Below are 576,716 nucleotides of genomic sequence, written 5' to 3'. Positions count from 1 at the left end.
TCATTTTTGCGCTCTATGGCCTTAGTGATGGTTGTTTCCAGGGCGTCCTCGTTCAATTCTTCAAGGTATACCTGCGCCAAAGAATCGATAACATCAATGGAAAAACAAGAATGGTCATCAACGGGATATCTCATAGTTTCAGAAATATTAAAATCAATCACTTCCCCATCGAATTCCATTGTCAAGGTGCCTTTGTATACATCAATCTTTGTTCGGGCCGTCTTCATGAATGGCCTACCAAGGAGAATCGGCAAAGATGTAGAATGGGCTGAATCCTCCATGTCTAGGACGTAGAAATCAGCCGGAAAAATTAAATGGTTCACCTGCACAAGCACATCTTCCAAAACTCCTTTTGGATACGCGTTAGAACGATCGGCCAATTGTATAATTACACCATCTTGTTTTAATTCACCCAAATTCATAGATGCATAAATAGAATAAGGCATGACATTTATGGATGCACCTAAATCAAGCATGGCATGTTCAAAACGATTATGTCCAATCACACAAGGAATCGTGAAACTACCGGGGTCTTTGCACTTGGTAGGCAATTTACGTTGCAAAACAGCGGACACATTCTCGCTTACCTTCACTACCTCTTTGTTTGCCCTTCTTCTCTTTGTATTGCATAGGTCCTTGAGGAATTTAGCATACTTTGGAACCTGTTTGATTGCATCGAGAAACGGTATGTTCACTTGCACCTTCCGGAACGTTTCAAGAATGTCCTTCTCGCTTTCTTCCTTTTTTTCTTGCATGAACCTGCGAGGAAAAGGTACATTGGGCAGATTAGGACGTGGAGTACATGAATTTGAACTTAAATTACCTGATTTGGCCGAGTTAGGGTGATTGGGGGCCTGCGGCATTGGGTTTTTCACCCTTGCCGTGGGTGAACTAGACACTGCCTCAGGTTGTGTCGTCTCTTCATCTACTTTCTGGGCAGATTTGGGATTGTTTGGCTCGGTCCCAACTTCTTTTCCACCCCTTAGGGTGATGGCCTTGGCGGATTCGAATCCTCCCTTTGGATTGACTGTGGTTGAGCTAGGAAGCTTTCCTTGCTCTCTAATCTGTCCAAGGAACTCAGAAATCTGCCCTATTTGTTTCTTCATATCCGTCATCTCCTTCTCGTTATTTGCTATCCGGTTGTTTTGATTTTGCAACCCCTACGAAATAGAGGTTAGTAATTGCATAGCTTGATCACTTTCCAAGGACGTACCTGAATGAGATGATGCCGAAGGTTGTTGGGGTTGTTGGGGTGCATACGGCTTGGAATAAAAACCAGGGGGGTTTGGCCTAAATCCTCCTTGTTGGGCAGCTTGTTGTGGCTCCCTCCATTTGAAGTTTGGATGGTCCCTTCATCCGGCATTGTAAGTGTTCGAGTATGGGTTGTTTTGATTTTGTCCTTGGAAACCAATTGCATTGGCAGATTCCCACCCACCATTCTCGATTAGTTGAGGGCACTTGTCGGATGGATGCCCTTGAATTGAGCACACGCCACAAACTTGGTGTTCTTATGCTTTTGGACCAATCACAACCTGAGAAACAAGAGAAGTAAAATTAGCAAGTTGTGATTGAATTTCAGAAATAGCACTCACCTCATTTACACTTTGTTGCCGTGGGGCTTCCCTTTGGCCCACTCCTTCATATTGTTGAGCGTTGAGCGCTCGGTTGGCTATGAGAATCTTGGCATCCCTTGGTGTTTTGTCCACCAATGCTCCTCCCGCTGATGCATCAAGCATTTGACGTTCGATAGGAAGGAGGCCCTCATAGAAATATTGAAGGAGAAGTTCCTCCTTCATTTGATGTTGAGGACATGAAGCTACAAGGCCCTTGAAGCGCTCATAATAAGCCGGGAATGTCTCACCATGATTCTGTTGAATACCACTAATTTTCTTCCGTAGGAGAATCACTCTCGAAGTAGGGAAGAATTTCTCCAAGAAAGCACGCTTCATACTCTCCCACGAAGTCACAGTTCCCGGGGCTAGTTCGTAGAGCCAATCTTTGGCCTTGTCCATAAGTGAAAATGGAAAGGCCTTCATCTTCAATATACTCCCATCCACATTGACGGGGGTCATGCTCGAACAAACCACCTCGAACTCCTTCAAGTGTTTGTTGGGGTCTTCCATAGACAAGCCATGGAACTGATGCGTGATTTATACGCACACAAATTAAACCCTCTTTTCGTCAAATTGTAGTACATGTATAAGTAGGGATCGTTCTGGACCGGGGATTAGGAGGATTGGTAACCACTTGGATTTGACTCAAAAACGTAAAATAACAATATGAAATACTAACTTAGACTCAAAGAATGTAAAACTAATCACTTAAAACATTAAAACAAACCAAAAGACTCAAACATCACCCAAAACACTCAAAACTGCCTTAAAATCACTTTCTGGGCAGTTTTGAGCACTTTGGTGAATTTGGACGAAATTGGGAAATAAAATGAATCAAAACACTCATAAACACAAACTAAAACACTTTCTAACTAAATTGGACATTAAAGTAAAGGGGGATTTAGATTTATACGAAAATTAACTAAAATGCACAGATTCAAATTAAAGCAAAATGTAAATGTGAATGTGTGATAGAATTTGAATGGAATGAAGGCTAGCTAAGGGGTTCATCTCCATACATGTTATACTTGCATAATAAAATGATTTCCAATTGCATTTCAATAAACCATGAAACTCAACACCCCGGGTTAACCGTGATGCACTAATTAACCTTCAAATATTCCTAACGTTATTGAATTGGATGGGTTAGCGCATACAACAATTCAAAACATTCCCCACAAGTCCCCTACATGATTGCATAATAGAGATACAAGCAAGAATCATTACGCTCTATGAAAATTATAAGTGTTGACGAGGCATTCGTTACTATGGATTGCATGAAACTTATGCCAAGAATTCATTTAACGCGATTGTTTATAAGCAACCTCCACTACTTGTGAATATAAGTTCATAACTATTAGGTGAAACTCACTTATATTCTAGCGTCATATTCATGCATGAAAATTAAGCGTGCACTCTCAATAAACATACATAAATAAGTTATCAATCAAACGGTTAAACAAATTGAATCCACAACTTATAAAACGCAATTAGAAGTATTCAAATCAAAATGCAAGCATAAACATATATTCGAATCACCCCCTAACCAAGGGGGTTTAGTTCCTCATGGTACAAAACAAAGAGAATCAAAGAAACACCTAAACATTCCAACAAATCAAACTTGAATTGTATGAACGTTTAGGCCCTCTTATCTTCCATTCCTCATTCGTACAAAACAAAGAGTATTGAAATTAAACATTGAAATCAAAGAAACACCTAAACATTCCAACAACTCAAACTTGAATTGTATGAACGTTTAGGCACTCTTCTCTTCCTCTTCGTTGTAGCACAAGGTCTAAGGATAGTTTGATGGTGTGAATGGTTTGGGTAGTGGTGGAGGAATGGAAGGATGGTGTTTGGATTTGTAGGGAAGACTCACGGCACAAAGGGGGTGGTTTGATGGTCTACATTTCTGCAATGGATGAGTTTATGGAAGAGTGTTTGGAATGGGTGAATTTCTGGCACAAAGGCCTTATTTCTGTGGTGAATGGATTGTGTATGAATGAGTATTTATAGGTGAAATGGGGGGAACATGACAGCTAGGTTGCATGTGCTAATGCTTGTGTGTGCATGTGAAATCTGCCAAGATGCATGTGAAAGTGTATGAAATGCAATCTGAAATGGGATAGCATGTGGGTGAATGTGTGGCTGCAATGATGAAGTGAATGCATGTGTTGAATGATTAAAGTGCATGTGCAATGTTTTAAAGGATGGAATGACAATCTGAAATGGGATAGGTACCCACGACAATGATGATTTCTGGTGGTGTTTTGGGTGCATGTGGAATGAATGATTTCTTGGTGAGTGGATGCATGTGTTGATTAAAGGGGGAATGCAAAGGAAAAGCTAGAAATGCATGTGGAGTGGCTGCAAGGTGAATGAATAATGAAATGGGAAAGCATGTGCAAGGTTTTGGTGTGAATGATTGAATGTGCATGTGGCTGCAATGGAGGAGGAATCCTTCAATTTCGTCCATCCTCTTGGCTCCAAGCATATGATATCCATTCCAATCTCTAATTTGCTCCAAAAGGCATCCTTTTGCATACTTTGCCCTTAGAACCTGAAAACACACAAAAGAAGCATAAAGGACTAAAATAACTAAGGAAACATAACGTAAATGCACGAGAACAAGCCATTTAAGTCGCATGAATATGCTCCTATCAGGAACTTCGGAATATGGTGTAACAAACTGGATTTGAGTTCAAATTCCTCAGTCTTCCCCTCTGCAGCCGTGGGGTATTGGATACAAAGAGGCAATGCATTATCCAAACCCGAGGCCGAAAGCTCCTTGATGGTTCTATTATCTGCTGCCATGGCTTGTTCTTCTTCAAAAATCTGATCCGTGGGCTTTTCTTCTACACCTACTTCGTCTTCTTCAAGCCCAGGTTGTGGTGGAGGTTGTGGTGGCTCTTGTTGACTCCTCGTTCTCCTCAAAGTGCGTTCAAAATCACCGTCAAAGTCGGAGATGTTCTCTATAATAGGCCGAGAGCTACGAGTCATACACGGTACCTAAAAAACAAGGAAACAAACAAACTAAGAATCTGAAATAAGAATGCACGAAAAACAAAATATAAAAATAAAGACAAAGGATTAGCAAAGTTGCTAATCCCCGGCAACGGCGCCAAAATTTGATGCGAGATTTACTTGACACTCAAATTAAACCCTCGTTTGACAATTGTAGTAGAATGGATAAGTGAGGGATCGTTCTAGACCGGGGATTAGGAGGGCTTGCTAAAACCTTCTAAATTGACTTAAAAACATAAAAACTAAATTAAAATACTCTTAACAAGACTACTATGACTCAGAATGGCTTTAAAACTAACTTTTAAAACACTAAGACAAACTAAAAGACTCAAAACAAGTTCAAAAGACTCCAAATACTTAAAAACATAAAATAAGACAAATCAAATGATTAAGACTTCAACGAAATAGGGGGGAATTGGATTTGGACGAATTTAAACTAAAATGAATACTTGGAAACAAAACGAATTGTAAAAATGGATTTGACGGAAATGAATGGATGGGAAGCTAGCTAAGGGTTCTTTCTCTACACATGATATTTATGCATATGAATCAATTTCCAGTTATTCCTTCATTGAATTATGAACGACAATGCCCCAAATTAACCGTGACATCACTAGTTAACCCTCAGATTTTCCTTATATTATTGGATTGGATGGCATCATTCGACAACCCAAAACATTCTCAAAAGTTCCCTACATGTCATCATAATAGAGATACAATCGAAGATCATTAAGAATAATGAAAACCATAAGCATTGACAAAGCATTTGCAACTATGACATCATGTTACTCATGCTAAGAATTAAACTTAACGCGATCGTGACAAGCGACCTTCACTACCTTCAAGTATAAGTTAGTAACGATTATGTGAAACCTTCTTAAACTTTAGCCACATATTCATGCATGCTAATTAAGTGTCGACCCTCAATCAACAAACACAAATAAGTTAATCATCAAATAGTTAATCCAATTGCATTCACGAATCAAGAGTTCATAACCGGAATTCATCAATTCATATCACATAAATAATCATGGTATTGAAATCACCCCTAGCCAAAAAGGGTTTAGTTCCTCATAACTTTGAAATCAAAGAAACACCTAAACATTCCAACAACTCAAACTTGAATTGTATGAACGTTTAGGCACTCTTCTCTTCCATTCCTCATATTACAAAACAAAGAGAATTGAATTTAAACATTGAAATCAAAGAAACGCGTAAACATTCCAACAACTCAAACGTGAATTGTATGAACGTTTAGGCCCTCTTCTCTTCGTCTTCGTTGTAGCACAAGGACTAAGGGATGTTGTTGGTGTGTTGAATGGATTGGGGGATTATGGAAATGGAAGAAATGGAGGAGAAAGGGAAGGGAATGGTGCAGAAAATGGAGAGACTCACGGCTAGGGAGAAGATGGAAGTGTTTGTGGTGTGTTGTGTATGAAAATGAGATCCTCCTTAAATGAATGAATGCAAGGGTATTTATAGGAGGAGTGGAGGTGTAAATGGCTGTTTGTTTAATGTGTTTGTGTAGAGGAATGATGAGAAAACAGCTAGGACACATGTGAAAATCTGGAAAGCAAATGGAGTGCACGGCATTGATGTTGGAATTGCATGTGTGTGCTGAAAATAGTGTGTGTATGCATGTGTTTGGGAAGCTTTCTTGCTCATTTTCTGGATGCAATGATGAAGATATTAATAATTAATGCATGTAGGTGGCTGAAATGATGAAGAATGAGTGGTGGAAATGAAAGGGAAAGCTAGAAAAGCATGTGAAGATGCTGGAATTTCAAAGGGAACTCACGGCATTGAAGGTTTTGGTGCATGTGTTGGCTGTTTTGTGTTGTGAATTATGATGAATGCATGTGAGTTAAAGAGGGAGAATGTGGTGAAATGATGAAGTAGGAAGGTGGAAATGCATGTGAGATGTTTGGAAAGGAAATGGGAACCCACGGCATTGAAGTTGTTTTGTTGATGTGTGAATGCATGTGACTTGTTTGTGGAATAAAGAATGAATGGTGGAAATGTGAGTGAATGACGTGCATGTGTGAGAATGCATGTGGAATTAAGAGGAGTATGGAAGTGAAATAAATGAATGATATGTTAAGTGATAAGTGAATGATATGTGGTGAGTGATAAGTGAATGGTTTGATAAGTGATAAATGAACTAGTTTAAAGGGCTAGGGTTTAAGTACATAGAATGGGCCTAAAATAGGTTGGTTTGTATGGCATAATGTGTTTGATTGGGCTAGAGGTTTTCCATGGCTCAAAGGATTTGTTTGATTGGGCTAGGCCCTTTGTTTGATGTCCCCAAAGAGCATACAAGGCTTCAATTTCGTCCATCCTCTTTGCTCCATGATTAAGCTATCCAATTCATGCACAAAAATGCTCCAAATAGCCTCAAAATGCACTTTCTTGCTCCCTAAGCCCTTAGAACCTGAAAACACACAAAAGAAGCATAAAGGACTAAAATAACTAGAGAAACATAACGTAAATGCACGAGAACAAGCCATTTAAGTCGCATGAATATGCTCCTATCATGCACTCTCAACCAACACACACAAATCAGTTTAATTCAAATAGATAAGTGAATTGAATTCACAACTTATGAAACGCAATTAGAGGTAATTAAATCATATAGCAAGCATGATCATGGTTTCGAATCCCCCCCTAGCCAAGGGGGGGTTTAGTTCCTCATACGTACAAGACAACGAAAAGTAAATTTAACCATTGAAATCAAAGGAGAGGAAACACCTAAAAACTCCAGCAACTCGAACTTGAATTGCATGAACGTCCAAGCCCTCTTCTCCTCCTCTTTGTTGCGGCACAAGGTCTAAGGACAGGTTTTGGGTGGTATTTGTATGGAGGAATGGATGTGTGATGGTAGGGTAGTGTTTAGGAGGGATGGGGAGTGCGGCAAGGTGGGAAAATATGGAGAATGGTGAAGGATGGTTGCGGCAAAGGGTTGGGAATGTATGAATGTTGTGTGAAGGGGTGGTGGTCTAAATGGTGCGGCAAGGGCTGTTTATATAGGCTAGTTTGGCACACTTAGTAAAGGAAAAGGATTGCATAATCCCATTGAAAAAGGGTTAACTCAAGGCAGAAATCAAGTGGGATTTGGAATAGGTAGTGCGGCTACGAATTAGGGAGTTCTAGAAGGCTAGGTGCGGCACACATGTAGGGATAGGATAAGGTGTTCTAGAAACTGTGTTTAAGGCAGATTCCTGATCCTAAAGGGCTAGGACATGTGATATAAGAGTAGGAAAAGGATTGTGATTCCTAAACCTACAAGGAATGGTGTCTTGCGGCATTGGTATGGATAAGTCTTCTAGAAACTGAAATAAGTGTTTAGATGTGTAATTGATTCCCCCTAATTAGCTAGGTTTAAGTCCCAATCTGATTTGGATAGGATAGAATAGGATAATGTTAGAGTTAGGATAGGATAAGGTTTCTAGGATAGGATAAGATAAGGTTGGACAAGGTTCCTTGTTTCTTGCTTCTTCCTTATCTTCATTGGAATAGAACTTCTTCCACCAGATTTGTAGCCTTTCCTAGCTCTTCTTGTCTTCAATTTCGTCCATCCTCTTTGCTCCATGGTTAAGCTATCCAATCCATGCCCAAAAATGCTCCAAATAGCCTCAAAATGCACTTTCTTGCTCCCTTTGCCATTAGAACCTAAAAACATACGAAAATGGCTTAAAATACTAAAACAACTATGAATTAATAACATAAATGCATGAAAACAAGCTAAGTAAGTCGCCTAAATATGCTCCTATCAAATTCCCCCACACTTAGCTTTTGCTAGTCCTCGAGCAAAACGAAATAAACCAAAACAAACAAAACACATCCTAAACCTTCCAACATGTACCTCAGGGATTTCCAACGAACATGACACATTAAAGAACATCATTCCCACGGTTTTTTAGCTTTCTTTACACTTCAACAAACACTTAATCATAGTTACTACTTATTAGTTCACATATAATCAATTAAAATAATGTTTTGAATGTAGTAACATGCCTTAGAGAATTCCCTCAATTCCCCACTAGAATGCTCTCTATTTTCACACAGATTTTCTAACTCCACACCCTACACTAGGTATATGTGAGAAGATTGATGTAAATATAAAAACGAATGCTCACATATATGTATAACAAAGAACGCAATTTCCGGAGTTAATAACATGTTTAGATATGATCTCATGAATGGAACGCTACTACTTAGATGCGAGAACCAGTGACACCATATGCTCAAACAAAATTCAAACTCCACAAATTGAAACACACTGATGCGAGAATTATACGCACACAAATTAAACCCTCTTTTTATCAATTGTAGTATAGGTGCAAGTAGGGATCGTTCTGGACCGGGGATTAGGAGGGATTGTTAATCACTTGGAAACTGACTCAAAAACGTAAACACGCAATATAAAACACTAAACTAGACTCAAAGAATGTAAAACTAAACTTTAAAACTCTAAAACAAACCAAAAGACTCAAACAGTACCCAAAGCACTCGAAACTGCCTTAAAAACACTTTCTGGGCAGTTTTGAGCACCTTGAGTACTTTGGACGAATTTGGGAAACAAAATGAATCAAAACACTTATAAACACAAACTAAATGTATTTCTAACTAATCTAACACTTTAAAATAAATGGGGGATTGGTTTTGAATGAATTTAAAAACAAAACAAGAACTTGGAAACAAAACAGATTGTAAAAACGAAATTAATGAAATAAAATGATGAGAAAACTAGTTAGAGGGTTCCTTATCCACACATGAACATAAACATATAATTTGACTCCCAGTTATGACTTCAACAAACGATGAATGACAATGCTCCAAGTTAATTAGGTTCGCTTAAACTAACTTTCAGATTTCCCTAGATTCATTGGATTGAATGGGATACGCATTACAACCAAATTATTCCTAATCAAAGTCCCTAACCATGGAATATGCATGATAGAGACATTCAACAAAGATCATTAAGTTCAACGGAAATCATAAACATCGACTAGGCATTCATAACTATGGAATACGCATGTTAATCCAGCCTAGGGTTTACTAAACACAATCGTGACTAGCGATCTTTACTACTCATGAATATAAGTTCATAACGATTAGGTGAAATTCCCTTATATCCTAGCATCAAGTTTAGGCATGCAAATTAAGTGTCGACCCTCAACCCACATACATAAACAAGTTCTTAATCAAAACAGAAAAGTAAACCACATCTAAAGTTCATGAATTCATAACTGGAGTAAATCAAATCATAACCAACATATGTCCATGGCTTCAAATTCACCTCTACTAAAAAGAAATTAGTTCCACATGTTTAACATAATTGAACAACAAGTTAAATTAAACATGAAAACATAAACAAGAAAAGAAAGAACAAATTGATGGAATTGAATGGATGGAAAGTTAGCTACGGGGTTCATCTCCACATATGTTATACTTGCATAATAAAACGATTTCCAATTGCATTTCAATAAATCATTAATTCTCAACGCTCCAAGTTAATTAGGTCCGCTTAAATTAACTTTCAGATTTCCCTAGATTCATTGGATTGAATGGAATACGCATTACAACCAAATTATTCCTAATCAAAGTCCCTAACTATGGAATACGCATGATAGAGACATTCAACAAAGATCATTAAGTTCAACGGAAATCATAAACATCGACGAGGCATTCGTTACTATGGAATACGCATGAAACTTATGCCAAGAATTCATTTAACGCGATTGTTTATAAGCAACCTCCACTACTTGTGAATATAAGTTCGTAACTATTAGGTGAAACTCACTTATATTCTAGCGTCATATTCATGCATGAAAATTAAGCGCGCATTCTCAATAAACATACATAAATAAGTTATCAATCAAACGGTTAAACAAATTGAATCCACAACTTATGAAACGCAATTAGAAGTAATTGATGCGAGATTTATACGCACACAAATTAAACCCTCTTTTTATCAATTGTAGTAAGTATGTAAGTAGGGATCGTTCTGGACCGGGGATTAGGAGGGATTGTTAATCACTTGGATTTGACTTAAAAACGTAAAAAACATAATATAAAACACTAAACTAGACTCAAAGAATGTAAAACTAAACTTTAAAACACTAAAACAAATCAAAAGACTCAAAATGCTTTTAAAAACACAAACTAAAATGCTATACTAAACTCGAAGAATTCAAAACTAAAAATAAGAAAGATTAAGACTAAGACTTAAACGAAATATGGGGGGATTGATTTTGGACGAATTTAAACTAAAATGGATAGATTGTAAAGAAAACAAATTGTAAATATGAAATTGACGGAAATGAATGGATGGTATGGCTAGCTAAGGGGTTCATCTCCATGCATGTTACACTTGCATAATAAAATGATTTCCAATTGCATTTCAATAAACCATGAATTCTCAACACCCCGGGTTAATTAGGTCCGCTTAAATTAACCGTCAAGTTTTCCTTAAGTTAATGAATTGGATGATTGCATACGACAACCCAAAGCATTCCTCACAAGTTCCCTACATGAATTGCATAATAGAGAAACAAGCAAGAATCATTAAGCATCATGAAAACTATAAGTGTTGACGAGGCATTCGTTACTATGATTGCATGAAACTTATGCCAAGAATTCGTTTAACGCGATTGTTTATAAGCAACCTCCACTACTTGTGAATATAAGTTCATAACGATTAGGTGAAACTCACTTATATTCTAGCGTCATATTCATGCATGAAAATTAAGTGTACACTCTTAATAAACATACATAAATAAGTTATCAATCAAACGGTTAAACAAATTGAATCCACAACTTATGAAACACAATTAGAAGTAATCAAATCAAAATGCAAGCATAAACATATATTTCGAATCCCCCCCTAGCTAAAGGGGGGTTTAGTTCCTCATACAAAACAAAGAGAATTGAAATTAAACATTGAAATCAAAGAAACGCCTAAACATTCCAACAACTCAAACTTGAATTGTATGAACGTTTAGGCCCTCTTCTCTTCCTCTTTATTGTAGCATAAGGTCTAGGGATAATTGGTTTGGGGGATGGAAGTGTGGAATGGAAGAGGAGTGGTGGAGAAGTGGAAGGGGAATGGAAAAATGGTTTTTGGATTCTAAGGGGACTCACGGCAAAGAGAAGGAATGGAAGTGTTTGTGGTGTGTTGTGTATGAAATGAGATGTTCTTGAATGAATGAATGCAAGGGTATTTATAGGAGTAGTGGAGGGAACATATGGTTGTTTGTTTAAGATGCAAGTGGCTAATTAATGATGGAAAAGTATGTGATTTAAAGGATGCAAAGTGAATGAATCATGAATCATTGTGGATGAAAGGTGGAAGTGCATGTGTTGATGACTAGGTTAGTGGGTCGAAATCTGAAAATGGCATAAAGGAAATGGGAACCCACGGCAATGAAGTTGTTTTGTGTTGTGAATTATGATGAATGCATGTGAGTTAAAGAGGGAGAATGTGGTGAAATGATGAAGTAGGAAGGTGGAAATGCATGTGAGATGTTTGGAAAGGAATAAAGAATGAATGGTGGAAATGTGAGTGAATGATGTGCATGTGTGAGAATGCATGTGGAATTAAGAGGAGTATGGAAGTGAAATAAATGAATGATATGTTAAGTGATAAGTGAATGATATGTGGTGAGTGATAAGTGAATGGTTTGATAAGTGATAAATGAATTAGTTTAAAGGGCTAGGGTTTAAGTACATAGAATGGGCCTAAAATAGGTTGGTTTGTATGGCATAATGTGTTTGATTGGGCTAGAGCCATTGTTTTGTGTCTTCAAGTGCATACAAGGCCTTCAAATTCGTCCATCCTCTTGGCTCCATGGATAAGCTATCCAATCCATGCCCAAAAATGCTCCAAATGGCCTCAAAATGCACTTTCTTGCTCCCTAGGCCCTTAGAACCTGAAAACACACAAAAGAAGCATAAAGGACTAAAATAACGAGAGAAACATAACGTAAATGCACGAGAACAAGCCATTTAAGTCGCATGAATATGCTCCTATCAGTAATCAAATCAAAATGCAAGCATAAACATATATTCGAATCACCCCCTAGCTAAAGGGGAGTTTAGTTCCTCATGGTACAAAACAAAATGAAATCAAAGAAACACCTAAACATTCCAACAACTCAAACTTGAATTGTATGAACGTTTAGGCCCTCTTCTCTTCCATTCCTCATTCGTACAAAACAAAGAGTATTGAAATTAAACATTGAAATCAAAGAAACACCTAAACATTCCAACAACTCAAACTTGAATTGTATGAACGTTTAGGCATTCTTCTCTTCCTCTTCGTTGTAGCACAAGGTCTAAGGATAGTTTGATGGTGTGAATGGTTTGGGAGTGGTGGAGGAATGGAAGAGGAGTGGTGGAAATGGAAGGATGGTGTTTGGATTGTAAGGGAGAGTCACGGCAAGGGTGGTGTTATGGTCTACATTTCTGCAATGGATGAGTGAATATGGAAGAGTGTATGAATGGGTGAATTTCTGGCACAAAGGCCTTATTTCTGTGGTGAATGGATCCCCCATTTGTGGCTGTAATGGATGCATATTTATAGGTGGAAATGCATGTGGGATGATAGGTGTGAATGATTATTGGTGCATGTGACTGAAATAGCATGTGAAAAGGCTGGAAATGCATGTGTTTTGGACGGCACAAGGATGGGTTGAGTGTGTGGCTGCATGGTTAAATGATTAAGAGTGAATGCATGTGCAAATGCATGTGGAATGTGGCTGCAATGAAGGAGTTTTTCTGGGTGCATGTGGGTTGGAAATGATGAAAGAATAAAGGGTGCATGTGCTTGAATATGTGGCTGATTGTTTATGTTGAGAAGTGAATGAATGCACGGGTTGATGAATGGGAAAAATTGCTGAATGATGAAGAGTGTCACGGCTTGGGGAATGTGATAGGAGCATATTTAGGCGACTTCCTTAGCTTGTTTTCGTGCATTTATATTGTTAATTCATAGTTGTTTTAGTCGTTTAAGCCATTTTCGTGTGTTTTTAGGTTCATATGGCTAAGGAAGCAAAAAGATGCATTTTGGAGCATTTTGGAGCAAATTAGAGATGGGAATGGATATCATATGCTTAAAGCCAAGTAGATGGACGAAATTGAAGACCAAACCATTCACTTATCACCCAAGTGTGTAATAGGATCAATTGGAAGGCAAATGAAGTAAAAACACTTCTTTTGGTAGCTGAGCATTATTCCAAACGTGGAGAGGATTCTGGGGAGTTAATTTGGAATCCAAATGAGGAATCTAGGACTAATTTGGCTGCTGGAATTTCAGGAAAAGATGTGGAAGGGAAGTGGTGCAATTCGGCCATATTGGGTGGTTCTACACAAGGCAAGAAGGTGTAAACCTGATTTGCAAGTTGTGAAAACAAGGAAAAAAAACGCTCAAAACACATGCCATATGTGGAAATACCATTTACATCAGATTTGAGCCATTTAACTTACCTTAAACACTTACCTTGTTTGTCATCCTCTCAGCCATATTTTAAAGTAATGAAAACCTGATTTGGAGGTGGAAAATAAGGAAACAAAGTTCAAAACAAATGCCATTCTCAGTAAATCAGATTCTAGCCTTTTATACACACTTCATTCCAGCCACTCCACATGCATTTCCAACCCACATGCCCCTTTAATCATTCAACCATGCAGCCACACATTCACCCACATGCATTTCCACCTACATGCTCTCCCATTTCAGATTGCATCACACTTCATTCCACCCAAGCCACATGCACTCCCATCCATTTCATCATTGCAGCCACATATCCATCCCACTTCATCATTTCAGTCACCAAAACACCCACATGCATTCCTAATCACCCTTCCACACAACTTGCCTTCATTCATTCAGAAAATACATCCCTTGCCGTGGCTTTCCATCATTCCACACCATCATTTCAGCACATGCACTTCTCCCATTCTTTAATCCAATTCAGCCACTTAATCATTCAAAATCCCATTCACACATCAAAACCTTCCTCTTTGCCGTGCACATGCAATTCCCACTCCAGATTTTCACATGCTTTCACATGCAATTCCCACTCCAGATTTTCACATGCTTTCACATGCATTTTCAGCCATGCACATTCCCCTTGCATTTGCAGAAAATCCACTTCCTTTGCACATGCATTCATCATCATTACTCTAGTCATAATTCACATGTATTTCAGATTGCATTCCCATTCTTTAATTCAACCAACACAACCATGCACTCCACATGCATTTCCACCCTTACAAGACCCTAATCATTCATCCACACAATCTGCCATCATTCACACAAACACCATCATTGCCATGCATCCCATTCCATCTCCCATTTCAGATTGCATTCCATTCATTCCACCCTTTAATCACATGCATAAATCAGCCACATGCATCTCCCATCACCATTTCAGATTTCCACCCACCTCCTAGCTGTCATGTTCCCTCTTATTTACCTATAAATAAGCATGCATTTCAGCCACAATTCATTCACACTCATTCATACACATTCATTCACGCCAGAAATTCATTCCCTCTCTCTAACACAGCCATACTTCACCATTCTTCATATTTTCTGCCCAAAAACACTCCTTGCCTTCCCCTACATCCATCCCTACCCTAAACACATCATTCTACATCATCCATAACCCCCAAAACTCACCAAAACCCCTTGTGCCGCAGCAACTAGAGGAGAAGAGGCCTAAACGTTCATACAATTCAAGATTGAGTTGTTGGAATTTTTAGGTGTACTTCGATTCTTGTTTTCAATGTTTACTTTGTTATTGCTCTCTAAGTTTGTTGTAATCATGAGTGGCTAAACCCCTAATTAGTTAGGGGAAAGTTTGAAGCCATGAACATGTTTGAAATATGAATTGATTTCTTCCAATTGTGATTTGTTAAGTTGTGATTGCAATTCAATTATCATGTTTATTAAAAACTTGTTTTTGTATGTTGATTAGGGATGCATACTTAGTCTTCATGCATAAACTCGATGCTAGTTTATAAACGAGTTTCACCTAATCGTCACAAGTTTATAAACATGAGTAGTGAAGGTTGCTAGTCACAACCGCGTTAATTGAATTCTTGGCAAAAGTATCATGCATTCATAGTTACAATTGCCTCGTCAACACTTATAATTTTCATAGAGCATAATGATCTCTCATTGTATCTCTTCTATGCATTCATGTTGAGAACCATTGGAGAATGATTTGAATTGTCGCATGCATCATCCAATTCAATAACATAAGGAAAATTTGAGAGTTAATTAGTGCATCACGGTTAACTTGGGGTGTTGAGCATCATAGTTAATGAAAAACAATTGGAGAATCGATTCATATATAAATGTATCATGTGTGGAGAATGGACCTCTAACTAATCCATCCATCATCTTGTTTCTCAAATCCGTTTATACAACCTGCCTAGTTTATTAACTTGTTTTGTTAATTCAATTTTCGTCAAATCAAAACCACCCTTTACTTTCTTGTTCCTTGGTGCTTAAAATCTGTTTAGTTTATGTTTTAAAGTGTTTTGAATCAAGCCATAATCTTAAATTCGTCCAACATTGGGTTTAAGGTCAGAAACTGCCTAGTTTGTGTTTTTAGGCAGTTTTGAGTCTTTTGAACTTGTTTTGAGTCCTTTGAGTCTTTGTGAACGTTTTTAACTTTGTTTTTATGTTTTTGAGTCAATTTAGAGGTTTTAGCAAGCCCTCCTAATCCCCGGTCTAGAACGATCCCTACTTGCATCCTTACTACAATTTGACAACAAGAGGGTTAATTTGTGTTCTTAACTATTTTTGCATCAAATTTTGGCGCCGTTGCCGGGGATTAGCAAAATTGCTAATCCCTTGTGTTTTTGCCGTATGTTTTTAGTGTAATTTACCTAGTTTTCTTATTTTGTTTTGTTTTCTTGGTTTAGGTACTAGTGCATGACGCGGAGTTCTCAAACTGTGCATGCACATATCTTGGACTTTAACGACGATTTTGAACGTGATTTGAGAAGAAAGAGGAGGCATCCCGAACCTAGTGAACCTAGTGAACCTAGTTCAAGTTCAGAGGCCGAATCTGAGTTTGAAAGTGTGGAAGAAGAAGTAATGGCAGCGGACAATCGGACCATTAAAGAGCTTTCGGCCTCAGGGTTGGCCAATGCCGCACCATTATGCATTCAATACCCCGCGGCTGCCCAAGGCAAGACCGATGAATTTGAGTTGAAGTCAAGCTTGTTGCACCACATTCCGAAATACCATGGGCTTTCCATGGAAGATCCCAACAAGCATCTCAAGGAGTTCGAGGTTGTTTGTTCGAGCGTGACACCCATAAATGTCGATGGGAACATTCTAATGATGAAAGCTTTTCCATTCTCTCTTGTGGAAAAGGCTAAGGATTGGCTTTATGAATTGGCACCCGGGACCGTTACTTCTTGGGAGAGCATGAAGAGAGCGTTCTTGGAGAAGTTCTTCCCTACTTCAAGAGTCATTCTCTTGAGGAAGAAAATTAGCGGAATCCAACAAAGTCAAGGAGAATCTTTTTCGGCATACTACGAGCGTTTTAAAGCCCTTGTTGCATCATGTCCTCAACATCAAATGAAGGAGGAGCTTCTCTTTCAATATTTCTATGAGGGCCTTCTTCCCATTGAAAGGCAAATGCTCGATGCTTCGGCGGGAGGTGCATTGGTAGACAAAACTCCTATGGCAGCCAAGACCCTAATCGCAAACCGTGCTCTAAATGCACAACAATATGAAGGACTTGGGCAAAGGGACCCCCCACGGCAACACTTGAATGAGGTAGGTTCTCAATCCGATATTCAATCTCAGATAGCTAATCTTACTTCTATTGTGTCTCAGATGGCCGAAGGAATGAAGATACAAGAACCGATTGTATGTGGTGTATGTTCTATCCAAGGACATCCTTCGGAAAGATGCCCTCAATTGATTGAGAATGGGGGATGGGAGAGTGCAATTGCCATTGGATTTCCAAGCCACAATCAACCAAGGAATGATCCATATTCCAACACATACAATCCGGGTTGGAGAGACCATCCAAACTTCAAGTGGAGGGAGCCTCAACAACCTCAACAACAAGGAGGCTTTAGACAACAACCCCCGGGGTTCTACACCAAGCCATTCGGCCCCAATCCAAACCAAGCACAACCTGCCCAAAACAATCAAGGTACGTCGTCGGACAATGAAACACTTCTTAAATTACTTACCAATTTGTCTCAGGGGCAAGAGAATCAAACCAAAGCCATGCAAAACCAAGACAAAAGGGTGGATCACTTGGAGAAACAAATTGGGCAGATTGCGGAGTTTGTAGGACAATTCCGAGACAAAGGCAAGCTCCCTAGCTCAACCATTGTCAATCCAAAGGGAGGATTCGAATCTGCCAAGGCAATCATGTTAAGAAGTGGTAAGGAGGTTGGAACCACCCCAAGCACGTCCAAAACAAGTCAAGAAGAGGACGTGTTGCTGCAAGAAGAGGAGGAACAAGGAATAAAGGCCACGGCAAGGGTGAAAGAATCTTTGCCGCAGCCCCCTATTGTGCCAAAACCGTCCAACCTGCCTAAGGTAAGTCCAAATTCGACTTTGTCAAGTTCTATTCCACTAAACGTGCCCTTTCCTAGCAGGTTTAGGCAATCAAAGAAGGAGGAGAGTGAAAAGGACATTTTGGAAACCTTTAGGAAAGTTCAAGTCAACATTCCGCTCCTTGATGCAATCAAGCAAGTCCCTAAGTATGCCAAGTTCTTAAAAGAGCTTTGCACAACAAGGAAGAGGATTTCAAACAAGGAGGTGGTCCAGGTAAGTGAAAATGTCTCTGCTGTGTTACAAAGGAAATTACCCCCTAAATGCAAAGATCCGGGTAGTTTTACAATTCCGTGCGTTATTGGTAATACTAAGTTTGAACAATGCATGTTAGACTTAGGGGCTTCGATTAATGTTATGCCATACTCTATTTATGCATCTATGAACTTAGGTGAGCTTAAAAATGATGGTGTGATAATTCAATTAGCCGATCGTTCTAATGCATATCCAAAGGGTGTTTTGGAAGATGTTTTGGTACAGGTTGATAACTTGATTTTTCCAGCGGATTTCTACGTGCTTGACATGGAGGATTCACCCCATTCCACCCCATTACCGATTCTATTAGGGAGACCCTTCATGAAAACAGCCCGCACCAAGATAGATGTGTTTAAAGGAACTTTAACGATGGAATTTGATGGGGAAGTCATTGATTTCAATCTTTCTGAAAGTATTAAATTTCCTAAGGACGATCATTCTTGCTTTTCTATTGATATAATTGATGATTTGGCGCAGGAATTTCTCGATTCTTTGGAGAGGGATACACTTGAAACAACAATTGCACAAGGAATTGGGCAAAAATCTGGTTTTGCCGTGCCTAGAAGTGAAGATGAGGCCGAGATGGTTGCTGCACTTGAGTCATTGCCACAACACATTGGTAAGCCTCCAAACCCGAGTCCAATTCCTGTTTCGACTAACAAGTTGTTACCTTCAGTGATTCAGGCACCCATTCTTGAGCTTAAACCATTGCCGGATCATTTGAAGTATGTCTATTTGGGAGACAATGAGACGTTGGCCGTCATAGTTTCCTTATCCCTCACAGCAATGGAGGAGGAGAAATTGATTCGGGTGTTGAAAGAGCACAAGACGGCCATAGGATGGACCTTGGCCGACATAAAGGGTATTAGTCCTACAACTTGCATGCATCGCATACTTTTAGAGGAGGGGGCTAAACCAACTAGAGAGGCTCAACGCCGGCTCAACCCTCCAATGATGGAAGTTGTGAAAAAGGAGATTATCAAGCTTCTAGATTGTGGGGTGATCTATCCTATCTCGGATAGCCGTTGGGTTTCACCGGTTCAAGTTGTGCCAAAGAAATCCGGAGTGACTGTGGTGAAGAATGAAGAAGATGAACTTGTGCCTACACGCATTCAAACCGGTTGGAGGGTGTGCATTGACTATAGGAAGCTAAATGCCGCAACAAGGAAAGATCACTGTTGATGTATATTTCCTTCCTAATGCTTGAATATATTTAGTATAATGGCACAAGCAAGGGTGTCGAATCCACAGGGACTAATTGGACCTATGTAACTACTTGTTTTGCAAGAACTCTAAGAAATGAATCAAACTAAACAAACTAGGCAGATTTGGAAATGAATCAAACTAGTCTAAATAGACAGATTTGTTGTTGTAACTTGAAAGCATGAGAAAATGAAGTAAACACAAATAAATGAATCAACAACTAATGTAATGGGATAGTATCAATGGAAATGAAGCTAGGGATTCGGTTTCACCATTGCTCAACTAAGTCCATGTTTGTCAAGTTAGTTTGTACTCATTCATCTACCTATTTCTTGAGTTTGTTTCACTTGGATATGATCAACCATATGATGTGTGGATTTGATCAAATGTCTCTAATCATGAATCTAATTGTGATGTGCAACTTTGGTTCATAATCAAGATTATGTAATGTACAAGAAACTTTCATAAAACCAAAGGGAATAACTCGGCAGGATGTGTACTAAACACTCCCTTCATTCATTCACATATCTACCAAGATTATGCATGATGTGTGTTCTAATCTTGGCTACACAACTTTGTGATTAATTCAAATGATGATCAAACATTAAAATCAACACACTAAGTCACCATTAAAACAGAAAATGAAACAAGAAATAGATGGACAAACTGAGCATTCTAACTTAATTACATGGCAAACTTTGCAAGGTTACATCGAATCCCTAGAGGAAGATTAGTTACACTTCATGTTTACAAAGGTTTAACATAAAAATAAATAACATGAGTGAACATAAGATTAAGAAGGAGAAACCCTTGAAGCAAAACTGATGTTGAAGTCCTTGAAGAGTTCCTTGGTGTTGCTTCTCCAAATGTGGTGCGGATGAAGGTAGAATGGCTTGGTTGAATGGTTTCTGCACTTGGGACAGAAAATGGACAGAGAATGGAGTGAAATGGGAGAGGTTATGGGTGTGTAATGGATTGGTTGAAGAAGAAAACTTGCGGAACCCTTTGTTGTGTCAAGTGATAGGAGCATATTCATGCGACTTAAATGGCTTGTTCTCGTGCATTTACGTTATGTTTCTTTAGTTATTTTAGTCCTTTATGCTTCTTTTGTGTGTTTTCAGGTTCTAAGGGCAAAGTATGCAAAATGATGCCTTTTGGAGCCTTTTGGAGCAAATTAGAGATTGGAATGGATATCATATGCTTGGAGCCAAGAGGATGGACGAAATTGAAGGATTCCTCCTCCATTGCAGCCACATGCACATTCAATCATTCACACCAAAACCTTGCACATGCTTTCCCATTTCATTATTCATTCACCTTGCAGCCACTCCACATGCATTTCTAGCTTTTCCTTTGCATTCCCACTTTAATCAACACATGCATCCACTCACCAAGAAATCATTCATTCCACATGCACCCAAAACACCACCAGAAATCATCATTGCCATTGTTCCTCCATCATTGCACCACAATGCAGCCACATGCACTTGTTCCTCTAACATTTCAGCCACTTGCACTCCCATTCTCTCCCAAAACCGTGCACATGCCTTCTCCTTGCATTTCCAGCCATTCCACATGCTATTTCAGCCACATGCACTCATAATCATTCAACCAACATGTGCACATGCAACCTAGCTGTCATGTTCCCCCCATTTCACCTATAAATACTCATTCATTCACACTCATTCATACACATCCATTCACCACAGAAATAAGGCCTTTGTGCCAGAAATTCATCCATTCCAAACACTCTTCCATAAACTCATCCATTGCAGAAATGTAGACATCAAACCACCCTTGTGCCGTGCCTTCCCTATTAATCCAAACACCACTCCCCAAACCATTCACACCATCAAACTCACCTTAGACCTTGTGCCACAACGAAGAGGAAGAGAAGAGTGCCTAAACGTTCATACAATTCAAGTTTGAGTTGTTGGAATGTTTAGGTGTTTCTTTGATTTCAATTTTAATTTCAATGCTCTTTGTTTTGTACGAATGAGGAATGGATGATAAGAGGGCCTAAACGTTCATACAATTCAAGTTTGAGTTGTTGGAATGTTTAGGTGTTTCTTTGATTCTCTTTGTTTTGTACCATGAGGAACTAAACCCCCCTTGGTTAGGGGGTGATTCAAATATATGTTTATGCTTGCATTTTGATTTGAATACTTCTAATTGCGTTTCATAAGTTGTGGATTCAATTCGTTTAACTGTTTGATTGATAACTTATTTATGTATGTTCATTGAGAGTGCACACTTAATTTTCATGCATGAATATGACGCTAGAATATAAGTGAGTTTCACCTAATAGTTACGAACTTATATTCACAAGTAGTGGAGGTTGCTTATAAACAATCGCGTTAAACAAATTCTTGGCATAAGTTTCATGCGTATTCCATAGTAACGAATGCCTCGTCAACACTTATAATTTTCATAGAGCGTAATGATTCTTACTTGTGGGGAATGTTTTGAATTGTTGTATGCGCTAACCCATCCAATTCAATAACGTTAGGAAGATTTGAAGGTTAATTAGTGCATCACGGTTAACCCGGGGTGTTGAGTTTCATGGTTTATTGAAATGCAATTGGAAATCATTTTATTATGCAAGTGTAACATATGTGAAGATGAACCCCTTAGCTAGCATTCATTCATTTCAATTCCATTCAATTCTATCACACATTCACATTTACATTTTGCTTTAATTTACAATCTGTGCAATTTAATTTAATTTCGTATAAACCTCAATCCCCCTTTACTTTATTGTCCAATTTAGTTAGAAAGTGTCTTAGTTTATGTTTCTAAGTGTTTTGATTCAATTTATTTCCCAATTTCGTCCAAATTCACCAAAGTGCTCAAAATTGCCCAGAAAGTGATTTTAAGGCAGTTTTGAGTGTTTTGGGTGACGTTTGAGTCTTTTGGTTTGTTTTAATGTTTTAAGTGTTTAGTTTTACATTCTTTGAGTTAGTTTAGTGTTTTATATTGTGTTTTTACGTTCTTGAGTCAAGTTATTACATAAATTCGTCCAAATTTGTGTTTGTGCTCAAATCTGCCCAGAAAGTGGTTTTTAGGCAGATTTGAGTGTGTTTGTGTTGTTTTGAGTCTTTTGGTTTGTCTTAGTGTTTTAAAGCTTAGTTTTGCATTCTTTGAGTCTAAGTTAGTATTTCATATTGTTATTTTACGTTTTTGAGTCAAATCCAAGTGGTTAACAATCCCTCCTAATCCCCGGTCTAGAACGATCCCTACTTATACATATACTACAATTGACAAAAAGAGGGTTTAATTTGTGCGCGTAAAATTCCCGCATCAAATTTTGGCGCCGTTGCCGGGGATTAGCAACTTTGCTAATCCTTTGGATTGTTATTTTCGTTTTCTTATTAGTTCTAGTTTTCGTTTCTGTTATATATTTTAGTTTTAGTTTGTGATTTGTGTTTTGTTTATTGAATTCAAGTACTAGAGAAGCATAACATGGCACTTGATAATGCTTCTCTATTGTCACAGCTCATGGAAAGGTCCCAAATGCAAAGCATTGATATATTTGATCTTCAATCAAGGAATAACGTGTTTTCCAATACTTACAATTCGGATTGGAGTGATCATTCAACTTCTATGTGGTGGGAACCTCAAAATGTTCAACAAGAAGGATATTGGCAACCACCTCATATTCAATATGCCCAACCAAACTCAAGTTCGTCAATAGATTATAATCAAAAGCTTAATGAATTAATTTGTTTGGTGCAGGGCTCACAAAATCAAGTCAAGGAGGGCCAAAATCAAGACAAAAGGTTGGACCACTTGGAAATGCAAATTGGGCAGATCGCGGAGTTCGTAGGACAGTTTCGAGACCAAGGCGAACTCCCTAGTTCAACCATTGCAAATCCGAAGGGAGAATTTGAAACTGCCAAGGAAATCATGTTGAGAAGTGACAAAGAGGTTGGAACGGACCCTCAACCATCAAAATCAAATCACAAGGAAGAGGAATACACCCAACCCACGGAAAGGGTGGAAACACCTTTACCGGAGGCACCTATTGCTCCTATGCCATCTAATTCAGGTATGGTTGTTCCAAATTTCATTATTTTTAACCCCGTTCCAACAAATATCCCTATTCCTTGCAGATTCATGACTTCCAAGGAAGAAGAAGGTGAAAAAGACATCTTGGAACCCCTTCCAAAGGTGCAAAATAGGGAATTTCATGAAGGCATCAAAGAGGACATATTTGCAACCACAATTCCCAAGGAAGTTGGATTTTATGACACGGGACAAGTCATAACTTTCGAAGGGGTGTTTATTCTTAAGTTCTTGTCGGAACACAAAGGTAAGACGCCACCCCGAATTTCAATTTTCTTTTATACTAATATGTCGTTAATGATTCAGGCATCCACTCTAGAATTTAAACCAATGCCGGTTCACTTCAAGTATCACCTTCCATTCAAGGACCAATTCCATGCCGTTTGACTTTATTTATGTTCATAAAAAAAAAAAATAAATAAAAAAAAAAACAAAAAAAAAAATTTATTTAGTAAATAAAATAAAGCAGATGTAGCCTTCACAGAGGTTGTTTGCTTGAGGCCCCACTACGTGGCTTTACTCTTGAAGCGGAAGGCGTAGGAACAGAAGGCATCGGAACGGAAGGCGTAGGAGCAGAAGACATAGGAACGGAAGGTATCGGAGCGGGAGGCATCGGAGCTAGAGCATTCCAGGCCTCAATACTTGGCCAAACGCTGGATGACCCAGGAAAAAGGTGCCTCTGGAGATAAGCCGAAAACCTCTGACGGTCGCTTTGAATCCGACCTTCAGACTCTTGCAGCTCATCAAGCTTCCTCTTCATGCCCGACGAATACTTATTTGCAAGCACATGCAAACTTCTATTCCCATACTTCAGCTGCTGGACCTCCTGCTTGAGACTTTCCACCTCTGCCATCAATGATTCCACCTGACGGGAGCGGGCAAGCAGGCGTTGGCCCATGTTGGACACAGAACTCGCACACTGAACACTAAGTGCGAGGGACTCTTGAACGGCCAACTCATCGGACCGTCCTGACAGCAGCCTACTATCTTTTGGAGTGAGGAGGTTCTTAGCTACTATTGTAGCTGTTGTGGCGTCCTGCATCACGGAGTCTTCACCTGTAAGAAGACCGTTAGAAGATAAAAAAGAAGGGCGCCATACGTTACCTTGACGCGGCGCGCCCGTATTACTGCTAAGGCTCAATTCCAAGCTAAGGTTCGATGAGTTTGCCATTTTTCAAAAGTGTTCAAAGAGAAGGGATGGAGTTAAATTTCAAAGGGCCGGAGTCGATTTTCAAGAATGGGAAATCTTCAGAGTGTGTTTGTTGTGGTGATCGATAGCTCAATAAAAAAGCCAAAGCGACGCGTCCACCGATTCAAAAAGCCAGAATTTCCGGCGTAATTTAGGCAACGCTTTCTCGGCTTTTCAGAAGACGCGTTCAACTTTGTCAAAAGATTTCTTCTTTTCAGACAACACGTGGAGGCCATCACCGCAACTACACATCTTTAGCCGACAAGCGCAAAGTTCGCCGACACTTTCGCTGCTTTTCAGAAAACGCGTGCAGCTTTGTCAAAAGGAGCCGCATCTGCACTACTACGTGTCGTTCAGAAAGCAAAGGGGCGCCTGCTCAGAAATCGAAGAGGCGCCACTATTTCAAAAAGCCGGATTTGCGGGATCAAAACGTTTGTCGACAAGGGTAAAAGAACAGTACCACCACTTGATATTATCTCTATATATGTCGACCTTCGTCTTTTATGGCAAGGCAGACCTGAAGAAAATGCCCAACTCTCCCTCACCTCTGAGGGCGCACTCCCAGCAAAGCCTTTCGAAATACTCAATTCTTTCTTCTTCCCCAAAGATGATACCAGATGCCTGGAGTACATATGACCCAGGAGGAAACGGCGGATTGAAGTGTGCTGATTCATTCACCGCTTCTTCAAAAGCAAAGGTATCTCATATCATCAAGTTCAAAAGCAAAAGTATCTCATATCATGCTCTTTCCCTGTCTTTTTCTTTGTCCTTGTTCTTACTCGCATGGCAAAGTAAAAGAAGCAATCAGCCGGCACTTGGAGTCAGTCTTCCAATCTGGAGCCAACTGCCTGGAATCTATTCCTGATTGCTTACCTAGCGTTGCTCTCGAGTAGTCATCTTCAACGGTTGATACACTTCCGGAGAAGGGACCACTTCTGCAAAGGGGAGCGAGTAAGGCAAGTGAAAATGATACATTGAAGCATGTGGAGACAAACATAGGCTGAGTTATCCTCCAACCCTTTTCAATACGAATTGGAAAGATTGAACAAAGAAACAGACCAAAGGGGTAAGCTCAGACCTTCGGGGAAGACCAAAAGAATCCTCCAGCCCAGTAGCACAAAGGAAAATCAACAAGTGGAGGAGACCAAAAGAATCATGCAGCCCAGTTCAAGAGTATGCCTGTGGAATCACCAAGATCAATGCCTCAATGCAATCACCAAGGAGAAGAGGGAATTTACACTCCATAACCAGATTTGCGTCCCTAAACTCTTCTCTTTGTTAATTACATTCTGCCATGTTTAGTATGTTTAAGTGCTTTTTGTGTATTTACTTATATTTTGTGTGAATCTATGCTTAAAACATTGAGGACAATGTTTGATTTAAGTGTGGGGGGGGGGTAACTAATGTTGTTAATGCAAATTCGTGGGATTTTAACACCCATAACTTCAAATGTTGTTCCTTACTGTTTTAAGGTGTTTTTAAGTTGTTTTAGAGTGTTTTAGTATGTTTTGTTTTTATAACTCCGAAAATACCATAAAAATTTGAAAAAAAAATTGTTTTGAAAAGCCTAAAAAGAGTGTTTTGAGTCATTTTTGTGTGTTTGTGTCTTAGGATACCTTCCAACACAATGATAAGGATTTGGTTTGTGTTGATGTAATATTCCTTCCTAATGCTAGAATATGTTTAATATAATGGCACAAGTAAGGGTGTCGAATCCACAGGGACTAATTGGACCTATGTAATCACTTGTTTTGCAAGAACTCTATGAAATGAATCAAACTAATCAAATTGAGCAGATTTGTTGTTGTTACTTAAAAGCATAAATAAAAGAAGTAAACACAACTAAATGAATCAACAACCAATATAACGAGATAGTATCAATGGAAATGAAACTAGGGATTCGATTTCACCATTGCTTAATTAAATCCATGTTTGTCAAGTTAGTTTATACTCATTCATCTACCTATTTCTTGAGTTTGTTTCACTTGGATATGATCAACCATATGATGTGTGGATTTGATCAAATGTCTCTAATCATGAGCCTAATTGTGATGTGCAACTTTGGTTCATAATCAAGATTATGTAATGTACAAGAAACTTTCATAAAACCAAAGGGAGTAATTCGGCAGGATGTGTGCTAAACACTCCCTTCATTCATTCACATATCTACCAAGATTATGCATGATGTGTGCTTTAATCTTGGCTACACAACTTAGTGATTAATTCAAATGATGATCAAACATTAAAATCAACATACTAAGTCACCATTAAAACAGAAAATGAAACAAGAAATAGATGGACAAAATGAGCATTCTAACTTATTTACATGGCAAACTTTGCAAGGTTACATCGAATCCCTAGAGGAGGATTAGTTACAATTCATGTTTACAAAAGATTTAACATAAACATACACAACATGAATGAACATAGAATGAAGTAGAAGGAACCCTTGAAGCAAAACTGATGTTGAATTCCTTGAAGAGTGCCTTCGGTGTTGGAGCTCCCAAATGTGATTGTAAATGAGGGTGGAGAAACTAATGTCGAATGGTTTCTGTGAGTGGTGCATAAATGGAGAGAAATGGACAGTTTCTGTGAAAGGGAGAGTGTGTCGAATCTAATGGAATGGAGAGGGGAAATAAGAGTGAATGATGGGCAGAAAATGGAGCAAAATGGTGTATGTAATGGAATGGATCCGAGATGGAGATTAGTGAGTGTTATGGACAGAAAATGGAGTGTAATAGGCTGTGTGTGATCCCCCCTGATCTCAGTCCGAAAATCCCTAAGTCTTGGTGCATTTCTGAATGAGTCTAATGATGGGGAGACAATCAGATTGGATCTTGGCTTTGTTTAACTCAGATGGCAGTGCATAAGTGATGGAATGATTGTGTTTCTGAGATAGTGGACGCATGGCATGGACAAGATCTGCAAGGATGTGTTTTGTTTAATCAAAATGCATGTGCAAAGTCTGCCACAAGGGAGTGGAACCTGCAAAGGTCAATTGGAGCACCAGAAAATGTTTATACAAGTCTAAAAATGGGAAGAACACACGGCATGGACAAAGGAATGGGTTGGATTTCTGAAATGATGGCATGAAATGGAATTTCTGGAATAAAGGATGCAAGGAATTACTTGTTTAATCACAATGCATGTGAATTTCTGTAAAGATGATTGCAAAAGGGAAATGGAATTGCATGTGAGTTCGGCAAAGTGTTTGAACATGCATGTGAATGCATGTTTTGGTGTAAATATTGCTGAATGGTTTAAGTAATGGGAGTTGGACAAAGCAAGGGAATACACGGCACAAGGTTGTGACATGCATGTGAATGCATGTTTTGATGTTTTAGAGGTGCATAATCTGATTTGGAACCAAATGGGAGTGCACGGGCAGGTTGTGGACATGCATGTGATTGCATGTTTTTGCCTTGTTTAGAACCACCCAAAGTGACTCCAATGCATCACTTTCTGTTTAGAACCATCCAATGTGGTCGAATTGCACCACATTTCATCATTTGCCTTCCGATTGATATTATTACACACTTGGCTGCACACTAACACAAAACAATGTAAAACGCAACTAGTTTACTCCAAAACAATCACAAAGATGCCAAATAAAGAAGATATAAATGCAGCTTTGTCAAAAGGAGCCGCATCTGCACTACTACGTGTCGTTCAGAAAGCAAAGGGGCGCCTGCTCAGAAATCGAAGAGGCGCCACTATTTCAAAAAGCCGGATTTGCGGGATCAAAACGTTTGTCGACAAGGGTAAAAGAACAGTACCACCACTTGATATTATCTCTATATATGTCGACCTTCGTCTTTTATGGCAAGGCAGACCTGAAGAAAATGCCCAACTCTCCCTCACCTCTGAGGGCGCACTCCCAGCAAAGCCTTTCGAAATACTCAATTCTTTCTTCTTCCCCAAAGATGATACCAGATGCCTGGAGTACATATGACCCAGGAGGAAACGGCGGATTGAAGTGTGCTGATTCATTCACCGCTTCTTCAAAAGCAAAGGTATCTCATATCATCAAGTTCAAAAGCAAAAGTATCTCATATCATGCTCTTTCCCTGTCTTTTTCTTTGTCCTTGTTCTTACTCGCATGGCAAAGTAAAAGAAGCAATCAGCCGGCACTTGGAGTCAGTCTTCCAATCTGGAGCCAACTGCCTGGAATCTATTCCTGATTGCTTACCTAGCGTTGCTCTCGAGTAGTCATCTTCAACGGTTGATACACTTCCGGAGAAGGGACCACTTCTGCAAAGGGGAGCGAGTAAGGCAAGTGAAAATGATACATTGAAGCATGTGGAGACAAACATAGGCTGAGTTATCCTCCAACCCTTTTCAATACGAATTGGAAAGATTGAACAAAGAAACAGACCAAAGGGGTAAGCTCAGACCTTCGGGGAAGACCAAAAGAATCCTCCAGCCCAGTAGCACAAAGGAAAATCAACAAGTGGAGGAGACCAAAAGAATCATGCAGCCCAGTTCAAGAGTATGCCTGTGGAATCACCAAGATCAATGCCTCAATGCAATCACCAAGGAGAAGAGGGAATTTACACTCCATAACCAGATTTGCGTCCCTAAACTCTTCTCTTTGTTAATTACATTCTGCCATGTTTAGTATGTTTAAGTGCTTTTTGTGTATTTACTTATATTTTGTGTGAATCTATGCTTAAAACATTGAGGACAATGTTTGATTTAAGTGTGGGGGGGGGTAACTAATGTTGTTAATGCAAATTCGTGGGATTTTAACACCCATAACTTCAAATGTTGTTCCTTACTGTTTTAAGGTGTTTTTAAGTTGTTTTAGAGTGTTTTAGTATGTTTTGTTTTTATAACTCCGAAAATACCATAAAAATTTGAAAAAAAAATTGTTTTGAAAAGCCTAAAAAGAGTGTTTTGAGTCATTTTTGTGTGTTTGTGTCTTAGGATACCTTCCAACACAATGATAAAGATTTGGTTTGTAATTGCATGACTGTTAAAGAGAGTTATGAACATAGAGAAAAGTTTGATTTACTCTTGGTATATGCTTGGTTATGGTTATAATGTATGACTTCACATGCATTCATAAAAGAAAAATTCGTTTTTGTAACATGCTTGAAGGAAGGAACTCAAACAAACGCTACATCCCTGTGAGACTCGAGCCATTACTTTCTTTGGAGAGTTATTTTCTGTGATTCTTTGTTTTCTAAAGTTGTTGCATGATCTCATTATTTCTTGCTTGGTTGCTACTTTGAATGCCATTGTATCATGATAGAACTAAATGCTAGAACTTATATCCGTTTCATTCAAAGCATGACATTGTGTTGCATAACATATATCAAGATGAAGTTGTGTAGTTGCCACCATAGCCAAATAGCCTTACTTCCCATATTTCGTATATATTAGTTTTAACCTCGTTGAGCCTCGTTTAGCCTATTTTCTTTGCTAACCACATCATCCCTTACCTAGCCTAGAGTAGGACTTTCCTATACCCTTGTTCTTGAAGTATAGTGAGCATGACTTAAATGAATTCCTTTTGATTAATATGTTGCAGAAAATAAGTGTGGGGGAAGGGATTTTTGTGTGTATGTATGTGCCGAAGTCTTAAAGGAGGCACGGGAAAAAGAAAAAAAAATGTGAGAAAAAGAAGAAGAAAAGAAAGAAAAAGAGTGAAAATAAGTGAGAATGGACTCACAAGTGTGATTGTTGAAGAAAGGGCCCAAAAAGTTTGAATATGGCCCTAAGTTTTGTGTGACTTTCCCTTGGGTGTTCAAAGTTGACTTCTGCGTTCTAAAGGGAATTCTAAGTGCCTAATTCAATACTTTGCTCACTTTTGCTTAAAGAACATTTGTTTTCCCTATCCTTTCTTTGTTAGCCAAACACCTTTAGCCCCGTTTCAACCCTTATGCTTCTATCTTGATCGTTATGTGTTCAATAATGTGGAGTTTGGAATTGATATGAGCTTATGGAATCACTGGTTCTCGTTCTAAGTAGTAGCATTCCATTCATGAGATCATATATATACATGTTAATAATTCCAGAAAATGCTTTCCTTGTTATAACATATGTGAGTGTTCGTCTACATGTTTACATCAATCTTCTCACATATACCTAGTGTAGGGTGTGTAGTCAGAAAATCTGTGTGAAAAACGAGTGCATATCTTGTAAGGATTTGAGCAAATTCTCTAAGGCATGTTACTACATTCAAAACATAGTTTTAAAAGCTTAATTGTGAAATAATATGTGGTGACTATGAGTAAGAATGTACTTAAGTGTGAAGATGACAACAATCAATGGGACTAATGATTTTTAACTTGTCATGTGCATTGGAAATCCGTGAGACGATTGTTGGAAGGTGTAGGTTGTGTTTTGTTCGTTTTGTCTAGTTTCGTCTTCTTTTGTTGTTTTGTTTTGCTCGAGGACTAGCAAAAGATAAGTGTGGGGGTATTTGATAGGAGCATATTCATGCGACTTAAATGGCTTGTTCTCGTGCATTTACGTTATGTTTCTTTAGTTATTTTAGTCCTTTATGCTTCTTTTGTGTGTTTTCAGGTTCTAAGGGCAAAGTATGCAAAAGGACGCCTTTTGGAGCCTTTTGGAGCAAATTAGAGATTGGAATGGATATCATATGCTTGGAGCCAAGAGGATGGACGAAATTGAAGGATTCCTCCTCCATTGCAGCCACATGCACATTCAATCATTCACACCAAAACCTTGCACATGCTTTCCCATTTCATTATTCATTCACCTTGCAGCCACTCCACATGCATTTCTAGCTTTTCCTTTGCATTCCCCCTTTAATCAACACATGCATCCACTCACCAAGAAATCATTCATTCCACATGCACCCAAAACACCACCAGAAATCATCATTGCCATTGTTCCTCCATCATTGCACCACAATGCAGCCACATGCACTTGTTCCTCTAACATTTCAGCCACTTGCACTCCCATTCTCTCCCAAAACCGTGCACATGCCTTCTCCTTGCATTTCCAGCCATTCAACATGCTATTTCAGCCACATGCACTCATAATCATTCAACCAACATGTGCACATGCAACCTAGCTGTCATGTTCCCCCCATTTCACCTATAAATACTCATTCATTCACACTCATTCATACACATCCATTCACCACAGAAATAAGGCCTTTGTGCCAGAAATTCATCCATTCCAAACACTCTTCCATAAACTCATCCATTGCAGAAATGTAGACATCAAACCACCCTTGTGCCGTGCCTTCCCTATTAATCCAAACACCACTCCCCAAACCATTCACACCATCAAACTCACCTTAGACCTTGTGCCACAACGAAGAGGAAGAGAAGAGTGCCTAAACGTTCATACAATTCAAGTTTGAGTTGTTGGAATGTTTAGGTGTTTCTTTGATTTCAATTTTAATTTCAATGCTCTTTGTTTTGTACGAATGAGGAATGGATGATAAGAGGGCCTAAACGTTCATACAATTCAAGTTTGAGTTGTTGGAATGTTTAGGTGTTTCTTTGATTCTCTTTGTTTTGTACCATGAGGAACTAAACCCCCCTTGGTTAGGGGGTGATTCAAATATATGTTTATGCTTGCATTTTGATTTGAATACTTCTAATTGCGTTTCATAAGTTGTGGATTCAATTCGTTTAACTGTTTGATTGATAACTTATTTATGTATGTTCATTGAGAGTGCACACTTAATTTTCATGCATGAATATGACGCTAGAATATAAGTGAGTTTCACCTAATAGTTACGAACTTATATTCACAAGTAGTGGAGGTTGCTTATAAACAATCGCGTTAAACAAATTCTTGGCATAAGTTTCATGCGTATTCCATAGTAACGAATGCCTCGTCAACACTTATAATTTTCATAGAGCGTAATGATTCTTACTTGTGGGGAATGTTTTGAATTGTTGTATGCGCTAACCCATCCAATTCAATAACGTTAGGAAGATTTGAAGGTTAATTAGTGCATCACGGTTAACCCGGGGTGTTGAGTTTCATGGTTTATTGAAATGCAATTGGAAATCATTTTATTATGCAAGTGGAACATATGTGAAGATGAACCCCATAGCTAGCATTCATTCATTTCAATTCCATTCAATTCTATCACACATTCACATTTACATTTTGCTTTAATTTACAATCTGTGCAATTTAATTTAATTTCGTATAAACCTCAATCCCCCTTTACTTTATTGTCCAATTTAGTTAGAAAGTGTCTTAGTTTATGTTTCTAAGTGTTTTGATTCAATTTATTTCCCAATTTCGTCCAAATTCACCAAAGTGCTCAAAACTGCCCAGAAAGTGATTTTAAGGCAGTTTTGAGTGTTTTGGGTGATGTTTGAGTCTTTTGGTTTGTTTTAATGTTTTAAGTGTTTAGTTTTACATTCTTTGAGTTAGTTTAGTGTTTTATATTGTGTTTTTACGTTCTTGAGTCAAGTTATTAGATAAATTCGTCCAAATTTGTGTTTGTGCTCAAATCTGCCCAGAAAGTGGTTTTTAGGCAGATTTGAGTGTGTTTGTGTTGTTTTGAGTCTTTTGGTTTGTCTTAGTGTTTTAAAGCTTAGTTTTGCATTCTTTGAGTCTAAGTTAGTATTTCATATTGTTATTTTACGTTTTTGAGTCAAATCCAAGTGGCTAACAATCCCTCCTAATCCCCGGTCTAGAACGATCCATACTTATACATATACTACAATTGACAAAAAGAGGGTTTAATTTGTGCGCGTATAAATCTCGCATCATCAAGTGAGCCTTGTTTTATAGAAAAGAATGTGTCTTACACAATCAGATTGGATCTTTTAAATGTTTAACTCAGATGGCAGTGCATAAGTGATGGAATGGCATCAAATGAGCTGGACTTGAATGGGTTTCTGAGGTGTTGTTCTCACGGCATGGACAAGGTCTGCAAAGATGTGGTTTGTTTAATCAAAATGCATGTGCCCTTGCTGCAACAAGTGAGTGGAATCTGCCAAAAGTGAATTGTTTGTACAAATTCTGGAAAGGTGAAATAGGCACACGGCATGGATAAAGGGATGAGTTGGATTTCTGAAATGATGGTTGCAAGGAGTGGTTTGTTTAATCACAATGCATGTGAATTTCTGCAAAGATGAAGTGGAGAAAGATAATGGAGTGTAAGGTCAGATTGTGAGTCATGCATGTGAGGGATTTTTTTTGGGTGTTAAAACATGGAATCTGCACGGAATGGAATGATTGTGTTTGTTGGTGTCAAAATGGCTGAAATGAATTAAGTGATGGGAATGGGTGTTTTTGGCGCAAAAGGGAGGTGGACAAGTAGTGGAATGCACAATCTGACTTGGTGCTAGAAGTGCATAAAGTGATGGGATGATATGGGAACACACGGCCAAGATTGAGACATGCATGTGAATGCATGTTTTGATGTTGGAACCACATAGCTGACTTCAATGATTTTGCCTTGTTTAGAATCACCCAATATGGCCGAATTGCATTTCTTAACACTTCACATCTTTTCTGGAATGTTTTTACTTCATGTGCCTTCCCAGTGATCCAAATTCACACTTGGCTGCACACTAACACCAAATAATGTAAACTGCAACTAGTTTAATCCAAAACAATCACAAAGCCGCCAAATAAGGAAGATAAACATGCATGCAGAATGTGACTTATCAAATACCCCCAAACCTGGTTTTTGCTAGTCCTCGAGCAAACTTAAAACTAAAACACACAAAACTCAAACATCTAACTAAACCACTTTCGCTGGCTAAACGATTGCACTGAGCATGTGCAACAAGCCTTTGAACCCCTAGATGTCCCTAGTTGGAGGAGTTGTGTCTCCTGAGGGTTTACAGTGATGACACCCACAAACATCTACAAACACTGCAAATAATTTGGCTAAAACATGCTTTAAACAAACTAATAAGAACCAATGAAGGTTTTGTCATTCATTCAACTCAAAAGATTGCCACTTCAAAGAATCGTATCAATTGTAACGTATAAAGATATTTCTCCATGTCTTACAACTTCAAGGTCACCATACCCAAATGCTTCAGATATAATTCGCCTCAACTCTACTCCTCACAGATTTCACTCAAATTTTTCACTCAGATCCTAAGGTTTAATCTCTCCACAACCATATATGAGTGAAATTATGTAAAGGGAATCAAAATTCTCACATATGAAATCTGGAATGGAAGCACAATTTCTGAGTAGATCTCATGAAATGAATCAAACACTAAGAATATAGATAACACACACATTTACCATCACCCATGAATACATCCTCAATGATTAGCTAGGTCTTTCTCAAGATTGTAATGTAAGGCTTAGGTTATAGGTTACGAGAGAAGTGAAATGAAATACTAGAGCTTGGGGCATACCAAAGTGTTCTTGAGGATCATGCTCTTCACTTGCATTTGTTTTCTTTCTTCTTTGTTTTTGGCATCCAGGCCCTATGTCTTATAATGAGGAGATTTGGAACTTGTATCCATTTTAATTCTCTTCTTTGTTTTTTTATAACCCCTTTTTTTTTTTAGAAGCATCTTCAACATAGGTGCCCTCGGTACATGCCACAATCTTGTTCTAAGCTCTATGGTACCTTTAGTCTTCATCACCTTGATATTCCCCAAACTATAAGGTATGGCTTGTAATGGGCTAGAATGGGTAGAGTATGGTGTGGGTGATGAAAGAATTGGGCTAAACTGTTTGGCTGCAACAAGGGTGAATGGAGCACACAAAGGGATGGGATTTAAGCCTTTTAGTAGTTAAACATGCATAGCCTAACATCATCTCATTGAGTTCATTCACGAATGATACTAAACACATGGTATCTTGATAGGAGCATATTTATGCTACTTAGTTGTGTTGTTTCCTTACACTTAGTGAGTTAATTACTATGTATTTCAGTCTTTTAAAGTATTTTCGTGTGTTTTTAGGTCCTAATGGCAAAAGGAGCAAGAAAGTGCATTTTGAGGCTATTTGGAGCATTTTTGGGCATGGATTGGATAGCTTAATCATGGAGCAAAGAGGATGGACGAAATTGAAGACTAGAAGAGCTAGGAAAGGCTACAAATCTGGTGGAAGAAGTTCTACTCCAATGAAGATAAGGAAGAAGCAAGAAACAAGGAACCTTATCCCACCTTATCCAAACCTTATCTTATCCTATCCTAGAAACCTTATCCTATCCTATCTCTAACATTATCCTTTTCTCTCCTATCCAAATCAGATTGGGACCTAAACCTAGCTACTTAGGGAGAATCAATTACACATTTAAGCACATAATTCAGTTTCTAGAAGCCTTATCCACTAAATTGCCGCAAGAACTCCATTCCTTGTAGGTTTAGGAATTACAATCCTTTTCCTACACAAATATCATGTATCCTTGGCCCTTTAGGTTTAGGAATCTGCCCTAAACCTTCCCTTCTAGAAACCTTATCTCAGCCCTATACATGTGCCGCACCAAAAACCTTCTAGAATCCCTAAATCCTAGCCGAATTCCCTATTTCCAATCCCCTTTGGTTTCTGCCTTAAGATACCCCTTTTTCAATAGGATTAGGCAATCCTTTTCCTACACTAAGTGTGCCAAAATAGCCTATATAAACAGCCTTGCCGTGCCATTTAATCATCACGATCCCTTCACACAACATTCATACATCCCTTCAGAAATCAACCTTTGCCGTGACCTTGCAACCACCCATCCATCATTCCCCTACTTCCATACATCCATCCCAACCTCCATACACCACCATAACCCCTTGCCGCACCACCATATATACCTAAAACCATCCAAAATCCAGAAAATCGTCCACAAACTCACCATAGACCTTTGTGCCGTGACCTAGCAAGGAGAAGGAGAAGGAAGACCAAGCCTTGGGCGTTTGTACATTCAAGTTGGAGTGTTGGACGTGTCTAGGTGTAATCTATCTTTTATTTTCAATGTTTAAATCTATATTGCTTTGTTTTGTCATGAACATGAGAGGCTAAACTCGTTTTAGCCTAGGGATGCTTTGAAACCATGATTACAATTATAATATGATTTGATTAATTCCAGTTGTGATTTCATAAATTGCGAATGCAATTTACTTAACCATTTGATGGATAACTTATTCTTGTATGTTTATTAGGGAGGCCTACTTAATTTGCATGCTTGAATTTGGGGCTAGAATATAAGGGTGTTTCACATAATCGTCACAAACTTATATTCACAAGTAGTTAAGGTTGTTTTCACAATCATGTTAAGTAAATTCCTAGCATGCGTATCATGATGTCATAGTTACAAGTGCTTTGTCAATACTTATGGTTTCCATTGAACGTAATGATCTTTAACCGTATCTCTATTATGATGTCATATAGGGGACTTTTTGAAGAATGCTTTGGGTTGTCGTATGATGTCATCCAATCCACTAACTTAAGGGAAATCTGAGGGTTAATTAGTGATGTCACGGTTAATCTGGGGTGTTGAGGTTCATGGTTTATCGGAAAAGCAACTGGAAATCAATTTATGTTAGAAAGTATCATGTGTGGAGAAGTATCCCTTGGCTATCCCATCATCCATTAGTTTTTCTTATTTTCGTCCAAAATCTGTTTTAAAGTTTTAAGTCACTTGTTTTCTTTTAAATTCGTCCAAAATCAAAACCCCCTTTCTTATTTGTTCCAAATCTGTCCAAAAGAGTCTTTTTGAGTCTTTAGAGTCAAAACCAAGTGTATTTTCGTCCAAATTAAGTCATAGAGTCTAAATTGAGTCTTTTTGGTTGTTTTTGGTTGTTTTGAGTCTTTAAAGTTTGTTTTGAGTCATATAAGTTAGTAAGAGTCTTGTGAGTCTATTTAAAGTGTTTTAAAACATATTTTCACATCTTTGAGTCAATTTTCATTAGATTAGCAATCCCTCCTAATCCCCGGCCTAGAACGATCCCTACTTATATCTATACTACAATTGTCGAAAAGAGGGTTTAATTTGTGTGCTTATATATTTCGCATCAAATTTTTGGCGCCGTTGCCGGGGATTAGCAATTTTGCTAATCCCCCGTTGTTTCTTTTTGTTTCTTTGTATTTTCTTTTTTTAGCTACTGACCTAATTTCTTTTGTTGTTTATAGGTACTAGTTTATGACTCGTAGTTCTCAACCCCTTAGTGCGAACATCTTGGATTTCGACGACGATTTTGAGCGCACTTTGAGGAAGAAGAAGAAGAACCCAGAATCTAGTACGGCTCCCAACCTTGAGGAGGAGGAAGAGCCAACGCCAAGGGAGGAAGAAGAACCCACGGCACAAGAGGAAGAAACCATGGCAGTGGACAACCGTACAATCAAGGAGCTTTCGGCTTCGGGAATGGCCAATGCTGCACCCTTGTGCATCCAATACCCAAGGGCGGCTCAAGACAAGACCGACGAATTTGAATTGAAGTCAAGCTTGTTGCACCACATTCCAAAATTCCATGGATTATCCATGGAAGATCCCAACAAGCATTTGAAGGAGTTCGAGGTAGTGTGTTCAAGCATGACTCCAGTTAACGTTGATGGTAGCATTTTGAAGATGAAGGCTTTCCCGTTCTCACTTTTGGAGAAGGCCAAAGATTGGTTATACGAGCTAGCACCCGGAACGGTCACCTCTTGGGAGAGCATGAAGAGGGCGTTTCTTGAAAAGTTCTTTCCTACGTCAAGAGTCATTCTCTTGAGAAAGAAGATTAGTGGAATTCAACAAAGTCAAGGGGAGTCTTTTCCAACATACTACGAGCGTTTTAAAACCCTTGTTGCATCATGTCCTCAACATCAAATGAAAGAGGAGCTTCTACTTCAATACTTCTATGAAGGTCTTCTTCCCATTGAAAGACAAATGCTTGATGCTTCGGCAGGAGGAGCGTTGGTGGATAAAACCCCTATGGCAGCCAAGAACCTTATTGCAAACCGGGCTCTCAATGCACAACAATACGAAGGAATTGGGCAAAGGGACCCCCCACGGCAACAAGTGAATGAGGTAAGTTCTCAATCCGACATTCAAACTCAATTAGCTAATCTTACTTCTCTTGTGTCTCAGATGGCCGAAGGAATGAAGATCCAAAGTCCAATTGTATGTGGCGTATGTTCTATTCAAGGTCATCCTTCGGAAAAGTGCCCGCAATTGATTGAGAATGGGGGATGGGAGAGTGCAAACGCCATTGGATTTCCAAGCCAAAATCAGCCAAGGAATGATCCATATTCCAATACATACAATCCGGGTTAGAGAGACCATCCAAATTTCAAGTGGAGGGAGCCTCAACAACCTTACCAACAAGGAGGCTTTAGGCAGCAGCCCCCGGGGTTTTACACCAAACCCCACGGCCAAGACCAAAACCAACCCCAATCCGCCCAAAACCATCAAGGTACATCTTTAGATAATGCTACAATTCTTAAGTTACTTACTAGTTTGTCTCAGGGGCAAGAAAATCAAAACAAGGCAATGCAAAACCAAGACAAAAGGGTGGACCACTTAGAAAAGCAAATAGGGCAGATTGCGGAGTTTGTGGGACAATTCCGAGACCAAGGCAAGCTTCCAAGTTCAACCATTGTCAATCCAAAGGGAGGGTTCGAATCTGCCAAAGCAATTACTTTGAGGAGTGGAAAAGAAGTTGGCACTACATCCACACCACCCAAAACAAGTCCTAATGAAGACGAGACGTTGCAACATGAAGAGAAGGCTCCAAACATGCCCACGGCAAGGACACAACATCTATTGCCGCAAGCATCTAAGGACACTACTTCATCCAATACATCCCATTCGGCCACCAAAGGTAAGATAGGTTCAAATTTGATTAATTCTAACCCCGTTCCACCCAATGTTCCATTTCCTCACAGATTTTTGCAAACAAAGAAGGAGGAGCATGAGAAGGACATTCTTGAGACATTTAGGAAAGTTCAAGTCAATATCCCGCTCCTAGATGCCATAAAGCAAGTGCCCAAATACGCTAAGTTCTTGAAAGAATTGTGCACTACAAGGAAGAGGCCATCACATAAAGAGGTAGTAAGGGTAAGTGAGAATGTTTCCGCTGTTTTACAAAGAAAATTACCACCAAAGTGCAAAGATCCAGGTAGCTTTACAATCCCTTGTATTATTGGTCAAACTAAGTTCGAACATGCTATGTTAGACTTAGGAGCTTCAATTAACGTCATGCCATACTCTATTTATGCTTCAATGAACCTTGGTGAATTGAAAAATGATGGTGTGATTATTCAATTAGCCGATAGATCTAATGCCTATCCAAAGGGAGTATTGGAAGATGTCTTAGTGCAGGTGAATAATGTGATCTTCCCGGCGGATTTCTATGTCCTTGAAATGGAGGAAACTACCCATGCTCCATCCTTGCCGATTCTTCTTGGGAGGCCATTCATGAAGACAGCACGAACTAAGATAGACGTGTTTAAAGGCACTTTAACAATGGAATTCGATGGGGAAGTGATTGATTTTAATATTTCTGAAACTATGAGATTTCCTAATGATGATCACTCATGTTTCTCTATTGATATTCTTGATTCTTTGGCGCAGGCACACCTTGATCAATTACATGGCGATGCACTTGAAACAGTCATTACAAATGGCATAGAATTGAAGGATCACATGGCTGCCACCATAGCAACCCACGGCACACAATTGAACACCCATGCCGTGGCCTTTGATGAAGATGTAATTGAGACCGTGGCAGCCCTAGAGTCATTGCCACGGCTCCAAGGTAAGCACCCTAGTCCAATTTCAATTCCAATTACGACTAATAAGTTGCTCCCTTCTATAGAACAACCACCTACACTTGAGCTCAAACCGTTGCCAAATCACTTGAAGTATGTGTTTTTGGGCGAGCAAGACACATTGCCCGTCATTATAGCTTCATCACTCACGGCACAAGAGGAGGAGAAATTGGTGAGGGTTCTCAAAGAGCACAAGACGGCCATTGGGTGGACTTTGGCCGATATCAAGGGTATAAGTCCTACCACATGCATGCATCGAATTCTCATGGAAGAAGGCGCCAAACCATCAAGGGAAGCCCAACGTCGACTCAACCCACCAATGATGGAAGTAGTGAAGAAGGAAATCATCAAATTGCTTGATTGTGGCGTCATCTATCCCATCTCGGATAGTTGTTGGGTTTCACCGGTCCAAGTGGTTCCCAAGAAGTCCGGAGTCACGGTGGTGAAGAATGAAGAAGATGAACTTGTGCCTACACGTATTCAAACTGGTTGGAGGGTGTGCATTGACTATAGGAAGCTAAATGCCGCAACAAGGAAAGATCACTTCCCTTTACCATTCATTGATCAAATGCTTGAAAGGTTAGCGGGTCATTCTTTTTATTGCTTTCTTGATGGTTACTCGGGATATAATCAAATTGTCATAGCACCGGATGATCAAGAAAAGACCACCTTTACTTGTCCATTTGGTACTTTTGCATATCGTCGTATGCCATTTGCTTTATGCAATGCACCCGCCACTTTCCAACGATGCATGGTAAGTATCTTCTCCGATTATGTTGAAAAGATAATTGAAGTATTTATGGACGATTTTAGTGTCTTTGGGGACTCATTTGATGATTGCTTGCATAATCTTACTTTAATCTTGCAAAGATGTACGGAAACTAACCTTGTTTTGAATTGGGAAAAATGTCATTTTATGGTTAAACAAGGCATAGTTTTGGGCCATATCATCTCTGAAAAAGGAATTGAAGTTGATAAGTCTAAAATAGATCTTGTACGCTACTTACCCTCTCCTACTACGGTTAGAGAGGTTCATTCTTTTCTTGGCCATGCAGGATTCTATAGGCGATTTATCAAGGATTTCTCCAAGATTGCACAACCCCTATGCCGTCTCCTACAAAAAGAAGTGGCGTTCGAGTTCAACGAGGAGTGTGAGAAGGCATTCAAGCTTCTCAAGGACAAGCTTACCACGGCACCTATCATCCTTCCACCTGATTGGACGTTGCCTTTTGAGCTCATGTGTGATGCATCCGATTATGCAATAGGGGCTGTTTTGGGTCAAAGGAAGAACAAGCATTCCCACGCCATCTACTATGCTTCTAGGACCTTGAACGATGCTCAATTAAACTATTCTACCACTGAAAAAGAACTTCTTGCCGTTGTATTTGCTTTAGATAAGTTTCGTTCATATTTACTTGGCACTAAAGTGATTGTATTTTCTGACCATGCAGCTCTTAGGTACTTATTCACTAAAAAGGAGGCTAAACCACGGCTCATTAGATGGATGCTTCTTCTCCAAGAGTTTGATATTGAAATTCGAGACAAGAAAGGGAGTGAGAACGTAGTTGCTGACCATTTAAGTCGTTTGGTGTGCAATGAGGACTCCTTACCCATCCAAGAGACTTTCCCCGATGAACAATTGCTGTCCATTAAGGTATGTGAGCCTTGGTATGCCGATTTGGTCAATTTTTTGGTGTCAAAACGTGTTCCAAGTACCCTAGCAAGGCACCAACGTGATAAATTAAAGAAAGAGGCACGGTTTTATGTATGGGATGACCCATATTTGTGGAAGTTTTGTGCAGATCAGATTGTGCGTCGTTGTGTGCATGATTGTGAGTTTAATTCGATTCTAACATTTTGTCATACTTATGCTTGTGGTGGACACTTTGGCACACAACGCACTGCCCTTAAAGTATTAGAATGTGGTTTTTATTGGCCAACAATCTTTAAAGATGCTAGAACATTTTGTTTAACTTGTGATCGTTGCCAACGAATGGGAAATATTGGTGCAAGGGACCAAATGCCGCAAACACCTATCTTTAACGTTGAAATTTTTGATGTTTGGGGCATTGATTTCATGGGTCCTTTCCCATCTTCGTTTGGCTTTACTTATATTTTGCTTGCGGTGGATTATGTCTCAAAATGGGTGGAAGCCAAAGCCACCCGTACTAATGATTCTAGAGTTGTTGCAGATTTTATAAAGACTAACATTTTTGCTAGATTTGGGATGCCTCGAGTGCTTATTAGTGATGGAGGCTCTCACTTTTGTAATCGTACCATTGAAGCACTACTCAAGAAGTATCAAGTCACACATAAGGTTTCAACACCTTACCATCCCCAAACCAATGGCCAAGCCGAGGTGTCCAATAGAGAAATCAAGCAAATCTTGGAGAAGACCGTTGGACCAACAAGAAAAGATTGGAGTGTGCGTTTGGAGGATGCTTTATGGGCCTATAGGACGGCATACAAGACACCAATAGGCATGTCCCCTTTTCGGCTAGTGTATGGCAAGCCATGTCATCTCCCCGTGGAATTAGAGCACAAGGCTCATTGGGCGATCAAGACATTCAATATGGACATAGATGCGGCTGGAATGCATAGGAAGTTGCAATTGAATGAACTTGAGGAACTTAGGCGTGAAGCATATGAGAATGCGTGCATTTACAAGGAAAAGACCAAAGCTTTTCATGACAAGATGATCCGAAGCAAAACATTCTCCATAGGGCAAAAAGTTTTACTTTTTAATTCCCGCCTTCGTTTATTCCCTGGTAAGTTACGTTCTAAATGGATTGGACCTTTTGTTGTTACTAATGTTTTTTCACATGGCGCAGTTCAAATCCAAAGCTTGAGGAATGGCCAAGAATTCAAGGTGAACGGGCACCGTTTGAAGCCCTATTATGCAAATGTTGAAGGGCAAGTTGTGGAGGATATCACACTCCATGCCGTGGGCTCCAAATGAGGATAAGAAGAAGGTTCGTCCGGCTGCACGACGTTAAAGCAAGCGCTTCTTGGGAGGCAACCCATGCATTCAACGAGAGAGGATGTGGGCAATTCACCAATTCAAGCTACAAAATCAGATTTGCGTTCCTCAATCTCTATCTCTTTATTATTTTTATTTTGTCATGTTAGTTCGTTTATATTGTTTGTTTGGATGTGAGTCTTTGTGTGAAACATTGAGGACAATGTTTGATTTAAGTGTGGGGGGGGGGGGGTAAACAAAGTGTTTTTCATGCAAATTCGTGGGATTTTATCACCCATCATTCCTAATGTTGTTTCACACTGTTTTTAAGTGTTTTTAGAGTGTTTTGAAGTGTTTTTATGTCTTTTGGTCAGAAAATCCGAAAATTTACAAAACAATTACAAAATAGTTTTGAAAAACCCAAAAAGAGTTGTTTTTAAGTTGTTTTTGTGTGTTTGTTTGTGTCTTAGGTCACCTTCCAACACAATGATGAGGATTTGGTTTTTAATTGCATGACTATTAAAGAATGTTGTAAACATGGCTGGAAGTTGATTTATGCTTTGGTTTATGCTTGGTTATGGTTATAATTTATGAATTCACATGTAATTACAAAGATAAGATCAGTTTTTGTAACATGCTTGAAGGAAGAAACTCAAACTAACGCTACATCCTTGAGAGACTTGAGCCTATAACGTTCTTTGGAGAGTATAATCTATGATTTCTTGTTTTCTAAAGTCGTTGCATGATCTCATCATTCTTTGCTTGGTTGCTATTTAGAATGCATTTCATTATAGTTCCAAATACTAGAACTCATGCCCATTTCATTCAAAGCATGATATTGATTGCATAACATACAATAAGATGAAGTTGTTAGTCAAGCCAGAGCCAAAAAGCCTATCCCTTTTCATATGTATTGTAGGATTAACCCTCTTGAGCCTTTTCAAAACCTATTTTCGTTGTTAGCCACATTATCCTCACCTAGCCTAGAATAGGACTTTCCATACCTTGGTTCTTAAAGGATAGTGAAGCACGACTTAGAGTGAACTCCTTTGGTCAATATATGGTGGAAAACGAGTGTGGGGGAAGATGATAGGGCACGGAAAAAAAAAAAAAAAAAAAAAAAAAAAGAAAGAAAAAAAAAAAGAAAAAAAAAGAGAAGGAAAAAAAAGAGAAATTCGTAGAAAAATCAAAAGAAAATAGAAAAGTGTTCAAAAGAAAGAAAAGGAGTTGAAAAATAAGTGAGAATGAATTCACAAGTGTTGGTTGTTGAAGGAAGGGTCCAAAAGAGTGAATTTGACCCTAAATGTTGCATGAATCTTCCCTTGTGTTTAAAAGTTAGTTTTTTTGCCATTAGAAGTGAGTTTAAGTGTCAATTTCATTACTTTGCTTACTATTGCTTTAAGAACGTTTGTTTATCCTTACCTTTCTTTGTTAGCCAATACCTTAGCCTCATTACAACCCTCAACTTCTATCTTGATGTTATGTGTTCAATATGTGGAGTTTGAATTTGGTATGAGCATATGGAATCACTGGTTCTCGTTCTAAGTAGTAGCATTCCATTCATGAGATCATATTCATGTCATTGTCGTAAATCCAGAAAATGCTTTCTTTGATATAACATATGTGAGTATTAGTCTTCATATTTACATCAATCTTCTCACATATAACTAGTGTAGGGTGTGAAGTTAGAAAATCTGTGTGAAAATAGAGTGCATTCTAGTGAGGAATTGAGGGAATTCTCTAAGGCATGTTACTACATTCGAAACATTGTTTTAATTGATTATATGTGAACTAATAGGTAGTAACTATGATTAAGTGTTTGTTGAAGTATAAAGAAAGCTAAAAACCGTGGGGATGATGTTCTCTAATGTGTCATGTTCGTTGGGAATCCCTGAGATACATGTTGGAAGGTTTAGAATGTGTTTTGTTTTGTTTTTGATTTATTTCGTTTTGCTTGAGGACTAGCAAAAGCTAAGTGTGGGGGAATTTGATAGGAGCATATTTATGCTACTTAGTTGTGTTGTTTCCTTACACTTAGTGAGTTAATTACTATGTATTTCAGTCTTTTAAAGTATTTTCGTGTGTTTTTAGGTCCTAATGGCAAAAGGAGCAAGAAAGTGCATTTTGAGGCTATTTGGAGCATTTTTGGGCATGGATTGGATAGCTTAATCATGGAGCAAAGAGGATGGACGAAATTGAAGACTAGAAGAGCTAGGAAAGGCTACAAATCTGGTGGAAGAAGTTCTACTCCAATGAAGATAAGGAAGAAGCAAGAAACAAGGAACCTTATCCCACCTTATCCAAACCTTATCTTATCCTATCCTAGAAACCTTATCCTATCCTATCTCTAACATTATCCTTTTCTCTCCTATCCAAATCAGATTGGGACCTAAACCTAGCTACTTAGGGAGAATCAATTACACATTTAAGCACATAATTCAGTTTCTAGAAGCCTTATCCACTAAATTGCCGCAAGAACTCCATTCCTTGTAGGTTTAGGAATTACAATCCTTTTCCTACACAAATATCATGTATCCTTGGCCCTTTAGGTTTAGGAATCTGCCCTAAACCTTCCCTTCTAGAAACCTTATCTCAGCCCTATACATGTGCCGCACCAAAAACCTTCTAGAATCCCTAAATCCTAGCCGAATTCCCTATTTCCAATCCCCTTTGGTTTCTGCCTTAAGATACCCCTTTTTCAATAGGATTAGGCAATCCTTTTCCTACACTAAGTGTGCCAAAATAGCCTATATAAACAGCCTTGCCGTGCCATTTAATCATCACGATCCCTTCACACAACATTCATACATCCCTTCAGAAATCAACCTTTGCCGTGACCTTGCAACCACCCATCCATCATTCCCCTACTTCCATACATCCATCCCAACCTCCATACACCACCATAACCCCTTGCCGCACCACCATATATACCTAAAACCATCCAAAATCCAGAAAATCGTCCACAAACTCACCATAGACCTTTGTGCCGTGACCTAGCAAGGAGAAGGAGAAGGAAGACCAAGCCTTGGGCGTTTGTACATTCAAGTTGGAGTGTTGGACGTGTCTAGGTGTAATCTATCTTTTATTTTCAATGTTTAAATCTATATTGCTTTGTTTTGTCATGAACATGAGAGGCTAAACTCGTTTTAGCCTAGGGATGCTTTGAAACCATGATTACAATTATAATATGATTTGATTAATTCCAGTTGTGATTTCATAAATTGCGAATGCAATTTACTTAACCGTTTGATGGATAACTTATTCTTGTATGTTTATTAGGGAGGCCTACTTAATTTGCATGCTTGAATTTGGGGCTAGAATATAAGGGTGTTTCACATAATCGTCACAAACTTATATTCACAAGTAGTTAAGGTTGTTTTCACAATCATGTTAAGTAAATTCCTAGCATGCGTATCATGATGTCATAGTTACAAGTGCTTTGTCAATACTTATGGTTTCCATTGAACGTAATGATCTTTAACCGTATCTCTATTATGATGTCATGTAGGGGACTTTTTGAAGAATGCTTTGGGTTGTCGTATGATGTCATCCAATCCACTAACTTAAGGGAAATTTGAGGGTTAATTAGTGATGTCACGGTTAATCTGGGGTGTTGAGGTTCATGGTTTATCGGAAAAGCAACTGGAAATCAATTTATGTTAGAAAGTATCATGTGTGGAGAAGTATCCCTTGGCTATCCCATAATCCATTAGTTTTTCTTATTTTCGTCCAAAATCTGTTTTAAAGTTTTAAGTCACTTGTTTTCTTTTAAATTCGTCCAAAATCAAAACCCCCTTTCTTATTTGTTCCAAATCTGTCCAAAAGAGTCTTTTTGAGTCTTTAGAGTCAAAACCAAGTGTATTTTCGTCCAAATTAAGTCATAGAGTCTAAATTGAGTCTTTTTGGTTGTTTTGAGTCTTTAAAGTTTGTTTTGAGTCATATAAGTTAGTAAGAGTCTTGTGAGTCTATTTAAAGTGTTTTAAAACATATTTTCACATCTTTGAGTCAATTTTCATTAGATTAGCAATCCCTCGTAATCCCCGGCCTAGAACGATCCCTACTTATATCTATACTACAATTGTCGAAAAGAGGGTTTAATTTGTGTGCTTATATATTTCGCATCATATCTGCAAAGGAGAATGATTCTTAGTATCCAAACAAAATAGAAGTAATGAGATCATTTAGAGTGAAATTGAAAGAAAAAGATAGGAGTAGAAACACTTTAAACCCTCTCAAAGAAGCAATTAGGCTCAAACTAACTCACTAGGGTAGTCTCCACTATTCTTCTTCCAGAATTTAAGTATGGTACTTCCATGATCATAATTTCAAGAGTTAAAGCTTTATACATGACCATAAGATACAACACTTTTTCATAGCAACCCAATCGTTTGTTTTCAAACATAACCCTCATATACATTCATATTAGTAAGCAAAACACACTTAACCAAACTAACACATAAAACAAATATAAACACAAACTTTCCATCCCACACCCCCAAACCTAACCTAAGCATTGTCCTCGATGCTTAAAATTGTATGCAAAGTAAAAGGGCAAAGAATATGGAATGGAAATAACATAAACACAAAATAAGGAAAGAACACAAACCACACTAGGTTGCCTCCTAGCAAGCGCTTTATTTAATGTCTAGGCAAGACATGGTAGCTTGTTCATGGTGTTGTAAACTCAAGGAAATCGACAACTTGATACACTGGCTCCTCTTCTACTTTCTCCAAATATGGTTTCAATCGCTGCCCATTGACTTTAAAAGAAGTGCCATTCTTCATGTTCTCTATCTCCACAGCTCCATGGGGAAATGTTTGCAGCACCTTGAATGGTCCCACCCACCTAGACTTCAGTTTTCCTGGAAAAAGTCTCAAACGTGAGTCATACAAAAGTACTTTCATACCTTGGTGAAACTCCCTCCTTAGGATGGCCTTGTCATGATAGAGCTTAGTCCGTTCCTTGTAGATTTTGGCATTCTCATATGCCTCATTTCTAAGCTCTTCCAACTCATTAAGTTGGAGCTTCCTTGCTATTCCAGCATCTTTGTAATCAAAGTTGAACTTCTTGATGGCCCAATATGCACGGTGTTCAAGCTCCATTGGCAAGTGGCAAGCTTTCCCAAACACAAGGCGATAAGGACTCATGCCAATGGGGGTCTTGTATGCTGTTCTATATGCCCATAGTGCATCATTTAACCTTAGTGACCAATCCTTCCTTGTAGGGCTCACAGTCTTCATCAAAATGTTCTTGATCTCCCTATTGCTAATCTCCACTTGTCCTGAGGTTTGAGGATGGTACGGGGTTGCCACTTTGTGGTTGATGTTGTACTTCTTCATTAAGGATTCAAAGGGTTTGTTGCAGAAATGGCTGCCACCATCACTAATAATAGCTCTTGGGGTTCCAAACCTACAAAAAATCACATCTTTAAGAAAATTCAACACAACCTTATGATCATTAGTTCTTGTAGCAATGGCTTCAACCCATTTGGATACGTAATCCACTGCCACTAATATGTATAAACAGCCAAAGGAGGATGGAAATGGTCCCATGAAGTCAATTCCCCAAACATCAAAGAGCTCCACTACCAAAATGTTGTTCAATGGCATTTCATTTCTTCGACTAATGTTCCCCATCTTCTGGCACCTATCACACTTAGAACAAAAATCAAAAGCATCTTTGAATAAAGTAGGCCAAAAGAAACCAGATTGTAAAACCTTTAGAGATGTCTTTTTGGCACCAAAATGTCCTCCACACGCCAATGTATGGCTAAATGTTAGAATGCTTTGTTGCTCACTCTCTGGGACACATCTCCTAATGATTTGATCAGGGCAATATTTAAACAAATATGGTTCGTCCCAAACGTAGTGCTTCGCCATGGCAAGGAACTTCTTTCTTTCCTGAAAAGAAAGGTCATTTCTCATTATACCACAGGCAAGATAATTCACAAAGTCCGCATACCATGGTTCTTTTTCTTGAACAACAAAGAGTTGTTCATCTGGAAATGATTCATTTAGGGGCAAAGGTTGTCCCACTCCATGGTTTTCATTAAGCCTGGACAAATGGTCAGCCACAACATTATCACTGCCCTTCTTATCTCGAATTTCCAAGTCAAACTCTTGTAGTAAGAGTATCCATCTAATCAAGCGTGGTTTAGCATCCTTCTTTGTCATCAAATACCTAATGGCTGCATGATCAGAAAACACAATAACTTTAGATCCCACAAGATATGACCTAAACTTTTCTAAGGCAAAAACAACAGCAAGCAACTCCTTTTCAGTTGTGGAATAGTTAAGTTGAGCATCATGCAGAGTCCGGCTTGCATAGTAGATCACATGTGGAAGCTTGTTCACCCTTTGCCCTAAAACTGCACCAACAGCATAGTCAGAGGCATCACACATTAATTCAAAAGGTAACGACCAATCTGGTGCCATAATAATAGGGGCCGAGGTTAGTTCATTTTTCAAAGTATTGAATGCATCCATACAAGCCTTATCAAAATGAAATACAACATCTTTAGCTAACAGATTGCATAATGGACGAGTGATCATTGAAAAGTTCTTAATGAAACGACGATAAAAACCCGCATGGCCCAAAAAACTTCTTACTCCCTTCACAGTGGTGGGGGCTACCATATTGGTGATGACGTCAATTTTGGCTTTGTCCACCTCCATTCTTTTTATTGCTTTCTTGATGGTTATTCGGGTTATAATCAAATTGTCATAACGCCGGATGATCAAGAAAAGACCACCTTTACTTGTCCATTTGGTACTTTTGCATATCGTCGTATGCCATTTGGTTTATGCAATGCACCGCCCACTTTCCAACGATGCATGGTAAGTATCTTCTCTGATTATGTTGAAAAGATAATTGAAGTATTTATGGACGATTTTAGTGTGTTTGGAGACTCATTTGATGCTTGTTTGCATAATCTCACTTTAATCTTGAAAAGATGCATGGAAATTAACCTTGTTTTGAATTGGGAAAAATGTCATTTTATGGTTAAACAAGGTATAGTTTTGGGTCATATCATCTCTGAAAAAGGAATTGAAGTTGATAAGTCTAAAATAGATCTTGTACGTCACTTACCCTCTCCTACGTCGGTTAGAGAGGTCCGTTCTTTTCTTGGCCATGCAGGATTCTATCGACGATTTATCAAGGACTTTTCCAAGATTGCACAACCCCTATGCCGCCTACTCCAAAAGGATGTGTCTTTTGAGTTCAACGAGGCGTGTGAGAAGGCATTCAAGCATCTAAAAGACTTACTCACCACGGCACCCATCATAACTCCCCCGGATTGGTCCATTCCCTTTGAATTGATGTGTGATGCATCGGATTATGCACTTGGGGCTGTTTTGGGTCAAAGGAAAAATAAACAGCCACATGTTATTTATTATGCTTCACGCACTTTAAATGATGCTCAATTGAATTATTCTACAACCGAAAAAGAACTTTTGGCGGTTGTATTTGCTTTAGATAAGTTTAGATCATATCTTCTTGGTACTAAAGTAATTGTTTTCACTGACTATGCAGCCTTGAAGTATCTTCTCACCAAAAAGGAGGCTAAGCCAAGACTCATTCGTTGGATGCTCCTACTTCAAGAGTTCGATCTTGAAATCCGAGACAAGAAAGGGTGTGAAAACGTGGTGGCTGACCACCTAAGTAGAATGGTGCGTGAGGAAGAGTCCACCCCCATTTTAGAAACGTTTCCGGATGAGCAACTTCTGTCCATTGAGGTAAGAACCCCTTGGTATGCCGATTTGGTCAATTTCTTGGTGTCTAAGCAAGTTCCTAGTACCCTAAACAAGTTCCAACGTGATAAACTTGTTCATGATGCACGTTTTTATGTTTGGGATGATCCATATTTATGGAAATTCTGCCCAGATCAGATTGTGCGTAGATGTGTGCCCGAATCTGAATTTAATTCCATTCTTACATTCTGCCATACTTATGCATGTGGGGGACATTTTGGCACCCAAAGGACAGCCCTAAAGGTGTTACAATCTGGATTTTATTGGCCTAATCTCTTTAAAGATGCTAAAATGTTTTGTGTAACATGCGATAAGTGTCAAAGAACAGGTAACATAGGGCCTAAGGACCAAATGCCGCAACAATCTCTCTCCTTTGTGGAAATTTTTGATGTTTGGGGTATTGATTTCATGGGCCCCTTCCCTCCATCTTTTGGTTTCACTTATATCTTGCTAGCTGTCGATTATGTTTCCAAATGGGTGGAAGCCAAAGCCACCCGTACTAACGATTCTAAGGTTGTTGCAGATTTTGTGAAATCTAATATTTTTGCTAGGTTTGGGATGCCACGAGTTTTAATTAGTGATGGGGGTTCTCACTTTCGTAACCGCACCATTGAAGCTTTGCTCAAGAAGTACAACGTTACTCATAAGGTTTCCACACCTTATCACCCTCAAACCAATGGGCAAGCGGAGGTTTCAAATAGGGAGATCAAACAAGTCCTAGAGAAAACCGTGGGACCCTCAAGAAGAGATTGGAGTTTGCGCTTGGACGATGCATTGTGGGCCTATCGTACGGCTTACAAAACTCCCCTTGGCATGTCACCTTTTCGGCTTATATATGGTAAGCCATGTCATTTGCCCGTTGAGTTAGAGCACAAGGCACATTGGGCTGTGAAAACCTTCAATTTGGACATAGACGCTGCTGGAGTTCATAGGAAGCTCCAATTAGATGAACTTGAGGAGATTAGGAACGAGGCTTACGAGAATGCTCGCATCTACAAGGACAAGACGAAGGCTTATCATGATAAGATGCTTCGTACCAAAACGTTCTCCAAGGGGCAGAAAGTGTTGCTTTTTGATTCAAGACTTCGGTTATTCCCTGGTAAGTTACGTTCTAAATGGATTGGACCTCTTGTTGTTACTAATGTTTTTCCTCATGGTGCAGTCCAAGTCCAAAGCTTAAAAAGTGGCCACGAGTTCAAGGTGAACGGACATAGATTGAAGCCATACTATGAGAACTTTGTGGAGCATGTCGTGGAGGAGATCCCACTCCATGCCGTGGGCTCTAATGGAGCATGAACGTGTCTTCGTCCGGCTGCAAGACGTTAAAGAAAGCGCTACTTGGGAGGCAACCCATGCAATTCAACAAAGGAAGCTCAAGGAATCACTCCAATTCCAGATTTGCGTTCCTAAACCCTTCACTTTGTTGTTTATTTCGAATCTGCCTATTTAGTTGTTTTACTTGCTGTTTGTGTGTTTCTTTGTGTTTTGTGTGATTTTATGCTTGAAACATTGAGGACAATGTTTGATTTAAGTGTGTGGGGGTAACTAAGTGTTTTTGATGCAAATTCATGGGATTTTATCACCCTTTACTTATAGACTTGTTCCTTGCTGTTTTTAAGTGTTTTTAAGCAGTTTTGGTGTGTTTTAGTGTGTTTTGAAGTAAAAATCCGAAAATCACATAAAAATTTGAAAAATTTGTTTTAAAAACCCAAAAAGAGTTGTTTTCAAAGTGTTTTTGTGTGTTTGTTTTTGTTTTAGGGTACCTTCCAACACAATGATGAGGATTCGGTTTGTAATTACATGGCTGTTAAAGAGAGTGATTAACATGGATGAAAGTTTGATTTAGTCTTTGTGTATGCTTGGTTGTGGTTATAACTTATGACTTCACATGCAATCATAAAAAATAAAAAATCAGTTTTTGTAACATGCTTGAAGGAAGGAACTCAAATTAACGCTACAACCTTGTGAGACTTGAGCCTAAACGTTTATTTGGAGAGTTAGAATCTGTGCATTTTTGTTTTCTAACTCGTTGCATGATCTCATTATTCTTTGCTTGGTTACTACTTAGAGGCGTTTCATCATTTAGTTCCAAATGCTAGAACTCATGCCCATTTCATTCAAAGCATGTTATTGATTTGCATAACACAGATTCAAGATGAAGTTGTGTAGTGACCACCACCTTAGCCATATTGCCGTGTATCCCATGTCATTTTATGTTTAAGTTAACCCACATTATCCTCACCTAGCCTAGATTAGGACCATCCACACCCTTGTTCTTAAAGCTTAGTAAAGCATGATTCAAATTGAATTTCTTTCGATTTATGTTGGCAGAAAACAAGTGTGGGGGAAGTGTTCTTGTGTGAGAATTTGTGTGCCATAGGCACGGCATGAAAGAAAAGAAAAAGAAAAAAAAAAAAAAAGGCGTGAAAAGTATGAAAAAGAGTTGAAAAGTTGTGAAAAAGAATTCCAAAGTATTGTTTGTTGAAGTAAGGGTCCAAAACAATGAATTCGGCCCTAAGGAGTTGTCTAAGTCTTCCCCTTGTGTTTTAAAGTTAATTTCTGCAATCTAAATGAATTCTAAGTCTTAAGTACACTACTTTGCTTACTATTACTTGAAGAACGCTTGTTCTCCTTATCTTTTCTTTGTTAACCACTACCCCAAGCCCCGTTACAACCCTTGACTTCATTCTTGAGTGTTATGTGTTTCAATTTGTGGAGTTTGAATTTGGTATGAGCATATGGTCATTAGTTCTCGCATCTAAGTAGTAGCATTCCATTCATGAGATCATTTCTAAACATGCTTATTAACTCCATAAATTGCGTTCTTTGTTATACGTATATGTGAGCATTCGTTTTCATATTTACATCAATCTTCTCACATATAACTAGTATAGGGTGTGTAGTTAGAAAATCTGAGTGAAAATTGAGTGCATATCTTGTAAGGATTGAGCAAATTCTCTAAGGCATGTTACTACATTCAAAACATTCTTTTAATCGATTAATTGTGAACTAGTAAGTGGTGACTATGATTAAGTATGTTTTCAATTGTAAAGATGACTCAAATCTGTGGGGATGATGATTTTTAACTTGTCATGTACCATTGGAAATCCCTGAGGTGAACGTTGGAAGGTTTAGGTTATGTTTTGTTTCTTTGTTTTGCTCGAGGACTAGCAAAAGCTAAGTGTGGGGGAATTTGATAGAAGCATATTTATGCGCCTTTGTTAGCTAGTTCTTATGCATTTATGTTGTGTTTTCTTACTTAATTTAGTGTTTAAAGTCATTTTCGTGTGTTTATAGGTTCATATGGCTAAGGATGCAAAAGGATGCCTTTCGGAGCCTTTTGGAGCAAATTAGAGATTGGAATGGATTGCATATGCTTAAAGCCAAGTAGATGGACGAAATTGAAGACCAAAGGAATGAAAATGAAGAACAAAGAGTTCACATTCATCACCAACACAACCATACATCCACACATTCTTTCTCCATCATTGCCGTGCAAAACACCATCATTACAGCCACATGCACATTCCACTTAATCATTTTAGATTTCCACCATCAACAAAGAACCATTCATTAATCATTTACACTTTAATCATTCAACCACATTCACACATCACCCATTCACCTTTGTGCCATGCTTCTACCTTTGTTCAAGCCCTTCCACATAACCTGCCTTCATTCATTCAGAAAAAGCATTCCTTGCCGTGGCTTACATGCACTTCCCACTACCTTTCATTTCAGCCAAATCACATGCATTCCCACATGCATTTCCACCCACATACACCCATAATCATTCAACACATGCATCCATAATCATCTCTCAAAACCGTGCATTTCATGTTCATTCCAACCTTTATTCCACATGCACTCCCTTTAAATAATCAACCCACATGCACCATTCAAACATAAACCCATTCACCACCAGAAAACAACCATGCCGTGGGTTCCCATTCCAGATTTCCAACATTCCCTTTTATTTTCTGTCAAAACACATGCATTCCCACCCTTTAATCACATGCATTTCTGCCACAGAAAATATCCCATCACCATTTCAGCTTTCCACCTAATTCCTAGTCATCATGTTCCCCCCATTTCACCTATAAATAAGCATGCATTGCAGCCACAAAACACACACTCTTCCATTTCAGAAAACCATCTCTCATACACATTCATTCACGCCAGAAATTCCTCCCCTCTCTCTAGCACTACCATACTTCACCATTCTTCATATTTTCTGCCCAAAAACACTCCTTACCTTCCCCTACATCCATCCCTACCCTAAACACATCCTTCTACATCATCCATAACCCCCAAAACTCACCAAAACCCCTTGTGCCGCAGCAACTAGAGGAGAAGAGGCCTAAACGTTCATACAATTCAAGATTGAGTTGTTGGAATTTTTAGGTGTACTTCGATTCTTGTTTTCAATGTTTACTTTGTTATTACTCTCTAAGTTTGTGTAATCATGAGTGGCTAAACCCCTAATTAGTTAGGGGAAAGTTTGAAGCCATGGATATGTTTGAAATATGAATTGATTTCTTCCAATTGTGATTTGTTAATTTGTGATTGCAATTCAATTATCATGTTTATTAAAGACTTGTTTTTGTATGTTGATTAGGGATGCATACTTAGTCTTCATGCATAAACTCGATGCTAGTTTATAAACGAGTTTCACCTAATCGTCACAAGTTTATAAACATGAGTAGTGAAGGTTGCTAGTCACAACCGCGTTAATTGAATTCTTGGCAAAAGTATCATGCATTCATAGTTACAATTGCCTCGTCAACACTTATAATTTTCATAGAGCATAATGATCTCTGATAGGAGCATATTTATGCGACTTAAATGGCTTGTTCTCGTACATTTACGTTATGTTTCTTTAGTTATTTTAGTACTTTAAGCTATTTTCGTGTATTTGTAGGTCCAAAGGGCTAAAGGAGCAAAAAGATGCATTTTGGAGACTTTTGGAGCACTTTTGGGCTAAGGACGGATAGCTTATGCTTGAAGCCAAAATGTTGGACGAAATTGAAGACCTAATTGGAGCCAAAGTGTTGGAACCTTGTTCTCTTTAGTTTTAGGACATTTAAACCTTTCCTAATCCCAATCATGCCATGCATAACACACATCCATTCTAACACATTGTCATTGCACATGCATTTCCTTCATTAGTTAACCCACATGCACTTATCACTTATCATCACCACATATCATATCACTTAATCACTTATCACTTATCATCACCACTTAACCACTTATCATATCATAACCACATATCATATCACTTATCACTTATCACTTAACATATCATCCACCTACTTCACCTACAACATCCACCTACTTCACCTACAACATCCACTTCACCTACAACATCCACCTACTTCACCTACAACATCCACCTACTTCACCTACAAATGACATAGCCATATGTTCCCTCCACTACTCCTATAAATACCCTTGCATTCATTCATTCATGAACATCTCATTCACAACACAACACCCCTCAAACACTTCCATTATTTCCCTAGCCGTGAGCTTCCCATCTTCCCCTTAGAATCCAAACCGTGAGTCCCCCTTCCACCATTCCTCACTCCATTCCACACTTCCATTCCCCCAAACCAACTATCCTTAGACCTTGTGCTACAACAACGAGGAAGATAAGAGGGCCTAAACGTTCATACAATTCAAGTTTGAGTTGTTGGAATGTTTAGGTGTTTCTTTGATTTCAAAGTTTAAATTCAATTCTCTTTGTTTTGTACGTATGAGGAAAGGAAGAGAAGAGTGCCTAAACGTTCATACAATTCAAGTTTGAGTTGTTGGAATGTTTAGGTGTTTCTTTGATTTCAAAGTTATGAGGAACTAAACCCCCTTTAGCTAGGGGGTGATTCGAAACTATGTTTATATTTGCAATATGAATTGATTAACTTTCGTTGGAATTTCATAAGTTGTGGATTCAATTTGTTTAACCGTTTGATTGATAACTTATTTATGAATGTTTATTAAGAATGCGCGCTTAATTTTCATGCATAAATATGACGCTAGAATATAAGTGAATTTCACCTAATCGTTATGAACTTATATTCACAAGTAGTGGAGGTTGCTTATAAACAATCGCGTTAAATGAATTCTTGGCACGAGTTTCATGCTCATCATAGTAACGAATGCCTCGTCAACACTTATAGTTTTCATAATGCTTAATGATCTTTGATTGTATCTTTATTGTGCTTTTCACGTAAAGGACTTTTGGAGAATGTGGTGAATTGCGTTGCGCTAACCCATCCAATTCATTAACTTAAGGAAAACTTGACGGTTAATTTAAGCGGACCTAATTAACCCGGGGCGTTGAGTTTCATAATTTATCGAAAGACCAACTGAGAATCAATCTTGTATGCAAGTGTAACATGTGTGGAGAAGAACCCCTTGGCTATTCCATCATCCATATTTTATTCACATTCATATTTACATTCTGTTTTAATTGCAATTTGTTCATTTAGTTTAATTTTGTCAAAACCTAAATCCCCCTTTACTTTAATGTCAAATTAGTTAGAAATCAATTTAGTTTGTGTTTTTAAGAGTTTTGAGTCTTTTGAACTTGTTAGAATCTGTTTAGTTTATGTTTTAAAGTATTTTTGAATTCCTTGAGTCTAGTTTAGTGTTTTATATTGTTTTTACGTTTTTAAGTCAGTTTCCAAGAGATTAACAATCCCTCCTAATCCCCGGTCCAGAACGATCCCTACTTGCACCTATACTACAATTTGACAAAAAGAGGGTTTAATTTGTGCGCGTATTGATGCGAGATTTATACGCACACAAATTAAACCCTCTTTTCGTCAAATTGTAGTATAAGTATAAGTAGGGATCGTTCTAGACCGGGGATTAGGAGGGATTGTTAACCACTTGGATTTGACTCAAAAACGTAAAATAACAATATGAAATACTAACTTAGACTCAAAGAATGCAAAACTAAGCTTTAAAACACTAAGACAAACCAAAAGACTCAAAACAACACAAACACACTCAAATCTGCCTAAAAACCACTTTCTGGGCAGATTTGAGCACAAACACAAATTTGGACGAAATTAAGTAATAACTTGACTCAAGAACGTAAAAATACAATATAAAACACTAAACTAACTCAAAGAATGTAAAACTAATCACTTAAAACATTAAAACAAACCAAAAGACTCAAACATCACCCAAAACACTCAAAACTGCCTTAAAATCACTTTCTGGGCAGTTTTGAGCACTTTGGTGAATTTGGACGAAATTGGGAAATAAAATGAATCAAAACACTCATAAACACAAACTAAAACACTTTCTAACTAAATTGGACATTAAAGTAAAGGGGGATTTAGATTTATACGAAAATTAACTAAAATGCACAGATTCAAATTAAAGCAAAATGTAAATGTGAATGTGTGATAGAATTTGAATGGAATGAAGGCTAGCTAAGGGGTTCATCTCCATACATGTTATACTTGCATAATAAAATGATTTCCAATTGCATTTCAATAAACCATGAAACTCAACACCCCGGGTTAACCGTGATGCACTAATTAACCTTCAAATATTCCTAACGTTATTGAATTGGATGGGTTAGCGCATACAACAATTCAAAACATTCCCCACAAGTCCCCTACATGATTGCATAATAGAGATACAAGCAAGAATCATTACGCTCTATGAAAATTATAAGTGTTGACGAGGCATTCGTTACTATGGATTGCATGAAACTTATGCCAAGAATTCATTTAACGCGATTGTTTATAAGCAACCTCCACTACTTGTGAATATAAGTTCATAACTATTAGGTGAAACTCACTTATATTCTAGCGTCATATTCATGCATGAAAATTAAGCGTGCACTCTCAATAAACATACATAAATAAGTTATCAATCAAACGGTTAAACAAATTGAATCCACAACTTATAAAACGCAATTAGAAGTATTCAAATCAAAATGCAAGCATAAACATATATTCGAATCACCCCCTAACCAAGGGGGTTTAGTTCCTCATGGTACAAAACAAAGAGAATCAAAGAAACACCTAAACATTCCAACAACTCAAACTTGAATTGTATGAACGTTTAGGCCCTCTTATCTTCCATTCCTCATTCGTACAAAACAAAGAGTATTGAAATTAAACATTGAAATCAAAGAAACACCTAAACATTCCAACAACTCAAACTTGAATTGTATGAACGTTTAGGCACTCTTCTCTTCCTCTTCGTTGTAGCACAAGGTCTAAGGATAGTTTGATGGTGTGAATGGTTTAGGTAGTGGTGGAGGAATGGAAGGATGGCGTTTGGATTTGTAGGGAAGACTCACGGCACAAAGGGGGTGGTTTGATGGTCTACATTTCTGCAATGGATGAGTTTATGGAAGAGTGTTTGGAATGGGTGAATTTCTGGCACAAAGGCCTTATTTCTGTGGTGAATGGATTGTGTGTGTTGATTAAAGGGGGAATGCAAAGGAAAAGCTAGAAATGCATGTGGAGTGGCTGCAAGGTGAATGAATAATGAAATGGGAAAGCATGTGCAAGGTTTTGGTGTGAATGATTGAATGTGCATGTGGCTGCAATGGAGGAGGAATCCTTCAATTTCGTCCATCCTCTTGGCTCCAAGCATATGATATCCATTCCAATCTCTAATTTGCTCCAAAAGGCTCCAAAAGGCATCCTTTTGCATACTTTGCCCTTAGAACCTGAAAACACACAAAAGAAGCATAAAGGACTAAAATAACTAAAGAAACATAACGTAAATGCACGAGAACAAGCCATTTAAGTCGCATGAATATGCTCCTATCACGTATAAATTCACGCATCAAATTTTGGCGCCGTTGCCGGGGATTAGAAAATTTGCTAATCCCTTGGATTGTTTTATTTTCGTTTGTTCTTTTTATTTTATTCCAGATTCTTATGTTATTTTGTTTCTTGTTCTAGGTACCAGTTTATGACTCGGAGTTCTCATCCGATTCGTGAACATATCCTGGAGTGATTGGGTTCTTCGTCCGGCTGCAAGACGTAAAAGAAAGCGCTACTTGGGAGGCAACCCAATGCACTGAAAAAAAAATAAAAAATAAAAAATTATCATATATTAAATAAAATACTAAACATGGAGAAAGATGGTGCTTCACAAAGGTTGTTTACGTGAAGCCCCACTACGAGGCGTCGAAGCGGAAGACATTGAAGCGGAAGGCATTGAAGCGGAAGGCATCGGAGCGGAAGGCATCGGTGCAGAAGGCATTGGAGCGGAAGGCATCGGAGCGGGAGCATTCCAGGCCTCAATACTTGGCCAAACGCTGGATGATCCAGGAAAAAGGTGCCTCTGGAGGAAAGACGAAAACCTTTGACGGTCACTTTGAATCCGACCTTCAGACTCTTGCAGTTCATCAAGCTTCCTCTTCATGCCCGACGAATAGTTATTTGCAAGCACATGCAAACTTCTATTCTCGTACTTAAGCTGCTGGATCTCTTGCTTAAGACTCTCCACCTCTGCCATCAATGATTCCACCTGACGGGAGCGGGCAAGCAGGCGTTGGCCCATGTTGGACACAGAACTCGCACACTGAACACTAAGTGCGAGGGACTCTTGAACGGCCAACTCATCGGACCGTCCTGACAGCAGCCTACTATCTTTTGGAGTGAGGAGGTTCCTAGCTACTATTGTAGCTGTTGTGGCGTCCTGCATCACGGAGTCTTCACCTGTAAGAAGACCGTTAGAAGATAAGAAAGAAGGGCGCCATACGTTACCTTGACGCGGCGCGCCCGTATCACTGCTAAGGCTCAATTCCAAGCTAAGGTTCGATGAGTTTGCCATTTTTTCAAAAGTGTTCAAAGAGAAGGGATGGAGTTAAAATTTCAAAGGGCCGGAGACGATGTTCAAGAATGGGAATTCTTCAGAGTGTGTGTGTTGGGGTGATTGATAGCTCTATAAAAAGCCAAGGCGACGCGTCCACCGATTCAAAGAGCCAGATTTTCCGGCGTAATTTAGGCGACGCTTTCTCGGCTTTTCAGAAGACGCGTTCAACTTTGTCAAAAGATATCTGACAAAGCTGAAAACACGTGGAGGCCATCATCGCAACTATACCTCTTTAGCCGACAAGCGCAAAGTTCGGCGACGCTTTCTCTGCTTTTCAGAAAACGCGTGCAGCTTTGTCAAAAGGAGCCGCATCCGCACTACTACGTGTCGTTCAGAAAGCAAAGGGGTGTCGTTCAGAAATCGAAGGGGCGCCTGCTCAGAAATCGAAAAGGCATCGTTCAGATATCGAAGAGACATTTGTCGACAAGGGTAAAAACACAGTACCACCACTTGATATTTTCTCTATATATGTCGACCTTCGTCTTTTATGGCAAGGCAAACCTGAAGAGAATGCCCAACTCTCCCTCACCTCTGAGGGTGCACTCCCAGCAAAGCCTTTCGAAATACTCAATTCTTTCTTCTTCCCCAAAGATGATACCAGATGCCTGGAGTACATATGACCCAGGAGGAAACAGCACAACAAATACATGTGCTGATTCATTCACCGCTTCTTCAAAAGCAAAGGTATCTCATATCATCAAGGTCAAAAGCAAAAGTATCTCATATCATGCTCTTTCCCTGTCTTTTTCTTTGTCCTTGTTCTTACTCGCATGGCAAAGTAAAAGAAGCAATCAGCCGGCACTTGGAGTCAGTCTTCCGATCTGGAGCCAACTGCCTGGGATCTATTCCTGATTGCTTACCTAGCGTTGCTCTCGAGTAGTCATCTTCAACGGTTGATACACTTCCGGAGAAGGGACCACTTCTGCAAAGGGGAACGAGTAAGGCAAGTGAAAATGATACATTGAAGCATGTGGAGACAAACATAGGCTGAGTTATCCTCCAACCCTTTTCAATACGAATTGGAAAGATTGAACAAAGAAACAGACCAAAGGGGTAAGCTCAGACCTTCGGGGAAGACCAAAAGAATCCTCCAGCCCAGTAGCACAAAGGAAAATCAACAAGTGGAGGAGACCAAAAGAATCAAGCAGCCCAGTTCAAGAGTATGCCTGTGGAATCACCAAGATCAATGCCTCAATGCAATCGCCAAGGAGAAGAGGGAATTTACACTCCATAACCAGATTTGCGTCCCTAAACTCTTCTCTTTGTTAATTACATTCTGCCATGTTTAGTATGTTGAATTGCTTTTTGTGTGTTTACTTATGTTTTGTGTGAATCTATGCTTAAAACATTGAGGACAATGTTTGATTTAAGTGTGGGGGGGGGTAACTAAGTATATTTATGCAAATTCGTGGGATTTTATCACCCTTCAAATGTTGTTCCTTGCTGTTTTAAGGTGTTTTTAAATTGTTTTAGAGTGTTTTAGTGTGTTTTGTTTTATAATTCGAAAATCCCATAAAAATTTGAAAAATTGTTTTGAAAAACCCAAAAAGAGTTGTTTTAAGAGTCGTTTTTGTGCGTTTGTGTCTTAGGGTACCTTCCAACACAATGATAAGGATTTGGTTTATAATTGCATGACGGTTAGAAAGAGTTATAAACATAGAGAAAAGTTTGATTTACTCTTGGTATATGCTTGGTTATGGTTATAATGTATGACTTCACATGCAATCATAAAAGAAAAAAATTTGTTTTTGTAACATGCTTGAAGGAAGGAACTCAAACAAACGCTACAACCCTGAGAGACTTGAGCCTATAACGTTCTTTGGAGAGTATAATCTGTGATTTCTTGTTTTCTAAAGTCGTTGCATGATCTCATTATTCTTTGCTTGGTTACTACTTAGAAGGCGTTTCATCATATAGTTCCAAATGCTAGAACTCATGCCCATTTCATTCAAAGCATGTTATTGATTTGCATAACACATATTCAAGAAGAAGTTGTGTAGTGACCACCACCATAGCCAAATAGCCTTACTTCCCATACTTCGTATATGTTGTAAGTTTTAACCCCGTTGAGCCTCGTTTTGCCTTTATTCCTTGTTTACCCACATCACCCCTTACCTAGCTTAGAGTAGGACTTTCCTATACCCTTGTTCTTAAAGTTTAGTGAGCATGACTTAAATGAATTCCTTTTGAGTTACATTATGCAAGAAAATGAGTGTGGGGGAGTAAAAGTTTGTTCTTACGTTTATATGTATGTTTTGAGATTCAAAAGAAAAAGAAGAAGAAAAGAAAAAAAAAAAAAAAAAAAAAAAAAAGGAGTGAAAATAAGTAAGAATGAACTCACGAGCGTTGATGGTTGAAGAAAGGGTCCAAAAAGTTGAATATGGCCCTAAGTTTTGTGTGATTTTCCCTTGGGTGTTCAAAGTTGACTTCTGCGTTCTTAAGGGAATTCTAAGTGCCTAATTCAATACTTTGCTCACTATTGCTTTAAGAATGTTTGTTTATCCTTCACCTTTCATTGTTAGCCAATACCCTAGCCCCGTTACTACCCTTTGACTTCTATATTGAGTGTTATGTATTTCAATTGTGGAGTTTGAACTTGGTATGAGCTTATGGTGTCACTGGTTCTCGCGTCTAAGTAGTAGCATTCCATTCATGAGATCATATCTAAACATGCTTATTAACTCCAGAAAATGCTTTCCTTATTATAACATATGTGAGTGTTCGTCTACATGTTTACATCAATCTTCTCACATATACCTAGTGTAGGGTGTGTAGTCAGAAAATCTGTGTGAAAAACGAGAGTACATCTAGTAAGAAATTGAGGGAATTCTCTAAAGGCATGTTACTACATTTGAAATGTGTTTTAATTGCTTAATTGTGAACTAGTATGTGGTGACTATGATTAAGAATGTACTTAAGTGTAAAGATGGCTCAAATCTGTGAGAATAATGATTTTTAACTTGTCATGTGCATTGGAAGTCCCTGATACGATTGTTGGAAGGTGTAGGTTGTGTTTTGTTCTTTTTGTTTTGTTTTTCTGTTTTGCTCGAGGACTAGCAAAAGCTAAGTGTGGGGGTATTTGATAGGAGCATATTTATGCGACTTAAATGGCTTGTTCTCGTACATTTACGTTATGTTTCTTTAGTTATTTTAGTACTTTAAGCTATTTTCGTGTGTTTGTAGGTCCAAAGGGCTAAAGGAGCAAAAAGATGCATTTTGGAGACTTTTGGAGCACTTTTGGGCTAAGGACGGATAGCTTATGCTTGAAGCCAAAATGTTGGACGAAATTGAAGACCTAATTGGAGCCAAAGTGTTGGAACCTTGTTCTCTTTAGTTTTAGGACATTTAAACCTTTCCTAATCCCAATCATGCCATGCATAACACACATCCATTCTAACACATTGTCATTGCACATGCATTTCCTTCATTAGTTAACCCACATGCACTTATCACTTATCATCACCACATATCATATCACTTAATCACTTATCACTTATCATCACCACTTAACCACTTATCATATCATAACCACATATCATATCACTTATCACTTATCACTTAACATATCATCCACCTACTTCACCTACAACATCCACCTACTTCACCTACAACATCCACTTCACCTACAACATCCACCTACTTCACCTACAACATCCACCTACTTCACCTACAACATCCACCTACTTCACCTACAAATGACATAGCCATATGTTCCCTCCACTACTCCTATAAATACCCTTGCATTCATTCATTCATGAACATCTCATTCACAACACAACACCCCTCAAACACTTCCATTATTTCCCTAGCCGTGAGCTTCCCATCTTCCCCTTAGAATCCAAACCGTGAGTCCCCCTTCCACCATTCCTCACTCCATTCCACACTTCCATTCCCCCAAACCAACTATCCTTAGACCTTGTGCTACAACAACGAGGAAGATAAGAGGGCCTAAACGTTCATACAATTCAAGTTTGAGTTGTTGGAATGTTTAGGTGTTTCTTTGATTTCAAAGTTTAAATTCAATTCTCTTTGTTTTGTACGTATGAGGAAAGGAAGAGAAGAGTGCCTAAACGTTCATACAATTCAAGTTTGAGTTGTTGGAATGTTTAGGTGTTTCTTTGATTTCAAAGTTATGAGGAACTAAACCCCCTTTAGCTAGGGGGTGATTCGAAACTATGTTTATATTTGCAATATGAATTGATTAACTTTCGTTGGAATTTCATAAGTTGTGGATTCAATTTGTTTAACCGTTTGATTGATAACTTATTTATGAATGTTTATTAAGAATGCGCGCTTAATTTTCATGCATAAATATGACGCTAGAATATAAGTGAATTTCACCTAATCGTTATGAACTTATATTCACAAGTAGTGGAGGTTGCTTATAAACAATCACGTTAAATGAATTCTTGGCACGAGTTTCATGCTCATCATAGTAACGAATGCCTCGTCAACACTTATAGTTTTCATAATGCTTAATGATCTTTGATTGTATCTTTATTGTGCTGTTCACGTAAAGGACTTTTGGAGAATGTGGTGAATTGCGTTGCGCTAACCCATCCAATTCATTAACTTAAGGAAAACTTGACGGTTAATTTAAGCGGACCTAATTAACCCGGGGCGTTGAGTTTCATAATTTATCGAAAGACCAACTGAGAATCAATCTTGTATGCAAGTGTAACATGTGTGGAGAAGAACCCCTTGGCTATTCCATCATCCATATTTTATTCACATTCATATTTACATTCTGTTTTAATTGCAATTTGTTCATTTAGTTTAATTTTGTCAAAACCTAAATCCCCCTTTACTTTAATGTCAAATTAGTTAGAAATCAATTTAGTTTGTGTTTTTAAGAGTTTTGAGTCTTTTGAACTTGTTAGAATCTGTTTAGTTTATGTTTTAAAGTATTTTTTAATTCCTTGAGTCTAGTTTAGTGTTTTATATTGTTTTTACGTTTTTAAGTCAGTTTCCAAGAGATTAACAATCCCTCCTAATCCCCGGTCCAGAACGATCCCTACTTGCACCTATACTACAATTTGACAAAAAGAGGGTTTAATTTGTGCGCGTATAAATTCACGCATCAATCTCTCATTGTATCTCTTCTATGCATTCATGTTGAGAACCATTGGAGAATGATTTGAATTGTCGCATGCATCATCCAATTCAATAACTTAAGGAAAATTTGAGAGTTAATTAGTGCATCACGGTTAACTTGGGGTGTTGAGCATCATAGTTAATGAAAAACAATTGGAGAATCGATTCATATATAAATGTGTCATGTGTGGAGAATGGACCTCTAACTAATCCATCCATCATCTTGTTTCTCAAATTCGTTTTACAATCTGTTTCGTTTATTAACTTGTTTTGTTATTTCAATTTTCGTATAAATCTAAATCCCCCTTTACTTTAATGTCCAATTTAGTTAGAAATCAATTTAGTTTGTGCTTTTAAGTGTTTTGATTCATTTTATTTCCCAATTTCGTCCAAATTCACCAAACTGCTCAAAACTGCCCAGAAAGTGATTTTAAGGCAGTTTTGAGTGTTTTGGGTGATGTTTGAGTCTTTTGGTTTGTTTTAATGTTTTAAGTGTTTAGTTTTACATTCTTTGAGTTAGTTTAGTGTTTTAGTTTAGTGTTTTTACATTCTTGAGTCAAGTTATTACTTAATTTCGTCCAAATTTGTGTTTGTGCTCAAATCTGCCCAGAAAGTGGTTTTTAGGCAGATTTGAGTGTGTTTGTGTTGTTTTGAGTCTTTTGGTTTGTCTTAGTGTTTTAAAGTTTAGTTTTGCATTCTTTGAGTCTAGTAAGTGTTTTATATTGTGTTCTTACGTTTTTGAGTCAATTTCACATTGATTAGCATCCCTAGTTAATCCCCGGTCTAGAACGATCCCTATTTGCTCATTTACTACAATTGTCATCCATAGGGTTTAATTTGTGTGTTTAACTATTTTCGCATCAGGGGTCTTGTAAGCCGTGCGATATGCCCACAACGCATCCTCCAATCGTACACTCCAATCCTTCCTTGTAGGGCCCACGGTTTTTTCTAGAATCTGCTTAATCTCCCTATTTGAAACCTCGGCTTGCCCATTGGTCTGAGGATGATAAGGTGTTGAAACCTTATGCGTGACGTTGTACTTCTTGAGCAAAGCCTCAATGGTTCGATTGCAAAAGTGAGATCCTCCATCACTTATGATCACTCGTGGCATTCCAAACCTTGCAAATAGGTTAGTTCTAATGAAATCTGCAACCACTCGAGAATCATTAGTTCGGGTGGCTTTTGCTTCCACCCATTTCGATACATAATCCACAGCAAGTAAGATATACAAGAAACCATGTGAGGAAGGAAAAGGACCCATAAAATCAATACCCCAAACATCAAAAATTTCAACCGGGAGAATAACATTTTGCGGCATTTGATCCTTTGCACTAATGTTGCCCATTCTTTGGCAACGATCACAAGACATACAAAAGTTTCTAGCATCCTTAAATAAAGTTGGCCAATAGAATCCACATTCTAAAACCTTAAGGGCTGTGCATTGTGTCCCAAAGTGTCCCCCACATGCATAAGTGTGACAAAATGTTAAAATAGAAGTGAATTCCATGTCATGCACACACTTACGTATAATCTGATCCGAGCAATATTTCCACAAGTATGGATCATCCCAAACATAAAACCTAGCGTCTTTTTTCAATTTATCACGTTGGTTTCTAGTTAAAGTGTTAGGAACTTGTTTAGTCACCAAATAATTTACCAAATCCGCATACCAAGGCTCACTTACCTTAATGGATAACAATTGCTCGTCAGGGAATGTTTCTACAATAGGGTACGGCTCCTCCTCATGTATCATGCGGCTTAGGTGGTCAGCCACCACATTTTCACTTCCCTTTTTGTCCTTGATTTCGATGTCAAACTCTTGAAGAAGTAGCATCCATCGAATTAGCCGTGGTTTGGCTTCCTTCTTCGTGAACAAGTACTTTAAAGCTGCATGATCAGTAAAAATAATAACCTTAGTACCAAGTAAATATGATCGAAATTTATCTAAAGCAAAGACAATGGCAAGAAGTTCTTTTTCAGTAGTTGAATAGTTCAATTGAGCGTCATTCAACGTCCGAGATGCGTAGTAGATGACATGCGGCTTCTTGTCCTTCCTTTGGCCTAAAACAGCCCCTAACGCATAGTCGGATGCATCACACATTAGCTCGAACGGAAGACTCCAATCTGGTGGCACAATGATGGGTGCCGTGGTTAGCATGTCCTTGATGAGTTGGAAAGCTGCCGTGCATTCCTTGGTGAAGTCGAAAGGTGCATCTTTTTGTAGGAGGCGGCATAAAGGTTGGGAGATCTTCGAGAAATCCTTGATGAACCTCCTATAAAAACCTGCATGTCCAAGGAACGAACGAACCTCTCTAACCGAAGTAGGAGAGGGTAAGTGACGCACAAGATCTATTTTTGATTTATCTACCTCAATACCTTTTTCACAAATAATATGACCTAAAACTATGCCTTGTTTAACCATGAAATGACATTTCTCCCAATTTAACACAAGGTTAGTTTCAATGCATCGTTTTAAAATCAAACTAAGATTATTCAAACAACCATCAAATGAATCACCAAAAACGCTGAAATCATCCATAAAAACTTCAATAATTTTCTCAACGTAATCTGAAAATATGCTCATCATGCATCTTTGAAATGTGGCATGTGCATTACATAAACCAAATGGCATACGACGATAAGCAAATGTACCAAAAGGGCATGTGAAAGTGGTTTTTTCTTGATCTTCTGGGGCTATCACAATTTGATTATAACCTGAATACCCATCAAGAAAACAATAAAACGCATAACCCGCTAACCTTTCAAGCATTTGATCAATGAATGGCAAGGGAAAATGATCTTTCCTTGTCGTGGCATTGAGCTTCCTATAGTCAATACAAACCCTCCAACCTGTTTGGATTCGCGTAGGAACAAGCTCATTTTCGGCATTTGTCACCACAGTTACTCCGGATTTCTTTGGAACACATTGCACCGGAGACACCCACCGACTGTCTGAAATTGGATAGATCACTCCACAATCCAAGAGCTTGATTATCTCCTTCTTCACAACTTCCATCATTGGAGGGTTGAGTCGGCGTTGAGCCTCTCGAGATGCTTTGGTCCCCTCCTCCAAAAGTATACGATGCATGCACGTGGTTGGGCTTATTCCCTTGATGTCGGCCAACGTCCAACCAATCGCAGTTTTGTACTCCTTTAACACCCTCACTAACTTACCTTCTTCTTGTGCCGTGAGTGAGGAGGATATGATGACGGGCAAGGTCTCTTGGTCTCCCAAGAAAACATACTTCAAATGGCTTGGCAATGGTTTAAGTTCAAGGGAAGGTGGCTGCACAACTGAAGGAATGGGCTTATTAGTTGAAATTGGAATTGAAATTAGGTCCGAAGACTTACCAGATTGTAGTGGCAATGACTCAAGGGCAGCCACTATCTCAACCATGTCAACACTAGGGGGCATGGCATGGTGCTCACCATGCATGCCGTGGGTATGCAATTGCCCTACTTCCTTGTCTTTAAGTTCCATTCCTCTTGTAATGACCAATTCAAGTGCATCTTCGTTCAATTGTTCAAAATGGTCCTGCGCCAACGAATCAATTACATCAATAGCAAAACATGAATGATCATCAAGAGGGTACTTAATAGATTCAGAAAGATTGAAATTAATAACTTCCCCATCAAATTCCATTGTCAAAGTCCCATTAAACACATCAATCTTCGTGCGGGCTGTTTTCATAAATGGGCGGCCAAGAAGAATTGGCAATGACGGGGCATGGTTTGATTCTTCCATTTCCAACACGTAGAAATCCGCCGGAAAGATTAGATGATTAACCTGCACTAAAACATCTTCCAAAACACCCTTTGGATAGGCATTAGATCTATCGGCCAATTGAATAATCACACCATCATTTTTTAACTCACCTAGGTTCATAGATGCATAAATGGAGTAAGGCATAACATTAATAGATGCACCTAAGTCTAGCATAGCATGTTCAAACCGATTATTGCCAATAACACAAGGAATCGTAAAACTACCCGGATCTTTGCATTTAGGGGGCAATTTACGTTGCAAGATGGCTGAGACATTCTCACTTACCTTTACAACCTCTTTGTTTGAAATTCTCTTCCTAGTAGTACAAAGTTCTTTTAAAAACTTAGCATATCTCGGAACTTGTTTAATTGCATCCAAAAGTGGTATATTGACTTGTACTTTTCTAAACGTCTCTAAAATGTCCTTTTCAGCCTCCTCCTTCTTTGTTTGCATGAATCTACGAGGAAAAGGTACATTTGGAGGAATAACATTAGAAATAACCGAATTTGGAACATCCTTACCCTTAGAAGCCGAGTGGTGTACTTTGGGTGGCTGCGGCATGGTGTCTCCCATCCTTGCCGTGGCTTGCTCATGCTCCCCCTCTTCAAATTGCAACTTTTCGTCCTCCATTGGGGCTGAATTAGAGGGTTGTGAAGCCGTTCCAACTTGTTTTCCACTTCGCAACATGATTGCTTTCGCAGATTCGAATCCTCCTTTCGGGTTGACCACTGTTGAGCTAGGCAACCTTCCTTGCTCACGAAATTGCCCCATGAATTCGGCAATCTGTCCCACTTGCTTCTCCAAGTTGTCCACCCTCTTGTCTTGGATTTGCCTCTCTTTGTTTTGAGTTTGGATTTCCTGCGTCAAAGTAGTAAGTAATTGAAAAATCTTATCATTTTCACTTGAATTACCTACATTGCTTTGGGCAGGTTGTGCTTGGGCTTGTGGTGGTGCCAACGGCTTTTGATAGAAACCCGGGGGTTGTTGCCTAAATCCGCTTTGTTGTTGACCTTGTTGGGGGTCTCGCCATTTGAAATTCGGATGATCACGCCAACCGGGATTGTAAGTATTAGAGAACGGATCACCACGTGATTGGTATTGGTTGCCATATCCCACGGCATTGAGTGTCTCCCACCCTCCATTCTCGATTAATTGTGGGCACTTGTCTGTAGGGTGTTCTTGCATGGAGCATACGCCACAAGAAGCTACGGTTTTGACTTTTGGACCTTCCACCACCTGAGAAAGCAACGTAGTAAGGTTAGCCATTTGATTTTGAAGTTCGGTTATGGCACTTACCTCATTGACTTGGTGTTGCCGTGGGGTACTCCTCTGTCCAACGCCTTCGTATTGTTGAGCGTTCAATGCTCGATTAGCAATCAAGGACTTTGCAGCCGTGGGGGTCTTGTCCACCAATGCTCCTCCCGCTGAGGCATCTAGCATTTGACGTTCAATAGGTAGAAGTCCCTCGTAAAAGTATTGTAGAAGTCCCTCGTAAAAGCATTTGACGTTCATGCTCTCCCATGATGTGACCGTTCCGGGAGCCAACTCGTACAACCAATCTTTCGCTTTCTCTTGGAGAGAAAAGGGAAAGGCCTTCATCTTCAAGATGCTCTCATCCACGTTCACCGGAGTCATGCTTGAGCAAACGACTTCAAACTCCTTCAAGTGCTTGTTCGGATCTTCCATGGACAGCCCATGGTACTTCGGAATGTGATGTAACAGGTTTGACTTCAATTCGAACTCAGCAGTCTTGTCTTGAGCCGCCCTTGGGTATTGGATGCACAAGGGTGCGGCATTGGCCAATCCCGAAGCGGAAAGCTCCTTGATTGTTCGGTTGTCCGCTGCCATGTCTTCCACTTCCTCTTCAAATTCAGAAACGGACTCGGAACTTGCACTTGATTCACTAGGTTCCGGGTTCTTCCTCTTACGTCTCAACTCACGCTCAAATCGTCGTCAAAGTTTAAAATATGTTCGTGAACTGGATTAGAACTCCGAGTCATAAACAAGTACCTAAAACAAGAAACAAAATAACATAAGAATCTGATCTAATAAGAAAAACAAAAATAACAATCCAAGGGATTAGCAACTTTGCTAATCCCCGGCAACGGCGCCAAAATTTGATGCGAAAATTAACTTAACACACAAATTAACCCTCTTTTGACAATTGTAGCATATAAATAAGTAGGGATCGTTCTAAACCGGGGATTAGGAGGGATTGCTAAATCACTTGGAAACTGACTCAAAAACGTAAAACAAAGGTTAAAACACTAAACTAGACTCAAAGAATGCAAAGCTAAACAATAAAAACACTAAAACAAACCCAAAGACTCAAAACAGCCCCAAAACACTCAAAACTGCCTTAAAAACACTTTCTGGGCAGTTTTGAGCACTTTCACTAATTTGGACGAATTTGGGTAACAACTTGAATCAAAACACTCAAAAACACAATCTAAAACATATTCTAACTAATTAGACACTCTAAGACACTTGGGGATTTGGTTTTTGACGAAAATCAAACAAACAAAACAAATATGTAAAATAGGCAGATTCTGACGAAATTGGTGAAATTAAGTGGATGGTGAGATGGCTAGGAGGTTTTTCTCCACACATGGCATACTTGCATACAAAATAATCTCCAGTTGCTTATTCGATGAATTTATGAACCTCAACACCCCAAGTTAATTAGGTACGCTTAAATTAACTCTCAGATTTCCCTTAGGTCATTGAATTGAATGGAATTAGCGCATTGCAATCAAATTATTCCTTAAAAGTTTTCTATATGAAAGCGCATGATAGAAAGACAATCAAAGATCATTAGGTTCTATGGAAATCATAGGTGTTGACGAGGCATTCGTAACTATGAAAGCGCATGATACTTATACCAAGAATTTACTTAACATAATTGCGACCAACAATCTTAACTACTCATGGATGTGAGTTCCCAACGATTAGGTGAAGTTCCCTCATATCCTAGCATCATGTTTATGCATGCAAATCAAGCGTGCACTCTCAATTCATATACATAAGCAAGTTTTAATTAAAATAGATAAGTAAATTGAATTCATCATTCATGAAATCACAACTGAAAGTAATCAAATCATCATGCAAATATAACCATGGTTTCGAAATTCCCCCCTAGCCAAAGGGGGGATTAGTTCCTCATGCTTGCACAACAAAAAGTATTGAATTTAAACATGGAAATCATAAGAAAGAATACACCTAAATGCTCAGCAATTCCAAGATGGATTCGATGCACAGATTGGCTCCTCTTCCTCCTCCTTGCTGCGGCACAAAGTTAGGGTGATGGAATTGGTGGTTTTGGGTGGTGTTTTCTTGTTTGGAGGGATGGAGGATGGTTGATTATGGTGGGGAAGGGTGCGGCAGAGATGTATGGATGTGGAGGGAGGTCTATGGAGGCTTAGAATGGAGAATGGAGGTGCGGCACAAGGGTTTCTGAATAGCATAAGGGGGTGGTACGAATTTGTGGCTGAAAATATGTTTATATAGTCCTAGGGTTTATTAGATTAGGGTTAACTTAGCCGATTTATTGGATTAGGGCCCTAGAATTCGGCCATGGTGATTCAAATCCACTTAGGAGAAGGTTTTGGCCCACATATTTTTATAAACTGATATGTATACCCAAATCCACAAGGATTAGGCCTTGGAATTCAGAATCCCAAAGGGATTGGGCCTAGGAAGGTGCGGCTGATTTAGGGGAGAGGGTAGCTTGGCTTGCAAGGCAAGGTAAAGCCTTCTAGAAAGGTTTGGGCGCCACTTTTCTAGGGTTTCTAGAAAGAATAGGTTTTGTGGCAGATTTGGCCCTTCTAGACTAGGATGCTTCTAGAAATAGGTTCAAGAATGATCCATTTAGGTCCCCATGTAATTAGGAGTAAGACATGATAAGGTTTGGATAAGATAAGATGAGATAAGGTTTGGATAATGTTTTGGATAATTGGATAATGTTGGATAAGGTTGGATAATGTTTAGATAATGTTTTGGATAAGGTTTCCTCTTTTCTTGCACTTTCCTTATCCACTTTGTCCAAAGCTTAGTTCCTTCCTCTTCTTATTACATTTCCACCTTCTTGAAGTCCAAATTCGTCCATCCATGTTAGCCCACATGCAAGCTCACCACCTAGTGTCCAAAATAGCTCCAAAATGCACCAAAATGCACTTTCTTGATACTTTAACCCATAGGACCTACAAACACACGAAATTGAGTTGTAATACGACATTAACTAAGAAATAATAGCACAAATGCACAAGAATAAGCTAGTTAAGTTGCCTAAATATGCTCCTATCATTTGCCCCTTCCTCCAAGAGAATCCTATGCATGCACATGGTAGGGCTTATTCCCTTGATATCTGCAATAGACCAACCAAAAACTGATTTGAACTCTTTTAACACCCTAATTAGTTTATCTTCTTCAATTGGGGTGAGATCAGAAGCTATGATAATTGGAAGAGTTTCAAATTCAGCTAGATATGCATATTTTAGATGTGGTGGGAGTGGCTTAAGTTCAAGTTTTGGTGCCTTAACAGTGGAAGGAGTTAAATGTGACATTGATGATTCTAAAGGCTCTACAATAGGTGAAACATTCAAAGGATACAATGCCAATGCTTCCAAGGCAGCTACTTCTTCCATGAGTGCATCTTCTTCATCAAACTCATCTTGAGATTGACTCAAAACAGTTTGTAAGGGTTTATTCGATTGTGCCTGCAAGAACTTAGAGAATACAAGTGAATCAAGCACATCAATGGCATAACAATCAAGAGATGAAGAAGGATGAGCAAGAGATTCAAACACTTTGAATTGAACTGTCTCTCCTAACACTGTCATAGTGAGGAGTCCATTTTGCACATCAATGATGGTCTTGGCCGTGGCCATGAAAGGTCTCCCAAGCAATATTGGCAACTCACGATCATGTATAGGAGCTTCTTCCATGTCCAACACTACAAAATCTGCAGGCAAGATTAGTTTATCAACTTGGACTAGAATATCTTCTACTATACCTCTTGGATATTTCACGGATCTGTCTGCAAGTTGTAATGAAATGGTGGTGGCTTTCAAATCTCCCAAACCTAGTTGAAGGTACACTGAATAAGGCATTAAGTTGATGCTAGCACCCAAATCAAGCATTGCCTTCTCTACTTTCTTGTCCCCTATGGTGATGTTGATAGAGAAACTTCCAGGATCCTTGAGCTTTGGTGGAAGTTTTCTTTGCAAAACTGCACTCACATTCTCAGACACCACAACCTTCTCATGTGGTCCATACTTCCTTTTGTAGCTGTTTAACTCCTTGAAGAACTTCCCATATGCCGGCATGTTCCTAATGACATCAAGCAAAGGTAAGTTAACATTCACTTTGCTTAGTATATCAAAAATTTCTTTGAATGACTTATCCTGCTTGCTCTTGGCAAGTCTTCCAGGGAATGGTATTGGTGGAGTGTATGGTTTCTCGGCCTTGTGAAGATTTGGTGCTTCTAGTGAGGAAGTGGCATGGCTTGGTTCCTCAATTGATTTCTCATTGTCTCCTTGAGTGACACCTGCATTCACATGATCATATTCATTAGTAACTTCATTGCCAACTCTATTATCAATAACCTTACCACTTCTAAGTGTAGTGATTGCTTTGGCTTGCTCTTGGTTCCTTTGGAGTATCACGGGTTGGCTTGGAAACTTCCCAACCTCTCTTTGGTTCAAGGCATCTGCAATCTGCCCCAATTGTGTCTCCATTTTGGTTAGGGTTGCCGAATGTTGTTGGAAAGTGCTATTTGTGGAATGTTGGATTTGCAAGGTGTTTTGGGCTAACAACTTAACCGTATCCTCAAGGGTAGTGGCAGGTTTTGGTTGGAAACTTTGGAATTGATTGTTGTTCTTCCATGAAAGGTTGGGATGATCTCTGATAGGAGCATATTTAGGCGACTTACTTAGCTTGTTTTCGTGCATCTATGTTGTTAATTCATAGTTGTTTTATTAGTTTAAGCCATTTTCGTGTGTTTTTAGGTTCATATGGCTAAGGAAGCAAAAAGATGCATTTTGGAGCAAAATTGGGCTTGGAATGGATAGCATATGCTTGGAGCCAAAGTGTTGGACGAATTTGAAAGCCTTGTATGCACTTTGGACATAAAACAAAGGGCCTAGCCCAATCAAACAATCCTTTGAGCCATGCAAAACCTCTAGCCCAATCAACAACCCTTAGCCACATGCATTTCCACCTTCCTACTTCATCATTTCATCATTGCACCACCATTCACACACACATGCACTTACTCTTTCATCATTGCACCACCAATTAGCCACATGCATTTCCACCTTCCTACTTCATCATTTCATCATTGCACCACCATGCACTTACTCTTTCATCATTGCACCACCATTCACACACACATGCACTTACTCTTTCATCATTGCATCACAAATTCAACACATGCATTCACACACCAACAACCTAGCTCTTTTTCCATCATTATTTCATCCACATGCACTCTCAATCATAACAACCACATTCACTCTTAAACAATCACCCACATATTCTCCCATTCCCCCTATAAAAACCCATGCATTCATACACAAAAATCACATCTCATTTTCATACACAACACACCACAAACACATCCAATCTTCCCTTATAATCCAAACACCACTCCTCATCCATTTCCATAATTCCCCAATCCATTCAACACACCAACAACATCCCTTAGACCTTGTGCTACGACGAAGAGGAAGATAAGAGGGCCTAAACGTTCATACAATTCAAGTTTGAGTTGTTGGAATGTTTAGGTGTTTCTTTGATTCTCTTTGTTTTGTACCATGAGGAACTTCCTCTTTCGACATCAGTTTTGCTTCAAGGGTTCTTTCTTCTTAATCCTATGTTCACTCATGTTATATATTTTTATGTCAAACCTTTTGTAAACATGAAGTGTAACTAATCTCTCTCTAGGGATTCGATGTAGCCTTGCAAGAGTGCCATGTAGTTAATTCAGAATTCTCATTTAATCTATCTATTTCTTGTTTCATTCTCCGATTTAATTGTGACTTAGTGTGTTAATTTTAGTGCTTGATCATCATTTGAATTAACCACAGGTTGTTTAGCCAAGATTAAAGCACACATCATGCATAATCTTGGTGGATATGTGAATGAATGAAGGGAATGTTTTGCAAACATCCTGCCGAGTGTTCCCTTTGGTTTTGTGAAAGTTTCTTATGCACTACATATTCTTGATTAGGAACCAAAGTTGCACATCACAATTAGGTTCATGATTAGGGACATTTGATCAAGTCCACACATCATATGGCTGATCATATCTAAGTGAAACAAACCCAAGAAATAAGTAGAGGGATGAGTATAATCTGACTTAACAAGCATGGACTTGGCTTAGCAATGGTGAAATCGAATCTCTAGCTACATCTCTATTTGTGCTATCTCATTTCATTAGTTGTTGATTCATTTATTTGTGTCTACTTCATTTTCTTGTGCTTTCAAGTTACAACAACAAATCTGCCTAAATTGATTAGTTTTATTTCTCTTATAGAGTTTTTGCAAAACAAGTAGTTGTTTAGGTCCATTAGTCCCTGTGGATTCGACACCCTTATTTGTGCCATTATACTAAAAATATTCTAGCACGAAGAAGGAAAACTTCAACACCATTTCATCAATTTCATATTTACATTCTGTCTTAGTGTTTTAACGTTTAGTTTCGCATTCTTTGAGTCTAGTTTAGTGTTTTATATTGTTTTTACGTTTTTGAGTCAGTTTCCAAGTGATTAACAATCCCTCCTAATCCCCGGTCCAGAACGATCCCTACTTATACTTATACTACAATTGATAAAAAGAGGGTTTAATTTGTGTGCGTATAAATAACCGCATCAATCTCTCCAACTCGGGTTATATGTATTGGAATACATATCATTCCTTGGCCTTTGGTTGTAAGAATTCATGAGGTTCACTTGCTCTTGAACATACTCGGGGTAAGCCTCCCTAGATGGACATTGATGAGTAGGGTGGTTTGGTAAGTTGCAAATGGCACACACTTCATTTGCTTTTGGCACCATGTTGAGCACGGATTCAAGCTTCCTTTCTAGGTTAGCTACCTGCAACAAAAGCTCATGATTAAAACTTGTTTCATAGACTCCAACTTTCTTACCCCTTAAATCTTTGTGTTGAGCATTAGACCCCAACTTGGTCCATACTTCCTTTTGTAGCTGTTTAACTCCTTAAAGAACTTCCCATATGCCGGCATGTTCCTAATGACATCAAGCAAAGGTAAGTTAACATTCACTTTGCTTAGTATATCAAAAATCTCTTTAAATGACTTATCCTGCTTGCTCTTGGCAAGTCTTCCAGGGAATGGTATTGGTGGAGTGTATGGTTTCTCGGCCTTGTGAAGATTTGGTGCTTCAAATGAGGAAGTAGCATGGCTTGGTTCCTCATTTGGTTTCTCATTGTCTCCTTGAGTAACACCTGCATTCACATGATCATATTCATTAGTAACTTCCTTGCCAACTCTATTATCAATAACCTTACCACTTCTAAGTGTAGTGATTGCTTTGGCTTGCTCTTGGTTCCTTTGGAGTATCACGGGTTGGCTTGGAAACTTCCCAACCTCTCTTTGGTTCAAGGCATCTGCAATCTGCCCCAATTGTGTCTCCATTTTGGTTAGGGCTGCCGAATGTTGTTGGAGAGTGCTATTTGTGGAATGTTGGAATTGCAAAGTGTTTTGGGCTAACAACTTAACCGTATCCTCAAGGGTAGTGGCAGGTTTTGGTTGGAAAGTTTGGAATTGATTGTTGTTCTTCCATGAAAGGTTGGGATGTTCTCTCCAACTCGGGTTATATGTATTGGAATACATATCATTCCTTGGTCTTTGATTGTAAGAATTCATGAGGTTCACTTGCTCTTGAACATACTCGGGGTAAGCCTCCCTAGATGGACATTGGTGAGTAGGGTGGCTTGGTATGTTGCAAATGGCACACACTTCATTTGCTTTTGGCACCATGTTGAGCACGGATTCAAGCTTCCTTTCTAGGTTAGCTACCTGCAACAAAAGTTCATGATTAGAACTTGTTTCATAGACTCCAACTTTCTTACCCCTTAAATCTTTGTGTTGAGCATTAGACCCCAACATCTCATAAATGTTATATGACTCTTGAGCATTCTTTTTCTTCAATGCTCCACCTGCTGCATTATCAACAGTTGATTGACAAGTTTGGGTTAGTCCATCATAGAAAATTTGCATTTGTAAGTGAAAAGGTAACCCATGGTGTGGATATTGTATCAAGAGGCCTTTAAAACGCTCCCAACACTCATTGAAAGGTTCTCCATCATCTTGTTTGAAGTTGAAGATTTGTCCCCTTAATGTGGCTGTCTTTTGAGTGGAAAAGAACTTCTCCAAGAACTTCTTAGCCACGGCATCCCATGTAGTGAGGGATCCTGGTGTTAGAGTCATCAACCAACTCTTGGCCTTATCTTTCAAGGTGTAAGGAAACACTCTCATCCTCAAATTTGCTTCACTTACTCCCTGCAAAGGTAAACCACTCACAACATTGTAAAACTCTTTAATATGAGCTAAAGGGTCTTCATTAGGTAAGCCATAAAATGAAGGAAACATATGGAAATGTGAAGATTTGAGATCATAGTTTCTAGCTTCTGTGGGCAGCAAGATGCATGAAGGTGAATTTGGTATGATTGGTTGAGCAAAATCCTCCAAAGCTCGAAGTTCATCTTCGTTGCCTGCCATCTCTTCTTCTCTTTCCCAATTAAATTGCTCAGATTCTTTACTTGTTGAACTAGGTGAATTCCCTTCCTCTTCCTCACGGCTAAAGGATGAACTTGATGGCACAAGGTTGTCCAAAGTGTGGCCCTTTGATGCGTGATTTAAATTAAACCCTCTTTTGACAATTGTAGTATAAGTAATAGTAGGGATCGTTCTGGACCGGGGATTAGGAGGGATTGTTAATCACTTGGATTTGACTAAAAAAACGTAAAATAAAGTTTAAAACACTATACTAGACTCAAAGAATGCAAAACTAAACTTTAAATCACTAAGACAAACCAAAAAAACAAAAAAATACTTTAAAACATAAACTAAATTGAACAATAAGGATAAAGGGGGGAAGAGTTTTGATTTGACGAAAATTGAAATAACAAAACAAGTTAATAAACTAAGCAGAATGTAAATGTGAATATGGATGATGGAATAAATGGAATGAAGGCTAGCTAAGGGGTTCTTCTCCACACATGTTATACTTGCATACAAGATTGATTCTCAGTTGGTCTTTCGATAAATTATGAAACTCAATGCTCCAAGTTAATTAGGTCCGCTTAAATTAACTTTCAGATTTCCCTAAATTCATTGGATTGAATGGAATACGCATTACAACCAAATTATTCTTAATCAAAGTCCCTAACTATGGAATACGCATGATAGAGACATTCAACAAAGATCATTAAGTTCAATGAAAATTAGAAGTGTTGACGAGGCATTCGTTACTATGGAATACGCATGAAACTTATGCCAAGAATTCGTTTAACGCGATTGTTTATAAGCAACCTCCACTACTTGTGAATATAAGTTCATAACGATTAGGTGAAACTCACTTATATTCTAGCGTCATATTCATGCATGAAAATTAAGCTTGCAATCTCAATGAACATACATAAATAAGTTATCAATCAAACAGTTAAACGAATTGAATCCACAACTTATGAAATTCCAACCAAAAGTAATCAATTCATATTGAAAATATAAATATAGTTTCGAATCACCCCTAGCTAAAGGGGGATTAGTTCCTCATTACTTTGAAATCAAAGAAACACCTAAACATTCCAACAACTCAAACTTGAATTGTATGAACGTTTAGGCACTCTTCTCTTCCATTCCTCATACGTACAAAACAAAGAGAATTGAATTTAAACTTTGAAATCAAAGAAACACCTAAACATTCCAACAACTCAAACTTGAATTGTATGAACGTTTAGGCCCTCTTATCTTCCTCGTTGTTGTAGCACAAGGTCTAAGGTGAGGTTTGGGGAATTATGGAAATGGATGAGGAATGGTGGAAATGGAAAGATGGTTTGGATTCTAAGGAAGTGTTTGAGGGGTGTTGTGTTGTGAAATGGAATGAGATGTGTCTTGAAAATATGAATGCAAGGGTATTTATAGGAGTAGTGGAGGGAACATATGGCTATGTCATTTGTAAGTGAAGGCTATGTCATTTGTAGGTGAAGTAGGTGGATGTTGTAGGTGAAGTAGGTGGATGTTGTAGGTGAAGTAGGTGGATGTTGTAGGTGAAGTGGATGTTGTAGGTGAAGTAGGTGGATGTTGTAGGTGAAGTGGATGTTGTAGGTGAAGTAGGTGGATGTTATGTTAAGTGATAAGTGATAAGTGATATGATATGTGGTTATGATATGATAAGTGGTTAAGTGGTGATGATAAGTGATAAGTGATTAAGTGATATGATATGTGGTGATGATAAGTGATAAGTGCATGTGGGTTAACTAATGAAGGAAATGCATGTGCAATGACAATGTGTTAGAATGGATGTGTGTTATGCATGGCATGATTGGGATTAGGAAAGGTTTAAATGTCCTAAAACTAAAGAGAACAAGGTTCCAACACTTTGGCTCCAATTAGGTCTTCAATTTCGTCCAACACTTTGGCTTCAAGCATAAGCTATCCGTCCTTAGCCCAAAAGTGCTCCAAAAGTCTCCAAAATGCATCTTTTTGCTCCTTTAGCCCTTTGGACCTACAAACACACGAAAATAGCTTAAAGTACTAAAATAACTAAAGAAACATAACGTAAATGTACGAGAACAAGCCATTTAAGTCGCATAAATATGCTCCTATCACCCTTCAACCGTTCAATTCTTTGGCCTAACTCAACAAGTCTATTTGACATATACTACCTGAAATAAAATAACACAAGTGTGAATGAAAATCTACTAGCAAACAACAATGAAATGAACAAAAATAAACTTAAAAACGTTTGAAAGGACTCAAAGGACTCAAAACAGATTCACAAGACTCAAATCAAGCTAAAAACTCTCAAAACTGCCTAAAAACACAAACTGGGCAGTTTTGACACTAAACTCAACTTTGGCCGAAAATTAGGTTTGGGCTTGACTCAAAATGCTTCAAAACACAAGATAAGACAAATTCTAAGCTTAAGACTTAACAAAATATGGGAGGGAATTTGTATTTGGACGAAATTTAATTAAATGGACATATTGTAAAGAAAACAGATTGTAAAGCAAATTGATGTAAACCAATGGATAATGGAATGGCTAAGGGATTCCTCTCTACTCACGAAATATATGCAACTTAAACTAACTTCCAGTTATCAATTCGACAAGTTATGAACCTTGACACTAATCAAAATAGCAAACAAGCAAACAAGCAATTACAAGGGACTGAAATCAGTCCCCGGCAACGGCGCCATTTTTGTTGATGTATATTTCCTTCCTAATGCTTGAATATATTTAGTATAATGGCACAAGCAAGGGTGTCGAATCCACAGGGACTAATTGGACTTATGTAATTACTTGTTTTGCAAGAACTCTATGAAATGAATCAAACTAATCAAATGAAGCAGATTTGTTGTTGTTACTTGAAAGCATAAAGAAATGAAGTAAACACAAGTAAATGAATCAATAACTAACACAATGAGATGGTTCCAAAGGAAATGAAACTAGGGATTCGGTTTCACCATTGCTCAACTAAGTCCATGTTTGTTAAGCTAGTTTGTACTCATTCATCTACCTATTTCTTGAGTTTGTTTCACTTGGACATGATCAACCATATGATGTGTGGATTTGATCAAATGTCTATAATCATGAACCTAATTGTGATGTGCAACTTTGGTTCATAATCAAGAGTATGTAATGCATAAGAAACTTTCATAAAACCAAAGGGAATAACTCGGCAGGATGTTTGCTAAACATTCCCTTCATTCATTAACATATCTACCAAGATTATGCATGATGTGTGTTTTAATCTTGGCTACACAACTTTGTGATTAATTCAAATGGTGATCAAACATTAAAATCAACTCACAACGTCACAAATAAATCAGAGAATGAAACAAGAAATAGATGGACAAACTGAGCATTCTAACTTAATTACATGGCAAACTTTGCAAGGTTACATCGAATCCCTAGAGGAGGATTAGTTACACTTCATGTGTACAAAGATTTGACATAAAAATAAATAACATGAGTGAACATGGAATTAAGAAGAATAAACCCTTGAAGCAAAACTGATTTTGAAGTCCTTGAGGAGTGGCCTTCGGGGTTGGTTCTCCAAGTATGATGCAACTGAATTAGATCTGCTTGGTATGTTTTCTGCAAAGGGGAGAACAAATGGGCAGAGAATAGGGTGAAATGGAGCGGCTATAAGTGAATAAAAATGGAATGAATGCCGAACCCCTTGATGTGTGAAGTGTGACTTGTTTTATAGAAGGGAATGTGGCTCCAACATTCAGATTGGATCTCAATCTGCACAAGTGAGATGGAATAGCATCAAATGAGCTGGAATTGAATGGGTTTCTGAGGTGTTGGTCGCACGGCATGGACAGGGTCTGCAAGTGTGTGGTTTGTTTAATCAAAATGCATGTGTCCTTGCTGCAACAAGTGAGTGGAATCTGCAAAGGTGAATTGTTTGTACAAATTCTGGAAAGGTGAAGAAAGCACACGGCATGGAATGATGGAATGAGTGAATTTCTGGAATAAAGGATGCAAGGAATGGACATGATCTGCAGGTATGTGGTATATTTAATCAAGATGCATGTGGATTTCTGCAAAGATGAAATGGAGAAAGGTAATGGGATGCATAATCTGACTTGCAATCACATGGGAGTGCACGGCATGATTGTGTGGAATCTGATTTGGTGCTAGAAGTGCATAAAATGATGGGATGATATGGGAACACACGGCCAAGGTTGTGACATGCATGTGAATGCATGTTTTGGTGTTGGAACCACATAGCTGACTTCAATGATTTTGCCTTCCCATTGATCCAAGTTCACACTTGGCTGCACACTAACACCAAATAATGTAAAATGCAACTAGTTTAATCCAAAACAATCACAAAGAAGGCAAATAAGGAAGATATAAATGTATGCAAAATGTGACTTATCACCTTGTTCTTAAAGTATAGTGAGCATGACTTAAATGAATTCCTTTTGAGTTACATTATGCAAGAAAATGAGTGTGGGGGAGTAAAAGTTTGTTCTTACGTTTATAAGTATGTTTTGAGATTCACAGAAAAAGAAAAAGAAAAAGAAAAGAAAAAAATTGTGAAAAACATATGAGAAAGAAAAACAGAAAAGAAAAGAAAGAGCTTGTTATCCCTTTTTGATCAAAAGTTGAGTTTTCATTCAAAAGTGAATTCTAAGATGATTCAAATGCTGTGCTCGCTATTTCTTTAAGAACCTTTGTTTTCCATATCCCTTCTTTGTTAGCTGATAAGTCATATTTTGCATGCATGTATATCTTTCTTATTTGGCGTTTTTTGTATTGTTTTTGGATTAAACTAGTTGCATTTTACATTATTTGGTGTTAGTGTGCAGTCAAGTGTGTATTTGGATCAAAGGGAAGGCAAATGAAGTAAAAACCATTCCTTTTGATAGTTGAGCATTATTCCAAACGTGGAGAGAGTTCTTGGGAATTAATTTGAAGTCCAAATATGAGGAATCTAAGACTAATATGGCGGAGGGAATTCAAGAGAAGATGTGATTAGGAAAGTGGTGCATTGGAGTCACATTGGGTGGTTCTAAACAATGCAAAAACATGCGGACACTTTGTTATTCCACATAACTTGTGCCGTGTAATCCCTTGCCTTGTCCAACTCCATTTTGCACCAAGAACACCCATTCCCATTAACTAAAACATTCAGCCATATTTCCACCAAGAAACACAATCATGTCATGAAAATCCCATGTGGTTCCAAGTCAGATTATGCACTTCTAAAACATCAAAACATGCATTCACATGCATGTTCACAACCTGACCGTGCATTCCATCACCTTTCTCCATTTCATCTTTGCAGAAATCCACATGCATCTCAATTAAACATTCCATGCCATTTCCAGCTCCCTTATGCACTTCCACCACCGAAACAAATCACCTTTGCATTTCCAATTCCTTCATGTTCATCCCGTGGACTCCCATACCCAATTTCAGATTATTTTAACCAGTTTCAGATTGTCCACTCCCTTGTGGCAGACATTGCACATGTATCTTGGATTAAATAAACCACCTAGCTGCAGATCATGTCCATGCTTTGCAGGTATCACGCCAGGAATCCACTCATCCAACCATTTTCATGCATTTCCTACTCCTTCATGCCCATACCGTGCACATTCATACCCTTTTCAGCATTCCTTTCACATGGATCATGTCAGCTTTCACATGCATTCTGATTGTTTTCCATCATTAGCCACATTCAGAAATTAACTAAGAGGGACTCACTCATTCTTCTCTCGAATTATTGGATTATACACACCATTCTTGCTGGTCTTCCGTCCATCATCCTCACTCATTCTCCCTCTCCATACCATTGCATTCGACATTTTCTCCTTTTCACAGAAACTGTCCTTGGCATTCAGTCCATTACACACCCATAACCTCTCCCATTTCACTCCATTCTCTGTCCATTTTCTGTCCCAAGGGCAGAAACCATTCAACCAAGCCATTCTACCTTCATCCGCACCACATTTGGAGAAGCAACACCAAGGAACTCTTCAAGAACTTCAACATCAGTTTTGCTTCAAGGGTTTCTCCTTCTTAATCTTATGTTCACTCATGTTATTTATTTTTATGTTAAACCTTTGTAAACATGAAGTGTAACTAATCTTCCTCTAGGGATTCGATGTAACCTTGCAAAGTTTGCCATGTAATTAAGTTAGAATGCTCAGTTTGTCCACCTATTTCTTGTTTCATTTTCTGTTTTAAAGGTAACTTAGTGTGTTGATTTTAATGTTTGATCATCATTTGAATTAATCACAAAGTTGTGTAGCCAAGATTAGAACACACATCATGCATAATCTTGGTAGATATGTGAATGAATGAAGGGAGTGTTTAGCACACATCCTGCCGAGTTATTCCCTTTGGTTTTATGAAAGTTTCTTGTACATTACATAATCTTGATTATGAACCAAAGTTGCACATCACAATTAGGTTCATGATTAGGGACATTTGATCAAATCCACACATCATATGGTTGATCATATCCAAGTGAAACAAACTCAAGAAATAGGTAGATGAATGAGTACAAACTAACTTGACAAACATGGACTTAGTTGAGCAATGGTGAAACCGAATCCCTAGCTTCATTTCCATTGATACTATCCCATTACATTAGTTGTTGATTCATTTATTTGTGTTTACTTCATTTTCTCATGCTTTCAAGTTACAACAACAAATCTGTCTATTTAGACTAGTTTGATTCATTTCCAAATCTGCCTAGTTTGTTTAGTTTGATTCATTTCTTAGAGTTCTTGCAAAACAAGTAGTTACATAGGTCCAATTAGTCCCTGCGGATTCGACACCCTTGCTTGTGCCATTATACTAAATATATTCTAGCATTAGGAAGGAATTATACATCAACAAAAATGGCGCCGTTGCCGGGGAGTTGAATTCTAGCACTAGAAAAGATTACTTTCCTATGCCTTTCATAGATCAAATGCTTGAGAGATTGGCAGGTTACTCACATTATTGTTTTCTAGATGGATACTCAGGTTACAATCAAATTGCAATCGCTCCGGAGGATCAAGAGAAAACAACCTTTACTTGCCCCTTTGGCACATTTGCATACCGGAGAATGCCTTTTGGACTTTGCAATGCTCCAGCAACATTCCAAAGATGCATGTTGGCCATTTTTTCTGACATGGTAGAAAGATTCATTGAGGTATTTATGGATGACTTCTCAGTGTTTGGTTCCTCTTTTGATGAATGTCTTAACCATCTCTCTTTAGTACTTCAAAGATGTCAGGAAACAAATTTGGTTCTCAATTGGGAAAAGTGCCAATTTATGGTGAAACAAGGAATTGTGTTGGGGCATGTAATCTCTAGCAAAGGAATGGAGGTAGACAAAGCCAAAATTGACGTCATCACCAATATGGTAGCCCCCACCACTGTGAAGGGAGTAAGAAGTTTTTTGGGCCATGCGGGTTTTTATCGTCGTTTCATTAAGAACTTTTCAATGATCACTCGTCCATTATGCAATCTGTTAGCTAAAGTTATTGTGTTTTCTGATCATGCAGCCATTAGGTATTTGATGACAAAGAAGGATGCTAAACCACGCTTGATTAGATGGATACTCTTACTACAAGAGTTTGACTTGGAAATTCGAGATAAGAAGGGCAGTGATAATGTTGTGGCTGACCATTTGTCCAGGCTTAATGAAAACCATGGAGTGGGACAACCTTTGCCCCTAAATGAATCATTTCCAGATGAACAACTCTTTGTTGTTCAAGAAAAAGAACCATGGTATGCGGACTTTGTGAATTATCTTGCCTGTGGTATAATGAGAAATGACCTTTCTTTTCAGGAAAGAAAGAAGTTCCTTGCCATGGTGAAGCACTACGTTTGGGACGAACCATATTTGTTTAAATACTACCCTGATCAAATCATTAGGAGATGTGTCCCAGAGAGTGAGCAACAAAGCATTCTAACATTTAGCCATACATTGGCGTGTGGAGGACATTTTGGTGCCAAAAAGACATCTCTAAAGGTTTTACAATCTGGTTTCTTTTGGCCTACTTTATTCAAAGATGCGTTTGATTTTTGCTCTAAGTGTGATAGGTGCCAGAAGATGGGGAACATTAGTCGAAGAAATGAAATGCCATTGAACAACATTTTGGTAGTGGAGCTCTTTGATGTTTGGGGAATTGACTTCATGGGACCATTTCCATCCTTCTTTGGCTGTTTATACATATTAGTGGAAGTGGATTACGTATCCAAATGGGTTGAAGCCATTGCTACAAGAACTAATGATCATAAGGTTGTGTTGAATTTTCTTAAAGATGTGATTTTTTGTAGGTTTGGAACCCCAAGAGCTATTATTAGTGATGGTGGCAGCCATTTCTGCAACAAACCCTTTGAATCCTTAATGAAGAAGTACAACATCAACCACAAAGTGGCAACCCCGTACCATCCTCAAACCTCAGGACAAGTGGAGATTAGCAATAGGGAGATCAAGAACATTTTGACGAAGACTGTGAGCCCTACAAGGAAGGACTGGTCACTAAGGTTAAATGATGCACTATGGGCATATAGAACAGCATACAAGACCCTCATTGGCATGAGTCCTTATCGCCTTGTGTTTGGGAAAGCTTGTCATTTGCCAATGGAGCTTGAACACCGTGCATATTGGGCCATCAAGAAGTTCAACTTTGATTACAAGGATGCTGGAGTAGCAAGGAAACTCCAACTTAATGAGTTGGAAGAACTTAGAAATGAGGCATATGAGAATGCCAAAATCTACAAGGAACGGACTAAGCTCTATCATGACAAGGCCATCCTAAGGAGGGAGTTTCACCAAGGTATGAAAGTACTTTTGTTTGACTCACGTTTGAGACTTTTTCCAGGAAAATTGAAGTCTAGGTGGGTGGGACCATTCAAAGTGCTGCAAACATTTCCCCATGGAGCTGTGGAGATAGAGAACATGAAGAATGACACCTCTTTTAAAGTCAACGGGCAGCGATTGAAGCCATACTTGGATAAAGTGGAGGAAGAGCAAGTGTATCAAGTCGTAGATGTTCTTGAATTTACAACACCATGAACAAGATACCATGTCTTGCCTAGACATTAAATAAAGCGCTTGCTAGGAGGCAACCTAGTGTGGTTTGTGTTCTTTCTTTATGTTGTGTTTATTTTGATACCATTCCATATTCTGTGCCTACTTGCATTGCATACAATTTTAAACATCGAGGACAATGTTTAGATTAGGTTTGGGGGTGGTTTGGAAGGTTTGTTTTGTGTTTGTGTTTGTTTGAGGTGTTAGTTTTGGTTAAGAGTGTTTTTGCATGCTAATATGAATGTATATGAGGACTATGTTTGAAAACAAACGATTGGGTTGCTATGGAAAAGAGTTGCATCTTATTGTCATTTATAAAGTTATAACTCTTGAAATTATGATCATGGAGGTACCATACTCAAATTCTGGAAGAAGAATAGTGGAGACTACCCTGGTGAGTTATTTTGAGCCTAATTGCTTCTTTGAGAGGGTTTAAAGTGTTTCTACTCCTATCTTTTTCTTTCATTTTCACTTTAAATGATCTCATTAATTCTATTTCGTTTGGATGCTAAGAATCATTCTCCTTTGCAGATACCATGTATTTAGTATCATTCATGAATGAACTCAATGAGATGATGTTAGGCTATGCATGTTTAACTACTAAAAGGCTTAAATCCTACCCATTTGTGTGCTCCATCCACCCTCGTTGCAGCCAAACACTGTAGCCTAACTCTTTCATCACCCACACCATAATCTACCCATTCTAGCCCATTACAAGGCATACCTTATAGTTTAGGGTATACCAATGTGATGAAGACTAAGGGTAAATTGAGCTTAGAACAAGATTGTGGCGTGTACCAAGGACACCTATGTTGAAGAAGTTTCTAAAAATAAAAAAAAAAGAGTCAAAGTGGATACAAGTTCCAAATCCCCTCATTTTAATGCATAGGTCCTGGACGCCAAAAACAAAGAAAAAGAAGACAAATGCAAGTGAAAAGCATGATCCTCAAGAACACTTTGGTATGTGATAGGAGCATATTCATGAGACTTAAATGGCTTGTTCTCGTGCATTTACGTTATGTTTCTCTCGTTATTTTAGTCCTTTATGCTTCTTTTGTGTGTTTTTAGGTTCTAAGGGCCTAGGGTGCAAGAAAATGCATTTTGAGGCCATTTGGAGCATTTTTGGGCATGGATTGGATAGCTTATCCATGGAGCCAAGAGGATGGACGAATTTGAAGGCCTTGTATGCACTTGAAGACACAAAACAATGGCCCTAACCCAATTACATTCACCTTGCCTTGGGCTTAACACAAACACCATTCCTTGCCATGCAAGGGGGAGCAATTTGGGTCCATTTCATGTACTTAAACTCTAGCCCAATCCACAATCACTTCAAAGCCATGCAAAACCTTTCAACACCCTTTAATCATCCCCCTTTAAGTTATGATTTTATTTCCTAACCCTACATGCATTATTTATTAGTATCTTTACAAGACATTATCATTGCATAACATTCCATTTCCACCTCTTTCCAACCTAATTCACATGCATATCAACCCTACAAGCATTCCCATCATAATTCCACCACCAATTCAGCCACAAAACATTATCATTGCACCACATTCAACCACTCCACATCCCTCACCAAGAAATCATTCAACACATGCATCCATAATCAGTTTTTCCAACCTTTGCCGTGCATAACCATTGATAATTCCAGCATTTCCACATGCATAATCAACCTAGTGTCACTCCCATTCATTCCCTTCAATCATTCAGCCACCATCATACATTTATTCTCTTCCCAAACACATACACAACCTGCCATCATTCCACAAACAACACCCTTTGCCGTGGCCTACATTCACATGCATTTCCAGCATTCCTTTCACATGCATTTTGGCAGATTTCACATCCATTCCACATGCATTTCCACCCTTACAAGATTCTAATCATTCATCCACCTCACAACCACCAGAAAACCTCTCAAAACCGTGCATTATCCCTTTCATTTCTGTCAAAGCATATGCATTCACCACCCTTTAAGCACATGCATAAAACAGCCACTTGCATCTCCCATCACCATTTCAGATTTCCACCAAGTTCCTAGTTGTCATGTTCCCTCCTCTTCACCTATAAATAAGCATCCACACCTCAATTCATACACTTACTCTTCCATACACATTTTCAGTTACAAACACCAAGCAACAAACCCATTCCATTGCCGTGAGTCCCACTTCATTTTCTGCATATTTTCTCTTCACTCTTCCATCTCCAACCACTCCCTACTCCATTCCACATACACCTAAAGCCCTTAACATCTCCTTAGACCTTGTGACACAACGAAGAGGAAGAGAAGAGTGCCTAAACGTTCATACAATTCAAGTTTGAGTTGTTGGAATGTTTGGGTGTTTCTTTGATTTCAAAGTTATAATTTAATTCTCTTTGTTTTGTACGTATGACGAATGGAAGATAAGAGTGCCTAAACGTTCATACAATTCAAGTTTGAGTTGTTGGAATGTTTAGGTGTTTCTTTGATTTCAAAGTTATGAGGAACTAAACCCCCTTTAGCTAGGGGGTGATTCGAAACTATGTTTATATTTGCAATTTGAATTGATTACGTTTGGTTGGAATTTCATAAGTTGTGGATTCAATTCGTTTAACTGTTTGATTGATAACTTATTTATGTATGTTCATTGAGATTGCAAGCTTAATTTTCATGCATAAATATGACGCTAGAATATAAGTGAATTTCACCTAATCGTTATGAACTTATATTCACAAGTAGTGGAGGTTGCTTATAAACAATCGCGTTAAACGAATTCTTGGCATAAGTTTCATGCGTATTCCATAGTAACGAATGCCTCGTCGATGTTTATGATTTCCGTTGAACTTAATGATCTTTGTTGAATGTCTCTATCATGCGTATTCCATAGTTAGGGACTTTGATTAAGAATAATTTGGTTGTAATGCGTATTCCATTCAATCCAACGAATTTAGGGAAATCTGAAAGTTAATCTAAGCGGATCTAATTAACTTGGAGCATTGAGTTTCACAACTTATCGAAAGACCAACTGAGAATCAATTTTGTTTGCAAGTGTAACATGTGTGGAGAAGAACCCCTTGGCTATTCCATCATCCATATTTTCATCACATTCATATTTACATTTTGCCTTTAATTATATTCTGTCTTTTTAATATAATATCGTCCAACCACAATTCCCCCCCCCCTATTTTGTTAAGTCTTAATCATTCGTATTTGTTTTATTTTTGTATCTTTAAGCTTTTGGAGTCATAAACAATTGCAAATTCGTCTAAATCAAGTTCTAGCTTCTATTTGAGTCAATTTGATTGTTTTAGACAATTTGAGTTTTTCAAAGCCTTTCTGAGTCATAGTAGTCTTGTTAAGAGTATTTTAATTTAGTTTTTATGTTTTTAAGTCAATTTAGAAGGTTTTAGCAAGCCCTCCTAATCCCTGGTCTAGAACGATCCCTCACTTATCCATTCTACTACAATTGTCAAACGAGGGTTTAATTTGAGTGTCAAGTAAATCTCGCATCAAATTTTGGCGCCGTTGCCGGGGAATAGCAACTTTGCTAATCCTTTGTCTTTATTTTTATATTTTTTTAGTTTTTCGTGCATTCTTATTTCAGATTCTTAGTTTGTTTGTTTCCTTGTTTTTTAGGTACTGTGTATGACTCGTCGCTCTCGGCCTATTATAGAGAACATCTCCGACTTTGACGGTGATTTTGAACGCACTTTGAGGAGAACGAGGAGTCAACAAGAGCCACCACAACCTCCACCACAACCTGGGCTTGAAGAAGACGAAGTAGGTGTAGAAGAAAAGCCCACGGATCAGATTTTTGAAGAAGAACAAGCCATGGCAGCAGATAATAGAACCATCAAGGAGCTTTCGGCCTCGGGTTTGGATAATGCATTGCCTCTTTGTATCCAATACCCCACGGCTGCAGAGGGGAAGACTGATAGGAGCATATTCATGCGACTTAAATAGCTTGTTCTCGTACATTTACGTTATGTTTCTTTAGTTATTTTAGTACTTTAAGCTATTTTCGTGTGTTTGTAGGTCCAAAGGGCTAAAGGAGCAAAAAGATGCATTTTGGAGACTTTTGGAGCACTTTTGGGCTAAGGACGGATAGCTTATGCTTGAAGCCAAAGTGTTGGACGAAATTGAAGACCTAATTGGAGCCAAAGTGTTGGAACCTTGTTCTCTTTAGTTTTAGGACATTTAAACCTTTCCTAATCCCAATCATGCCATGCATAACACACATCCATTCTAACACATTGTCATTGAACATGCATTTCCTTCATTAGTTAACCTACATGCACTTATCACTTATCATCACCACATATCATATCACTTAATCACTTAATCACTTATCACTTATCATCACCACTTAACCACTTATCATATCATAACCACATATCATATCACTTATCACTTATCACTTAACATAACATCCACCTACTTCACCTACAACATCCACCCACTTCACCTACAACATCCACCTACTTCACCTACAACATCCACTTCACCTACAACATCCACCTACTTCACCTACAACATCCACCTACTTCACCTACAAATGACATAGCCATATGTTCCCTCCACTACTCCTATAAATACCCTTGCATTCATTCATTCATGAACATCTCATTTCATACACAACACATTACAAACACATTCTCCCTTCCCTAGCCGTGAGCTTCCCATCTCTCCCTTTATAATCCAAACACCATTTTTCCATTCCCCTTCCACTTCTACACCACTCCTCATCCATTTCCATAATCCCCCAAACCTCACCTTAGACCTTGTGCTACAACAACGAGGAAGATAAGAGGGCCTAAACGTTCATACAATTCAAGTGTGAGTTGTTGGAATGTTTAGGTGTTTCTTTGATTTCAAAGTTTAAATTTAATTCTCTTTGTTTTGTACGTATGAGGAATGGAAGAGAAGAGTGCCTAAACGTTCATACAATTCAAGTTTGAGTTGTTGGAATGTTTAGGTGTTTCTTTGATTTCAAAGTTATGATAAACTAAACCCCCCTTTAGCTAGGGGGTGATTCGAAATATATGTTTATGCTTGCATTTTGATTTGATTACTTCTAATTACGTTTCATAAGTTGTGAATTCAATTTGTTTAACTGTTTTATTGATAACCTATTTATGTATGTTTATTGAGAGTGCACACTTAATTTTCATGCATGAATTTGACGCTAGAATATAAGTGAATTTCACCTAATCGTTATGAACTTATATTCACAAGTAGTGGAGGTTGCTTATAAACAATCGCGTTAAACGAATTCTTGGCATAAGTTTCATGCAATCATAGTAACGAATGCCTCGTCAACACTTATAGTTTTCATAATGCTTAATGATCTTTGATTGTATCTTTATTGTGCTGTTCACGTAAAGGACTTTTGGAGAATGTTGTGAATTGCGTTGCGCTAACCCATCCAATTCATTAACTTAAGGAAAACTTGACGGTTAATTTAAGCGGACCTAATTAACCCGGGGTGATGAGTTTAATAATTTATTGAAATGTAATTGGAAATCTTTTTATTATGCAAGTGTAACATATGTGGAGATGACCCCCTTAGCTATTCTATCATCCATTCATTCCATTTCATCAATTTCATATTTACATTCTGTCTAGTTTATTTAACTTGTTTCGTTATTTCAATTTTCGTATAAACTTAAATCCCCCTTTACTTTAATGTCAATTTAGTTAGAAATCATTTTAGTTTGTGTTTTTAAAAGCATTTTGAGTCTTTGGTTTGTCTTAGTGTTTTAAAGTTTAGTTTTACATTCTTTGAGTCTAGTATAGTGTTTTAAAGTTTAGTTTTACATTCTTTGAGTCTAGTTTAGTGTTTTATATTGTGTTTTTACGTTTTTGAGTCAAATCCAAGTGATTAACAATCCCTCCTAATCCCCGGTCCAGAACGATCCCTACTTGCACCTATACTACAATTGATAAAAAGAGGGTTTAATTTGTGTGCGTATAATTCTCGCATCAAAGACTGAGGAATTTGAACTCAAATCCAGTTTGTTACACCATATTCCGAAGTTCCATGGCTTCTCTATGGAAGACCCCAACAAACACTTGAAGGAGTTCGAGGTGGTTTGTTCGAGCATGACCCCCGTCAATGTGGATGGGAGTATATTGAAGATGAAGGCCTTTCCATTTTCACTTATGGACAAGGCCAAAGATTGGCTCTACGAACTAGCCCCGGAAACTGTGACTTCGTGGGAGAGTATGAAGCGTGCTTTCTTGGAGAAATTCTTCCCTACTTTGAGAGTGATTCTCCTACGGAAGAAAATTAGTGGTATTCAACAGAATCATGGTGAGACATTCCCGGCTTATTATGAGCGCTTCAAGGGCCTTGTTGCTTCATGTCCTCAACATCAAATGAAGGAGGAACTTCTCCTTCAATATTTCTATGAGGGCCTCCTTCCTATCGAACGTCAAATGCTTGATGCATCAGCGGGAGGAGCATTGGTGGACAAAACACCAAGGGATGCCAAGATTCTCATAGCCAACCGAGCGCTCAACGCTCAACAATATGAAGGAGTGGGCCAAAGGGAAGCCCCACGGCAACAAAGTGTAAATGAGGTGAGTGCTATTTCTGAAATTCAATCACAACTTGCTAATCTTACTTCTCTTGTTTCTCAGGTTGTGATTGGTCCAAAAGCACAAGAACACCAAGTTTGTGGCGTGTGCTCAATTCAAGGGCATCCATCCGACAAGTGCCCTCAACTAATCGAGAATGGTGGGTGGGAATCTGCCAATGCAATTGGTTTCCAAGGGCAAAATCAAAACAACCCATACTCGAACACTTACAATGCCGGATAGAGGGACCATCCAAACTTCAAATGGAGGGAGCCACAACAAGCTGCCCAACAAGGAGGATTTAGGCCAAACCCCCCCTGGTTTTTATTCCAAGCCGTATGCACCCCAACAACCTTCGACATCATCTCATTCAGGTACGTCCTTGGAAAGTGATCAAGCTATGCAATTACTAACCTCTATTTCGCAGGGGTTGCAAAATCAAAACAACCGGATAGCAAATAACGAGAAGGAGATGACGGATATGAAGAAACAAATAGGGCAGATTTCTGAGTTCCTTGGACAGATTAGAGAGCAAGGAAAGCTTCCTAGCTCAACCACAGTCAATCCAAAGGGAGGATTCGAATCCGCCAAGGCCATCACCCTAAGGGGTGGAAAAGAAGTTGGGACCGAGCCAAACAATCCCAAATCTGCCCAGAAAGTAGATGAAGAGACGACACAACCTGAGGCAGATCACCCTAACTCGCCCAAATCAGGTAATTTAAGTTCAAATTCATGTACTTCACGTCCTAATCTGCCCAATGTACCTTTTCCTCGCAGGTTCATGCAAGAAAAAAAGGAAGAAAGCGAGAAGGACATTCTTGAAACGTTCCGGAAAGTGCAAGTGAACATACCGCTTCTCGATGCAATCAAACAGGTTCCAAAGTATGCTAAATTCCTCAAGGACCTATGCAATACAAAGAGAAGAAGGGCAAACAAAGAGGTAGTGAAGGTAAGCGAGAATGTGTCCGCTGTTTTGCAACGTAAACTGCCTACCAAGTGCAAAGACCCCGGTAGTTTCACGATTCCTTGTGTAATTGGACATAATCGTTTTGAACATGCCATGCTTGATTTAGGTGCATCCATAAATGTCATGCCTTATTCTATTTATGCATCTATGAATTTGGGTGAATTAAAACAAGATGGTGTAATTATACAATTGGCTGATCGTTCTAACGCGTATCCAAAAGGAGTTTTGGAGGATGTGCTTGTGCAGGTGAACCATTTAATTTTTCCGGCTGATTTCTACGTCCTAGACATGGAGGATTCAGCCCATTCTACATCTTTGCCGATTCTCCTTGGTAGGCCATTCATGAAGACGGCCCGAACGAAGATTGATGTATACAAAGGCACCTTGACAATGGAATTCGATGGGGAAGTGATTGATTTTAATATTTCTGAAACTATGAGATATCCCGTTGATGACCATTCTTGTTTTTCCATTGATGTTATCGATTCTTTGGCGCAGGTATACCTTGAAGAATTGAACGAGGACGCCCTGGAAACAACCATCACTAAGGCCATAGAGCGCAAAAATGAAGGATTTGGGCCAATGCAAGGCCACGGCAAGGAGGAGGAATTCTTTGCAATGGGTTCTAGTGAAGAAATAATTGAGGTTGTGGCAGCCCTTGAGTCATTACCACAACAATATGGTAAGGTTCCACTCTCACTTTCAAATTCAGTTTCCACTAAGATGCTACCTTCTGTTGTTCAGGCACCATCGCTTGAACTTAAGCCGTTGCCGGACCATTTGAAGTATGTGTTTTTGGGAAAAGGCGAAACATTGCCCGTCATCATTTCATCAAGTCTCACGGCAATGGAGGAGGAGAAGCTTGTGAGGGTGCTGCGAGAGCACAAAACGGCCATAGGGTGGACTTTGGCCGACATTAAAGGAATAAGCCCTACCACATGCATGCACCGTATACTTCTTGAGGAGGGGGCTAAACCAACTCGAGAGGCTCAACGCCGTCTCAACCCTCCGATGATGGAAGTGGTGAAGAAGGAAATAATCAAGCTTTTGGATTGCGGAGTGATCTACCCTATCTCCGATAGCCGTTGGGTCTCTCCAGTTCAAGTCGTTCCCAAGAAGTCCGGAGTAACTGTTATCAAGAATGATGAGAATGAGCTCGTGCCTACACGCATTCAGACTGGATGGCGGGTATGTATCGATTACCGGAAGCTAAATGCCATGACTAGGAAAGATCACTTTCCTTTGCCATTCATCGACCAGATGCTCAAAAGGTTAGCCGGTCATGCTTTTTACTGTTCTCTTGATGGATACTCTGGATATAACCAAATTGTGATAGCCCCGGATGATCAAGAGAAGACCACATTCACATGTCCCTTTGGAACATTTGCTTATCGTCGCATGCCATTTGGCTTATGCAACGCACCGGCCACTTTCCAAAGGTGTATGGTAAGTATATTTTCCGATTTTGTTGAAAAGATCATTGAGGTTTTCATGGATGATTTCAGTGTATTTGGGAGTTCATTTGATAATTGCTTGGATAATCTGACCTTAATTTTGAAACGATGTGTTGAAACTAACCTTGTCTTGAATTGGGAGAAATGTCACTTTATGGTGAAACAAGGTATAGTTTTAGGACATATTGTTTCAGAAAAAGGAATTGCAGTAGATAAATCGAAAATAGACCTTGTACGTCACTTACCCTCTCCTACTTCGGTTAGAGAGGTACGTTCGTTTCTTGGCCATGCAGGGTTCTATAGGCGTTTTATCAAGGACTTCTCCAAGATGTCCAACCCTCTTTGCCGATTGCTTCAAAAAGATGTGCCATTCAAGTTTGATGAAGAGTGTAATTCGGCATTTAACCAACTCAAGGAGAAGCTAGTCTTGGCCCCCATTATTGTACCTCCAGATTGGAGCCTTCCGTTCGAGCTCATGTGCGATGCATCCGACTATGCATTAGGAGCTGTTCTAGGACAAAGAAGAGACAAGCGGCCGCATGTCATATACTATGCCTCTCGGACTCTCAATGATGCCCAATTAAACTACTCCACGACGGAAAAAGAACTTCTAGCTGTGTGATAGGAGCATATTTATGCGACTTAAATGGCTTGTTCTCGTACATTTACGTTATGTTTCTTGAGTTATTTTAGTTCTTTATGCTTCTTTTGTGTGTTTTCAGGTTCTAAGGGCAAAGTATGCAAAAGGATGCCTTTTGGAGCCTTTTGGAGCAAATTAGAGATTGGAATGGATATCATATGCTTGGAGCCAAAGTGTTGGACGAAATTGAAGACCTAATTGAAGACCAAAGTGTTGGAACCTTGTTCTCTTTAGTTTTAGGACATTTAAAACCTTTCCTAATCCCAATCATGCCATGCATAACACACATCCATTCTAACACATTGTCATTGCACATGCATTTCCTTCATTAGTTAATTCACATGCTCCATACTTATCATCACCACTCATTACTTATCACATATCATCACCACTTATCACTTATCATTCACCACTTATCATATCATACATTCATTTATCACTTATCATAATCATACACTTATCACTTATCACTCATAATCATCTACAACATCCACCTACTTCACCTACAACATCCACCTAATTCACCTACAACATCCACCTACTTCACCTACAACATCCACCTACTTCACCTACAAATGACATAGCCATATGTTCCCTCCACTACTCCTATAAATACCCTTGCATTCATTCATTCAAAAAAGCATCTCATTTCATACACAACACATTACAAACACATTCTCCCTTCCCTAGCCGTGAGCTTCCCATCCATTCCCTTATAATCCAAACACCACTCCTCATCCATTTCCATAATCCCCCAAACCTCACCTTAGACCTTGTGCTACAACAACGAGGAAGATAAGAGGGCCTAAACGTTCATACAATTCAAGTGTGAGTTGTTGGAATGTTTAGGTGTTTCTTTGATTTCAAAGTTTAAATTTAATTCTCTTTGTTTTGTACGTATGAGGAATGGAAGAGAAGAGTGCCTAAACGTTCATACAATTCAAGTTTGAGTTGTTGGAATGTTTAGGTGTTTCTTTGATTTCAAAGTTATGAGGAACTAAACCCCCTTTAGCTAGGGGGTGATTCGAAACTATGTTTATATTTGCAATATGAATTGATTAACTTTCGTTGGAATTTCATAAGTTGTGGATTCAATTTGTTTAACCGTTTGATTGATAACTTATTTATGAATGTTTATTAAGAATGCGCGCTTAATTTTCATGCATGAATATGACGCTAGAATATAAGTGAATTTCACCTAATCGTTATGAACTTATATTCACAAGTAGTGGAGGTTGCTTATAAACAATCGCGTTAAATGAATTCTTGGCACGAGTTTCATGCTCATCATAGTAACGAATGCCTCGTCAACACTTATAGTTTTCATAATGCTTAATGATCTTTGATTGTATCTTTATTGTGCTTTTCACGTAAAGGACTTTTGGAGAATGTGGTGAATTGCGTTGCGCTAACCCATCCAATTCATTAACTTAAGGAAAACTTGACGGTTAATTTAAGCGGACCTAATTAACCCGGGGCGTTGAGTTTCATAATTTATCGAAAGACCAACTGAGAATCAATCTTGTATGCAAGTGTAACATCTGTGGAGAAGAACCCCTTGGCTATTCCATCATCCATATTTTCATCACATTCATATTTACATTTTGCCTTTAATTAAAATTTGTCCATTTAATTTAATCTCGTCCAAACACAATCCCCCCTTTACTTTATTGTTCAATTTAATTAGAAATCAATTTAGTTTGTGTTTTTAAGAGTTTTGAGTCTTTTGAACTTGTTAGAATCTGTTTAGTTTATGTTTTAAAGTATTTTTGAATTCCTTGAGTCTAGTTTAGTGTTTTATATTGTTTTTACGTTTTTAAGTCAGTTTCCAAGAGATTAACAATCCCTCCTAATCCCCGGTCCAGAACGATCCCTACTTGCACCTATACTACAATTTGACAAAAAGAGGGTTTAATTTGTGTGCGTATAAAACTCGCATCACTGTGGTTTTTGCTTTAGATAAATTTCGTTCATATTTAATTGGTACTAAAGTAATCGTTTATTCTGATCATCCAGCTTTGAGGTACTTGCTCACGAAAAAGGAAGCAAAGCCGAGGCTTATCCGTTGGATTCTTCTTCTTCAAGAATTTGATATTGAAATCCGGGATAAGAAAGGAAGCGAGAATGTAGTGGCTGACCATTTAAGCCGAATGATCCACGAGGAGCATGAACATGCCGTACCTATCCCTGAAACTTTTCCCGATAAGCAGCTGCTATCCATTGAGGTAAGTGAACCATGGTATGCAGATTTAGTGAATTACTTGGTGACTAAACAAATTCCAAATGAACTAAACAAGCACCAACGTGATAAGCTTAAAAATGATGCACGTTTCTATGTTTGGGATGACCCTTATTTGTGGAAGTATTGCTCAGATCAAATTGTACGTAGATGTGTGCATGATTCTGAATTTCACTCAATTCTAAGCTTTTGTCACACATATGCATGTGGTGGTCATTTTGGCACACAACGCACTGCCCTCAAGGTTCTAGAGTGTGGTTTTTATTGGCCGACTATATTTAGGGATGCTAGAACCTTTTGTATGTCTTGTGATCGTTGCCAACGAATGGGTAACATAGGTACCAAGGACCAAATGCCGCAAACCCCTGTCTTTAATGTTGAAATTTTTGATGTTTGGGGCATTGATTTCATGGGCCCTTTCCCTCCATCTTATGGTTTCACTTATATCTTGCTAGCCGTTGATTATGTTTCTAAATGGGTGGAAGCAAAAGCCACCCGTACTAACGATTCTAAGGTGGTTGCAGATTTCGTGAAAACTAACATTTTTGCTAGGTTTGGAATGCCGAGAGTAATCATAAGTGATGGAGGGTCTCACTTTTGCAATCGGACCATTGAGGCGTTGCTAAGAAAGTACCATGTCAACCATAAGGTCTCCACACCTTACCATCCTCAAACAAATGGCCAAGCCGAGGTGTCTAACCGAGAAATAAAACAAATTTTGGAGAAGACCGTTGGACCAACAAGGAGGGATTGGAGCTTACATTTAGATGATGCACTGTGGGCATATCGTACGGCATACAAAACACCCATTGGGATGTCACCTTTTCGGCTCGTCTATGGTAAGCCATGTCATTTCCCGTAGAGTTAGAGCACAAGGCACATTGGGCCGTGAAGATTTTCAACATGGACATAGATGCAGCGGGAGTTCATAGGAAGCTCCAATTGAATGAACTTGAGGAGATTCGGAATGAAGCCTATGAGAATGCCCAGATGTACAAAGCCAAGACCAAAGCATTCCATGATAAAATGATTCGAACCAAGACCTTCATAGTTGGGCAGAAAGTGTTACTTTTGAACTCTCGCCTACGTTTGTTTCCTGGTAAGTTGCGTTCTAAATGGATTGGCCCGTTTGTTGTTACTAATGTTTTCCCTCATGGTGCAGTGCAAATCAAAAGTTCAAGGACGCAGCAAGAATTCAAAGTGAATGGGCATCGATTGAAGCCCTATTACGAGATGTTTGAGGAGCATGTCGTGGAGGAGGTACCCCTCCATGCCGTGGAACCTAGTCAAGCTTAAACGGAGGTACAGTCCGGCTGCAAGACGTAAAAGAAAGCGCTTCGTGGGAGGCAACCCATGCATCCGAATAGAGAACAACTTGGAAACCCCTTTAAGAGACTTATTTTTATTCCTTTCTTTTTCTTTACTGCCTTTACTTTGCTTTCTTTCTCGTATTTGTTTATTTGCTTGCTCTGTTGTGACTTTCTGCTTAAAACATTGAGGACAAAATTTGATTTAAGTGTGGGGGGGTAAACAATTTGTATTTGCATGAATTTCGTGGGATTTATTCGCCTTTCACTTAGAATGTTGTTTCTTGCTGTTTTAAGCGTTTTTAGAGTGTTTTAGTGTGTTTTATAGTGTCTTGGTATAAAACTCCGAAAATTTGATAAAAAAAAAAAAAAAAAAAAAAAAAAAAAAAAAAAAAAAAAAATTCTTTTGAAAAACTCAAAAATATGTGTTTTTAGAGTCATTTGAGTCATTTTGGTGTTTGTTTGTGTCTTAGCGCTACTTGGGAGGCAACCCATGCATTCAACAAAGGAAGACTTAGGAAAGCACTCCAGTTCCAGATTTCTAAAAAAAAAAAAAAAAAAACTCTTCTCTTTGTTGCTATTTCGTTTCTGCCTTGTTAGGTTGTTTAGTTGTTATTGTTTGTTTGTTTATTAATTGTGTGAGTCTATGATTGTAACATTGAGAAAATGTTTGATTTATTGATAGGCACTGCTAAACAAAGAAAGATGGTGCTTCACAAAGGTTGTTTGCTTGAGGCCCCACTACGTGGCTTTACTCTCGGAGCGGAAGGCGTAGGAACAGAAGGCATCGGAGCGGAAGGCGTAGGAACAGAAGGCATCGGAGCGGGAGGCATCGAAGATAGAGCATTCCAGGCCTCAATACTTGGCCAAGCGCTGGATGAGCCAGGAAAAATGTGCCTCTGGAGGAAAGACGAGAACCTTTGACGGTCACTGTGAATCCGACCTTCAGACTCTTGCAGCTCATCAAGCTTCCTCTTCATGCCCGTCGAATAGTTGTTTGCAAGCACGTGCAAACTTCTATTCTCATACTTCAGCTGCTGGATCTCCTGCTTGAGATTTTCCACCTCTGCCATCAATGATTCCACCTGACGGGAGCGGGCAAGCAGGCGTTGGCCCATGTTGGACACAGAACTCGCACACTGAACACTAAGTGCGAGGGACTCTTGAACGGCCAACTCATCGGACCGTCCTGACTATCTTTTGGAGTGAGGAGGTTCCTAGCTACTATTGTAGCTGTTGTGGCGTCCTGCATCACGGAGTCTTCACCTGTGAGAGGACCGTTAGAAGAAAAGAAAGAAGGGCGCCATACGTTACCTTGACGCGGCGCGCCCGTATCACTGCTAAGGCTCAATTCCAAGCTAAGGTTCGATGAGTTTGCCATTTTTTTTCAAAAGTGTTCAAAGAGAAGGGATGGAGTTAAATTTCAAAGGGCCGGAGTCGATTTTCAAGAATGGGAAATCTGCAGAGTGTGTTTGTTGTGGTGATCGATAGCTCAATAAAAAAGCCAAGGCGACGCGTCCACCAATTAAAAAAAAAAAAAAAAAAAAGCCGGAATCTCCTGCGTAATTTAGGCGACGCTTTCTCGGCTTTTCAGAAGGCGCGTTCAACTTTGTCAAAAACTTTCTTCTTTTCAGACAACACGTGGAGGCCATCATCACAACTACACATCTTTAGCCGACAAGCGCAAAGTTCGGCGACGCTTTCTCTGCTTTTCAGAAGACGCGTGCAGCTTTGTCAAAAGGAGCCGCATCTGCACTACCACGTGTCGTTCAGAAAGCGAAGGGGCGTCGTTCAGAAATCGAAGGGGCGCCTGCTCAGAAATCGAAAAGGCGTGTTCAGAGATCGAAGAGGCGCCACTATTTCAAAAAAGCCGGATTTGCGGGATCAAAACGTTTGTCGACAAAGGTAAAAAGTACCACCACTTGATATTATCTCTATATATGTCGACCTTCGTCTTTTATGGCAGGCCAAACCTGAAGAAAAATGCCCAACTCTCCCTCACCTCTGAGGGTGCTCTCCCAGCAAAGCCTTTCGAAATACTAAATTCTTTCTTCTTCCCCAAAGATGATACCAGATGTCTGGAGTACAGATGACCCAGGAGGAAACAGCACAACAAATACATGTGCTGATTCAACCAACCGCTTCTTCAAAAGCAAAGGTATCTCATATCATCAAGGTCAAAAGCAAAAGTATCTCATATCATGCTCTTTCCCTGTCTTTTTCTTTGTCCTTGTTCTTACTCGCATGGCAAAGTAAAACAAGCAATCAGCCGGCACTTGGAGTCAGTCTTCCGTTCTGGAGCCAACTGCCTGGAATCTATTCCTGATTGCTTACCTAGCGTTGCTCTCGAGTAGTCATCTTCAACGGTTGATACACTTCCGGAGAAGGGACCACTTCTGCAAAGGGGAGCGAGTAAGGCAAGTGAAAATGATACATTGAAGCATGTGGAGACAAACATAGGCTGAGTTATCCTCCAACCCTTTTCAATACGAATTGGAAAGATTGAACAAAGAAACAGACCAAAAGGGTAAGCTCAGACCTTCGGGGAAGACCAAAAGAATCCTCCAGCCCAGTAGCACAAAGGAAAATCAATGATGGGCGGAAACCAGTTCGAGAGTAAGCCTGTGGAATCATCAAGATCAAGCCTCAATGCAATCAACAAAGAGAAGAGGGAATTTACACTCCATAACCAGATTTGCATCCCTAAACTCTTCTCTTTGTTAATTACATTCTGCCATGTTTAGTATGTTTAGTTGTTGTTTGTGTGTTTACTTATGTTTTGTGTGAATCTATGCTTAAAACATTGAGGACAATGTTTGATTTAAGTGTGGGGGGGTAACTAATGTTGTTAATGCAAATTCGTGGGATTTTATCACCCATAACTTCAAATGTTGTTCCTTGCTGTTTTAAGGTGTTTTTAAGTTGTTTTAGAGTGTTTTAGTATGTTTTGTTTTTATAACTCCGAAAAGCACATAAAAATTTGAAAAACTGTTTTCAAAAGCCTAAAAAGAGTGTTTGAGTCGTTTTTGTGAGTTTGTGTCTTAGGGTACCTTCCAACACAATGATAAGGATTTGGTTTATAATTGCATGACGGTTAGAAAGAGTTATAAACATAGAGAAAAGTTTGATTTACTCTTGGTATATGCTTGGTTATGGTTATAATGTATGACTTCACATGCAATCATAAAAGAAAAAAAAAAAAATTCGTTTTTGTAACATGCTTGAAGGAAGGAACTCAAACAAACGCTACAACCCTGAGAGACTTGAGCCTATAACGTTCTTTGGAGAGTATAATCTGTGATTTCTTGTTTTCTAAAGTCGTTGCATGATCTCATTATTCTTTGCTTGGTTACTACTTAGAAGGCGTTTCATCATATAGTTCCAAATGCTAGAACTCATGCCCATTTCATTCAAAGCATGTTATTGATTTGCATAACACATATTCAAGATGAAGTTGTGTAGTTTCCACCATAGCCAAATAGCCTCACTTCCCATATTTCGTATATGTTGTAAGTTGTACCCCCGTTGAGCCGTGTTAGCCCATGTTCTTTGTTAACCCACTTTTTCCTCACCTAGCCTAGTTTAGGACAATCCCCACCCTTTGTCTTAAAAGATAGTGAGCATGACTTAATTGAATTCCTTTTGAGTTACATTATGAAAGAAAATAAGTGTGGGGGAGAGAATGTTTAAGTGTTTATGTTTTGAGGTTCAAAAAAAAAAAAAAAAAAAAAAAAAAAAAAAGAATAAGTGATTGAAGAAAGGTTCCAAAACACCAATTCTGGGCGTAAATTGTCTAAATTCTCCCTTTTTGTTCAAAAGTTGAGTTTTCATTCAAAAGTGAATTCTAAGTTGATTCAAATGCTTTGCTCACTATTTCTTTAAGAACCTTTGTTTTCCATATCCCTTCTTTGTTATCCACATACCCCGAGCCCCGTTACAACCCTTGACTTCTATCTTGAGTGTTGTGTATTTCAATTTGTGGAGTTTGAACTTGGTATGAGCTTATGGTGTCACTGGTTCTCACGTCTAAGTAGTAGCATTCCATTCATGAGATCATATCTAAACATGCTTATTAACTCCAGAAATTGCATTCTTTGTGATACTTATATGTGAGTGTTCGTTTTCATGTTACATTAATCTTCTCACATATGACTAGATTAGGGTGTGTAGTTAGAAATTCTGAGTGAAAATCGAGTTCATATCTTGTAAGGAATTGAGCAAATTCTCTAAGGCATGTTACTACATTCAAAACATGGCTTTAAATGCTTAATTGTGAACTAGTTTATGGTGACTATGATTAAGAATGTACTTAAGTGTGAAGATGACTAAAATCTGTGAGAATGATGATTTTTAACATGTCATGTGCATTGGAAATCCCTAAGACGGTTGTTGGAAGGTTTAGGTTGTGTTTTACGTGTTTAGTGTCGTTTTGTTTATTTGTTTTTATTCTGTTTTGCTCGAGGACTAGCAAAAGCTAAGTGTGGGGGTATTTGATAGGAGCATATTCATGCGACTTAAATGGCTTGTTCTCGTGCATTTACGTTATGTTTCTCTCGTTATTTTAGTCCTTTATGCTTCTTTTGTGTGTTTTTAGGTTCTAAGGGCCTAGGGTGCAAGAAAATGCATTTTGAGGCCATTTGGAGCATTTTTGGGCATGGATTGGATAGCTTATCCATGGAGCCAAGAGGATGGACGAATTTGAAGGCCTTGTATGCACTTGAAGACACAAAACAATGGCCCTAACCCAATTACATTCACCTTGCCTTGGGCTTAACACAAACACCATTCCTTGCCATGCAAGGGGGAGCAATTTGGGTCCATTTCATGTACTTAAACTCTAGCCCAATCCACAATCACTTCAAAGCCATGCAAAACCTTTCAACACCCTTTAATCATCCCCCTTTAAGTTATGATTTTATTTCCTAACCCTACATGCATTATTTATTAGTATCTTTACAAGACATTATCATTGCATAACATTCCATTTCCACCTCTTTCCAACCTAATTCACATGCATATCAACCCTACAAGCATTCCCATCATAATTCCACCACCAATTCAGCCACAAAACATTATCATTGCACCACATTCAACCACTCCACATCCCTCACCAAGAAATCATTCAACACATGCATCCATAATCAGTTTTTCCAACCTTTGCCGTGCATAACCATTGATAATTCCAGCATTTCCACATGCATAATCAACCTAGTGTCACTCCCATTCATTCCCTTCAATCATTCAGCCACCATCATACATTTATTCTCTTCCCAAACACATACACAACCTGCCATCATTCCACAAACAACACCCTTTGCCGTGGCCTACATTCACATGCATTTCCAGCATTCCTTTCACATGCATTTTGGCAGATTTCACATCCATTCCACATGCATTTCCACCCTTACAAGATTCTAATCATTCATCCACCTCACAACCACCAGAAAACCTCTCAAAACCGTGCATTATCCCTTTCATTTCTGTCAAAGCATATGCATTCACCACCCTTTAAGCACATGCATAAAACAGCCACTTGCATCTCCCATCACCATTTCAGATTTCCACCAAGTTCCTAGTTGTCATGTTCCCTCCTCTTCACCTATAAATAAGCATCCACACCTCAATTCATACACTTACTCTTCCATACACATTTTCAGTTACAAACACCAAGCAACAAACCCATTCCATTGCCGTGAGTCCCACTTCATTTTCTGCATATTTTCTCTTCACTCTTCCATCTCCAACCACTCCCTACTCCATTCCACATACACCTAAAGCCCTTAACATCTCCTTAGACCTTGTGACACAACGAAGAGGAAGAGAAGAGTGCCTAAACGTTCATACAATTCAAGTTTGAGTTGTTGGAATGTTTGGGTGTTTCTTTGATTTCAAAGTTATAATTTAATTCTCTTTGTTTTGTACGTATGACGAATGGAAGATAAGAGTGCCTAAACGTTCATACAATTCAAGTTTGAGTTGTTGGAATGTTTAGGTGTTTCTTTGATTTCAAAGTTATGAGGAACTAAACCCCCTTTAGCTAGGGGGTGATTCGAAACTATGTTTATATTTGCAATTTGAATTGATTACGTTTGGTTGGAATTTCATAAGTTGTGGATTCAATTCGTTTAACTGTTTGATTGATAACTTATTTATGTATGTTCATTGAGATTGCAAGCTTAATTTTCATGCATAAATATGACGCTAGAATATAAGTGAATTTCACCTAATCGTTATGAACTTATATTCACAAGTAGTGGAGGTTGCTTATAAACAATCGCGTTAAACGAATTCTTGGCATAAGTTTCATGCGTATTCCATAGTAACGAATGCCTCGTCGATGTTTATGATTTCCGTTGAACTTAATGATCTTTGTTGAATGTCTCTATCATGCGTATTCCATAGTTAGGGACTTTGATTAAGAATAATTTGGTTGTAATGCGTATTCCATTCAATCCAACGAATTTAGGGAAATCTGAAAGTTAATCTAAGCGGATCTAATTAACTTGGAGCATTGAGTTTCACAACTTATCGAAAGACCAACTGAGAATCAATTTTGTTTGCAAGTGTAACATGTGTGGAGAAGAACCCCTTGGCTATTTCATCATCCATATTTTCATCACATTCATATTTACATTTTGCCTTTAATTATATTCTGTCTTTTTAATATAATATCGTCCAACCACAATTCCCCCCCCCCTATTTTGTTAAGTCTTAATCATTCGTATTTGTTTTATTTTTGTATCTTTAAGCTTTTGGAGTCATAAACAATTGCAAATTCGTCTAAATCAAGTTCTAGCTTCTATTTGAGTCAATTTGATTGTTTTAGACAATTTGAGTTTTTCAAAGCCTTTCTGAGTCATAGTAGTCTTGTTAAGAGTATTTTAATTTAGTTTTTATGTTTTTAAGTCAATTTAGAAGGTTTTAGCAAGCCCTCCTAATCCCCGGTCTAGAACGATCCCTCACTTATCCATTCTACTACAATTGTCAAACGAGGGTTTAATTTGAGTGTCAAGTAAATCTCGCATCAGTATGCCCCAAGCTCTAGTATTTCATATCACTTCTTTCGTAACCTATAACCTAAGCCTTACATTACAATCTTGAGAAAGGCCTAGCTGATCATTGAGGATGTATTCATGATGTGATGGTAAGTGTGTGTGTTATCTATTGATGCGTGATTTACTTGACACTCAAATTAAACCCTCGTTTGACAATTGTAGTAGAATGGATAAGTGAGGGATCGTTCTAGACCGGGGATTAGGAGGGCTTGCTAAAACCTTCTAAATTGACTTAAAAACATAAAAATACAATATAAAACACTATTTAATGCTCGAAGAAAGCAAAACTAAAAATAAGAAAGATTAAGACTAAGATTTCAACGAAATAGGGGGGAATTGGATTTGGACGAATTTAAACTAAAATGAATACTTGGAAACAAAACAAATTGTAAATATGGATTTGACGGAAATGAATGGATGGGAAGCTAGCTAAGGGTTCTTTCTCTACACATGATATTTATGCATATGAATCAATTTCCAGTTATTCCTTCATTGAATTATGAACGACAATGCCCCAAATTAACCGTGACATCACTAGTTAACCCTCAGATTTTCCTTATATTATTGGATTGGATGGCATCATTCGACAACCCAAAACATTCTCAAAAGTTCCCTACATGTCATCATAATAGAGATACAATCGAAGATCATTAAGAATAATGAAAACCATAAGCATTGACAAAGCATTTGCAACTATGACATCATGTTACTCATGCTAAGAATTAAACTTAACGCGATCGTGACAAGCGACCTTCACTACTTTCAAGTATAAGTTAGTAACGATTATGTGAAACCTTCTTAAACTTTAGCCACTTATTCATGCATGCTAATTAAGTGTCGACCCTCAATCAACAAACACAAATAAGTTAATCATCAAATAGTTAAGCCAATTGCATTCACGAATCAAGAGTTCATAACCGGAATTCATCAATTCATATCACATAAATAAACATGGTATTGAAATCACCCCTAGCCAAAAAGGGTTTAGTTCCTCATAACTTTGAAATCAAAGAAACACCTAAACATTCCAACAACTCAAACTTGAATTGTATGAACGTTTAGGCACTCTTCTCTTCCATTCCTCATATTACAAAACAAAGAGAATTGAATTTAAACATTGAAATCAAAGAAACGCGTAAACATTCCAACAACTCAAACGTGAATTGTATGAACGTTTAGGCCTTCTTCTCTTCGTCTTCGTTGTAGCACAAGGACTAAGGGATGTTGTTGGTGTGTTGAATGGATTGGGGGATTATGGAAATGGAAGAAATGGAGGAGAAAGGGAAGGGAATGGTGCAGAAAATGGAGAGACTCACGGCTAGGGAGAAGATGGAAGTGTTTTGTGGTGTGTTGTGTATGAAAATGAGATGATCTTGAATGAATGAATGCAAGGGTATTTATAGGAGTAGTGGAGGGAACATATGGCTGTTTGTTTAAGATGCAAGTGGCTAATTAATGATGGAAAATCAGTTAGGAAAACATGTGAAAACTGGAATTGCATGTGAAGGTGTTGGAATGTGCTGAAATGGTGAAGGGGATACACGGCATTGAGAAGCTTTCTTGCTCATTTTCTGAATGCAATGATGAAGAGTTTAATAATTAATGCATGTAGGTGGCTGAAATGATGAAGAATGAGTGGTGGAAATGAAAGGGAAAGCTAGAAGACATGTGAAGATGCTGGAATTGATGAAGGGGATACACGGCAATGTTTGGAATGTGGAGAAAAGGGTGCATGTGGTTGTAATGTTTGTTGGTTAAAGATGCATGTGGATGTATTATACAATGGGAAAGTATGTGATTGAATTAAAGGATGCAAAGTGAATGAATCATGAATCATTGTGGATGAAAGGTGGAAGTGCATGTGTTGATGACTAGGTTAGTGGGTGGAAATCTGAAAATGGCATATAGGAATGGGAGCTCACGGTTTGAATGTGTAAAGTGTGTGTGAATGCATGTGAAGATGCAATAAATAATGCATGTAGGGTTAGGAAATAATGAAGAAATGCATGTGAGATGTTTGGAAAGGAAATGGGAACCCACGGCAATGAAGTTGTTTTGTGTTGTGAATTATGATGAATGCATGTGAGTTAAAGAGGGAGAATGTGGTGAAATGATGAAGTAGGAAGGTGGAAATGCATGTGAGATGTTTGGAAAGGAATAAAGAATGAATGGTGGAAATGTGAGTGAATGATGTGCATGTGTGAGAATGCATGTGGAATTAAGAGGAGTATGGAAGTGAAATAAATGAATGATATGTTAAGTGATAAGTGAATGATATGTGGTGAGTGATAAGTGAATGGTTTGATAAGTGATAAATGAACTAGTTTAAAGGGCTAGGGTTTAAGTACATAGAATGGGCCTAAAATAGGTTGGTTTGTATGGCATAATGTGTTTGATTGGGCTAGAGGTTTTCCATGGCTCAAAGGATTTGTTTGATTGGGCTAGGCCCTTTGTTTGATGTCCCCAAAGAGCATACAAGGCTTCAATTTCGTCCATCCTCTTTGCTCCATGATTAAGCTATCCAAACCATGCCCAAAAATGCTCCAAATGGCCTCAAAATGCACTTTCTTGCTCCCTAGGCCCTTAGAACCTGAAAACACACAAAAAGAAGCATAAAGGACTAAAATAACGAGAGAAACATAACGTAAATGCACGAGAACAAGCCATTTAAGTCGCATGAATATGCTCCTATCAAATACCCCCACACTTAGCTTTTGCTAGTCCTCGAGCAAAACAGAATAAAAACAAATAAACAAAACGACACTAAACACGTAAAACACAACCTAAACCTTCCAACAACCGTCTTAGGAATTTCCAATGACATGTTAAAAATCATTATTCTCACAGATTTTAGTCATCTTCACACTTAAGTACATTCTTAATCATAGTCACCATATACTAGTTCACAATTAAGCATTTAAAACCATGTTTTGAATGTAGTAACATGCCTTAGAGAATTTGCTCAATTCCTTACAAGATATGCACTCGATTTTCACTCAGAATTTCTAACTACACACCCTAATCTAGTCATATGTGAGAAGATTGATGTAACATGAAAACGAACACTCACATATAAGTATCACAAAGAACGCAATTTCTGGAGTTAATAAGCATGTTTAGATATGATCTCATGAATGGAATGCTACTACTTAGACGCGAGAACCAGTGACACCATAAGCTCATACCAAGTTCAAACTCCACAAATTGAAATACACAACACTCAAGATAGAAGTCAAGGGTTGTAACGGGGCTTGGGGTATGTGGATAACAAAGAAGGGATATGGAAAACAAAGGTTCTTAAAGAAATAGTGAGCAAAGCATTTGAATCAACTTAGAATTCACTTTTGAATGAAAACTCAACTTTTGAACAAAAAGGGAGAATTTAGACAATTTACGCCCAGAATTGGTGTTTTGGAACCTTTCTTCAATCACTTATTCTTTTCTCTTTTTTTTTTTTTTTTTTTTTTTAGAATCTCAAAACATAAACACTTAAACATTCTCTCCCCCACACTTATTTTCTTTCATAATGTAACTCAAAAGGAATTCAATTAAGTCATGCTCACTATCTTTTAAGAACAAGGGTGGGGATTGTCCTAAACTAGGCTAGGTGAGGAAAAAGTGGGTTAACAAAGAACATGGGCTAACACGGCTCAACGGGGGTACAACTTACAACATATACGAAATATGGGAAGTGAGGCTATTTGGCTATGGTGGCAACTACACAACTTCATCTTGATATATGTTATGCAAATCAATAACATGCTTTGAATGAAATGGGCATGAGTTCTAGCATTTGGAACTATATGATGAAACGCCTTCTAAGTAGTAACCAAGCAAAGAATAATGAGATCATGCAACGATTTTAGAAAACAAGAAATCACAGATTATACTCTCCAAAGAACGTTATAGGCTCAAGTCTCTCAGGGTTGTAGCATTTGTTTGAGTTCCTTCCTTCAGGCATGTTACAAAAACTAAATTTTCTTTTATGATTGCATGTGAAGTCATACATTATAACCATAACCAAGCATATACCAAGAGTAAATCAAACTTTTCTCTATGTTTATAACTCTTTTTAACAGTCATGCAATTACAAACCAAATCCTTATCATTGTGTTGGAAGGTATCCTAAGACACAAACACACACACAAAAACAACTTTAAAACAACTCTTTTTGGGTTTTTCAAAACAATTTTTCAAATTTTTATGGGATTTTCGAATTTTTAAGACAAAACACACTAAAACAGTTTTAAAACAGTGAGAAACAACATGTGAAGCGATAGGTGATAAAATCCAACGAATTTGCATCAAATATACTTAGTTACCCCCCCCCCCCAACACTTAAATCAAACATTGTCCTCAATGTTTTAAGCATAGATTCACACAAAGCATAAGTAAATACACAAAAAGCACTTAAACATACTAAACATGGCATAATGTAATTAACAAAGAGAAGAGTTTAGAGACGCAAATCTGGTTATAGAGTGTAAATTCCATCTTCTCCTTGGTAATTGCATTGAGGTTTTGATCTTTGTGATTCCACAGGCTTACTCTTGAACTGGTTTCTGCCCATCGTTGATTTTCCTTTGTGCTACTCTTGAACTGGGCAGCAGGATTCTTTTGGGTCTCCTCCACTTGTTGATTTTCCTTTGTGCTACTGGGCTGGAGGATTCTTTTGGTCTTCCCCGAAGGTCTGAGCTTACCCCTTTGGTCTGTTTCTTTGTTCAATCTTTCCAATTCGTATTGAAAAGGGTTGGAGGATAACTCAGCCTATGTTTGTCTCCACATGCTTCAATGTATCATTTTCACTTGCCTTACTCGCTCCCCTTTGCAGAAGTGGTCCCTTCTCCGGAAGTGTATCAACCGTTGAAGATGACTACTCGAGAGCAACGCTAGGTAAGCAATCAGGAATAGATTCCAGGCAGTTGGCTCCAGATCGGAAGACTGACTCCAAGTGCCGGCTGATTGCTTCTTTTACTTTGCCATGCGAGTAAGAACAAGGACAAAGAAAAAGACAGGGAAAGAGCATGATATGAGATACTTTTGCTTTTGACCTTGATGATATGAGATACCTTTGCTTTTGAAGAAGCGGTGAATGAATCAGCACATGTATTTGTTGTGCTGTTTCCTCCTGGGTCATCTGTACTCCAGGCATCTGGTATCATCTTTGGGGAAGAAGAAAGAATTGAGTATTTCGAAAGGCTTTGCTGGGAGTGCGCCCTCAGAGGTGAGGGAGAGTTGGGCATTTTCTTCAGGTTTGCCCTGCCATAAAAGACGAAGGTCGACATATATAGAGATAATATCAAGTGGTGGTACTTTTTACCCTTGTCGACAAACGTTTTGATCCCGCAAATCCAGCTTTTTGAAATAATGGCGCCTCTTCGATCTCTGAACACGCCTCTTCGATTTCTGAGCAGGCGCCCCTTCGATTTCTGAACGACGCCCCTTCGCTTTCTGAACGACACGTGGTAGTGCAGATGCGGCTCCTTTTGACAAAGCTGCACGCGTCTTCTGAAAAGCTGAGAAAGCGTCGCCGAACTTTGCGCTTGTCGGCTAAAGATGTGTAGTTGCGATGATGGCCTCCACGTGTTGTCTGAAAAGAAGAACTCTTTTGACAAAGTTGAACACGTCTTCTGAAAAGCCGAGAAAGCGTCGCCGAAATTACGCCGGAAACTCCGGCTTTTTGAATTGGTGGACGCGTCGCCTTGGCTTTTTTATTGAGCTATCGATCACCACAACAAACACACTCTGAAGATTTCCCATTCTTGAAAATCGACTCCGGCCCTTTGAAATTTAACTCCATCCCTTCTCTTTGAACACTTTTGAAAAATGGCAAACTCATCGAACCTTAGCTTGGAATTGAGCCTTAGCAGTGATACGGGCGCGCCGCGTCAAGGTAACGTATGGCGCCCTTCTTTCTTTTCTTCTAACGGTCCTCTCACAGGTGAAGACTCCGTGATGCAGGACGCCACAACAGCTACAATAGTAGCTAGGAACCTCCTCACTCCGAAAGATAGTAGGCTGCTGTCAGGACGGTCCGATGAGCTGGCCGTTCAAGAGTCCCTCGCACTTAGTGTTCAGTGTGCGAGTTCTGTGTCCAACATGGGCCAACGCCTGCTTGCCCGCTCCCGTCAGGTGGAATCATTGATGGCAGAGGTGGAAAGTCTCAAGCAGGAGATCCAGCAGCTGAAGTATGAGAATAGAAGTTTGCACGTGCTTGCAAACAACTATTCGACGGGCATGAAGAGGAAGCTTGATAAGCTGCAAGAGTCTGAAGGTCGGATTCACAGTGACCGTCAAAGGTTCTCGTCTTTCCTCCAGAGGCACCTTTTTCCTGGCTCATCCAGCGCTTGGCCAAGTATTGAGGCCTGGAATGCTCTATCTTCGATGCCTTCTGCTCCTACGCCTTCCGCTCCGATGCCTTCTGTTCCTACGCCTTCCGTTCCTACGCCTTCCGCTCCAAGAGTAAAGCCACGTAGTGGGGCCTCAAGCAAACACCCTTTGTGAAGCACCATCTTTCTTTGTTTAGCAGTGTCTATCAATAAATCAAACATTTTCTCAATGTTACAATCATAGACTCACACAATTAATAAACAAACAAACAATAACAACTAAACAACCTAACAAGGCAGACACCAAAATGACTCAAATGACTCTAAAAACACATATTTTTGGGTTTTTCAAAAGAATTTTTTTTTTTTTTTTTTTTTTTTTTTTTTTTTAAATTTTTATCAAATTTTCGGAGTTTTATACCAAGACACTATAAAACACACTAAAACACTCTAAAAACGCTTAAAACAGCAAGAAACAACATTCTAAGTGATAGGTGAATAAATCCCACGAAATTCATGCAAATACAAATTGTTTACCCCCCCCACACTTAAATCAAACTTTGTCCTCAATGTTTTAAGCAGAAAGTCACAACAGAGCAAGCAAATAAACAAATACGAGAAAGAAAACAAAGTAAAGGCAGTAAAGAAAAAGAAAGGAATAAAAATAAGTCTCTTAAAGGGGTTTCCAAGTTCTTCTCTATTCGGATGCATGGGTTGCCTCCCACGAAGCGCTTTCTTTTACGTCTTTCAGCCGGACGAGTACCCTCTTTTAATCTTCATTTGAGCCCACGGAATGGAAAGGAATGTCTTCCACCACTTGCCCCACACCATGCTCGTAATATGGCTTCAACCGATGCCCGTTCACCTTGAATTCTACGCCATTCCTTAAGCTTTTTATGTGGACTGCACCATAAGGTAAAACGTTAGTAACAACAAACGGGCCAATCCATTTAGAACGCAACTTACCAGGAAACAAACGTAGGCGAGAGTTGAAAAGTAACACTTTCTGCCCAACTGTGAAGGTCTTGGTTCGAATCATTTTATCATGGAATGCTTTGGTCTTGGCTTTGTACATCCGGGCATTCTCATAGGCTTCATTCCGAATCTCCTCAAGTTCATTCAATTGGAGCTTCCTATGAACTCCCGCTGCATCTATGTCCATGTTGAAAGTCTTCACGGCCCAATGTGCCTTGTGCTCTAACTCTACGGGCAAATGACATGGCTTACCATAGACGAGCCGAAAAGGTGACATCCCAATGGGTGTTTTGTACGCCGTACGATATGCCCACAGTGCATCATCTAAACGTAAGCTCCAATCCCTCCTTGTTGGTCCAACGGTCTTCTCCAAAATTTGTTTGATTTCTCGGTTAGACACCTCGGCTTGGCCATTTGTTTGAGGATGGTAAGGTGTGGAGACCTTATGGTTGACATGGTACTTTCTTAGCAACGCCTCAATGGTCCGATTGCAAAAGTGAGACCCTCCATCACTTATGATTACTCTCGGCATTCCAAACCTAGCAAAAATGTTAGTTTTCACGAAATCTGCAACCACCTTAGAATCGTTAGTACGGGTGGCTTTTGCTTCCACCCATTTAGAAACATAATCAACGGCTAGCAAGATATAAGTGAAACCATCAGATGGAGGGAAAGGGCCCATGAAATCAATGCCCCAAACATCAAAAATTTCAACATTAAAGACAGGGGTTTGCGGCATTTGGTCCTTGGTACCTATGTTACCCATTCGTTGGCAACGATCACAAGACATACAAAAGGTTCTAGCATCCCTAAATATAGTCGGCCAATAAAAACCACACTCTAAAACCTTGAGGGCAGTGCGTTGTGTGCCAAAATGACCACCACATGCATATGTGTGACAAAAGCTTAGAATTGAGTGAAATTCAGAATCATGCACACATCTACGTACAATTTGATCTGAGCAATACTTCCACAAATAAGGGTCATCCCAAACATAGAAACGTGCATCATTTTTAAGCTTATCACGTTGGTGCTTGTTTAGTTCATTTGGAATTTGTTTAGCCACCAAGTAATTCACTAAATCTGCATACCATGGTTCACTTACCTCAATGGAAAGCAGCTGCTCATCGGGAAAAGTTTCAGGGATAGGTACGGCATGTTCATGCTCCTCGCGGATCATTCGGCTTAAATGGTCAGCCACTACATTCTCGCTTCCTTTCTTATCCCGGATTTCAATATCAAATTCTTGAAGAAGAAGAATCCAACGGATAAGCCTCGGCTTTGCTTCCTTTTTCGTGAGCAAGTACCTCAAAGCTGCATGATCAGAATAAACGATTACTTTAGTACCAATTAAATATGAACGGAATTTATCTAAAGCAAAAACCACAGCTAGAAGTTCTTTTTCCGTCGTGGAGTAGTTCAATTGGGCATCATTGAGAGTCCGAGAGGCATAGTATATGACATGCGGGCGCTTGTCTCTTCTTTGTCCTAGAACAGCTCCTAATGCATAGTCGGATGCATCGCACATGAGCTCGAACGGAAGGCTCCAATCTGGAGGTACAATAATGGGGGCCGAGACTAGCTTCTCCTTGAGTTGGTTAAATGCCGAATTACACTCTTCATCAAACTTGAATGGCACATCTTTTTGAAGCAATCGGCAAAGAGGGTTGGACATCTTGGAGAAGTCCTTGATAAAACGCCTATAGAACCCTGCATGGCCAAGAAACGAACGTACCTCTCTAACCGAAGTAGGAAAGGGTAAGTGACGTACAAGGTCTATTTTTGATTTATCTACTTCAATTCCTTTTTCTGAAACAATATGTCCTAAAACTATACCTTGTTTCACCATAAAGTGACATTTCTCCCAATTCAAGACAAGGTTAGTTTCAACACATCGTTTCAAAATTAAGGTCAGATTATCCAAGCAATTATCAAATGAACTCCCAAATACACTGAAATCATCCATGAAAACCTCAATGATCTTTTCAACAAAATCGGAAAATATACTTACCATACACCTTTGGAAAGTGGCCGGTGCGTTGCATAAGCCAAATGGCATGCGACGATAAGCAAATGTTCCAAAGGGACATGTGAATGTGGTCTTCTCTTGATCATCCGGGGCTATCACAATTTGGTTATATCCAGAGTATCCATCAAGAAAACAGTAAAAAGCATGACCGGCTAACCTTTCGAGCATCTGGTCGATGAATGGCAAAGGAAAGTGATCTTTCCTAGTCATGGCATTTAGCTTCCGGTAATCGATACATACTCGCCATCCAGTCTGAATGCGTGTAGGCACGAGCTCATTCTCATCATTCTTGATAACAGTTACTCCGGACTTCTTGGGAACGACTTGAACTGGAGAGACCCAATGGCTATCGGAGATAGGGTAGATCACTCCGCAATCCAAAAGTTTGATTATTTCCTTCTTCACCACTTCCATCATCGGAGGGTTGAGACGGCGTTGAGCCTCTCGAGTTGGTTTAGTCCCCTCCTCAAGAAGTATACGGTGCATGCATGTGGTAGGGCTTATTCCTTTAATGTCGGCCAAAGTCCACCCTATGGCCGTTTTGTGCTCTCGCAGCACCCTCACAAGCTTCTCCTCCTCCATTGCCGTGAGACTTGATGAAATGATGACGGGCAATGTTTCGCCTTTTCCCAAAAACACATACTTCAAATGGTCCGGCAACGGCTTAAGTTCAAGCGATGGTGCCTGAACAACAGAAGGTAGCATCTTAGTGGAAATTGAATTTGAAAGTGAGAGTGGAACCTTACCATATTGTTGTGGTAATGACTCAAGGGCTGCCACAACCTCAATTATTTCTTCACTAGAACCCATTGCAAAGAATTCCTCCTCCTTGCCGTGGCCTTGCATTGGCCCAAATCCTTCATTTTTGCGCTCTATGACCTTAGTGATGGTTGTTTCCAGGGCGTCCTCATTCAATTCTTCAAGGTATACCTGCGCCAAAGAATCGATAACATCAATGGAAAAACAAGAATGGTCATCAACGGGATATCTCATAGTTTCATAAATATTAAAATCAATCACTTCCCCATCGAATTCCATTGTCAAGGTGCCTTTGTATACATCAATCTTCGTTCGGGCCGTCTTCATGAATGGCCTACCAAGGAGAATCGGCAAAGATGTAGAATGGGCTGAATCCTCCATGTCTAGGACGTAGAAATCAGCCGGAAAAATTAAATGGTTCACCTGCACAAGCACATCTTCCAAAACTCCTTTTGGATACGCGTTAGAACGATCGGCCAATTGTATAATTACACCATCTTGTTTTAATTCACCCAAATTCATAGATGCATAAATAGAATAAGGCATGACATTTATGGATGCACCTAAATCAAGCATGGCATGTTCAAAACGATTATGTCCAATCACACAAGGAATCGTGAAACTACCGGGGTCTTTGCACTTGGTAGGCAGTTTACGTTGTAAAACAGTGAACACATTCTCGCTTACCTTCACTACCTCTTTGTTTGCCCTTCTTCTCTTTGTATTGCATAGGTCCTTGAGGAATTTAGCATACTTTGGAACCTGTTTGATTGCATCGAGAAGCGGTATGTTCACTTGCACCTTCCGGAACGTTTCAAGAATGTCCTTCTCGCTTTCTTCCTTTTTTTCTTGCATGAACCTGCGAGGAAAAGGTACATTGGGCAGATTAGGACGTGGAGTACATGAATTTGAACTTAAATTACCTGATTTGGCCGAGTTAGGGTGATCTGCCTCAGGTTGTGTCGTCTCTTCATCTACTTTCTGGGCAAATTTGGGATTGTTTGGCTCGGTCCCAACTTCTTTTCCACCCCTTAGGGTGATGGCCTTGGCGGATTCGAATCCTCCCTTTGGATTGACTGTGGTTGAGCTAGGAAGCTTTCCTTGCTCTCTAATCTGTCCAAGGAACTCAGAAATCTGCCCTATTTGTTTCTTCATATCCGTCATCTCCTTCTCATTATTTGCTATCCGGTTGTTTTGATTTTGCAACCCCTGCGAAATAGAGGTTAGTAATTGCATAGCTTGATCACTTTCCAAGGACGTACCTGAATGAGATGATGCCGAAGGTTGTTGGGGTTGTTGGGTGATAGAAGCATATTTAGGCGACTTACTTAGCTTGTTTTCGTGCATTTATATTGTTAATTCATAGTTGTTTTAGTCGTTTAAGCCATTTTCGTGTGTTTTTAGGTTCATATGGCTAAGGAAGCAAAAAGATGCATTTTGGAGCATTTTGGAGCAAAATTGGACTTGGAATGGATAGCTTATGTTTGGAGCAAAAGGAATGGACGAAATTGAAGGATTCCTAATCCATTGCAGCCACATGCACCCATAATCATTCACACCTTGCAGCCACATGCATTCACATGCATAAATCAGCCACATGCATCTCCCATCACCATATCAGATTTCCATCATATTCACATGCATTCCATCCTTTAAAACATTGCACATGCACTCCCTTTAATTAATTAAGCCACATGCACTCCCATCCATTTCATCATTGCAGCCAACACATGCTTTCACATGCATTTTCAGATTGTCCCCTTGCACATGCAGCCACATATTCATTGCACATGCAATTCCAACCCACATGCATCCTTTAATCATTCAAACATGCAGCCACATTCCCTCCTAGCTGTCATGTTCCCCCCATTTCACCTATAAATAAGCATCCATTGCATTCATTCTCATTCACTCTTCCATATTCCATAAATTCGTCAAAACCTCTCCACACCCTTGCAGCAGCCACCAAAACACTTTTCTCCTCCATTGCAGCCACTCCAACCACTCCCCAAACCATTCACACCATCAAACTATCCTTAGACCTTGTGCTACAACGAAGAGGAAGATAAGAGGGCCTAAAAGTTCATACAATTCAAGTTTGAGTTGTTGGAATGTTTAGGTGTTTCTTTGATTTCAATGTTTAATTTCAATACTCTTTGTTTTGTACGAATGAGGAATGGAAGAGAAGAGGGCCTAAACGTTCATACAATTCAAGTTTGAGTTGTTGGAATGTTTAGGTGTTTCTTTGATTCCAATGTTTAAATTCAACTGAACCCCCCTTGGCTAGGGGGGAATTCGAAATATATGTTTATGCTTGCATTTTGATTTGATTACTTCTAATTGCGTTTCATAAGTTGTGGATTCAATTCGTTTAACTGTTTGATTGATAACTTATTTATGTATGTTTATTGAGAGTGCACACTTAGTTTTCATGCATGAATATGACGCTAGAATATAAGTGAGTTTCACCTAATAGTTACGAACTTATATTCACAAGTAGTGGAGGTTGCTTATAAACAATCGCGTTAAACGAATTCTTGGCATAAGTTTCATGCAATCATAGTAACGAATGCCTCGTCAACACTTATAGTTTTCAAAGAACTTAATGATTCTTGCTTGTATCTCTATTATGCAATTCATGTAGGGAACTTGTGGGGAATGCTTTGGGTTGTCGTATGCAATCATCCAATTCATTAACTTAAGGAAAACTTGACGGTTAATTTAAGCGGACCTAATTAACCCGGGGTGTTGAGAATTCATGGTTTATTGAAATGCAATTGGAAATCGTTTTATTATGCAAGTGTAACATGTGTGGAGATGAACCCCTTGGCTAGCATCCATTCATCCATACTTTCATCATATTCATTTTTACAATCTGTTCTAATTTTACAAAGTTTTAAGTTTTGTTTTCAAATTCGTCAAAACCTCAATCCCCCTTTACTTTAGTGTCCAATTTAGTTAGAAAGTGTTTTAGTTTGTGTTTCTAAGTGTTTTGAATCAATTTATTACCCAATTTCGTCCAAAGTAGTCAAAGTGCTCAAAACTGCCCAGATTGTGTTTTTAAGGCAGTTTTGAGTGTTTTGGTGCTGTTTTGAGTCTTTTGGTTTGTTTAGTGTTTTAAGTGTTTAGTTTTACATTCTTTGAGTCTAGTATAGTGTTTTATATTGTGTTTTTACGTTTTTGAGTCAGTTTCCAAGTGATTTGCAATCCCTCTTAATCCCCGGTTAAGAACGATCCCTACTTATACTTATACTACAATTGTCAAAAAGAGGGTTTAATTTGTGTGCGTATAAATCACGCATCAAATTTTGGCGCCGTTGCCGGGGATTAGCAAATTTGCTAATCTCTTGGATTGTTTGTTTCTATTATGTATTTTAGTTTTAGTTTTTGATTTGTGTTTTGTGTTTTGTTTGTTAAATTCAAATACTAGAGAAGAACAACATGTCACTTGATAATGCTTCTCTTTTGTCACAGCTCATGGAAAGGTCTCAAATGCAAAGTGTTGATATATTTGATCTTCAATCAAGGAATAACGTGTTTTCCAATACTTACAGTTCAGATTGGAGTGATCATTCAAACTTTATGTGGTGGGAACCTCAACATGTTCAAGAAGAAGGATAGTGGCAGCCATATGAGGAGTTCTATTCAAGACCTATGCACCCACCACAACCTCATATTCAATATGCCCAACCAAATTTAAGTTCGTCAATAGATTATAATCAAAAGCTTAACGAATTAATTTGTTTGGTGCAGGGTTCACAAAATCAAGACAATGAGGCTCGACAAGAAGACAAAAGGTTGGACCACTTGGAAAAGCAAATTGGGCAGATAGCGGAGTTCGTAGGACAATTTTGCAACCAAGGCAAACTCCCTAGTTCAACCATTGTAAATCCGAAGGGAGGATTTGAAGCACCTTTGCCGGAAGCACTTATTGCTCCTACGCCATCTAATTCAAGTAAGGTTGTTCCAATTAGTTCTAACCTCATTCCACCTAATATCCCTATTCCTTGCAGGTTTATGAATTCCAAGGAAGAAGAAAGTGAAAAAGACATCTTGGAAGACCTTCCAAAGGTGCAAAGTAGGGAATTTCATGAATTCATCAAAGAGGATATACTTGAGACAACAATGCCCAAAGAAGTTGAATTTGATGACATTGGACAAGTCATAACCATCAAATGCAATCTGGCCAAGTCCAATATCCCTGAAACTTTCAAAGGAGTGGTGTTTGTCATTGAGTTCTTGTCAGACAAAGCAAGTAAGTCATTTTTTCCAAATTCCATTACATTTTATACTAACTTGTTGTTTTTTATGAATCAGGCACCTACATTAGAATTCAAACCAATACCGGTTCACTTCAAGTATCACCTTCCATTCAAGGACCAATTCCATGCCGTTTGATTTTATTTATGTAAAAAAAAAACATGGCAGAATGATGGAGCTTCACAAAGGTTGTTTACGTGAAGCCCCACTACGAGGCGTCGAAGCGGAAGGCATAGAAGCGGGAGGCATAGAAGCGGAAGGCATCGGAGCGGAAGGCATCGGAGCGGGAGGCATCGGAGCTAGAGCATTCCAGGCCTCAATACTTGGCCAAGCGCTGGATGACCCAGGAAAAAGGTGCCTCTGGAGATAAGTCGCAAGCCTTTGACGGTCACTGTGAATTCGACCCTCAGATTCTTGCAGCTCATCAAGCTTCCTCTTCATGCCCGACGAATAGTTATTTGCAAGCACATGCAAACTTCTATTCTGGTACTTAAGCTGTTGTATCTCTTGCTTAAGACTTTCCACCTCTGCCATCAATGATTCCACCTGACGGGAGCGGGCAAGCAGGCGTTGGCCCATGTTGGACACAGAGCTCGCACACTGAACACTAAGAGCGAGGGATTCTTGAACGGCCAACTCATCGGACCGTCCAGAAAGCAGCCTACTATCCTTTGGAGTGAGGAGGTTCCTAGCTACTATCGTAGCTGTTGTGGCGTCCTGAATCACGGAGTCTTCACCTGTAAGAGGACCGTTAGAAGATAAAAAAGAAGGGCGCCATACATTACCTGGACGGGGCGCAACCGGATCGCTACTGAGACTCAAATCTAAGCTAAGGTTCGATGGGTTAGTCATTTTTCTAAGGTGTTCAAAGAGAAGGGGTGAATGGAGTTAAATCACAAAGGGCCGGAGTCGAGTTTCAAGAATGGGAAATCTTCAGAGTGTGTGTGTTGGGGTGATTGATAGCTCTATAAAAAGCCAAGGCGACGCGTCCACCGATTCAAAGAGCCGGATTTTCCGGCGTAATTTAGGCGACGCTTTCTCAGCTTTTCAGAAGACGCGTTCAACTTTGTCAAAAGATATCTGACAAAGCTGAAAACACGTGGAGGCCATCATCGCAACTACACCTCTTTAGCCGACAAGCGCAAAGTTCGGCGACGCTTTCTCTGCTTTTCACAAAACGCGTGCAGCTTTGTCAAAAGGAGCCGCATCTGCACTACCACGTGTCATTCAGAAAGCGAAGGGGCGTCGTTCAGAAATCGAAGGGGCGCCTGCTCAGAAATCGAAGAGGCGTCTTCAAAGATCGAAGAGGTGCCACTATTTCAAAAAGCCGGATTTGCGGGATCAAAACGTTTGTCGACAAGGGTAAAAGAACAGTACCACCATTTGATATTATCTCTATATATGTCGACCTTCAATTTTTTTTGGCAAGGCAGACCTGAAGAAAATGCCCAACTCTTCCTCACCTCTGAGGCCGCAAAGCCTTTCGAAATACTAATTTTTTTCTTCTTCCCCAAAGATGATACCAGATGCCTGGAGTACAGATGACCCAGGAGGAAGCAGCACAACAAATACATGTGCTGATTCATTCACCACTTCTTCAAAAGCAAAGGTATCTCATATCATCAAGGTCAAAAGCAAAAGTATCTCATATCATGCTCTTTCCCTGTCTTTTTCTTTGTCCTTGTTCTTACTCGCATGGCAAAGTAAAAGAAGCAATCAGCCGGCACTTGGAGTCAGTCTTCCGATCTAGAGCCAACTGCCTGGAACCTATTCCTGATTGCTTACCTAGCGTTGCTCTCGAGTAGTCATCTTCAACGGTTGATACACTTCCAGAAAAGGGACCACTTCTGCAAAGGGGAGCGAGTAAGGCAAGTGAAAATGATACATTGAAGCATGTAGAGACAAACATAGGCTGAGTTATCCTCCAACCCTTTTCAATACGAATTGGAAAGATTGAACAAAGAAACAGACCAAAGGGGTAAGCTCAGACCTTCGGGGAAGACCAAAAGAATCCTCCAGCCCAGTAGCACAAAGGAAAATCAACAAGTGGAGGAGACCAAAAGAATCATGCAGCCCAGTTCAAGAGTATGCATGTGGAATCACCAAGATCAATGCCTCAATGCAATCACCAAGGAGAAGAGGGAATTTACACTCCATAACCAGATTTGCGTCCCTAAACTCTTCTCTTTGTTAATTACATTCTGCCATGTTTAGTATGTTTAAATGCTTTTTGTGTGTTTACTTATGTTTTGTGTGAATCTATGCTTAAAACATTGAGGACAATGTTTGATTTAAGTGTGGGGGGTAACTAAAGTGTTTTGATGCAAATTCGTAGGGTTTTATCCACCATCACTTCTAATGTTGTTCCTTGCTATTTTAAGGTGTTTTTAAGTTGTTTTAGAGTGTTTTAGTGTGTTTTGTTTTTATAACTCCGAAAATCACATAAAAATTTGAAAAACATGTTTTAAAAAGCCTAAAAAGAGTGTTTTGAGTCGTTTTTGTGTGTTTGTGTCTTAGGGTACCTTCCAACACAATAATAAGGATTTGGTTTGTAATTGCATGACTGTTAAAAATAGTTATAAACATAGATGAAAGTTTGATTTACTCTTGGTATATGCTTGGTTATGGTTATAATGTATGACTTCACATGCAATCATAAAAGAAAAATTCGTTTTTGTAACATGCTTGAAGGAAGGAACTCAAACAAACGCTACGACCCTGTGAGACTCGAGCCATTACCTTCTTTGGAGAGTTATTTTCTGTGATTCTTTGTTTTCTAAAGTTGTTGCATGATCTCATTATTCCTTGCTTGGTTGCTACTTAGAATGCAATTGTATCATGATAGAACTAAATGCTAGAACTTATATCTGTTTCATTCAAAGCATGATATTGATTGCATAACATACAATAAGATGAAGTTGTTAGTCAAGCCAAAGCCAAAAAGCCTATCCCTTTTCACATGTATTGTAGGATTACCCCTTTTGAGCCTTTTCAAGCTTATTTTCTTTGTTAACCCCTTGTTCTTAAAGGATAGTGAAGCATGACTTAGAATGAACTCCTTTTGATCAATATACTGCAGAAAATAAGTGTGGGGGAAGATAATAGGGCACGGCCAAAGAATGAAATAAAGAAAAAAAAAATTGTTGAAAAGAAAGAAAAAAAAAAGAGTTGAAAAATAAGTGAGAATGATCTCACAAGCATTGGTTATTGAAGGAAGGGTCCAAAAGAGTGAATTTGACCCTAGTTGTTGCATGAATCTTTCCTTGTGTTTAAAAGTTGATTTCTGCCATTAAAAGTGAGTTTAAGTGTCAATTTCATTACTTCGCTTCCTATTACTTTAAGAACCTTTGTTTTACTTTACCTTTCTTTGTTAAACCATTACCCTTAGCCCCGTTACAACCCTCAACTTCTATCTTGATGTTATGTATTCAATAATATGGAGTTTGAAATTGATATGAGCTTATGGAATCACTGGTTCTCGTTCTAAGTAGTGGCATTCCATTCATGAGATCATATATATACATGTTAATAATTCCAGAAAATGCTTTCCTTGTTATAACATATGTGAATGTTCGTCTACATGTTTACATCAATCTTCTCACATATACCTAGTGTAGGGAGTGTAGTCAGAAAATCTGTGTGAAAAACGAGAGTACATCTAGTGAGGAATTGAGGGAATTCTCTAAAGGCATGTTATTACATTCAAATCATGGTTTTAAATGCTTAATTGTGAACTAGTATGTGGTGACTATGAGTAAGAATGTACTTAAGTGTAAAGATGGCTAAAATCTGTGGGAATAATGATTTTTAACTTGTCATGTGCATTGGAAATCCCTGAGACGATTGTTGGAAGGTATAGGTTGTGTTTTGTTCGTTTTGTTTTGTTTTTGGTTTCTTTTGTTTTGTTTTGCTCGAGGACTAGCAAAAGCTAAGTGTGGGGGAATTTGATAGAAGCATATTTAGGCGACTTACTTAGCTTGTTTTCGTGCATTTATATTGTTAATTCATAGTTGTTTTAGTCGTTTAAGCCATTTTCGTGTGTTTTTAGGTTCATATGGCTAAGGAAGCAAAAAGATGCATTTTGGAGCATTTTGGAGCAAAATTGGACTTGGAATGGATAGCTTATGTTTGGAGCAAAAGGAATGGACGAAATTGAAGGATTCCTAATCCATTGCAGCCACATGCACCCATAATCATTCACACCTTGCAGCCACATGCATTCACATGCATAAATCAGCCACATGCATCTCCCATCACCATATCAGATTTCCATCATATTCACATGCATTCCATCCTTTAAAACATTGCACATGCACTCCCTTTAATTAATTAAGCCACATGCACTCCCATCCATTTCATCATTGCAGCCAACACATGCTTTCACATGCATTTTCAGATTGTCCCCTTGCACATGCAGCCACATATTCATTGCACATGCAATTCCAACCCACATGCATCCTTTAATCATTCAAACATGCAGCCACATTCCCTCCTAGCTGTCATGTTCCCCCCATTTCACCTATAAATAAGCATCCATTGCATTCATTCTCATTCACTCTTCCATATTCCATAAATTCGTCAAAACCTCTCCACACCCTTGCAGTGATGTGAGAATTACTTGACACTCAAATTAAACCCTCTTTTTGTCAAATTGTAGTAAGTATGTAAGTAGGGATCGTTCTGGACCGGGGATTAGGAGGGATTGTTAATCACTTGGAAACTGACTTAAAAACGTAAAAACAATATAAAACACTAAACTAGACTCAAGGAATTCAAAAATACTTTAAAAAAATAAACTAAACAGATTCTAACAAGTTCAAAAGACTCAAAACTCTTAAAAACACAAACTAAATTGATTTCTAACTAATTTGACATTAAAGTAAAGGGGGATTTAGGTTTTGACAAAATTAAACTAAATGAACAAATTGCAATTAAAACAGAATGTAAATATGAATGTGAATAAAATATGGATGATGGAATAGCCAAGGGGTTCTTCTCCACACATGTTACACTTGCATACAAGATTGATTCTCAGTTGGTCTTTCGATAAGTTGTGAAACTCAATGCTCCAAGTTAATTAGGTCCGCTTAAATTAACTTTCAGATTTCCCTAAATTCATTGGATTGAATGGAATACGCATTACAACCAAATTATTCTTAATCAAAGTCCCTAACTATGGAATACGCATGATAGAGACATTCAACAAAGATCATTAAGTTCAATGAAAATTAGAAGTGTTGACGAGGCATTCGTTACTATGGAATACGCATGAAACTTATGCCAAGAATTCGTTTAACGCGATTGTTTATAAGCAACCTCCACTACTTGTGAATATAAGTTCATAACGATTAGGTGAAACTCACTTATATTCTAGCGCACAAATTGATGCGTGATTTATACGCACACAAATTAAACCCTCTTTTTGACAATTGTAGTAATGATATAAGTAGGGATCGTTCTGGACCGGGGATTAGGAGGGATTGTTAATCTCTTGGAAACTGACTTAAAAACGTAAAAACACAATATAAAACACTATACTAGACTCAAAGAATTCAAAAATACTTTAAAACATAAACTAAATTGATTTCTAATTAAATTGAAGAATAAAGTAAAGGGGGGATTGTGTTTGGACGAGATTAAATTAAATGGACAAATTGTAATTAAAGGCAAAATGTAAATATGAATGTGATGAAAATATGGATGATGGAATAGCCAAGGGGTTCTTCTCCACACATGTTACACTTGCATACAAGATTGATTCTCAGTTGGTCTTTCGATAAATTATGAAACTCAACGCCCCGGGTTAATTAGGTCCGCTTAAATTAACCGTCAAGTTTTCCTTAAGTTAATGAATTGGATGGGTTAGCGCAACGCAATTCACCACATTCTCCAAAAGTCCTTTACGTGAAAAGCACAATAAAGATACAATCAAAGATCATTAAGCATTATGAAAACTATAAGTGTTGACGAGGCATTCGTTACTATGATGAGCATGAAACTCGTGCCAAGAATTCATTTAACGCGATTGTTTATAAGCAACCTCCACTACTTGTGAATATAAGTTCATAACGATTAGGTGAAATTCACTTATATTCTAGTGTCATATTCATGCATGAAAATTAAGCGCGCATTCTTAATAAACATTCATAAATAAGTTATCAATCAAACGGTTAAACAAATTGAATCCACAACTTATGAAATTCCAACGAAAGTTAATCAATTCATATTGCAAATATAAACATAGTTTCGAATCACCCCCTAGCTAAAGGGGGTTTAGTTCCTCATAACTTTGAAATCAAAGAAACACCTAAACATTCCAACAACTCAAACTTGAATTGTATGAACGTTTAGGCACTCTTCTCTTCCATTCCTCATACGTACAAAACAAAGAGAATTAAATTTAAACTTTGAAATCAAAGAAACACCTAAACATTCCAACAACTCACACTTGAATTGTATGAACGTTTAGGCCCTCTTATCTTCCTCGTTGTTGTAGCACAAGGTCTAAGGTGAGGTTTGGGGGATTATGGAAATGGATGAGGAGTGGTGTTTGGATTATAAGGGAATGGATGGGAAGCTCACGGCTAGGGAAGGGAGAATGTGTTTGTAATGTGTTGTGTATGAAATGAGATGTTTTTGAATGAATGAATGCAAGGGTATTTATAGGAGTAGTGGAGGGAACATATGGCTATGTCATTTGTAGGTGAAGTAAGTGTGTGAGGTTGGTGAAGTAAGTGGAGGTTGTAGGTGAAGTAGGTGGATGTTGTAGGTGAAGTAGGTGGATGTTGTAGGTGAAGTGGATGTTGTAGGTGAAGTAGGTGGATGATATGTTAAGTGATAAGTGATAAGTGATATGATATGTGGTTATGATATGATAAGTGGTTAAGTGGTGATGATAAGTGATAAGTGCATGTGGGTTAACTAATGAAGGAAATGCATGTGCAATGACAATGTGTTAGAATGGATGTGTGTTATGCATGGCATGATTGGGATTAGGAAAGGTTTAAATGTCCTAAAACTAAAGAGAACAAGGTTCCAACACTTTGGCTCCAATTAGGTCTTCAATTTCGTCCAACACTTTGGCTTCAAGCATAAGCTATCCGTCCTTAGCCCAAAAGTGCTCCAAAAGTCTCCAAAATGCATCTTTTTGCTCCTTTAGCCCTTTGGACCTACAAACACACGAAAATAGCTTAAAGTACTAAAATAACTAAAGAAACATAACGTAAATGTACGAGAACAAGCCATTTAAGTCGCATAAATATGCTCCTATCATGCAGCAGCCACCAAAACACTTTTCTCCTCCATTGCAGCCACTCCAACCACTCCCCAAACCATTCACACCATCAAACTATCCTTAGACCTTGTGCTACAACGAAGAGGAAGATAAGAGGGCCTAAACGTTCATACAATTCAAGTTTGAGTTGTTGGAATGTTTAGGTGTTTCTTTGATTTCAATGTTTAATTTCAATACTCTTTGTTTTGTACGAATGAGGAATGGAAGAGAAGAGGGCCTAAACGTTCATACAATTCAAGTTTGAGTTGTTGGAATGTTTAGGTGTTTCTTTGATTCCAATGTTTAAATTCAACTGAACCCCCCTTGGCTAGGGGGGAATTCGAAATATATGTTTATGCTTGCATTTTGATTTGATTACTTCTAATTGCATTTCATAAGTTGTGGATTCAATTCGTTTAACTGTTTGATTGATAACTTATTTATGTATGTTTATTGAGAGTGCACACTTAGTTTTCATGCATGAATATGACGCTAGAATATAAGTGAGTTTCACCTAATAGTTACGAACTTATATTCACAAGTAGTGGAGGTTGCTTATAAACAATCGCGTTAAACGAATTCTTGGCATAAGTTTCATGCAATCATAGTAACGAATGCCTCGTCAACACTTATAGTTTTCAAAGAACTTAATGATTCTTGCTTGTATCTCTATTATGCAATTCATGTAGGGAACTTGTGGGGAATGCTTTGGGTTGTCGTATGCAATCATCCAATTCATTAACTTAAGGAAAACTTGACGGTTAATTTAAGCGGACCTAATTAACCCGGGGTGTTGAGAATTCATGGTTTATTGAAATGCAATTGGAAATCGTTTTATTATGCAAGTGTAACATGTGTGGAGATGAACCCCTTGGCTAGCATCCATTCATCCATACTTTCATCATATTCATTTTTACAATCTGTTCTAATTTTACAAAGTTTTAAGTTTTGTTTTCAAATTCGTCAAAACCTCAATCCCCCTTTACTTTAGTGTCCAATTTAGTTAGAAAGTGTCTTAGTTTGTGTTTCTAAGTGTTTTGAATCAATTTATTACCCAATTTCGTCCAAAGTAGTCAAAGTGCTCAAAACTGCCCAGATTGTGTTTTTAAGGCAGTTTTGAGTCTTTTGGTTTGTTTAGTGTTTTAAGTGTTTAGTTTTACATTCTTTGAGTCTAGTATAGTGTTTTATATTGTGTTTTTACGTTTTTGAGTCAGTTTCCAAGTGATTTGCAATCCCTCCTAATCCCCGGTTAAGAACGATCCCTACTTATACTTATACTACAATTGTCAAAAAGAGGGTTTAATTTGTGTGCGTATAAATCACGCATCATTGGGGTGCATACGGCTTGGAATAAAAACCAGGGGGGTTTGGCCTAAATCCTCCTTGTTGGGCAGCTTGTTGTGTCTCCCTCCATTTGAAGTTTGGATGGTCCCTCCATCCGGCATTGTAAGTGTTCGAGTATGGGTTGTTTTGATTTTGTCCTTGGAAACCAATTGCATTGGCAGATTCCCACCCACCATTCTCGATTAGTTGAGGGCACTTGTCGGATGGATGCCCTTGAATTGAGCACACGCCACAAACTTGGTGTTCTTGTGCTTTTGGACCAATCACAACCTGAGAAACAAGAGAAGTAAGATTAGCAAGTTGTGATTGAATTTCAGAAATAGCACTCACCTCATTTACACTTTGTTGTCGTGGGGCTTCCCTTTGACCCACTCCTTCATATTGTTGAGCGTTGAGCGCTCGGTTGGCTATGAGAATCTTGGCATCCCTTGGTGTTTTGTCCACCAATGCTCCTCCCGCTGATGCATCAAGCATTTGACGTTCAATAGGAAGGAGGCCCTCATAGAAATATTGAAGGAGAAGTTCCTCCTTCATTTGATGTTGAGGACATGAAGCTACAAGGCCCTTGAAGCGCTCATAATAAGCCGGGAATGTCTCACCATGATTCTGTTGAATACCACTAATTTTCTTCCGTAGGAGAATCACTCTCGAAGTAGGGAAGAATTTCTCCAAGAAAGCACGCTTCATACTCTCCCACGAAGTCACAGTTCCCGGGGCTAGTTCGTAGAGCCAATCTTTGGCCTTGTCCATAAGTGAAAATGGAAAGGCCTTCATCTTCAATATACTCCCATCCACATTGACGGGAGTCATGCTCGAACAAACCACCTCGAACTCCTTCAAGTGTTTGTTGGGGTCTTCCATAGACAAGCCATGGAACTTCGGAATATGGTGTAACAAACTGGATTTGAGTTCAAATTCCTCAGTCTTCCCCTCTGCAGCCGTGGGGTATTGGATACAAAGAGGCAATGCATTATCCAAACCCGAGGCCGAAAGCTCCTTGATGGTTCTATTATCTGCTGCCATGGCTTGTTCTTCTTCAAAGGTCTGATCCGTGGGCTATTCTTCTACACCTACTTCATCTTCTTCAAGCCCAGGTTATGGTGGAGGTTGTGGTGGCTCTTGTTGACTCCTCGTTCTCCTCAAAGTGCGTTCAAAATCACCGTCAAAGTCGGAGATGTTCTCTATAATAGGCCGAGAGCGACGAGTCATACACAGTACCTAAAAAACAAGGAAACAAACAAACTAAGAATCTGAAATAAGAATGCACGAAAAACAAAAAAAATATAAAAATAAAGACAAAGGATTAGCAAAGTTGCTAATCCCCGGCAACGGCGCTAAAATTTGATGCGTGATTTACTTGACACTCAAATTAAACCCTCGTTTGACAATTGTAGTAGAATGGATAAGTGAGGGATCGTTCTAGACCGGGGATTAGGAGGGCTTGCTAAAACCTTCTAAATTGACTTAAAAACATAAAAATACAATATAAAACACTATTTAATGCTCGAAGAAAGCAAAACTAAAAATAAGAAAGATTAAGACTAAGATTTCAACGAAATAGGGGGGAATTGGATTTGGACGAATTTAAACTAAAATGAATACTTGGAAACAAAACAAATTGTAAATATGGATTTGACGGAAATGAATGGATGGGAAGCTAGCTAAGGGTTCTTTCTCTACACATGATATTTATGCATATGAATCAATTTCCAGTTATTCCTTCATTGAATTATGAACGACAATGCCCCAAATTAACCGTGACATCACTAGTTAACCCTCAGATTTTCCTTATATTATTGGATTGGATGGCATCATTCGACAACCCAAAACATTCTCAAAAGTTCCCTACATGTCATCATAATAGAGATACAATCGAAGATCATTAAGAATAATGAAAACCATAAGCATTGACAAAGCATTTGCAACTATGACATCATGTTACTCATGCTAAGAATTAAACTTAACGCGATCGTGACAAGCGACCTTCACTACTTTCAAGTATAAGTTAGTAACGATTATGTGAAACCTTCTTAAACTTTAGCCACATATTCATGCATGCTAATTAAGTGTCGACCCTCAATCAACAAACACAAATAAGTTAATCATCAAATAGTTAAGCCAATTGCATTCACGAATCAAGAGTTCATAACCGGAATTCATCAATTCATATCACATAAATAAACATGGTATTGAAATCACCCCTAGCCAAAAAGGGTTTAGTTCCTCATAACTTTGAAATCAAAGAAACACCTAAACATTCCAACAACTCAAACTTGAATTGTATGAACGTTTAGGCACTCTTCTCTTCCATTCCTCATATTACAAAACAAAGAGAATTGAATTTAAACATTGAAATCAAAGAAACGCGTAAACATTCCAACAACTCAAACGTGAATTGTATGAACGTTTAGGCCTTCTTCTCTTCGTCTTCGTTGTAGCACAAGGACTAAGGGATGTTGTTGGTGTGTTGAATGGATTGGGGGATTATGGAAATGGAAGAAATGGAGGAGAAAGGGAAGGGAATGGTGCAGAAAATGGAGAGACTCACGGCTAGGGAGAAGATGGAAGTGTTTTGTGGTGTGTTGTGTATGAAAATGAGATGATCTTGAATGAATGAATGCAAGGGTATTTATAGGAGTAGTGGAGGGAACATATGGCTGTTTGTTTAAGATGCAAGTGGCTAATTAATGATGGAAAATCAGTTAGGAAAACATGTGAAAACTGGAATTGCATGTGAAGGTGTTGGAATGTGCTGAAATGGTGAAGGGGATACACGGCATTGAGAAGCTTTCTTGCTCATTTTCTGAATGCAATGATGAAGAGTTTAATAATTAATGCATGTAGGTGGCTGAAATGATGAAGAATGAGTGGTGGAAATGAAAGGGAAAGCTAGAAGACATGTGAAGATGCTGGAATTGATGAAGGGGATACACGGCAATGTTTGGAATGTGGAGAAAAGGGTGCATGTGGTTGTAATGTTTGTTGGTTAAAGATGCATGTGGATGTATTATACAATGGGAAAGTATGTGATTGAATTAAAGGATGCAAAGTGAATGAATCATGAATCATTGTGGATGAAAGGTGGAAGTGCATGTGTTGATGACTAGGTTAGTGGGTGGAAATCTGAAAATGGCATATAGGAATGGGAGCTCACGGTTTGAATGTGTAAAGTGTGTGTGAATGCATGTGAAGATGCAATAAATAATGCATGTAGGGTTAGGAAATAATGAAGAAATGCATGTGAGATGTTTGGAAAGGAAATGGGAACCCACGGCAATGAAGTTGTTTTGTGTTGTGAATTATGATGAATGCATGTGAGTTAAAGAGGGAGAATGTGGTGAAATGATGAAGTAGGAAGGTGGAAATGCATGTGAGATGTTTGGAAAGGAATAAAGAATGAATGGTGGAAATGTGAGTGAATGATGTGCATGTGTGAGAATGCATGTGGAATTAAGAGGAGTATGGAAGTGAAATAAATGAATGATATGTTAAGTGATAAGTGAATGATATGTGGTGAGTGATAAGTGAATGGTTTGATAAGTGATAAATGAACTAGTTTAAAGGGCTAGGGTTTAAGTACATAGAATGGGCCTAAAATAGGTTGGTTTGTATGGCATAATGTGTTTGATTGGGCTAGAGGTTTTCCATGGCTCAAAGGATTTGTTTGATTGGGCTAGGCCCTTTGTTTGATGTCCCCAAAGAGCATACAAGGCTTCAATTTCGTCCATCCTCTTTGCTCCATGATTAAGCTATCCAAACCATGCCCAAAAATGCTCCAAATGGCCTCAAAATGCACTTTCTTGCTCCCTAGGCCCTTAGAACCTGAAAACACACAAAAAGAAGCATAAAGGACTAAAATAACGAGAGAAACATAACGTAAATGCACGAGAACAAGCCATTTAAGTCGCATGAATATGCTCTTATCATCTATATTCTTAGCATTTGATTCATTTCATGAGATCTACTCAGAAATTGTGCTTTCATTTCAGATTTCATATGTGAGAATTTTGATTCCCTTTGCATAATTTCACTCATATATGGTTGTGGAGAGATTAAAACCTTAGGATCTGAGTGAAAATTTTGAGTGAAATCTGTGAGGAGTAGAGTTGAGGCGAATTCTATCTGAAGCATTTGGGTATGGTGACCTTGAAGTTGTAAGACATGGAGAAATATCTTTATACGTTACAATGGATACGATTCTTTGAAGTGGCAATCTTTTGAGTTGAATGAATGACAAAATCTTCATTGGTTCTTATTAGTTTGTTTAAAGCATGTTTTAACCAAGTTGTTTGCAGATTTTGTAAATGTTTGTGGGTGTCATCACTGTAAACCCTCAGGAGACATAACTCCTCCAACTAGGGACACCTAGGGGTTCAAAGGCTTGTTGCACATGCTCAGTGCAATCGTTTGGCCAGCGAAAGTGGTTTAGTTAGATGTTTGTATTTTGTGTGTTTTAGTTTTAAGTTTGCTTGAGGACTAGCAAAAACCAGGTTTGGGGGTATTTGATAAGTCATATTTTGCATGCATGTATATCTTTCTTATTTGGCGTTTTTTGTATTGTTTTTGGATTAAACTAGTTGCATTTTACATTATTTGGTGTTAGTGTGCAGTCAAGTGTGTATTTGGATCAAAGGGAAGGCAAATGAAGTAAAAACCATTCCTTTTGATAGCTGAGCATTATTCCAAACGTGGAGAGAGTTCTTGGGAATTAATTTGAAGTCCAAATATGAGGAATCTAAGACTAATATGGCGGAGGGAATTCAAGAGAAGATGTGATTCGGAAAGTGGTGCATTGGAGTCACATTGGGTGGTTCTAAACAATGCAAAAACATGCGGACACTTTGTTATTCCACATAACTTGTGCCGTGTAATCCCTTGCCTTGTCCAACTCCATTTTGCACCAAGAACACCCATTCCCATTAACTAAAACATTCAGCCATATTTCCACCAAGAAACACAATCATGTCATGAAAATCCCATGTGGTTCCAAGTCAGATTATGCACTTCTAAAACATCAAAACATGCATTCACATGCATGTTCACAACCTGACCGTGCATTCCATCACCTTTCTCCATTTCATCTTTGCAGAAATCCACATGCATCTCAATTAAACATTCCATGCCATTTCCAGCTCCCTTATGCACTTCCACCACCGAAACAAATCACCTTTGCATTTCCAATTCCTTCATGTTCATCCCGTGGACTCCCATACCCAATTTCAGATTATTCTAACCAATTTCAGATTGTCCACTCCCTTGTGGCAGACATTGCACATGTATCTTGGATTAAATAAACCACCTAGCTGCAGATCATGTCCATGCTTTGCAGGTATCACGCCAGGAATCCACTCATCCAACCATTTTCATGCATTTCCTACTCCTTCATGCCCATACCGTGCACATTCATACCCTTTTCAGCATTCCTTTCACATGGATCATGTCAGCTTTCACATGCATTCTGATTGTTTTCCATCATTAGCCACATTCAGAAATTAACTAAGAGGGACTCACTCATTCTTCTCTCGAATTATTGGATTATACACACCATTCTTGCTGGTCTTCCGTCCATCATCCTCACTCATTCTCCCTCTCCATACCATTGCATTCGACATTCTCTCCTTTTCACAGAAACTGTCCTTGGCATTCAGTCCATTACACACCCATAACCTCTCCCATTTCACTCCATTCTCTGTCCATTTTCTGTCCCAAGGGCAGAAACCATTCAACCAAGCCATTCTACCTTCATCCGCACCACATTTGGAGAAGCAACACCAAGGAACTCTTCAAGAACTTCAACATCAGTTTTGCTTCAAGGGTTTCTCCTTCTTAATCTTATGTTCACTCATGTTATTTATTTTTATGTTAAACCTTTGTAAACATGAAGTGTAACTAATCTTCCTCTAGGGATTCGATGTAACCTTGCAAAGTTTGCCATGTAATTAAGTTAGAATGCTCAGTTTGTCCATCTATTTCTTGTTTCATTTTCTGTTTTAATGGTAACTTAGTGTGTTGATTTTAATGTTTGATCATCATTTGAATTAATCACAAAGTTGTGTAGCCAAGATTAGAACACACATCATGCATAATCTTGGTAGATATGTGAATGAATGAAGGGAGTGTTTAGCACACATCCTGCCGAGTTATTCCCTTTGGTTTTATGAAAGTTTCTTGTACATTACATAATCTTGATTATGAACCAAAGTTGCACATCACAATTAGGTTCATGATTAGGGACATTTGATCAAATCCACACATCATATGGTTGATCATATCCAAGTGAAACAAACTCAAGAAATAGGTAGATGAATGAGTACAAACTAACTTGACAAACATGGACTTAGTTGAGCAATGGTGAAACCGAATCCCTAGCTTCATTTCCATTGATACTATCCCATTACATTAGTTGTTGATTCATTTATTTGTGTTTACTTCATTTTCTCATGCTTTCAAGTTACAACAACAAATCTGTCTATTTAGACTAGTTTGATTCATTTCCAAATCTGCCTAGTTTGTTTAGTTTGATTCATTTCTTAGAGTTCTTGCAAAACAAGTAGTTACATAGGTCCAATTAGTCCCTGCGGATTCGACACCTTTGCTTGTGCCATTATACTAAATATATTCTAGCATGAGGAAGGAATTATACATCAACATTAGCCACACACCCCAAGCCCCATTACAACCCGTGACTTCTATCTTGAGTGTTATGTGTTTCAATTTGTGGAGTTTGAACTTGGTATGAGCATCTGGTGTCACTGGTTCTCGCATCTAAGTAGTGGCATTCCATTCATGAGATCTTATATATACATGTTAATAATTCCAGAAAATGCTTTCCTTGTTATAACATATGTGAGTGTTCGTCTACATGTTTACATCAATCTTCTCGCATATACCTAGTGTAGGGAGTGTAGTCAGAAAATCTGTGTGAAAAACGAGTGCATATCTTGTAAGGATTTGAGCAAATTCTCTAAGGCATGTTACTACATTCAAAACATGGTTTTAAATGCTTAATTGTGAAATAATATGTGGTGACTATGATTAAGAATGTACTTAAGTGTGAAGATGACTAAAATCTATGGGACTAATGATTTTTAACTTGTCATGCGCATTGGAAATCCTTGAGACGATTGTTGGAAGGTTGAGGTTGTGTTTTTCTTGTTCAGTGTCGTTTTGTTTTTGGTTTCTTTTGTTTTGTTTTGCTCGAGGACTAGCAAAAGATAAGTGTGGGGGTATTTGATAGGAGCATATTTATGCGACTTAAATGGCTTGTTCTCGTGCATTTACGTTATGTTTCTTTAGTTATTTTAGTACTTTAAGCTATTTTCGTGTGTTTGTAGGTCCAAAGGGCTAAAGGAGCAAAAAGATGCATTTTGGAGACTTTTGGAGCACTTTTGGGCTAAGGATGGATAGCCTATGCTTGGAGCCAAAGTGTTGGACGAAATTGAAGACCTAATTGAAGACCAAAGTGTTGGAACCTTGTTCCCTTTAGTTTTAGGACATTTAAACCTTTCCAATTTCCTTAGCCGTGCATAACATTCCAACATTCCACTCCTTCATTTCAGCCACACTCCCACATATTATCACTTATCATCACCACTTATCATATCATAACCACATATCATATCACTCATCACTTATCATCACTTATCACTTATCATCATCACTTATGACTTATCACTTATCATCATCACTTATCACTTATCACTTAACATGCATAACACACATCCATTCTAACACATTGTCATTGCACATGCATTTCCTTCATTAATTAACCCACATGCACCCTTTATTCTTTCATCATTTCAGCCATCTTCCACACCCTTTAATCATTCAACACATGCATTTTCAACCACATGCAAACACATTCATCACCAAAGAACCCATTATTGCCGTGCACATTCCTTCCCATTTCCAGCTTTCTATTTCATTGCAGCCACATTCCACATGCATTTTGATGCGAGATTTATACGCACACAAATTAAACCCTCTTTTTGACAATTGTAGTATAAGTATAAGTAGGGATCGTTCTGGACCGGGGATTAGGAGGGATTGTTAATCACTTGGATTTGACTCAATAACATAAAAACAAAGTTAAAAACGTTCACAAAGACTCAAAGGACTCAAAACAAGTTCAAAAGACTCAAAACTGCCTAAAAACACTAACTAGGCAGTTTCTGACCTTAAACCCAATGTTGGACGAATTTAAGATTATGGCTTGATTCAAACGTAAAATAACAATATAAAACACTATACTAGACTCAAAGAATGCAAAACTAAACTTTAAAACACTAAGACAAACCAAAAGACTCAAAACAACACAAACACACTCAAATCTGCCTAAAAACCACTTTCTGGGCACATTTGAGCACAAACACAAATTTGGACGAAATTAAGTAATAACTTGACTCAAGAATGTAAAATAACAATATAAAACACTAAACTAACTCAAAGAATGTAAAACTAAACACTTAAAACATTAAAACAAACCAAAAGACTCAAACATCACCCAAAACACTCAAAACTGCCTTAAAATCACTTTCTGGGCAGTTTTGAGCACTTTGGTGAATTTGGACGAAATTGGGAAATAAAATGAATCAAAACACTTAAAAGCACAAACTAAATTGATTTCTAACTAAATTGGACATTAAAGTAAAGGGGGATTTAGATTTATACGAAAATTGAAATAACAAAACAAGTTAATAAACTAAACAGATTGTAAAACGAATTTGATGGAATGGAATGAATGGATGATAGAATGGCTAAGGGGTTCATCTCCATACATGTTATACTTGCATAATAAAATGATTTCCAATTGCATTTCAATAAACCATGAAACTCAACACCCCGGGTTAACCGTGATGCACTAATTAACCTTCAAATCTTCCTAACGTTATTGAATTGGATGGGTTAGCGCATACAACAATTCAAAACATTCCCCACAAGTCCTCAACATGAATGCATAGAAGAGATACAAGCAAGAATCATTACGCTCTATGAAAATTATAAGTGTTGACGAGGCATTCGTTACTATGGATTGCATGAAACTTATACCAAGAATTTGTTTAACGCGATTGTTTATAAGCAACCTCCACTACTTGTGAATATAAGTTCATAACGATTAGGTGAAACTTACTTATATTCTAGCGTCATATTCATGCATGAAAATTAAGCGCGCATTCTCAATAAACATACATAAATAAGTTATCAATCAAACGGTTAAACAAATTGAATCCACAACTTATGAAACGCAATTAGAAGTATTCAAATCAAAATGCAAGCATAAACATATATTCGAATCACCCCCTAACCAAGGGGGGTTTAGTTCCTCATGGTACAAAACAAAGAGAATCAAAGAAACACCTAAACATTCCAACAACTCAAACTTGAATTGTATGAACGTTTAGACCCTCTTATCTTCCATTCCTCATTCGTACAAAACAAAGAGCATTGAAATTAAACATTGAAATCAAAGAAACACCTAAACATTCCAACAACTCAAACTTGAATTGTATGAACGTTTAGGCACTCTTCTCTTCCTCTTCGTTGTAGCACAAGGTCTAGGGATAGTTTGATGGTGTGAATGGTTTGGGGAGTGGTGGAGGAATGGAAGAGGAGTGGTGTTTGGATTTGTAGGGAAACTCACAGCCAAGGGGATGTTTCTTGGTGTGAATGGATGATTTTCTGAAATGTGGGAGAATGAATGAGAATGAATGAGAATGAATGAGAATGAATGCTTATTTATAGGTGAAATGGGGGGAACATGACAGCTAGGAGGGAATGTGGCTGCATGTTTGAATGATTAAAGGATGCATGTGGGTTGGAATTGCATGTGCAATGAATATGTGGCTGCATGTGCAAGGGGACAATCTGAAAATGCATGTGAAAGCATGTGTTGGCTGCAATGATGAAATGGATGGGAGTGCATGTGGCTTAATTAATTAAAGGGAGTGCATGTGCAATGTTTTAAAGGATGGAATGCATGTGAATATGATGGAAATCTGATATGGTGATGGGAGATGCATGTGGCTGATTTATGCATGTGAATGCATGTGGCTGCAATGGATTAGGAATCCTTCAATTTCGTCCATTCCTTTTGCTCCAAACATAAGCTATCCATTCCAAGTCCAATTTTGCTCCAAAATGCATCTTTTTGCTTCCTTAGCCATATGAACCTAAAAACACACGAAAATGGCTTAAACGACTAAAACAACTATGAATTAACAATATAAATGCACGAAAACAAGCTAAGTAAGTCGCCTAAATATGCTTCTATCACATTTGCACATGCATTCCCTCACCAAGAAATCATTCAACACATGCATTCATGATAGGAGCATATTCATGCGACTTAAATGGCTTGTTCTCGTGCATTTACGTTATGTTTCTTTAGTTATTTTAGTACTTTAAGCTATTTTCGTGTGTTTGTAGGTTCTAAGGGCAAGGTATGCAAAAGGATGCCTTTTGGAGCCTTTTGGAGCAAATTAGAGATTGGAATGGATATCATATGCTTGGAGCCAAGAGGATGGACGAAATTGAAGACTTGAAGTAGGAAAGTAAAATCCTAAAAGACCTCGTGTTTGAGCATCATTGAAGACTCCTACGCATTTTAGAACACAAAAACAACATTCCTTGCAACCTTAGGACATTGTCGTGTGTTTCCTTGTGTCTCCCTTCCTTGCCATGCAAGGAAGGGCTTTGTTCCCTATTTTAAACACTTAAACCATTCACCACATATCATTCACTTATCATATCATTACTTATCATCACCACTTATCACTTATCATAATCACATATCATTACTTATCATCACCACTTATCACCTTTCTCCCAAAACCATTCACATGCATTCCATCCTTTAAAACATTGCACATGCACTCATAATCATTCACACCTTGCACCCACATGCACTCCCTTTAATTAATTAACCCACATGCACCCTTTATTCACTTCATCATTACAGCCACCCACATCCATTTAATTCACATGCTTTCACATGCATTTTCAGCCATGCACATTCATCTTGCATTTGCAGAAAATCCACTTCCTTTGCACATGCATTCATCATCATCACTCTAGCTTTAATTCACATTCACTCTTCCATATTCCAGAAATTCGTCAAAACCTCTCCACACCCTTGCAGCAGCCACCAAAACACTTTTCTCCTCCATTGCAGCCACTCCAACCACTCCCCAAACCATTCACACCATCAAACTATCCTTAGACCTTGTGCTACAACGAAGAGGAAGATAAGAGGGCCTAAACGTTCATACAATTCAAGTTTGAGTTGTTGGAATGTTTAGGTGTTTCTTTGATTTCAATGTTTAATTTCAATACTCTTTGTTTTGTATGTTTGAGGAATGGAAGAAAAGAGTGCTTAAACGTTCATACAATTCAAGTTTGAGTTGTTGGAATGTTTAGGTGTTTCTTTGATTTCAATGTTATGAAGAACTAAACCCCCCCTTAGCTAGGGGGTGATTCGAAATATATGTTTATGCTTGCATTTTGATTTGATTACTTCTAATTGCGTTTCATAAGTTGTGGATTCAATTCGTTTAACTGTTTGATTGATAACTTATTTATGTATGTTTATTGAGAGTGCACACTTAATTTTCATGCATGAATTCGACGCTAGAATATAAGTGAGTTTCACCTAATAGTTACGAACTTATATTCACAAGTAGTGGAGGTTGCTTATAAACAATCGCGTTAAATGAATTCTTGGCATAAGTTTCATGCGTATTCCATAGTAATGAATGCCTCGTCGATGTTTATGATTTCCGTTGAACTTAATGATCTTTGTTGAATGTCTCTATCATGCGTATTCCATAGTTAGGGACTTTGATTAGGAATAATTTGGTTGTAATGCGTATTCCATTCAATCCAATGAATCTAGGGAAATCTGAAAGTTAATTTAAGCGGACCTAATTAACTTGGAGCGTTGAGAAGTCATGGTTTATTGAAATGCAATTGGAAATCATTTTATTATGCAAGTATAACATGTATGGAGATGAACCCCTTAGCTAGCCTTCATTCCATTCAATTCTATCACACATTCACATTTACATTTTGCTTTTACTTACAATCTGTTCTTTTAGTTTAAATTCGTCAAAACCTAAATCCCCCTTTACTTTCTTGTCAAATTGGTTAGAAATCAATTTAGTTTGTGTTTATAAGTGTTGTGATTCAATTTGTTACATAAATTCGTCCAAAGTACTCAAAGTGCTCAAAACTGCCCAGAAAGTGATTTTAAGGCAGTTTTGAGTGTTTTGGGTAATGTTTGAGTCTTTTGGTTTGTTTTAGTGTTTTAAAGTTTAGTTTTGCATTCCTTGAGTCTAGTATAGTGTTTCATATTGTTATTTTACGTTTTTGAGTCAAATCCAAGTGGTTAACAATCCCTCCTAATCCCCGGTCCAGAACGATCCCTACTTATACTTATACTACAATTGACAAAAAGAGGGTTTAATTTGTGTGCGTATAAATCTCGCATCAATTCACTCTTTAATCACATGCACCACCAATTCAGCCAATTTCACACACCAACAACACCACTCATTGCACATGCACTCCCACCCTTTAATCACATGCATAAAACAGCCACATGCATCTCCCATCACCATTTCAGAATTCCAGCATTTGCACATGCAACCTAGCTGTCATGTTCCCTCTCCCATCCATCCATCTCCCTATAAAAACCATACACACTTCACACAACATTCATTCATTCTTCCATATTCAGAAATTCACCAAAACCCCTCCCCCTTTGCCGTGCAAATCCACCACTTCCCTACTAATCCAAACACCAGAAAAACAATCCATTGCAGTGCCTATCACTCCTCACAAATCCTTAGACCTTGTGATACAACAACGAGGAAGAGAAGAGTGCCTAAACGTTCATACAATTCAAGTTTGAGTTGTTGGAATGTTTAGGTGTTTCTTTGATTTCAATGGTTAAATTCAATTCTCTTTGTTTTGTACGTATGAGGAATGGAAGAGAAGAGTGCCTAAACGTTCATACAATTCAAGTTTGAGTTGTTGGAATGTTTAGGTGTTTCTTTGATTTCAAAGTTACGAGGACCTAAACCCCCCCCCTTGGCTAGGGGGGGATTCGAAATATATGTTTATGCTTGCATTTTGATTTGATTACTTCTAATTGCGTTTCATAAGTTGTGGATTCAATTTGTTTAACCGTTTGATTGATAACTTATTTATGTATGTTTATTGAGAATGCGCGCTTAATTTTCATGCATGAATATGACGCTAGAATATAAGTGAGTTTCACCTAATAGTTACGAACTTATATTCGCAAGTAGTGAAGGTTGCTTATAAACAATCGCGTTAAACGAATTCTTAGCATAAGTTTCATGCGTAGTCCATAGTAACGAATGCCTCGTCAACACTTATAATTTTCATAGAGCGTAATGATTCTTGCTTGTATCTCTATTATGCAATCATGTAGAGGACTTGTGGGGAATGTTTTGGGTTGTCGTATGCAATCATCCAATCCAATAACGTTAGGAAGATTTGAAGGTTAATTAGTGCATCACGGTTAACTTGGAGTGTTGAGAATTAATGATTTATTGAAATGCAATTGGAAATCGTTTTATTATGCAAGTGTAACATGTATGGAGATGACCCTCTTAGCTATTCTGTCATCCATTCATTCCATTTCATCAATTTCATATTTACTGATAGGAGCATATTTATGCTACTTAGTTGTGTTGTTTCCTTACACTTAGTGAGTTAATTACTATGTATTTCAGTCTTTTAAAGTATTTTCGTGTGTTTTTAGGTCCTAATGGCAAAAGGAGCAAGAAAGTGCATTTTGAGGCTATTTGGAGCATTTTTGGGCATGGATTGGATAGCTTAATCATGTAGCAATGAGGATGGACGAAATTGAAGACTAGAAGAGCTAGGAAAGGCTACAAATCTGGTGGAAGAAGTTCTATTCCAATGAAGATAAGGAAGAAGCAAGAAACAAGGGTTCTTATCCAAACCTTATCTTATCCAAACCTTATCCTATCCGATCTCTAACATTATCCTATTCTTTCCTATCCAAATTAGGTGGGGACTTAAACTTAGCTATTTAGGTGGGATTAGATATATATCTAAACACTTAGAACAGGTTCTAGACCCTCATTCCTTTGTATGCCGCATGTACACCACTCCTAGTAGGTTTAGGAATTGAAAACCTTATCCTACTCTTATATCACATGTTCATATCCCTTTAGGATTAGGAATCTGTTCTAAACCCTTCTTTCTAGAAGCCTTATCTTATCCCTACAGCCCTTGCCGCACATATCCTTCTAGAATCCCTAAATCCTAGCTAAATTCCCTATTCCAAATCCCACTTAATTTCTGCCTTGAGTTAACCTTTTTCCAATGGGATTAGGCAATCCTTTTCCTACACTAAGTGTGCCAAAACTAGCCTATATAAACAGCCTTGCCGTGCCATTTAATGATCACCATCCCTTCACACAACATTCATACATCCCTTCAGAAATCAACCTTTGCCGTGACCTTGCAACCACCCATCCATCATTCCCCTACTTCCATACATCCATCCCAACCTCCATACACCACCATATATACCGAAAACCATCCAAAATCCAGAAAATCGTCCACAAACTCACCATAGACCCTTGTGCCGTGACCTAGCAAGGAGGAGGAGAAGGAAGACCAAGCCTTGGGCGTTTGTACATTCAAGTTGGAGTGTTGGACGTGTCTAGGTGTAATCTATCTTTTATTTTCAATGTTTAAATCTATATTGCTTTGTTTTGTCATGAACATGAGAGGCTAAACTCGTTTTAGCCTAGGGATGCTTTGAAACCATGATTACAATTATAATATGATTTGATTAATTCCAGTTGTGATTTCATAAATTGTGAAAGCAATTTACTTAACCGTTTGATGGATAACTTATTCTTGTATGTTTATTAGGGAGGCCTACTTAATTTGCATGCTTGAATTTGGGGCTAGAATATAAGGGTGTTTCACATAATCGTCACAAACTTATATTCACAAGTAGTTAAGGTTGTTTTCACAATCATGTTAAGTAAATTCCTAGCATGCGTATCATGATGTCATAGTTACAAGTGCTTTGTCAATACTTATGGTTTCCATTGAACGTAATGATCTTTAACCGTATCTCTATTATGATGTCATGTAGGGGACTTTTTGAAGAATGCTTTGGGTTGTCGTATGATGTCATCCAATCCACTAACTTAAGGGAAATCTGAGGGTTAATTAGTGATGTCACGGTTAATCTGGGGTGTTGAGGTTCATGGTTTATCGGAAAAGCAACTGGAAATCAATTTATGTTAGAAAGTATCATGTGTGGAGAAGTATCCCTTGGCTATCCCATCATCCATTAGTTTTTCTTATTTTCGTCCAAAATCTGTTTTAAAGTTTTAAGACACTTGTTTCTTTTAAATTCGTCCAAAATCAAAACCCCCTTTCTTATTTGTTCCAAATCTGTCCAAAAGAGTCTTTTTGAGTCTTTAGAGTCAAAACCAAGTGTATTTTCGTCCAAATTAAGTCATAGAGTCTAAATTGAGTCTTTTTGGTTGTTTTTGGTTGTTTTGAGTCTTTAAAGTTTGTTTTGAGTCATATAAGTTAGTAAGAGTCTTGTGAGTCTATTTAAAGTGTTTTAAAACATATTTTCACATCTTTGAGTCAATTTTCATTAGATTAGCAATCCCTCCTAATCCCCGGCCTAGAACGATCCCTACTTATATCTATACTACAATTGTCGAAAAGAGGGTTTAATTTGTGTGCTTATATACTTCGCATCATTTACATTCTGTTTTAATTGCAATTTGTTCATTTAGTTTACTTTCGTCAAAACCTAAATCCCCCTTTACTTTAATGTCAAATTAGTTAGAAATCAATTTAGTTTGTGTTTTTAAGAGTCTTGAGTCAAGTTACAACTTATTTTCGTCCAAATTCACCAAAGTGCTCAAAACTGCCCAAAAAGTGTTTTTAAGGCAGTTTTGAGTGTTTTGGGTGATGTTTGAGTCTTTTGGTTTGTTTTAGTGTTTTAAAGTTTAGTTTTACATTCTTTGAGTCTAGTTTAGTGTTTTATATTGCGTTTTTATGTTTTTGAGTCAAATCCAAGTGATTAACAATCCCTCCTAATCCCCGGTCCAGAACGATCCCTACTTACATACTTACTACAATTGTCAAAAAGAGGGTTTAATTTGTGTGCGTATAATTCTCGCATCACACAATGATGAGGATTCGGTTTGTAATTGCATGACTGTTAAAAAGAATGATTAACATGGATGAAAGTTTGATTTACTCTTTGTTTATGCTTGGTTGTGGTTATAACTTATGACTTCACATGTAATCAAAAAGAAAAAAAATTAGTTTTTGTAACATGCTTGAAGGAAGGAACTCAAACAAATGCTACAACCTTGTGAGACTTGAGCCTAAACGTTTATTTGGAGAGTTAAAATCTGTGCATTCTTGTTTTCTAAAGTCGTTGCATGATCTCATTATGCTTTGCTTGGTTACTACTTAGAAGGCGTTTCATCATTTAGTTCCAAATACTAGAACTCATGCCAATAACATTCAAAACATGTTATTGAATTGCATAACACATATTCAAGATGAAGTTAGTAGTTACCACCATAGCCAAAAAGCCATCATTCCATGCATGTGTTTTTGTAGGTTTAACCCCGTTGAGCCTCGTTTAGCCTATGTTGTTTGTTAACCCACATTATCCTCACCTAGCCTAGAGTAGGACCACCCATACCTTTGTTCTTGAAGCATAGTAAAAGCATAACTCAAAGATGAATTCCTTTTGATCATTGCATTGCAGAAAACAAGTGTGGGGGAAGGATTCTTGATATATGGGTGTGTCAAAGTCTTGAATGAGGCACGGCAAAGAAAAGAAAAAAAAAAAAGAAAAAAAAAAAAAAATTCGTGGAAAATAAAAAGAAAAAAAGAAAAAGTTGTGAAAAGTATGAAAAGGAGTTGAAAGAGCATAAAATGAGCTCTAAGTTGTTGGTTATTGAAGAAAGGGTCCAAAACGTTGCATTTGACCCTAAGTATGCACGTGTATTCCCCGTTGTGTTTAAAGTTATTTTCTGCACTCTAAAGTGAATTCTAAGTATCAAGTTCATTGCTTTGCTTACTATTGTTTAAAGAACGGTTGTTTTATCCTTTACCTTTCTTTGTTAGCCAATACCCCTAGCCCCGTTACAACCCTTGACTTTAATCTTAAGTGTTATGTGTTTCAATTTGTGGAGTTTAAAATTGGTACGAGCATATGGTGTCATTGGTTCTCGCATCTAAGTAGTAGCGTTCCATTCATGAGATCATATCTAAACATGTTATTAGCTCCGGAAAGTGCTTCTTTGTCATACATATATGTGAGCATTCGTTTTCATATTTACATCTATCTTCTCATATATAACTAGTATAGGGTGTGTAGTCAGAAAATCTGTGTGAAAATTGAGTGCATATCTAGTAAGGAATTGAGGAAATTCTCTAAGGCATGTTACTACATTCAAAATCATGTTTTAATTGGTTATTTGTGAACTAATGAGTAGTGACTATGATTAAGTAAATGCTTAAGCGTAAAGATGGCTAAATCTGTGGGAATGATGATTTTTAACATGTCATGTGCATTGGAAATCCCTGAGGCGCTTGTTGGAAGGTGTAGGTTGTGTTTTACTCGTTTTACTTCGTTTATTTACTTTGTTTCATTTTGTTTTATTTACTTTGTTTCATTTTGTTTTGCTCGAGGACTAGCAAAAGCTAAGTGTGGGGGAATTTGATAGGGGCATATTTATGCACCTTAGTTTAGCTTGTTCTTGTGCATTTATAGTGTTTTTCCTTAGTAAAGTAGTCTTTTAAGCTAGTTTTATGTATTTTCAGGATTTAGGGGCAAAGTATGCAAAAGGATGCATTTTGGAGCCTTTTGGAGCAAATTAGAGCTTGGAATGGATATCATATGCTTGGAGCCAAGAGGATGGACGAAATTGAAGACTTGGAGATGATGATTCCTACTTGAACAAGGTTTCCTAGTTGAAGTAGGAAAGTTAAATCCCAATGGCCTCAAGTTGCAGCAACAAAGAAGCTTTCCAAGTCCAAGAGGGAGAAGAATTCCAAGATGAAGAAGGATTAGCTTTCCTAATCCTAATGCACAAGGTTTTCAGCCACAAAGAGGAGTCCTAAACACTTTAGGACACCTTATCCTAATCCTATAGGGATGCCATGCACTTTACCTTATCTTGGAGGGTTTCTAGAAGCCTTAGATGCCCTATCCTATCTTTGTCGTGGGTTTTATCCAAATTCCCTTAGTTTTTAGGCTTTCTAAAAGCCCTAACATTATCCCTACTAAGGTGCCGCACCCTTATCTCTTTTTCCAACAAATTTGGCCCTTAAAACATGATTCTAGGAACCTTATCTTATCTCCTACAAAGGTGGCGCCCCAAATCCTTCTAGAAGTGCCAATTTCTGCCACAAAACACTTTGTTTCTAGAACCCTAAAAATCTGGCGCCTCTATTCCTTTTCCTTTGGGGTTTCCTACCTTCTAGATGGCCTATTTCCTTGTGGATTTGGGTTATTCAAGTCCATATCTGATTACCCTAGGGTTTTAAGTGCCTATATATACTCATATTAACCCCTAGATCAGATTACCACCTCTCATACACATTCATTAATTCCAGAAATTCGTCCAACCCTCTCCACACCCTTGCCACAGCCACCAAACACCTTTCTCCTTAGTTTTAAGCTTTGCCGCACCATCCCCTTCCCCTAAACACTACTACATCCCTCCATAACCATGCATCCATACACCTAAGGCCCTAAACCTGTCCCTAGACCCTTGCCGCACCAAGGAGGAGGAGAAGGAAGCTCGGGAGTTCATGCAATTCGAGTTCGCGTCGCTGGAATTTCTAGGTGTTTCTTTTCCTTTGATTTCAATGTTTAATTTCAATTCTCTTTGTTTTGTGCGTATGAGGAACTAAACCCCCCCTTGGCTAGGGGGGGATTCGAAATACATGTTTATGCTTGCGATATGATTTGATTACTTCTAATTGTGTTTCATAAGTTGTGAATTCAATTTACTTATCTATGTGAATTACATTGATTTGTGTTTCATAAATTGGATGCTAGGATATAAGGAAATTTCACCTAATCGTTATGGAATTATATTCACAAGTAGTAAAGGTTGATGATCTCAATCGCGTTAAGTAAATTCTTGGCATAAGTTTCATGCAATCATAGTAACAAGTGCTTCGTCAATGCTTATGGTTTTCATAGAACTTAATGATTCTTGCTTGTATCTCTATTATGCAATCATGTAGGGGACTTGTGGGGAATGTTTTGGGTTGTCGTATGCAATCATCCAATTCAATAACGTTAGGAAAATCTGAAGGTTAATTTAAGCGAACCTAATTAACTTGGGGCGTTGAGAATTCATGGGTTATTGAAAAGCAATTGGAAATCGTTTTATATGCAAGTATAACATGTGTGGAGATGAACCCCTTAGCTAGCTTCCCATCCATTCAACTCCATCAAATTCGTTTTACAATCTGTTCTAATTTAAAAAGTTTGTTTTGTTTTTAAATTCGTCCAAAACCAATCCCCCTTTACTTTGTTGAGTCATAGTAGTTAGAAATCACTTTAGTTTGTGTTTTTAAGTGTCTTAGGTCAAAGTAAAACCAATTTTCGTCCAAAGTTGTGTCTAGTGTTCAAAACTGCCCAGATTGTGTTTTTAAGGCAGTTTTGAGTGTTTTGGTGCTGTTTTGAGTCTTTTGGTTTGTTTTGGTGTTTTAAGGTTTAGTTTTGCATTCTTTGAGTCTAGTATAGTGTTTTAAACTTGTTTTTACGTATTTGAGTCAGTTTCCAAGTGATTAACAATCCCTCCTAATCCCCGGTCCAGAACGATCCCTACTTACATTCTTCACTACAATTGATAAAAAGAGGGTTTAATTTGTGTGCGTATAGTTCTCACATCATGGCTCAATGAATGGGAGGGGATAGTGATCCTCCCTGATGGTGGTGTTTTGGTTCCGAAAGTCCATGTACATGCTCCCACCACCTTCTAATCGGTTGGTCACCTGCACCACAGAAGGTAACAACCTATTATTTGAAATGGGAATTGAAATTGGGCTTGACGACTTACAAACATATTTTAGTGAAGGCTCAAGATCGGCAGCCCTATCAACAATGTCACCATGGCTACATTCGGCCATATTGGGTGGTTGTAGGGCAATCACTCCAAGTTCTTCTCCAATGGTGGTTCTTGATACATCCTTCGTGATAAGTGTGGATCCTGTCGGCCCTATGTCCTTATTGATGTGAGAATTATACGCACACAAATTAAACCCTCTTTTTATCAATTGTAGTGAAGAATGTAAGTAGGGATCGTTCTGGACCGGGGATTAGGAGGGATTGTTAATCACTTGGATTTGACTAAAAAAAAACGTAAAAACACAATATAAAACACCAAACTAGACCCAATGATGCGAGATTTATACGCACACAAATTAAACCCTCTTTTTGTCAAATTGTAGTATAAGTAGGGATCGTTCTGGACCGGGGATTAGGAGGGATTGTTAATCACTTGGATTTGACTCAAAAACGTAAAAACACAATATAAAACACTACACTAGACTCAAAGAATGCAAAACTAAACTTTAAAACACTCAAACAAACTAAAAGACTCAAAACAGCACAAACACACTCAAATCTGCCTAAAAACCACTTTCTGGGCAGTTTTGAGTATAAACACAAATTTGGACGAAATTAAGTTGTAACTTGACTCAAGACTCTTAAAAACACAAACTAAATTGATTTCTAACTAATTTGACATTAAAGTAAAGGGGGATTTAGGTTTATACGAAATTAAATTAAATGAACAAATTGCAATTAAAACAGAATGTAAATATGAAATTGATGAAATGGAATGAATGGATGATAGAATAGCTAAGGGGTTCATCTCCATACATGTTACACTTGCATAATAAAACGATTTCCAATTGCATTTCAACAAACCATGAATTCTCAACGCTCCAAGTTAATTAGGTCCGCTTAAATTAACTTTCAGATTTCCCTAGATTCATTGGATTGAATGGAATACGCATTACAACCAAATTATTCCTAATCAAAGTCCCTAACTATGGAATACGCATGATAGAGACATTCAACAAAGATCACTAAGTTCAACGGAAATCATAAACATCGACGAGGCATTCGTTACTATGGAATACGCATGAAACTTATGCCAAGAATTCGTTTAACGCGATTGTTTATAAGCAACCTCCACTACTTGTGAATATAAGTTCGTAACTATTAGGTGAAACTCACTTATATTCTAGCGTCATATTCATGCATGAAAATTAAGCGTGCACTCTCAATAAACATACATAAATAAGCTATCAATCAAACAGTTAAACAAATTGAATCCACAACTTATGAAACGCAATTAGAAGTAATCAAATCAAAATGCAAGCATAAACATATATTTCGAATCCCCCCCTAGCCAAGGGGGGGTTTAGTTCCTCATACGTACAAAATAAAGAGAATCAAAGAAACACCTAAACATTCCAACAACTCAAACTTGAATTGTATGAACGTTTAGGCCCTCTTCTCTTCCATTCCTCATTCGTACAAAACAAAGAGTATTGAAATCAAAGAAACACCTAAACATTCCAACAACTCGAACTTGAATTGTATGAACGTTTAGGCCCTCTTATCTTCCTCTTCGTTGTAGCACAAGGTCTAAGGATAGTTTGATGGTGTGAATGGTTTGGGGAGTGGTGAAAATGGAAGGGGGAGGCCACGGCAATGGTAAGTTTTTGGTGGTGAATGAAGATGGTGTTTGGATTAGTAGGGAAGGCACGGCAATAAGGAAATGGTTGGTGTTTGTGACTGAAATGTGTATGGAAGAATGACTTAGAATGAATGCAATGGATGCTTATTTATAAGTGAAATGGGGGGAACATGACAGCTAGGAGGGAATGTGGCTGCATGTTTGCATGATTAAAGGATGCATGTGGGTTGGAAATGCATGTGCAATGAATATGTGGCTGCAATGCAAGGGGACAACCTGGAAATGAAGGTGAATGTGCACGGCAAGGATTCTTTGGTGCTGAAAATGCATGTGAAAGCATGTGTTGGCTGAATTAAAGAATGTGAGGGAATGATGAAAGGGGAAACATGACAGCTAGGTTGAATAAATTAAAGGGAGTGCATGTGGATGCAAGGTGTGAATGATTATGAGTGCATGTGCAATGTTTTAAAGGATGGAATGCATGTGAATATGCTGGAAATCTGATGGGAACTCACGGCATTGATGGAAATGAATAATTTAAATGTGCATGGCTGCATGTGATGAAGTGGTGATGAATGTGAATGTGGTTGAATGATTAAGTGGCTGAATTAAAGAATGGGATGCATGGCTAAGGATATAGGAAAGGTTTAAATGTCCTAGAACTAAAGGGAACAAGGTTCCAACACTTTGGTCTTCAATTAGGTCTTCAATTTCGTCCAACACTTTGGCTCCAAGCATAAGCTTTCCATCCTTAGCCCAAAAGTGCTCCAAAAGTCTCCAAAATGCATCTTTTTGCTCCTTTAGCCCTTTGGACCTACAAACACACGAAAACAGCTTAAAGTACTAAAATTACTAAGTACTAGCAACATAAATGCAAGAAAACAAGCAAACTAAGGCGCATAAATATGCTCCTATCACCCAACGAATGCAAAACTAAAGTTTAAAACACTAAGACAAACCAAAAGGCTCAAAACAGCAAGAAAACACTCAAAACTGCCTTAAAACTACTTTCTGAGCAGTTTTGAGCACTAGAGAAGAATTTGGACGAAAATAAGTATAACTTGACTCAAGATACTTTAAAAACACAAACTAAATTGATTTCTAACTAATTTGACATTCCAAGTAAAGGGGGATTTTGATTTTGACGAATTTGAAAACAAAACTTAAAACTTTGTAAAACGAACAGATTTTAAAACGAATTTGGATTTAATGAATGGAATGAAGGCTAGCTAAGGGGTTCATCTCCACACATGCCATACTTGCACACAAAACGATTTCTAATTGCTTTTCAATAAACCATGAATTCTCAACGCCCCAGATTAACCGTGAATTGCACTAATTAACCCTCAGATTTTCCTAACATTATTGAATTGGATGATTGCATACGACAACCCAAAGCATTCCCCTCAAGTTCCCTACATGAATTGCATAATAAAGATACAAGCAAGAATCATTAAGTTCTTTGAAAACCATAAGCATTGACGAATCACTCGTTACTATGAATTGCATGAAACTTATGCCAAGAATTTACTTAACGCAATTGAGATCATCAACTTTTACTACTTGTGAATATAAGTTTGTAACGATTAGGTGAAACTTCCTTATATCCTAGCATTAGATTTACGCATTATAATTAAGCGTGCACTGATGCGAGATTTACTTGACACTCAAATTAAACCCTCTTTTAACAATTGTAGTAGAATGGATAAGTGAGGGATCGTTCTAGACCGGGGATTAGGAGGGCTTGCTAAAACCTTCTAAATTGACTTAAAAACATAAAAACTAAATTAAAATACTCTTAACAAGACTACTATGACTCAGAATGGCTTTAAAACTAACTTTTAAAACACTAAGACAAACTAAAAGACTCAAAACAAGTTCAAAAGACTCCAAATACTTAAAAACATAAAATAAGACAAATCAAATGATTAAGACTTCAACGAAATAGGGGGGAATTGGATTTGGACGAATTTAAACTAAAATGAATACTTGGAAACAAAACAAATTGTAAATATGGATTTGACGGAAATGAATGGATGGGAAGCTAGCTAAGGGTTCTTTCTCTACACATGATATTTATGCATATGAATCAATTTCCAGTTATTCCTTCATTGAATTATGAACAACAATGCCCCAAATAAACCGTGACATCACTAGTTAACCCTCAGATTTTCCTTATATTATTGGATTGGATGGCATCATTCGACAACCCAAAACATTCTCAAAAGTTCCCTACATGTCATCATAATAGAGATACAATCGAAGATCATTAAGAATAATGAAAACCATAAGCATTGACAAAGCATTTGCAACTATGACATCATGTTACTCATGCTAAGAATTAAACTTAACGCGATCGTGACAAGCGACCTTCACTACCTTCAAGTATAAGTTAGTAACGATTATGTGAAACCTTCTTAAACTTTAGCCACATATTCATGCATGCTAATTAAGTGTCGACCCTCAATCAACAAACACAAATAAGTTAATCATCAAATAGTTAAGCCAATTGCATTCACGAATCAAGAGTTCATAACCGGAATTCATCAATTCATATCACATAAATAATCATGGTATTGAAATCACCCCTAGCCAAAAAGGGTTTAGTTCCTCATAACTTTGAAATCAAAGAAACACCTAAACATTCCAACAACTCAAACTTGAATTGTATGAACGTTTAGGCACTCTTCTCTTCCATTCCTCATATTACAAAACAAAGAGAATTGAATTTAAACATTGAAATCAAAGAAACGCGTAAACATTCCAACAACTCAAACGTGAATTGTATGAACGTTTAGGCCCTCTTCTCTTCGTCTTCGTTGTAGCACAAGGACTAAGGGATGTTGTTGGTGTGTTGAATGGATTGGGGGATTATGGAAATGGAAGAAATGGAGGAGAAAGGGAAGGGAATGGTGCAGAAAATGGAGAGACTCACGGCTAGGGAGAAGATGGAAGTGTTTGTGGTGTGTTGTGTATGAAAATGAGATCCTCCTTAAATGAATGAATGCAAGGGTATTTATAGGAGGAGTGGAGGTGTAAATGGCTGTTTGTTTAATGTGTTTGTGTGGAGGAATGATGAGAAAACAGCTAGGACACATGTGAAAATCTGGAAAGCAAATGGAGTGCACGGCATTGATGTTGGAATTGCATGTGTGTGCTGAAAATAGTGTGTGTATGCATGTGTTTGGGAAGCTTTCTTGCTCATTTTCTGGATGCAATGATGAAGATATTAATAATTAATGCATGTAGGTGGCTGAAATGATGAAGAATGAGTGGTGGAAATGAAAGGGAAAGCTAGAAAAGCATGTGAAGATGCTGGAATTTCAAAGGGAAATCACGGCATTGAAGGTTTTGGTGCATGTGTTGGCTGTTTTGTGTTGTGAATTATGATGAATGCATGTGAGTTAAAGAGGGAGAATGTGGTGAAATGATATGAAGTAGGAAGGTGGAAATGCATGTGAGATGTTTGGAAAGGAAATGGGAACCCACGGCATTGAAGTTGTTTTGTTGATGTGTGAATGCATGTGACTTGTTTGTGGAATAAAGAATGAATGGTGGAAATGTGAGTGAATGATGTGCATGTGTGAGAATGCATGTGGAATTAAGAGGAGTATGGAAGTGAAATAAATGAATGATATGTTAAGTGATAAGTGAATGATATGTGGTGAGTGATAAGTCAATGGTTTGATAAGTGATAAATGACCTAGTTTAAAGGGCTAGGGTTTAAGTACATAGAATGGGCCTAAAATAGGTTGGTTTGTATGGCATAATGTGTTTGATTGGGCTAGAGCTTTTCCATGGCTCAAAGGATTTGTTTGATTGGGCTAGGCCCTTTGTTTGATGTCCCCAAAGAGCATACAAGGCTTCAATTTCGTCCATCCTCTTTGCTCCATGATTAAGCTATCCAATTCATGCACAAAAATGCTCCAAATAGCCTCAAAATGCACTTTCTTGCTCCCTAAGCCCTTAGAACCTGAAAACACACAAAAGAAGCATAAAGGACTAAAATAACTAGAGAAACATAACGTAAATGCACGAGAACAAGCCATTTAAGTCGCATGAATATGCTCCTATCAAACTCCCCCACACTTATCTTTTGCTAGTCCTCGAGCAAAACAGAATAAAAACAAATAAACAAAACGACACTAAACACGTAAAACACAACCTACACCTTCCAACAATCGTTTCAGGGATTTCCAATGCACATGACAAGTTAAAAATCATTATTCCCACAGAATTTAGCCATCTTTACCCTTAAGTACATTCTTAATCATAGTTACCACATACTAGTTCACAATTAAGCATTTAAAACCATGTTTTGAATGTAGTAACTTGCCTTAGAGAATTTGCTCAATTCCTTTCAAGATATGCACTCAATTTTTACTCAGATTTTCTAACTACACACCCTAATCTAGTCATATGTGAGAAGATTGATGTAAACATGAAAACGACACTCACATATATGTATCACAAAGAACGCAATTTCTGGAGTTAATAATCAAGTTTAGATATGATCTCATGAATGGAATGCTACTACTTAGACGCGAGAACCAGTGACACCATATGCTCATACCAAGTTCAAATTCCACAAATTGAAACACATAACACTCAAGATTGAAGTCACGGGTTGTAATGGGGCTTGGGGCGTGTGGATAACAACGAAGGGATATGGAAAACAAAGGTTCTTAAAGAAATAGTGAGCAAGGCAATTGAATCAACTTAGAATTCACTTTTGAATGAAAACTCAACTTTGGAACAAAAAGGGAGACAATTTAGGGCCAGAATTGGTGTTTTGAGCCCTTTCTTCAATCACTCAATTTTTTTTTTTTTTTTTTTTTTTTGAAACTCAAAACATACTTAAGAACAAGCATTCCTTCCCCCACACTTATTTTCTTGCATAATGTAACTCAAAAGGAATTTATTTAAGTCATGCTCACTATCTTTTAAGAACAAGGGTAAGGACGGTCATATTCTAGGTTAGGTGAAGATAAAGTGGGTTAACAAAGAACATGGGTTAACATGGCTCAACGGGGGTAAAACTTACAACATATACGAAATATGGGAAGCGAGGCTATTTGGCTATGGTGGCAACTACACAACTTCATCTTGATATATGTTATGCAAATCAATAACATGCTTTGAATGAAATGGGCATGAGTTCTAGCATTTGGAACTATATGATGAAACGCCTTCTAAGTAGTAACCAAGCAAAGAATAATGAGATCATGCAACGATTTTTAGAAAACAAGAAATCACAGATTATACTCTCCAAAGAACGTTATAGGCTCAAGTCTCTCAGGGTTGTAGCATTTGTTTGAGTTCCTTCCTTCAGGCATGTTACAAAAACTAAATTTTCTTTTATGATTGCATGTGAAGTCATACATTATAACCATAACCAAGCATATACCAAGAGTAAATCAAACTTTTCTCTATGTTTATAACTCTTTTTAACAGTCATGCAATTACAAACCAAATCCTTATCATTGTGTTGGAAGGTATCCTAAGACACAAACACACACACAAAAACAACTTTAAAACAACTCTTTTTGGGTTTTTCAAAACAATTTTTCAAATTTTTATGGGATTTTCGAATTTTTAAGACAAAACACACTAAAACAGTTTTAAAACAGTGAGAAACAACATGTGAAGTGATAGGTGATAAAATCCAACGAATTTGCATCAAATATACTTAGTTACCCCCCCCACACTTAAATCAAACATTGTCCTCAATGTTTTAAGCATAGATTCACACAAAGCATAAGTAAATACACAAAAAGCACTTAAACATACTAAACATGGCATAATGTAATTAACAAAGAGAAGAGTTTAGAGACGCAAATCTGGTTATAGAGTGTAATTCCATCTTCTCTTTGTTGATTGCACTGAGGCTTGATCTTGATGATTCCACAGGCTTACTCTCGAACTGGTTTCCGCCCATCATTGATTTTCCTTTGTGCTACTGGGCTGGAGGATTCTTTTGGTCTTCCCCGAAGGTCTGAGCTTACCCCTTTGGTCTGTTTCTTTGTTCAATCTTTCCAATTCGTATTGAAAAGGGTTGGAGGATAACTTAGCCTATGTTTGTCTCCACATGCTTCAATGTATCATTTTCACTTGCCTTACTCGCTCCCCTTTGCAGAAGTGGTCCCTTCTCCGGAAGTGTATCAACCGTTGAAGATGACTACTCGAGAGCAACGCTAGGTAAGCAATCAGGAATAGATCCTAGGCAGTTGGCTCCAGATCGGAAGACTGACTCCAAGTGCCGGCTGATTGCTTTTTTTACTTTGCCATGCGAGTAAGAACAAGGACAAAGAAAAAGACAGGGAAAGAGCATGATATGAGATACTTTTTCTTTTGACCTTGATGATATGAGATACCTTTGCTTTTGAAGAAGCGGTGAATGAATCAGCACATGTATTTGTTGTGCTGTTTCCTCCTGGGTCATATGTACTCCAGGCATCTGGTATCATCTTTGGGGAAGAAGAAAGAATTGAGTATTTCGAAAGGCTTTGCTGGGAGTGCGCCCTCAGAGGTGAAGGAGAGTTGGGCATTTTCTTCAGGTTTGCCCTGCCATAAAAGACGAAGGTCGACATATATAGAGATAATATCAAGTGGTGGTACTTTTTACCTTTGTCGACAAACGTTTTGATCCCGCAAATCCGGCTTTTTGAAATAATGGCGCCTCTTCGATCTCTGAACACGCCTCTTCGATTTCTGAGCAGGCGCCCCTTCGATTTCTGAACGACGCCCCTTCGCTTTCTGAACGACACGTGGTAGTGCAGATGCGGCTCCTTTTGACAAAGCTGCACGCGTCTTCTGAAAAGCTGAGAAAGCGTCGCCGAACTTTGCGCTTGTCGGCTAAAGATGTGTAGTTGCGATGATGGCCTCCACGTGTTGTCTGAAAAGAAGAACTCTTTTGACAAAGTTGAACACGTCTTCTGAAAAGCTGAGAAAGCGTCGCCTAAATTACGCCGGAAATTCCGGCTTTTTGAATCGGTGGACGCGTCGCCTTGGCTTCTTATTGAGGTATCGATCACCGCCACAAACACACTCTGAAGATTTCCCATTCTTGAAAATCGTCTCCGGCCCTTCGAAATTTAACTCCATCCACCCATTCTCTTTGAACACTTTTGAAAAAAAATGGCAAACTCATCGAACCTTAGCTTAGATTTGAGTCTCAGCAGCGATCCGGTTGCGCCCCGTCAAGGTAATGTATGGCGCCCTTCTTTTTTTTCTTCTAACGGTCCTCTTTCAGGTGAAGACTCTGTGATGCAGGACGCCACAACAGCTACAATAGTAGCTAGGAACCTCCTCACACCAAAAGATAGTAGGCTGCTGTCAGGACGGTCCGATGAGTTGGCCGTTCAAGAGTCCCTCGCACTTAGTGTTCAGTGTGCGAGCTCTGTGTCCAACATGGGCCTACGCTTGCTTGCTCGGTCCCGCCAAGTGGAATCGTTGATGGCAAAGGTGGAAAGTCTTAAGCAGGAAATCAAACAGCTTAAGTACGAGAATAGAAGTTTGCATGTGCTTGCAAATAACTATTCGGCGGGCATGAAGAGGAAGCTTGATGAGCTGCAAGAATCTGAGGGTCGAATTCACAATGACCGTCAAAGGCTTGCGTCTTATCTCCAGAGGCACCTTTTTCCTGGGTCATCCAGCGCTTGGCCAAGTATTGAGGCCTGGAATGCTCTAGCTCCGATGCCTCCCGCTCCGATGGCTTCCGCTCCGATGCCTCCCGCTTCTATGCCTCCTGCTTCTGCGCCTTCCGCTTCTGCGCCTCGTAGTGGGGCTTCACGCAAACAACCTTTGTGAAGACTCCATATTTCTGCCATGTTTAGATACAATAGTAATTTATCGAAAAATCAATGAACAAGCTTTGTTTTATTTACTGTATTGGGTTGCCTCCCAAGTAGCGCTAAGACACAAACAAACACCAAAATGACTCAAATGACTCTAAAAACACATATTTTTGGGTTTTTCAAAAGAATTTTTTTTTTTTTTTTTTTTTTTTTTAAAAAGTTTATCAAATTTTCGGAGTTTTATACCAAGACACTATAAAACACACTAAAACACTCTAAAAACGCTTAAAACAGCAAGAAACAACATTCTAAGTGATAGGTGAATAAATCCCACGAAATTCATGCAAATACAAATTGTTTACCCCCCCACACTTAAATCAAACTTTGTCCTCAATGTTTTAAGCAGAAAGTCACAACAGAGCAAGCAAATAAACAAATACGAGAAAAAAAGCAAAGTAAAGGCAGTAAAGAAAAAGAAAGGAATAAAAATAAGTCTCTTAAAGGGGTTTCCAAGTTCTTCTCTATTCGGATGCATGGGTTGCCTCCCACGAAGCGCTTTCTTTTACGTCTTTCAGCCGGACGAGTACCCTCTTTTAATCTTCATTTGAGCCCACGGAATGGAAAGGAATGTCTTCCACCACTTGCCCCACACCATGCTCGTAATATGGCTTCAACCGATGCCCGTTCACCTTGAATTCTACGCCATTCCTTAAGCTTTTTATGTGGACTGCACCATAAGGTAAAACGTTAGTAACAACAAACGGGCCAATCCATTTAGAACGCAACTTACCAGGAAACAAACGTAGGCGAGAGTTGAAAAGTAACACTTTCTGCCCAACTGTGAAGGTCTTGGTTCGAATCATTTTATCATGGAATGCTTTGGTCTTGGCTTTGTACATCCGGGCATTCTCATAGGCTTCATTCCGAATCTCCTCAAGTTCATTCAATTGGAGCTTCCTATGAACTCCCGCTGCATCTATGTCCATGTTGAAAGTCTTCACAGCCCAATGTGCCTTGTGCTCTAACTCTACGGGCAAATGACATGGCTTACCATAGACGAGCCGAAAAGGTGACATCCCAATGGGTGTTTTGTACGCCGTACGATATGCCCACAGTGTATCATCTAAACGTAAGCTCCAATCCCTCCTTGTTGGTCCAACGGTCTTCTCCAAAATTTGTTTGATTTCTCGGTTAGACACCTCGGCTTGGCCATTTGTTTGAGGATGGTAAGGTGTGGAGACCTTATGGTTGACATGGGACTTTCTTAGCAACGCCTCAATGGTCTGATTGCAAAAGTGAGACCCTCCATCACTTATGATTACTCTCGGCATTCCAAACCTAGCAAGAATGTTAGTTTTCACGAAATTTGCAACCACCTTAGAATCGTTAGTACGGGTGGCTTTTGCTTCCACCCATTTAGAAACATAATCAACAGCTAGCAAGATATAAGTGAAACCATAAGATGGAGGGAAAGGACCCATGAAATCAATGCCCCAAACATCAAAAATTTCAACATTAAAGACAGGGGTTTGCGGCATTTGGTCCTTGGTACCTATGTTACCCATTCGTTGGCAACGATCACAAGACATACAAAAGGTTCTAGCATCCCTAAATATAGTCGGCCAATAAAAACCACACTCTAGAACCTTGAGGGCAGTGCGTTGTGTGCCAAAATGACCACCACATGCATATGTGTGACAAAAACTTAGAATTGAGTGAAATTCAGAATCATGCACACATCTACGTACAATTTGATCTGAGCAATACTTCCACAAATAAGGGTCATCCCAAACATAGAAACGTGCATCATTTTTAAGCTTATCACGTTGGTGTTTGTTTAGTTCATTTGGAAATTGTTTAGCCACCAAGTAATTCACTAAATCTGCATACCATGGTTCACTTACCTCAATGGATAGCAGCTGCTCATCGGGAAAAGTTTCAGGGATAGGTACGGCATGTTCATGCTCCTCGTGGATCATTCGGCTTAAATGGTCAGCCACTACATTCTCGCTTCCTTTCTTATCCCGGATTTCAATATCAAATTCTTGAAGAAGAATAATCCAACGGATAAGCCTCGGCTTTGCTTCCTTTTTCGTGATCAAGTACCTCAAAGCTGCATGATCAGAATAAACGATTACTTTAGTACCAATTAAATATGAACGGAATTTATCTAAAGCAAAAACCACAGCTAGAAGTTCTTTTTCCGTCGTGGAGTAGTTCAATTGGGCATCATTGAGAGTCCGAGAAGCATAGTATATGACATGCGGCCGCTTGTCTCTTCTTTGTCCTAGAACAGCTCCTAATGCATAGTCGGATGCATCGCACATGAGCTCGAACGGAAGGCTCCAATCTGGAGGTACAATAATGGGGGCCGAGACTAGCTTCTCCTTGAGTTGGTTAAATGTCGAATTACACTCTTCATCAAACTTGAATGGCACATCTTTTTGAAGCAATCGGCAAAGAGGGTTGGACATCTTGGAGAAGTCCTTGATAAAACGCCTATAGAACCCTGCATGGCCAAGAAACGAACTTACCTCTCTAACCGAAGTAGGAAAGGGTAAGTGACGTACAAGGTCTATTTTTGATTTATCTACTTCAATTCCTTTTTCTGAAACAATATGTCCTAAAACTATACCTTGTTTCACCATAAAGTGACATTTCTCCCAATTCAAGACAAGGTTGAGACGGCGTTGAGCCTCTCGAGTTGGTTTAGTCCCCTCCTCAAGAAGTATACGGTGCATGCATGTGGTAGGGCTTATTCCTTTAATGTCGGCCAAAGTCCACCCTATGGCCGTTTTGTGCTCTCGCAGCACCCTCACAAGCTTCTCCTCCTCCATTGCCGTGAGACTTGATGAAATGATGACGGGCAATGTTTCGCCTTTTCCCAAAAACACATACTTCAAATGGTCCGGCAACGGCTTAAGTTCAAGCGATGGTGCCTGAACAACAGAAGGTAGCATCTTAGTGGAAACTGAATTTGAAAGTGAGAGTGGAACCTTACCATATTGTTGTGGCAATGACTCAAGGGCTGCCACAACCTCAATTATTTCTTCACTAGAACCCATTGCAACGAATTCCTCCTCCTTGCCGTGGCCTTGCATTGGCCCAAATCCTTCATTTTTGCGCTCTATGGCCTTAGTGATGGTTGTTTCCAGGGCGTCCTCGTTCAATTCTTCAAGGTATACCTGCGCCAAAGAATCGATAACATCAATGGAAAAACAAGAATGGTCATCAACGGGATATCTCATAGTTTCAGAAATATTAAAATCAATCACTTCCCCATCGAATTCCATTGTCAAGGTGCCTTTGTATACATCAATCTTTGTTCGGGCCGTCTTCATGAATGGCCTACCAAGGAGAATCGGCAAAGATGTAGAATGGGCTGAATCCTCCATGTCTAGGACGTAGAAATCAGCCGGAAAAATTAAATGGTTCACCTGCACAAGCACATCTTCCAAAACTCCTTTTGGATACGCGTTAGAACGATCGGCCAATTGTATAATTACACCATCTTGTTTTAATTCACCCAAATTCATAGATGCATAAATAGAATAAGGCATGACATTTATGGATGCACCTAAATCAAGCATGGCATGTTCAAAACGATTATGTCCAATCACACAAGGAATCGTGAAACTACCGGGGTCTTTGCACTTGGTAGGCAATTTACGTTGCAAAACAGCGGACACATTCTCGCTTACCTTCACTACCTCTTTGTTTGCCCTTCTTCTCTTTGTATTGCATAGGTCCTTGAGGAATTTAGCATACTTTGGAACCTGTTTGATTGCATCGAGAAACGGTATGTTCACTTGCACCTTCCGGAACGTTTCAAGAATGTCCTTCTCGCTTTCTTCCTTTTTTTCTTGCATGAACCTGCGAGGAAAAGGTACATTGGGCAGATTAGGACGTGAAGTACATGAATTTGAACTTAAATTACCTGATTTGGCCGAGTTAGGGTGATTGGGGGCCTGCGGCATTGGGTTTTTCACCCTTGCCGTGGGTGAACTAGACACTGCCTCAGGTTGTGTCGTCTCTTCATCTACTTTCTGGGCAGATTTGGGATTGTTTGGCTCGGTCCCAACTTCTTTTCCACCCCTTAGGGTGATGGCCTTGGCGGATTCGAATCCTCCCTTTGGATTGACTGTGGTTGAGCTAGGAAGCTTTCCTTGCTCTCTAATCTGTCCAAGGAACTCAGAAATCTGCCCTATTTGTTTCTTCATATCCGTCATCTCCTTCTCGTTATTTGCTATCCGGTTGTTTTGATTTTGCAACCCCTGCGAAATAGAGGTTAGTAATTGCATAGCTTGATCACTTTCCAAGGACGTACCTGAATGAGATGATGCCGAAGGTTGTTGGGGTTGTTGGGGTGCATACGGCTTGGAATAAAAACCAGGGGGGTTTGGCCTAAATCCTCCTTGTTGGGCAGCTTGTTGTGGCTCCCTCCATTTGAAGTTTGGATGGTCCCTTCATCCGGCATTGTAAGTGTTCGAGTATGGGTTGTTTTGATTTTGTCCTTGGAAACCAATTGCATTGGCAGATTCCCACCCACCATTCTCGATTAGTTGAGGGCACTTGTCGGATGGATGCCCTTGAATTGAGCACACGCCACAAACTTGGTGTTCTTGTGCTTTTGGACCAATCACAACCTGAGAAACAAGAGAAGTAAAATTAGCAAGTTGTGATTGAATTTCAGAAATAGCACTCACCTCATTTACACTTTGTTGCCGTGGGGCTTCCCTTTGGCCCACTCCTTCATATTGTTGAGCGTTGAGCGCTCGGTTGGCTATGAGAATCTTGGCATCCCTTGGTGTTTTGTCCACCAATGCTCCTCCCGCTGATGCATCAAGCATTTGACGTTCGATAGGAAGGAGGCCCTCATAGAAATATTGAAGGAGAAGTTCCTCCTTCATTTGATGTTGAGGACATGAAGCTACAAGGCCCTTGAAGCGCTCATAATAAGCCGGGAATGTCTCACCATGATTCTGTTGAATACCACTAATTTTCTTCCGTAGGAGAATCACTCTCGAAGTAGGGAAGAATTTCTCCAAGAAAGCACGCTTCATACTCTCCCACGAAGTCACAGTTCCCGGGGCTAGTTCGTAGAGCCAATCTTTGGCCTTGTCCATAAGTGAAAATGGAAAGGCCTTCATCTTCAATATACTCCCATCCACATTGACGGGGGTCATGCTCGAACAAACCACCTCGAACTCCTTCAAGTGTTTGTTGGGGTCTTCCATAGACAAGCCATGGAACTGATGCGTGATTTATACGCACACAAATTAAACCCTCTTTTCGTCAAATTGTAGTACATGTATAAGTAGGGATCGTTCTGGACCGGGGATTAGGAGGATTGGTAACCACTTGGATTTGACTCAAAAACGTAAAATAACAATATGAAATACTAACTTAGACTCAAAGAATGTAAAACTAATCACTTAAAACATTAAAACAAACCAAAAGACTCAAACATCACCCAAAACACTCAAAACTGCCTTAAAATCACTTTCTGGGCAGTTTTGAGCACTTTGGTGAATTTGGACGAAATTGGGAAATAAAATGAATCAAAACACTCATAAACACAAACTAAAACACTTTCTAACTAAATTGGACATTAAAGTAAAGGGGGATTTAGATTTATACGAAAATTAACTAAAATGCACAGATTCAAATTAAAGCAAAATGTAAATGTGAATGTGTGATAGAATTTGAATGGAATGAAGGCTAGCTAAGGGGTTCATCTCCATACATGTTATACTTGCATAATAAAATGATTTCCAATTGCATTTCAATAAACCATGAAACTCAACACCCCGGGTTAACCGTGATGCACTAATTAACCTTCAAATATTCCTAACGTTATTGAATTGGATGGGTTAGCGCATACAACAATTCAAAACATTCCCCACAAGTCCCCTACATGATTGCATAATAGAGATACAAGCAAGAATCATTACGCTCTATGAAAATTATAAGTGTTGACGAGGCATTCGTTACTATGGATTGCATGAAACTTATGCCAAGAATTCATTTAACGCGATTGTTTATAAGCAACCTCCACTACTTGTGAATATAAGTTCATAACTATTAGGTGCAACTCACTTATATTCTAGCGTCATATTCATGCATGAAAATTAAGCGTGCACTCTCAATAAACATACATAAATAAGTTATCAATCAAACGGTTAAACAAATTGAATCCACAACTTATAAAACGCAATTAGAAGTATTCAAATCAAAATGCAAGCATAAACATATATTCGAATCACCCCCTAACCAAGGGGGTTTAGTTCCTCATGGTACAAAACAAAGAGAATCAAAGAAACACCTAAACATTCCAACAAATCAAACTTGAATTGTATGAACGTTTAGGCCCTCTTATCTTCCATTCCTCATTCGTACAAAACAAAGAGTATTGAAATTAAACATTGAAATCAAAGAAACACCTAAACATTCCAACAACTCAAACTTGAATTGTATGAACGTTTAGGCACTCTTCTCTTCCTCTTCGTTGTAGCACAAGGTCTAAGGATAGTTTGATGGTGTGAATGGTTTGGGTAGTGGTGGAGGAATGGAAGGATGGTGTTTGGATTTGTAGGGAAGACTCACGGCACAAAGGGGGTGGTTTGATGGTCTACATTTCTGCAATGGATGAGTTTATGGAAGAGTGTTTGGAATGGGTGAATTTCTGGCACAAAGGCCTTATTTCTGTGGTGAATGGATTGTGTATGAATGAGTATTTATAGGTGAAATGGGGGGAACATGACAGCTAGGTTGCATGTGCTAATGCTTGTGTGTGCATGTGAAATCTGCCAAGATGCATGTGAAAGTGTATGAAATGCAATCTGAAATGGGATAGCATGTGGGTGAATGTGTGGCTGCAATGATGAAGTGAATGCATGTGTTGAATGATTAAAGTGCATGTGCAATGTTTTAAAGGATGGAATGACAATCTGAAATGGGATAGGTACCCACGACAATGATGATTTCTGGTGGTGTTTTGGGTGCATGTGGAATGAATGATTTCTTGGTGAGTGGATGCATGTGTTGATTAAAGGGGGAATGCAAAGGAAAAGCTAGAAATGCATGTGGAGTGGCTGCAAGGTGAATGAATAATGAAATGGGAAAGCATGTGCAAGGTTTTGGTGTGAATGATTGAATGTGCATGTGGCTGCAATGGAGGAGGAATCCTTCAATTTCGTCCATCCTCTTGGCTCCAAGCATATGATATCCATTCCAATCTCTAATTTGCTCCAAAAGGCATCCTTTTGCATACTTTGCCCTTAGAACCTGAAAACACACAAAAGAAGCATAAAGGACTAAAATAACTAAAGAAACATAACGTAAATGCACGAGAACAAGCCATTTAAGTCGCATGAATATGCTCCTATCAGGAACTTCGGAATATGGTGTAACAAACTGGATTTGAGTTCAAATTCCTCAGTCTTCCCCTCTGCAGCCGTGGGGTATTGGATACAAAGAGGCAATGCATTATCCAAACCCGAGGCCGAAAGCTCCTTGATGGTTCTATTATCTGCTGCCATGGCTTGTTCTTCTTCAAAAATCTGATCCGTGGGCTTTTCTTCTACACCTACTTCGTCTTCTTCAAGCCCAGGTTGTGGTGGAGGTTGTGGTGGCTCTTGTTGACTCCTCGTTCTCCTCAAAGTGCGTTCAAAATCACCGTCAAAGTCGGAGATGTTCTCTATAATAGGCCGAGAGCTACGAGTCATACACGGTACCTAAAAAACAAGGAAACAAACAAACTAAGAATCTGAAATAAGAATGCACGAAAAACAAAATATAAAAATAAAGACAAAGGATTAGCAAAGTTGCTAATCCCCGGCAACGGCGCCAAAATTTGATGCGAGATTTACTTGACACTCAAATTAAACCCTCGTTTGACAATTGTAGTAGAATGGATAAGTGAGGGATCGTTCTAGACCGGGGATTAGGAGGGCTTGCTAAAACCTTCTAAATTGACTTAAAAACATAAAAACTAAATTAAAATACTCTTAACAAGACTACTATGACTCAGAATGGCTTTAAAACTAACTTTTAAAACACTAAGACAAACTAAAAGACTCAAAACAAGTTCAAAAGACTCCAAATACTTAAAAACATAAAATAAGACAAATCAAATGATTAAGACTTCAACGAAATAGGGGGGAATTGGATTTGGACGAATTTAAACTAAAATGAATACTTGGAAACAAAACAAATTGTAAAAATGGATTTGACGGAAATGAATGGATGGGAAGCTAGCTAAGGGTTCTTTCTCTACACATGATATTTATGCATATGAATCAATTTCCAGTTATTCCTTCATTGAATTATGAACGACAATGCCCCAAATTAACCGTGACATCACTAGTTAACCCTCAGATTTTCCTTATATTATTGGATTGGATGGCATCATTCGACAACCCAAAACATTCTCAAAAGTTCCCTACATGTCATCATAATAGAGATACAATCGAAGATCATTAAGAATAATGAAAACCATAAGCATTGACAAAGCATTTGCAACTATGACATCATGTTACTCATGCTAAGAATTAAACTTAACGCGATCGTGACAAGCGACCTTCACTACCTTCAAGTATAAGTTAGTAACGATTATGTGAAACCTTCTTAAACTTTAGCCACATATTCATGCATGCTAATTAAGTGTCGACCCTCAATCAACAAACACAAATAAGTTAATCATCAAATAGTTAAGCCAATTGCATTCACGAATCAAGAGTTCATAACCGGAATTCATCAATTCATATCACATAAATAATCATGGTATTGAAATCACCCCTAGCCAAAAAGGGTTTAGTTCCTCATAACTTTGAAATCAAAGAAACACCTAAACATTCCAACAACTCAAACTTGAATTGTATGAACGTTTAGGCACTCTTCTCTTCCATTCCTCATATTACAAAACAAAGAGAATTGAATTTAAACATTGAAATCAAAGAAACGCGTAAACATTCCAACAACTCAAACGTGAATTGTATGAACGTTTAGGCCCTCTTCTCTTCGTCTTCGTTGTAGCACAAGGACTAAGGGATGTTGTTGGTGTGTTGAATGGATTGGGGGATTATGGAAATGGAAGAAATGGAGGAGAAAGGGAAGGGAATGGTGCAGAAAATGGAGAGACTCACGGCTAGGGAGAAGATGGAAGTGTTTGTGGTGTGTTGTGTATGAAAATGAGATCCTCCTTAAATGAATGAATGCAAGGGTATTTATAGGAGGAGTGGAGGTGTAAATGGCTGTTTGTTTAATGTGTTTGTGTAGAGGAATGATGAGAAAACAGCTAGGACACATGTGAAAATCTGGAAAGCAAATGGAGTGCACGGCATTGATGTTGGAATTGCATGTGTGTGCTGAAAATAGTGTGTGTATGCATGTGTTTGGGAAGCTTTCTTGCTCATTTTCTGGATGCAATGATGAAGATATTAATAATTAATGCATGTAGGTGGCTGAAATGATGAAGAATGAGTGGTGGAAATGAAAGGGAAAGCTAGAAAAGCATGTGAAGATGCTGGAATTTCAAAGGGAACTCACGGCATTGAAGGTTTTGGTGCATGTGTTGGCTGTTTTGTGTTGTGAATTATGATGAATGCATGTGAGTTAAAGAGGGAGAATGTGGTGAAATGATGAAGTAGGAAGGTGGAAATGCATGTGAGATGTTTGGAAAGGAAATGGGAACCCACGGCATTGAAGTTGTTTTGTTGATGTGTGAATGCATGTGACTTGTTTGTGGAATAAAGAATGAATGGTGGAAATGTGAGTGAATGACGTGCATGTGTGAGAATGCATGTGGAATTAAGAGGAGTATGGAAGTGAAATAAATGAATGATATGTTAAGTGATAAGTGAATGATATGTGGTGAGTGATAAGTGAATGGTTTGATAAGTGATAAATGAACTAGTTTAAAGGGCTAGGGTTTAAGTACATAGAATGGGCCTAAAATAGGTTGGTTTGTATGGCATAATGTGTTTGATTGGGCTAGAGGTTTTCCATGGCTCAAAGGATTTGTTTGATTGGGCTAGGCCCTTTGTTTGATGTCCCCAAAGAGCATACAAGGCTTCAATTTCGTCCATCCTCTTTGCTCCATGATTAAGCTATCCAATTCATGCACAAAAATGCTCCAAATAGCCTCAAAATGCACTTTCTTGCTCCCTAAGCCCTTAGAACCTGAAAACACACAAAAGAAGCATAAAGGACTAAAATAACTAGAGAAACATAACGTAAATGCACGAGAACAAGCCATTTAAGTCGCATGAATATGCTCCTATCATGCACTCTCAACCAACACACACAAATCAGTTTAATTCAAATAGATAAGTGAATTGAATTCACAACTTATGAAACGCAATTAGAGGTAATTAAATCATATAGCAAGCATGATCATGGTTTCGAATCCCCCCCTAGCCAAGGGGGGGTTTAGTTCCTCATACGTACAAGACAACGAAAAGTAAATTTAACCATTGAAATCAAAGGAGAGGAAACACCTAAAAACTCCAGCAACTCGAACTTGAATTGCATGAACGTCCAAGCCCTCTTCTCCTCCTCTTTGTTGCGGCACAAGGTCTAAGGACAGGTTTTGGGTGGTATTTGTATGGAGGAATGGATGTGTGATGGTAGGGTAGTGTTTAGGAGGGATGGGGAGTGCGGCAAGGTGGGAAAATATGGAGAATGGTGAAGGATGGTTGCGGCAAAGGGTTGGGAATGTATGAATGTTGTGTGAAGGGGTGGTGGTCTAAATGGTGCGGCAAGGGCTGTTTATATAGGCTAGTTTGGCACACTTAGTAAAGGAAAAGGATTGCATAATCCCATTGAAAAAGGGTTAACTCAAGGCAGAAATCAAGTGGGATTTGGAATAGGTAGTGCGGCTACGAATTAGGGAGTTCTAGAAGGCTAGGTGCGGCACACATGTAGGGATAGGATAAGGTGTTCTAGAAACTGTGTTTAAGGCAGATTCCTGATCCTAAAGGGCTAGGACATGTGATATAAGAGTAGGAAAAGGATTGTGATTCCTAAACCTACAAGGAATGGTGTCTTGCGGCATTGGTATGGATAAGTCTTCTAGAAACTGAAATAAGTGTTTAGATGTGTAATTGATTCCCCCTAATTAGCTAGGTTTAAGTCCCAATCTGATTTGGATAGGATAGAATAGGATAATGTTAGAGTTAGGATAGGATAAGGTTTCTAGGATAGGATAAGATAAGGTTGGACAAGGTTCCTTGTTTCTTGCTTCTTCCTTATCTTCATTGGAATAGAACTTCTTCCACCAGATTTGTAGCCTTTCCTAGCTCTTCTTGTCTTCAATTTCGTCCATCCTCTTTGCTCCATGGTTAAGCTATCCAATCCATGCCCAAAAATGCTCCAAATAGCCTCAAAATGCACTTTCTTGCTCCCTTTGCCATTAGAACCTAAAAACATACGAAAATGGCTTAAAATACTAAAACAACTATGAATTAATAACATAAATGCATGAAAACAAGCTAAGTAAGTCGCCTAAATATGCTCCTATCAAATTCCCCCACACTTAGCTTTTGCTAGTCCTCGAGCAAAACGAAATAAACCAAAACAAACAAAACACATCCTAAACCTTCCAACATGTACCTCAGGGATTTCCAACGAACATGACACATTAAAGAACATCATTCCCACGGTTTTTTAGCTTTCTTTACACTTCAACAAACACTTAATCATAGTTACTACTTATTAGTTCACATATAATCAATTAAAATAATGTTTTGAATGTAGTAACATGCCTTAGAGAATTCCCTCAATTCCCCACTAGAATGCTCTCTATTTTCACACAGATTTTCTAACTCCACACCCTACACTAGGTATATGTGAGAAGATTGATGTAAATATAAAAATGAATGCTCACATATATGTATAACAAAGAACGCAATTTCCGGAGTTAATAACATGTTTAGATATGATCTCATGAATGGAACGCTACTACTTAGATGCGAGAACCAGTGACACCATATGCTCAAACAAAATTCAAACTCCACAAATTGAAACACACTGATGCGAGAATTATACGCACACAAATTAAACCCTCTTTTTATCAATTGTAGTATAGGTGCAAGTAGGGATCGTTCTGGACCGGGGATTAGGAGGGATTGTTAATCACTTGGAAACTGACTCAAAAACGTAAACACGCAATATAAAACACTAAACTAGACTCAAAGAATGTAAAACTAAACTTTAAAACTCTAAAACAAACCAAAAGACTCAAACAGTACCCAAAGCACTCGAAACTGCCTTAAAAACACTTTCTGGGCAGTTTTGAGCACCTTGAGTACTTTGGACGAATTTGGGAAACAAAATGAATCAAAACACTTATAAACACAAACTAAATGTATTTCTAACTAATCTAACACTTTAAAATAAATGGGGGATTGGTTTTGAATGAATTTAAAAACAAAACAAGAACTTGGAAACAAAACAGATTGTAAAAACGAAATTAATGAAATAAAATGATGAGAAAACTAGTTAGAGGGTTCCTTATCCACACATGAACATAAACATATAATTTGACTCCCAGTTATGACTTCAACAAACGATGAATGACAATGCTCCAAGTTAATTAGGTTCGCTTAAACTAACTTTCAGATTTCCCTAGATTCATTGGATTGAATGGGATACGCATTACAACCAAATTATTCCTAATCAAAGTCCCTAACCATGGAATATGCATGATAGAGACATTCAACAAAGATCATTAAGTTCAACGGAAATCATAAACATCGACTAGGCATTCATAACTATGGAATACGCATGTTAATCCAGCCTAGGGTTTACTAAACACAATCGTGACTAGCGATCTTTACTACTCATGAATATAAGTTCATAACGATTAGGTGAAATTCCCTTATATCCTAGCATCAAGTTTAGGCATGCAAATTAAGTGTCGACCCTCAACCCACATACATAAACAAGTTCTTAATCAAAACAGAAAAGTAAACCACATCTAAAGTTCATGAATTCATAACTGGAGTAAATCAAATCATAACCAACATATGTCCATGGCTTCAAATTCACCTCTACTAAAAAGAAATTAGTTCCACATGTTTAACATAATTGAACAACAAGTTAAATTAAACATGAAAACATAAACAAGAAAAGAAAGAACAAATTGATGGAATTGAATGGATGGAAAGTTAGCTACGGGGTTCATCTCCACATATGTTATACTTGCATAATAAAACGATTTCCAATTGCATTTCAATAAATCATTAATTCTCAACGCTCCAAGTTAATTAGGTCCGCTTAAATTAACTTTCAGATTTCCCTAGATTCATTGGATTGAATGGAATACGCATTACAACCAAATTATTCCTAATCAAAGTCCCTAACTATGGAATACGCATGATAGAGACATTCAACAAAGATCATTAAGTTCAACGGAAATCATAAACATCGACGAGGCATTCGTTACTATGGAATACGCATGAAACTTATGCCAAGAATTCATTTAACGCGATTGTTTATAAGCAACCTCCACTACTTGTGAATATAAGTTCGTAACTATTAGGTGAAACTCACTTATATTCTAGCGTCATATTCATGCATGAAAATTAAGCGCGCATTCTCAATAAACATACATAAATAAGTTATCAATCAAACGGTTAAACAAATTGAATCCACAACTTATGAAACGCAATTAGAAGTAATTGATGCGAGATTTATACGCACACAAATTAAACCCTCTTTTTATCAATTGTAGTAAGTATGTAAGTAGGGATCGTTCTGGACCGGGGATTAGGAGGGATTGTTAATCACTTGGATTTGACTTAAAAACGTAAAAAACATAATATAAAACACTAAACTAGACTCAAAGAATGTAAAACTAAACTTTAAAACACTAAAACAAATCAAAAGACTCAAAATGCTTTTAAAAACACAAACTAAAATGCTATACTAAACTCGAAGAATTCAAAACTAAAAATAAGAAAGATTAAGACTAAGACTTAAACGAAATATGGGGGGATTGATTTTGGACGAATTTAAACTAAAATGGATAGATTGTAAAGAAAACAAATTGTAAATATGAAATTGACGGAAATGAATGGATGGTATGGCTAGCTAAGGGGTTCATCTCCATGCATGTTACACTTGCATAATAAAATGATTTCCAATTGCATTTCAATAAACCATGAATTCTCAACACCCCGGGTTAATTAGGTCCGCTTAAATTAACCGTCAAGTTTTCCTTAAGTTAATGAATTGGATGATTGCATACGACAACCCAAAGCATTCCTCACAAGTTCCCTACATGAATTGCATAATAGAGAAACAAGCAAGAATCATTAAGCATCATGAAAACTATAAGTGTTGACGAGGCATTCGTTACTATGATTGCATGAAACTTATGCCAAGAATTCGTTTAACGCGATTGTTTATAAGCAACCTCCACTACTTGTGAATATAAGTTCATAACGATTAGGTGAAACTCACTTATATTCTAGCGTCATATTCATGCATGAAAATTAAGTGTACACTCTTAATAAACATACATAAATAAGTTATCAATCAAACGGTTAAACAAATTGAATCCACAACTTATGAAACACAATTAGAAGTAATCAAATCAAAATGCAAGCATAAACATATATTTCGAATCCCCCCCTAGCTAAAGGGGGGTTTAGTTCCTCATACAAAACAAAGAGAATTGAAATTAAACATTGAAATCAAAGAAACGCCTAAACATTCCAACAACTCAAACTTGAATTGTATGAACGTTTAGGCCCTCTTCTCTTCCTCTTTATTGTAGCATAAGGTCTAGGGATAATTGGTTTGGGGGATGGAAGTGTGGAATGGAAGAGGAGTGGTGGAGAAGTGGAAGGGGAATGGAAAAATGGTTTTTGGATTCTAAGGGGACTCACGGCAAAGAGAAGGAATGGAAGTGTTTGTGGTGTGTTGTGTATGAAATGAGATGTTCTTGAATGAATGAATGCAAGGGTATTTATAGGAGTAGTGGAGGGAACATATGGTTGTTTGTTTAAGATGCAAGTGGCTAATTAATGATGGAAAAGTATGTGATTTAAAGGATGCAAAGTGAATGAATCATGAATCATTGTGGATGAAAGGTGGAAGTGCATGTGTTGATGACTAGGTTAGTGGGTCGAAATCTGAAAATGGCATAAAGGAAATGGGAACCCACGGCAATGAAGTTGTTTTGTGTTGTGAATTATGATGAATGCATGTGAGTTAAAGAGGGAGAATGTGGTGAAATGATGAAGTAGGAAGGTGGAAATGCATGTGAGATGTTTGGAAAGGAATAAAGAATGAATGGTGGAAATGTGAGTGAATGATGTGCATGTGTGAGAATGCATGTGGAATTAAGAGGAGTATGGAAGTGAAATAAATGAATGATATGTTAAGTGATAAGTGAATGATATGTGGTGAGTGATAAGTGAATGGTTTGATAAGTGATAAATGAATTAGTTTAAAGGGCTAGGGTTTAAGTACATAGAATGGGCCTAAAATAGGTTGGTTTGTATGGCATAATGTGTTTGATTGGGCTAGAGCCATTGTTTTGTGTCTTCAAGTGCATACAAGGCCTTCAAATTCGTCCATCCTCTTGGCTCCATGGATAAGCTATCCAATCCATGCCCAAAAATGCTCCAAATGGCCTCAAAATGCACTTTCTTGCTCCCTAGGCCCTTAGAACCTGAAAACACACAAAAGAAGCATAAAGGACTAAAATAACGAGAGAAACATAACGTAAATGCACGAGAACAAGCCATTTAAGTCGCATGAATATGCTCCTATCAGTAATCAAATCAAAATGCAAGCATAAACATATATTCGAATCACCCCCTAGCTAAAGGGGAGTTTAGTTCCTCATGGTACAAAACAAAATGAAATCAAAGAAACACCTAAACATTCCAACAACTCAAACTTGAATTGTATGAACGTTTAGGCCCTCTTCTCTTCCATTCCTCATTCGTACAAAACAAAGAGTATTGAAATTAAACATTGAAATCAAAGAAACACCTAAACATTCCAACAACTCAAACTTGAATTGTATGAACGTTTAGGCATTCTTCTCTTCCTCTTCGTTGTAGCACAAGGTCTAAGGATAGTTTGATGGTGTGAATGGTTTGGGAGTGGTGGAGGAATGGAAGAGGAGTGGTGGAAATGGAAGGATGGTGTTTGGATTGTAAGGGAGAGTCACGGCAAGGGTGGTGTTATGGTCTACATTTCTGCAATGGATGAGTGAATATGGAAGAGTGTATGAATGGGTGAATTTCTGGCACAAAGGCCTTATTTCTGTGGTGAATGGATCCCCCATTTGTGGCTGTAATGGATGCATATTTATAGGTGGAAATGCATGTGGGATGATAGGTGTGAATGATTATTGGTGCATGTGACTGAAATAGCATGTGAAAAGGCTGGAAATGCATGTGTTTTGGACGGCACAAGGATGGGTTGAGTGTGTGGCTGCATGGTTAAATGATTAAGAGTGAATGCATGTGCAAATGCATGTGGAATGTGGCTGCAATGAAGGAGTTTTTCTGGGTGCATGTGGGTTGGAAATGATGAAAGAATAAAGGGTGCATGTGCTTGAATATGTGGCTGATTGTTTATGTTGAGAAGTGAATGAATGCACGGGTTGATGAATGGGAAAAATTGCTGAATGATGAAGAGTGTCACGGCTTGGGGAATGTGATAGGAGCATATTTAGGCGACTTCCTTAGCTTGTTTTCGTGCATTTATATTGTTAATTCATAGTTGTTTTAGTCGTTTAAGCCATTTTCGTGTGTTTTTAGGTTCATATGGCTAAGGAAGCAAAAAGATGCATTTTGGAGCATTTTGGAGCAAATTAGAGATGGGAATGGATATCATATGCTTAAAGCCAAGTAGATGGACGAAATTGAAGACCAAACCATTCACTTATCACCCAAGTGTGTAATAGGATCAATTGGAAGGCAAATGAAGTAAAAACACTTCTTTTGGTAGCTGAGCATTATTCCAAACGTGGAGAGGATTCTGGGGAGTTAATTTGGAATCCAAATGAGGAATCTAGGACTAATTTGGCTGCTGGAATTTCAGGAAAAGATGTGGAAGGGAAGTGGTGCAATTCGGCCATATTGGGTGGTTCTACACAAGGCAAGAAGGTGTAAACCTGATTTGCAAGTTGTGAAAACAAGGAAAAAAAACGCTCAAAACACATGCCATATGTGGAAATACCATTTACATCAGATTTGAGCCATTTAACTTACCTTAAACACTTACCTTGTTTGTCATCCTCTCAGCCATATTTTAAAGTAATGAAAACCTGATTTGGAGGTGGAAAATAAGGAAACAAAGTTCAAAACAAATGCCATTCTCAGTAAATCAGATTCTAGCCTTTTATACACACTTCATTCCAGCCACTCCACATGCATTTCCAACCCACATGCCCCTTTAATCATTCAACCATGCAGCCACACATTCACCCACATGCATTTCCACCTACATGCTCTCCCATTTCAGATTGCATCACACTTCATTCCACCCAAGCCACATGCACTCCCATCCATTTCATCATTGCAGCCACATATCCATCCCACTTCATCATTTCAGTCACCAAAACACCCACATGCATTCCTAATCACCCTTCCACACAACTTGCCTTCATTCATTCAGAAAATACATCCCTTGCCGTGGCTTTCCATCATTCCACACCATCATTTCAGCACATGCACTTCTCCCATTCTTTAATCCAATTCAGCCACTTAATCATTCAAAATCCCATTCACACATCAAAACCTTCCTCTTTGCCGTGCACATGCAATTCCCACTCCAGATTTTCACATGCTTTCACATGCAATTCCCACTCCAGATTTTCACATGCTTTCACATGCATTTTCAGCCATGCACATTCCCCTTGCATTTGCAGAAAATCCACTTCCTTTGCACATGCATTCATCATCATTACTCTAGTCATAATTCACATGTATTTCAGATTGCATTCCCATTCTTTAATTCAACCAACACAACCATGCACTCCACATGCATTTCCACCCTTACAAGACCCTAATCATTCATCCACACAATCTGCCATCATTCACACAAACACCATCATTGCCATGCATCCCATTCCATCTCCCATTTCAGATTGCATTCCATTCATTCCACCCTTTAATCACATGCATAAATCAGCCACATGCATCTCCCATCACCATTTCAGATTTCCACCCACCTCCTAGCTGTCATGTTCCCTCTTATTTACCTATAAATAAGCATGCATTTCAGCCACAATTCATTCACACTCATTCATACACATTCATTCACGCCAGAAATTCATTCCCTCTCTCTAACACAGCCATACTTCACCATTCTTCATATTTTCTGCCCAAAAACACTCCTTGCCTTCCCCTACATCCATCCCTACCCTAAACACATCATTCTACATCATCCATAACCCCCAAAACTCACCAAAACCCCTTGTGCCGCAGCAACTAGAGGAGAAGAGGCCTAAACGTTCATACAATTCAAGATTGAGTTGTTGGAATTTTTAGGTGTACTTCGATTCTTGTTTTCAATGTTTACTTTGTTATTGCTCTCTAAGTTTGTTGTAATCATGAGTGGCTAAACCCCTAATTAGTTAGGGGAAAGTTTGAAGCCATGAACATGTTTGAAATATGAATTGATTTCTTCCAATTGTGATTTGTTAAGTTGTGATTGCAATTCAATTATCATGTTTATTAAAAACTTGTTTTTGTATGTTGATTAGGGATGCATACTTAGTCTTCATGCATAAACTCGATGCTAGTTTATAAACAAGTTTCACCTAATCGTCACAAGTTTATAAACATGAGTAGTGAAGGTTGCTAGTCACAACCGCGTTAATTGAATTCTTGGCAAAAGTATCATGCATTCATAGTTACAATTGCCTCGTCAACACTTATAATTTTCATAGAGCATAATGATCTCTCATTGTATCTCTTCTATGCATTCATGTTGAGAACCATTGGAGAATGATTTGAATTGTCGCATGCATCATCCAATTCAATAACATAAGGAAAATTTGAGAGTTAATTAGTGCATCACGGTTAACTTGGGGTGTTGAGCATCATAGTTAATGAAAAACAATTGGAGAATCGATTCATATATAAATGTATCATGTGTGGAGAATGGACCTCTAACTAATCCATCCATCATCTTGTTTCTCAAATCCGTTTATACAACCTGCCTAGTTTATTAACTTGTTTTGTTAATTCAATTTTCGTCAAATCAAAACCACCCTTTACTTTCTTGTTCCTTGGTGCTTAAAATCTGTTTAGTTTATGTTTTAAAGTGTTTTGAATCAAGCCATAATCTTAAATTCGTCCAACATTGGGTTTAAGGTCAGAAACTGCCTAGTTTGTGTTTTTAGGCAGTTTTGAGTCTTTTGAACTTGTTTTGAGTCCTTTGAGTCTTTGTGAACGTTTTTAACTTTGTTTTTATGTTTTTGAGTCAATTTAGAGGTTTTAGCAAGCCCTCCTAATCCCCGGTCTAGAACGATCCCTACTTGCATCCTTACTACAATTTGACAACAAGAGGGTTAATTTGTGTGCTTAACTATTTTTGCATCAAATTTTGGCGCCGTTGCCGGGGATTAGCAAAATTGCTAATCCCTTGTGTTTTTGCCGTATGTTTTTAGTGTAATTTACCTAGTTTTCTTATTTTGTTTTGTTTTCTTGGTTTAGGTACTAGTGCATGACGCGGAGTTCTCAAACTGTGCATGCACATATCTTGGACTTTAACGACGATTTTGAACGTGATTTGAGAAGAAAGAGGAGGCATCCCGAACCTAGTGAACCTAGTGAACCTAGTTCAAGTTCAGAGGCCGAATCTGAGTTTGAAAGTGTGGAAGAAGAAGTAATGGCAGCGGACAATCGGACCATTAAAGAGCTTTCGGCCTCAGGGTTGGCCAATGCCGCACCATTATGCATTCAATACCCCGCGGCTGCCCAAGGCAAGACCGATGAATTTGAGTTGAAGTCAAGCTTGTTGCACCACATTCCGAAATACCATGGGCTTTCCATGGAAGATCCCAACAAGCATCTCAAGGAGTTCGAGGTTGTTTGTTCAAGCGTGACACCCATAAATGTCGATGGGAACATTCTAATGATGAAAGCTTTTCCATTCTCTCTTGTGGAAAAGGCTAAGGATTGGCTTTATGAATTGGCACCCGGGACCGTTACTTCTTGGGAGAGCATGAAGAGAGCGTTCTTGGAGAAGTTCTTCCCTACTTCAAGAGTCATTCTCTTGAGGAAGAAAATTAGCGGAATCCAACAAAGTCAAGGAGAATCTTTTTCGGCATACTACGAGCGTTTTAAAGCCCTTGTTGCATCATGTCCTCAACATCAAATGAAGGAGGAGCTTCTCCTTCAATATTTCTATGAGGGCCTTCTTCCCATTGAAAGGCAAATGCTCGATGCTTCGGCGGGAGGTGCATTGGTAGACAAAACTCCTATGGCAGCCAAGACCCTAATCGCAAACCGTGCTCTAAATGCACAACAATATGAAGGACTTGGGCAAAGGGACCCCCCATGGCAACACTTGAATGAGGTAGGTTCTCAATCCGATATTCAATCTCAGATAGCTAATCTTACTTCTATTGTGTCTCAGATGGCCGAAGGAATGAAGATACAAGAACCGATTGTATGTGGTGTATGTTCTATCCAAGGACATCCTTCGGAAAGATGCCCTCAATTGATTGAGAATGGGGGATGGGAGAGTGCAATTGCCATTGGATTTCCAAGCCACAATCAACCAAGGAATGATCCATATTCCAACACATACAATCCGGGTTGGAGAGACCATCCAAACTTCAAGTGGAGGGAGCCTCAACAACCTCAACAACAAGGAGGCTTTAGACAACAACCCCCGGGGTTCTACACCAAGCCATTCGGCCCCAATCCAAACCAAGCACAACCTGCCCAAAACAATCAAGGTACGTCGTCGGACAATGAAACACTTCTTAAATTACTTACCAATTTGTCTCAGGGGCAAGAGAATCAAACCAAAGCCATGCAAAACCAAGACAAAAGGGTGGATCACTTGGAGAAACAAATTGGGCAGATTGCGGAGTTTGTAGGACAATTCCGAGACAAAGGCAAGCTCCCTAGCTCAACCATTGTCAATCCAAAGGGAGGATTCGAATCTGCCAAGGCAATCATGTTAAGAAGTGGTAAGGAGGTTGGAACCACCCCAAGCACGTCCAAAACAAGTCAAGAAGAGGACGTGTTGCTGCAAGAAGAGGAGGAACAAGGAATAAAGGCCACGGCAAGGGTGAAAGAATCTTTGCCGCAGCCCCCTATTGTGCCAAAACCGTCCAACCTGCCTAAGGTAAGTCCAAATTCGACTTTGTCAAGTTCTATTCCACTAAACGTGCCCTTTCCTAGCAGGTTTAGGCAATCAAAGAAGGAGGAGAGTGAAAAGGACATTTTGGAAACCTTTAGGAAAGTTCAAGTCAACATTCCGCTCCTTGATGCAATCAAGCAAGTCCCTAAGTATGCCAAGTTCTTAAAAGAGCTTTGCACAACAAGGAAGAGGATTTCAAACAAGGAGGTGGTCCAGGTAAGTGAAAATGTCTCTGCTGTGTTACAAAGGAAATTACCCCCTAAATGCAAAGATCCGGGTAGTTTTACAATTCCGTGCGTTATTGGTAATACTAAGTTTGAACAATGCATGTTAGACTTAGGGGCTTCGATTAATGTTATGCCATACTCTATTTATGCATCTATGAACTTAGGTGAGCTTAAAAATGATGGTGTGATAATTCAATTAGCCGATCGTTCTAATGCATATCCAAAGGGTGTTTTGGAAGATGTTTTGGTACAGGTTGATAACTTGATTTTTCCAGCGGATTTCTACGTGCTTGACATGGAGGATTCACCCCATTCCACCCCATTACCGATTCTATTAGGGAGACCCTTCATGAAAACAGCCCGCACCAAGATAGATGTGTTTAAAGGAACTTTAACGATGGAATTTGATGGGGAAGTCATTGATTTCAATCTTTCTGAAAGTATTAAATTTCCTAAGGACGATCATTCTTGCTTTTCTATTGATATAATTGATGATTTGGCGCAGGAATTTCTCGATTCTTTGGAGAGGGATACACTTGAAACAACAATTGCACAAGGAATTGGGCAAAAATCTGGTTTTGCCGTGCCTAGAAGTGAAGATGAGGCCGAGATGGTTGCTGCACTTGAGTCATTGCCACAACACATTGGTAAGCCTCCAAACCCGAGTCCAATTCCTGTTTCGACTAACAAGTTGTTACCTTCAGTGATTCAGGCACCCATTCTTGAGCTTAAACCATTGCCGGATCATTTGAAGTATGTCTATTTGGGAGACAATGAGACGTTGGCCGTCATAGTTTCCTTATCCCTCACAGCAATGGAGGAGGAGAAATTGATTCGGGTGTTGAAAGAGCACAAGACGGCCATAGGATGGACCTTGGCCGACATAAAGGGTATTAGTCCTACAACTTGCATGCATCGCATACTTTTAGAGGAGGGGGCTAAACCAACTAGAGAGGCTCAACGCCGGCTCAACCCTCCAATGATGGAAGTTGTGAAAAAGGAGATTATCAAGCTTCTAGATTGTGGGGTGATCTATCCTATCTCGGATAGCCGTTGGGTTTCACCGGTTCAAGTTGTGCCAAAGAAATCCGGAGTGACTGTGGTGAAGAATGAAGAAGATGAACTTGTGCCTACACGCATTCAAACCGGTTGGAGGGTGTGCATTGACTATAGGAAGCTAAATGCCGCAACAAGGAAAGATCACTGTTGATGTATATTTCCTTCCTAATGCTTGAATATATTTAGTATAATGGCACAAGCAAGGGTGTCGAATCCACAGGGACTAATTGGACCTATGTAACTACTTGTTTTGCAAGAACTCTAAGAAATGAATCAAACTAAACAAACTAGGCAGATTTGGAAATGAATCAAACTAGTCTAAATAGACAGATTTGTTGTTGTAACTTGAAAGCATGAGAAAATGAAGTAAACACAAATAAATGAATCAACAACTAATGTAATGGGATAGTATCAATGGAAATGAAGCTAGGGATTCGGTTTCACCATTGCTCAACTAAGTCCATGTTTGTCAAGTTAGTTTGTACTCATTCATCTACCTATTTCTTGAGTTTGTTTCACTTGGATATGATCAACCATATGATGTGTGGATTTGATCAAATGTCTCTAATCATGAATCTAATTGTGATGTGCAACTTTGGTTCATAATCAAGATTATGTAATGTACAAGAAACTTTCATAAAACCAAAGGGAATAACTCGGCAGGATGTGTACTAAACACTCCCTTCATTCATTCACATATCTACCAAGATTATGCATGATGTGTGTTCTAATCTTGGCTACACAACTTTGTGATTAATTCAAATGATGATCAAACATTAAAATCAACACACTAAGTCACCATTAAAACAGAAAATGAAACAAGAAATAGATGGACAAACTGAGCATTCTAACTTAATTACATGGCAAACTTTGCAAGGTTACATCGAATCCCTAGAGGAAGATTAGTTACACTTCATGTTTACAAAGGTTTAACATAAAAATAAATAACATGAGTGAACATAAGATTAAGAAGGAGAAACCCTTGAAGCAAAACTGATGTTGAAGTCCTTGAAGAGTTCCTTGGTGTTGCTTCTCCAAATGTGGTGCGGATGAAGGTAGAATGGCTTGGTTGAATGGTTTCTGCACTTGGGACAGAAAATGGACAGAGAATGGAGTGAAATGGGAGAGGTTATGGGTGTGTAATGGATTGGTTGAAGAAGAAAACTTGCGGAACCCTTTGTTGTGTCAAGTGATAGGAGCATATTCATGCGACTTAAATGGCTTGTTCTCGTGCATTTACGTTATGTTTCTTTAGTTATTTTAGTCCTTTATGCTTCTTTTGTGTGTTTTCAGGTTCTAAGGGCAAAGTATGCAAAAGGATGCCTTTTGGAGCCTTTTGGAGCAAATTAGAGATTGGAATGGATATCATATGCTTGGAGCCAAGAGGATGGACGAAATTGAAGGATTCCTCCTCCATTGCAGCCACATGCACATTCAATCATTCACACCAAAACCTTGCACATGCTTTCCCATTTCATTATTCATTCACCTTGCAGCCACTCCACATGCATTTCTAGCTTTTCCTTTGCATTCCCACTTTAATCAACACATGCATCCACTCACCAAGAAATCATTCATTCCACATGCACCCAAAACACCACCAGAAATCATCATTGCCATTGTTCCTCCATCATTGCACCACAATGCAGCCACATGCACTTGTTCCTCTAACATTTCAGCCACTTGCACTCCCATTCTCTCCCAAAACCGTGCACATGCCTTCTCCTTGCATTTCCAGCCATTCCACATGCTATTTCAGCCACATGCACTCATAATCATTCAACCAACATGTGCACATGCAACCTAGCTGTCATGTTCCCCCCATTTCACCTATAAATACTCATTCATTCACACTCATTCATACACATCCATTCACCACAGAAATAAGGCCTTTGTGCCAGAAATTCATCCATTCCAAACACTCTTCCATAAACTCATCCATTGCAGAAATGTAGACATCAAACCACCCTTGTGCCGTGCCTTCCCTATTAATCCAAACACCACTCCCCAAACCATTCACACCATCAAACTCACCTTAGACCTTGTGCCACAACGAAGAGGAAGAGAAGAGTGCCTAAACGTTCATACAATTCAAGTTTGAGTTGTTGGAATGTTTAGGTGTTTCTTTGATTTCAATTTTAATTTCAATGCTCTTTGTTTTGTACGAATGAGGAATGGATGATAAGAGGGCCTAAACGTTCATACAATTCAAGTTTGAGTTGTTGGAATGTTTAGGTGTTTCTTTGATTCTCTTTGTTTTGTACCATGAGGAACTAAACCCCCCTTGGTTAGGGGGTGATTCAAATATATGTTTATGCTTGCATTTTGATTTGAATACTTCTAATTGCGTTTCATAAGTTGTGGATTCAATTCGTTTAACTGTTTGATTGATAACTTATTTATGTATGTTCATTGAGAGTGCACACTTAATTTTCATGCATGAATATGACGCTAGAATATAAGTGAGTTTCACCTAATAGTTACGAACTTATATTCACAAGTAGTGGAGGTTGCTTATAAACAATCGCGTTAAACAAATTCTTGGCATAAGTTTCATGCGTATTCCATAGTAACGAATGCCTCGTCAACACTTATAATTTTCATAGAGCGTAATGATTCTTACTTGTGGGGAATGTTTTGAATTGTTGTATGCGCTAACCCATCCAATTCAATAACGTTAGGAAGATTTGAAGGTTAATTAGTGCATCACGGTTAACCCGGGGTGTTGAGTTTCATGGTTTATTGAAATGCAATTGGAAATCATTTTATTATGCAAGTGTAACATATGTGAAGATGAACCCCTTAGCTAGCATTCATTCATTTCAATTCCATTCAATTCTATCACACATTCACATTTACATTTTGCTTTAATTTACAATCTGTGCAATTTAATTTAATTTCGTATAAACCTCAATCCCCCTTTACTTTATTGTCCAATTTAGTTAGAAAGTGTCTTAGTTTATGTTTCTAAGTGTTTTGATTCAATTTATTTCCCAATTTCGTCCAAATTCACCAAAGTGCTCAAAACTGCCCAGAAAGTGATTTTAAGGCAGTTTTGAGTGTTTTGGGTGACGTTTGAGTCTTTTGGTTTGTTTTAATGTTTTAAGTGTTTAGTTTTACATTCTTTGAGTTAGTTTAGTGTTTTATATTGTGTTTTTACGTTCTTGAGTCAAGTTATTACATAAATTCGTCCAAATTTGTGTTTGTGCTCAAATCTGCCCAGAAAGTGGTTTTTAGGCAGATTTGAGTGTGTTTGTGTTGTTTTGAGTCTTTTGGTTTGTCTTAGTGTTTTAAAGCTTAGTTTTGCATTCTTTGAGTCTAAGTTAGTATTTCATATTGTTATTTTACGTTTTTGAGTCAAATCCAAGTGGTTAACAATCCCTCCTAATCCCCGGTCTAGAACGATCCCTACTTATACATATACTACAATTGACAAAAAGAGGGTTTAATTTGTGCGCGTAAAATTCCCGCATCAAATTTTGGCGCCGTTGCCGGGGATTAGCAACTTTGCTAATCCTTTGGATTGTTATTTTCGTTTTCTTATTAGTTCTAGTTTTCGTTTCTGTTATATATTTTAGTTTTAGTTTGTGATTTGTGTTTTGTTTATTGAATTCAAGTACTAGAGAAGCATAACATGGCACTTGATAATGCTTCTCTATTGTCACAGCTCATGGAAAGGTCCCAAATGCAAAGCATTGATATATTTGATCTTCAATCAAGGAATAACGTGTTTTCCAATACTTACAATTCGGATTGGAGTGATCATTCAACTTCTATGTGGTGGGAACCTCAAAATGTTCAACAAGAAGGATATTGGCAACCACCTCATATTCAATATGCCCAACCAAACTCAAGTTCGTCAATAGATTATAATCAAAAGCTTAATGAATTAATTTGTTTGGTGCAGGGCTCACAAAATCAAGTCAAGGAGGGCCAAAATCAAGACAAAAGGTTGGACCACTTGGAAATGCAAATTGGGCAGATCGCGGAGTTCGTAGGACAGTTTCGAGACCAAGGCGAACTCCCTAGTTCAACCATTGCAAATCCGAAGGGAGAATTTGAAACTGCCAAGGAAATCATGTTGAGAAGTGACAAAGAGGTTGGAACGGACCCTCAACCATCAAAATCAAATCACAAGGAAGAGGAATACACCCAACCCACGGAAAGGGTGGAAACACCTTTACCGGAGGCACCTATTGCTCCTATGCCATCTAATTCAGGTATGGTTGTTCCAAATTTCATTATTTTTAACCCCGTTCCAACAAATATCCCTATTCCTTGCAGATTCATGACTTCCAAGGAAGAAGAAGGTGAAAAAGACATCTTGGAACCCCTTCCAAAGGTGCAAAATAGGGAATTTCATGAAGGCATCAAAGAGGACATATTTGCAACCACAATTCCCAAGGAAGTTGGATTTTATGACACGGGACAAGTCATAACTTTCGAAGGGGTGTTTATTCTTAAGTTCTTGTCGGAACACAAAGGTAAGACGCCACCCCGAATTTCAATTTTCTTTTATACTAATATGTCGTTAATGATTCAGGCATCCACTCTAGAATTTAAACCAATGCCGGTTCACTTCAAGTATCACCTTCCATTCAAGGACCAATTCCATGCCGTTTGACTTTATTTATGTTCATAAAAAAAAAAAATAAATAAAAAAAAAAACAAAAAAAAAAATTTATTTAGTAAATAAAATAAAGCAGATGTAGCCTTCACAGAGGTTGTTTGCTTGAGGCCCCACTACGTGGCTTTACTCTTGAAGCGGAAGGCGTAGGAACAGAAGGCATCGGAACGGAAGGCGTAGGAGCAGAAGATATAGGAACGGAAGGTATCGGAGCGGGAGGCATCGGAGCTAGAGCATTCCAGGCCTCAATACTTGGCCAAACGCTGGATGACCCAGGAAAAAGGTGCCTCTGGAGATAAGCCGAAAACCTCTGACGGTCGCTTTGAATCCGACCTTCAGACTCTTGCAGCTCATCAAGCTTCCTCTTCATGCCCGACGAATACTTATTTGCAAGCACATGCAAACTTCTATTCCCATACTTCAGCTGCTGGACCTCCTGCTTGAGACTTTCCACCTCTGCCATCAATGATTCCACCTGACGGGAGCGGGCAAGCAGGCGTTGGCCCATGTTGGACACAGAACTCGCACACTGAACACTAAGTGCGAGGGACTCTTGAACGGCCAACTCATCGGACCGTCCTGACAGCAGCCTACTATCTTTTGGAGTGAGGAGGTTCTTAGCTACTATTGTAGCTGTTGTGGCGTCCTGCATCACGGAGTCTTCACCTGTAAGAAGACCGTTAGAAGATAAAAAAGAAGGGCGCCATACGTTACCTTGACGCGGCGCGCCCGTATTACTGCTAAGGCTCAATTCCAAGCTAAGGTTCGATGAGTTTGCCATTTTTCAAAAGTGTTCAAAGAGAAGGGATGGAGTTAAATTTCAAAGGGCCGGAGTCGATTTTCAAGAATGGGAAATCTTCAGAGTGTGTTTGTTGTGGTGATCGATAGCTCAATAAAAAAGCCAAAGCGACGCGTCCACCGATTCAAAAAGCCAGAATTTCCGGCGTAATTTAGGCAACGCTTTCTCGGCTTTTCAGAAGACGCGTTCAACTTTGTCAAAAGATTTCTTCTTTTCAGACAACACGTGGAGGCCATCACCGCAACTACACATCTTTAGCCGACAAGCGCAAAGTTCGCCGACACTTTCGCTGCTTTTCAGAAAACGCGTGCAGCTTTGTCAAAAGGAGCCGCATCTGCACTACTACGTGTCGTTCAGAAAGCAAAGGGGCGCCTGCTCAGAAATCGAAGAGGCGCCACTATTTCAAAAAGCCGGATTTGCGGGATCAAAACGTTTGTCGACAAGGGTAAAAGAACAGTACCACCACTTGATATTATCTCTATATATGTCGACCTTCGTCTTTTATGGCAAGGCAGACCTGAAGAAAATGCCCAACTCTCCCTCACCTCTGAGGGCGCACTCCCAGCAAAGCCTTTCGAAATACTCAATTCTTTCTTCTTCCCCAAAGATGATACCAGATGCCTGGAGTACATATGACCCAGGAGGAAACGGCGGATTGAAGTGTGCTGATTCATTCACCGCTTCTTCAAAAGCAAAGGTATCTCATATCATCAAGTTCAAAAGCAAAAGTATCTCATATCATGCTCTTTCCCTGTCTTTTTCTTTGTCCTTGTTCTTACTCGCATGGCAAAGTAAAAGAAGCAATCAGCCGGCACTTGGAGTCAGTCTTCCAATCTGGAGCCAACTGCCTGGAATCTATTCCTGATTGCTTACCTAGCGTTGCTCTCGAGTAGTCATCTTCAACGGTTGATACACTTCCGGAGAAGGGACCACTTCTGCAAAGGGGAGCGAGTAAGGCAAGTGAAAATGATACATTGAAGCATGTGGAGACAAACATAGGCTGAGTTATCCTCCAACCCTTTTCAATACGAATTGGAAAGATTGAACAAAGAAACAGACCAAAGGGGTAAGCTCAGACCTTCGGGGAAGACCAAAAGAATCCTCCAGCCCAGTAGCACAAAGGAAAATCAACAAGTGGAGGAGACCAAAAGAATCATGCAGCCCAGTTCAAGAGTATGCCTGTGGAATCACCAAGATCAATGCCTCAATGCAATCACCAAGGAGAAGAGGGAATTTACACTCCATAACCAGATTTGCGTCCCTAAACTCTTCTCTTTGTTAATTACATTCTGCCATGTTTAGTATGTTTAAGTGCTTTTTGTGTATTTACTTATATTTTGTGTGAATCTATGCTTAAAACATTGAGGACAATGTTTGATTTAAGTGTGGGGGGGGGGGGTAACTAATGTTGTTAATGCAAATTCGTGGGATTTTAACACCCATAACTTCAAATGTTGTTCCTTACTGTTTTAAGGTGTTTTTAAGTTGTTTTAGAGTGTTTTAGTATGTTTTGTTTTTATAACTCCGAAAATACCATAAAAATTTGAAAAAAAAATTGTTTTGAAAAGCCTAAAAAGAGTGTTTTGAGTCATTTTTGTGTGTTTGTGTCTTAGGATACCTTCCAACACAATGATAAGGATTTGGTTTGTGTTGATGTAATATTCCTTCCTAATGCTAGAATATGTTTAATATAATGGCACAAGTAAGGGTGTCGAATCCACAGGGACTAATTGGACCTATGTAATCACTTGTTTTGCAAGAACTCTATGAAATGAATCAAACTAATCAAATTGAGCAGATTTGTTGTTGTTACTTAAAAGCATAAATAAAAGAAGTAAACACAACTAAATGAATCAACAACCAATATAACGAGATAGTATCAATGGAAATGAAACTAGGGATTCGATTTCACCATTGCTTAATTAAATCCATGTTTGTCAAGTTAGTTTATACTCATTCATCTACCTATTTCTTGAGTTTGTTTCACTTGGATATGATCAACCATATGATGTGTGGATTTGATCAAATGTCTCTAATCATGAGCCTAATTGTGATGTGCAACTTTGGTTCATAATCAAGATTATGTAATGTACAAGAAACTTTCATAAAACCAAAGGGAGTAATTCGGCAGGATGTGTGCTAAACACTCCCTTCATTCATTCACATATCTACCAAGATTATGCATGATGTGTGCTTTAATCTTGGCTACACAACTTAGTGATTAATTCAAATGATGATCAAACATTAAAATCAACATACTAAGTCACCATTAAAACAGAAAATGAAACAAGAAATAGATGGACAAAATGAGCATTCTAACTTATTTACATGGCAAACTTTGCAAGGTTACATCGAATCCCTAGAGGAGGATTAGTTACAATTCATGTTTACAAAAGATTTAACATAAACATACACAACATGAATGAACATAGAATGAAGTAGAAGGAACCCTTGAAGCAAAACTGATGTTGAATTCCTTGAAGAGTGCCTTCGGTGTTGGAGCTCCCAAATGTGATTGTAAATGAGGGTGGAGAAACTAATGTCGAATGGTTTCTGTGAGTGGTGCATAAATGGAGAGAAATGGACAGTTTCTGTGAAAGGGAGAGTGTGTCGAATCTAATGGAATGGAGAGGGGAAATAAGAGTGAATGATGGGCAGAAAATGGAGCAAAATGGTGTATGTAATGGAATGGATCCGAGATGGAGATTAGTGAGTGTTATGGACAGAAAATGGAGTGTAATAGGCTGTGTGTGATCCCCCCTGATCTCAGTCCGAAAATCCCTAAGTCTTGGTGCATTTCTGAATGAGTCTAATGATGGGGAGACAATCAGATTGGATCTTGGCTTTGTTTAACTCAGATGGCAGTGCATAAGTGATGGAATGATTGTGTTTCTGAGATAGTGGACGCATGGCATGGACAAGATCTGCAAGGATGTGTTTTGTTTAATCAAAATGCATGTGCAAAGTCTGCCACAAGGGAGTGGAACCTGCAAAGGTCAATTGGAGCACCAGAAAATGTTTATACAAGTCTAAAAATGGGAAGAACACACGGCATGGACAAAGGAATGGGTTGGATTTCTGAAATGATGGCATGAAATGGAATTTCTGGAATAAAGGATGCAAGGAATTACTTGTTTAATCACAATGCATGTGAATTTCTGTAAAGATGATTGCAAAAGGGAAATGGAATTGCATGTGAGTTCGGCAAAGTGTTTGAACATGCATGTGAATGCATGTTTTGGTGTAAATATTGCTGAATGGTTTAAGTAATGGGAGTTGGACAAAGCAAGGGAATACACGGCACAAGGTTGTGACATGCATGTGAATGCATGTTTTGATGTTTTAGAGGTGCATAATCTGATTTGGAACCAAATGGGAGTGCACGGGCAGGTTGTGGACATGCATGTGATTGCATGTTTTTGCCTTGTTTAGAACCACCCAAAGTGACTCCAATGCATCACTTTCTGTTTAGAACCATCCAATGTGGTCGAATTGCACCACATTTCATCATTTGCCTTCCGATTGATATTATTACACACTTGGCTGCACACTAACACAAAACAATGTAAAACGCAACTAGTTTACTCCAAAACAATCACAAAGATGCCAAATAAAGAAGATATAAATGCAGCTTTGTCAAAAGGAGCCGCATCTGCACTACTACGTGTCGTTCAGAAAGCAAAGGGGCGCCTGCTCAGAAATCGAAGAGGCGCCACTATTTCAAAAAGCCGGATTTGCGGGATCAAAACGTTTGTCGACAAGGGTAAAAGAACAGTACCACCACTTGATATTATCTCTATATATGTCGACCTTCGTCTTTTATGGCAAGGCAGACCTGAAGAAAATGCCAAACTCTCCCTCACCTCTGAGGGCGCACTCCCAGCAAAGCCTTTCGAAATACTCAATTCTTTCTTCTTCCCCAAAGATGATACCAGATGCCTGGAGTACATATGACCCAGGAGGAAACGGCGGATTGAAGTGTGCTGATTCATTCACCGCTTCTTCAAAAGCAAAGGTATCTCATATCATCAAGTTCAAAAGCAAAAGTATCTCATATCATGCTCTTTCCCTGTCTTTTTCTTTGTCCTTGTTCTTACTCGCATGGCAAAGTAAAAGAAGCAATCAGCCGGCACTTGGAGTCAGTCTTCCAATCTGGAGCCAACTGCCTGGAATCTATTCCTGATTGCTTACCTAGCGTTGCTCTCGAGTAGTCATCTTCAACGGTTGATACACTTCCGGAGAAGGGACCACTTCTGCAAAGGGGAGCGAGTAAGGCAAGTGAAAATGATACATTGAAGCATGTGGAGACAAACATAGGCTGAGTTATCCTCCAACCCTTTTCAATACGAATTGGAAAGATTGAACAAAGAAACAGACCAAAGGGGTAAGCTCAGACCTTCGGGGAAGACCAAAAGAATCCTCCAGCCCAGTAGCACAAAGGAAAATCAACAAGTGGAGGAGACCAAAAGAATCATGCAGCCCAGTTCAAGAGTATGCCTGTGGAATCACCAAGATCAATGCCTCAATGCAATCACCAAGGAGAAGAGGGAATTTACACTCCATAACCAGATTTGCGTCCCTAAACTCTTCTCTTTGTTAATTACATTCTGCCATGTTTAGTATGTTTAAGTGCTTTTTGTGTATTTACTTATATTTTGTGTGAATCTATGCTTAAAACATTGAGGACAATGTTTGATTTAAGTGTGGGGGGGGGTAACTAATGTTGTTAATGCAAATTCGTGGGATTTTAACACCCATAACTTCAAATGTTGTTCCTTACTGTTTTAAGGTGTTTTTAAGTTGTTTTAGAGTGTTTTAGTATGTTTTGTTTTTATAACTCCGAAAATACCATAAAAATTTGAAAAAAAAATTGTTTTGAAAAGCCTAAAAAGAGTGTTTTGAGTCATTTTTGTGTGTTTGTGTCTTAGGATACCTTCCAACACAATGATAAGGATTTGGTTTGTAATTGCATGACTGTTAAAGAGAGTTATGAACATAGAGAAAAGTTTGATTTACTCTTGGTATATGCTTGGTTATGGTTATAATGTATGACTTCACATGCATTCATAAAAGAAAAATTCGTTTTTGTAACATGCTTGAAGGAAGGAACTCAAACAAACGCTACATCCCTGTGAGACTCGAGCCATTACTTTCTTTGGAGAGTTATTTTCTGTGATTCTTTGTTTTCTAAAGTTGTTGCATGATCTCATTATTTCTTGCTTGGTTGCTACTTTGAATGCCATTGTATCATGATAGAACTAAATGCTAGAACTTATATCCGTTTCATTCAAAGCATGACATTGTGTTGCATAACATATATCAAGATGAAGTTGTGTAGTTGCCACCATAGCCAAATAGCCTTACTTCCCATATTTCGTATATATTAGTTTTAACCTCGTTGAGCCTCGTTTAGCCTATTTTCTTTGCTAACCACATCATCCCTTACCTAGCCTAGAGTAGGACTTTCCTATACCCTTGTTCTTGAAGTATAGTGAGCATGACTTAAATGAATTCCTTTTGATTAATATGTTGCAGAAAATAAGTGTGGGGGAAGGGATTTTTGTGTGTATGTATGTGCCGAAGTCTTAAAGGAGGCACGGGAAAAAGAAAAAAAAATGTGAGAAAAAGAAGAAGAAAAGAAAGAAAAAGAGTGAAAATAAGTGAGAATGGACTCACAAGTGTGATTGTTGAAGAAAGGGCCCAAAAAGTTTGAATATGGCCCTAAGTTTTGTGTGACTTTCCCTTGGGTGTTCAAAGTTGACTTCTGCGTTCTAAAGGGAATTCTAAGTGCCTAATTCAATACTTTGCTCACTATTGCTTAAAGAACATTTGTTTTCCCTATCCTTTCTTTGTTAGCCAAACACCTTTAGCCCCGTTTCAACCCTTATGCTTCTATCTTGATCGTTATGTGTTCAATAATGTGGAGTTTGGAATTGATATGAGCTTATGGAATCACTGGTTCTCGTTCTAAGTAGTAGCATTCCATTCATGAGATCATATATATACATGTTAATAATTCCAGAAAATGCTTTCCTTGTTATAACATATGTGAGTGTTCGTCTACATGTTTACATCAATCTTCTCACATATACCTAGTGTAGGGTGTGTAGTCAGAAAATCTGTGTGAAAAACGAGTGCATATCTTGTAAGGATTTGAGCAAATTCTCTAAGGCATGTTACTACATTCAAAACATAGTTTTAAAAGCTTAATTGTGAAATAATATGTGGTGACTATGAGTAAGAATGTACTTAAGTGTGAAGATGACAACAATCAATGGGACTAATGATTTTTAACTTGTCATGTGCATTGGAAATCCGTGAGACGATTGTTGGAAGGTGTAGGTTGTGTTTTGTTCGTTTTGTCTAGTTTCGTCTTCTTTTGTTGTTTTGTTTTGCTCGAGGACTAGCAAAAGATAAGTGTGGGGGTATTTGATAGGAGCATATTCATGCGACTTAAATGGCTTGTTCTCGTGCATTTACGTTATGTTTCTTTAGTTATTTTAGTCCTTTATGCTTCTTTTGTGTGTTTTCAGGTTCTAAGGGCAAAGTATGCAAAAGGACGCCTTTTGGAGCCTTTTGGAGCAAATTAGAGATTGGAATGGATATCATATGCTTGGAGCCAAGAGGATGGACGAAATTGAAGGATTCCTCCTCCATTGCAGCCACATGCACATTCAATCATTCACACCAAAACCTTGCACATGCTTTCCCATTTCATTATTCATTCACCTTGCAGCCACTCCACATGCATTTCTAGCTTTTCCTTTGCATTCCCCCTTTAATCAACACATGCATCCACTCACCAAGAAATCATTCATTCCACATGCACCCAAAACACCACCAGAAATCATCATTGCCATTGTTCCTCCATCATTGCACCACAATGCAGCCACATGCACTTGTTCCTCTAACATTTCAGCCACTTGCACTCCCATTCTCTCCCAAAACCGTGCACATGCCTTCTCCTTGCATTTCCAGCCATTCAACATGCTATTTCAGCCACATGCACTCATAATCATTCAACCAACATGTGCACATGCAACCTAGCTGTCATGTTCCCCCCATTTCACCTATAAATACTCATTCATTCACACTCATTCATACACATCCATTCACCACAGAAATAAGGCCTTTGTGCCAGAAATTCATCCATTCCAAACACTCTTCCATAAACTCATCCATTGCAGAAATGTAGACATCAAACCACCCTTGTGCCGTGCCTTCCCTATTAATCCAAACACCACTCCCCAAACCATTCACACCATCAAACTCACCTTAGACCTTGTGCCACAACGAAGAGGAAGAGAAGAGTGCCTAAACGTTCATACAATTCAAGTTTGAGTTGTTGGAATGTTTAGGTGTTTCTTTGATTTCAATTTTAATTTCAATGCTCTTTGTTTTGTACGAATGAGGAATGGATGATAAGAGGGCCTAAACGTTCATACAATTCAAGTTTGAGTTGTTGGAATGTTTAGGTGTTTCTTTGATTCTCTTTGTTTTGTACCATGAGGAACTAAACCCCCCTTGGTTAGGGGGTGATTCAAATATATGTTTATGCTTGCATTTTGATTTGAATACTTCTAATTGCGTTTCATAAGTTGTGGATTCAATTCGTTTAACTGTTTGATTGATAACTTATTTATGTATGTTCATTGAGAGTGCACACTTAATTTTCATGCATGAATATGACGCTAGAATATAAGTGAGTTTCACCTAATAGTTACGAACTTATATTCACAAGTAGTGGAGGTTGCTTATAAACAATCGCGTTAAACAAATTCTTGGCATAAGTTTCATGCGTATTCCATAGTAACGAATGCCTCGTCAACACTTATAATTTTCATAGAGCGTAATGATTCTTACTTGTGGGGAATGTTTTGAATTGTTGTATGCGCTAACCCATCCAATTCAATAACGTTAGGAAGATTTGAAGGTTAATTAGTGCATCACGGTTAACCCGGGGTGTTGAGTTTCATGGTTTATTGAAATGCAATTGGAAATCATTTTATTATGCAAGTGGAACATATGTGAAGATGAACCCCATAGCTAGCATTCATTCATTTCAATTCCATTCAATTCTATCACACATTCACATTTACATTTTGCTTTAATTTACAATCTGTGCAATTTAATTTAATTTCGTATAAACCTCAATCCCCCTTTACTTTATTGTCCAATTTAGTTAGAAAGTGTCTTAGTTTATGTTTCTAAGTGTTTTGATTCAATTTATTTCCCAATTTCGTCCAAATTCACCAAAGTGCTCAAAACTGCCCAGAAAGTGATTTTAAGGCAGTTTTGAGTGTTTTGGGTGATGTTTGAGTCTTTTGGTTTGTTTTAATGTTTTAAGTGTTTAGTTTTACATTCTTTGAGTTAGTTTAGTGTTTTATATTGTGTTTTTACGTTCTTGAGTCAAGTTATTACATAAATTCGTCCAAATTTGTGTTTGTGCTCAAATCTGCCCAGAAAGTGGTTTTTAGGCAGATTTGAGTGTGTTTGTGTTGTTTTGAGTCTTTTGGTTTGTCTTAGTGTTTTAAAGCTTAGTTTTGCATTCTTTGAGTCTAAGTTAGTATTTCATATTGTTATTTTACGTTTTTGAGTCAAATCCAAGTGGCTAACAATCCCTCCTAATCCCCGGTCTAGAACGATCCATACTTATACATATACTACAATTGACAAAAAGAGGGTTTAATTTGTGCGCGTATAAATCTCGCATCATCAAGTGAGCCTTGTTTTATAGAAAAGAATGTGTCTTACACAATCAGATTGGATCTTTTAAATGTTTAACTCAGATGGCAGTGCATAAGTGATGGAATGGCATCAAATGAGCTGGACTTGAATGGGTTTCTGAGGTGTTGTTCTCACGGCATGGACAAGGTCTGCAAAGATGTGGTTTGTTTAATCAAAATGCATGTGCCCTTGCTGCAACAAGTGAGTGGAATCTGCCAAAAGTGAATTGTTTGTACAAATTCTGGAAAGGTGAAATAGGCACACGGCATGGATAAAGGGATGAGTTGGATTTCTGAAATGATGGTTGCAAGGAGTGGTTTGTTTAATCACAATGCATGTGAATTTCTGCAAAGATGAAGTGGAGAAAGATAATGGAGTGTAAGGTCAGATTGTGAGTCATGCATGTGAGGGATTTTTTTTGGGTGTTAAAACATGGAATCTGCACGGAATGGAATGATTGTGTTTGTTGGTGTCAAAATGGCTGAAATGAATTAAGTGATGGGAATGGGTGTTTTTGGCGCAAAAGGGAGGTGGACAAGTAGTGGAATGCACAATCTGACTTGGTGCTAGAAGTGCATAAAGTGATGGGATGATATGGGAACACACGGCCAAGATTGAGACATGCATGTGAATGCATGTTTTGATGTTGGAACCACATAGCTGACTTCAATGATTTTGCCTTGTTTAGAATCACCCAATATGGCCGAATTGCATTTCTTAACACTTCACATCTTTTCTGGAATGTTTTTACTTCATGTGCCTTCCCAGTGATCCAAATTCACACTTGGCTGCACACTAACACCAAATAATGTAAACTGCAACTAGTTTAATCCAAAACAATCACAAAGCCGCCAAATAAGGAAGATAAACATGCATGCAGAATGTGACTTATCAAATACCCCCAAACCTGGTTTTTGCTAGTCCTCGAGCAAACTTAAAACTAAAACACACAAAACTCAAACATCTAACTAAACCACTTTCGCTGGCTAAACGATTGCACTGAGCATGTGCAACAAGCCTTTGAACCCCTAGGTGTCCCTAGTTGGAGGAGTTGTGTCTCCTGAGGGTTTACAGTGATGACACCCACAAACATCTACAAACACTGCAAATAATTTGGCTAAAACATGCTTTAAACAAACTAATAAGAACCAATGAAGGTTTTGTCATTCATTCAACTCAAAAGATTGCCACTTCAAAGAATCGTATCAATTGTAACGTATAAAGATATTTCTCCATGTCTTACAACTTCAAGGTCACCATACCCAAATGCTTCAGATATAATTCGCCTCAACTCTACTCCTCACAGATTTCACTCAAATTTTTCACTCAGATCCTAAGGTTTAATCTCTCCACAACCATATATGAGTGAAATTATGTAAAGGGAATCAAAATTCTCACATATGAAATCTGGAATGGAAGCACAATTTCTGAGTAGATCTCATGAAATGAATCAAACACTAAGAATATAGATAACACACACATTTACCATCACCCATGAATACATCCTCAATGATTAGCTAGGTCTTTCTCAAGATTGTAATGTAAGGCTTAGGTTATAGGTTACGAGAGAAGTGAAATGAAATACTAGAGCTTGGGGCATACCAAAGTGTTCTTGAGGATCATGCTCTTCACTTGCATTTGTTTTCTTTCTTCTTTGTTTTTGGCATCCAGGCCCTATGTCTTATAATGAGGAGATTTGGAACTTGTATCCATTTTAATTCTCTTCTTTGTTTTTTTATAACCCCTTTTTTTTTTTAGAAGCATCTTCAACATAGGTGCCCTCGGTACATGCCACAATCTTGTTCTAAGCTCTATGGTACCTTTAGTCTTCATCACCTTGATATTCCCCAAACTATAAGGTATGGCTTGTAATGGGCAAGAATGGGTAGAGTATGGTGTGGGTGATGAAAGAATTGGGCTAAACTGTTTGGCTGCAACAAGGGTGAATGGAGCACACAAAGGGATGGGATTTAAGCCTTTTAGTAGTTAAACATGCATAGCCTAACATCATCTCATTGAGTTCATTCACGAATGATACTAAACACATGGTATCTTGATAGGAGCATATTTATGCTACTTAGTTGTGTTGTTTCCTTACACTTAGTGAGTTAATTACTATGTATTTCAGTCTTTTAAAGTATTTTCGTGTGTTTTTAGGTCCTAATGGCAAAAGGAGCAAGAAAGTGCATTTTGAGGCTATTTGGAGCATTTTTGGGCATGGATTGGATAGCTTAATCATGGAGCAAAGAGGATGGACGAAATTGAAGACTAGAAGAGCTAGGAAAGGCTACAAATCTGGTGGAAGAAGTTCTACTCCAATGAAGATAAGGAAGAAGCAAGAAACAAGGAACCTTATCCCACCTTATCCAAACCTTATCTTATCCTATCCTAGAAACCTTATCCTATCCTATCTCTAACATTATCCTTTTCTCTCCTATCCAAATCAGATTGGGACCTAAACCTAGCTACTTAGGGAGAATCAATTACACATTTAAGCACATAATTCAGTTTCTAGAAGCCTTATCCACTAAATTGCCGCAAGAACTCCATTCCTTGTAGGTTTAGGAATTACAATCCTTTTCCTACACAAATATCATGTATCCTTGGCCCTTTAGGTTTAGGAATCTGCCCTAAACCTTCCCTTCTAGAAACCTTATCTCAGCCCTATACATGTGCCGCACCAAAAACCTTCTAGAATCCCTAAATCCTAGCCGAATTCCCTATTTCCAATCCCCTTTGGTTTCTGCCTTAAGATACCCCTTTTTCAATAGGATTAGGCAATCCTTTTCCTACACTAAGTGTGCCAAAATAGCCTATATAAACAGCCTTGCCGTGCCATTTAATCATCACGATCCCTTCACACAACATTCATACATCCCTTCAGAAATCAACCTTTGCCGTGACCTTGCAACCACCCATCCATCATTCCCCTACTTCCATACATCCATCCCAACCTCCATACACCACCATAACCCCTTGCCGCACCACCATATATACCTAAAACCATCCAAAATCCAGAAAATCGTCCACAAACTCACCATAGACCTTTGTGCCGTGACCTAGCAAGGAGAAGGAGAAGGAAGACCAAGCCTTGGGCGTTTGTACATTCAAGTTGGAGTGTTGGACGTGTCTAGGTGTAATCTATCTTTTATTTTCAATGTTTAAATCTATATTGCTTTGTTTTGTCATGAACATGAGAGGCTAAACTCGTTTTAGCCTAGGGATGCTTTGAAACCATGATTACAATTATAATATGATTTGATTAATTCCAGTTGTGATTTCATAAATTGCGAATGCAATTTACTTAACCATTTGATGGATAACTTATTCTTGTATGTTTATTAGGGAGGCCTACTTAATTTGCATGCTTGAATTTGGGGCTAGAATATAAGGGTGTTTCACATAATCGTCACAAACTTATATTCACAAGTAGTTAAGGTTGTTTTCACAATCATGTTAAGTAAATTCCTAGCATGCGTATCATGATGTCATAGTTACAAGTGCTTTGTCAATACTTATGGTTTCCATTGAACGTAATGATCTTTAACCGTATCTCTATTATGATGTCATATAGGGGACTTTTTGAAGAATGCTTTGGGTTGTCGTATGATGTCATCCAATCCACTAACTTAAGGGAAATCTGAGGGTTAATTAGTGATGTCACGGTTAATCTGGGGTGTTGAGGTTCATGGTTTATCGGAAAAGCAACTGGAAATCAATTTATGTTAGAAAGTATCATGTGTGGAGAAGTATCCCTTGGCTATCCCATCATCCATTAGTTTTTCTTATTTTCGTCCAAAATCTGTTTTAAAGTTTTAAGTCACTTGTTTTCTTTTAAATTCGTCCAAAATCAAAACCCCCTTTCTTATTTGTTCCAAATCTGTCCAAAAGAGTCTTTTTGAGTCTTTAGAGTCAAAACCAAGTGTATTTTCGTCCAAATTAAGTCATAGAGTCTAAATTGAGTCTTTTTGGTTGTTTTTGGTTGTTTTGAGTCTTTAAAGTTTGTTTTGAGTCATATAAGTTAGTAAGAGTCTTGTGAGTCTATTTAAAGTGTTTTAAAACATATTTTCACATCTTTGAGTCAATTTTCATTAGATTAGCAATCCCTCCTAATCCCCGGCCTAGAACGATCCCTACTTATATCTATACTACAATTGTCGAAAAGAGGGTTTAATTTGTGTGCTTATATATTTCGCATCAAATTTTTGGCGCCGTTGCCGGGGATTAGCAATTTTGCTAATCCCCCGTTGTTTCTTTTTGTTTCTTTGTATTTTCTTTTTTTAGCTACTGACCTAATTTCTTTTGTTGTTTATAGGTACTAGTTTATGACTCGTAGTTCTCAACCCCTTAGTGCGAACATCTTGGATTTCGACGACGATTTTGAGCGCACTTTGAGGAAGAAGAAGAAGAACCCAGAATCTAGTACGGCTCCCAACCTTGAGGAGGAGGAAGAGCCAACGCCAAGGGAGGAAGAAGAACCCACGGCACAAGAGGAAGAAACCATGGCAGTGGACAACCGTACAATCAAGGAGCTTTCGGCTTCGGGAATGGCCAATGCTGCACCCTTGTGCATCCAATACCCAAGGGCGGCTCAAGACAAGACCGACGAATTTGAATTGAAGTCAAGCTTGTTGCACCACATTCCAAAATTCCATGGATTATCCATGGAAGATCCCAACAAGCATTTGAAGGAGTTCGAGGTAGTGTGTTCAAGCATGACTCCAGTTAACGTTGATGGTAGCATTTTGAAGATGAAGGCTTTCCCGTTCTCACTTTTGGAGAAGGCCAAAGATTGGTTATACGAGCTAGCACCCGGAACGGTCACCTCTTGGGAGAGCATGAAGAGGGCGTTTCTTGAAAAGTTCTTTCCTACGTCAAGAGTCATTCTCTTGAGAAAGAAGATTAGTGGAATTCAACAAAGTCAAGGGGAGTCTTTTCCAACATACTACGAGCGTTTTAAAACCCTTGTTGCATCATGTCCTCAACATCAAATGAAAGAGGAGCTTCTACTTCAATACTTCTATGAAGGTCTTCTTCCCATTGAAAGACAAATGCTTGATGCTTCGGCAGGAGGAGCGTTGGTGGATAAAACCCCTATGGCAGCCAAGAACCTTATTGCAAACCGGGCTCTCAATGCACAACAATACGAAGGAATTGGGCAAAGGGACCCCCCACGGCAACAAGTGAATGAGGTAAGTTCTCAATCCGACATTCAAACTCAATTAGCTAATCTTACTTCTCTTGTGTCTCAGATGGCCGAAGGAATGAAGATCCAAAGTCCAATTGTATGTGGCGTATGTTCTATTCAAGGTCATCCTTCGGAAAAGTGCCCGCAATTGATTGAGAATGGGGGATGGGAGAGTGCAAACGCCATTGGATTTCCAAGCCAAAATCAGCCAAAGAATGATCCATATTCCAATACATACAATCCGGGTTAGAGAGACCATCCAAATTTCAAGTGGAGGGAGCCTCAACAACCTTACCAACAAGGAGGCTTTAGGCAGCAGCCCCCGGGGTTTTACACCAAACCCCACGGCCAAGACCAAAACCAACCCCAATCCGCCCAAAACCATCAAGGTACATCTTTAGATAATGCTACAATTCTTAAGTTACTTACTAGTTTGTCTCAGGGGCAAGAAAATCAAAACAAGGCAATGCAAAACCAAGACAAAAGGGTGGACCACTTAGAAAAGCAAATAGGGCAGATTGCGGAGTTTGTGGGACAATTCCGAGACCAAGGCAAGCTTCCAAGTTCAACCATTGTCAATCCAAAGGGAGGGTTCGAATCTGCCAAAGCAATTACTTTGAGGAGTGGAAAAGAAGTTGGCACTACATCCACACCACCCAAAACAAGTCCTAATGAAGACGAGACGTTGCAACATGAAGAGAAGGCTCCAAACATGCCCACGGCAAGGACACAACATCTATTGCCGCAAGCATCTAAGGACACTACTTCATCCAATACATCCCATTCGGCCACCAAAGGTAAGATAGGTTCAAATTTGATTAATTCTAACCCCGTTCCACCCAATGTTCCATTTCCTCACAGATTTTTGCAAACAAAGAAGGAGGAGCATGAGAAGGACATTCTTGAGACATTTAGGAAAGTTCAAGTCAATATCCCGCTCCTAGATGCCATAAAGCAAGTGCCCAAATACGCTAAGTTCTTGAAAGAATTGTGCACTACAAGGAAGAGGCCATCACATAAAGAGGTAGTAAGGGTAAGTGAGAATGTTTCCGCTGTTTTACAAAGAAAATTACCACCAAAGTGCAAAGATCCAGGTAGCTTTACAATCCCTTGTATTATTGGTCAAACTAAGTTCGAACATGCTATGTTAGACTTAGGAGCTTCAATTAACGTCATGCCATACTCTATTTATGCTTCAATGAACCTTGGTGAATTGAAAAATGATGGTGTGATTATTCAATTAGCCGATAGATCTAATGCCTATCCAAAGGGAGTATTGGAAGATGTCTTAGTGCAGGTGAATAATGTGATCTTCCCGGCGGATTTCTATGTCCTTGAAATGGAGGAAACTACCCATGCTCCATCCTTGCCGATTCTTCTTGGGAGGCCATTCATGAAGACAGCACGAACTAAGATAGACGTGTTTAAAGGCACTTTAACAATGGAATTCGATGGGGAAGTGATTGATTTTAATATTTCTGAAACTATGAGATTTCCTAATGATGATCACTCATGTTTCTCTATTGATATTCTTGATTCTTTGGCGCAGGCACACCTTGATCAATTACATGGCGATGCACTTGAAACAGTCATTACAAATGGCATAGAATTGAAGGATCACATGGCTGCCACCATAGCAACCCACGGCACACAATTGAACACCCATGCCGTGGCCTTTGATGAAGATGTAATTGAGACCGTGGCAGCCCTAGAGTCATTGCCACGGCTCCAAGGTAAGCACCCTAGTCCAATTTCAATTCCAATTACGACTAATAAGTTGCTCCCTTCTATAGAACAACCACCTACACTTGAGCTCAAACCGTTGCCAAATCACTTGAAGTATGTGTTTTTGGGCGAGCAAGACACATTGCCCGTCATTATAGCTTCATCACTCACGGCACAAGAGGAGGAGAAATTGGTGAGGGTTCTCAAAGAGCACAAGACGGCCATTGGGTGGACTTTGGCCGATATCAAGGGTATAAGTCCTACCACATGCATGCATCGAATTCTCATGGAAGAAGGCGCCAAACCATCAAGGGAAGCCCAACGTCGACTCAACCCACCAATGATGGAAGTAGTGAAGAAGGAAATCATCAAATTGCTTGATTGTGGCGTCATCTATCCCATCTCGGATAGTTGTTGGGTTTCACCGGTCCAAGTGGTTCCCAAGAAGTCCGGAGTCACGGTGGTGAAGAATGAAGAAGATGAACTTGTGCCTACACGTATTCAAACTGGTTGGAGGGTGTGCATTGACTATAGGAAGCTAAATGCCGCAACAAGGAAAGATCACTTCCCTTTACCATTCATTGATCAAATGCTTGAAAGGTTAGCGGGTCATTCTTTTTATTGCTTTCTTGATGGTTACTCGGGATATAATCAAATTGTCATAGCACCGGATGATCAAGAAAAGACCACCTTTACTTGTCCATTTGGTACTTTTGCATATCGTCGTATGCCATTTGCTTTATGCAATGCACCCGCCACTTTCCAACGATGCATGGTAAGTATCTTCTCCGATTATGTTGAAAAGATAATTGAAGTATTTATGGACGATTTTAGTGTCTTTGGGGACTCATTTGATGATTGCTTGCATAATCTTACTTTAATCTTGCAAAGATGTACGGAAACTAACCTTGTTTTGAATTGGGAAAAATGTCATTTTATGGTTAAACAAGGCATAGTTTTGGGCCATATCATCTCTGAAAAAGGAATTGAAGTTGATAAGTCTAAAATAGATCTTGTACGCTACTTACCCTCTCCTACTACGGTTAGAGAGGTTCATTCTTTTCTTGGCCATGCAGGATTCTATAGGCGATTTATCAAGGATTTCTCCAAGATTGCACAACCCCTATGCCGTCTCCTACAAAAAGAAGTGGCGTTCGAGTTCAACGAGGAGTGTGAGAAGGCATTCAAGCTTCTCAAGGACAAGCTTACCACGGCACCTATCATCCTTCCACCTGATTGGACGTTGCCTTTTGAGCTCATGTGTGATGCATCCGATTATGCAATAGGGGCTGTTTTGGGTCAAAGGAAGAACAAGCATTCCCACGCCATCTACTATGCTTCTAGGACCTTGAACGATGCTCAATTAAACTATTCTACCACTGAAAAAGAACTTCTTGCCGTTGTATTTGCTTTAGATAAGTTTCGTTCATATTTACTTGGCACTAAAGTGATTGTATTTTCTGACCATGCAGCTCTTAGGTACTTATTCACTAAAAAGGAGGCTAAACCACGGCTCATTAGATGGATGCTTCTTCTCCAAGAGTTTGATATTGAAATTCGAGACAAGAAAGGGAGTGAGAACGTAGTTGCTGACCATTTAAGTCGTTTGGTGTGCAATGAGGACTCCTTACCCATCCAAGAGACTTTCCCCGATGAACAATTGCTGTCCATTAAGGTATGTGAGCCTTGGTATGCCGATTTGGTCAATTTTTTGGTGTCAAAACGTGTTCCAAGTACCCTAGCAAGGCACCAACGTGATAAATTAAAGAAAGAGGCACGGTTTTATGTATGGGATGACCCATATTTGTGGAAGTTTTGTGCAGATCAGATTGTGCGTCGTTGTGTGCATGATTGTGAGTTTAATTCGATTCTAACATTTTGTCATACTTATGCTTGTGGTGGACACTTTGGCACACAACGCACTGCCCTTAAAGTATTAGAATGTGGTTTTTATTGGCCAACAATCTTTAAAGATGCTAGAACATTTTGTTTAACTTGTGATCGTTGCCAACGAATGGGAAATATTGGTGCAAGGGACCAAATGCCGCAAACACCTATCTTTAACGTTGAAATTTTTGATGTTTGGGGCATTGATTTCATGGGTCCTTTCCCATCTTCGTTTGGCTTTACTTATATTTTGCTTGCGGTGGATTATGTCTCAAAATGGGTGGAAGCCAAAGCCACCCGTACTAATGATTCTAGAGTTGTTGCAGATTTTATAAAGACTAACATTTTTGCTAGATTTGGGATGCCTCGAGTGCTTATTAGTGATGGAGGCTCTCACTTTTGTAATCGTACCATTGAAGCACTACTCAAGAAGTATCAAGTCACACATAAGGTTTCAACACCTTACCATCCCCAAACCAATGGCCAAGCCGAGGTGTCCAATAGAGAAATCAAGCAAATCTTGGAGAAGACCGTTGGACCAACAAGAAAAGATTGGAGTGTGCGTTTGGAGGATGCTTTATGGGCCTATAGGACGGCATACAAGACACCAATAGGCATGTCCCCTTTTCGGCTAGTGTATGGCAAGCCATGTCATCTCCCCGTGGAATTAGAGCACAAGGCTCATTGGGCGATCAAGACATTCAATATGGACATAGATGCGGCTGGAATGCATAGGAAGTTGCAATTGAATGAACTTGAGGAACTTAGGCGTGAAGCATATGAGAATGCGTGCATTTACAAGGAAAAGACCAAAGCTTTTCATGACAAGATGATCCGAAGCAAAACATTCTCCATAGGGCAAAAAGTTTTACTTTTTAATTCCCGCCTTCGTTTATTCCCTGGTAAGTTACGTTCTAAATGGATTGGACCTTTTGTTGTTACTAATGTTTTTTCACATGGCGCAGTTCAAATCCAAAGCTTGAGGAATGGCCAAGAATTCAAGGTGAACGGGCACCGTTTGAAGCCCTATTATGCAAATGTTGAAGGGCAAGTTGTGGAGGATATCACACTCCATGCCGTGGGCTCCAAATGAGGATAAGAAGAAGGTTCGTCCGGCTGCACGACGTTAAAGCAAGCGCTTCTTGGGAGGCAACCCATGCATTCAACGAGAGAGGATGTGGGCAATTCACCAATTCAAGCTACAAAATCAGATTTGCGTTCCTCAATCTCTATCTCTTTATTATTTTTATTTTGTCATGTTAGTTCGTTTATATTGTTTGTTTGGATGTGAGTCTTTGTGTGAAACATTGAGGACAATGTTTGATTTAAGTGTGGGGGGGGGGGGGTAAACAAAGTGTTTTTCATGCAAATTCGTGGGATTTTATCACCCATCATTCCTAATGTTGTTTCACACTGTTTTTAAGTGTTTTTAGAGTGTTTTGAAGTGTTTTTATGTCTTTTGGTCAGAAAATCCGAAAATTTACAAAACAATTACAAAATAGTTTTGAAAAACCCAAAAAGAGTTGTTTTTAAGTTGTTTTTGTGTGTTTGTTTGTGTCTTAGGTCACCTTCCAACACAATGATGAGGATTTGGTTTTTAATTGCATGACTATTAAAGAATGTTGTAAACATGGCTGGAAGTTGATTTATGCTTTGGTTTATGCTTGGTTATGGTTATAATTTATGAATTCACATGTAATTACAAAGATAATATCAGTTTTTGTAACATGCTTGAAGGAAGAAACTCAAACTAACGCTACATCCTTGAGAGACTTGAGCCTATAACGTTCTTTGGAGAGTATAATCTATGATTTCTTGTTTTCTAAAGTCGTTGCATGATCTCATCATTCTTTGCTTGGTTGCTATTTAGAATGCATTTCATTATAGTTCCAAATACTAGAACTCATGCCCATTTCATTCAAAGCATGATATTGATTGCATAACATACAATAAGATGAAGTTGTTAGTCAAGCCAGAGCCAAAAAGCCTATCCCTTTTCATATGTATTGTAGGATTAACCCTCTTGAGCCTTTTCAAAACCTATTTTCGTTGTTAGCCACATTATCCTCACCTAGCCTAGAATAGGACTTTCCATACCTTGGTTCTTAAAGGATAGTGAAGCACGACTTAGAGTGAACTCCTTTGGTCAATATATGGTGGAAAACGAGTGTGGGGGAAGATGATAGGGCACGGAAAAAAAAAAAAAAAAAAAAAAAAGAAAGAAAAAAAAAAAGAAAAAAAAAGAGAAGGAAAAAAAAGAGAAATTCGTAGAAAAATCAAAAGAAAATAGAAAAGTGTTCAAAAGAAAGAAAAGGAGTTGAAAAATAAGTGAGAATGAATTCACAAGTGTTGGTTGTTGAAGGAAGGGTCCAAAAGAGTGAATTTGACCCTAAATGTTGCATGAATCTTCCCTTGTGTTTAAAAGTTAGTTTTTTTGCCATTAGAAGTGAGTTTAAGTGTCAATTTCATTACTTTGCTTACTATTGCTTTAAGAACGTTTGTTTATCCTTACCTTTCTTTGTTAGCCAATACCTTAGCCTCATTACAACCCTCAACTTCTATCTTGATGTTATGTGTTCAATATGTGGAGTTTGAATTTGGTATGAGCATATGGAATCACTGGTTCTCGTTCTAAGTAGTAGCATTCCATTCATGAGATCATATTCATGTCATTGTCGTAAATCCAGAAAATGCTTTCTTTGATATAACATATGTGAGTATTAGTCTTCATATTTACATCAATCTTCTCACATATAACTAGTGTAGGGTGTGAAGTTAGAAAATCTGTGTGAAAATAGAGTGCATTCTAGTGAGGAATTGAGGGAATTCTCTAAGGCATGTTACTACATTCGAAACATTGTTTTAATTGATTATATGTGAACTAATAGGTAGTAACTATGATTAAGTGTTTGTTGAAGTATAAAGAAAGCTAAAAACCGTGGGGATGATGTTCTCTAATGTGTCATGTTCGTTGGGAATCCCTGAGATACATGTTGGAAGGTTTAGAATGTGTTTTGTTTTGTTTTTGATTTATTTCGTTTTGCTTGAGGACTAGCAAAAGCTAAGTGTGGGGGAATTTGATAGGAGCATATTTATGCTACTTAGTTGTGTTGTTTCCTTACACTTAGTGAGTTAATTACTATGTATTTCAGTCTTTTAAAGTATTTTCGTGTGTTTTTAGGTCCTAATGGCAAAAGGAGCAAGAAAGTGCATTTTGAGGCTATTTGGAGCATTTTTGGGCATGGATTGGATAGCTTAATCATGGAGCAAAGAGGATGGACGAAATTGAAGACTAGAAGAGCTAGGAAAGGCTACAAATCTGGTGGAAGAAGTTCTACTCCAATGAAGATAAGGAAGAAGCAAGAAACAAGGAACCTTATCCCACCTTATCCAAACCTTATCTTATCCTATCCTAGAAACCTTATCCTATCCTATCTCTAACATTATCCTTTTCTCTCCTATCCAAATCAGATTGGGACCTAAACCTAGCTACTTAGGGAGAATCAATTACACATTTAAGCACATAATTCAGTTTCTAGAAGCCTTATCCACTAAATTGCCGCAAGAACTCCATTCCTTGTAGGTTTAGGAATTACAATCCTTTTCCTACACAAATATCATGTATCCTTGGCCCTTTAGGTTTAGGAATCTGCCCTAAACCTTCCCTTCTAGAAACCTTATCTCAGCCCTATACATGTGCCGCACCAAAAACCTTCTAGAATCCCTAAATCCTAGCCGAATTCCCTATTTCCAATCCCCTTTGGTTTCTGCCTTAAGATACCCCTTTTTCAATAGGATTAGGCAATCCTTTTCCTACACTAAGTGTGCCAAAATAGCCTATATAAACAGCCTTGCCGTGCCATTTAATCATCACGATCCCTTCACACAACATTCATACATCCCTTCAGAAATCAACCTTTGCCGTGACCTTGCAACCACCCATCCATCATTCCCCTACTTCCATACATCCATCCCAACCTCCATACACCACCATAACCCCTTGCCGCACCACCATATATACCTAAAACCATCCAAAATCCAGAAAATCGTCCACAAACTCACCATAGACCTTTGTGCCGTGACCTAGCAAGGAGAAGGAGAAGGAAGACCAAGCCTTGGGCGTTTGTACATTCAAGTTGGAGTGTTGGACGTGTCTAGGTGTAATCTATCTTTTATTTTCAATGTTTAAATCTATATTGCTTTGTTTTGTCATGAACATGAGAGGCTAAACTCGTTTTAGCCTAGGGATGCTTTGAAACCATGATTACAATTATAATATGATTTGATTAATTCCAGTTGTGATTTCATAAATTGCGAATGCAATTTACTTAACCGTTTGATGGATAACTTATTCTTGTATGTTTATTAGGGAGGCCTACTTAATTTGCATGCTTGAATTTGGGGCTAGAATATAAGGGTGTTTCACATAATCGTCACAAACTTATATTCACAAGTAGTTAAGGTTGTTTTCACAATCATGTTAAGTAAATTCCTAGCATGCGTATCATGATGTCATAGTTACAAGTGCTTTGTCAATACTTATGGTTTCCATTGAACGTAATGATCTTTAACCGTATCTCTATTATGATGTCATGTAGGGGACTTTTTGAAGAATGCTTTGGGTTGTCGTATGATGTCATCCAATCCACTAACTTAAGGGAAATTTGAGGGTTAATTAGTGATGTCACGGTTAATCTGGGGTGTTGAGGTTCATGGTTTATCGGAAAAGCAACTGGAAATCAATTTATGTTAGAAAGTATCATGTGTGGAGAAGTATCCCTTGGCTATCCCATAATCCATTAGTTTTTCTTATTTTCGTCCAAAATCTGTTTTAAAGTTTTAAGTCACTTGTTTTCTTTTAAATTCGTCCAAAATCAAAACCCCCTTTCTTATTTGTTCCAAATCTGTCCAAAAGAGTCTTTTTGAGTCTTTAGAGTCAAAACCAAGTGTATTTTCGTCCAAATTAAGTCATAGAGTCTAAATTGAGTCTTTTTGGTTGTTTTGAGTCTTTAAAGTTTGTTTTGAGTCATATAAGTTAGTAAGAGTCTTGTGAGTCTATTTAAAGTGTTTTAAAACATATTTTCACATCTTTGAGTCAATTTTCATTAGATTAGCAATCCCTCCTAATCCCCGGCCTAGAACGATCCCTACTTATATCTATACTACAATTGTCGAAAAGAGGGTTTAATTTGTGTGCTTATATATTTCGCATCATATCTGCAAAGGAGAATGATTCTTAGTATCCAAACAAAATAGAAGTAATGAGATCATTTAGAGTGAAATTGAAAGAAAAAGATAGGAGTAGAAACACTTTAAACCCTCTCAAAGAAGCAATTAGGCTCAAACTAACTCACTAGGGTAGTCTCCACTATTCTTCTTCCAGAATTTAAGTATGGTACTTCCATGATCATAATTTCAAGAGTTAAAGCTTTATACATGACCATAAGATACAACACTTTTTCATAGCAACCCAATCGTTTGTTTTCAAACATAACCCTCATATACATTCATATTAGTAAGCAAAACACACTTAACCAAACTAACACATAAAACAAATATAAACACAAACTTTCCATCCCACACCCCCAAACCTAACCTAAGCATTGTCCTCGATGCTTAAAATTGTATGCAAAGTAAAAGGGCAAAGAATATGGAATGGAAATAACATAAACACAAAATAAGGAAAGAACACAAACCACACTAGGTTGCCTCCTAGCAAGCGCTTTATTTAATGTCTAGGCAAGACATGGTAGCTTGTTCATGGTGTTGTAAACTCAAGGAAATCGACAACTTGATACACTGGCTCCTCTTCTACTTTCTCCAAATATGGTTTCAATCGCTGCCCATTGACTTTAAAAGAAGTGCCATTCTTCATGTTCTCTATCTCCACAGCTCCATGGGGAAATGTTTGCAGCACCTTGAATGGTCCCACCCACCTAGACTTCAGTTTTCCTGGAAAAAGTCTCAAACGTGAGTCATACAAAAGTACTTTCATACCTTGGTGAAACTCCCTCCTTAGGATGGCCTTGTCATGATAGAGCTTAGTCCGTTCCTTGTAGATTTTGGCATTCTCATATGCCTCATTTCTAAGCTCTTCCAACTCATTAAGTTGGAGCTTCCTTGCTATTCCAGCATCTTTGTAATCAAAGTTGAACTTCTTGATGGCCCAATATGCACGGTGTTCAAGCTCCATTGGCAAGTGGCAAGCTTTCCCAAACACAAGGCGATAAGGACTCATGCCAATGGGGGTCTTGTATGCTGTTCTATATGCCCATAGTGCATCATTTAACCTTAGTGACCAATCCTTCCTTGTAGGGCTCACAGTCTTCATCAAAATGTTCTTGATCTCCCTATTGCTAATCTCCACTTGTCCTGAGGTTTGAGGATGGTACGGGGTTGCCACTTTGTGGTTGATGTTGTACTTCTTCATTAAGGATTCAAAGGGTTTGTTGCAGAAATGGCTGCCACCATCACTAATAATAGCTCTTGGGGTTCCAAACCTACAAAAAATCACATCTTTAAGAAAATTCAACACAACCTTATGATCATTAGTTCTTGTAGCAATGGCTTCAACCCATTTGGATACGTAATCCACTGCCACTAATATGTATAAACAGCCAAAGGAGGATGGAAATGGTCCCATGAAGTCAATTCCCCAAACATCAAAGAGCTCCACTACCAAAATGTTGTTCAATGGCATTTCATTTCTTCGACTAATGTTCCCCATCTTCTGGCACCTATCACACTTAGAACAAAAATCAAAAGCATCTTTGAATAAAGTAGGCCAAAAGAAACCAGATTGTAAAACCTTTAGAGATGTCTTTTTGGCACCAAAATGTCCTCCACACGCCAATGTATGGCTAAATGTTAGAATGCTTTGTTGCTCACTCTCTGGGACACATCTCCTAATGATTTGATCAGGGCAATATTTAAACAAATATGGTTCGTCCCAAACGTAGTGCTTCGCCATGGCAAGGAACTTCTTTCTTTCCTGAAAAGAAAGGTCATTTCTCATTATACCACAGGCAAGATAATTCACAAAGTCCGCATACCATGGTTCTTTTTCTTGAACAACAAAGAGTTGTTCATCTGGAAATGATTCATTTAGGGGCAAAGGTTGTCCCACTCCATGGTTTTCATTAAGCCTGGACAAATGGTCAGCCACAACATTATCACTGCCCTTCTTATCTCGAATTTCCAAGTCAAACTCTTGTAGTAAGAGTATCCATCTAATCAAGCGTGGTTTAGCATCCTTCTTTGTCATCAAATACCTAATGGCTGCATGATCAGAAAACACAATAACTTTAGATCCCACAAGATATGACCTAAACTTTTCTAAGGCAAAAACAACAGCAAGCAACTCCTTTTCAGTTGTGGAATAGTTAAGTTGAGCATCATGCAGAGTCCGGCTTGCATAGTAGATCACATGTGGAAGCTTGTTCACCCTTTGCCCTAAAACTGCACCAACAGCATAGTCAGAGGCATCACACATTAATTCAAAAGGTAACGACCAATCTGGTGCCATAATAATAGGGGCCGAGGTTAGTTCATTTTTCAAAGTATTGAATGCATCCATACAAGCCTTATCAAAATGAAATACAACATCTTTAGCTAACAGATTGCATAATGGACGAGTGATCATTGAAAAGTTCTTAATGAAACGACGATAAAAACCCGCATGGCCCAAAAAACTTCTTACTCCCTTCACAGTGGTGGGGGCTACCATATTGGTGATGACGTCAATTTTGGCTTTGTCCACCTCCATTCTTTTTATTGCTTTCTTGATGGTTATTCGGGTTATAATCAAATTGTCATAACGCCGGATGATCAAGAAAAGACCACCTTTACTTGTCCATTTGGTACTTTTGCATATCGTCGTATGCCATTTGGTTTATGCAATGCACCGCCCACTTTCCAACGATGCATGGTAAGTATCTTCTCTGATTATGTTGAAAAGATAATTGAAGTATTTATGGACGATTTTAGTGTGTTTGGAGACTCATTTGATGCTTGTTTGCATAATCTCACTTTAATCTTGAAAAGATGCATGGAAATTAACCTTGTTTTGAATTGGGAAAAATGTCATTTTATGGTTAAACAAGGTATAGTTTTGGGTCATATCATCTCTGAAAAAGGAATTGAAGTTGATAAGTCTAAAATAGATCTTGTACGTCACTTACCCTCTCCTACGTCGGTTAGAGAGGTCCGTTCTTTTCTTGGCCATGCAGGATTCTATCGACGATTTATCAAGGACTTTTCCAAGATTGCACAACCCCTATGCCGCCTACTCCAAAAGGATGTGTCTTTTGAGTTCAACGAGGCGTGTGAGAAGGCATTCAAGCATCTAAAAGACTTACTCACCACGGCACCCATCATAACTCCCCCGGATTGGTCCATTCCCTTTGAATTGATGTGTGATGCATCGGATTATGCACTTGGGGCTGTTTTGGGTCAAAGGAAAAATAAACAGCCACATGTTATTTATTATGCTTCACGCACTTTAAATGATGCTCAATTGAATTATTCTACAACCGAAAAAGAACTTTTGGCGGTTGTATTTGCTTTAGATAAGTTTAGATCATATCTTCTTGGTACTAAAGTAATTGTTTTCACTGACTATGCAGCCTTGAAGTATCTTCTCACCAAAAAGGAGGCTAAGCCAAGACTCATTCGTTGGATGCTCCTACTTCAAGAGTTCGATCTTGAAATCCGAGACAAGAAAGGGTGTGAAAACGTGGTGGCTGACCACCTAAGTAGAATGGTGCGTGAGGAAGAGTCCACCCCCATTTTAGAAACGTTTCCGGATGAGCAACTTCTGTCCATTGAGGTAAGAACCCCTTGGTATGCCGATTTGGTCAATTTCTTGGTGTCTAAGCAAGTTCCTAGTACCCTAAACAAGTTCCAACGTGATAAACTTGTTCATGATGCACGTTTTTATGTTTGGGATGATCCATATTTATGGAAATTCTGCCCAGATCAGATTGTGCGTAGATGTGTGCCCGAATCTGAATTTAATTCCATTCTTACATTCTGCCATACTTATGCATGTGGGGGACATTTTGGCACCCAAAGGACAGCCCTAAAGGTGTTACAATCTGGATTTTATTGGCCTAATCTCTTTAAAGATGCTAAAATGTTTTGTGTAACATGCGATAAGTGTCAAAGAACAGGTAACATAGGGCCTAAGGACCAAATGCCGCAACAATCTCTCTCCTTTGTGGAAATTTTTGATGTTTGGGGTATTGATTTCATGGGCCCCTTCCCTCCATCTTTTGGTTTCACTTATATCTTGCTAGCTGTCGATTATGTTTCCAAATGGGTGGAAGCCAAAGCCACCCGTACTAACGATTCTAAGGTTGTTGCAGATTTTGTGAAATCTAATATTTTTGCTAGGTTTGGGATGCCACGAGTTTTAATTAGTGATGGGGGTTCTCACTTTCGTAACCGCACCATTGAAGCTTTGCTCAAGAAGTACAACGTTACTCATAAGGTTTCCACACCTTATCACCCTCAAACCAATGGGCAAGCGGAGGTTTCAAATAGGGAGATCAAACAAGTCCTAGAGAAAACCGTGGGACCCTCAAGAAGAGATTGGAGTTTGCGCTTGGACGATGCATTGTGGGCCTATCGTACGGCTTACAAAACTCCCCTTGGCATGTCACCTTTTCGGCTTATATATGGTAAGCCATGTCATTTGCCCGTTGAGTTAGAGCACAAGGCACATTGGGCTGTGAAAACCTTCAATTTGGACATAGACGCTGCTGGAGTTCATAGGAAGCTCCAATTAGATGAACTTGAGGAGATTAGGAACGAGGCTTACGAGAATGCTCGCATCTACAAGGACAAGACGAAGGCTTATCATGATAAGATGCTTCGTACCAAAACGTTCTCCAAGGGGCAGAAAGTGTTGCTTTTTGATTCAAGACTTCGGTTATTCCCTGGTAAGTTACGTTCTAAATGGATTGGACCTCTTGTTGTTACTAATGTTTTTCCTCATGGTGCAGTCCAAGTCCAAAGCTTAAAAAGTGGCCACGAGTTCAAGGTGAACGGACATAGATTGAAGCCATACTATGAGAACTTTGTGGAGCATGTCGTGGAGGAGATCCCACTCCATGCCGTGGGCTCTAATGGAGCATGAACGTGTCTTCGTCCGGCTGCAAGACGTTAAAGAAAGCGCTACTTGGGAGGCAACCCATGCAATTCAACAAAGGAAGCTCAAGGAATCACTCCAATTCCAGATTTGCGTTCCTAAACCCTTCACTTTGTTGTTTATTTCGAATCTGCCTATTTAGTTGTTTTACTTGCTGTTTGTGTGTTTCTTTGTGTTTTGTGTGATTTTATGCTTGAAACATTGAGGACAATGTTTGATTTAAGTGTGTGGGGGTAACTAAGTGTTTTTGATGCAAATTCATGGGATTTTATCACCCTTTACTTATAGACTTGTTCCTTGCTGTTTTTAAGTGTTTTTAAGCAGTTTTGGTGTGTTTTAGTGTGTTTTGAAGTAAAAATCCGAAAATCACATAAAAATTTGAAAAATTTGTTTTAAAAACCCAAAAAGAGTTGTTTTCAAAGTGTTTTTGTGTGTTTGTTTTTGTTTTAGGGTACCTTCCAACACAATGATGAGGATTCGGTTTGTAATTACATGGCTGTTAAAGAGAGTGATTAACATGGATGAAAGTTTGATTTAGTCTTTGTGTATGCTTGGTTGTGGTTATAACTTATGACTTCACATGCAATCATAAAAAATAAAAAATCAGTTTTTGTAACATGCTTGAAGGAAGGAACTCAAATTAACGCTACAACCTTGTGAGACTTGAGCCTAAACGTTTATTTGGAGAGTTAGAATCTGTGCATTTTTGTTTTCTAACTCGTTGCATGATCTCATTATTCTTTGCTTGGTTACTACTTAGAGGCGTTTCATCATTTAGTTCCAAATGCTAGAACTCATGCCCATTTCATTCAAAGCATGTTATTGATTTGCATAACACAGATTCAAGATGAAGTTGTGTAGTGACCACCACCTTAGCCATATTGCCGTGTATCCCATGTCATTTTATGTTTAAGTTAACCCACATTATCCTCACCTAGCCTAGATTAGGACCATCCACACCCTTGTTCTTAAAGCTTAGTAAAGCATGATTCAAATTGAATTTCTTTCGATTTATGTTGGCAGAAAACAAGTGTGGGGGAAGTGTTCTTGTGTGAGAATTTGTGTGCCATAGGCACGGCATGAAAGAAAAGAAAAAGAAAAAAAAAAAAAAAGGCGTGAAAAGTATGAAAAAGAGTTGAAAAGTTGTGAAAAAGAATTCCAAAGTATTGTTTGTTGAAGTAAGGGTCCAAAACAATGAATTCGGCCCTAAGGAGTTGTCTAAGTCTTCCCCTTGTGTTTTAAAGTTAATTTCTGCAATCTAAATGAATTCTAAGTCTTAAGTACACTACTTTGCTTACTATTACTTGAAGAACGCTTGTTCTCCTTATCTTTTCTTTGTTAACCACTACCCCAAGCCCCGTTACAACCCTTGACTTCATTCTTGAGTGTTATGTGTTTCAATTTGTGGAGTTTGAATTTGGTATGAGCATATGGTCATTAGTTCTCGCATCTAAGTAGTAGCATTCCATTCATGAGATCATTTCTAAACATGCTTATTAACTCCATAAATTGCGTTCTTTGTTATACGTATATGTGAGCATTCGTTTTCATATTTACATCAATCTTCTCACATATAACTAGTATAGGGTGTGTAGTTAGAAAATCTGAGTGAAAATTGAGTGCATATCTTGTAAGGATTGAGCAAATTCTCTAAGGCATGTTACTACATTCAAAACATTCTTTTAATCGATTAATTGTGAACTAGTAAGTGGTGACTATGATTAAGTATGTTTTCAATTGTAAAGATGACTCAAATCTGTGGGGATGATGATTTTTAACTTGTCATGTACCATTGGAAATCCCTGAGGTGAACGTTGGAAGGTTTAGGTTATGTTTTGTTTCTTTGTTTTGCTCGAGGACTAGCAAAAGCTAAGTGTGGGGGAATTTGATAGAAGCATATTTATGCGCCTTTGTTAGCTAGTTCTTATGCATTTATGTTGTGTTTTCTTACTTAATTTAGTGTTTAAAGTCATTTTCGTGTGTTTATAGGTTCATATGGCTAAGGATGCAAAAGGATGCCTTTCGGAGCCTTTTGGAGCAAATTAGAGATTGGAATGGATTGCATATGCTTAAAGCCAAGTAGATGGACGAAATTGAAGACCAAAGGAATGAAAATGAAGAACAAAGAGTTCACATTCATCACCAACACAACCATACATCCACACATTCTTTCTCCATCATTGCCGTGCAAAACACCATCATTACAGCCACATGCACATTCCACTTAATCATTTTAGATTTCCACCATCAACAAAGAACCATTCATTAATCATTTACACTTTAATCATTCAACCACATTCACACATCACCCATTCACCTTTGTGCCATGCTTCTACCTTTGTTCAAGCCCTTCCACATAACCTGCCTTCATTCATTCAGAAAAAGCATTCCTTGCCGTGGCTTACATGCACTTCCCACTACCTTTCATTTCAGCCAAATCACTTGCATTCCCACATGCATTTCCACCCACATACACCCATAATCATTCAACACATGCATCCATAATCATCTCTCAAAACCGTGCATTTCATGTTCATTCCAACCTTTATTCCACATGCACTCCCTTTAAATAATCAACCCACATGCACCATTCAAACATAAACCCATTCACCACCAGAAAACAACCATGCCGTGGGTTCCCATTCCAGATTTCCAACATTCCCTTTTATTTTCTGTCAAAACACATGCATTCCCACCCTTTAATCACATGCATTTCTGCCACAGAAAATATCCCATCACCATTTCAGCTTTCCACCTAATTCCTAGTCATCATGTTCCCCCCATTTCACCTATAAATAAGCATGCATTGCAGCCACAAAACACACACTCTTCCATTTCAGAAAACCATCTCTCATACACATTCATTCACGCCAGAAATTCCTCCCCTCTCTCTAGCACTACCATACTTCACCATTCTTCATATTTTCTGCCCAAAAACACTCCTTACCTTCCCCTACATCCATCCCTACCCTAAACACATCCTTCTACATCATCCATAACCCCCAAAACTCACCAAAACCCCTTGTGCCGCAGCAACTAGAGGAGAAGAGGCCTAAACGTTCATACAATTCAAGATTGAGTTGTTGGAATTTTTAGGTGTACTTCGATTCTTGTTTTCAATGTTTACTTTGTTATTACTCTCTAAGTTTGTGTAATCATGAGTGGCTAAACCCCTAATTAGTTAGGGGAAAGTTTGAAGCCATGGATATGTTTGAAATATGAATTGATTTCTTCCAATTGTGATTTGTTAATTTGTGATTGCAATTCAATTATCATGTTTATTAAAGACTTGTTTTTGTATGTTGATTAGGGATGCATACTTAGTCTTCATGCATAAACTCGATGCTAGTTTATAAACGAGTTTCACCTAATCGTCACAAGTTTATAAACATGAGTAGTGAAGGTTGCTAGTCACAACCGCGTTAATTGAATTCTTGGCAAAAGTATCATGCATTCATAGTTACAATTGCCTCGTCAACACTTATAATTTTCATAGAGCATAATGATCTCTGATAGGAGCATATTTATGCGACTTAAATGGCTTGTTCTCGTACATTTACGTTATGTTTCTTTAGTTATTTTAGTACTTTAAGCTATTTTCGTGTATTTGTAGGTCCAAAGGGCTAAAGGAGCAAAAAGATGCATTTTGGAGACTTTTGGAGCACTTTTGGGCTAAGGACGGATAGCTTATGCTTGAAGCCAAAATGTTGGACGAAATTGAAGACCTAATTGGAGCCAAAGTGTTGGAACCTTGTTCTCTTTAGTTTTAGGACATTTAAACCTTTCCTAATCCCAATCATGCCATGCATAACACACATCCATTCTAACACATTGTCATTGCACATGCATTTCCTTCATTAGTTAACCCACATGCACTTATCACTTATCATCACCACATATCATATCACTTAATCACTTATCACTTATCATCACCACTTAACCACTTATCATATCATAACCACATATCATATCACTTATCACTTATCACTTAACATATCATCCACCTACTTCACCTACAACATCCACCTACTTCACCTACAACATCCACTTCACCTACAACATCCACCTACTTCACCTACAACATCCACCTACTTCACCTACAAATGACATAGCCATATGTTCCCTCCACTACTCCTATAAATACCCTTGCATTCATTCATTCATGAACATCTCATTCACAACACAACACCCCTCAAACACTTCCATTATTTCCCTAGCCGTGAGCTTCCCATCTTCCCCTTAGAATCCAAACCGTGAGTCCCCCTTCCACCATTCCTCACTCCATTCCACACTTCCATTCCCCCAAACCAACTATCCTTAGACCTTGTGCTACAACAACGAGGAAGATAAGAGGGCCTAAACGTTCATACAATTCAAGTTTGAGTTGTTGGAATGTTTAGGTGTTTCTTTGATTTCAAAGTTTAAATTCAATTCTCTTTGTTTTGTACGTATGAGGAAAGGAAGAGAAGAGTGCCTAAACGTTCATACAATTCAAGTTTGAGTTGTTGGAATGTTTAGGTGTTTCTTTGATTTCAAAGTTATGAGGAACTAAACCCCCTTTAGCTAGGGGGTGATTCGAAACTATGTTTATATTTGCAATATGAATTGATTAACTTTCGTTGGAATTTCATAAGTTGTGGATTCAATTTGTTTAACCGTTTGATTGATAACTTATTTATGAATGTTTATTAAGAATGCGCGCTTAATTTTCATGCATAAATATGACGCTAGAATATAAGTGAATTTCACCTAATCGTTATGAACTTATATTCACAAGTAGTGGAGGTTGCTTATAAACAATCGCATTAAATGAATTCTTGGCACGAGTTTCATGCTCATCATAGTAACGAATGCCTCGTCAACACTTATAGTTTTCATAATGCTTAATGATCTTTGATTGTATCTTTATTGTGCTTTTCACGTAAAGGACTTTTGGAGAATGTGGTGAATTGCGTTGCGCTAACCCATCCAATTCATTAACTTAAGGAAAACTTGACGGTTAATTTAAGCGGACCTAATTAACCCGGGGCGTTGAGTTTCATAATTTATCGAAAGACCAACTGAGAATCAATCTTGTATGCAAGTGTAACATGTGTGGAGAAGAACCCCTTGGCTATTCCATCATCCATATTTTATTCACATTCATATTTACATTCTGTTTTAATTGCAATTTGTTCATTTAGTTTAATTTTGTCAAAACCTAAATCCCCCTTTACTTTAATGTCAAATTAGTTAGAAATCAATTTAGTTTGTGTTTTTAAGAGTTTTGAGTCTTTTGAACTTGTTAGAATCTGTTTAGTTTATGTTTTAAAGTATTTTTGAATTCCTTGAGTCTAGTTTAGTGTTTTATATTGTTTTTACGTTTTTAAGTCAGTTTCCAAGAGATTAACAATCCCTCCTAATCCCCGGTCCAGAACGATCCCTACTTGCACCTATACTACAATTTGACAAAAAGAGGGTTTAATTTGTGCGCGTATTGATGCGAGATTTATACGCACACAAATTAAACCCTCTTTTCGTCAAATTGTAGTATAAGTATAAGTAGGGATCGTTCTAGACCGGGGATTAGGAGGGATTGTTAACCACTTGGATTTGACTCAAAAACGTAAAATAACAATATGAAATACTAACTTAGACTCAAAGAATGCAAAACTAAGCTTTAAAACACTAAGACAAACCAAAAGACTCAAAACAACACAAACACACTCAAATCTGCCTAAAAACCACTTTCTGGGCAGATTTGAGCACAAACACAAATTTGGACGAAATTAAGTAATAACTTGACTCAAGAACGTAAAAATACAATATAAAACACTAAACTAACTCAAAGAATGTAAAACTAATCACTTAAAACATTAAAACAAACCAAAAGACTCAAACATCACCCAAAACACTCAAAACTGCCTTAAAATCACTTTCTGGGCAGTTTTGAGCACTTTGGTGAATTTGGACGAAATTGGGAAATAAAATGAATCAAAACACTCATAAACACAAACTAAAACACTTTCTAACTAAATTGGACATTAAAGTAAAGGGGGATTTAGATTTATACGAAAATTAACTAAAATGCACAGATTCAAATTAAAGCAAAATGTAAATGTGAATGTGTGATAGAATTTGAATGGAATGAAGGCTAGCTAAGGGGTTCATCTCCATACATGTTATACTTGCATAATAAAATGATTTCCAATTGCATTTCAATAAACCATGAAACTCAACACCCCGGGTTAACCGTGATGCACTAATTAACCTTCAAATATTCCTAACGTTATTGAATTGGATGGGTTAGCGCATACAACAATTCAAAACATTCCCCACAAGTCCCCTACATGATTGCATAATAGAGATACAAGCAAGAATCATTACGCTCTATGAAAATTATAAGTGTTGACGAGGCATTCGTTACTATGGATTGCATGAAACTTATGCCAAGAATTCATTTAACGCGATTGTTTATAAGCAACCTCCACTACTTGTGAATATAAGTTCATAACTATTAGGTGAAACTCACTTATATTCTAGCGTCATATTCATGCATGAAAATTAAGCGTGCACTCTCAATAAACATACATAAATAAGTTATCAATCAAACGGTTAAACAAATTGAATCCACAACTTATAAAACGCAATTAGAAGTATTCAAATCAAAATGCAAGCATAAACATATATTCGAATCACCCCCTAACCAAGGGGGTTTAGTTCCTCATGGTACAAAACAAAGAGAATCAAAGAAACACCTAAACATTCCAACAACTCAAACTTGAATTGTATGAACGTTTAGGCCCTCTTATCTTCCATTCCTCATTCGTACAAAACAAAGAGTATTGAAATTAAACATTGAAATCAAAGAAACACCTAAACATTCCAACAACTCAAACTTGAATTGTATGAACGTTTAGGCACTCTTCTCTTCCTCTTCGTTGTAGCACAAGGTCTAAGGATAGTTTGATGGTGTGAATGGTTTAGGTAGTGGTGGAGGAATGGAAGGATGGCGTTTGGATTTGTAGGGAAGACTCACGGCACAAAGGGGGTGGTTTGATGGTCTACATTTCTGCAATGGATGAGTTTATGGAAGAGTGTTTGGAATGGGTGAATTTCTGGCACAAAGGCCTTATTTCTGTGGTGAATGGATTGTGTGTGTTGATTAAAGGGGGAATGCAAAGGAAAAGCTAGAAATGCATGTGGAGTGGCTGCAAGGTGAATGAATAATGAAATGGGAAAGCATGTGCAAGGTTTTGGTGTGAATGATTGAATGTGCATGTGGCTGCAATGGAGGAGGAATCCTTCAATTTCGTCCATCCTCTTGGCTCCAAGCATATGATATCCATTCCAATCTCTAATTTGCTCCAAAAGGCTCCAAAAGGCATCCTTTTGCATACTTTGCCCTTAGAACCTGAAAACACACAAAAGAAGCATAAAGGACTAAAATAACTAAAGAAACATAACGTAAATGCACGAGAACAAGCCATTTAAGTCGCATGAATATGCTCCTATCACGTATAAATTCACGCATCAAATTTTGGCGCCGTTGCCGGGGATTAGAAAATTTGCTAATCCCTTGGATTGTTTTATTTTCGTTTGTTCTTTTTATTTTATTCCAGATTCTTATGTTATTTTGTTTCTTGTTCTAGGTACCAGTTTATGACTCGGAGTTCTCATCCGATTCGTGAACATATCCTGGAGTGATTGGGTTCTTCGTCCGGCTGCAAGACGTAAAAGAAAGCGCTACTTGGGAGGCAACCCAATGCACTGAAAAAAAAATAAAAAATAAAAAATTATCATATATTAAATAAAATACTAAACATGGAGAAAGATGGTGCTTCACAAAGGTTGTTTACGTGAAGCCCCACTACGAGGCGTCGAAGCGGAAGACATTGAAGCGGAAGGCATTGAAGCGGAAGGCATCGGAGCGGAAGGCATCGGTGCAGAAGGCATTGGAGCGGAAGGCATCGGAGCGGGAGCATTCCAGGCCTCAATACTTGGCCAAACGCTGGATGATCCAGGAAAAAGGTGCCTCTGGAGGAAAGACGAAAACCTTTGACGGTCACTTTGAATCCGACCTTCAGACTCTTGCAGTTCATCAAGCTTCCTCTTCATGCCCGACGAATAGTTATTTGCAAGCACATGCAAACTTCTATTCTCGTACTTAAGCTGCTGGATCTCTTGCTTAAGACTCTCCACCTCTGCCATCAATGATTCCACCTGACGGGAGCGGGCAAGCAGGCGTTGGCCCATGTTGGACACAGAACTCGCACACTGAACACTAAGTGCGAGGGACTCTTGAACGGCCAACTCATCGGACCGTCCTGACAGCAGCCTACTATCTTTTGGAGTGAGGAGGTTCCTAGCTACTATTGTAGCTGTTGTGGCGTCCTGCATCACGGAGTCTTCACCTGTAAGAAGACCGTTAGAAGATAAGAAAGAAGGGCGCTATACGTTACCTTGACGCGGCGCGCCCGTATCACTGCTAAGGCTCAATTCCAAGCTAAGGTTCGATGAGTTTGCCATTTTTTCAAAAGTGTTCAAAGAGAAGGGATGGAGTTAAAATTTCAAAGGGCCGGAGACGATGTTCAAGAATGGGAATTCTTCAGAGTGTGTGTGTTGGGGTGATTGATAGCTCTATAAAAAGCCAAGGCGACGCGTCCACCGATTCAAAGAGCCAGATTTTCCGGCGTAATTTAGGCGACGCTTTCTCGGCTTTTCAGAAGACGCGTTCAACTTTGTCAAAAGATATCTGACAAAGCTGAAAACACGTGGAGGCCATCATCGCAACTATACCTCTTTAGCCGACAAGCGCAAAGTTCGGCGACGCTTTCTCTGCTTTTCAGAAAACGCGTGCAGCTTTGTCAAAAGGAGCCGCATCCGCACTACTACGTGTCGTTCAGAAAGCAAAGGGGTGTCGTTCAGAAATCGAAGGGGCGCCTGCTCAGAAATCGAAAAGGCATCGTTCAGATATCGAAGAGACATTTGTCGACAAGGGTAAAAACACAGTACCACCACTTGATATTTTCTCTATATATGTCGACCTTCGTCTTTTATGGCAAGGCAAACCTGAAGAGAATGCCCAACTCTCCCTCACCTCTGAGGGTGCACTCCCAGCAAAGCCTTTCGAAATACTCAATTCTTTCTTCTTCCCCAAAGATGATACCAGATGCCTGGAGTACATATGACCCAGGAGGAAACAGCACAACAAATACATGTGCTGATTCATTCACCGCTTCTTCAAAAGCAAAGGTATCTCATATCATCAAGGTCAAAAGCAAAAGTATCTCATATCATGCTCTTTCCCTGTCTTTTTCTTTGTCCTTGTTCTTACTCGCATGGCAAAGTAAAAGAAGCAATCAGCCGGCACTTGGAGTCAGTCTTCCGATCTGGAGCCAACTGCCTGGGATCTATTCCTGATTGCTTACCTAGCGTTGCTCTCGAGTAGTCATCTTCAACGGTTGATACACTTCCGGAGAAGGGACCACTTCTGCAAAGGGGAACGAGTAAGGCAAGTGAAAATGATACATTGAAGCATGTGGAGACAAACATAGGCTGAGTTATCCTCCAACCCTTTTCAATACGAATTGGAAAGATTGAACAAAGAAACAGACCAAAGGGGTAAGCTCAGACCTTCGGGGAAGACCAAAAGAATCCTCCAGCCCAGTAGCACAAAGGAAAATCAACAAGTGGAGGAGACCAAAAGAATCAAGCAGCCCAGTTCAAGAGTATGCCTGTGGAATCACCAAGATCAATGCCTCAATGCAATCGCCAAGGAGAAGAGGGAATTTACACTCCATAACCAGATTTGCGTCCCTAAACTCTTCTCTTTGTTAATTACATTCTGCCATGTTTAGTATGTTGAATTGCTTTTTGTGTGTTTACTTATGTTTTGTGTGAATCTATGCTTAAAACATTGAGGACAATGTTTGATTTAAGTGTGGGGGGGGGGGTAACTAAGTATATTTATGCAAATTCGTGGGATTTTATCACCCTTCAAATGTTGTTCCTTGCTGTTTTAAGGTGTTTTTAAATTGTTTTAGAGTGTTTTAGTGTGTTTTGTTTTATAATTCGAAAATCCCATAAAAATTTGAAAAATTGTTTTGAAAAACCCAAAAAGAGTTGTTTTAAGAGTCGTTTTTGTGCGTTTGTGTCTTAGGGTACCTTCCAACACAATGATAAGGATTTGGTTTATAATTGCATGACGGTTAGAAAGAGTTATAAACATAGAGAAAAGTTTGATTTACTCTTGGTATATGCTTGGTTATGGTTATAATGTATGACTTCACATGCAATCATAAAAGAAAAAAATTTGTTTTTGTAACATGCTTGAAGGAAGGAACTCAAACAAACGCTACAACCCTGAGAGACTTGAGCCTATAACGTTCTTTGGAGAGTATAATCTGTGATTTCTTGTTTTCTAAAGTCGTTGCATGATCTCATTATTCTTTGCTTGGTTACTACTTAGAAGGCGTTTCATCATATAGTTCCAAATGCTAGAACTCATGCCCATTTCATTCAAAGCATGTTATTGATTTGCATAACACATATTCAAGAAGAAGTTGTGTAGTGACCACCACCATAGCCAAATAGCCTTACTTCCCATACTTCGTATATGTTGTAAGTTTTAACCCCGTTGAGCCTCGTTTTGCCTTTATTCCTTGTTTACCCACATCACCCCTTACCTAGCTTAGAGTAGGACTTTCCTATACCCTTGTTCTTAAAGTTTAGTGAGCATGACTTAAATGAATTCCTTTTGAGTTACATTATGCAAGAAAATGAGTGTGGGGGAGTAAAAGTTTGTTCTTACGTTTATATGTATGTTTTGAGATTCAAAAGAAAAAGAAGAAGAAAAGAAAAAAAAAAAAAAAAAAAAAAAAAAGGAGTGAAAATAAGTAAGAATGAACTCACGAGCGTTGATGGTTGAAGAAAGGGTCCAAAAAGTTGAATATGGCCCTAAGTTTTGTGTGATTTTCCCTTGGGTGTTCAAAGTTGACTTCTGCGTTCTTAAGGGAATTCTAAGTGCCTAATTCAATACTTTGCTCACTATTGCTTTAAGAATGTTTGTTTATCCTTCACCTTTCATTGTTAGCCAATACCCTAGCCCCGTTACTACCCTTTGACTTCTATATTGAGTGTTATGTATTTCAATTGTGGAGTTTGAACTTGGTATGAGCTTATGGTGTCACTGGTTCTCGCGTCTAAGTAGTAGCATTCCATTCATGAGATCATATCTAAACATGCTTATTAACTCCAGAAAATGCTTTCCTTATTATAACATATGTGAGTGTTCGTCTACATGTTTACATCAATCTTCTCACATATACCTAGTGTAGGGTGTGTAGTCAGAAAATCTGTGTGAAAAACGAGAGTACATCTAGTAAGAAATTGAGGGAATTCTCTAAAGGCATGTTACTACATTTGAAATGTGTTTTAATTGCTTAATTGTGAACTAGTATGTGGTGACTATGATTAAGAATGTACTTAAGTGTAAAGATGGCTCAAATCTGTGAGAATAATGATTTTTAACTTGTCATGTGCATTGGAAGTCCCTGATACGATTGTTGGAAGGTGTAGGTTGTGTTTTGTTCTTTTTGTTTTGTTTTTCTGTTTTGCTCGAGGACTAGCAAAAGCTAAGTGTGGGGGTATTTGATAGGAGCATATTTATGCGACTTAAATGGCTTGTTCTCGTACATTTACGTTATGTTTCTTTAGTTATTTTAGTACTTTAAGCTATTTTCGTGTGTTTGTAGGTCCAAAGGGCTAAAGGAGCAAAAAGATGCATTTTGGAGACTTTTGGAGCACTTTTGGGCTAAGGACGGATAGCTTATGCTTGAAGCCAAAATGTTGGACGAAATTGAAGACCTAATTGGAGCCAAAGTGTTGGAACCTTGTTCTCTTTAGTTTTAGGACATTTAAACCTTTCCTAATCCCAATCATGCCATGCATAACACACATCCATTCTAACACATTGTCATTGCACATGCATTTCCTTCATTAGTTAACCCACATGCACTTATCACTTATCATCACCACATATCATATCACTTAATCACTTATCACTTATCATCACCACTTAACCACTTATCATATCATAACCACATATCATATCACTTATCACTTATCACTTAACATATCATCCACCTACTTCACCTACAACATCCACCTACTTCACCTACAACATCCACTTCACCTACAACATCCACCTACTTCACCTACAACATCCACCTACTTCACCTACAAATGACATAGCCATATGTTCCCTCCACTACTCCTATAAATACCCTTGCATTCATTCATTCATGAACATCTCATTCACAACACAACACCCCTCAAACACTTCCATTATTTCCCTAGCCGTGAGCTTCCCATCTTCCCCTTAGAATCCAAACCGTGAGTCCCCCTTCCACCATTCCTCACTCCATTCCACACTTCCATTCCCCCAAACCAACTATCCTTAGACCTTGTGCTACAACAACGAGGAAGATAAGAGGGCCTAAACGTTCATACAATTCAAGTTTGAGTTGTTGGAATGTTTAGGTGTTTCTTTGATTTCAAAGTTTAAATTCAATTCTCTTTGTTTTGTACGTATGAGGAAAGGAAGAGAAGAGTGCCTAAACGTTCATACAATTCAAGTTTGAGTTGTTGGAATGTTTAGGTGTTTCTTTGATTTCAAAGTTATGAGGAACTAAACCCCCTTTAGCTAGGGGGTGATTCGAAACTATGTTTATATTTGCAATATGAATTGATTAACTTTCGTTGGAATTTCATAAGTTGTGGATTCAATTTGTTTAACCGTTTGATTGATAACTTATTTATGAATGTTTATTAAGAATGCGCGCTTAATTTTCATGCATAAATATGACGCTAGAATATAAGTGAATTTCACCTAATCGTTATGAACTTATATTCACAAGTAGTGGAGGTTGCTTATAAACAATCGCGTTAAATGAATTCTTGGCACGAGTTTCATGCTCATCATAGTAACGAATGCCTCGTCAACACTTATAGTTTTCATAATGCTTAATGATCTTTGATTGTATCTTTATTGTGCTGTTCACGTAAAGGACTTTTGGAGAATGTGGTGAATTGCGTTGCGCTAACCCATCCAATTCATTAACTTAAGGAAAACTTGACGGTTAATTTAAGCGGACCTAATTAACCCGGGGCGTTGAGTTTCATAATTTATCGAAAGACCAACTGAGAATCAATCTTGTATGCAAGTGTAACATGTGTGGAGAAGAACCCCTTGGCTATTCCATCATCCATATTTTATTCACATTCATATTTACATTCTGTTTTAATTGCAATTTGTTCATTTAGTTTAATTTTGTCAAAACCTAAATCCCCCTTTACTTTAATGTCAAATTAGTTAGAAATCAATTTAGTTTGTGTTTTTAAGAGTTTTGAGTCTTTTGAACTTGTTAGAATCTGTTTAGTTTATGTTTTAAAGTATTTTTTAATTCCTTGAGTCTAGTTTAGTGTTTTATATTGTTTTTACGTTTTTAAGTCAGTTTCCAAGAGATTAACAATCCCTCCTAATCCCCGGTCCAGAACGATCCCTACTTGCACCTATACTACAATTTGACAAAAAGAGGGTTTAATTTGTGCGCGTATAAATTCACGCATCAATCTCTCATTGTATCTCTTCTATGCATTCATGTTGAGAACCATTGGAGAATGATTTGAATTGTCGCATGCATCATCCAATTCAATAACTTAAGGAAAATTTGAGAGTTAATTAGTGCATCACGGTTAACTTGGGGTGTTGAGCATCATAGTTAATGAAAAACAATTGGAGAATCGATTCATATATAAATGTGTCATGTGTGGAGAATGGACCTCTAACTAATCCATCCATCATCTTGTTTCTCAAATTCGTTTTACAATCTGTTTCGTTTATTAACTTGTTTTGTTATTTCAATTTTCGTATAAATCTAAATCCCCCTTTACTTTAATGTCCAATTTAGTTAGAAATCAATTTAGTTTGTGCTTTTAAGTGTTTTGATTCATTTTATTTCCCAATTTCGTCCAAATTCACCAAACTGCTCAAAACTGCCCAGAAAGTGATTTTAAGGCAGTTTTGAGTGTTTTGGGTGATGTTTGAGTCTTTTGGTTTGTTTTAATGTTTTAAGTGTTTAGTTTTACATTCTTTGAGTTAGTTTAGTGTTTTAGTTTAGTGTTTTTACATTCTTGAGTCAAGTTATTACTTAATTTCGTCCAAATTTGTGTTTGTGCTCAAATCTGCCCAGAAAGTGGTTTTTAGGCAGATTTGAGTGTGTTTGTGTTGTTTTGAGTCTTTTGGTTTGTCTTAGTGTTTTAAAGTTTAGTTTTGCATTCTTTGAGTCTAGTAAGTGTTTTATATTGTGTTCTTACGTTTTTGAGTCAATTTCACATTGATTAGCATCCCTAGTTAATCCCCGGTCTAGAACGATCCCTATTTGCTCATTTACTACAATTGTCATCCATAGGGTTTAATTTGTGTGTTTAACTATTTTCGCATCAGGGGTCTTGTAAGCCGTGCGATATGCCCACAACGCATCCTCCAATCGTACACTCCAATCCTTCCTTGTAGGGCCCACGGTTTTTTCTAGAATCTGCTTAATCTCCCTATTTGAAACCTCGGCTTGCCCATTGGTCTGAGGATGATAAGGTGTTGAAACCTTATGCGTGACGTTGTACTTCTTGAGCAAAGCCTCAATGGTTCGATTGCAAAAGTGAGATCCTCCATCACTTATGATCACTCGTGGCATTCCAAACCTTGCAAATAGGTTAGTTCTAATGAAATCTGCAACCACTCGAGAATCATTAGTTCGGGTGGCTTTTGCTTCCACCCATTTCGATACATAATCCACAGCAAGTAAGATATACAAGAAACCATGTGAGGAAGGAAAAGGACCCATAAAATCAATACCCCAAACATCAAAAATTTCAACCGGGAGAATAACATTTTGCAGCATTTGATCCTTTGCACTAATGTTGCCCATTCTTTGGCAACGATCACAAGACATACAAAAGTTTCTAGCATCCTTAAATAAAGTTGGCCAATAGAATCCACATTCTAAAACCTTAAGGGCTGTGCATTGTGTCCCAAAGTGTCCCCCACATGCATAAGTGTGACAAAATGTTAAAATAGAAGTGAATTCCATGTCATGCACACACTTACGTATAATCTGATCCGAGCAATATTTCCACAAGTATGGATCATCCCAAACATAAAACCTAGCGTCTTTTTTCAATTTATCACGTTGGTTTCTAGTTAAAGTGTTAGGAACTTGTTTAGTCACCAAATAATTTACCAAATCCGCATACCAAGGCTCACTTACCTTAATGGATAACAATTGCTCGTCAGGGAATGTTTCTACAATAGGGTACGGCTCCTCCTCATGTATCATGCGGCTTAGGTGGTCAGCCACCACATTTTCACTTCCCTTTTTGTCCTTGATTTCGATGTCAAACTCTTGAAGAAGTAGCATCCATCGAATTAGCCGTGGTTTGGCTTCCTTCTTCGTGAACAAGTACTTTAAAGCTGCATGATCAGTAAAAATAATAACCTTAGTACCAAGTAAATATGATCGAAATTTATCTAAAGCAAAGACAATGGCAAGAAGTTCTTTTTCAGTAGTTGAATAGTTCAATTGAGCGTCATTCAACGTCCGAGATGCGTAGTAGATGACATGCGGCTTCTTGTCCTTCCTTTGGCCTAAAACAGCCCCTAACGCATAGTCGGATGCATCACACATTAGCTCGAACGGAAGACTCCAATCTGGTGGCACAATGATGGGTGCCGTGGTTAGCATGTCCTTGATGAGTTGGAAAGCTGCCGTGCATTCCTTGGTGAAGTCGAAAGGTGCATCTTTTTGTAGGAGGCGGCATAAAGGTTGGGAGATCTTCGAGAAATCCTTGATGAACCTCCTATAAAAACCTGCATGTCCAAGGAACGAACGAACCTCTCTAACCGAAGTAGGAGAGGGTAAGTGACGCACAAGATCTATTTTTGATTTATCTACCTCAATACCTTTTTCACAAATAATATGACCTAAAACTATGCCTTGTTTAACCATGAAATGACATTTCTCCCAATTTAACACAAGGTTAGTTTCAATGCATCGTTTTAAAATCAAACTAAGATTATTCAAACAACCATCAAATGAATCACCAAAAACGCTGAAATCATCCATAAAAACTTCAATAATTTTCTCAACGTAATCTGAAAATATGCTCATCATGCATCTTTGAAATGTGGCATGTGCATTACATAAACCAAATGGCATACGACGATAAGCAAATGTACCAAAAGGGCATGTGAAAGTGGTTTTTTCTTGATCTTCTGGGGCTATCACAATTTGATTATAACCTGAATACCCATCAAGAAAACAATAAAACGCATAACCCGCTAACCTTTCAAGCATTTGATCAATGAATGGCAAGGGAAAATGATCTTTCCTTGTCGTGGCATTGAGCTTCCTATAGTCAATACAAACCCTCCAACCTGTTTGGATTCGCGTAGGAACAAGCTCATTTTCGGCATTTGTCACCACAGTTACTCCGGATTTCTTTGGAACACATTGCACCGGAGACACCCACCGACTGTCTGAAATTGGATAGATCACTCCACAATCCAAGAGCTTGATTATCTCCTTCTTCACAACTTCCATCATTGGAGGGTTGAGTCGGCGTTGAGCCTCTCGAGATGCTTTGGTCCCCTCCTCCAAAAGTATACGATGCATGCACGTGGTTGGGCTTATTCCCTTGATGTCGGCCAACGTCCAACCAATCGCAGTTTTGTACTCCTTTAACACCCTCACTAACTTACCTTCTTCTTGTGCCGTGAGTGAGGAGGATATGATGACGGGCAAGGTCTCTTGGTCTCCCAAGAAAACATACTTCAAATGGCTTGGCAATGGTTTAAGTTCAAGGGAAGGTGGCTGCACAACTGAAGGAATGGGCTTATTAGTTGAAATTGGAATTGAAATTAGGTCCGAAGACTTACCAGATTGTAGTGGCAATGACTCAAGGGCAGCCACTATCTCAACCATGTCAACACTAGGGGGCATGGCATGGTGCTCACCATGCATGCCGTGGGTATGCAATTGCCCTACTTCCTTGTCTTTAAGTTCCATTCCTCTTGTAATGACCAATTCAAGTGCATCTTCGTTCAATTGTTCAAAATGGTCCTGCGCCAACGAATCAATTACATCAATAGCAAAACATGAATGATCATCAAGAGGGTACTTAATAGATTCAGAAAGATTGAAATTAATAACTTCCCCATCAAATTCCATTGTCAAAGTCCCATTAAACACATCAATCTTCGTGCGGGCTGTTTTCATAAATGGGCGGCCAAGAAGAATTGGCAATGACGGGGCATGGTTTGATTCTTCCATTTCCAACACGTAGAAATCCGCCGGAAAGATTAGATGATTAACCTGCACTAAAACATCTTCCAAAACACCCTTTGGATAGGCATTAGATCTATCGGCCAATTGAATAATCACACCATCATTTTTTAACTCACCTAGGTTCATAGATGCATAAATGGAGTAAGGCATAACATTAATAGATGCACCTAAGTCTAGCATAGCATGTTCAAACCGATTATTGCCAATAACACAAGGAATCGTAAAACTACCCGGATCTTTGCATTTAGGGGGCAATTTACGTTGCAAGATGGCTGAGACATTCTCACTTACCTTTACAACCTCTTTGTTTGAAATTCTCTTCCTAGTAGTACAAAGTTCTTTTAAAAACTTAGCATATCTCGGAACTTGTTTAATTGCATCCAAAAGTGGTATATTGACTTGTACTTTTCTAAACGTCTCTAAAATGTCCTTTTCAGCCTCCTCCTTCTTTGTTTGCATGAATCTACGAGGAAAAGGTACATTTGGAGGAATAACATTAGAAATAACCGAATTTGGAACATCCTTACCCTTAGAAGCCGAGTGGTGTACTTTGGGTGGCTGCGGCATGGTGTCTCCCATCCTTGCCGTGGCTTGCTCATGCTCCCCCTCTTCAAATTGCAACTTTTCGTCCTCCATTGGGGCTGAATTAGAGGGTTGTGAAGCCGTTCCAACTTGTTTTCCACTTCGCAACATGATTGCTTTCGCAGATTCGAATCCTCCTTTCGGGTTGACCACTGTTGAGCTAGGCAACCTTCCTTGCTCACGAAATTGCCCCATGAATTCGGCAATCTGTCCCACTTGCTTCTCCAAGTTGTCCACCCTCTTGTCTTGGATTTGCCTCTCTTTGTTTTGAGTTTGGATTTCCTGCGTCAAAGTAGTAAGTAATTGAAAAATCTTATCATTTTCACTTGAATTACCTACATTGCTTTGGGCAGGTTGTGCTTGGGCTTGTGGTGGTGCCAACGGCTTTTGATAGAAACCCGGGGGTTGTTGCCTAAATCCGCTTTGTTGTTGACCTTGTTGGGGGTCTCGCCATTTGAAATTCGGATGATCACGCCAACCGGGATTGTAAGTATTAGAGAACGGATCACCACGTGATTGGTATTGGTTGCCATATCCCACGGCATTGAGTGTCTCCCACCCTCCATTCTCGATTAATTGTGGGCACTTGTCTGTAGGGTGTTCTTGCATGGAGCATACGCCACAAGAAGCTACGGTTTTGACTTTTGGACCTTCCACCACCTGAGAAAGCAACGTAGTAAGGTTAGCCATTTGATTTTGAAGTTCGGTTATGGCACTTACCTCATTGACTTGGTGTTGCCGTGGGGTACTCCTCTGTCCAACGCCTTCGTATTGTTGAGCGTTCAATGCTCGATTAGCAATCAAGGACTTTGCAGCCGTGGGGGTCTTGTCCACCAATGCTCCTCCCGCTGAGGCATCTAGCATTTGACGTTCAATAGGTAGAAGTCCCTCGTAAAAGTATTGTAGAAGTCCCTCGTAAAAGCATTTGACGTTCATGCTCTCCCATGATGTGACCGTTCTGGGAGCCAACTCGTACAACCAATCTTTCGCTTTCTCTTGGAGAGAAAAGGGAAAGGCCTTCATCTTCAAGATGCTCTCATCCACGTTCACCGGAGTCATGCTTGAGCAAACGACTTCAAACTCCTTCAAGTGCTTGTTCGGATCTTCCATGGACAGCCCATGGTACTTCGGAATGTGATGTAACAGGTTTGACTTCAATTCGAACTCAGCAGTCTTGTCTTGAGCCGCCCTTGGGTATTGGATGCACAAGGGTGCGGCATTGGCCAATCCCGAAGCGGAAAGCTCCTTGATTGTTCGGTTGTCCGCTGCCATGTCTTCCACTTCCTCTTCAAATTCAGAAACGGACTCGGAACTTGCACTTGATTCACTAGGTTCCGGGTTCTTCCTCTTACGTCTCAACTCACGCTCAAATCGTCGTCAAAGTTTAAAATATGTTCGTGAACTGGATTAGAACTCCGAGTCATAAACAAGTACCTAAAACAAGAAACAAAATAACATAAGAATCTGATCTAATAAGAAAAACAAAAATAACAATCCAAGGGATTAGCAACTTTGCTAATCCCCGGCAACGGCGCCAAAATTTGATGCGAAAATTAACTTAACACACAAATTAACCCTCTTTTGACAATTGTAGCATATAAATAAGTAGGGATCGTTCTAAACCGGGGATTAGGAGGGATTGCTAAATCACTTGGAAACTGACTCAAAAACGTAAAACAAAGGTTAAAACACTAAACTAGACTCAAAGAATGCAAAGCTAAACAATAAAAACACTAAAACAAACCCAAAGACTCAAAACAGCCCCAAAACACTCAAAACTGCCTTAAAAACACTTTCTGGGCAGTTTTGAGCACTTTCACTAATTTGGACGAATTTGGGTAACAACTTGAATCAAAACACTCAAAAACACAATCTAAAACATATTCTAACTAATTAGACACTCTAAGACACTTGGGGATTTGGTTTTTGACGAAAATCAAACAAACAAAACAAATATGTAAAATAGGCAGATTCTGACGAAATTGGTGAAATTAAGTGGATGGTGAGATGGCTAGGAGGTTTTTCTCCACACATGGCATACTTGCATACAAAATAATCTCCAGTTGCTTATTCGATGAATTTATGAACCTCAACACCCCAAGTTAATTAGGTACGCTTAAATTAACTCTCAGATTTCCCTTAGGTCATTGAATTGAATGGAATTAGCGCATTGCAATCAAATTATTCCTTAAAAGTTTTCTATATGAAAGCGCATGATAGAAAGACAATCAAAGATCATTAGGTTCTATGGAAATCATAGGTGTTGACGAGGCATTCGTAACTATGAAAGCGCATGATACTTATACCAAGAATTTACTTAACATAATTGCGACCAACAATCTTAACTACTCATGGATGTGAGTTCCCAACGATTAGGTGAAGTTCCCTCATATCCTAGCATCATGTTTATGCATGCAAATCAAGCGTGCACTCTCAATTCATATACATAAGCAAGTTTTAATTAAAATAGATAAGTAAATTGAATTCATCATTCATGAAATCACAACTGAAAGTAATCAAATCATCATGCAAATATAACCATGGTTTCGAAATTCCCCCCTAGCCAAAGGGGGGATTAGTTCCTCATGCTTGCACAACAAAAAGTATTGAATTTAAACATGGAAATCATAAGAAAGAATACACCTAAATGCTCAGCAATTCCAAGATGGATTCGATGCACAGATTGGCTCCTCTTCCTCCTCCTTGCTGCGGCACAAAGTTAGGGTGATGGAATTGGTGGTTTTGGGTGGTGTTTTCTTGTTTGGAGGGATGGAGGATGGTTGATTATGGTGGGGAAGGGTGCGGCAGAGATGTATGGATGTGGAGGGAGGTCTATGGAGGCTTAGAATGGAGAATGGAGGTGCGGCACAAGGGTTTCTGAATAGCATAAGGGGGTGGTACGAATTTGTGGCTGAAAATATGTTTATATAGTCCTAGGGTTTATTAGATTAGGGTTAACTTAGCCGATTTATTGGATTAGGGCCCTAGAATTCGGCCATGGTGATTCAAATCCACTTAGGAGAAGGTTTTGGCCCACATATTTTTATAAACTGATATGTATACCCAAATCCACAAGGATTAGGCCTTGGAATTCAGAATCCCAAAGGGATTGGGCCTAGGAAGGTGCGGCTGATTTAGGGGAGAGGGTAGCTTGGCTTGCAAGGCAAGGTAAAGCCTTCTAGAAAGGTTTGGGCGCCACTTTTCTAGGGTTTCTAGAAAGAATAGGTTTTGTGGCAGATTTGGCCCTTCTAGACTAGGATGCTTCTAGAAATAGGTTCAAGAATGATCCATTTAGGTCCCCATGTAATTAGGAGTAAGACATGATAAGGTTTGGATAAGATAAGATGAGATAAGGTTTGGATAATGTTTTGGATAATTGGATAATGTTGGATAAGGTTGGATAATGTTTAGATAATGTTTTGGATAAGGTTTCCTCTTTTCTTGCACTTTCCTTATCCACTTTGTCCAAAGCTTAGTTCCTTCCTCTTCTTATTACATTTCCACCTTCTTGAAGTCCAAATTCGTCCATCCATGTTAGCCCACATGCAAGCTCACCACCTAGTGTCCAAAATAGCTCCAAAATGCACCAAAATGCACTTTCTTGATACTTTAACCCATAGGACCTACAAACACACGAAATTGAGTTGTAATACGACATTAACTAAGAAATAATAGCACAAATGCACAAGAATAAGCTAGTTAAGTTGCCTAAATATGCTCCTATCATTTGCCCCTTCCTCCAAGAGAATCCTATGCATGCACATGGTAGGGCTTATTCCCTTGATATCTGCAATAGACCAACCAAAAACTGATTTGAACTCTTTTAACACCCTAATTAGTTTATCTTCTTCAATTGGGGTGAGATCAGAAGCTATGATAATTGGAAGAGTTTCAAATTCAGCTAGATATGCATATTTTAGATGTGGTGGGAGTGGCTTAAGTTCAAGTTTTGGTGCCTTAACAGTGGAAGGAGTTAAATGTGACATTGATGATTCTAAAGGCTCTACAATAGGTGAAACATTCAAAGGATACAATGCCAATGCTTCCAAGGCAGCTACTTCTTCCATGAGTGCATCTTCTTCATCAAACTCATCTTGAGATTGACTCAAAACAGTTTGTAAGGGTTTATTCGATTGTGCCTGCAAGAACTTAGAGAATACAAGTGAATCAAGCACATCAATGGCATAACAATCAAGAGATGAAGAAGGATGAGCAAGAGATTCAAACACTTTGAATTGAACTGTCTCTCCTAACACTGTCATAGTGAGGAGTCCATTTTGCACATCAATGATGGTCTTGGCCGTGGCCATGAAAGGTCTCCCAAGCAATATTGGCAACTCACGATCATGTATAGGAGCTTCTTCCATGTCCAACACTACAAAATCTGCAGGCAAGATTAGTTTATCAACTTGGACTAGAATATCTTCTACTATACCTCTTGGATATTTCACGGATCTGTCTGCAAGTTGTAATGAAATGGTGGTGGCTTTCAAATCTCCCAAACCTAGTTGAAGGTACACTGAATAAGGCATTAAGTTGATGCTAGCACCCAAATCAAGCATTGCCTTCTCTACTTTCTTGTCCCCTATGGTGATGTTGATAGAGAAACTTCCAGGATCCTTGAGCTTTGGTGGAAGTTTTCTTTGCAAAACTGCACTCACATTCTCAGACACCACAACCTTCTCATGTGGTCCATACTTCCTTTTGTAGCTGTTTAACTCCTTGAAGAACTTCCCATATGCCGGCATGTTCCTAATGACATCAAGCAAAGGTAAGTTAACATTCACTTTGCTTAGTATATCAAAAATTTCTTTGAATGACTTATCCTGCTTGCTCTTGGCAAGTCTTCCAGGGAATGGTATTGGTGGAGTGTATGGTTTCTCGGCCTTGTGAAGATTTGGTGCTTCTAGTGAGGAAGTGGCATGGCTTGGTTCCTCAATTGATTTCTCATTGTCTCCTTGAGTGACACCTGCATTCACATGATCATATTCATTAGTAACTTCATTGCCAACTCTATTATCAATAACCTTACCACTTCTAAGTGTAGTGATTGCTTTGGCTTGCTCTTGGTTCCTTTGGAGTATCACGGGTTGGCTTGGAAACTTCCCAACCTCTCTTTGGTTCAAGGCATCTGCAATCTGCCCCAATTGTGTCTCCATTTTGGTTAGGGTTGCCGAATGTTGTTGGAAAGTGCTATTTGTGGAATGTTGGATTTGCAAGGTGTTTTGGGCTAACAACTTAACCGTATCCTCAAGGGTAGTGGCAGGTTTTGGTTGGAAACTTTGGAATTGATTGTTGTTCTTCCATGAAAGGTTGGGATGATCTCTGATAGGAGCATATTTAGGCGACTTACTTAGCTTGTTTTCGTGCATCTATGTTGTTAATTCATAGTTGTTTTATTAGTTTAAGCCATTTTCGTGTGTTTTTAGGTTCATATGGCTAAGGAAGCAAAAAGATGCATTTTGGAGCAAAATTGGGCTTGGAATGGATAGCATATGCTTGGAGCCAAAGTGTTGGACGAATTTGAAAGCCTTGTATGCACTTTGGACATAAAACAAAGGGCCTAGCCCAATCAAACAATCCTTTGAGCCATGCAAAACCTCTAGCCCAATCAACAACCCTTAGCCACATGCATTTCCACCTTCCTACTTCATCATTTCATCATTGCACCACCATTCACACACACATGCACTTACTCTTTCATCATTGCACCACCAATTAGCCACATGCATTTCCACCTTCCTACTTCATCATTTCATCATTGCACCACCATGCACTTACTCTTTCATCATTGCACCACCATTCACACACACATGCACTTACTCTTTCATCATTGCATCACAAATTCAACACATGCATTCACACACCAACAACCTAGCTCTTTTTCCATCATTATTTCATCCACATGCACTCTCAATCATAACAACCACATTCACTCTTAAACAATCACCCACATATTCTCCCATTCCCCCTATAAAAACCCATGCATTCATACACAAAAATCACATCTCATTTTCATACACAACACACCACAAACACATCCAATCTTCCCTTATAATCCAAACACCACTCCTCATCCATTTCCATAATTCCCCAATCCATTCAACACACCAACAACATCCCTTAGACCTTGTGCTACGACGAAGAGGAAGATAAGAGGGCCTAAACGTTCATACAATTCAAGTTTGAGTTGTTGGAATGTTTAGGTGTTTCTTTGATTCTCTTTGTTTTGTACCATGAGGAACTTCCTCTTTCGACATCAGTTTTGCTTCAAGGGTTCTTTCTTCTTAATCCTATGTTCACTCATGTTATATATTTTTATGTCAAACCTTTTGTAAACATGAAGTGTAACTAATCTCTCTCTAGGGATTCGATGTAGCCTTGCAAGAGTGCCATGTAGTTAATTCAGAATTCTCATTTAATCTATCTATTTCTTGTTTCATTCTCCGATTTAATTGTGACTTAGTGTGTTAATTTTAGTGCTTGATCATCATTTGAATTAACCACAGGTTGTTTAGCCAAGATTAAAGCACACATCATGCATAATCTTGGTGGATATGTGAATGAATGAAGGGAATGTTTTGCAAACATCCTGCCGAGTGTTCCCTTTGGTTTTGTGAAAGTTTCTTATGCACTACATATTCTTGATTAGGAACCAAAGTTGCACATCACAATTAGGTTCATGATTAGGGACATTTGATCAAGTCCACACATCATATGGCTGATCATATCTAAGTGAAACAAACCCAAGAAATAAGTAGAGGGATGAGTATAATCTGACTTAACAAGCATGGACTTGGCTTAGCAATGGTGAAATCGAATCTCTAGCTACATCTCTATTTGTGCTATCTCATTTCATTAGTTGTTGATTCATTTATTTGTGTCTACTTCATTTTCTTGTGCTTTCAAGTTACAACAACAAATCTGCCTAAATTGATTAGTTTTATTTCTCTTATAGAGTTTTTGCAAAACAAGTAGTTGTTTAGGTCCATTAGTCCCTGTGGATTCGACACCCTTATTTGTGCCATTATACTAAAAATATTCTAGCACGAAGAAGGAAAACTTCAACACCATTTCATCAATTTCATATTTACATTCTGTCTTAGTGTTTTAACGTTTAGTTTCGCATTCTTTGAGTCTAGTTTAGTGTTTTATATTGTTTTTACGTTTTTGAGTCAGTTTCCAAGTGATTAACAATCCCTCCTAATCCCCGGTCCAGAACGATCCCTACTTATACTTATACTACAATTGATAAAAAGAGGGTTTAATTTGTGTGCGTATAAATAACCGCATCAATCTCTCCAACTCGGGTTATATGTATTGGAATACATATCATTCCTTGGCCTTTGGTTGTAAGAATTCATGAGGTTCACTTGCTCTTGAACATACTCGGGGTAAGCCTCCCTAGATGGACATTGATGAGTAGGGTGGTTTGGTAAGTTGCAAATGGCACACACTTCATTTGCTTTTGGCACCATGTTGAGCACGGATTCAAGCTTCCTTTCTAGGTTAGCTACCTGCAACAAAAGCTCATGATTAAAACTTGTTTCATAGACTCCAACTTTCTTACCCCTTAAATCTTTGTGTTGAGCATTAGACCCCAACATCTCATAAATGTTATATGACTCTTGAGCATTCTTTTTCTTCAATGCTCCACCTGCTGCATTATCAACAGTTGATTGACAAGTTTGGGTTAGTCCATCATAGAAAATTTGCATTTGTAAGTGAAAAGGTAACCCATGGTGTGGACATTGGATCAAGAGGCCTTTAAAACGCTCCCAACACACATTGAAAGGTTCTCCATCATCTTGTTTGAAGTTGAAGATTTGTCCCCTTAATGTGGCTGTCTTTTGAGTGGAAAAGAACTTCTCCAAGAACTTCTTAGCCACGGCATCCCATGTAGTGAGGGAACCTTGATAGGAGCATATTCATGCGACTTAAATGGCTTGTTCTCGTGCATTTACGTTATGTTTCTTTAGTTATTTTAGTCCTTTAAGCTATTTTCGTGTGTTTGTAGGTCCAAAGGGCTAAAGGAGCAAAAAGATGCATTTTGGAGACTTTTGGAGCACTTTTGGGCTAAGGATGGATAACTTATGCTTGGCGCCAAAGTGTTGGACGAAATTGAAGACCTAATTGAAGACCAAAGTGTTGGAACCTTGTTCCCTTTAGTTTTAGGACACTTAAACCTTTCCAATTCCCTTATGCCGTGCATCTCCACCTTTCTCCCAAAACCATACACATGCATTCATTATTCATTCCCTCACATGCTCCCATTACTTATCATCATCACATATCATATCACTTATCATTCACCACTTATCATATCATTCACCACTTATCATTCATCAACACATGTATTCACATGGTTTTCACAACCTAATTCACATGCACATTCATCCACCTTTCTCCCTAAAACCGTGCACATGCAAACACCTTCACCCACATGCACCCTTTTATTCTTTCATCATTCCATCCACTCATTCATCAAACCACTCCCATCCATTTCATCATTGCAAACATTCAAACAAACATAATCATTCCATCACATGCACATTCACCTTGCATTTGCAGAAAATCCACTTCATTGCACATGCATCTTCAACAAACAAGCCACATGCATTCATATTTCCCCTTTGTGCCGTGGCTCCTCCTCCAGATTTCCAGCATTCCTTTCACATGCATCTTGGCAGATTTCACATGCACACACAAGCATTAGCACATGCAACCTAGCTGTCATGTTCCCCCCATTTCACCTATAAATACTCATTCATTCATTCTCATTCATTCACAATTCATTTCACAACAGAAATTGGTCCCTTGGGGCCGTGCCCTTCACAAAGTCCATCTATTCCATTCATACACTTCATCCATTGCAGAAATGTAGACCATAAACCCCCCTTTGTGCCGTGACTCTCCCTTACAATCCAAACATCATCCTTCCATTTCCATAATTCCCCAATCCATTCAACACACCAACAACATCCCTTAGACCTTGTGCTACGACGAAGAGGAAGATAAGAGGTCCTAAACGTTCATACAATTCAAGTTTGAGTTGTTGGAATGTTTAGGTGTTTCTTTGATTCTACATCAGTTTTGCTTCAAGGGTTCTTTCTTCTTATTAATTCTATGTTCATTCATGTTTTATATTTTTATGTTAAATCTTTTGTAAACATGAAGTGTAACTAATCTCTCTCTAGGGATTCGATGTAGCCTTGCAAGATTGCCATGTAGTTAATTCGGAATTCTCATTTAATCTATCTATTTCTTGTTTCATTCTCCGATTTAATTGTGACTTAGTGTGTTGATTTTAATGCTTGATCATCATTTGAATTAACCACAGGTTGTTTAGCCAAGATTAAAGCACACATCATGCATAATCTTGGTAGATATGTGAATGAATGAAGGGAATGTTTTGCAAACATCCTGCCGAGTGTTCCCTTTGGTTTTGTGAAAGTTTCTTGTGCACTACATAATCTTGATTAGGAACCAAAGTTGCACATCACAATTAGGCTCATAATTAGAGACATTTGATCAAATCCACACATCATATGGCTGATCATATCTACGTGAAACAAACCCAAGAAATAAGTAGAGGGATGAGTATAATCTGACTTAACAAGCATGGACTTGGCTTAGCAATGGTGAAATCGAATCTCTAGCTTCATCTCCATTTGTGCTATCTCATTTCATTAGTTGTTGATTCATTCATCTTGTGTTTACTTCATTTCCTTATGCTTTAATTTACAATCTGTTTGTTTCCAAGTTTCTGTTTTTATTTCAAGTTTCATTCAAAACCAAGCCCCCATTTCTTTTAAAGTGTTAGATTAGTTAGAAATACATTTAGTTTGTGTTTGTAAGTGTTTTGATTCATTTTGTTTCTCAAATTCGTCCAAAGTACTCAAGGTGCTCAAAACTGCCCAGAAAGTGATTTTAAGGCAGTTTTGAGTGTTTTGGTGGTGTTTTGAGTTTTTTTTGGTTTGTTTTAGTGTTTTAAAGTTTAGTTTTGCATTCCTTGAGTCTAGTATAGTGTTTCATATTGTTATTTTACGTTTTTGAGTCAAATCCAAGTGGTTAACAATCCCTCCTAATCCCCGGTCTAGAACGATCCCTACTTATACATATACTACAATTTGACGAAAAGAGGGTTTAATTTGTGTGCGTATAAATCACGCATCAAATTTTGGCGCCGTTGCCGGGGATTAGAAAATTTGCTAATCCCTTGGATTGTTTTATTTTCGTTTGTTCTTTTTATTTTATTCCAGATTCTTAATCTTGTTTTTGTTTCTTGTTTTAGGTACTAGTTTATGACTCGGAGTTCTCATCCGATTCGTGAACATATTCTGGAGTGATTGGGTTCTTCGTCCGGCTGCAAGACGTAAAAGAAATCGCTACTTGGGAGGCAACCCAATGCACTGAAAAAAAAAATTTCATTTATTAAATAAAATACTAAACATGGAGAAAGGTGGTGCTTCACAAAGGTTGTTTACGTGAAGCCCCACTACGAGGCGTCGAAGCAGAAGGCTTTGAAGCAGAAGGAATCGGAGCGGAAGGCATTGGGGCGGAAGGCATCGGAGCGGAAGGCATCGGAGCGGGAGGCATCGGAGCTAGAGCATTCCAGGCCTCAATACTTGGCCAAGCGCTGGACGAGCCAGGAAAAAGATGCCTCTTGAGGAAAGACGAAAACCTTTGACGGTCACTGTGAATCCGACCTTCAGACTCTTGCAGCTCATCAAGCTTCCTCTTCATGCCCGTCGAATAGTTGTTGGCAAGCACGTGCAAACTTCTATTCTCGTACTTAAGCTGCTGGATCTCCTGCTTGAGACTTTCCACCTCTGCCATCAATGATTCCACCTGACGGGAGCGGGCAAGCAGGCGTTGGCCCATGTTGGACACAGAACTCACACACTGAACACTAAGTGCGAGGGACTCTTGAACGGCCAACTCATCAGACCGTCCTGACAGCAGCCTACTATCTTTTGGAGTGAGGAGGTTCCTAGCTACTATTGTAGCTATTGTGGCGTCCTGCATCACGGAGTCTTCACCTGTAAGAAGACCGTTAGAAGATAAGAAAGAAGGGCGCGATACGTTACCTTGACGCGGCGCGCCCGTATCACTGCTAAGGCTCAATTCCAAGCTAAGGTTCGATGAGTTTGCCATTTTTCAAAGGTGTTCAAAGATAAGGGTTGATGGAGTAAATTTTCAAAGGGTCGGAGTCGATTTTCAAGAATGGGAATTCTTCAGAGTGTGTTTGTTATGGTGATCGATAGCTCTATAAGAAGCCAAGGCGACGCGTCCACCAATTCAAAAAAAAACCGGAATTTCCGGCGTAATTTAGGCGACGCTTTCTCGGCTTTGCAGAAAACGCATTCAACTTTGTCAAAAGATTTCTGACAAAGCTGAAAACACGTGGAAGCCATCATCGCAACTACACGTCTTTAGCCGACAAGCGCAAAGTTCGGCGACGCTTTCTCTGCTTTTCAGAAGACGCGTGCAGCTTTGTCAAAAGGAGCCGCATCTGCACTACCACGTGTCATTCAGAAATCGAAGGGGCGTCGTTCAGAAATCGAAGGGGCGCCTGCTCAGAAATCGAAGAGGCGTCTTCAAAGATCGAAGAGGCGCCACTATTTCAAAAAGCCGGATTTGCGGGATCAAAACGTCTGTCGACAAGGGTAAAAGAATGGTACCACCACTTGTTATTATATCTATATATGTCGACCTTCATCTTTTATGGCAAGGCAGACCTGAAGAAAATGCCCAACTCTTCCTCACCTCTGAGAGCGCAATCCCAGCAAAGCCTTTCGAAATACTCAATTCTTTCTTCTTCCCCAAAGATGATACCAGATGCCTGGAGTACAGATGACCCAGGAGGAAACGGCGGATTGAAGTATGCTGATTCATTCACCGCTTCTTCAAAAGCAAAGGTATCTCATATCATCAAGGTCAAAAGCAAAAGTATCTCATATCATGCTCTTTCCCTGTCTTTTTCTTTGTCCTTGTTCTTACTCGCATGGCAAAGTAAAAAAAGCAATCAGCCGGCACTTGGAGTCAGTCTTCCGATCTGGAGCCAACTGCCTGGAATCTATTCCTGATTGCTTACCTAGCGTTGCTCTCTAGTAGTCATCTTCAACGGTTGATACACTTCCAGAGAAGGGACCACTTCTGCAAAGGGGAGCGAGTAAGGCAAGTGAAAATGATACATTGAAGCATGTGGAGACAAACTTAGGCTGAGTTATCCTCCAACCCTTTCCAATACGAATTGGAAAGATTGAACAAAGAAACAGACCAAAGGAGTAAGCTCAGACCTTCGGGGGAGACCAAAAGAATTCTGCTGCCCAGTTCAAGAGTAGCACAAAGGAAAATCAATGATGGGCGGAAACCAGTTCGAGAGTAAGCCTGTGGAATCATCAAGATCAAGCCTCAATGCAATCAACAAAGAGAAGATGGAATTTCACTCCATAACCAGATTTGCGTCCTTAAACTCTTCTCTTTGTTAATTACATTCTGCCATGTTTAGTATGTTTAAGTGCTTTTTGTGTGTTTACTTATGATTTGTGTGAATCTATGCTTAAAACATTGAGGACAATGTTTGATTTAAGTGTGGGGGGGGGTAACTAATGTTGTTAATGCAAATTCGTGGGATTTTATCACCCATAACTTCAAATGTTGTTCCTTGCTGTTTTAAGGTGTTTTTTTTTTTTTTTAAATTGTTTTAGAGTGTTTTAGTGTGTTTTGTTTTATAACTCCGAAAATCACATAAAAATTAAAAAAAAAATGTTTTGAAAAGCCTAAAAAGAGTGTTTTGAGTCGTTTTTGTGTGTTTGTGTCTTAGGGTACCTTCCAACACAATGATAAGGATTTGGTTTATAATTGCATGACGGTTAAAAAGAGTTATTAACATAGAGAAAAGTTTGATTTACTCTTGGTATATGCTTGGTTATGGTTATAATGTATGACTTCACATGCAATCATAAAAGAAAAATTCGTTTTTGTAACATGCTTGAAGGAAGGAACTCAAACAAACGCTACAACCCTGTGAGACTCGAGCCATTACCTTCTTTGGAGAGTTATTTTCTATGATTCTTTGTTTTCTAAAGTTGTTGTATGATCTCATTATTCCTTGCTTGGTTGCTACTTAGAATGCAAGTGTATCATGATAGAACTAAATGCTAGAACTTATATCCCTTTCATTCAAAGCATGATATTGATTGCATAACATACAATAAGATGAAGTTGTTAGTCAAGCCAAAGCCAAAAAGCCTATCCCTTTTCACATGTATTGTAGGATTACCCATTTTGAACCTTTTCAAGCTTATTTTCTTTGTTAACCCCTTGTTCTTAAAGGATAGTGAAGCATTACTTAGAATGAACTCCTTTTGATCAATATACTGCAGAAAATAAGTGTGGGGGAAGATAATAGGGCACGGCCAAAGAATGAAATAAAGAAAAGAAAAAAAAAAAAAAAAAAAAAAAAAAAGAGTTGAAAAATAAGTGAGAATGATCTCACAAGCATTGGTTATTGAAGGAAGGGTCCAAAAGAGTGAATTTGACCCTAGTTGTTGCATGAATCTTCCCTTGTGTTTAAAAGTTGATTTCTGCCATTAAAAGTGAGTTTAAGTGTCAATTTCAATACTTCGCTTCCTATTACTTTAAGAACCTTTGTTTTACTTTACCTTTCTTTGTTAAACCATTACCCTTAGCCCCGTTACAACCCTCAACTTCTATCTTGATGTTTATGTATTCAATATGTGGAGTTTGGATTTGATATGAGCTTATGGTGTCACTGGTTCTCGCTTCTAAGTAGTAGCATTCCATTCATGAGATCATATTCATGTCATTATCGTAAATCCAGAAAATGCTTTCTTTGGTATAACATATGTGAGTGTTAGAATTCATATTTACATCAATCTTCTCACATATAACTAGTGTAGGGTGTGTAGTCAGAAAATCTGTGTGAAAAACGAGTGCATATCTTGTAAGGATTTGAGCAAATTCTCTAAGGCATGTTACTTCATTCAAAACATGGTTTTAAATGCTTAATTGTGAAATAGTATGTGGTGACTATGATTAAGAATGTATTCAAGTGTGAAGATGACTAAAATCTATGGGACTAATGATTTTTAACTTGTCATGTGCATTGGAAATCCGTGAGACGATTGTTGGAAGGTGTAGGTTGTGTTTTGTTCGTTTTGTCTAGTTTCGTGTTCTTTTGTTGTTTTGTTTTGCTCGAGGACTAGCAAAAGATAAGTGTGGGGGTATTTGATAGGAGCATATTCATGCGACTTAAATGGCTTGTTCTCGTGCATTTACGTTATGTTTCTTTAGTTATTTTAGTCCTTTAAGCTATTTTCGTGTGTTTGTAGGTCCAAAGGGCTAAAGGAGCAAAAAGATGCATTTTGGAGACTTTTGGAGCACTTTTGGGTTAAGGATGGATAACTTATGCTTGGCGGCAAAGTGTTGGACCAAATTGAAGACCTAATTGAAGACCAAAGTGTTGGAACCTTGTTCCCTTTAGTTTTAGGACACTTAAACCTTTCCAATTCCCTTATGCCGTGCATCTCCACCTTTCTCCCAAAACCATACACATGCATTCATTATTCATTCCCTCACATGCTCCCATTACTTATCATCATCACATATCATATCACTTATCATTCACCACTTATCATATCATTCACCACTTATCATTCATCAACACATGCATTTACATGGTTTTCACAACCTAATTCACATGCACATTCATCCACCTTTCTCCCTAAAACCGTGCACATGCAAACACCTTCACCCACATGCACCCTTTTATTCTTTCATCATTCCATCCACTCATTCATCAAACCACTCCCATCCATTTCATCATTGCAAACATTCAAACAAACATAATCATTCCATCACATGCACATTCACCTTGCATTTGCAGAAAATCCACTTCATTGCACATGCATCTTCAACAAACAAGCCACATGCATTCATATTTCCCCTTTGTGCTGTGGCTCCTCCTCCAGATTTCCAGCATTCCTTTCACATGCATCTTGGCAGATTTCACGTGCACACACAAGCATTAGCACATGCAACCTAGCTGTCATGTTCCCCCCATTTCACCTATAAATACTCATTCATTCATTCTCATTCATTCACAATTCATTTCACAACAGAAATTGGTCCCTTGGGGCCGTGCCCTTCACAAAGTCCATCCATTCCATTCATACACTTCATCCATTGCAGAAATGTAGACCATAAACCCCCCTTTGTGCCGTGACTCTCCCTTACAATCCAAACATCATCCTTCCATTTCCATAATTCCCCAATCCATTCAACACACCAACAACATCCCTTAGACCTTGTGCTACGACGAAGAGGAAGATAAGAGGTCCTAAACGTTCATACAATTCAAGTTTGAGTTGTTGGAATGTTTAGGTGTTTCTTTGATTCTACATCAGTTTTGCTTCAAGGGTTCTTTCTTCTTATTAATTCTATGTTCATTCATGTTTTATATTTTTATGTTAAATCTTTTGTAAACATGAAGTGTAACTAATCTCTCTCTAGGGATTCGATGTAGCCTTGCAAGATTGCCATGTAGTTAATTCGGAATTCTCATTTAATCTATCTATTTCTTGTTTCATTCTCCGATTTAATCGTGACTTAGTGTGTTGATTTTAATGCTTGATCATCATTTGAATTAACCACAGGTTGTTTAGCCAAGATTAAAGCACACATCATGCATAATCTTGGTAGATATGTGAATGAATGAAGGGAATGTTTTGCAAACATCCTGCCGAGTGTTCCCTTTGGTTTTGTGAAAGTTTCTTGTGCACTACATAGTCTTGATTAGGAACCAAAGTTGCACATCACAATTAGGCTCATAATTAGAGACATTTGATCAAATCCACACATCATATGGCTGATCATATCTAAGTGAAACAAACCCAAGAAATAAGTAGAGGGATGAGTATAATCTGACTTAACAAGCATGGACTTGGCTTAGCAATGGTGAAATCGAATCTCTAGCTTCATCTCCATTTGTGCTATCTCATTTCATTAGTTGTTAATTCATTCATCTTGTGTTTACTTCATTTCCTTATGCTTTAATTTACAATCTGTTTGTTTCCAAGTTTCTGTTTTTATTTCAAGTTTCATTCAAAACCAAGCCCCCATTTCTTTTAAAGTGTTAGATTAGTTAGAAATACATTTAGTTTGTGTTTGTAAGTGTTTTGATTCATTTTGTTTCTCAAATTCGTCCAAAGTACTCAAGGTGCTCAAAACTGCCCAGAAAGTGATTTTAAGGCAGTTTTGAGTGTTTTGGTGCTGTTTTGAGTTTTTTTTGGTTTGTTTTAGTGTTTTAAAGTTTAGTTTTGCATTCCTTGAGTCTAGTATAGTGTTTCATATTGTTATTTTACGTTTTTGAGTCAAATCCAAGTGGTTAACAATCCCTCCTAATCCCCGGTCTAGAACGATCCCTACTTATACATATACTACAATTTGACGAAAAGAGGGTTTAATTTGTGTGCGTATAAATCATGCATCAAACCTGGTGTTAGAGTCATCAACCAACTCTTGGCCCTATCTTTCAATGTGTAAGGAAACACTCTCATCCTCAAATTTGCTTCACTTACTCCCTGCAAAGGTAAACCACTCACAACATTGTAAAACTCTTTAATATGAGCTAAAGGGTCTTCATTAGGTAAGCCATAAAATGAAGGAAACATATGGAAATGTGAAGATTTGAGATCATAGTTTCTAGCTTCTGTGGGCAGCAAGATGCATGAAGGTGAATTTGGTATGATTGGTTGAGCAAAGTCCTCCAAAGCTCGAAGTTCATCTTCGTTGCCCGCCATCTCTTCTTCTCTTTCCCAATTAAATTGCTCAGATTCTTTACTTGTTGAACCAGGTGAATTCCCTTCCTCTTCCTCACGGCTAAAGGATGAACTTGATGGCACAAAGTTGTCCAAAGTGTGGCCCTTCAACCGTTCAATTCTTTGGCCTAACTCAACAAGTCTGTTTGACATATACTACCTGAAATAAAATACACAAGTGTGAATGAAAATCAACTAGCAAATAACAATGAAATGAATAAAAATAAACTTAAAAACGTTTGAAAGGACTCAAGGGACTCAAAACAGATTCACAAGACTCAAAACAAGCTAAAAACTCTCAAAACTGCCTAAAAACACAAACTGGGCAGTTTTGACACTAAACTCAATTTTGGACGAAAATTAGGTTTGAGCTTGACTCAAAATGCTTCAAAACACAAGATAAGACAGATTCTAAGCCTAAAACTTAACAAAATATGGGGAGAAATTGTATTTGGACGAAATGCAATTAAATGGACAGATTATAACGAAAGCAGATTGTAAAGCAAATTGATGTAAACCAAATTGATGTAAACGTATGGCGCCCTTCTTTCTTATCTTCTAACGGTCCTCTTACAGGTGAAGACTCCGTGATGCAGGACGCCACAACAGCTACAATAGTAGCTAGGAACCTCCTCACTCCAAAAGATAGTAGGCTGCTGTCAGGACGGTCCGATTAGTTGGCCGTTCAAGAGTCCCTCGCACTTAGTGTTCAGTGTGCGAGTTCTGTGTCCAACATGGGCCAACGCCTGCTTGCCCGCTCCCGTCAGGTGGAATCATTGATGGCGGAGGTGGAAAGTCTCAAGCAAGAGATCCAGCAGCTTAAGTACGAGAATAGAAGTTTGCACGTGCTTGCAAACAACTATTCGACGGGCATGAAGAGGAAGCTTGATGAGCTGCAAGAGTCTGAAGGTCGGATTCAAAGTGACCGTCAAAGGTTTTCGTCTTTCCTCCAGAGGCACCTTTTTCCTGGATCATCCAGCGTTTGGCCAAGTATTGAGGCCTGGAATGCTCTAGCTCCGATGCCTCCCGCTCCGATGCCTTCCGCTCCGATGCCTTCCGCTTCCATGCCTTCCGCTTCAATGCCTTCCGCTTCAATGCCTTCCGCTTCGACGCCTCGTATTGGGGCTTCACGTAAACAACCTTTGTGAAGCACCATCTTTCTCCATGTTTAGTATTTTATTTAATATATGAAATTTTTTTTTTTTTTTTTTCCAGTGCATTGGGTTGCCTCCCAAGTAGCGCTTTCTTTTACGTCTTGCAGCCGAACGAAGAACCCAATCACTCCAGGATATGTTCACGAATCGGATGAGAACTCCGAGTCATAAACTAGTACCTAAAACAAGAAACAAAACAAGATTAAGAATCTGGAATAAAAACAAACAAAAATAAAACAATCCAAGGGATTAGCAAATTTTCTAATCCCCGGCAACGGCGCCAAAATTTGATGCGAAATTTATACGCACACAAATTAAACCCTCTTTTCGTCAAATTGTAGTATATGTATAAGTAGGGATCGTTCTAGACCGGGGATTAGGAGGGATTGTTAACCACTTGGATTTGACTCAAAAACGTAAAATAACAATATGAAACACTATACTAGACTCAAAGAATGCAAAACTAAACTTTAAAACACTAAAACAAACGAAAAGACTCAAACATCACCCAAAACACTCAAAACTGCCTTAAAATCACTTTCTGGGCAGTTTTGAGCACTTTGGTGAATTTGGACGAATTTATGTAACAAATTTAATCAAAACACTTAGAAGCATAAACTAAGACACTTTCTAACTAAATTGGACAATAAAGTAAAGGGGGATTTAGATTTATACGAAAATTGAAATAACAAAACAAGTTAATAAACTAAACAGATTGTAAAACGAATTTAATGGAATGGAATGAATGGATGATAGAATGGCTAAGGGGTTCATCTCCATACATGTTATACTTGCATAATAAACGATTTCCAATTGCATTTCAACAAATCATTAATTCTCAACACCCCAAGTTAACTGTGATGCACTAATTAACCTTCAAATCTTCCTAACGTTATTGAATTGGATGATTGCATACGACAACCCAAAACATTCCCCACAAGTCCCCTACATGATTGCATAATAGAGATACAAGCAAGAATCATTACGCTCTATGAAAATTATAAGTGTTGACGGGGCATTCGTTACTATGATTGCATGAAACTTATGCCAAGAATTCGTTTAACGCGATTGTTTATAAGCAACCTCCACTACTTGTGAATATAAGTTCGTAACTATTAGGTGAAACTCACTTATATTCTAGCGTCATATTCATGCATGAAAATTAAGCGTGCGCTCTCAATAAACATACATAAATAAGTTATCAATCAAACAGTTAAACAAATTGAATCCACAACTTATGAAACGCAATTAGAAGTAATCAAATCAAAATGCAAGCATAAACATATATTTTGAATTACCCCCTAACCAAGGGGGATTTAGTTCCTCATGGTACAAAACAAAGAGAATCAAAGAAACACCTAAACATTCCAACAACTCAAACTTGAATTGTATGAACGTTTAGGTCCTCTTCTCTTCCATTCCTCATTCGTACAAAACAAAGAGTATTGAAATTAAACATTTAAATCAAAGAAACACCTAAACATTCCAACAACTCAAACTTGAATTGTATGAACGTTTAGGCACTCTTCTCTTCCTCTTCGTTGTAGCACAAGGTCTAAGGATAGTTTGATGGTGTGAATGGTTTGGGTAGTGGTGAAAATGGAAGGATGGTGTTTGGATTGTAAGGGAAACTCACGGCACAAAGGGGGAAGTGTTGGTGGTATGTACAATGGAATGGAAGTGTTTATGGAATGGATGAATTTCTGACACAAAGGCCTTATTTCTGTGGTGAATGGATCCCCCCTCTTTGTGGCTGCAATGAAGGGTTATTTATAGGTGAAATGGGGGGAACATGACAGCTAGGAGGGTGGTGGAAATCTGGAATGGTGATGGGAGATGCATGTGGCTGATTTATGCATGTGATTAAAGGGTGGAAATGCATGTGCTTTGAATAAGTGGCTGCATGTGCAAGGGGACAATCTGAAAATGCATGTGAAAGCATGTGTTGGCTGCAATGATGAAATGGATGGGAGTGCATGTGGCTTAATTAATTAAAGGGAGTGCATGTGCAATGTTTTAAAGGATGGAATGCATGTGAATATGATGGAAATCTGATGGGAACTCATGGCAAGGATGATTTCTGGTGGTGAATGGGTGTATGTTTGAATGATTAAAGGGACATGTGGGTTGGAAATGATGAAGGAAATGCATGTGAGTGACAACTAGATATGTTGATGAATGCATGTGGAATGTTTGTGGTGAGTGAATGTGGTGGTGAATGTGGCTGATTTGATTTATGGAAGATGCATGTGGATTAAAGGTGAGTGAATGATTATGGAATGCAATCTGAAATGGGAGATGGAATGGGATGTTTTGCATGTGAATTAAAGAGTAAATGCATGTGAATTAAAGAGTGAATGCATGTGCAATGACAGCTAGGTTGAATATGCATGTGGAATGGCTGATTTATTTGAAGATGCATGTGCAATGAAGTGGAATGACAGCTAGGTTATGATGATGAATGCATGTGGCTGATTTAATTGAATAGGAAAACATGTGGATTTAATGGTTTAAAGGGTGAATGCATGTGGATGCATGTGTTGATGAATGGGATTAGGAAAGGTTTAAATGTCCTAAAACTAAAGGGAACAAGGTTCCAACACTTTGGTCTTCAATTAGGTCTTCAATTTCGTCCAACACTTTGGCTCCAAGCAAAAGCTATCCATCCTTAGCCCAAAAGTGCTCCAAAAGTCTCCAAAATGCATCTTTTTGCTCCTTTAGCCCTTTGGACCTACAAACACACGAAAATAGCTTAAAGTACTAAAATAACTAAAGAAACATAACGTAAATGCACGAGAACAAGCCATTTAAGTCGCATGAATATGCTCCTATCAATTATGCATGATGTGTGTTCTAATCTTGGCTACACAACTTTGTGATTAATTCAAATGATGATCAAACATTAAAATCAACACACTAAGTCACCATTAAAACAGAAAATGAAACAAGAAATAGATGGACAAACTGAGCATTCTAACTTAATTACATGGCAAACTTTGCAAGGTTACATCGAATCCCTAGAGGAAGATTAGTTACACTTCATGTTTACAAAGGTTTAACATAAAAATAAATAAAATGAGTGAACATAAGATTAAGAAGGAGAAACCCTTGAAGCAAAACTGATGTTGAAGTCCTTGAAGAGTTCCTTGGTGTTGCTTCTCCAAATGTGGTGCGGATGAAGGTAGAATGGCTTGGTTGAATGGTTTCTGCCCTTGGGACAGAAAATGGACAGAGAATGGAGTGAAATGGGAGAGGTTATAGGTGTGTAATGGATTGGTTGAAGAAGAAAACTTGCGGAACCCTTTGTTGTGTCAAGTGAGCCTTGTTTTATAGAAAAGAATGTGTCTTACACAATCAGATTGGATCTTTTAAATGTTTAACTCAGATGGCAGTGCATAAGTGATGGAATGGCATCAAATGAGCTGGACTTGAATGGGTTTCTGAGGTGTTGTTCTCACGGCATGGACAAGGTCTGCAAAGATGTGGTTTGTTTAATCAAAATGCATGTGCCCTTGCTGCAACAAGTGAGTGGAATCTGCCAAAAGTGAATTGTTTGTACAAATTCTGGAAAGGTGAAATAGGCACACGGCATGGATAAAGGGATGAGTTGGATTTTTAGCACACATCCTGCCGAGTTATTCCCTTTGGTTTTATGAAAGTTTCTTGTACATTACATAATCTTGATTATGAACCAAAGTTGCACATCACCATTAGGTTCATGATTAGAGACATTTGATCAAATCCACACATCATATGGTTGATCATATCCAAGTGAAACAAACTCAAGAAATAGGTAGATGAATGAGTACAAACTAACTTGACAAACATGGACTTAGTTGAGCAATGGTGAAACCGAATCCCTAGCTTCATTTCCATTGATACTATCCCATTACATTAGTTGTTGATTCATTTATTTGTGTTTACTTCATTTTCTCATGCTTTCAAGTTACAACAACAAATCTGTCTATTTAGACTAGTTTGATTCATTTCCAAATCTGCCTAGTTTGTTTAGTTTGATTCATTTCTTAGAGTTCTTGCAAAACAAGTAGTTACATAGGTCCAATTAGTCCCTGTGGATTCGACACCCTTGCTTATGCCATTATACTAAATATATTCAAGCATTAGGAAGGAAATATACATCAACAAAAAATGGCGCCGTTGCCGGGGAGTGGTTTGTTTAATCACAATGCATGTGAATTTCTGCAAAGATGAAGTGGAGAAAGATAATGGAGTGTAAGGTCAGATTGTGAGTCATGCATGTGAGGGATTTTTTTGGGTGTTAAAACATGGAATCTGCACGGAATGGAATGATTGTGTTTGTTGGTGTCAAAATGGCTGAAATGAATTAAGTGATGGGAATGGGTGTTTTTGGCGCAAAAGGGAGGTGGACAAGTAGTGGAATGCACAATCTGACTTGGTGCTAGAAGTGCATAAAGTGATGGGATGATATGGGAACACACGGCCAAGATTGAGACATGCATGTGAATGCATGTTTTGATGTTGGAACCACATAGCTGACTTCAATGATTTTGCCTTGTTTAGAATCACCCAATATGGCCGAATTGCATTTCTTAACACTTCACATCTTTTCTGGAATGTTTTTACTTCATGTGCCTTCCCAGTGATCCAAATTCACACTTGGCTGCACACTAACACCAAATAATGTAAAATGCAACTAGTTTAATCCAAAACAATCACAAAGACGCCAAATAAGGAAGATAAACATGCATGCAGAATGTGACTTATCAATCACTTCCCTTTGCCATTCATTGATCAAATGCTTGAAAGGTTAGCCGGTCATTCTTTTTATTGCTTTCTTGATGGTTATTCGGGTTATAATCAAATTGTCATAACGCCGGATGATCAAGAAAAGACCACCTTTACTTGTCCATTTGGTACTTTTGCATATCGTCGTATGCCATTTGGTTTATGCAATGCACCGGCCACTTTCCAACGATGCATGGTAAGTATCTTCTCTGATTATGTTGAAAAGATAATTGAAGTATTTATGGACGATTTTAGTGTGTTTGGAGACTCATTTGATGCTTGTTTGCATAATCTCACTTTAATCTTGAAAAGATGCATGGAAACTAACCTTGTTTTGAATTGGGAAAAATGTCATTTTATGGTTAAACAAGGTATAGTTTTGGGTCATATCATCTCTGAAAAAGGAATTGAAGTTGATAAGTCTAAAATAGATCTTGTACGTCACTTACCCTCTCCTACGTCGGTTAGAGAGGTCCGTTCTTTTCTTGGCCATGCAGGATTCTATCAACGATTTATCAAGGACTTTTCCAAGATTGCACAACCCCTATGCCGCCTACTCCAAAAGGATGTGTCTTTTGAGTTCAACGAGGCGTGTGAGAAGGCATTCAAGCATCTAAAAGACTTACTCACCACGGCACCCATCATAACTCCCCCGGATTGGTCCATTCCCTTTGAATTGATGTGTGATGCATCGGATTATGCACTTGGGGCTGTTTTGGGTCAAAGGAAAAATAAACAGCCACATGTTATTTATTATGCTTCACGCACTTTAAATGATGCTCAATTGAATTATTCTACAACCGAAAAAGAACTTTTGGCGGTTGTATTTGCTTTAGATAAGTTTAGATCATATCTTCTTGGTACTAAAGTAATTGTTTTCACTGACCATGCAGCCTTGAAGTATCTTCTCACCAAAAAGGAGGCTAAGCCAAGACTCATTCGTTGTTTTGAATTGGGAAAAATGTCATTTTATGGTTAAACAAGGTATAGTTTTGGGTCATATCATCTCTGAAAAAGGAATTGAAGTTGATAAGTCTAAAATAGATCTTGTACGTCACTTACCCTCTCCTACTTCGGTTAGAGAGGTCCGTTCTTTTCTTGGCCATGCAAGATTCTATAGGCGATTTATCAAGGATTTTTCTAAGATTGCACAACCACTATGCCGTCTCCTACAAAAAGAAGTGGCGTTTGAATTCACTAAGGAATGCACGGCATCATTCAACCAACTCAAGGAGTTGTTGACCATGGCACCCATTATTGTTCCCCCGGATTAGAGCCTCTCGTTCGAGCTTATGTGTGATGCGTCCGATTATGCTTTAGGGGCTGTTTTGGGACAAAGAAAGGACAAGAGGCCGCATGTCATCTACTATGCCTCACGGACGTTGAATGATGCTCAACTTAATTATTCCACAACCGAAAAAGAACTCTTGGCTATTGTATTTGCATGAGATAAGTTTAGATCATATCTTCTTGGTACTAAAGTAATTGTTTTCACTGACCATGCAGCCTTGAAGTATCTTCTCACCAAAAAGGAGGCTAAGCCAAGACTCATTCGTTGGATGCTCCTACTTCAAGAGTTCGATCTTGAAATCCGAGACAAGAAAGGGTGTGAAAACGTGGTGGCTGACCACCTAAGTAGAATGGTGCGTGAGGAAGAGTCCACCCCCATTTTAGAAACGTTTCCGGATGAGCAACTTCTGTCCATTGAGGTAAGAACCCCTTGGTATGCCGATTTGGTCAATTTCTTGGTGTCTAAGCAAGTTCCTAGTACCCTAAACAAGTTCCAACGTGATAAACTTGTTCATGATGCACGTTTTTATGTTTGGGATGATCCATATTTATGGAAATTCTGCCCAGATCAAATTGTGCGTAGATGTGTGCCCGAATCTGAATTTAATTCCATTCTTACATTCTGCCATACTTATGCATGTGGGGGACATTTTGGCACCCAAAGGACAGCCCTAAAGGTGTTACAATCTAGATTTTATTGGCCTAATCTCTTTAAAGATGCTAAAATGTTTTGTGTAACATGCGATAAGTGTCAAAGAACAGGTAACATAGGGCCTAAGGACCAAATGCCGCAACAATCTCTCTCCTTTGTGGAAATTTTTGATGTTTGGGGTATTGATTTCATGGGCCCCTTCCCTCCATCTTTTGGTTTCACTTATATCTTGCTAGCTGTCGATTATGTTTCCAAATGGGTGGAAGCCAAAGCCACCCGTACTAACGATTCTAAGGTTGTTGCAGATTTTGTGAAATCTAATATTTTTGCTAGGTTTGGGATGCCACGAGTTTTAATTAGTGATGGGGGTTCTCACTTTCGTAACCGCACCATTGACGTTTTGCTCAAGAAGTACAACGTTACTCATAAGGTTTCCACACCTTATCACCCTCAAACTAATGGGCAAGCGGAGGTTTCAAATAGGGAGATCAAACAAGTCCTAGAGAAAACCGTGGGACCCTCAAGAAGAGATTGGAGTTTGCGCTTGGACGATGCATTGTGGGCCTATCGTACGGCTTACAAAACTCCCCTTGGCATGTCACCTTTTCGGCTTATATATGGTAAGCCATGTCATTTGCCCTTTGAGTTAGAGCACAAGGCACATTGGGCTGTGAAAACCTTCAATTTGGACATAGACGCTGCTGGAGTTCATAGGAAGCTCCAATTAGATGAACTTGAGGAGATTAGGAACGAGGCTTACGAGAATGCACGCATCTACAAGGACAAGACGAAGGCTTATCATGATAAGATGCTTCGTACCAAAACGTTCTCCAAGGGGCAGAAAGTGTTGCTTTTTGATTCAAGAATTCGGTTATTCCCTAGTAAGTTACGTTCTAAATGGATTGGACCTCTTGTTGTTACTAATGTTTTTCCTCATGGTGCAGTCCAAGTCCAAAGCTTAAAAAGTGGCCACGAGTTCAAGGTGAACGGACATAGATTGAAGCCATACTATGAGAACTTTGTGGAGCATGTTGTGGTAGAGCTTCCCTTGGGTGCCGTGGGCTCCAATCTGGAGTGATTGGGTTCTTCGTCCGGCTGTACGACGTTAAAGCAAGCGCTACTTGGGAGGCAACCCATGCATTCAACAAAGGAAGACCTAGAAAGCACTCCAATTCCAGATTTGCGTTCCTAAACTCTTCTCTTTGTTGCTATTTCGTTTCTGCCATGTTAGGTTATTTAGTTGTTGTTTTGTTTGTTTGTTTGTTAATTGTGTGAGTCTATGCTTGAAACATTGAGGACAATGTTTGATTTAAGTGTGGGGGGGGTAACTAAAGTGTTGTGATGCAAATTCGTAGGGTTTTATTGATAGGAGCATATTTACGCACCTTAGTTTAGCTTGTTTTTGTGCATTTATAGTGTTTTTCCTTAGTAAAGTAGTCTTTTAAGCTAGTTCTATGTGTTTTCAGGTTTTAAGGGCAAAGTATGCAAAAGGATGCATTTTGGAGCCTTTTGGAGCAAATTAGAGCTTGGAATGGACATCATATGCTTGGAGCCAAGAGGATGGACGAAATTGAAGACTTGAAGATGATGATTCCTACTTGAGCAAGGTTTCCTAGTTGAAGTAGGAAAGTCCCCAAATGGAAGATGGGTTTCCTAGTTGAATTAGGATTCCTAGTTAAGATGGGTTTCCTAGTTGAATTAGGATTCCTAGTTAAAATGAAGATTCCTACTCAAATAAGGTTTCCTACTTGATGAAGGAAAGTCAAAATCCATATGGTCTCAAGTGAAGCAACAAAGAAGCTTTCCAAGTCCAATAAGGAGAAGAATTCCAAGATGAAGAAGGATTAGCTTTCCTAATCCTAATGCACAAGGTTTTCAGCCACAAAGAGGAGTCCTAAACACTTTAGGACACCTTATCCTAATCCTATAGGGATGCCATGCACTTTACCTTATCTTGGAGGGTTTCTAGAAGCCTTAGATGCCCTATCCTATCTTTGCCGTGGGTTTTATCCAAATCCCCTTAGTTTTTAGGCTTTCTAGAAGCCCTAACATTATCCCTATGATGCGTGAATTATACGCACACAAATTAAACCCTCTTTTCGTCAAATTGTAGTATATGTATAAGTAGGGATCGTTCTGGACCGGGGATTAGGAGGGATTGTTAACCACTTGGATTTGACTCAAAAACGTAAAATAACAATATGAAACACTATACTAGACTCAAAGAATGCAAAACTAAACTTTAAAACACTAAGACAAACCAAAAGACTCAAAACAACACAAACACACTCAAATCTGCCTAAAAACCAATTTCTGGGCAGATTTGAGCACAAACACAAATTTGGACGAAATTAAGTAATAACTTGACTCAAGAACGTAAAAACACAATATAAAACACTAAACTAACTCAAAGAATGTAAAACTAAACACTTAGAACATTAACACAAACCAAAAGACTCAAACATCACCCAAAACACTCAAAACTGCCTTAAAATCACTTTCTGGGCAGTTTTGAGCACTTTGGTGAATTTGGACGAAATTGGGAAATAAAATGAATCAAAACACTTAAAAGCACAAACTAAATTGATTTCTAACTAAATTGGACATTAAAGTAAAGGGGGATTTAGATTTATACGAAAATTGAAATAACAAAACAAGTTAATAAACGAAACATATTGTAAAACGAATTTGATGGAATGGAATGAATGGATGATAGAATGGCTAAGGGGTTCATCTCCATACATGTTATACTTGCATAATAAAATGATTTCCAATTGCATTTCAATAAACCATGAAACTCAACACCCCGGGTTAACCGTGATGCACTAATTAACCTTCAAATCTTCCTAACGTTATTGAATTGGATGGGTTAGCGCATACAACAATTCAAAACATTCCCCACAAGTCCTCAACATGAATGCATAGAAGAGATACAAGCAAGAATCATTACGCTCTATGAAAATTATAAGTGTTGACGAGGCATTCGTTACTATGGATTGCATGAAACTTTTGCCAAGAATTCATTTAACGCGATTGTTTATAAGCAACCTCCACTACTTGTGAATATAAGTTCATAACGATTAGGTGAAACTCACTTATATTCTAGCGTCATATTCATGCATGAAAATTAAGTGTGCACTCTCAATGAACATACATAAATAAGTTATCAATCAAATAGTTAAACGAATTGAATCCACAACTTATGAAACGCAATTAGAAGTATTCAAATCAAAATGCAAGCATAAACATATATTCGAATCACCCCCTAACCAAAGGGGGGTTTAGTTCCTCATGGTACAAAACAAAGAGAATCAAAGAAACACCTAAACATTCCAACAACTCAAACTTGAATTGTATGAACGTTTAGGCACTCTTCTCTTCCATTCCTCATTCGTACAAAACAAAGAGTATTGAATTTAAACATTGAAATCAAAGAAACACCTAAACATTCCAACAACTCAAACTTGAATTGTATGAACGTTTAGGCACTCTTCTCTTCCTCTTCGTTGTAGCACAAGGTCTAGGGATAGTTTGATGGTGTGAATGGTTTCGGGAGTGGTGGAAATGGAAGGATGGTGTTTGGATTGTAAGGGAGAGCACGGCACAAGGGAGTTTGATGGTCTACATTTCTGCAATGGATGAGTTTATGGAAGAAATGGATGGACTTTGTGAAAGGCACGGCCCCAAGGGACCAATTTCTGTTGTGAAATGAATGTGTATGAATGAGTGTGAATGAATGAGTATTTATAGGTGAAATGGGGGGAACATGACAGCTAGGTTGCATGTGCACATGTTGGTTGAATGATTATGAGTGCATGTGGCTGAAATAGCATGTGGAATGGCTGGAAATGCAAGGAGAAGGCATGTGCACGGTTTTGGGAGAGAATGGGAGTGCAAGTGGCTGAAATGTTAGAGGAACAAGTGCATGTGGCTGCATTGTGGTGCAATGATGGAGGAACAATCTGAAAATGCAAGGTATGGCTGGAATGATTGTGTTTGTTTGAATGTGCATGTGATTAAATTAAAGGATGCAAAGTAAATAAATAATGAATGCATGTGTTGAATGATTAAGATGCATGTGCAATGAAGTGGAATGACAATCTGAAATGGGATAGGTACCCACGGCAATGATGATTTCTGGTGGTGTTTTGGGTGCATGTGGAATGAATGATTTCTTGGTGAGTGGATGCATGTGTTGATTAAAGGGGGAATGCAAAGGAAAAGCTAGAAATGCATGTGGAGTGGCTGCAAGGTGAATGAATAATGAAATGGGAAAGCATGTGCAAGGTTTTGGTGTGAATGATTGAATGTGCATGTGGCTGCAATGGAGGAGGAATCCTTCAATTTCGTCCATCCTCTTGGCTCCAAGCATATGATATCCATTCCAATCTCTAATTTGCTCCAAAAGGCTCCAAAAGGCTCCAAAAGGCATCCTTTTGCATACTTTGCCCTTAGAACCTGAAAACACACAAAAGAAGCATAAAGGACTAAAATAACTAAAGAAACATAACGTAAATGCACGAGAACAAGCCATTTAAGTCGCATGAATATGCTCCTATCACCCTACAAAGGTGCTGCACCCTTATCTCTTTTTCCCTACAAATTTGGCCTTTAAAACATGATTCTAGGAACCTTATCTTATCTCCTACAAAGGTGGCGCCCCAAATCCTTCTAGAAAGCTGATTTCCCTTGCCTTGCAAGGCATTCTAGAAGCCTTATCACCTTATCTCCTTACCTGCCGCACCTAGGAAGCATTATCCCTTTCTATTTCTGATTTCTAAGCCTATTTCCTTGTGGATTTGGGTTATTCAAGTCCATATCTGATTACCCTAGGGTTTTAAGTGCCTATATATACTCATATTAACCCCTAGATCAGAGCACCACCTCTCATACACATTCATTAATTCCAGAAATTCGTCCAACCCTCTCCACACCCTTGCCGCAGCCACCAAACACCTTTCTCCTTAGTTTTAAGCTTTGCCGCACCATCCCCTTCCCCTAAACACTACTACATCCCTCCATAACCATGCATCCATACACCTAAGGCCCTAAACCTGTCCCTAGACCCTTGCCGCACCAAGGAGGAGGAGAAGGAAGCTCGGGAGTTCAAGTAATTCGAGTTCGCGTCGCTGGAATTTCTAGGTGTTTCTTTTCCTTTGAATTCAATGTTTAATTTCAATTCTCTTTGTTTTGTGCGTATGAGGAACTAAACCCCCCCTTGGCTAGGGGGGGATTCGAAACCATGAACATACTTGCTATATGAATTGATTACTTCTAATTGCGTTTCATAAGTTGTGAATTCAATTTACTTATCTATGTGAATTACATTGATTTGTGTGTGTTGGTTGAGAGTGCACGCTTAATTATCATGCATAAATTGGATGCTAGGATATAAGGAAATTTCACCTAATCGTTATGGAATTATATTCACAAGTAGTAAAGGTTGATGATCTCAATCGCGTTAAGTAAATTCTTGGCATAAGTTTCATGCAATCATAGTAACAAGTGCTTCGTCAATGCTTATGGTTTTCATAGAACTTAATGATTCTTGCTTGTATCTCTATTATGCAATCATGTAGGGGACTTGTGGGGAATGTTTTGGGTTGTCGTATGCAATCATCCAATTCAATAACGTTAGGAAAATCTGAAGGTTAATTTAAGCGAACCTAATTAACTTGGGGCGTTGAGAATTCATGAGTTATTGAAAAGCAATTGGAAATCGTTTTATATGCAAGTATAACATGTGTGGAGATGAACCCCTTAGCTAGCTTCCCATCCATTCAATTCCATCAAATTCGTTTTTACAATCTGTTCTAATTTAAAAAGTTTGTTTTGTTTTTAAATTCGTCCAAAACCAATCCCCCTTTACCTTGTTGAGTCATAGTAGTTAGAAATCACTTTAGTTTGTGTTTTTAAGTGTCTTAGGTCAAGTTAAAACCAATTTTCGTCCAAAGTTGTGTCTAGTGTTCAACACGGCCCAGATTGTGTTTTTAAGGCAGTTTTGAGTGTTTTGGTGCTGTTTTGAGTCTTTTGGTTTGTTTTGGTGATTTAAAGTTAGTTTTGCATTCCTTGAGTCTAGTATAGTGTTTTATATTGTGTTTTTACGTTTTTGAGTCAAATCCAAGTGATTAATAATCCCTCCTAATCCCCGGTCCAGAACGATCCCTACTTACATTCTTCACTACAATTGATAAAAAGAGGGTTTAATTTGTGTGCGTATAATTCTCGCATCAAATTTTGGCGCCGTTGCCGGGGATTAGCAACTTTGCTAATCCCTTGGATTGTTATTTTCGTTTTTCTTATTAGATCAGATTCTTATGTTATTTTGTTTCTTGTTTTAGGTACTTGTTTATGACTCGGAGTTCTAATCCGGTTCACGAACATATTTTAGACTTTGACGACGATTTTGAGCGTGAGTTGAGACGTAAGAGGAAGAACCCGGAACCTAGTGAATCAAGTGCAAGTTCCGAGTCCGTTTCTGAATTTGAAGAAGAAGTGGAAGACATGGCAGCGGACAACCGAACAATCAAGGAGCTTTCCGCTTCGGGATTGGCCAATGCCGCACCCTTGTGCATCCAATACCCAAGGGTGGCTCAAGACAAGACTGCCGAGTTCGAATTGAAGTCAAGCCTGTTACATCACATTCCGAAGTACCATGGGCTATCCATGGAAGATCCGAACAAGCATTTGGAGGAGTTTGAAGTCGTTTGCTCAAGCATGACTCCGGTGAACGTGGATGAGAGCATCTTGAAGATGAAGGCCTTTCCCTTTTCTCTCCAAGAGAAAGCGAAAGATTGGTTGTACGAATTGGCTCCCGGAACTGTCACATCATGGGAGAGCATGAAACGAGCTTACTTGGAGAAGTTTTTCCCAACTTCTCGAGTCATCCTCCTACGAAAAAGGATAAGTGGAATTCAACAAGATGAAGGTGAATCCTTTCCTACTTATTATGAACGTTTTAAATCTCTTGTTGCTTCATGTCCACAGCATCAAATGAAGGAGGAACTACTTCTACAATACTTTTACGAGGGACTTCTACCTATTGAACGTCAAATGCTAGATGCCTCAGCGGGTGGAGCCTTGGTGGACAAGACCCCCACGGCTGCAAAGACCTTGATTGCTAATCGAGCATTGAATGCTCAACAATACGAAGGCGTTGGACAGAGGAGTACCCCACGGCAACACCAAGTCAATGAGGTAAGTACCATAACCGAACTTCAAAATCAAATGGCTAACCTTACTACGTTGCTTTCTCAGGTGGTGGAAGGTCCAAAAGTCAAAACCGTAGCTTCTTGTGGCGTATGCTCCATGCAAGGACACCCTACGGACAAGTGCCCACAATTGATCGAGAATGGAGGGTGGGAGACACTCAATGCCGTGGGATATGGCAACCAATACCAATCACGTGGTGATCCGTTCTTTAATACTTACAATCCGGGTTGGCGTGATCATCCAAATTTCAAATGGCGAGACCCCCAACAAGGTTAACAACAAAGCGGATTTAGGCAACAACCCCCGGGTTTCTATCAAAAACCATTGGCACCACCACAAGCCCAAGCACAACCTGCCCAAAGCAACGTAGGTAATTCAAGTGATAATGATAAGATTTTTCAATTACTTACTACTTTGACGCAGGAAGTCCAAACTCAAAACAAAGAGAGGCAAATCCAAGACAAGAGGGTGGACAACTTGGAGAAGCAAGTGGGACAGATTGCCGAATTCATGGGGCAATTTCGTGAGCAAGGAAGGTTGCCTAGCTCAACGGTGATCAATCCGAGAGGTGGATTCGAATCTGCAAAAGCTATCGATTTGCGAAGTGGAAAGCAAGTCGGATCTGACCTCAAACCATCCAAATCACGTTCCAACGAGGAGGACGAGTTGAGAATGGAAGAGGAGGAGCAAAGGCCACCAACGGCCAAGGTGGAACTAAATGTGCCGCAAGTTCCAAGTGATCCTAAGTCGTCCAATTCATCCAATAAAGGTAAAAACGTGTCAAGTTCGGTTCCTACTAATGATTTTCCTGCGAATGTTCCTTTTCCTAGTAGGTTTAAGCAAACAAAGAAAGAAGAAGCGGAAAAGGACATTTTGGAGACGTTTCGGAAAGTTCAAGTTAATATCCCCCTTTTGGATGCAATCAAGCAAGTCCCGAGGTACGCCAAGTTCTTGAAGGAACTTTGCACCAATAGGAGGAGGATTTCGACCAAGGAGGTGGTCAAAGTAGGTGAAAACGTCTCAGCCATCTTACAACGCAAGCTGCCCCCAAAATGCAAAGATCCGGGTAGTTTTACAATTCCATGTGTTATTGGTAATTCTAGGTTTGAATCTGCCATGTTAGACCTAGGTGCATCTATAAATGTCATGCCATACTCAATTTATGCATCTATGAACCTTGGTGAGTTAAAAAATGATGGTGTGATTATGCAATTGGCCGATAGATCTAACGCCTATCCAAAGGGAGTTTTGGAAGATGTTTTAGTGCAGGTGAATAACTTGATATTCCTGGCGGATTTTTATGTGCTTGAAATGGACGATTCGGTTCATTCTCCACCCTTGCCACTCCTACTTGGAAGACCGTTCATGAAAACAGCCCAAACAAAGATTGATGTGGCCAAAGGAGCACTAACAATGGAGTTTGGTGGTGATATAATTAAATTCAATGTTTATGACTCTATTAAGAATCCTAATGATAGTCATTCTTGTTTTGTCATACATGTGCATAAGGATATAGGGCCGAAAGGATCCACACTTATCAAGAAGGATGTATCAAGAACCACCATTGGAGAAGAACTTGGAGTGATTGCCCTACAACCACCCAACATGGCCGAAAGTAGCCATGGGGACATTGTTGATAGGGCTGCTGATTTTGAGCCTTCACCACAATATGTTTGTAAGTCGTCAACCCCAATTTCAATTCCCATTTCAACTAATAGGTTGTTACCTTCTTTGGTGCAGGTGACCAATCGATTTAAAGGTGGTGGGAGCATTTACATGGACTTTCGGAACCAAAACACCACCATCAGGGAGGATCACTATCCCCTCCCATTCATTGAGCCATATTACGAAAGTGTGGAAGGGCAAGTTGTGGAGGACATCCCACTCCATGTCGTGGGCTCCAAGAGAGGATAAGAAGAATGTTCGTCCGGCTGCACGACGTTAAAGAAAGCGCTACTTGGGAGGCAACCCATGCATTCAACAAAGGAAGACCGAGAAAGCACTCCAATTCCAGATTTGCGTTCCTAAACTCTTCTCTTTGTTGTTGATTTTGTTTCTGCCATGTTAGGTTGTTAGATGTTGTTTTGTTTGTTTGTTGTTATTTGTGTGAGTCTATGCTTGAAACATTGAGGACAATGTTTGATTTAAGTGTGGGGGGGGGGGGGGTAATGGTGCGAGATTTATACGCACACAAATTAAACCCTCTTTTCGTCAAATTGTAGTATAAGTATAAGTAGGGATCGTTCTTAACCGGGGATTAGGAGGGATTGCAAATCACTTGGAAACTAACTTAAAAACGTAAAATAAAGTTAAAAACGTTCACAAAGACTCAAAGAACTCAAAACAAGTTCAAAAGACTCAAAACTGCCTAAAAACACTAACTAGGCAGTTTCTGACCTTAAACCCAATGTTGGACGAATTTAAGATTATGGTTTGATTCAAGAACGTAAAAACACAATATAAAACACTAAACTAACTCAAAGAATGTAAAACTAAACACTTAAAACATTAAAACAAACCAAAAGACTCAAACATCACCCAAAACACTCAAAACTGCCTTAAAATCACTTTCTGGGCAGTTGATGCGAGATTTTATACGCACACAAATTAAACCCTCTTTTCGTCAAATTGTAGTATATGTATAAGTAGGGATCGTTCTAGACCGGGGATTAGGAAGGATTGTTAACCACTTGGATTTGACTCAAAAACGTAAAATAACAATATGAAATACTAACTTAGACTCAAAGAATGCAAAACTAAGCTTTAAAACACTAAGACAAACCAAAAGACTCAAAACAACACAAACACACTCAAATCTGCCTAAAAACCACTTTCTGGGCAGATTTGAGCACAAACACAAATTTGGACGAAATTAAGTAATAACTTGACTCAAGAACGTAAAAACACAATATAAAACACTAAACTAACTCAAAGAATGTAAAACTAATCACTTAAAACATTAAAACAAACCAAAAGACTCAAACATCACCCAAAACACTCAAAACTGCCTTAAAATCACTTTCTGGGCAGTTTTGAGCACTTTGGTGAATTTGGACGAAATTGGGAAATAAAATGAATCAAAACACTCATAAACACAAACTAAAACACTTTCTAACTAAATTGGACATTAAAGTAAAGGGGGATTTAGATTTATACGAAAATTAACTAAAATGCACAGATTCAAATTAAAGCAAAATGTAAATGTGAATGTGTGATAGAATTTGAATGGAATGAAGGCTAGCTAAGGGGTTCATCTCCATACATGTTATACTTGCATAATAAAATGATTTCCAATTGCATTTCAATAAACCATGAAACTCAACACCCCGGGTTAACCGTGATGCACTAATTAACCTTCAAATATTCCTAACGTTATTGAATTGGATGGGTTAGCGCATACAACAATTCAAAACATTCCCCACAAGTCCCCTACATGATTGCATAATAGAGATACAAGCAAGAATCATTACGCTCTATGAAAATTATAAGTGTTGACGAGGCATTCGTTACTATGGATTGCATGAAACTTATGCCAAGAATTCATTTAACGCGATTGTTTATAAGCAACCTCCACTACTTGTGAATATAAGTTCATAACTATTAGGTGAAACTCACTTATATTCTAGCGTCATATTCATGCATGAAAATTAAGCGTGCACTCTCAATAAACATACATAAATAAGTTATCAATCAAACGGTTAAACAAATTGAATCCACAACTTATAAAACGCAATTAGAAGTATTCAAATCAAAATGCAAGCATAAACATATATTCGAATCACCCCCTAACCAAGGGGGTTTAGTTCCTCATGGTACAAAACAAAGAGAATCAAAGAAACACCTAAACATTCCAACAACTCAAACTTGAATTGTATGAACGTTTAGGCCCTCTTATCTTCCATTCCTCATTCGTACAAAACAAAGAGTATTGAAATTAAACATTGAAATCAAAGAAACACCTAAACATTCCAACAACTCAAACTTGAATTGTATGAACGTTTAGGCACTCTTCTCTTCCTCTTCGTTGTAGCACAAGGTCTAAGGATAGTTTGATGGTGTGAATGGTTTGGGTAGTGGTGGAGGAATGGAAGGATGGTGTTTGGATTTGTAGGGAAGACTCACGGCACAAAGGGGGTGGTTTGATGGTCTACATTTCTGCAATGGATGAGTTTATGGAAGAGTGTTTGGAATGGGTGAATTTCTGGCACAAAGGCCTTATTTCTGTGGTGAATGGATTGTGTATGAATGAGAATGAATGAATGAGTATTTATAGGTGAAATGGGGGGAACATGACAGCTAGGAACTTGGTGGAAATCTGAAATGGTGATGGGAGATGCATGTGCTGTTTGTGCATGTGATTAAAGGGTGGAAATGCATGTGCTTTGACAGAAATGAAAGGGAATGCACGGTTTTGGTTGATTTCTGGTGGTTGTGAGGTGGAAATCTAGGTGGAAATGCATGTGGATTAAAGCTATGTGAATGATTAAGGTGAATGTGCATGAGTGCATGTGAAATCTGCCAAGATGCATGTGTTATGAAGTGGATTTTCTGCAAAGCAAGGTGAATGTGCATGTGATTAAATTAAAAGATGGAATGCATGTGAATATGATGGAAATCTGATTTATTTGAAGATGCATGTGCAATGAAGTGGAATGACAGCTAGGTTATGATGATGAATGCATGTGGCTGATTTAATTGAATAGGAAAGCATGTGAAATGTTTGTGGTGAGTGAATGTGCATGTGAATTAAAGCTAAAGTGATGATGATAAGTGATAAGTGATAAGTGATATGATATGTGGTTATGATGTGATAAGTGGTTATGATAAGTGATAAGTGATAAGTGATATGATAAAGTGATGATGATAAGTGATAAGTGATAAGTGATATGATATGTGGTTATGATAAGTAATGGGAGCATGTGGGTTAATTAATGAAGGAAATGCATGTGCAATGACAATGTGTTAGAATGGATGTGTGTTATGCATGGCATGATTGGGATTAGGAAAGGTTTAAATGTCCTAAAACTAAAGAGAACAAGATTCCAACACTTTGGCTCCAATTAGGTCTTCAATTTCGTCCAACACTTTGGCTCCAAGCATAAGCTATCCATCCTTAGCCCAAAAGTGCTCCAAAAATCTCCAAAATGCATCTTTTTGCTCCTTTAGCCCTTTGGACCTACAAACACACGAAAATAGCTTAAAGTACTAAAATAACTAAAGAAACATAACGTAAATGCACGAGAACAAGCCATTTAAGTCGCATGAATATGCTCCTATCAGCAGTTTTGAGCACTTTGGTGAATTTGGACGAAATTGGGAAATAAATTGAATCAAAACACTTAGAAACATAAACTAAGACACTTTCTAACTAAATTGGACAATAAAGTAAAGGGGGATTGAGGTTTATACGAAATTAAATTAAATTGCACAGATTGTAAATTAAAGCAAAATGTAAATGTGAATGTGTGATAGAATTGAATGGAATTGAAATGAATGAATGCTAGCTAAGGGGTTCATCTTCACATATGTTACACTTGCATAATAAAATGATTTCCAATTGCATTTCAATAAACCATGAAACTCAACACCCCGGGTTAACCGTGATGCACTAATTAACCTTCAAATCTTCCTAACGTTATTGAATTGGATGGGTTAGCGCATACAACAATTCAAAACATTCCCCACAAGTCCTCAACATGAATGCATAGAAGAGGTACAAGCAAGAATCATTACGCTCTATGAAAATTATAAGTGTTGACGAGGCATTCGTTACTATGGAATACGCATGAAACTTATGCCAAGAATTTGTTTAACGCGATTGTTTATAAGCAACCTCCACTACTTGTGAATATAAGTTCGTAACTATTAGGTGAAACTCACTTATATTCTAGCGTCATATTCATGCATGAAAATTAAGTGTGCACTCTCAATGAACATACATAAATAAGTTATCAATCAAACAGTTAAACGAATTGAATCCACAACTTATGAAACGCAATTAGAAGTATTCAAATCAAAATGCAAGCATAAACATATATTTGAATCACCCCCTAACCAAGGGGGGTTTAGTTCCTCATGGTACAAAACAAAGAGAATCAAAGAAACACCTAAACATTCCAACAACTCAAACTTGAATTGTATGAACGTTTAGGCCCTCTTATCATCCATTCCTCATTCGTACAAAACAAAGAGCATTGAAATTAAACATTGAAATCAAAGAAACACCTAAACATTCCAACAACTCAAACTTGAATTGTATGAACGTTTAGGCACTCTTCTCTTCCTCTTCGTTGTGGCACAAGGTCTAAGGTGAGTTTGATGGTGTGAATGGTTTGGGGAGTGGTGTTTGGATTAATAGGGAAGGCACGGCACAAGGGTGGTTTGATGTCTACATTTCTGCAATGGATGAGTTTATGGAAGAGTGTTTGGAATGGATGAATTTCTGGCACAAAGGCCTTATTTCTGTGGTGAATGGATGTGTTTATGGATGAGTGCATGTGGCTGAAATAGCATGTGGAATGGCTGGAAATGCAAGGAGAAGGCATGTGCACGGTTTTGGGAGAGAATGGGAGTGCAAGTGGCTGAAATGTTAGAGGAACAAGTGCATGTGGCTGCATTGTGGTGCAATGATGGAGGAACAATCTGAAAATGCAAGGTATGGCTGGAATGATTGTGTTTGTTTGAATGTGCATGTGATTAAATTAAAGGATGCAAAGTAAATAAATAATGAATGCATGTGTTGAATTATGAAGATGCATGTGCAATGAAGTGGAATGACAATCTGAAATGGGATAGGTACCCACGGCAATGATGATTTCTGGTGGTGTTTTGGGTGCATGTGGAATGAATGATTTCTTGGTGAGTGGATGCATGTGTTGATTAAAGGGGGAATGCAAAGGAAAAGCTAGAAATGCATGTGGAGTGGCTGCAAGGTGAATGAATAATGAAATGGGAAAGCATGTGCAAGGTTTTGGTGTGAATGATTGAATGTGCATGTGGCTGCAATGGAGGAGGAATCCTTCAATTTCGTCCATCCTCTTGGCTCCAAGCATATGATATCCATTCCAATCTCTAATTTGCTCCAAAAGGCTCCAAAGGCATCCTTTTGCATACTTTGCCCTTAGAACCTGAAAACACACAAAAGAAGCATAAAGGACTAAAATAACTAAAGAAACATAACGTAAATGCACGAGAACAAGCCATTTAAGTCGCATGAATATGCTCCTATCAAATACCCCCACACTTATCTTTTGCTAGTCCTCGAGCAAAACAAAACAACAAAAGAACACGAAACTAGACAAAACGAACAAAACACAACCTACACCTTCCAACAATCGTCTCACGGATTTCCAATGCACATGACAAGTTAAAAATCATTAGTCCCATAGATTTTTGTCATCTTCACACTTAAGTACATTCTTACTCATAGTCACCACATATTATTTCACAATTAAGCATTTAAAACTATGTTTTGAATGTAGTAACATGCCTTAGAGAATTTGCTCAAATCCTTACAAGATATGCACTCGTTTTTCACACAGATTTTCTGACTACACACCCTACACTAGGTATATGTGAGAAGATTGATGTAAACATGTAGAAGAACACTCACATATGTTATAACAAGGAAAGCATTTTCTGGAATTATTAACATGTATATATATGATCTCATGAATGGAATGCTACTACTTAGAACGAGAACCAGTGATTCCATAAGCTCATATCAATTCCAAACTCCACATTATTGAACACATAACGATCAAGATAGAAGCATAAGGGTTGAAACGGGGCTAAAGGTGTTTGGCTAACAAAGAAAGGATAGGGAAAACAAATGTTCTTCAAGCAATAGTGAGCAAAGTATTGAATTAGGCACTTAGAATTCCCTTTAGAACGCAGAAGTCAACTTTGAACACCCAAGGGGAAGTCACACAAAACTTAGGGCCATATTCAAACTTTTTGGGCCCTTTCTTCAACAATCACACTTGTGAACCATTCTCACTTATTTTCACTCTTTTTCTTTCTTTTCTTCTTCTTTTTCTCACATTTTTTTTTTCGTGCCTCCTTTAAGACTTAGGCACATACATACACACAAAAATCCCTTCCCCCACACTTATTTTCTGCAACATATTAATCAAAAGGAATTCATTTAAGTCATGCTCACTATACTTCAAGAACAAGGGTATAGGAAAGTCCTACTCTAGGCTAGGTAAGGGGTGATGTGGTTAGCAAAGAAAATAGGCTAAACGAGGCTCAACGAGGTTAAAACTAATATATACGAAATATGGGAAGTAAGGCTATTTGGCTATGGTGGCAACTACACAACTTCATCTTGATATATGTTATGCAACTCAATGTCATTCTTTGAATGAAACGGATATAAGTTCTAGCATTTAGTTCTATCATGATACAATTGCATTCTAAGTAGCAACCAAGCAAGAAATAATGAGATCATGCAACAACTTTAGAAAACAAAGAATCACAGAAAATAACTCTCCAAAGAAAGTAATGGCTTGAGTCTCACAGGGATGTAGCGTTTGTTTGAGTTCCTTCCTTCAAGCATGTTACAAAAACGAATTTTTCTTTTATGATTGCATGTGAAGTCATACATTATAACCATATCCAAGCATATACCAAGAGTAAATCAAACTTTTCTCTATGTTTATAACTCTTTTTAACCGTCATGCAATTACAAACCAAATCCTTATCATTGTGTTGGAAGGTACCCTAAGACACAAACACACAAAAACGACTCAAAACACTCTTTTTAGGCTTTTTAAAACATGTTTTTCAAATTTTTATGTGATTTTCGGAGTTATAAAAACAAAACACTCTAAAACAACTTAAAAACACCTTAAAACAGCAAGGAACAACATTTGAAGTTATGGGTGATAAAATCCCACGAATTTGCATTAAATATACTTAGTTACCCCCCCCCCCCCACACTTAAATCAAACATTGTCCTCAATGTTTTAAGCATAAGTAAACACACAAAAAGCAATTTAAACATACTAAACATGGCAGAATGTAATTAACAAAGAGAAGAGTTTAGGGACGCAAATCTGGTTATGGAGTGTAAATTCCCTCTTCTCCTTGGTAATTGCATTGAGGCTTTGATCATAGTGACTCCACAGGCTTACTCTTGAACTGGTTTCCGCCCATCATTGATTTTCCTTTGTGCTACTCTTGATCTGGGCAGCAGGATTCTTTTGGTCTCCCCCGAAGGTCTGAGCTTACTCCTTTGGTCTGTTTCTTTGTTCAATCTTTCCAATTCGTATTGAAAAGGGTTGGAGGATAACTCAGCCTAAGTTTGTCTCCACATGCTTCAATGTATCATTTTCACTTGCCTTACTCGCTCCCCTTTGCAAAAGTGGTCCCTTCTCTGGAAGTGTATCAACCGTTGAAGATGACTACTCGAGAGCAACGCTAGGTAAGCAATCAGGAATAGATTCCAGGCAGTTGGCTCCAGATCGGAAGATTGACTCCAAGTGCCGGCTGATTGCTTCTTTTACTTTGCCATGCGAGTAAGAACAAGGACAAAGAAAAAGACAGGGAAAGAGCATGATATGAGATACTTTTGCTGTTGACCTTTATGATATGAGATACCTTTGTTTTTGAAGAAGCGGTGAATGAATCAGCACATGTATTTGTTGTGCTGTTTCCTCCTGGGTCATATGTACTCCTGGCATCTGGTATCATCTTTGGGGAAGAAGAAAGAATTGAGTCTTTCGAAAGGCTTTGCTGGGAGTGCGCCCTCAGAGGTGAGGGAGAGTTGGGCATTTTTCTTCAGGTTTGCCTTGCCATAAAAGACGAAGGTCGACATATATAGAGATAATATCAAGTGGTGGTATTGTTCTTTTACCCTTGTCGACAAACGTTTTGATCCCGCAAATCCGGCTTTTTGAAATAGTGGCGCCTCTTCGATTTCTGAATGACACCTCTTCGATTTCTGAGCAGGTGCCCCTTTGCTTTCTGAACGACACGTAGTAGTGCGGATGCGGCTCCTTTTGACAAAGCTGCACGCGTTTTCTGAAAAGCAGCGAAAGTGTCGCCGAACTTTGCGCTTGTCGGCTAAAGATGTGTAGTTGCGGTGATGGCCTCCACGTGTTGTCTGAAAAGAAGAAATCTTTTGACAAAGTTGAACGCGTCTTCTGAAAAGTTGAGAAAGCGTTGCCTAAATTACGCCGGAAATTCCGGCTTTTTGAATCGGTGGACGCGTCGCTTTGGCTTTTTTTATTGAGCTATCGATCACCACAACAAACACACTCTGAAGATTTCCCATTCTTGAAAATCGACTCCGGCCCTTCTCTTTGAACACTTTTGAAAAATGGCAAACTCATCGAACCTTAGCTTGGAATTGAGCCTTAGCAGTGATACGGGCGCGCCGCGTCAAGGTAACGTATGGCGCCCTTCTTTTTTATCTTCTAACGGTCTTCTTACAGGTGAAGACTCCGTGATGCAGGACGCCACAACAGCTACAATAGTAGCTAAGAACCTCCTCACTCCAAAAGATAGTAGGCTGCTGTCAGGACGGTCCGATGAGTTGGCCGTTCAAGAGTCCCTCGCACTTAGTGTTCAGTGTGCGAGTTCTGTGTCCAACATGGGCCAACGCCTGCTTGCTCGGTCCCGTCAGGTGGAATCATTGATGGCAGAGGTGGAAAGACTTAAGCAAGAGATCCAGCAGCTTAAGTACGAGAATAGAAGTTTGCATGTGCTTGCAAATAACTATTCGTCGGGGATGAAGAGGAAGCTTGATGAGCTGCACGAATCTGAGGGTCGAATCCAAAGTGACCGTCAAAGGCTTGCGGCTTATCTCCAGAGGCACCTTTTTCCTGGGTCATCCAGCGCTTGGCCAAGTATTGAGGCCTGGAATGCTCTAGCTCCGATGCCTCCCGCTCCGATGGCTTCCGCTCCGATGCCTCCCGCGTCTATGCCTTCTGCTTCTATGCCTCGTAGTGGGGCTTCACGTAAACAACCTTTGTGAAGCTCCACCTTTCTCCATGTTTAGTATCTTTTTTTTTTTAACATGCTTTGTTTATTCAGTGCATTGGGTTGCCTCCCAAGTAGTGCTTTCTTTTACGTCTTGCAGCCGGACGAAGAACCCAATCACTCCAGGATATGTTCACGAATCGGATGAGAACTCCGAGTCATGAACTAGTATCTAAAACAAGAAACAAAACAAAATTAAGAATCTGGAAAAATAAAAACAAACGAAAATAAAACAATCCAAGGGATTAGCAAATTTTCTAATCCCCGGCAACGGCGCCAAAATTTGGTGCGAGATTTATACGCACACAAATTAAACCTGGTTCGATTTATACGCACACAAATTAAACCCTCTTTTCGTCAAATTGTAGTATAAGTATAAGTAGGGATAGTTCTTAACCGGGGATTAGGAGGGATTGCAAATCACTTGGAAACTGACTCAAAAACGTAAAATAAAGTTAAAAACGTTCACAAAGACTCAAAGGACTCAAAACAAGTTCAAAAGACTCAAAACTGCCTAAAAACACTAACTAGGCAGTTTCTGACCTTAAACCCAATGTTGGACGAATTTAAGATTATGGTTTGATTCAAACGTAAAAACACAATATAAAACACTATACTAGACTCAAAGAATGCAAAACTAAACTTTAAAACACTAAAACAAACCAAAAGACTCAAACATCACCCAAAACACTCAAAACAGCCTTAAAATCACTTTCTGGGCAGTTTTGAGCACTTTGGTGAATTTGGACAAATTTTGGGAAATAAATTGAATCAAAACACTTTAAAACATAAACTAAACAAAGTCTAAACACTAAAGAACAAGAAAGTAAAGGGGGGTTTTAAATTGACGAGAATTGAAATAACGAAAGAAGTTAATAAACTAGACAGAATGTAAAGATGAATTTGATGGAATTGAATGGATGGGAACCTAGCTAAGGGGTTCATCTCCATACATGTTATACTTGCATAATAAAATGATTTCCAATTGCATTTCAATAAACTATGATACTCAACACCCCAAGTTAACCGTGATGCACTAATTAACCTTCAAATCTTCCTAACGTTATTGAATTGGATGATGCATGCGACAATTCAAAACATTCCCCACAAGTCCTCAACATGAATGCATAGAAGAGGTACAAGCAAGAATCATTACGCTCTATGAAAATTATAAGTGTTGACGAGGCATTCGTTACTATGGAATACGCATGAAACTTATGCCAAGAATTTGTTTAACGCGATTGTTTATAAGCAACCTCCACTACTTGTGAATATAAGTTCGTAACTATTAGGTGAAACTCACTTATATTCTAGCGTCATATTCATGCATGAAAATTAAGTGTGCACTCTCAATGAACATACATAAATAAATTATCAATCAAACAGTTAAACGAATTGAATCCACAACTTATGAAACGCAATTAGAAGTATTCAAATCAAAATGCAAGCATAAACATATATTTGAATCACCCCCTAACCAAGGGGGGTTTAGTTCCTCATGGTACAAAACAAAGAGAATCAAAGAAACACCTAAACATTCCAACAACTCAAACTTGAATTGTATGAACGTTTAGGCCCTCTTATCATCCATTCCTCATTCGTACAAAACAAAGAGCATTGAAATTAAACATTGAAATCAAAGAAACACCTAAACATTCCAACAACTCAAACTTGAATTGTATGAACGTTTAGGCACTCTTCTCTTCCTCTTCGTTGTGGCACAAGGTCTAAGGTGAGTTTAATGGTGTGAATGGTTTGGGGAGTGGTGTTTGGATTAATAGGGAAGGCACGGCACAAGGGTGGTTTGATGTCTACATTTCTGCAATGGATGAGTTTATGGAAGAGTGTTTGGAATGGATGAATTTCTGGCACAAAGGCCTTATTTCTGTGGTGAATGGATGTGTTTATGGATGAGTGCATGTGGCTGAAATAGCATGTGGAATGGCTGGAAATGCAAGGAGAAGGCATGTGCACGGTTTTGGGAGAGAATGGGAGTGCAAGTGCCTGAAATGTTAGAGGAACAAGTGCATGTGGCTGCATTGTGGTGCAATGATGGAGGAACAATCTGAAAATGCAAGGTATGGCTGGAATGATTGTGTTTGTTTGAATGTGCATGTGATTAAATTAAAGGATGCAAAGTAAGTAAATAATGAATGCATGTGTTGAATTATGAAGATGCATGTGCAATGAAGTGGAATGACAATCTGAAATGGGATAGGTACCCACGGCAATGATGATTTCTGGTGGTGTTTTGGGTGCATGTGGAATGAATGATTTCTTGGTGAGTGGATGCATGTGTTGATTAAAGGGGGAATGCAAAGGAAAAGCTAGAAATGCATGTGGAGTGGCTGCAAGGTGAATGAATAATGAAATGGGAAAGCATGTGCAAGGTTTTGGTGTGAATGATTGAATGTGCATGTGGCTGCAATGGAGGAGGAATCCTTCAATTTCGTCCATCCTCTTGGCTCCAAGCATATGATATCCATTCCAATCTCTAATTTGCTCCAAAAGGCTCCAAAAGGCATCCTTTTGCATACTTTGCCCTTAGAACCTGAAAACACACAAAAGAAGCATAAAGGACTAAAATAACTAAAGAAACATAACGTAAATGCACGAGAACAAGCCATTTAAGTCGCATGAATATGCTCCTATCAGGTAACCAAAGTGTTTTGATGCAAATTCGTAGGGTTTTGTCACCCATAATTTCAAATGTTGTTTCTTGCTGTTTTTAGGTGTTTTTAGGCTGTTTTGGTGTGTTTTAGTGTGTGTTGTTCTAAAAATCCGAAAATCCCAGAAAAAAAAATTGAAAAAATTGTTTTGAAAACCCAAAAAGAGTTTTTTTAAAGTTGTTTTTGTGTGTTTGTTTGTGTCTTAGGGCACCTTCCAACACAATGATGAGGATTCGGTTTGTAATTGCATGACTGTTAAAGAGAATGATTAACATGGATGAAAGTTTGATTTACTCTTTGTTTATGCTTGGTTGTGGTTATAACTTATGACTTCACATGTAATCAAAAAGAAGAAAAAAATTAGTTTTGTAACATGCTTGAAGGAAGGAACTCAAACTAATGCTACAACCTTGTGAGACTTGAGCCTAAACGTTTATTTGGAGAGTTAAAATCTGTGCATTCTTGTTTTCTAAAGTCGTTGCATGATCTCATTTTTCTTTGCTTGGTTACTACTTAGAAGGCGTTTCATCATTTAGTTCCAAATACTAGAACTCATGCCAATTTCATTCAAAACATGTTATTGAATTACATAACACATATTCAAGATGAAGTTAGTAGTAACCACCATAGCCAAATTGCCATATTTCCCTATTTCATTTGTTTTGTAGGATTTAACCCCGTTGAGCCTTGTGTAGCCTACTTTCTTTGTTAACCCACAATTATCCTCACCTAGCCTAGAGCAGGACTGATAGGAGCATATTTAGGCGACTTACTTAGCTTGTTTTCGTGCATTTATATTGTTAATTCATAGTTGTTTTAGTTGTTTAAGCCATTTTCGTGTGTTTTTAGGTTCATATGGCTAAGGAAGCAAAAAGATGCATTTTGGAGCATTTTGGAGCAAAATTGGACTTGGAATGGATAGCTTATGTTTGGAGCAAAAGGAAGGGCTTTGTGACCTGATTTGCAAGCTGTGAAAACAAGAAAAAAAAACACTCAAAACACATGCCATATGTGGAAATACCATTTACATCAGATTTGAGCCATTTAACTTACCTTAAATACTTACCTTGTTTGTCATCCTCTCAGCCATATTTTAAAGTAATGAAAACCTGAATTGGAGGTGGAAAATGAGGAAACAAAGTTCAAAACAAATGCCATTCTCTTTGAATCAGATTCTAGCCTTTTATACACACTTCATTCCAGCCACTCCACATGCATTTCCAACCCACATGCACCTTTAATCATTCAACCATGCAGCCACACATTCACCCACATGCATTTCCACCCACATGCTCTCCCAATTCATCATTGCAGCCACATATCCATCCCACTTCATCATTTCAGTCACCAAAACACCCACATGCATTCCTAATCACCCTTCCACACAACTTGCCTTCATTCATTCAGAAAATACACCCCTTGCCGTGGCTTTCCACCATTCCACACCATCATTTCAGCACATGCACTTCCCCCTTTCTTTAATCCATTGCAGCCACATGCAATTCCCACTCCAGATTTTCAGCCATCCCAATTCATCATTGCACATCAACATATTTCAGCACACTCCACATGCATTTCCACAATCACATTCACTTCATCATTGCACCACAAATCAGCCACACATTCACCCACATGCACCCTTTCATTTCTGTCAAAGCACATGCACTCCCACCCTTTAATCACATGCACAAATCAGCCACATGCATCTCCCATCACCATTTCAGATTTCCACCAAGTTCCTAGCTGTCATGTTCCCCCCATTTCACCTATAAATAAGCATCCATTGCATTCATTCTCATTCACTCTTCCATATTCAGAAAACCATCTCATATACACATCCATTCACGCCAGAAATTCATGCTCTCTCTCTAACACAGCCATACTTCACCATTCTTCATATTTTCTGCCCAAAAACACTCCTTGCCTTCCCCTACATCCATCCTTACCCTAAACACATCATTCGACATCATCCATAACCCCCAAAACTCACCAAAACCCCTTGTGCTGCAGCAACTAAAGGAGAAGAGGCCTAAACGTTCATACAATTCAAGATTGAGTTGTTGGGATTTTTAGGTGTTCTTCGTTCTTGTTTTCAATGTTTACCTTGTTATTACTATCTAAGTTTGTTGTAATCATGAGTGGCTAAACCCCTAATTAGTTAGGGGAAAATTTGAAGCCATGAACATGTTTGAAATATGAATTGATTTCTTCCAATTGTGATTTGTTAAGTTATGATTGCAATTCAATTATCATGTTTATTAAAAACTTGTTTTTGTATGTTGATTAGGGATGCATACTTAGTCTTCATGCATAAACTCGATGCTAGTTTATAAACGAGTTTCACCTAATCGTCACAAGTTTATAAACATGAGTAGTGAAGGTTGTTAGTCACAACCGCGTTAATTGAATTCTTGGCAAGAGTATCATGCATTCATAGTTACAATTGCCTCGTCAACACTTATAATTCTCATAGAGCATAATGATCTCTCATTGTATCTCTTCTATGCATTCATGTTGAGAACCATTGGAGAATGATTTGAATTGTCGCATGCATCATCCAATTCAATAACATAAGGAAAATTTGAGAGTTAATTAGTGCATCACGGTTAACTTGGGGTGTTGAGCATCATAGATAATGAAAAGCAATTGGAGAATCGATTCATATATAAATGTGTCATGTGTGGAGAATGGACCTCTAACTAATCCATCCATCATCTTGTTTCTCAAATCCGTTTATACAATCTGCCTAGTTTATTAACTTGTTTTATTTAATTTAATTTCGTCAAAACCTTAATCCCCCTTTACTTTAGTGTCCAACTTAGTTAGAAAGTGTCTTAGTTTGTGTTTTTAAGTGTTTTGATTCAATTTGTTACACAAATTCGTCCAAATTCACCAAAGTGTCCAAAACTGCCCAGAAAGTGTTTTTAAGGCAGTTTTGAGTGTTTTTGGTGATGTTTGAGTCTTTTGGTTTGTTTTAGTGTTTTAAAGTTTAGTTTTGCATTCTTTGAGTCTAGTAAGTGTTTTATATTGTGTTCTTACGTTTTTGAGTCAATTTCACATTGATTAGCATCCCTAGTTAATCCCCGGTCTAGAACGATCCCTATTTGCTCATTTACTACAATTGTCATCCATAGGGTTTAATTTGTGTGTTTAATTATTTTCGCATCAAATTTTGGCGCCGTTGCCGGGGATTAGCAAAATTGCTAATCCCTTGTGTTTTTGCCGTATGTTTTTAGTGTAATTTACCTAGTTTTCTTATTTTGTTTTGTTTTCTTGGTTTAGGTACTAGTGCATGACGCGGAGTTCTCAAACTGTGCATGCACATATCTTGGACTTTAACGACGATTTTGAACGTGATTTGAGAAGAAAGAGGAGGCATCCCGAACCTAGTGAACCTAGTTCAAGTTCAGAGGCCGAATCTGAGTTTGAAAGTGTGGAAGAAGAAGTTATGGCAGCGGACAATCGGACCATTAAAGAGCTTTCGGCCTCGGGGTTGACCAATGCCGCACCATTATGCATTCAATACCCCGCGGCTGCCCAAGGCAAGACCGATGAATTCGAGTTGAAGTCAAGCTTGTTGCACCACATTCCGAAATACCATGGGCTTTCCATGGAAGATCCTGATGCGAGATTTATACGCGCACAAATTAAACCCTCTTTTCGTCAAATTGTAGTATAAGTATAAGTAGGGATCGTTCTGGACCGGGGATTAGGAGGGATTGTTAATCACTTGGATTTGACTCAAAAACATAAAAACAAAGTTAAAAACGTTCACAAAGACTCAAAGGACTCAAAACAAGTTCAAAAGACTCAAAACTGCCTAAAAACACTAACTAGGCAGTTTCTGACCTTAACCCCAATGTTGGACGAATTTAGGATTATGGCTTGATTCAAACGTAAAATAACAATATAAAACACTATACTAGACTCAAAGAATGCAAAACTAAACTTTAAAACACTAAAACAAACCAAAAGACTCAAACATCACCCAAAACACTCAAAACAGCCTTAAAATCACTTTCTGGGCAGTTTTGAGCACTTTGGTGAATTTGGACGAATTTTGGGAAATAAATTGAATCAAAACACTTTAAAACATAAACTAAACAAAGTCTAAACACTAAAGAACAAGAAAGTAAAGGGGGGGTTAGGTTTTGACGAATTTAAACTAAAAGAACAGATTGTAAGTAAAAGCAAAATGTAAATGTGAATGTGTGATAGAATTGAATGGAATGAATGGATGGATGATAGAATGGCTAAGGGATTCATCTCCATACATGTTATACTTGCATAATAAAATGATTTCCAATTGCATTTCAATAAACCATGAAACTCAACACCCCGGGTTAACCGTGATGCACTAATTAACCTTCAAATCTTCCTAACGTTAGTGAATTGGATGGGTTAGCGCATACAACAATTCAAAACATTCCCCACAAGTCCTCAACATGAATGCATAGAAGAGATACAAGCAAGAATCATTACGCTCTATGAAAATTATAAGTGTTGACGAGGCATTCGTTACTATGGATTGCATGAAACTTATGCCAAGAATTTGTTTAACGCGATTGTTTATAAGCAACCTCCACTACTTGTGAATATAAGTTCATAACGATTAGGTGAAACTTACTTATATTCTAGCGTCATATTCATGCATGAAAATTAAGCGCGCATTCTCAATAAACATACATAAATAAGTTATCAATCAAACGGTTAAACAAATTGAATCCACAACTTATGAAACGCAATTAGAAGTATTCAAATCAAAATGCAAGCATAAACATATATTCGAATCACCCCCTAACCAAGGGGGGTTTAGTTCCTCATGGTACAAAACAAAGAGAATCAAAGAAACACCTAAACATTCCAACAACTCAAACTTGAATTGTATGAACGTTTAGGCCCTCTTATCTTCCATTCCTCATTCGTACAAAACAAAGAGTATTGAAATTAAACGTTGAAATCAAAGAAACACCTAAGCATTCCAACAACTCAAACTTGAATTGTATGAACGTTTAGGCACTCTTCTCTTCCTCTTCGTTGTAGCACAAGGTCTAAGGATAGTTTGATGGTGTGAATGGTTTGGGTAGTGGTGAAAATGGAAGGATGGTGTTTGGATTTGTAGGGGAGACTCACGGCACAAAGGGGGGTTTATGGTCTACATTTCTGCAATGGATGAAGTGTATGAATGGAATGGATGGTGTTTGTGAAGGGCACGGCCCCAAGGGACCAATTTCTGTTGTGAATGAATTGTGTATGAATGAGAATGAATGAATGAGTATTTATAGGTGAAATGGGGGGAACATGACAGCTAGGAACTTGGTGGAAATCTGAAATGGTGATGGGAGATGCATGTGCTGTTTGTGCATGTGATTAAAGGGTGGAAATGCATGTGCTTTGACAGAAATGAAAGGGAATGCACGGTTTTGGTTGATTTCTGGTGGTTGTGAGGTGGAAATCTAGGTGGAAATGCATGTGGATTAAAGCTATGTGAATGATTAAGGTGAATGTGCATGAGTGCATGTGAAATCTGCCAAGATGCATGTGTTATGAAGTGGATTTTCTGCAAAGCAAGGTGAATGTGCATGTGATTAAATTAAAAGATGGAATGCATGTGAATATGATGGAAATCTGATTTATTTGAAGATGCATGTGCAATGAAGTGGAATGACAGCTAGGTTATGATGATGAATGCATGTGGCTGATTTAATTGAATAGGAAAGCATGTGAAATGTTTGTGGTGAGTGAATGTGCATGTGAATTAAAGCTAAAGTGATGATGATAAGTGATAAGTGATAAGTGATATGATATGTGGTTATGATGTGATAAGTGGTTATGATAAGTGATAAGTGATATGATATGTGGTTATGATAAGTAATGGGAGCATGTGGGTTAATTAATGAAGGAAATGCATGTGCAATGACAATGTGTTAGAATGGATGTGTGTTATGCATGGCATGATTGGGATTAGGAAAGGTTTAAATGTCCTAAAACTAAAGAGAACAAGATTCCAACACTTTGGCTCCAATTAGGTCTTCAATTTCGTCCAACACTTTGGCTCCAAGCATAAGCTATCCATCCTTAGCCCAAAAGTGCTCCAAAAATCTCCAAAATGCATCTTTTTGCTCCTTTAGCCCTTTGGACCTACAAACACACGAAAATAGCTTAAAGTACTAAAATAACTAAAGAAACATAACGTAAATGCACGAGAACAAGCCATTTAAGTCGCATGAATATGGTCCTATCAGATCCCAACAAGCATCTCAAGGAGTTCGAGGTTGTTTGTTCGAGCATGACACCCATAAATGTCGATGGGAACATTTTAATGATGAAAGCTTTTCCATTCTCTCTTGTGGAAAAGGCTAAGGATTGGCTTTATGAATTGGCACCCGGGACCGTTACTTCTTGGGAGAGCATGAAGAGAGCATTCTTGGAGAAGTTCTTCCCTACTTCAAGAGTCATTCTCTTGAGGAAGAAAATTAGCGGAATCCAACAAAGTCAAGGAGAATCTTTTCCGGCATACTACGAGCGTTTTAAAGCCCTTGTTGCATCGTGTCCTCAACATCAAATGAAGGAGGAGCTTCTCCTTCAATATTTCTATGAGGGCCTTCTTCCCATTGAAAGGCAAATGCTCGATGCTTCGGCGGGAGGTGCATTGGTGGACAAAACTCCTATGTCGGCCAAGACCCTAATTGCAAACCGTGCTCTAAATGCACAACAATATGAAGGACTTGGGCAAAGGGACCCCCCACGGCAACACTTGAATGAGGTAAGTTCTCAATCCGATATTCAATATCAGATAGCTAATCTTACTTCTATTGTGTCTCAGATGGCCGAAGGAATGAAGATACAAGGACCGATTGTATGTGGTGTATGTTCTATCCAAGGACACCCTTCGGAAAAATGCCCTCAATTGATTGAGAATGGGGGATGGGAGAGTGCAAATGCCATTGGATTTCCAAGCCACAATCAACCAAGGAATGATCCATATTCCAACACATACAATCCGGGTTGGAGAGACCATCCAAACTTCAAGTGGAGGGAGCCTCAACAACCTCAACAACAAGGAGGCTTTAGACAACAACCCCCAGGGTTCTACACCAAGCCATTCGGCCCCAATCCAAACCAAGCACAACCTGCCCAAAACAATCAAGGTACGTCGTTGGGCAATGAAACACTTCTTAAATTACTTACCAATTTGTCTCAGGGGCAAGAGGATCAAACCAAAGCCATGCAAAACCAAGACAAAAGGGTGGATCACTTGGAGAAACAAGTTGGGCAGATTGCGGAATTTGTAGGACAATTCCGAGACAAAGGCAAGCTCCCTAGCTCAACCATTGTCAATCCAAGGGGAGGGTGCGAATCTGCCAAGGCAATCATGTTGAGAAGTGGTAAGGAGGTCGGAACCACCTCAAGGCCATCCAAAACAAGTCAAGAAGAGGACATGTTGCCGCAGCCTCCTATTGTGCCAAAACCGTCCAACACGCCTAAGGTAAGTCCAAATTCGACTTTGTCAAGTTCTATTCCACTAAACGTGCCCTTTCCTGGCAGGTTTAGGCAAACAAAGAAGGAGGAGCATGAGAAGGACATTCTTGAGACGTTTAGGAAAGTTCAAGTCAATATCCCGCTCCTAGATGCCATAAAGCAAGTGCCCAAATACGCTAAGTTCTTGAAGGAATTGTGCACTACAAGGAAGAGGGCGTCACATAAAGAGGTAGTAAGGGTAAGTGAGAACGTTTCCGCTGTTCTACAAAGAAAGTTACCACCAAAGTGCAAAGATCCAGGTAGCTTTACAATCCCTTGTATTATTGGTCAAACTAAGTTCGAACATGCTATGTTAGACTTAGGAGCTTCAATTAACGTCATGCCATACTCTATTTATGCTTCAATGAACCTTGGCGAATTGAAAAATGATGGTGTGGTTATTCAGTTGGCCGATAGATCTAATGCCTATCCAAAGGGCGTATTGGAAGATGTCTTAGTGCAGGTGAATGATTTGATCTTCCCGGCGGATTTCTATGTCCTTGAAATGGAGGAAACCACCCATGCTCCATCCTTGCCGATTCTTCTTGGGAGGCCATTCATGAAGACGGCCCGAACTAAGATAGACGTGTTTAAAGGCACTTTAACAATGGAATTCGATGGGGAAGTGATTGATTTTAATATTTCTGAAACTATGAGATTTCCTAATGATGATCACTCATGTTTCTCTATTGATATTCTTGATTCTTTGGCGCAGGCACACCTTGATCAATTACATGGCGATGCACTTGAAACAGTCATTACAAATGGCATCGAAATGAAGGTTCACATGGATGTCACCATAACAAACCACGGCACACAATTGAACACCCATGCCGTGGCCTTTGATGAAGATGTAATTGAGACCGTGGCAGCCCTAGAGTCATTGCCACGGCTCCAAGGTAAGTTCCCTAGTTCAATTTCAATCCCAATTTCGACTGATAAGTTGCTTCCTTCTATAGAACAACCACCTACACTCGAGCTCAAACCGTTGCCAAATCACTTGAAGTATGTGTTTTTGGGCGAGCAAGACACATTGCCCGTCATTATAGCTTCATCACTCACAGCACAAGAGGAGGAGAAGTTGGTGAGGGTTCTCAAAGAGCACAAGACGGCAATAGGGTGGACTTTGGCCGACATCAAGGGTATAAGTCCTACCACGTGCATGCATCGAATTCTCATGGAAGAAGGCGCCAAACCATCAAGGGAAGCCCAACGTCGACTCAACCCACCAATGATGGAAGTAGTGAAGAAGGAAATCATCAAATTGCTTGATTGTGGCGTCATCTATCCCATCTCGGATAGTTGTTGGGTTTCACCGGTCCAAGTGGTTCCCAAGAAGTCCGGAGTCACGGTGGTGAAAAATGAAGAAGATGAACTTGTGCCTACACGCATTCAAACCGGTTGGAGGGTGTGCATTGACTATAGGAAGCTAAATGCAGCAACAAGGAAAGATCACTTCCCTTTGCCATTCATCGATCAAATGCTTGAAAGGTTAGCCGGTCATTCTTTTTATTGCTTTCTTGATGGTTATTCGGGATATAATCAAATTGTCATAGCGCCGGATGATCAAGAAAAGACCACATTTACTTGTCCATTTGGTACTTTTGCATATCGTCGTATGCCATTTGGTTTATGCAATGCACCGGCCACTTTCCAACGATGCATGGTAAGTATCTTCTCTGATTATGTTGAAAAGATAATTGAAGTATTTATGGACGATTTTAGTGTGTTTGGAGACTCATTTGATGCTTGTTTGCATAATCTCACTTTAATCTTGAAAAGATGCATGGAAACTAACCTTGTTTTGAATTGGGAAAAATGTCATTTTATGGTTAAACAAGGTATAGTTTTGGGTCATATCATCTCTGAAAAAGGAATTGAAGTTGATAAGTCTAAAATAGATCTTGTACGTCACTTACCCTCTCCTACTTCGGTTAGAGAGGTCCGTTCTTTTCTTGGCCATGCAGGATTCTATAGGCGATTTATCAAGGATTTTTCTAAGATTGCACAACCACTATGCCGTCTCCTACAAAAAGAAGTGGCGTTTGAATTCACTAAGGAGTGCACGGCATCATTCAACCAACTCAAGGAGTTGTTGACCACGGCACCCATTATTGTTCCCCCGGATTGGAGCCTCCCGTTCGAGCTTATGTGTGATGCGTCCGACTATGCTTTAGGAGCAGTTGTAGGACAAAGAAAGGACAAGAGGCCGCATGTCATCTACTACGCCTCACGGACGTTGAATGATGCTCAACTTAATTATTCCACAACCGAAAAAGAACTCTTGGCTATTGTATTTGCATTAGATAAGTTTAGATCATATCTTCTTGGTACTAAAGTAATTGTTTTCACTGACCATGCAGCCTTGAAGTATCTTCTCACCAAAAAGGAGGCTAAGCCAAGACTCATTCGTTGGATGCTCCTACTTCAAGAGTTCGATATTGAAATCCGAGACAAGAAAGGGTGTGAAAATGTGGTGGCTGACCACCTAAGTAGAATGGTGCGTGAGGAAGAGTCCACCCCCATTTTAGAAACGTTTCCGGATGAGCAACTTTTGTCCATTGAGGTAAGAACCCCTTGGTATGCCGATTTGGTAAATTTCTTGGTGTCTAAGCAAGTTCCTAGTACCCTAAACAAGTTCCAACGTGATAAACTTGTTCATGATGCACGTTTTTATGTTTGGGATGATCCATATTTATGGAAATTCTGCCCAGATCAGATTGTGCGTAGATGTGTGCCCGAATCTGAATTTAATTCCATTCTTACATTCTGCCATACTTATGCATGTGGGGGACATTTTGGCACCCAAAGGACAGCCCTAAAGGTGTTACAATCTGGATTTTATTGGCCTAATCTCTTTAAAGACGCTAAAATGTTTTGTTTAACATGCGATAAGTGTCAAAGAACAGGTAACATAGGGCCTAAGGACCAAATGCCACAACAATCTCTCTCCTTTGTGGAAATTTTTGATGTTTGGGGTATTGATTTCATGGGCCCCTTCCCTCCATCTTTTGGTTTCACTTATATCTTGCTAGCTGTCGATTATGTTTCCAAATGGGTGGAAGCCAAAGCCACCCGTACTAACGATTCTAAGGTTGTTGCAGATTTTGTGAAATCTAATATTTTTGCTAGGTTTGGGATGCCACGAGTTTTAATAAGTGATGGGGGTTCTCACTTTCGTAACCGCACCATTGAAGCTTTGCTCAAGAAGTACAACGTTACTCATAAGGTTTCCACACCTTATCACCCTCAAACTAATGGGCAAGCGGAGGTTTCAAATAGGGAGATCAAACAAGTCCTAGAGAAAACCGTGGGACCCTCAAGAAGAGATTGGAGTTTGCGCTTGGACGATGCATTGTGGGCCTATCGTACGGCTTACAAAACTCCCCTTGGCATGTCACCTTTTCGGCTTATATATGGTAAGCCATGTCATTTGCCCGTTGAGTTAGAGCACAAGGCACATTGGGCTGTGAAAACCTTCAATTTGGACATAGACGCTGCTGGAGTTCATAGGAAGCTCCAATTAGATGAACTTGAGGAGATTAGGAATGAGGCTTACGAGAATGCTCGCATCTACAAGGACAAAACGAAGGCTTATCATGATAAGATGCTTCGTACCAAAACGTTCTCCAAGGGCCAGAAAGTGTTGCTTTTTGATTCAAGACTTCGGTTATTCCCTGGTAAGTTACGTTCCAAATGGATTGGACCTCTTGTTGTTACTAATGTTTTTCCTCATGGTGCAGTCCAACTCCAAAGCTTAAAAAGTGGCCACGAGTTCAAGGTGAACGGACATAGATTGAAGCCATACTATGAGAACTTTGTGGAGCATGTTGTGGAAGAACTTCCCTTGGGTACCGTGGGCTCCAATCTGGAGTGATTTGGGTTCTTCGTCCGGCTGTACGACGTTAAAGCAAGCGCTACTTGGGAGGCAACCCATGCATTTAACAAAAGAAGACCTAGAATGCACTCCAATTCCAGATTTGCGTTCCTAAACTCTTCTCTTTGTTGCTATTTCGTTTCTGCCATGTTAGGTTGTTTAGTTGCTTTTTGTGTGTTTACTTATGATTTGTGTGAATCTAAGCTTAAAACATTGAGGACAATGTTTGATTTAAGTGTGGGGGGGGGGGGGGGGTAACTAAGTTTATTTAATGCAAATTCGTGGGATTTTATCACCCATTACTTAAAATGTTGTTCCTTGCTGTTTTAAGGTGTTTTTAAGTTGTTTTAGAGTGTTTTAGTATGTTTTGTTTTTATAACTCCGAAAATCACATAAAAATTTGAAAAACATGTTTTAAAAAGCCTAAAAAGAGTGTTTTGAGTCGTTTTTGTGTGTTTGTGTTTTAGGGTACCTTCCAACACAATGATGAGGATTTGGTTTTAAATTACATGACTATTATAGAATGTTGTAAACATGGCTGGAAGATGATTTATGCTTTGGTTTATGCTTGGTTATGGTTATAGCTTATGAATTCACATGTAATTACAAAGAGAAAATCTGTTCTTTTTTGTAACATGCTTGAACGAAGGAACTTAAACTAAAGCTACATCCTTGTGAGACTTGAGCCTATAACGTTCTTTGGAGAGTATAAATCTGTGATTTCTTGTTTTCTAAAGTCGTTGCATGATCTCATCATTCTTTGCTTGGTTGCTACTTGGAATGCATTTCATTATAGTTCCAAATACTAGAACTCATGCCCAATTCATTCAAAGCAGGATATTGATTGCATAACATACAATAAGATGAAGTTGTTAGTCAAGCCAAAGCCAAAAAGCCTATCCCTTTTCACATGTATTGTAGGATTACCCCTTTTGAGCCTTTTCAAGCTTATTTTCTTTGTTAAACCACATTATCCTCACCTAGCTTAGATTAGGACTTTCCATACCCTTGTTCTTAAAGGATAGTGAAGCATGACTTAGAATGAACTCTTTTTGATCAATATATTGCAGAAAACGAGTGTGGGGGAAGATAATAAGGCACGGCAAAGAAGAAAAAAAAAGAAAAAAAAAAGAAAGAAAAAAAGTGGTGAAAAGAAAGAAAAAGAGTTGAAAAAGAAGTAAGAATGATCTCACAAGTGTTGGTTATTGAAGGAAGGGTCCAAAAGAGTGAATTTGACCCTAATTGTGCATGAATCTTCCCTTGTGTTTAAAAGTTGATTTCTGCCATTAAAAGTGAGTTTAAGTGTCAATCTCATTACTTTGCTTCCTATTGCTTTAAGAACCTTTGTTTGTCCTTTGCTTTTCCTTGTTAGCCATTACCCTTAGCCCCGTTACAACCCTCAACTTCTATCTTGATGTTATGTATTCAATATGTGGAGTTTGAATTTGGTATGAGCATATGTAATCACTGGTTCTCGTTCTAAGTAGTAGCATTCCATTCATGAGATCATATTCATGTCATTGTCGTAAATCCAGAAAATGCTTTCTTTGATATAACATATGTGAGTGTTAGAATTCATATTTACATCAATCTTCTCACATATACCTAGTGTAGGGTGTGAAGTTAGAAAATCTGTGTGAAAATAGAGTGCATTCTAGTAAGGAATTGAGGAAATTCTCTAAGGCATGTTACTACATTCCAAATGTGTTTTAACTGATTAAATGCGAACTAGTGAATGGTAACTATGATTAAGTGTTTGTTGAAGTGTAAAGAAAGCTAATTGTTGTGGGAATGATGTTCTATATTGTGTCATGTTCGTTTGAAATCCCTGAGATACATGTTGGAAGGTTTAGATTGTGTTTTGTTTTGTTTTTGGTTTCTTTTGTTTTGTTTTGCCCGAGGACTAGCAAAAGCTAAGTGTGGGGGAATTTGATAGGAGCATATTTAGGCGACTTACTTAGCTTGTTTTCGTGCATTTATATTGTTAATTCATAGTTGTTTTAGTTGTTTAAGCCATTTTCGTGTGTTTTTAGGTTCATATGGCTAAGGAAGCAAAAAGATGCATTTTGGAGCATTTTGGAGCAAAATTGGACTTGGAATGGATAGCTTATGTTTGGAGCAAAAGGAAGGGCTTTGTGACCTGATTTGCAAGCTGTGAAAACAAGAAAAAAAAACACTCAAAACACATGCCATATGTGGAAATACCATTTACATCAGATTTGAGCCATTTAACTTACCTTAAATACTTACCTTGTTTGTCATCCTCTCAGCCATATTTTAAAGTAATGAAAACCTGAATTGGAGGTGGAAAATGAGGAAACAAAGTTCAAAACAAATGCCATTCTCTTTGAATCAGATTCTAGCCTTTTATACACACTTCATTCCAGCCACTCCACATGCATTTCCAACCCACATGCACCTTTAATCATTCAACCATGCAGCCACACATTCACCCACATGCATTTCCACCCACATGCTCTCCCAATTCATCATTGCAGCCACATATCCATCCCACTTCATCATTTCAGTCACCAAAACACCCACATGCATTCCTAATCACCCTTCCACACAACTTGCCTTCATTCATTCAGAAAATACACCCCTTGCCGTGGCTTTCCACCATTCCACACCATCATTTCAGCACATGCACTTCCCCCTTTCTTTAATCCATTGCAGCCACATGCAATTCCCACTCCAGATTTTCAGCCATCCCAATTCATCATTGCACATCAACATATTTCAGCACACTCCACATGCATTTCCACAATCACATTCACTTCATCATTGCACCACAAATCAGCCACACATTCACCCACATGCACCCTTTCATTTCTGTCAAAGCACATGCACTCCCACCCTTTAATCACATGCACAAATCAGCCACATGCATCTCCCATCACCATTTCAGATTTCCACCAAGTTCCTAGCTGTCATGTTCCCCCCATTTCACCTATAAATAAGCATCCATTGCATTCATTCTCATTCACTCTTCCATATTCAGAAAACCATCTCATATACACATCCATTCACGCCAGAAATTCATGCTCTCTCTCTAACACAGCCATACTTCACCATTCTTCATATTTTCTGCCCAAAAACACTCCTTGCCTTCCCCTACATCCATCCCTACCCTAAACACATCATTCTACATCATCCATAACCCCCAAAACTCACCAAAACCCCTTGTGCTGCAGCAACTAAAGGAGAAGAGGCCTAAACGTTCATACAATTCAAGATTGAGTTGTTGGGATTTTTAGGTGTTCTTCGTTCTTGTTTTCAATGTTTACCTTGTTATTACTATCTAAGTTTGTTGTAATCATGAGTGGCTAAACCCCTAATTAGTTAGGGGAAAATTTGAAGCCATGAACATGTTTGAAATATGAATTGATTTCTTCCAATTGTGATTTGTTAAGTTATGATTGCAATTCAATTATCATGTTTATTAAAAACTTGTTTTTGTATGTTGATTAGGGATGCATACTTAGTCTTCATGCATAAACTCGATGCTAGTTTATAAACGAGTTTCACCTAATCGTCACAAGTTTATAAACATGAGTAGTGAAGGTTGTTAGTCACAACCGCGTTAATTGAATTCTTGGCAAGAGTATCATGCATTCATAGTTACAATTGCCTCGTCAACACTTATAATTCTCATAGAGCATAATGATCTCTCATTGTATCTCTTCTATGCATTCATGTTGAGAACCATTGGAGAATGATTTGAATTGTCGCATGCATCATCCAATTCAATAACATAAGGAAAATTTGAGAGTTAATTAGTGCATCACGGTTAACTTGGGGTGTTGAGCATCATAGATAATGAAAAGCAATTGGAGAATCGATTCATATATAAATGTGTCATGTGTGGAGAATGGACCTCTAACTAATCCATCCATCATCTTGTTTCTCAAATCCGTTTATACAATCTGCCTAGTTTATTAACTTGTTTTATTTAATTTAATTTCGTCAAAACCTTAATCCCCCTTTACTTTAGTGTCCAACTTAGTTAGAAAGTGTCTTAGTTTGTGTTTTTAAGTGTTTTGATTCAATTTGTTACACAAATTCGTCCAAATTCACCAAAGTGTCCAAAACTGCCCAGAAAGTGTTTTTAAGGCAGTTTTGAGTGTTTTTGGTGATGTTTGAGTCTTTTGGTTTGTTTTAGTGTTTTAAAGTTTAGTTTTGCATTCTTTGAGTCTAGTAAGTGTTTTATATTGTGTTCTTACGTTTTTGAGTCAATTTCACATTGATTAGCATCCCTAGTTAATCCCCGGTCTAGAACGATCCCTATTTGCTCATTTACTACAATTGTCATCCATAGGGTTTAATTTGTGTGTTTAATTATTTTCGCATCAAGGACCACCCATACCTTTGTTCTTGAAGCATAGTAAAAGCATAACTCAAAGATGAATTCCTTTTGATCATTGCATTGTAGAAAACAAGTGTGGGGGAAGGATTCTTGATATATGGGTGTGCCAAAGTCTTGAATGAGGCACGGCAAGGAAAAGAAAAAAAAAAAAAAGAAAAAAAAAAGAAAAAAATTCGTGGAAAATAAAAAGAAAAAAAGAAAAAGTTGTGAAAAGTATGAAAAGGAGTTGAAAGAGCATAAAATGAGCTCTAAGTTGTTGGTTATTGAAGAAAGGGTCCAAAACGTTGCATTTGACCCTAAGTATGCACGTGTATTCCCCTTTGTGTTTAAAGTTATTCTCTGCACTCTAAAGTGAATTCTAAGTATCAAGTTCATTGTTTTGCTTACTATTGTTTAAAGAACGTTTGTTTTATCCTTTACCTTTCTTTGTTAGCCAATACCCCTAGCCCCGTTACAACCCTTGACTTTAATCTTGAGTGTTATGTGTTTCAATTTGTGGAGTTTAAAATTGGTACGAGCATATGGTGTCACTGGTTCTCGCATCTAAGTAGTAGCGTTCCATTCATGAGATCATATCTAAACATGTTATTAACTCCGGAAAGTGCTTCTTTGTCATACATATATGTGAGCATTCGTTTTCATATTTACATCTATCTTCTCACATATAACTAGTATAGGGTGTGTAGTCAGAAAATCTGTGTGAAAATTGAGTGCATATCTAGTAAGGAATTGAGGAAATTCTCTAAGGCATGTTACTACATTCAAAATCATGTTTTAATTGGTTATTTGTGAACTAATGAGTAGTGACTATGATTAAGTAAAGGCTTAAGCGTAAAGATGGCTAAAATCTGTGGGAATGATGATTTTTAACATGTCATGTGCATTGGAAATCCCTGAGGCGATTGTTGGAAGGTGTAGGTTGTGTTTTACTCGTTTTACTTCGTTTATTTACTTTGTTTCATTTTGTTTTGCTCGAGGACTAGCAAAAGCTAAGTGTGGGGGAATTTGATAGGAGCATATTTACGCACCTTAGTTTAGCTTGTTTTTGTGCATTTATAGTGTTTTTCCTTAGTAAAGTAGTCTTTTAAGCTAGTTCTATGTGTTTTCAGGTTTTAAGGGCAAAGTATGCAAAAGGATGCATTTTGGAGCCTTTTGGAGCAAATTAGAGCTTGGAATGGACATCATATGCTTGGAGCCAAGAGGATGGACGAAATTGAAGACTTGAAGATGATGATTCCTACTTGAGCAAGGTTTCCTAGTTGAAGTAGGAAAGTCCCCAAATGGAAGATGGGTTTCCTAGTTGAATTAGGATTCCTAGTTAAGATGGGTTTCCTAGTTGAATTAGGATTCCTAGTTAAAATGGGTTTCCTAGTTGAATTAGGATTCCTAGAAGAATGAAGATTCCTACTCAAATAAGGTTTCCTACTTGATGAAGGAAAGTCAAAATCCATATGGTCTCAAGTGAAGCAACAAAGAAGCTTTCCAAGTCCAATAAGGAGAAGAATTCCAAGATGAAGAAGGATTAGCTTTCCTAATCCTAATGCACAAGGTTTTCAGCCACAAAGAGGAGTCCTAAACACTTTAGGACACCTTATCCTAATCCTATAGGGATGCCATGCACTTTACCATATCTTGGAGGGTTTCTAGAAGCCTTAGATGCCCTATCCTATCTTTGCCGTGGGTTTTATCCAAATCCCCTTAGTTTTTAGGCTTTCTAGAAGCCTAACATTATCCCTACAAAGGTGATGCACCCTTATCTCTTTTTCCCTACAAATTTGGCCTTTAAAACATGATTCTAGGAACCTTATCTTATCTCCTACAAAGGTGGCGCCCCAAATCCTTCTAGAAAGCTGATTTCCCTTGCCTTGCAAGGCATTCTAGAAGCCTTATCACCTTATCTCCTTACCTGCCGCACCTAGGAAGCATTATCCCTCTCTATTTCTGATTTCTAAGCCTATTTCCTTGTGGATTTGGGTTATTCAAGTCCATATCTGATTACCCTAGGGTTTTAAGTGCCTATATATACTCATATTAACCCCTAGATCAGAGCACCACCTCTCATACACATTCATTAATTCCAGAAATTCGTCCAACCCTCTCCACACCCTTGCCGCAGCCACCAAACACCTTTCTCCTTAGTTTTAAGCTTTGCCGCACCATCCCCTTCCCCTAAACACTACTACATCCCTCCATAACCATGCATCCATACACCTAAGGCCCTAAACCTGTCCCTAGACCCTTGCCGCACCAAGGAGGAGGAGAAGGAAGCTCGGGAGTTCATGCAATTCGAGTTCGCGTCGCTGGAATTTCTAGGTGATTCTTTTCCTTTGAATTCAATGTTTAATTTCAATTCTCTTTGTTTTGTGCGTATGAGGAACTAAACCCCCCCTTGGCTAGGGGGGGATTCGAAACCATGAACATACTTGCTATATGAATTGATTACTTCTAATTGCATTTCATAAGTTGTGAATTCAATTTACTTATCTATGTGAATTACATTGATTTGTGTGTGTTGGTTGAGAGTGCACGCTTAATTATCATGCATAAATTGGATACTAGGATATAAGGAAATTTCACCTAATCGTTATGGAATTATATTCACAAGTAGTAAAGGTTGATGATCTCAATCGCGTTAAGTAAATTCTTGGCATAAGTTTCATGCAATCATAGTAACAAGTGCTTCGTCAATGCTTATGGTTTTCATAGAACTTAATGATTCTTGCTTGTATCTCTATTATGCAATCATGTAGGGGACTTGTGGGGAATGTTTTGGGTTGTTGTTAAGTCACATTTTGCATGCATTTATATCTTCTTTATTTGGCATCTTTGTGATTGTTTTGGAGTAAACTAGTTGCGTTTTACATTGTTTTGTGTTAGTGTGCAGCCAAGTGTGTAATAATATCAAACGGAAGGCAAATGATGAAATGTGGTGCAATTCGACCACATTGGATGGTTCTAAACAGAAAGTGATGCATTGGAGTCACTTTGGGTGGTTCTAAACAAGGCAAAAACATGCAATCACATGCATGTCCACAACCTGCCCGTGCACTCCCATTTGGTTCCAAATCAGATTATGCACCTCTAAAACATCAAAACATGCATTCACATGCATGTCACAACCTTGTGCCGTGTATTCCCTTGCTTTGTCCAACTCCCATTACATACACCATTTTGCTCCATTTTCTGCCCATCATTCACTCTTATTTCCCCTCTCCATTCCATTAGATTCGACACACTCTCCCTTTCACAGAAACTGTCCATTTCTCTCCATTTATGCACCACTCACAGAAACCATTCGACATTAGTTTCTCCACCCTCATTTACAATCACATTTGGGAGCTCCAACACCGAAGGCACTCTTCAAGGAATTCAACATCAGTTTTGCTTCAAGGGTTCCTTCTACTTCATTCTATGTTCATTCATGTTGTGTATGTTTATGTTAAATCTTTTGTAAACATGAATTGTAACTAATCCTCCTCTAGGGATTCGATGTAACCTTGCAAAGTTTGCCATGTAATTAAGTTAGAATGCTCATTTTGTCCATCTATTTCTTGTTTCATTTTCTGTTTTAATGGTGACTTAGTATGTTGATTTTAATGTTTGATCATCATTTGAATTAATCACTAAGTTGTGTAGCCAAGATTAAAGCACACATCATGCATAATCTTGGTAGATATGTGAATGAATGAAGGGAGTGTTTAGCACACATCCTGCCGAATTACTCCCTTTGGTTTTATGAAAGTTTCTTGTACATTACATAATCTTGATTATGAACCAAAGTTGCACATCACAATTAGGCTCATGATTAGAGACATTTCATCAAATCCACACATCATATGGTTGATCATATCCAAGTGAAACAAACTCAAGAAATAGGTAGATGAATGAGTATAAACTAACTTGACAAACATGGATTTAATTAAGCAATGGTGAAATCGAATCCCTAGTTTCATTTCCATTGATACTATCTCGTTATATTGGTTGTTGATTCATTTAGTTGTGTTTACTTCTTTTATTTATGCTTTTAAGTAACAACAACAAATCTGCTCAATTTGATTAGTTTGATTCATTTCATAGAGTTCTTGCAAAACAAGTGATTACATAGGTCCAATTAGTCCCTGTGGATTCGACACCCTTACTTGTGCCATTATATTAAACATATTCTAGCATTAGGAAGGAATATTACATCAACAGTTGTCGTATGCAATCATCCAATTCAATAACGTTAGGAAAATCTGAAGGTTAATTTAAGCGAACCTAATTAACTTGGGGCGTTGAGAATTCATGAGTTATTGAAAAGCAATTGGAAATCGTTTTATATGCAAGTATAACATGTGTGGAGATGAACCCCTTAGCTAGCTTCCCATCCATTCAATTCCATCAAATTCGTTTTTACAATCTGTTCAAATTTAAAAAGTTTGTTTTGTTTTTAAATTCGTCCAAAACCAATCCCCCTTTACCTTGTTGAGTCATAGTAGTTAGAAATCACTTTAGTTTGTGTTTTTAAGTGTCTTAGGTGTTGATGTAATATTCCTTCCTAATGCTAGAATATGTTTAATATAATGGCACAAGTAAGGGTGTCGAATCCACAGGGACTAATTGGACCTATGTAATCACTTGCTTTGCTTAAAACTCTAAGAAATGAATCAAACTAGTCTAAATAGGCAGATTTGAATCAAACTAATCAAACTATGCAGATTTGTTGTTGTAACTTGAAAGCATAAATAAAAGAAGTAAACACAACTAAATGAATCAACAACTAATAGAATAGGATAGTATCAATGGAAATGAAGCTAGGGATTCGGTTTCACCATTGCTCAACTAAGTTCATGTTTGTCAAGTTAGTTTATACTCATTCATCTACCTATTTCTTGAGTTTGTTTCACTTGGATATGATCAACCATATGATGTGTGGATTTGATCAAATGTCTCTAATCATGAACCTAATTGTGATGTGCAACTTTGGTTCATAATCAAGATTATGTAATGTACAAGAAACTTTCATAAAACCAAAGGGAGTAACTTGGCAGGATGTGTGCTAAACACTCCCTTCATTCATTCACATATCTACCAAGATTATGCATGATGTGTGCTTTAATCTTGGCTACACAACTTAGTGATTAATTCAAATGATGATCAAACATTAAAATCAATACATTAAGTCACCATTAAAACAGAAAATGAAACAAGAAATAGATGGATAAACTGAGCATTCTAACTTAATTACATGGCAAACTTTGCAAGGTTACATCGAATCCCTAGAGGAGGATTAGTTACACTTCATGTTTTCAAAGGTTTAACATCAAAATAAATAACATGAGTGAACATAAGATTAAGAAGGAGAAACCCTTGAAGTAAAACTGATGTTGAAGTCCATGAAGAGTTCCTTGGTGTTGCTTCTCCAAAATGTGGTGCGGATGAAGGTAGAGTGGCTTGGTTGAATGGTTTCTGCCCTTGGACAGAAATTGGACAGAGAATGGAGTGAAATGGGAGAGGTTTAAGGGTGTGTAATGGACTGGATGATGAATAAGAAATGTGGAATGGAGAAAGGTGATGGAATGCACGGGCAGATTCTGAATCATGCATGTGAATGCATGTTTTGGTATTAGAGTTGCATAATTTGACTTGGGATCACATGGAAACGCACGGTTAGGTTGTGATCATGCATGTGAATGCATGTTTTGGTGTTGAAACCACATAAACTGATTTCAATGCTTGCTTTGTTTAGAATCACTCAATATGGCCGAATTGCACCATTTAACACTTCACATCATTTCTGGAATGTTTTTACTTCATTTGCTTTCCCTTTGATCTTAGTACACTCTTGGCTGCACACTAACACAAAACAATGTAAAACGCAACTAGTTTAATCCAAAACATCACAAAGACGCCAAATAAGGGAGATATAGATGCATGCAAAATATGACTTATCAAATACCCCCAAACCTGGTTTTTGCTAGTCCTCGAGCAAACTTAAAACTAAAACACACAAAATACAAACATCTAACTAAACCACTTTCGCTGGCTAAACGATTGCACTGAGCATGTGCAACAAGCCTTTGAACCCCTAGGTGTCCCTAGTTGGAGGAGTTGTGTCTCCTGAGGGTTTACAGTGATGACACCCACAAACATTTACAAAATCTGCAAACAACTTGGTTAAAACATGCTTTAAACAAACTAATAAGAACCAATGAAGATTTTGTCATTCATTCAACTCAAAAGATTGCCACTTCAAAGAATCGTATCAATTGTAACGTATAAAGATATTTCTCCATGTTTTACAACTTCAAGGTCACCATACCCAAATGCTTAAGAAAGAATTCGCCTCAACTCTACTCCTCACAGATTTCACTCAAATTTTCACTCAGATCTTAAGGTTTAATCTCTCCACAATCATATATGAGTGAAAATATGCAAAGGAAATCAAAACTCTCACATATGAAATCTGAAATGGAAGCACAGTTTCTGAGTAGATCTCATGAAATGAATCAAATGCTAAGAATATAGATAACACACACACTTACCATCACCCATGAATACATCCTCAATGATCAGCTAGGTCTTTCTTCAAGATTGTAATGTAAGGCTTAGGTTATAGGTTACGAGAGAAGTGATATGAAATACTAGAGCTTGGGGCCTACCAAGGTGTCTTTGAGGATCATGCTCTTCACTTGCATTTGTTTTCTTTCTTCTTTGTTTTTGGCATCCAGACCCTATGTCTTATAATGAGGAGATTTGGAACTTGTATCCATTTTAATTCTCTTCTTTTTTTTTTTTTTTTTTTTTTTAGAAACATCTTCAACATAGGTGCCCTCGGTACATGCCACAATCTTGTTCTAAGCTCAATTTACCTTTAGTCTTCATCACCTTGGTATTCCCCAAACTATAAGGTATGGCTTGGTATGGGCTAGAATGGGTAGATTATGGTGTGGGTGATGAAAGAATTAGGCTAAAGTGTTTGGCTGCAACGAGGGTGAATGGAGCACACAAATGGGTAGGATTTAAGCCTTTTAGTAGTTAAACATGCATAGCCCAACATCATCTCATTGAGTTCATTCATGAATGATATTAAACACATGGTATCTGCAAAGGAGAATGATTCTTAGCATCCAAACGAAATAGAAGTAATGAGATCATTTAAAGTGAAAATGAAAGAAAAAGATAGGAGTAGAAACACTTTAAACCCTCTCAAAGAAACAATTAGGCTCAAAATAACTCACTAGGGTTGTCTCCACTATTCTTCTTCCAGAATTTGAGTATGGTACCTCTATGATCATAATTTCAAGAGTTATAACTTTATAAATGACAATAAGATGCAACTCTTTTCCATAGCAACCCAATCGCTTGTTTTCAACATAGTCCTCATATACATTCATATTATCATGCAAAAACACTCATAACCAAAACTAACAACTCAAACAAACACAAACACAAGACAAACCTTCCAAACCATACCCCCAAACCTAATCTAAACATTGTCCTCGATGTTTAAAATTGTATGCAATGCAAGTAGGCAAAGAATATGGAATGGTATCAAAATAAACACAACATAAAGAAAGAACACAAACCACACTAGGTTGCCTCCTAGTAAGCGCTGTATTTAATGTCTAGGCAAGACATGGTAGCTTGTTCATGGTGTTGTAAATTCAAGAACATCCACGACTTGATACACTTGCTCCTCCTCCACTTTATCCAAGTATGGCTTCAATCGCTGCCCGTTGACTTTAAAAGAGGTGCCATTCTTCATGTTCTCTATCTCCACAGCTCCATGGGGAAATGTTTGCAGCACTTTGAATGGTCCCACCCACCTAGACTTCAATTTTCCTGGAAAAAGTCTCAAACGTGAGTCAAACAAAAGTACTTTCATACCTTGGTGAAACTCCTTCCTCAGGATGGCCTTGTCATGATAGAGCTTAGTCCGTTCCTTGTAGATTTTGGCATTCTCATATGCCTCATTTCTAAGCTCTTCCAACTCATTAAGTTGGAGCTTCCTTGCTATTCCAGCATCCTTGTAATCAAAGTTGAACTTCTTGATGGCCCAATATGCACGGTGTTCAAGCTCCATTGGCAAATGACAAGCTTTCCCAAACACAAGGCGATAAGGACTCATGCCAATGGGGGTCTTGTATGCTGTTCTATATGCCCATAGTGCATCATTCAACCTCAATGACCAATCCTTCCTTGTAGGGCTCACGGTCTTCATCAAGATGTTCTTGATCTCCCTATTGCTAATCTCCACTTGTCCTGAGGTTTGAGGATGGTACGGGGTTGCCACTTTGTGGTTGATATTGTACTTCTTCATCAAGGATTCAAAAGGTTTGTTGCAGAAATGGCTGCCACCATCACTAATAATAGCTCTTGGGGTTCCAAACCTACAAAAAATCACATCTTTAAGAAAATTCAACACAACCTTATGATCATTAGTTCTTGTAGCAACGGCTTCAACCCATTTGGATACGTAATCCACTGCCACTAATATGTATAAGTAGCCAAAAGAGGAAGGAAATGGTCCCATGAAATCGATTCCCCAAACATCAAAGAGTTCCACCACCAAAATGTTGTTCAATGGCATCTCATTTCTTCGGCTAATGTTCCCCATTTTTTGGCACCTATCACATTTAGAGCAAAAATCAAAAGCATCTTTGAATAAAGTAGGCCAAAAGAAACCAGATTGTAAAACCTTTAGCGATGTCTTTTTGGCACCAAAATGGCCTCCACATGCCAATGTGTGGCTAAACGTTAGAATGCTTTGTTGCTCACTCTCTGGGACACATCTCCTAATGATTTGATCAGGGCAATATTTGAACAAATATGGTTCGTCCCAAACGTAGTGCTTTACCATGGCAAGGAACTTCTTTCTTTCCTGAAAAGAAAGGTCATTTCTCATTATACCACAAGCAAGATAATTAACAAAATCTGCATACCATAGTTCTTTTTCTTGAACAACAAAGAGTTGTTCATCTGGAAATGATTCATTTAGGGGCAAAGGTTGTCCAACTCCATGGTTTTCATTAAGCCTGGACAAATGGTCAGCCACAACATTATCACTGCCCTTCTTATCTCGAATTTCCAAGTCAAACTCTTGTAGTAAGAGTATCCATCTAATCAGGCGTGGTTTAGCATCCTTCTTTGTCATCAAATACCTAATGGCTGCATGATCAGAAAACACAATAACTTTAGATCCCACAAGATATGACCTAAACTTTTCTAAGGCAAAAACAACAGCAAGCAACTCCTTTTCAGTTGTGGAATAGTTAAGTTGAGCATCATGCAGAGTCCGGCTTGCATAGTAGATCACATGTGGAAGCTTGTTCACCCGTTGCCCTAAAACTGCACCAATAGCATAGTCAGAGGCATCACACATTAATTCAAAAGGTAATGACCAATCAGGTGCCATAATAATAGGGGCCGAGGTTAGTTCATTTTTCAAAGTATTGAATGCATCCATACAAGCCTTATCAAAATGAAATACAACATCTTTAGCTAACAGATTGCATAATGGACGGGTGATCATTGAAAAGTTCTTAATGAAACGACGATAAAAACCCGCATGGCCCAAAAAACTTCTTACTCCCTTCACAGTGGTGGGTGCTACCATATTGGTGATGACGTCAATTTTGGCTTTGTCTACCTCCATTCCTTTGTTAGAGATTACATGCCCCAACACAATTCCTTGTTTCACCATAAATTGGCACTTCTCCCAATTGAGGACCAAATTTGTTTCCTGACATCTTTGAAGTACTAACGATAGATGGTTAAGACATTCATCAAAAGAGGAACCAAACACTGAGAAGTCATCCATAAATACCTCAATGAACCTTTCTACCATGTCAGAGAAGATTGCCAACATACATCTTTGGAATGTTGCTGGAGCATTGCATAGTCCAAAAGGCATTCTCCGGTATGCAAATGTGCCAAAGGGGCAAGTAAAGGTTGTTTTCTCTTGATCCTCCGGAGCGATTGCAATTTGATTGTAACCTGAGTAACCATCAAGAAAACAATAGTGTGAGTACCCCGCCAATCTCTCAAGCATTTGATCTATGAAAGGCATAGGAAAGTAATCTTTTCTAGTGCTAGAATTCAACTTCCTGTAATCGGTGCAAACACGCCAACTGGTTGTGGGCTTTGTGGGCACAAGCTCATTGTTTTCATTCCTCATCACAGTGATTCCCACCTTCTTAGGCACCACCTGAATAGCACTCACCCATTTGCTATCAGAAATGGGATATATGATCCCCACATCTAACAATTTCAACACCTCATTCCTAACAACTTCCTTCATGTGTGGATTGAGCCTTCTTTGTGGCTCACGGCTTGTTTTTGCTCCTTCCTCCAAAAGGATCCTATGCATGCACATGGTAGGGCTTATTCCCTTGATATCTGCAATAGACCAACCAAAAGCTGATTTGAACTCTTTTAACACCCTAATTAGTTTATCTTCTTCAACTGGAGTGAGGTCAGAAGCTATAATTACTGGAAGAGTTTCAAATTCAGCTAGATATGCGTATTTTAGATGTGGTTTAAGTTCAAGTTTTGGTGCTTTAACAGTAGAAGGAGTTAGATGTGACATTGATGATTCTAAAGGCTCAAAACGAGGTCAAGCATTGAAAGGATACAATGCTAATGCTTCCAAAGCAGCTACTTCTTCCATGAGTGCATCTTCCTCATCAAACTCATCTTGAGATTGACTCAAAACAGTTTGCAATGGTTCACTCGATTGTGCCTGCAAGAACTTAGAGAATACAAGTGAATCAAGCACATCAATGGCATAACAATCAAGAGATGACGAAGGATGAGAAAGAGATTCAAACACTTTGAATTGAACTGTCTCTCCTAACACTGTCATAGTGAGGAGTCCATTTTGCACATCAATGATGGTCTTGGCCGTGGCCATGAAAGGTCTCCCAAGCAATATTGGCAACTCACGATCATGTATAGGAGCTTCTTCCATGTCCAACACTACAAAATCTGCAGGCAAGATTAGTTTATCAACTTGAACTAGAATATCTTCTACTATACCTCTTGGATATTTCACGGATCTGTCTGCAAGTTGTAATGAAATGGTGGTGGCTTTCAAATCTCCCAAACCTAGTTGAAGGTACACTGAATAAGGCATTAAGTTGATGCTAGCACCCAAATCAAGCATTGCCTTCTCTACTTTCTTGTCCCCTATGGTGATGTTGATAGAGAAACTTCCTGGATCCTTGAGCTTTGGTGGAAGTTTTCTTTGCAAAACTGCACTCACATTTTCAGACACCACAACCTTCTCATGTGGTCCATACTTCCTTTTGTAACTGTTTAACTCCTTGAAGAACTTCCCATATGCCGGCATGTTCCTAATGACATCAAGCAAAGGTAAGTTAACATTCACTTTGCTTAGTATATCAAAAATTTCTTTGAATGACTTATCCTGCTTGCTCTTGGCAAGTCTTCCAGGGAATGGTATTGGTGGAGTGTATGGTTTCTTGGCCTTGTGAAGATTTGGTGCTTCTAGTGAGGAAGTGGCATGGCTTGGTTCCTCAATTGATTTCTCATTGTCTCCTTGAGTGACACCTGCATTCACATGATCATATTCATTAGTAACTTCATTGCCAACTCTATTATCAATAACCTTACCACTTCTAAGTGTAGTGATTGCTTTGGCTTGCTCTTGGTTCCTTTGGAGTATCACGGGTTGGCTTGGAAACTTCCCAACCTCTCTTTGGTTCAAGGCATCTGCAATCTGCCCCAATTGTGTCTCCATTTTGGTTAGGGCGGCTGAATGTTGTTGGAGTGCGCTATTGGTGGAATGTTGGAATTGCAAGGTGTTTTGGGCTAACAATTTAACTGTGTCCTCAAGGGTAGTGGCAGGTTTTGGTTGGAAATTTTGGATTGGATTGTTGTTCTTCCATGAAAAGTTGGGATGATCTCTCCAACTCGGGTTATATGTATTGGAATACATATCATTCCTTGGTCTTTGGTTGTAAGAATTCATGAGGTTCACTTGTTCTTGAACATACTCGGGGTAAGCTTCCCTAGATGGACATTGGTGAGTAGGATGGCTTGGTATGTTGCAAATGGCACACACTTCATTAGCTTTTGGCACCATGTTGAGCACGGATTCAAGCTTCCTTTCTAGGTTAGCTACCTGCAACAAAAGCTCATGGTTAGAACTTGTTTCATAAACTCCAACTTTCTTACCCCTTAAATCTTTGTGTTGAGCATTAGACCCCAATATCTCATAAATGTTATATGACTCTTGAGCATTCTTTTTCTTCAATGCTCCACCTGTTGCATTATCAACAGTTGATTGACAATTTTGGGTTAGTCCATCATAGAAAATTTGCATTTGTAAGTGAAAAGGTAACCCATGGTGTGGACATTGTATCAAGAGGCCTTTAAAACGCTCCCAACACTCATTGAAAGGTTCACCATCATCTTGTTTGAAGTTGAAGATTTGTCCCCTTAATGTGGCTGTCTTTTGAGTGGAAAAGAATTTCTCTAAGAACTTCTTAGCCACGGCATCCCATGTAGTGAGGGAACCTGGTGTTAGAGTCATCAACCAACTCTTGGCCCTATCTTTCAAGGTGTAAGGAAACACTCTCATCCTCAAATTCGCTTCACTCACTCCCTGCAAAGGTAAACCACTCACAACATTGTAAAACTCTTTAATGTGAGCTAAAGGGTCTTCATTAGGTAAGCCATAAAATGAAGGAAACATATGGAAATGTGAAGATTTGAGATCATAGTTTCTAGCTTCTGTGGGCAGCAAGATGCATGAAGGTGAATTTGGTATGATTGGTTGAGCAAAGTCCTCCAAAGCTCGAAGTTCATCTTCGTTGCCCGCCATCTCTTCCTCTCTTGCCCAATCAAATTGCTCAGATTCTTTACTTGTTGAACTAGGTGAATTCCCTTCCTCTTCCTCACGGCCAAAGGATGGACTTAATGGCACAAAGTTGTCCAAAGTGTGGCCCTTTAATCTTTCAATTCTTTGGCCTAACTCAACAAGTTTATTTGACATATACTACCTGAAACAAAGTAACACAAGTGTGAATGAAAATCAAGAAGCAAACAACAATGAAAAGAACAAAAATAAACTTAAAAACGTTTGAAAAGACTCAAGGGATGTGGAACTAAACTCTTAGAACACTTAAACAATCCTAAAACCCAAAACAGCAACTAGAAGACTCAAAATTGCCTAAAAACCACTTTCTGGGCAGTTTTGAGCACCTACACTAATTTGGACGAAATTGGATGGAAACTTGAATCAAAACACTTATAAACACAAATCAAAACACTTTCTAACTAATTTGGACAAAACAAAGACTCAAAGGACTCAAAACAGATTCACAAGACTCAAAACAAGCTAAAAACTCTCAAAACTGCCTAAAAACACAAATTGGGCAGTTTTGACACTAAACTCAATTTTGGACGAAAATTAGGTTTGAGCTTGACTCAAAATGCTTCAAAACACAAGATAAGACAGATTCTAAGCTTAAGACTTAACAAACTATGGGGAGAAATTGTATTTGGACGAAATGCAATTAAATGGTCAGATTATAACAAAAGCAGATTGTAAAGCAAGTTGATGTAAACCAATGGATAATGGAATGGCTAAGGGATTCTTTTCCACACCTGAAATGTATGCAACTTAAATCAACTTCCAATTATCAAATCGACAAGTTATGAACCTTGACACTAATCAAAATAGCAAACAAGCAAACAAGCAATTACAAGGGACTGAAATCAGTCCCCGGCAACGGCGCCATTTTTGTTGATGTAATATTCCTTCCTAATGCTAGAATATGTTTAATATAATGGCACAAGTAAGGGTGTCGAATCCACAGGGACTAATTGGACCTATGTAATCACTTGCTTTGCTTAAAACTCTAAGAAATGAATCAAACTAGTCTAAATAGGCAGATTTGAATCAAACTAATCAAACTATGCAGATTTGTTGTTGTAACTTGAAAGCATAAATAAAAGAAGTAAACACAACTAAATGAATCAACAACTAATAGAATAGGATAGTATCAATGGAAATGAAGCTAGGGATTCGGTTTCACCATTGCTCAACTAAGTTCATGTTTGTCAAGTTAGTTTATACTCATTCATCTACCTATTTCTTGAGTTTGTTTCACTTGGATACGATCAACCATATGATGTGTGGATTTGATCAAATGTCTCTAATCATGAACCTAATTGTGATGTGCAACTTTGGTTCATAATCAAGATTATGTAATGTACAAGAAACTTTCATAAAACCAAAGGGAGTAACTTGGCAGGATGTGTGCTAAACACTCCCTTCATTCATTCACATATCTACCAAGATTATGCATGATGTGTGCTTTAATCTTGGCTACACAACTTAGTGATTAATTCAAATGATGATCAAACATTAAAATCAATACATTAAGTCACCATTAAAACAGAAAATGAAACAAGAAATAGATGGACAAACTGAGCATTCTAACTTAATTACATGGCAAACTTTGCAAGGTTACATCGAATCCCTAGAGGAGGATTAGTTACACTTCATGTTTACAAAGGTTTAACATCAAAATAAATAACATGAGTGAACATAAGATTAAGAAGGAGAAACCCTTGAAGTAAAACTGATGTTGAAGTCCTTGAAGAGTTCCTTGGTGTTGCTTCTCCAAAATGTGGTGCGGATGAAGGTAGAGTGGCTTGGTTGAATGGTTTCTGCCCTTGGACAGAAATTGGACAGAGAATGGAGTGAAATGGGAGAGGTTTAAGGGTGTGTAATGGACTGGATGATGAATAAGACTTGCGGATGGGAAAGGGAGAGAATATGGGCAGTTTCTGTGAAAGGAAAATAATGTAGAATGCAATGGTATGGAGAGGGAGATTTTGTGTAATGGAATGAAATCCGAGAGAGAGGGAGTGAGTGTTATGGGCAGAAAATGGAGTGTAATAGGCTGTGCGTGATCCCCCAACATTCAGATTGGATCTAGGAGTTGTTTAACTCAGATGGCAGAGCATAAATCAGATGGAATGATGGGTTTCTGAGTGTTGTTCTCACGGCATGGACAAGGTCTGCACAGATGTGGTTTCTTTAAGTAAAATGCATGTGCCCTTGCTGCCACAAGTGAGTGGAACCTGCAAAGGTCAATTGGAGCACCAGAAAATGTTTATACAAATCTGAAAATGGGAAGAACACACGGCATGGACAAAGGGATGGGTTGGAATCACATGGAATGATGGGATGAAATGGATTTCTGAAATGATGGCTGCAAGGAGTGGACATGATCTGCAGATATGTGGTTTGTTTAATCCAAATGCATGTGGATTTCTGAAATGTGGAATGGAGAAAGGTGATGGAATGCACGGGCAGATTCTGAATCATGCATGTGAATGCATGTTTTGGTATTAGAGTTGCATAATTTGACTTGGGATCACATGGAAACGCACGGTTAGGTTGTGATCATGCATGTGAATGCATGTTTTGGTGTTGAAACCACATAAACTGATTTCAATGCTTGCTTTGTTTAGAATCACTCAATATGGCCGAATTGCACCATTTAACACTTCACATCATTTCTGGAATGTTTTTACTTCATTTGCTTTCCCTTTGATCTTAGTACACTCTTGGCTGCACACTAACACAAAACAATGTAAAACGCAACTAGTTTAATCCAAAACATCACAAAGACGCCAAATAAGGGAGATATAGATGCATGCAAAATATGACTTATCATTAGGTCAAGTTAAAACCAATTTTCGTCCAAAGTTGTGTCTAGTGTTCAAAACTGCCCAGATTGTGTTTTTAAGGCAGTTTTGAGGGTTTTGGTGCTGTTTTGAGTCTTTTGGTTTGTTTTGGTGATTTAAAGTTAGTTTTGCATTCCTTGAGTCTAGTATAGTGTTTTATATTGTGTTTTTACGTTTTTGAGTCAAATCCAAGTGATTAATAATCCCTCCTAATCCCCGGTCCAGAACGATCCCTACTTACATTCTTCACTACAATTGATAAAAAGAGGGTTTAATTTGTGTGCGTATAATTCTCGCATCATTTATCCACCATAACTTCTAATGTTGTTTCTTGCTGTTTTTAAGTGTTTTTAAATTGTTTTAGTGTGTTTTGACTTAAAAATTCGAAAATCCCATAAAAATTTGAAAAATTGTTTCAAAAAACCCAAAAAAGAGTTGTTTTTGTGTCTTAGGGTACCTTCCAACACAATGATGAGGATTTGGTTTTAATTGCATGACTATTAAAGAATGTTGTAAACATGGCTGGAAGTTGATTTGCGCTTTGGTTTATGCTTGGTTATGGTTATAGCTTATGAATTCACATGTAATCACAAAAAGAGAAAATCAGTTTTTGTAACATGCTTGAAGGAATAAACTCAAACTAAAGCTACATCCTTGTGAGACTTGAGCCTATAACGTTCTTTGGAGAGTATAAATTTGTGATTTCTTGTTTTCTAAAGTCGTTGCATGATCTCATCATTCTTTGCTTGGTTGCTACTTGGAATGCATTTCATTATAGTTCCAAATACTAGAACTCATGCCCATTTCATTCAAAGCATGATATTGATTGCATAACATACAATAAGATGAAGTTGTTAGTCAAGCCAAAGCCAAAAAGCCTATCCCTTTTCACATGTATTGTAGGATTACCCCTTTTTGAGCCTTTTCAAGCTTATTTTCTTTGTTAGCCACATTATCCTTACCTAGCCTAGATTAGGACTTCCCATACCCTTGTTCTTAAAGGATAGTGAAGCATGATTTAGAATTAACTCCTTTTGATCAATATATTGCAGAAAATGAGTGTGGGGGAAGATAATAGGGCACGGCCAAAGAATGAAATAAAAAAAATAAAAAAAAATAAAAAATTAATAAAAAGAAAATAGAAAAGTGTTGAAAAGAAAGAAATAGAGTTGAAACATATGTGAGAATGCTCTCACAAGTGTTGGTTATTGAAGGAAGGGTCCAAAAGAGTGAATTTGACCCTAATTGTGCATGAATCTTCCCTTATGTTTAAAAGTTGATTTCTGCCATTAAAAGTGAGTTTAAGTGTCAATTTCATTACTTTGCTTCCTATTGCTTTAAGAACCTTTGTTCGTCCTTTGCTTTTCCTTGTTAGCCATTACTCTTAGCCCCGTTACAACCCTCAACTTCTATCTTGATGTTATGTATTCAATATGTGGAGTTTGAATTTGGTATGAGCATATGGAATCATTGGTTCTCCTTCTAAGTAGTAGCATTCCATTCATGAGATCATATTCATGTCATTATCGTAAACCCAGAAAATGCTTTCTTTGATATAACATATGTGAGTGTTAGAATTCATATTTACATCAATCTTCTCACATTTACCTAGTGTAGGGTGTGAAGTTAGAAAATCTGTGTGAAAATAGAGTGCATTCTAGTGAGGAATTGAGGAAATTCTCTAAGGCATGTTACTACATTCCAAATGTGTTTTGATTGATTAAATGCGAACTAGTGAATGGTAACTATGATTAAGTGTTTGTTGAAGTGTAAAGAAAGCTAAATGTTGTGGGAATGATGTTCTATATTATGTCATGTTCGTTTGAAATCCCTGAGATACATGTTGGAAGGTTTAGATTGTGTTTTGTTTTGTTTTTGGTTTCTTTCGTTTTGTTTTGCTCGAGGACTAGCAAAAGCTAAGTGTGGGGGAATTTGATAGGAGCATATTTAGGCGACTTACTTAGCTTGTTTTCGTGCATTTATATTGTTAATTCATAGTTGTTTTAGTCGTTTAAGCCATTTTCGTGGGTTTTTAGGTTCATATGGCTAAGGAAGCAAAAAGATGCATTTTGGAGCATTTTGGAGCAAATTAGAGATGGGAATGGATATCATATGCTTAAAGCCAAGTAGATGGACAAAATTGAAGACCAAACCATTCACTTATCACCCAAGTGTGTAATAGGATCAATTGGAAGGCAAATGAAGTAAAAACACTTCTTTTGGTAGCTGAGCATTATTCCAAACGTGGAGAGGATTCTGGGGAGTTAATTTGGAATCCAAATGAGGAATCTAGGACTAATTTGGCTGCTGGAATTTCAGGAAAAGATGTGGAAGGGAAGTGGTGCAATTCGGCCATATTGGGTGGTTCTACACAAGGCAAGAAGGTGTAAACCTGATTTGCAAGTTGTGAAAACAAGGAAAAAAACGCTCAAAACACATGCCATATGTGGAAATACCATTTACATCAGATTTGAGCCATTTAACTTACCTTAAACACTTACCTTGTTTGTCATCCTCTCAGCCATATTTTAAAGTAATGAAAACCTGATTTGGAGGTGGAAAATAAGGAAACAACGTTCAAAACAAATGCCATTCTCAGTAAATCAGATTCTAGCCTTTTATACACACTTCATTCCAGCCACTCCACATGCATTTCCAACCCACATGCCCCTTTAATCATTCAACCATGCAGCCACACATTCACCCACATGCATTTCCACCCACATGCTCTCCCATTTCAGATTGCATCACACTTCATTCCACCCAAGCCACATGCACTCCCATCCATTTCATCATTGCAGCCACATATCCATCCCACTTCATCATTTCAGTCACCAAAACACCCACATGCATTCCTAATCACCCTTCCACACAACTTGCCTTCATTCATTCAGAAAATACATCCCTTGCCGTGGCTTTCCATCATTCCACACCATCATTTCAGCACATGCACTTCTCCCATTCTTTAATCCAATTCAGCCACTTAATCATTCAAAATCCCATTCACACATCAAAACCTTCCTCTTTTCCGTGCACATGCAATTCCCACTCCAGATTTTCACATGCTTTCACATGCAATTCCCACTCCAGATTTTCACATGATTTCACATGCATTTTCAGCCATGCACATTCACCTTGCATTTGCAGAAAATCCACTTCCTTTGCACATGCATTCATCATCATTACTCTAGTCATAATTCACATGTATTTCAGATTGCATTCCCATTCTTTAATTCAACCAACACAACCATGCACTCCACATGCATTTCCACCCTTACAAGACCTTAATCATTCATCCACACAATCTGCCATCATTCACACAAACACCATCATTGCCATGCATCCCATTCCATCTCCCATTTCAGATTGCATTCCATTCATTCCACCCTTTAATCACATGCATAAATCAGCCACATGCATCTCCCATCACCATTTCAGATTTCCACCCACCTCCTAGCTGTCATGTTCCCTCTTATTTACCTATAAATAAGCATGCATTTCAGCCACAATTCATTCACAATCATTCATACACATTCATTCACGCCAGAAATTCATTCCCTCTCTCTAACACAGCCATACTTCACCATTCTTCATATTTTCTGCCCAAAAACACTCCTTGCCTTCCCCTACATCCATCCCTACCCTAAACACATCATTCTACATCATCCATAACCCCCAAAACTCACCAAAACCCCTTGTGCCGCAGCAACTAGAGGAGAAGAGGCCTAAACGTTCATACAATTCAAGATTGAGTTGTTGGAATTTTTAGGTGTACTTCGATTCTTGTTTTCAATGTTTACTTTGTTATTACTCTCTAAGTTTGTTGTAATCATGAGTGGCTAAACCCCTAATTAGTTAGGGGAAAGTTTGAAGCCATGAACATGTTTGAAATATGAATTGATTTCTTCCAATTGTGATTTGTTAAGTTGTGATTGCAATTCAATTATCATGTTTATTAAAAACTTGTTTTTGTATGTTGATTAGGGATGCATACTTAGTCTTCATGCATAAACTCGATGCTAGTTTATAAACGAGTTTCACCTAATCGTCACAAGTTTATAAACATGAGTAGTGAAGGTTGCTAGTCACAACCGCGTTAATTGAATTCTTGGCAAAAGTATCATGCATTCATAGTTACAATTGCCTCGTCAACACTTATAATTTTCATAGAGCATAATGATCTCTCATTGTATCTCTTCTATGCATTCATGTTGAGAACCATTGGAGAATGATTTGAATTGTCGCATGCATCATCCAATTCAATAACATAAGGAAAATTTGAGAGTTAATTAGTGCATCACGGTTAACTTGGGGTGTTGAGCATCATAGTTAATGAAAAACAATTGGAGAATCGATTCATATATAAATGTATCATGTGTGGAGAATGGACCTCTAACTAATCCATCCATCATCTTGTTTCTCAAATCCGTTTATACAACCTGCCTAGTTTATTAACTTGTTTTGTTAATTCAATTTTCGTCAAATCAAAACCACCCTTTACTTTCTTGTTCCTTGGTGCTTAAAATCTGTTTAGTTTATGTTTTAAAGTGTTTTGAATCAAGCCATAATCTTAAATTCGTCCAACATTGGGTTTAAGGTCAGAAACTGCCTAGTTAGTGTTTTTAGGCAGTTTTGAGTCTTTTGAACTTGTTTTGAGTCCTTTGAGTCTTTGTGAACGTTTTTAACTTTGTTTTTATGTTTTTGAGTCAATTTAGAGGTTTTAGCAAGCCCTCCTAATCCCCGGTCTAGAACGATCCCTACTTGCATCCTTACTACAATTTGACAACAAGAGGGTTAATTTGTGTGCTTAACTATTTTCGCATCAAATTTTGGCGCCGTTGCCGGGGATTAGCAAAATTGCTAATCCCTTGTGTTTTTGCCGTATGTTTTTAGTGTAATTTACCTAGTTTTCTTATTTTGTTTTGTTTTCTTGGTTTAGGTACTAGTGCATGACGCGGAGTTCTCAAACTGTGCATGCACATATCTTGGACTTTAACGACGATTTTGAACGTGATTTGAGAAGAAAGAGGAGGCATCCCGAACCTAGTGAACCTAGTGAACCTAGTTCAAGTTCAGAGGCCGAATCTGAGTTTGAAAGTGTGGAAGAAGAAGTAATGGCAGCGGACAATCGGACCATTAAAGAGCTTTCGGCCTCGGGGTTGGCCAATGCCGCACCATTATGCATTCAATACCCCGCGGCTGCCCAAGGCAAGACCGATGAATTTGAGTTGAAGTCAAGCTTGTTGCACCACATTCAGAAATACCATGGGCTTTATGGAAGATCCCAACAAGCATCTCAAGGAGTTCGAGGTTGTTTGTTCGAGCATGACACCCATAAATGTCGATGGGAACATTCTAATGATGAAAGCTTTTCCATTCTCTCTTGTGGAAAAGGCTAAGGATTGGCCTTATGAATTGGCACCCGGGACCGTTACTTCTTGGGAGAGCATGAAGAGAGCGTTCTTGGAGAAGTTCTTCCCTACTTCAAGAGTCATTCTCTTGAGGAAGAAAATTAGCGGAATCCAACAAAGTCAAGGAGAATCTTTTCCGGCATACTACGAGCGTTTTAAAGCCCTTGTTGCATCATGTCCTCAACATCAAATGAAGGAGGAGCTTCTCCTTCAATATTTCTATGAGGGCCTTCTTCCCATTGAAAGGCAAATGCTCGATGCTTCGGCGGGAGGTGCATTGGTAGACAAAACTCCTATGGCAGCCAAGACCCTAATCGCAAACCGTGCTCTAAATGCACAACAATATGAAGGACTTGGGCAAAGGGACCCCCCACGGCAACACTTGAATGAGGTAGGTTCTCAATCCGATATTCAATCTCAGATAGCTAATCTTACTTCTATTGTGTCTCAGATGGCCGAAGGAATGAAGATACAAGAACCGATTGTATGTGGTGTATGTTCTATCCAAGGACATCCTTCGGAAAGATGCCCTCAATTGATTGAGAATGGGGGATGGGAGAGTGCAATTGCCATTGGATTTCCAAGCCACAATCAACCAAGGAATGATCCATATTCCAACACATACAATCCGGGTTGGAGAGACCATCCAAACTTCAAGTGGAGGGAGCCTCAACAACCTCAACAACAAGGAGGCTTTAGACTTACCAATTTGCCCAAAACAATCAAGGTACGTCGTCGGACAATGAAACACTTCTTAAATTACTTACCAATTTGTCTCAAGGGCAAGAGAATCAAACCAAAGCCATGCAAAACCAAGACAAAAGGGTGGATCACTTGGAGAAACAAATTGGGCAGATTGCGGAGTTTGTAGGACAATTCCGAGACAAAGGCAATCTCCCTAGCTCAACCATTGTCAATCCAAAGGGAGGATTCGAATCTGCCAAGGCAATCATGTTGAGAAGTGGTAAGGAGGTCGGAACCACCCCAAGCACGTCCAAAACAAGTCAAGAAGAGGACGTGTTGCTGCAAGAAGAGGAGGAACAAGGAATAAAGGCCACGGCAAGGGTGAAAGAATCTTTGCCGCAGCCCCCTATTGTGCCAAAACCGTCCAACATGCCTAAGGTAAGTCCAAATTCGACTTTGTCAAGTTCTATTCCACTAAACGTGCCCTTTCCTAGCAGGTTTAGCCAATCAAAGAAGGAGGAGAGTGAAAAGGACATTTTGGAAACCTTTAGGAAAGTTCAAGTCAACATTCCGCTCCTTGATGCAATCAAGCAAGTCCCTAGTGAATTCAAACGCCACGTCTTTTTGTAGGAGGCGGCAAAGAGGTTGTGCCACTTTTGAGAAATCTTTGATAAACCTACGATAGAAACCTGCATGGCCAAGAAACGAACGAACCTCTCTAACCGAAGTCGGAGAGGGTAAGGGGTGCGTGATTTATACGCACACAAATTAAACCCTCTTTTTGACAATTTGTTGTATAAGTGTAAGTAGGGATCGTTCTGGACCGGGGATTAGAAGGGATTGTTACTCACTTGGATTTGACTCAAAAACGTAAAAACACAATATAAAACACTATACTAAACTCAAAGAATGCAAAACTAAACTTTAAAACACTCAAACAAACTAAAAGACTCAAAACAGCACAAACACACTCAAATCTGCCTAAAAACCACTTTCTGGGCAGTTTTGAGTATAAACACAAATTTGGACGAAATTAAGTTGTAACTTGACTCAAGACTCTTAAAAACACAAACTAAATTGATTTCTAACTAAATTGAACAATAAAGTAAAGGGGGATTGAGTTTTGGACGAATTTAAGCAGCTGAAGTATGAGAATAGAAGTTTGCACGTGCTTGCAAACAACTATTCGACGGGCATGAAGAGGAAGCTTGATGAGCTGCAAGAGTCTGAAGGTCGGATTCAAAGTGACCGTCAAAGGTTTTCGGCTTTCCTCCAGAGGCACCTTTTCCCTGGGTCGTCCAGCGTTTGGCCAAGTATTGAGGCCTCGGCACCTATCATCGAGGAGTGTGAGAAGGCATTCGAGTTCAACGAGGAGTGTGAGAAGGCATTCAAGCTTCTCAAGGACAAGCTTACCACGGCACCTATCATCCTTCCACCTGATTGGACGTTGCCTTTTGAGCTCATGTGTGATGCATCCGATTATGCAATAGGGGCTGTTTTGGGTCAAAGGAAGAACAAGCATTCCCACGCCATCTACTATGCTTCTAGGACCTTGAACGATGCTCAATTAAACTATTCTACCACTGAAAAAGAACTTCTTGCCGTTGTATTTGCTTTAGATAAGTTTCGTTCATATTTACTTGGCACTAAAGTGATTGTATTTTCTAACCATGCAGCTCTTAGGTACTTATTCACTAAAAAGGAGGCTAAACCACGGCTCATTAGATGGATGCTTCTTCTCCAAGAGTTTGATATTGAAATTCGAGACAAGAAAGGGAGTGAGAACGTAGTTGCTGACCTTTTAAGTCGTTTGGTGTGCAATGAGGACTCCTTACCCATCCAAGAGACTTTCCCCGATGAACAATTGCTGTCCATTAAGGTATGTGAACCTTGGTATGCCGATTTGGTCAATTTTTTGGTGTCAAAACGTGTTCCAAGTACCCTAGCAAGGCACCAACGTGATAAGTTAAAGAAAGAGGCACGGTTTTATGTATGGGATGACCCATATTTGTGGAAGTTTTGTGCAGATCAGATTGTGCGTCGTTGTGTGCATGATTGTGAGTTTAATTCGATTCTAACATTTTGTCATACTTATGCTTGTGGTGGACACTTTGGCACACAACGCACTGCCCTTAAAGTATTAGAATGTGGTTTTTATTGGCCAACAATCTTTAAAGATGCTAGAACATTTTGTTTAACTTGTGATCGTTGCCAACGAATGGGAAATATTGGTGCAAGGGACCAAATGCCGCAAACACCTATCTTTAACGTTGAAATTTTTGATGTTTGGGGCATTGATTTCATGGGTCCTTTCCCATCTTCGTTTGGCTTTACTTATATTTTGCTTGCGGTGGATTATGTCTCAAAATGGGTGGAAGCCAAAGCCACCCGTACTAATGATTCTAGAGTTGTTGCAGATTTTATAAAGACTAACATTTTTGCTAGATTTGGGATGCCTCGAGTGCTTATTAGTGATGGAGGCTCTCACTTTTGTAATCGTACCATTGAAGCACTACTCAAGAAGTATCAAGTCACACATAAGGTTTCAACACCTTACCATCCCCAAACCAATGGCCAAGCCGAGGTGTCCAATAGAGAAATCAAGCAAATCTTGGAGAAGACCGTTGGACCAACAAGAAAAGATTGGAGTGTGCGTTTGGAGGATGCTTTATGGGCCTATAGGACGGCATACAAGACACCAATAGGCATGTCCCCTTTTCGGCTAGTGTATGGCAAGCCATGTCATCTCCCCGTGGAATTAGAGCACAAGGCTCATTGGGCGATCAAGACATTCAATATGGACATAGATGCGGCTGGAATGCATAGGAAGTTGCAATTGAATGAACTTGAGGAACTTAGGCGTGAAGCATATGAGAATGCGTGCATTTACAAGGAAAAGACCAAAGCTTTTCATGACAAGATGATCCGAAGCAAAACATTCTCCATAGGGCAAAAAGTTTTACTTTTTAATTCCCGCCTTCGTTTATTCCCTGGTAAGTTACGTTCTAAATGGATTGGACCTTTTGTTGTTACTAATGTTTTTTCACATGGCGCAGTTCAAATCCAAAGCTTGAGGAATGGCCAAGAATTCAAGGTGAACGGGCATCGTTTGAAGCCATATTATGCAAATGTTGAAGGGCAAGTTGTGGAGGATATCACACTCCATGTCGTGGGCTCCAAATGAGGATAAGAAGAAGGTTCGTCCGGCTGCACGACGTTAAAGCAAGCGCTTCTTGGGAGGCAACCCATGCATTCAACGAGAGAGGATGTGGGCAATTCACCAATTCAAGCTACAAAATCAGATTTGCGTTCCTCAATCTCTCTCTCTTTATTATTTTTATTTTGTCATGTTAGTTCGTTTATATTGTTTGTTTGGATGTGAGTCTTTGTGTGAAACATTGAGGACAATGTTTGATTTAAGTGTGGGGGGGTAAACAAAGTGTTTTTCATGCAAATTCGTGGGATTTTATCACCCATCATTTCTAATGTTGTTTCACACTGTTTTTAAGTGTTTTTAGAGTGTTTTGAAGTGTTTTTATGTCTTTTGGTCAGAAAATCCGAAAATTTACAAAACAATTACAAAATAGTTTTGAAAAACCCAAAAAGAGTTGTTTTTAAGTTGTTTTTGTGTGTTTGTTTGTGTCTTAGGTCACCTTCCAACACAACGATGAGGATTTGGTTTTTAATTGCATGACTATTAAAGAATGTTGTAAACATGGCTGGAAGTTGATTTATGCTTTGGTTTATGCTTGGTTATGGTTATAATTTATGAATTCACATGTAATTACAAAGATAAAATCAGTTTTTGTAACATGCTTGAAGGAAGAAACTCAAACTAACGCTACATCCTTGAGAGACTTGAGCCTATAACGTTCTTTGGAGAGTATAATCTATGATTTCTTGTTTTCTAAAGTCGTTGCATGATCTCATCATTCTTTGCTTGGTTGCTATTTAGAATGCATTTCATTATAGTTCCAAATACTAGAACTCATGCCCATTTCATTCAAAGCATGATATTGATTGCATAACATACAATAAGATGAAGTTGTTAGTCAAGCCAGAGCCAAAAAGCCTATCCCTTTTCATATGTATTGTAGGATTAACCCTCTTGAGCCTTTTTGATGCGTGAATTATACGCGCACAAATTAAACCCTCTTTTTATCAATTGTAGTATAGGTGCAAGTAGGGATCGTTCTGGACCGGGGATTAGGAGGGATTGTTAATCACTTGGATTTGACTCAAAAACGTAAAAACACAATATAAAATACTATACTAGACTCAAAGAATGCAAAACTAAATGCTTAAAACACTCAAACAAACCAAAAGATTCAAAACAACACAAACACACTCAAATCTGCCTAAAAACCACTTTCTGGGCAGATTTGAGCACAAACACAAATTTGGACGAATTTGTTTAACAAATTCAATCAAAACACTTATAAACACAAACTAAAAATATTTCTAACTAATCTAACACTTTAAAATAAATGGGGATTGAGGTTTGGACGAAAATAAACTAAATGGACAGATTCTAATTAAAACAGATTATAAAAACGAAATTGATGAAATGGAATGAATGGATGATAGAATAGCTAAGGGGTTCTTCTCCACACATGTTACACTTACATAATAAAAAGATTTCCAATTGCATTTCAATAAATTATGAAACTCATCACCCCGGGTTAATTAGGTCCGCTTAAATTAACCGTCAAGTTTTCCTTAAGTTAATGAATTGGATGGGTTAGCGCAACGCAATTCACAACATTCTCCAAAAGTCCTTTACGTGAACAGCACAATAAAGATACAATCAAAGATCATTAAGCATTATGAAAACTATAAGTGTTGACGAGGCATTCGTTACTATGGAATACGCATGAAACTTATGCCAAGAATTCGTTTAACGCGATTGTTTATAAGCAACCTCCACTACTTGTGAATATAAGTTCATAACGATTAGGTGAAACTTACTTATATTCTAGCGTCATATTCATGCATGAAAATTAAGCGTGCACTCTCAATAAACATACATAAATAAGTTATCAATCAAACGGTTAAACAAATTGAATCCACAACTTATGAAACGCAATTAGAAGTAATCAAATCAAAATGCAAGCATAAACATTTATTTCAAATCCCCCCCTAGCCAAGGGGGGTTTAGTACCTCATACGTACAAAATAAAGAGAATCAAAGAAACACCTAAACATTCCAACAACTCAAACTTGAATTGTATGAACGTTTAGGCACTCTTCTCTTCCATTCCTCATTCGTACAAAACAAAGAGTATTGAAATTAAACATTGAAATCAAAGAAACACCTAAACATTCCAACAACTCAAACTTGAATTGTATGAACGTTTAGGCCCTCATATCTTCCTCTTCGTTGTAGCACAAGGTCTAGGGATAGTTTGATGGTGTGAATGGTTTGGGGAGTGGTGGAGGAATGGAAGAGGAGTTGTGGAGATGGAAGGATGGTGTTTGGATTGTAAGGGAGACTCACGGCTAAGAGAGAAAGGGATGTGTTTGTGGTGTGTTGTGTATGAAATGAGATGGAGATGGTTTCGAATGAATGAATGCAAGGGTATTTATAGGAGTAGTGGAGGGAACATATGGCTATGTCATTTGTAGGTGAAGTAAGTGTGTGAGGTTGGTGAAGTAAGTGGAGGTTGTAGGTGAAGTAGGTGGATGTTGTAGGTGAAGTAGGTGGATGTTGTAGGTGAAGTGGGTGGATGTTGTAGGTGAAGTAGGTGGATGTTGTAGGTGAAGTGGGTGGATGTTGTAGGTGAAGTACATGTGTTTAAATGTGTAGATGATTATGAGTGATAAGTGATAAGTGTATGATATGTTAAGTGATAAGTGAATGATTATGATAAGTGATAAATGAATGTATGATATGATAAGTGGTGAATGATATGTGGTGAATGATAAGTGGTAAGTGATATGTGATAAGTGATATGTGGTGTGTGATAAGTGATAGTGTGGAATGTTGGAATGTTATGCACGGCTAAGGATAAAGGAAAGGTTTAAATGTCCTAAAACTAAAGGGAACAAGGTTCCAACACTTTGGTCTTTAATTAGGTCTTCAATTTCGTCCAACACTTTGGCTTCAAGCATAAGCTATCCGTCCTTAGCCCAAAAGTGCTCCAAAAGTCTCCAAAATGCATCTTTTTGCTCCTTTAGCCCTTTGGACCTACAAACACACGAAAATAGCTTAAAGTACTAAAATAACTAAAGAAACATAACGTAAATGCACGAGAACAAGCTATTTAAGTCGCATGAATATGCTCCTATCAAATACCCCCACACTTATCTTTTGCTAGTCCTCGAGCAAAACAAAACAAAAGAACACGAAACTAGACAAAACGAACAAAACACAACCTACACCTTCCAACAATCGTCTCACGGATTTCCAATGCACAAGACAAGTTAAAAATCATTATTCCCATAGATTTTAGTCATCTTCACACTTGAATACATTCTTAATCATAGTCACCACATACTATTTCACAATTAAGCATTTAAAACCATGTTTTGAATGTAGTAACATGCCTTAGAGAATTTGCTCAAATCCTTACAAGATATGCTCTCGTTTTTCACACAGATTTTCTGACTACACACCCTAAACTAGTTATATGTGAGAAGATTGATGTAATCATAAAAACAAACACTCACATATATGTATTTCAAAGGAAGCAATTTCTGGAGTTAATAAGCATGTTTAGATATGATCTCATGAATGGAATGCTACTATTTAGACGCGAGAACCAGTGATACCATAAGCTCATACCAAGTTCAAACTCCACAAATTGAAATACACAACACTCAAGATAGAAGTCAAGGGTTGTAACGGGGCTTGGGGTATGTGGATAACAAAGAAGGGATATGGAAAACAAAGGTTTTTAAAGAAATAGTGAGCAAAGCATTTGAATCAACTTAGAATTCACTTTTGAATGAAAACTCAACTTTTGAACAAAAAGGGAGAATTTAGACAATTTACACCCAGAATTGGTGTTTTGGAACCTTTCTTCAATCACTTATTCTTTCATTTTTTTCTTTTCTCTTTTTTTTTTTTTTTTTTTTTTTTTTTTTTTTTTTTCTTTTCTTTTTCTTTTCTTTTGAATCTCAAAACATAAACACTTAAACATTCTCTCCCCCACACTTATTTTCTTTCATAATGTAACTCAAAAGGAATTCAATTAAGTCATGCTCACTATCTTTTAAGAACAAGGGTGGGGATTGTCCTAAACTAGGCTAGGTGAGGAAAATGTGGGTAAACAAAGAATAAAAGCTAAACAAGGCTCAACGGGGTTAAAACTTACAACATATACGAAGTATGGGAAGTAAGGCTATTTGGCTATGGTGGTGGTCACTACACAACTTCTTCTTGAATATGTGTTATGCAAATCAATAACATGCTTTGAATGAAATGGGCATGAGTTCTAGCATTTGGAACTATATGATAAAACGCCTTCTAAGTAGTAACCAAGCAAAGAATAATGAGATCATGCAACGACTTTAGAAAACAAGAAATCACAGATTATACTCTCCAACGAACGTTATAGGCTCAAGTCTCTCAGGGTTGTAGCGTTTGTTTGAGTTCCTTCCTTCAAGCATGTTACAAAAACGAATTTTTCTTTTATGATTGCATGTGAAGTCATACATTATAACCATAACCAAGCATATACCAAGAGTAAATCAAACTTTTCTCTATGTTTATAACTCTTTCTAACCATCATGCAATTATAAACCAAATCCTTATCATTGTGTTGGAAGGTACCCTAAGACACAAACACACAAAAACGACTCAAAACACTCTTTTTAGGGTTTTTAAAACAAGTTTTTCAAATTTTTATGTGATTTTCGGAGTTATAAAACAAAACACACTAAAACACTCTAAAACAACTTAAAAACACCTTAAAACAGCAAGGAACAACATTTGAAGTTATGGGTGATAAAATCCCACGAATTTGCATTAAATAAACTTAGTTACCCCCCCCCACCCACACTTAAATCAAACATTGTCCTCAATGTTTTAAGCATATGGTTCACACAAAACATAAGTAAACACACAAAAAACATTTAAACATACTAAACATGGCAGAATGTAATTAACAAAGAGAAGAGTTTAGGGACGCAAATCTGGTTATGGAGTGTAAATTCCCTCTTCTCCTTGGTGATTGCATTGAGGCTTTGATCTTTGTGATTCCACAGGCTTACTCTTGAACTGGTTTCCGCCCATCGTTGATTTTCCTTTGTGCTACTCTTGAACTGGGCAGCAGGATTCCTTTTAGGGTCTCCCCCGAAGGTCTGAGCTTCCTCCTGTTATCTGTTTCTTTGTTCAATCTTTGCAGGAGTGGTCCCTTCTCTAGAAGTGTATCAACCGTTGAAGATGACTACTCGAGAGCAACGCTAGGTAAGCAATCAGGAATAGATTCCAGGCAGTTGGCTCCAGATCGGTAGACTGACTCCAAGTGTCGGCTGATTGCTTCTTTTACTTTGCCATGCAAGTAAGAACAAGGACAAAGAAAAAGACAGGGAAAGAGCATGATATGAGATATTTTTGCTTTTGACCTTGATGATATGAGATACCTTTGCTTTGAAGAAGCGGTGAATGAATCAGCACATGCTTCAATCCGCCGTTTCCTCCTGGGTCATATGTACTCCAGGCATCTGGTATCATCTTTGGGGAAGAAGAAAGAATTGAGTATTTTGAAAGGCTTTGCTGGGAGTGCGCCCTCAGAGGTGAGGGAGAGTTGGGCATTTTCTTCAGGTTTGCCCTGCCATAAAAGATGAAGGTCGACATATATAGAGATAATATCAAGTGGTGGTACTTTTTACCCTTGTCGACAAACGTTTTGATCCCGCAAATCCGGTTCTTTGAAATAGTGGCGCCTCTTCGATCTTTGAATACGCCTCTTCGATTTCTGAGCAGGCGCCCCTTCGATTTCTGAACGACGCCCCTTCGCTTTCTGAACGACACGTGGTAGTGCAGATGCGGCTCCTTTTGACAAAGCTGCACACGTCTTCTGAAAAGCAGAGAAAGCGTCGCCGAACTTTGCGCTTTGTCGGCTAAAGATGTGTAGTTGCGATGATGGCCTCCACGTGTTTTCAGCTTTGTCAGAAATCTTTTGACAAAGTTGAACGCGTCTTCTGAAAAGCAGAGAACGCGTCGCCTAAATTACGCCAGAAATTCCGGCTTTTCGAATTGGTGGACGCGTCGCCTTGGCTTTTATAGAGCTATCGATCACCACAACAAACACACTCTGAAGAATTCCCATTCTTGAAAATCGACTCCGGCCCTTTGAGAATTAACTCCATCCGCCCCTCTCTTTGAACACTTTTGAAAAATGGCAAACCCATCGAACCTTAGCTTGGAATTGAGCCTTAGCAGTGATACGGGCGCGCCGCGTCAAGGTAACGTATGGCGCCCTTCTTTCTTATCTTCTAACGGTCATCTCACAGGTGAAGACTCCGTGATGCAGGACGCCACAACAGCTACAATAGTAGCTAGGAACCTCCTCACTCCAAAAGATAGTAGGCTGCTGTCAGGACGGTCCGATGAGTTGGCCGTTCAAGAGTCCCTCGCACTTAGTGTTCAGTGTGCGAGTTCTGTGTCCAACATGGGCCAACGCCTGCTTGCCCGCTCCCGTCAGGTGGAATCATTGATGGCAGAGGTGGAAAGTCTTAAGCAGGAGATCAAACTGCTTAAGCATGAGAATAGAAGTTTGCACGTGCTTGCCAACAACTATTCGACGGGCATGAAGAGGAAGCTTGATGAACTGCAAGAGTCTGAAGGTCGGATTCAAAGTGATCGTCAAAGGTTTTCGTCTTTCCTCCAGAGGCACCTTTTTCCTGGATCATCCAGCGTTTGGCCAAGTATTGAGGCCTCGAATGCTCTATCTTCGATGCCTCCAGCTCCGATGCCTTCCGCTCCTATGTCTTCTGCCCCGATGCCTTCCGTCTCGATGCCTTCCGCTTCAAGAGTTTTGCCACGTAGTGGGTCTTTAAGTAAACAACCTTTGTAAAGCCTCCATCGTTCTGCCATGTTTTTTTTTTTTTTTTTTTTTTTTTTTTAAATGCATTGGGTTGCCTCCCAAGTAGCGCTTTCTTTTACGTCTTGCAGCCGGACGAAGAACCCAATCACTCCAGGATACGTTCACGAATCAGATCAGAACTCCGAGTCATAAACTAGTACCTAGAACAAGAAACAAAATAATATAAGAATCTGGAATAAAATAAAAACAAACGAAAATAAAACAATCCAAGGGATTAGCAAATTTTCTAATCCCCGGCAACGGCGCCAAAATTTGATGCGTGAATTATACGCGCACAAATTAAACCCTCTTTTTATCAATTGTAGTATAGGTGCAAGTAGGGATCGTTCTGGACCGGGGATTAGGAGGGATTGTTAATCACTTGGATTTGACTCAAAAACGTAAAAACACAATATAAAATACTATACTAGACTCAAAGAATGCAAAACTAAATGCTTAAAACACTCAAACAAACCAAAAGATTCAAAACAACACAAACACACTCAAATCTGCCTAAAAACCACTTTCTGGGCAGATTTGAGCACAAACACAAATTTGGACGAATTTGTTTAACAAATTCAATCAAAACACTTATAAACACAAACTAAAAATATTTCTAACTAATCTAACACTTTAAAATAAATGGGGATTGAGGTTTGGACGAAAATAAACTAAATGGACAGATTCTAATTAAAACAGATTATAAAAACGAAATTGATGAAATGGAATGAATGGATGATAGAATAGCTAAGGGGTTCTTCTCCACACATGTTACACTTACATAATAAAAAGATTTCCAATTGCATTTCAATAAATTATGAAACTCATCACCCCGGGTTAATTAGGTCCGCTTAAATTAACCGTCAAGTTTTCCTTAAGTTAATGAATTGGATGGGTTAGCGCAACGCAATTCACAACATTCTCCAAAAGTCCTTTACGTGAACAGCACAATAAAGATACAATCAAAGATCATTAAGCATTATGAAAACTATAAGTGTTGACGAGGCATTCGTTACTATGGAATACGCATGAAACTTATGCCAAGAATTCGTTTAACGCGATTGTTTATAAGCAACCTCCACTACTTGTGAATATAAGTTCATAACGATTAGGTGAAACTTACTTATATTCTAGCGTCATATTCATGCATGAAAATTAAGCGTGCACTCTCAATAAACATACATAAATAAGTTATCAATCAAACGGTTAAACAAATTGAATCCACAACTTATGAAACACAATTAGAAGTAATCAAATCAAAATGCAAGCATAAACATTTATTTCAAATCCCCCCCTAGCCAAGGGGGGTTTAGTACCTCATACGTACAAAATAAAGAGAATCAAAGAAACACCTAAACATTCCAACAACTCAAACTTGAATTGTATGAACGTTTAGGCACTCTTCTCTTCCATTCCTCATTCGTACAAAACAAAGAGTATTGAAATTAAACATTGAAATCAAAGAAACACCTAAACATTCCAACAACTCAAACTTGAATTGTATGAACGTTTAGGCCCTCTTATCTTCCTCTTCGTTGTAGCACAAGGTCTAGGGATAGTTTGATGGTGTGAATGGTTTGGGGAGTGGTGGAGGAATGGAAGAGGAGTTGTGGAGATGGAAGGATGGTGTTTGGATTGTAAGGGAGACTCACGGCTAAGAGAGAAAGGGATGTGTTTGTGGTGTGTTGTGTATGAAATGAGATGGAGATGGTTTTGAATGAATGAATGCAAGGGTATTTATAGGAGTAGTGGAGGGAACATATGGCTATGTCATTTGTAGGTGAAGTAAGTGTGTGAGGTTGGTGAAGTAAGTGGAGGTTGTAGGTGAAGTAGGTGGATGTTGTAGGTGAAGTAGGTGGATGTTGTAGGTGAAGTGGGTGGATGTTGTAGGTGAAGTAGGTGGATGTTGTAGGTGAAGTGGGTGGATGTTGTAGGTGAAGTACATGTGTTTAAATGTGTAGATGATTATGAGTGATAAGTGATAAGTGTATGATATGTTAAGTGATAAGTGAATGATTATGATAAGTGATAAATGAATGTATGATATGATAAGTGGTGAATGATATATTTATGCGACTTAAATGGCTTGTTCTCGTACATTTACGTTATGTTTCTTTAGTTATTTTAGTACTTTAAGCTATTTTCGTGTGTTTGTAGGTCCAAAGGGCTAAAGGAGCAAAAAGATGCATTTTGGAGACTTTTGGAGCACTTTTGGGCTAAGGACGGATAGCTTATGCTTGAAGCCAAAGTGTTGGACGAAATTGAAGACCTAATTGGAGCCAAAGTGTTGGAACCTTGTTCTCTTTAGTTTTAGGACATTTAAACCTTTCCTAATCCCAATCATGCCATGCATAACACACATCCATTCTAACACATTGTCATTGCACATGCATTTCCTTCATTAGTTAACCCACATGCACTTATCACTTATCATCACCACATATCATATCACTTAATCACTTATCACTTATCATCACCACTTAACCACTTATCATATCATAACCACATATCATATCACTTATCACTTATCACTTAACATAACATCCACCTACTTCACCTACAACATCCACTTCACCTACAACATCCACCCACTTCACCTACAACATCCACCTACTTCACCTACAACATCCACCCACTTCACCTACAACATCCACCCACTTCACCTACAACATCCACCTACTTCACCTACAACATCCACCTACTTCACCTACAAATGACATAGCCATATGTTCCCTCCACTACTCCTATAAATACCCTTGCATTCATTCATTCATAGACATCTCATTTCATACACAACACACCACAAACACATCCCTTTCTCTCTTAGCCGTGAGTCTCCCTTAGAATCCAAAAACCATCTTTCCATTTCCACCACTCCTCATCCATTTCCATAATCCCCCAAACCTCACCTTAGACCTTGTGCTACAACAACGAGGAAGATAAGAGGGCCTAAACATTCATACAATTCAAGTGTGAGTTGTTGGAATGTTTAGGTGTTTCTTTGATTTCAAAGTTTAAATTTAATTCTCTTTGTTTTGTACGTATGAGGAATGGAAGAGAAGAGTGCCTAAACGTTCATACAATTCAAGTTTGAGTTGTTGGAATGTTTAGGTGTTTCTTTGATTTCAAAGTTATGAGGAACTAAACCCCCTTTAGCTAGGGGGTGATTCGAAACTATGTTTATATTTGCAATATGAATTGATTAACTTTCGTTGGAATTTCATAAGTTGTGGATTCAATTTGTTTAACCGTTTGATTGATAACTTATTTATGAATGTTTATTAAGAATGCGCGCTTAATTTTCATGCATGAATATGACACTAGAATATAAGTGAATTTCACCTAATCGTTATGAACTTATATTCACAAGTAGTGGAGGTTGCTTATAAACAATCGCGTTAAATGAATTCTTGGCACGAGTTTCATGCTCATCATAGTAACGAATGCCTCGTCAACACTTATAGTTTTCATAATGCTTAATGATCTTTGATTGTATCTTTATTGTGCTTTTCACGTAAAGGACTTTTGGAGAATGTGGTGAATTGCGTTGCGCTAACCCATCCAATTCATTAACTTAAGGAAAACTTGACGGTTAATTTAAGCGGACCTAATTAACCCGGGGCGTTGAGTTTCATAATTTATCGAAAGACCAACTGAGAATCAATCTTGTATGCAAGTGTAACATGTGTGGAGAAGAACCCCTTGGCTATTCCATCATCCATATTTTCATCACATTCATATTTACGTTTTGCCTTTAATTACAATTTGTCCATTTAATTTAATCTCGTCCAAACACAATCCCCCCTTTACTTTATTGTTCAATTTAATTAGAAATCAATTTAGTTTATGTTTTAAAGTATTTTTGAATTCTTTGAGTCTAGTATAGTGTTTTATATTGTGTTTTTACGTTTTTGAGTCAAATCCAAGTGATTAACAATCCCTCCTAATCCCCGGTCCAGAACGATCCCTACTTGCACCTATACTACAATTTGACAAAAAGAGGGTTTAATTTGTGCGCGTATAAAACTCGCATCAAATTTTGGCGCCGTTGCCGGGGATTAGAAAATTTGCTAATCCCTTGGATTGTTTGTTTCTGTATTGTCTTTTAGATTTAGTTTTTATTTGTGTTTTGTTTGTTAAGAACAACATGGCACTTGATAACGCTTCTCTTTTGTCACAGCTCATGGAAAGGTCCCAAATGCAAAGAGTTGATATATCTAATCTTCAATCAAGGAATAACGTGTTTTCCAATACTTACAATTCGGATTGGAGTGATCATTCAAACTCTATGTGGTGGGAACCTCAAAATGCTCAACAAGGAGGATATTGGCAGCCACCACAACCTCATATTCAATATGCCCAACCAAATTTAAGTTCGTCAATAGATTATAATCAAAAGCTTAACGAATTAATTTGTTTGGTGCAGGGCTCACAAAATCAAGACAATGAGGCTCGACAAGAAGACAAAAGGTTGGATCACTTGGAAAAGCAAATTGGGCAGATAGCGGAGTTCGTAGGACAATTTTGCGACCAAGGCAAACTCCCTAGTTCAACCATTGTAAATCCGAAGGGAGGATTTGAAGCACCTTTGCCGGAAGCACTTATTGCTCCTACGCCATCTAATTCAAGTAAGGTTGTTCCAATTAGTTCTAACCCCATTCCACCTAATATCCCTATTCCTTGCAGGTTCATGAATTCCAAGGAAGAAGAAAGTGAAAAAGACATCTTGGAAGACCTTCCAAAGGTGCAAAGTAGGGAATTTCATGAATTCATCAAAGGGGATATACTTGAGACAACAATGCCCAAAGAAGTTGAATTTGATGACATTGGACAAGTCATAACCATCACATGCAATCTGGCCAAGTCCAATATCCCTGAAACTTTCAAAGGAGTGGTGTTTGTCATTGAGTTCTTGTCGGACAAAACAAGTAAGTTTTTTTCAAATTCCTTTACATTTTATACTAACTTGCTGTTTTTTATGAATCAGGCACCTACACTAGAATTCAAACCATTGCCGGTTCACTTCAAGTATCACCTTCCATTCAAGGACCAATTCCATGCCGTTTGATTTTATTTATGTTAATAAAAAAAAAAAAAAAAAAAAAAGAAAAAAAAAAGAAAGATACTAAACATGGAGAAAGGTGGAGCTTCACAAAGGTTGTTTGCGTGAAGCCCCACTACGAGGCGCAGAAGCGGAAGGCATAGAAGCGGGAGGCATAGAAGCGGGAGGCATCGGAGCAGAAGCCATCGGAGCGGGAGGCATCGGAGCTAGAGTATTCCAGGCCTCAATACTTGGCCAAGCGCTGGATGACCCAGGAAAAAGGTGCCTCTGGAGATAAGACGCAAGCCTTTGACGGTCACTGTGAATTCGACCCTCAGATTCTTGCAGCTCATCAAGCTTCCTTTTCATCCCCGACAAATAGTTATTTGCAAGCACATGCAAACTTCTATTCTCGTACTTAAGCTGCTGGATCTCTTGCTTAAGTCTTTCCACCTCTGCCATCAACGATTCCACTTGGCGGGACCGAGCAAGCAGGCGTTGGCCCATGTTGGACACAGAACTCGCACACTGAACACTAAGTGCGAGGGACTCTTGAACGGCCAACTCATCGGACCGTCCTGACAGCAGCCTACTATCTTTTGGAGTGAGGAGGTTTTTAGCTACTATTGTAGCTGTTGTGGCGTCCTGCATCACAGAGTCTTCACCTGAAAGAGGACCGTTAGAAGATAAAAAAGAAGGGCGCCATACATTACCTTGACGGGGCGCAACCGGATCGCTGCTGAGACTCAAATCTAAGCTAAGGTTCGATGAGTTTGCCATTTTTTTCAAAAGTGTTCAAAGAGAAGGGGTGGATGGAGTTAAAATTTCACAAAGGGCCGGAGTCGAGTTTCAGGAATGGGAAATCTTCAGAGTGTGTGTGTTGGGGTGATTGATAGCTCTATAAAAAGCCAAGACGACGCGTCCACTGATTCAAAGAGCCGGATTTTCCGGCGTAATTTAGGCGACGCTCCCTCGGCTTTTCAGAAAACGCGTTCAACTTTGTCAAAAGATTTCTGACAAAGCTGAAAACACGTGGAGGCCATCATCGCATCTACACATCTTTAGCCGACAAGCGCAAAGTTCGGCGACGCTTTCTCTGCTTTTCAGAAGACGCGTGCAGCTTTGTCAAAAGGAGCCGCATCTGCACTACCACGTGTCGTTCAGAAAGCGAAGGGGCGTCGTTCAGAAATCGAAGGGGCGCCTGCTCAGAAATCGAAGAGGCGTATTCAAAGATCGAAGAGGCGCCACTATTTCAAAGAACCGGATTTGCGGGATCAAAACGTTTGTCGACAAGGGTAAAAAGTACCACCACTTGATATTATCTCTATATATGTCGACCTTCGTCTTTTATGGCAGGGCAAACCTGAAGAAAATGCCCAACTCTCCCTCACCTCTGAGGGCGCACTCCCAGCAAAGCCTTTCAAAATACTCAATTCTTTCTTCTTCCCCAAAGATGATACCAGATGCCTGGAGTACATATGACCCAGGAGGAAACGGCGGATTGAAGCATGTGCTGATTCATTCGCCGCTTCTTCAAAGCAAAGGTATCTCATATCATCAAGGTCAAAAGCAAAAGTCTCTCATATCATGCTCTTTCCCTGTCTTTTTCTTTGTCATTGTTCTTACTTGCATGGCAAAGTAAAAGAAGCAATCAGCCGGCACTTGGAGTCAGTCTTCCGATCTGGAGCCAACTGCCTGGAATCTATTCCTGATTGCTTACCTAGCGTTGCTCTCGAGTAGTCATCTTCAACGGTTGATACACTTCCAGAGAAGGGACCACTCCTGCAAAGATTGAACAAAGAAACAGATAACAGGAGGAAGCTCAGACCTTCGGGGGAAACCAAAAGAACCATCCTGCTGCCCAGTTCAAGAAGTAGCACAAAGGAAAATCAACGATGGGCAGAAACCAGTTCAAGAGTAAGCCTGTGGAATCACAAAGATCAAAGCCTCAATGCAATCACCAAGGAGAAGAGGGAATTTACACTCCATAACCAGATTTGCGTCCCTAAACTCTTCTTTTTGTTAATTACATTATGCCATGTTTAAAATGTTTAGTTGCTTTTTGTGTGTTTACTTATGTTTTGTGTGAATCTATGCTTAAAACATTGAGGACAATGTTTGATTTAAGTGTGGGGGGGTAACTAAAGTGTTTTGATGCAAATTCGTAGGGTTTTATCCACCATAACTTCTAATGTTGTTCCTTGCTGTTTTAAGGTGTTTTTAAGTTGTTTTAGAGTGTTTTAGTGTGTTTTGTTTTATAATTCGAAAATCCCATAAAAATTTGAAAAATTGTTTTGAAAAACCCAAAAAGAGTTGTTTTAAAAGTCGTTTTTGTGTGTTTGTGTCTTAGGGTACCTTCCAACACAATGATAAGGATTTGGTTTATAATTGCATGACGGTTAGAAAGAGTTATAAACATAGAGAAAAGTTTGATTTACTCTTGGTATATGCTTGGTTATGGTTATAATGTATGACTTCACATGCAATCATAAAAGAAAAATTCGTTTTTGTAACATGCTTGAAGGAAGAAACTCAAACAAACGCTACATCCCTGTGAGACTCGAGCCATTACTTTCTTTGGAGAGTTATTTTCTGTGATTCTTTATTTTCTAAAGTTGTTGCATGATCTCATTATTCCTTGCTTGGTTGCTACTTAGAATGCAATTGTATCATGATAGAACTAAATGCTAGAACTCATGCCCATTTCATTCAAAGCATGTTATTGATTTGCATAACACATATTCAAGAAGAAGTTGTGTAGTGACCACCACCATAGCCAAATAGCCTTACTTCCCATACTTCGTATATGTTGTAAGTTTTAACTCCGTTGAGCCTTGTTTAGCCTTTATTCTTTGTTTACCCACATTTTCCTCACCTAGCCTAGTTTAGGACAATCCCCACCCTTGTTCTTAAAAGATAGTGAGCATGACTTAATTGAATTCCTTTTGAGTTACATTATGAAAGAAAATAAGTGTGGGGGAGAGAATGTTTAAGTGTTTATGTTTTGAGATTCAAAAGAAAAGAAAAAAAAAAAAAAAAAAAAAAAAAAAAAAAGAATAAAAAAAGAAAGAAAGAAAAAAGAGCTTAAAAAAAAAAATGAAAATAAGTGAAAATGAACTCACGAGCGTTGATGGTTGAAGAAAGGGTCAAAAAAAAATTGAATATGGCCCTAAGTTCTGTGTAATTCCCCCTTGGGTGATCAAAGTTGACTTCTGCATTCTAAAGGAAATTCTAAGTGCCTAATTCAATACTTTGCTCACTATTGCTTGAAGAACGTTTGTTATCCTTACCTTTCATTTTTAGCCAATTACCCCAAGCCCCGTTACAACCCTTGACTTCTATATTGAGTGTTATGTATTTCAATTGTGGAGTTTGAACTTGGTATGAGCTTATGGTGTCACTGGTTCTCGCGTCTAAGTAGTAGCATTCCATTCATGAGATCATATCTAAACATGCTTATTAACTCCAGAAAATGCTTTCCTTATTATAACATATGTGAGTGTTCGTCTACATGTTTACATCAATCTTCTCACATATACCTAGTGCAGGGTGTGTAGTCAGAAAATCTGTGTGAAAAACGAGAGTACATCTAGTAAGAAATTGAGGGAATTCTCTAAGGCATGTTACTACATTCAAAACATGGTTTTAAATGCTTAATTGTGAACTAGTATGTGGTGACTATGATTAAGAATGTACTTAAGTGTAAAGATGGCTCAAATCTGTGAGAATAATGATTTTTAACTTGTCATGTGCATTGGAAGTCCCTGATACGATTGTTGGAAGGTGTAGGTTGTGTTTTGTTCTTTTTGTTTTGTTTTTCTGTTTTGCTCGAGGACTAGCAAAAGCTAAGTGTGGGGGTATTTGATAGGAGCATATTTATGCGACTTAAATGGCTTGTTCTCGTACATTTACGTTATGTTTCTTTAGTTATTTTAGTACTTTAAGCTATTTTCGTGTGTTTGTAGGTCCAAAGGGCTAAAGGAGCAAAAAGATGCATTTTGGAGACTTTTGGAGCACTTTTGGGCTAAGGACGGATAGCTTATGCTTGAAGCCAAAGTGTTGGACGAAATTGAAGACCTAATTGGAGCCAAAGTGTTGGAACCTTGTTCTCTTTAGTTTTAGGACATTTAAACCTTTCCTAATCCCAATCATGCCATGCATAACACACATCCATTCTAACACATTGTCATTGCACATGCATTTCCTTCATTAGTTAACCCACATGCACTTATCACTTATCATCACCACATATCATATCACTTAATCACTTATCACTTATCATCACCACTTAACCACTTATCATATCATAACCACATATCATATCACTTATCACTTATCACTTAACATAACATCCACCTACTTCACCTACAACATCCACTTCACCTACAACATCCACCCACTTCACCTACAACATCCACCTACTTCACCTACAACATCCACCCACTTCACCTACAACATCCACCCACTTCACCTACAACATCCACCTACTTCACCTACAACATCCACCTACTTCACCTACAAATGACATAGCCATATGTTCCCTCCACTACTCCTATAAATACCCTTGCATTCATTCATTCATAGACATCTCATTTCATACACAACACACCACAAACACATCCCTTTCTCTCTTAGCCGTGAGTCTCCCTTAGAATCCAAAAACCATCTTTCCATTTCCACCACTCCTCATCCATTTCCATAATCCCCCAAACCTCACCTTAGACCTTGTGCTACAACAACGAGGAAGATAAGAGGGCCTAAACGTTCATACAATTCAAGTGTGAGTTGTTGGAATGTTTAGGTGTTTCTTTGATTTCAAAGTTTAAATTTAATTCTCTTTGTTTTGTACGTATGAGGAATGGAAGAGAAGAGTGCCTAAACGTTCATACAATTCAAGTTTGAGTTGTTGGAATGTTTAGGTGTTTCTTTGATTTCAAAGTTATGAGGAACTAAACCCCCTTTAGCTAGGGGGTGATTCGAAACTATGTTTATATTTGCAATATGAATTGATTAACTTTCGTTGGAATTTCATAAGTTGTGGATTCAATTTGTTTAACCGTTTGATTGATAACTTATTTATGAATGTTTATTAAGAATGCGCGCTTAATTTTCATGCATGAATATGACACTAGAATATAAGTGAATTTCACCTAATCGTTATGAACTTATATTCACAAGTAGTGGAGGTTGCTTATAAACAATCGCGTTAAATGAATTCTTGGCACGAGTTTCATGCTCATCATAGTAACGAATGCCTCGTCAACACTTATAGTTTTCATAATGCTTAATGATCTTTGATTGTATCTTTATTGTGCTTTTCACGTAAAGGACTTTTGGAGAATGTGGTGAATTGCGTTGCGCTAACCCATCCAATTCATTAACTTAAGGAAAACTTGACGGTTAATTTAAGCGGACCTAATTAACCCGGGGCGTTGAGTTTCATAATTTATCGAAAGACCAACTGAGAATCAATCTTGTATGCAAGTGTAACATGTGTGGAGAAGAACCCCTTGGCTATTCCATCATCCATATTTTCATCACATTCATATTTACGTTTTGCCTTTAATTACAATTTGTCCATTTAATTTAATCTCGTCCAAACACAATCCCCCCTTTACTTTATTGTTCAATTTAATTAGAAATCAATTTAGTTTATGTTTTAAAGTATTTTTGAATTCTTTGAGTCTAGTATAGTGTTTTATATTGTGTTTTTACGTTTTTGAGTCAAATCCAAGTGATTAACAATCCCTCCTAATCCCCGGTCCAGAACGATCCCTACTTGCACCTATACTACAATTTGACAAAAAGAGGGTTTAATTTGTGCGCGTATAAAACTCGCATCAAATTTTGGCGCCGTTGCCGGGGATTAGAAAATTTGCTAATCCCTTGGATTGTTTGTTTCTGTATTGTCTTTTAGATTTAGTTTTTATTTGTGTTTTGTTTGTTAAGAACAACATGGCACTTGATAACGCTTCTCTTTTGTCACAGCTCATGGAAAGGTCCCAAATGCAAAGAGTTGATATATCTAATCTTCAATCAAGGAATAACGTGTTTTCCAATACTTACAATTCGGATTGGAGTGATCATTCAAACTCTATGTGGTGGGAACCTCAAAATGCTCAACAAGGAGGATATTGGCAGCCACCACAACCTCATATTCAATATGCCCAACCAAATTTAAGTTCGTCAATAGATTATAATCAAAAGCTTAACGAATTAATTTGTTTGGTGCAGGGCTCACAAAATCAAGACAATGAGGCTCGACAAGAAGACAAAAGGTTGGATCACTTGGAAAAGCAAATTGGGCAGATAGCGGAGTTCGTAGGACAATTTTGCGACCAAGGCAAACTCCCTAGTTCAACCATTGTAAATCCGAAGGGAGGATTTGAAGCACCTTTGCCGGAAGCACTTATTGCTCCTACGCCATCTAATTCAAGTAAGGTTGTTCCAATTAGTTCTAACCCCATTCCACCTAATATCCCTATTCCTTGCAGGTTCATGAATTCCAAGGAAGAAGAAAGTGAAAAAGACATCTTGGAAGACCTTCCAAAGGTGCAAAGTAGGGAATTTCATGAATTCATCAAAGGGGATATACTTGAGACAACAATGCCCAAAGAAGTTGAATTTGATGACATTGGACAAGTCATAACCATCACATGCAATCTGGCCAAGTCCAATATCCCTGAAACTTTCAAAGGAGTGGTGTTTGTCATTGAGTTCTTGTCGGACAAAACAAGTAAGTTTTTTTCAAATTCCTTTACATTTTATACTAACTTGCTGTTTTTTATGAATCAGGCACCTACACTAGAATTCAAACCATTGCCGGTTCACTTCAAGTATCACCTTCCATTCAAGGACCAATTCCATGCCGTTTGATTTTATTTATGTTAATAAAAAAAAAAAAAAAAAAAAAAAGAAAAAAAAAAGAAAGATACTAAACATGGAGAAAGGTGGAGCTTCACAAAGGTTGTTTGCGTGAAGCCCCACTACGAGGCGCAGAAGCGGAAGGCATAGAAGCGGGAGGCATAGAAGCGGGAGGCATCGGAGCAGAAGCCATCGGAGCGGGAGGCATCGGAGCTAGAGTATTCCAGGCCTCAATACTTGGCCAAGCGCTGGATGACCCAGGAAAAAGGTGCCTCTGGAGATAAGACGCAAGCCTTTGACGGTCACTGTGAATTCGACCCTCAGATTCTTGCAGCTCATCAAGCTTCCTTTTCATCCCCGACAAATAGTTATTTGCAAGCACATGCAAACTTCTATTCTCGTACTTAAGCTGCTGGATCTCTTGCTTAAGTCTTTCCACCTCTGCCATCAACGATTCCACTTGGCGGGACCGAGCAAGCAGGCGTTGGCCCATGTTGGACACAGAACTCGCACACTGAACACTAAGTGCGAGGGACTCTTGAACGGCCAACTCATCGGACCGTCCTGACAGCAGCCTACTATCTTTTGGAGTGAGGAGGTTTTTAGCTACTATTGTAGCTGTTGTGGCGTCCTGCATCACAGAGTCTTCACCTGAAAGAGGACCGTTAGAAGATAAAAAAGAAGGGCGCCATACATTACCTTGACGGGGCGCAACCGGATCGCTGCTGAGACTCAAATCTAAGCTAAGGTTCGATGAGTTTGCCATTTTTTTCAAAAGTGTTCAAAGAGAAGGGGTGGATGGAGTTAAAATTTCACAAAGGGCCGGAGTCGAGTTTCAGGAATGGGAAATCTTCAGAGTGTGTGTGTTGGGGTGATTGATAGCTCTATAAAAAGCCAAGACGACGCGTCCACTGATTCAAAGAGCCGGATTTTCCGGCGTAATTTAGGCGACGCTCCCTCGGCTTTTCAGAAAACGCGTTCAACTTTGTCAAAAGATTTCTGACAAAGCTGAAAACACGTGGAGGCCATCATCGCATCTACACATCTTTAGCCGACAAGCGCAAAGTTCGGCGACGCTTTCTCTGCTTTTCAGAAGACGCGTGCAGCTTTGTCAAAAGGAGCCGCATCTGCACTACCACGTGTCGTTCAGAAAGCGAAGGGGCGTCGTTCAGAAATCGAAGGGGCGCCTGCTCAGAAATCGAAGAGGCGTATTCAAAGATCGAAGAGGCGCCACTATTTCAAAGAACCGGATTTGCGGGATCAAAACGTTTGTCGACAAGGGTAAAAAGTACCACCACTTGATATTATCTCTATATATGTCGACCTTCGTCTTTTATGGCAGGGCAAACCTGAAGAAAATGCCCAACTCTCCCTCACCTCTGAGGGCGCACTCCCAGCAAAGCCTTTCAAAATACTCAATTCTTTCTTCTTCCCCAAAGATGATACCAGATGCCTGGAGTACATATGACCCAGGAGGAAACGGCGGATTGAAGCATGTGCTGATTCATTCGCCGCTTCTTCAAAGCAAAGGTATCTCATATCATCAAGGTCAAAAGCAAAAGTCTCTCATATCATGCTCTTTCCCTGTCTTTTTCTTTGTCATTGTTCTTACTTGCATGGCAAAGTAAAAGAAGCAATCAGCCGGCACTTGGAGTCAGTCTTCCGATCTGGAGCCAACTGCCTGGAATCTATTCCTGATTGCTTACCTAGCGTTGCTCTCGAGTAGTCATCTTCAACGGTTGATACACTTCCAGAGAAGGGACCACTCCTGCAAAGATTGAACAAAGAAACAGATAACAGGAGGAAGCTCAGACCTTCGGGGGAAACCAAAAGAACCATCCTGCTGCCCAGTTCAAGAAGTAGCACAAAGGAAAATCAACGATGGGCAGAAACCAGTTCAAGAGTAAGCCTGTGGAATCACAAAGATCAAAGCCTCAATGCAATCACCAAGGAGAAGAGGGAATTTACACTCCATAACCAGATTTGCGTCCCTAAACTCTTCTTTTTGTTAATTACATTATGCCATGTTTAAAATGTTTAGTTGCTTTTTGTGTGTTTACTTATGTTTTGTGTGAATCTATGCTTAAAACATTGAGGACAATGTTTGATTTAAGTGTGGGGGGGTAACTAAAGTGTTTTGATGCAAATTCGTAGGGTTTTATCCACCATAACTTCTAATGTTGTTCCTTGCTGTTTTAAGGTGTTTTTAAGTTGTTTTAGAGTGTTTTAGTGTGTTTTGTTTTATAATTCGAAAATCCCATAAAAATTTGAAAAATTGTTTTGAAAAACCCAAAAAGAGTTGTTTTAAAAGTCGTTTTTGTGTGTTTGTGTCTTAGGGTACCTTCCAACACAATGATAAGGATTTGGTTTATAATTGCATGACGGTTAGAAAGAGTTATAAACATAGAGAAAAGTTTGATTTACTCTTGGTATATGCTTGGTTATGGTTATAATGTATGACTTCACATGCAATCATAAAAGAAAAATTCGTTTTTGTAACATGCTTGAAGGAAGAAACTCAAACAAACGCTACATCCCTGTGAGACTCGAGCCATTACTTTCTTTGGAGAGTTATTTTCTGTGATTCTTTATTTTCTAAAGTTGTTGCATGATCTCATTATTCCTTGCTTGGTTGCTACTTAGAATGCAATTGTATCATGATAGAACTAAATGCTAGAACTCATGCCCATTTCATTCAAAGCATGTTATTGATTTGCATAACACATATTCAAGAAGAAGTTGTGTAGTGACCACCACCATAGCCAAATAGCCTTACTTCCCATACTTCGTATATGTTGTAAGTTTTAACTCCGTTGAGCCTTGTTTAGCCTTTATTCTTTGTTTACCCACATTTTCCTCACCTAGCCTAGTTTAGGACAATCCCCACCCTTGTTCTTAAAAGATAGTGAGCATGACTTAATTGAATTCCTTTTGAGTTACATTATGAAAGAAAATAAGTGTGGGGGAGAGAATGTTTAAGTGTTTATGTTTTGAGATTCAAAAGAAAAGAAAAAAAAAAAAAAAAAAAAAAAAAAAAAAAAAAAAGAAAAAAAAAAGAAAGAAAGAAAAAAGAGCTTAAAAAAAAAATGAAAATAAGTGAAAATGAACTCACGAGCGTTGATGGTTGAAGAAAGGGTCAAAAAAAAATTGAATATGGCCCTAAGTTCTGTGTAATTCCCCCTTGGGTGATCAAAGTTGACTTCTGCATTCTAAAGGAAATTCTAAGTGCCTAATTCAATACTTTGCTCACTATTGCTTGAAGAACGTTTGTTATCCTTACCTTTCATTTTTAGCCAATTACCCCAAGCCCCGTTACAACCCTTGACTTCTATATTGAGTGTTATGTATTTCAATTGTGGAGTTTGAACTTGGTATGAGCTTATGGTGTCACTGGTTCTCGCGTCTAAGTAGTAGCATTCCATTCATGAGATCATATCTAAACATGCTTATTAACTCCAGAAAATGCTTTCCTTATTATAACATATGTGAGTGTTCGTCTACATGTTTACATCAATCTTCTCACATATACCTAGTGCAGGGTGTGTAGTCAGAAAATCTGTGTGAAAAACGAGAGTACATCTAGTAAGAAATTGAGGGAATTCTCTAAGGCATGTTACTACATTCAAAACATGGTTTTAAATGCTTAATTGTGAACTAGTATGTGGTGACTATGATTAAGAATGTACTTAAGTGTAAAGATGGCTCAAATCTGTGAGAATAATGATTTTTAACTTGTCATGTGCATTGGAAGTCCCTGATACGATTGTTGGAAGGTGTAGGTTGTGTTTTGTTCTTTTTGTTTTGTTTTTCTGTTTTGCTCGAGGACTAGCAAAAGCTAAGTGTGGGGGTATTTGATAGGAGCATATTTATGCGACTTAAATGGCTTGTTCTCGTACATTTACGTTATGTTTCTTTAGTTATTTTAGTACTTTAAGCTATTTTCGTGTGTTTGTAGGTCCAAAGGGCTAAAGGAGCAAAAAGATGCATTTTGGAGACTTTTGGAGCACTTTTGGGCTAAGGACGGATAGCTTATGCTTGAAGCCAAAGTGTTGGACGAAATTGAAGACCTAATTGGAGCCAAAGTGTTGGAACCTTGTTCTCTTTAGTTTTAGGACATTTAAACCTTTCCTAATCCCAATCATGCCATGCATAACACACATCCATTCTAACACATTGTCATTGCACATGCATTTCCTTCATTAGTTAACCCACATGCACTTATCACTTATCATCACCACATATCATATCACTTAATCACTTATCACTTATCATCACCACTTAACCACTTATCATATCATAACCACATATCATATCACTTATCACTTATCACTTAACATAACATCCACCTACTTCACCTACAACATCCACTTCACCTACAACATCCACCCACTTCACCTACAACATCCACCTACTTCACCTACAACATCCACCCACTTCACCTACAACATCCACCCACTTCACCTACAACATCCACCTACTTCACCTACAACATCCACCTACTTCACCTACAAATGACATAGCCATATGTTCCCTCCACTACTCCTATAAATACCCTTGCATTCATTCATTCATAGACATCTCATTTCATACACAACACACCACAAACACATCCCTTTCTCTCTTAGCCGTGAGTCTCCCTTAGAATCCAAAAACCATCTTTCCATTTCCACCACTCCTCATCCATTTCCATAATCCCCCAAACCTCACCTTAGACCTTGTGCTACAACAACGAGGAAGATAAGAGGGCCTAAACGTTCATACAATTCAAGTGTGAGTTGTTGGAATGTTTAGGTGTTTCTTTGATTTCAAAGTTTAAATTTAATTCTCTTTGTTTTGTACGTATGAGGAATGGAAGAGAAGAGTGCCTAAACGTTCATACAATTCAAGTTTGAGTTGTTGGAATGTTTAGGTGTTTCTTTGATTTCAAAGTTATGAGGAACTAAACCCCCTTTAGCTAGGGGGTGATTCGAAACTATGTTTATATTTGCAATATGAATTGATTAACTTTCGTTGGAATTTCATAAGTTGTGGATTCAATTTGTTTAACCGTTTGATTGATAACTTATTTATGAATGTTTATTAAGAATGCGCGCTTAATTTTCATGCATGAATATGACACTAGAATATAAGTGAATTTCACCTAATCGTTATGAACTTATATTCACAAGTAGTGGAGGTTGCTTATAAACAATCGCGTTAAATGAATTCTTGGCACGAGTTTCATGCTCATCATAGTAACGAATGCCTCGTCAACACTTATAGTTTTCATAATGCTTAATGATCTTTGATTGTATCTTTATTGTGCTTTTCACGTAAAGGACTTTTGGAGAATGTGGTGAATTGCGTTGCGCTAACCCATCCAATTCATTAACTTAAGGAAAACTTGACGGTTAATTTAAGCGGACCTAATTAACCCGGGGCGTTGAGTTTCATAATTTATCGAAAGACCAACTGAGAATCAATCTTGTATGCAAGTGTAACATGTGTGGAGAAGAACCCCTTGGCTATTCCATCATCCATATTTTCATCACATTCATATTTACGTTTTGCCTTTAATTACAATTTGTCCATTTAATTTAATCTCGTCCAAACACAATCCCCCCTTTACTTTATTGTTCAATTTAATTAGAAATCAATTTAGTTTATGTTTTAAAGTATTTTTGAATTCTTTGAGTCTAGTATAGTGTTTTATATTGTGTTTTTACGTTTTTGAGTCAAATCCAAGTGATTAACAATCCCTCCTAATCCCCGGTCCAGAACGATCCCTACTTGCACCTATACTACAATTTGACAAAAAGAGGGTTTAATTTGTGCGCGTATAAAACTCGCATCAGTGGATGTTGTAGGTGAAGTGGGTGGATGTTGTAGGTGAAGTACATGTGTTTAAATGTGTAGATGATTATGAGTGATAAGTGATAAGTGTATGATATGTTAAGTGATAAGTGAATGATTATGATAAGTGATAAATGAATGTATGATATGATAAGTGGTGAATGATATGTGGTGAATGATAAGTGGTAAGTGATATGTGATAAGTGATATGTGGTGTGTGATAAGTGATAGTGTGGAATGTTGGAATGTTATGCACGGCTAAGGATAAAGGAAAGGTTTAAATGTCCTAAAACTAAAGGGAACAAGGTTCCAACACTTTGGTCTTTAATTAGGTCTTCAATTTCGTCCAACACTTTGGCTTCAAGCATAAGCTATCCGTCCTTAGCCCAAAAGTGCTCCAAAAGTCTCCAAAATGCATCTTTTTGCTCCTTTAGCCCTTTGGACCTACAAACACACGAAAATAGCTTAAAGTACTAAAATAACTAAAGAAACATAACGTAAATGCACGAGAACAAGCTATTTAAGTCGCATGAATATGCTCCTATCACTTTTCAAAACCTATTTTCGTTGTTAGCCACATTATCCTCACCTAGCCTAGAATAGGACTTTCCATACCTTGGTTCTTAAAGGATAGTGAAGCACGACTTAGAGTGAACTCCTTTGGTCAATATATGGTGGAGAACGAGTGTGGGGGAAGATGATAGGGCACGAAAAAAAAAAAAAAAAAAAAAAAAAAAGAAAAGAGAAGGAAAAAAGAGAAATTCGTAGAAAAATCAAAAGAAAATAGAAAAGTGTTCAAAAGAAAGAAAAGGAGTTGAAAAATAAGTGAGAATGAACTCACAAGTGTTGGTTGTTGAAGGAAGGGTCCAAAAGAGTGAATTTGACCCTAAATGTTGCATGAATCTTCCCTTGTGTTTAAAAGTTAGTTTTTTTTGCCATTAGAAGTGAGTTTAAGTGTCAATTTCATTACTTTGCTTACTATTGCTTTAAGAACGTTTGTTTATCCTTACCTTTCTTTGTTAGCCAATACCTTAGCCTCGTTACAACCCTCAACTTCTATCTTGATGTTATGTGTTCAATATGTGGAGTTTGAATTTGGTATGAGCATATGGAATCACTGGTTCTCGTTCTAAGTAGTAGCATTCCATTCATGAGATCATATTCATGTCATTGTCGTAAATCCAGAAAATGCTTTCTTTGATATAACACATGTGAGTATTAGTCTTCATATTTACATCAATCTTCTCACATATAACTAGTGTAGGGTGTGAAGTTAGAAAATCTGTGTGAAAATAGAGTGCATTCTAGTGAGGAATTGAGGGAATTCTCTAAGGCATGTTACTACATTCGAAACATTGTTTTAATTGATTATATGTGAACTAATAGGTAGTAACTATGATTAAGTGTTTGTTGAAGTATAAAGAAAGCTAAAAACCGTAGGGATGATGTTCTCTAATGTGTCATGTTCGTTGGGAATCCCTGAGATACATGTTGGAAGGTTTAGAATGTGTTTTGTTTTGTTTTTGATTTATTTCGTTTTGCTTGAGGACTAGCAAAAGCTAAGTGTGGGGGAATTTGATAGGAGCATATTTATGCTACTTAGTTGTGTTGTTTCCTTACACTTAGTGAGTTAATTACTATGTATTTCAGTCTTTTAAAGTATTTTCGTGTGTTTTTAGGTCCTAATGGCAAAAGGAGCAAGAAAGTGCATTTTGAGGCTATTTGGAGCATTTTTGGGCTTGGATTGGATAGCTTAATCATGTAGCAATGAGGATGGACGAAATTGAAGACTAGAAGAGCTAGGAAAGGCTACAAATCTGGTGGAAGAAGTTCTATTCCAATGAAGATAAGGAAGAAGCAAGAAACAAGGAACCTTATCCCACCTTATCCAAACCTTATCTTATCCTATCCTAGAAACCTTATCCTATCCTATCTCTAACATTATCCTTTTCTCTCCTATCCAAATCAGATTGGGACCTAAACCTAGCTACTTAGGGAGAATCAATTACACATTTAAGCACATAATTCAGTTTCTAGAAGCCTTATCCACTAAATTGCCGCAAGAACTCCATTCCTTGTAGGTTTAGGAATTGCAATCCTTTTCCTACACAAATATCATGTATCCTTGGCCCTTTAGGTTTAGGAATCTGCCCTAAACCTTCCCTTCTAGAAACCTTATCTCAGCCCTATACATGTGCCGCACCAAAAACCTTCTAGAATCCCTAAATCCTAGCCGAATTCCCTATTTCCAATCCCCTTTGGTTTCTGCCTTAAGATACCCCTTTTTCAATAGGATTAGGCAATCCTTTTCCTACACTAAGTGTGCCAAACTAGCCTATATAAACAGCCTTGCCGTGCCATTTAACCACCACCCTTCACACAACAACAACCATCCCTTCACACAACATTCATACATCCCTTCAGAAATCAACCCTTGCCGTGACCTTGCAACCACCCATCCATCATTCCCCTACTTCCATACATCCATCCCAACCTCCATACACCACCATAACCCCTTGCCGCACCACCATATATACCTAAAACCATCCAAAATCCAGAAAATCGTCCACAAACTCACCATAGACCCTTATGCCGTGACCTAGCAAGGAGGAGGAGAAGGAAGACCAAGCCTTGGGCGTTTGTACATTCAAGTTGGAGTGTTGGACGTGTCTAGGTGTAATCTATCTTTTATTTTCAATGTTTAAATCTATATTGCTTTGTTTTGTCATGAACATGAGAGGCTAAACTCGTTTTAGCCTAGGGATGCTTTGAAACCATGATTACAATTATAATATGATTTGATTAATTCCAGTTGTGATTTCATAAATTGCGAATGCAATTTACTTAACCGTTTGATGGATAACTTATTCTTGTATGTTTATTAGGGAGGCCTACTTAATTTGCATGCTTGAATTTGGGGCTAGAATATAAGGGTGTTTCACATAATAGTCACAAACTTATATTCACAAGTAGTTAAGGTTGTTTTCACAATCATGTTAAGTAAATTCCTAGCATGCGTATCATGATGTCATAGTTACAAGTGCTTTGTCAATACTTATGGTTTCCATTGAACGTAATGATCTTTAACCGTATCTCTATTATGATGTCATGTAGGGGACTTTTTGAAGAATGCTTTGGGTTGTCGTATGATGTCATCCAATCCACTAACTTAAGGGAAATCTGAGGGTTAATTAGTGATGTCACGGTTAATCTGGGGTGTTGAGGTTCATGGTTTATCGGAAAAGCAACTGGAAATCAATTTATGTTAGAAAGTATCATGTGTGGAGAAGTATCCCTTGGCTATCCCATCATCCATTAGTTTTTCTTATTTTCGTCCAAAATCTGTTTTAAAGTTTTAAGTCACTTGTTTTCTTTTAAATTCGTCCAAAATCAAAACCCCCTTTCTTATTTGTTCCAAATCTGTCCAAAAGAGTCTTTTTGAGTCTTTAGAGTCAAAACCAAGTGTATTTTCGTCCAAATTAAGTCATAGAGTCTAAATTGAGTCTTTTTGGTTGTTTTTGGTTGTTTTGAGTCTTTAAAGTTTGTTTTGAGTCATATAAGTTAGTAAGAGTCTTGTGAGTCTATTTAAAGTGTTTTAAAACATATTTTCACATCTTTGAGTCAATTTTCATTAGATTAGCAATCCCTCCTAATCCCCGGCCTAGAACGATCCCTACTTATATCTATACTACAATTGTCGAAAAGAGGGTTTAATTTGTGTGCTTATATAATTCGCATCAAATTTTTGGTGCCGTTGCCGGGGATTAGCAATTTTGCTAATCCCCCTTTGTTTCTTTTTGTTTCTTTGTATTTTCTTTTTGTTTTAGTTACTGACCTAATTTCTTTTCTTGTTTATAGGTACTAGTTTATGACTCGTAGTTCTCAACCCCTTAGTGCGAACATCTTGGATTTCGACGACGATTTTGAGCGCACTTTGAGGAAGAAGAAGAAGAACCCAGAATCTAGTACGGCTCCCAACCTTGAGGAGGAGGAAGAGCCAACGCCAAGGGAGGAAGAAGAACCCACGGCACAAGAGGAAGAAACCATGGCAGTGGACAACCGTACAATCAAGGAGCTTTCGGCTTCGGGAATGGCCAATGCTGCACCCTTGTGCATCCAATACCCAAGGGCGGCTCAAGACAAGACCGACGAATTTGAATTGAAGTCAAGCTTGTTGCACCACATTCCAAAATTCCATGGATTATCCATGGAAGATCCCAACAAGCATTTGAAGGAGTTCGAGGTAGTGTGTTCAAGCATGACTCCAGTTAACGTTGATGGTAGCATTTTGAAGATGAAGGCTTTCCCGTTCTCACTTTTGGAGAAGGCCAAAGATTGGTTATACGAGCTAGCACCCGGAACGGTCACCTCTTGGGAGAGCATGAAGAGGGCGTTTCTTGAAAAGTTCTTTCCTACTTCAAGAGTCATTCTCTTGAGAAAGAAGATTAGTGGAATTCAACAAAGTCAAGGGGAGTCTTTTCCAACATACTACGAGCGTTTTAAAACCCTTGTTGCATCATGTCCTCAACATCAAATGAAAGAGGAGCTTCTACTTCAATACTTCTATGAAGGTCTTCTTCCCATTGAAAGACAAATGCTTGATGCTTCGGCGGGAGGAGCGTTGGTGGATAAAACCCCTATGGCAGCCAAGAACCTTATTGCAAACCGGGCTCTCAATGCACAACAATACGAAGGAATTGGGCAAAGGGACCCCCCACGACAACAAGTGAATGAGGTAAGTTCTCAATCCGACATTCAAACTCAATTAGCTAATCTTACTTCTCTTGTGTCTCAGATGGCCGAAGGAATGAAGATCCAAAGTCCAATTGTATGTGGCGTATGTTCTATTCAAGGTCATCCTTCGGAAAAGTGCCCTCAATTGATTGAGAATGGGGGATGGGAGAGTGCAAACGCCATTGGATTTCCAAGCCAAAATCAGCCAAGGAATGATCCATATTCCAATACATACAATCCGGGTTGGAGAGACCATCCAAATTTCAAGTGGAGGGAGCCTCAACAACCTTACCAACAAGGAGGCTTTAGGCAGCAACCCCCGGGGTTTTACACCAAACCCCACGGCCAAGACCAAAACCAACCCCAATCCGCCCGAAACCATCAAGGTACATCTTTAGATAATGCTACAATTCTTAAGTTACTTACTAGTTTGTCTCAGGGGCAAGAAAATCAAAACAAGGCAATGCAAAACCAAGACAAAAGGGTGGACCACTTAGAAAAGCAAATAGGGCAGATTGCGGAGTTTGTGGGACAATTCCGAGACCAAGGCAAGCTTCCAAGTTCAACCATTGTCAATCCAAAGGGAGGGTTTGAATCTGCCAAAGCAATTACCTTGAGGAGTGGAAAAGAAGTTGGCACTACATCCACACCACCCAAAACAAGTCCTAATGAAGACGAGACGTTGCAACATGAAGAGAAGGCTCCAAACATGCCCACGGCAAGGACACAACATCTATTGCCGCAAGCATCTAAGGACACTACTTCATCCAATACATCCCATTCGGCCACCAAAGGTAAGATAGGTTCAAATTTGATTAATTCTAACCCCGTTCCACCCAATGTTCCTTTTCCTCACAGATTTTTGCAAACAAAGAAGGAGGAGCATGAGAAGGACATTCTTGAGACATTTAGGAAAGTTCAAGTCAATATCCCACTCCTAGATGCCATAAAGCAAGTGCCCAAATACGCTAAGTTCTTGAAAGAATTGTGCACTACAAGGAAGAGGCCATCACATAAAGAGGTAGTAAGGGTAAGTGTTCCGCTGTTTTACAAAGAAAATTACCACCAAAGTGAAAAGATCCAGGTAGCTTTACAATCCCTTGTATTATTGGTCAAACTAAGTTCGAACATGCTATGTTAGACTTAGGAGCTTCAATTAACGTCATGCCATACTCTATTTATGCTTCAATGAACCTTGGTGAATTGAAAAATGATGGTGTGATTATTCAATTAGCCGATAGATCTAATGCCTATCCAAAGGGAGTATTGGAAGATGTCTTAGTGCAGGTGAATAATTTGATCTTCCCGGCGGATTTCTATGTCCTTGAAATGGAGGAAACTACCCATGCTCCATCCTTGCCGATTCTTCTTGGGAGGCCATTCATGAAGACAGCACGAACTAAGATAGACGTGTTTAAAGGCACTTTAACAATGGAATTCGATGGGGAAAATTTCTGAAACTATGAGATTCCCTAATGATGATCACTCATGTTTCTCTATTGATATTCTTGATTCTTTGGCGCAGGCACACCTTGATCAATTACATGGCGATGCACTTGAAACAGTCATTACAAATGGCATAGAATTGAAGGATCACATGGCTGCCACCATAGCAACCCACGGCACACAATTGAACACCCATGCCGTGGCCTTTGATGAAGATGTAATTGAGACCGTGGCAGCCCTAGAGTCATTGCCACGGCTCCAAGGTAAGCACCCTAGTCCAATTTCAATTCCAATTACGACTAATAAGTTGCTCCCTTCTATAGAACAACCACCTACACTTGAGCTCAAACCGTTGCCAAATCACTTGAAGTATGTGTTTTTGGGCGAGCAAGACACATTGCCCGTCATTATAGCTTCATCACTCACGGCACAAGAGGAGGAGAAATTGGTGAGGGTTCTCAAAGAGCACAAGACGGCCATTGGGTGGACTTTGGCCGATATCAAGGGTATAAGTCCTACCACATGCATGCATCGAATTCTCATGGAAGAAGGTGCCAAACCATCAAGGGAAGCCCAACGTCGACTCAACCCACCAATGATGGAAGTAGTGAAGAAGGAAATCATCAAATTGCTTGATTGTGGCGTCATCTATCCCATCTCGGATAGTTGTTGGGTTTCACCGGTCCAAGTGGTTCCCAAGAAGTCCGGAGTCACGGTGGTGAAGAATGAAGAAGATGAACTTGTGCCTACACGTATTCAAACCGGTTGGAGGGTGTGCATTGACTATAGGAAGCTAAATGCCGCAACAAGGAAAGATCACTTCCCTTTACCATTCATTGATCAAATGCTTGAAAGGTTAGCGGGTCATTCTTTTTATTGCTTTCTTGATGGTTACTCGGGATATAATCAAATTGTCATAGCACCGGATGATCAAGAAAAGACCACCTTTACTTGTCCATTTGGTACTTTTGCATATCGTCGTATGCCATTTGGTTTATGCAATGCTCCCGCCACTTTCCAACGATGCATGGTAAGTATCTTCTCCGATTATGTTGAAAAGATAATTGAAGTATTTATGGACGATTTTAGTGTCTTTGGGGACTCATTTGATGATTGCTTGCATAATCTTACTTTAATCTTGCAAAGATGTACGGAAACTAACCTTGTTTTGAATTGGGAAAAATGTCATTTTATGGTTAAACAAGGCATAGTTTTGGGCCATATCATCTCTGAAAAAGGAATTGAAGTTGATAAGTCTAAAATAGATCTTGTACGCTACTTACCCTCTCCTACTACGGTTAGAGAGGTTCGTTCTTTTCTTGGCCATGCAGGATTCTATAGGCGATTTATCAAGGATTTTTCCAAGATTGCACAACCCCTATGCCGTCTCCTACAAAAAGAAGTGGCGTTCGAGTTCAACGAGGAGTGTGAGAAGGCATTCAAGCTTCTCAAGGACAAGCTTACCACGGCACCTATCATCCTTCCACCTGATTGGACGTTGCTTTTTGAGCTCATGTGTGATGCATCCGATTATGCAATAGGGGCTGTTTTGGGTCAAAGGAAGAACAAGCATTCCCACGCCATCTACTATGCTTCTAGGACCTTGAACGATGCTCAATTAAACTATTCTACCACTGAAAAAGAACTTCTTGCCGTTGTATTTGCTTTAGATAAGTTTCGTTCATATTTACTTGGCACTAAAGTGATTGTATTTTCTGACCATGCAGCTCTTAGGTACTTATTCACTAAAAAGGAGGCTAAACCACGGCTCATTAGATGGATGCTTCTTCTCCAAGAGTTTGATATTGAAATTCGAGACAAGAAAGGGAGTGAGAACGTAGTTGCTGACCATTTAAGTCGTTTGGTGTGCAATGTGATAGGAGCATATTTATGCGACTTAAATGGCATGTTCTCGTACATTTACGTTATGTTTCTTTAGTTATTTTAGTACTTTAAGCTATTTTCGTGTGTTTGTAGGTCCAAAGGGCTAAAGGAGCAAAAAGATGCATTTTGGAGACTTTTGGAGCACTTTTGGGCTAAGGACGGATAGCTTATGCTTGAAGCCAAAGTGTTGGACGAAATTGAAGACCTAATTGGAGCCAAAGTGTTGGAACCTTGTTCTCTTTAGTTTTAGGACATTTAAACCTTTCCTAATCCCAATCATGCCATGCATAACACACATCCATTCTAACACATTGTCATTGCACATGCATTTCCTTCATTAGTTAACCCACATGCACTTATCACTTATCATCACCACATATCATATCACTTAATCACTTATCACTTATCATCACCACTTAACCACTTATCATATCATAACCACATATCATATCACTTATCACTTATCACTTAACATAACATCCACCTACTTCACCTACAACATCCACTTCACCTACAACATCCACCCACTTCACCTACAACATCCACCTACTTCACCTACAACATCCACCTACTTCACCTACAAATGACATAGCCATATGTTCCCTCCACTACTCCTATAAATACCCTTGCATTCATTCATTCATGGACATCTCATTTCATACACAACACACCACAAACACATCCCTTTCTCTCTTAGCCGTGAGTCTCCCTTAGAATCCAAAAACCATCTTTCCATTTCCATCACTCCTCACTCCATTCCACACTTCCATTCCCCCAAACCAACTATCCTTAGACCTTATGCTACAATAAAAAGGAAGAGAAGAGGGCCTAAACGTTCATACAATTCAAGTTTGAGTTGTTGGAATGTTTAGGTGTTTCTTTGATTTCAATGTTTAATTTTAATTCTCTTTGTTTTGTATGAGGAACTAAACCCCCCCTTAGCTAGGGGGTGATTCGAAATATATGTTTATGCTTGCATTTTGATTTGATTACTTCTAATTGCATTTCATAAGTTGTTGATTCAATTTGTTTAACCGTTTGATTGATAACTTATTTATGTATGTTTATTAAGAATGCGCGCTTAATTTTCATGCATGAATATGACGCTAGAATATAAGTGATTTTCACCTAATCGTTATGAACTTATATTCACAAGTAGTGGAGGTTGCTTATAAACAATCGCGTTAAATGAATTCTTGGCACGAGTTTCATGCTCATCATAGTAACGAATGCCTCGTCAACACTTATAGTTTTCATAATGTTTAATGATCTTTGATTGTATCTTTATTGTGCTGTTCACGTAAAGGACTTTTGGAGAATGTTGTGAATTGCGTTGCGCTAACCCATCCAATTCATTAACTTAAGGAAAACTTGACGGTTAATTTAAGTGGACCTAATTGACCCGGGGCGTTGAGAATTAATGATTTGTTGAAATGCAATTGGAAATCGTTTTATTATGCAAGTGTAACATATGTGGAGATGACCCCCTTAGCTAGCATTCATCCATTCTATTTCATCAATTTCATATTTACATTCTGTTTTAATTTGTTCATTTAATTTAATTTCGTATAAACTTAAATCCCCCTTTACTTTAATGTCAATTTAGTTAGAAATCATTTTAGTTTGTGTTTTTAAAAGCATTTTGAGTCTTTGGTTTGTCTTAGTGTTTTAAAGTTTAGTTTTACATTCTTTGAGTCTAGTTTAGTGTTTATTATTACGTTTTTACGTTTTTGAGTCAAATCCAAGTGATTAACAATCCCTCCTAATCCCCGGTCCAGAACGATCCCTACTTATACTTATACTACAATTGTCAAAAAGAGGGTTTAATTTGTGCGCGTATAAATCCCGCATCAAATTTTGGCGCCGTTGCCGGGGATTAGAAAATTTGCTAATCCCTTGGATTGTTTTATTTTCGTTTGTTTTTATTTTATTCCAGATTCTTATGTTATTTTGTTTCTTGTTCTAGGTACTAGTTTATGACTCGGAGTTCTCATCCGATTCGTGAACGTATCCTGGAGTGATTGGGTTCTTCGTCCGGCTGCAAGACGTAAAAGAAAGCGCTACTTGGGAGGCAACCCAATGCATAAAATAAAATAAAATAAAATAAAATAAAAAAAAAAGAAAGAAAGAAAGATACTAAACATGGAGAAAGGTGGAGCTTCACAAAGGTTGTTTGCGTGAAGCCCCACTACGAGGCGCAGAAGCGGAAGGCATAGAAGCGGGAGGCATAGAAGCGGGAGGCATCGGAGCGGAAGCCATCGGAGCGGGAGGCATCGGAGCTAGAGCATTCCAGGCCTCAATACTTGGCCAAGCGCTGGATGACCCAGGAAAAAGGTGCCTCTGGAGATAAGACGCAAGCCTTTGACGGTCACTGTGAATTCGACCCTCAGATTCTTGCAGCTCATCAAGCTTCCTCTTCATCCCCGACGAATAGTTATTTGCAAGCACATGCAAACTTCTATTCTCGTACTTAAGCTGCTGGATCTCTTGCTTAAGTCTTTCCACCTCTGCCATCAACGATTCCACTTGGCGGGACCGAGCAAGCAGGCGTTGGCCCATGTTGGACACAGAACTCGCACACTGAACACTAAGTGCGAGGGACTCTTGAACGGCCAACTCATCGGACCGTCCTGACAGCAGCCTACTATCTTTTGGAGTGAGGAGGTTTTTAGCTACTATTGTAACTGTTGTGGCGTCCTGCATCACAGAGTCTTCACCTGAAAGAGGACCGTTAGAAGATAAAAAAGAAGGGCGCCATACATTACCTTGACGGGGCGCAACCGGATCGCTGCTGAGACTCAAATCTAAGCTAAGGTTCGATGAGTTTGCCATTTTTGTCAAAAGTGTTCAAAGAGAAGGGGTGGATGGAGTTAAAATTTCACAAAGGGCCGGAGTCGAGTTTCAGGAATGGGAAATCTTCAGAGTGTGTGTGTTGGGGTGATTGATAGCTCTATAAAAAGCCAAGACGACGCGTCCACCGATTCAAAGAGCCGGATTTTCCGGCGTAATTTAGGCGACGCTCCCTCGGCTTTTCAGAAAACGCGTTCCACTTTGTCAAAAGATTTCTGACAAAGCTGAAAACACGTGGAGGCCATCATCGCATCTACATATCTTTAGCCGACAAGCGCAAAGTTCGGCGACGCTTTCTCTGCTTTTCAGAAGACGCGTGCAGCTTTGTCAAAAGGAGCCGCATCTGCACTACCACGTGTCATTCAGAAAGCGAAGGGGCGTCGTTCAGAAATCGAAGGGGCGCCTGCTCAGAAATCGAAGAGGCGTATTCAAAGATCGAAGAGGCGCCACTATTTCAAAAAGCCGGATTTGCGGGATCAAAACGTTTGTCGACAAGGGTAAAAGGTACCACCACTTGATATTATCTCTATATATGTCGACCTTCGTCTTTTATGGCAGGGCAAACCTGAAGAAAATGCCCAACTCTCTCTCACCTCTGAGGGCGCACTCCCAGCACAGCCTTTCGAAATACTCAATTCTTTCTTCTTCCCCAAAGATGATACCAGATGCCTGGAGTACATATGACCCAGGAGGAAACGGCGGATTGAAGCATGTGCTGATTCATTCACCGCTTCTTCAAAGCAAAGGTATCTCATATCATCAAGGTCAAAAGCAAAAATATCTCATATCATGCTCTTTCCCTGTCTTTTTCTTTGTCCTTGTTCTTACTTGCATGGCAAAGTAAAAGAAGCAATCACCCGGCACTTGGAGTCAGTCTACCGATCTGGAGCCAACTGCCTGGAATCTATTCCTGATTGCTTACCTAGCGTTGCTCTCGAGTAGTCATCTTCAACGGTTGTTACACTTCCAGAGAAGGGACCACTCCTGCAAAGATTGAACAAAGAAACAGATAACAGGAGGAAGCTCAGACCTTCGGGGGAAACCAAAAGAACCATCCTGCTGCCCAGTTCAAGAAGTAGCACAAAGGAAAATCAACGATGGGCAGAAACCAGTTCAAGAGTAAGCCTGTGGAATCACAAAGATCAAAGCCTCAATGCAATCACCAAGGAGAAGAGGGAATTTACACTCCATAACCAGATTTGCGTCCCTAAACTCTTCTCTTTGTTAATTACATTATGCCATGTTTAATATGTTTAGTTGCTTTTTGTGTGTTTACTTATGTTTTGTGTGAATCTATGCTTAAAACATTGAGGACAATGTTTGATTTAAGTGTGGGGGGGTAACTAAAGTGTTTTGATGCAAATTCGTAGGGTTTTATCCACCATAACTTCTAATGTTGTTCCTTGCTATTTTAAGGTGTTTTTAAGTTGTTTTAGAGTGTTTTAGTGTGTTTTGTTTTATAATTCGAAAATCCCATAAAAATTTGAAAAATTGTTTTGAAAAACCCAAAAAGAGTTGTTTTAAAGTTGTTTTTGTGTGTGTGTTTGTGTCTTAGGGTACCTTCCAACACAACGATAAGGATTTGGTTTATAATTGCATGACGGTTAGAAAGAGTTATAAACATAGAGAAAAGTTTGATTTACTCTTGGTATATGCTTGGTTATGGTTATAATGTATGACTTCACATGCAATCATAAAAGAAAAAAAAATTCGTTTTTGTAACATGCTTGAAGGAAGAAACTCAAACAAACGCTACATCCCTGTGAGACTCGAGCCATTACTTTCTTTGGAGAGTTATTTTCTGTGATTCTTTATTTTCTAAAGTTGTTGCATGATCTCATTATTCCTTGCTTGGTTGCTACTTAGAATGCAATTGTATCATGATAGAACTAAATGCTAGAACTCATGCCCATTTCATTCAAAGCATGTTATTGATTTGCATAACACATATTCAAGAAGAAGTTGTGTAGTGACCACCACCATAGCCAAATAGCCTTACTTCCCATACTTCATATATGTTGTAAGTTTTAACCCCGTTGAGCCTTGTTTAGCCTTTATTCTTTGTTTACCCACATTTTCCTCACCTAGCCTAGTTTAGGACAATCCCCACCCTTGTTCTTAAAAGATAGTGAGCATGACTTAATTGAATTCCTTTTGAGTTACATTATGAAAGAAAATAAGTGTGGGGGAGAGAATGTTTAAGTGTTGATGTTTTGAGATTCAAAAGAAAAGAAAAAAAAAAAGAGAAAAGAAAGAAAGAAAGAAAAAAAAAAAAGAGCTTGAAAAAAAAAAAAAAAAAAAAAAAAAAAAATGAAAGAATAAGTGATTGAAGAAAGGTTCCAAAACACCAATTCTGGGCGTAAATTGTCTAAATTCTCCCTTTTTGTTCAAAAGTTGAGTTTTCATTCAAAAGTGAATTCTAAGTTGATTCAAATGCTTTGCTCACTATTTCTTTAAAAACCTTTGTTTTCCATATCCCTTCTTTGTTATCCACATACCCCAAGCCCCGTTACAACCCTTGACTTCTATCTTCAGTGTTGTGTATTTCAATTTGTGGAGTTTGAACTTGGTATGAGCATATGGTATCACTGGTTCTCGCGTCTAAGTAGTAGCATTCCATTCATGAGATCATATCTAAACATGCTTATTAACTCCAGAAATTGCTTCCTTTGAAATACATATATGTGAGTGTTCGTTTTTATGATTACATCAATCTTCTCACATATAACTAGTTTAGGGTGTGTAGTCAGAAAATCTGTGTGAAAAACGAGAGCATATCTTGTAAGGAATTGAGCAAATTCTCTAAGGCATGTTACTACATTCAAAATATAGTTTTAAATGCTTAATTGTGAATTAGTATGTGGTGACTATGATTAAGAATGTACTTAAGTGTCAAGATGGCTAAAATCTGTGGGAATAATGATTTTTAACTTGTCTTGTGCATTGGAAATCCGTGAGACGATTGTTGGAAGGTGTAGGTTGTGTTTTGTTCGTTTTGTCTAGTTTCGTGTTCTTTTGTTTTGTTTTGCTCGAGGACTAGCAAAAGATAAGTGTGGGGGTATTTGATAGGAGCATATTTATGCGACTTAAATGGCATGTTCTCGTACATTTACGTTATGTTTCTTTAGTTATTTTAGTACTTTAAGCTATTTTCGTGTGTTTGTAGGTCCAAAGGGCTAAAGGAGCAAAAAGATGCATTTTGGAGACTTTTGGAGCACTTTTGGGCTAAGGACGGATAGCTTATGCTTGAAGCCAAAGTGTTGGACGAAATTGAAGACCTAATTGGAGCCAAAGTGTTGGAACCTTGTTCTCTTTAGTTTTAGGACATTTAAACCTTTCCTAATCCCAATCATGCCATGCATAACACACATCCATTCTAACACATTGTCATTGCACATGCATTTCCTTCATTAGTTAACCCACATGCACTTATCACTTATCATCACCACATATCATATCACTTAATCACTTATCACTTATCATCACCACTTAACCACTTATCATATCATAACCACATATCATATCACTTATCACTTATCACTTAACATAACATCCACCTACTTCACCTACAACATCCACCCACTTCACCTACAACATCCACCCACTTCACCTACAACATCCACTTCACCTACAACATCCACCTACTTCACCTACAAATGACATAGCCATATGTTCCCTCCACTACTCCTATAAATACCCTTGCATTCATTCATTCATGGACATCTCATTTCATACACAACACACCACAAACACATCCCTTTCTCTCTTAGCCGTGAGTCTCCCTTAGAATCCAAAAACCATCTTTCCATTTCCATCACTCCTCACTCCATTCCACACTTCCATTCCCCCAAACCAACTATCCTTAGACCTTATGCTACAATAAAAAGGAAGAGAAGAGGGCCTAAACGTTCATACAATTCAAGTTTGAGTTGTTGGAATGTTTAGGTGTTTCTTTGATTTCAATGTTTAATTTTAATTCTCTTTGTTTTGTATGAGGAACTAAACCCCCCCTTAGCTAGGGGGTGATTCGAAATATATGTTTATGCTTGCATTTTGATTTGATTACTTCTAATTGCATTTCATAAGTTGTTGATTCAATTTGTTTAACCGTTTGATTGATAACTTATTTATGTATGTTTATTAAGAATGCGCGCTTAATTTTCATGCATGAATATGACGCTAGAATATAAGTGATTTTCACCTAATCGTTATGAACTTATATTCACAAGTAGTGGAGGTTGCTTATAAACAATCGCGTTAAATGAATTCTTGGCACGAGTTTCATGCTCATCATAGTAACGAATGCCTCGTCAACACTTATAGTTTTCATAATGTTTAATGATCTTTGATTGTATCTTTATTGTGCTGTTCACGTAAAGGACTTTTGGAGAATGTTGTGAATTGCGTTGCGCTAACCCATCCAATTCATTAACTTAAGGAAAACTTGACGGTTAATTTAAGCGGACCTAATTGACCCGGGGCATTGAGAATTAATGATTTGTTGAAATGCAATTGGAAATCGTTTTATTATGCAAGTGTAACATATGTGGAGATGACCCCCTTAGCTAGCATTCATCCATTCTATTTCATCAATTTCATATTTACATTCTGTTTTAATTTGTTCATTTAATTTAATTTCGTATAAACTTAAATCCCCCTTTACTTTAATGTCAATTTAGTTAGAAATCATTTTAGTTTGTGTTTTTAAAAGCATTTTGAGTCTTTGGTTTGTCTTAGTGTTTTAAAGTTTAGTTTTACATTCTTTGAGTCTAGTTTAGTGTTTATTATTACGTTTTTACGTTTTTGAGTCAAATCCAAGTGATTAACAATCCCTCCTAATCCCCGGTCCAGAACGATCCCTACTTATACTTATACTACAATTGTCAAAAAGAGGGTTTAATTTGTGCGCGTATAAATCCGGCATCACAATGAGGACTCCTTACCCATCCAAGAGACTTTCCCCGATGAACAATTGCTGTCCATTAAGGTATGTGAACCTTGGTATGCCGATTTGGTCAATTTTTTGGTGTCAAAACGTGTTCCAAGTACCCTAGCAAGGCACCAACGTGATAAGTTAAAGAAAGAGGCACGGTTTTATGTATGGGATGACCCATATTTGTGGAAGTTTTGTGCAGATTAGATTGTGCGTCGTTGTGTGCATGATTGTGAGTTTAATTCGATTCTAACATTTTGTCATACTTATGCTTGTGGTGGACACTTTGGCACACAACGCACTGCCCTTAAAGTATTAGAATGTGGTTTTTATTGGCCAACAATCTTTAAAGATGCTAGAACATTTTGTTTAACTTGTGATCGTTGCCAACGAATGGGAAATATTGGTGCAAGGGACCAAATGCCACAAACACCTATCTTTAACGTTGAAATTTTTGATGTTTGGGGCATTGATTTCATGGGTCCTTTCCCATCTTCGTTTGGCTTTACTTATATTTTGCTTGCGGTGGATTATGTCTCAAAATGGGTGGAAGCCAAAGCCACCCGTACTAATGATTCTAGAGTTGTTGCAGATTTTATAAAGACTAACATTTTTGCTAGATTTGGGATGCCTCGAGTGCTTATTAGTGATGGAGGCTCTCACTTTTGTAATCGTACCATTGAAGCACTACTCAAGAAGTATCAAGTCACAGATAAGGTTTCAACACCTTACCATCCCCAAACCAATGGCCAAGCCGAGGTGTCCAATAGAGAAATCAAGCAAATCTTGGAGAAGACCGTTGGACCAACAAGAAAAGATTGGAGTGTGCGTTTGGAGGATGCATTATGGGCCTATAGGACGGCATACAAGACACCAATAGGCATGTCCCCTTTTCGGCTAGTGTATGGCAAGCCATGTCATCTCCCCGTGGAATTAGAGCACAAGGCTCATTGGGCGATCAAGACATTCAATATGGACATAGATGCGGCTGGAATGCATAGGAAGTTGCAATTGAATGAACTTGAGGAACTTAGGCGTGAAGCATATGAGAATGCGTGCATTTACAAGGAAAAGACCAAAGCTTTTCATGACAAGATGATCCGAAGCAAAACATTCTCCATAGGGCAAAAAGTTTTACTTTTTAATTCCCGCCTTCGTTTATTCCCTGGTAAGTTACGTTCTAAATGGATTGGACCTTTTGTTGTTACTAATGTTTTTTCACATGGCGCAGTTCAAATCCAAAGCTTGAGGAATGGCCAAGAATTCAAGGTGAACGGGCATCGTTTGAAGCCATATTATGCAAATGTTGAAGGGCAAGTTGTGGAGGATATCACACTCCATGTCGTGGGCTCCAAATGAGGATAAGAAGAAGGTTCGTCCGGCTGCACGACGTTAAAGCAAGCGCTTCTTGGGAGGCAACCCATGCATTCAACGAGAGAGGATGTGGGCAATTCACCAATTCAAGCTACAAAATCAGATTTGCGTTCCTCAATCTCTCTCTCTTTATTATTTTTATTTTGTCATGTTAGTTCGTTTATATTGTTTGTTTGGATGTGAGTCTTTGTGTGAAACATTGAGGACAATGTTTGATTTAAGTGTGGGGGGGTAAACAAAGTGTTTTTCATGCAAATTCGTGGGATTTTATCACCCATCATTTCTAATGTTGTTTCACACTGTTTTTAAGTGTTTTTAGAGTGTTTTGAAGTGTTTTTATGTCTTTTGGTCAGAAAATCCGAAAATTTACAAAACAATTACAAAATAGTTTTGAAAAACCCAAAAAGAGTTGTTTTTAAGTTGTTTTTGTGTGTTTGTTTGTGTCTTAGGTCACCTTCCAACACAACGATGAGGATTTGGTTTTTAATTGCATGACTATTAAAGAATGTTGTAAACATGGCTGGAAGTTGATTTATGCTTTGGTTTATGCTTGGTTATGGTTATAATTTATGAATTCACATGTAATTACAAAGGTAAAATCAGTTTTTGTAACATGCTTGAAGGAAGAAACTCAAACTAACGCTACATCCTTGAGAGACTTGAGCCTATAACGTTCTTTGGAGAGTATAATCTATGATTTCTTGTTTTCTAAAGTCGTTGCATGATCTCATCATTCTTTGCTTGGTTGCTATTTAGAATGCATTTCATTATAGTTCCAAATACTAGAACTCATGCCCATTTCATTCAAAGCATGATATTGATTGCATAACATACAATAAGATGAAGTTGTTAGTCAAGCCAGAGCCAAAAAGCCTATCCCTTTTCATATGTATTGTAGGATTAACCCTCTTGAGCCTTTTCAAAACCTATTTTCGTTGTTAGCCACATTATCCTCACCTAGCCTAGAATAGGACTTTCCATACCTTGGTTCTTAAAGGATAGTGAAGCACGACTTAGAGTGAACTCCTTTGGTCAATATATGGTGGAGAACGAGTGTGGGGGAAGATGATAGGGCACGAAAAAAAAAAAAAAAAAAAAAAAAAAAAAGAAAAGAGAAGGAAAAAAGAGAAATTCGTAGAAAAATCAAAAGAAAATAGAAAAGTGTTCAAAAGAAAGAAAAGGAGTTGAAAAATAAGTGAGAATGAACTCACAAGTGTTGGTTGTTGAAGGAAGGGTCCAAAAGAGTGAATTTGACCCTAAATGTTGCATGAATCTTCCCTTGTGTTTAAAAGTTAGTTTTTTTTGCCATTAGAAGTGAGTTTAAGTGTCAATTTCATTACTTTGCTTACTATTGCTTTAAGAACGTTTGTTTATCCTTACCTTTCTTTGTTAGCCAATACCTTAGCCTCGTTACAACCCTCAACTTCTATCTTGATGTTATGTGTTCAATATGTGGAGTTTGAATTTGGTATGAGCATATGGAATCACTGGTTCTCGTTCTAAGTAGTAGCATTCCATTCATGAGATCATATTCATGTCATTGTCGTAAATCCAGAAAATGCGTTCTTTGATATAACATATGTGAGTATTAGTCTTCATATTTACATCAATCTTCTCACATATAACTAGTGTAGGGTGTGAAGTTAGAAAATCTGTGTGAAAATAGAGTGCATTCTAGTGAGGAATTGAGGGAATTCTCTAAGGCATGTTACTACATTCGAAACATTGTTTTAATTGATTATATGTGAACTAATAGGTAGTAACTATGATTAAGTGTTTGTTGAAGTATAAAGAAAGCTAAAAACCGTAGGGATGATGTTCTCTAATGTGTCATGTTCGTTGGGAATCCCTGAGATACATGTTGGAAGGTTTAGAATGTGTTTTGTTTTGTTTTTGATTTATTTCGTTTTGCTTGAGGACTAGCAAAAGCTAAGTGTGGGGGAATTTGATAGGAGCATATTTATGCTACTTAGTTGTGTTGTTTCCTTACACTTAGTGAGTTAATTACTATGTATTTCAGTCTTTTAAAGTATTTTCGTGTGTTTTTAGGTCCTAATGGCAAAAGGAGCAAGAAAGTGCATTTTGAGGCTATTTGGAGCATTTTTGGGCTTGGATTGGATAGCTTAATCATGTAGCAATGAGGATGGACGAAATTGAAGACTAGAAGAGCTAGGAAAGGCTACAAATCTGGTGGAAGAAGTTCTATTCCAATGAAGATAAGGAAGAAGCAAGAAACAAGGAACCTTATCCCACCTTATCCAAACCTTATCTTATCCTATCCTAGAAACCTTATCCTATCCTATCTCTAACATTATCCTTTTCTCTCCTATCCAAATCAGATTGGGACCTAAACCTAGCTACTTAGGGAGAATCAATTACACATTTAAGCACATAATTCAGTTTCTAGAAGCCTTATCCACTAAATTGCCGCAAGAACTCCATTCCTTGTAGGTTTAGGAATTGCAATCCTTTTCCTACACAAATATCATGTATCCTTGGCCCTTTAGGTTTAGGAATCTGCCCTAAACCTTCCCTTCTAGAAACCTTATCTCAGCCCTATACATGTGCCGCACCAAAAACCTTCTAGAATCCCTAAATCCTAGCCGAATTCCCTATTTCCAATCCCCTTTGGTTTCTGCCTTAAGATACCCCTTTTTCAATAGGATTAGGCAATCCTTTTCCTACACTAAGTGTGCCAAACTAGCCTATATAAACAGCCTTGCCGTGCCATTTAACCACCACCCTTCACACAACAACAACCATCCCTTCACACAACATTCATACATCCCTTCAGAAATCAACCCTTGCCGTGACCTTGCAACCACCCATCCATCATTCCCCTACTTCCATACATCCATCCCAACCTCCATACACCACCATAACCCCTTGCCGCACCACCATATATACCTAAAACCATCCAAAATCCAGAAAATCGTCCACAAACTCACCATAGACCCTTATGCCGTGACCTAGCAAGGAGGAGGAGAAGGAAGACCAAGCCTTGGGCGTTTGTACATTCAAGTTGGAGTGTTGGACGTGTCTAGGTGTAATCTATCTTTTATTTTCAATGTTTAAATCTATATTGCTTTGTTTTGTCATGAACATGAGAGGCTAAACTCGTTTTAGCCTAGGGATGCTTTGAAACCATGATTACAATTATAATATGATTTGATTAATTCCAGTTGTGATTTCATAAATTGCGAATGCAATTTACTTAACCGTTTGATGGATAACTTATTCTTGTATGTTTATTAGGGAGGCCTACTTAATTTGCATGCTTGAATTTGGGGCTAGAATATAAGGGTGTTTCACATAATCGTCACAAACTTATATTCACAAGTAGTTAAGGTTGTTTTCACAATCATGTTAAGTAAATTCCTAGCATGCGTATCATGATGTCATAGTTACAAGTGCTTTGTCAATACTTATGGTTTCCATTGAACGTAATGATCTTTAACCGTATCTCTATTATGATGTCATGTAGGGGACTTTTTGAAGAATGCTTTGGGTTGTCGTATGATGTCATCCAATCCACTAACTTAAGGGAAATCTGAGGGTTAATTAGTGATGTCACGGTTAATCTGGGGTGTTGAGGTTCATGGTTTATCGGAAAAGCAACTGGAAATCAATTTATGTTAGAAAGTATCATGTGTGGAGAAGTATCCCTTGGCTATCCCATCATCCATTAGTTTTTCTTATTTTCGTCCAAAATCTGTTTTAAAGTTTTAAGTCACTTGTTTTCTTTTAAATTCGTCCAAAATCAAAACCCCCTTTCTTATTTGTTCCAAATCTGTCCAAAAGAGTCTTTTTGAGTCTTTAGAGTCAAAACCAAGTGTATTTTCGTCCAAATTAAGTCATAGAGTCTAAATTGAGTCTTTTTGGTTGTTTTTGGTTGTTTTGAGTCTTTAAAGTTTGTTTTGAGTCATATAAGTTAGTAAGAGTCTTGTGAGTCTATTTAAAGTGTTTTAAAACATATTTTCACATCTTTGAGTCAATTTTCATTAGATTAGCAATCCCTCCTAATCCCCGGCCTAGAACGATCCCTACTTATATCTATACTACAATTGTCGAAAAGAGGGTTTAATTTGTGTGCTTATATAATTCGCATCAATTGCATGTGATGGTTATGACTTGTCCAATGTCATCAAATTCAACTTCTTTGGGTTTTGTGGTTTCAAGAACGTCCTCTTTGATGAATTCATGACATTCCCTACTTTTCACCTTTGGAAGGGCTTCCAAGATGTCTTTTTCACCTTCTTCTTCCTTGGAAGTCATGAATTTGCAAGGAATAGGGATACTTGTTGGAACGGGGTTAAAAATAATGAAATTTGGAACAACCATACCTGAATTAGATGGCATAGGAGCAATAGGTGCCTCCGGTAAAGGTGTTTCCACCCTTGTCGTGGGTTGGGTGTATTCCTCTTCCTTGTGATTTGATTTTGATGGTTGAGGGTCCGTTCCAACCTCCTTGTCACTTCTCAACATGATTTCCTTGGCAGTTTCAAATTCTCCCTTCGGATTTGCAATGGTTGAACTAGGGAGTTCGCCTTGGTCTCGAAACTGTCCTACGAACTCCGCGATCTGCCCAATTTGCATTTCCAAGTGGTCCAACCTTTTGTCTTGATTTTGGCCCTCCTTGACTTGATTTTGTGAGCCCTGCACCAAACAAATTAATTCATTAAGCTTTTGATTATAATCTATTGACGAACTTGAGTTTGGTTGGGCATATTGAATATGAGGTGGCTGCCAATATCCTTCTTGTTGAACATTTTGAGGTTCCCACCACATAGAAGTTGAATGATCACTCCAATCTGATAGAAGCATATTTAGGCGACTTACTTAGCTTGTTTTCGTGCATTTATATTGTTAATTCATAGTTGTTTTAGTCGTTTAAGCCATTTTCGTGTGTTTTTAGGTTCATATGGCTAAGGAAGCAAAAAGATGCATTTTGGAGCATTTTGGAGCAAAATTGGACTTGGAATGGATAGCTTATGTTTGGAGCAAAAGGAATGGACGAAATTGAAGGATTCCTAATCCATTGCAGCCACATGCACCCATAATCATTCACATGCATAAATCAGCCACATGCATCTCCCATCACCATATCAGATTTCCATCATATTCACATGCATTCCATCCTTTAAAACATTGCACATGCACTCCCTTTAATTAATTAAGCCACATGCACTCCCATCCATTTCATCATTGCAGCCAACACATGCTTTCACATGCATTTTCAGATTGTCCCCTTGCACATGCAGCCACATATTCATTGCACATGCAATTCCAACCCACATGCATCCTTTAATCATTCAAACATGCAGCCACATTCCCTCCTAGCTGTCATGTTCCCCCCATTTCACCTATAAATAAGCATCCATTGCATTGATTCTCATTCAATTCGTCCATATTCAGAAAATCATCCAAAACACCACCAGAAATCATCCCCTTGTGCCGTGAGTATCCCTACTAATCCAAACACCACTCCAACCACTCCCCATCCCTCCAAAACACTTCACACTATCCCAAAACACACCTTAGACCTTGTGATACAACAACGAGGAAGAGAAGAGTGCCTAAACGTTCATACAATTCAAGTTTGAGTTGTTGGAATGTTTAGGTGTTTCTTTGATTTCAAAGTTATGAGGAACTAAACCGCCCCTTGGCTAGGGGGGGATTCGAAATATATGTTTATGCTTGCATTTTGATTTGATTACTTCTAATTGCGTTTCATAAGTTGTGGATTCAATTTGTTTAACCGTTTGATTGATAACTTATTTATGTATGTTTATTGAGAATGCGTGATGCGAGATTTATACGCACACAAATTAAACCCTCTTTTTGTCAATTGTAGTATAAGTATAAGTAGGGATCGTTCTGGACCGGGGATTAGGAGGGATTGCAAAATCACTTGGATTTGACTCAAAAACGTAAAAACACAATATAAGACACCAAACTAAACCATATTTTAAAAACACAAACTAAATTGATTTCTAATTAAATTGAACAATAAAGTAAAGGGGGGATTGTGTTTGGACGAGATTAAATTAAATGGACAAATTGTAATTAAAGGCAAAACGTAAATATGAATGTGATGAAAATATGGATGATGGAATAGCCAAGGGGTTCATCTCCATACATGTTACACTTGCATAATAAAAAGATTTCCAATTGCATTTCAACAAATCATTAATTCTCAACGCCCCGGGTCAATTAGGTCCGCTTAAATTAACCGTCAAGTTTTCCTTAAGTTAATGAATTGGATGGGTTAGCGCAACGCAATTCACAACATTCTCCAAAAGTCCTTTACGTGAAAAGCACAATAAAGATACAATCAAAAATCATTAAGCATCATGAAAACTTTAAGTGTTGACGAGGCATTCGTTACTATGGAATACGCATGAAACTTATACCAAGAATTCATTTAACGCGATTGTTTATAAGCAACCTCCACTACTTGTGAATATAAGTTCGTAACTATTAGGTGAAACTCACTTATATTCTAGCGTCATATTCATGCATGAAAATTAAGTGTACACTCTCAATAAACATACATAAATAAGTTATCAATCAAACGGTTAAACAAATTGAACCACAACTTATGAAACGCAATTAGAAGTAATCAAATCAAAATGCAAGCATAAACATTTATTTCGAAACACCCCCTAGCTAAAGGGGGTTTTAGTTCCTCATTACGTTGAAATCAAAGAAACACCTAAACATTCCAACAACTCAAACTTGAATTGTATGAACGTTTAGGCACTCTTCTCTTCCATTCCTTATACGTACAAAACAAAGAGAATTAAAATGAAACATTGAAATCAAAGAATCACCTAAACATTCCAACAACTCAAACTTGAATTGTATGAACGTTTAGGTCCTCTTCTCTTCCTCGTTGTTGTAGCACAAGGTCTAAGGTGAGGTTTGGGGGATTATGGAAATGGTAGAGGAGTGGTGTTGTGAAGTGTTGGAATGCTGTTTGGATTGTAAGGGAGATACACGGCAACAAGGGGTTTGTTGCTTGGTGTTTGTGACTGAAATGTGTATGGAAGAGTGAATGAATTTTGAGGAGTGTTGGATGCTTATTTATAGGTGAAATGGGGGGAACAAAAGAGGGAATATTGCAGCTAGGAGGGAATGAATGATTATGGGTGCATGTGTTTGGAATAATGAAGGGGGAATGTATGTAATAAAACAACTAGGAAAAGTTATGGAAAGCTGGAAATGGGAGTGGGAACTCACGGCATTGTTGGGTTGTTTATGGGAGAATAAATGTATGATAATGGCTAAATGATTAAAGGGATGTTGCTAGATTGGAAATGCATGTGTAATGTTTTGGAAATGCAATGGGAGATGGCTGAATTGGTTTAAAGAATGGGAGTGACACTAGGTTGAATGATGATGAGTGCATGTGAATTGAAATGCATTGATATGCACGGCAAAGGAAGTGATATTTCTGCTGAAAATGAATTAAAGGGTGCATGTGTTGATGATTTGTGGTGCAATGATGAAAGGCAAAGTGCATGTGTTGATTTGAAAGGGAAGTGCTTGGCAAAGGTAAGTGTTTGAATGTGTGAAGTGTGTGTGAATGCATGTGAGTGTGAATGGTGGTAGCTAGGGTGAATTATGATGAATGCATGTGAAGATGCTAATAAATAATGCATGTAGGGTTAGGAAATACAATCATAACTTAAAAGGGAATGATTAAAGGATGTTGAAAGGTTTTGCATGGCTTTGAAGTGATTGTGGATTTTGGAATTGGAAGGAAATGCATGGCCTTGGGTTTGGTTTAAGAGAGAATGGGCTAGGCCCTTTGTTGTATGTCCTAAATTGCATAAATGGCCTTCAATTTCGTCCATCCTTTTGGCTCCATGGATAAGCTATCCAATTCATGCCCAAAAATGCTCCAAATAGCCTCAAAATGCACTTTCTTGCTCCCTAAGCCCTTAGAACCTGAAAACACACAAAAGAAGCATAAAGAACTAAAATAACTAAAGAAACATAACGTAAATGTACGAGAACAAGCCATTTAAGTCGCATGAATATGCTCCTATCAAATACCCCCACACTTAGCTTTTGCTAGTCCTCGAGCAAAACAGAAAAACAAAACAAAACAACAAAAGAACACGAAACTAGGCAAAACGAACAAAACACCACCTACACCTTCCAACAATCGTCTCACGGATTTCCAATGCACATGACAAGTTAAAAATCATTATTCCCACAGATTTTAGCCATCTTTACACTTAAGTACATTCTTAATCATAGTCACCACATACTAGTTCACAATTAAGCATTTAAAACCATGATTTGAATGTAGTAACATGCCTTAGAGAATTTCCTCAATTCCTTACTAGAATGCACTCTATTTTTCACACAGATTTTCTGACTACACACCCTAAACTAGTTATATGTGAGAAGATTGATGTAAACATAAAAACGAACACTCACATATATGTATTTCAAAGGAAGCAATTTCTGGAGTTAATAAGCATGTTTAGATATGATCTCATGAATGGAATGCTACTACTTAGACGCGAGAACCAGTGATACCATAAGCTTATACCAAGTTCAAACTCCACAAATTGAAACACATAACAATCAAGATAGAAGTCAAAGGGTTGTAACGGGGCTAGGGTATTGGCTAACAATGAAAGGTGAAGGATAAACAAACATTCTTAAAGCAATAGTGAGCAAAGTATTGAATTAGGTACTTAGAATTCCCTTTAGAACGCAGAAGTCAACTTTGAACACCCAAGGGGAAGTCACAAAACTTAGGGCCATATTCAACTTTTTTGGGCCCTTTCTTCAACAATCACACTTGTGAGTCCATTCTCACTTATTTTCACTCTTTTTCTTTCTTTTCTTCTTCTTTTTCTCACATTTTTTTTTTCTTTTTCCCGTGCCTCCTTTAAGACTTAGGCACATACATACACACAAAAAAAATCCCTTCCCCCACACTTATTTTCTGCAACATATTAATCAAAAGGAATTCATTATCCGTCATGCTTACTATGCTTCAAGAACAAGGGTACAGATGGTCCTAATCTAGGCTAGGTGAGGATGATATGGGTTAACAAAGAACATGGGCTAAACAAGGCTCAACGGGGTTAAAACTTACAACATATACGAAATATGGGAAGTAAGGCTATTTGGCTATGGTGGCAACTACACAACTTCATCTTGATATATGTTATGCAATTCATTGTCATGCTTTGAATGAAACGGATATAAGTTCTAGCATTTAGTTCTATCATGATACAATTGCATTCTAAGTAGCAACCAAGCAAGGAATAATGAGATCATGCAACAACTTTTAGGAAACAAAGAATCACAGAATATAACTCTCCAAAGAAGGTAATGGCTCGAGTCTCACAGGGATGTAGCGTTATTATGAGTTCCTTCCTGCAAGCATGTTACAAAAACGAAATTTTTTTTTATGATTGCATGTGAAGTCATACATTATAACCATAACTAAGCATATACCAAGAGTAAATCAAACTTTCATCCATGTTTATAACTCTTTTTAACAGTCATGCAATTACAAATCAAATCCTCATCATAACGTTGGAAGGTTCCCTAAGACACAAAAACAACTCAAAACACTCTTTTTAGGCTTTTCAAAAAAATGTTTTTCAAATTTTTATGTGATTTTCGGAGTTATAAAACAAAACACGCTAAAACAGTTTAAAAACACCTTAAAAACATTTAGAACAGCAAGGAACAACACTTGAAGTTATGGGTGATAAAATTCAACGAATTTGCATCAACATACTTAGTTACCCCCCCCACACTTAAATCAAACATTGTCCTCAATGTTTTAAGCATAGATTCACACAAAGCATAAGTAAATACACAAAAAGCACTTAAACATACTAAACATGGCATAATGTAATTAACAAAGAGAAGAGTTTAGAGACGCAAATTTGGTTATAGAGTGTAAATTCCATCTTCTCCTTGGTAATTGCATTGAGGCTTTGATCTTTGTGATTCCACAGGCTTATTCTTGAACTGGTTTGCATGATTCTTTTGGTCTCCTCCACTTGTTGATTTTCCTTTGTGCTACTGGGCTGGAGGATTCTTTTGGTCTTCCCCGAAGGTCTGAGCTTACCCCTTTGGTCTGTTTCTTTGTTCAATCTTTCCAATTCGTATTGAAAAGGGTTGGAGGATAACTCAGCCTATGTTTGTCTCCACATGCTTCAATGTATCATTTTCACTTGCCTTACTCGCTCCCCTTTGCAGAAGTGGTCCCTTCTCCGGAAGTGTATCAACCGTTGAAGATGACTACTCGAGAGCAACGCTAGGTAAGCAATCAGGAATAGATTCCAGGCAGTTGGCTCCAGATCGGAAGACTGACTCCAAGTGCCGGCTGATTGCTTCTTTTACTTTGCCATGCGAGTAAGAACAAGGACAAAGAAAAAGACAGGGAAAGAGCATGATATGAGATACTTTTGCTTTTGATCTTGATGATATGAGATACCTTTGCTTTTGAAGAAGCGGTGAATGAATCAGCACATGTATTTGTTGTGCTGTTTCCTCCTGGGTCATCTGTACTCCAGGCATCTGGTATCATCTTTGGGGAAGAAGAAAGAATTGAGTATTTTGAAAGGCTTTGCTGGGAGTGCGCCCTCAGAGGTGAGGGAGAGGTGGGCATTTTCTTCAGGTTTGCCCTGCCATAAAAGACGAAGGTCGACATATATAGAGATAATATCAAGTGGTGGTACTTTTTACCCTTGTCGACAAACGTTTTGATCCCGCAATTCCGGCTTTTTGAAATAGTGGCGCCTCTTCGATCTCTGAATACGCCTCTTCGATTTCTGAGCAGGCGCCCCTTCGATTTCTGAACGACGCCCCTTCGCTTTCTGAACGACACGTGGTAGTGCAGATGCGGCTCCTTTTGACAAAGCTGCACGCGTCTTCTGAAAAGCAGAGAAAGCGTCGCCGAACTTTGCGCTTGTCGGCTAAAGATGTGTAGTTGCGATGATGGCCTCCACCTGTTTTCTGAAAAGAAGAAATCTTTTGACAAAGTTGAACACGTCTTCTGAAAAGCCGAGGGAGCGTCGCCTAACTTACGCCGGAAAATCCGGCTCTTTGAATCGGTGGACGCGTCGCCTTGGCTTTTTATAGAGCTATCGATCACCGCCAACATACACACTCTGAAGATTTCCCATTCTTGAACATCGTCTCCGGCCCTTTGAAAAATTTTAACTTCATCCACCCCTTCTCTTTGAACACTTTTGAAAACAAATGGCAAACTCATCGAACCTTAGCTTATATTTGAGTCTCAGCAGCGATCCGGTTGCGCCCCGTCAAGGTAATGTATGGCGCCCTTCTTTTTTATCTTCTAACGGTCCTCTTTCAGGTGAAGACTCTGTGATGCAGGACGCCACAACAGCTACAATAGTAGCTAGGAACCTCCTCACTCCAAAAGATAGTAGGCTGCTGTCAGGACGGTCCGATGAGTTGGCCGTTCAAGAGTCCCTCGCACTTAGTGTTCAGTGTGCGAGCTCTGTGTCCAACATGGGCCTACGCCTGCTTGCCCGCTCCCGTCAGGTGGAATCGTTGATGGCAGAGGTGGAAAGACTTAAGCAAGAGATCCAGCAGCTTAAGTACGAGAATAGAAGTTTGCATGTGCTTGCAAATAACTATTCGTCGGGGATGAAGAGGAAGCTTGATGAGCTGCAAGAATCTGAGGGTCGAATTCACAGTGACCGTCAAAGGCTTGCGTCTTATCTCCAGAGGCACCTTTTTCCTGGGTCATCCAGCGCTTGGCCAAGTATTGAGGCCTGGAATGCTCTAGCTCCGATGCCTCCCGCTCCGATGGCTTCCGCTCCGATGCCTCCCGCTTCTATGCCTCCCGCTTCTGCGCCTTCCGCTTCTGCGCCTCGTAGTGGGGCTTCACGCAAATAACCTTTGTGAAGCTCCACCTTTCTCCATGTTTAGTATCTTTCCCTTTTCTTTTTTTTTTTTTTTTTTTTTTTTTTTAAACATAAATAAAATCAAACGGCATGGAATTGGTCCTTGAATGGAAGGTGATACTTGAAGTGAACCGGCATTGGTTTGAATTCTAATGTAGGTGCCTGATTCATAAAAAACAACAAGTTAGTATAAAATGTAATGGAATTTGAAAAAAATGACTTACTTGTTTTGTCTGACAAGAACTCAATGACAAACACCACTCCTTTGAAAGTTTCAGGGATATTGGACTTGGCCGGATTGCATGTGATGGTTATGACTTGTCCAATGTCATCAAATTCAACTTCTTTGGGCATTGTTGTCTCAAGTATATCCTCTTTGATGAATTCATGAAATTCCCTACTTTGCACCTTTGGAAGGTCTTCCAAGATGTCTTTTTCACTTTCTTCTTCCTTGGAATTCATGAACCTGCAAGGAATAGGGATATTAGGTGGAATGGGGTTAGAACTAATTGGAACAACCTTACTTGAATTAGATGGCGTAGGAGCAATAAGTGCTTCCAGCAAAGGTGCTTCAAATTCTCCCTTCGGTTTTACAATGGTTGAACTAGGGAGTTTGCCTTGGTCGCAAAATTGTCCTACGAACTCCGCGATCTGCCCAATTTGCTTTTCCAAGTGGTCCAACCTTTTGTCTTCTTGTCGAGCCTCATTGTCTTGATTTTGTGAGCCCTGCACCAAACAAATTAATTCGTTAAGCTTTTGATTATAATCTATTGACGAACTTAAGTTTGGTTGGGCATATTGAATATGAGGTTGTGGTGGCTGCCAATATCCTCCTTGTTGAGCATTTTGAGGTTCCCACCACATAGAGTTTGAATGATCACTCCAATCCGAATTGTAAGTATTGGAAAACACGTTATTCCTTGATTGAAGATTCAATATATCAACTCTCTGCATTTGGGACCTTTCCATGAGTTGTGACAAAAGAGAAGCATTATCAAGTGCCATCTTGTTCTTAACAAACAAAACACAAATAAAAAAAAACTAAATCTAAAAGACAATACAGAAACAAACAATCCGAAGGATTAGCAAATTTTCTAATCCCCGGCAACAGCGCCAAAATTTGATGCGAGATTTATACGCACACAAATTAAACCCTCTTTTTGTCAATTGTAGTATAAGTATAAGTAGGGATCGTTCTGGACCGGGGATTAGGAGGGATTGCAAAATCACTTGGATTTGACTCAAAAACGTAAAAACACAATATAAGACACCAAACTAAACCATATTTTAAAAACACAAACTAAATTGATTTCTAATTAAATTGAACAATAAAGTAAAGGGGGGATTGTGTTTGGACGAGATTAAATTAAATGGACAAATTGTAATTAAAGGCAAAACGTAAATATGAATGTGATGAAAATATGGATGATGGAATAGCCAAGGGGTTCATCTCCATACATGTTACACTTGCATAATAAAAAGATTTCCAATTGCATTTCAACAAATCATTAATTCTCAACGCCCCGGGTCAATTAGGTCCGCTTAAATTAACCGTCAAGTTTTCCTTAAGTTAATGAATTGGATGGGTTAGCGCAACGCAATTCACAACATTCTCCAAAAGTCCTTTACGTGAAAAGTGATAAGTCATATTTTGCATGCATCTATATCTCCCTTATTTGGCGTCTTTGTGATGTTTTGGATTAAACTAGTTGCGTTTTACATTGTTTTGTGTTAGTGTGCAGCCAAGTGTGTACTAAGATCAAAGGGAAAGCAAATGAAGTAAAAACATTCCAGAAATGATGTGAAGTGTTAAATGGTGCAATTCGACCATATTGAGTGATTCTAAACAAAGCAAGCATTGAAATCAGATTATGTGGTTTCAACACCAAAACATGCATTCACATGCATGATCACAACCTAATCGTGCGTTTCCATGTGATCCCAAGTCAAATTATGCAACTCTAATACCAAAACATGCATTCACATGCATGTTTCAGAATCTGCCCGTGCATTCTATCACCTTTCTCCATTCCACATTTCAGAAATCCACATGCATTTGGATTAAACAAACCACATATCTACAGATCATGTCCACTCCTTGCAGCCATCATTTCAGAAATCCATTTCATCCCATCATTCCATGTGATTCCAACCCATCCCTTTGTCCATGCCGTGTGTTCTTCCCATTTTCAGAGTTGTATAAACATTTTCTGGTGCTCCAATTGACCTTTGCAGGTTCCACTCACTTGTGGCAGCAAGAGCATGTGCTTCTTTGAATACATTAACATTTCCTTGGACATTGTCCATGCCGTGAGTCTTCCATCTCAGAAACACAATCATTTCCATCACTTAAGCTCTGCCATATGAGTTAAACAAAGCTAAGATCCAATCTGATTGTCTCCCCATCATTAGACTCATTCAGAAATTCACCAAGGGGGAGAGAGTGCTCACTCGGATCAGATTGGAACACACACACCATTCTTGCTCTAATTTCTGTCCACCATTCACTCTCATTCTCCCTCTCCATTCCAATCCATTCCACACGCAAAAACCTCTCCCATTTCACTCCATTTTCTCTCCATTTCTGTCCTAAGGGCAGAAACCATCCAAACCAAACCAATCTATTTCATCCGCACCACATTTGGGAGCTCCAACACCGAAGGCACTCTTCAAGGAATTCAACATCAGTTTTGCTTCAAGGGTTCCTTCTACTTCATTCTATGTTCATTCATGTTGTGTATGTTTATGTTAAATCTTGTGTAAACATGAATTGTAACTAATCCCCCTCTAGGGATTCGATGTAACCTTGCAAAGTTTGCCATGTAATTAAGTTAGAATGCTCATTTTGTCCATCTATTTCTTGTTTCATTTTCTGTTTTAATGGTGACTTAGTATGTTGATTTTAATGTTTGATCATCATTTGAATTAATCACTAAGTTGTGTAGCCAAGATTAAAGCACACATCATGCATAATCTTGGTAGATATGTGAATGAATGAAGGGAGTGTTTAGCACACATCCTGCCGAATTACTCCCTTTGGTTTTATGAAAGTTTCTTGTACATTACATAATCTTGATTATGAACCAAAGTTGCACATCACAATTAGGTTCATGATTAGAGACATTTGATCAAATCCACACATCATATGGTTGATCATATCCAAGTGAAACAAACTCAAGAAATAGGTAGATGGATGAGTATAAACTAACTTGACAAACATGGATTTAATTAAGCAATGGTGAAATCAAATCCCTAGTTTCATTTCCATTGATACTATCTCGTTATATTGGTTGTTGATTCATTTAGTTGTGTTTACTTCTTTTATTTAGGCTTTTAAGTAACAACAACAAATCTGCTCAATTTGATTAGTTTGATTCATTTCTTAGATTTCTTGCAAACAAGTAGTTACATAGGTCCAATTAGTCCCTGTGGATTCGACACCCTTACTTGTGCCATTATACTAAATATATTCTAGCATTAGGAAGGAAATATACATCAACAAAAAGCACAATAAAGATACAATCAAAAATCATTAAGCATCATGAAAACTTTAAGTGTTGACGAGGCATTCGTTACTATGGAATACGCATGAAACTTATGCCAAGAATTCATTTAACGCGATTGTTTATAAGCAACCTCCACTACTTGTGAATATAAGTTCGTAACTATTAGGTGAAACTCACTTATATTCTAGCGTCATATTCATGCATGAAAATTAAGTGTACACTCTCAATAAACATACATAAATAAGTTATCAATCAAACGGTTAAACAAATTGAACCACAACTTATGAAACGCAATTAGAAGTAATCAAATCAAAATGCAAGCATAAACATTTATTTCGAATCACCCCCTAGCTAAAGGGGGTTTTAGTTCCTCATTACGTTGAAATCAAAGAAACACCTAAACATTCCAACAACTCAAACTTGAATTGTATGAACGTTTAGGCACTCTTCTCTTCCATTCCTTATACGTACAAAACAAAGAGAATTAAAATGAAACATTGAAATCAAAGAATCACCTAAACATTCCAACAACTCAAACTTGAATTGTATGAACGTTTAGGTCCTCTTCTCTTCCTCGTTGTTGTAGCACAAGGTCTAAGGTGAGGTTTGGGGGATTATGGAAATGGTAGAGGAGTGGTGTTGTGAAGTGTTGGAATGGTGTTTGGATTGTAAGGGAGATACACGGCAACAAGGGGTTTGTTGCTTGGTGTTTGTGACTGAAATGTGTATGGAAGAGTGAATGAATTTTGAGGAGTGTTGGATGCTTATTTATAGGTGAAATGGGGGGAACAAAAGAGGGAATATTGCAGCTAGGAGGGAATGAATGATTATGGGTGCATGTTGATAGGAGCATATTTACGCACCTTAGTTTAGCTTGTTTTTGTGCATTTATAGTGTTTTTCCTTAGTAAAGTAGTCTTTTAAGCTAGTTCTATGTGTTTTCAGGTTTTAAGGGCAAAGTATGCAAAAGGATGCATTTTGGAGCCTTTTGGAGCAAATTAGAGCTTGGAATGGACATCATATGCTTGGAGCCAAGAGGATGGACGAAATTGAAGACTTGAAGATGATGATTCCTACTTGAGCAAGGTTTCCTAGTTGAAGTAGGAAAGTCCCTAAATGGAAGATGGGTTTCCTAGTTGAATTAGGATTCCTAGTTAAGATGGGTTTCCTAGTTGAATTAGGATTCCTAGAAGAATGAAGATTCCTACTCAAATAAGGTTTCCTACTTGATGAAGGAAAGTCAAAATCCATATGGTCTCAAGTGAAGCAACAAAGAAGCTTTCCAAGTCCAAGAAGGAGAAGAATTCCAAGATGAAGAAGGATTAGCTTTCCTAATCCTAATGCACAAGGTTTTCAGCCACAAAGAGGAGTCCTAAACACTTTAGGACACCTTATCCTAATCCTATAGGGATGCCATGCACTTTACCTTATCTTGGAGGGTTTCTAGAAGCCTTAGATGCCCTATCCTATCTTTGCCGTGGGTTTTATCCAAATCCCCTTAGTTTTTAGGCTTTCTAGAAGCCCTAACATTATCCCTACAAAGGTGCTGCACCCTTATCTCTTTTTCCCTACAAAAGTGGCGCCCCAAATCCTTCTAGAAAGCTGATTTCCCTTGCCTTGCAAGGCATTCTAGAAGCCTTATCACCTTATCTCCTTACCTGCCGCACCTAGGAAGCATTATCCCTTTCTATTTCTGATTTCTAAGCCTATTTCCTTGTGGATTTGGGTTATTCAAGTCCATATCTGATTACTGATGCGAGATTTATACGCACACAAATTAAACCCTCTTTTTGACAATTGTAGTATAAGTATAAGTAGGGATCGTTCTGGACCGGGGATTAGGAGGGATTGTTAATCACTTGGATTTGACTCAAAAACATAAAAACAAAGTTAAAAACGTTCACCAAGACTCAAAGGACTCAAAACAAGTTCAAAAGACTCAAAACTGCCTAAAAACACTAACTAGGCAGTTTCTGACCTTAAACCCAATGTTGGACGAATTTAAGATTATGGCTTGATTCAAACGTAAAAACACAATATAAAACACTATACTAGACTCAAAGAATGCAAAACTAAACTTTAAAACACTAAAACAAACCAAAAGACTCAAAACAACACAAACACACTCAAATCTGCCTAAAAACCACTTTCTGGGCAGATTTGAGCACAAACACAAATTTGGACGAAATTAAGTAATAACTTGACTCAAGAACGTAAAAACACAATATAAAACACTAAACTAACTCAAAGACTGTAAAACTAAACACTTAAAACATTAAAACAAACCAAAAGACTCAAACATCACCCAAAACACTCAAAACTGCCTTAAAATCACTTTCTGGGCAGTTTTGAGCACTTTGGTGAATTTGGACGAAATTGTGAAATAAAATGAATCAAAACACTTTAAAACATAAACTAAACAAAGTCTAAACACTAAAGAACAAGAAAGTAAAGGGGGGTTTTAAATTGACGAGAATTGAAATAACGAAAGAAGTTAATAAACTAGACAGAATGTAAAGATGAATTTGATGGAATTGAATGGATGGGAACCTAGCTAAGGGGTTCATCTCCATACATGTTATACTTGCATAATAAAATGATTTCCAATTGCATTTCAATAAACTATGATACTCAACACCCCAAGTTAACCGTGATGCACTAATTAACCTTCAAATCTTCCTAACGTTATTGAATTGGATGATGCATGCGACAATTCAAAACATTCCCCACAAGTCCTCAACATGAATGCATAGAAGAGGTACAAGCAAGAATCATTACACTCTATGAAAATTATAAGTGTTGACGAGGCATTCGTTACTATGATTGCATGAAACTTATGCCAAGAATTTGTTTAACGCGATTGTTTATAAGCAACCTCCACTACTTGCGAATATAAGTTCGTAACTATTAGGTGAAACTCACTTATATTCTAGCGTCATATTCATGCATGAAAATTAAGCACGCATTCTCAATAAACATACATAAATAAGTTATCAATCAAACGGTTAAACAAATTGAATCCACAACTTATGAAACGCAATTAGGAGTAATCAAATCAAAATGCAAGCATAAACATATATTTCGAATCCCCCCCCTAGCCAAGGGGGGTTTAGTTGAATTTAAACATTGGAATCAAAGAAACACCTAAACATTCCAACAACTCAAACTTGAATTGTATGAACGTTTAGGCCCTCTTCTCTTCCATTCCTCATTCGTACAAAACAAAGAGTATTGAAATTAAACATTGAAATCAAAGAAACACCTAAACATTCCAACAACTCAAACTTGAATTGTATGAACGTTTAGGCCCTCTTATCTTCCTCTTCGTTGTAGCACAAGGTCTAAGGATAGTTTGATGGTGTGAATGGTTTGGGGAGTGGTTGGAGTGGCTGCAATGGAGGAGAAAAGTGTTTTGGTGGCTGCTGCAAGGGTGTGGAGAGGTTTTGACGAATTTCTGGAATATGGAAGAGTGAATTGAAGAGTGTTTGGAATGGGTGAATTTCTGGCACAAAGGCCTTATTTCTGTGGTGAATGGATTGTGTATGAATGAGAATGAATGAATGAGTATTTATAGGTGAAATGGGGGGGAACATGACAGCTAGGTTGCATGTGCTAATGCTTGTGTGTGCATGTGAAATCTGCCAAGATGCATGTGATTAAAGGGTGGAATGAATGGAATGCAATCTGAAATGCATGTGAATTAAAACTAGAGTGATGATGATGAATGCATGTGCAAAGGAAGTGGATTTTCTGCAAATGCAAGGTGAATGTGCATGGCTGAAAATGCATGTGAAAGCATGTGAATTAAATGGATGTGAGTGGAAATGTGGCTGCAATGATGAAGTGAATGCATGTGTTGAATGATTAAAGTGCATGTGCAATGTTTTAAAGGATGGAATGATGGAGGAACAAGTGCATGTGAATGCATGTGTTTGATGAATGATAAGTGGTGAATGATATGATAAGTGATAAGTGGTGAATGATAAGATAAGTGATAAGTGGTGAATGATAAGATAAGTGATAAGTGGTGAATGATAAGTGATGAATGATAAGATAAGTGATAAGTGGTGAATGATAAGTGATGAATGATAAGTGGTGAATGATATGATAAGTGGTGAATGATAAGTGATATGATATGTGATTATGATAAGTAATGGGAGCATGTGAGAGAATGAATAATGAATGCATGTGTATGGTTTTGGGAGAAAGGTGGAGATGCACGGCATAAGGGAATTGGAAAGGTTTAAATGTCCTAAAACTAAAGGGAACAAAGTTCCAACACTTTGGTCTTCAATTTCGTCCAACATTTTGGCGCCAAGCATAAGCTATCCATCCTTAGCCCAAAAGTGCTCCAAAAGTCTCCAAAATGCATCTTTTTGCTCCTTTAGCCCTTTGGACCTTAAAACACACGAAAATAGCTTAAAGGACTAAAATAACTAAAGAAACATAACGTAAATGCACGAGAACAAGCCATTTAAGTCGCATGAATATGCTCCTATCAAATACCCCCACACTTATCTTTTGCTAGTCCTCGAGCAAAACAAAACAACAAAAGAACATGAAACTAGACAAAACGAACAAAACACAACCTACACCTTCCAACAATCGTCTCACGGATTTCCAATGCTCATGACAAGTTAAAAATCATTATTCCCACAGATTTTAGCCATCTTTACACTTAAGTACATTCTTAATCATAGTCACCACATACTAGTTCACATTTAAGCATTTAAAACCATTTCGAATGTAGTAACATGCCTTAGAGAATTTCCTCAATTCCTTACTAGAATGCACTCTATTTTCACATAGATTTTCTGACTATACACCCTACACTAGTTATATGTGAGAGATTGATGTAAACATGAAAGACTAGTATCTCACATATGTTATAACAAAGAAAGCATTTTCTGGATTTACGATAATGACATGAATATGATCTCATGAATGGAATGCTACTACTTAGAATGAGAACCAGTGATTCCATAAGCTTATATCAATTCCAAACTCCACATATTGAACACATAACGATCAAGATAGAAGCATAAGGGTTGAAACGGGGCTAAAGGTGTTTGGCTAACAAAGAAAGGATAGGGAAAACAAACGTTCTTTAAGCAATAGTGAGCAAAGTATTGAATTAGGCACTTAGAATTCCCTTTAGAACGCAGAAGTCAACTTTGAACACCCAAGGGGAAGTCACACAAAACTTAGGGCCATATTCAAACTTTTTGGGCCCTTTCTTCAACAATCACACTTGTGAGTCCATTCTCACTTATTTTCACTCTTTTTCTTTCTTTTCTTCTTCTTTTTTTTTTCACATTTTTTTTTTCTTTTTCCCGTGCCTCCTTTAAGACTTAGGCACATACATACACACAAAAATCCCTTCCCCCACACTTATTTTCGGCAACATATTAATCAAAAGGAATTCATTTAAGTCATGCTCACTATACTTCAAGAACAAGGGTATAGGAAAGTCCTACTCTAGGCTAGGTAAGGGGTGATGTGGTTAGCAAAGAAAATAGGCTAAACGAGGCTCAACAGGGTTAAAACTAATATATACGAAATATGGGAAGTAAGGCTATTTGGCTATGGTGGCAACAACACAACTTCATCTTGATATATATTATGCAATTCAATGTCATGCTTTGAATGAAACGGATATAAGTTCTAGCATTTAGTTCTATCATGATACAATTGCATTCTAAGTAGCAACCAAGCAAGGAATAATGAGATCATGCAACAACTTTAGAAAACAAAGAATCACAGAAAATAACTCTCCAAAGAAGGTAATGGCTCGAGTCTCACAGGGATGTAGCGTTTGTTTGAGTTCCTTCCTTCAAGCATGTTACAAAAACGAATTTTTCTTTTATGATTGCATGTGAAGTCATACATTATAACCATATCCAAGCATATACGAAGAGTAAATCAAACTTTTCTCTATGTTTATAACTCTTTTTAACCGTCATGCAATTACAAACCAAATCCTTATCATTGTGTTGGAAGGTACCCTAAGACACAAACACACAAAAATGACTCAAAACACTCTTTTTAGGCTTTTTAAAACATGTTTTTCAAATTTTTATGTGATTTTCGGAGTTATAAAACAAAACACACTAAAAACACTCTAAAACAACTTAAAAACACCTTAAAACAGCAAGGAACAACATTTGAAGTAATGGGTGACAAAATCCCACGAATTTGTATTAAATATACTTAGTTACCCCCCCACACTTAAATCAAACATTGTCCTCAATGTTTTAAGCATAGAATCATACAAAGCATAAGTAAACACACAAAAAGCATTTAAACATACTAAACATGGCAAAATGTAATTAACAAAGAGAAGAGTTTAGGGACGCAAATCTGGTTATGGAGTGTAAATTCCCTCTTCTCCTTGGTGATTGCATTGAGGCATTGATCTTCATGATTCCACAGGCTACTCTTGAACTGGTTTCTGCCCATCGTTGATTTTCCTTTGTGCTACTTCTTGAACTGGGCAGCAGGATGGTTCTTTTGGTCTCCCCCGAAGGTCTGAGCTTACCCCTTTGGTCTGTTTCTTTGTTCAATCTTTCCAATTCGTATTGAAAAGGGTTGGAGGATAACTCAGCCTATGTTTGTCTCCACATGCTTCAATGTATCATTTTCACTTGCCTTACTCGCTCCCCTTTGCAGAAGTGGTCCCTTCTCCGGAAGTGTATCAACCGTTGAAGATGACTACTCGAGAGCAACGCTAGGTAAGCAATCAGGAATAGATTCCAGGCAGTTGGCTCCAGATCGGAAGATTGACTCCAAGTGCCGGCTGATTGCTTCTTTTACTTTGCCATGCGAGTAAGAACAAGGACAAAGAAAAAGACAGGGAAAGAGCATGATATGAGATACTTTTGCTTTTGACCTTGATGATATGAGATACCTTTGCTTTTGAAGAAGCGGTGAATGAATCACCACATGTATTTGTTGTGTTGTTTCCTCCTGGGTCATATGTACTCCAGGCATCTAGTATCATCTTTGGGGAAGAAGAAAGAATTGAGTCTTTCGAAAGGCTTTGCTGGGAGTGCGCCCTCAGAGGTGAGGGAGAGTTGGGCATTTTCTTCAGGTTTGCCCTGCCATAAAAGACGAAGGTCGACATATATAGAGATAATAGCAAGTGGTGGTACTTTTTACCTTTGTCGACAAACGTTTTGATCCCGCAACTCCGGCTTTTTGAAATAGTGGCGCCTCTTCGATCTTTGAATACGCCTCTTCGATTTCTGAGCAGGCGCCCCTTCGATTTCTGAACGACGCCCCTTCGCTTTCTGAACGACACGTGGTAGTGCAGATGCGGCTCCTTTTGACAAAGCTGCACGCGTTTTCTGAAAAGCAGAGAAAGCGTCGCCGAACTTTGCGCTTGTCGGCTAAAGATGTGTAGTTGCGATGATGGCCTCCGCGTGTTTTCAGCTTTGTCAGAAATCTTTTGACAAAGTTGAACGCGTCTTCTGAAAAGTCGAGAACGCGTCGCCTAAATTACGCCGGAAATTCCGGCTTTTTGAATTGGTGGACGCGTCGCCTTGGCTTCTTATAGAGCTATCGATCACCACAACAAACACACTCTGAAGAACTCCCATTCTTGAAAATCGACTCCGACCCTTTGAAAATTTACTCCATCAACCCCTATCTTTGAACACCTTTAAAAAAAATGGCAAACTCATCGAACCTTAGCTTGGAATTGAGCCTTAGCAGTGATACGGGCGCGCCGCGTCAAGGTAACGTATGGCGCCCTTCTTTTTTATCTTCTAACGGTCCTCTTTCAGGTGAAGACTCTGTGATGCAGGACGCCACAACAGCTACAATAGTAGCAAGGAACCTCCTCACTCCAAAAGATAGTAGGCTCCTGTCAGGACGGTCCGATGAGTTGGCCGTTCAAGAGTCCCTCGCACTTAGTGTTCAGTGTGCGAGTTCTGTGTCCAACATGGGCCAACGCCTGCTTGCTCGGTCCCGTCAGGTGGAATCATTGATGGCAGAGGTGGAAAGACTTAAGCAAGAGATCCAGCAGCTTAAGTACGAGAATAGAAGTTTGCATGTGCTTGCAAATAACTATTCGTCGGGGATGAAGAGGAAGCTTGATGAGCTGCACGAATCTGAGGGTCGAATCCAAAGTGACCGTCAAAGGCTTGCGGCTTATCTCCAGAGGCACCTTTTTCCTGGGTCATCCAGCGCTTGGCCAAGTATTGAGGCCTGGAATGCTCTAGCTCCGATGCCTCCCGCTCCGATGGCTTCCGCTCCGATGCCTCCCGCTTCTATGCCTTCTGCTTCTATGCCTTCCGCTTCTGCGCCTCGTAGTGGGGCTTCACGTAAACAACCTTTGTGAAGCTCCACCTTTCTCCATGTTTAGTATCTTTTTTTTTTTTTTTTTTATTATTTTTTTATTTTATGAACATGCTTTGTTTTATTCAGTGCATTGGGTTGCCTCCCAAGTAGCGCTTTCTTTTACGTCTTGCAGCCGGACGAAGAACCCAATCACTCCAGGATATGTTCACGAATCGGATGAGAACTCCGAGTCATGAACTAGTACCTAAAACAAGAAACAAAACAAGATTAAGAATCTTGAATAAAAACAAACGAAAATAAAACAATCCAAGGGATTAGCAAATTTTCTAATCCCCGGCAACGGCGCCAAAATTTGATGCGAGATTTGTACGCACACAAATTAAACCCTCTTTTTGACAATTGTAGTATAAGTATAAGTAGGGATCGTTCTGGACCGGGGATTAGGAGGGATTGTTAATCACTTGGATTTGACTCAAAAACATAAAAACAAAGTTAAAAACGTTCACCAAGACTCAAAGGACTCAAAACAAGTTCAAAAGACTCAAAACTGCCTAAAAACACTAACTAGGCAGTTTCTGACCTTAAACCCAATGTTGGACGAATTTAAGATTATGGCTTGATTCAAACGTAAAAACACAATATAAAACACTATACTAGACTCAAAGAATGCAAAACTAAACTTTAAAACACTAAAACAAACCAAAAGACTCAAAACAACACAAACACACTCAAATCTGCCTAAAAACCACTTTCTGGGCAGATTTGAGCACAAACACAAATTTGGACGAAATTAAGTAATAACTTGACTCAAGAACGTAAAAACACAATATAAAACACTAAACTAACTCAAAGACTGTAAAACTAAACACTTAAAACATTAAAACAAACCAAAAGACTCAAACATCACCCAAAACACTCAAAACTGCCTTAAAATCACTTTCTGGGCAGTTTTGAGCACTTTGGTGAATTTGGACGAAATTGTGAAATAAAATGAATCAAAACACTTTAAAACATAAACTAAACAAAGTCTAAACACTAAAGAACAAGAAAGTAAAGGGGGGTTTTAAATTGACGAGAATTGAAATAACGAAAGAAGTTAATAAACTAGACAGAATGTAAAGATGAATTTGATGGAATTGAATGGATGGGAACCTAGCTAAGGGGTTCATCTCCATACATGTTATACTTGCATAATAAAATGATTTCCAATTGCATTTCAATAAACTATGATACTCAACACCCCAAGTTAACCGTGATGCACTAATTAACCTTCAAATCTTCCTAACGTTATTGAATTGGATGATGCATGCGACAATTCAAAACATTCCCCACAAGTCCTCAACATGAATGCATAGAAGAGGTACAAGCAAGAATCATTACACTCTATGAAAATTATAAGTGTTGACGAGGCATTCGTTACTATGATTGCATGAAACTTATGCCAAGAATTTGTTTAACGCGATTGTTTATAAGCAACCTCCACTACTTGCGAATATAAGTTCGTAACTATTAGGTGAAACTCACTTATATTCTAGCGTCATATTCATGCATGAAAATTAAGCACGCATTCTCAATAAACATACATAAATAAGTTATCAATCAAACGGTTAAACAAATTGAATCCACAACTTATGAAACGCAATTAGGAGTAATCAAATCAAAATGCAAGCATAAACATATATTTCGAATCCCCCCCCTAGCCAAGGGGGGTTTAGTTGAATTTAAACATTGGAATCAAAGAAACACCTAAACATTCCAACAACTCAAACTTGAATTGTATGAACGTTTAGGCCCTCTTCTCTTCCATTCCTCATTCGTACAAAACAAAGAGTATTGAAATTAAACATTGAAATCAAAGAAACACCTAAACATTCCAACAACTCAAACTTGAATTGTATGAACGTTTAGGCCCTCTTATCTTCCTCTTCGTTGTAGCACAAGGTCTAAGGATAGTTTGATGGTGTGAATGGTTTGGGGAGTGGTTGGAGTGGCTGCAATGGAGGAGAAAAGTGTTTTGGTGGCTGCTGCAAGGGTGTGGAGAGGTTTTGACGAATTTCTGGAATATGGAAGAGTGAATTGAAGAGTGTTTGGAATGGGTGAATTTCTGGCACAAAGGCCTTATTTCTGTGGTGAATGGATTGTGTATGAATGAGAATGAATGAATGAGTATTTATAGGTGAAATGGGGGGGAACATGACAGCTAGGTTGCATGTGCTAATGCTTGTGTGTGCATGTGAAATCTGCCAAGATGCATGTGATTAAAGGGTGGAATGAATGGAATGCAATCTGAAATGCATGTGAATTAAAACTAGAGTGATGATGATGAATGCATGTGCAAAGGAAGTGGATTTTCTGCAAATGCAAGGTGAATGTGCATGGCTGAAAATGCATGTGAAAGCATGTGAATTAAATGGATGTGAGTGGAAATGTGGCTGCAATGATGAAGTGAATGCATGTGTTGAATGATTAAAGTGCATGTGCAATGTTTTAAAGGATGGAATGATGGAGGAACAAGTGCATGTGAATGCATGTGTTTGATGAATGATAAGTGGTGAATGATATGATAAGTGATAAGTGGTGAATGATAAGATAAGTGATAAGTGGTGAATGATAAGATAAGTGATAAGTGGTGAATGATAAGTGATGAATGATAAGATAAGTGATAAGTGGTGAATGATAAGTGATGAATGATAAGTGGTGAATGATATGATAAGTGGTGAATGATAAGTGATATGATATGTGATTATGATAAGTAATGGGAGCATGTGAGAGAATGAATAATGAATGCATGTGTATGGTTTTGGGAGAAAGGTGGAGATGCACGGCATAAGGGAATTGGAAAGGTTTAAATGTCCTAAAACTAAAGGGAACAAAGTTCCAACACTTTGGTCTTCAATTTCGTCCAACATTTTGGCGCCAAGCATAAGCTATCCATCCTTAGCCCAAAAGTGCTCCAAAAGTCTCCAAAATGCATCTTTTTGCTCCTTTAGCCCTTTGGACCTTAAAACACACGAAAATAGCTTAAAGGACTAAAATAACTAAAGAAACATAACGTAAATGCACGAGAACAAGCCATTTAAGTCGCATGAATATGCTCCTATCAAATACCCCCACACTTATCTTTTGCTAGTCCTCGAGCAAAACAAAACAACAAAAGAACATGAAACTAGACAAAACGAACAAAACACAACCTACACCTTCCAACAATCGTCTCACGGATTTCCAATGCTCATGACAAGTTAAAAATCATTATTCCCACAGATTTTAGCCATCTTTACACTTAAGTACATTCTTAATCATAGTCACTGGTGCGAGATTTATACGCACACAAATTAACCCTCTTTTTATCATTTGTAGTATAGGTGCAAGTAGGGATCGTTCTGGACCGGGGATTAGGAGGGATTGTTAATCACTTGGATTTGACTCAAAAACATAGAAACAAAGTTAAAAACGTTCACAAAGACTCAAAGGACTCAAAACAAAACAAACACACTCAAATCTGCCTAAAAACCACTTTCTGGGCAGATTTGAGCACAAACACAAATTTGGACGAATTTATGTAATAACTTGACTCAAGAATGTAAAAACACAATATAAAACACTAAACTAACTCAAAGAATGTAAAACTAAACACTTAAAACATTAAAACAAACCAAAAGACTCAAACATCACCCAAAACACTCAAAACTGCCTTAAAAACACTTTCTGGGCAGTTTTGAGCACTTTGGTGAATTTGGACGAATTTGTGTAACAAATTGAATCAAAACACTTAAAAACACAAACTAAGACACTTTCTAACTAAGTTGGACACTAAAGTAAAGGGGGATTAAGGTTTTGACGAAATTAAATTAAATGCACAGATTAATAAACTAGGCAGATTGTATAAACGGATTTGAGAAACAAGATGATGGATGGATTAGTTAGAGGTCCATTCTCCACACATGACACATTTATATATGAATCGATTCTCCAATTGTTTTTCATTAACTATGATGCTCAACACCCCAAGTTAACCGTGATGCACTAATTAACTCTCAAATTTTCCTTAAGTTATTGAATTGGATGATGCATGCGACAATTCAAATCATTCTCCAATGGTTCTCAACATGAATGCATAGAAGAGATACAATGAGAGATCATTATGCTCTATGAAAATTATAAGTGTTGACGAGGCAATTGTAACTATGAATGCATGATACTTTTGCCAAGAATTCAATTAACGCGGTTGTGACTAGCAACCTTCACTACTCATGTTTATAAACTTGTGACAATTAGGTGAAACTCGTTTATAAACTAGCATCGAGTTTATGCATGAAGACTAAGTATGCATCCCTAATCAACATACAAAAACAAGTCTTTAATAAACATGATAATTGAATTGCAATCACAAATTAACAAATCACAATTGGAAGAAATCAATTCATATTTCAAACATGTTCATGGCTTCAAACTTTCCCCTAACTAATTAGGGGTTTAGCCACTCATGATTACAACAAACTTAGAGAGTAATAACAAAGTAAACATTGAAAACAAGAATCGAAGTACACCTAAAAATTCCAACAACTCAATCTTGAATTGTATGAACGTTTAGGCCTCTTCTCCTCTAGTTGCTGCGGCACAAGGGGTTTTGGTGAGTTTTGGGGGTTATGGATGATGTAGAAGGATGTGTTTAGGGTAGGGATGGATGTAGGGGAAGGTAAGGAGTGTTTTTGGGCAGAAAATATGAAGAATGGTGAAGTATGGTAGTGCTAGAGAGAGGGGAGGAATTTCTGGCGTGAATGAATGTGTATGAGAGATGGTTTTCTGAAATGGAAGAGTGTGTTGTTTGTGGCTGCAATGCATGCTTATTTATAGGTGAAATGGGGGGAACATGATGACTAGGAATTAGGTGGAAAGCTGAAATGGTGATGGGAGATGCATGTGGCTGTTTGTGCATGTGATTAAAGGGTGGAAATGCATGTGCTTTGACAGAAATGAAAGGGAATGCACGGTTTTGGTTGATTTCTGGTGGTTGTGAGGTGGAAATCTAGGTGGAAATGCATGTGGATTAAAGCTATGTGAATGATTAAGGTGAATGTGCATGAGTGCATGTGAAATCTGCCAAGATGCATGTGTTATGAAGTGGATTTTCTGCAAAGGCAAGGTGAATGTGCATGTGATTAAATTAAAAGATGGAATGCATGTGAAAGGTTGGAGATTGAATGTGTGTTGGTGTGATTGAATGATTAAAGTGCATGTGGCTGATTTATGAAGGGGAAATGCAAAGGGGAAATCTGGAAATGGGATAGGAGCCACGGCATTGTGTGGTGTTTGTTTGAATGTTTGCAATGATGAAATGGATGGGAGTGGTTTGATGAATGAGTGGATGGAATGATGAAAGAATAAAGGGAATGATGAAAGGGGAACAAGTGCATGTGGCTGCAATGATGGTGAAAGAATGTGTGGATGCATGGTTGTGTTGGTGATGAATGTGAACTCTTTGTTCTTCATTTTCATTCCTTTGGTCTTCAATTTCGTCCATCTTCTTGGCTTTAAGCATATGCAATCCATTCCAATCTCTAATTTGCTCCAAAAGGCTCCGAAAGGCATCCTTTTGCATCCTTAGCCATATGAACCTATAAACACACGAAAATGACTTTAAACACTAAATTAAGTAAGAAAACACAACATAAATGCATAAGAACTAGCTAACTAAGGCGCATAAATATGCTTCTATCAAATTCCCCCACACTTAGCTTTTGCTAGTCCTCGAGCAAAACAAAGAAACAAAACATAACCTAAACCTTCCAACGTTCACCTCAGGGATTTCCAATGGTACATGACATGTTAAAAATCATCATCCCCACAGATTTGAGTCATCTTTACAATTGAGAACATACTTAATCATAGTCACCACTTACTAGTTCACAATTAATCGATTAAAAGAATGTTTTGAATGTAGTAACATGCCTTAGAGAATTTGCTCAATCCTTACAAGATATGCACTCAATTTTCACTCAGATTTTCTAACTACACACCCTATACTAGTTATATGTGAGAAGATTGATGTAAATATGAAAACGAATGCTCACATATACGTATAACAAAGAACGCAATTTATGGAGTTAATAAGCATGTTTAGAAATGATCTCATGAATGGAATGCTACTACTTAGATGCGAGAACCAATGACCATATGCTCATACCAAATTCAAACTCCACAAATTGAAACACATAACACTCAAGAATGAAGTCAAGGGTTGTAACGGGGCTTGGGGTAGTGGTTAACAAAGAAAAGATAAGGAGAACAAGCGTTCTTTAAGTAATAGTAAGCAAAGTAGTGTACTTAAGACTTAGAATTCATTTAGATTGCAGAATTTAACTTTAAAACACAAGGGGAAGACTTAGACAACTCCTTAGGGCCGAATTCATTGTTTTGGACCCTTACTTCAACAAACAATACTTTGGAATTCTTTTTCACAACTTTTCAACTCTTTTTCATACTTTTCACGCCTTTTTTTTTTTTCTTTTTCTTTTCTTTCATGCCGTGCCTATGGCACACAAATTCTCACACAAGAACACTTCCCCCACACTTGTTTTCTGCCAACATAAATCGAAAGAAATTCAATTTGAATCATGCTTTACTAAGCTTTAAGAACAAGGGTGTGGATGGTCCTAATCTAGGCTAGGTGAGGATAATGTGGGTTAACTTAAACATAAAATGACATGGGATACACGGCAATATGGCTAAGGTGGTGGTCACTACACAACTTCATCTTGAATTTGTGTTATGCAAATCAATAACATGCTTTGAATGAAATGGGCATGAGTTCTAGCATTTGGAACTAAATGATGAAACGCCTCTAAGTAGTAACCAAGCAAAGAATAATGAGATCATGCAACGACTTAGAAAACAAAAATGCACAGATTCTAACTCTCCAAATAAACGTTTAGGCTCAAGTCTCACAAGGTTGTAGCGTTAATTTGAGTTCCTTCCTTCAAGCATGTTACAAAAACTGATTTTTTATTTTTTTATTTTTTTATTTTTTTTTTTTGATTGCATGTGAAGTCATAAGTTATAACCACAACCAAGCATACACAAAGAGTAAATCAAACTTTCATCCATGTTAATCACTCTCTTTAACAGCCATGTAATTACAAACCGAATCCTCATCATTGTGTTGGAAGGTACCCTAAAACAAAAACAAACACACAAAAACACTTTGAAAACAACTCTTTTTGGGTTTTTAAAACAAATTTTTCAAATTTTTATGTGATTTTCGGATTTTTACTTCAAAACACACTAAAACACACCAAAACTGCTTAAAAACACTTAAAAACAGCAAGGAACAAGTCTATAAGTAAAGGGTGATAAAATCCCATGAATTTGCATCAAAAACACTTAGTTACCCCCCCACACTTAAATCAAACATTGTCCTCAATGTTTCAAGCATAAAATCACACAAAACACAAAGAAACACACAAACAGCAAGTAAAACAACTAAATAGGCAGATTCGAAATAAACAACAAAGTGAAGGGTTTAGGAACGCAAATCTGGAATTGGAGTGATTCCTTGAGCTTCCTTTGTTGAATTGCATGGGTTGCCTCCCAAGTAGCGCTTTCTTTAACGTCTTGCAGCCGGACGAAGACACGTTCATGCTCCATTGGAGCCCACGGCATGGAGTGGGATCTCCTCCACGACATGCTCCACAAAGTTCTCATAGTATGGCTTCAATCTATGTCCGTTCACCTTGAACTCGTGGCCACTTTTTAAGCTTTGGACTTGGACTGCACCATGAGAAAAAACATTAGTAACAACAAGAGGTCCAATCCATTTAGAACGTAACTTACCAGGGAATAACCGAAGTCTTGAATCAAAAAGCAACACTTTCTGCCCCTTGGAGAACGTTTTGGTACGAAGCATCTTATCATGATAAGCCTTCGTCTTGTCCTTGTAGATGCGAGCATTCTCGTAAGCCTCGTTCCTAATCTCCTCAAGTTCATCTAATTGGAGCTTCCTATGAACTCCAGCAGCGTCTATGTCCAAATTGAAGGTTTTCACAGCCCAATGTGCCTTGTGCTCTAACTCAACGGGCAAATGACATGGCTTACCATATATAAGCCGAAAAGGTGACATGCCAAGGGGAGTTTTGTAAGCCGTACGATAGGCCCACAATGCATCGTCCAAGCGCAAACTCCAATCTCTTCTTGAGGGTCCCACGGTTTTCTCTAGGACTTGTTTGATCTCCCTATTTGAAACCTCCGCTTGCCCATTAGTTTGAGGGTGATAAGGTGTGGAAACCTTATGAGTAACGTTGTACTTCTTGAGCAAAGCTTCAATGGTGCGGTTACGAAAGTGAGAACCCCCATCACTAATTAAAACTCGTGGCATCCCAAACCTAGCAAAAATATTAGATTTCACAAAATCTGCAACAACCTTAGAATCGTTAGTACGGGTGGCTTTGGCTTCCACCCATTTGGAAACATAATCGACAGCTAGCAAGATATAAGTGAAACCAAAAGATGGAGGGAAGGGGCCCATGAAATCAATACCCCACACATCAAAAATTTCCACAAATGAGAGAGATTGTTGTGGCATTTGGTCCTTAGGCCCTATGTTACCTGTTCTTTGACACTTATCGCATGTTAAACAAAACATTTTAGCATCTTTAAAGAGATTAGGCCAATAAAATCCAGATTGTAACACCTTTAGGGCTGTCCTTTGGGTGCCAAAATGTCCCCCACATGCATAAGTATGGCAGAATGTAAGAATGGAATTAAATTCAGATTCGGGCACACATCTACGCACAATCTGATCTGGGCAGAATTTCCATAAATATGGATCATCCCAAACATAAAAACGTGCATCATGAACAAGTTTATCACGTTGGAACTTGTTTAGGGTACTAGGAACTTGCTTAGACACCAAGAAATTGACCAAATCGGCATACCAAGGGGTTCTTACCTCAATGGACAGAAGTTGCTCATCCGGAAACGTTTCTAAAATGGGGGTGGACTCTTCCTCACGCACCATTCTACTTAGGTGGTCAGCCACCACGTTTTCACACCCTTTCTTGTCTCGGATTTCAAGATCGAACTCTTGAAGTAGGAGCATCCAACGAATGAGTCTTGGCTTAGCCTCCTTTTTGGTGAGAAGATACTTCAAGGCTGCATGGTCAGTGAAAACAATTACTTTAGTACCAAGAAGATATGATCTAAACTTATCTAAAGCAAATACAACCGCCAAGAGTTCTTTTTCGGTTGTAGAATAATTCAATTGAGCATCATTTAAAGTGCGGGAAGCATAATAAATAACATGTGACTGTTTATTTTTCCTTTGACCCAAAACAGCCCCAAGTGCATAATCCGAGGCATCACACATCAATTCAAATGGAATGGACCAATCCGGGGGAGTTATGATGGGTGCCGTGGTTAGGAGCTCTTTGAGATGCTTGAATGACTTCTCGCATGCCTCGTTGAACTCAAAAGACACATCTTTTTGGAGGAGGCGGCATAGGGGTTGTGCAATCTTGGAAAAGTCCTTGATAAATCGTCTATAGAATCCTGCATGACCAAGAAAAGAACGAACCTCTCTAACCGAAGTAGGAGAGGGTAAGTAGCGTACAAGATCTACTTTAGACTTATCAACTTCAATTCCTTTTTCAGAGATTATATGACCCAAAACAATACCTTGTTTAACCATAAAGTGACATTTTTCCCAATTTAAAACAAGATTTGTTTCAACACAACGTTTCAAGATTAAAGTGAGATTATCCAAACAATGATCAAATGAATCACCAAAAACACTAAAGTCGTCCATGAATATCTCAATAATCTTCTCAACATAATCAGAAAATATGCTTACCATACACCTTTGAAACGTGGCAGGAGCATTACACAAGCCAAATGGCATGCGTCGATATGCAAACGTTCCAAAGGGACAAGTAAAAGTGGTCTTTTCTTGATCATCCGGAGCAATGACAATTTGGTTATAACCGGAATAACCATCAAGAAAACAATAAAAGGAATGACCTGCTAACCTTTCCAACATTTGATCTAGGAACGGCAATGGGAAGTGGTCCTTCCTTGTGGTGGAATTTATCTTCCTATAATCAATGCATACCCGCCAACCGGTTTGAATTCTCATAGGCACAAGCTCATTCTCGGAATTCTCCACAACCGTTACCCCAGATTTCTTAGGCACACATTGGATAGGTGAAACCCAACGACTATCGGAGATAGGATAAATAACTCCACAATCTAGAAGTTTAATTATCTCCTTTTTCACAACTTCCATCATCGGAGGGTTAAGACGGCGTTGAGCCTCTCTAGTTGGTTTGGCCCCCTCCTCAAGAAATATGTGATGCATACAAGTTGTAGGGCTTATACCTTTAATATCGGCCAATGTCCAACCTAGGGCAGATTTGTACTCCTTCAATACACGAACTAATTTCTCCTCCTCTTGTGCCGTGAGGGAGGAAGAGATGATGGCAGGTAGTGTCTCGTTTTCCCCCAAGAAAATGTACTTCAAATGACTTGGTAAAGGTTTGAGTTCAAGAATAGGTCCCTGAATAATGGATGGAAGCAATTTGTTAGTCGAAATGGGAATGGACTCACGGTTAGGAAACTTTCCCTCATGTTTAGGTAATGACTCAAGGGCAGCAACTACTTCAAGGAATTCCTCACTAGGAGGCACGGCATAGGTTTGTTCAAGTGTGCCGTGGGTTTGCATATAGCTTGCCTCCTTGGTTTTGACTTCTACACCTCTTGTAATGACCTTTTCAAGTGCATCGTCATTCAAATCTTCAAGATATCCCTGCGCCAAAGAGTCAACAATATCAATAGAGAAACATGAATGATCTTCACTAGGATACTTAATGGAATCAGAAAGATTGAAATTAACCACTTCCCCATCAAATTCCATGGACAAAGTTCCATTAAACACGTCAATCTTAGTACGGGCCGTCTTCATGAATGGCCTTCCAAGTAGAATGGGCAGCGAGGGTGCATGATCCGATTCATCCATCTCAAGAACATAGAAATCCGCCGGAAAGATCAAATGATTAACCTGCACTAAAACATCTTCCAAAACTCCTTTTGGATAAGCATTAGATCTATCGGCCAATTGTATGATAACACCATCATTTTTCAACACTCCTAGGTTCATAGATGCATAAATGGAATATGGCATAACATTTATAGAAGCACCTAAATCAAGCATGGCAGATTCAAATCTAGTGTTACCAATGACACAAGGAATGGTAAAACTACCCGGATCTTTGCATTTGGGAGGTAGTTTGCGTTGCAAGATGGCGGACACATTCTCACCTACCTTCACCACTTCCTTGGTCGAAATCCTCTTCCTAGTGATGCAAAGCTCTTTTAAGAACTTGGCATACTTAGGGACTTGCTTGATTGCATCAAGGAGCGGAATGTTGACTTGAACTTTCCTAAAGGTTTCCAAAATGTCCTTTTCACTCTCCTCCTTCTTTGATTGCCTAAACCTGCTAGGAAAGGGCACGTTTAGTGGAATAGAACTTGACAAGGTCAAATTTGGACTTACCTTAGGCATGTTGGACGGTTTTGGCACAATAGGGGGCTGCGGCAAAGATTCTTTCACCCTTGCCGTGGCCTTTATTCCTTGTTCCTCCTCTTCTTGCAGCAACACGTCCTCTTCTTGACTTGTTTTGGACGTGCTTGGGGTGGTTCCGACCTCCTTACCACTTCTCAACATGATTGCCTTGGCAGATTCGAATCCTCCCCTTGGATTGACAATGGTTGAGCTAGGGAGCTTGCCTTTGTCTCGGAATTGTCCTACAAATTCCGCAATCTGCCCAATTTGTTTCTCCAAGTGATCCACCCTTTTGTCTTGGTTTTGCATGGCTTTGGTTTGATCCTCTTGCCCCTGAGACAAATTGGTAAGTAATTTAAGAAGTGTTTCATTTCCCAACGACGTACCTTGATTGTTTTGGGCAGGTTGTGCTTGGTTTGGATTGGGGCCGAATGGCTTGGTGTAGAACCCCGGGGGTTGTTGTCTAAAGCCTCCTTGTTGTTGAGGTTGTTGAGGTTCCCTCCACTTGAAGTTTGGATGGTCTCTCCAACCCGGATTGTATGTGTTGGAATATGGATCATTCCTTGGTTGATTGTGGCTCGGAAATCCAATAGCATTTGCACTCTCCCATCCCCCATTCTCAATCAATTGTGGGCATTTTTCCGAAGGGTGTCCTTGGATAGAACATACACCACATACAATCGGTCCTTGTATCTTCATTCCTTCGGCCATCTGAGACACAATAGAAGTAAGATTAGCTAATTGAGTTTGAAGGTCGGATTGAGAACTTACCTCATTCACTTGTTGCCGTGGGGGGTCCCTTTGCCCAAGTCCTTCATATTGTTGTGCATTTAGAGCACGGTTTGCGATTAGGGTCTTGGCTGCCATAGGAGTTTTGTCCACCAATGCACCTCCCGCCGAAGCATCGAGCATTTGCCTTTCAATGGGAAGAAGGCCCTCATAGAAATATTGAAGGAGAAGCTCCTCCTTCATTTGATGTTGAGGACATGATGCAACAAGGGCTTTAAAACGCTCGTAGTATGCCGGAAAAGTTTCTCCTTGACTTTGTTGGATTCCGCTAATTTTCTTCCTCAAGAGAATGACTCTTGAAGTAGGGAAGAACTTCTCCAAGAACGCTCTCTTCATGCTCTCCCAAGAAGTAACGGTCCCGGGTGCCAATTCATAAAGCCAATCCTTAGCCTTTTCCACAAGAGAGAATGGAAAAGCTTTCATCATTAGAATGTTCCCATCGACATTTATGGGTGTCATGCTCGAACAAACAACCTCGAACTCCTTGAGATGCTTGTTGGGATCTTCCATGGAAAGCCCATGGTATTTCGGAATGTGGTGCAACAAGCTTGACTTCAACTCGAATTCATCGGTCTTGCCTTGGGCAGCCGCGGGGTATTGAATGCATAATGGTGCGGCATTGGCCAACCCCGAGGCCGAAAGCTCTTTAATGGTCCGATTGTCTGCTGCCATAACTTCTTCTTCCACACTTTCAAACTCAGATTCGGCCTCTGAACTTGAACTAGGTTCACTAGGTTCGGGATGCCTCCTCTTTCTTCTCAAATCACGTTCAAAATCGTCGTTAAAGTCTAAGATATGTGCATGCACAGTTTGAGAACTCCGCGTCATGCACTAGTACCTAAACCAAGAAAACAAAACAAAATGAGAAAACTAGGTAAATTACACTAAAAACATACAGCAAAAACACAAGGGATTAGCAATTTTGCTAATCCCCGGCAACGGCGCCAAAATTTGGTGCGAGATTTATACGCACACAAATTAACCCTCTTTTTATCATTTGTAGTATAGGTGCAAGTAGGGATCGTTCTGGACCGGGGATTAGGAGGGATTGTTAATCACTTGGATTTGACTCAAAAACATAGAAACAAAGTTAAAAACGTTCACAAAGACTCAAAGGACTCAAAACAAAACAAACACACTCAAATCTGCCTAAAAACCACTTTCTGGGCAGATTTGAGCACAAACACAAATTTGGACGAATTTATGTAATAACTTGACTCAAGAATGTAAAAACACAATATAAAACACTAAACTAACTCAAAGAATGTAAAACTAAACACTTAAAACATTAAAACAAACCAAAAGACTCAAACATCACCCAAAACACTCAAAACTGCCTTAAAAACACTTTCTGGGCAGTTTTGAGCACTTTGGTGAATTTGGACGAATTTGTGTAACAAATTGAATCAAAACACTTAAAAACACAAACTAAGACACTTTCTAACTAAGTTGGACACTAAAGTAAAGGGGGATTAAGGTTTTGACGAAATTAAATTAAATGCACAGATTAATAAACTAGGCAGATTGTATAAACGGATTTGAGAAACAAGATGATGGATGGATTAGTTAGAGGTCCATTCTCCACACATGACACATTTATATATGAATCGATTCTCCAATTGTTTTTCATTAACTATGATGCTCAACACCCCAAGTTAACCGTGATGCACTAATTAACTCTCAAATTTTCCTTAAGTTATTGAATTGGATGATGCATGCGACAATTCAAATCATTCTCCAATGGTTCTCAACATGAATGCATAGAAGAGATACAATGAGAGATCATTATGCTCTATGAAAATTATAAGTGTTGACGAGGCAATTGTAACTATGAATGCATGATACTTTTGCCAAGAATTCAATTAACGCGGTTGTGACTAGCAACCTTCACTACTCATGTTTATAAACTTGTGACAATTAGGTGAAACTCGTTTATAAACTAGCATCGAGTTTATGCATGAAGACTAAGTATGCATCCCTAATCAACATACAAAAACAAGTCTTTAATAAACATGATAATTGAATTGCAATCACAAATTAACAAATCACAATTGGAAGAAATCAATTCATATTTCAAACATGTTCATGGCTTCAAACTTTCCCCTAACTAATTAGGGGTTTAGCCACTCATGATTACAACAAACTTAGAGAGTAATAACAAAGTAAACATTGAAAACAAGAATCGAAGTACACCTAAAAATTCCAACAACTCAATCTTGAATTGTATGAACGTTTAGGCCTCTTCTCCTCTAGTTGCTGCGGCACAAGGGGTTTTGGTGAGTTTTGGGGGTTATGGATGATGTAGAAGGATGTGTTTAGGGTAGGGATGGATGTAGGGGAAGGTAAGGAGTGTTTTTGGGCAGAAAATATGAAGAATGGTGAAGTATGGTAGTGCTAGAGAGAGGGGAGGAATTTCTGGCGTGAATGAATGTGTATGAGAGATGGTTTTCTGAAATGGAAGAGTGTGTTGTTTGTGGCTGCAATGCATGCTTATTTATAGGTGAAATGGGGGGAACATGATGACTAGGAATTAGGTGGAAAGCTGAAATGGTGATGGGAGATGCATGTGGCTGTTTGTGCATGTGATTAAAGGGTGGAAATGCATGTGCTTTGACAGAAATGAAAGGGAATGCACGGTTTTGGTTGATTTCTGGTGGTTGTGAGGTGGAAATCTAGGTGGAAATGCATGTGGATTAAAGCTATGTGAATGATTAAGGTGAATGTGCATGAGTGCATGTGAAATCTGCCAAGATGCATGTGTTATGAAGTGGATTTTCTGCAAAGGCAAGGTGAATGTGCATGTGATTAAATTAAAAGATGGAATGCATGTGAAAGGTTGGAGATTGAATGTGTGTTGGTGTGATTGAATGATTAAAGTGCATGTGGCTGATTTATGAAGGGGAAATGCAAAGGGGAAATCTGGAAATGGGATAGGAGCCACGGCATTGTGTGGTGTTTGTTTGAATGTTTGCAATGATGAAATGGATGGGAGTGGTTTGATGAATGAGTGGATGGAATGATGAAAGAATAAAGGGAATGATGAAAGGGGAACAAGTGCATGTGGCTGCAATGATGGTGAAAGAATGTGTGGATGCATGGTTGTGTTGGTGATGAATGTGAACTCTTTGTTCTTCATTTTCATTCCTTTGGTCTTCAATTTCGTCCATCTTCTTGGCTTTAAGCATATGCAATCCATTCCAATCTCTAATTTGCTCCAAAAGGCTCCGAAAGGCATCCTTTTGCATCCTTAGCCATATGAACCTATAAACACACGAAAATGACTTTAAACACTAAATTAAGTAAGAAAACACAACATAAATGCATAAGAACTAGCTAACTAAGGCGCATAAATATGCTTCTATCAGTCACCACATACTAGTTCACATTTAAGCATTTAAAACCATTTCGAATGTAGTAACATGCCTTAGAGAATTTCCTCAATTCCTTACTAGAATGCACTCTATTTTCACATAGATTTTCTGACTATACACCCTACACTAGTTATATGTGAGAGATTGATGTAAACATGAAAGACTAGTATCTCACATATGTTATAACAAAGAAAGCATTTTCTGGATTTACGATAATGACATGAATATGATCTCATGAATGGAATGCTACTACTTAGAATGAGAACCAGTGATTCCATAAGCTTATATCAATTCCAAACTCCACATATTGAACACATAACGATCAAGATAGAAGCATAAGGGTTGAAACGGGGCTAAAGGTGTTTGGCTAACAAAGAAAGGATAGGGAAAACAAACGTTCTTTAAGCAATAGTGAGCAAAGTATTGAATTAGGCACTTAGAATTCCCTTTAGAACGCAGAAGTCAACTTTGAACACCCAAGGGGAAGTCACACAAAACTTAGGGCCATATTCAAACTTTTTGGGCCCTTTCTTCAACAATCACACTTGTGAGTCCATTCTCACTTATTTTCACTCTTTTTCTTTCTTTTCTTCTTCTTTTTTTTTTCACATTTTTTTTTTCTTTTTCCCGTGCCTCCTTTAAGACTTAGGCACATACATACACACAAAAATCCCTTCCCCCACACTTATTTTCGGCAACATATTAATCAAAAGGAATTCATTTAAGTCATGCTCACTATACTTCAAGAACAAGGGTATAGGAAAGTCCTACTCTAGGCTAGGTAAGGGGTGATGTGGTTAGCAAAGAAAATAGGCTAAACGAGGCTCAACAGGGTTAAAACTAATATATACGAAATATGGGAAGTAAGGCTATTTGGCTATGGTGGCAACAACACAACTTCATCTTGATATATATTATGCAATTCAATGTCATGCTTTGAATGAAACGGATATAAGTTCTAGCATTTAGTTCTATCATGATACAATTGCATTCTAAGTAGCAACCAAGCAAGGAATAATGAGATCATGCAACAACTTTAGAAAACAAAGAATCACAGAAAATAACTCTCCAAAGAAGGTAATGGCTCGAGTCTCACAGGGATGTAGCGTTTGTTTGAGTTCCTTCCTTCAAGCATGTTACAAAAACGAATTTTTCTTTTATGATTGCATGTGAAGTCATACATTATAACCATATCCAAGCATATACGAAGAGTAAATCAAACTTTTCTCTATGTTTATAACTCTTTTTAACCGTCATGCAATTACAAACCAAATCCTTATCATTGTGTTGGAAGGTACCCTAAGACACAAACACACAAAAATGACTCAAAACACTCTTTTTAGGCTTTTTAAAACATGTTTTTCAAATTTTTATGTGATTTTCGGAGTTATAAAACAAAACACACTAAAAACACTCTAAAACAACTTAAAAACACCTTAAAACAGCAAGGAACAACATTTGAAGTAATGGGTGACAAAATCCCACGAATTTGTATTAAATATACTTAGTTACCCCCCCACACTTAAATCAAACATTGTCCTCAATGTTTTAAGCATAGAATCATACAAAGCATAAGTAAACACACAAAAAGCATTTAAACATACTAAACATGGCAAAATGTAATTAACAAAGAGAAGAGTTTAGGGACGCAAATCTGGTTATGGAGTGTAAATTCCCTCTTCTCCTTGGTGATTGCATTGAGGCATTGATCTTCATGATTCCACAGGCTACTCTTGAACTGGTTTCTGCCCATCGTTGATTTTCCTTTGTGCTACTTCTTGAACTGGGCAGCAGGATGGTTCTTTTGGTCTCCCCCGAAGGTCTGAGCTTACCCCTTTGGTCTGTTTCTTTGTTCAATCTTTCCAATTCGTATTGAAAAGGGTTGGAGGATAACTCAGCCTATGTTTGTCTCCACATGCTTCAATGTATCATTTTCACTTGCCTTACTCGCTCCCCTTTGCAGAAGTGGTCCCTTCTCCGGAAGTGTATCAACCGTTGAAGATGACTACTCGAGAGCAACGCTAGGTAAGCAATCAGGAATAGATTCCAGGCAGTTGGCTCCAGATCGGAAGATTGACTCCAAGTGCCGGCTGATTGCTTCTTTTACTTTGCCATGCGAGTAAGAACAAGGACAAAGAAAAAGACAGGGAAAGAGCATGATATGAGATACTTTTGCTTTTGACCTTGATGATATGAGATACCTTTGCTTTTGAAGAAGCGGTGAATGAATCATCACATGTATTTGTTGTGTTGTTTCCTCCTGGGTCATATGTACTCCAGGCATCTAGTATCATCTTTGGGGAAGAAGAAAGAATTGAGTCTTTCGAAAGGCTTTGCTGGGAGTGCGCCCTCAGAGGTGAGGGAGAGTTGGGCATTTTCTTCAGGTTTGCCCTGCCATAAAAGACGAAGGTCGACATATATAGAGATAATAGCAAGTGGTGGTACTTTTTACCTTTGTCGACAAACGTTTTGATCCCGCAACTCCGGCTTTTTGAAATAGTGGCGCCTCTTCGATCTTTGAATACGCCTCTTCGATTTCTGAGCAGGCGCCCCTTCGATTTCTGAACGACGCCCCTTCGCTTTCTGAACGACACGTGGTAGTGCAGATGCGGCTCCTTTTGACAAAGCTGCACGCGTTTTCTGAAAAGCAGAGAAAGCGTCGCCGAACTTTGCGCTTGTCGGCTAAAGATGTGTAGTTGCGATGATGGCCTCCGCGTGTTTTCAGCTTTGTCAGAAATCTTTTGACAAAGTTGAACGCGTCTTCTGAAAAGTCGAGAACGCGTCGCCTAAATTACGCCGGAAATTCCGGCTTTTTGAATTGGTGGACGCGTCGCCTTGGCTTCTTATAGAGCTATCGATCACCACAACAAACACACTCTGAAGAACTCCCATTCTTGAAAATCGACTCCGACCCTTTGAAAATTTACTCCATCAACCCCTATCTTTGAACACCTTTAAAAAAAATGGCAAACTCATCGAACCTTAGCTTGGAATTGAGCCTTAGCAGTGATACGGGCGCGCTGCGTCAAGGTAACGTATGGCGCCCTTCTTTTTTATCTTCTAACGGTCCTCTTTCAGGTGAAGACTCTGTGATGCAGGACGCCACAACAGCTACAATAGTAGCAAGGAACCTCCTCACTCCAAAAGATAGTAGGCTCCTGTCAGGACGGTCCGATGAGTTGGCCGTTCAAGAGTCCCTCGCACTTAGTGTTCAGTGTGCGAGTTCTGTGTCCAACATGGGCCAACGCCTGCTTGCTCGGTCCCGTCAGGTGGAATCATTGATGGCAGAGGTGGAAAGACTTAAGCAAGAGATCCAGCAGCTTAAGTACGAGAATAGAAGTTTGCATGTGCTTGCAAATAACTATTCGTCGGGGATGAAGAGGAAGCTTGATGAGCTGCACGAATCTGAGGGTCGAATCCAAAGTGACCGTCAAAGGCTTGCGGCTTATCTCCAGAGGCACCTTTTTCCTGGGTCATCCAGCGCTTGGCCAAGTATTGAGGCCTGGAATGCTCTAGCTCCGATGCCTCCCGCTCCGATGGCTTCCGCTCCGATGCCTCCCGCTTCTATGCCTTCTGCTTCTATGCCTTCCGCTTCTGCGCCTCGTAGTGGGGCTTCACGTAAACAACCTTTGTGAAGCTCCACCTTTCTCCATGTTTAGTATCTTTTTTTTTTTTTTTTTTATTATTTTTTTATTTTATGAACATGCTTTGTTTTATTCAGTGCATTGGGTTGCCTCCCAAGTAGCGCTTTCTTTTACGTCTTGCAGCCGGACGAAGAACCCAATCACTCCAGGATATGTTCACGAATCGGATGAGAACTCCGAGTCATGAACTAGTACCTAAAACAAGAAACAAAACAAGATTAAGAATCTTGAATAAAAACAAACGAAAATAAAACAATCCAAGGGATTAGCAAATTTTCTAATCCCCGGCAACGGCGCCAAAATTTGATGCGAGATTTGTACGCACACAAATTAAACCCTCTTTTTGACAATTGTAGTATAAGTATAAGTAGGGATCGTTCTGGACCGGGGATTAGGAGGGATTGTTAATCACTTGGATTTGACTCAAAAACATAAAAACAAAGTTAAAAACGTTCACCAAGACTCAAAGGACTCAAAACAAGTTCAAAAGACTCAAAACTGCCTAAAAACACTAACTAGGCAGTTTCTGACCTTAAACCCAATGTTGGACGAATTTAAGATTATGGCTTGATTCAAACGTAAAAACACAATATAAAACACTATACTAGACTCAAAGAATGCAAAACTAAACTTTAAAACACTAAAACAAACCAAAAGACTCAAAACAACACAAACACACTCAAATCTGCCTAAAAACCACTTTCTGGGCAGATTTGAGCACAAACACAAATTTGGACGAAATTAAGTAATAACTTGACTCAAGAACGTAAAAACACAATATAAAACACTAAACTAACTCAAAGACTGTAAAACTAAACACTTAAAACATTAAAACAAACCAAAAGACTCAAACATCACCCAAAACACTCAAAACTGCCTTAAAATCACTTTCTGGGCAGTTTTGAGCACTTTGGTGAATTTGGACGAAATTGTGAAATAAAATGAATCAAAACACTTTAAAACATAAACTAAACAAAGTCTAAACACTAAAGAACAAGAAAGTAAAGGGGGGTTTTAAATTGACGAGAATTGAAATAACGAAAGAAGTTAATAAACTAGACAGAATGTAAAGATGAATTTGATGGAATTGAATGGATGGGAACCTAGCTAAGGGGTTCATCTCCATACATGTTATACTTGCATAATAAAATGATTTCCAATTGCATTTCAATAAACTATGATACTCAACACCCCAAGTTAACCGTGATGCACTAATTAACCTTCAAATCTTCCTAACGTTATTGAATTGGATGATGCATGCGACAATTCAAAACATTCCCCACAAGTCCTCAACATGAATGCATAGAAGAGGTACAAGCAAGAATCATTACACTCTATGAAAATTATAAGTGTTGACGAGGCATTCGTTACTATGATTGCATGAAACTTATGCCAAGAATTTGTTTAACGCGATTGTTTATAAGCAACCTCCACTACTTGCGAATATAAGTTCGTAACTATTAGGTGAAACTCACTTATATTCTAGCGTCATATTCATGCATGAAAATTAAGCACGCATTCTCAATAAACATACATAAATAAGTTATCAATCAAACGGTTAAACAAATTGAATCCACAACTTATGAAACGCAATTAGGAGTAATCAAATCAAAATGCAAGCATAAACATATATTTCGAATCCCCCCCCTAGCCAAGGGGGGTTTAGTTGAATTTAAACATTGGAATCAAAGAAACACCTAAACATTCCAACAACTCAAACTTGAATTGTATGAACGTTTAGGCCCTCTTCTCTTCCATTCCTCATTCGTACAAAACAAAGAGTATTGAAATTAAACATTGAAATCAAAGAAACACCTAAACATTCCAACAACTCAAACTTGAATTGTATGAACGTTTAGGCCCTCTTATCTTCCTCTTCGTTGTAGCACAAGGTCTAAGGATAGTTTGATGGTGTGAATGGTTTGGGGAGTGGTTGGAGTGGCTGCAATGGAGGAGAAAAGTGTTTTGGTGGCTGCTGCAAGGGTGTGGAGAGGTTTTGACGAATTTCTGGAATATGGAAGAGTGAATTGAAGAGTGTTTGGAATGGGTGAATTTCTGGCACAAAGGCCTTATTTCTGTGGTGAATGGATTGTGTATGAATGAGAATGAATGAATGAGTATTTATAGGTGAAATGGGGGGGAACATGACAGCTAGGTTGCATGTGCTAATGCTTGTGTGTGCATGTGAAATCTGCCAAGATGCATGTGATTAAAGGGTGGAATGAATGGAATGCAATCTGAAATGCATGTGAATTAAAACTAGAGTGATGATGATGAATGCATGTGCAAAGGAAGTGGATTTTCTGCAAATGCAAGGTGAATGTGCATGGCTGAAAATGCATGTGAAAGCATGTGAATTAAATGGATGTGAGTGGAAATGTGGCTGCAATGATGAAGTGAATGCATGTGTTGAATGATTAAAGTGCATGTGCAATGTTTTAAAGGATGGAATGATGGAGGAACAAGTGCATGTGAATGCATGTGTTTGATGAATGATAAGTGGTGAATGATATGATAAGTGATAAGTGGTGAATGATAAGATAAGTGATAAGTGGTGAATGATAAGATAAGTGATAAGTGGTGAATGATAAGTGATGAATGATAAGATAAGTGATAAGTGGTGAATGATAAGTGATGAATGATAAGTGGTGAATGATATGATAAGTGGTGAATGATAAGTGATATGATATGTGATTATGATAAGTAATGGGAGCATGTGAGAGAATGAATAATGAATGCATGTGTATGGTTTTGGGAGAAAGGTGGAGATGCACGGCATAAGGGAATTGGAAAGGTTTAAATGTCCTAAAACTAAAGGGAACAAAGTTCCAACACTTTGGTCTTCAATTTCGTCCAACATTTTGGCGCCAAGCATAAGCTATCCATCCTTAGCCCAAAAGTGCTCCAAAAGTCTCCAAAATGCATCTTTTTGCTCCTTTAGCCCTTTGGACCTTAAAACACACGAAAATAGCTTAAAGGACTAAAATAACTAAAGAAACATAACGTAAATGCACGAGAACAAGCCATTTAAGTCGCATGAATATGCTCCTATCAAATACCCCCACACTTATCTTTTGCTAGTCCTCGAGCAAAACAAAACAACAAAAGAACATGAAACTAGACAAAACGAACAAAACACAACCTACACCTTCCAACAATCGTCTCACGGATTTCCAATGCTCATGACAAGTTAAAAATCATTATTCCCACAGATTTTAGCCATCTTTACACTTAAGTACATTCTTAATCATAGTCACCACATACTAGTTCACATTTAAGCATTTAAAACCATTTCGAATGTAGTAACATGCCTTAGAGAATTTCCTCAATTCCTTACTAGAATGCACTCTATTTTCACATAGATTTTCTGACTATACACCCTACACTAGTTATATGTGAGAGATTGATGTAAACATGAAAGACTAGTATCTCACATATGTTATAACAAAGAAAGCATTTTCTGGATTTACGATAATGACATGAATATGATCTCATGAATGGAATGCTACTACTTAGAATGAGAACCAGTGATTCCATAAGCTTATATCAATTCCAAACTCCACATATTGAACACATAACGATCAAGATAGAAGCATAAGGGTTGAAACGGGGCTAAAGGTGTTTGGCTAACAAAGAAAGGATAGGGAAAACAAACGTTCTTTAAGCAATAGTGAGCAAAGTATTGAATTAGGCACTTAGAATTCCCTTTAGAACGCAGAAGTCAACTTTGAACACCCAAGGGGAAGTCACACAAAACTTAGGGCCATATTCAAACTTTTTGGGCCCTTTCTTCAACAATCACACTTGTGAGTCCATTCTCACTTATTTTCACTCTTTTTCTTTCTTTTCTTCTTCTTTTTTTTTTCACATTTTTTTTTTCTTTTTCCCGTGCCTCCTTTAAGACTTAGGCACATACATACACACAAAAATCCCTTCCCCCACACTTATTTTCGGCAACATATTAATCAAAAGGAATTCATTTAAGTCATGCTCACTATACTTCAAGAACAAGGGTATAGGAAAGTCCTACTCTAGGCTAGGTAAGGGGTGATGTGGTTAGCAAAGAAAATAGGCTAAACGAGGCTCAACAGGGTTAAAACTAATATATACGAAATATGGGAAGTAAGGCTATTTGGCTATGGTGGCAACAACACAACTTCATCTTGATATATATTATGCAATTCAATGTCATGCTTTGAATGAAACGGATATAAGTTCTAGCATTTAGTTCTATCATGATACAATTGCATTCTAAGTAGCAACCAAGCAAGGAATAATGAGATCATGCAACAACTTTAGAAAACAAAGAATCACAGAAAATAACTCTCCAAAGAAGGTAATGGCTCGAGTCTCACAGGGATGTAGCGTTTGTTTGAGTTCCTTCCTTCAAGCATGTTACAAAAACGAATTTTTCTTTTATGATTGCATGTGAAGTCATACATTATAACCATATCCAAGCATATACGAAGAGTAAATCAAACTTTTCTCTATGTTTATAACTCTTTTTAACCGTCATGCAATTACAAACCAAATCCTTATCATTGTGTTGGAAGGTACCCTAAGACACAAACACACAAAAATGACTCAAAACACTCTTTTTAGGCTTTTTAAAACATGTTTTTCAAATTTTTATGTGATTTTCGGAGTTATAAAACAAAACACACTAAAAACACTCTAAAACAACTTAAAAACACCTTAAAACAGCAAGGAACAACATTTGAAGTAATGGGTGACAAAATCCCACGAATTTGTATTAAATATACTTAGTTACCCCCCCACACTTAAATCAAACATTGTCCTCAATGTTTTAAGCATAGAATCATACAAAGCATAAGTAAACACACAAAAAGCATTTAAACATACTAAACATGGCAAAATGTAATTAACAAAGAGAAGAGTTTAGGGACGCAAATCTGGTTATGGAGTGTAAATTCCCTCTTCTCCTTGGTGATTGCATTGAGGCATTGATCTTCATGATTCCACAGGCTACTCTTGAACTGGTTTCTGCCCATCGTTGATTTTCCTTTGTGCTACTTCTTGAACTGGGCAGCAGGATGGTTCTTTTGGTCTCCCCCGAAGGTCTGAGCTTACCCCTTTGGTCTGTTTCTTTGTTCAATCTTTCCAATTCGTATTGAAAAGGGTTGGAGGATAACTCAGCCTATGTTTGTCTCCACATGCTTCAATGTATCATTTTCACTTGCCTTACTCGCTCCCCTTTGCAGAAGTGGTCCCTTCTCCGGAAGTGTATCAACCGTTGAAGATGACTACTCGAGAGCAACGCTAGGTAAGCAATCAGGAATAGATTCCAGGCAGTTGGCTCCAGATCGGAAGATTGACTCCAAGTGCCGGCTGATTGCTTCTTTTACTTTGCCATGCGAGTAAGAACAAGGACAAAGAAAAAGACAGGGAAAGAGCATGATATGAGATACTTTTGCTTTTGACCTTGATGATATGAGATACCTTTGCTTTTGAAGAAGCGGTGAATGAATCATCACATGTATTTGTTGTGTTGTTTCCTCCTGGGTCATATGTACTCCAGGCATCTAGTATCATCTTTGGGGAAGAAGAAAGAATTGAGTCTTTCGAAAGGCTTTGCTGGGAGTGCGCCCTCAGAGGTGAGGGAGAGTTGGGCATTTTCTTCAGGTTTGCCCTGCCATAAAAGACGAAGGTCGACATATATAGAGATAATAGCAAGTGGTGGTACTTTTTACCTTTGTCGACAAACGTTTTGATCCCGCAACTCCGGCTTTTTGAAATAGTGGCGCCTCTTCGATCTTTGAATACGCCTCTTCGATTTCTGAGCAGGCGCCCCTTCGATTTCTGAACGACGCCCCTTCGCTTTCTGAACGACACGTGGTAGTGCAGATGCGGCTCCTTTTGACAAAGCTGCACGCGTTTTCTGAAAAGCAGAGAAAGCGTCGCCGAACTTTGCGCTTGTCGGCTAAAGATGTGTAGTTGCGATGATGGCCTCCGCGTGTTTTCAGCTTTGTCAGAAATCTTTTGACAAAGTTGAACGCGTCTTCTGAAAAGTCGAGAACGCGTCGCCTAAATTACGCCGGAAATTCCGGCTTTTTGAATTGGTGGACGCGTCGCCTTGGCTTCTTATAGAGCTATCGATCACCACAACAAACACACTCTGAAGAACTCCCATTCTTGAAAATCGACTCCGACCCTTTGAAAATTTACTCCATCAACCCCTATCTTTGAACACCTTTAAAAAAAATGGCAAACTCATCGAACCTTAGCTTGGAATTGAGCCTTAGCAGTGATACGGGCGCGCCGCGTCAAGGTAACGTATGGCGCCCTTCTTTTTTATCTTCTAACGGTCCTCTTTCAGGTGAAGACTCTGTGATGCAGGACGCCACAACAGCTACAATAGTAGCAAGGAACCTCCTCACTCCAAAAGATAGTAGGCTCCTGTCAGGACGGTCCGATGAGTTGGCCGTTCAAGAGTCCCTCGCACTTAGTGTTCAGTGTGCGAGTTCTGTGTCCAACATGGGCCAACGCCTGCTTGCTCGGTCCCGTCAGGTGGAATCATTGATGGCAGAGGTGGAAAGACTTAAGCAAGAGATCCAGCAGCTTAAGTACGAGAATAGAAGTTTGCATGTGCTTGCAAATAACTATTCGTCGGGGATGAAGAGGAAGCTTGATGAGCTGCACGAATCTGAGGGTCGAATCCAAAGTGACCGTCAAAGGCTTGCGGCTTATCTCCAGAGGCACCTTTTTCCTGGGTCATCCAGCGCTTGGCCAAGTATTGAGGCCTGGAATGCTCTAGCTCCGATGCCTCCCGCTCCGATGGCTTCCGCTCCGATGCCTCCCGCTTCTATGCCTTCTGCTTCTATGCCTTCCGCTTCTGCGCCTCGTAGTAGGGCTTCACGTAAACAACCTTTGTGAAGCTCCACCTTTCTCCATGTTTAGTATCTTTTTTTTTTTTTTTTTTATTATTTTTTTATTTTATGAACATGCTTTGTTTTATTCAGTGCATTGGGTTGCCTCCCAAGTAGCGCTTTCTTTTACGTCTTGCAGCCGGACGAAGAACCCAATCACTCCAGGATATGTTCACGAATCGGATGAGAACTCCGAGTCATGAACTAGTACCTAAAACAAGAAACAAAACAAGATTAAGAATCTTGAATAAAAACAAACGAAAATAAAACAATCCAAGGGATTAGCAAATTTTCTAATCCCCGGCAACGGCGCCAAAATTTGATGCGAGATTTGTACGCACACAAATTAAACCCTCTTTTTGACAATTGTAGTATAAGTATAAGTAGGGATCGTTCTGGACCGGGGATTAGGAGGGATTGTTAATCACTTGGATTTGACTCAAAAACATAAAAACAAAGTTAAAAACGTTCACCAAGACTCAAAGGACTCAAAACAAGTTCAAAAGACTCAAAACTGCCTAAAAACACTAACTAGGCAGTTTCTGACCTTAAACCCAATGTTGGACGAATTTAAGATTATGGCTTGATTCAAACGTAAAAACACAATATAAAACACTATACTAGACTCAAAGAATGCAAAACTAAACTTTAAAACACTAAAACAAACCAAAAGACTCAAAACAACACAAACACACTCAAATCTGCCTAAAAACCACTTTCTGGGCAGATTTGAGCACAAACACAAATTTGGACGAAATTAAGTAATAACTTGACTCAAGAACGTAAAAACACAATATAAAACACTAAACTAACTCAAAGACTGTAAAACTAAACACTTAAAACATTAAAACAAACCAAAAGACTCAAACATCACCCAAAACACTCAAAACTGCCTTAAAATCACTTTCTGGGCAGTTTTGAGCACTTTGGTGAATTTGGACGAAATTGTGAAATAAAATGAATCAAAACACTTTAAAACATAAACTAAACAAAGTCTAAACACTAAAGAACAAGAAAGTAAAGGGGGGTTTTAAATTGACGAGAATTGAAATAACGAAAGAAGTTAATAAACTAGACAGAATGTAAAGATGAATTTGATGGAATTGAATGGATGGGAACCTAGCTAAGGGGTTCATCTCCATACATGTTATACTTGCATAATAAAATGATTTCCAATTGCATTTCAATAAACTATGATACTCAACACCCCAAGTTAACCGTGATGCACTAATTAACCTTCAAATCTTCCTAACGTTATTGAATTGGATGATGCATGCGACAATTCAAAACATTCCCCACAAGTCCTCAACATGAATGCATAGAAGAGGTACAAGCAAGAATCATTACACTCTATGAAAATTATAAGTGTTGACGAGGCATTCGTTACTATGATTGCATGAAACTTATGCCAAGAATTTGTTTAACGCGATTGTTTATAAGCAACCTCCACTACTTGCGAATATAAGTTCGTAACTATTAGGTGAAACTCACTTATATTCTAGCGTCATATTCATGCATGAAAATTAAGCACGCATTCTCAATAAACATACATAAATAAGTTATCAATCAAACGGTTAAACAAATTGAATCCACAACTTATGAAACGCAATTAGGAGTAATCAAATCAAAATGCAAGCATAAACATATATTTCGAATCCCCCCCCTAGCCAAGGGGGGTTTAGTTGAATTTAAACATTGGAATCAAAGAAACACCTAAACATTCCAACAACTCAAACTTGAATTGTATGAACGTTTAGGCCCTCTTCTCTTCCATTCCTCATTCGTACAAAACAAAGAGTATTGAAATTAAACATTGAAATCAAAGAAACACCTAAACATTCCAACAACTCAAACTTGAATTGTATGAACGTTTAGGCCCTCTTATCTTCCTCTTCGTTGTAGCACAAGGTCTAAGGATAGTTTGATGGTGTGAATGGTTTGGGGAGTGGTTGGAGTGGCTGCAATGGAGGAGAAAAGTGTTTTGGTGGCTGCTGCAAGGGTGTGGAGAGGTTTTGACGAATTTCTGGAATATGGAAGAGTGAATTGAAGAGTGTTTGGAATGGGTGAATTTCTGGCACAAAGGCCTTATTTCTGTGGTGAATGGATTGTGTATGAATGAGAATGAATGAATGAGTATTTATAGGTGAAATGGGGGGGAACATGACAGCTAGGTTGCATGTGCTAATGCTTGTGTGTGCATGTGAAATCTGCCAAGATGCATGTGATTAAAGGGTGGAATGAATGGAATGCAATCTGAAATGCATGTGAATTAAAACTAGAGTGATGATGATGAATGCATGTGCAAAGGAAGTGGATTTTCTGCAAATGCAAGGTGAATGTGCATGGCTGAAAATGCATGTGAAAGCATGTGAATTAAATGGATGTGAGTGGAAATGTGGCTGCAATGATGAAGTGAATGCATGTGTTGAATGATTAAAGTGCATGTGCAATGTTTTAAAGGATGGAATGATGGAGGAACAAGTGCATGTGAATGCATGTGTTTGATGAATGATAAGTGGTGAATGATATGATAAGTGATAAGTGGTGAATGATAAGATAAGTGATAAGTGGTGAATGATAAGATAAGTGATAAGTGGTGAATGATAAGTGATGAATGATAAGATAAGTGATAAGTGGTGAATGATAAGTGATGAATGATAAGTGGTGAATGATATGATAAGTGGTGAATGATAAGTGATATGATATGTGATTATGATAAGTAATGGGAGCATGTGAGAGAATGAATAATGAATGCATGTGTATGGTTTTGGGAGAAAGGTGGAGATGCACGGCATAAGGGAATTGGAAAGGTTTAAATGTCCTAAAACTAAAGGGAACAAAGTTCCAACACTTTGGTCTTCAATTTCGTCCAACATTTTGGCGCCAAGCATAAGCTATCCATCCTTAGCCCAAAAGTGCTCCAAAAGTCTCCAAAATGCATCTTTTTGCTCCTTTAGCCCTTTGGACCTTAAAACACACGAAAATAGCTTAAAGGACTAAAATAACTAAAGAAACATAACGTAAATGCACGAGAACAAGCCATTTAAGTCGCATGAATATGCTCCTATCAATTACCCTAGGGTTTTAAGTGCCTATATATACTCATATTAACCCCTAGATCAGATCACCACCTCTCATACACATTCATTAATTCCAGAAATTCGTCCAACCTTCTCCACACCCTTGCCGCAGCCACCAAACACCTTTCTCCTTACTTTTAAGCCTTGCCGCACCATCCCCTTCCCCTAAACACTACTACATCCCTCCATGACCATGCATCCATGCACCTAAGGCCCTAAACCTGTCCCTAGACCCTTGCCGCACCAAGGAGGAGGAGAAGGAAGCTCGGAAGTTCATGCAATTCAAGTTCGCGTCGCTGGAATTTCTAGGTGTTTCTTTTCCTTTGATTTCAATGTTTAAATTTATTTCTCTTTGTTTTGTGCGTATGAGGAACTAAACCCCCCCTTGGTTAGGGGGGGATTCGAAACCATGAACATACTTGCTATTGATAGGAGCATATTTATGCGACTTAAATGGCTTGTTCTCGTACATTTACGTTATGTTTCTTTAGTTATTTTAGTTCTTTATGCTTCTTTTGTGTGTTTTCAGGTTCTAAGGGCAAAGTATGCAAAATGATGCCTTTTGGAGCCTTTTGGAGCAAATTAGAGATTGGAATGGATATCATATGCTTGGAGCCAAAAGGATGGACGAAATTGAAGACTTGAAGTAGGAAAGTTAAATCCTAAAAAGACCTCATGTTTGAGCATCATTGAAAACTCCTACGCATTTTAGAACACAAAAACAACATTCCTAGCAACCTTAGGACATTGTCGTGTGTTTCCTTGTGTCTCCCTTCCTTGCCATGCAAGGAAGGGCTTTGTTCCCTATTTTAAATACTTAAACACTACCACTTATCATTCACCACATATCATTCACCACTTATCATATCATACATTCATTTATCACTTATCATAATCATTCACTTATCACTTAACATATCATACACTTATCACTTATCACTCATAATCACCTACAACATCCACCTACTTCACCTACAACATCCACCTACTCACCTACAACATCCACCTACTTCACCTACAACATCCACCTACTTCACCTACAAATGACATAGCCATATGTTCCCTCCACTACTTTTATAAATACCCTTGCATTCATTCATTCATGGACATCTCATTTTCATACACAACACACCACAAACACTTCCGTTCCTTCTCTTTGCCGTGAGTCCCCTTAGAATCCAAAACCATCTTTCCATTTCCATCACTCCTCACTCCATTCCACACTTCCATTCCCCCAAACCAACTATCCTTAGACCTTATGCTACAACAACGAGGAAGAGAAGAGGACCTAAACGTTCATACAATTTAAGTTTGAGTTGTTGGAATGTTTAGGTGATTCTTTGATTTCAATGTTTCATTTTAATTCTCTTTGTTTTGTACGTATAAGGAATGGAAGAGAAGAGTGCCTAAACGTTCATACAATTCAAGTTTGAGTTGTTGGAATGTTTAGGTGTTTCTTTGATTTCAACGTAATGAGGAACTAAAACCCCCTTTAGCTAGGGGGTGATTCGAAATAAATGTTTATGCTTGCATTTTGATTTGATTACTTCTAATTGCGTTTCATAAGTTGTGAATTCAATTTGTTTAACCGTTTGATTGATAACTTATTTATGTATGTTATTGAGAATGCGCGCTTAATTTTCATGCATGAATATGACGCTAGAATATAAGTGAGTTTCACCTAATCGTTATGAACTTATATTCACAAGTAGTGGAGGTTGCTTATAAACAATCGCGTTAAATGAATTCTTGGCACGAGTTTCATGCTCATCATAGTAACGAATGCCTCGTCAACACTTATAGTTTTCATAATACTTAATGATCTTTGATTGTATCTTTATTGTGCTGTTCACGTAAAGGACTTTTGGAGAATGTAGTGAATTGCGTTGCGCTAACCCATCCAATTCATTAACTTAAGGAAAACTTGACGGTTAATTTAAGCGGACCTAATTGACCCGGGGTATTGAGTTTCATAATTTATTAAAATGCAATTGGAAATCTTTTTATTATGCAAGTGTAACATGTATGGAGATGAACCCCTTAGCTATTCTATCATCCATTCATTCCATTTCATCAATTCCATATTTACATTCTGTTTTAATTTGTTCATTTAATTTAATTTCGTATAAACTTAAATCCCCCTTTACTTTAATGTCAATTTAGTTAGAAATCATTTTAGTTTGTGTTTTTAAAAGCATTTTGAGTCTTTGGTTTGTCTTAGTGTTTTAAAGATTAGTTTTGCATTCTTTGAGTCTAGTATAGTGTTTTATATTGTTTTTACGTTTTTGAGTCAGTTTCCAAGAGATTAACAATCCCTCCTAATCCCCGGTCCAGAACGATCCCTACTTATACTTATACTACAATTTGATACGAGAATTATACGCATACAAATTAAACCCTCTTTTTGTCGATTTGTAGTATAAGTATAAGTAGGGATCGTTCTGGACCGGGGATTAGGAGGGATTGCAAATCTCTTGGAAACTGACTCAAAAACGTAAAATAAAGTTTAAAACACTAAACTAGACTCAAAGAATGCAAAATTAAAGTTTAAAACACTAAGACAAACCAAAAAACAAAAAAATACTTTAAAACATAAACTAAACAGATTCTAAGCACTAAAGAACAGGAAAGTAAAGGGGGGGTTTGATTTGACGAAATTAGCTAAATTGCACAAATTGTAATTAAAGGCAAAACGTAAATATAAATGTGATGAAAATATGGATGATGGAATAGCCAAGGGGTTCTTCTCCACACATGTTACACTTGCATACAAGATTGATTCTCAGTTGGTCTTTCGATAAATTATGAAACTCAACACTCCGGGTTAATTAGGTCCGCTTAAATTAACCGTCAAGTTTTCCTTAAGTTAATGAATTGGATGGGTTAGCGCAACGCAATTCACAACATTCTCCAAAAGTCCTTTACGTGAACAGCACAATAAAGATACAATCAAAGATCATTAAGCAACATGAAAACTATAAGTGTTGACGAGGCATTCGTTACTATGGAATACGCATGAAACTTATGCCAAGAATTCGTTTAACGCGATTGTTTATAAGCAACCTCCACTACTTGTGAATATAAGTTCATAACGATTAGGTGAAATTCACTTATATTCTAGCGTCATATTCATGCATGAAAATTAAGCGCGCATTCTTAATAAACATACATAAATAAGTTATCAATCAAACGGTTAAACAAATTGAATCAACAACTTATGAAATTCCAACGAAAGTTAATCAATTCATATTGCAAATATAAACATAGTTTCGAATCACCCCCTAGCTAAAGGGGGTTTTATTTCCTCATATCTTTGAAATCAAAGAAACGCCTAAACATTCCAACAACTCAAACTTGAATTGTATGAACGTTTAGGCACTCTTCTCTTCCATTCCTCATACGCACAAAACAAAGAGAATTAAAATGAAACATTGAAATCAAAGAATCACCTAAACATTCCAACAACTCAAACTTGAATTGTATGAACGTTTAGGCCCTCTTCTCTTCCTCTTCGTTGTAGCACAAGGTCTAAGGTGAGGTTTGGGGGATTATGGAAATGGATGAGGAGTGGTGTAGAAGTGGAAGGGGAATGGAAAAATGGTGTTTGGATTATAAGGGGAGAGATGGGAAGCTCACGGCTAGGGAAGGGAGAATGTGTTTGTAATGTGTTGTGTATGAAAATGAGATGTCCATGAATGAATGAATGCAAGGGTATTTATAGAAGTAGTGGAGGGAACATATGGCTATGTCATTTGTAGGTGAAGTAGGTGGATGTTGTAGGTGAAGTAGGTGGATGTTGTAGGTGAGTAGGTGGATGTTGTAGGTGAAGTAGGTGGATGTTGTAGGTGAGTAGGTGGATGTTGTAGGTGAAGTAGGTGGATGTTGTAGGTGATTATGAGTGATAAGTGATAAGTGTATGATATGTTAAGTGATAAGTGAATGATTATGATAAGTGATAAATGAATGTATGATATGATAAGTGGTGAATGATATGTGGTGAATGATAAGTGGTAGTGTTTAAGTATTTAAAATAGGGAACAAAGCCCTTCCTTGCATGGCAAGGAAGGGAGACACAAGGAAACACACGACAATGTCCTAAGGTTGCTAGGAATGTTGTTTTTGTGTTCTAAAATGCGTAGGAGTTTTCAATGATGCTCAAACATGAGGTCTTTTTAGGATTTAACTTTCCTACTTCAAGTCTTCAATTTCGTCCATCCTTTTGGCTCCAAGCATATGATATCCATTCCAATCTCTAATTTGCTCCAAAAGGCTCCAAAAGGCATCCTTTTGCATACTTTGCCCTTAGAACCTGAAAACACACAAAAGAAGCATAAAGAACTAAAATAACTAAAGAAACATAACGTAAATGTACGAGAACAAGCCATTTAAGTCGCATAAATCTGCTCCTATCAGCTATATGAATTGATTACTTCTAATTGCGTTTCATAAGTTGTGAATTCAATTTACTTATCTATGTGAATTACATTGATTTGTGTGTGTTGGTTGAGAGTGCACGCTTAATTATCATGCATAAATTGGATGCTAGGATATAAGGAAATTTCACCTAATCGTTATGGAATTATATTCACAAGTAGTAAAGGTTGATGATCTCAATCGCGTTAAGTAAATTCTTGGCATAAGTTTCATGCAATCATAGTAACAAGTGCTTCGTCAATGCTTATGGTTTTCATAGAACTTAATGATTCGTGCTTGTATCTCTATTATGCAATCATGTAGGGGACTTGTGGGGAATGTTTTGGGTTGTCGTATGCAATCATCCAATTCAATAACGTTAGGAAAATCTGAAGGTTAATTTAAGCGAACCTAATTAACTTGGGGCGTTGAGAATTCATGGGTTATTGAAAAGCAATTGGAAATCGTTTTATATGCAAGTATAACATGTGTGGAGATGAACCCCTTAGCTAGCTTCCCATCCATTCAATTCCATCAAATTCGTTTTACAATCTGTTCTAATTTAAAAAGTTTGTTTTGTTTTTAAATTCGTCCAAAACCAATCCCCCTTTACTTTGTTGAGTCATATTAGTTAGAAATCACTTTAGTTTGTGTTTTTAAGTGTCTTAGGTCAAAGTAAAACCAATTTTCGTCCAAAGTTGTGTCTAGTGTTCAAAACTGCCCAGATTGTGTTTTTAAGGCAGTTTTGAGTGTTTTGGTGCTGTTTTGAGTCTTTTGGTTTGTTTTGGTGTTTTAAAGTTTAGTTTTGCATTCTTTGAGTCTAGTATAGTGTTTTAAACTTGTTTTTACGTATTGAGTCAGTTTCCAAGTGATTAACAATCCCTCCTAATCCCCAGTCCATAACGATCCCTACTTACATTCTTCACTACAATTGATAAAAATAGGGTTTAATTTGTGTGCGTATAAATCTCGCATCACATGTGTTTGGAATAATGAAGGGGGAATGTATGTAATAAAACAACTAGGAAAAGTTATGGAAAGCTGGAAATGGGAGTGGGAACTCACGGCATTGTTGGGTTGTTTATGGGAGAATAAATGTATGATAATGGCTAAATGATTAAAGGGATGTTGCTAGATTGGAAATGCATGTGTAATGTTTTGGAAATGCAATGGGAGATGGCTGAATTGGTTTAAAGAATGGGAGTGACACTAGGTTGAATGATGATGAGTGCATGTGAATTGAAATGCATTGATATGCACGGCAAAGGAAGTGATATTTCTGCTGAAAATGAATTAAAGGGTGCATGTGTTGATGATTTGTGGTGCAATGATGAAAGGCAAAGTGCATGTGTTGATTTGAAAGGGAAGTGCTCGGCAAAGGTAAGTGTTTGAATGTGTGAAGTGTGTGTGAATGCATGTGAGTGTGAATGGTGGTAGCTAGGGTGAATTATGATGAATGCATGTGAAGATGCTAATAAATAATGCATGTAGGGTTAGGAAATACAATCATAACTTAAAAGGGAATGATTAAAGGATGTTGAAAGGTTTTGCATGGCTTTGAAGTGATTGTGGATTTTGGAATTGGAAGGAAATGCATGGCCTTGGGTTTGGTTTAAGAGAGAATGGGCTAGGCCCTTTGTTGTATGTCCTAAATTGCATAAATGGCCTTCAATTTCGTCCATCCTTTTGGCTCCATGGATAAGCTATCCAATCCATGCCCAAAAATGCTCCAAATAGCCTCAAAATGCACTTTCTTGCTCCCTAAGCCCTTAGAACCTGAAAACACACAAAAGAAGCATAAAGAACTAAAATAACTAAAGAAACATAACGTAAATGTACGAGAACAAGCCATTTAAGTCGCATGAATATGCTCCTATCAATGCGCGCTTAATTTTCATGCATGAATATGACGCTAGAATATAAGTGAGTTTCACCTAATAGTTACGAACTTATATTCACAAGTAGTGGAGGTTGCTTATAAACAATCGCGTTAAATGAATTATTGGCATAAGTTTCATGCGTATTCCATAGTAACGAATGCCTCGTCGATGTTTATGATTTCCGTTGAACTTAATGATCTTTGTTGAATGTCTCTATCATGCGTATTCCATAGTTAGGGACTTTGATTAGGAATAATTTGGTTGTAATGCGTATTCCATTCAATCCAATGAATCTAGGGAAATCTGAAAGTTAATTTAAGCGGACCTAATTAACTTGGAGCGTTGAGAAGTCATGGTTTATTGAAATGCAATTGGAAATCATTTTATTATGCAAGTGTAACATATATGGAGATGAACCCCTTAGCTATTCTATCATCCATTCATTCCATTTCATCAATTTCATATTTACAATCTGTTTTAATTAGAATCTGTGCATTTAGTTTAAATTCGTCCAAAACTCAATCCCCCTTTACTTTATTGTCCAATTTAGTTAGAAAGTGTCTTAGTTTATGTTTCTAAGTGTTTTCATTCAATTTATTACACAAATTCGTCCAAATTCACCAAAGTGCTCAAAACTGCCCAGAAAGTGTTTTTAAGGCAGTTTTGAGTGTTTTGGGTGATGTTTGAGTCTTTTGGTTTGTTTTAGTGTTTTAAAGTTTAGTTTTGCATTCTTTGAGTCTAGTATAGTGTTTTATATTGTATTCTTACGTTTTTGAGTCAAATCCAAGTGATTAACAATCCTCCCTAATCCCCGGTCCAGAACGATCCCTACTTATACTTATACTACAATTGTCAAAAAGAGGGTTTAATTTGTGTGCGTATAATTCTCGCATCAAATTTTGGCGCCGTTGCCGGGGATTAGTAAATTTGCTAATCTCTTGGATTGTTCGTTTCTGTTTTGTATTTTAGTTTTAGTTTTTGATTTGTGTTTTGTTTGTTGATTTTAAGTACTAGAGAAGAACAACATGGCACTTGATAATGCTTCTCTTTTGTCACAGCTCATGGAACGGTCCCAAATGCAAAGCGTTGATATATTTGATCTTCAATCAAGGAATAACGTCTTTTCCAATACTTACAATTCAGATTGGAGTGATCATTCAAACTCTATGTGGTGGGAAGCTCAACATGTTCAAGAAGAAGGATATTGGCAGCCACCACAACCTCATATTCAATATGGCCAACCAAATTCAAGTTCGTCAATAGATTATAATCAAAAGCTTAATGAATTAATTTGTTTGGTGCAGGGCTCACAAAATCAAGAGAATGAGGCTCAACAAGAAGGATATTGGCAGCCATATGAGGAGTTCTATTCAACGCCTATGCAGACACCACAAAGGTTGGACCTCTTGGAAAAGCAAATTGGGCAGATCGCGGAGTTCGTAGGACAGTTTCGAGACCAAGGCGAACTCCCTAGTTCAACCATTCAAAATTCGAAGGAAGATTTTGAAATCCATAATGCTATCACTTTGGGAAGTGCTATGGAAGTTGGAGCTGACCTAAAAATGTCCAAACATAGCCTAGAAGTGGATGAGGAGTTGCAATTTGAGGAAAAGGAATACACCCAACCCACGGCAAGGGTGGAAACACCTTTGCCGGAGGCACCTATTGCTCCTACGCCATCTAATTCAAGTAAGGTTGTTCCAAATTTAATTAATTCTAACCCCATTCCACCTAATATCCCTATTCCTTGCAGGTTCATGAATTCCAAGGAAGAAGAAAGTGAAAAAGACATCTTGGAAGCCCTTCCAAATGGGCAAAGTAGGGAATATCATGAATTCATCAAAGAGGACGTTCTTGAGGCAAACAACCCCAAAGAAGTTGAATTTTATGACACAAGACAAGGACCAATCCTCACATCAAATCTGTCCAAGGGCAAAGTTCCTGAAATGTTCAAAGAAGATGTGTTTATCCTTGAGTTCATGTCGGAGCACATAAGTAAGCCACCTCTTCCAATTTCAATTTTCTTTTATACTAACATGTTGTTAATGATTCAGGCATCCAATCTTGAATTTAAACCATTACCGGATCATTTCAAGTATCACCGCCCATTCAAAGATAAATTCCATGCCGATTGATTCAGGAAAAAAAAATTAAAATAAAATAAAATAAAAAATAAAGCAGATGTAGCCTTCACAGAGGTTGTTTGCTTGAGGCCCCACTACGTGGCTTTACTCTTGAAGCGGAAGGTGTAGGAACAGAAGGCATCGGAACGGAAGGCATCGGAGCAGAAGACATAGGAACGGAAGGCATCGGAGTGGGAGGCATCGGAGCTAGAGCATTCCAGGCCTCAATACTTCGCCAAACGCTGGATGACCCAGGAAAAAGGTGCCTCTGAAGATAACCCGAAAACCTCTGACGGTCGCTTTGACTCCGACCTTCAGACTCTTGCAGCTCATCAAGCTTCCTCTTCATGCCCGTCGAATAGTTGTTTGCAAGCACGTGCAAACTTCTATTCTCATACTTCAGCTGCTGGACCTCCTGCTTGAGACTTTCCACCTCTGCCATCAATGATTCCACCTGACGGGAACGGGCAAGCAGGCGTTGGCCCATGTTGGACACAGAACTCGCACACTGAACACTAAGTGCGAGGGACTCTTGAACGGCCAACTCATCGGACCGTCCTGACAGCAGCCTACTATCTTTTGGAGTGAGGAGGTTCCTAGCTACTATTGTAGCTGTTGTGGCGTCCTGCATCACGGAGTCTTCACCTGTGAGAGGACCGTTAGAAGATAAGAAAGAAGGGCGCCATACGTTACCTTGACGCGGCGCGCCCGTATCACTGCTAAGGCTCAATTCCAAGCTAAGGTTCGATGGGTTTGCCATTTTTCAAAAGTGTTCAAAGAAAAGGGGTGGATGAAGTTAAATTTCAAAGGACCGGAGACGATGTTCAAGAATGGGAAATCTTCAGAGTGTGTTTGTTGTGGTGATTGATAGCTCTATAAAAAGCCAAGGCGACGCGTCCACCGATTCAAAAAGCTGGAATTTCCGGCGTAAGTTAGGCGACGCTTTCTCGGCTTTTCAGAAGACGCGTTCAACTTTGTCAAAAGATTTCTTCTTTTCAAACAACACGTGGAGGCCATCATCGCAACTACAGATCTTTAGCCGACAAGCGCAAAGTTCGGCGACGCTTTCTCTGCTTTTCAGAAAACGCGTGCAGCTTTGTCAAAAGGAGCCGCATCCGCACTACTACGTGTCGTTCAGAAAGCGAAGGGGCGCCTGCTCAGAAATCGAAGAGGCGTCTTCAAAGATCGAAGAGGCGCCACTATTTCAAAAAGCCGAATTTGCGGGATCAAAACGTTTGTCGACGAGGGTAAAAGAACAATACCACCACTTGATATTATCTCTATATATGTCGACCTTCGTCTTTTATGGCAAGGCAAACCTGAAGAAAAATGCCCAACTCTCCCTCACCTCTGAGGGCGCACTCCCAGCAAAGCCTTTCGAAAGACTCAATTCTTTCTTCTTCCCCAAAGATGATACCAGATGCCTGGAGTACATATGACCCAGGAGGAAACAGCACAACAAATACATATGCTGATTCATTCACCGCTTCTTCAAAAGCAAAGGTATCTCATATCATCAAGGTCAAAAGTAAAAGTATCTCATATCATGCTCTTTCCCTGTCTTTTTCTTTGTCCTTGTTCTTACTCGCATGGCAAAGTAAAAGAAGCAATCAGCCGGCACTTGGAGTCAGTCGTTCGATCTAGAGCCAACTGCCTGGAATCTATTCCTGATTGCTTACCTAGCGTTGCTCTCGAGTAGTCATCTTCAACGGTTGATACACTTCCGGAGAAGGGACCACTTCTGCAAAGGGGAGCGAGTAAGGCAAGTGAAAATGATACATTGAAGCTTGTGGAGACAAACATAGGCTGAGTTATCCTCCAACCCTTTTCAATACGAATTGGAAAGATTGAACAAAGAAACAGACCAAAGGGGTAAGCTCAGACCTTCGGGGAAGACCAAAAGAATCCTCCAGCCCAGTAGCACAAAGGAAAATCAACAAGTTGATGCGGGAATTTATACGCACACAAATTAAACCCTCTTTTCGTCAAATTGTAGTATATGTATAAGTAGGGATCGTTCTGGACCGGGGATTAGGAGGGATTGTTAATCACTTGGATTTGACTCAAAAACGTAAAAACGTAATAATAAACACTAAACTAGACTCAAAGAATGTAAAACTAAACTTTAAAACACTAAGACAAACCAAAGACTCAAAATGCTTTTAAAAACACAAACTAAAATGATTTCTAACTAAATTGACATTATAGTAAAGGGGGATTTAAGTTTATACGAAATTAAATTAAATGAACAAATTAAAACAGAATGTAAATATGAAATTGATGAAATAGAATGGATGAATGCTAGCTAAGGGGGTCATCTCCACATATGTTACACTTGCATAATAAAAAGATTTCCAATTACATTTCAATAAATTATGAAACTCATCACCCCGGGTTAATTAGGTCCGCTTAAATTAACCGTCAAGTTTTCCTTAAGTTAATGAATTGGATGGGTTAGCGCAACGCAATTCACAACATTCTCCAAAAGTCCTTTACGTGAACAGCACAATAAAGATACAATCAAAGATCATTAAGCATTATGAAAACTATAAGTGTTGACGAGGCATTCGTTACTATGATGAGCATGAAACTCGTGCCAAGAATTCATTTAACGCGATTGTTTATAAGCAACCTCCACTACTTGTGAATATAAGTTCATAACGATTAGGTGAAAATCACTTATATTCTAGCGTCATATTCATGCACGAAAATTAAGCGCGCATTCTTAATAAACATACATAAATAAGTTATCAATCAAACGGTTAAACAAATTGAATCAACAACTTATGAAATGCAATTAGAAGTAATCAAATCAAAATGCAAGCATAAACATATATTTCGAATCACCCCCTAGCTAAGGGGGGTTTAGTTCCTCATACAAAACAAAGAGAATTAAAATTAAACATTGAAATCAAAGAAACACCTAAACATTCCAACAACTCAAACTTGAATTGTATGAACGTTTAGGCCCTCTTCTCTTCCTCTTTATTGTAGCATAAGGTCTAAGGATAGTTGGTTTGGGGGAATGGAAGTGTGGAATGGAGTGAGGAGTGATGGAAATGGAAAGATGGTTTTTGGATTATAAGGGGAGAGATGGGAAGCTCACGGCTAGGGAAGGGAGAATGTGTTTGTAATGTGTTGTGTATGAAATGAGATGTCCATGAATGAATGAATGCAAGGGTATTTATAGGAGTAGTGGAGGGAACATATGGCTATGTCATTTGTAGGTGAAGTAGGTGGATGTTGTAGGTGAAGTAGGTGGATGTTGTAGGTGAAGTGGATGTTGTAGGTGAAGTAGGTGGATGTTGTAGGTGAAGTGGGTGGATGTTGTAGGTGAAGTGGGTGGATGTTGTAGGTGAAGTAGGTGGATGTTGTAGGTGAAGTAGGTGGATGTTATGTTAAGTGATAAGTGATAAGTGATATGATATGTGGTTATGATATGATAAGTGGTTAAGTGGTGATGATAAGTGATAAGTGATTAAGTGATATGATATGTGGTGATGATAAGTGATAAGTGCATGTGGGTTAACTAATGAAGGAAATGCATGTGCAATGACAATGTGTTAGAATGGATGTGTGTTATGCATGGCATGATTGGGATTAGGAAAGGTTTAAATGTCCTAAAACTAAAGAGAACAAGGTTCCAACACTTTGGCTCCAATTAGGTCTTCAATTTCGTCCAACACTTTGGCTTCAAGCATAAGCTATCCGTCCTTAGCCCAAAAGTGCTCCAAAAGTCTCCAAAATGCATCTTTTTGCTCCTTTAGCCCTTTGGACCTACAAACACACGAAAATAGCTTAAAGTACTAAAATAACTAAAGAAACATAACGTAAATGTACGAGAACAAGCCATTTAAGTCGCATAAATATGCTCCTATCAAATACCCCCACACTTAGCTTTTGCTAGTCCTCGAGCAAAACAAAAAAAACAAAACAAAAAGAACAAAACACAACCTACACCTTCCAACAATCGTATCAGGGACTTCCAATGCACATGACAAGTTAAAAATCATTATTCTCACAGATTTGAGCCATCTTTACACTTAAGTACATTCTTAATCATAGTCACCACATACTAGTTCACAATTAAGCAATTAAAACACATTTCAAATGTAGTAACATGCCTTTAGAGAATTCCCTCAATTTCTTACTAGATGTACTCTCGTTTTTCACACAGATTTTCTGACTACACACCCTACACTAGGTATATGTGAGAAGATTGATGTAAACATGTAGACGAACACTCACATATGTTATAATAAGGAAAGCATTTTCTGGAGTTAATAAGCATGTTTAGATATGATCTCATGAATGGAATGCTACTACTTAGACGCGAGAACCAGTGACACCATAAGCTCATACCAAGTTCAAACTCCACAATTGAAATACATAACACTCAATATAGAAGTCAAAGGGTAGTAACGGGGCTAGGGTATTGGCTAACAATGAAAGGTGAAGGATAAACAAACATTCTTAAAGCAATAGTGAGCAAAGTATTGAATTAGGCACTTAGAATTCCCTTAAGAACGCAGAAGTCAACTTTGAACACCCAAGGGAAAATCACACAAAACTTAGGGCCATATTCAACTTTTTGGACCCTTTCTTCAACCATCAACGCTCGTGAGTTCATTCTTACTTATTTTCACTCCTTTTTTTTTTTTTTTTTTTTTTTTTTTTTTTCTTTTCTTCTTTTTCTTTTGAATCTCAAAACATACATATAAACGTAAGAACAAACTTTTACTCCCCCACACTCATTTTCTTGCATAATGTAACTCAAAAGGAATTCATTTAAGTCATGCTCACTAAACTTTAAGAACAAGGGTATAGGAAAGTCCTACTCTAAGCTAGGTAAGGGGTGATGTGGGTAAACAAGGAATAAAGGCAAAACGAGGCTCAACGGGGTTAAAACTTACAACATATACGAAGTATGGGAAGTAAGGCTATTTGGCTATGGTGGTGGTCACTACACAACTTCTTCTTGAATATGTGTTATGCAAATCAATAACATGCTTTGAATGAAATGGGCATGAGTTCTAGCATTTGGAACTATATGATGAAACGCCTTCTAAGTAGTAACCAAGCAAAGAATAATGAGATCATGCAACGACTTTAGAAAACAAGAAATCACAGATTATACTCTCCAAAGAACGTTATAGGCTCAAGTCTCTCAGGGTTGTAGCGTTTGTTTGAGTTCCTTCCTTCAAGCATGTTACAAAAACGAATTTTTTTCTTTTATGATTGCATGTGAAGTCATACATTATAACCATAACCAAGCATATACCAAGAGTAAATCAAACTTTTCTCTACGTTTATAACTCTTTCTAACCGTCATGCAATTATAAACCAAATCCTTATCATTGTGTTGGAAGGTACCCTAAGACACAAACACACAAAAACGACTCTTAAAACAACTCTTTTTGGGTTTTTCAAAACAATTTTTCAAATTTTTATGGGATTTTCGAATTATAAAACAAAACACACTAAAACACTCTAAAACAACTTAAAAACACCTTAAAACAGCAAGGAACAACATTTGAAGTTATGGGTGATAAAATCCCACGAATTTAAATTAACAACATTAGTTACCCCCCCCCACACTTAAATCAAACATTGTCCTCAATGTTTTAAGCATAGATTCACACAAAGCATAAGTAAATACACAAAAAGCACTTAAACATACTAAACATGGCAGAATGTAATTAACAAAGAGAAGAGTTTAGGGACGCAAATCTGGTTATGGAGTGTAAATTCCCTCTTCTCCTTGGTGATTGCATTGAGGCTTTGATCTTTGTGATTCCACAGGCTTACTCTTGAACTGGTTTCCGCCCATCGTTGATTTTCCTTTGTGCTACTCTTGAACTGGGCAGCAGGATTCCCTTTAGTGTCTCCCCCGAAGGTCTGAGCTTCCTCCTGTTATCTGTTTCTTTGTTCAATCTTTGCAGGAGTGGTCCCTTCTCTGGAAGTGTATCAACCGTTGAAGATGACTACTCGAGAGCAACGCTAGGTAAGCAATCAGGAATAGATTCCAAGCAGTTGGCTCCAGATCGGAAGACTGACTCCAAGTGCCGGCTGATTGCTTCTTTTACTTTGCCATGCAAGTAAGAACAAGGACAAAGAAAAAGACAGGGAAAGAGCATGATATGAGATACTTTTTCTTTTGACCTTGATGATATGAGATACCTTTGCTTTGAAGAAGCGGTGAATGAATCAGCACATGCTTCAATCCGCCGTTTCCTCCTGGGTCATATGTACTCCAGGCATCTGGTATCATCTTTGGGGAAGAAGAAAGAATTGAGTATTTTGAAAGGCTTTGCTGGGAGTGCGCCCTCAGAGGTGAGGGAGAGTTGGGCATTTTCTTCAGGTTTGCCCTGCCATAAAAGCAAAGGTCGACATATATAGAGATAATATCAAGTGGTGGTACTTTTACCCTTGTCGACAAACGTTTTGATCCCGCAAATCCGGCTCTTTGAAATAGTGGCGCCTCTTCGATCTTTGAATACGCCTCTTCGATTTCTGAGCAGGCGCCCCTTCGATTTCTGAACGACGCCCCTTCGCTTTCTGAACGACACGTGGTAGTGCAGATGCGGCTCCTTTTGACAAAGCTGCACACGTCTTCTGAAAAGCAGAGAAAGCGTCGCCGAACTTTGCGCTTGTCGGCTAAAGATGTGTAGATGCGATGATGGCCTCCACGTGTTTTCAGCTTTGTCAGAAATCTTTTGACAAAGTTGAACGCGTTTTCTTGAAAAGCCGAGGGGGCGTCGCCTAAATTACGCCGGAAAATCCGGCTCTTTGAATCGGTGGACGCGTCGTCTTGGCTTTTTATAGAGCTATCAATCACCCCAACACACACACTCTGAAGATTTCCCATTCCTGAAACTCGACTCCGGCCCTTTGTGAAATTTTAACTCCATCCACCCCTTCTCTTTGAACATCGTTGAAAAAAAAATGGCGAACTCATCGAACCTTAGCTTAGATTTGAGTCTCAGCAGCGATCCGGTTGTGCCCCGTCAAGGTAATGTATGGCGCCCTTCTTTTTTATCTTCTAACGGTCCTCTTTCAGGTGAAGACTTTGTGATGCAGGACGCCACAACAGCTACAATAGTAGCTAAAAAGCTCCTCACTCCAAAAGATAGTAGGCTGCTGTCAGGACGGTCCGATGAGTTGGCCGTTCAAGAGTCCCTCGCACTTAGTGTTCAGTGTGCGAGTTCTGTGTCCAACATGGGCCAACGCCTGCTTGCTCGGTCCCGCCAAGTGGAATCGTTGATGGCAGAGGTGGAAAGACTTAAGCAAGAGATCCAGCAGCTTAAGTACGAGAATAGAAGTTTGCATGTGCTTGCAAATAACTATTCGTCGGGGATGAAGAGGAAGCTTGATGAGCTGCAAGAATCTGAGGGTCGAATTCACAGTGACCGTCAAAGGCTTGCGTCTTATCTCCAGAGGCACCTTTTTCCTGGGTCATCCAGCGCTTGGCCAAGTATTGAGGCTTGGAATGCTCTAGCTCCGATGCCTCCCGCTCCGATGGCTTCCGCTCCGATGCCTCCCGCTTCTATGCCTCCCGCTTCTATGCCTTCCGCTTCTGCGCCTCGTAGTGGGGCTTCACGCAAACAACCTTTGTGAAGCTCCACCTTTCTCCACATTTAGTATCTTTCTTTTTTTTTTTTTTCTTCTTTTTTTTTTTTTTTTTATTTTTTATTTTTTTTATTAACATAAATAAAATCAAACGGCATGGAATTGGTCCTTGAATGGAAGGTGATACTTGAAGTGAACCGGCAGTGGTTTGAATTCTAGTGTAGGTGCCTGATTCAAAAAAAATAGCAAGTTAGTATAAAATCTAATGGAATTTGGAAAAAAAAACTTACTTGTTTTGTCCGATAAGAACTCAATGACAAACACCACTCCTTTGAAAGTTTCAGGGATATTGGATTTGGCCAGATTGCAAGTGATGGTTATGACTTGTCCAATGTCATCAAATTTAACTTCTTTGGATTTTGTGGTTTCAAGAACGTCCTCTTTGATGAATTCATGACATTCCTTACTTGTCACCTTTGGAAGGGCTTCCAAGATGTCTTTTTCACCTTCTTCTTCCTTGGAAGTCATGAATCTTGGAACAGGGTTAAAAATAATGAAATTTGGAACAACCATACCTGTATTAGATGGCATAGGAGCAATAGGTGCCTCCGGTAAAGGTGTTTCCACCCTTTCCGTGGGTTGGGTGTATTCCTCTTCCTTGTGATTTGATTTTGATGGTTGAGGGTCCGTTCCAACCTCCTTGTCACTTCTCAACATGATTTCCTTGGCAGTTTCAAATTCTCCCTTCGGATTTACAATGGTTGAACTAGGGAGTTCGCCTTGGTCTCGAAACTGTCCTACGAACTCCGCGATCTGCCCAATTTGCTTATCCAAGTGGTCCAACCTTTGTGGTGGCTGCATAGGCGTTGAATAGAACTCCTCATATGGCTGCCAATATCCTTCTTGTTGAGCCTCATTGTCTTGAATTTGTGAGCCCTGCACCAAACAAATTAATTCATTAAGCTTTTGATTATAATCTATTGACGAACTTGAGTTTGGTTGGGCATATTGAATATGAGGTTGTGGTGGCTGCCAATATCCTCCTTGTTGAGCATTTTGAGGTTCCCACCACATAGAGTTTGAATGATCACTCCAATCCGAATTGTAAGTATTGGAAAACACGTTATTCCTTGATTGAAGATTAGATATATCAACTCTTTGCATTTGGGACCTTTCCATGAGCTGTGACAAAAGAGAAGCGTTATCAAGTGCCATGTTGTTCTTAACAAACAAAACACAAATAAAAACTAAATCTAAAAGACAATACAGAAACAAACAATCCAAGGGATTAGCAAATTTTCTAATCCCCGGCAACGGCGCCAAAATTTGATGCGGGAATTTATACGCACACAAATTAAACCCTCTTTTCGTCAAATTGTAGTATATGTATAAGTAGGGATCGTTCTGGACCGGGGATTAGGAGGGATTGTTAATCACTTGGATTTGACTCAAAAACGTAAAAACGTAATAATAAACACTAAACTAGACTCAAAGAATGTAAAACTAAACTTTAAAACACTAAGACAAACCAAAGACTCAAAATGCTTTTAAAAACACAAACTAAAATGATTTCTAACTAAATTGACATTATAGTAAAGGGGGATTTAAGTTTATACGAAATTAAATTAAATGAACAAATTAAAACAGAATGTAAATATGAAATTGATGAAATAGAATGGATGAATGCTAGCTAAGGGGGTCATCTCCACATATGTTACACTTGCATAATAAAAAGATTTCCAATTACATTTCAATAAATTATGAAACTCATCACCCCGGGTTAATTAGGTCCGCTTAAATTAACCGTCAAGTTTTCCTTAAGTTAATGAATTGGATGGGTTAGCGCAACGCAATTCACAACATTCTCCAAAAGTCCTTTACGTGAACAGCACAATAAAGATACAATCAAAGATCATTAAGCATTATGAAAACTATAAGTGTTGACGAGGCATTCGTTACTATGATGAGCATGAAACTCGTGCCAAGAATTCATTTAACGCGATTGTTTATAAGCAACCTCCACTACTTGTGAATATAAGTTCATAACGATTAGGTGAAAATCACTTATATTCTAGCGTCATATTCATGCACGAAAATTAAGCGCGCATTCTTAATAAACATACATAAATAAGTTATCAATCAAACGGTTAAACAAATTGAATCAACAACTTATGAAATGCAATTAGAAGTAATCAAATCAAAATGCAAGCATAAACATATATTTCGAATCACCCCCTAGCTAAGGGGGGTTTAGTTCCTCATACAAAACAAAGAGAATTAAAATTAAACATTGAAATCAAAGAAACACCTAAACATTCCAACAACTCAAACTTGAATTGTATGAACGTTTAGGCCCTCTTCTCTTCCTCTTTATTGTAGCATAAGGTCTAAGGATAGTTGGTTTGGGGGAATGGAAGTGTGGAATGGAGTGAGGAGTGATGGAAATGGAAAGATGGTTTTTGGATTATAAGGGGAGAGATGGGAAGCTCACGGCTAGGGAAGGGAGAATGTGTTTGTAATGTGTTGTGTATGAAATGAGATGTCCATGAATGAATGAATGCAAGGGTATTTATAGGAGTAGTGGAGGGAACATATGGCTATGTCATTTGTAGGTGAAGTAGGTGGATGTTGTAGGTGAAGTAGGTGGATGTTGTAGGTGAAGTGGATGTTGTAGGTGAAGTAGGTGGATGTTGTAGGTGAAGTGGGTGGATGTTGTAGGTGAAGTGGGTGGATGTTGTAGGTGAAGTAGGTGGATGTTGTAGGTGAAGTAGGTGGATGTTATGTTAAGTGATAAGTGATAAGTGATATGATATGTGGTTATGATATGATAAGTGGTTAAGTGGTGATGATAAGTGATAAGTGATTAAGTGATATGATATGTGGTGATGATAAGTGATAAGTGCATGTGGGTTAACTAATGAAGGAAATGCATGTGCAATGACAATGTGTTAGAATGGATGTGTGTTATGCATGGCATGATTGGGATTAGGAAAGGTTTAAATGTCCTAAAACTAAAGAGAACAAGGTTCCAACACTTTGGCTCCAATTAGGTCTTCAATTTCGTCCAACACTTTGGCTTCAAGCATAAGCTATCCGTCCTTAGCCCAAAAGTGCTCCAAAAGTCTCCAAAATGCATCTTTTTGCTCCTTTAGCCCTTTGGACCTACAAACACACGAAAATAGCTTAAAGTACTAAAATAACTAAAGAAACATAACGTAAATGTACGAGAACAAGCCATTTAAGTCGCATAAATATGCTCCTATCACAAGTGGAGAAGACCAAAAGAATCCTGCTGCCCAGTTCAAGAAGTAGCACAAAGGAAAATCAACGATGGGCAGAATCCAGTTCAAGAGTAAGCCTGTGGAATCACAAAGATCAAAGCCTCAATGCAATCACCAAGGAGAAGAGGGAATTTACACTCCATAACCAGATTTGCGTCCCTAAACTCTTCTCTTTGTTAATTACATTCTGCCATGCTTAGTATGTTTAAATGCTTTTTGTGTGTTTACTTATGTTTTGTGTGAATCTATGCTTAAAACATTGAGGACAATGTTTGATTTAAGTGTGGGGGGGGGGGGGGGGTAACTAAAGTGTTTTGATGCAAATTCGTAGGGTTTTATCCACCGTAACTTCTAATGTTGTTCCTTGCTGTTTTAAGGTGTTAAAAAGTTGTTTTAGAGTGTTTTAGTGTGTTTTGTTTTTATAACTCCGAAAATCACATAAAAATTTGAAAAACATGTTTTAAAAAAACCTAAAAAGAGTGTTTTGAGTCATTTTTGTGTGTTTGTGTCTTAGGGTACCTTCCAACACAATGATAAGGATTTGGTTTGTAATTGCATGACGGTTAAAAAGAGTTATAAACATAAAGAAAAGTTTGATTTACTCTTGGTATATGCTTGGTTATGGTTATAATGTATGACTTCACATGCAATCATAAAAGAAAATTTCGTTTTTGTAACATGCTTGAAGGAAGGAACTCAAACAAACACTACAACCCTGTGAAACTCGAGCCATTACCTTCTTTGGAGAGTTATAATCTGTGATTCTTTGTTTTCTAAAGTTGTTGCATGATCTCATTATTCCTTGCTTGGTTGCTACTTAGAATGCAATTGTATCATGATAGAACTAAATGCTAGAACTTATATCCGTTTCATTCAAAGCATGATATTGAATTGCATAACATATATCAAGATGAAGTTGTGTAGTTGCCACCATAGCCAAATAGCCTTACTTCCCATATTTCGTATATGTTGTAAGTTTTACCCCCGTTGAGCCTTGTTTAGCCTTTATTCTTTGTTTACCCACATTATCCTCACCTAGCCTAGTGTAGGACAGTCCACACCCTTGTTCTTAAATGATAGTGAGCATGACTAAAATGAATTCCTTTTGAGTACATTATGAAAGAAAATGAGTGTGGGGGAGAGAATGTTTTGTTCTTAAGTGTTTATGTATGTTTTGAGAGGCAAAAGAAAAGAAAAAATTGTGAAAAACATATGAAAAAAAAGAAAAACAGAAAAGAAAAGAAAGAAAGAAAGAAAAAGGAAAAAAGAGCTTGTTCCCCCTTGTTGTTCAAAAGTTGAGTTTTCATTCAAAAGTGAATTCTAAGTTAATTCAAATGCTTTGCTCGCTATTTCTTTAAGAACCTTTGTTTTCCATATCCTTTCATTGTTAGCCAAGACCCTAGTCCTGTTTCAACCCTTATGCTTCTATCTTGATCGTTATGTGTTCAATAATGTGGAGTTTGGAATTGATATGAGCTTATGGAATCACTGGTTCTCATCCTAAGTAGTAGCATTCCATTCATGAGATCATATTCATGTCATTATCATAAATCCAGAAAATGCTTTCCTTGTTATAACATATGTGAGTGTTCGTCTACATGTTTACATCAATCTTCTCACATATACCTAGTGTAGGGTGTGTAGTTAGAAAATCTGTGTGAAAAACGAGAGTACATCTAGTAAGGAATTGAGGGAATTCTCTAAGGCATGTTACTACATTCAAAACATGGTTTTAAATGCTTAATTGTGAACTAGTATGTGGTGACTATGAGTAAGAATGTACTTAAGTGTAAAGATGGCTAAAATCTGTGGGAATAATAATTTTTAACTTGTCATGTGCATTGGAATCCCTGAGACGATTGTTGGAAGGTATAGGTTGTGTTTTGTTCGTTTTGTTTTGTTTTTGGTTTCTTTTGTTTTGTTTTGCTCGAGGACTAGCAAAAGCTAAGTGTGGGGGAATTTGATAGAAGCATATTTAGGCGACTTACTTAGCTTGTTTTCGTGCATTTATATTGTTAATTCATAGTTGTTTTAGTCGTTTAAGCCATTTTCGTGTGTTTTTAGGTTCATATGGCTAAGGAAGCAAAAAGATGCATTTTGGAGCATTTTGGAGCAAAATTGGACTTGGAATGGATAGCTTATGTTTGGAGCAAAAGGAATGGACGAAATTGAAGGATTCCTAATCCATTGCAGCCACATGCACCCATAATCATTCACATGCATAAATCAGCCACATGCATCTCCCATCACCATATCAGATTTCCATCATATTCACATGCATTCCATCCTTTAAAACATTGCACATGCACTCCCTTTAATTAATTAAGCCACATGCACTCCCATCCATTTCATCATTGCAGCCAACACATGCTTTCACATGCATTTTCAGATTGTCCCCTTGCACATGCAGCCACATATTCATTGCACATGCAATTCCAACCCACATGCATCCTTTAATCATTCAAACATGCAGCCACATTCCCTCCTAGCTGTCATGTTCCCCCCATTTCACCTATAAATAAGCATCCATTGCATTGATTCTCATTCAATTCGTCCATATTCAGAAAATCATCCAAAACACCACCAGAAATCATCCCCTTGTGCCGTGAGTATCCCTACTAATCCAAACACCACTCCAACCACTCCCCATCCCTCCAAAACACTTCACACTATCCCAAAACACACCTTAGACCTTGTGATACAACAACGAGGAAGAGAAGAGTGCCTAAACGTTCATACAATTCAAGTTTGAGTTGTTGGAATGTTTAGGTGTTTCTTTGATCTCAATGTTTAAATTCAATTATCTTTGTTTTGTACGTATGAGGAATGGAAGAGAAGAGTGCCTAAACGTTCATACAATTCAAGTTTGAGTTGTTGGAATGTTTCCAATTTGTTTAACCGTTTGATTGATAACTTATTTATGTATGTTTATTGAGAATGCGCGCTTAATTTTCATGCATGAATATGACGCTAGAATATAAGTAAGTTTCACCTAATCGTTATGAACTTATATTCACAAGTAGTGGAGGTTGCTTATAAACAATCGCGTTAAACAAATTCTTGGCATAAGTTTCATGCAATCCATAGTAACGAATGCCTCGTCAACACTTATAATTTTCATAGAGCGTAATGATTCTTGCTTGTATCTCTTCTATGCATTCATGTTGAGGACTTGTGGGGAATGTTTTGAATTGTTGTATGCGCTAACCCATCCAATTCAATAACGTTAGGAAGATTTGAAGGTTAATTAGTGCATCACGGTTAACTTGGGGTGTTGAGTATCATAGTTTATTGAAATGCAATTGGAAATCATTTTATTATGCAAGTGTAACATGTATGGAGATGAACCCCTTAGCCATTCTATCATCCGTTCATTTCATTCCATCAAATTCGTTTTACAATCTGTTTTGTTATTTCAATTCTCGTCAATTTAAAACCCCCCTTTACTTTCTTGTTCTTTAGTGTTTAGAATTTGTTTAGTTTATGTTTTAAAGTGTTTTGATTCAATTTTATTTCCCAATTTCGTCCAAATTCACCAAAGTGCTCAAAACTGCCCAGAAAGTGATTTTAAGGCAGTTTTGAGTGTTTTGGGTGATGTTTGAGTCTTTTGGTTTGTTTTAATGTTTTAAGTGTTTAGTTTTACATTCGTTGAGTTAGTTTAGTGTTTTATATTGTGTTTTTACGTTCTTGAGTCAAGTTATTACTTAATTTCGTCCAAATTTGTGTTTGTGCTCAAATCTGCCCAGAAAGTGTTTGTGTTGTTTTGAGTCTTTTGGTTTGTCTTAGTGTTTTAAAGTTTAGTTTTGCATTCTTTGAGTCTAGTATAGTGTTTCATATTGTTATTTTACGTTTTTGAGTCAAATCCAAGTGGTTAACAATCTCTCCTAATCCCCGGTCTAGAACGATCCCTACTTATACATATACTACAATTTGACGAAAAGAGGGTTTAATTTGTGTGCTTAACTATTTTCGCATCAAATTTTGGCGCCGTTGCCGGGGATTAGAAAATTTGCTAATCCCTTGGATTGTTTTATTTTCGTTTGTTTTTATTCTAGATTCTTAATCTTGTTTTGTTTCTTGTTTTAGGTACTAGTTCATGACTCGGAGTTCTCATCCGATTCGTGAACATATCCTGGAGTGATTGGGTTCTTCGTCCGGCTGCAAGACGTAAAAGAAAGCGCTACTTGGGAGGCAACCCAATGCACTGAATAAAACAAAGCATGTTCATAAAAAATAAAAAATAAAAAATAAAAAAATAAAAAAAAAAGATACTAAACATGGAGAAAGGTGGAGCTTCACAAAGGTTGTTTACGTGAAGCCCCACTACGAGGCGCAGAAGCGGAAGGCATAGAAGCAGAAGGCATAGAAGCGGGAGGCATCGGAGCGGAAGCCATCGGAGCGGGAGGCATCGGAGCTAGAGCATTCCAGGCCTCAATACTTGGCCAAGCGCTGGATGACCCAGGAAAAAGGTGCCTCTGGAGATAAGCCGCAAGCCTTTGACGGTCACTTTGGATTCGATCCTCAGATTAGTGCAGCTCATCAAGCTTCCTCTTCATCCCCGACGAATAGTTATTTGCAAGCACATGCAAACTTCTATTCTCGTACTTAAGCTGCTGGATCTCTTGCTTAAGTCTTTCCATCTCTGCCATCAATGATTCCACCTGACGGGACCGAGCAAGCAGGCGTTGGCCCATGTTGGACACAGAACTCGCACACTGAACACTAAGTGCGAGGGACTCTTGAACGGCCAACTCATCGGACCGTCCTGACAGCAGCCTACTATCTTTTGGAGTGAGGAGGTTCTTAGCTACTATTGTAGCTGTTGTGGCGTCCTGCATCACGGAGTCTTCACCTGTAAGAAGACCGTTAGAAGATAAAAAAGAAGGGCGCCATACGTTACCTTGACGCGGCGCGCCCGTATCACTGCTAAGGCTCAATTCTAGGCTAAGGTTCGATGAGTTTGCCATTTTTCAAAAGTGTTCAAAGAGAAGGGATGGAGTTAAATTTCAAAGGGCCGGAGTCGATTTTCAAGAATGGGAAATCTTCAGAGTGTGTTTGTTGTGGTGATCGATAGCTCAATAAAAAAGCCAAAGCGACGCGTCCACCGATTCAAAAAGCCGGAATTTCCGGCGTAATTTAGGCAACGCTTTCTCGGCTTTTCAGAAGACGCGTTCAACTTTGTCAAAAGATTTCTTCTTTTCAGACAACACTGATAGGAGCATATTTAGGCGACTTACTTAGCTTGTTTTCGTGCATTTATATTGTTAATTCATAGTTGTTTTTGGCTTTTAAGCCATTTTCGTGTGTTTTTAGGTTCATGTGGCTAAGGAAGCAAAAAGATGCATTTTGGAGCATTTTGGAGCAAAATTGGACTTGGAATGGATAGCTTATGTTTGGAGCAAAAGGAATGGACGAAATTGAAGGATTCCTAATCCATTGCAGCCACATGCATTCACATGCATAAATCAGCCACATGCATCTCCCATCACCATATCAGATTTCCATCATATTCACATGCATTCCATCCTTTAAAATCCATTGCAGCCACATGCATTCACATGCATAAATCAGCCACATGCATCTCCCATCACCATATCAGATTTCCATCATATTCACATGCATTCCATCCTTTAAAACATTGCACATGCACTCCCTTTAATTAATTAAGCCACATGCACTTCCATCCATTTCATCATTGCAGCCAACACATGCATCCTTTAATCATTCAAACATGCAGCCACATTCCCTCCTAGCTGTCATGTTCCCCCCCCATTTCACCTATAAATAAGCATTCATTCTCATTCATTCTAATACACTCTTCCATATTCCAGAAATTCGTCAAAACCTCTCCACACCCTCATTGCAGCCACCAAAACACTTTTCTCCTCCATTGCAGCCACTCCAACCACTCCCCAAACCATTCACACCATCAAACTATCCTTAGACCTTGTGCTACAACGAAGAGGAAGAGAAGAGTGCCTAAACGTTCATACAATTCAAGTTTGAGTTGTTGGAATGTTTAGGTGTTTCTTTGATTTCAATGTTTAATTTCAATACTCTTTGTTTTGTACGTATGAGGAATGGAAGAGAAGAGTGCCTAAACGTTCATACAATTCAAGTTTGAGTTGTTGGAATGTTTAGGTGTTTCTTTGATTCCAATGTTTAAATTCAACTAAACCCCCCTTGGCTAGGGGGGAATTCGAAATATATGTTTATGCTTGCATTTTGATTTGATTACTTCTAATTGCGTTTCATAAGTTGTGGATTCAATTTGTTTAACCGTTTGATTGATAACTTATTTATGTATGTTTATTGAGAATGCGCGCTTAATTTTCATGCATGAATATGACGCTAGAATATAAGTGAGTTTCACCTAATAGTTACGAACTTATATTTGCAAGTAGTGGAGGTTGCTTATAAACAATCGCGTTAAACAAATTCTTGGCATAAGTTTCATGCAATCATAGTAACGAATGCCTCGTCAACACTTATAATTTTCATAGAGCGTAATGATTCTTGCTTGTACCTCTTCTATGCATTCATGTTGAGGACTTGTGGGGAATGTTTTGAATTGTCGCATGCATCATCCAATTCAATAACGTTAGGAAGATTTGAAGGTTAATTAGTGCATCACGGTTAACTTGGGGTGTTGAGTATCATAGTTTATTGAAATGCAATTGGAAATCATTTTATTATGCAAGTATAACATGTATGGAGATGAACCCCTTAGCTAGCCTTCATTCCATTCAATTCTATCACACATTCACATTTACATTTTGCTTTTACTTACAATCTGTTCTTTTAGTTTAAATTCGTCAAAACCTAACCCCCCCTTTACTTTCTTGTTCTTTTGTGTTTAGACTTTGTTTAGTTTATGTTTTAAAGTGTTTTGATTCAATTTATATCCCAAAATTCGTCCAAATTCACCAAAGTGCTCAAAACTGCCCAGAAAGTGATTTTAAGGCTGTTTTGAGTGTTTTGGGTGATGTTTGAGTCTTTTGGTTTGTTTTAGTGTTTTAAAGTTTAGTTTTGCATTCTTTGAGTCTAGTATAGTGTTTTATATTGTTATTTTACGTTTGAATCAAGCCATAATCCTAAATTCGTCCAACATTGGGGTTAAGGTCAGAAACTGCCTAGTTAGTGTTTTTAGGCAGTTTTGAGTCTTTTGAACTTGTTTTGAGTCCTTTGAGTCTTTGTGAACGTTTTTAACTTTGTTTTTATGTTTTTGAGTCAAATCCAAGTGATTAACAATCCCTCCTAATCCCCGGTCCAGAACGATCCCTACTTATACTTATACTACAATTGACAAAAAAGAGGGTTTAATTTGTGCGCGTATAATTCTCGCATCAAATTTTGGCGCCGTTGCCGGGGATTAGAAAATTTGCTAATCCCTTGGATTGTTTGTTTCTGTTATGTATTTTAGATTTAGTTTTTTTTTATTATTTGTGTTTTGTTTGTTGAATTCAAGTACTAGAGAAGAACAACATGGCACTTGATAATGCTTCTCTTTTGTCACAGCTCATGGAAAGGTCTCAAATGCAAAGAGTTGATATATTGAATCTTCAATCAAGGAATAACGTGTTTTCCAATACTTACAATTCGGATTGGAGTGATCATTCAAACTCTATGTGGTGGGAACCTCAAAATGCTCAACAAGGAGGATATTGGCAGCCACCACAACCTCATATTCAATATGCCCAACCAAACTTAAGTTCGTCAATAGATTATAATCAAAAGCTTAACGAATTAATTTGTTTGGTGCAGGGCTCACAAAATCAAGACAATGAGGCTCGACAAGAAGACAAAAGGTTGGACCACTTGGAAAAGCAAATTGGGCAGATCGCGGAGTTCGTAGGACAATTTTGCGACCAAGGCAAACTCCCTAGTTCAACCCTTGTAAAACCGAAGGGAGAATTTGAAGCACCTTTGCTGGAAGCACTTATTGCTCCTACGCCATCTAATTCAAGTAAGGTTGTTCCAATTAGTTCTAACCCCATTCCACCTAATATCCCTATTCCTTGCAGGTTCATGAATTCCAAGGAAGAAGAAAGTGAAAAAGACATCTTGGAAGACCTTCCAAAGGTGCAAAGTAGGGAATTTCATGAATTCATCAAAGAGGATATACTTGAGACAACAATGCCCAAAGAAGTTGAATTTGATGACATTGGACAAGTCATAACCATCACATGCAATCTGGCCAAGTCCAATATCCCTGAAACTTTCAAAGGAGTGGTGTTTGTCATTGAGTTCTTGTCAGACAAAACAAGTAAGTCATTTTTTTCAAATTCCATTACATTTTATACTAACTTCTTGTTTTTTTTGAATCAGGCACCTACATTAGAATTCAAACCAATGCCGGTTCACTTCAAGTATCACCTTCCATTCAAGGACCAATTCCATGCCGTTTGATTTTATTTATGTTAATAAAAAATAAAAAAAAAATAAAAAAAAAAATAAAAAGATACTAAACATGGAGAAAGGTGGAGCTTCACAAAGGTTGTTTGCGTGAAGCCCCACTACGAGGCGCAGAAGCGGAAGGTATAGAAGCGGGAGGCATCGGAGCGGAAGCTATCGGAGCGGAAGCCATCGGAGCGGGAGGCATCGGAGCTAGAGCATTCCAGGCCTCAATACTTGGCCAAGCGCTGGATGAACCAGGAAAAAGGTGCCTCTGGAGATAAGACGCAAGCCTTTGACGATCACTGTAAATTCGACCCTCAGATTCTTGCAGCTCATCAAGCTTCCTCTTCATGCCCGACGAATAGTTATTTGCAAGCACATGCAAACTTCTATTCTCGTACTTAAGCTGCTGGATCTCTTGCTTAAGACTTTCCACCTCCGCCATCAACGATTCCACCTGACGGGAGCGGGCAAGCAGGCGTTGGCCCATGTTGGACACAGAGCTCGCACACTGAACACTAAGTGCGAGGGACTCTTGAACGGCCAACACATCGGACCGTCCTGACAGCAGCCTACTATCTTTTGGAGTGAGGAGGTTCCTAGCTACTATTGTAGCTGTTGTGGCGTCCTGCATCACGGAGTCTTCACCTGTAAGAAGACCGTTAGAAGATAAAAAAGAAGGGCGCCATACATTACCTTGACGGGGCGCAACCGGATCGCTGCTGAGACTCAAATCTAAGCTAAGGTTCGATGAGTTTGCCATTTTCGAAAGTGTTCAAAGAGAAGGGGTGGATGAAGTTAAAATTTCAAAGGGTCGGAGACGATGTTCAAGAATGGGAAATCTTCAGAGTGTGTATGTTGGCGGTGATCGATAGCTCTATAAAAAGCCAAGGCGACGCGTCCACCGATTCAAAGAGCCGGAATTTCCGGCGTAAGTTAGGCGACGCTTTCTCGGCTTTTCAGAAAACGCGTTCAACTTTGTCAAAAGATTTCTGACAAAGCTGAAAACACGTGGAGGCCATCATCGCAACTACACGTCTTTAGCCGACAAGCGCAAAGTTCGGCGACGCTTTCTCTACTTTTCAGAAAACGCGTGCAGCTTTGTCAAAAGTAGACGCATCTGCACTACCACGTGTCGTTCAGAAAGAGAGGGGGCGTCGTTCAGAAATCGAAGGGGCGCCTGCTCAGAAATCGAAGAGGCGTCGTTCTGATATCGAAGAGACATTTGTCGACAAGGGTAAAAGAACAGTACCACCACTTGATATTATCTCTATATATGTCGACCTTCGTCTTTTATGGCAAGGCAAACCTGAAGAAAAATGCCCAACTCTCCCTCACCTCTGAGGGCGCACTCCCAGCAAAGCCTTTCGAAAGACTCAATTCTTTCTTCTTCCCCAAAGATGATACCAGATGCCTGGAGTACATATGACCCAGGAGGAAACAACACAACAAATACATGTGCTGATTCACTCACCGCTTCTTCAAAAGCAAAGGTATCTCATATCATCAAGGTCAAAAGCAAAAGTATCTCATATCATGCTCTTTCCCTGTCTTTTTCTTTGTCCTTGTTCTTACTCGCATGGCAAAGTAAAAGAAGCAATCAGCCGGCACTTGGAGTCAATCTTCCGATCTGGAGCCAACTGCCTGGAATCTATTCCTGATTGCTTACCTAGCGTTGCTCTCGAGTAGTCATCTTCAACGGTTGATACACTTCCGGAGAAGGGACCACTTCTGCAAAGGGGAGCGAGTAAGGCAAGTGAAAATGATACATTGAAGCATGTGGAGACAAACATAGGCTGAGTTATCCTCCAACCCTTTTCAATACGAATTGGAAAGATTGAACAAAGAAACAGACCAAAGGGGTAAGCTCAGACCTTCGGGGAAGACCAAAAGAATCCTCCAGCCCAGTAGCACAAAGGAACATCAACAAGTGGAGGAGACCAAAAGAATCCTGCTGCCCAGTTCAAGAGTAGCACAAAGGAAAATCAACGATGGGCGGAAACCAGTTCAAGAGTAAGCCTGTGGAATCACAAAGATCAAAGCCTCAATGCAATCACCAAGGAGAAGAGGGAATTTACACTCCATAACCAGATTTGCGTCCCTAAACTCCTCTCTTTGTTAATTACATTCTGCCATGTTTAGTATGTTTAAATGCTTTTTGTGTGTTTACTTATGTTTTGTGTGAATCTATGCTTAAAACATTGAGGACAATGTTTGATTTAAGTGTGGGGGAGTAACTAATGTTGTTAATGCAAATTCGTGGGATTTTATCACCCATTACTTCAAATGTTGTTCCTTGCTGTTTTAAGGTGTTTTTAAGTTGTTTTAGAGTGTTTTTAGTGTGTTTTGTTTTATAACTCCGAAAATCACATAAAAATTTGAAAAACATGTTTTAAAAAGCCTAAAAAGAGTGTTTTGAGTCATTTTTGTGTGTTTGTGTCTTAGGGTACCTTCCAACACAATGATAAGGATTTGGTTTATAATTGCATGACGGTTAAAAAGAGTTATTAACATAGAGAAAAGTTTGATTTACTCTTGGTATATGCTTGGTTATGGTTATAATATATGACTTCACATGCAATCATAAAAGAAAAATTCGTTTTTGTAACATGCTTGAAGGAAGAAACTCATAATAACGCTACATCCCTGTGAGACTCGAGCCATTACTTTCTTTGGAGAGTTATTTTCTGTGATTCTTTGTTTTCTAAAGTTGTTGCATGATCTCATTATTCCTTGCTTGGTTGCTACTTAGAATGCAATTGTATCATGATAGAACTAAATGCTAGAACTTATATCCGTTTCATTCAAAGCATGACATTGAATTGCATAACATATATCAAGATGAAGTTGTGTAGTTGCCACCATAGCCAAATAGCCTTACTTCCCATTTTTCGTATTTGTTGTAAGTTTTAACCCCGTTGAGCTTTGTTTGGCCTTTATTCATTGTTAACCCACATTATCCTAACCTAACCTAGTTTAGGACTGTCCACACCCTTGTTCTTAAAAGATAGTGAGCATGACTTAAATGAATTCCTTTTGAGTACATTATGAAATAAAATGAGTGTGGGGGAGAGAATGTTTTGTTCTTAAGCGTTTATGTATGTTTTGAGAGTCAAAAGAAAAGAAAAAATTCTGAAAAACATATGAAAAAGAAAAAAAAACAGAAAAGAAAAGAAAGAAAGAAAAAAAAAAAAAAAAAAAGAGCTTGTTCCCCCTTGTTGTTCAAAAGTTGAGTTTTCATTCAAAAGTGAATTCTAAGTTAATTCAAATGCTTTGCTCGCTATTTCTTTAAGAACCTTTGTTTTCCATATCCCTTCTTTGTTAGCCAAACACCTTTAGCCCCGTTTCAACCCTTATGCTTCTATCTTGATCGTTATGTGTTCAATAATGTGGAGTTTGGAATTGATATGAGCTTATGGTGTCACTGGTTCTCGATTCTAAGTAGTAGCATTCCATTCATGAGATCATATCTAAACATGCTTATTAACTCCAGAAATTGCTTCCTTTGAAATACATATATGTGAGTGTTCGTTTTTATGTTTACATCAATCTTCTCACATATAACTAGTTTAGGGTGTGTAGTCAGAAAATCTGAGTGAAAACTGAGTGCATATATTGTAAGGAATTGAGCAAATTCTCTAAGGCATGTTACTACATTCAAAATATTGTTTTAAATGCTTAATTGTGAATTAGTATGTGGTGACTATGATTAAGTATGTACTTAAGTGTAAAGATAACCAAAATCTGTGGGAATAATGATTTTTAACATGTCATGTGCATTGGAAATCCCTGAGACGATTGTTGGAAGGTGTAGGTTGTGTTTTGTTCGTTTTGTTTTGTTTTTGGTTTCTTTTGTTTTGTTTTGCTCGAGGACTAGCAAAAGCTAAGTGTGGGGGAATTTGATAGGAGCATATTTAGGCGACTTACTTAGCTTGTTTTCGTGCATTTATATTGTTAATTCATAGTTGTTTTTGGCTTTTAAGCCATTTTCGTGTGTTTTTAGGTTCATGTGGCTAAGGAAGCAAAAAGATGCATTTTGGAGCATTTTGGAGCAAAATTGGACTTGGAATGGATAGCTTATGTTTGGAGCAAAAGGAATGGACGAAATTGAAGGATTCCTAATCCATTGCAGCCACATGCATTCACATGCATAAATCAGCCACATGCATCTCCCATCACCATATCAGATTTCCATCATATTCACATGCATTCCATCCTTTAAAATCCATTGCAGCCACATGCATTCACATGCATAAATCAGCCACATGCATCTCCCATCACCATATCAGATTTCCATCATATTCACATGCATTCCATCCTTTAAAACATTGCACATGCACTCCCTTTAATTAATTAAGCCACATGCACTCCCATCCATTTCATCATTGCAGCCAACACATGCTTTCACATGCATTTTCAGATTGTCCCCTTGCACATGCAGCCACATATTCATTGCACATGCAATTCCAACCCACATGCATCCTTTAATCATTCAAACATGCAGCCACATTCCCTCCTAGCTGTCATGTTCCCCCCCATTTCACCTATAAATAAGCATTCATTCTCATTCATTCTAATACACTCTTCCATATTCCAGAAATTCGTCAAAACCTCTCCACACCCTCATTGCAGCCACCAAAACACTTTTCTCCTCCATTGCAGCCACTCCAACCACTCCCCAAACCATTCACACCATCAAACTATCCTTAGACCTTGTGCTACAACGAAGAGGAAGAGAAGAGTGCCTAAACGTTCATACAATTCAAGTTTGAGTTGTTGGATTGTTTAGGTGTTTCTTTGATTTCAATGTTTAATTTCAATACTCTTTGTTTTGTACGTATGAGGAATGGAAGAGAAGAGTGCCTAAACGTTCATACAATTCAAGTTTGAGTTGTTGGAATGTTTAGGTGTTTCTTTGATTCCAATGTTTAAATTCAACTAAACCCCCCTTGGCTAGGGGGGAATTCGAAATATATGTTTATGCTTGCATTTTGATTTGATTACTTCTAATTGCGTTTCATAAGTTGTGGATTCAATTTGTTTAACCGTTTGATTGATAACTTATTTATGTATGTTTATTGAGAATGCGCGCTTAATTTTCATGCATGAATATGACGCTAGAATATAAGTGAGTTTCACCTAATAGTTACGAACTTATATTTGCAAGTAGTGGAGGTTGCTTATAAACAATCGCGTTAAACAAATTCTTGGCATAAGTTTCATGCAATCATAGTAACGAATGCCTCGTCAACACTTATAATTTTCATAGAGCGTAATGATTCTTGCTTGTACCTCTTCTATGCATTCATGTTGAGGACTTGTGGGGAATGTTTTGAATTGTCGCATGCATCATCCAATTCAATAACGTTAGGAAGATTTGAAGGTTAATTAGTGCATCACGGTTAACTTGGGGTGTTGAGTATCATAGTTTATTGAAATGCAATTGGAAATCATTTTATTATGCAAGTATAACATGTATGGAGATGAACCCCTTAGCTAGCCTTCATTCCATTCAATTCTATCACACATTCACATTTACATTTTGCTTTTACTTACAATCTGTTCTTTTAGTTTAAATTCGTCAAAACCTAACCCCCCCTTTACTTTCTTGTTCTTTTGTGTTTAGACTTTGTTTAGTTTATGTTTTAAAGTGTTTTGATTCAATTTATATCCCAAAATTCGTCCAAATTCACCAAAGTGCTCAAAACTGCCCAGAAAGTGATTTTAAGGCTGTTTTGAGTGTTTTGGGTGATGTTTGAGTCTTTTGGTTTGTTTTAGTGTTTTAAAGTTTAGTTTTGCATTCTTTGAGTCTAGTATAGTGTTTTATATTGTTATTTTACGTTTGAATCAAGCCATAATCCTAAATTCGTCCAACATTGGGGTTAAGGTCAGAAACTGCCTAGTTAGTGTTTTTAGGCAGTTTTGAGTCTTTTGAACTTGTTTTGAGTCCTTTGAGTCTTTGTGAACGTTTTTAACTTTGTTTTTATGTTTTTGAGTCAAATCCAAGTGATTAACAATCCCTCCTAATCCCCGGTCCAGAACGATCCCTACTTATACTTATACTACAATTGACAAAAAGAGGGTTTAATTTGTGTGCGTATAAACCACGCATCAAACACGTGGAGGCCATCATCGCAACTACACATCTTTAGCCGACAAGCGCAAAGTTCGGCGATACTTTCTCTGCTTTTCAGAAAACGCGTGCAGCTTTGTCAAAAGGAGCCGCATCCGCACTACTACGTGTCGTTCAGAAAGCAAAGGGGCGCCTGCTCAGAAATCGAAGAGGGTAAAAGAACAATACCACCACTTGATATTATCTCTATATATGTCGACAAGGGTAAAAGAACAATACCACCACTTGATATTATCTCTATATATGTCGACCTTCGTCTTTTATGGCAAGGCAAACCTGAAGAAAAATGCCCAACTCTCCCTCACCTCTGAGGGCGCACTCCCAGTAAAGCCTTTCGAAAGACTCAATTCTTTCTTCTTCCCCAAAGATGATACCAGATGCCTGGAGTACATATGACCCAGGAGGAAACAACACAACAAATACATGTGCTGATTCATTCACCGCTTCTTCAAAAGCAAAGGTATCTCATATCATAAAGGTCAAAAGCAAAAGTATCTCATATCATGCTCTTTCCCTGTCTTTTTCTTTGTCCTTGTTCTTACTCGCATGGCAAAGTAAAAGAAGCAATCAGCCGGCACTTGGAGTCAATCTTCCGATCTGGAGCCAACTGCCTGGAATCTATTCCTGATTGCTTACCTAGCGTTGCTCTCGAGTAGTCATCTTCAACGGTTGATACACTTCCGGAGAAGGGACCACTTCTGCAAAGGGGAGCGAGTAAGGCAAGTGAAAATGATACATTGAAGCATGTGGAGACAAACATAGGCTGAGTTATCCTCCAACCCTTTTCAATACGAATTGGAAAGATTGAACAAAGAAACAGACCAAAGGGGTAAGCTCAGACCTTCGGGGAAGACCAAAAGAATCCTGCTGCCCAGTTCAACAGTAGCACAAAGGAAAATCAATGATGGGCGGAAACCAGTTCAAGAGTAAGCCTGTGGAGTCACTATGATCAAAGCCTCAATGCAATTACCAAGGAGAAGAGGGAATTTACACTCCATAACCAGATTTGCGTCCCTAAACTCTTCTCTTTGTTAATTACATTCTGCCATGTTTAGTATGTTTAAATTGCTTTTTGTGTGTTTACTTATGCTTAAAACATTGAGGACAATGTTTGATTTAAGTGTGGGGGGGTAACTAAGTATATTTAATGCAAATTCGTGGGATTTTATCACCCATAACTTCAAATGTTGTTCCTTGCTGTTTTAAGGTGTTTTTAAGTTGTTTTAGAGTGTTTTAGTATGTTTTGTTTTTATAACTCCGAAAATCACATAAAAATTTGAAAAACATGTTTTAAAAAGCCTAAAAAGAGTGTTTTGAGTCATTTTTGTGTGTTTGTGTCTTAGGGTACCTTCCAACACAATGATAAGGATTTGGTTTGTAATTGCATGACGGTTAAAAAGAGTTATAAACATAGAGAAAAGTTTGATTTACTCTTGGTATATGCTTGGATATGGTTATAATGTATGACTTCACATGCAATCATAAAAGAAAAATTCGTTTTTGTAACATGCTTGAAGGAAGGAACTCAAACAAACGCTACATCCCTGTGAGACTCGAGCCATTACTTTCTTTGGAGAGTTATTTTCTGTGATTCTTTGTTTTCTAAAGTTGTTGCATGATCTCATTATTCCTTGCTTGGTTGCTACTTAGAATGCAATTGTATCATGATAGAACTAAATGCTAGAACTTATATCCGTTTCATTCAAAGCATGACATTGAGTTGCATAACATATATCAAGATGAAGTTGTGTAGTTGCCACCATAGCCAAATAGCCTTACTTCCCATATTTCGTATATATTAGTTTTAACCTCGTTGAGCCTCGTTTAGCCTATTTTCTTTGCTAACCACATCACCCCTTACCTAGCCTAGAGTAGGACTTTCCTATACCCTTGTTCTTGAAGTATAGTGAGCATGACTTAAATGAATTCCTTTTGATTAATATGTTGCAGAAAATAAGTGTGGGGGAAGGGATTTTTGTGTGTATGTATGTGCCTAAGTCTTAAAGGAGGCACGGGAAAAAGAAAAAAAAAATGTGAGAAAAAGAAGAAGAAAAGAAAGAAAAAGAGTGAAAATAAGTGAGAATGGACTCACAAGTGTGATTGTTGAAGAAAGGGCCCAAAAAGTTTGAATATGGCCCTAAGTTTTGTGTGACTTCCCCTTGGGTGTTCAAAGTTGACTTCTGCGTTCTAAAGGGAATTCTAAGTGCCTAATTCAATACTTTGCTCACTATTGCTTAAAGAACATTTGTTTTCCCTATCCTTTCTTTGTTAGCCAAACACCTTTAGCCCCGTTTCAACCCTTATGCTTCTATCTTGATCGTTATGTGTTCAATAATGTGGAGTTTGGAATTGATATGAGCTTATGGAATCACTGGTTCTCGTTCTAAGTAGTAGCATTTCATTCATGAGATCATATATATACATGTTAATAATTCCAGAAAATGCTTTCCTTGTTATAACATATGTGAGTGTTCGTCTACATGTTTACATCAATCTTCTCACATATACCTAGTGTAGGGTGTGTAGTCAGAAAATCTGTGTGAAAAACGAGTGCATATCTTGTAAGGATTTGAGCAAATTCTCTAAGGCATGTTACTACATTCAAAACATAGTTTTAAATGCTTAATTGTGAAATAATATGTGGTGACTATGAGTAAGAATGTACTTAAGTGTGAAGATGACAAAAATCTATGGGACTAATGATTTTTAACTTGTCATGTGCATTGGAAATCCGTGAGACGATTGTTGGAAGGTGTAGGTTGTGTTTTGTTCGTTTTGTCTAGTTTCGTGTTCTTTTGTTGTTTTGTTTTGCTCGAGGACTAGCAAAAGATAAGTGTGGGGGTATTTGATAGGAGCATATTCATGCGACTTAAATGGCTTGTTCTCGTGCATTTACGTTATGTTTCTTTAGTTATTTTAGTCCTTTATGCTTCTTTTGTGTGTTTTCAGGTTCTAAGGGCAAAGTATGCAAAAGGATGCCTTTTGGAGCAAATTAGAGATTGGAATGGATATCATATGCTTGGAGCCAAGAGGATGGACGAAATTGAAGGATTCCTCCTCCATTGCAGCCACATGCACATTCAATCATTCACACCAAAACCTTGCACATGCTTTCCCATTTCATTATTCATTCACCTTGCAGCCACTCCACATGCATTTCTAGCTTTTCCTTTGCATTCCCCCTTTAATCAACACATGCATCCACTCACCAAGAAATCATTCATTCCACATGCACCCAAAACACCACCAGAAATCATCATTGCCGTGGGTACCTATCCCATTTCAGATTGTCATTCCACTTCATTGCACATGCATCTTCATAATTCAACACATGCATTCATTATTTATTTACTTTGCATCCTTTAATTTAATCACATGCACATTCAAACAAACACAATCATTCCAGCCATACCTTGCATTTTCAGATTGTTCCTCCATCATTGCACCACAATGCAGCCACATGCACTTGTTCCTCTAACATTTCAGCCACTTGCACTCCCATTCTCTCCCAAAACCGTGCACATGCCTTCTCCTTGCATTTCCAGCCATTCCACATGCTATTTCAGCCACATGCACTCATAATCATTCAACCAACATGTGCACATGCAACCTAGCTGTCATGTTCCCCCCATTTCACCTATAAATACTCATTCATACACAATCCATTCACCACAGAAATAAGGCCTTTGTGCCAGAAATTCATCCATTCCAAACACTCTTCCATAAACTCATCCATTGCAGAAATGTAGACATCAAACCACCCTTGTGCCGTGCCTTCCCTATTAATCCAAACACCACTCCCCAAACCATTCACACAATCAAACTCACCTTAGACCTTGTGCCACAACGAAGAGGAAGAGAAGAGTGCCTAAACGTTCATACAATTCAAGTTTGAGTTGTTGGAAAGTTTAGGTGTTTCTTTGATTTCAATGTTTAATTTCAATGCTCTTTGTTTTGTACGAATGAGGAATGGAAGATAAGAGGGCCTAAACGTTCATACAATTCAAGTTTGAGTTGTTGGAATGTTTAGGTGTTTCTTTGATTCTCTTTGTTTTGTACCATGAGGAACTAAACCCCCCTTGGTTAGGGGGTGATTCGAATATATGTTTATGCTTGCATTTTGATTTGAATACTTCTAATTGCGTTTCATAAGTTGTGGATTCAATTTGTTTAACCGTTTGATTGATAACTTATTTATGTATGTTTATTGAGAATGCGCGCTTAATTTTCATGCATGAATATGACGCTAGAATATAAGTAAGTTTCACCTAATCGTTATGAACTTATATTCACAAGTAGTGGAGGTTGCTTATAAACAATCGCGTTAAACAAATTCTTGGCATAAGTTTCATGCAATCCATAGTAACGAATGCCTCGTCAACACTTATAATTTTCATAGAGCGTAATGATTCTTGCTTGTATCTCTTCTATGCATTCATGTTGAGGACTTGTGGGGAATGTTTTGAATTGTTGTATGCGCTAACCCATCCAATTCAATAACGTTAGGAAGATTTGAAGGTTAATTAGTGCATCACGGTTAACTTGGGGTGTTGAGTATCATAGTTTATTGAAATGCAATTGGAAATCATTTTATTATGCAAGTGTAACATGTATGGAGATGAACCCCTTAGCCATTCTATCATCCATTCATTTCATTCCATCAAATTCGTTTTACAATCTGTTTAGTTTATTAACTTGTTTTGTTATTTCAATTCTCGTCAATTTAAAACCCCCCTTTACTTTCTTGTTCTTTAGTGTTTAGAATTTGTTTAGTTTATGTTTTAAAGTGTTTTGATTCAATTTTATTTCCCAATTTCGTCCAAATTCACCAAAGTGCTCAAAACTGCCCAGAAAGTGATTTTAAGGCAGTTTTGAGTGTTTTGGGTGATGTTTGAGTCTTTTGGTTTGTTTTAATGTTTTAAGTGTTTAGTTTTACATTCGTTGAGTTAGTTTAGTGTTTTATATTGTGTTTTTACGTTCTTGAGTCAAGTTATTACTTAATTTCGTCCAAATTTGTGTTTGTGCTCAAATCTGCCCAGAAAGTGTTTGTGTTGTTTTGAGTCTTTTGGTTTGTCTTAGTGTTTTAAAGTTTAGTTTTGCATTCTTTGAGTCTAGTATAGTGTTTCATATTGTTATTTTACGTTTTTGAGTCAAATCCAAGTGGTTAACAATCCCTCCTAATCCCCGGTCTAGAACGATCCCTACTTATACATATACTACAATTTGACGAAAAGAGGGTTTAATTTGTGTGCTTAACTATTTTCGCATCATGGGATAGTGTGAAGTGTTTTGGAGGGATGGGGAGTGGTTGGATTGGTGTTTGGATTAGTAGGGAAGGCACGGCACAAGGAAGTGGTGTGAATGGATGATTTTCTGAATATGGAAGAATGAATTAGAATGAATGCAATGGATGCTTATTTATAGGTGAAATGGGGGGAACATGACAGCTATGAGGGAATGTGGCTGCATGTTTGCATGATTAAAGGATGCATGTGGGTTGGAAATGCATGTGCAATGAATATGTGGCTGCAATGCAAGGGGACAACCTGGAAATGAAGGTGAATGTGCACGGCAAGGATTCTTTGGTGCTCAAAATGCATGTGAAAGCATGTGTTGGCTGAATTAAAGAATGTGAGGGAATGATGAAAGGGGAAACATGATGATGCGAGATTTATACGCACACAAATTAAACCCTCTTTTTGACAATTGTAGTATAAGTATAAGTAGGGATCGTTCTGGACCGGGGATTAGAAGGGATTGTTAATCACTTGGATTTGACTTAAAAACGTAAAAACAATATAAAACACTAAACTAGACTCAAGAAATGCGAAACTAAACGTTAAAACATTAAGACAAACCAAAAGACTCAAACACTTTAAAAACACAAACTAAAACACTGTACTAAACTCGAAGAATTCAAAACTAAAAATAAGAAAGATTAAGACTAAGACTTAAACGAAATATGGGGGGATTGATTTTGGACGAATTTAAGCTAAAATGGATAGATTGTAAAGAAAACAAATTGTAAATATGAAATTGACGGAAATGAATGGATGGTATGGCTAGCTAAGGGGTTCATATCCATACATGTTACACTTGCATAATAAAATGATTTCCAATTGCATTTCAATAAACCATGAATTCTCAACACCCCGGGTTAATTAGGTCCGCTTAAATTAACCGTCAAGTTTTCCTTAAGTTAATGAATTGGATGATTGCATACGACAACCCAAAGCATTCCTCACAAGTTCCCTACATGAATTGCATAATAGAGATACAAGCAAGAATCATTAAGCATCATGAAAACTATAAGTGTTGACGAGGCATTCGTTACTATGATTGCATGAAACTTATGCCAAGAATTCGTTTAACGCGATTGTTTATAAGCAACCTCCACTACTTGTGAATATAAGTTCATAACGATTAGGTGAAACTCACTTATATTCTAGCGTCATATTCATGCATGAAGATTAAGCGCGCATTCTCAATAACATACATAAATAAGTTATCAATCAAACGGTTAAACAAATTGAATTCACAACTTATGAAACGCAATTAGAAGTAATCAAAGCAAAATGCAAGCATAAACATATATTTCGAATCCCCCCCTAGCTAAAGGGGGATTTAGTTCCTCATACAAAACAAAGAGAATTGAAATTAAACATTGAAATCAAAGAAACGCCTAAACATTCCAACAACTCAAACTTGAATTGTACGAACGATAAGTGATAAGTGAATGGAAGTGATAAGTGATAAGTGAATGGAAGTGATAAGTGAATGGTTTGATAAGTGAATGATATGATAAGTGAATGCTTATAATAAGTGAATGATATGATAAATGAATGCTTTAAGTGTTTAAAATAGGGAACAAAGCCCTTCCTTGCCATGCAAGGAAGGGAGACACAAGGAAACACACGACAATGTCCTAAGGTTGCAAGGAATGTTATTTTTGTGTTCTAAAATGCGTAGGAGTCTTCAATGATGCTTAAACATGAGGTCTTTTAGGATTTAACTTTCCTACTTCAAGTCTTTAATTTCGTCCATCCTCTTGGCTCCAAGCATATGATATCCATTCCAATCTCTAATTTGCTCCAAAAGGCTCCAAAAGGCATCCTTTTGCATACCTTGCCCTTAGAACCTGAAAACACACAAAAGAAGCATAAAGGACTAAAATAACTAGAGAAACATAACGTAAATGCACGAGAACAAGCCATTTAAGTCGCATGAATATGCTCCTATCAAATACCCTCACACTTATCTTTTGCTAGTCCTCGAGCAAAACAGAAAGAAAAACAAAACAAAACCAAACGAAACAAAACAAGTAAAACACAACCTAAACCTTCCAACAACCGTCTTAGGGATTTCCAATGCACATGACACGTTAAAAATCATCATTCCCACAGATTTTGGTTATCTTTACACTTAAGTACATACTTAATCATAGTCACCACATACTAATTCACAATTAAGCATTTAAAACTATATTTTGAATGTAGTAACATGCCTTAGAGAATTTGCTCAAATCCTTACAAGATATGCACTCATTTTTCACACAGATTTTCTGACTACACACCCTACACTAGCTATATGTGAGAAAATTGATGTAAAAATGAATTCTAACACTCACATATGTTATATTAAAGAAAGCATTTTCTGGATTTACGACAATGACATGAATATGATCTCATGAATGGAATGCTACTACTTAGACGCGAGAACCAGTGACACCATAAGCTCATACCAAGTTCAAACTCCACAAATTGAAATACACAACACTCAAGATAGAAGTCAAAGGGGTTGAAACGGAGCTAAAGGTGTTTGGCTAACAAAGAAGGGATATGGAAAACAAAGGTTCTTAAAGAAATAGCGAGCAAAGCATTTGAATTAACGTAGAATTCACTTTTGAATGAAAACTCAACTTTTGAACAAGGGGGAACAAGCTCTTTTTCCTTTCTTTCTTTTCTTTTCTGTTTTTCTTTTTCATATGTTTTTCACAATTTTTTTTTTTTTTTTTTTTTTCTTTTCTTTTGACTCTCAAAACATACATAAACACTTAGGAACAAAACATTCTCTCCCCCACACTTATTTTCTTTCATAATGTAACTAAAAAGGAATTCAATTAAGTCATGCTCACTATCTTTTAAGAACAAGGGTGGGGATTGTCCTAAACTAGGCTAGGTGAGGAAAATGTGGGTAAACAAAGAATAAAGGCTAAACAAGGCTCAACGGGGTTAAAACTTACAACATATACGAAGTATGGGAAGTAAGGCTATTTGGCTATGGTGGTGGTCACTACACAACTTCTTCTTGAATATGTGTTATGCAAATCAATAACATGCTTTGAATGAAATGGGCATGAGTTCTAGCATTTGGAACTATATGATGAAACGCCTTCTAAGTAGTAACCAAGCAAAGAATAATGAGATCATGCAACGACTTTAGAAAACAAGAAATCACAGATTATACTCTCCAAAGAACGTTATAGGCTCAAGTCTCTCAGGGTTGTAGCGTTTGTTTGAGTTCCTTCCTTCAAGCATGTTACATAACTAATTTTTTTTCTTTTATGATTGCATGTGAAGTCATACATTATAACCATAACTAAGCATATACCAAGAGTAAATCAAACTTTTCTCCATGTTTATAACTCTTTTTAACAGTCATGCAATTACAAACCAAATCCTTATCATTGTGTTGGAAGGTGACCTACGACACAAACACACAAAAACAACTTTAAAACAACTCTTTTTGGGTTTTTCAAGACAATTTTTCAAATTTTTATGGGATTTTCGAATTTTTAAGTCAAAACACACTAAAACAGTTTTAAAAACATTTTCAAAACAGCAAGGAACAACACTTGAAGTTATGGGTGATAAAATTCAACGAATTTGCATCAACATACTTAGTTACCCCCCCCCCACACTTAAATCAAACATTGTCCTCAATGTTTTAAGCATAAATTCACACAAAGCATAAGTAAATACATAAAAAGCACTTAAACATACTAAACATGGCATAATGTAATTAACAAAGAGAAGAGTTTAGAGATGCAAATCTGGTTATAGAGTGTAAATTCCATCTTCTCCTTGGTAATTGCATTGAGGCTTTTGATCTTTGTGATTCCACAGGCTTACTCTTGAACTGGTTTCTGCCCATCGTTGATTTTCCTTTGTGCTACTTCTTGAACTGGGCAGCAGGATGGTTCATTTGGTCTCCCCCGAAGGTCTGAGCATACCCTTTTGGTCTGTTTCTTTGTTCAATCTTTCCAATTCGTATTGAAAAGGGTTGGAGGATAACTCAGCCTATGTTTGTCTCCACATGCTTCAATGTATCATTTTCACTTGCCTTACTCGCTCCCCTTTGCAGAAGTGGTCCCTTCTCCGGAAGTGTATCAACCGTTGAAGATGACTACTCGAGAGCAACGCTAGGTAAGCAATCAGGAATAGATTCCAGGCAGTTGGCTCCAGAACGGAAGACTGACTCCAAATGCCGGCTGATTGCTTCGTTTACTTTGCCATGCGAGTAAGAACAAGGACAGAGAAAAAGACAGGGAAAGAGCATGATATGAGATACTTTTGCTTTTGACCTTGATGATATGAGATACCTTTGCTTTTGAAGAAGCGGTGAATGAATCAGCACATGTATTTGTTGTGTTGTTTCCTCCTGGGTCATCTGTACTCCAGACATCTGGTATCATCTTTGGGGAAGAAGAAAGAATTGAGTATTTCGAAAGGCTTTGCTGGGAGTGCGCCCGCAGAGGTGAGGGAGAGTTGGGCATTTTCTTCAGGTTTGCCCTGCCATAAAAGACGAAGGTCGACATATATAGAGATAATAGCAAGTGGTGGTACTTTTTACCTTTGTCGACAAACGTTTTGATCCCGCAACTCCGGCTTTTTGAAATAGTGGCGCATCTTCGATCTTTGAATTCGCCTCTTCGATTTCTGAGCAGGCGCCCCTTCGATTTCTGAACGACACGTGGTAGTGCAGATGCGGCTCCTTTTGACAAAGCTGCAAGCGTTTTCTGAAAAGCAGAGAAAGCGTCGCCGAACTTTGCGCTTGTCGGCTAAAGATGTGTAGTTGCGATGATGGCCTCCACGTGTTTTCAGCTTTGTCAGAAATCTTTTGACAAAGTTGAACGCGTCTTCTGAAAAGCCGAGAACGCGTCGCCTAAATTACGCCGGAAATTCTGGCTTTTTGAATTGGTGGACGCGTCGCCTTGGCTTCTTATAGAGCTATCGATCACCACAACAAACACACTCTGAAGAACTCCCATTCTTGAAAATCGACTCCGACCCTTTGAAAATTTACTCCATCAACCCCTATCTTTGAACACTTTTGAAAAAATGGCAAACTCATCGAACCTTAGCTTGGAATTGAGCCTTAGCAGTGATACGGGCGCGCCGCGTCAAGGTAACGTATGGCGCCCTTCTTTTTTATCTTCTAACGGTCCTCTTTCAGGTGAAGACTCTGTGATGCAGGACGCCACAACAGCTACAATAGTAGCTAGGAACCTCCTCACTCCAAAAGATAGTAGGCTGCTGTCAGAACGGTCTGATGAGTTGGCCGTTCAAGAGTCCCTCGCACTTAGTGTTCAGTGTGCGAGCTCTGTGTCCAACATGGGCCTACGCCTGCTTGCCCGCTCCCGTCAGGTGGAATCGTTGATGGCAGAGGTGGAAAGACTTAAGCAAGAGATCCAGCAGCTTAAGTACGAGAATAGAAGTTTGCATGTGCTTGCAAATAACTATTCGTCGGGGATGAAAATGAAGCTTGATGAGCTGCAAGAATCTGAGGGTCGAATTCACAGTGACCGTCAAAGGCTTGCGTCTTATCTCCAGAGGCACCTTTTTCCTGGGTCATCCAGCGCTTGGCCAAGTATTGAGGCCTGGAATGCTCTAGCTCTGATGCCTCCCGCTCCAATGGCTTCCGCTCCGATGCCTCCCGCTTCTATGCCTCCCGCTTCTGCGCCTTCCGCTTCTGCGCCTCGTAGTGGGGCTTCACGTAAACAACCTTTGTGAAGCTCCACCTTTCTCCATGTTTAGTATCTTTCTTTCAATTTTTTTTTTTTTTTTTTTTTTTTTTTTTTTTTTTTACATAAATAAAATCAAACGGCATGGAATTTATCTTTGAATGGGCGGTGATACTTGAAATGATCCGGTAATAGTTTAAATTCCAGATTGGGTGCCTGAATCATTAACCACATGTTAGTATAAAAGAAAATTGAAATTCGGGGAGGCGGCTTACCTGTGTGCTCCAAAATGAACTCCAGAATAAACACCCCTTCGAAAGTTATGACCTGTCCCGTGTCATAAAATCCAACTTCCTTGGGAATTGTGGTTTCAAATATGTCCTCTTTGATGCCTTCTACATCTTGTCCAGCCACTACCTTCTCTTGAATCATTCTTCTTGGTGTACAAAGTCCTTTGAAGAATTCAACACCATCTAAAACTTGCTGTGTTGCACCAAGAATTTGAATAGCATTTTGCACCTTTGGGAAGGCTTCCACGATGTCCTTTTTACTCTCTTCTTGGTTGGGAATCAAAAACCTGCTAGGAAAATGGACATTGGGTGGAATAACATCAGAATAACATGGAATTGGGACGTCCTTACTGGTGGTGGGTGGTTTAGAGGGCTTAGGGGGCTGCGGCAAGGGTTGTTCTACCCTTGCCGTGTGCATGTCTTCTTCCTCCTCCTCAATTAGCAGCTCTTCATCCACTTCTAGGCTATGTTTGGACATTTTTAGGTCAGCTCCAACCTCCATAGCACTTCCCAAAATGATAGCATTATGGATTTCAAAATCTTCCTTCGAGTTTTCAATAGTTGAGTTGGAAAGTTCACTTTGCTCTTGAATTTGTTTCATGAACTCCATAATCTGCCCAAATTGCTCGTCCAATTTACCCAACTTCTTGTCTTGATTTTGTTCGTCCTGCGTCAAAGAGGTTAGTAATTGAAAATTTTTATCATTATCCATGGACATACTTGAACTTGATTGGAATTGTTGTGGGGGAGGTTGTGGTGGCTGCATAGGTGTTGTATTGAACTCCTCATATGGTTGCCAATATGCTTCTTGTTGAGCCTCCTTGGCTTGATTTTGTGACCCCTGCGCCAAAGAATTTATGTCATTAAGAATTTGAATATAATCTACTGGCGAACTTGAATTTAATTGAGCATATTGCATATGAAGTTGTGGTGGCTGCATAGGTCTTGAATAGAACTCCTCATATGGTTGCCAATATGCTTCACGTTGAACTTGTTGATCTTCCCACCATATAGAGTTTGAATGATCCCTCCAATCTCTTTGTGGACATTGATTGGCTTGAAATCCTTGCCTATATGAAGCACCAAATGTAGGGACACTCTGCATTGTGGTCCTTTCGGCATACGGCGACAATTTAGAAGTAAGATTTGCCAATTGAGCTTGAATGCTAGCAAAATCCATATCTTACTTCTCTAGTACCTAAAATCAAAGAAAGAGAACTAAATCAAAAATCAAAAGTAACAACAAACAAAGAAAACAACACTAAGTTAGAAACTAAAACGAAAACAACTAAACCAAAAAAAAAAAAAAGAACCAAGGGATTAGCAAAGTTGCTAATCCCCGGCAACGGCGCCAAAATTTGATGCGAGATTTATACGCACACAAATTAAACCCTCTTTTTGACAATTGTAGTATAAGTATAAGTAGGGATCGTTCTGGACCGGGGATTAGGAGGGATTGTTAATCACTTGGATTTGACTTAAAAACGTAAAAACAATATAAAACACTAAACTAGACTCAAGAAATGCGAAACTAAACGTTAAAACATTAAGACAAACCAAAAGACTCAAACACTTTAAAAACACAAACTAAAACACTATACTAAACTCGAAGAATTCAAAACTAAAAATAAGAAAGATTAAGACTAAGACTTAAACGAAATATGGGGGGATTGATTTTGGACGAATTTAAACTAAAATGGATAGATTGTAAAGAAAACAAATTGTAAATATGAAATTGACGGAAATGAATGGATGGTATGGCTAGCTAAGGGGTTCATATCCATACATGTTACACTTGCATAATAAAATGATTTCCAATTGCATTTCAATAAACCATGAATTCTCAACACCCCGGGTTAATTAGGTCCGCTTAAATTAACCGTCAAGTTTTCCTTAAGTTAATGAATTGGATGATTGCATACGACAACCCAAAGCATTCCTCACAAGTTCCCTACATGAATTGCATAATAGAGATACAAGCAAGAATCATTAAGCATCATGAAAACTATAAGTGTTGACGAGGCATTCGTTACTATGATTGCATGAAACTTATGCCAAGAATTCGTTTAACGCGATTGTTTATAAGCAACCTCCACTACTTGTGAATATAAGTTCATAACGATTAGGTGAAACTCACTTATATTCTAGCGTCATATTCATGCATGAAGATTAAGCGCGCATTCTCAATAACATACATAAATAAGTTATCAATCAAACAGTTAAACAAATTGAATTCACAACTTATGAAACGCAATTAGAAGTAATCAAATCAAAATGCAAGCATAAACATATATTTCGAATTCCCCCCTAGCTAAAGGGGGGTTTAGTTCCTCATACAAAACAAAGAGAATTGAAATTAAACATTGAAATCAAAGAAACGCCTAAACATTCCAACAACTCAAACTTGAATTGTACGAACGTTTAGGCCCTCTTCTCTTCCTCTTTATTGTAGCATAAGGTCTAGGGATAATTGGTTTGGGGGATGGAAGTGTGGAATGGAAAAGGAGTGGTGGAGAAAATGGTGCAGAAAATGGAGAGAAACTCACGGCTAGAGAAGGAATGGAGTGTTTGTGTTGTGGTATCTACAATGGAATGAGATGTAATGGAGAGTGAATGAATTTTGAGGAGTGTTGGATGCTTATTTATAGGTGAAATGGGGGGACCAAAAGAGGGAATATTGCAGCTAGGAGGGGATGAATGATTATGGGTGCATGTGTTTGGAATAATGAAGGGGGAATGTATGTAATAAAACAACTAGGAAAAGTTATGGAAAGCTGGAAATGGGAGTGGGAACTCACGGCATTGTTGGGTTGTTTATGGGAGAATAAATGTATGATAATGGCTAAATGATTAAAGGGAATGAATGGGAATGCATGTGAATTAAAGAAGGAATGCTTGTTTGGAAATGAATGTGAAGACATGTGAAAGCTGGAAATGCATGTGAAAATGTTGGAAATGGGAATGAAGGTCACGGCAAAGGTTGGAGAATTGATTATGGATGCATGTGTTGAATGATTTCTTGGTGAGGGATGTGGAGTGGTTGAATGTGGTGCAATGATAATGTTTTGTGGCTGAATTGGTGGTGGAATTATGATGGGAGTGCATATGATTAAAGAGTGGGAGTGCATGTGGGTGAATGTGAAGGGAATGCATGTGTTGATGACTAGGTTAGTGGGTGGAAATCTGAAAATGGCATAAGGGAATGGGAGCTCACGGTTTTGAGTTGTTTGTTTGTGTGAAGTGTGTGTGAATGCATGTGAAGATGCTAATAAATAATGCATGTAGGGTTAGGAAATAAAATCATAACTTAAAGGGAGATGATTAAAGGGTGTTGAAAGGTTTGAAATGCATGTGTTGAATTGGTGGTTGAATGATGAAAGAATAAGTGAATGATTATGATAAGTGATAAGTGAATGATTATGATAAGTGTATGATATGTTAAGTGATAAATGAATGATATGTGGTGAGTGATAAGTGAATGGAAGTGATAAGTGATAAGTGAATGGTTTGATAAGTGAATGATATGATAAGTGAATGCTTATAATAAGTAAATGATATGATAAATGAATGCTTTAAGTGTTTAAAATAGGGAACAAAGCCCTTCCTTGCATGGCAAGGAAGGGAGACACAAGGAAACACACGACAATGTCCTAAGGTTGCAAGGAATGTTATTTTTGTGTTCTAAAATGCGTAGGAGTCTTCAATGATGCTTAAACATGAGGTCTTTTAGGATTTAACTTTCCTACTTCAAGTCTTTAATTTCGTCCATCCTCTTGGCTCCAAGCATATGATATCCATTCCAATATCTAATTTGCTCCAAAAGGCTCCAAAAGGCATCCTTTTGCATACCTTGCCCTTAGAACCTGAAAACACACAAAAGAAGCATAAAGGACTAAAATAACTAGAGAAACATAACGTAAATGCACGAGAACAAGCCATTTAAGTCGCATGAATATGCTCCTATCACATGACAGCTAGGTTGGTTGGTGGCTGCCATGGAGGTGTGGAATGATGATGAATGCTAGGTTGGAAAGGTGTGTATTTGGCTGGAATGAATGGGGAAGCACGGCAAAGATTGTTTTGATTGCTGGAATGAAGTGATGTGCACGGCAAAGGAGAGATTGAATGTGTGAATGATGGCAGATTGTGTATGTGAATGATTAGGGTGAATGTGCATGTGCTTTGACAGCTAGGTTGAATAAATTAAAGGGAGTGCATGTGGATGCAAGGTGTGAATGATTATGAGTGCATGTGCAATGTTTTAAAGGATGGAATGCATGTGAATATGCTGGAAATCTGATGGGAACTCACGGCATTGATGGAAATGAATGATTAAATGTGCATGGCTGCATGTGATGAAGTGGTGATGAATGTGAATGTGGTTGAATGATTAAGTGGCTGAATTAAAGAATGGGATGCATGGCTAAGGATATAGGAAAGGTTTAAATGTCCTAGAACTAAAGGGAACAAGGTTCCAACACTTTGGTCTTCAATTTCGTCCAACACTTTGGCTCCAAGCATAAGCTATCCATCCTTAGCCCAAAAGTGCTCCAAAAGTCTCCAAAATGCATCTTTTTGCTCCTTTAGCCCTTTGGACCTACAAACACACGAAAATAGCTTAAAGTACTAAAATTACTAAGTACTAGCAACATAAATGCAAGAAAACAAGCAAACTCAGGCGCATAAATGATAGGAGCATATTTAGGCGACTTACTTAGCTTGTTTTCGTGCATTTATATTGTTAATTCATAGTTGTTTTAGTAGTTTAAGCCATTTTCGTGTGTTTTTAGGTTCATATGGCTAAGGAAGCAAAAAGATGCATTTTGGAGCATTTTGGAGCAAAATTGGACTTGGAATGGATAGCTTATGTTTGGAGCAAAAGGAATGGACGAAATTGAAGGATTCCTAATCCATTGCAGCCACATGCATTCACTCTTCATAAATCAGCCACATGCACATTCAATCATTCACACCAAAACCTTGCACATGCAATCCCTTTAATTAATTCAACCTAGTTGTCATTGCACATGCATTCACTCTTTAACCCACATGCATTTCCACCCACATGCACTCCCATTCTTTAATCCATTCAGCCACAAGACATTATCATTGCACCACATTCAGCCATTCCATCTCCCATTTCAGATTGCATTCCAATCATTCCAACCAAATCACATGCACTCCCACCATTTAAATCACATGCATTCCCTTCATAAATCAGCCACATGCACTCATAATCATTCAACCAACCTAGCTGTCATGTTTCCCCTTTCATCATTCCCTCACATTCTTTAATTCAGCCAACACATGCTTACACATGCATTTCCAACCCACATGCAGCCACATTCCCTCCTTGCTGTCATGTTCCCCCCATTTCACCTATAAATAAGCATGCATTACACCTCAATTCATTCAATTCGTCCATATTCAGAAAATCATCCAAAACACCACTCCAACCACTCCCCATCCCTCCAAAACACTTCACACTATCCCAAAACTCACCTTAGACCTTGTGATACAACAACGAGGAAGAGAAGAATGCCTAAACGTTCATACAATTCAAGTTTGAGTTGTTGGAATGTTTAGGTGTTTCTTTGATCTCAATGTTTAAATTCAATTCTCTTTGTTTTGTACGTATGAGGAATGGAAGAGAAGAGTGCCTAAACGTTCATACAATTCAAGTTTGAGTTGTTGGAATGTTTAGGTGTTTCTTTGATTTCAAAGTTATGAGGAACTAAACCCCCCCCTTGGCTAGGGGGGATTCGAAATATATGTTTATGCTTGCATTTTGATTTGATTACTTCTAATTGCGTTTCATAAGTTGTGGATTCAATTTGTTTAACCGTTTGATTGATAACTTATTTATGTATGTTTATTGAGAATGCGCGCTTAATTTTCATGCATGAATATGACGCTAGAATATAAGTGAGTTTCACCTAATAGTTACGAACTTATATTCGCAAGTAGTGGAGGTTGCTTATAAACAATCGCGTTAAACGAATTCTTGGCATAAGTTTCATGCGTATTCCATAGTAACGAATGCCTCGTCAACACTTATAATTTTCATAGAGCGTAATGATTCTTGCTTGTATCTCTATTATGCAATCATGTAGAGGACTTGTGGGGAATGTTTTGGGTTGCCGTATGCAATCATCCAATCCAATAACGTTAGGAAGATTTGAAAGTTAATTTAAGCGGACCTAATTAACTTGGAGCGTTGAGAATTCATGGTTTATTGAAATGCAATTGGAAATCGTTTTATTATGCAAGTGTAACATGTATGGAGATGAACCCCTTTGCTATTCTATCATCCATTCATTCCATTTCATCAATTTGATATTTACATTCTGTTTTAATTTACAATCTGTACATTTAATTTAATTTCGTATAAACCTAAATTCCCCTTTACTTTAATGTCAAATTAGTTAGAAATCAATTTAGTTTGTGTTTTTAAGAGTCTTGAGTCAAGTTACAACTTAATTTCGTCCAAATTTGTGTTTATACTCAAAACTGCCCAGAAAGTGGTTTTTAGGCAGATTTGAGTGTGTTTGTGCTGTTTTGAGTCTTTTAGTTTGTTTGAGTGTTTTAAAGTTTAGTTTTGCATTCTTTGAGTCTAGTTTAGTGTTTTATATTGTGTTTTTACGTTTTTGAGTCAAATCCAAGTGATTAACAATCCCTCCTAATCCCCGGTCCAGAACGATCCCTACTTATACTTATACTACAATTGACAAAAAGAGGGTTTAATTTGTATGCGTATAAATCTCGCATCAATAAATATGCTCCTATCAGTAAGTGACGTACAAGATCTATCTTTGACTTATCAACTTCAATGCCGTTTTCAGAGATGATATGACCTAAAACTATGCCTTGTTTAACCATGAGATGACATTTTTCCCAATTAAGAACAAGGTTAGTTTCAACACAACGTTTTAGAATCAAACTTAGATTATGCAAGCAACCATCAAAGGAATCTCCAAAGACACTGAAATCATCCATAAAAACTTCAATTATTTTCTCAACATAATCGGAAAATATGCTCATCATGCATCTTTGAAATGTGGCAGGTGCATTACATAAACCAAAAGGCATGCGACGATATGCAAATGTACCAAAAGGGCATGTGAAAGTGGTTTTTTCTTGGTCCTCGGGTGCAATGACAATTTGATTATAACCGGAATAACCATCAAGAAAACAATAGAAAGCATAACCGGCTAACCTCTCAAGCATTTGGTCAATGAACGGCAATGGGAAGTGATCCTTCCTCGTGGTGGCGTTTAGCTTCCTATAGTCGATGCACACCCTCCAACCAGTTTGAATGCGCGTAGGAACAAGCTCATTCTCGGCATTTGCAACTGATAGGAGCATATTTAGGCGACTTACTTAGCTTGTTTTCGTGCATCTATGTTGTTAATTCATAGTTGTTTTAGTAGTTTAAGCCATTTTCGTGTGTTTTTAGGTTCATATGGCTAAGGAAGCAAAAAGATGCATTTTGGAGCAAAATTGGGCTTGGAATGGATAGCATATGCTTGGAGCCAAAGTGTTAGAGAAAGGATCACTCCTTGGTTGGTTTTGGTTCCCATAACCCACGGCATTGAGGGATTCCCACCCTCCGTTCTCAATCAATTGAGGGCACTTGTCCGTGAGATGTCCATTCATGGAGCACACACCACAAACAGCCACGTTTCGTACCTTTGGGATTTCAACCACCTGCGAAAGAAGAGAAGTAAGATTAGCCATTTGATTTTGAAGTTCGGAAATAGCACTTACCTCGTTGACTTGTTGCTGCCGTGGCATGTCTCTTTGGCCAACTCCTTCGTATTGTTGAGCATTCAAGGCTCGATTGGCAATGAGAGTCTTGGCGGCCATAGGTGTTTTGTCCACTAAAGCTCCACCCGCTGAGGCGTCTAGCATTTGACGTTCAATTGGTAGAAGCCCTTCGTAGAAATATTGAAGAAGAAGCTCCTCCTTCATCTGGTGCTGTGGACATGAAGCAACAAGGGTTTTAAAACGTTCATAATAAGTTGGAACTGATTCACCTTGATCTTGCTGAATGCCACTAATTCTTTTACGTAAAAGAATGACTCGAGAAGTTGGGAAAAACTTCTCCAAAAACGCCCTTTTCATACTCTCCCATGATGTGACAGTTCCGGGAGCCAGTTCATACAACCAATCTTTAGCCTTTTCCAAGAGAGAAAAGGGGAAAGCCTTCATCTTCAAAATGCTCCCATCAACATTCACCGGGGTCATACTTGAGCAAACAACCTCGAACTCCTTCAAGTGTTTATTAGGATCTTCCATAGACAAGCCATGGAACTTAGGAATATGATGCAATAAACTGGACTTGAGTTCGAACTCGTCAGTCTTGTCGGGGGCTGCCCTTGGATATTGAATGCATAGAGGCATGGCATTAACCAATCCCGAAGAGGAAAGCTCCTTGATTGTTCGGTTGTCGGCTGCCATAACTTGTTCTTCCTCAACAACCCTTGCCGTGGCCTCCTCCTCCACTTGTATTTCGTCCTCTTCAAGGTCTGGTGCAGGTGGAGGTGGTTGAGGCTCTTGTTGATTCTTCTTTCTTCTCAAGGCTCGCTCAAAATCGTCGTCAAAGTCTAAGATATGCGCATGAACCGGTTGAGAACTCCGAGTCATAAACTAGTGCCTAAAACAAGGAAACAAATAGGTCAGAAACTAAAATAAATAACAAACTAATAACACACGAAAATAACTAAATAGAAATAACAAGGGATTAGCAAAGTTGCTAATCCCCGGCAACGGCGCCAAAATTTGATGCGAAAATTAACTTAACACACAAATTAACCCTCTTTTGACAATTGTAGCATATAAATAAGTAGGGATCGTTCTAAACCGGGGATTAGGAGGGATTGCTAAATCACTTGGAAACTGACTCAAAAACGTAAAACAAAGGTTAAAACACTAAACTAGACTCAAAGAATGCAAAATTAAACAATAAAAACCTAAAACAAACCAAAAGACTCAAAACAGCCCCAAAACACTCAAAACTGCCTTAAAAACACTTTCTGGGCAGTTTTGAGCACTTTCACTAATTTGGACGAATTTGGGTAACAACTTGAATCAAAACACTCAAAAACACAATCTAAAACATATTCTAACTAATTAGACACTCTAAGACACTTGGGGATTTGGTTTTTGACGAAAATCAAACAAACAAAAAAAATATGTAAAATAGGCAGATTCTGACGAAATTGGTGAAATTAAGTGGATGGTGAGATGGCTAGGAGGTTTTTCTCCACACATGGCATACTTGCACATAATACAATTTCCAGTTGCTTAATCAATGAATTCATGAACCTCAACACCCGAAATTAATTAGGTACGCTTAAATTAACTATCAGATTTCCCTTAGGTCATTGAATTGAATGGAATTAGCGCATTGCAATCAAATTATTCCTTAAAAGTTTTCTATATGAAAGCGCATAATAGAAAGACAATCAAAGATCATTAGGTTCTATGGAAATCATAGGTGTTGACGAGGCATTCGTAACTATGAAAGCGCATGATACTTATGCCAAGAATTTACTTAACATAATTGCGACCAACAATCTTAACTACTCATGGATGTGAGTTCCCAACGATTAGGTGAAGTTCCCTCATATCCTAGCATCATGTTTATGCATGCAAATCAAGCGTGCACTCTCAATTCATATACATAAGCAAGTTTTAATTAAAATAGATAAGTAAATTGAATTCATCATTCATGAAATCACAACTGAAAGTAATCAAATCATCATGCAAATATAACCATGGTTTCGAAATTCCCCCCTAGCCAAAGGGGGGATTAGTTCCTCATGCTTGCACAACAAAAAGTATTGAATTTAAACATTGAAATCATAAGAAAGAATACACCTAAATGCTCAGCAATCCAAGATGAATTCGATGCACAGATTGGCTCCTCTTCCTCCTCCTTGTTGCGGCACAAAGTGTGGGTGCTGGAATTGGTGGTTTTGGATGGTGTTTCCTTGTTTAGAGGGATGGAGGATGGTTGATTATGGTGGGGAAGGTGCGGCAGAGGTGTATGGATGTGTAGGGAGATGTGTGGATGTGTAGAATGGAGAATGGAGGTGCGGCACAAGGGTTTCTGAATAGCATAAGGGGGTTGTACGAATTTGTGGCTGAAAATATGTTTATATAGTCCTAGGGTTTATTAGATTAGGGTTTACTTAGTAGATTTGGTGGATTAGAGCCCTAGAATTCGGCCATGGGTTGTCAAATCCACCTAGGAGAAGGTTTTGGCCCACATAGTTTTATAAACTGATTTGTATACCCAAATCCACAAGGATTAGGCCTTGGAAATCAGAATCCCAAAGGGATTGGGCCTAGGAAGGTGCGGCTGATTTAGGGGAGAGGGTAGCTGATAGGAGCATATTTAGGCGACTTACTTAGCTTGTTTTCGTGCATCTATGTTGTTAATTCATAATTGTTTTAATAGTTTAAGCCATTTTCGTGTGTTTTTAGGTTCATATGGCTAAGGAAGCAAAAAGATGCATTTTGGAGCATTTTGGAGCAAAATTGGGCTTGGAATGGATAGCATATGCTTGGAGCCAAAGTGTTGGACGAATTTGAAAGCCTTGTATGGACTTTGGACATAAAACAAAGGGCCTAGCCCAATCAAACAATCCTTTGAGCCATGCAAAACCTCTAGCCCAATCAACAACCCTTAGCCACATGCATTCACATGCATCACAACCCCAAAACCATCAAGAACCACCATTCACACACACATGCACTTAATCCTTCATCATTACACCACCTTCTCCATCTTTATTCCACATGCATTCATCATAATTCACCCTAGCTACCACCATTCACACACACATGCACTTACTCTTTCATCATTGCACCACCATTCACACACACATGCACTTACTCTTTCATCATTGCACCACCAATTCAACACATGCATTTCCACCTTCCTACTTCATCATTTCATCCACATGCACTCTCAATCATAACAACCACATTCACTCTTAAACAATCACCCACATATTCTCCCATTCCCCCTATAAAAACCCATGCATTCATACACAAAAATCTCATCTCATTTTCATACACAACACATCACAAACACATCCAATCTTCCCTCATTGCCGTGAGCTACCATTCCCTTATAATCCAAACACCACTCCTCATCCATTTCCATAATTCCCCAATCCATTCAACACACCAACAACATCCCTTAGACCTTGTGCTACGACGAAGAGGAAGATAAGAGGGCCTAAACGTTCATACAATTCAAGTTTGAGTTGTTGGAATGTTTAGGTGTTTCTTTGATTCTCTTTGTTTTGTACCATGAGGAACTTCCTCTCGGCTTCATTCCATTCGATACACTCTCCCATTTCTTAAAGGATTTCGACATCAGTTTTGCTTCAAGGGTTATTTCTTCTTAATCCTATGTTCACTCATGTTATATATTTTTATGTCAAACCTTTTGTAAACATGAAGTGTAACTAATCTCTCTCTAGGGATTCGATGTAGCCTTGCAAGATTGCCATGTAGTTAATTCGGAATTCTCATTTAATCTATCTATTTCTTGTTTCATTCTCCGATTTAATTGTGACTTAGTGTGTTGATTTTAATGCTTGATCATCATTTGAATTAACCACAGGTTGTTTAGCCAAGATTAAAGCACACATCATGCATAATCTTGGTAGATATGTGAATGAATGAAGGGAATGTTTTGCAAACATCCTGCCGAGTGTTCCCTTTGGTTTTGTGAAAGTTTCTTGTGCACTACATAGTCTTGATTAGGAACCAAAGTTGCACATCACAATTAGGCTCATGATTAGAGACATTTGATCAAATCCACACATCATATGGCTGATCATATCTAAGTGAAACAAACCCAAGAAATAAGTAGAGGGATGAGTATAATCTGACTTAACAAGCATGGACTTGGCTTGGCAATGGTGAAATCGAATCTCTAGCTTCATCTCCATTTGTGCTATCTCTTTTTATTAGCTGTTGATTCATTCATTTTGTGTTTACTTCATTTCCTTATGCTTTAATTTACAATCTGTCATTTAGTTTAATCAAAACCTAAATCCCCCTTTACCTTATTGTTCAATTTAGTTTATGCTTTAAAGCATTTTGAGTCTTTGGTTTGTCTTAGTGTTTTAAAATTTAGTTTTGCATTCTTTGAGTCTAGTATAGTGTTTTAGATTGTGTTTTTAGCGTTTTTGAGTCAAATCCAAGTGATTAACAATCCCTCCTAATCCCCGGTCCAGAACGATCCCTACTTACATACTTACTACAATTGTCAAAAAGAGGGTTTAATTTGTGTGCGTATAATTCTCGCATCACTTAATCATTAAGCCACACATTCACACACATGCACTCCCATTTCTCTTCCCATTCACCCTTTGCCGTGCATGATAGGAGCATATTCATGCGACTTAAATGGCTTGTTCTCGTGCATTTACGTTATGTTTCTTTAGTTATTTTAGTCCTTTAAGCTATTTTCGTGTGTTTGTAGGTCCAAAGGGCTAAAGGAGCAAAAAGATGCATTTTGGAGACTTTTGGAGCACTTTTGGGCTAAGGATGGATAGCTTATGCTTGGCGCCAAAGTGTTGGACGAAATTGAAGACCTAATTGAAGACCAAAGTGTTGGAACCTTGTTCCCTTTAGTTTTAGGACATTTAAACCTTCCCAATTTCCTTAGCCGTGCATAACATTCCAACATTCCACTCCTTCATTTCAGCCACACTCCCACATATCATTACTTATCATCACCACTTATCACTTATCATAACCACATATCATATCATCATCACTTATCACTTATCACTTATCATAACCACATATCATATCATCATCACTTATCACTTATCACTTATCACTTAACATGCACCCATCACCTAACACAACACCTTTAATTCACATGCATTCACTCTTTAATTCACATGCATTTACTCTTTAATTCACATGCAAAACACCTCCATTCCATCTCCCATTTCAGATTGCATTCCATAATCATTCACTCACCTTTAATCCACATGCATCTTCAACAAATCAAATGAGCCACATTCACTCACTGGTGCGAGAATTACTTGACACTCAAATTAAACCCTCGTTTGACAATTGTAGTAGAATGGATAAGTGAGGGATCGTTCTAGACCGGGGATTAGGAGGGCTTGCTAAAACCTTCTAAATTGACTTAAAAACATAAAAACTAAATTAAAATACTCTTAACAAGACTACTAGGACTCAGAATGGCTTTGAAAAACTCAAATTGTCTAAAACAATCAAATTGACTCAAATAGAAGCTAGAACTTGATTTAGACGAATTTGCAAGTGTTTATGACTCCAAAAGCTTAAAGATACAAAAATAAAACAAATACGAATGATTAAGACTTAACAAAATAGGGGGGGGGGAAATTGTGGTTGGACGATATTAAATTAAATGGACAGAATATAATTAAAGGCAAAATGTAAATATGAATGTGATAAAAATATGGATGATGGAATAGCCAAGGGGTTCTTCTCCACACATGTTACACTTGCAAAACAAAATTGATTCTCAGTTGGTCTTTCGATAAGTTGTGAAACTCAATGCTCCAAGTTAATTAGATCCGCTTAGATTAACTTTCAGATTTCCCTAAATTCGTTGGATTGAATGGAATACGCATTACAACCAAATTATTCTTAATCAAAGTCCCTAACTATGGAATACGCATGATAGAGACATTTAACCAAGATCATTAAGTTCAACGGAAATCATAAACATCGACGAGGCATTCGTTACTATGGAATACGCATGAAACTTATGCCAAGAATTCGTTTAACGCGATTGTTTATAAGCAACCTCTACTACTTGTGAATATAAGTTCATAACGATTAGGTGAAATTCACTTATATTCTAGCGTCATATTTATGCATGAAAATTAAGCTTGCAATCTCAATGAACATACATAAATAAGTTATCAATCAAACAGTTAAACGAATTGAATCCACAACTTATGAAATTCCAACCAAACGTAATCAATTCAAAATGCAAATATAAACATAGTTTCGAATCACCCCCTAGCTAAAGGGGGTTTAGTTCCTCATAACTTTGAAATTAAAGAAACACCTAAACATTCCAACAACTCAAACGTGAATTGTATGAACGTTTAGGCACTCTTCTCTTCCCTTCTCATACGTACAAAACAAAGAGAATTAAATTTAAACTTTGAAATCAAAGAAACACCTAAACATTCCAACAACTCAAACTTGAATTGTATGAACGTTTAAGCACTCTTTTCTTCCTCGTTGTTGTAGCACAAGGTCTAAGGTGAGCTTTGGGGATTATGTGAAGTGTTTTGGAGGGATGGGAAGTGGTTGGATAGTGGCTGCAATGAAGGAGAAAAACTGCACAGAAAATGGAAGGGGAATTGCGGCAATGGATGTGTATTTGTGTTGTGTGAAGTGTTGTGAATGGAAATATGAGATATGAATTGAATGAATGAATGCAAGGGTATTTATAGGAGTAGTGGAGGGAACATATGGTTGTTTGTTTAAGATGCAAGTGGCTAATTAATGATGGAAAAGTATGTGATTTAAAGGATGCAAAGTGAATGAATCATGAATCATTGTGGATGAAAGGTGGAAGTGCATGTGTTGATGACTAGGTTAGTGGGTGGAAATCTGAAAATGGCATATAGGAATGGGAGCTCACGGTTTGAATGTGTAAAGTGTGTGTGAATGCATGTGAAGATGCAATAAATAATGCATGTAGGGTTAGGAAATAATGAAGAAATGCATGTGAGATGTTTGGAAAGGAAATGGGAACCCATGGCAATGAAGTTGTTTTGTGTTGTGAATTATGATGAATGCATGTGAGTTAAAGAGGGAGAATGTGGTGAAATGATGAAGTAGGAAGGTGGAAATGCATGTGAGATGTTTGGAAAGGAATAAAGAATGAATGGTGGAAATGTGAGTGAATGATGTGCATGTGTGAGAATGCATGTGGAATTAAGAGGAGTATGGAAGTGAAATAAATGAATGATATGTTAAGTGATAAGTGAATGATATGTGGTGAGTGATAAGTGAATGGTTTGATAAGTGATAAATGAATTAGTTTAAAGGGCTAGGGTTTAAGTACATAGAATGGGCCTAAAATAGGTTGGTTTGTATGGCATAATGTGTTTGATTGGGCTAGAGCCATTGTTTTGTGTCTTCAAGTGCATACAAGGCCTTCAAATTCGTCCATCCTCTTGGCTCCATGGATAAGCTATCCAATCCATGCCCAAAAATGCTCCAAATGGCCTCAAAATGCACTTTCTTGCTCCCTAGGCCCTTAGAACCTGAAAACACACAAAAGAAGCATAAAGGACTAAAATAACGAGAGAAACATAACGTAAATGCACGAGAACAAGCCATTTAAGTCGCATGAATATGCTCCTATCAAATACCCCCACACTTAGCTTTTGCTAGTCCTCGAGCAAAACAGAATAAAAACAAATAAACAAAACGACACTAAACACGTAAAACACAACCTAAACCTTCCAACAACCGTCTTAGGGATTTCCAATGCACATGACAAGTTAAAAATCATCATTCTCACAGATTTTAGTCATCTTCACATTTAAGTACATTCTTAATCATAGTCACCATATACTAGTTCACAATTAAGCATTTAAAACCATGTTTTGAATGTAGTAACATGCCTTAGAGAATTTGCTCAATTCCTTTCAAGATATGCACTCAATTTTTACTCAGATTTTCTAACTACACACCCTAATCTAGTCATATGTGAGAAGATTGATGTAAACATGAAAACGACACTCACATATATGTATCACAAAGAACGCAAATTCTGGAGTTAATAATCAATTTTAGATATGATCTCATGAATGGAATGCTACTACTTAGACGCGAGAACCAGTGACACCATAAGCTCATACCAAGTTCAAACTCCACAAATTGAAATACACAACACTCAAGATAGAAGTCAAGGGTTGTAACGGGGCTTGGGGTATGTGGATAAAGAAGGGATATGGAAAACAAAGGTTCTTAAAGAAATAGTGAGCAAAGCATTTTAATCAACTTAGAATTCACTTTTGAATGAAAACTCAACTTTTGAACAAAAAGGGAGAATTTAGACAATTTACGCCCAGAATTGGTGTTTTGGAACCTTTCTTCAATCACTTATTCTTTTCTTTTTCTTTTTTTTTTCTTTTTTTTTTTTTTTTTTTTTTTTTTTCTTTTGAATCTCAAAACAAAAACACTTAAACATTCTCTCCCCCACACTTATTTTCTTTCATAATGTAACTCAAAAGGAATTCAATTAAGTCATGCTCACTATCTTTTAAGAACAAGGGTAAGGACGGTCATATTCTAGGTTAGGTGAAGATAAAGTGGGTAAACAAAGAACATGGGTTAACATGGCTCAACGGGGGTAAAACTTACAACATATACGAAATATGGGAAGCGAGGCTATTTGGCTATGGTGGCAACTACACAACTTCATCTTGATATATGTTATGTAAATCAATAACATGCTTTGAATGAAATGGGCATGAGTTCTAGCATTTGGAACTATATGATGAAACGCCTTCTAAGTAGTAACCAAGCAAAGAATAATGAGATCATGCAACGATTTTAGAAAACAAGAAATCACAGATTATACTCTCCAAAGAACGTTATAGGCTCAAGTCTCTCAGGGTTGTAGCATTTGTTTGAGTTCCTTCCTTCAGGCATGTTACAAAAACTAAATTTTCTTTTATGATTGCATGTGAAGTTATACATTATAACCATAACCAAGCATATACCAAGAGTAAATCAAACTTTTCTCTATGTTAATAACTCTTTTTAACAGTCATGCAATTACAAACCAAATCCTTATCATTGTGTTGGAAGGTATCCTAAGACACAAACACACACACAAAAACAACTTTAAAACAACTCTTTTTGGGTTTTTCAAAACAATTTTTCAAATTTTTATGGGATTTTCGAATTTTTAAGACAAAACACACTAAAACAGTTTTAAAACAGTGAGAAACAACATGTGAAGTGATAGGTGATAAAATCCAACAAATTTGCATCAAATATACTTAGTTACCCCCCCACACTTAAATCAAACATTGTCCTCAATGTTTTAAGCATAGATTCACACAAAGCATAAGTAAATACACAAAAAGCACTTAAACATACTAAACATGGCATAATGTAATTAACAAAGAGAAGAGTTTAGAGACGCAAATCTGGTTATAGAGTGTAAATTCCATCTTCTCTTTGTTGATTGCATTGAGGCTTGATCTTGATGATTCCACAGGCTTACTTTTGAACTGGTTTCTGCCCATCGTTGATTTTCCTTTGTGCTACTTCTTGAACTGGGCAGCAGGATGGTTCTTTTGGTCTCCCCCGAAGGTCTGAGCTTATCCCTTTTATCTGTTTCTTTGTTCAATCTTTCCAATTCATATTGAAAAGGGTTGGAGGATAACTCAGCCTATGTTTGTCTCCACATGCTTCAATGTATCATTTGCACTTGCCTTACTCGCTCCCCTTTGCAAAAGTGGTCCCTTCTCCGGAAGTGTATCAACCGTTGAAGATGACTACTCGAGAGCAACGCTAGGTAAGCAATCAGGAATAGATTCCAGACAGTTGGCTCCAGAACGGAAGACTGACTCCAAGTGCCGGCTGATTGCTTGTTTTACTTTGCCATGCGAGTAAGAACAAGGACAAAGAAAAAGACAGGGAAAGAGCATGATATGAGATACTTTTGCTTTTGACCTTGATGATATGAGATACCTTTGCTTTTGAAGAAGCGGTGAATGAATCAGCACATGTATTTGTTGTGCTGCTTCCTCCTGGGTCATATGTACTCCAGGCATCTGGTATCATCTTTGGGGAAGAAGAAAGAATTGAGTCTTTCGAAAGGCTTTGCTGGGAGTGCGCCCTCAGAGGTGAAAGAGAGTTGGGCATTTTCTTCAGGTTTACCCTGCCATAAAAGACGAAGGTCGACATATATAGAGATAATATCAAGTGGTGGTACTTTTTACCTTTGTCGACAAACGTTTTGATCCCGCAAATCCGGCTTTTTGAAATAATGGCGCCTCTTCGATCTCTGAACACGCCTCTTCGATTTCTAAGCAGGCGCCCCTTCGATTTCTGAATGACGTCCCTTCGCTTGCTGAACGACACGTGGTAGTGCAGATGCGGCTCCTTTTGACAAAGCTGCACGCGTCTTCTGAAAAGCTGAGAAAGTGTCGCCGAACTTTGCGCTTGTCGGCTAAAGATGTGTAGTTGCGATGATGGCCTCCACGTGTTGTCTGAAAAGAAGAACTCTTTTGACAAAGTTGAACACGTCTTCTGAAAAGCTGAGAAAGCGTCGCCTAAATTACGCCGGAAATTCCGGCTTTTTGAATCGGTGGACGCGTCGCCTTGGCTTCTTATTGAGGTATCGATCACCGCCACAAACACACTCTGAAGAATTCCCATTCTTGAAAATTGACTCCGGCCCTTTGAAATTTAACTCCATCCCTTCTCTTTGAACACTTTTGAAAAAAATGGCAAACTCATCGAACCTTAGCTTGGAATTGAGCCTTAGCAGTGATACGGGCGCGCCGCGTCAAGGTAACGTATGGCGTCCTTCTTTCTTTTCTTCTAACGGTCCTCTTTTAGGTGAAGACTCTGTGATGCAGGACGCCACAACAGCTACAATAGTAGCTAGGAACCTCCTCACACCAAAAGATAGTAGGCTGCTGTCAGGACGGTCCGATGAGTTGGCCGTTCAAGAGTCCCTCGCACTTAGTGTTCAGTGTGCGAGTTCTGTGTCCAACATGGGCCAACGCCTGCTTGCCCGCTCCCGTCAGGTGGAATCATTGATGGCAGAGGTGGAAAGTCTCAAGCAGGAGATCCAGCAGCTGAAGTATGAGAATAGAAGTTTGCATGTGCTTGCAAATAACTATTCGTCGGGCATGAAGAGGAAGCTTGATGAGCTGCAAGAGTCTGAAGGTCGGATTCACAGTGACCGTCAAAGGTTTTCGTCTTTCCTCCAGAGGCACCTTTTTCCTGGCTCATCCAGCGCTTGGCCAAGTATTGAGGCCTGGAATGCTCTATCTTCGATGCCTCCCACTCCGATGCCTTCTGTTCCTACGCCTTCCGCTCCGATGCCTTCCGTTCCTACGCCTTCCGCTCTGATGCCTTCCGCTCCGATGCCTTCCGCTTCAAGAGTAAAGCCCCGTAGTGGGGCCTCAAGCAAACAACCTTTGTGAAGCACCATCTTTCTTTGTTTAGCAGTGCCTATCAATAAATCAAACATTTTCTCAATGTTACAATCATAGACTCACACAATTAATAAACAAACAAACAATAACAACTAAACAACCTAACAAGGCAGAAACGAAATAGCAACAAAGAGAAGAGTTTTTTTTTTTTTTTTTTTTTTTTTTTTTTAATTTTTATCAAATTTTCGAAGTTTTATATCAAGACACTATAAAACACTCTAAAAACGCTTAAAACAGTGAGAAACAACATGTGAAGTGATAGGTGAATAAATCCCACGAAATTCATGCAAATACAAATTGTTTACCCCCCCCACACTTAAATCAAACTTTGTCCTCAATGTTTTAAGCAGAAAGTCACAACAGAGCAAGCAAATAAACAAATACGAGAAAGAAAGCAAAGTAAAGGCAGTAAAGAAAAAGAAAGGAATAAAAATAAGTCTCTTAAAGGGGTTTCCAAGTTCTTCTCTATTCGGATGCATGGGTTGCCTCCCACGAAGCGCTTTCTTTTACGTCTTGCAGCCGGACGGTACCTCCGTTTAAGCTTGACTAGGTTCCACGGCATGGAGGGGTACCTCCTCCACGACATGCTCCTCAAACATCTCGTAATAGCGCTTCAATCGATGCCCATTCACTTTGAATTCTTGCTGCGTCCTTGAACTTTTGATTTGCACTGCACCATGAGGGAAAACATTAGTAACAACAAACGGGCCAATCCATTTAGAACGCAACTTACCAGGAAACAAACATAGGCGAGAGTTAAAAAGTAACACTTTCTGCCCAACTGTGAAGGTCTTGGTTCGAATCATTTTATCATGGAATGCTTTGGTCTTGGCTTTGTACATCCGGGCATTCTCATAGGCTTCATTCCGAATCTCCTCAAGTTCATTCAATTGGAGCTTCCTATGAACTCCCGCTGCATCTATGTCCATGTTGAAAATCTTCACGGCCCAATGTGCCTTGTGCTCTAACTCTACGGGCAAATGACATGGCTTACCATAGACGAGCCGAAAAGGTGACATCCCAATGGGTGTTTTGTATGCCGTACGATATGCCCACAGTGCATCATCTAAACGTAAGCTCCAATCCCTCCTTGTTGGTCCAACGGTCTTCTCCAAAATTTGTTTTATTTCTCGGTTAGACACCTCGGCTTGGCCATTTGTTTGAGGATGGTAAGGTGTGGAGACCTTATGGTTGACATGGTACTTTCTTAGCAACGCCTCAATGGTCCGATTGCAAAAGTGAGACCCTCCATCACTTATGATTACTCTCGGCATTCCAAACCTAGCAAAAATGTTAGTTTTCACGAAATCTGCAACCACCTTAGAATCGTTAGTACGGGTGGCTTTTGCTTCCACCCATTTAGAAACATAATCAACGGCTAGCAAGATATAAGTGAAACCATAAGATGGAGGGAAAGGGCCCATGAAATCAATGCCCCAAACATCAAAAATTTCAACATTAAAGACAGGGGTTTGCGGCATTTGGTCCTTGGTACCTATGTTACCCATTCGTTGGCAACGATCACAAGACATACAAAAGGTTCTAGCATCCCTAAATATAGTCGGCCAATAAAAACCACACTCTAGAACCTTGAGGGCAGTGCGTTGTGTGCCAAAATGACCACCACATGCATATGTGTGACAAAAGCTTAGAATTGAGTGAAATTCAGAATCATGCACACATCTACGTACAATTTGATCTGAGCAATACTTCCACAAATAAGGGTCATCCCAAACATAGAAACGTGCATCATTTTTAAGCTTATCACGTTGGTGCTTGTTTAGTTCATTTGGAATTTGTTTAGTTACCAAGTAATTCACTAAATCTGCATACCATGGTTCACTTACCTTAATGGATAGCAGCTGCTCATCGGGAAAAGTTTCAGGGATAGGCACGGCATGTTCATGCTCCTCGTGGATCATTCGGCTTAAATGGTCAGCCACTACATTCTCGCTTCCTTTCTTATCCCGGATTTCAATATCAAATTCTTGAAGAAGAAGAATCCAACGGATAAGCCTCGGCTTTGCTTCCTTTTTTGTGAGCAAGTACCTCAAAGCTGCATGATCAGAATAAACGATTACTTTAGTACCAATTAAATATGAACGGAATTTATCTAAAGCAAAAACCACAGCTAGAAGTTCTTTTTCCGTCGTGGAGTAGTTCAATTGGGCATCATTGAGAGTCCGAGAGGCATAGTATATGACATGCGGCCGCTTGTCTCTTCTTTGTCCTAGAACAGCTCCTAATGCATAGTCGGATGCATCGCACATGAGCTCGAACGGAAGGCTCCAATCTGGAGGTACAATAATGGGGGCCGAGACTAGCTTCTCCTTGAGTTGGTTAAATGCCGAATTACACTCTTCATCAAACTTGAATGGCACATCTTTTTGAAGCAATCGGCAAAGAGGGTTGGACATCTTGGAGAAGTCTTTGATAAAACGCCTATAGAACCCTGCATGGCCAAGAAACGAACGTACCTCTCTAACCGAAGTAGGAGAGGGTAAGTGACGTACAAGGTCTATTTTAGATTTATCTACTTCAATTCCTTTTTCTGAAACAATATGTCCTAAAACTATACCTTGTTTCACCATAAAGTGACATTTCTCCCAATTCAAGACAAGGTTAGTTTCAACACATCGTTTCAAAATTAAGGTCAGATTATCCAAGCAATTATCAAATGAACTCCCAAATACACTGAAATCATCCATGAAAACCTCAATGATCTTTTCAACAAAATCGGAAAATATACTTACCATACACCTTTGGAAAGTGGCCGGTGCGTTGCATAAGCCAAATGGCATGCGACGATAAGCAAATGTTCCAAAGGGACATGTGAATGTGGTCTTCTCTTGATCATCCGGGGCTATCACAATTTGGTTATATCCAGAGTATCCATCAAGAAAACAGTAAAAAGCATGACCGGCTAACCTTTCGAGCATCTGGTCGATGAATGGCAAAGGAAAGTGATCTTTCCTAGTCATGGCATTTAGCTTCCGGTAATCGATACATACGCGCCATCCAGTCTGAATGCGTGTAGGCACGAGCTCATTCTCATCATTCTTGATAACAGTTACTCCGGACTTCTTGGGAACGACTTGAACTGGAGAGACCCAACGGCTATCGGAGATAGGGTAGATCACTCCGCAATCCAAAAGCTTGATTATTTCCTTCTTCACCACTTCCATCATCGGAGGGTTGAGACGGCGTTGAGCCTCTCGAGTTGGTTTAGCCCCCTCCTCAAGAAGTATACGGTGCATGCATGTGGTAGGGCTTATTCCTTTAATGTCGGCCAAAGTCCACCCTATGGCCGTTTTGTGTTCTCCCAGCACCCTCACAAGCTTCTCTTCCTCCATTGCCGTGAGACTTGATGAAATGATGACGGGCAATGTTTCGCCTTTTCCAAAAAACACATACTTCAAATGGTCTGGCAACGGCTTAAGTTCAAGCGATGGTGCCTGAACAACAGAAGGTAGCATCTTAGTGGAAACTGAATTTGAAAGTGAGAGTGGAACCTTACCATATTGTTGTGGCAATGACTCAAGGGCTGCCACAACCTCAATTATTTCTTCACTAGAACCCATTGCAAAGAATTCCTCCTCCTTGTCGTGGCCTTGCATTGGCCCAAATCCTTCATTTTTGCGCTCTATGGCCTTAGTGATGGTTGTTTCCAGGGCGTCCTCGTTCAATTCTTCAAGGTATACCTGCGCCAAAGAATCGATAACATCAATGGAAAAACAAGAATGGTCATCAACGGGATATCTCATAGTTTCAGAAATATTAAAATCAATCACTTCCCCATCGAATTCCATTGTCAAGGTGCCTTTGTATACATCAATCTTCGTTCGGGCCGTCTTCATGAATGGCCTACCAAGGAGAATCGGCAAAGATGTAGAATGGGCTGAATCCTCCATGTCTAGGACGTAGAAATCAGCCGGAAAAATTAAATGGTTCACCTGCACAAGCACATCTTCCAAAACTCCTTTTGGATACGCGTTAGAACGATCGGCCAATTGTATAATTACACCATCTTGTTTTAATTCACCCAAATTCATAGATGCATAAATAGAAGAAGGCATGACATTTATGGATGCACCTAAATCAAGCATGGCATGTTCAAAACGATTATGTCCAATCACACAAGGAATCGTGAAACTACCGGGGTCTTTGCACTTGGTAGGCAGTTTACGTTGCAAAACAGCGGACACATTCTCGCTTACCTTCACTACCTCTTTGTTTGCCCTTCTTCTCCTTGTATTGCATAGGTCCTTGAGGAATTTAGCATACTTTGGAACCTGTTTGATTGCATCGAGAAGTGGTATGTTCACTTGCACCTTCCGGAACGTTTCAAGAATGTCCTTCTCGCTTTCTTCCTTTTTTTCTTGCATGAACCTGCGAGGAAAAGGTACATTGGGCAGATTAGGACGTGAAGTACATGAATTTGAACTTAAATTACCTGATTTGGCCGAGTTAGGGTGATCTGCCTCAGGTTGTGTCGTCTCTTCATCTACTTTCTGGGCAGATTTGGGATTGTTTGGCTCGGTCCCAACTTCTTTTCCACCCCTTAGGGTGATGGCCTTGGCGGATTCGAATCCTCCCTTTGGATTGACTGTGGTTGAGCTAGGAAGCTTTCCTTGCTCTCTAATCTGTCCAAGGAACTCAGAAATCTGCCCTATTTGTTTTTTCATATCCATCATCTCCTTCTCATTATTTTCTATTCGGTTGTTTTGATTTTGCAACCCCTGCGAAATAGAGGTTAGTAATTGCATAGCTTGATTACTTTCCAAAGACGTACCTGAATGAGATGATGCCGAAGGTTGTTGGGATTGTTGGGGTGCATACGGCTTGGAATAAAAACCAGGGGGGTTTGGCCTAAATCCTCCTTGTTGGGCAGCTTGTTGTGGCTCCCTCCATTTGAAGTTTGGATGGTCCCTCCATCCGGCATTGTAAGTGTTCGAGTATGGGTTGTTTTGATTTTGTCCTTGGAAACCAATTGCATTGGCAGATTCCCACCCACCATTCTCGATTAGTTGAGGGCACTTGTCGGATGGATGCCCTTGAATTGAGCACACGCCACAAACTTGGTGTTCTTGTGCTTTTGGACCAATCACAACCTGAGAAACAAGAGAAGTAAGATTAGCAAGTTGTGATTGAATTTCAGAAATAGCACTCACCTCATTTACACTTTGTTGCCGTGGGGCTTCCCTTTGGCCCACTCCTTCATATTGTTGAGCGTTGAGCGCTCGGTTGGCTATGAGAATCTTGGCATCCCTTGGTGTTTTGTCCACCAATGCTCCTCCCGCTGATGCATCAACCATTTGACGTTCGATAGGAAGGAGGCCCTCATAGAAATATTGAAGGAGAAGTTCCTCCTTCATTTGATGTTGGGGACATGAAGCTACAAGGCCCTTGAAGCGCTCATAATAAGCCGGGAACGTCTCACCATGATTCTGTTGAATACCACTAATTTTCTTCCGTAGGAGAATCACTCTCGAAGTAGGGAAGAATTTCTCCAAGAAAGCACGCTTCATACTCTCCCACGAAGTCACAGTTCCCGGGGCTAGTTCGTAGAGCCAATCTTTGGCCTTGTCCATAAGTGAAAATGGAAAGGCCTTCATCTTCAATATACTCCCATCCACATTGACGGGGGTCATGCTCGAACAAACCACCTCGAACTCCTTCAAGTGTTTGTTGGGGTCTTCCATAGACAAGCCATGGAACTTCGGAATATGGTGTAACAAACTGGATTTGAGTTCAAATTCCTCAGTCTTCCCCTCTGCAGCCGTGGGGTATTGGATACAAAGAGGCAATGCATTATCCAAACCTGAGGCCGAAAGCTCCTTGATGGTTCTATTATCTGCTGCCATGGCTTGTTCTTCTTCAAAAATCTGATCCGTGGGCTTTTCTTCTACACCTACTTCTTCTTCTTCAAGCCCAGGTTGTGGTGGAGGTTGTGGTGGCTCTTGTTGACTCCTCGTTCTCCTCAAAGTGCGTTCAAAATCACCGTCAAAGTCGGAGATGTTCTCTATAATAGGCCGAGAGCGACGAGTCATACACAGTACCTAAAAAACAAGGAAACAAACAAACTAAGAATCTAAAATAAGAATGCACGAAAAACAAAAAAAAATATATAAAAATAAAGACAAAGGATTAGCAAAGTTGCTAATCCCCGGCAACGGCGCCAAAATTTGGTGCGAGAATTACTTGACACTCAAATTAAACCCTCGTTTGACAATTGTAGTAGAATGGATAAGTGAGGGATCGTTCTAGACCGGGGATTAGGAGGGCTTGCTAAAACCTTCTAAATTGACTTAAAAACATAAAAACTAAATTAAAATACTCTTAACAAGACTACTAGGACTCAGAATGGCTTTGAAAAACTCAAATTGTCTAAAACAATCAAATTGACTCAAATAGAAGCTAGAACTTGATTTAGACGAATTTGCAAGTGTTTATGACTCCAAAAGCTTAAAGATACAAAAATAAAACAAATACGAATGATTAAGACTTAACAAAATAGGGGGGGGGGAAATTGTGGTTGGACGATATTAAATTAAATGGACAGAATATAATTAAAGGCAAAATGTAAATATGAATGTGATAAAAATATGGATGATGGAATAGCCAAGGGGTTCTTCTCCACACATGTTACACTTGCAAAACAAAATTGATTCTCAGTTGGTCTTTCGATAAGTTGTGAAACTCAATGCTCCAAGTTAATTAGATCCGCTTAGATTAACTTTCAGATTTCCCTAAATTCGTTGGATTGAATGGAATACGCATTACAACCAAATTATTCTTAATCAAAGTCCCTAACTATGGAATACGCATGATAGAGACATTTAACCAAGATCATTAAGTTCAACGGAAATCATAAACATCGACGAGGCATTCGTTACTATGGAATACGCATGAAACTTATGCCAAGAATTCGTTTAACGCGATTGTTTATAAGCAACCTCTACTACTTGTGAATATAAGTTCATAACGATTAGGTGAAATTCACTTATATTCTAGCGTCATATTTATGCATGAAAATTAAGCTTGCAATCTCAATGAACATACATAAATAAGTTATCAATCAAACAGTTAAACGAATTGAATCCACAACTTATGAAATTCCAACCAAACGTAATCAATTCAAAATGCAAATATAAACATAGTTTCGAATCACCCCCTAGCTAAAGGGGGTTTAGTTCCTCATAACTTTGAAATTAAAGAAACACCTAAACATTCCAACAACTCAAACGTGAATTGTATGAACGTTTAGGCACTCTTCTCTTCCCTTCTCATACGTACAAAACAAAGAGAATTAAATTTAAACTTTGAAATCAAAGAAACACCTAAACATTCCAACAACTCAAACTTGAATTGTATGAACGTTTAAGCACTCTTTTCTTCCTCGTTGTTGTAGCACAAGGTCTAAGGTGAGCTTTGGGGATTATGTGAAGTGTTTTGGAGGGATGGGAAGTGGTTGGATAGTGGCTGCAATGAAGGAGAAAAACTGCACAGAAAATGGAAGGGGAATTGCGGCAATGGAGAACATATGGTTGTTTGTTTAAGATGCAAGTGGCTAATTAATGATGGAAAAGTATGTGATTTAAAGGATGCAAAGTGAATGAATCATGAATCATTGTGGATGAAAGGTGGAAGTGCATGTGTTGATGACTAGGTTAGTGGGTGGAAATCTGAAAATGGCATATAGGAATGGGAGCTCACGGTTTGAATGTGTAAAGTGTGTGTGAATGCATGTGAAGATGCAATAAATAATGCATGTAGGGTTAGGAAATAATGAAGAAATGCATGTGAGATGTTTGGAAAGGAAATGGGAACCCATGGCAATGAAGTTGTTTTGTGCTGTGAATTATGATGAATGCATGTGAGTTAAAGAGGGAGAATGTGGTGAAATGATGAAGTAGGAAGGTGGAAATGCATGTGAGATGTTTGGAAAGGAATAAAGAATGAATGGTGGAAATGTGAGTGAATGATGTGCATGTGTGAGAATGCATGTGGAATTAAGAGGAGTATGGAAGTGAAATAAATGAATGATATGTTAAGTGATAAGTGAATGATATGTGGTGAGTGATAAGTGAATGGTTTGATAAGTGATAAATGAATTAGTTTAAAGGGCTAGGGTTTAAGTACATAGAATGGGCCTAAAATAGGTTGGTTTGTATGGCATAATGTGTTTGATTGGGCTAGAGCCATTGTTTTGTGTCTTCAAGTGCATACAAGGCCTTCAAATTCGTCCATCCTCTTGGCTCCATGGATAAGCTATCCAATCCATGCCCAAAAATGCTCCAAATGGCCTCAAAATGCACTTTCTTGCTCCCTAGGCCCTTAGAACCTGAAAACAAACAAAAGAAGCATAAAGGACTAAAATAACGAGAGAAACATAACGTAAATGCACGAGAACAAGCCATTTAAGTCGCATGAATATGCTCCTATCACTCACCACAAACATTCCACATGCATTCATCAACATATCTAGTTGTCACTCACATGCATTCCATCCTTTAAAACATTGCACATGCACTCCCTTTAATTAATTAAGCCACATGCACTCCCATCCATTTCATCATTGCAGCCAACACATGCTTTCACATGCATTTTCAGATTGTCCCCTTGCACATGCAGCCACATATTCATTGCACATGCAATTCCAACCCACATGCATCCTTTAATCATTCAAACATGCAGCCACATTCCCTCCTAGCTGTCATGTTCCCCCCATTTCACCTATAAATAAGCATCCATTGCATTCATTCTAACTCATCCATTGCAGAAATGTAGACCATCAAACCATCTTTGTGCCGTGAGTCTCCCTTACAATCCAAACACCATCCTTCCATTTCCACCACTCCCCAAACCATTCACACCATCAAACTATCCCTAGACCTTGTGCTACAACGAAGAGGAAGAGAAGAGTGCCTAAACGTTCATACAATTCAAGTTTGAGTTGTTGGAATGTTTAGGTGTTTCTTTGATTTCAATGTTTAAATTCAATTCTCTTTGTTTTGTACGAATGAGGAATGGAAGAGAAGAGGGCCTAAACGTTCATACAATTCAAGTTTGAGTTGTTGGAATGTTTAGGTGTTTCTTTGATTCTCTTTGTTTTGTACCATGAGGAACTAAATCCCCTTTAGCTAGGGGGTGATTTGAATATATGTTTATGCTTGCATTTTGATTTGATTACTTCTAATTGCGTTTCATAAGTTGTGGATTCAATTTGTTTAACCGTTTGATTGATAACTTATTTATGTATGTTTATTAAGAATGCGCGCTTAATTTTCATGCATGAATATGACGCTAGAATATAAGTGAGTTTCACCTAATCGTTATGAACTTATATTCACAAGTAGTGGAGGTTGCTTATAAACAATTGATAGGAGCATATTTATGCGACTTAAATGGCTTGTTCTCGTACATTTACGTTATGTTTCTTTAGTTATTTTAGTACTTTAAGCTATTTTCGTGTGTTTGTAGGTCCAAAGGGCTAAAGGAGCAAAAAGATGCATTTTGGAGACTTTTGGAGCACTTTTGGGCTAAGGATGGATAGCTTATGCTTGAAGCCAAAGTGTTGGACGAAATTGAAGACCTAATTGGAGCCAAAGTGTTGGAACCTTGTTCTCTTTAGTTTTAGGACATTTAAACCTTTCCTAATCCCAATCATGCCATGCATAACACACATCCATTCTAACACATTGTCATTGCACATGCATTTCCTTCATTAGTTAATCCACATGCACTTATCACTTATCATCACCACATATCATATCACTTATCACTTATCACTTAACATATCATCCACCTACTTCACCTACAACATCCACCTACTTCACCTACAACATCCACCCACTTCACCTACAACATCCACCCACTTCACCTACAACATCCACCTACTTCACCTACAACATCCACCTACTTCACCTACAACATCCACTTCACCTACAACATCCACCTACTTCACCTACAAATGACATAGCCATATGTTCCCTCCACTACTCCTATAAATACCCTTGCATTCATTCATTCATGGACATCTCATTTCATACACAACACACCATTTTTCCATTTCCCTATTAATCCAAACACCACTCCCCAAACCATTCACACCATCAAACTATCCTTAGACCTTGTGCTACAACAACGAGGAAGAGAAGAGTGCCTAAACGTTCATACAATTCAAGTTTGAGTTGTTGGAATGTTTAGGTGTTTCTTTGATTTCAATGTTTAAATTCAATTCTCTTTGTTTGTACGTATGAGGAATGGAAGAGAAGAGTGCCTAAACGTTCATACAATTCAAGTTTGAGTTGTTGGAATGTTTAGGTATTTCTTTGATTTCAAAGTTATAATAAACTAAACCCCCTTTAGCTAGGGGGTGATTCGAAATATATGTTTATGCTTGCATTTTGATTTGATTACTTCTAATTACATTTCATAAGTTGTTGATTCAATTTGTTTAACCGTTTGATTGATAACTTATTTATGTATGTTTATTAAGAATGCGCGCTTAATTTTCATGCATGAATATGACGCTAGAATATAAGTGATTTTCACCTAATCGTTATGAACTTATATTCACAAGTAGTCACGCAGCAAATTTTGGCGCCGTTGCCGGGGATTAGAAAATTTGCTAATCCCTTGGATTGTTTGTTTCTGTATTGTCTTTTAGATTTAGTTTTTATTTGTGTTTTGTTTGTTAAGAACAACATGGCACTTGATAACGCTTCTCTTTTGTCACAGCTCATGGAAAGGTCCCAACTGCAAAGAGTTGATATATCTAATCTTCAATCAAGGAATAACGTGTTTTCCAATACTTACAATTCGGATTGGAGTGATCATTCAAACTCTATGTGGTGGGAACCTCAAAATGCTCAACAAGGAGGATATTGGCAGCCACCACAACCTCATATTCAATATGCCCAACCAAACTCAAGTTCGTCAATAGATTATAATCAAAAGCTTAATGAATTAATTTGTTTGGTGCAGGGCTCACAAAATCAAGACAATGAGGCTCAACAAGAAGGATATTGGCAGCCATATGAGGAGTTCTATTCAATGCCTATGCAGCCACCACAAAGGTTGGACCACTTGGATAAGCAAATTGGGCAGATCGCGGATTTCGTAGGACAGTTTCGAGACCAAGGCGAACTCCCTAGTTCAACCATTGCAAATCAGAAGGGAGAATTTGAAAACACCAATGCTATCATGTTGAGAAGTGACAAGGAGGTTGGAACGGACCCTCAACCATCAAAATCAAATCACAAGGAAGAGGAATACACCCAACCCACGGAAAGGGTGGAAACACCTTTACCGGAGGCACCTATTGCTCGTATGCCATCTAATACAGGTATGGTTGTTCCAAATTTCATTATTTTTAACCCCGTTCCAACAAGTATCCCTATTCCTTGCAGATTCATGACTTCCAAGGAAGAAGAAGGTGAAAAAGACATCTTGGAAGCCCTTTCAAAGGTGACAAGTAGGGAATGTCATGAATTCATCAAAGAGGACGTTCTTGAAACCACAAAATCCAAAGAAGTTAAATTTGATGACATTGGACAAGTCATAACCATCACTTGCAATCTGGCCAAGTCCAATATCCCTGAAACTTTCAAAGGAGTGGTGTTTGTCATTGAGTTCTTGTCGGACAAAACAAGTAAGTTTTTTTCAAATTCCTTTACATTTTATACTAACTTGCTGTTTTTTATGAATCAGGCACCTACACTAGAATTCAAACCATTGCCGGTTCACTTCAAGTATCACCTTCCATTCAAGGACCAATTCCATGCCGTTTGATTTTATTTATGTTAATAAAAATAAAAAATAATAAAAAAATAATAAAAAAATAAAAAAAAAAGAGAAAGAAAGATACTAAACATGGAGAAAGGTGGAGCTTCACAAAGGTTGTTTGCGTGAAGCCCCACTATGAGGCGCAGAAGCGGAAGGCATAGAAGCGGGAGGCATAGAAGCGGGAGGCATCGGAGCGGAAGCCATCGGAGCGGGAGGCATCGGAGCTAGAGCATTCCAGGCCTCAATACTTGGCCAAGCGCTGGATGACCCAGGAAAAAGGTGCCTCTGGAGATAAGACGCAAGCCTTTGACGGTCACTGTGAATTCGACCCTCAGATTCTTGCAGCTCATCAAGCTTCCTCTTCATCCCCGACGAATAGTTATTTGCAAGCACATGCAAACTTCTATTCTCGTACTTAAGCTGCTGGATCTCTTGCTTAAGTCTTTCCACCTCGGCCATCAACGATTCCACTTGGCGGGACCGAGCAAGCAGGCGTTGGCCCATGTTGGACACAGAACTCGCACACTGAACACTAAGTGCGAGGGACTCTTGAACGGCCAACTCATCGGACCGTCCTGACAGCAGCCTACTATCTTTTGGAGTGAGGAGGTTTTTAGCTACTATTGTAGCTATTGTGGCGTCCTGCATCACAGAGTCTTCACCTGAAAGAGGACCGTTAGAAGATAAAAAAGAAGGGCGCCATACATTACCTTGACGGGGCGCAACCGGATCGCTGCTGAGACTCAAATCTAAGCTAAGGTTCGATGAGTTTGCCATTTTTTTTCAAAAGTGTTCAAAAAGAAGGGGTGGATGGAGTTAAAATTTCACAAAGGGCCAGAGTCGAGTTTCAGGAATGGGAAATCTTCAGAGTGTGTGTGTTGGGGTGATTGATAGCTCTATAAAAAGCCAAGACGACGCGTCCACCGATTCAAAGAGCCGGATTTTCCGGCGTAATTTAGGCGACGCTCCCTCGGCTTTTCAAGAAAACGCGTTCAACTTTGTCAAAAGATTTCTGACAAAGCTGAAAACACGTGGAGGCCATCATCGCATCTACACATCTTTAGCCGACAAGCGCAAAGTTCGGCGACGCTTTCTTTGCTTTTCAGAAGACGCGTGCAGCTTTGTCAAAAGGAGCCGCATCTGCACTACCACGTGTCGTTCAGAAAGCGAAGGGGCGTCGTTCAGAAATCGAAGGGGCGCCTGCTCAGAAATCGAAGAGGCGTATTCAAAGATCGAAGAGGCGCCACTATTTCAAAGAGCCGGATTTGCGGGATCAAAACGTTTGTCGACAAGGGTAAAAAGTACCACCACTTGATATTATCTCTATATATGTCGACCTTCGTCTTTTATGGCAGGGCAAACCTGAAGAAAATGCCCAACTCTCCCTCACCTCTGAGGGTGCACTCCCAGCAAAGCCTTTCAAAATACTCAATTCTTTCTTCTTCCCCAAAGATGATACCAGATGCCTGGAGTACATATGACCCAAGAGGAAACGGCGGATTGAAGCATGTGCTGATTCATTCACCGCTTCTTCAAAGCAAAGGTATCTCATATCATCAAGGTCAAAAGCAAAAGTATCTCATATCATGCTCTTTCCCTGTCTTTTTCTTTGTCCTTGTTCTTACTTGCATGGCAAAGTAAAAGAAGCAATCAGCCGGCACTTGGAGTCAGTCTTCCGATCTGGAGCCAACTGCCTGGAATCTATTCCTGATTGCTTACCTAGCGTTGCTCTCGAGTAGTCATCTTCAACGGTTGATACACTTCCAGAGAAGGGACCACTCCTGCAAAGATTGAACAAAGAAACAGATAACAGGAGGAAGCTCAGACCTTCGAGGGAAACCAAAAGAACCATCCTGCTGCCCAGTTCAAGAAGTAGCACAAAGGAAAATCAACGATGGGCAGAAACCAGTTCAAGAGTAAGCCTGTGGAATCACAAAGATCAAAGCCTCAATGCAATCACCAAGGAGAAGAGGGAATTTACATTCCATAACCAGATTTGCGTCCCTAAACTCTTCTCTTTGTTAATTACATTCTGCCATGTTTAGTATGTTTAGTTGCTTTTTGTGTGTTTACTTATGTTTTGTGTGAACCATATGCTTAAAACATTGAGGACAATGTTTGATTTAAGTATGGGGGGGTAACTAAGTATATTTAATGCAAATTCGTGGGATTTTATCACCCATAACTTCAAATGTTGTTCCTTGCTGTTTTAAGGTGTTTTTAAGTTGTTTTAGAGTGTTTTAGTGTGTTTTGTTTTATAATTCGAAAATCCCATAAAAATTTGAAAAATTGTTTTGAAAAACCCAAAAAGAGTTGTTTTAAGAGTCGTTTTTGTTTGTTTGTGTCTTAGGGTACCTTCCAACACAATGATAAGGATTTGGTTTATAATTGCATGACGGTTAGGAAGAGTTATAAACATAGAGAAAAGTTTGATTTACTCTTGGTATATGCTTGGTTATGGTTATAATGTATGACTTCACATGCAATCATAAAAGAAAAAAATTCGTTTTTGTAACATGCTTGAAGGAAGGAACTCAAACAAACGCTACAACCCTGAGAGACTTGAGCCTATAACGTTCTTTGGAGAGTATAATCTGTGATTTCTTGTTTTCTAAAGTCGTTGCATGATCTCATTATTCTTTGCTTGGTTACTACTTAGAAGGCGTTTCATCATATAGTTCCAAATGCTAGAACTCATGCCCATTTCATTCAAAGCATGTTATTGATTTGCATAACACATATTCAAGAAGAAGTTGTGTAGTGACCACCACCATAGCCAAATAGCCTTACTTCCCATACTTCGTATATGTTGTAAGTTTTAACCCCGTTGAGCCTCGTTTTGCCTTTATTCCTTGTTTACCCACATCACCCCTTACCTAGCTTAGAGTAGGACTTTCCTATACCCTTGTTCTTAAAGTTTAGTGAGCATGACTTAAATGAATTCCTTTTGAGTTACATTATGCAAGAAAATGAGTGTGGGGGAGTAAAAGTTTGTTCTTACGTTTATATGTATGTTTTGAGATTCAAAAGAAAAAGAAGAAAAGAAAAAAAAAAAAAAAAAAAAAAAAAAGGAGTGAAAATAAGAAAGAATGAACTCACGAGCGTTGATGGTTGAAGAAAGGGTCCAAAAAGTTGAATATGGCCCTAAGTTTTGTGTGATTTTCCCTTGGGTGTTCAAAGTTGACTTCTGCATTCTTAAGGGAATTCTAAGTGCCTAATTCAATACTTTGCTCACTATTGCTTTAAGAATGTTTGTTTATCCTTCACCTTTCATTGTTAGCCAATACCCTAGCCCCGTTACTACCCTTTGACTTCTATATTGAGTGTTATGTATTTCAATTGTGGAGTTTGAACTTGGTATGAGCTTATGGTGTCACTGGTTCTCGCGTCTAAGTAGTAGCATTCCATTCATGAGATCATATCTAAACATGCTTATTAACTCCAGAAAATGCTTTCCTTATTATAACATATGTGAGTGTTCGTCTACATGTTTACATCAATCTTCTCACATATACCTAGTGTAGGGTGTGTAGTCAGAAAATCTGTGTGAAAAACGAGAGTACATCTAGTAAGAAATTGAGGGAATTCTCTAAAGGCATGTTACTACATTTGAAATGTGTTTTAATTGCTTAATTGTGAACTAGTATGTGGTGACTATGATTAAGAATGTACTTAAGTGTAAAGATGGCTCAAATATGTGAGAATAATGATTTTTAACTTGTCATGTGCATTGGAAGTCCCTGATACGATTGTTGGAAGGTGTAGGTTGTGTTTTGTTTTGTTTTTCTGTTTTGCTCGAGGACTAGCAAAAGCTAAGTGTGGGGGTATTTGATAGGAGCATATTTATGCGACTTAAATGGCTTGTTCTCGTACATTTACGTTATGTTTCTTTAGTTATTTTAGTACTTTAAGCTATTTTCGTGTGTTTGTAGGTCCAAAGGGCTAAAGGAGCAAAAAGATGCATTTTGGAGACTTTTGGAGCACTTTTGGGCTAAGGATGGATAGCTTATGCTTGAAGCCAAAGTGTTGGACGAAATTGAAGACCTAATTGGAGCCAAAGTGTTGGAACCTTGTTCTCTTTAGTTTTAGGACATTTAAACCTTTCCTAATCCCAATCATGCCATGCATAACACACATCCATTCTAACACATTGTCATTGCACATGCATTTCCTTCATTAGTTAACCCACATGCACTTATCACTTATCATCACCACATATCATATCACTTATCACTTATCACTTAACATATCATCCACCTACTTCACCTACAACATCCACCTACTTCACCTACAACATCCACCCACTTCACCTACAACATCCACCCACTTCACCTACAACATCCACCTACTTCACCTACAACATCCACCTACTTCACCTACAACATCCACTTCACCTACAACATCCACCTACTTCACCTACAAATGACATAGCCATATGTTCCCTCCACTACTCCTATAAATACCCTTGCATTCATTCATTCATGGACATCTCATTTTCATACACAACACATTACAAACACATTCTCCCTTCCCTAGCCGTGAGCTTCCCATCTCTCCCCTTATAATCCAAACACCATTTTTCCATTCCCCTTCCACTTCTCCACCACTCCTCTTCCATTCCACACTTCCATCCCCCAAACCAATTATCCCTAGACCTTATGCTACAATAAAGAGGAAGAGAAGAGAGCCTAAACGTTCATACAATTCAAGTTTGAGTTGTTGGAATGTTTAGGCGTTTCTTTGATTTCAATGTTTAATTTCAATTCTCTTTGTTTTGTATGAGGAACTAAACCCCCCTTTAGCTAGGGGGTGATTCGAAATATATGTTTATGCTTGCATTTTGATTTGATTACTTCTAATTACGTTTCATAAGTTGTGAATTCAATTTGTTTAACTGTTTTATTGATAACCTATTTATGTATGTTTATTGAGAGTGCACACTTAATTTTCATGCATGAATTTGACGCTAGAATATAAGTGAATTTCACCTAATCGTTATGAACTTATATTCACAAGTAGTGGAGGTTGCTTATAAACAATCGCGTTAAACGAATTCTTGGCATAAGTTTCATGCAATCATAGTAACGAATGCCTCGTCAACACTTATAGTTTTCAAAGAACTTAATGATTCTTGCTTGTATCTCTATTATGCAATTCATGTAGGGAACTTGTGAGGAATGCTTTGGGTTGTCGTATGCAATCATCCAATTCATTAACTTAAGGAAAACTTGACGGTTAATTTAAGCGGACCTAATTAACTTGGAGTGTTGAGAATTAATGATTTATTGAAATGCAATTGGAAATCGTTTTATTATGCAAGTATAACATGTATGGAGATGAACCCCTTAGCTAGCATTCATCCATTCAATTCCATCACATTCATATTTACATTCTGTCTAGTTTATTAACTTGTTTCGTTATTTCAATTTTCGTAAAACCTAAACCCCCCTTTACTTTCTTGTTCTTTAATGCTTAGAATCTGTTTAGTTTATGTTTTAAAGTATTTTTGAATTCTTTGAGTCTAGTTTAGTGTTTTATATTGTGTTTTTATGTTTTTGAGTCAAATCCAAGTGATTAACAATCCCTCATAATCCCCGGTCCAGAACGATCCCTACTTGCACCTATACTACAATTGATAAAAAGAGGGTTTAATTTGTGCGCGTATAAATATCGCATCAACAATCGCGTTAAACGAATTCTTGGCATAAGTTTCATGCAATCATAGTAACGAATGCCTCGTCAATACTTATAATTTTCATAGAGCGTAATGATTCTTGCTTGTATCTCTATTATGCAATCATGTAGGGGACTTGTGGGGAATGTTTTGGGTTGTCGTATTGATGCGAGATTTATACGCACACAAATTAAACCCTCTTTTTATCAATTGTAGTATAGGTGCAAGTAGGGATCGTTCTGGACCGGGGATTAGGAGGGATTGTTAATCACTTGGATTTGACTTAAAAACGTAAAAACATAATATAAAACACTAAACTAGACTCAAAGAATGTAAAACTAAACTTTAAAACATTAAAACAAATCAAAAGACTCAAAATGCTTTTAAAAACACAAACTAAAATGCTATACTAAACTCGAAGAATTCAAAACTAAAAATAAGAAAGATTAAGACTAAGACTTAAACGAAATATGGGGGGATTGATTTTGGACGAATTTAAACTAAAATGGATAGATTGTTGATAGGAGCATATTCATGCGACTTAAATGGCTTGTTCTCGTGCATTTACGTTATGTTTCTTTAGTTATTTTAGTACTTTAAGCTATTTTCGTGTGTTTGTAGGTCCAAAGGGCTAAAGGAGCAAAAAGATGCATTTTGGAGACTTTTGGAGCACTTTTGGACTAAGGATGGATAGCTTATGCTTGGAGCCAAAGTGTTGGACGAAATTGAAGACCTAATTGAAGACCAAAGTGTTGGAACCTTGTTCCCTTTAGTTTTAGGACATTTAAACCTTTCCTAATCCCATTCATCAACACATGCATCCACATGCATTCACCCTTTAAACCATTAAATCCACATGCTTTCCTATTCAATTAAATCAGCCACATGCATTCATCATCATAACCTAGCTGTCATTCCACTTCATTGCACATGCATCTTCAAATAAATCAGCCATTCCACATGCATATTCAACCTAGCTATCATTGCACATGCATTCACTCTTTAATTCACATGCATTTACTCTTTAATTCACATGCAAAACATCCCATTCCATCTCCCATCAGATTTCCATCATATTCACATGCATTCCATCCTTTAAAACATTGCACATGCACTCCCTTTAATTAATTAAGCCACATGCACTCCCATCCATTTCATCATTGCAGCCAACACATGCTTTCACATGCATTTTCAGATTGTCCCCTTGCACATGCAGCCACATATTCATTGCACATGCAATTACAACCCACATGCATCCTTTAATCATTCAAACATGCAGCCACATTCCCTCCTAGCTGTCATGTTCCCCCCATTTCACCTATAAATAAGCATCCATTGCATACACATTTCATTCATACACTCTTCCATATTCCAGAAATTCGTCAAAACCTCTCCACACCCTCATTGCAGCCACCAAAACACTTTTCTCCTCCATTGCAGCCACTCCAACCACTCCCCAAACCATTCACACCATCAAACTATCCTTAGACCTTGTGCTACAACGAAGAGGAAGAGAAGAGTGCCTAAACGTTCATACAATTCAAGTTTGAGTTGTTGGAATGTTTAGGTGTTTCTTTGATTCCAATGTTTAAATTCAACTAAACCCCCCTTGGCTAGGGGGGGGATTCGAAATATATGTTTATGCTTGCATTTTGATTTGATTACTTCTAATTGCGTTTCATAAGTTGTGGATTCAATTTGTTTAACCGTTTGATTGATAACTTATTTATGTATGTTTATTGAGAATGCGCGCTTAATTTTCATGCATGAATATGACGCTAGAATATAAGTGAGTTTCACCTAATAGTTACGAACTTATATTCGCAAGTAGTGGAGGTTGCTTATAAACAATCGCGTTAAACAAATTCTTGGCATAAGTTTCATGCAATCATAGTAACGAATGCCTCGTCAACACTTATAATTTTCATAGAGCGTAATGATTCTTGCTTGTACCTCTTCTATGCATTCATGTTGAGGACTTGTGGGGAATGTTTTGAATTGTCGCATGCATCATCCAATTCAATAACGTTAGGAAGATTTGAAGGTTAATTAGTGCATCACGGTTAACTTGGGGTGTTGAGTATCATGGTTTATTGAAATGCAATTGGAAATCATTTATTATGCAAGTATAACATGTATAGAGATGAACCCCTTGGCTAGCATCCATCCATTCATTCCATTTCATCACATTCATATATACTATCTGTCTTAATTCGAATCTGTACATTTTATTTAATTTCGTATAAAACTCAATCCCCCTTTACTTTATTGTCCAATTTAGTAGAACGTGTTTTAGTTTATGTTTATAAGTGTTTTGATTCATTTTGTTACATAATTTCGTCCAAATTCACCAAAGTGCTCAAAACTGCCCAGAAAGTGATTTTAAGGCAGTTTTGAGTGTTTTGGGTGATGTTTGAGTCTTTTGGTTTGTTTTAATGTTTTAAGTGTTTAGTTTTACATTCTTTGAGTTAGTTTATGTTTATAAGAGTTTTGATTCATTTTGTTACATAATTTCGTCCAAATTCACCAAAGTGCTCAAAACTGCCCAGAAAGTGATTTTAAGGCAGTTTTGAGTGTTTTGGGTGATGTTTGAGTCTTTTGGTTTGTCTTAGTGTTTTAAAGTTTAGTTTTGCATTCTTTGAGTCTAGTATAGTGTTTTATATTGTTATTTTACGTTTTTGAGTCAAATCCAAGTGGTTAACAATCCCTCCTAATCCCCGGTCCAGAACGATCCCTACTTATACTTATACTACAATTTGACGAAAAGAGGGTTTAATTTATGCGCGTATAATTCTCGCATCAAATTTTGGCGCTTTCGTTTGTTTTTATTTTTCCAGATTCTGAATTTTGTTTTGTTTCTTGTTTTAGGTACTAGTTCATGACTCGGAGTGATTGGATTCTTCGTCCGGCTGCAAGACGTAAAAGAAAGCGCTACTTGGGAGGCAACCCAATGTACTGAAAAAAAAAAAAAAAAAAATTTTCATATATTAAAAAAAAAAAAATATACTAAACATGGAGAAAGATGGTGCTTCACAAAGGTTGTTTACGTGAAGCCCCACTACGAGGCGTCGAAGCGGAAGGCATTGAAGCGGAAGGCATTGAAGCGGAAGGCATCGGAGCGGAAGGCATCGGAGCAGAAGGTATCGGAGCGGGAGGCATCGGAGCTAGAGCATTCCAGGCCTCAATACTTGGCCAAGCGCTGGATGAGCCAGGAAAAAGGTGCCTCTGGAGGAAAGACGAAAACCTTTGACGGTCACTGTGAATCCGACCTTCAGACTCTTGCAGCTCATCAAGCTTCCTCTTCATGCCCGTCGAATAGTTGTTGGCAAGCACGTGCAAACTTCTATTCTCGTACTTAAGCTGCTGGATCTCTTGCTTAAGACTCTCCACCTCTGCCATCAATGATTCCACCTGACGGGAGCGGGCAAGCAGGCGTTGGCCCATGTTGGACACAGAACTCGCACACTGAACACTAAGTGCGAGCGACTCTTGAACGGCCAACTCATCGGACCGTCCTGACAGCAGCCTACTATCTTTTGGAGTGAGGAGGTTCCTAGCTACTATTGTAGCTGTTGTGGCGTCCTGCATCACGGAGTCTTCACCTGAAAGAGGACCGTTAGAAGATACGAAAGAAGGGCGCCATACGTTACCTTGACGCGGCGCGCCCGTATCACTGCTAAGGCTCAATTCCAAGCTAAGGTTCGATGAGTTTGCCATTTTTCAAAAGTGTTCAAAGAGAAGGGATGGAGTTAAATTTCATAGGCCCGGAGTCGATTTTCAAGAATGGGAAATCTTCAGAGTGTGTTTGTTGTGGTGATCGATAGCTCAATAAAAAAGCCAAGGCGACGCGTCCACCAATTCAAAAAGCCGGAATTTCCGGCGTAATTTAGGCGACGCGTTCTCGGCTTTTCAGAAGACGCGTTCAACTTTGTCAAAAGATTTCTGACAAAGCTGAAAACACGTGGAGGCCATCATCGCAACTACACGTCTTTAGCCGACAAGCGCAAAGTTCGGCGACGCTTTCTCTGCTTTTCAGAAAACGCGTGCAGCTTTGTCAAAAGAAGCCGCATCTGCACTACCACGTGTCGTTCAGAAAGAGAAGGGGCGTCGTTCAGAAATCGAAGGGGCGCCCGCTCAGAAATCGAAGAGGCGTCGTTCAGAAATCGAAGGGGCGCCACTATTTCAAAAAGCCGGATTTGCGGGATCAAAACGTTTGTCGACAAGGGTAAAAAAACAGTACCACCACTTGATATTATCTCTATATATGTTGACCTTCGTCTTTTATGGCAAGGCAAACCTGAAGAAAATGCCCAACTCTCCCTCACCTTTGAGGGCGCACTCCCAGCAAAGCCTTTCGAAATACTCAATTCTTTCTTCTTCCCCAAAGATGATACCAGATGCCTGGAGTACAGATGACCCAGGAGGAAACGGCGGATTGAAGTGTGCTGATTCATTCACCGCTTCTTCAAAAGCAAAGGTATCTCATATCATCAAGGTCAAAAGCAAAAGTATCTCATATCATGCTCTTTCCCTGTCTTTTTCTTTGTCCTTGTTCTTACTCGCATGGCAAAGTAAAAGAAGCAATCAGCCGGCACTTGGAGTCAGTCTTCCGATCTGGAGCCAACTGCCTGGACCCTATTCCTGATTGCTTACCTAGCGTTGCTCTCGAGTAGTCATCTTCAACGGTTGATACACTTCCGGAGAAGGGACCACTTCTGCAAAGGGGAGCGAGTAAGGCAAGTGAAAATGATACATTGAAGCATGTGGAGACAAACATAGGCTGAGTTATCCTCCAACCCTTTTCAATACGAATTGGAAAGATTGAACAAAGAAACAGACCAAAAGGGTAAGCTCAGACCTTCGGGGAAGACCAAAAGAATCCTCCAGCCCAGTAGCACAAAGGAAAATCAACAAGTGGAGGAGACCAAAAGAATCATGCAGCCCAGTTCAAGAGTATGCCTGTGGAGTCACTATGATCAAAGCCTCAATGCAATTACCAAGGAGAAGAGGGAATTTACACTCCATAACCAGATTTGCATCCCTAAACTCTTCTCTTTGTTAATTACATTCTGCCATGTTTAGTATGTTTAAATTGTTTTTTTTTTTTTGTGTGTTTACTTATGTTTTGTGTGAATCTATGCTTAAAACATTGAGGACAATGTTTGATTTAAGTGTAGGGGGGTAACTAAGTATATTTAATGCAAATTCGTGGGATTTTATCACCCATTACTTCAAATGTTGTTCCTTGCTGTTTTAAGGTGTTTTTAAGTTGTTTTAGAGTGTTTTTAGTGTGTTTTGTTTTATAACTCCGAAAATCACATAAAAATTTGAAAAACATGTTTTATAAAGCCTAAAAAGAGTGTTTTGAGTCATTTTTGTGTGTTTGTATCTTAGGGTACCTTCCAACACAATGATAAGGATTTGGTTTGTAATTGCATGACGGTTAAAAAGAGTTATAAACATAGAGAAAAGTTTGATTTACTCTTGGTATATGCTTGGATATGGTTATAATGTATGACTTCACATGCAATCATAAAAGAAAAATTCGTTTTTGTAACATGCTTGAAGGAAGAAACTCATAATAACGCTACATCCCTGTGAGACTCGAGCCATTACTTTCTTTGGAGAGTTATTTTCTGTGATTCTTTGTTTTCTAAAGTTGTTGCATGATCTCATTATCCTTGCTTGGTTGCTACTTAGAATGCAATTGTATCATGATAGAACTAAATGCTAGAACTTATATCCGTTTCATTCAAAGTATGACATTGAATTGCATAACATATATCAAGATGAAGTTGTGTAGTTGCCACCATAGCCAAATAGCCTTACTTCCCATATTTCGTATATGTTGTAAGTTTTAACCCCGTTGAGCCTTGTTTAGCCCATGTTCTTTGTTAACCCACATCACCCCTCACCTAGCCTAGATTAGGACCATCCGTACCCTTGTTCTTGAAGCATAGTAAGCATGACGGATAATGAATTCCTTTTGATTAATATGTTGCTGATGCGAGAATTACTTGACACTCAAATTAAACCCTCGTTTGACAATTGTAGTAGAATGGATAAGTGAGGGATCGTTCTAGACCGGGGATTAGGAGGGCTTGCTAAAACCTTCTAAATTGACTTAAAAACATAAAAACTAAATTAAAATACTCTTAACAAGACTACTATGACTCAGAATGGCTTTGAAAAACTCAAATTGTCTAAAACAATCAAATTGACTCAAAATAGAAGCTAGAACTTGATTTAGACGAATTTGCAATTGTTTATGACTCCAAAAGCTTAAAGATACAAAAATAAAACAAATACGAATGATTAAGACTTAACAAAATAGGGGGGGAATTGTGGTTGGACGATATTAAATTAAAAAGACAGAATATAATTAAAGGCAAAATGTAAATATGAATGTGATAAAAATATGGATGATGGAATAGCCAAGGGGTTCTTCTCCACACATGTTACACTTGCAAACAAAATTGATTCTCAGTTGGTCTTTCGATAAGTTGTGAAACTCAATGCTCCAAGTTAATTAGATCCGCTTAGATTAACTTTCAGATTTCCCTAAATTCGTTGGATTGAATGGAATACGCATTACAACCAAATTATTCTTAATCAAAGTCCCTAACTATGGAATACGCATGATAGAGACATTTAACCAAGATCATTAAGTTCAACGGAAATCATAAACATCGACGAGGCATTCGTTACTATGGAATACGCATGAAACTTATGCCAAGAATTCGTTTAACGCGATTGTTTATAAGCAACCTCTACTACTTGTGAATATAAGTTCATAACGATTAGGTGAAATTCACTTATATTCTAGCGTCATATTTATGCATGAAAATTAAGCTTGCAATCTCAATGAACATACATAAATAAGTTATCAATCAAACAGTTAAACGAATTGAATCCACAACTTATGAAATTCCAACCAAACGTAATCAATTCAAAATGCAAATATAAACATAGTTTCGAATCACCCCCTAGCTAAAGGGGGTTTAGTTCCTCATAACTTTGAAATCAAAGAAACACCTAAACATTCCAACAACTCAAACGTGAATTGTATGAACGTTTAGGCACTCTTCTCTTCCCTTCTCATACGTACAAAACAAAGAGAATTAAATTTAAACTTTGAAATCAAAGAAACACCTAAACATTCCAACAATTCAAACTTGAATTGTATGAACGTTTAAGCACTCTTTTCTTCCTCGTTGTTGTAGCACAAGGTCTAAGGTGAGCTTTGGGGATTATGTGAAGTGTTTTGGAGGGATGGGAAGTGGTTGGATAGTGGCTGCAATGAAGGAGAAAAACTGCACAGAAAATGGAAGTGTTTGTAACTGAAAATGTGTATGGAAGAGTGAATGAATTTTGAGGAGTGTTGGATGCTTATTTATAGGTGAAATGGGGGAACAAAAGAGGGAATATTGCAGCTAGGAGGGGATGAATGATTATGGGTGCATGTGTTTGGAATAATGAAGGGGGAATGTATGTAATAAAACAACTAGGAAAAGTTATGGAAAGTTGGAAATGGGAGTGGGAACTCACGGCATTGTTGGGTTGTTTATGGGAGAATAAATGTATGATAATGGCTAAATAATTAAAGGGAATGAATGGGAGTGACACTAGGTTGGTTATGCATGTGAATGCAAGGAGGAAAGCTGAAAATGCAAGGGAAGCTCACGGCACAATGTTGTTTTGCTTCTTGAAATGCATGTGAATGCATTTGAGTGTAATATGAAAAGAATGACTAATTAATGTATGTAGGGTTGATATGCATGTGAATTAGGTTGGAAAGAGGTGGAAGTGGAATGTTATGCAATGATAATGTCTTGTAAAGATGCTAATAAATAATGCATGTAGGGTTAGCTAGGTTGGCTTTGTTTGGGTGCATGTATGTTAATGGTGGTTTTGCATGTGAATTGATGGATTGTTTTTTGATGGAATGGATGGTTCTTTGCATGGCTATAAGGGATAGAATAAGAGAGAATGGGCTAGGCCCTTTGTTTTATGTCCAAAGTGAAAATAAGGCCTTCAAATTCGTCCAAACTTTGGCTCCATGGATAAGCTATCCAATCCTTGCCCAAAAATGCTCCAAATGGCCTCAAAATGCACTTTCTTGCTCCCTAAGCCCTTAGAACCTGAAAACACACAAAAGAAGCATAAAGAACTAAAATAACTAAAGAAACATAACGTAAATGTACGAGAACAAGCCATTTAAGTCGCATGAATATGCTCCTATCAAATACCCCCACACTTAGCTTTTGCTAGTCCTCGAGCAAAACAGAATAAAAACAAATAAACAAAACGACACTAAACACGTAAAACACAACCTAAACCTTCCAACAACCGTCTTAGGGATTTCCAATGCACATGACATGTTAAAAATCATCATTCTCACAGATTTTTAGTCATCTTCACACTTAAGTACATTCTTAATCATAGTCACCATATACTAGTTCACAATTAAGCATTTAAAACCATGTTTTGAATGTAGTAACATGCCTTAGAGAATTTGCTCAATTCCTTACAAGATATGCACTCGATTTTCACTCAGAATTTCTAACTACACACCCTAATCTAGTCATATGTGAGAAGATTGATGTAAACATGAAAACGAACACTCACATATATGTATCATAAAGAGAGCAATTTCTGGAGTTAATAAGCATGTTTAGGTATGATCTCATGAATGGAATGCTACTACTTAGAATGAGAACCAGTGATTCCATAAGCTCATATCAATTTCAAACTCCGCAAATTGAAACACATAACACTCAAGATAGAAGTTGAGGGAGGTAACGGGGCTAAGGGTAATGGTTTAACAAAGAAAGGTAGAGTACACAAACGTTCTTAAAGCAATAGTGAGCAAAGTATTGAATTAGGCACTTAGAATTCCCTTTAGAACGCAGAAGTTAACTTTGAACACCTAAGGGGAAGTCACAACACTTAGGGCCATATTCAAACTTTTTGGGCCCTTTCATCAACAATCACACGTGTGAGTCCATTCTCACTTATTTTCACTCTTTTTCTTTTCTTTTCTTTTCTTTTTTTTTTTTTTTTTTTTTTTTTTTTTTTTTTCTTTTTCCCGTGCCTCCTTTAAGACTTAGGCACATACATACACACAAAAATCCCTTCCCCCACACTTATTTTCTGCAACATATTAATAAAAAGGAATTCAATTAAGTCATGCTCACTATCCTTTAAGAACAAGGGTATAGGAAAGTCCTACTCTAGGCTAGGTAAGGGGTGATGTGGGTTAACAAAGAATAAAGGCTAAACGAGGCTCAACGGGGTTAAAACTTACAATAAATACGAAATATGGGAAGTAAGGCTATTTGGTTATGGTGGCAACTACACAACTTCATCTTGATATATGTTATGCAATTCAATGTCATGCTTTGAATGAAACGGATATAAGTTCTAGCATTTAGTTCTATCATGATACAATTGCATTCTAAGTAGTAACCAAGCAAGGAATAATGAGATCATGCAACAACTTTAGAAAACAAAGAATCACAGAAAATAACTCTCCAAAGAAGGTAATGGCTCAAGTCTCACAGGGTTGTAGCGTTTGTTTGAGTTCCTTCCTTCAAGCATGTTACAAAAACGAATTTTTCTTTTATGATTGCATGTGAAGTCATATATTATAACCATAACTAAGCATAAACCAAGAGTAAATCAAACTTTTCTCTATGTTTATAACTCTTTCTAACCGTCATGCAATTATAAACCAAATCCTTAACATTGTGTTGGAAGGTATCCTAAGACACAAACTCACAAAAACGACTCAAAACACTCTTTTTAGGCTTTTCAAAACAATTTTTCAAATTTTTATGTGCTTTTCGGAGTTATAAAACAACACACACTAAAATAGTTTTAAAACAGTGAGAAACAACATGTGAAGTGATAGGTGATAAAATCCAACGAATTTGCATCAAATATACTTAGTTACCCCCCCACACTTAAATCAAACATTGTCCTCAATGTTTTAAGCATAGATTCACACAAAGCATAAGTAAATACACAAAAAGCACTTAAACATACTAAACATGGCAAAATGTAATTAACAAAGAGAAGAGTTTAGGGACGCAAATCTGGTTATGGAGTGTAAATTCCATCTTCTCTTTGTTGATTGCAATGAGGCTTGATCTTGATGATCCACAGGCTTACTCTCGAACTGGTTTCCGCCCATCATTGATTTTCCTTTGTGTTACTGGGCTGGAGGATTCTTTTGGTCTTCCCCGAAGGTCTGAGCTTATCCCTTTTGTCTGTTTCTTTGTTCAATCTGTGCAGGAGTGGTCCCTTCTCTGGAAGTGTATCAACCGTTGAAGATGACTACTCGAGAGCAACGCTAGGTAAGCAATCAGGAATAGGTTCCAGGCAGTTGGCTCCAGATCGGAAGACTGACTCCAAGTGCCGGCTGATTGCTTCTTTCACTTTGCCATGCGAGTAAGAACAAGGACAAAGAAAAAGACAGGGAGAGAGCATGATATGAGATACTTTTGCTTTTGACCTTGATGATATGAGATACCTTTGCTTTTGAAGAAGCGGTGAAGGAATCAGCGCATGTATTTCCTCCTGGGTCATATGTACTCCAGGTATCTGGTATCATCTTTGGGGAAGAAGAAAATTTTGAGTAATTCAAAAGGCTTTGCTGGGAGTGCGCCCTCAGAGGTGAGAGAGAGTTGGGCATTTTTCTTCAGGTTTACCCTGCCATAAAAGACGAAGGTCGACATATATAGAGATAATATCAAGTGGTGGTACTTTTTACCTTCGTCGACAAACGTTTTGATCCCGCAAATCCGGCTTTTTGAAATAATGGCGCCTCTTCGATCTCTGAACACGCCTCTTCGATTTCTGAGCAGGCGCCCCTTCGAGTGCTGAACGACACGTGGTAGTGCAGATGCGGCTCCTTTTGACAAAGCTGCACGCGTCTTCTGAAAAGCTGAGAAAGTGTCGCCGAACTTTGCGCTTGTCGGCTAAAGACGTGTAATTGAGATGATGGCCTCCACGTGTTATCAGCTTTGTCAGATATCTTTTGACAAAGCTGAACGCGTTTTCTGAAAAACCGCGAAAGCGTCGTCGAAATTTGCGGAGGAAAATCCGGATCTCTGAATCGGTGGACGCGTCGCCATGGCTTTTTATGGAGCTATCGATCACCCCAACAAATACACTCTAAAGAAATCCCATTCTTGAAAAATCAACTCCGGCCCTTTGAGAATTACCTCCAACCACCCCTTCTTTCTGAACACTTTTGAAAAATGGCAAACTCATCGAACCTTAGCTTGGAATTGAGCCTTAGCAGTGATACGGGCGCGCCGCGTCAAGGTAACGTATGGCGCCCTTCTTTCTTTTCTTCTAACGGTCCTCTCACAGGTGAAGACTCCGTGATGCAGGACGCCACAACAGCTACAATAGTAGCTAGGAACCTCCTCACTCCGAAAGATAGTAGGCTGCTGTCAGGACGGTCCGATGAGCTGGCCGTTCAAGAGTCCCTCGCACTTAGTGTTCAGTGTGCGAGTTCTGTGTCCAACATGGGCCAACGCCTGCTTGCCCGCTCCCGTCAGGTGGAATCATTGATGGCAGAAGTGGAAAGTCTCAAGCAGGAGATCCAGCAGCTGAAGTATGAGAATAGAAGTTTGCACGTGCTTGCAAACAACTATTCGACGGGCATGAAGAGGAAGCTTGATGAGCTGCAAGAGTCTGAAGGTCGGATTCACAGTGACCGTCAAAGGTTCTCGTCTTTCCTCCAGAGGCAACTTTTTCCTGGCTCATCCAGCGCTTGGCCAAGTATTGAGGCCTGGAATGCTCTATCTTCGATGCCTTCTGCTCCTATGCCTTCTGTTCCAACGCCTTCTGTTCCTACGCCTTCCGCTCCGATGCCTTCTGCTCCTACGCCTTCCGCTTCAAGAGTAAAGCCACGTAGTGGGGCCTCAAGCAAACACCCTTTGTGAAGCACCATCTTTCTTTGTTTAGCAGTGCCTATCAATAAATCAAACATTTTCTCAATGTTACAATCATTGACTCACATAATTAATAAACAAACAAACAATAACAACTAAACAACCTAAGTAGCGCTAAGACACAAACAAACACCAAAATGACTCAAATGACTCTAAAAACACATATTTTTGGGTTTTTCAAAAGATCTTTTTTTTTTTTTTTTATCAAATTTTCGAAGTTTTATACCAAGACACTATAAAACACTCTAAAAACGCTTAAAACAGCAAGAAACAACATTCTAAGTGATAGGTGAATAAATCCCACGAAATTCATGCAAATACAAATTGTTTACCCCCCCACACTTAAATCAAACCTTGTCCTCAATGTTTTAAGCAGAAAGTCACAACAGAGCAAGCAAATAAACAAATACGAGAAAGAAAGCAAAGTAAGGCAGTAAAGAAAAAGAAAGGAATAAAAATAAGTCTCTTAAAGGGGTTTTCCAAGTTCTTCTCTATTCGGATGCATGGGTTGCCTCCCAAGTAGCGCTTTCTTTTACGTCTTGCAGCCGGACGGTACCTCCGTTTAAGCTTGACTAGGTTCCACGGCATGGAGGGGTACCTCCTCCACGACATGCTCCTCAAACATCTCGTAATAGGGCTTCAATCGATGCCCATTCACTTTGAATTCTTGCTGCGTCCTTGAACTTTTGATTTGCACTGCACCATGAGGGAAAACATTAGTAACAACAAACGGGCCAATCCATTTAGAACGCAACTTACCAGGAAACAACCGTAGGCGAGAGTTGAAAAGTAACACTTTCTGCCCAACTGTGAAGGTCTTGGTTCGAATCATTTTATCATGGAATGCTTTGGTCTTGGTTTTGTACATCCGGGCATTCTCATAGGCTTCATTCCGAATCTCCTCAAGTTCATTCAATTGGAGCTTCCTATGAACTCCCGCTGCATCTATGTCCATGTTGAAAATCTTCACGGCCCAATGTGCCTTGTGCTCTAACTCTACGGGCAAATGACATGGCTTACCATAGACGAGCCGAAAAGGTGACATCCCAATGGGTGTTTTGTATGCCGTACGATATGCCCACAGTGCATCATCTAAACGTAAGCTCCAATCCCTCCTTGTTGGTCCAACGGTCTTCTCCAAAATTTGTTTGATTTCTCGGTTAGACACCTCGGCTTGGCCATTTGTTTGAGGATGGTAAGGTGTGGAGACCTTATGGTTGACATGGTACTTTCTTAGCAACGCCTCAATGGTCCGATTGCAAAAGTGAGACCCTCCATCACTTATGATTACTCTCGGCATTCCAAACCTAGCAAAAATGTTAGTTTTCACGAAATCTGCAACCACCTTAGAATCGTTAGTACGGGTGGCTTTTGCTTCCACCCATTTAGAAACATAATCAACGGCTAGCAAGATATAAGTGAAACCATAAGATGGAGGGAAAGGGCCCATGAAATCAATGCCCCAAACATCAAAAATTTCAACATTAAAGACAGGGGTTTGCGGCATTTGGTCCTTGGTACCTATGTTACCCATTCGTTGGCAACGATCACAAGACATACAAAAGGTTCTAGCATCCCTAAATATAGTCGGCCAATAAAAACCACACTCTAAAACCTTGAGGGCAGTGCGTTGTGTGCCAAAATGACCACCACATGCATATGTGTGACAAAAGCTTAGAATTGAGTGAAATTCAGAATCATGCACACATCTACGTACAATTTGATCTGAGCAATACTTCCACAAATAAGGGTCATCCCAAACATAGAAACGTGCATCATTTTTAAGCTTATCACGTTGGTGCTTGTTTAGTTCATTTGGAATTTGTTTAGCCACCAAGTAATTCACTAAATCTGCATACCATGGTTCACTTACCTCAATGGAAAGCAGCTGCTCATCGGGAAAAGTTTCAGGGATAGGTACGGCATGTTCATGCTCCTCGTGGATCATTCGGCTTAAATGGTCAGCCACTACATTCTCGCTTCCTTTCTTATCCCGGATTTCAATATCAAATTCTTGAAGAAGAAGAATCCAACGGATAAGCCTCGGCTTTGCTTCCTTTTTCGTGAGCAAGTACCTCAAAGCTGCATGATCAGAATAAACGATTACTTTAGTACCAATTAAATATGAACGGAATTTATCTAAAGCAAAAACCACAGCTAGAAGTTCTTTTTCCGTCGTGGAGTAGTTCAATTGGGCATCATTGAGAGTCCGAGAGGCATAGTATATGACATGCGGCCGCTTGTCTCTTCTTTGTCCTAGAACAGCTCCTAATGCATAGTCGGATGCATCGCACATGAGCTCGAACGGAAGGCTCCAATCTGGAGGTACAATAATGGGGGCCGAGACTAGCTTCTCCTTGAGTTGGTTAAATGCCGAATTACACTCTCCATCAAACTTGAATGGCACATCTTTTTGAAGCAATCGGCAAAGAGGGTTGGACATCTTGGAGAAGTCCTTGATAAAACGCCTATAGAACCCTGCATGGCCAAGAAACGAACGTACCTCTCTAACCGAAGTAGGAGAGGGTAAGTGACGTACAAGGTCTATTTTTGATTTATCTACTTCAATTCCTTTTTCTGAAACAATATGTCCTAAAACTATACCTTGTTTCACCATAAAGTGACATTTCTCCCAATTCAAGACAAGGTTAGTTTCAACACATCGTTTCAAAATTAAGGTCAGATTATCCAAGCAATTATCAAATGAACTCCCAAATACACTGAAATCATCCATGAAAACCTCAATGATCTTTTCAACAAAATCGGAAAATATACTTACCATACACCTTTGGAAAGTGGCCGGTGCGTTGCATAAGCCAAATGGCATGCGACGATAAGCAAATGTTCCAAAGGGACATGTGAATGTGGTCTTCTCTTGATCATCCGGGGCTATCACAATTTGGTTATATCCAGAGTATCCATCAAGAAAACAGTAAAAGGCATGACCGGCTAACCTTTCGAGCATCTGGTCGATGAATGGCAAAGGAAAGTGATCTTTCCTAGTCATGGCATTTAGCTTCCGGTAATCGATACATACTCGCCATCCAGTCTGAATGCGTGTAGGCACGAGCTCATTCTCATCATTCTTGATAACAGTTACTCCGGACTTCTTGGGAACGACTTGAACTGGAGAGACCCAACGGCTATCGGAGATAGGGTAGATCACTCCGCAATCCAAAAGCTTGATTATTTCCTTCTTCACCACTTCCATCATCGGAGGGTTGAGACGGCGTTGAGCCTCTCGGGATGGCTTAGTCCCCTCCTCAAGAAGTATACGGTGCATGCATGTGGTAGGGCTTATTCCTTTAATGTCGGCCAAAGTCCACCCTATGGCCGTTTTGTGCTCTCGCAGCACCCTCTCAAGCTTCTCCTCCTCCATTGCCGTGAGACTTGATGAAATGATGATGGGCAATGTTTCGCCTTTTCCCAAAAACACATACTTCAAATGGTCCGGCAACGGCTTAAGTTCAAGCGATGGTGCCTGAACAACAGAAGGTAGCATCTTAGTGGAAACTGAATTTGAAAGTGAGAGTGGAACCTTACCATATTGTTGTGGTAATGACTCAAGGGCTGCCACAACCTCAATTATTTCTTCACTAGAACCCATTGCAAAGAATTCCTCCTCCTTGCCGTGGCCTTGCATTGGCCCAAATCCTTCATTTTTGCGCTCTATGGCCTTAGTGATGGTTGTTTCCAGGGCGTCCTCATTCAATTCTTCAAGGTATACCTGCGCCAAAGAATCGATAACATCAATGGAAAAACAAGAATGGTCATCAACGGGATATCTCATAGTTTCAGAAATATTAAAATCAATCACTTCCCCATCGAATTCCATTGTCAAGGTGCCTTTGTATACATCAATCTTCGTTCGGGCCGTCTTCATGAATGGCCTACCAAGGAGAATCGGCAAAGATGTAGAATGGGCTGAATCCTCCATGTCTAGGACGTAGAAATCAGCCGGAAAAATTAAATGGTTCACCTGCACAAGCACATCTTCCAAAACTCCTTTTGGATACGCGTTAGAACGATCGGCCAATTGTATAATTACACCATCTTGTTTTAATTCACCCAAATTCATAGATGCATAAATCGAATAAGGCATGACATTTATGGATGCACCTAAATCAAGCATGGCATGTTCAAAACGATTATGTCCAATCACACAAGGAATCGTGAAACTACCGGGGTCTTTGCACTTGGTAGGCAGTTTACGTTGCAAAACAGCGGACACATTCTCGCTTACCTTCACTACCTCTTTGTTTGCCCTTCTTCTCTTTGTATTGCATAGGTCCTTGAGGAATTTAGCATACTTTGGAACCTGTTTGATTGCATCGAGAAGTGGTATGTTCACTTGCACCTTCCGGAACGTTTCAAGAATGTCCTTCTCGCTTTCTTCCTTTTTTTCTTGCATGAACCTACGAGGAAAAGGTACATTGGGCAGATTAGGACGTGAAGTACATGAATTTGAACTTAAATTACCTGATTTGGCCGAGTTAGGGTGATCTGCCTCAGGTTGTGTCTTCTCTTCATCTACTTTCTGGGCAGATGTGGGATTGTTTGGCTCGGTCCCAACTTCTTTTCCACCCCTTAGGGTGATGGCCTTGGCGGATTCGAATCCTCCCTTTGGATTGACTGTGGTTGAGCTAGGAAGCTTTCCTTGCTCTCTAATCTGTCCAAGGAACTCAGAAATCTGCCCTATTTGTTTCTTCATATCCATCATCTCCTTCTCGTTATTTTCTATCCGGTTGTTTTGATTTTGCAACCCCTGCGAAATAGAGGTTAGTAATTGCATAGCTTGATTACTTTCCAAAGACGTACCTGAATGAGATGATGCCGAAGGTTGTTGGGATTGTTGGGGTGCATACGGCTTGGAATAAAAACCAGGGGGGTTTGGCCTAAATCCTCCTTGTTGGGCAGCTTGTTGTGGCTCCCTCCATTTGAAGTTTGGATGGTCCCTCCATCCGGCATTGTAAGTGTTCGAGTATGGGTTGTTTTGATTTTGTCCTTGGAAACCAATTGCATTGGCAGATTCCCACCCACCATTCTCGATTAGTTGAGGGCACTTGTCGGATGGATGCCCTTGAATTGAGCACACGCCACAGACTTGGTGTTCTTGTGCTTTTGGACCAATCACAACCTGAGAAACAAGAGAAGTAAGATTAGCAAGTTGTGATTGAATTTCAGAAATAGCACTCACCTCATTTACACTTTGTTGCCGTGGGGCTTCCCTTTGGCCCACTCCTTCATATTGTTGAGCGTTGAGCGCTCGGTTGGCTATGAGAACCTTGGCATCCCTTGGTGTTTTGTCCACCAATGCTCCTCCCGCTGATGCATCAAGCATTTGACGTTCGATAGGAAGGAGGCCCTCATAGAAATATTGAAGGAGAAGTTCCTCCTTCATTTGATGTTGAGGACATGAAGCTACAAGGCCCTTGAAGCGCTCATAATAAGCCGGGAATGTCTCACCATGATTCTGTTGAATACCACTAATTTTCTTCCGTAGGAGAATCACTCTCGAAGTAGGGAAGAATTTCTCCAAGAAAGCACGCTTCATACTCTCCCACGAAGTCACAGTTCCCGGGGCTAGTTCGTAGAGCCAATCTTTGGCCTTGTCCATAAGTGAAAATGGAAAGGCCTTCATCTTCAATATACTCCCATCCACATTGACGGGGGTCATGCTCGAACAAACCACCTCGAACTCCTTCAAGTGTTTGTTGGGGTCTTCCATAGACAAGCCATGGAACTTCGGAATATGGTGTAACAAACTGGATTTGAGTTCAAATTCATCGGTCTTGCCTTGGGCAGCCGTGGGGTATTGGATACAAAGAGGCAATGCATTATCCAGACCCGAGGCCGAAAGCTCCTTGATGGTTCTATTATCTGCTGCCATGGCTTGTTCTTCTTCAAAAATCTGATCCGTGGGCTTTTCTTCTACACCTACTTCGTCTTCTTCAAGCCCAGGTTGTGGTGGAGGTTGTGGTGGCTCTTGTTGACTCCTCGTTCTCCTCAAAGTGCGTTCAAAATCACCGTCAAAGTCGGAGATGTTCTCTATAATAGGCCGAGAGCTACGAGTCATACACAGTACCTAAAAAAAAACAAGGAAACAAACAAACTAAGAATTTGAAATAAGAATGCACGAAAAACAAAATATAAAAATAAAGACAAAGGATTAGCAAAGTTGCTAATCCCCGGCAACGGCGCCAAAATTTGATGCGAGAATTACTTGACACTCAAATTAAACCCTCGTTTGACAATTGTAGTAGAATGGATAAGTGAGGGATCGTTCTAGACCGGGGATTAGGAGGGCTTGCTAAAACCTTCTAAATTGACTTAAAAACATAAAAACTAAATTAAAATACTCTTAACAAGACTACTATGACTCAGAATGGCTTTGAAAAACTCAAATTGTCTAAAACAATCAAATTGACTCAAAATAGAAGCTAGAACTTGATTTAGACGAATTTGCAATTGTTTATGACTCCAAAAGCTTAAAGATACAAAAATAAAACAAATACGAATGATTAAGACTTAACAAAATAGGGGGGGAATTGTGGTTGGACGATATTAAATTAAAAAGACAGAATATAATTAAAGGCAAAATGTAAATATGAATGTGATAAAAATATGGATGATGGAATAGCCAAGGGGTTCTTCTCCACACATGTTACACTTGCAAACAAAATTGATTCTCAGTTGGTCTTTCGATAAGTTGTGAAACTCAATGCTCCAAGTTAATTAGATCCGCTTAGATTAACTTTCAGATTTCCCTAAATTCGTTGGATTGAATGGAATACGCATTACAACCAAATTATTCTTAATCAAAGTCCCTAACTATGGAATACGCATGATAGAGACATTTAACCAAGATCATTAAGTTCAACGGAAATCATAAACATCGACGAGGCATTCGTTACTATGGAATACGCATGAAACTTATGCCAAGAATTCGTTTAACGCGATTGTTTATAAGCAACCTCTACTACTTGTGAATATAAGTTCATAACGATTAGGTGAAATTCACTTATATTCTAGCGTCATATTTATGCATGAAAATTAAGCTTGCAATCTCAATGAACATACATAAATAAGTTATCAATCAAACAGTTAAACGAATTGAATCCACAACTTATGAAATTCCAACCAAACGTAATCAATTCAAAATGCAAATATAAACATAGTTTCGAATCACCCCCTAGCTAAAGGGGGTTTAGTTCCTCATAACTTTGAAATCAAAGAAACACCTAAACATTCCAACAACTCAAACGTGAATTGTATGAACGTTTAGGCACTCTTCTCTTCCCTTCTCATACGTACAAAACAAAGAGAATTAAATTTAAACTTTGAAATCAAAGAAACACCTAAACATTCCAACAATTCAAACTTGAATTGTATGAACGTTTAAGCACTCTTTTCTTCCTCGTTGTTGTAGCACAAGGTCTAAGGTGAGCTTTGGGGATTATGTGAAGTGTTTTGGAGGGATGGGAAGTGGTTGGATAGTGGCTGCAATGAAGGAGAAAAACTGCACAGAAAATGGAAGTGTTTGTAACTGAAAATGTGTATGGAAGAGTGAATGAATTTTGAGGAGTGTTGGATGCTTATTTATAGGTGAAATGGGGGAACAAAAGAGGGAATATTGCAGCTAGGAGGGGATGAATGATTATGGGTGCATGTGTTTGGAATAATGAAGGGGGAATGTATGTAATAAAACAACTAGGAAAAGTTATGGAAAGTTGGAAATGGGAGTGGGAACTCACGGCATTGTTGGGTTGTTTATGGGAGAATAAATGTATGATAATGGCTAAATAATTAAAGGGAATGAATGGGAGTGACACTAGGTTGGTTATGCATGTGAATGCAAGGAGGAAAGCTGAAAATGCAAGGGAAGCTCACGGCACAATGTTGTTTTGCTTCTTGAAATGCATGTGAATGCATTTGAGTGTAATATGAAAAGAATGACTAATTAATGTATGTAGGGTTGATATGCATGTGAATTAGGTTGGAAAGAGGTGGAAGTGGAATGTTATGCAATGATAATGTCTTGTAAAGATGCTAATAAATAATGCATGTAGGGTTAGCTAGGTTGGCTTTGTTTGGGTGCATGTATGTTAATGGTGGTTTTGCATGTGAATTGATGGATTGTTTTTGATGGAATGGATGGTTCTTTGCATGGCTATAAGGGATAGAATAAGAGAGAATGGGCTAGGCCCTTTGTTTTATGTCCAAAGTGAAAATAAGGCCTTCAAATTCGTCCAAACTTTGGCTCCATGGATAAGCTATCCAATCCTTGCCCAAAAATGCTCCAAATGGCCTCAAAATGCACTTTCTTGCTCCCTAAGCCCTTAGAACCTGAAAACACACAAAAGAAGCATAAAGAACTAAAATAACTAAAGAAACATAACGTAAATGTACGAGAACAAGCCATTTAAGTCGCATGAATATGCTCCTATCAGTTGCAGAAAATAAGTGTGGGGGAAGGGATTTTTGTGTGTATGTATGTGCCTAAGTCTTAAAGGAGGCACGGGAAAAAGAAAAAAAAAATGTGAGAAAAAGAAGAAGAAAAGAAAGAAAAAGAGTGAAAATAAGTGAGAATGGACTCACAAGTGTGATTGTTGAAGAAAGGGCCCAAAAAGTTGAATATGGCCCGAAGTTTTGTGACTTCCCCTTGGTTGTTCAAAGTTGACTTCTGCGTTCTAAAGGGAATTCTAAGTACCTAATTCAATACTTTGCTCACTATTGCTTTAAGAATGTTTGCTTATCCTTCACCTTTCATTGTTAGCCAATTGCCTAGCCTCGTTACAACCCTTTGACTTCTATCTTGATTGTTATGTGTTTCAATTTGTGGAGTTTGAACTTGGTATAAGCTTATGGTGTCACTGGTTCTCGCTTCTAAGTAGTAGCATTCCATTCATGAGATCATACCTAAACATGCTTATTAACTCCAGAAATTGCTCTCTTTATGATACATATATGTGAGTGTTCGTTTTCATGTTTACATCAATCTTCTCACATATAACTAGTGTAGGGTGTGAAGTTAGAAAATCTGTGTGAAAAACGAGAGTACATCTAGTAAGGAATTGAGGGAATTCTCTAAGGCATGTTACTACATTCAAAACATGGTTTTAAATGCTTAATTGTGAACTAGTATGTGGTGACTATGATTAAAAATGTACTTAAGTGTAAAGATGGCTAAAATCTGTGGGAATAATGATTTTTAACTTGTCATGTGCATTGGAAATCCCTGAGACGATTGTTGGAAGGTATAGGTTGTGTTTTGTTCGTTTTGTTTTGTTTTTGGTTTCTTTTGTTTTGTTTTGCTCGAGGACTAGCAAAAGATAAGTGTGGGGGTATTTGATAGGAGCATATTCATGCGACTTAAATGGCTTGTTCTCGTGCATTTACGTTATGTTTCTTTAGTTATTTTAGTACTTTAAGCTATTTTCGTGTGTTTGTAGGTCCAAAGGGCTAAAGGAGCAAAAAGATGCATTTTGGAGACTTTTGGAGCACTTTTGGACTAAGGATGGATAGCTTATGCTTGGAGCCAAAGTGTTGGACGAAATTGAAGACCTAATTGAAGACCAAAGTGTTGGAACCTTGTTCCCTTTAGTTTTAGGACATTTAAACCTTTCCTAATCCCATTCATCAACACATGCATCCACATGCATTCACCCTTTAAACCATTAAATCCACATGCTTTCCTATTCAATTAAATCAGCCACATGCATTCATCATCATAACCTAGCTGTCATTCCACTTCATTGCACATGCATCTTCAAATAAATCAGCCATTCCACATGCATATTCAACCTAGCTGTCATTGCACATGCATTCACTCTTTAATTCACATGCATTTACTCTTTAATTCACATGCAAAACATCCCATTCCATCTCCCATCAGATTTCCATCATATTCACATGCATTCCATCCTTTAAAACATTGCACATGCACTCCCTTTAATTAATTAAGCCACATGCACTCCCATCCATTTCATCATTGCAGCCAACACATGCTTTCACATGCATTTTCAGATTGTCCCCTTGCACATGCAGCCACATATTCATTGCACATGCAATTACAACCCACATGCATCCTTTAATCATTCAAACATGCAGCCACATTCCCTCCTAGCTGTCATGTTCCCCCCATTTCACCTATAAATAAGCATCCATTGCATACACATTTCATTCATACACTCTTCCATATTCCAGAAATTCGTCAAAACCTCTCCACACCCTCATTGCAGCCACCAAAACACTTTTCTCCTCCATTGCAGCCACTCCAACCACTCCCCAAACCATTCACACCATCAAACTATCCTTAGACCTTGTGCTACAACGAAGAGGAAGAGAAGAGTGCCTAAACGTTCATACAATTCAAGTTTGAGTTGTTGGAATGTTTAGGTGTTTCTTTGATTTCAATGTTTAATTTCAATACTCTTTGTTTTGTACGTATGAGGAATGGAAGAGAAGAGTGCCTAAACGTTCATACAATTCAAGTTTGAGTTGTTGGAATGTTTAGGTGTTTCTTTGATTCCAATGTTTAAATTCAACTAAACCCCCCTTGGCTAGGGGGGGGATTCGAAATATATGTTTATGCTTGCATTTTGATTTGATTACTTCTAATTGCGTTTCATAAGTTGTGGATTCAATTTGTTTAACCGTTTGATTGATAACTTATTTATGTATGTTTATTGAGAATGCGCGCTTAATTTTCATGCATGAATATGACGCTAGAATATAAGTGAGTTTCACCTAATAGTTACGAACTTATATTCGCAAGTAGTGGAGGTTGCTTATAAACAATCGCGTTAAACAAATTCTTGGCATAAGTTTCATGCAATCATAGTAACGAATGCCTCGTCAACACTTATAATTTTCATAGAGCGTAATGATTCTTGCTTGTACCTCTTCTATGCATTCATGTTGAGGACTTGTGGGGAATGTTTTGAATTGTCGCATGCATCATCCAATTCAATAACGTTAGGAAGATTTGAAGGTTAATTAGTGCATCACGGTTAACTTGGGGTGTTGAGTATCATGGTTTATTGAAATGCAATTGGAAATCATTTATTATGCAAGTATAACATGTATAGAGATGAACCCCTTGGCTAGCATCCATCCATTCATTCCATTTCATCACATTCATATATACTATCTGTCTTAATTCGAATCTGTACATTTTATTTAATTTCGTATAAAACTCAATCCCCCTTTACTTTATTGTCCAATTTAGTAGAACGTGTTTTAGTTTATGTTTATAAGTGTTTTGATTCATTTTGTTACATAATTTCGTCCAAATTCACCAAAGTGCTCAAAACTGCCCAGAAAGTGATTTTAAGGCAGTTTTGAGTGTTTTGGGTGATGTTTGAGTCTTTTGGTTTGTTTTAATGTTTTAAGTGTTTAGTTTTACATTCTTTGAGTTAGTTTATGTTTATAAGTGTTTTGATTCATTTTGTTACATAATTTCGTCCAAATTCACCAAAGTGCTCAAAACTGCCCAGAAAGTGATTTTAAGGCAGTTTTGAGTGTTTTGGGTGATGTTTGAGTCTTTTGGTTTGTCTTAGTGTTTTAAAGTTTAGTTTTGCATTCTTTGAGTCTAGTATAGTGTTTTATATTGTTATTTTACGTTTTTGAGTCAAATCCAAGTGGTTAACAATCCCTCCTAATCCCCGGTCCAGAACGATCCCTACTTATACTTATACTACAATTTGACGAAAAGAGGGTTTAATTTATGCGCGTATAATTCTCGCATCAATTGTAAAGAAAACAAATTGTAAATATGAAATTGACGGAAATGAATGGATGGTATGGCTAGCTAAGGGGTTCATCTCCATACATGTTACACTTGCATAATAAAATGATTTCCAATTGCATTTCAATAAACCATGAATTCTCAACACCCCGGGTTAATTAGGTCCGCTTAAATTAACCGTCAAGTTTTCCTTAAGTTAATGAATTGGATGATTGCATACGACAACCCAAAGCATTCCTCACAAGTTCCCTACATGAATTGCATAATAGAGAAACAAGCAAGAATCATTAAGCATCATGAAAACTATAAGTGTTGACGAGGCATTCGTTACTATGATTGCATGAAACTTATGCCAAGAATTCGTTTAACGCGATTGTTTATAAGCAACCTTCACTACTTGTGAATATAAGTTCATAACGATTAGGTGAAACTCACTTATATTCTAGCGTCATATTCATGCATGAAAATTAAGCGCGCATTCTTAATAAACATACATAAATAAGTTATCAATCAAACGGTTAAACAAATTGAATCCACAACTTATGAAACGCAATTAGAAGTAATCAAATCAAAATGCAAGCATAAACATATATTTCGAATCCCCCCCTAACTAAAGGGGGGTTTAGTTCCTCATACAAAACAAAGAGAATCGAAATTAAACATTGAAATCAAAGAAACGCCTAAACATTCCAACAACTCAAACTTGAATTGTACGAACGTTTAGGCCCTCTTCTCTTCCTCTTTATTGTAGCATAAGGTCTAGGGATAATTGGTTTGGGGGATGGAAGTGTGGAATGGAAAAGGAGTGGTGGAGAAGTGGAAGGGGAATGGAAAAATGGTTGGTGTTTGGATTAGTAGGGAGGGGGGACTCACGGCTAAGGAAAGAATGGAAGTGTTTGAGGGGTGTTGTGTTGTGAATGAGATGTTTTGAATGATGGGAATGCAAGGGTATTTATAGGAGGAGTGGAGATGTATATGGCTATTTGTTTAAGGTGTTTGTGTGGAGGAATGATGGAGAATTGCATGTGGAATGGCTGCAATGATGAAGAATGAAAGCTGGAAAATAAAAGGGAAAGCTGGAAATCTGAAAATGCAAATGGGAATCCTGAAATGCAAAGGTGGCCACGGTTTTGAGTGTGTTTTGTGTTGGAAATGCATGTGAATGCATGTGAATGTTGTTTGTGTGAAGTGTGTGTGGGTTAAAGAGTGAATGGTGGTGTAATGATGAAGTGTGATGGCTGAAAATGTCAAGGGAAATGCATGTGATTGCATGGCAAAGAATTTCAGGATGCATGTGTGTTGGTGTGTTGTGTGATTGTTTTGTGGTTTAAGTGGCTTAATTAAAGAATGGGAGTGCATGTGGCTTAGGTGGTGTAATGATGAAGTGGGAATTGAAAGAATGTGGCAAGGTTGGTTGCATGATGATGATGCATGTGAGTTGAAATGCATATGTTTAAATGGTTGAAATGTGTAGATGATTATGAGTATGATAAGTGATAAGTGAATGATGTATTAAGTGATAAATGAATGATATGTTAAGTGATAAATGAATGATATGTTAAGTGATAAATGAATGATATGTGGTGAGTGATAAGTGAATGGAAGTGATAAGTGATAAGTGAATGGAAGTGATAAGTGATAAGTGAATGGAAGTGATAAGTGAATGGTTTGATAAGTGAATGATATGATAAGTGAATGCTTATAATAAGTGAATGATATGATAAGTGAATGATTTAAGTGTTTAAAATAGGGAACAAAGCCCTTCCTTGCATGGCAAGGAAGGGAGACACAAGGAAACACACGACAATGTCCTAAGGCTGCAAGGAATGTTGTTTTTGTGTTCTAAAATGCGTAGGAGTCTTCAATGATGCTTAAACATGAGGTCTTTTAGGATTTAACTTTCCTACTTCAAGTCTTTAATTTCGTCCATCCTCTTGGCTCCAAGCATATGATATCCATTCCAATCTCTAATTTGCTCCAAAAGGCTCCAAAAGGCATCCTTTTGCATACCTTGCCCTTAGAACCTGAAAACACACAAAAGAAGCATAAAAGACTAAAATAACTAGAGAAACATAACGTAAATGCACGAGAACAAGCCATTTAAGTCGCATGAATATGCTCATATCAAGTGTATAAGTAGGGATCGTTCTGGACAGGGGATTAGGAGGGATTGTTGATAGGAGCATATTCATGCGACTTAAATGGCTTGTTCTCGTGCATTTACGTTATGTTTCTTTAGTTATTTTAGTCCTTTAAGCTATTTTCGTGTGTTTGTAGGTCCAAAGGGCTAAAGGAGCAAAAAGATGCATTTTGGAGACTTTTGGAGCACTTTTGGGCTAAGGATGGATAGCTTATGCTTGGCGCCAAAGTGTTGGACGAAATTGAAGACCTAATTGAAGACCAAAGTGTTGGAACCTTGTTCCCTTTAGTTTTAGGACATTTAAACCTTCCCAATTTCCTTAGCCGTGCATAACATTCCAACATTCCACTCCTTCATTTCAGCCACACTCCCACATATCATTACTTATCATCACCACTTATCACTTATCATAACCACATATCATATCATCATCACTTATCACTTATCACTTATCATAACCACATATCATATCATCATCACTTATCACTTATCACTTATCACTTAACATGCACCCATCACCTAACACAACACCTTTAATTCACATGCATTCACTCTTTAATTCACATGCATTTACTCTTTAATTCACATGCAAAACACCTCCATTCCATCTCCCATTTCAGATTGCATTCCATAATCATTCACTCACCTTTAATCCACATGCATCTTCAACAAATCAAATGAGCCACATTCACTCACCACAAACATTCCACATGCATTCATCAACATATCTAGTTGTCACTCACATGCATTCCATCCTTTAAAACATTGCACATGCACTCCCTTTAATTAATTAAGCCACATGCACTCCCATCCATTTCATCATTGCAGCCAACACATGCTTTCACATGCATTTTCAGATTGTCCCCTTGCACATGCAGCCACATATTCATTGCACATGCAATTCCAACCCACATGCATCCTTTAATCATTCAAACATGCAGCCACATTCCCTCCTAGTTGTCATGTTCCCCCCATTTCACCTATAAATAAGCATCCATTGCATTCATTCTAACTCATCCATTGCAGAAATGTAGACCATCAAACCATCTTTGTGCCGTGAGTCTCCCTTACAATCCAAACACCATCCTTCCATTTCCACCACTCCCCAAACCATTCACACCATCAAACTATCCCTAGACCTTGTGCTACAACGAAGAGGAAGAGAAGAGTGCCTAAACGTTCATACAATTCAAGTTTGAGTTGTTGGAATGTTTAGGTGTTTCTTTGATTTCAATGTTTAAATTCAATTCTCTTTGTTTTGTACGAATGAGGAATGGAAGAGAAGAGGGCCTAAACGTTCATACAATTCAAGTTTGAGTTGTTGGAATGTTTAGGTGTTTCTTTGATTCTCTTTGTTTTGTACCATGAGGAACTAAATCCCCTTTAGCTAGGGGGTGATTTGAATATATGTTTATGCTTGCATTCTGATTTGATTACTTCTAATTGCGTTTCATAAGTTGTGGATTCAATTTGTTTAACCGTTTGATTGATAACTTATTTATGTATGTTTATTAAGAATGCGCGCTTAATTTTCATGCATGAATATGACGCTAGAATATAAGTGAGTTTCACCTAATCGTTATGAACTTATATTCACAAGTAGTGGAGGTTGCTTATAAACAATCGCGTTAAACGAATTCTTGGCATAAGTTTCATGCAATTGATAGGAGCATATTCATGCGACTTAAATGGCTTGTTCTCGTGCATTTACGTTATGTTTCTTTAGTTATTTTAGTCCTTTAAGCTATTTTCGTGTGTTTGTAGGTCCAAAGGGCTAAAGGAGCAAAAAGATGCATTTTGGAGACTTTTGGAGCACTTTTGGGCTAAGGATGGATAGCTTATGCTTGGCGCCAAAGTGTTGGACGAAATTGAAGACCTAATTGAAGACCAAAGTGTTGGAACCTTGTTCCCTTTAGTTTTAGGACATTTAAACCTTCCCAATTTCCTTAGTCGTGCATAACATTCCAACATTCCACTCCTTCATTCACCACTTATCATATCATACACTTATCTTATCATCACCACATATCATTCATTTATTACTTATCATATCATTCATTCATCTACATATCAATAACCACTTATCATTCATTTATTACTTATCATATCATTCATTCATCTACATATCCATAACCACTCATCTTATCACTCAACATATCATTCATTTATCACTCAACATATCATACACTTATCACTCATCACACTTCATCATTATACCACCATTCATTCTTTAAAACACATGCACATTCACACACACTTCACACAAACAACATTCACATGCAAACACAAGCTTTAACCAACAAACAAAACAGCCAACACATGCACCAAAACACCTTTGCCGTGGCCTTCACTCCATCTTGCATTTTCAGCCATTCCACTTCATCATTACACCACCTTCTCCATCTTTAATCACATGCACCACCAATTCAACACATGCACTTGTTCCTCCATTAAATCAACCACATTCATCACCAAAGAACCCTTGTGCCGTGAGTTCCATTGCATTTCCAGCATCCTCACATGCATTCCCTTCACATTCACCCACATGCACATTCAATCATTCACTCATGCACCCTTTATTCTTCATCATTCAAGCCATGCCTTCACATTCATTTCCAAACAATAATCACTTCAAATCACATGCACAAACATGCATTTTCAGCACCATTACACTAGTCCATGTCGTGGCTCCCCCTTTGAAATTCCAGCTTTCCCATTGATGCGAGATTTATACGCGCACTCAAATTAAACCCTTGTTTGACAATTGTAGTAGAATGGATAAGTGAGGGATCGTTCTAGACCGGGGATTAGGAGGGAATGCAAATCTCTTGGAAACTGACTCAAAAACGTAAAATAAAGTTTAAAACACTAAACTAGACTCAAAGAATGCAAAATTAAAGTTTAAAACACTAAGACAAACCAAAAACTCAAAATGCTTTAAAAAACACAAACTAAAATGATTTCTAACTAAATTGACATTAAAGTAAAGGGGGATTTAAGTTTATACGAAATTAAATTAAATGAACAAATTAAAACAGAATGTAAATATGGAATTGATGAAATGGAATGAATGGATGATAGAATAGCTAAGGGGTTCATCTCCATACATGTTACACTTGCATAATAAAAAGATTTCCAATTGCATTTCAACAAATCATTAATTCTCAACGCCCCGGGTCAATTAGGTCCGCTTAAATTAACCGTCAAGTTTTCCTTAAGTTAATGAATTGGATGGGTTAGCGCAACGCAATTCACAACATTCTCCAAAAGTCCTTTACGTGAAAAGCACAATAAAGATACAATCAAAAATCATTAAGCATCATGAAAACTTTAAGTGTTGACGAGGCATTCGTTACTATGGAATACGCATGAAACTTATGCCAAGAATTCATTTAACGCGATTGTTTATAAGCAACCTCCACTACTTGTGAATATAAGTTCGTAACTATTAGGTGAAACTCACTTATATTCTAGCGTCATATTCATGCATGAAAATTAAGTGTACACTCTTAATAAACATACATAAATAAGTTATCAATCAAACGGTTAAACAAATTGAACCACAACTTATGAAACGCAATTAGAAGTAATCAAATCAAAATGCAAGCATAAACATTTATTTCGAATCACCCCCTAGCTAAAGGGGGTTTTAGTTCCTCATTACGTTGAAATCAAAGAAACACCTAAACATTCCAACAACTCAAACTTGAATTGTATGAACGTTTAGGCACTCTTCTCTTCCATTCCTTATACGTACAAAACAAAGAGAATTAAAATGAAACATTGAAATCAAAGAATCACCTAAACATTCCAACAACTCAAACTTGAATTGTATGAACGTTTAGGTCCTCTTCTCTTCCTCGTTGTTGTAGCACAAGGTCTAAGGTGAGGTTTGGGGGATTATGGAAATGTGGAATGGAGTGAGGAGTGATGGAAATGGAAAGATGGTTTTGGATTCTAAGGGGACTCACGGCAAAGAGAAGGAATGGAAGTGTTTGTGGTGTGTTGTGTATGAAATGAGATGTGTTTGAATGATGGGAATGCAAGGGCTTTTATAGGAGAATGAAGGTATAAATGGCTGTTTGTTTAAGCATGCAAGTGGCTAATTAATGATGGACAAATAGCTAGGAAAACATGTGAAAGCTGGAATTGCATGTGAAGGTGTTGGAATGTGAATGAAGGCCACGGCATGGGATGTTTTTCTGGAATGATGGCAGGTTGTGTATGTGTTTGGGAAGAGAATAAATGTATGATGGTGGCTGAATGATTAAAGGGAATGAATGGGAGTGACACTAGGTTGGTTATGCATGTGGAATGTGGCTGAATTGTTGGTGAAATGATGAATGGGAAAGCTGGAATTTCAAAAGGGGGAGCCACGGCATGGACTAGTGTAATGGTGCTGAAAATGCATGTTTGTGCATGTGATTTGAAGTGATTATTGTTTGGAAATGAATGTGAAGGCATGTGAAAGCTGGAAATGCATGTGAAGATGTTGGAAATGGAATGAAACTCACGGCAATAGTGTAATGGTGCATGTGTTGGCTGTTTTGTTTGTTGGTTAAAGCTTGTGTTTGCATGTGAATGTTGTTTGTGTGAAGTGTGTGTGAATGCATGTGGATTAAAGAGTGAATGCATGTGTTGAATGATTTCTTGGTGAGGGAATGCATGTGCAAATGCATGTGGAATGTGGCTGAAAATGAAAGGAGGAGTGCAATGGAATGTGCACGGCAATAATGTGTGTTTGTGCATGTGGGTGAATGTGCATGTGTTTTAGGTTGTAATGTGTAGATAATTATGAGTATGATAAATGATAAGTGTATGATATGTTGAGTGATATGTTGAGTGGTAAGTGAATGATAAGATAAGTGATAAGTGAATGATATGTTGAGTGATAAATGAATGATATGTTGAGTGATAAGATAAGTGGTTATTGATATGTAGATGAATGAATGATATGATAAGTAATAAATGAATGATAAGTGGTTATTGATATGTAGATGAATGAATGATATGATAAGTAATAAATGAATGATATGTGGTGATGATAAGATAAGTGTATGATGTGATAAGTGGTGAATGAAGGAGTGGAATGTTGGAATGTTATGCACGACTAAGGATATAGGAAAGGTTTAAATATCCTAAAACTAAAAGGAACAAGGTTCCAACACTTTGGTCTTCAATTAGGTTTTCAATTTCGTCCAACACTTTGGCTCCAAGCATAAGCTATCCATCCTTAGCCCAAAAGTGCTCCAAACGTCTCCAAAATGCATCTTTTTGCTCCTTTAGCCCTTTCGGCCTACAAACACACGAAAATAGCTTAAAGTACTAAAATAACTAAAGAAACATAACGTAAATGCACGAGAACAAGCCATTTAAGTCGCATGAATATGCTCCTATCACCCATTCATCATTTCACCAACAATTCAGCCACATTCCACATGCATAACCAACCTAGTGTCACTCCCATTCATTCCCTTTAATCATTCAGCCACCATCATACATTTATTCTCTTCCTAAACACATGCACAACCTGCCATCATTCCAGAAAAACATCCCATGCTGTGGCCTTCATTCACATTCCAACACCTTCACATGCAATTCCAGCTTTCACATGTTTTCCTAGCTATTTGTCCATCATTAATTAGCCACTTGCATGCTTAAACAAACAGCCATTTATACCTTCATTCTCTTATAAAAGCCCTTGCATTCCCATCATTCAAACACATCTCATTTTCATACACAACACACCACAAACACTTCCATCTTCTCCCTAGCCGTGAGTCTCTCCATTTTCTGCACCATTCCCTTCCCTTTCTCCTCCATTTCTTCCATTTCCATAATCCCCCAATCCATTCAACACACCAACAACATCCCTTAGTCCTTGTGCTACAACGAAGACGAAGAGAAGAGGGCCTAAACGTTCATACAATTCAAGTTTGAGTTGTTGGAATGTTTAGGCGTTTCTTTGATTTCAATGTTTAATTTCAATTCTCTTTGTTTTGTATGAGGAACTAAACCCCCCTTTAGCTAGGGGGGGATTCGAAATATATGTTTATGCTTGCATTTTGATTTGATTACTTCTAATTGCGTTTCATAAGTTGTGGATTCAATTTGTTTAACCGTTTGATGGATAACTTATTTATGTATGTTTATTAAGAATGCGCGCTTAATTTTCATGCATGAATATGACGCTAGAATATAAGTGAGTTTCACCTAATCGTTATGAACTTATATTCACAAGTAGTGGAGGTTGCTTATAAACAATCGCGTTAAACGAATTCTTGGCATAAGTTTCATGCAATCATAGTAACGAATGCCTCGTCAACACTTATAGTTTTCATGATGCTTAATGATTCTTGCTTGTTTCTCTATTATGCAATTCATGTAGGGAACTTGTGAGGAATGCTTTGGGTTGTCGTATGCAATCATCCAATTCATTAACTTAAGGAAAACTTGACGGTTAATTTAAGCGGACCTAATTAACCCGGGGTGTTGAGAATTCATGGTTTATTGAAATGCAATTGGAAATCATTTTATTATGCAAGTGTAACATGTATGGAGATGAACCCCTTAGCTAGCCATACCATCCATTCATTTCCGTCAATTTCATATTTACAATTTGTTTTCTTTACAATCTATCCATTTTAGTTTAAATTCGTCCAAAATCAATCCCCCCATATTTCGTTTAAGTCTTAGTCTTAATCTTTTTTTTATTTTTAGTTTTGAATTCTTCGAGTTTAGTATAGCATTTTAGTTTGTGTTTTTAAAAGCATTTTGAGTCTTTTGATTTGTTTTAGTGTTTTAAAGTTTAGTTTTACATTCTTTGAGTCTAGTTTAGTGTTTTATATTATGTTTTTACGTTTTTAAGTCAAATCCAAGTGATTAACAATCCCTCCTAATCCCCGGTCCAGAACGATCCCTACTTATACTTATACTACAATTGTCAAAAAGAGGGTTTAATTTGTGTGCGTATAAATCTCGCATCAATTGTTAATCACTTGGATTTGACTTAAAAACGTAAAAACACAATATAAAACACTATTTAATGCTCGAAGAAAGCAAAACTAAAAATAAGAAAGATTAAGACTAAGACTTCAACGAAATAGGGGGAATTGGATTTGGACGAATTTCAACTAAAATGGATACTTGGAAACAAAACAAATTGTAAATATGGATTTGACGGAAATGAATGGATGGGAAGCTAGCTAAGGGGTTCATCTCTATACATGTTATACTTGCATACAAAACGATTTCTAATTGCTTTTCAATAAACCATGAATTTTCAACGCCCCGGGTTAATTAGGTCCGCTTAAATTAACCATCAAGTTTTCCTTAAGTTAATGAATTGGATGATTGCATACGACAATCCAAAGCATTCCTCACAAGTTCCCTACATGAATTGCATAATAGAGCTACAAGCAAGAATCATTAAGCAACATGAAAACTATAAGTGTTGACGAGGCATTCGTTATTATGATTGCATGAAACTTATGCCAAGAATTTGTTTAACGCGATTGTTTATAAGCAACCTCCACTACTTGTGAATATAAGTTCATAACTATTACGTGAAACTCACTTATATTCTAGCGTCATATTCATGCATGAAAATTAAGCGTTCATTCTTAATAAACATACATAAATAGGATATCAATCAAATAGTTAAACAAATTGAATTCACAACTTATGAAACGTAATTAAAAGTAATCAAATCATAATGCAAGCATAAACATTTATTTCGAATCACCCCCTAGCTAAAGGGGGTTTTAGTTCCTCATTACGTTGAAATCAAAGAAACACCTAAACATTCCAACAACTCAAACTTGAATTGTATGAACGTTTAGGCACTCTTCTCTTCCATTCCTTATACGTACAACACAAAGAGAATTAAAATGAAACGTTGAAATCAAAGAATCACCTAAACATTCCAACAACTCAAACTTGAATTGTATGAACGTTTAGGTCATCTTCTCTTCCTCGTTGTTGTAGCACAAGGTCTAAGGTGAGGTTTGGGGGATTATGGAAATGGTAGAGGAGTGGTGTTGTGAAGTGTTGGAATGGTGTTTGGATTGTAAGGGAGATACACGGCAACAAGGGGTTTGTTGCTTGGTGTTTGTGACTGAAATGTGTATGGAAGAGTGAATGAATTTTGAGGAGTGTTGGATGCTTATTTATAGGTGAAAGGGGGGGAACATAATAGCTAGGAGGTTGGTGGAAATCTGAAATGGTGATGGGAGATGCATGTGGCTGATTTATGCATGTGATTAAAGGGTGGAAGTGCATGTACTTTGACAGAAATGAAAGGGAACCCACGGCATGGATGGTTTTCTGGAATGATGGCAGGTTGTGTATGTGTTTGGGAAGAGATTAAATGTATGATGGTGGTTGAATGATTAAAGGGAATGAATGGGAGTGACACTAGGTTGGTTATGCATGTGGAATGTGGCTGAATTGTTGGTGAAATGATGAAATGGAATGCTGAAAAGGTAGGGAACTCACGGCAAGGATGGTGTTTGGTGCTGGAAATAAATGTGTTTGCATGAGAAATAAAGCTAATGGTGAATGAATGTGAATGCATGTGAATTAAAGAAGGAATGCTTGTTTGGAAATGAATGTGAAGACATGTGAAAGCTGGAAATGCATGTGAAGATGTTGGAAATGGGAATGAAGGTCACGGCAATGGTTGGAGAAATGATTATGGATGCATGTGTTGAATGATTTCTTGGTGAGGGATGTGGAGTGATTGAATGTGGTGCAATGATAATGTTTTGTGGCTGAATTGGTGGTGGAATTATGATGGGAGTGCATATGATTAAAGAGTGGGAGTGCATGTGGGTGAATGTGAAGGGAATGCATGTGTTGATGACTAGGTTAGTGGGTGGAAATCTGAAAATGGCAAAAGGGAATGGGAGCTCACGGTTTTGAGTTGTTTGTTTGTGTGAAGTGTGTGTGAATGCATGTGAAGATGCTAATAAATAATGCATGTAGGGTTAGGAAATAAAATCATAACTTAAAGGGAGATGATTAAAGGGTGTTGAAAGGTTTTGCATGGCTTTGAAGTGATTGTGGATTGGGCTAGGGTTTTAAGTACATGAAATGGACCCAAATTGCTCCCCCTTGCATGGCAAGGAATGGTGTTTGTGTTAAGCCCAAGGCAAGGTGAATGTAATTGGGTTAGGGCCATTGTTTTATGTCCTCAAGTGCATACAAGGCCTTCAATTCCATCCAACACTTGGGCTCCAAGCATAAGCTATCCATCCTTAGCCCAATAGTGCTCCAAAACACTCCACAATGCATCCTTTCGTCAAACACGTCTTATTATCCTGAAAACACACAAAAGAAGCATAAAGGACTAAACTAACTAAAGAAACATAACGTAAATGTACGAGAACAAGTCATTTAAGTCGCATGAATATGCTCCTATCACGTATGCAATCATCCAATTCAATAACGTTAGGAAGATTTGAAGGTTAATTTAAGCGGACCTAATTAACTTGGAGCGTTGAGAATTAATGATTTGTTGAAATGCAATTGGAAATCGTTTTATTATGCAAGTATAACATATGTGGAGATGAACCCCGTAGCTAACCTTCCATCCATTCAATTTGTTCTTTCTTTTCTTGTTTCTGTTTTCATGTTTAATTTAACTTGTTGTTCAATTATGTTAAACATGTGAAACTAATTTCTTTTTAGTTAGAGGTGAATTTGAAGCCATGGACATATGTTGGTTATGATTTGATTTACTCCAGTTATGAATTCATGAACTTTAGATGTGGTTTACTTTTCTGTTTTGATTAAGAACTTGTTTATGTATGTGGGTTGAGGGTCGACACTTAATTTGCATGCCTAAACTTGATGCTAGGATATAAGGGAATTTCACCTAATCGTTATGAACTTATATTCATGAGTAGTAAAGATCGCTAGTCACGATTGTGTTTAGTAAACCCTAGGCTGGATTAACATGCGTATTCCATAGTTCTGAATGCCTAGTCGATGTTTATGATTTCCATTGAACTTAATGATCCTTGTTGAATGTCTCTATCATGCGTATTCCATGGTTAGGGACTTTGATTAGGAATAATTTGGTTGTAATGCGTATTCCATTCAATCCAATGAATCTAGGGAAATCTGAAGGTTAGTTTAAGCGAACCTAATTAACTTGGAGCATTGTCATTCATCGTTTGTTGAAGTCATAACTGATGCGAAAATTAACTTAACACACAAATTAACCCTCTTTTGACAATTGTAGCATATAAATAAGTAGGGATCGTTCTAAACCGGGGATTAGGAGGGATTGCTAAATCACTTGGAAACTGACTCAAAAACGTAAAACAAAGGTTAAAACACTAAACTAGACTCAAAGAATGCAAAACTAAACAATAAAAACACTAAAACAAACCAAAAGACTCAAAACAGCCCCAAAACACTCAAAACTGCCTTAAAAACACTTTCTGGGCAGTTTTGAGCACTTTCACTAATTTGGACGAATTTGGGTAACAACTTGAATCAAAACACTCAAAAACACAATCTAAAACATATTCTAACTAATTAGACACTCTAAGACACTTGGGGATTTGGTTTTTGACGAAAATCAAACAAACAAAACAAATATGTAAAATAGGCAGATTCTGACGAAATTGGTGAAATTAAGTGGATGGTGAGATGGCTAGGAGGTTTTTCTCCACACATGGCATACTTGCACATAATACAATTTCCAGTTGCTTAATCAATGAATTCATGAACCTCAACACCCCAAATTAATTAGGTACGCTTAAATTAACTATCAGATTTCCCTTAGGTCATTGAATTGAATGGAATTAGCGCATTGCAATCAAATTATTCCTTAAAAGTTTTCTATATGAAAGCGCATAATAGAAAGACAATCAAAGATCATTAGGTTCTATGGAAATCATAGGTGTTGACGAGGCATTCGTAACTATGAAAGCGCATGATACTTATGCCAAGAATTTACTTAACATAATTGCGACCAACAATCTTAACTACTCATGGATGTGAGTTCCCAACGATTAGGTGAAGTTCCCTCATATCCTAGCATCATGTTTATGCATGCAAATCAAGCGTGCACTCTCAATTCATATACATAAGCAAGTTTTAATTAAAATAGATAAGTAAATTGAATTCATCATTCATGAAATCACAACTGAAAGTAATCAAATCATCATGCAAATATAACCATGGTTTCGAAATTCCCCCCTAGCCAAAGGGGGGATTAGTTCCTCATGCTTGCACAACAAAAAGTATTGAATTTAAACATTGAAATCATAAGAAAGAATACACCTAAATGCTCAGCAATCCAAGATGAATTCGATGCACAGATTGGCTCCTCTTCCTCCTCCTTGTTGCGGCACAAAGTGTGGGTGCTGGAATTGGTGGTTTTGGATGGTGTTTCCTTGTTTAGAGGGATGGAGGATGGTTGATTATGGTGGGGAAGGTGCGGCAGAGGTGTATGGATGTGTAGGGAGATGTGTGGATGTGTAGAATGGAGAATGGAGGTGCGGCACAAGGGTTTCTGAATAGCATAAGGGGGTTGTACGAATTTGTGGCTGAAAATATGTTTATATAGTCCTAGGGTTTATTAGATTAGGGTTTACTTAGCAGATTTGGTGGATTAGGGCCCTAGAATTCGGCCATGGGTTGTCAAATCCACCTAGGAGAAGGTTTTGGCCCACATAGTTTTATAAACTGATTTGTATACCCAAATCCACAAGGATTAGGCCTTGGAAATCAGAATCCCAAAGGGATTGGGCCTAGGAAGGTGCGGCTGATTTAGGGGAGAGGGTAGCTTGGCTTGCAAGGCAAGGTAAAGCCTTCTAGAAAGGTTTGGGGCGCCACTTTTCTAGGGCTTATAGAAAGAATAGGTTTTGTGGCAGATTTGGGCCTTCTAGAATAGAATGCTTCTAGAAATAGGTTCTAGAATTATCCATTTAGGTCCCCATGCAATTAGGATTAAGACATGATAAGGTTTGGATAAGATAAGATGAGATAAGGTTTGGATAATGTTTTGGATAATTGGATAATGTTGGATAAGGTTGGATAATGTTTAGATAATGTTTTGGATAAGGTTTCCTCTTTTGAGCTCCTTCCTTATCCACTTTGTCCTTAGCTTAGTTCCTTCCTCTTCTTATCACATATCTAGCCTCTTGAAGTTCAAATTCGTCCATCCATGTTAGCCCATATGCAAGCTATCCCCATAGTGTCCAAAATAGCTCCAAAATGCACCAAAATGCACTTTCTTGATACTTTGACCCATAGGACCTACAAACACACGAAATTGAGTTGTAATACGACATTAACTAAGAAATAATAGCACAAATGCACAAGAATAAGGTAGTTAAGTCTCCTAAATATGCTCCTATCAAATTCCCCCACACTTATCTTTTGCTAGTCCTCGAGCAAAACAAATAAACAAAAGAAACAAAACATATAATCTAAACCTTCCAACTGATAGGAGCATATTCATGCGACTTAAATGGCTTGTTCTCGTACATTTACGTTATGTTTCTTTAGTTAGTTTAGTCCTTTATGCTTCTTTTGTGTGTTTTCAGGATAATAAGACGTGTTTGACGAAAGGATGCATTGTGGAGTGTTTTGGAGCACTATTGGGCTAAGGATGGATAGCTTATGCTTGGAGCCCATGTGTTGGATGAAATTGAAGGCCTTGTATGCACTTGAAGACACAAAACAATGGCCCTAACCCAATCACATAACACCTTGCCATGGGCTGAACACAAACACCATTCCTTGCCATGCAAGGATGAGCAATTTGGGTCCATTTCATGTACTTAAACTCTAGCCCAATCCACAATCACTTCAAAGCCATGCAAAACCTTTCAACACCCTTTAATCATCCCCCTTTAAGTTATGATCTTATTTCCTAACTCTACATGCATTATTTATTAGCATCTTCACATGCATTCACACACACTTTACACATTCAAACACTAGCCAAAACCGTGAGCTCCCATTCCCTTATGCCATTTTCAGATTTCCACCCACTAACCTAGTCATCAACACATGCATTCCCTTCACATTCACCCACATGCACTCCCACTCTTTAATCATATGCACTCCCATCATAAATCCATCCCATTTTCAGCCATTACACTTCATCATTGCAGCCACATTTCCAACCCACATGCACATTCAATCATTCACACTTGCACCCTTTATTCTTCATCATTTCAGCCATGTATAAGTAGTCTTGCATTTGCAGAAAATCCACTTCCTTTACACATGCAAAACCATCAACACATGCACCCATCACCAAAACACTTATCTTTGCCGTGAGTTCCCTTGAAATTCCAGCTTTCCCATTCATCATTTCACCAACAATTCAGCCACATTCCACATGCATAACCAACCTAGTGTCACTCCCATTCATTCCCTTTAATCATTCAGCCACCATCATACATTTATTCTCTTCCCAAACACATACACAACCTGCCATCATTCCAGAAAACACACTCAATGCCGTGGGCTTTCAATGCAATTCCAGCATCTTCACATGCAATTCCAGCTTTCACATGCTTTCCTAGCTGTTTGTTCATCATTAATTAGCCACTTGCATGCTTAAACAAACAGCCATTTACACCTTCATTCTCCTATAAAAGCCCTTGCATTCACTCCCCATAACATCTCATTTTTCCATTGTACATACCACAACACAAACACACACCATCTTCACATCCTGAAATTCCCTTCCTTGCCGTGGGTTTCTTTCCATTTTCTACCATTCCTCATCCATTTCCATAATTCCCCAATCCATTCAACACACCAACAACATCCCTTAGACCTTGTGCTACAACGAAGAGGAAGAGAAGAGTGCCTAAACGTTCATACAATTCAAGTTTGAGTTGTTGGAATGTTTAGGTGTTTCTTTGATTTCAACGTTTAATTTCAATACTCTTTGTTTTGTACGAATGAGGAATGGAAGATAAGAGGGCCTAAACGTTCATACAATTCAAGTTTGAGTTGTTGGAATGTTTAGGTGTTTCTTTGATTCTCTTTGTTTTGTACCATGAGGAACTAAACCCCCCTTGGCTAGGGGGGGGGTTCGAAATATATGTTTATGCTTGAATTTTGATTTGATTACTTCTAATTGCGTTTCATAAGTTGTGGATTCAATTTGTTTAACCGTTTGATTGATAACTTATTTATGTATGTTTATTGAGAATGCGCGCTTAATTTTCATGCATGAATATGACGCTAGAATATAAGTGAGTTTCACCTAATAGTTACGAACTTATATTCGCAAGTAGTGGAGGTTGCTTATAAACAATCGCGTTAAACAAATTCTTGGCATAAGTTTCATGCAATCATAGTAACGAATGCCTCGTCAACACTTATAATTTTCATAGAGCGTAATGATTCTTGCTTGTACCTCTTCTATACATTCATGTTGAGGACTTGTGGGGAATGTTTTGAATTGTCGCATGCATCATCCAATTCAATAACGTTAGGAAGATTTGAAGGTTAATTAGTGCATCACGGTTAACTTGGGGTGTTGAGTATCATAGTTTATTGAAATGCAATTGGAAATCATTTTATTATGCAAGTATAACATGTATGGAGATGAATGATAGGAGCATATTTAGGCGACTTACTTAGCTTGTTTTCGTGCATTTATATTGTTAATTCATAGTTGTTTTTGGCGTTTAAGCCATTTTCGTGTGTTTTTAGGTTCATGTGGCTAAGGAAGCAAAAAGATGCATTTTGGAGCATTTTGGAGCAAAATTGGACTTGGAAGGGATAACTTATACTTGGAGCAAAAGGAATGGACGAAATTGAAGAGTTGATGTCACAAGGATCCCTACTTGCACCTATACTACAATTGACAAAAAGAGGGTTTAATTTGTGTGCGTATAAATCACGCATCAAATTTTGGCGCCGTTGCCGGGGATTAGTAAATTTGCTAATCTCTTGGATTGTTCGTTTCTGTTTTGTATTTGAGTTTTAGTTTTTGATTTGTGTTTTGTTTGTTGATTTTAAGTACTATAGAAGAACAACATGGCACTTGATAATGCTTCTCTTTTGTCACAGCTCATGGAACGGTCCCAAATGCAAAGCGTTGATATATTTGATCTTCAATCAAGGAATAACGTGTTTTCCAATACTTACAATTCAGATTGGAGTGATCAGTCAAACTCTATGTGGTGGGAAGCTCAACATGTTCAAGAAGAAGGATATTGGCAGCCACCACAACCTCATATTCAATATGCCCAACCAAATTCAAGTTCGTCAATAGATTATAATCAAAAGCTTAATGAATTAATTTGTTTGGTGCAGGGCTCACAAAATCAAGAGAATGAGGCTCAACAAGAAGGATATTGGCAGCCATATGAGGAGTTCTATTCAACGCCTATGCAGACACCACAAAGGTTGGACCTCTTGGAAAAGCAAATTGGGCAGATCGCGGAGTTCGTAGGACAGTTTCGAGACCAAGGCGAACTCCCTAGTTCAATCATTGAAAACTCGAAGGAAGATTTTGAAATCCATAATGCTATCACTTTGGGAAGTGCTATGGAGGTTGGAGCTGACCTAAAAATGTCCAAACATAGCCTAGAAGTGGATGAGGAGTTGCAATTTGAGGAAGAGGAATACACCCAACCCACGGCAAGGGTGGAAACATCTTTGCCGGAGGCACCTATTGCTCTTACGCCATCTAATTCAAGTAAGGTTGTTCCAAATTTAATTAATTCTAACCCCATTCCACCTAATATCCCTATTCCTTGCAGGTTCATGAATTCCAAGGAAGAAGAAAGTGAAAAAGACATCTTGGAAGGCCTTCCAAAGGTGCAAAGTAGGGAATATCATGAATTCATCAAAGAGGACGTTCTTGAGGCAAACAACCCCAAAGAAGTTGAATTTTATGACACATGACAAGGACCAATCCTCACATCAAATCTGTCCAAGGGCAAAGTTCCTGAAATGTTCAAAGAAGATGTGTTTATCCTTGAGTTCATGTCGGAGCACATAAGTAAGCCACCTCCTCCAATTTCAATTTTCTTTTATACTAACATGTTGTTAATGATTCAGGCATCCAATCTTGAATTTAAACCATTACCGGATCATTTCAAGTATCACCGCCCATTCAAAGATAAATTCCATGCCGATTGATTCAAAAAAAAAAAAAAAAAAAAAAAAAAAGAAAAATAAATAAAATAAAGCAGATGTAGCCTTCACAGAGGTTGTTTGCTTGAGGCCCCACTACGTGGCTTTACTCTTGAAGCGGAAGGCGTAGGAACAGAAGGCATCGGAGCGGGAGGCATCGGAGCTAGAGCATTCCAGGCCTCAATACTTGGCCAAACGCTGGATGACCCAGGAAAAAGGTGCCTCTGAAGATAAGCCGAAAACCTCTGACGGTCGCTTTGAATCCGACCTTCAGACTCTTGCAGCTCATCAAGCTTCCTCTTCATGCCCGTCGAATAGTTATTTGCAAGCACATGCAAACTTCTATTCTCATACTTCAGCTGCTGGACCTCCTGCTTGAGACTTTCCACCTCTGCCATCAATGATTCCACCTGACGGGAGCGGGCAAGCAGGCGTTGGCCCATGTTGGACACAGAACTCGCACATTGAACACTAAGTGCGAGGGACTCTTGAACGGCCAACTCATCGGACCGTCCTGACAGCAGCCTACTATCTTTTGGAGTGAGGAGGTTCCTAGCTACTATTGTAGCTGTTGTGGCGTCCTGCATCACGGAGTCTTCACCTGTGAGAGGACCGTTAGAAGATAAGAAAGAAGGGCGCCATACGTTACCTTGACGCGGCGCGCCCGTATCACTGCTAAGGCTCAATTCCAAGCTAAGGTTCAATGGGTTTGCCATTTTTCAAAAGTGTTCAAAGAGAAGGGGTGGATGGAGTAAATTTTCAAAGGGCAAGAGTCGATTTTCAAGAATGGGCAATCTTCAGAGTGTGTATGTTGGCGGTGATCGATAGCTCTATAAAAAGCCAAGGCGACGCGTCCACCGATTCAAAGAGCCGGATTTTGCTGCGTAAGTTAAGCGACGCTCCCTCGGCTTTTCAGAAAACGCGTTCAACTTTGTCAAAAGATTTCTGACAAAGCTGAAAACACGTGGAGGCCATCATCGCAACTACACGTCTTTAGCCGACAAGCGCAAAGTTCGGCGACGCTTTCTCTGCTTTTCAGAAAACGCGTGCAGCTTTGTCAAAAGGAGCCGCATCTGCACTACCACGTGTCGTTCAGAAAACGAAGGGGCGCCTGCTCAGAAATCGAAGAGGCGTCGTTCAGAAATCAAAGAGGCGTATTCAGAAATCGAAGAGGCGCCACTATTTCAAAAAGCCGGATTTGCGGGATCGAAGAGACGTTTGTCGACAAGGGTAAAAGAACAGTACCACCACTTGATATTATCTCTATATATGTCGACCTTCATCTTTTGTGGCAAGGCAGACATGAAGAAAATGCCCAACTCTTCCTCAACTCTGAGGGCGCACTCCCAGCAAAGCCTATCGAAATACTCATTTTTTTCTTCTTCCCCAAAGATGATACCAGATGCCTGGAGTACAGATGACCCAGGAGGAAACAGCACAACAAATACATGTGCTGATTCATTCACCGCTTCTTCAAAAGCAAAGGTATCTCATATCATCAAGGTCAAAAGCAAAAGTATCTCATATCATGCTCTTTCCCTGTCTTTTTCTTTGTCCTTGTTCTTACTCGCATGGGAAAGTGAAAGAAGCAATCAGCCGGCACTTGGAGTCAGTCTTTCGATCTGGAGCCAACTGCCTGGAATCTATTCCTGGTTGCTTACCTAGCGTTGCTCTCGAGTAGTCATCTTCAACGGTTGATACACTTCCGGAGAAGGGACCACTTCTGCAAAGGGGAGCGAGTAAGGCAAGTGAAAATGATACATTGAAGCATGTGGAGACAAACATAGGCTGAGTTATCCTCCAACCCTTTTCAATACGAATTGGAAAGATTGAACAAAGAAACAGACCAAAGGGGTAAGCTCAGACCTTCGGGGAAGACCAAAAGAATCCTCCAGCCCAGTAGCACAAAGGAAAATCAACAAGTGGAGGAGACCAAAAGAATCCTGCTGCCCAGTTCAAGAGTAGCACAAAGGAAAATCAACGATGGGCGGAAACCAGTTCAAGAGTAAGCCTGTGGAATCACAAAGATCAAAGCCTCAATGCAATCACCAAGGAGAAGAGGGAATTTACACTCCATAACCAGATTTGCGTCCCTAAACTCTTCTCTTTGTTAATTACATTCTGCCATGTTTAGTATGTTTAGTTGCTTTTTGTGTGTTTACTTATGTTTTGTGTGAATCTATGCTTAAAACATTGAGGACAATGTTTGATTTAAGTGTGGGGGGGGGGGGGGGTAACTAAGTATATTTAATGCAAATTCGTGGGATTTTATCACCCATTACTTCAAATGTTGTTCCTTGCTGTTTTAAGGTGTTTTTAAGTTGTCTTAGAGTGTTTCTAGTATGTTTTGTTTTATAACTTCGAAAATCACATAAAAAGTTGAAAAACATGTTTTATAAAGCCTAAAAAGAGTGTTTTGAGTCATTTTTGTGTGTTTGTATCTTAGGGTACCTTCCAACACAATGATAAGGATTTGGTTTGTAATTGCATGACTGTTAAAAAGAGTTATAAACATAGAGAAAAGTTTGATTTACTCTTGGTTATGGTTATAATGTATGACGTCACATGCAATCATAAAAGAAAAATTCGTTTTTGTAACATGCTTGAAGGAAGGAACTCAAACAAACGCTACAACCCTGTGAGACTCGAGCCATTACCTTCTTTGGAGAGTTATTTTCTGTGATTCTTTGTTTTCTAAAGTTGTTGCATGATCTCATTATCCATGCTTGGTTGCTACTTAGCATGCAATTGTATCATGATAGAACTAAATGCTAGAACTTATATCCGTTTCATTCAAAGCATGACATTGAATTGCATAACATATATCAAGATGAAGTTGTGTAGTTGCCACCATAGCCAAATAGCCTTACTTCCCATATTTCGTACTTGTTGTAAGTTTTAACCCCGTTGAGCCTTGTTTAGCCCATGTTCTTTGTTAACCCATATCATCCTCACTTAGCCTAGATTAGGACCATTCGTACCCTTGTTCTTGAAGCATAGTAAGCATGACGGATAATGAATTCCTTTTGATTAATATGTTGCAGAAAATAAGTGTGGGGGAAGGGATTGTTGTGTGTATGTATGTGCCTAAGTCTTAAAGAAGGCACGGGAAAAAGAAAAAAAAAACAAAAAAACAAAAAAATGTGAGAAAAAGAAGAAGAAAAGAAAGAAAAAGAGTGCAAATAAGTGAGAATGGACTCACAAGTTTGATTGTTGAAGAAAGGGCCCAAAAAGTTTGAATTTGGCCCTAAGTTTTGTGACTTCCCCTTGGGTGTTCAAAGTTAATTTCTTCGTTCTAAAGGGAATTCTAAGTGCCTAATTCAATACTTTGCTCACTATTGCTTTAAGAATGTTTGTTTATCCTTCACCTTTCATTGTTAGTCAATACCCTAGCCCCGTTACAACCCTTTGACTTCTATCTTGAGTGTTATGTGTTTCAATTTGTGGAGTTTGAACTTGGTATGAGCGTATGGTGTCACTGGTTCTCGCATCTAAGTAGTGGCATTCCATTCATGAGATCATATATTTACATGTTAATAATTCCAGAAAATGCTTTCCTTGTTATAACATATGTGAGTGTTCGTCTACATGTTTACATCAATCTTCTCACATATACCTAGTGTAGGGAGTGTAGTCAGAAAATCTGTATGAAAAACGAGTGCATATCTTGTAAGGATTTGAGCAAATTCTCTAAGGCATGTTACTACATTCAAAACATGGTTTTAAATGCTTAATTGTGAAATTAGTATGTGGTGACTATGATTAAGTATGTACTTAAGTGTAAAGATAACCAAAATCTGTGGGAATAATGATTTTTAACATGTCATGTGCATTGGAAATCCCTGAGACGATTGTTGGAAGGTGTAGGTTGTGTTTTGTTCGTTTTGTTTTGTTTTTGGTTTCTTTTGTTTTGTTTTGCTCGAGGACTAGCAAAAGCTAAGTGCGGGGGAATTTGATAGGAGCATATTTAGGCGACTTACTTAGCTTGTTTTCGTGCATTTATATTGTTAATTCATAGTTGTTTTTGGCGTTTAAGCCATTTTCGTGTGTTTTTAGGTTCATGTGGCTAAGGAAGCAAAAAGATGCATTTTGGAGCAAAATTGGACTTGGAAGGGATAACTTATACTTGGAGCAAAAGGAATGGACGAAATTGAAGAGTTGATGTCACAAGGATTCCTACTTGAAGTAGCCACACACCTTCCACATTTCAGCCACATGCACTTGTTCCTCCATCATTGCACCAACAACAACATTGCACATGCACTCCCATTAATTAATTAACCCACATGCACCCTTTATTCTTTCATCATTCCAGCCACTCCACAATCCCATTCATCAACACATGCATCCACATGCATTCATCATCATAACCTAGCTGTCATTCCACTTCATTGCACATGCATCTTCAAATAAATCAGATTTCCATCATATTCACATGCATTCCATCCTTTAAAACATTGCACATGCACTCCCTTTAATTAATTAAGCCACATGCACTCCCATCCATTTCATCATTGCAGCCAACACATGCTTTCACATGCATTTTCAGATTGTCCCCTTGCACATGCAGCCACATTCCCTCCTAGCTGTCATGTTCCCCCCATTTCACCTATAAATAAGCATCCATTGAATTCATTCTCATTCACTCTTCCATATTCCAGAAATTCGTCAAAACCTCTCCACACCCTTGCAACAGCCACCAAAACACTTTTCTCCTCCATTACAGCCACTCCAACCACTCCCCAAACCATTCACACCATCAAACTATCCTTAGACCTTGTGCTACAACGAAGAGGAAGATAAGAGGGCCTAAACGTTCATACAATTCAAGTTTGAGTTGTTGGAATGTTTAGGTGTTTCTTTGATTCCAATGTTTAAATTCAACTAAACCCCCCCTTTGCTAGGGGGGATTCGAAATAAATGTTTATGCTTGCATTTTGATTTGATTACTTCTAATTGCGTTTCATAAGTTGTGGATTCAATTTGTTTAACTATTTGATTGATAACTTATTTATGTATGTTTATTGAGAGTGCACACTTAATTTTCATGCATGAATTTGATGCTAGAATATAAGTGAGTTTCACCTAATAGTTACAAACTTATATTCACAAGTAGTGGAGGTTGCTTATAAACAATCGCGTTAAACGAATTCTTGGCATAAGTTTCATGCAATCATAGTAACGAATGCCCCGTCAACACTTATAATTTTCATAGAGCGTAATGATTCTTGCTTGTATCTCTATTATGCAATCATGTAGGGGACTTGTGGGGAATGTTTTGGGTTGTCGTATGCAATCATCCAATTCAATAACGTTAGGAAGATTTGAAGGTTAATTAGTGCATCATGGTTAACTTGGGGTGTTGAGAATTAATGATTTATTGAAATGCAATTGGAAATCGTTTTATTATGCAAGTATAACATGTATGGAGATGAACCCCTTAGCTAGCCTTCATTCCATTCATTCTATCACATTCACATTTACATTTTGCTTTAATTTACAATCTGTACATTTTAGTTTAATTTCGTATAAAACTCAATCCCCCTTTACTTTAATGTCAAATTAGTTAGAAAAACATTTAGTTTGTGTTTATAAGTGTTTTGTTTCATTTTGTTTCCCAAATTCGTCCAAAGTACTCAAGGTGCTCAAAACTGCCCAGAAAGTGTTTTTAAGGCAGTTTCGAGTGCTTTGGGTACTGTTTGAGTCTTTTGGTTTGTTTTAGTGTTTTAAAGTTTAGTTTTACATTCTTTGAGTCTAGTTTAGTGTTTTATATTACGTTTGTGATTCAATTTGTTACATAAATTCGTCCAAAGTACTCAAAGTGCTCAAAACTGCCCAGAAAGTGATTTTAAGGCAGTTTTGAGTGTTTTGGGTAATGTTTGAGTCTTTTGGTTTGTTTTAGTGTTTTAAAGTTTAGTTTTGCATTCCTTGAGTCTAGTATAGTATTTCATATTGTTATTTTACGTTTTTGAGTCAAATCCAAGTGGTTAACAATCCCTCCTAATCCCCGGTCCAGAACGATCCCTACTTATACTTATACTACAATTGACAAAAAGAGGGTTTAATTTGTGTGCGTATAAATCACGCATCAATGAACCCCTTAGCTAGGTTCCCATCCATTCAATTCCATCAAATTCATCTTTACATTCTGTCTAGTTTATTAACTTCTTTCGTTATTTCAATTCTCGTCAATTTAAAACCCCCCTTTACTTTCTTGTTCTTTAGTGTTTAGACTTTGTTTAGTTTATGTTTTAAAGTGTTTTGATTCAATTTATTTCCCAAAATTCGTCCAAATTCACCAAAGTACTCAAAACTGCCCAGAAAGTGATTTTAAGGCAGTTTTGAGTGTTTTGGGTGATGTTTGAGTCTTTTGGTTTGTTTTAATGTTTTAAGTGTTTAGTTTTACATTCTTTGAGTTAGTTTAGTGTTTTATATTGTGTTTTTACGTTCTTGAGTCAAGTTATTACATAAATTCGTCCAAATTTGTGTTTGTGCTCAAATCTGCCCAGAAAGTGGTTTTTAGGCAGATTTGAGTGTGTTTGTGTTGTTTTGAGTCTTTTGGTTTGTCTTAGTGTTTTAAAGCTTAGTTTTGCATTCTTTGAGTCTAAGTTAGTATTTCATATTGTTATTTTACGTTTTTGAGTCAATCCAAGGGGTTAACAATCCCTCCTAATCCCCGGTCTAGAACGATCCCTACTTATACATATACTACAATTTGACGAAAAGAGGGTTTAATTTGTGTGCGTATAATTCTCGCATCACCAACGTTCGTCTTAGGGATTTCCAATGAAACATGACATGTCAAAGATCACCACTCACATAGATTTAAGCAATCCTTACCCTCGAGCATACTTAATCATAGTCACAATTCACTAGCTCGCATTTAATCAATTAAAACAACATTTTGAATGTAGTAACATGCCTTAGAGAATTTCCTCAATTCCTCACCGGATATACTCTCTGTTTTCACTCAGATTTTCTGACTACACTCCCTACACTAGGTATATGTGAGAAGATTGATGTAAACATGTAGACGAACACTCACATATGTTAGAACAAGAAAAGCATTTTCTGGAATTATTAACATGTATGTATATGATCTCATGAATGGAATGCTACTACCTAGACACGAGAACCAGGGATACCATATGCTCAAACCAATTCTAAACTCCACATATTGAAATACATAACAATCAAGATAGAAGTCTAAGGGTTGTAACGGGGCTAAGGTATTGGTTAACAAGGAAAGGTAGAGGAAACAAACATTCTTAAAGCAATAGTGAGCAAAGTAATGAATTAGGCACTTAGAATTCCCTTTAGAATGCAGAAGTCAACTTTGAATACCCAAGGGGAAGTCACACAAAACTTAGGGCCATATTCAAACTTTTTGGACCCTTTCTTCAACAATCAACACTTGTGAGTTCTTTCTCACTTCTTTTCTTTATTTCCTTCTTTTTCACGATTTTTTTCTTTCTTTTTCTTTTTTTTTTCTTTTTTCTTTCTTTTTCCCGTGCCCCTTTTAAGACTTTGGCACACACACACTCACAAAATCCTTTCCCCCACACTTGTTTTCTGCATGATAGGAGCATATATATGCGACTTAAATGGCTTGTTCTCGTACATTTACGTTATGTTTCTTTAGTTATTTTAGTACTTTAAGCTATTTTCGTGTGTTTGTAGGTCCAAAGGGCTAAAGGAGCAAAAAGATGCATTTTGGAGACTTTTGGAGCACTTTTGGGCTAAGGACGGATAGCTTATGCTTGAAGCCAAAGTGTTGGACGAAATTGAAGACCTAATTGGAGCCAAAGTGTTGGAACCTTGTTCTCTTTAGTTTTAGGACATTTAAACCTTTCCTAATCCCAATCATGCCATGCATAACACACATCCATTCTAACACATTGTCATTGCACATGCATTTCCTTCATTAGTTAACCCACATGCACTTATCACTTATCATCACCACATATCATATCACTTAATCACTTATCACTTATCATCACCACTTAACCACTTATCATATCATAACCACATATCATATCACTTATCACTTATCACTTAATACAACATCCACCCACTTCACCTACAACATCCACCCACTTCACCTACAACATCCACCTACTTCAGCTACACCTACTTCACCTACAACATCCACCCACTTCACCTACAACATCCACCTACTTCACCTACAACATCCACTTCACCTACAACATCCACCTACTTCACCTACAACATCCACTTCACCTACAACATCCACCTACTTCACCTACAACATCCACCTACTTCACCTACAAATGACATAGCCATATGTTCCCTCCACTACTCCTATAAATACCCTTGCATTCATTCATTCATGGACATCTCATTTCATACACAACACACCATTTTTCCATTTCCCTATTAATCCAAACACCACTCCCCAAACCATTCACACCATCAAACTATCCTTAGACCTTGTGCTACAACAACGAGGAAGAGAAGAGTGCCTAAACGTTCATACAATTCAAGTTTGAGTTGTTGGAATGTTTAGGTGTTTCTTTGATTTCAATGTTTAAATTCAATTCTCTTTGTTTGTACGTATGAGGAATGGAAGAGAAGAGTGCCTAAACGTTCATACAATTCAAGTTTGAGTTGTTGGAATGTTTAGGTATTTCTTTGATTTCAAAGTTATAATAAACTAAACCCCCTTTAGCTAGGGGGTGATTCGAAATATATGTTTATGCTTGCATTTTGATTTGATTACTTCTAATTGCATTTCATTAGTTGTTGATTCAATTTGTTTAACCGTTTGATTGATAACTTATTTATGTATGTTTATTAAGAATGCGCGCTTAATTTTCATGCATGAATATGACGCTAGAATATAAGTGATTTTCACCTAATCGTTATGAACTTATATTCACAAGTAGTGGAGGTTGCTTATAAACAATCGCGTTAAATGAATTCTTGGCACGAGTTTCATGCTCATCATAGTAACGAATGCCTCGTCAACACTTATAGTTTTCATAATGCTTAATGATCTTTGATTGTTTCTTTATTGTGCTTTTCACGTAAAGGACTTTTGGAGAATGTTGTGAATTGCGTTGCGCTAACCCATCCAATTCATTAACTTAAGGAAAACTTGACGGTTAATTTAAGCGGACCTAATTGACCCGGGGCGTTGAGAATTAATGATTTGTTGAAATGCAATTGGAAATCGTTTTATTATGCAAGTATAACATATGTGGAGATGAACCCCGTAGCTAACTTTCCATCCATTTGTTCTTTCTTTTCTTGTTTCTGTTTTCATGTTTAATTTAACTTGTTATTCAATTATGTTAAACATGTGAAACTAATTTCTTTTTAGTTAGAGGCGAATTTGAAGCCATGGACATATGTTGGTTATGATTTGATTTACTCCAGTTATGAATTCATGAACTTTAGATGTGGGTTACTTTTCTGTTTTGATTAAGAACTTGTTTATGTATGTGGGTTGAGGGTCGACACTTAATTTGCATGCCTAAGACTTGATGCTAGGATATAAGGGAATTTCACCTAATCGTTATGAACTTATATTCATGAGTAGTAAAAATCGCTAGTCACAATTGTGTTTAGTAAACCCTAGGCTGGATTAACATGCGTATTCCATAGTTATGAATGCCTAGTCAATGTTTATGATTTCCGTTGAACTTAATGATCTTTGTTGAATGTCTCTATCATGCGTATTCCATGTGAGAGACTTTGATTAGGAATAATTTGGTTGTAATGCGTATCCCATTCAATCCAATGAATCTAGGGAAATCTGAAGGTTAATTTAAGCGGACCTAATTAACTTGGAGCATTGTCATTCATCGTTTGTTGAAGTCATAACTGGGAGTCAAATTATATGCTTATGTTCATGTGTGGATAAGGAACCCTCTAATTAGTTTTTCTTCATTCTATTCCATCAATTTCGTTTGTACAATCTGTTTTGTTTCCAAGTTTCTATTTTAGTTTAATTTCGTCCAAAACCAATCCCCCATTTATTTTAAAGTGTTAGATTAGTTAGAAATACATTTATTTTGTGTTTTTACGTTTTTTTAGTCAAATCCAAGTGATTAACAATCCCTCCTAATCCCCGGTCCAGAACGATCCCTACTTATACATATACTATAATTTGACGAAAAGAGGGTTTAATTTGTGTGCGTATAAATCTCGCATCAAATTTTGGCGCCGTTGCCGGGGATTAGAAAATTTGCAAATCTCTTGGATTGTTTTATTTTCGTTTGTTTTTATTTTATTCGAGATTCTTATGTTATTTTGTTTCTTGTTCTAGGTACTAGTTTATGACTCGGAGTTCTCATCCGATTCGTGAACGTATCCTGGAGTGATTGGGTTCTTCGTCCGGCTGCAAGACGTAAAAGAAAGCGCTACTTGGGAGGCAACCCAATGCATTTAAAAAAAAAAAAAAAAAAAAAAAACATGGCAGAACGATGGAGGCTTTACAAAGGTTGTTTACTTAAAGACCCACTACGTGGCAAAACTCTTGAACCGGAAGGCATCGAGACGGAAGGCATCGGGGCAGAAGACATAGGAGCGGAAGGCATCGGAGCTGGAGGCATCGAAGATAGAGCATTCGAGGCCTCAATACTTGGCCAAACACTGGATGATCCAGGAAAAAGGTGCCTCTGGAGGAAAGACGAAAACCTTTGACGGTCACTTTGAATCCGACCTTCAGACTCTTGCAGTTCATCAAGCTTCCTCTTCATGCCCGTCGAATAGTTGTTGGCAAGCACGTGCAAACTTCTATTCTCATGCTTAAGCAGTTTGATCTCCTGCTTAAGACCTTCCACCTCTGCCATCAATGATTCCACCTGACGGGAGCGGGCAAGCAGGCGTTGGCCCATGTTGGACACAGAACTCGCACACTGAACACTAAGTGCGAGGGACTCTTGAACGGCCAACTCATCGGACCGTCCTGACAGCAGCCTACTATCTTTTGGAGTAAGGAGGTTCCTAGCTACTATTGTAGCTGTTGTGGCGTCCTGCATCACGGAGTTTTCACCTGTGAGAGGACCATTAGAAGATAAGAAAGAAGGGCGCCATACGTTACCTTGACGCGGCGCGCCCGTATCACTGCTAAGGCTCAATTCCAAGCTAAGGTTCGATGGGTTTGCCATTTTTCAAAAGTGTTCAAAGAGAGGGGCGGATGGAGTTAATTCTCAAAGGGCCGGAGTCGATTTTCAAGAATGGGAATTCTTCAGAGTATGTTTGTTGTGGTGATCGATAGCTCTATAAAAGCCAAGGCGACGCGTCCACCGATTCAAAGAGCCGGATTTTCCGGCGTAATTTAAGCGACGCGTTCTCGGCTTTTCAGAAGACGCGTTCAACTTTGTCAAAAGATTTCTGACAAAGCTGAAAACACGTGGAGGCCATCATCGCAACTACACATCTTTAGCCGACAAGCGCAAAGTTCGGCGACGCTTTCTCTGCTTTTCAGAAGACGTGTGCAGCTTTGTCAAAAGGAGCCGCATCTGCACTACCACGTGTCGTTCAGAAAGCGAAGGGGCGTCGTTCAGAAATCGAAGGGGCGCCTGCTCAGAAATCGAAGAGGCGTATTCAAAGATCGAAGAGGCACCACTATTTCAAAAAGCCGGATTTGCGGGATCAAAACGTTTGTCGACAAGGGTAAAAAGTACCACCACTTGATATTATCTCTATATATGTCGACCTTCGTCTTTTATGGCAGGGCAAACCTGAAGAAAATGCCCAACTCTCCCTCACCTCTGAGGGCGCACTCCCAGCAAAGCCTTTCGAAATACTCAATTCTTTCTTCTTCCCCAAAGATGATACCAGATGCCTGGAGTACATATGACCCAAGAGAAAACGGCGGATTGAAGCATGTGCTGATTCATTCACCGCTTCTTCAAAGCAAAGGTATCTCATATCATCAAGGTCAAAAGCAAAAATATCTCATATCATGCTCTTTCCCTGTCTTTTTCTTTGTTCTTGTTCTTACTTGCATGGCAAAGTAAAAGAAGCAATCAGCCGGCACTTGGAGTCAGTCTACCGATCTGGAGCCAACTGCCTGGAATCTATTCCTGATTGCTTACCTAGCTTTGCTCTCGAGTAGTCATCTTCAACGGTTGATACACTTCCAGAGAAGGGACCACTCCTGCAAAGATTGAACAAAGAAACAGATAGCAGGAGGAAGCTCAGACCTTCGGGGGAGACACTAAAGGGAATCCTGCTGCCCAGTTCAAGAGTAGCACAAAGGAAAATCAACGATGGGCGGAAACCAGTTCAAGAGTAAGCCTGTGGAATCACCAAGATCATGCCTCAATACAATCACCAAGGAGAAGAGGGAATTTACACTCCATAACCAGATTTGCGTCCCTAAACTCTTCTCTTTGTTAATTACATTCTGCCATGTTTAGTATGTTTAGTTGCTTTTTGTGTGTTTACTTATGTTTTGTTTGAACCATATGCTTAAAACATTGAGGACAATGTTTGATTTAAGTATGGGGGGGTAACTAAGTATATTTAATGCAAATTCGTGGGATTTTATCACCCATAACTTCAAATGTTGTTCCTTGCTGTTTTAAGGTGTTTTTAAGTTGTTTTAGAGTGTTTTAGTGTGTTTTGTTTTATAATTCGAAAATCCCATAAAAATTTGAAAAATTGTTTTGAAAAACCCAAAAAGAGTTGTTTTAAAAGTCGTTTTTGTGTGTTTGTGTCTTAGGGTACCTTCCAACACAATGATAAGGATTTGGTTTATAATTGCATGACGGTTAGAAAGAGTTATAAACATAGAGAAAAGTTTGATGGACATCTCATTTCATACACAACACACCATTTTTCCATTTCCCTTGTAATCCAAACACCATTTTTCCATTTCCCTATTAATCCAAACACCACTCCCCAAACCATTCACACCATCAAACTATCCTTAGACCTTGTGCTACAACAACGAGGAAGAGAAGAGTGCCTAAACGTTCATACAATTCAAGTTTGAGTTGTTGGAATGTTTAGGTGTTTCTTTGATTTCAATGTTTAAATTCAATTCTCTTTGTTTGTACGTATGAGGAATGGAAGAGAAGAGTGCCTAAACGTTCATACAATTCAAGTTTGAGTTGTTGGAATGTTTAGGTATTTCTTTGATTTCAAAGTTATAATAAACTAAACCCCCTTTAGCTAGGGGGTGATTCGAAATATATGTTTATGCTTGCATTTTGATTTGATTAATTCTAATTGCGTTTCATAAGTTGTGGTTCAATTTGTTTAACCGTTTGATTGATAACTTATTTATGAATGTTTATTAAGAATGCGCGCTTAATTTTCATGCATCAATATGACGCTAGAATATAAGTGATTTTCACCTAATCGTTATGAACTTATATTCACAAGTAGTGGAGGTTGCTTATAAACAATCGCGTTAAATGAATTCTTGGCACGAGTTTCATGCTCATCATAGTAACGAATGCCTCGTCAACACTTATAGTTTTCATAATGTTTAATGATCTTTGATTGTATCTTTATTGTGCTGTTCACGTAAAGGACTTTTGGAGAATGTTGTGAATTGCGTTGCGCTAACCCATCCAATTCATTAACTTAAGGAAAACTTGACGGTTAATTTAAGCGGACCTAATTAACCCGGGGTGATGAGTTTCATAATTTATCGAAAGATCAACTGGAAATCTTTTTATTATGCAAGTGTAACATATGTGGAGATGACCCCCTTAGCTATTCCATCATCCATTCAAATCCATCACATTCATATTTACATTCTGTTTTAATTGCAATTTGTTCATTTAGTTTAATTTTGTCAAAACCTAAATCCCCCTTTACTTTAATGTCAAATTAGCTAGAAATCAATTTAGTTTGTGTTTTTAAAGTATTTTGAGTCTTTTGGTTTGTCTTAGTGTTTTAAAGTTTAGTTTTGCATTCTTTAAGTCTAGTATAGTGTTTTAAACTTTATTTTACGTTTTTGAGTCAAATCCAAGTGATTAACAATCCCTCCTAATCCCCGGTCCAGAACGATCCCTACTTATACTTATACTTAAAAAAAAAAATGAAAATAAGTGAAAATGAACTCACGAGCGTTGATGGTTGAAGAAAGGGTCCAAAAAGTTGAATATGGCCCTAAGTTTTGTGTGATTTTCCCTTGGGTGTTCAAAGTTGACTTCTGCGTTCTTAAGGGAATTCTAAGTGCCTAATTCAATACTTTGCTCACTATTGCTTTAAGAATGTTTGTTTATCCTTCACCTTTCATTGTTAGCCAATACCCTAGCCCCGTTACTACCCTTTGACTTCTATATTGAGTGTTATGTATTTCAATTGTGGAGTTTGAACTTGGTATGAGCTTATGGTGTCACTGGTTCTCGCGTCTAAGTAGTAGCATTCCATTCATGAGATCATATCTAAACATGCTTATTAACTCCAGAAAATGCTTTCCTTATTATAACATATGTGAGTGTTCGTCTACATGTTTACATCAATCTTCTCACATATACCTAGTATAGGGTGTGTAGTCAGAAAATCTGTGTGAAAAACGAGAGTACATCTAGTAAGAAATTGAGGGAATTCTCTAAAGGCATGTTACTACATTTGAAATGTGTTTTAATTGCTTAATTGTGAACTAGTATGTGGTGACTATGATTAAGAATGTACTTAAGTGTAAAGATGGCTCAAATCTGTGAGAATAATGATTTTTAACTTGTCATGTGCATTGGAAGTCCCTGATACGATTGTTGGAAGGTGTAGGTTGTGTTTTGTTCTTTTTGTTTTGTTTTTCTGTTTTGCTCGAGGACTAGCAAAAGCTAAGTGTGGGGGTATTTGATAGGAGCATATTTATGCGACTTAAATGGCTTGTTCTCGTACATTTACGTTATGTTTCTTTAGTTATTTTAGTACTTTAAGCTATTTTCGTGTGTTTGTAGGTCCAAAGGGCTAAAGGAGCAAAAAGATGCATTTTGGAGACTTTTGGAGCACTTTTGGGCTAAGGACGGATAGCTTATGCTTGAAGCCAAAGTGTTGGACGAAATTGAAGACCTAATTGGAGCCAAAGTGTTGGAACCTTGTTCTCTTTAGTTTTAGGACATTTAAACCTTTCCTAATCCCAATCATGCCATGCATAACACACATCCATTCTAACACATTGTCATTGCACATGCATTTCCTTCATTAGTTAACCCACATGCACTTATCACTTATCATCACCACATATCATATCACTTAATCACTTATCACTTATCATCACCACTTAACCACTTATCATATCATAACCACATATCATATCACTTATCACTTATCACTTAACATAACATCCACCTACTTCACCTACAACATCCACCCACTTCACCTACAACATCCACCCACTTCACCTACAACATCCACCTACTTCACCTACAACATCCACCCACTTCACCTACAACATCCACCCACTTCACCTACAACATCCACCCACTTCACCTACAACATCCACTTCACCTACAACATCCACCTACTTCACCTACAACATCCACCTACTTCACCTACAAATGACATAGCCATATGTTCCCTCCACTACTCCTATAAATACCCTTGCATTCATTCATTCATGGACATCTCATTTCATACACAACACACCATTTTTCCATTTCCCTTGTAATCCAAACACCATTTTTCCATTTCCCTATTAATCCAAACACCACTCCCCAAACCATTCACACCATCAAACTATCCTTAGACCTTGTGCTACAACAACGAGGAAGAGAAGAGTGCCTAAACGTTCATACAATTCAAGTTTGAGTTGTTGGAATGTTTAGGTGTTTCTTTGATTTCAATGTTTAAATTCAATTCTCTTTGTTTGTACGTATGAGGAATGGAAGAGAAGAGTGTCTAAACGTTCATACAATTCAAGTTTGAGTTGTTGGAATGTTTAGGTATTTCTTTGATTTCAAAGTTATAATAAACTAAACCCCCTTTAGCTAGGGGGTGATTCGAAATATATGTTTATGCTTGCATTTTGATTTGATTAATTCTAATTGCGTTTCATAAGTTGTGGTTCAATTTGTTTAACCGTTTGATTGATAACTTATTTATGAATGTTTATTAAGAATGCGCGCTTAATTTTCATGCATCAATATGACGCTAGAATATAAGTGAGTTTCACCTAATAGTTACGAACTTATATTCACAAGTAGTGGAGGTTGCTTATAAACAATCGCGTTAAATGAATTATTGGCACGAGTTTCATGCTCATCATAGTAACGAATGCCTCGTCAACACTTATAGTTTTCATAATGCTTAATGATCTTTGATTGTATCTTTATTGTGTTGTTCACGTAAAGGACTTTTGGAGAATGTTGTGAATTGCGTTGCGCTAACCCATCCAATTCATTAACTTAAGGAAAACTTGACGGTTAATTTAAGCGGACCTAATTAACCCGGGGTGATGAGTTTCATAATTTATTGAAATGTAATTGGAAATCTTTTTATTATGCAAGTGTAACATATGTGGAGATGACCCCCTTAGCTATTCTATCATCCATTCATTCCATTTCATCAATTCCATATTTACATTCTGTTTTAATTTGTTCATTTAATTTAATTTCGTATAAACTTAAATCCCCCTTTACTTTAATGTCAATTTAATTAGAAATCATTTTAGTTTGTGTTTTTAAAAGCATTTTGAGTCTTTGGTTTGTCTTAGTGTTTTAAAGTTTAGTTTTACATTCTTTGAGTCTAGTTTAGTGTTTTATATTGTGTTTTTACGTTTTTGAGTCAAATCCAAGTGATTAACAATCCCTCCTAATCCCCGGTCCAGAACGATCCCTACTTATATACTTACTACAATTTGACGAAAAGAGGGTTTAATTTGTGTGCGTATAAATCACGCATCAAATTTTGGCGCCGTTGCCGGGGATTAGAAAATTTGCTAATCCCTTGGATTGTTTGTTTCTGTATTGTCTTTTAGATTTAGTTTTTTTTTTTTTATTTGTGTTTTGTTTGTTAAGAACAACATGGCACTTGATAACGCTTCTCTTTTGTCACAGCTCATGGAAAGGTCCCAAATGCAAAGAGTTGATATATTTAATCTTCAATCAAGGAATAACGTGTTTTCCAATACTTACAATTCGGATTGGAGTGATCATTCAAACTCTATGTGGTGGGAACCTCAAAATGCTCAACAAGGAGGATATTGGCAGCCACCACAACCTCATATTCAATATGCCCAACCAAATTTAAGTTCGTCAATAGATTATAATCAAAAGCTTAACGAATTAATTTGTTTGGTGCAGGGCTCACAAAATCAAGACAATGAGGCTCGACAAGAAGACAAAAGGTTGGATCACTTGGAAAAGCAAATTGGGCAGATAGCGGAGTTCGTAGGACAATTTTGCGACCAAGACAAACTCCCTAGTTCAACCATTGTAAATCCGAAGGGAGGATTTGAAGCACCTTTGCCGGAAGCACTTATTGCTCCTACGCCATCTAATTCAAGTAAGGTTGTTCCAATTAGTTCTAACCTCATTCCACCTAATATCCCTATTCCTTGCAGGTTCATGAATTCTAAGGAAGAAGAAAGTGAAAAAGACATCTTGGAAGACCTTCCAAAGGTGCAAAGTAGGGAATTTCATGAATTCATCAAAGGGGATATACTTGAGACAACAATGCCCAAAGAAGTTGAATTTGATGACATTGGACAAGTCATAACCATCACATGCAATCTGGCCAAGTCCAATATCCCTGAAACTTTCAAAGGAGTGGTGTTTGTCATTGAGTTCTTGTCAGACAAAACAAGTAAGTCATTTTTTTCAAATTCCATTACATTTTATACTAACTTGTTGTTTTTTATGAATCAGGCACCTACATTAGAATTCAAACCAATGTCGGTTCACTTCAAGTATCACCTTCCATTCAAGGACCAATTCCATGCCGTTTGATTTTATTTATGTTAAAAAAAAAAAAAAAAAAAAAAAAAAAAAGAGAAAAAAAAAAAAAAAAAAAAAAAAAAGAAAGATACTAAACATGGAGAAAGGTGGAGCTTCACAAAGGTTGTTTGCGTGAAGCCCCACTACGAGGCGCAGAAGCGGAAGGCATAGAAGCGGGAGGCATAGAAGCGGGAGGCATCGGAGCGGAAGCCATCGGAGCGGGAGGCATCGGAGCTAGAGCATTCCAGGCCTCAATACTTGGCCAAGCGCTGGATGACCCAGGAAAAAGGTGCCTCTGGAGATAAGACGCAAGCCTTTGACGGTCACTGTGAATTCGACCCTCAGATTCTTGCAGCTCATCAAGCTTCCTCTTCATCCCCGACGAATAGTTATTTGCAAGCACATGCAAACTTCTATTCTCGTACTTAAGCTGCTGGATCTCTTGCTTAAGTCTTTCCACCTCGGCCATCAACGATTCCACTTGGCGGGACCGAGCAAGCAGGCGTTGGCCCATGTTGGACACAGAACTCGCACACTGAACACTAAGTGCGAGGGACTCTTGAACGGCCAACTCATCAGACCGTCCTGACAGCAGCCTACTATCTTTTGGAGTGAGGAGGTTTTTAGCTACTATTGTAGCTATTGTGGCGTCCTGCATCACAGAGTCTTCACCTGAAAGAGGACCGTTAGAAGATAAAAAAGAAGGGCGCCATACATTACCTTGACGGGGCGCAACCGGATCGCTGCTGAGACTCAAATCTAAGCTAAGGTTCGATGAGTTTGCCATTTTTTTTCAAAAGTGTTCAAAGAGAAGGGGTGGATGGAGTTAAAATTTCACAAAGGGCCGGAGTCGAGTTTCAGGAATGGGAAATCTTCAGAGTGTGTGTGTTGGGGTGATTGATAGCTCTATAAAAAGCCAAGACGACGCGTCCACCGATTCAAAGAGCCGGATTTTCCTGCGTAATTTAGGCGACGCTCCCTCGGCTTTTCAGAAAACGCGTTCAACTTTTTCAAAAGATTTCTGACAAAGCTGAAAACACGTGGAGGCCATCATCGCATCTACACATCTTTAGCCGACAAGCGCAAAGTTCGGCGACGCTTTCTCTGCTTTTCAGAAGACGCGTGCAGCTTTGTCAAAAGGAGCCGCATCTGCACTACCACGTGTCGTTCAGAAAGTGAAGGGGCGTCGTTCAGAAATCGAAGGGGCGCCTGCTCAGAAATCGAAGAGGCGTATTCAAAGATCGAAGAGGCGCCACTATTTCAAAGAGCCGGATTTGCGGGATCAAAACGTTTGTCGACAAGGGTAAAAAGTACCACCACTTGATATTATCTCTATATATGTCGACCTTCGTCTTTTATGGCAGGGCAAACCTGAAGAAAATGCCCAACTCTCCCTCACCTCTGAGGGCGCACTCCCAGCAAAGCCTTTCAAAATACTCAATTCTTTCTGCTTCCCCAAAGATGATACCAGATGCCTGGAGTACATATGACCCAGGAGGAAACGGCGGATTGAAGCATGTGCTGATTCATTCACCGCTTCTTCAAAGCAAAGGTATCTCATATCATCAAGGTCAAAAGCAAAAATATCTCATATCATGCTCTTTCCCTGTCTTTTTCTTTGTCCTTGTTCTTACTTGCATGGCAAAGTAAAAGAAGCAATCACCCGGCACTTGGAGTCAGTCTACCGATCTGGAGCCAACTGCCTGGAATCTATTCCTGATTGCTTACCTAGCGTTGCTCTCGAGTAGTCATCTTCAACGGTTGTTACACTTCCAGAGAAGGGACCACTCCTGCAAAGATTGAACAAAGAAACAGATAACAGGAGGAAGCTCAGACCTTCGAGGGAAACCAAAAGAACCATCCTGCTGCCCAGTTCAAGAAGTAGCACAAAGGAAAATCAACGATGGGCAGAAACCAGTTCAAGAGTAAGCCTGTGGAATCACAAAGATCAAAGCCTCAATGCAATCACCAAGGAGAAGAGGGAATTTACACTCCATAACCAGATTTGCGTCCCTAAACTCTTCTCTTTGTTAATTACATTATGCCATGTTTAATATGTTTAGTTGCTTTTTGTGTGTTTACTTATGTTTTGTGTGAATCTATGCTTAAAACATTGAGGACAATGTTTGATTTAAGTGTGGGGGGGTAACTAAAGTGTTTTGATGCAAATTCGTAGGGTTTTATCCACCATAACTTCTAATGTTGTTCCTTACTATTTTAAGGTGTTTTTAAGTTGTTTTAGAGTGTTTTAGTGTGTTTTGTTTTATAATTCGAAAATCCCATAAAAATTTGAAAAATTGTTTTGAAAAACCCAAAAAGAGTTGTTTTAAAGTTGTTTTTGTGTGTGTGTTTGTGTCTTAGGGTACCTTCCAACACAATGATAAGGATTTGGTTTATAATTGCATGACGGTTAGAAAGAGTTATAAACATAGAGAAAAGTTTGATTTACTCTTGGTATATGCTTGGTTATGGTTATAATGTATGACTTCACATGCAATCATAAAAGAAAAAAAAATTCGTTTTTGTAACATGCTTGAAGGAAGGAACTCAAACAAACGCTACAACCCTGAGAGACTTGAGCCTATAACGTTCTTTGGAGAGTATAATATGTGATTTCTTGTTTTCTAAAGTCGTTGCATGATCTCATTATTCTTTGCTTGGTTACTACTTAGAAGGCGTTTCATCATATAGTTCCAAATGCTAGAACTCATGCCCATTTCATTCAAAGCATGTTATTGATTTGCATAACACATATTCAAGAAGAAGTTGTGTAGTGACCACCACCATAGCCAAATAGCCTTACTTCCCATACTTCATATATGTTGTAAGTTTTAACCCCGTTGAGCCTCGTTTTGCCTTTATTCCTTGTTTACCCACATTTTCCTCACCTAGCCTAGTTTAGGACAATCCCCACCCTTGTTCTTAAAAGATAGTGAGCATGACTTAATTGAATTCCTTTTGAGTTACATTATGAAAGAAAATAAGTGTGGGGGAGAGAATGTTTAAGTGTTTATGTTTTGAGATTCAAAAGAAAAGAAAAAGAAAAGAAAAAAAAAAAGAGAAAAGAAAGAAAGAAAGAAAAAAAGAGCTTAAAAAAAAAAAATGAAAATAAGTGAAATTGAACTCACGAGCGTTGATGGTTGAAGAAAGGGTCCAAAAAGTTGAATATGGCCCTAAGTTTTGTGTGATTTTCCCTTGGGTGTTCAAAGTTGACTTCTGCGTTCTTAAGGGAATTCTAAGTGCCTAATTCAATACTTTGCTCACTATTGCTTTAAGAATGTTTGTTTATCCTTCACCTTTCATTGTTAGCCAATACCCTAGCCCCGTTACTACCCTTTGACTTCTATATTGAGTGTTATGTATTTCAATTGTGGAGTTTGAACTTGGTATGAGCTTATGGTGTCACTGGTTCTCGCGTCTAAGTAGTAGCATTCCATTCATGAGATCATATCTAAACATGCTTATTAACTCCAGAAAATGCTTTCCTTATTATAACATATGTGAGTGTTCGTCTACATGTTTACATCAATCTTCTCACATATACCTAGTATAGGGTGTGTAGTCAGAAAATCTGTGTGAAAAACGAGAGTACATCTAGTAAGAAATTGAGGGAATTCTCTAAAGGCATGTTACTACATTTGAAATGTGTTTTAATTGCTTAATTGTGAACTAGTATGTGGTGACTATGATTAAGAATGTACTTAAGTGTAAAGATGGCTCAAATCTGTGAGAATAATGATTTTTAACTTGTCATGTGCATTGGAAGTCCCTGATACGATTGTTGGAAGGTGTAGGTTGTGTTTTGTTCTTTTTGTTTTGTTTTTCTGTTTTGCTCGAGGACTAGCAAAAGCTAAGTGTGGGGGTATTTGATAGGAGCATATTTATGCGACTTAAATGGCTTGTTCTCGTACATTTACGTTATGTTTCTTTAGTTATTTTAGTACTTTAAGCTATTTTCGTGTGTTTGTAGGTCCAAAGGGCTAAAGGAGCAAAAAGATGCATTTTGGAGACTTTTGGAGCACTTTTGGGCTAAGGACGGATAGCTTATGCTTGAAGCCAAAGTGTTGGACGAAATTGAAGACCTAATTGGAGCCAAAGTGTTGGAACCTTGTTCTCTTTAGTTTTAGGACATTTAAACCTTTCCTAATCCCAATCATGCCATGCATAACACACATCCATTCTAACACATTGTCATTGCACATGCATTTCCTTCATTAGTTAACCCACATGCACTTATCACTTATCATCACCACATATCATATCACTTAATCACTTATCACTTATCATCACCACTTAACCACTTATCATATCATAACCACATATCATATCACTTATCACTTATCACTTAACATAACATCCACCTACTTCACCTACAACATCCACCCACTTCACCTACAACATCCACCCACTTCACCTACAACATCCACCTACTTCACCTACAACATCCACCCACTTCACCTACAACATCCACCCACTTCACCTACAACATCCACCCACTTCACCTACAACATCCACTTCACCTACAACATCCACCTACTTCACCTACAACATCCACCTACTTCACCTACAAATGACATAGCCATATGTTCCCTCCACTACTCCTATAAATACCCTTGCATTCATTCATTCATGGACATCTCATTTCATACACAACACATTACAAACACATTCTCCCTTCCCTAGCCGTGAGCTTCCCATCCATTCCCTTATAATCCAAACACCACTCCTCATCCATTTCCATAATCCCCCAAACCTCACCTTAGACCTTGTGCTACAACAACGAGGAAGATAAGAGGGCCTAAACGTTCATACAATTCAAGTGTGAGTTGTTGGAATGTTTAGGTGTTTCTTTGATTTCAAAGTTTAAATTCAATTCTCTTTGTTTTGTACGTATGAGGAATGGAAGAGAAGAGTGCCTAAACGTTCATACAATTCAAGTTTGAGTTGTTGGAATGTTTAGGTGTTTCTTTGATTTCAAAGTTATGAGGAACTAAACCCCCTTTAGCTAGGGGGTGATTCGAAATATATGTTTATGCTTGTATTTTGATTTGATTACTTCTAATTGCATTTCATAAGTTGTTGATTCAATTTGTTTAACCGTTTGATTGATAACTTATTTATGTATGTTTATTAAGAATGCGCGCTTAATTTTCATGCATGAATATGACGCTAGAATATAAGTGATTTTCACCTAATCGTTATGAACTTATATTCACAAGTAGTGGAGGTTGCTTATAAACAATCGCGTTAAATGAATTATTGGCACGAGTTTCATGCTCATCATAGTAACGAATGCCTCGTCAACACTTATAGTTTTCATAATGCTTAATGATCTTTGATTGTATCTTTATTGTGTTGTTCACGTAAAGGACTTTTGGAGAATGTTGTGAATTGCGTTGCGCTAACCCATCCAATTCATTAACTTAAGGAAAACTTGACGGTTAATTTAAGCGGACCTAATTAACCCGGGGTGATGAGTTTCATAATTTATTGAAATGTAATTGGAAATCTTTTTATTATGCAAGTGTAACATATGTGGAGATGACCCCCTTAGCTATTCTATCATCCATTCATTCCATTTCATCAATTCCATATTTACATTCTGTTTTAATTTGTTCATTTAATTTAATTTCGTATAAACTTAAATCCCCCTTTACTTTAATGTCAATTTAATTAGAAATCATTTTAGTTTGTGTTTTTAAAAGCATTTTGAGTCTTTGGTTTGTCTTAGTGTTTTAAAGTTTAGTTTTACATTCTTTGAGTCTAGTTTAGTGTTTTATATTGTGTTTTTACGTTTTTGAGTCAAATCCAAGTGATTAACAATCCCTCCTAATCCCCGGTCCAGAACGATCCCTACTTATATACTTACTACAATTTGACGAAAAGAGGGTTTAATTTGTGTGCGTATAAATCACGCATCAGCTAGTCACAATCGCGTTAAGTTCAATTCCTAGCATAAGTGTCATGATGTCATAGTCACAAGTGCTTTGTCAATGCTTATAGCTTTCATTGAACGTAATGATCTTTGATTGTATCTTTATTATGATGTCATGTAAGGAACTTTTGAAGAATGCTTTGGGTTGTCGTATGATGTCATCCAATTCAATAACACCTATTGATTAGGGGTTAAACCCCTATTGGTTAGGGGTGATTTCGAAGCCATAACTATGTGTGCAAGTTGATTTGATAAATTCCAGTTATGAGTTCTTGAATCGTGAATGCAATTGGCTTAACTGTGCGAGTAATAACGTATTTGTGTTTGTTAATTAGGGGTCGACACTTAATTGGCTTGCATGAATATGATGCTAGAATATAAGTTTGTTTCACATAATTGTCACACACTTATATTCACAAGTAGTGAAGGTTGCTAGTCACAATCGCGTTAAGTTCAATTCCTAGCATAAGTGTCATGATGTCATAGTCACAAGTGCTTTGTCAATGCTTATAGCTTTCATTGAACGTAATGATCTTTGATTGTATCTTTATTATGATGTCATGTAAGGAACTTTTGAAGAATGCTTTGGGTTGTCGTATGATGTCATCCAATTCAATAACACAAGGAAAACTTGAGAATTAACTAGTGATGTCACGGTTAATTTGGGGCATTGTCATTCATAATTCTATGAAGGAATAACTGGAAATCGAGTCATTTGCATACTTGTCATGTGTGGAGAAAGAACCCCTAACTAATCCATCATCCATTAAAAACCCCAAAAACGTTTCAAAATCAGTTTTACTTTGCAATCTGTTTTCTCCACTTTAATTTCGTCCAAATCAAATCCCCCTTTACTTTGAAGTCTCAATTTAGTTAGAAATTGTTTTGGTTCATGTTTTTAAGTGTTTTGAGTCAAGTTTTCAACCAATTTCGTCCAAATTAGTGTAGGTGCTCAAAACTGCCCAGAAAGTGGTTTTTAGGCAGTTTTGAGTCTTCTAGTTGCTGTTTTGAGTTTTTGTTTTGTTTTAGTGTTTTAACTTTGGTTTTTCATTCTTTGAGTCCAAATTAGTGTTTTTAACTTTGTTTTGGAGTTCTTAGGTCAGTTTTCAAGAGTTTAGCAATCCCTCCTAATCCCCGGTTTTGAACGATCCCTACTTACTTACTTTGCTACAATTGTCAGAAGAGGGTTTAATTTGTGTGCTTAATATATTTCGCATCAAATTTTTGGCGCCGTTGCCGGGGATCGAACCCGGGTATCTTGATGTTATGTGTTCAATTTGTGGAGTTTGAATTTGGTATGAGCATATGGAATCACTGGTCTTCATTCTAAGTAGTAGTATTCCATTCATGAGATCATATTCATGTCATTGTCATAAATCCAGAAAATGCTTTCTTTGATATAACATATGTGAGTGTTAGAATTCATATTTTCATCAATCTCCTCACATATACCTAGTGTAGGGTGTGGAGTTAGAAAATCTGTGTGAAAATTGAGTGCATTCTAGTAAGGAATTGAGGGAATTCTCTAAGGCATGTTACTACATTCAAAATGTTGTTTTAATTGATTAAATGTGAAATAATAAGTGGTAACTATGATTAAGTGTTTGTTGAAGTGTAAAGTAAGCTAAATGTCGAGGGAATGATGTTCTATATTGTGTCATGTTCGTTTGAAATCCCTGAGATACATGTTGGAAGGTTTAGAATGTGTTTTGGTTTGTTTTTAGTTTCTTTCGTTTTGTTTTGCTCGAGGACTAGCAAAAGCTAAGTGTGGGGGAATTTGATAGGAGCATATTTATGCGACTTAATTGGCTTGTTCTCATGCATTTACGTTGTGTTTCTTTAGTTATTTTAGTCCTTTATGCCATTTTCGTGTGTTTCTAGGTTCAAATGGCTAAGGAAGCAAAAAGAAGCAATTTGGAGCATTCTAGAGCATTTTTGGGCCAAGATTGGATAGTGCAAGCATGGAGGCATGAGGATGGACCAATTTGAAGGCTTGAATTCAGTTAGGGAGCTGCAAGGGGGCCTAAAAACCTTATTTCTAGAAGGCTTTATCTATTCACACATGGTGCCTAATTCCTACCTTGTCCTAGCCGTCCTAGCTTGTCACTAGCCGTCCTACCTTGTCTCCTAGCCGTCCTACCTTGTCTCCTAGCCGTCCTAGCTTGTCACTAGCCATCCTACCTTGTCTCCTAGCCGTCCTAGCTTGTCTCCTAGCCGTCCTAGCTTGTCACTAGCCGTCCTAGCTTGTCACTAGCCATCCTAGCTTGTCTCCTAGCCGTCCTACCTTGTCTCCTAGCCTTCCTAGCTTGTCACTAGCCGTCCTACCTTGTCCAAGCTACACACATATATCCTTTAAGTGTTTCAAAACCTTTCCTAGCCCTATAAATAAGGGTTTGCAGCAAGGCACTAAGGGGATCACTCATTCATTCAATTTTCGTCCATTCATCTATCCTCCATCCAATTCCATAATCCCTGATCCTAAAACACATCCCAACCATCCCATCCACCTTTGTGCCGTAGCAAGGAGAAAGAAGGAAAGACTCTTGGATGCTCAAGCTTCGTCGTTGGTGCATTCTAGGTGTAATTCGTTTTATGATTTCAATGTTTAATTTATTTTCCTTTCATTTTGCTATGAACATGAGTGGCTAAACCCCTATTGGTTAGGGGTGATTTCGAAGCCATAACTATGTGTGCAAGTTGATTTGATAAATTCCAGTTATGAGTTCTTGAATCGTGAATGCAATTGGCTTAACTGTGCGAGTAATAACGTATTTGTGTTTGTTAATTAGGGGTCGACACTTAATTGGCTTGCATGAATATGATGCTAGAATATAAGTTTGTTTCACATAATTGTCACACACTTATATTCACAAGTAGTGAAGGTTGCTAGTCACAATCGCGTTAAGTTCAATTCCTAGCATAAGTGTCATGATGTCATAGTCACAAGTGCTTTGTCAATGCTTATAGCTTTCATTGAACGTAATGATCTTTGATTGTATCTTTATTATGATGTCATGTAAGGAACTTTTGAAGAATGCTTTGGGTTGTCGTATGATGTCATCCAATTCAATAACACAAGGAAAACTTGAGAATTAACTAGTGATGTCACGGTTAATTTGGGGCATTGTCATTCATAATTCTATGAAGGAATAACTGGAAATCGAGTCATTTGCATACTTGTCATGTGTGGAGAAAGAACCCCTAACTAATCCATCATCCATTAAAAACCCCAAAAACGTTTCAAAATCAGTTTTACTTTGCAATCTGTTTTCTCCACTTTAATTTCGTCCAAATCAAATCCCCCTTTACTTTGAAGTCTCAATTTAGTTAGAAATTGTTTTGGTTCATGTTTTTAAGTGTTTTGAGTCAAGTTTTCAACCAATTTCGTCCAAATTAGTGTAGGTGCTCAAAACTGCCCAGAAAGTGGTTTTTAGGCAGTTTTGAGTCTTCTAGTTGCTGTTTTGAGTTTTTGTTTTGTTTTAGTGTTTTAACTTTGGTTTTTCATTCTTTGAGTCCAAATTAGTGTTTTTAACTTTGTTTTGGAGTTCTTAGGTCAGTTTTCAAGAGTTTAGCAATCCCTCCTAATCCCCGGTTTTGAACGATCCCTACTTACTTACTTTGCTACAATTGTCAGAAGAGGGTTTAATTTGTGTGCTTAATATATTTCGCATCACTACCTCAATACCTTTTTCAGAAATAATATGACCTAAAACTATGCCTTGTTTAACCATGAAATGACATTTCTCCCAATTTAACACAAGGTTAGTTTCAATGCATCGTTTTAAAATCAAACTAAGGTTATTCAAACAACCATCAAATGAATCACCAAAAAGCGCTGAAATCATCCATAAAAACTTCAATAATTTTCTCAACATAATCTGAAAATATGCTCATCATGCATCTTTGAAATGTGGCAGGTGCATTACATAAACCAAATGGCATACGACGATAAGCAAATGTACCAAAAGGGCATGTGAAAGTGGTTTTTTTCTTGATCTTCTGGAGCTATCACAATTTGATTATAACCTGAATACCCATCAAGAAAACAATAAAACGCATAACCCGCTAACCTTTCAAGCATTTGATCAATGAATGGCAAGGGAAAATGATCTTTCCTTGTCGTGGCATTGAGCTTCCTATAGTCAATACAAACCCTCCAACCTGTTTGGACTCGCGTAGGAACAAGCTCATTTTCGGCATTTGTCACCACAGTTACTCCGGATTTCTTTGGAACACATTGCACCGGAGACACCCACCGACTGTCTGAAATTGGATAGATCACTCCACAATCCAAGAGCTTGATTATCTCCTTCTTCACAACTTCCATCATTGGAGGGTTGAGTCGGCGTTGAGCCTCTCGAGATGCTTTGGACCCCTCCTCCAAAAGTATACGATGCATGCACGTGGTCGGGCTTATTCCCTTGATGTCGGCCAACGTCCAACCAATCGCAGTTTTGTACTCCTTTAACACCCTCACTAACTTACCTTCTTCTTGTGCCGTGAGTGAGGAGGATATGATGACGGGCAAGGTCTCTTGGTCTCCCAAGAAAACATACTTCAAATGGCTTGGCAATGGTTTAAGTTCAAGGGAAGGTGGCTGCACAACTGAAGGAATGGGCTTATTAGTTGAAATTGGAATTGAAATTAGGTCCGAAGACTTACCAGATTGTAGTGGCAATGACTCAAGGGCAGCCACTATCTCGACCATGTCAACATTAGGGGGCACGGCATGGTGCTCACCATGCATGCCGTGGGTATGCAATTGCCCTCCTTCCTTGTCTTTGAGTTCCATTCCTCTTGTAATGACCAATTCAAGTGCATCTTCGTTCAATTGTTCAAAATGGTCCTGCGCCAACGAATCAATTACATCAATAGCAAAACATGAATGATCATCAAGAGGGTACTTAATAGATTCAGAAAGATTGAAATTAATAACTTCCCCATCAAATTCCATTGTCAAAGTCCCATTAAACACATCAATCTTCGTGCGGGCTGTTTTCATAAATGGGCGGCCAAGAAGAATTGGCAATGACGGGGCATGGTTTGATTCTTCCATTTCCAACACGTAGAAATCCGCCGGAAAGATTAGATGATTAACCTGCACTAAAACATCTTCCAAAACACCTTTTGGATAGGCATTAGATCTATCGGCCAATTGAATAATCACACCATCATTTTTTAACTCACCTAGGTTCATAGCTGCATAAATGGAGTAAGGCATAACATTAATAGATGCACCTAAGTCTAGCATAGCATGTTCAAACCGATTATTGCCAATAACACAAGGAATTGTAAAACTACCCGGATCTTTGCATTTAGGGGGCAATTTACGTTGCAAGATGGCTGAGACATTCTCACTTACCTTTACAACCTCTTTGTTTGAAATTCTCTTCCTAGTAGTACAAAGTTCTTTTAAAAACTTAGCATACCTCGGAACTTGCTTAATTGCATCCAAAAGTGGTATATTGACTTGTACTTTTCGAAACGTCTCTAAAATGTCCTTTTCAGCCTCCTCCTTCTTTGTTTGCATGAATCTACGAGGAAATGGTACATTTGGAGGAATAACATTAGAAATAACCGAATTTGGAACATCCTTACCCTTAGAAGCCGAGTGGTGTACTTTGGGTGGCTGCGGCATGGTGTCTCCCAACCTTGCCGTGGCTTGCTCATGCTCCCCCTCTTCAAATTGCAACTTTTCGTCCTCCATTAGGGCTGAATTAGAGGGTTGTGAAGCCGTTCCAACTTGTTTTCCACTTCGCAACATGATTGCTTTCGCAGATTCGAATCCTCCTTTCGGGTTGACAACGGTTGAACTAGGCAACTTACCTTGCTCTCTAAATTGGCCCATGAACTCCGCAATCTGCCCTACTTGCTTTTCTAATTCATCAACCTTTTTGTCCCTATTTTGCATTCCCTGCGCCATAGAAGTTAGTAATTGAAAAATTTGATCATTATCTATGGACGAACCTGATTTGGGTTGTGTAGGTTGTGATTGGGGTGGTGTGGGTGCATATGGCCTTTGGTAGAACCCCAGAGGTTGCTGCCTAAATGTGCTTTGTTGTTGGGGTTGTTGTGGCTCCCTCCATTTGAAATTTGGATGATCTCTCCAACCGGGATTGTATGTGTTAGAGAAAGGATCACTCCTTGGTTGGTTTTGGTTCCCATAACCCACGGCATTGAGGGATTCCCACCCTCCGTTCTCAATCAATTGAGGGCACTTGTCCGTGAGATGTCCATTCATGGAGCACACGCCACAAACAGCCACGTTTCGTACCTTTGGGATTTCAACCACCTGCGAAAGAAGAGAAGTAAGATTAGCCATTTGATTTTGAAGTTCGGAAATAGCACTTACCTCGTTGACTTGTTGCTGCCGTGGCATGTCTCTTTGGCCAACTCCTTCGTATTGTTGAGCATTCAAAGCTCGGTTGGCAATGAGAGTCTTGGTGGCCATAGGTGTTTTGTCCACTAAAGCTCCACCCGCTGAGGCGTCTAGCATTTGACGTTCAATTGGTAGAAGCCCTTCGTAGAAATATTGAAGAAGAAGCTCCTCCTTCATCTGGTGCTGTGGACATGAAGCAACAAGCGTTTTAAAACGTTCATAATAAGTTGGAACTGATTCACCTTGATCTTGCTGAATGCCACTAATTCTTTTACGTAAAAGAATGACTCGAGAAGTTGGGAAAAACTTCTCCAAAAACGCCCTTTTCATACTCTCCCATGATGTGACAGTTCCGGGAGCCAGTTCATACAACCAATCTTTAGCCTTTTCCAAGAGAGAAAATGATGCGAATTATATAAGCACACAAATTAAACCCTCTTTTCGACAATTGTAGTATAGATATAAGTAGGGATCGTTCTAGGCCGGGGATTAGGAGGGATTGCTAATCTAATGAAAATTGACTCAAAGATGTGAAAATATGTTTTAAAACACTTTAAATAGACTCACAAGACTCTTACTAACTTATATGACTCAAAACAAACTTTAAAGACTCAAAACAACCAAAAACAACCAAAAAGACTCAATTTAGACTCTATGACTTAATTTGGACGAAAATACACTTGGTTTTGACTCTAAAGACTCAAAAAGACTCTTTTGGACAGATTTGGAACAAATAAGAAAGGGGGTTTTGATTTTGGACGAATTTAAAAGAAAACAAGTGACTTAAAACTTTAAAACAGATTTTGGACGAAAATAAGAAAAACTAATGGATGATGGGATAGCCAAGGGATACTTCTCCACACATGATACTTTCTAACATAAATTGATTTCCAGTTGCTTTTCCGATAAACCATGAACCTCAACACCCCAGATTAACCGTGACATCACTAATTAACCCTCAGATTTCCCTTAAGTTAGTGGATTGGATGACATCATACGACAACCCAAAGCATTCTTCAAAAAGTCCCCTACATGACATCATAATAGAGATACGGTTAAAGATCATTACGTTCAATGGAAACCATAAGTATTGACAAAGCACTTGTAACTATGACATCATGATACGCATGCTAGGAATTTACTTAACATGATTGTGAAAACAACCTTAACTACTTGTGAATATAAGTTTGTGACGATTATGTGAAACACCCTTATATTCTAGCCCCAAATTCAAGCATGCAAATTAAGTAGGCCTCCCTAATAAACATACAAGAATAAGTTATCCATCAAACGGTTAAGTAAATTGCATTCGCAATTTATGAAATCACAACTGGAATTAATCAAATCATATTATAATTGTAATCATGGTTTCAAAGCATCCCTAGGCTAAAACGAGTTTAGCCTCTCATGTTCATGACAAAACAAAGCAATATAGATTTAAACATTGAAAATAAAAGATAGATTACACCTAGACACGTCCAACACTCCAACTTGAATGTACAAACGCCCAAGGCTTGGTCTTCCTTCTCCTCCTCCTTGCTAGGTCACGGCATAAGGGTCTATGGTGAGTTTGTGGACGATTTTCTGGATTTTGGATGGTTTTAGGTATATATGGTGGTGCGGCAAGGGGTTATGGTGGTGTATGGAGGTTGGGATGGATGTATGGAAGTAGGGGAATGATGGATGGGTGGTTGCAAGGTCACGGCAAGGGTTGATTTCTGAAGGGATGTATGAATGTTGTGTGAAGGGATGGTTGTTGTTGTGTGAAGGGTGGTGGTTAAATGGCACGGCAAGGCTGTTTATATAGGCTAGTTTGGCACACTTAGTGTAGGAAAAGGATTGCCTAATCCTATTGAAAAAGGGGTATCTTAAGGCAGAAACCAAAGGGGATTGGAAATAGGGAATTCGGCTAGGATTTAGGGATTCTAGAAGGTTTTTGGTGCGGCACATGTATAGGGCTGAGATAAGGTTTCTAGAAGGGAAGGTTTAGGGCAGATTCCTAAACCTAAAGGGCCAAGGATACATGATATTTGTGTAGGAAAAGGATTGCAATTCCTAAACCTACAAGGAATGGAGTTCTTGCGGCAATTTAGTGGATAAGGCTTCTAGAAACTGAATTATGTGCTTAAATGTGTAATTGATTCTCCCTAAGTAGCTAGGTTTAGGTCCCAATCTGATTTGGATAGGAGAGAAAAGGATAATGTTAGAGATAGGATAGGATAAGGTTTCTAGGATAGGATAAGATAAGGTTTGGATAAGGTGGGATAAGGTTCCTTGTTTCTTGCTTCTTCCTTATCTTCATTGGAATAGAACTTCTTCCACCAGATTTGTAGCCTTTCCTAGCTCTTCTAGTCTTCAATTTCGTCCATCCTCATTGCTACATGATTAAGCTATCCAATCCAAGCCCAAAAATGCTCCAAATAGCCTCAAAATGCACTTTCTTGCTCCTTTTGCCATTAGGACCTAAAAACACACGAAAATACTTTAAAAGACTGAAATACATAGTAATTAACTCACTAAGTGTAAGGAAACAACACAACTAAGTAGCATAAATATGCTCCTATCAGAAAAGGGGAAAGCCTTCATCTTCAAAATGCTCCCATCAACATTCACCGGGGTCATACTTGAGCAAACAACCTCGAACTCCTTCAAGTGTTTATTAGGATCTTCCATAGACAAGCCATGGAACTTAGGAATATGATGCAATAAACTGGACTTGAGTTCGAACTCGTCAGTCTTGTCGGGGGCTGCCCTTGGATATTGAATGCATAGAGGCATGGCATTAACCAATCCCGAAGCGGAAAGCTCCTTGATTGTTCGGTTGTCGGCTGCCATAACTTGTTCTTCCTCAACAACCCTTGCCGTGGCCTCCTCCTCCACTTGTATTTCGTCCTCTTCAAGGTCTGGTGCAGGTGGAGGTGGTTGAGGCTCTTGTTGATTCTTCTTTCTTCTCAAGGCTCGCTCAAAATCGTCGTCAAAGTCTAAGATATGCGCATGAACCGGTTGAGAACTCCGAGTCATAAACTAGTGCCTAAAACAAGGAAACAAATAGGTCAGAAACTAAAATAAATAACAAACTAATAACACACGAAAATAACTAAATAGAAATAACAAGGGATTAGCAAAGTTGCTAATCCCCGGCAACGGCGCCAAAATTTGATGCGAAAATTAACTTAACACACAAATTAACCCTCTTTTGACAATTGTAGCATATAAATAAGTAGGGATCGTTCTAAACCGGGGATTAGGAGGGATTGCTAAATCACTTGGAAACTGACTCAAAAACGTAAAACAAAGGTTAAAACACTAAACTAGACTCAAAGAATGCAAAACTAAACAATAAAAACACTAAAACAAACCAAAAGACTCAAAACAGCCCCAAAACACTCAAAACTGCCTTAAAAACACTTTATGGGCAGTTTTGAGCACTTTCACTAATTTGGACGAATTTGGTTAACAACTTGAATCAAAACACTCAGAAACACAATCTAAAACATATTCTAACTAATTAGACACTCTAAGACACTTGGGGATTTGGTTTTTGACGAAAATCAAACAAACAAAACAAATATGTAAAATAGGCAGATTCTGACGAAATTGGTGAAATTAAGTGGATGGTGAGATGGCTAGGAGGTTTTTCTCCACACATGGCATACTTGCACATAATACAATTTCCAGTTGCTTAATCAATGAATTCATGAACCTCAACACCCCAAATTAATTAGGTACGCTTAAATTAACTATCAGATTTCCCTTAGGTCATTGAATTGAATGGAATTAGCGCATTGCAATCAAATTATTCCTTAAAAGTTTTCTATATGAAAGCGCATAATAGAAAGACAATCAAAGATCATTAGGTTCTATGGAAATCATAGGTGTTTGATGCGAGATTTATACGCACACAAATTAAACCCTCTTTTTGTCAATTGTAGTATAAGTATGTAAGTAGGGATCGTTCTGGACCGGGGATTAGGAGGGATTGTTAATCACTTGGATTTGACTCAAAAACGTAAAAACAAAGTTAAAAACGTTCACAAAGACTCAAAGGACTCAAAACAAGTTCAATAGACTCAAAACTGCCTAAAAACACTAACTAGGCAGTTTCTGACCTTAAACCCAATGTTGGACGAATTTAAGATTATGGCTTGATTCAAATGTAAAAACACAATATAAAACACTATACTAGACTCAAAGAATGCAAAACTAAACTTTAAAACACTAAAACAAACCAAAAGACTCAAAACAACACAAACACACTCAAATCTGCCTAAAAACCACTTTCTGGGCAGATTTGAGCACAAACACAAATTTGGACGAAATTAAGTAATAACTTGACTCAAGAACGTAAAAACACAATATAAAACACTAAACTAACTCAAAGAATGTAAAACTAAACACTTAAAACATTAAAACAAACCAAAAGACTCAAACATCACCCAAAACACTCAAAACTGCCTTAAAATCACTTTCTGGGCAGTTTTGAGCACTTTGGTGAATTTGGACGAAATTGGGAAATAAAATGAATCAAAACACTTTAAAACATAAACTAAACAAATTCTAAACACTAAAGAACAAGAAAGTAAAGGGGGGTTTTAAATTGACGAGAACTGAAATAACAAAACAAGTTAATAAACTAAACAGATTGTAAAACGAATTTGATGGAATGGAATGAATGGATGATAGAATGGCTAACGGGTTCATCTCCATACATGTTATACTTGCATAACAAAATGATTTCCAATTGCATTTCAATAAACCATGAAACTCAACACCCCGGGTTAACCGTGATGCACTAATTAACCTTCAAATCTTCCTAACGTTATTGAATTGGATGGGTTAGCGCATACAACAATTCAAAACATTCCCCACAAGTCCTCAACATGAATGCATAGAAGAGATACAAGCAAGAATCATTACGCTCTATGAAAATTATAAGTGTTGACGAGGCATTCATTACTATGGATTGCATGAAACTTATGCCAAGAATTTGTTTATAAGCAACCTCCACTACTTGTGAATATAAGTTGATAACGATTAGGTGAAACTTACTTATATTCTAGCGTCATATTCATGCATGAAAATTAAGCGCGCATTCTCAATAAACATACATAAATAAGTCATCAATCAAACGGTTAAACAAATTGAATCTACAACTTAGGAAACGCAATTAGAAGTATTCAAATCAAAATGCAAGCATAAACATATATTCGAATCACCCCCTAACCAAGGGGGGTTTAGTTCCTCATGGTACAAAACAAAGAGAATCAAAGAAACACCTAAACATTCCAACAATTCAAACTTGAATTGTATGAACGTTTAGGCCCTCTTATCTTCCATTCCTCATTCGTACAAAACAAAGAGCATTGAAATTAAACATTGAAATCAAAGAAACACCTAAACATTCCAACAACTCAAACTTGAATTGTATGAACGTTTAGGCACTCTTCTCTTCCTCGTTGTTGTATCACAAGGTCTAAGGTGAGTTTTGGTGGTGTGAATGGTTTGGGGAGTGGTTGGAGTGGCTGCAATGGAGGAGAAAAGTGTTTTGGTGGCTGCTATGATGAAATGGATGGGAGTGCATGTGCAATGTTTTAAAGGATGGAATGCATGTGACTATGATGGAAATCTGATGGGAACTCATGGCAAGGATGATTTCTGGTGGTGAATGGGTGTATGTTTGAATGATTAAAGGGACATGTGGGTTGGAAATGATGAAGGAAATGCATGTGAGTGACAACTAGATATGTTGATGAATGCATGTGGAATGTTTGTGGTGAGTGAATGTGGTGGTGAATGTGGCTGATTTGATTTATGGAAGATGCATGTGGATTAAAGGTGAGTGAATGATTATGGAATGCAATCTGAAATGGGAGATGGAATGGGATGTTTTGCATGTGAATTAAAGAGTAAATGCATGTGAATTAAAGAGTGAATGCATGTGCAATGACAGCTAGGTTGAATATGCATGTGGAATGGCTGATTTATTTGAAGATGCATGTGCAATGAAGTGGAATGACAGCTAGGTTATGATGATGAATGCATGTGGCTGATTTAATTGAATAGGAAAGCATGTGGATTTAATGGTTTAAAGGGTGAATGCATGTGGATGCATGTGTTGATGAATGGGATTAGGAAAGGTTTAAATGTCCTAAAACTAAAGGGAACAAGGTTCCAACACTTTGGTCTTCAATTAGGTCTTCAATTTCGTCCAACACTTTGGCTCCAAGCATAAGCTATCCATCCTTAGCCCAAAAGTGCTCCAAAAGTCTCAAAAATGCATCTTTTTGCTCCTTTAGCCCTTTGGAC

At 38.5% G+C, this 576,716-nt stretch overlaps 2 protein-coding genes and 3 non-coding genes across 5 annotated transcripts; 3 read left to right on the top strand and 2 right to left on the bottom strand.

The window, feature by feature from the left end:
• Window positions 1-67,100: 67,100 nt before the first annotated feature.
• On the bottom strand, window positions 67,101-70,805 carry LOC137710002 (uncharacterized). Its single transcript, XM_068448971.1, has 5 exons — window positions 70,320-70,805; window positions 69,894-70,055; window positions 69,620-69,803; window positions 67,953-68,155; window positions 67,101-67,265 (listed from the first exon to the last, which is right to left on the bottom strand). The coding sequence occupies exons 1-5, from the start codon at window positions 70,803-70,805 to the stop codon at window positions 67,101-67,103; spliced, it is 1,200 nt and encodes a 399-aa protein (XP_068305072.1).
• An 8,483-nt stretch (window positions 70,806-79,288) lies between these two features.
• Window positions 79,289-79,399, top strand: LOC137711770 (small nucleolar RNA R71). The gene has a single exon (XR_011065117.1). It is a non-coding gene; the product is annotated as a small nucleolar RNA R71 (small nucleolar RNA).
• Window positions 79,400-231,800: 152,401 nt separating this feature from the next.
• On the bottom strand, window positions 231,801-235,505 carry LOC137710001 (uncharacterized). Its single transcript, XM_068448970.1, has 5 exons — window positions 235,020-235,505; window positions 234,594-234,755; window positions 234,320-234,503; window positions 232,653-232,855; window positions 231,801-231,965 (listed from the first exon to the last, which is right to left on the bottom strand). Exons 1-5 carry the CDS (start codon window positions 235,503-235,505, stop codon window positions 231,801-231,803), a joined length of 1,200 nt encoding a protein of 399 aa, XP_068305071.1.
• A 7,539-nt stretch (window positions 235,506-243,044) lies between these two features.
• LOC137711769 (small nucleolar RNA R71) lies at window positions 243,045-243,155 on the top strand. Its single transcript, XR_011065116.1, has one exon. It is a non-coding gene; the product is annotated as a small nucleolar RNA R71 (small nucleolar RNA).
• Window positions 243,156-308,995: 65,840 nt separating this feature from the next.
• Window positions 308,996-309,106, top strand: LOC137711765 (small nucleolar RNA R71). Its single transcript, XR_011065112.1, has one exon. It is a non-coding gene; the product is annotated as a small nucleolar RNA R71 (small nucleolar RNA).
• The last annotated feature ends 267,610 nt before the right edge of the window (window positions 309,107-576,716 follow it).

This window comes from Pyrus communis, chromosome 12 (assembly GCF_963583255.1).
Source record: "Pyrus communis chromosome 12, drPyrComm1.1, whole genome shotgun sequence".
NCBI lineage: Eukaryota > Viridiplantae > Streptophyta > Magnoliopsida > Rosales > Rosaceae > Pyrus > Pyrus communis.
Note: the sequence above shows the minus strand (reverse complement) of the source record. Positions and strands in the feature narration are given on the sequence as shown.

Coding starts and splice junctions, on each gene's coding strand:
- LOC137710002 (XM_068448971.1), bottom strand. CDS start 70,805: ATGGGGCAATTTCGTGAGCAAGGAAGGTTGCCTAGCTCAACAGTGGTC. Junction 68,156..69,619: donor GTCATTGCCACTACAATCTG/GTAAGTCTTCGG, acceptor CTGATCATGCAG/CTTTAAAGTACTTGTTCACG. Junction 67,266..67,952: donor AGCAATTGTTATCCATTAAG/GTAAGTGAGCCT, acceptor TATCATCCTCAG/ACCAATGGGCAAGCCGAGGT.
- LOC137710001 (XM_068448970.1), bottom strand. CDS start 235,505: ATGGGGCAATTTCGTGAGCAAGGAAGGTTGCCTAGCTCAACAGTGGTC. Junction 234,504..234,593: donor CAATGGAATTTGATGGGGAA/GTTATTAATTTC, acceptor TCGTTGGCGCAG/GACCATTTTGAACAATTGAA. Junction 231,966..232,652: donor AGCAATTGTTATCCATTAAG/GTAAGTGAGCCT, acceptor TATCATCCTCAG/ACCAATGGGCAAGCCGAGGT.